Consider the following 523,995-nt stretch of genomic DNA (forward strand, 5'->3'; position numbering starts at 1 on the left):
CGGTTGAGCCTTGAAAGGCCTAATCGTCCCAGCAGCCTCTTTGTACGCAAAGTTAATAACGTGTATTTATGCATTTGCCACGTTTAATTGCCTGTGCGGCTATTACACCGTGCTCTGAAGCGCTCGCCCCCGCCTTGAATACACGAGGGAGGGTAGTATTAAGTACTCGCCCAAGTGCTCCGCGAGTCTGGCAATGACACGAGACCTTGATGTTGTACACCGCCATTCCATGATTGCCAGCACGCTCATTGGCTCGTCGATGCTCGAACATTTTGCAATTGTAATTACATCGTTGAATGCGTTCCGATTGACTCGCGAACCGTTCTTGTCGGTTTAACCCTGGACGCACCGCGCGCGCGGTTTTTCAATCCCATTCACACCCCCGCCTATACCTTCTTTCTAAAATAGACCCTTTAGAATCTAACAATCTTCCTTATTTAGTAGATAAACGCTCCAAAACTTAGTATTATTTCTTATTTATTAGATAGATTACCCAAAAACTTGGGTAATACTTCTTATCTTAAGAATAGACCTGAAGTTTACTAATTTTTCTTATTTTTACATATACAATATTTTTAAATACGTTTTTCAAAAGTTTAGAAATTTAGCTTTTATTTTTAAACAAATTGATCGCGGGTATTCCTGTGCATCCAACAATTAACTTTTTAGGTACATTTAAGAATTACAAATTTTGTTTTTGGTAATAAAATGATTGTTACCTTTACAGTTTGTACACATTCAAAATATAAATATGCAAACAGATAAATAGAAAAAATCGGACGGTACGGTAAGCGCTATCTAGCGATAAATCTTGGAAATAAAATTGCCGTGAATATTCCAATATGGCGCTGCCCTTGATACAATGTTTTTATATAGTTAACCTTGCATAATTTTCGTTCGTCTATAAATCTTACTATATAAACAGTGACAATGTTCCTAATACCTCATAAAACTTATAGTATGTAGTTTATTTTACTAACATGATTGAGTTGTATCCATTGTATAGTAGGAAATAAGTTGAATACAAGAGTGAGTGTATAGAGTCAACTAGCAAGAAAATATTAATTTATTAAAATGTCGATACTGCGAACAGTGTTGTTTAAACCTTACTGTAATCAAACACAGAGTACAAGGTACGAATTATACATAATCATAGGATGTTCCATTTATGATTCTTAGTAAAAATGGGACAGAAGGTGTCGATGGTATCGCTTTCTTTATCGATTGTTTTCTCAATGAAATATATCCATTATTAAATTTATTTCTGCAGAAATTCATTGTTGACATTCATAATAAAACAAAGATGTAAGTCGCTTAATATACCAAGAAGAACTTTCAATTCTAACGTAAAGGAATGTATAGCCGACAAGAGTACCAAATTCAAAATTATCCCATCCGTTATGAAATTTGGTTTTGGTGCTGTAGGCGTAATAGCGACATGCATAATCAAATCGAATAGTACAATTGTAGAATGCAGAGCGTCTAAAATAGTTCCACGAGATCTTGAAAGCGACGCAAATTTGGAGTTTAAATGGAAAAAATTTTTACAATATTTGTATCCATATTTATGGGAGTTGCTAATAGCTTTATCGGTAAGTATACATGTTTATTGTTACATATATGTACAGGGTCTGTCCGGAAAGTAATGCGACCACATCTTTTTTTTTAAATCTATTGAACATATGAGTATAAACCTTTAAAATTCTTCAAAGTAGAACCCTGGGGCGTTGACACATTTGTCCAGCACAATTTGCATGCTTCGTATGCTTCCTGGAAGGCGTTATCTGGAGCCTCTCGTAGTACCCTCGTCACAGCCTTGTTCGGCACTTCCAACCAAAACTTTTCCATAGATTACGGGGAAAACAGTAAACGGTACTTCTTAGTTGGATCACAACACTTCCTCATCCCCCGTACAGTCCTGACTTGTCTCCTGCCGACTTCTTCTTGTTTCCAAAAATTAAAAATGTGCTAAAAGGATGCCATTTTGAAAGCGTGGAACGCGTCAAAGAGGCTTTTGACGAGGGTACTACGAGAGGTTCCAAAAAACGCCTTCCAGGGAGCATACGAAGCATGGAAATCGTGCTGGAAAAAATGTGTCGACGCCCAAGGATCCTACTTTGAAGAAATTTAAAGGTTTGTACCCATATGTTTAATAGATTATTTTTTAAAAATGTGGTTGCATTACTTTCCGTACAGACCCTGTATATCAAAATGCTGTATTATACATAATTTTATATATCATTTTAGAGTGCACTGACGGTAGCTATACTAAATATTTGGATCCCACAGTATGTGGGTAACGTGATAAATGTGTTAACAAAAGTCTCTAAGAGCAACGGAGACGATAAGAAAAATTTGCTTCTGCAACTTACACGGCCTGCGTTTGCATTGGCACGTATGTATATTGCACAAGTACGTAGCTATCGACCTAACAAATAATTAACCTTTAGTTACTTGTATAAATAGTTGTTTTATTTGAATTGAAACATTATTAATATGCGAGCAAGTTTATTTACCGAATAATTTCTAATTTTATTCTTAGGCACTGTTCACATTTATGTACATTTATATGCTTTCTCACGTGGGTGAGAAGGTAGCGATGAACTTGCGACAGGATCTTTTTAAATCAATTATTATGCAAGACATTGCTTTCTTTGACAAAAATCGCAGCGGTGAAATCGTCAGTCGGTTAACAAGCGATATACAAGATTTTAAAAGCGCTTTTAAAGCATGCATATCCCAAGGATTAAGGAGCACAGCGCAGATTGCTGGCTGTGTAGTTTCTGTAATAATAATTTCACCGGAATTAACTGCTGCGATGGTGATTTCTATGTCTGCTATTATTTTGATCGGTACGCTACTTGGAAAAAATTTACGACAATTATCGGCAAAGGCGCAAAGTCAGACTTCTAAATCAACAGCTGTTTGCGAGGAAGCCATACAAAACGTTAAAACGGTATTTGAAATACGCCGAAGCTTTTTCTGTGTAAAACTATGAATCAAATTAATACATTTTTCAATTTCTCGAACAGGTCAAAGCTTTTGCAGCAGAGGATAAAGAGATAGAAATGTTTTCGAAAGAAGTTGAACAGGGATGTATATTATATGAAAAATTAGGTTTTGGGATTGGTTTGTTTCAAGGGGGAACCAACCTATTTTTGAATGGTATTTTACTTTGTACGTTATATTTTGGTGGACATTTAATGTCGACTGGACAATTGACCCCAGGAGATTTAATGGCGTTTTTAATGGCTACTCAAACTGTACAGAGGTCTCTGTCGCAAATATCATTGCTGTTTGGAACTTATGTCAGAGGTATCAGCGCTGGCGCCAGAGTTTTCGAGGTACTTACACGTATAAACTGTCTTAAACTCGCTACATTTTAACGTTTCTTCAAATACACTCCTCAAAAGAATTAAGGGATCACTTCTGCGAACCCAAAAAATTGGTCCCACTTTACGCGATCATAACTCCGTCAAAAATTGCCGTATCGATATCGTTAAACATTGGTTTGAAAGCCTGAAACCTCTAGTTTCAGATGCTCTGTTTCAAATTGTAGCTATGTTGGTTTTTCACAAAGTTATAGCGAGATGAAGACAACATTGACGATTAACAAAAATTTTGTGCTGCTTATCAAATCTATTCAACAAAAAAATTATCACATTAGTTTTGTTCACAAAAATCGATTTCTTGCAAAATTTTGAGACCAGATTTGAAATCTTCGTGAAAAAATCTACGGGAAATGATATATAGCATGTTAAAAAAAAATTTCCGCGTGTGGTACTGGAGAAACCACATTTTCTTGAAATTCTACATGTTTAACGAATTTTCTCAACGTTAAAAAACGTTCGTACCATAATCTCCCTATTTTTCCCATATTCTGCAAAGTTTCAGCTTTAATTTTTAGAAAATTCCATCGCTCTACCTCATTTTTATAGAAAGTTCTTTGATTTTGAATCGAGTTTGGTCCAAATTTTCCACTATGCGCCAGCGCGGCGGTAGCGTATTCAAACACAGCTGCCATAGGTAAAAAATTGTCGCAGCGAGTTCATGGGTTACTCAATCGAATCGGCAGAATCTCTGCTTCAATCTGACGTTCGGAACATGGTATTACGATCATTTCTCGCCGAGATATAGCGAGTTAAAGGAGAAATGGAAATTGTGCATTTTTTAAGCATATTTTCAGAAACACCTGGTATATCGAAATGTTAATGAAATTGAAAAAACAAAAGGAGTGCCTTGAAGAGAAAGAAACGCTCTTTCTATTGCTTTTTTGCACAAGATTCTACGATAATTTTTTCGTTTTCTGGAGCCCGTTAAAATTAAAAAGCCCATATTTACTTCAATGTTGAATAACTCGAATAAAAAAAATCGCACGATATTCAACAACCACACAATTTACACAGGAAAGATAGCCCTTCCAAATGATATTAACGCAATCTATCAAAAAAATTTGTTGCTCCCCGTGTGATGTTCCAAAGTTGCACAAAATTTTTGTTAATCGTGAATGTTGTCTTCATCTCGCTATAACTTTGTGAAAAACCAACATAGCTACAATTTGAAACAGAGCATCTGAAACTAGAGGTTTCAGGCTTTCAAACCAATGTTTAACGATATCGATACGGCAATTTTTGACGGAGTTATGATCGCGTAAAGTGGGACCAATTTTTTGGGTTCGCAGAAGTGATCTCTTAATTCTTTTGAGGAGTGTATTTGCTCTGATCTACATTGCATCTTAACAGTATCTGGACATGCCACCTTCACCGATGATGTTAACCGGAGAAATTATAATGGACCATTCTCTCGCTGGAAATATAGTTTTTAAGGATGTGAAATTTAGCTACCCTACCAGACCAGAACACGTTGTCTTAAAGAATTTTAATTTGAACATTCCTGCTGGGAAAACGGTAGCTCTCGTTGGTTCTAGCGGTAATGGTAAATCAACGGTAGCCGCATTATTAGAAAGGTAACTTTTACGACGCGCTGAACTTCGAAAGACCTTATTTATTGAATACAAAATTACATTTTATTTAGACTTTACGATGTTGACGAGGGATCAATTACGATTGACGGTAAAGATCTAAGGACGCTTAATGCCGGTTACCTACGAGGTAATGTTTTAGGGTACATCGATCAGGAACCAATTTTATTTGCTACAAGTGTTATGGAGAATATTAGATACGGGAAACAAGATGCTACAGACGAAGAAGTATTTATTCATCGTTTTGAAAATTACATAGGTTGCACGTTCCATAATATTTTATCGACTATCTTGTTCGTTTTATTTCAAGGTTATTGAAGCTGCAAAGGACGCAAATGCTCACGAGTTCATCATGAAGTTCCCGGACAAATACGAAACCCAAGTGGGTGAAAGAGGAGCGCAACTTTCCGGTGGACAAAAGCAACGAATTGCAATTGCTAGAGCTTTAATCAAACGACCGTCTATAGTAATATTGGATGAAGCTACAAGGTAAGAATAATATACAATACTGTTATTACAAGATATTGCACGTTTCGAATCTTTCATGATTTTATGTCTCCTATAAATCTGTAGCGCATTAGATTATAAAAGCGAGAGAATTGTTCAAAAAGCATTGGAAGATGCTACAAAGGGTAGGACAGTTTTAGTAATCGCTCACAGGTTGAGTACAGTGAAAGCTGCTGACATCATCGTTGTATTACAAAAAGGAGTTATCGTGGAGGTACATAACAAACAACAAAAATCGTCATTTCAGCAAAATATTTATTATCGTAATTTATACTTACAGATGGGTACCCATACACAGTTATTAAAAAAGGGGGGTATATACTATAATTTAGTAAACGAGCAAGATATAGAAAGTACATAACTGTAGTAAAATATCGGAGTATAGTACAATGACTGGGATCGGTATTTACGACACAAAATATTCACATTGTACGATACTATAGTATATGTGTTTAGAAAAGAACTTTGAAGACGAATATTGAATTTTCTTGGTTAAAAATAAACTAAATTAACTATATATACATGAATAAATAGATATTTATATTTTTAAATAATTACAACTTATTTATTTGCATCCCCTTATGTCTATATCTGATTGAATTTTACGAGGTCTATGCTCGAGGTTTAGGAATTTTGTTCAGAATATTTCTTAAACGATGCTCGAATCTGCTCGTGATATTTAATAGTCTCGTCGCTAAAGGTAATGCGATATGTGATGATATTGTAGGGTTTAACTGGTGGGATACCGTTACATCTCGCTTCTCTGCGAAGGTTTCATTTTTCAACAATGCTTCGTTCTTCTCCAGTCGTGCAAGTAAAGACTGTAACATGTCTTCGCATGATTGTTCATTTACCGATGAGTTTGATGAATCCAATGAACTATTTCCATTAGCCTCTAAAGCTGATTCCAAAGCTGATACAGCATTTAAAGTCGACGTGAAATTCTGTATGATTTGCTTCATGTCGTTGGAAGTATCATTTAGCTCGCCAGGTTCGTAAGTCATATTTTCTGCAGGTTCTGTACTGACGTAATTCGCTGTGTCGGTGCTAGTTGAAAACGCAGCGTCATTAAAAGCGCCTACGATATCGGGCGCCGATTCACCGAGCAACGTAGAATTTGTAAAACTTTCAACGGGTGTGGTACTAGCATCGTCTGTAGATGCGAACAACACGTCAGAATTGGAAGTTGTACTTTCATTGTCAGATCCGGAAGATGTAGATAATTCGATCGCTGAAACTGTGGAAGTAAATTCAGTCCAACTAAATTCGGTAGTTGGATGTTCATCGCGTTCTTCATTGTTTAAACCTTGCGTTCCTTGCTGAGTTGAGGAATCTACTGATGGTTGATATGCATTAATTTCTGTAGACGTGCTTATTCCCCCTAGAGCTGTAAAGTCGACAATAATTTGTGGATTTGCAGCTCCTACTACAGGATTCGAAGATGTAGAATCACTTGTACTTGTTGAATACATATCTGGTGTATCTGATGTAACTTCATCATTCAGATTATTCGAACTTTCTACTGTAACAGTCGTTTGTAATGGTTCTTCGCTTGTTAAGGAATCTTCGGTAGTTGTTCCAGCCGCATCTGATTGTTCATTTAACATTTCTGTGTCCCAAGTAGAAGTGTGTAACGACGGATCAGTGGTTTCCGTTCGAAAAGATAAGGCAAGATTCTCCGAAGTTGTAGTGCTTGGAGTAGGATCAATGGTACTCGAAGAACTTAACATATTAAAAATATCTTCTGTCGAAATCGAGACATCGAAGTCATTGAATTCATTAGATTCAATAGGCATCTGTACTACATCGGAATCTGTTGTCGATGTAATTTCGCTCTCGTAATTACTCGTGGTCTCGTCTATTAATTCATGTTCTCTATGTAACAGAGCTATTCTTCCTTCTGCGTTAGGTTCACATATCGAAGAGACGTTTAAGTATGTGTCATCGCACGTAGCAGAAAGGCTGCACATTTCTGTTTCCGCATCGTAAACCATAGTCCTTGGACATTTGAAAACAGTTTGGGACATCCGGCGATCTGTAATCTCGCAAGTGTAGAATAAAGTACAATCGTTCAGCACCGGAAATGATCCAGATTTCTTGCACACAGGCAATTTTATAGAATCAAATGTTCGTTGACCAGAATTGATTCGTTCGGCGACCTCTTCTTGACGACTAACGTGGACGCATTTGTGCAAATGAAAGCTGAAATACTGATCTCCTCCGCATTGGGCCAGGATTGCTTCATTTTTCTTGCAAATGTAGTAATGTTTATGGTTGCCGCAATGGGGCTTTAATACATTTACACCGCACGACTTTGTCTTATTCACATAAAGTAGCGTACCACCGCCAACGATCTCCAAGCAACGTTCTCGTTCTTCGTCGAAGTATTGAGTATTATTGCAAAATGGTGGTTGAGAGTTCAAATCTTTCTTATATCTGTACTCGTTGCTTCGAACGTCTATGTTACCAGCGTCAGAATCCTGTAGGCAAATGAACTTTCATTTATAAAATATGAAGAACAATTTGTTTTATTAAAACGTAAAGGAAAGTAGCACTTACGAATGGATTCTCTACCGGTTGATTAACGCTGTCCGATATAATTTGTAGAATTAGCAGAAGTATAGCGTAATCTCTCATATTAGATGGTTATATTAATCGATTGGTAAGCACCGATCAGGTTTCGTCCTGTCTTGCCAGTCAGCGTACACGCTTTTTGGTCGTTCTCTAAGTTTTATGGCTCTCATACCGCGCGTTCGAGCACTTTTATATCAAAGACGTGCTCGATAATAATTGCGCGTGATAAATCCCAGCGACGAGATTAACGTCACTTCGTGTCATTTTTCGACAACGAAAAAATGCGGGCAACCGCAGATCCACTAATTATTTCATGGAAAGTGTGTATTCTCGCGAGCGAGGCAAGTCTTTACGTTGCTGTTGCAATTAAGGCTTGTATGTAATCAGACTGGGCAGAACGCTTCGGCAAGCACGTTCTATGATTTAATAAAAAAAGATATGCATTCAAGGACGATCGAGATTTCACGATAGCGCGTACTAATGAAAACTTGGTACAAGGTAAGATTACCGCGATGCAAACGCAACGTTCGCTATTAGATAGTTCCTGGGAAAATGGTAGAAGGAACAATGAGAAGCTTAGAAATAAAAACAAATATTTATTATACGACTATAGTGGCAATAGATATAATAAGTCAGTAACAAATCTGTATATACAATGTTTCGTTGAATTACATATCTACAAGGTGATTTGTTTTGTTTGCTCATTAAAATAGCATACACAGCAATTTGCTTTCCAGGTATGTTGAAATAGGACTCGATTCTAGGATTGCGTATCGTTGCTCGCGATAAAAGCCGGGACTGTACAATTTTTCTTTTCTTTCGGAGTAATCATCGTTTATCAACTGTTAGAGCTCTTTCAGCATTCGTACTGCGTCACTCTGTACGTAAAGTTATTACTTGTTATGATATGAATCCCTGCACCAAAATATGGCATCACATAGTGCGAACCATCTGCAGGTCCTACGATTTGTGTCGCTATAAGTATAACATCGACGAACTGGCCAAGGAAGAGGAATCCCAAAGTACTCAGCTTAAGTAAACCCAGCGCTGGATACCCTAGGTAAAATCTATCTGCTCCAAACATGCCAAGAAATATAGAGAGTAACAACGATGTTGCAAAGGAATATCCATTTCTGTAAAAAGACAACGCTACGTTATATCGTGGTGATTAAACATAAGGAAAGTAACAATGCGATTTAAGAACTTTGATCGCACCCACAGATCGTCAATATTTAATAAAATATCGGTGTAATAGCATGTACTTACGTCCATTTACAGGGAATATCCTTCTTGAACGTGTTATTTTTTGTTTCTGTACAAATGAGGCCATCTGCAGCCAGACACAACACTGATAAAGACAGAAAGAGTATACGAGTTACGTTTTTATGCTTTGCGGTACGAGGTAAATACATTAAAATCTCAATACGAACGCGATAGCGATACTATCGTGAAAGAAAGGAAGAGACAGAGTATAGAAGAGTCGCTGCTTCTATGTAAATACGAATTTCCTAACAATGAATGAGCTGTTATAGGTTATGTCACAGTATTTTTCTAATTTTTAAAGGAACAGTAGATTTGAATAGAAAATTGTTTCACCCTTGGCCTTATTCTCCTTGGTGCAACCTTTCGGTTGTTGTGTCTCCGGGTCTATGAAATCATAATCGGGATGAGGACAGATGTACTGTCCCATTCGTAGGTTACTGCAGTCGATCTCATATGTGTTATCCGCACCATTGCCCAGCGGTACCAAGAGAACAAGCAACAGAAGTCCGCTAAGGAATCGCATCAGATGAAACATGCCGTTTCATTTTATAACAATTATTACTTCGATCACCAGACTATCACTTGATTCAACGTCTCCAGTAGTTCCACGATATCCCGTGCATGTTTGTTGTATTTTGAACGCACACGCACGCACTGCCATTAGAATTGCTATACGCTGGCGCCAACTACTCGAAACTTGAAACACGTATGTACTACGAACTTTGTCTCGTACTTTTATTGTCATCGAAATAAATTTAATTGGGGTACACTTTATCATCGATACGAAATGTAGCTACAGACACTGTATCTCGTCTGCTAAATCTTATGAATTCTCTAATATTTTACCGACGGGTAATTTATTGTTTGACAGAAGAATTTTCCAACGACAGGAGGTCCTGCGGTTATTCGAAGGTTTGGGTTGTGTTTTTAACTGACGAATTGTTGTACAAGTGTACAATTGTGTAAATTGATTTATTATTTATTTTACTGTGGAATAAATGCACATATACTATTGCCACAGCTATCACAGCGTTTCTGTTTCTACCGCGAATTAAAATTTAAACAATAGAAGACGACTACGCTACGATAGTCTAGCACTAGCATTTATTTTGATTAAAATGGCTGCTTCGTCGTTGAAGAGCACTCGAAAAACGTACAGTTTCGAGGAGCGGGAAATATTGATAACGTTGATTAATAAATACGAGGACATTGAGGAGAAAAAATCCGATCCCGTATCAATGTGCAAACGAAAGTCAGCCTGGTCTCAACTTGCCGAAGACTACAACTCGATGGTAGGTCCTCAAGGTGTACGTTCGGCTGTGCAATTAAGACGCTGTTGGGAAAATATGAAAGCTTGCAAACGTAACCGGGAAGAGAAAAAGTTGCGGTAATTATGACTCACTATATAATCATTCTTTACGTAAATTTTCTCGCTAAGCGTTTACGAACATTCAGAAATAAAGAATATGTTTGATGTGACGCAACAAATGTGAATTATTTTTGGTACGACACTCTCAGAAGAGAGAGAGAGAGAGATAAATTATATTTATGTACAAGTTCCTCAAGTCATATTTTCTTTTACTGGAGCCGATTTCTAGAAAAGTGGAGGCGTCGGTCAGTTAAAACATACACTAATTTCTTAATACAATACTTCTTAATACAATAATTTCTAACAATAATAATTTTCAGTAAATTCTGCCAGGAATTAATTGGTTATTATTCATTCCCTGACACATTATATTTACATTTATTGATGAAAAATCAAGAGTATTGGATATTCATTATAGCAGCAAATGATTCGTGCCGCTTTCCCCATAAGACGCAATGCAAATTCCGGCACGAATTATTTGCTCTTGCTAAACGTCCGTACAGCGCCATTTCATGCAGCGGCAAAACGCTCAAAGTGTTAGCCAAATGTTACCGACAGAGTACAAGTCGGTAACAGCGCCATCTAGCGGTAGATTCGGAACTAAATTTGGCTAGCAGTTTGAGCGTTTTGCCGCTGCATGAGATGGTGCTGTACGGATGTTTTAATTCGTACCGGAATTAACATTGCGTCTTATGGGGAAAGCGGCACGAATCATTTGCTGCTGTAATGAATACCCAATATTTTTCATTTTGAAGGAATAAGTGATCTTTATTGTACAATACAGACACAGAGGATTCTCCAGTATACACCCACCAATTGTTTTAGCCCTTGAATAACAATTTCATTGAATATTTAACCATCCACGGTCACCTGTCAATAACGCGTGCAACTGACGGAGCACCCTCGTCTCTCTCGCCGAGCTCGGGCTGGCTCGGGCAGCATATGCGCAGCGATAGCGATGCGCGGCGCTCTCCACTTTCCACCTGTTTCCACCCCATCGAATATCTATCGATGTCGATCGCCGCCACAGTGGGGTATTTGGCCAGTTTACCGTGCCAAAACTATTGCGACGTTATTAATAGTGTGAAGGTCATAATATTATATATCGTTGAATTCGTCTTAACACCAGCTACAACACTATCAAATCAAAAATACAACTTAATGTTTAAAAAATCGAAGCGATCTTGTTTTTTTCTTTTGAACAAAATTTTTTCGAAGTTTTATATATTAAGGTTTATACCTATGTTAATACTGTTAAACTTTTATTTCAAACATTTTTTCGTCAGATTAACAGAAATTACTATTGCAAACAAATTTTACGCGTTGCTGTGATAAAGATTTGATATGTATAGAGTGATATGTATCGCACAAAAAGCTAAATATCTTTTGTGTTTGCACTTGTTTGCAACTAAACTTTTATGGATTATATAAAGCAATGTCTACTGATTAACCTCGCAAAAAATTAAAGAGGAGTTATTCGGAGAACAAAAGTTATTACATGATATATATTAATTTTCGGAAAAAAATACACCACTTTCGATTGTTTATTCTATCAAAACCACCGAAGAGAATAAAAAAAAGTCACGAAATTAATCTATACACCTTCCTTTATATCCTAGATTTGGTCCTATCTCGATTTTATACACTAAACTTGTGAAACAAATCATTTCTTTAACACAAGTTTTTCGACACTTTTCTTAATCACGAGAAATGTTACTTTCAAGTATCTGAATGTTACTAAATAGTACTCTCTATGGAAAAATATTATTGTAAATTACTCGCGTATACATATAGATTCAGGTTCATGAGAAAAAAGGTTTAGTCATTTTGAACAAACTAAAAATATTGACTTTTGGCGCGCTAAACTGGCCAAATACCCCACTGTGCGCCGCGGCAACAATTATTGATAAATTTATTATTTCTAGCTGGTTAATGTTTATGCCAATTTTACAGCGATGTCGACAAGCACTCCCTTGGCTATCTGGCCACCTAATTTTATGGTAAAACTGGCTAATAGTATTCGAGATCGAGATACGGAATAACGTTTAAACCATGAACATTCGCACGCATTAATTTATTCGATACAATTCACAGATAAAATTATTTCTGTCTATTTAATGCTTATAACAATTTCTTTTGCGAATGGTTTTGCTTTATGTTTTGTAAGAAGCTGGTCTGATTGAAATAACGACATTCTCTTCCTTTGCAATGACAAATCCGAAAATCGTTTGAATGCTATTGAATTTCTGCGAATGAAAGTAAATAGAGAAGTGCCTGTACACGTTCCGAATCTTTCCAGAAACATTTCGAAAAGTTTCTGCCATCTGTCTAAGGACCATTCATGCTCTAAATTCTGGGAGAGTAGGACTCCTTTGTCGGAGCTTCCAATACCAACCGGAACTGTAGGATTGCCCCCAAACGTTGTATTCGAGCCAAAAGAATCGGAACCGTTCACTTTGCAAAGTGTTTGTACTTTGAAGCCTCCGAAACAAACCTCGAGAGATGAAAATAAAGATTCAGGTAATTTCAGGTTTCTCGAATTTTCGACGTTTGGCGAATGCACTGTATTTAAATATCGATCGTTCTCAGATTGTTTGGAAAAGTCGACGAAAGGATCGTATTCCCCAATCGCCAACAGGTTGGATGAAGAGAACACGCCGGAGAGAAGTCGTTTGATTTTCAAGTCGAACGGGACTCAAACGGTGATGTCCCCGCCGTTCTCTGCTAACGATCAACCCCGTAAAGTGAAACGATCGCTTCATAGAGAGGAAGAGCTGCATGTGTTGGCTCTTTCGGAAGCGCAAATGAAGGTAGACATCGCTGCCATGTTGAAAGAGGAGGCTAGAATTAAACTGGAGGAGGCTCATTATCGCAAAGAGGAGGCTAGGCTAAGGATGCTTCTTTTTACGTACAAGCTTGATCGAATGAAAGAAGATTAATTGTAATAAACAGTTGTTTCCTCGAAACAGATAAAGTCTCGAACTAGAAATAAAATAAAAATTCTGTCCCTTCTGTTGTATGTATCTATGTATATTTTCTCTAGCTACAATTGAAACGTAATACATATGTAATCTTAATAAATACAAGTTCGTAACATTAACTACTTGATGATTTTCGTATAATATGTATATAAGGATAAAGAGAGAATTTCTTAAACCAGTTTTGATTGAGAAGAATGTATGTACCATGTATGCAGTATAGTCCAGTCAATGAATGCTCATAAGGGGGGTGTAGAGGGAAATGGAAGGAACACAATTTTTAACTTTGGGACTTTGTTTGGGCTAGTTAGGAGGTAAACATACTAAAAGTCCCTACTCCTAGGAAGTGAGCGCCTAGTCCCCTTTTTCGGTTTTCCGCTTATATCTCGGAAACTATGCATCCCAGCGATAAGACCATTCTATACAAAATTAAAGCTGACAATATGTGCCATAAGATTGACTCCATTCAGTTTTTCGCTATCTCGCATAGTTTCCGAGATATCTGCGCTCAAACTTCACTAATTGCGAAAAAGAAGTTTTTGCCTTATTTGACTAGCTAACTCTTCAGCACAATTAGTGAACTTTGAGCGCAGATATCTCGGAAAGTATGCGAGATAGCGAAAAACTGAATAGAAACAATCTTATGTCACATATTGTCAGCTTTAATTTTGCATAGAATAGTCTTATCGCTTGGACGCATAGTTTCCGAGATATACGCGGAAAACTGAAAAAGGGGACCTTCTATGTGCTCCCTGCACTCCACTCACCTCCTAGGAGTAGGGACTTTTAGTATGTTTACCTCCTCACTAGTCCAAACAAAGACCCAAAGTTAAAAATTGTGTTCCTTCCATTTCCCTCTACAACTTTTCGTTGACTGGACTAGTAGCATATGGAAGAGTTTTCGTAGGTAGCAACGAATGCTTTGTTCTAAACAATGATTGCGTTGTTTTAGAGTAGATTGACGAATAGATGATCATAGTGCCTGTGCATGTATACTGTATACGAATGTTACATTATGTATGTATGACAACGATCGATGAGTAGCGGTTATATTTTCGTAGGATTATGTATTGCGATTTCAATGCATCGTGTCGATATGTTAGTAGTAAAAAAGAATTGTCAATTTATTGACATGGCAGTCGTAGCTGATAGCGGTCATTGAATTTGACTAGCACTGTAAATCGTCATCTTTCGAGAGGGGAAAATAGAGAGGCAGAATAAAACGTAATGAGTTATTTAAAAATGCAATTGATGAAGCTTATCGATTACGTCAAGACCAAGTTGACATCTCGAACGTGTTAACGCAGATGCGATTACAAAAATTAAGTAGTGTCTGTCGTTGAGATATCAAACCACGCACACCAAAGACGTACAATTAATACTTTTATCGTTCGAATTTGAAGCTTGTAAAAATAATTTTTCGTTTCGATAGAATTGCAACGGTGGAGTACCGCATTTGATTACTTTCGAAAGTATTGATCGTTTCTCGAGTGTCTCTACATCAAATGGAAGTTGTCGTTGAGTGCAGGCTTTGGGGATGAGCAACGAGCAACCTCGAACAACGATGGATCGGTATAAATCGGTTCGCTGGGATCGAAGCCGGTTCTTCTGTTCGATGACAATCCGACAGCACCTTCCAAACCCGTGGATGATCTGCTCGCAACTCGTTGGCCGATCACATTGCTCATCGACCTGGAGATCGACCTACGCGTGGGCATATTTTTCTTGCTTCATCTGTTGTGTAACAACACGCGGATGTTTCTAAATTGCTCCAGAAAATACGTACGTCGACTGAAACGGTTTCTGAAGTCCACTGCGCAAGAAAGAGAAATTATTCGCCCGACTGCTGTAGGCGTCATCCGAATGACTGCTGCGGTTGCATGCTTTATCGACTCTGCGGTTCTTCGTAATCACTGCATAAGCGTATTTTCTAAAACGGTTCATGTCGGTCGGTTTAGTTTTCTTAGTTTTGTCAACGCAGGCGAATCTGCAACCTTACCAGGGAGACATACCTGTAAATCAGCATAGATAAGCATACGACCGAAGCTAGAAGCACTACCAGCACAGCCACCGCTGTCACTAGTCCGTAATACTCGTTCGGAGTTATGCAAACGTTCTCCATGACCGTGGTCTGCCTTTCCACCATTGTCTCCTCGTCTATATCCATTCTCGAATCGAGCACCTGCGTCAGAAGTGAATTAATACGTGCTTCTTCAGGTAGGAAGTACATAAATCGGTGACAACCGAAGCGCGCACGAACATTTGGATTTAATGAACGCTAAACCTACCAAACGCTAAAGGCTATTCAAATGTTTTAGCTCAGAATTTAGAAGCTTAGGAAAATGACGAGGCTCTATTTATTTATACATACGCTCATTCTCAGTAAAATAAGTCTCCGTACACCCTTTAAAACAGAATAACTTTTTTCTAATTATATACCAAATGACCTGATGTTTTGTAAGCGATTAGAAGCACATTGGTTAAATATAAAAATATTTTCTAACAATTACAATTTACAAGGTTGCACACAAAAATAAAAAAGGCACTTTTTAAAACTTTTTTATTTGGCCCCTCAATGAAAATTTAAAATACACTCCTCAAAAGAATTAAGAGATCACTTGCGCGAACCCGAAAAATTGCTCCCACTTTACGTGATCATAACTCCGTCAAAAATTGCCGTATCGATATCGATAAACAATGGTTTGAAAGCCTGAAACCTCTAGTTTCAGATGCTCTGTTTCAAATGGTTGCTATGTTGGTTTTTCACAAAGTTATAGCGAGATGAAGACAACATTCACGGTTAACAAAAATTTTGTGCAACTTTGGAACATCACACGGGGAGTAACAAATATTTTCGATAAATCGAGTTAATATCATTTGGAAGGGCTATCTTTCCTGTGTAAATTGTGTGGTTGTTGAATATTGTGCGATTTTTTCTATTCGAGTTATTCAACATTGAAGTAAATATGGGTTTTTTAACTTTAACTGGCTCCAGAAAGCGAAAAAATCGATTTCTTGCAAAATCCTGAGGTCGTAGACAAATTTTGAGACCAGATTTGAAATCTTCGTGAAAAAATCTACGGGGAATGATATATAGCATGTTAAAAGAAAACTTTTTCCACGCGTGATACTGGAGAAACCACATTTTCTTGAAATTCTACATGTTTAACGAATTTTCTCAACGTTAAAAAACGTTCGTACCATAATCTCCATATTTTTCCCATATTTTGCCAAGTTTCACCTTTAATTTAAAAAAAATTTCATCGCCCTACCTCATTTCTATCGAAAGTTCTTTGATTTTGAATCGCGTTTGGTCCTTTTCCACTGTGGGATCAGTTGTCAGGCAGCCGCTGTACGTGGCGCGCTCATTTCTACGAAGCACTAACTTTGAACACAGCTGCCATAGGTAAAAAATTGTACTCAATCGAATCAGCAGAATCTCTGCTTCAATCTGACGTTCGGATCATTGTATTACGATCATTTCTCGCCGAGATATAGCGAGTTAAAGGAAAAATGGAAATTGTGCATTTTTTAAGCATATTTTCAGCAACACCTGGTATATCGAAATGTTAATGAAATTGAAAAAACAAAAGGAGTGCCTTGAAGAGAAAGAAACGCTCTTTCTATTGCTTTTTTGCACAAGATTCTACGATAATTTTTTCGCTTTCTGGAGCCAGTTAAAATTAAAAAGCCCATATTTACTTCAATGTTGAATAACTCGAACAAAAGAAAACGCACAATATTCAACAACCACACAATTTATACAGGAAAGATAGCCCTTCCAAATGATATTAACGCGATTTATCAAAAAAATTTGTTTCTCCCGTGTGATGTTCCAAAGTTGCACAAAATTTTTGTTAACCGTCAATGTTGTCTTCATCTCGCTATAACTTTGTGAAAAACCAACATAGCTACAATTTGAAACAGAACATCTGAAACTAGAGGTTTCAGGCTTTCAAACCATTGTTTATCGATATCGATACGGCAATTTTTTACGGAGTTATGTTCACGTAAAGTGGGACCAATTTTTAGGGTTCGCACAAGTGATCCCTTAATTCTTTTGAGGAGTGTATATGTTTTGTGGATCTATGTTAGTTATACACATGCTGCATGCTACACATGAAATTTTCAGCAGGTGTTTACTAACTGCTGTATGTAGATACACATAACATATATTTTCAATTTTTATTTCTCCATGCAACCTTGTAAATTGTAATTTTTAGAAGATATTTTTTGCATATCACTCGGTAAACTAATGCTTCTGATTGCGTACAAAACGTCAGGTCATTTGGTGTACGGAGACTTATCTTACCGACAATGAGTGTATAAGCAATTTGATATCGTTTCAATAATTGTAAGATGGAATATAGAAAACCGGTCGATTTGACCGGCAGTGGTTGGTTTAGCGTTAGCGATAATACGAATTACGGAATCACCTCGATCATTTCTCTGACGTGTTCCTCCTCCTCTTCCTCTTCCTCCTTGCCAGCGTCACTGTCGTCGGCATCGGTGGAATTCGAAGCGGAGGACGTGTCATTTACAGTGTTCTCGATTATCGTGCTTATTTCGTTTTCTTCGGCTATTGTGTCGTTCAGCGACACGTCCCTTCTCCTCCTACCGAAGGATGGCTCGCTTCTCCCGGTACCGCCTGAGCAGTAGGCAGGCTGGCAACCGTCTCGACAGGTCCTCACGTTCGCCTCGAACACCAAGAAATTCGATTCGGGGATCTTGAACGCGTTGAAACGTGCCTCGAGGCTGTCCCCTTCGCGCAAACGGTCTAATCCGGGGAACACGTAATTATCCACTGGACAGCTGTACAACAAATTCACAGCGAGTGTTAGTAAAGTTGCTAAAAGGAGAATTACATTTTTATACAGTCTGTGTTACAGTTACAGTTCAGTTGGAAATGTTTATCTTCCATAAAAAAAAACCTCAGTCTAGTGATCGATAGACTCTCTATGATAGATCTCGAGAATGGATTGTAGATCGTCACATGCGAGCTAAGAACGAAAATGTGTGTCCTTTCAAGGAACTCTGTTCTGAGTTTTCGCGAAGAGTTTGGCCTACTCCCTCGATCAACGTTTATTCGAGCTACACCCTGCAGCGCGTATCACGAAACTCCATTATCCCCTAGTTGTTAGTAGATCGATCTACATTCGTTTTCGTTTCGAACGATCGAAGACAGAAGAGTCGGTATTACGCGAAGGTATTACATTCATGTAATTCTGTAGTTTTTTCAAAGTATTTTATCATACATATCTTGTTACGTGTCTTTACGGAAAAAACATCTGTGTCGGAGAATATTTACCCATATCTGTCGATCAATTGAACGCTTCTGCCCGAATAAGGATCTCTGGCGATCACGTTGGTGGCGAAGATGTCGGTGACGTAATTGTATCTGCAAGAAATATGAATAACAGTTGACTAGGCAGTGTCGAGTAAATCTTCGAATTCTGAAGAATTTATAAAAGCAAGATATTGTGTACCCGTCTTGAGCTTCGAGTCTAAAGGTGAGCGGGTCGCCAACGGCAATGGTGGTCGTAGGCCTGCCTTGGTAAAGGATCATCAGCCTCACTCGGGAACTCAGGGTATTTTCTGCTGGAAGATACTCGATGGGAATCGGGGACCCTGCTCTAAACGATACAAATTGAACGACTATTAGCGAAACTGAGATCGATCGCTGTTTCCCCCGCAAATCTCGTTGGTCCATTAACAGTTCTCGATTTAATAAATGGGTTATTCCATGCCAAATCGATCACTTTTTTCAGGCACCGTCGTCGATTTTGTTCTAAATGAAATATGTTATAGTCTATGTGAAATTAGGGGGGGTTTAAGTCATCATTCTGCCGGGTTTGAATTTTTTTAGAAATGGCAGGCTTCAAAGTTTTCAATTTTTGCCCATTTTGGCGAAAACAGGCCTCACTTACGAATTTTTATCTCAGCAACTGTTTGTCTGATTGAGCTACATTTTTTTTGTTTTATTCGGAAAGGATTGGGCTATTACAAAATAATTTTTTCAACCTCGAAAATCAACTTTATCATGTCGAAAAATTTAAACAAATTCTTTCTTTACGTTTTTTTCGATGAGGGGCCAGATTGATTTAAATTTTGAAAAAAATATGGTTATATTCCTTGAAGTTTCCCCTTTAAAATGAGCCCTTGAAAAAGATGGAGCCACAAAAATTAGTGTCACAATGAGCTGGTAAAGGACACCGTGTACACCTGTTGCAGGTCGAGACGAGTCGAGCGCACAGCTATTATGGTCTGTTGTGTAAATTTTGCGACATTATAAAGTTGATTTTCGTGGTTGAAAAAATTATGTTGTAATAGCCCAATCCTTTCCGAATAAAACAAAAAAAATGTAGCTCAATCGGAGAAACAGTTCCTGAGATAAAAATTCGTAAGTGAGGCCTGTTTTCGCCAAAATGGGCAAAAATTGAAAACTTTGAATCCTGCCATTTCTAAAAAAATTCAAACCCGGCAAAATGATGACTTAAACCCCCCTAATTTCACATGGACTACAACATATTTCATTTAGAACGAAATCGACGATGGTGCCTGCAAAAAGTGATCGATTTGGCATGGAATGACCCAAATAGCGAAGTGTAATTGTAAATTTGAGGTATGCGTTTTCCAGGTAAAAGAGTGCTTTTCATTAACATACAAAATTGTAAAAAGAAATTAGTAATTTTTTCGAATTTTGCTCTAACTATTATATTTTCGGCATTGGAACTGCTAGACCTGGCCCTGACCCGGATCCGGTCCCGGACCTCAGAGTTGGGTACAAATTTAATCAACGATTGACGACTAAATTTCTACTTCAATCATAATCACAATTAACAATTAATCTCCTCGTTTAGCCGTTAATTGTGGTTAACGATTAAATACTTATTAATTGTTAAAATTGTGGTTAACGATTAAATACTTATTAATCGTTAATTGCAATTAACGATTAAATTTCTACTTTCATCGTTAATCGGATAATTGATTAATGATTAACTGCTGAGATTTCAAAATGAAATACGTAATCAGAACTGTATGAATACTGAGAAAAATGTAAACTGAGTTTAGGTGTATTATCATTTCTATAATACAAACTCTGTTTACGTGCTTTTATGTTTGAAGTTATTATTCCTGGAAAGCTACGACCATGTTTTTGTTGAAATATATTATTAGTTCTGTCAATCCTCCATCCGCTCTCTGCTCCCTCTCTGTCTCTCTCTCCCTCCTTATTACAATTTATGGATAGACCGTGAGGCGATTAACTTCAACAATTGATTAAATCATCCGATTTTTCGATGATTCCTTTCTTTAATCAACGACTGACAATTAAATCAATCGATCGAATCAATCGTCGATTTTTCGAAGATTTCTTCATTTAATCAACAATTGACGATTAACTCCATCAATCGATTGAATCAATCGCCGATTTTTCGACGATTTCTTCATTTAATCAACAATTGACGATTAACTTCATCAATCGATTGAATCAATCGCCGATTTTTCGACGATTTCTTCATTTAATCAACAATTGACGATTAACTTCATCAATCGATTGAATCAATCGCCGATTTTTCGACGATTTCTTCATTTAATCAACGATTGACGATTAACTCCATCAATCGATTGAATCAATCGTCCATTTTTCGGCGATTTCTTTTTTTAATCGTACACATTAATCAATCAATCATGATTAAAATTTTAAAAACGATTAATGCCCAACTCTGCCGGACCTGGACCCGGGCCACAACGCACTGCGCACCGTGCGCTGGCTCGATTTCGACAAACGCATAGACATAGACGATGTTAAAACAATCGAGTGGGTTTGCACCGGGGTCGTAAGCAAACGAATGCAACATGGGCTGCATTCCGTGGTTAATTGCATACACGGCGAGTGCACCAGGTGCAAGGCACGGTTTCTCAATCGATATGACCTGGCATACCCGGCGCCGATGTAGCCGGACGTGACGACAGCTTCGCCAGGGCCTCGAAACAGGCAGGTGAGGTTGAACCGTTTGTCTCTTCCGGTCTGCACGTAGTCGGAAAATTGTACCACCACAATGTTGGTCATTGTGTCCCCGTACTGTAACAATTCGGTCAGCATAACTCCAATTTTCAGGGATTTTTCGCAAAAATTTCACGCGTCCGGTTGTTTCGCGATTTTTTTCACGTTTCCTCGGCAAATTGCCGTCCATTCAATCTAGATTGCCGCATGCGAAACTTTCTCGGTTCTTCGCCGACAAAAAGGGCCGAGCTAACAATGGCTGACGCTAGTTTGTTCGAACGACACCGTTCCGCTCGACTGCGGACAATCCGCGAGAAGTTAGAGAAATCGTATCTGGCGTTTTAACTGTTTTAGTCTGTGATGTTACGAGCAAATTTTCTGCTTGACGGCCACCAACGTAATACATGTCGGAGTATATTAAGGTAATTAGATTCCTTACTCTTTGAGTGCCGCATTCAGGATAACCCTGAGGACCGCTGATTCGTAACACGTTCACGGTGCCGCCGTTCCCACGGAAGAAGCACCGGTCATAATATCCGTAAGTGTAAATCCGACCGATGAATCCTTCCGGTGTCCTTAAAGTAAATTCCATCCCGTCTTCGCTACAGACTTGACTCACTAGAACGATCAGATATATAGAATTTACTATCATAATTTGGCCTGCCAATTATAACTTTGAATAAAATCCCCGTTAAACTTCGCTCCGACAATTCGAACTTCCGGTACAGGGTTCGTATACCGAAGTCTCCGGACTACCGAACACGCAACGGAGCACTTTAGGCCTCAAAATCTCAAGGATATCTTCGAATCTCCAAGCGCATTTTCTCAGCAAATGTTCAGAATCCATAAAGCCATAAACAGTTCGAAAAACTCGTCGATAGACTGCAGATATGTATCTCTTTCTCAGTTCTGAACTGATTAAAATCAAGACCGTTCGAAAGAATTTAGGTTTGTCGATGTACGAGTTTCAAGTTTGTACGAATTTCCGTTGAATTGGAAAAGTTCGGTAAACAGTAGCGGAAGAGCTTTCTCGTAATATCGTAGAATTACTTTCGACGGCTCGGAAAAAAGAAATCGGAGATTTCGCGGTGAAAGGTTCGCCCGAGTAAGCTGAAAATCATCGGATTGTCGGAAAAGTTCGAAACCACAGTTCAAGTTCCGTGCCGAGACCGCGAAGGGGGTTGAAGCGTTCGGACGTGCAACGAGAACCAGTAGGCAAAAAGGAGTGTGCGTGTGTGAAACACGTATGGAAAAACAGACGATTTATTTCTCCAAGCTAGTTCGACAATGTCTGTACAATAATATTGGGGGCTGTATCAAATCATTTCCACGTGTCGAGAATTCCATCGCGGCGCGAACCTCCGCGTAAGACCCACGAGGCTGGCGTCCTAGACCGGTCACGACGCTTACCGTCGAGACACTCCGCGTCGGCGCCCTGTCTGCCGTTGTTCCGCTCGTAGAAATCGTAGTCGGACCCAGTGTCGTAGTAGACCGGATTCCCCATGTCCATGTCCCTGGAGTCCCGGTCGCTCAGCTCGCAGTTGTCCCTTTCGGCGCCGTAGGGAGCCGCGTACGGCCGGTAGTTGAAGGACCTGCACACGAAGTCCCTCGCGTCTGCGCACTCCCTTTCGCACTGGGCCAACGACGAAGCCGTGGTGTACCGTCTGACGAAAGGTTTACGGACCCTGATGTGGGGTCCGACTTGTCTGAAGTTGTCCTGCTCGTCGCACCGAGAAACCAACGGCGGTCGTCCGATGATCGGTCCACCGGTGGTTCCGAACGGTCTGGAGTTGAAAACGCCACCCTCCCCGATGTACCCGCCTCCGATCACGCTACCGTCGTTGCTGTACCCGCCGAAACCGGGCCGAGTCGGTCCTCCCGCACCCCCGTAATGGCTCCGGTCGGGGTGAGGCTGGGGGTACGCGTCGTCGATCGGGTAGCTTCCTGGGTAACCGGATGGATGCGAAGGTTGAGGAAACCTTGCAATAGAAAGATATCGGTGTTGTATTATTACTAGACTGCGGAAGTTTATGCACGATAAATATGCAAAATGCATATGACATTTATGCACGAAAAACATGCAAATATGCACGAAAAATATGCAAATATGCTCGAAGCATATGCAAATTTTTCCGATATTAATTATATATTACATTAAGTGTTAGGTACAATATTGAGTATTAACAGACATTTCACAGTTATACTGGAGTATTTCGATTTATTTTCGGCAATAAATCGTGAAAATCTGCAATTTTTACCATCTTTAAACGTTTGTTGCTCATTGCAACGTCGAGAATTTTGACGAAATTTTCAGAATATATTTAATTGACACAGATCTACAACGTATTTTTTAAATTTTCAATATAGGTCCACATAAGGAAGTTGAAAAATCAACTTTTAGTATTTTTTCAACAATTCCGATCAATTGCAATTTTTGAAAAAATTTCTTTTCACATCCTTTAGTAAACTAATTGCTCTAGCTTCCCAAAACAGTTCAAATCGTATAATACAATATTAAAAAAGTTATCGTCTTCTTTAGAGGGGTCTTAAAAACTTTTGTCCGCTACTGTATATTCTTATTGTTTCATTTAATGATAAACCTATATCGTAATATTTACTTGATCACTATTTTTTCTGTGCATGGAAGTATTAATATGTTGAATTAATTGCGATTTTCTATCGCACTTTACACTTTTATTGCACATTTCACAGTAAATACTACTTTCATTATTTTCGTCAATAATGAAATTGGGATCGTCCTCGCGATTGGGATCGTAATAATTTATTACCGACGCGACGTTGTTTCGGAACAGACAAAAACAGTTGCTTATTGCTTCAACAATTATTCGAAAACTATACCGTTCTGCCCCACTTGATTACAAAAAAATTAGGGCTGTAACTTTTCCGAAGCTTCGTAGTTTCGAAGCTCTTCTTCTTCTCTTCGAAGTCTCCCAACTGCTCGAAATTTCAAAGTCTTCGGAACGTATGAACTTGTAACAAATGACAAATGACCCCATAAATAGCCTCGTTTCCAATGTATTTGGGATAAAGAATAATACATTCAGATAAAAATTCTTTTCAAAAATCTGAAGCTGGGATCTCCGAGACCCCACATTAGCTTGCGAAGGTTAAAATACAGATTTTGGTATAACCGTTATTCTACAGAAACCGAAATAAATGCCGGTATTTTTCAGTTTTTCCCATGCAAAGAATGCCCCATATAAAAAAGAACTGCGTGCCACTTACCCCAGAACCCTCAAGAAGCACAGTCTCCTAAATTAGTTTAGTGTACACAATATAAATACGTTCCGCCGTGTCGTAAAACCTGTAAAACCCTCCGTGCGGAGGAACTAGCGCGAATCCTTCGAAATCTTCGACCTTCGAAGGAAAGTTACAGCCCTAAAAAAATTAGTCGAAACGAGATTGTTTTATACTTCCTAACCCTTCTTCGAGGCTGAACGGTAAGCTCGGCGTAAACTGTTGACAATGGGGGGGGACAAAGCGAAGCCTTCCCCGCTCTTAGCTTACCGACTCGGATAAATATCCTTATCCGGATATCTCTCGCTAATGGGATATCGATCAACGTGAGGCCTGGCGCCGCCTAAAGCCGTAGGGTATCGATCCAAAGGATCCTCCGGAACTGGATACCGATCGATTGTATTGGGATAGCGGTCTGTGTCACTGGGATAACGACCAGGAGATATCGGGAATCGGTTCGCGACACCGGTCGGATACCGATTACTCGTGGGATATCTGTCTATCGTTGGATCAGGGATAGGGTATCGATCGATGGACACAGGACGACGATCGCCGCCTCTGACTGGGAATCGATCGGTAATCGGGTACCTGTCCGAGGACGGATATCGATCGCTGATAGGATTAATTGGATAACGATCGTTAACGGGATAGCGATCGGTATGATAACGATCTCCTCCGGGATAACGATCGTTGACGGGGTACCGGTCTACAGGCTCGGGGTACGGATCTGTCGGAGTCATTGGGTATTGACCGCTCATAGGGTATCGCTCCGGATATCTGTCACTTGGATAACGATCCGGGTACTTGTCAGGATATCTGTCTGGATATTTGTCGGGATAACGATCGGGATACTTGTCTGGGTACCGATCTGGATATCTGTCGGGGTAACGATCGGGGTAGCGGTCTGGATATCGATCGGGATAACGATCAGGGTAACGATCCGGATGACGGTCTGGATAGCGGTCCGGCTTCACGCTGCTGCTGTACCCTTTGTCGTAGTCGTCTGGATACCCTAAACCAAGAAAATGTTTTTCTTAATATCCTCTTCTTTCCTCCTCTTTCATCATTTCAGAATCGATTTGAAATTTTCTTAGTGTACTGCAGGGAAAAATAGAATCGGTATCGAAATCAGTCTAACCAGGTCTTCCTAGAGATGGCCGGCCAAAGTTTGTATCCTGGCCCAAGGGATCCGGCCTGTAGGCAGGACTGTCTCGATCCCCATCCAGGTATTGATCTATCCAGAGAATACGAATTCAAGTTTGTCAGAATTTCTCCCGATTTTTCGGCGTAAAAACAGAATTGAATACACCGTTTTTCAAGACTTGAAACTCACGCATAAGGTTTTCATAGTAATCGTAATCAGCGTCGTAGATGATCCGGTGGCCATCGCGTTGATTGAATCGACTCAGACGACAGGTGTGGTAGTGCTCCGAGTAGACCGCGCTCCGACATTGAAAGCTGGTCTGTCGAAGACACTCGTCCAGACATTCGCTCAAGCTGCGACCGGTTATTTCCGAGTGAAACTCCCCGCTTAGACGAGAATTTCGGTATCTTTGGAAGGCAGTGTCGGGACGACGTCCATCGGTGAACAGATGCGACGTCGAGCTGCTGTCTGGATACTCGGAGCCACGTGCTATGGATGGATCTACGCTTCGTAAGTGGGTACCGATGCAGCCTCGCGAAGTGCGAATTGATCTTTCGTCTCTTCTCGAAGTACTCAAAAATTCTCGTCTCATAATAATTATTATATTGTACATATATAGTTCAGTCAATGAATGCTCATAAGAGGGGCGTACAGGGAAATGGAAGGAACACAATTTTTAACTTTGAGACTTTGTTTGGACTAGTTAGGGGTAAACATCCTAAAAGTCCCTACTCCTAGGAGGTGAGCGGGCTACAGGGGGGCACGTAGAAGTCACCTTTTTCGGTTTTCCCGAAAATTAATGCAAATTAATTAAAATTAATACAAAAAAGCTGACAAAATGTGCTATAAGATTGATTCCATTCAGTTTTTCGCTATCTCGCATAGTTTCCGAGATATCCGCGCTCAAAGTTCACTAATTGTGCTGAAGCTAGTCAAGTAAGGCAAAAATTTCTTTTTCACAATTAGTCAACTTTGATCGCGGATATCTCGGAAACTATGCGTCTTAGCGATAAGACCATTCCATACAAAATTAAAGCTGACAAAATGTGCTATAAGATTGATTCCATTCAGTTTTTCGCTATCTCGCATAGTTTCCGAGATATCCGAGCTCGAAGTTCACTAATTGTGAAAAAGAAATTTTTGCCTCACGTTTTTTGCCTTACTTGACTATAGCTAACTTTTCAGCACAATTAGTGAACTTTGAACGCGGATATCTCGGTAACTATGCGAGATAGCGAAAAACTGAATTCAATCAATCTTGTGGCACATTTTGTCAGCTTTAATTTTGTATGGAATGGTCTTATCGCTAAGAAGCATAGTTTCCGAGATATCCGCGCTCAAAGTTGACTAATTGTGAAAAAGAAATTTTTGCCTTACTTGACTAGCTTCAGCACAATTAGTGAACTTTGAGCGCGGATATCTCGGAAACTATGCGAGATAGCGAAAAACTGAATCGAATCAATCCTGTGGCACATTTTGTCAGCTTTAATTTTGTATGGAATGGTCTTATCGCTAGGACGCATAGTTTCCGAGATAAACGCGGAAAACCGAAAAAGGGGTTTAGTATGTTTACCTCCTCACTAGTCCAAACAAAGACCCAAAGTTAAAAATTGGGTTCCTTCCATTTCCCTCTACAACTTTTCGTTAACTGGACTAATATTTTATTTTCCACTCTGTTCTATCATTTTTTGCCATTTTCCAACCAACTTACCATGTTATCGAATGAACCCTATGGAGCGTTCGTTCCAACCCAATACATATTTCATTTTTACCTATACAATTGTTAACACGCACAGCATTGCACAGTGCTTCACGCCATAGAATAAATAATTATGAAAAATACACTCACGATTGTCCAGACAAACCAAATCGTAGAAATGATGGCTGGGGCTGCTGCTGATCCCGATATCGTCCTTTTGGGAGACGGAATCCTCCTCGGAGATGACGCATTGTCGCGTCTGTTCATCGAATTCGACGCTCCGACAGAAATATTTCTCGGCTCTCAGGCAAAGAGCTTGACACTCATCCAGCGTCAAGTTCGTGTAAATGTCGACTTCGAACGGTCCTCGGAGGCGCTTGTTCTCCTCTTTCACGAAAACTGCTAACCCGTCGCAACGGCGTTCCGCTGGAGGATGAAAGAATCGATAGTATACTCGCTTCTTCGACCACCGCACCGGTCGAATTCGATTAACGGCTGATACAGACTTAAATCATCGGTTTTTTTCACCATTTAAAAGTTCATACATTTATTTCTAGGGATTAATCTCTTGCATATATAATCCCTTTAACGTACCGTTCAGACATGTGTTCTCCAGGTAATCAGAGTTTGGATCGTCTTCTAGCAACTCCGGATGCGTTCTTCTCGTGAAACGACTGATGGCGCAGCTTCTTAAAGCTGTGTCGTACGTTGCGGATCGACAAATGAAACTGAACTCGTTCAGACATCTTGAACAGAAAGAGAAATCGTTCAGAGCTCGTTTGGTATTTATGTAAATGTTGTTAATGTCCCTTGGTTTTTAAGAATGCTCGACAGTCTTACCTGTCTTCGCAGTCGGTTCTATTCGCAGCGCTAACTTCCTTGATGTCTGTCAAGGGAAGCTTCAGTTTCTTCCTCGGGTGTCTTTCGAATACGTACCGCCTGTTGGGACATTCCCTTTCTATCCGGTCAGCTTCAAAGATAGAAAGTATCGTGGCAATTATTACCGATACAATCGTGGACCATCGTTCACGTATGATCAAGCGGGAATAATATTCTATAAAAAATGCTAACAATTCTAAAGAGTATGTAATAGATAATTGGTTAACCGACTAATCTTTAGAGCGTCGCGTTGCGTCAGTGCCATTAAGCAATGGAATCGTGCGATGCCGAGTGTCTAATTTCCACTTGACGAAGGGGCAAGGGACATCTTAAAATCACAAAGGAACTCACAGCCGAGGCAAACTTCCGTGAAATGGACGCTGTTCGGCACCAACATCAAGTTACCAATCCCTTCCGGTTGCGCCTGTTCCCTAGTCAAATAGCAAGTGCTCTCTTCGTACTCGGCAGCGCCGCTGAAAGACGCGATTCTGCTTCCAGGCTGAAAGTCGAAGCTAGTGCAAGCTCGCACTAAGTTGTTCGTCGCTGTTCTATCGCGTAAACAGAGCTCCTGACATTTCTCCAGTACCCGAAACGGCGGGGCAGAGTCTCGCACCTAAGGAAGTCGTCGACGAGAGAATTACCATATCTCGAGAAAACGGCAACGAATTCTCTTCACGACAGTTCGTACCGGAGAAGATCGTTTCCAAGAATGCTTGAACCTTGAAGCAAGCGGAAACGCTTGACTGGCACTCGATAAATGCTTAATTAAGACTACGATCGATTCCCAAGAACAACGAAACTGTTGTAAACGAAACAACTAAAAGATTTACGACTGCAGAGAAATTGCAACGCGATAAGAACCATGAGGTAAAACAGTCGAGGATTTTATTTCTATTCGAAATTCAAACGCGTGGAAGGACGATACGCGATCCTACATGGTTCTCGTAGTGTTGCAATTTTGCGTGTCAGTGCATTTACCACGTCATCGTCAAAGCCCTGAAGTTGCTGGTCCGGAAGCCTCTCGTAAACGACCCGACCTAAACCGGTATTACACGTTGTTTGCCCTGAAAACAGTTCTCTCGTTATCGTGCGCTTCGGAATGCGTTTAATGGACAGTACGCGTGCGTTCTTTTTTTGTTGTTGTTGTTGTTGCTGTTATTTTCTCGCGAATGGATTATTATACTCTCTCCCCCACCCGCCGATTCTCCTCCCTCCCCTCTCCGATTCCCCACTTCTTCGCGGCCAGAGAAAAACCAGGTTATTTCCTTTGGGGACGAGCGTCACACCGCCACGATTTTATCGCCGCGACATTTTCGTGTTACAAGTGGCACGGACAGCTGATACAATGGAATGAAACTGCGTAATTTCGCAAGCACACGAATGACATCACGGGTTTTGTGCGATCCGTCATTAATTAGCCTGCTCGTGGCACGCGTGGACGTAATCATTCGCGGATCCTGGGCGACAAAAAGGATTTTTCAGAGCATGGACCTCCGGTTCGAATTAAAGCCGTGGTCATTTAAGCTAATCTCTCTTCCGAAGGATGCTTGATAACAAAAATTTGTCGTGTAATTTAACAACGTTTGCCGCGCGCCTTTATTCGCATTACCGTTGTTCGTTTTATTAATGCCCGAGGATTAATTTTGTTGAATCGGAAAGAACGAACGCAGCTAGACGCGGAGGTAAATTTTAAGATTTTAAAATAGAATTGATGAAGGTGAAATTTCCATAGAAAAATGAACTTACCGTTTACGGCTACCTTTAGGGTAGCGAGGACAGAGATAGTCTGTAGTATGTCCGATATGTTTCCCAGTTTTTTCATTTTCTTTTAGGTAATTGCACTATTAAGTGGGCATTCCAACCAGGATCCCTGAAATCAAACATGTTGACCGAATTTTATGCGTTTCACACGAGATGCGCCTATTTTATTCGTAGAGGCGACCGTTTATTAATGACAATCACTGTTGACAACGAAATTTTCGCCTTACGCTACATTCTATAGTTAATTTCTAGAACCAAAATCGTGTCTATGCGGATGGTACAAATAGACCAGGGGTGGCCAACCTGTGGCGCATTGGATGATTACAAGTGGCGCATTGGATCCTTGGGCCTATACTTATTCTTTTGAAGTAGGCGCCATAACTGAATCCATCTTCATATTTTCAACACCTGAGAGCTCTCAGTTGAATTTATACAGTCTTCTTACTCATCAATTCGTCGGAATTTTTTGACAGTTTACAATTATAGGATGGGAATTGGAGAGTTCAAGACAGCGATCGCACTCTCGTCCAAAAGATCATTTCTCACTATTCTAGATTGGTGCTCTAACGAACATGTATCTTTTCAACTGGCATAAGTTAATTAATTTAGTTGCGTGATTGAGTTATCCCTTTTCCTTCCCTAACCGAAGCAGATCCTATCTCTATTCCTATTTTCCAACCGTAACAATAAACATAAGAAGGTAGAAAAACTGCTCGAGTTGTATGGCGCATCTGAACTCGTATGTGAAAAACATTTACGCATGGTATGCGGAAGGTTGTCCACCCCTGAAATAGATCTTTACAGATGATGTATTTTGCCCACAGTTTTTTTCTTTTTGAAGGAGCGTCGCTGCGAAAGCGCGGACGGCAATGCGGAGGAATTCGATTAATCCAATCGTAATTGGACCGCTCTACAAGTTGATAATTGACCGTGGCGGCGAGTTGTGGGACCTCATCGTTTCGATAATCGATATTTCATCGGATAATTTTGTTTCAGCGACGACGTGTATGTAATTATCGATGATAACTGCAAAGGTAATGGCCAACTAATAATGTAATGCTCGAAAGTTGGAAACACGGTTCGTTGGGTTTACGGGTGTGTGCTAGTCCTGGTCCATGCGTCGCGTCGGTGTACGTTGTGCACGTGAAACATTCGCGTTAGAGAAAAGGTTGACGGGGCGGGGGTGCGAGCGTGTGGAAGTGTTCAGGGTGAGTGCAGCTCAGGAATTCCATAAAACCTTGCACTGTCTCTGTACTGTTTGAATGCTCCTGATCCCATCTGGACTTCAAAGTTACTTTTTCATAAAGTAGACGCGCGAGACGCTCCGCGTCAACGAAGCTCCGCGGCAAAGAGCATCTTCAATATTGTTTCTGGACCAGCAATATGTACTTAAAAACGAAAAACCACACGAAACCGGGGTCATCCTTTCGGGATAATTAAAAACGAGTATGTACTGCGGAAAAGCATTTTTCAGAGGGAAACCACCAGAAAATGTGGCATGCGATTAGTCCAATCTAATCTAATTAGAGAGAGATTTATAATATTATTTAATGTCGAAATTGAATTGGGTTATTTTCTAATTATGAAAGCATAGAACCAATTAATTATTAACCAGTAAATCCTAATTGTTCGTTACCAATTTGCATATCATACTATGTATATGTTATTCATTAATAGATTAAATATGTATATTTTATAAATTAAGTTAGATATATCTCCTCTAGTTTAAAAAAATAATCGACAACATCAACTTTAAATTTATCGTTGAATAAGTCGTAGAACTCTGCATAGTAATTGGAGCAAATTCTCGATTGTTGCACACGTGGTTTGCCATTAACGGGCATTGAATGTTACATCATATAGAAATGTCGCTTATTAATTACGCTACGGTTTATCGCCTCGGTAATTGCTCTTGTCTGTCCAGAATGAATGCTTATTCAATGATTAATATGTTACGGTCGACGAGTTGAAATTGTAGGTCCTGCGCGTTTATGTACACTTAACATTGTATACATACATACGTATGTATGTATACGTAATATGATATATTACGTTCGAATGATATAATAATTGCGCGTTTGATTTCGCGGTTTCGATTGGAAAATGCATTCGAATATTTCGCTAATCAGTCATTCGATTAAACCAGAGATTCTGCTTTTGCGAAAGTATAACATGTCTTACGATTCTGGTTAATCTATTTGGTCGAATCGAATTGTAAGCAGAAAAAGCTACTTCGTTCGATGATAAAAAAACAGTGTATGCTCATCATTCTTACGTAAGCGTATTCTGGTAACATCGATTTTATACCAAAAGTACAGTTGCGTTATGAAAGTTCAGTTCTTTTTTTTCTAGAGCTCCGCCTCGTTGTGTAGTACAAAACAAAGCCATTATCGTGCTCGGTTTTCATTTGAATTCCAGATGATACATGGATAACATTGTTGCGTGTCTCGAATCGCCTCAGAATTCTTTGATCGTTGCGCGATATTAACGCTAATACAACGCTCCCACGCAATGACAGATTATAATTACTCGCCTAAATGGTTTCTCGCGAGAACGATCCCGAATAAATTCAAAAGTCCGCCGCGCGTGGAACAACTACGTGCAGAAACTTTTCGAGCCGAAGTCATTCCGGAAATCAGACAATTTTATCTTGATTCGCTACGTATTACTTGCAGGAAGCGTTTAATTTGCAAGTGTTCGCGTCGATGTGTATTCTCTAATTGTGCATTGCATGTATATACATATAAGAATATGTTGCTTAACTATGCGCATTTATTAGACGCGTTATGAAAAATCTATTATTGTCTTTACGGTTTTACAGGATACGGATACGATATACTAATTGTGTATTTCTTTCTTTGTCTTTCTTACTGGCCATTATTTTGCTGGGCAAATGGCGGAGAATTCTATGAATGAACGAAAAAAAATTTTGATTCCTCAGAAAATTCAACGCATTTAATAGAACAGTTTTTTTTAATTGAACGTTCTGCATACAAAGAAATTTTAGTAATATGACTGCGTATCTTTTTGGGTATTCTTCGAATAGGTATGATATGTTCCATAATGATGAAATGTGTTATCCAACATAGTAATTGCAGTATGAAGACTCAATAATTTGTTTGAAATGTACGAATGATTATGGAACATGTAATAAACTGTGGATGTTCAGGGTTTCGAGTTATACGTGATTACTAGACTGCCAATTTTCTCAGAAAAATGTGTAGATCAACTCTAAAACGATAAAAAGATATCGAATAAGCGGCAAACTCCTCGGTTGTTCGACGAATAGAATAGAAAAACACGATAGCTGTACTTACGTACGCGTAGGAAGTTTCGGGTCGACTTCCGGATCCGGGGGACCGATCCGGGCGAAGGGATTTCCTCGATCTCTAACCGAAGCAGCCTCTCTGCTCGTGAACTCCGTCGTTCTGTTGGTATCCGAACAGCTGCCGAAAAGTCTGGCCTAACATATATCGAGGGATCGTCCGTCCACCGCGAATGGCACCTGTAATCAAACTGGCGTTCAAAATCGGCGCGAACCGTGGAAATAATGGATAACACCTGAGCCGTGCAGGGAAGGGGACGAGATGGAAGAACCGTTTCGATGAATGATTCGTATAGACAAGCCGTAGGGGGCAGAACACAGTGGAGAAATGTACACAGTGGGATCCCCACGTCCGATTTCTGGCCTTGTGCTCGCCGGAAGTAGCTCCATTGTGTCCGGTTTCCGTGGGGCCATCCGGGAAAACGATCGACGTGCGTGCAAACGCCAGGACCACGGGTTCTCAAGCATCGATGTAACGCGTGCTCTACCATAATCATTCGTTCGCCCGTGCGTTCGTCCCTAAACACGATTCTTTATTGTTTCCCGCTCGAAGTGGTGGACCAAGTCACCGCGCTTCGCTTACAATTTGTTTCGACGATGACCAGCCAGGTTTTTTACAATGCGACACCAGCTGAAAATTATGCGGATGCTGTCGACGACCCCCCAGGGGCTTGCTCGTCCTTCGTCGAGTTCGTTTGAGAGTCGATGCCGCAGACCACCGCCATGTCGGGTTGATTGTGTCGATGGACGATCGCTCGTAGCGGAATCATGGATTAGAGATTCCTACCCGAGGTCAACTAGGATGAACAACGAGCAGGGATAGGTGCTCGCCGACTGATCTGACCACGACCAGAACACTGTTCCCAGCTATTTTTAGCGCGGTTTTTATTTTTATTGAAATTTTTCGAAACCACAAAGGGGACCGGTCGACTCTGCCGACACCATTAGCGATCGAGCGATTGCTGCTTGACCTTGGATTTTTATGATTATTTTGTCTTCTTGGCTGCTGTACCTTGTGTCTTGGCTCCCAGCTGTTTTTTATTCGATCCAGCATTATATTTATAAGCATAAACAATTACTGGAGATCGATGTAACGATTGTGAAATTTGCAACTAAAATTCTATTATTCGCGGGATACGTTAAACATTCTCTTAATGTTATAATGATCATTCTAATATCGAAATAATTTACATAGTCACTTTTACATTTCTGTATTTTTAATTATATTAATATTTTCACATTAAAAGTAGTCTTCCTCGTTATACTTGAATTCACGACAGGACAGGAAATTTTCAGTAAATTGAAGTTTGGAAAATGTACTGTACTTTAAATATATATTCAACGAACATTCTCAACCAGGTACACTTGCGTGATCGTCGCTATTCAAATTTTCCCGCTCTAGCGCCATCATTATGATGAAACATATCGTCACAGGTCGAAGTCGATCTACCCACGTTACTTTCTCTATGGTAAGAACTGTCATGAACTGTCAAGTGCTCGATAGTTTGGTACAGTCAGCTGATGGCAAAATGCAATTGCACGCTTTCTGTGATATTTAATGAAAACGCTTGTAATTTTTGTGCGCAACTGTGAAATCCCGTGAGAGGATATCGATTCGCAGCTGGTCTCTCTTCTATTTGAATTTCTTGAGAGGATTTCCGCGAGGTAATACAGTACTACATATATTAATACAAAAAATTCTATGAACAGGCGTATTGATTTACGATAAATTCATGGTTGAGCTAAAGTTAACGACGATCTATTTAATCGCGAATCCTTTCTAATTGTAAGCAACAGGACGATTATTAATCGAAATTAAAATTGAATGTACTTGAATCACTCGTTTCTGACAATTGTCTATTGTAGAGGTTAAGATAATACTGCGTTTAAACGATTTTAATCAATTTCATCGAAAGGATGCATTACATTTAAAACATTTCGAATACATGTACCATTATTTTGATGTAACATGTGTGTTCCTTTTTATAGGTAGAAGTGCAAGAATTTTTATACTCTGTTAAGCAAAGTGGAACCAACAGCATCAAGATGCCTTTGAATACAGGTAAATAAAATGCACGTTCACCTTGGTAATCTTGGTTGAATATGTTAGTTGTATAATTAAAAAGATACCTCCCATCAGAAATTAAATTGCTAGATAAATTCGCTTATTGTCGGTAGATCCACATTTCGGAGACTTGATCTTTTTGCTGTTTAAAATTTCAGATATATCTACGGCGCTTCACTTACTAGAGCATGTGCAAGAAAGGGTGGAAGATTGCGACGATCCTAAGCTACAGATGCATACTACTCAGGACATAAAGTCTTTGATTTCCCTCCTGGAGGATCCAGTGTTTCGCAGTATAGTGACCATACAAGACTCTCTCATCGAATTGAACACTCAGTTGGCTCAGCATCCGTCTATCCTACCAGGAGACTTTGATGTCAATATCAGCGGACACCTAGAACTCTCTGTTCCTAGCACGCCGGTGCAACCGCTCGGGCCAAACATGTATCAGGACTTGTATCAAGACAGTAGCGAACTCGAGGATCAAAGAGTTCCTGTTGCTCCATTGGTGCATAGCAGCAGCGAGGATACGAGTGCACAAGTGAGTAATTTCAATTAAAACTAGCACTCGATCGAGCATTAATTGTACAAGATGTAACGTTTGAAATTTTTGTTACAGGTTACAAGTCCAAGCTTGGTTTCGGAAGTTATGGGCATGCCTCCGATCACAACAACTACATATGTTAAAGAATTCAAGAAAGTTATCGAAGCTGCAGCCAGAGGTCGTCAGATATTCACAGTGCAGGTAATTGCATTGTTTATTTTTGAAAATATATTGTACAATGGAGAGGACAGTCTCGCGACTTAACTATACTGCTTTTCCAGTTATACAAACCCGAAGGAACCAGCCTGGGGTTCAGTGTTGTTGGGCTTCGCAGTAAGGACAAAGGGGAGCTTGGCATATTCTTGCAAGAGATACAACCGAATGGTATCGCCGGCTGGTAAGTCATTCTGGATTTTATAAAACGTATTTGTAGTAGAAATTATTAGCGAGCTCAAATGTTTTAGTAAAAAATTAATTATGAGCATACACTGATTCACGATTATGTTAAACAAGTCGGGATTGGGCACGAATGACGTTTAAATATCAGCTACGTCTTTTCATATAATTTTAGCTGTTGTTCTCGCCTGTTTGTAGCAAACGTATTTTCAGTAGAGTTACCAATAATGCATGATCGTTTATAATCGTCGATACTGTATGCCTCAAAGGTATAATTAGTGTATAAATGCGACACTAATTGGTCATTTAAAGTCGTTAAGGGACAGAGTGTGTCCAGAAAATAATTTACAAATTATCGACTCGGTTGGTTCATATTACATTAAAAAATTCAATGTTTCAAGTATTAATCGCATTTCTATTTTGTCTGAAATTCGAAACAAATTTCGCGCGCGATCAAAATTTCCGAAAATCCCTACTAGCCTAATTATAATTATTAGTTGTAAGCGCAATATTTTCCATCAGAGGTGTTCAAGGAACACTGTCCATGTTCCCCGTGTCGAAACGCTGGATCTTCTCAGCCAGAACTGAGAACTGATCCGAGGAATCAAGCCCATTTTCACGCTCGACTGTTTTTTCGACTCTGTTCACGGATTGAGCAACCCTCGCGCGGCTTTAACCCCCACGTTGTATCCGTGTACAGGGTGTCGAGAAAGTATTTCTACATGCAACAAAATTCTATATCGAATAAATTGTTCGACGACGCTCTTTCCAAATCTCCCAGAAACGCTTAAGGGACTAAACGAATAATTCTGCATCTCCATGATAAGTACCCTCGTAAGTAATTAAACCAAGAAATCTGTACCACCAAAGTCCACTGATCCAGAGGTATACTAGATTCACCCTCTTAATCAGCAACCATCGTCTCTGCCTGAGCATGTAGCTCCCTTCGTCCCTAAAGTGACATTACTCAACGTTCTTGTACATCTCGATAGCAGCGTAAGTGGGGAGGATAGCTCGTACAGTTGACTGTTCTAGCGAGTTTGCACGATAACATAATAATCGCGTGACACAATAATTCGAGCCGCTTCATGGCTGGAGGGTCCAAGGGTCGCCTCTTGGCAGCTCGCGGGCTCTGTTACGTATTTGTTGGTACACCCTGTGCACAGTGCGTACTAAATCCAATTCAGAGGTGTTGATTCAGCCCCTTAATCAGCGACCATCGCCTCTGCCTCGCTATATAGCTCTCTTCGACCCTAACGCGACATTACTCAACGTTGCTGTACAACTCGAAGCAGCCCAAGTGGGGAGGGTAGCTCGTACGGTTGACAGTTTAATCTTTGGAAAAGATTTAAATGTTGAAATTAATCTTTAAAGATTAATCAGCAACCATCGTATTTGCCTGAGTATGTAGGTGTAGATTCACCCCTCTAATCAGCGACCGTTATTTCTGGTTGAGCCTGTAGGTTCCGTCGCGTCGTACCGAACGCGACATTACCCAACGGTCCTGTACACCTCGATAGATCCCAAGCGGGGAGGGTTAGCTCGTACAATTGACGACGGTGTTCTAATGATTTTCCACGGTGGCATGATAATCGCGCGGTGTCGTGTCGCGTGTCCGGTTTCGATCGTCGCCGCCTCGTGACCGAAAGGTCGTAGGACATCTTCTCGATGGCAATCGAACTCTGTCGCGCATTTGTTGGCACACCCTGTGCACAGTGCGTTGATCGGCCGGCCTGTGGCCTGTGGCACGCATGCCCGGTTACCCGTGTCCGGAAGCCTCACCACCGCCGAGAAAACGATGCTTTCGAAAAAGAGCCTCCCACTTTCCGGCGAGCAGTCTTCGACGGGTCCTCGGTGCGAAAGGAGGCGCTCCGCGCTCTCTCCTATTCCGGCAACACGTTTCTCTCTGATTATGTTGCCCAGTTGGTCGTCGCCGTCGTCGTCGCCGTCGTCGCCGTCGCCGCGAGAACCAACCCCTGTCGCGCTCCTACACGTTGACGGTGCACCAGTTCGCTTGTCGCGGCCGATTCTTTCACCCTTCGTACCCGGTTCTCGCTACCACCGGAACAGTTCGATGCTCTTTTAGTTAAACGGCCTCCCAGGACCAGCAACGGCCGTCGACACGAGACATGTAGCTCTGCTACCCGTGTCCTCTGCTTTTTTTCTTTCTATATTTGTTGCACACGTTGTTACGTTGCTGCACTCCGGCAGTTCCACCAGCCACTAGTCCGATGTTTAGTGACCGGACCGAGTGAACGTGAACGTGAACCGGACGCTATGCTCGTGTGAAGATTGATCGCGGCAGGAAATCTTCAGGTGGTATGTCCATCCCCTTCCTTCTTTCTATCTCTCTCTTTCGCTTTCGGTTTTCGTATGTATCGCACGATCGACCCGATGTCGTTCGATCATCTTTCTCGTTAGCTTGATCGTGTGCAAACAACGTCGCTCGATGTTATTTGTTGTTCGAAAGTGAATCGACCCGACGGATTTTCAGCTCGTGTGCGGGAAATATGATCGGACTGTTTTATTCGGTGCGTAAAGCAACACATATGTTGTTCGACGGATTTAATTTTCCCTTTGTCGCGCTTTTCCGAAACTGCTCGCGAATGTTTGCGAGCTTTGACCATCGAACTTGTCATTTTCGCACGGACATTTTAGATCTTCTGTACAGGAGAGAATGATAACGCACAGCGTAAAAAGTATTCGTACACTATTTAAAAGCGAATCGCTTTTTTAAAATTGCACTTAACGTACCGAGTTTGCGATTAGTTCACTGGTTAACGTGTAAAGAAATTTTTGTAGTGTTTATGCTTTTTGTAGATCCAACAATGTTATACCTTCTGATATCTAAAAAAAACTCAAGCTGTTTGGTCCGATTTTTAAAAAATTTTTTCGTTTTTAAAGGGTGAACGTAGTTCCGTGTTTTTCTAATTCATATAGTCGCGTTTGGTGCTCGATTCCAGTGTTAATTTAAAATTGACATAGATTGTGATCTCTAACGAGGTGTTTCTGTGTTAATGAAGCACACAAGCAAAAAGCAATTCCAAGGAATAATGTACGACAATTTGTTCCAATCAAAAAATTGTTTGCGATTATACGACATGAAAGGAACGCTACCAGCTCCCGCAAAATTGATTCACTGGAAAAATGTTTCACATGCCATAACTCAGCGGAGCGTCCTGCTTGCGTCTTCTTTTGCAATTCATTTGATGCACGTGAAATTTATGACTTCCAGCAATATCGAAGTTTTCAGTTCTGCAGATGAGAAAATCTTCTTCATAATTACCGAAGCTCATTAATACATATAGTATAATCCTAGTTTTGATCCGTATGTCGATAACCGGATAGCCACTTTCAATTTGTTTTGAAAACTTCATTAATATCCTTGTCGACAAATAGCAAGATAATGTTGGATTTTATTACAAGAATCGAATATTACTTGATTTGTTCGTAGGCTTGATTGGATTGCGACTTCGATTTTCAACATTTATGTATTTAACCTGCCTGTGTATGTGTATGTCTTTCTCTGCTGGCATCTTGGCGCGGTCTTTCGAACTGACTTCAAAGGGAACATTCTGTGATTTCTTTGAACAGACCACTCGAGTCTTCCAATAAATTCACGGTCTTCCTTTTCCTTCTTTTGTTCGAGTGTCGCGCAAAGATTTCAAATGAACGCCATCGTCAAAGATTGTCGTTTCGGTGGGAGTTACCAAGGCTCGAGGGTAGTTTCTTGACCCTCTAAGTCTGATTCTACGATAATAGCGTTTTCATTGACCGCTTGAAATCACTCGAAATTTTTTCGAATCATCACAGTAGAGAGACTCCTTGAAATGAAAGTAACGTTCGTAATAATTTTCAAATTGCAGACGTCGTCTGCAAACCGCCCTGAAATGCGATTCCGTAATTGCGTCGAAAAACCGTTTCAATCGAAAATTAGCATATTATAAATATTTCAGTTCCAAACGCCACGAGAGCATATTTTCAAGAAATCAATTTGTAAAAAAACGCAGCGATTTATTCGGGTCAACGCACAGTTGGGAGATCCTTTGAAATCAAGCCCAAGTAATTAATTTGAATAAACGCGTGATGCAAATCCCCCCTTGATTCGAATTGATTTGAATTTGTGAATTGTATAGGTATCCCGCGCATCGTCCTGAAATGCGATTCGCTAATTGCGTCGAAAACCGTAGAATGGATGGAATATGGGGGCGCAAACGTTCACATTAGAAACTGTTCTCATTCACGAGCACGGCCGGCAGAAAGTGTCAGATCGATCAGAATTTACGTAAATAGAATTCACCGGCACGCACGCTGAATGGGCTCGAACACGGCCGAAGTTTCCGAGTAGCGAAACTTCTTTCACGCTCGTTTCGATTTATACTCGGATCCGGTTGAAGCATGATCGATGTTTCAAGTTTTCGACTTTGTCGACATTGCAATTCGATTCGAGCCGGGCATTCTTGTGGCTCGAGGATTTTCGAAACTGTCCGTTTCGTTTGATAAAAGGAATGTCAATTGTGCAATACATACCCAACAAAAACATCCTGTAAACAAGTTCCTATGGCCGTAAAAAGTTGAGATCAAACAAAATATGGCCAAGTTCGTTAGCTTAGAAATACCTCTTGCAATACCGAAAAAAGCGTTTTTAAAAATTAGTTTCAAAGAACGCTATTTAATTTTTAAGGAGTTACATGCAGTGCGAAATTATTATTCAAACTTGGCCGTTACTTTTTAAACCAATGGCCATAAAAGGTGTTAGGTAGCGGCCAAGTTTGAATAATTTAGCCCTCCATGTAACTTTAAAAATTAAATTCTTTTAAACTAATTTTTACAAACGTTTTTTTCAGTATTGCAAGGGGTATTTCTAAGCTAACGAACTTGGCTCCTGTTTACAGGATGTTTTCTTGGGATTTCAGCAATTTTTGTTGAAATTTCATCAATTATCAAGTAGGTATCAAAGAAAAAAAATCTTTTTCTAATCTGCAAGACAAAATCCAAATTCAATGTATCGAAGAGCCGGCGACGCTCGGATTCGTTTGCCCCCCACCCCGCCGCCGCTATAGACGATGCTCAGTGCAGTTTCTTTTGTTTACGTTAGAGCGATTGTCTTTTCCATCAGTATTTGTTGCGACTTCGAACCAGAGCTGGGGAAAATAGTATTTTAAATAGTAAATAGTATATATATATATATATATATATATATATATAATCCCATTTATTTTACAGTATCTGTACAACTTTGAAAATAAAATATTCTATTTGATGCAGTAATTTTTGAAAATAAAATATTTTATTTGTTGCAGTAATTTTTGAAAATAGTATTTTATTTTAAGAATATTGAAAAAATATTTGGACTTTGTCTCTATTTTCAATTTCAATTTTAAATATTATTGCTCAAAATAATGGTTCGCATTCGATAGATTTCTGAGTATAAATAGTTTCCTGGCGATAAGATACACTGTTATGTTTATCAACAAACCTCAGTAGGCATATGCTGTGAACTGAAGTGGATATACGCAGTGATAGCAGCAATCAAACAAAAAAATATAACGAAAATGTGTCAAATGATATAGTTTTATATATTAAGTACCATTTCTTCTTTAAATTATTGCTAAAATAAGAAATATTAAATAAGTAATGCGATTTCTGAAAATATTAGGTATAACGATTTTGTGTTTCTATTTTGTGTGTTTCAGATGATTAAAATAGAAATATTTTACTTTGTGTTTCAGATTATTAAAACAGAAATATTTTATTTTGTGTGGATGAAATTGTTAAAATAGAAATATTTTATTTTGAGGTTCAGATTGTTCAAATACATAGAAGTATTTTATTTCGAGGTTCAGATAGTTGAAATAGAAATATTTTATTTCGAGGTTCAGATTGTTCAAATAAAATACTATTTTCTTTAAGCAAAATAAAATCTAAAATATTAAATAGTATTTCAAATATTTTTTTCGCCAAATAATGCCCACCTCTGCTTCGAAGCTAATAAAACGTATACTTATGTATGTTATGCTGCTATGTTCTATCCTACGTACCTACTTCGTAATGTTTTTATTTCAATACAACCGCTTTAAGGTGTAAAATTTCAAACTTTGATAATTAATTATTCCTTTGAGTGTTTGTTATGGTGGACCTATGTCCCAAATTTCAAGCTTGCAGGTCAACCCAAAAAGGTTTTGATGATCTGTCAGTCAGTCAGTCAGTGACAAATTTAGCGATTTTTGGGGTCCCCCCTATATCTCGGAACCTACAAATGTTGGAAGATTAATGTTTTGCCAATATTGAGACATGATAGCATTTAACAAGTGTACCAGTGCCGAGTTATAGCCTCTAAAAAACGGCTAAGTTGTTAAGGCGAGTAAAAGCGCGAGAACTTGGCTGGTGCACTACCGTGCACCTAGATTTGTTACCGGGCAATAGTCTGGGACACGTGTCGAAGAGTATGAGTGAATGTATACGTATGTGGGTCGTGTAATGCATAAAAATAGAGTACTACTTCGGTAGAGATGCAACTTCGTTACTTTAGATTGCACATTTCCGTATGTTTTTCTTCAGTCTGTTTACGTTCCAATTTGCTCTTACGTCAGATACTCAAACTAACTGACGTTTCCATTAAGATATGGAAAAAGAGCAGAAATACTGGTATGTATTCAAATAAAGTATCAGGTAGTTTTTTTATAAAACAAGTTTTTACGATGCATTTTTAAAAGATGGGCGAGGAAATATGGCACGCGATAACTTCGAATAACGGTATGTATGTATTACCAATTTCGGAATTTCGGAAAACTCGATCAAAAGTTCCATTAGATTATAAAATTGCGAATCCATTTACTTGCAAATTCGTTTATACGGAGTCATCATCCGACAGCGGATTGTATGTATCCGTGCTGCATATATGCAAATACAAGAAGACATAACGAAGCACAGGGATCGTGACGGATATTAATATGATTTTAATATTACTTTCAAACTCGATTAATCTCGCGATCGATGAATTCCTCGTTCGCCTAGTTTTCTGTTTAAGTTGGGGATATGCATGTGGAAATCCCTTTATCAAAGGATTGCTATTAATCATGTTCCTGTAATAATATAGGATTCGTGGTCGCAATCTAATCTCGTTTTTAGTTGCACGCCTCATATAATAAATATGTGTAAATTACTAGAATAATGCCATTCACCAAAGCACAGAATTAGCTGCCAGATTGCAGATCTTTATGCAAATAAGGCCCGTGGCCGCAGATTGTTTCATAACAATCGGATTAAGGGAGAAATTGATTTCTACTTCGAACAATTTTTTTACAGTAAAAATAAATGTTTTCTCACCTTTAAGAGATTTGCAAATGCTATATGAATATTTAGCACGTGAACGCATATAAAAATTTGCCAGAGATCTGTGTCCGAATCGTTGTAGAAAAATTTCCGGGAAGTTATAAATTTTCGTAGAACGTTTGGCTCTGAAAAATGTGACAAACAGTGTTTTTACGAACCTGTTCTCGCAGAAGGAGTTCCAGTTGGTATGAAATTCGAATTTCCAGATATACCGCGTGTTGGGAGGGGTTGAACATCGTGAGCCGTACAGATAAGTGAAAAGAGGTGTAAAATCGGTGTTTTTTATCGAGCTGCTGCTTCCATTCCGCGGAAAAACTGGCATGTACACGCCTCGGAGGTGAAACTGGGTTAGATCGTCCGTAGGAGTAGGCGTGATCGATCTTGGATTCGGATTCAACGTGAAATTATTCCGCTTTCTGGATTATTTATGCCCTGGGGCTCGCTCCTGGCGATTCAATCCTAGCAGCAGCGTGGCTCGATCGATGTCTAGACGCTGAGTAGACTATTTATTTTTGTTTCTTTGCCCATTTTAATCGTTCCTACGCCCAGGAGGATATCTTGTGTTCACGATATTCCCATCATTCATAATCTGTACCGAGCCTGGTCATTATCGAATAAGTTATTTGAAATTGCACAGACATTGATTTGGACAGCAATTTCTTCAGAATTATTTCATTATTTCGGTAAAAACGTATTTGTATCTTTAATCATTTTACATAATTATTTAAAAGTAACCCGGCCCCGCTGATTTTCGAGTGCAGTTTTTCGGAAGCTGGAATAAAAACATACGCCCGGTTCGTCTGAAACGTCCAGACAATTAAAAGCGAGATGAAAATTTCGCTGGTGTTCGTTAAAAAATTTTATTTGTCGCGTTCCAAGCATTTATTCAAATGAATCGCGGTTATTGCATTCGTCTTCAAACGGAACAGAGGCAGTTTACATTTTTTAACAGCTCGCACAACGAAATTGTTTGACCAGCGCCGCGGAAGCTTCAAAGCGAGATATAGGATATATACTAGTGTATATTTTTATTCCGTGGAATATAATTCGCAGAAATTGATTTACAAGCGCGGGAGTTTCGCCGGTTCACGAATTTTCCGCTCTCGTTAGAAACAATCAATTACTTAAATTGAATCAATCGTTCCCGCGTGTTTCACGCGGCCGCGAGCTTTACCGGTCTCGTTGTGGAAAATTCTCGTTATTTTGCTAAGAAAAAAATTCTTTCGCCATGCAGCAGAGTCGATTGTTGAGTTCCGCTTCGATTTTTCAAATCGAAATATCGAGTTATGCTCCGGTTCTGCCGCTAACTACGAGATTTAATTGACCGTCCGTTCCCGGGTAGGAATTTTTTTTTCAAGCGTTTTTAATCGAACACTGGAATTTCAATCGATGAATTCAATCGGGAAAACCCTCGTAAGAAATTTCCCGTTTGCCTTCACCAGACTTGCACGTATAGAGCAAATAAATTATTCGGGAAGTATTGTACGAACCGTTTGATGCGAAAACGGTGCAAGAAATTAAGTAAAAGTTCTATTAACTAATCAATTATTTCGAATGTTTATTCGAGACGATGCACTGTGGTCTAAAAGTCAGTTCTAGCGCGAATAAATTAAAAATACCAACTAACGTAAACCTGTTAAAATTTATACTTGTATGATAGTTTGATATGTATACTACAATAACAAAAGCAAAATTAGTAAATCACATCACCATATTATTGTTGGCAAGATTGTCAACATTCCAGTAACCACATTTTGTTTGTCTGCGTTAGTCAATTGCTACAAATTATAACCTGAAAATATCGAGTTCTTTCTTGAAGTGTGCATAAATTGTGTTAGTATCTTGTTATATTATGTATATGTATGATATTATCAGTATGGCTGTAACTGGAAATGGTAGGTTTACGTTTCCTTCACACACACTTTATGATATATTTTATGAACTGATACTTTTTAAGAAAAATTATTAGAATGTCGTAAGTTTTACAAAATTTGCACGCATTTGCACGCGTTGCGAAGTATTTAATTTGAAAGCTTACTTCGTCTCCATAAACGGCAAAGAGAAAACGCGATCCCCCGCAATCCCATTATCATTTTATTTTAATATTTTAGTAAACGTATCTATACGATCACCCGCTTCGAGTTGTTCGAAGTATGGTTCAAATTGAAGAATTTGAAACAAAACGATTGCGTTAGTGGCTATTTTCACCGGAAGGAATGTGAGCGGACACAATATTGAAGGTATTTTAGAGAACTTTATGAAAAATATTGAGAAACGTTGGAAAATAGGCAATAATTATGAAGATAGATTTCTGTCAAAAAATAAGACTTTGTTAGAATCGACCATAGTATTCCCGTTTAATGAGATTGACATACACAAACTTGAACCCGCAAGAGTTGGAAGGCCATTAAAAAATTTTAATGAATGTAGTATTAGATTAATAATTATTATATTAATAAACAAGTAGTCAGTATGTCAATTTTTTCCTCGCACAATAATTAATTCGCACTAGAACTGACTTCCAGACCACTGTGCGATGGTTACGATGAAGTCGTCGGCTCGCGTACCTGTTTTACAATTCGGTTGTTAAAGAGGGTAACAAGTGTTCCCCGCGGATGCGACGGTTCAATCTAGCCGGCGAAGTATACCGCTGCGATACTGCTATACATACATATGTATAGTTAAGCACATACAATAGAGATTGGTATCCGCGATAGCTCGGTCTTTCCGAAGTCAACACGTTTCTACAGTTTCTACTTCATTTGTTCGAACCTTGAGGCGACAAATTTGCCAACGCCCTGTAACGAGTGCCAATTCCACGTTTCGCCTCGAAACACTTCATTTTCTATACTCCACTGCTAAGGGTTATTATTTAAAATAATCCCAATTATCGATCGTAAATGTTGAATATTAAATTTGAAGATGCTTTCGGCGCTACAATTTCGATGATTTAATAATATAGCAATTTTGCGAAAAATTTACTTCTTTCCTAACGTTTTGGTTCCCTTTTGAACCTTTATCAAAGGTGGCCTTTGGCAGTATATGTTACAAACTAGCAAAGTGTACATATCTATTTCTCAACATTTAATGTTTCATAGATAAAGTTATTATAGCAAACGCAAATTTCCACCTTTGATAAAGGTTCAAAAGGGAACCGAAACGTTAGGAAAGAAGTAAATTTTTCGCAAAATTGCTATATTATTAAATGATGGAAACTATAGCGCCGAAAGCATCTTCAAAGTCATTATTTAAGATGAGAAATAAGAAACTCAAAACCATGCAACAGTTGTTGCTATTATTTAACATTATAATTCAACGTCGCAATATTTCATGAAAAAAGAGAGCGTCTGATAAAGAGACGCGCGGTGAACAAACTACATATAACTTTGTAGATTGATGGCGAAGTAAGCGGTGTTAGGGAGAAAAGTTGGTAGCAAATAAATATCTCGGCCAATTTGCGGTGGCAGACTCGGGCGATCTATTTAGCCAAGAAATACCCAAGAGAAAAATTTCTCGGGGTCAGAGGAGTCAAGCAAGTTCTCCCAAGTAAATTAGCCGAATGAACTGATTAAAAGGCCGACCGTACAATTTATCCAACTTGTCCATCTTTTCCGATGGTGTTTCGTCCTACTTACTTCTTCCGTTGGAGCTATAGGCTAATTGCTTAGGCATATTCCGCGAATCGTTTTGCTGTCCTCGATAAGCAACAAAATAAAAGTTTCGTCGACGCGACAGTGCATGTCAGTGTCGTTGCACTGGACAATTACATTCGACGAGACTGGAACGATCAATGGAATCCTCTGCACAGTTAGTTCGTTCTTATTGTTAGAACAGTTTCTTTTCAGTTAGCAGCTGAAAAATGAGTTCTTTATGCTTGTCTGATAATTGTCTGAGAATTACCCAAACGAATAATGCTGTGTTTCTGACATAGTCGACACACCGCGTTACTACGTCGGAACTCGAAAATTGATTAACCCTTAACTCGTTGCGTACCCCTTCGCCCTCCGCGGTGGTAAATCGATACAGTGTTTCATTCGTTCGGTAAACTGCCGGGGCATTTATTAGGTTATCCCAAAAGTTCTTGTCACGGTTACCCGCTGGATTTTTCTGCGTCCGTTGACATCGTCAAAGACTGTTGCTCTTTTATCTGTATCGGAAAAACGACGGTGCGTAACATTTTTATACAGGCTGTCCCGTTTATCTGTACCGTAGAAAATATTTCCTCTAGTTTTCACGATACAAACGAAACACGCTCACCATTCGAAACGAAATATTTTATCGCCGACACGTTATCGCGCCCTGTTTTTTTTTTCATTTTAATTACTCATTTAATCTACTGTGTTTGAAAGATTAAACAAACGTCGAACGTGATCCTGTCGCGTCGAATTGAAACGTTTCGACGCGTGGCTACGAGTATCTAGAATTCGTGGCACGTTTGTCGCTCGTCTTTATAAAGCACTTTTGTAGAATTCGATCGTAGCTCGACTGTCGACGAATACTCGAATTTGAAGCGGCGGATTTCCACGATCCGGATTATCCGCGGAAATGTGACGGACGCGAAGTTTGCAGTGCTCTAGATCGGACTTACCGGACGGATCTTTTTTCCCCAGTGCATCGCGAGATCGCTTCTTTTTCCGCTCGGCTCGTATGTATGCTATTTTTTGCCACCCTGCCGCGCCGCGCCACTTGAAAGCCGACTCTCCGGCTGGTCCGTGAATTATAATGAGAATCGACTTATCGCGCCGACCGAACGAGTAATTAATTCATCATTTTTCACGTTCACTATCCGCGCGGAATTTCGCTTCACAGACCCGATCGAACGCTTTAGTTTAAGGGGTGCTGTGCTTACCTCGATTACAGGTTCAAATATCACTTATTTGCGGAATAAGAATAAATGTAAGCACCGTGGATTTTTATACGAATTTTTACGCTATATGAAATGTACTGCAAGCCCGTATTCCCACGTGTACGCGTGTAATGAACGAATACGGATTTAATCTGTGCAACAATCTAGAAAATTACACGGATCTCTACTCGAAATTTTACTTATTTATATGGGAAAACGCAGAAATTGGATAATGCGACATTTTTGATCGGTGGAGCGAGTTTTTCTGGTGATCCGAAACTTGTCTCGCGTCTCACCGGGAAAAACGCGAGGCTCTCCTTAGAGAGTAGCAACGAAACAAGTACATACATACATACATACATCGAAGCAGAGCATTTGATCACTGCCGGACCCGTTCGCCGGATATTCTGTTTCATCAGGAGGAGGAGATAACGCGCGAGACAAGATCCTCAATCGTGAAAGAGAAGTTTTTGCGGCTGCGAATCTCTGCCGATATTACTGGGAGCCGAGAGACATATTGGTGGCTTTTCTCAAAGGAGAACCATCGATCACAGATAAATTATTTCTCTGGGACGGTGCAGCGCGGCGGCGAACGTGCAAGACGCAAGAAAATCTTTCGACGAGCTGATAGAAGCTGCATTAACGCGATCAACCATTTAGCTGCTTCTTTTTTTGAAGTGAAAACTTCTTTAGGCTCATCGTGTACACAATTGCTGGGCAGTGAATGAGTCTGATCCGTCGCGCTCCGAGGTAAAACGTCATTAATGGTAAACTCGAGGAGCCGACGGTATTAAAAAGCGGAGAGCAGCAATGTATGAAAATTTGTTCCGCCAATGTTAAACGCCTTTACGTTCCAATTTATGCTACCCTCCTTTTCATCCGAAAAAATTTCGTTTATGGTATTAATGATGCTGGCTGACCCACTTTCTGTGCTCCACTTGATTCTCGCCGTTCAACTGTAACGTAGGATTCGCACTGTTCGTTAACAGAGCTCGACGTTAACATTCGTCGTAGTGCTATTCGACTATTTAATGAAACGTGGACGGACTAAACACGTTGCTTCGTCATCGAACCTATAAATGTTTGAAAATATTGTATATGTAATCACATTCAAGGGTGACGAATACAGATCGAATAGGGTGAGCAGCAAATGGTGATCCAGACAGATCTAGTTGATTTTACAATAATAGGTTGTTGATTGATATTTTTAAGGTTTTACACAATACTTGAAAAAATACAGAAAAAATCGATTTTTTCCACCGTCCGCCGTTTGCGTAAATATAACGCATGACGGACATCAAATGTTCCAGAAAGTGGAGCGTTCTTTGACGGGTTTCTCACTGACATTTCATGAGATAAAACTCAAATCCGCAGGTTACCGCAGTTGAACCTTGCATTTATTGTTTACATAGATACACTCCTCAAAAGAATTGAGGGATCACTTCTGCGAACCCGAAAAATTGCTCCCACTTTACGTGATCATAACTCCGTCAAAAATTGCTGTATCGATATCGTTAAACAATAGTTTGAAAGCCTGAAACCTCCAGTTTCAGATGCTCTGTTTCAAATTGTTGCTATGTTGGTTTTTCAAAAAGTTATAGTGAGATGAAGACAACATTGACGGTTAACAAAAATTTGGTGCAACTTTGGAACATCACACGGGGAGCAGAAAATTTTTTTGATAAATCGCGTTGATATCATTTGGAAGGGCTATCTTTCCTGTGTAAATTGTGTGGTTGTTGAATATTGTGCGATTCTTTTTATTTGAGTTATTCAACATTGAAGTAAATATCCGCTTTTTAACTTTAACTGGCTCCAGAAAGCGAAAAAATTATCGTAGAATCTTGTGTAAAAAAGCAATAGAAGGAGCGTTTCTTTCTCTTCAAGGCACTCCTTTTGTTTTTTCAATTTCACTAACATTTCGATATGCCATGTGTTTCTGAAAATATGCTTAAAAAATGCACAATTCCCATTTAACCTTTAACTCGCTGTATCTCGGCGAGAAATGATCGTAATACCATGTTCCGAACGTCAGATTGAAGCAGAGATTCTGCCGATTCGATTGAGTACCCCATGAACTCGCTGCGACAATTTTCTAGCTATGGCAGCTGTGTTTGAATACGCTACCGCCGTGCCCGTCCATAGTGGAAAATTTGGACCAAACTCGATTCAAAATCAAAGAACTTTCGATAGAAATGAGGTAGAGCGATGAAATTTTTTTTAAATTAGAGCCGAAACTTTGCAGAATATGGGAAAAATAGGGAGATTATGGTACGAACGTTTTTTAACGTTGAGAAAATTCGTTAAACATGTAGAATTTCAAGAAAATGTGGTTTCTCCAGTACCACGCGCGGAAATTTTTTTTTTAACATGCTATATATCATTTCCCGTAGATTTTTTCACGCTGATTTCAAATCTGGTCTCAAAATATGTCTACGACCTCAGGATATTGCAAGAAATCGATTTTTGTGAACAAAACTAATGTAATCATTTCTTCGTTGAACAGATTTAATAACCCACTTTGATAAGCAGCACAACATTTTTGTTAATCGTCAATGTTGTTTTCATTTCGCTATAACTTTGTGAAAAACCAACATAGTAACAATTTGAAGCAGAGCATCTGAAACCAGAGGTTTCAGGCTTTCAAACCATTGTTTAACTATATTGATACGGCAATTTTTGGGTGCGTTCCGTTTCACGCATAATGCGCATACACTGTATAGTGTAGTATAAGAGTCTCTATGCATACACTATGCAGTGTATGCGCTTGAAGCGTGAAACGGAACGCACGCTTTGACGGAGTTATGATCACGTAAAGTGGGAGCAATTTTTCGGGTTCGCAGAAGTGATACATTTAATTCTTTTAAGGAGTGTATCTACAAACGTTATTTCTCCATTGGCGCAAGAGAGATATCGTCTTTCAAACTCCATTAACGTTGCTCTTTTACCCGTTTAATAGCATTACATATCTGTAAAACTCTACTCGAAAAAATTAAAAATAAACATTTTTCGCGATTTATTGCGGGTCTTCGTCCTTGAAGGAAGCCAGAAAAGAAAACATATTTTATTTACATTACTATTTTTACAGGCGCATAGGGTTTCTTCAAACGTGCGCTTGAATTTATGCTGAAAAACTAGATATGCTTAGTATGGCCGCCTTTAAGTCGTTCTACAACAAAGTGAATTTGGATTTTGAACTGATTCATCCGTGAAACGTTTTGATTTATTCTTCTACTAGTCAAAATTATAAAAAATTTGGTTTTTTAAGAAACTCGAAAATAGCAGACTACTGTGCGGCACGGCGCGGCGGCATCCGAGACAAAAGAAGATTCCCACGGAGGAAAACAGCGTTTGTAAGCAATAATCAAGGGTGTCGATTTCACCGAGCGGAAAGTGCGAGGGATCGATTGGTGTCCAGGTTCTCTCTCCGTCTCGTGGGAGAGAGAGTATCGACCGCGTGTTCAAGGGGAACGTGTAACGGCATGAGCCGTCAACCATCGAGTCACACGATATCGCCGACTTTGTGCCTCGTTAAAGTTGCATTAGCGAAGACAGGGCCGGCTGCCGGCGCGGCGCGGCGTGGCGACTTACTTCTCGAAATACACATCCTGGAAAATGTCTTCCCGGGAAAAAAATCGCCGATCCGTGGGACACCACCTGCGGCAACCGTTCGCATAAATAATGCTTCTTTCACCCCTTTACACCGTCGACGATACTTTTTTAAAGACGACCCGCTTCGCCGCGCCGCACAGTGGTCTGAGAACGGCAAAAACCCCATATTTTCAAGTTTATTAAAAAACCAAATTTTTTATATTTTTGACTAGTAGGAGAGTAAATCAAAACGTTTCAAGGATGAATCAGTTCAAAATTCAAATTCACTTCGTTGTAGATCGTCTTAAAGTAAGCCATGCTAAGCATTCCTAGTTTTCAGTATAAATTCAAGCGCATGTTTGAAGAAACCGTATGCGCCTGTAAAAATAGTCATGTAAATAATGTTTTCTTTTCTGGCTTCCTTCAAGTACGAAGACCCGGAATAATTCGCGAAAAATGTTTATTTTTAATTTTTTCGAGTAGAGTTTTACAGATAATGCTACTAAAGGGGGAAAAGGGCAACGTTAGTGAAGTTTGAAAGACGATATTGCATCAAACTCTCTTGCACCAAACTGCGCCAACGTGCCAATGGAAAAATAACGTTTGTAGATATCTAAGCAAACAATAAATGCAAGATTCAACTGCGGTACCCTGCGGCTTTGGGTTTTATCTCATGAAATGTCGATGAGAAACGCGTCGAAGAACGCTCCGCTTTCAGGAAAATTTGACGTACGTCGTGCGTTATATTTATGTCGAATTATATTCCATTTTAAATCTATTTTTTAAATATTTAATTTAAGTGAAAAATGTGTATTATTTATTTTTTAATTTATTTATTATTTTTCGTGCCCGAACAGTAAATAAACGTTACCTGTATACATAGTAAATTTCCATTAAATCTTGTACATAAGCGTATACTTTTTATTTCATTTTATTTTATGTTGTTATAAATGACATGAAATTATTATTTTTTAAATTAAGTAGTCATTTTTTATAGAAAGGAATTATTTTTTATTATCTTTGATTTAAATTGAATTATATTTTATTTCAAATTTATTTTTTACATTCAATTTAAGTGTAAAATTTATTATTTATTTTTAATTTATTTATTATTTTTCGTGCCCAAACAGTAAATAAACGTTATCTGTATACATAATAAATTTCCATTAAATCTTGTACATAAACGTATACTGTTTATTTCATTTTCTTTTATTATAAATTACATGAAATTATTATTGTTTTTAAATTAAGTTAAGAAATAATTATTTTTTATTATCTTTAATTTAAATTGAATTATATTTCATTTAAAATTTATTTTATATTCAATTTAAGTGTAAAATTTATTATTTATTATTAATTTATTACTTATTTTTTAATGTATTTATTATTTTGCGTGACCAAGAACAGTTACAAACATTTTTGTCGAGATTTTCCGCGAAATAAAGCTTTCCTAGGGTTTTTGCCGTTTTCTGCCGCTATCAGACCACTGTGCGCCGCCGCCGTACCGTTTGGATAAAATCAGAAAAATGTCGCGAACTCGTTGAACCGGTAAAAACTTATGGAAAGAAATCGACTCTTTCAATAATCTCCTCTATTTTAAATTCCGAACGACAATCTTTTGAGACGTAGTTTTGCTGTAAGCAGCACGAAGGAATTCGAAATAACCATTAATGACCAAACAATCCACTTAAGCGGGGTTCCATTACATGGAACGAGTCGTCAACTTTGACTTCCTCGAAGACCAAGTTCCCATGAGAAGCAGTAACATTATATTCTTGTAGAACCTCTTCCTAAGTTACGCCGCTAATAATGGACGAACCTTGACGTTCAGAATTACGAAATATGTACATGCAGGAAGAACGAAGCCCTTAAATGAAGTTTAGTGTTTCTCTGAGGGGGTTTGGTGGGTGAGAAACGAACCTGAAAAGTTCCTCGAAGCTTCTCCTTCCTCATTTTGTACATTCATCGTTGTTATAGGATCGCGAAGGGATTAGATGTACGTACACATAAGGAAATAGAGAGAGAGAGAGAGAGAGAGAGAGAGAGAGAGAGAGAGAGAGAGAGAGAGAGAGAGAGAGAGAGAGAGAGAGAGAGAGAGAGAGAGAGAGAGAGAGAGAGAGAATCTCTTACTACATACATATACGGAACGTTTCACGGAACTCGGTCAACGATTTTTATTTACCAATTGTTGCTCTCATATTATCGAATGTCGTTCGTGTATGTATGTACCTTGTGGTATATGCTTTTTAAATACGCGATACATTGAGCGAACATGTTTAATGGTATTCGCTGAAAAATTCCGGAAAGTCGTGCGTTTGTTTTTATTGTTAGACTAGAAGAGAGCCTCATTAATCGTGCTCGTCAGACAACTGTTCCTACATTTTACCACAACGTTAAATGAGTTGAACTTCTGGGTCGAGAGCCGAATATAAAATTGTATCAGGCCCGCGGCGTATTCGTCATGATGTAACCTGGTACTCGAAACTCAATTTTATCGTGCACCAAGCCCCACTTGACTTTTTCGGCCGTTCATTTCGTTAAGACATTCCATCCGTATTGCACTTCCCAGCATTTCTCTGACGAACTTGCAACCGGCCTCATCGACTATGCATTCAACCGGTCGGCGATCTACCCAAAAAATTATTGGACTCTCTTGAAAACTAGTATTCCCATATTTTTCGTGCCGTTGAATGTGAATCTGATACCAAAATTACAAAAAACAAAATGGCGGATGCGTAATCCAAGACTTCATTGGACTCTCTTGAATATAATTCCTCTGTTTCTCGGGTCGTTGAATATGAATCTGATGTCAAAATTAAAAAACGAACTCGAGGCCGGGTATGTGAAAAAATGATTTACTTCCACATATATTTGGTAATAGAATGTTTGCGAGGTATATTATTAGTACAAATTGTTATCAGATGACTTCAGATAGCGAAAAATGTAAGATTTTAGTGTTATAATATTGTAATATTGCATCCGAGGTAATTCTTCAGTACTAAAATATAATAGAAGTTTCTCAGTTCCGTTTCGCTCCGATATTTCGCTCATCTTTACTAAAATAACTATATGGATAATGTATACTATGGTGTTTCATCTGATCCATACATAAGTAGTATTAAGATGTCATGTACAAAAAAGATGGAACAATATCCCCCCGAAGTCACACAATTTTTTGAAGAACCTGATATGAATGAGATATGTCACATGTGACCAAGTATTGTAAAGTTACTTGTATACAAATTATTTTGTATTTTTCCATAATTGTGATTGTAATTGGTGTTTTAAATGCAATATTTACCAGTAAAATCTTACACTATTGACTATCTGAAGCATTTTATTGTAATATATAACAGTAATGTACCTTACATTTGCGAATATTAGTTTTGTCTACGATTTAGGGCAAATTCGCCATTTCGGAACGTTACCGGTCGCTAAGGAAATGGCGATAATTCATAAGGTCGTAATAGGTCGCAGGAAAATGAAACGTACACTTGTTTAATAGCCTTAACAGCTTCTTCTCCAAAAAAATGAACGCTTGATCGCGATTGATAAGCAACTTTTTCGTTAATAAAATGTACCAGATGTGTAGATTTCTCTTTTTCATCTCCCAGAGCTTTAAAAAATTAAATGAAGCAATAAAATCAGAATATTGTATTAAATTAGGACATGCTCAACAATAGCAAGAATGATAAACCAGCGTTCCAGCGCGATAATAAATCGCAGAAGTAATTTAAATTATGGTTGAAAATGCCGGTCTTCTAGAATTACTCACTTTGAACTTCCGTATCTCCGACAGAAGTACATACATATTAAATATTGGCTGTAACAAAAAAACGTGCTCTGGTACCTTATAAATAAAGTACTATTATACAGATTTTTAAAGAACGGAACAAAATTTTGGACTTTTAGCCACGATTTGGCGATTTCCGACTACTGTGACTTGGCGATTTCCGACATGTCGTGTCCCCGAACGACAAAGTTGCTCGTTGAGTTTCGACGTGCCCATTCGGTCCGAGAATTTTTGTTGCGCTTAATAAACTTTCATTTAGCCGCGCGAGGAAAGCTAGCGAATAGCAGACGTTGCGCAAGCTCATCGTGCGGGGAAGAATCTGTTCATTTTCTCGGGCGGGAGCACGCATTGCATTTCTTTTAATGAAACGACACCGGAATATTCTTTGCTTGAATTTCACGAGCGATGCCTCGACGGTTGTGCTACAAGGGTGTACATAACTGTATCTGCCATGAATACGAGACCAGATGGAGGTTCGGTTATTTCTGCGAAAGAGAAAACGGAGCTCACAAACGCGCGCGACACAGGGGTTGTTTGAAGATAGCGTGAGCTAGCGACTTCGTCGAAACGTCCCTTGTGCAGAATTATTAATATTCTAACCAGAGTGCAAATTATTTAGATAGAAACAAATTTTTAATATACCACGTTTTTAAGACGGGCTAATATTAATATTAAAACTAGAGGGTTATTGTTGCTCGCTCACTTCGCTCGCTCGCGAGTAGGGTTGTTTTTTCTCGCTCGCTTCGCGAGCTCGCGGGTAGGATTTTTTTGATTTGGTGTGTGACTCTCCACGAGCCACACAAAGAACTTCCCGATTCGTTAGTTGCAGTATATCATTATCATTATTAAGTGTACGTTTTAATAAGATTATACGTTTTTAGGGAAATTCAATAGATTTCTACTTATCAAAATGTTTGCTATATGGCGTCGCATTAAACGAACATCGCAGTCTCATTGCTCGCTTGGTTCCTTGTTATAGCATACTAATGTTGCAAAATAAATTGTCTTAATTAGTTTTTCGAAAACGACACAACTCCTCATTCTCCGGGTTTGCAGTATTGGTCTTGGTTTTCTTCGATACTGTTAATTTAAATTGTCCCAAAATATATAAACCGCGCTCAATTTTGAAACTCTGCTCAGTGCTACATACAACTTTTATGAATCGTAATCGCTTCAGCAGGAACCACTGGAAATTGACTACGTGTGATTTGATATTTTTCCTCACTCGACATATGAACTTGATTCGATATTTTTATTATTGGTGTTAAATTTTGATGAATATTTGCATTTTTCATATAATCACGATAACGAGTTCTTACTTTCACTCCTACTCTGGCCAATTGAAAATCTAACCACAATATAGACGGAATTTTAGTATTTTCTTGAAAAGTAATAAATTTTAATATTCCGCATGTGTACTCCATTAACCAATCCGTTTTCAACATCAATGTTATTAATAATTATCATATAGTTTATATTAATTTTCAATTTAGTCTCAGTTAATAATTCGTTTTGAACTGATTGTTTTTTTACAGATTGTAATATAAATTTTTTTTGGTACTTTCATCGATATTCTTTGAAACTGTATTCTCGGGAGTAGAGATGATTAACTCACTCTTGCATTGGGATAATTTTCGATTATTGTAAGCGGAAACATTAGCGTAAGGAAAAAAAAAATTTTTTTTTTAGTTAAACAAATTTTTTTAGATTTAAAAAAAATGAAAAAAAAAATTTTTGTGTAATTACGTTTGTTTCTTCGATGGAAACTTTACGTTCTCTCGTATAAATTGCATTGTAGAATCAACTCCTTTCGAAAAAAACTAAAAATCTAAAAAACTACTTGACCAATATGGACCAAAATCTAATCAGCTCTAAGTTACGACGGGGCACATCGATTGCATCATTCATCATTCTGATCGCGTTGTTACTTTTTTAGAAAACGTTAACGAAAAATTTGATCACATAGAAACAGACATACGCGCGCGGGCGCGCGCGCGCGCGCACACACACACACACACACAACATACGAACATTTTGCTGAAAATAGTCTAAAATGACTGCAATGACCATGAAACGTGAAGATCTGCTAAAAAATCGATTTTCGATTTTCGGGGTCATTACAATAACTTCCCTATAAAATCGGGAAGTTAATAATGAATATTCTTATGTATAAACCTTACGGTTCAAAAGATACAGCCTTCTTAAGGAAGGACAGACAGACAGACAGACACACTTGGGGTATTTGGCCGATCTAGCTGGCCAAAAGTCGATTTCGTCAAACTCATCCCAGGTAAAAATGAGTTGTTACCTGGAAAAGTTGAATATTGGGGGGTCAATAAACCATCGGTTTTTTCCCGATTTGGCATTTCCGTACGGAGGTACGATCACTTGAAGTTTAGTCATTCAGTACAGTGCTTGTGGCTTTCGTCGTGTCGTCCGCAGTAGCAACGTTCGAAGTGAAATATTTTTAATCACGAAAGTTATTTTAAGAAAACCGATGATGGATAGTGTTGTGGCAGGTAAGTGTGTGTATTTCACACAATTTTAATCAGATATGTGTTCATTTAAATAAATTAACAGCAAGTGAAAAAAGTCAATTTGAAGGCAGTTTTAATCTCAATCTACATACAATCGGAAGGAATTAGTTGTACGCCAGGGTCCGTCCCGGTAATGTTTATTTAGCCACTGTAAAGTAGAAGGTTTCAGCTTTATTTTAGTGTAAAAAACAGTTGCGATAATTTGCGATTTCATAAGTTATCGTTAAAATAAGATTTGTTGACGTGAATGATATTTTTTTAAAGTGATGGTTTACCTGATTTAAATGCTTCATTTATTATTGTAGGACCATCTAATATTACGATATTCACACGGAAGCAAATATGGGACATTATGCAGCATCTGAAAAATGCCAATCTAAATGCAAAATTGTCATACGCTGAGGACTACTTGTGTGATCAGGAGGATTATTCTGATGAACAGAAAGAGGAAATTCGAAGAAAATTTTCCCGTATAAAGTCAGAAATAAAGCATAGATGGACTGCAGCATCGAGAAGAGAAGGGTTTTTTTTAGAAACAAATCGAAATTGGCTTGACAAAACTTTTGAACTGCCACGCGTTGTAGTGAGACCGGGTCGGCCACCGAAGCAGTCATTCGATCAATCACAGGTAGCCCTCATAGACACGGAAAACACGATTGCTCCAGCAATATTATATATTATATTAGTTATTATATTATATATAATATTATATATATTATATTAATGTGGATGTATCATATGTTATATTATATTATATTCTATTATATTATATTATATGGTGAAATAGGAAATTTATATTATATTGTTTATATTATAGTAATTCGCGCATATTGTTAAATCAGTCAAAAATAATACTTTCAATAAAAATTGTAAATTTTTATTTGTTTATAATTATTTTTTTAAAGATAAAATACTATATATAAGTTAGTAGGTACATTTCAAACGCGTTAAGCAAAAAAAATAATTTTGGCCAGCTAGATTGATCAAATACCCCACTGTGAGACGGACAGATAGCGTGAGCTCAGTAATAACCCTAACGAACAGACAGACAAGAAAGCGAGTTAATATTGCATTGTCATCCAGTTCTGAGCTATGTTTAAAGCAGGGAGGAGCAACCCGCGGCCTGCCACACTTTCTCGTGTAACCCTTCAAAGATTTTACATTTTGACTTTTAAAAATTCCTACGGTGTCCCGCTGTTCTACAAAAGACTGCGAGCTCTCCGTAAGGCGTACAGTGGGACCTTTCGTCCAAATCGGAGACAAAATCAGAGAACTTTCGATAGAAATGAGGTAGAGCGCTGAAATTTTAAAAAAATTAAAGCTGAAACTTGGCAGAATATGGGAAAAATAGGGAGATTATGGTACGAACGTTTTTTAACGTTGAGAAAATTCGTTAAACTTGCATAATTTCAAGAAAATTGTGGTTTTTCCAATACCACGTGCAGAAAATTTTTTTTTTTAACATGCTATACATCATTTCCTGTAGATTTTTTCACGCTGATTTCAAATCTGGTCTCAAAATTTGTCTACGACCTCAGGATTTTGCAAGACCTTATTCTTATTTTTATCACCAGAAGTTAAGGAATTCGTTGATGAGAAGTAAGTTAAAAAGATTAAATACTTACCTTACTTCCTGTGTAAATGAAAATATAATCATGGAAAATAGATATCTAATTTAAATTAGATTACAGTCACACATAGCCTACAATATATCTTCAAACTAGTGGGTTATCAAATCATTTCAACGAAAAAATGATTACATTAGTGCTGTTCACAAAAATCGATTTCTTGCAAAATCCTGAGGTCGTAGACAAATTTTGAGACTAGATTTGAAATCAGCGTGAAAAAATCTACCGGAAATGATGTGTAGCATGTTAAAAAAATTTTCCGCACGTGTTATTGAAAAAACCGCAATTTTCTTGAAATTGTGAAAGTTTAACGAATTTTCTCAAGGTTATAAAACGTTCGTACCATAATCTCCCTATTTTTCCATATTCTGCCATGTTTCAGCTTTAATTTAAAAAAAACTTCATCGCTCTACCACATTTGTATCGAAAGTTCTTTGATTTTGTCTCCGATTTGGACGAAAGGTCCCACTGTGCGGCGTTATCTACAAAGCCTCGGCCGATCGTCTTTTTACAAACGCACTTGGAGGTGCCATGCTAAAAAGAATATATAACTTAAAAAATGATATTCAATTGTTTGTGGAAACGAAAGAATATCCGTTTCCTCAATTCGAAGATAAAGAATGGATGTGTGATTTTGCCTGTCTCGTCGATATAACTCAGCATTCGAATGACTTAAACATGGAACTTCATGGAAACAGCCAAGTTTATTCATAACATGTTAGATAAAATTAATGCTTTTGAAAGCAAGCTCAAAATTTGGAACAAACATCTGTTGTCAAACAACACGTCACATTTTGCACAGTTAAGAAAAGAAACTCCTTCAGAAACCCGAAAATATGCCCAGCATTTACAAAAATTGATAACGGAATTTGAATCGCGATTTAAAATATTTAGGTCGGAAGAAACCGTTCTTAGTTTTAACATTTTTTCTTCACTATTTAATATAGACGTGGAAACAGTTCTCTGGATGAGTTACAAATGGAATTAATAGATTTACAAAGCAACACGGATTTAAAAAATAAATTTCAAAATGTTGACATACATAATTCCTATTAAAATTACATGAATTTAGAAAAATTACCACGATTAGGCGCACATGCAAAGCAAATAATGACACTTTTTGGAAGCAGCTATGTTTGCGAACAATTATTTTCCGCAATGAAAATAATTAAAAGCGATCACCGATCGAGATTAAATGATGTACGGTTAGAAAGCTGCGTTCGAGTTGCTGTGTCGTTTATATCTGTAAATATAGACCAATTGATGGCAAAGAAGCAATGCCAAATTCCTCCTTAAATGATCTTTTTCCACTTATATCTTTCGCCGTTTTTTAAATAGTATTTCTATTAATGAGTGTTTTATTTCTGTAATTTTTTATACTAGGTTTATTGTGTTAATAAAATTTGATTCCATCATTCAGTGTATTATCATAGGTTTCTTACATGCGGCCCGCACAACATTTTTTTGTAGCTGGCCCGTTGTAAAAAAAGGTTGCTCATCCCTGGTTTAAAGTTTCAAGTATCTAGCTCATCGGGAAGTTGGTTTCAAATCAATTGCAAAAGTACCGAACAGACAGACAAGAAAGCAGGTTAATAAAAACGTGGTAAAAATAAAAATCGTGCAAGTTGGTCGCGAGGAATACAATAGAAATGAAATAAAAATAAATTTTTTCTTTTAATAACTTCGACATACACGTTCATATATACAATAGAAATGAAATAAAAATAAATTTTTTCTTTTAATAACTTCGACATACACGTTCATATATACAGGGTGTGGCCGGACGGGTGGTACAACCGAGCAGGGGTGATACTACATGTAAAAATAAGTCGAAAAAAAGCATAATATTTTTTCGTTTGACGCTTCGTATTTGAGAAAATCGAGTTTAGAGTTTCGCCAGATTCGCGTGATTTAGTATATGCACAAAGTAGAATTGGTTGATCATGGTCAGACGCGTCAGACGATTCCTATGTAAATAGCACGCGTATTCGCTGTATTTTCAAACTCGATTTTCTCCAAAACGAAGCGTCAAACAAAAGAATGTTATTCCTTTTTTTCGACTTATTTTTACATGTATTATAGTATCACCCCTGCTCGGTTGTACCACCCGTCCGGCCACACCCTGTATGGCTCGAAAATAGTAGAATACTATTATTTTTTATTTATTCAACTTATTAAAAGAAGAAATACATGTATATAGTTTTTCTTATCTCACAATAAAATTATATTTTTAGATTAACGTGAACGTTGAGCACTGGCAGCACATAATTCTGATTTTAAATGATTCGAGTTTATAATATTATTAAAAGAGTTTTATGAAAATGGTGTTCCTTGATTTATGAAAGTATGCGTCGACAATGACCGTCCGATCTGAATCCCTTTATTCACAAATTAAATTCCCATTAATATTCGCGTTTCATGTGTACGCTGTTACGTTAATAAATTATATTTCACTCCTCTGACACTTTGTCGATACTTTTTCGTATAAATCTTTCTTTGTATCAACCCTCTGAATGAATCGGTGATGTATACTGACGATCAAAATTAGACGATGTGCTTTTTCGAATGTTTTCGTTGACGATCGAACGAAGAAGCGGGAATGGTTCCTTTTTGAAAGTTTTATGGATCCAAACGTCTCCGCGCGGTTCTTGAAAAATTCTGCTGGCAACTCGGATTACCACGAGTTTGTAGATCGAAGTCTTTCCTTTACGACGACCTCATAAAATTTAATGTACCGTTTTTGTTGACGGTTTATTGCTCTTTGAACGAAAGTCATGCCGACTGAAACTGAAACTTGTATACCGTGTGCGATCCAAATTCGTGTTGTGCTTTGTTCTCGAGAATTTCACAGGTCGAATTTCACCGATTCCAATTTTTTCGCAATTTCTTTTTCATGGCATGTAGTAGACGGCGGATTTTATGCATTTATGACAAAAATGAGTAGGTGTAATTCAAAACATTAAAAGGATTAAAAGAGACTTTAACAGTGTCGAAATACTATTTTGACCATTTCAAAATTATTAATGAACAAAATAAATTTTTACTTAGCTCTTGTGTAGATTACAATTGATGTATAAAAATTTTATTTTGCATAAAGATCCGCAGTCTAGCATGTAGTTAACTAATTGATCTAACTCGTTCAAAATATTATACTTTTAAAAATACGGCTTTTCCCTGGGTGGAGCCAATTTCGAAAACCGGATGCACGGTTGTGTAAAGTGTAAAGCATTCTCATTGATCTTGGTCGCATCACATAATCGCAACCAGTTGCCTGCCGCAGGACAGACGCTAGACGTTGCTCAATCGGTTCGTTTCTTTCGATTTATTGAGTCGCGCGGCCCGGCATGGCATGGCAGCGTTCGAACGGTTTTTGCCCGTGTGTGGTGCCGGTGGAAGCCTCTCATTGAAGGAGTCAGGATGAAATACCGGCCACTCTCGTTTCATCGCTTTCAACGATATACCTTCGTGATTGTGGATCAGAGCGCCGCTATATTGCCCGGTCGCGATAAGGCGTTATTACCGAAATTGCCGCAATATTGCGATGCACTTCTACCCATTTTTCGGTGTTGCCGCGCGTAACTCGAAGCTATATAGGACTCTGACCGAGAGATAACTTGAAACTTCTCGTCTACTCGCAAGAAAATTCTGTCAACAGTCGCACAGCCTTGTTTTTTAATAAGAAGCGCCGATTTTAATGAAATGTTAGTGTAATACTGGGTACTTTGAGATTATCCCGTCGACCATTTTCGCCAAACACGCAATTATTATTATATTATTGTTATATTATTATATAATAATAATAATAATTATTATATTATATTATTATTATATTATTTATTTTGGAACTTGTGCTTTTCATTATGATGGCGCGAGAGGTCGACGGGATAATCCCAAAGTACCTAATACTGCTTGTTGAAAAATATTTGACACGTACAGTGGGTGTAGAAAGTATTCGTACACTGATAAATTTCAAACAAAACTGTGAAATTGTTGTTTATTAACTATTTTTTCTGTAAACAATGAATACGTACATATTCTGAGATGTCTATAGAATAGATGCAATGCAAAAAAAAAATTAATTTCTTGATTAACTTGCGAATGTAATAAGGAAAAACAAAAGATCGACTGAAATACACCAGCAAATAGTATTCGTACAGTCTCTAACTGTTTACAATTTGAGAAAAAAAACGTAGTGTAAATTAATGTGACATTAAAAAATTGTTAACTAGTATTTGGTTGGATAGCCTTTGGCCTTTATAACCGCTGCAATTCTTCTCGGCATTGAATTTACTAAATTTGAGGTCACGTGTTGTGGAATCTTGTTCCACTCTTCCTTCAGTGCATTTTTTAAGCTCTCTTTTGAAGACATTTCATGTTTTCTGATATCTGTCGTTCTAAATAATCCCACAGGTGTTCTATAACATTGATATCGGGAGATTGTGGCGGAGTTTTCAGATACGCCGGTGTGTTATGTAGTATCCACATTCTGGTATTATACGCAGTATGCTTCGGATCATTATCGTGCATGAAAACGAAATCATCTTTAATATTCATTTTCTCTGCACTAGGATCAAGATTGCGTCTCAAAATGTCAATATAGACCCTGTGGTTCATTATTCCGTCAATAAATTCTAATGAGCCAACACCAGCTGCACTCATGCAGCCCAAACAAGTACTGAACCTCCACCGTGTTTGACTGTAGGTTTTAAGTTTTGTGATTTCAATTCTGTATTTTTTTTTCTCCAAACGGTACAGTGTCCATCAGACCCAAAAATGTTGAACTTACTTTCATCTGTGAAGATCACTTTATTCCAGTACTCCACTGGTGTTGTTACATTATTATTTGCGAATTCTAGTCTTCTCTTCTTATTCGTTTCACTTACAAAAACTTTTTTACGGGCCACCCGTCCGCGACATCCTGAATTTCGTATAAAACTGCGCACAGAACTAGCAGATACGTCAATGTTTAAATTATTTTTAATGTGTTCAACTATTTTTATTGCACTTATTCTTGGATTTGTCTTTACCATTCTAATAATAACTCTACCAGTGTATTGATTGATTTTTCGTGGACGTCCACTTCTTGATTTATTTTGTAGTCTTTTTCGTAGCCCATACCTGTCAATTAAACTTTGTATAGTAGATCGAGGTCTACTTACAATACGCGAAATTTCTGCTAAACTTTTACACTGATTGTGCAAGTTAATAATAATTTTTCTTTCTTCTATCGTTGTTTCCGCACGTTTCCGTCCCATTTTTCAACGATAACTTTGAATATTTCGGGATTTTGAAATGCTATTGATGCCAACAACGTTTCTAAATATACTGAGGAGATCAATCATACTTACACCGCAATTTGTTTATGTTTACATGGTATGTTTACGTTAAGAACTGTTCCCTACGCAGTTCGAATTAAGGAGTGTACGAATACTATTTGCTGGTGTATTCCAGTCGATTTTTTGTTTTTCCTTATTACATTCGCAAGTTAATCAAGAAATTAATTTTTTTTTGCATTGTATCTATTCTATAGACATCTCAGAATATGTACGTATTCATTGTTTACAGAAAAAATAGTTAATAAACAACAATTTCACAGTTTTGTTTGAAATTTATCAGTGTACGAATACTTTCTACACCCACTGTACATAGCTTTTTTTATAATTGTAAAATAAAAATACGGGACCGGTGATTCGATCGATGAAGGTAGGTTTAGTGTTCCATAAAGAAGCGCAAGGAGATAAATTGCAAAAATTCTACGACGGGCATCATTCCTCCATCGTAACACCCGCTTCCAAAAATACAAAATTCAAGGGTGGCCCGTGTCGTTCGGAATGTTTTCCTTGGATGAAATTTCACGTTCGATTCCTCGGGGCTCTATCCGTGCGCGGCATACATCCTCGCGCAGAGAGAATGCAACATATTGCGCTAGCATACGTAATGCGAATATCAAATTCGGTCAATGTATAATTTGAATACAAATAGCTTTCGCGGAACTTCCGGTTGGATGGTGGCGGGACCGGAGGGTCGGTATCGATTTCGAGGTGAAAATATTTCGAGTCGAGAAAAAAAGGGCTATTCGAAAACGCTTCCTGTTGTTATTAATAGTCACGTAGGAACGCGGTTTCGCGGGAAACGATATTTCACACACACATCTGCCCGCTTCCGTGTAAATCGTTTTTCGGTAAGATCGATCCTGAATCATCGTTCGAGCGTGATGGACGCGCGCGCGCGGCTCCCGCGTCGCCTCGTAAATCGAGTCACTCGTCAGGATATTTACTATTCTCGCGTTTCACTGTTATAAGACTCGAGGAATGCGAAATTGCAGCCACGATGAGATATTTGAATCGTTTTGCCCGGCGATGAATTTATGGCCGGCCTGTTTTCGTTTTCGATCAATGTGCGGCCCGAGGCGACGCGAACTGTGGCGGACTGTTTTCGGGGATATTATTAAGCTATGCCACACCACTGAGGCAACACATTTCTTGTTGACGTTAGGCTAGCGGTTTCCAACCTTTATGCTACTATGTCTCCCTAAAAAAATTTTTTTTCCGCGCCTCCCTATCTTCTAATCGATATACTAATATAGACACGTTTTAAAATACTGAAAACTACAATTAACAGAATAATGACAAGGTTTTGCTATAACAATAGGAACATGCATATTTATTTTTATATTAAATTACTAATTAAACTACATCTAATGCATCAAAATTTAATGCGAGTGTTGTTGTTTATTGGCACAAAGTTTATCAAATCTTGGTGGTAATGTGGAGAGTGCCACTCGTAACTCTTTTTCGACTATTAACCTGGTTCGATATATATAGACGTTTCGCATAAATAAGACGTTACAAACGGTAGAAGCACATGCATTGCTTTGGAATACAAAGATTCATACTCTCCACTAAGATTCGTCCAGAATTGAAGTATGGTTTCATTTTAAAACTTTTGTGTCAGTCTGCTGTCGTATGATAATTCTATCAATTTTTCCTTTCCGATGGTTGTCAGCTCAAATTCGTCTTCTTGATTGTCAATAAATGGATTCTGTATCCACAAAACCCTTGAGACATCAAGGTCTTTAAAATAATTTGAAAAATGCAGCACTGAACCATCCAAGTGTTCGATAAAAAGATTTTTGCTCGCTTCAATATTGGCTGTGTCCCAGAAATCTTTTGAAAGTGAAAACATTTCCAACTCATTCTTTTGTAAATTTGATTTCCATAATTCCAGCTTTTTAATGAAAGCTTTTACTTTGTCTTTTTGAGCAAGGGGATGCATTTGTGATCCCTGCATTGATTTATTTAAACCGCTCAATTTTCCAAAAATTTCAACCAAATAGGCAAGTTTAACAATAAAATTATCGTTCGTCCACAAATGTGCCTCTTCATGGTGGTTTTCTCTTCGAGAAAGGTTGCTATTTCTTCTTTGAGCTGAAACACTCTTTGAATCACTTTTGCATGAGATAGCCAGCGAATTTCGCAATAATACAGAAGTGAGGTATAATTAGCTCCCATATCAACACACAGCTTTGCAAACAGCCTAGCTCTCAAAGGACTGTTCTTAATGTAATTTATAATTTTTATAAATTTCGTAAAAACGTTGTTCAGTTCCTCGCTCATATGTTTTGACACTAAAGCTGCTCTGTGAAGTGCGTCCAGATAGCATGTGGTGCTTTCTTTTTGACCAATGCTTGAAGACCTGCTTTGTGTCCGGATATTGAGTAAGCTCCGTCGGTGCACAGTCCAATGCAATTATTCCACGTTATGTCGTTTTCGTCAAAAAAACTGTCTATTATATTAAACATCTGAATGGATGTGGTCTTTCCAGGAATGGGTTTGCAAAATAATATATCTTCTATTATATATTATTTTCCGTAACATATTGAACGTATGCAATTACATGGGCATCTTTAGCTATATCAGTTGCCTCATCCACTTGAATGGAGAATTTCGAAGTACGCAGCCGAGAAACTAATTGATTCTTCTTCCGACTATATTATAAGCAAGCGGAATTTGTCGCAACTGTTTTGCATACGATTCGCCGAACAGAAACGGAGCGTTTTCAAAGGCGTCATTTTTAAAATCTTCAGCTCCGGATAATTTTTTAATAGGGCTTAAGTGAATGTATAAAAATGTAAGAAAAATAAAAATAAACATTACCTCACCGAATTTGTACTGTTACGTTACGATATAAAGTTTATTTATTTGTAGATATTATCGTATGAACATTAATTTTTTATTAAAAATTTTGGCGCCTCCCCGGTTGGAAACCGCTGCGTTAGGCGATCCTTCGCGTCGTTGATTGTTGCCAAATGTCTCTTTAACTTCCAACTGCGAAAAATGAAATTTTCGAACTCCTGCGAATTAATCTCCGAGAGTCTATATTTGGGGGAACACGAGCCGATGAGTACACACTGAGCCCGATTCCACAGCAGCTAACAAGTGATCAAATATTTTGCGAACGGTGCGGCGGCCCATTATCGGGAAGAAAAATGTTTCGTTTTTGTCGATGAGTCGAGGTTTCTGCTTCTAGGAAATAGCCTGTAGACGGGACGGTGCGGTGATGTGTCTCGTTGATATCTTAGAAAACTAATGGCGAAGGTCGATAAACACGGCCGCGTTTACCCGTGTAGAAGGCTTTCTTCCTGGCATCGTGACGCGTCGGTACGTGGGATAGAGCGAACAAAGGCATGCAATCAGTCGTGAAACACACGGCCCGGCCCGGCTCGCCCCGCCCCGTCCCTGCCCGAAACCCGCTAATTCGTTTCTCACGCGGAAGTTACTCTGTTCGAACCCGTTGTTGTCCGCACGAAATTGCCGGCAAATCTGCCGTAACTCGCGCCAGAACCGAAACATTTTGCTTCCGGCGAGGAAAGAAACGCTCGATGACGTTCGGAGCCAGATGCCGGGAATAAATACCGTGCACTCGATAAATTTGATGATCCGCCGCTTCCGCGAAACGATCTCGCGATATTACGCCTCCGATCGATCACGTTCCCATCGAGAATAAATTATTTAGTCTGCGTATTTCTCTCTCGAAGCTCTCGAAGTTCAAATTCGCGAAAACAATTTGCAATGGCGTCAGAAAAAGGAAAAGAAACGGTGGGCTGACCTACTCGCTGATTCAGTGTTCCCGTTGGTCCAACCGTACTTAATCGAATCTTACGGCCAATAATTCACAACAGGTTAATTAAAATCTGTGCCCCGGGTCCCAAGGTGTACGGGCCGACATCAAGTTTCGCGCATTTCTTTTCAGCGCAGCGAGTAAGCGACACCGCCACGCTCAACAAGAAAAACCAGTCGAGAAATAAATTAATTAAAGGCACTGCATTAGCAGTTGATTTCCCGCGGGTACACTAATTGCAGAGGACCGACCGTCTGCGCCTGTGGGAGGAATCGCGGAATAAGCTGTTAAAGGAGCCTACGACTCCCAAGTATCGTCGACTCTCCTCAAGTTTGGTTAACAGTGTAATTCCGCAAGAAATCCCGCGAGAGGAATGAAGCAACTTCCGAGACCTCTCTCTCTCTCTCTCTCTCTCTCTCTCTCTCTCTCTCTCTCTCTCTCTCTCTCTCTCTCTCTCTCTCTCTAAGCGTTCGCCCCACATCCCCGCTATTAATATATTATTCGACCCTAATTGTAGTCGCTAATAATTCACCACCGGAAAATAACCCGGAATCGAGCAGACGGACGTTTTGTCCCGGAGCTTCGTCAGTTTCCCAAATTGAATTTCCGAAACGAGAAACTCCGGAAAAACGCTCGATTTTCACAACTATATTACACACATAAAACTTTATCAAAATAACGAGTACGCGCCTCTCCATATTTTTATAATTTGTTGAATAAATCCTCATGGATGCATCTTTACAATCTAGATAATAATAATACGGGTTTCGGTTACTATTGTTTCCGTTTATTTATTTGGTGCTTCTATAATAACGTGAAACATTATATGTATTGGGAAGCTTTGATTATTATCCTAGGTTACCTCTCTTGTCAGAATGGCAACTAAAACAGTAAAACGAGACAGTCAAAATCGAAATAATGAGCGGACGACCTCGATGTTCCGCAAGATTGCGGATGGCAGCCTCGAGCCCAAGGTCCACATATCAAAATGTGAATAACGGGGGAAACCGAGTATGTAAACACGGTCTCGAATAAACCCGCGAACAAATCAAAACATTCGTTTTTCTCGCGAAGTCGCAAAGGGACAGGAGACACGCTGTTCGTTCATCAGGTCGCATCCACAATGGACACGCCGCGTGCCGCGTGGTATTTCGCTCGCATTGCCATGCGAGAAAGGAGCGGGGAAAGGAGCACACAGGAAAAAAAACGAAGAAAGAGAGACAGAAGTAGAGAAGAGAAAACGAAGTAGACGAAGGAGGAAAAAAAAAGGAAGGAAAAATGAAGTCCAGTGAACAAAGACGTTTCTGTTTGGGAGATAAAAGAATTGTGTGATGGGGGCCTGCCTGGAACGAGAATAAACGAAAACTCCCGCGGGGCTGGGTTGGTTTCAGAGCATTAAAGAGTTATATGACCCGGGAGCGAGAAAAGCTGGTGCTGCATCTGCTGTCGCTCGGCGATACTGACAAATTTACAGCGACATAAGCCACTGTTTGCAACGGCCGATTTTACGGGGGCCGAGAGGTTAAGGGGGTGGACCACCTTTTTCTGAAAAGAACCTGATCTCAATTTTTTTTGTGCGGTAGAAACTTCGATATCTGAATTTTTTACTGTCTGGATACATTTCACGTGTAGTTCGGTCTGAAACAATCTGTATACAACATGATTCATTCATTGTACCAGTTGCATAGTAAGGATTTAGTTTAGCACTGGATAAGTATCTCAAAAAGTGAGATATTAGCAAAACTAGATTTCTTTACTAATTAATCATCCTTAAAAAATATGTCTGACTACAGTCCATTTTTAGATAGTCAAGGTGGTACACTGTTAACACATTACCGACGGGTGATTAGTGCATAATTTTGAAAAATCTATGGTATATGGCTAAACACTTTAATGGAACCTTCAATAGCAACAGCAATTTTCATCGTGAACTAACAAGTCGCCCTCAATAACGTCATCTAATAGTTTCATTTAAGATTGCAATGTAACAGAAGATTTGTATGCTTTCTTTTGGTACAGCACAATTATTGAAAATCCTATTAATAGGCTTCCGGAAGAAAACGCGGCCGTTCGAATCACGAACCCCGAAGTGTAGGTGAAATGTACGCGCATATGGCTAACTATCTGCTATTATTATCCTCTCTTTACGCTTATCCCCGGCAATTTATTTGTTACCATCGCGCACATCGTTCGCTCCGAGGCTCCGGCAAAATGAAACGCTGGTTTACCACTTTTACGCCGCGCCGTCGCGCGTCGGCCTCTCCATTAACAATTTGTAGACCGATCGTTTGACGCGTTTATTGTGCGCGTGATTGCGCTGAACGAGATAAAATACGACAGAGAATGGAACCATTCATATCGGAACATTATACCAGGGTTATTCAATATTTAGAGGAACAAAGAGCTCGCGGCCCGTGGTTCGAAACGGAAAGGCCACTGCAGAAACGGGCCAGGTTTCCTTTTATTTGGACATTCATCGGGGATACCGGAATGCGCTCACCACTTTTTTCGAGTTAACGCCCCGGACGATCCATTTCGTTTCCTCCGGAGTAATAGAATGCAATAGGGGCATTCATCTTTTCATAAAAAGTGCCAATCAATTTCTTCTACAGGGTGTTCCAAAAATGTTGTTCCTCCTTCAAACGGCTGTGCGTGCCACTGCACAAAGATGTAGGTTCATACACGTGTACTTTGATCAACTTTCCTGTTTTATTTTCTATTGATTTATTGAACTATAGTCTGGTTACGGTTAGGCTGTTATCGAGTGACGTAACGTCTATAGACACGGTATAGTATGTTAAGAAGATGTCAATAACCTCTGGAGCGAATTTATCAATAATATAGTAGAAGCATTATTTGTAACACAGAAAACGAATTAAAGAATTCTTCGAAAGCTCTTATTTTTTTAATAAACTTCTCGATAGTATAAAAAAATGCTGGAAATCCAGTTAACGGAGCTCCCGTTATTTCTGTGTTTCCCAGAACGCAAGAGCCGCACAGCTTCGTTAATAAGGAACACGTGAAGCTCGTAGAACAGGGATAACCGCGCGTACGTGACATGATCCGGACCAACAAAGTGTTAACAAGCACGGTTCTGTGTCCGCAGAGGTCGCGAACCGATTCGAAACTTTCCGCGTCCACTTGCGCAATTCAAATTGTCCATTACACCGCGGATAAAGACTCGCGGTCTGTTCATAATTAACCGATTCGCCCGTGAAACGGAGAACTTTTTCCAGTTCGCCTGGAACCGTCAGAAACGAGATATTACAAGGTCTTTTGTCCTCCAGGCCGGTCCGGCCCGGCCCGGCTCGCCGAACAGAAAAACCTGTTGATTAACCGAACCAATTATCGAAAGTTTCTCCATCATCGTGCTAAATTGCGTTCCGAAAAATTGAATTTTACGTTTCCATTATCCCCCGTCGATCGAGTTTCCCCTACCCGCGCAACAGAGAGTTCTATCCGTTTTTTTATCACTCTCTCCGAGGGTGGCTCCCCGCTTTCTCTCTTCGCTTTCTCTGCGCCCAGCGTTGTTCTTCTCCTCTTCGGGCCGCGCGGAGTCACTGAAATAGAAACAGAAACAGAAACAGTTGGAACGAGGTTGTATGGTACAGGTACAGGCAGAAGGAAAAGAAGGAGGGACTCGCGGCCGGAAAAGGGGTGACGGGGAGGAAGGAGGTGAAGGAGAGAGAGAGGGAGAGAGCGAGAGAGAGACAGAGATTCGTTATTGATTCGAACTCGACACAGCTTGGGGTACAGTCGTAGCAGACCGTAACGTGGATGCACACACACGCGAATCAAACTGACACAAACGCGCGGGCGAAAACGTGCCCTCCGAACGAATGACGGATGACGGATGATCGCGGCACGTATCGACAAACAATCTTTGGAAAATCCCGGTATAGTACTCGAAGCAACAGTTCCATCTGGAAACCGACCGGAGAGTGAGCACGGGCTGCAGTTTCGGATCGGAGCCGCTGGCACGCTGGATATTTATGGCAAGCGATAAAATGAAAAAAACGAACGTACGGATCCCGAATCGATAAGGAGGCTACGGCCTGTATTACCGAATCTGCATTCTTATGGGATCGGTCCCCTGCATGCTACATAGTTGACTCGGTAATGCTATCGGTCATCCACTAATAGATACAGTACGACCTTGATTATTTGATTATCCGAACCCGTGACGTCTGACATCACTATTAACCTAACGAGCTTCAAAATAAATCAGAAGAATTTTCTTCTTCGTTCGCTATACGATGTAAATATGATAAGGATATATTGTGACACTCCATTTTTATCTATTTCCGCCAACTCTCCACTTATTTTTGTCCGTGACTGTAGGATCGCCTGACTGTGCGACGCAGAAAATATTTATTTCGCTGATCCGCGGTCTACTAATTAGAATGTACGACCTACACAGCAACCATTACACCCAACATCATTAAGAATCCGACGCCAGAGCGTCCGAGAAGCCGTCATTAAACGCTCAAAGGTTCACAGCGTGGCTGGGACGATTCGGTGGCGGTGGCGAGTAATTATTCAGCGGAGTAATGACGCGACGGCGCGGCGTGGCTAATTACTTTCGCCGATCGGTTGATCGTTGATCATTTCCGGGCGTCCCGCGTAATCAAATCAAGCGTGGTGTTAAATAACGCTGACCTCGCGGCGTCTCCCGCCTAATCGTTACCGGGCACAATTAATTCGCACACACGCGGCAGCGGGAGAGCAATTCCGGGAACGGTTTTCGGCCTGGCCGTTCTCGGATGAAACATTCAGACAATGGAAGTTTCGCGAGGAAAGCAGTCGGTCCACGTTGCTCCACGGCGCGCGGCGCGGCGTCTGCATTTTTCATCTCCCCGTTCCCGAACCGCTAAAAGAAGAACCGTGCTCGGAGGAACGCGGAAATCGCGAAGGAACGGCCCGGGGACTATCGAAAAAGTAATTTTCCCGTTGTACGCGGGAAAACGGAGGCTGCGCCGCGTCGTGCATTATCGAAAAACAGTATTTCCTTGTTTCGAGTTAATTATTCATTCGGAACGGGAAGCATATCCGCTTACGGTGAGAAACGAGGGCCACGGCGACCGATTAATAATTCGACCAGGCAAGAAACAACCCGCCCGTCGAGAAAAGCTTCGCGACGAGAAGATGCTGTCCCGCGTCCCGTAAAACGGATACGAGCTTGTTCAAGTATTCGATTAATTTTCTCGAGGGGTAGTCTTTTCTTGCCGGCTCGTTTCAAAGTAACTCAACTTCTCATGACACAGAGCCGCCGAGAGCACCGGAGAACTCTCCTTCCGTCCTGCTCTTCGACGAAAATTTTTGTCGTGCCCGGCTCTCTCCTCGTCTCCTCGGCGCGCTTGAAAAATTAGCTTCGCAGAGCTTCCTCAGATTTTCCATTTGGATAATGTGTCCCTGGAAAATGCGGATAAATGAACAGCTTTTATAACCATTTTGCTCAGCAGTGTGCTCTTTTAAACGCTTTAGCACCGTGAAGGCTCGACACTGGAACTACCGAGCACTTAACGTGGCTACTGTCGCATTGCTTCATAATAATAATAATGAAATTGAATTCGTTCGGTCGAAGCAAGTCATTCCGAGTCCGGTGGTTCCAAATCAAGTGTTTCTTTCTTATTGTTAGATAATTGTTTAGAGAAAAATTGATGACTTTTTTAAGGAAACGGTAAGCAACATCTTGATGTTGTGTTGTTATTCTACTTATTTCCTACTAAAAGTTACAAACTGATGTGGTTATACAACGTTTTGTATTGTCATGTCTAGCGGGACCTTGCCAGCTGGCACCCGGACTGAATGTAATGGGTATGTACAAAATGGGACATTTTTATGCGTTATTTTCTCAATTCATTGTTCATTTTTTTCTACAAAAGTTTTGCATGATACAGCAGGTGAGGAACCGAGTACACAAACGTGTAAAAACATGTGTTGTAACTTAAACCACCGTAGATTTGTAGGTTAAAGCTTCCCCGTTATAACGAGACCTCAAAACTTGACGTACGATTTCTATTTACCGTTTCATCGGACAAAAACGAGGAACAAGCTTTGCCGTGTGAAGCCTTTATTAGGTATGGCTTATATTATTGCAATTCTCGCTTGAGGGACGTACGGGGATTAAATTATGCGGTTGCATCGTACAACGAATTTAGGAATTTAGGAAATACCGATATTTAGGAGAGATTGACTCGTTAGCGCTTGAACATTAACACGTAATTTTATCCTCTCGCGAAACTGACCCTAGGCGGCACGGATTTAGCGAGAATTTGAACGTTAAATCGTGAACAGTATAGCGAAGGGGATTTACTGCAGCTGGCGATGTGTCTCGTCAACGTCGTCGGATAGACAATATCTCTTCCGTAATGTTCAAGCGCCGACATCAGCCTGTAGATATCTCGTTCGTTGACGCGAAGGCGTTAATACACACTTTCATGTCACGACTCGCTATTAATTTCCCGTTCGGCCTGAACGAGTGGAATTACCTTAAGCATGCAACACTCGAAAAACCCTCTGTTATATATTCGTTCGTTTAAACAATTTTTTCGAGAGACAAATAATGGTTCATCAAAAATAACACTGTCCAACACCGTTCCACAACTACTGTTGGGTGGTTCCTATAGAGTTTTTCGCACTGATTCCGAATCTGTTCTTAATTTTTTTTCTATACGCACCGTTTTTGGAAAACATGACTAGAAAAAAAACATATTTTTCAACTTTAAACAAATATTGTGGCGTTCTTATAAAAGATATTGAATTGTTCTTTATGGCAAAAGATTCTGTAGACTTTCCCGAATACAGCGATATCCATTATTCATGCATTATGATTGTTTAAATACGTTTAAACAATGATTAAAGACGGAGAGACACCACTTTTGCACCAATTTTTAAGGATATTTTCCAATTTATCTTAAAAAATAAGGATCAGCGGAAAATCGAACTATACCACGCGGTAGAGCAGACTTTTATCTTGAGAAACCACCATTTCAAGTTTGCATGGCCGACGTTTTTTTCGAACCAGCAAGCAAAATATATAGGCAAAATGCAACGGGCGTTCGCTGCGCCGCACAGTGGGTAAAACCGATGAATTTTGTGTGAAAATTAAAGAACTTTCGATAGAAATGAGATGGAGCGATGAAATTTGTTTATATAAAATGAAAGCTGAAACTTTGCAGAATATGAAATAATTATGGAGATTGTGGTACGAACGTTTTTTAACCTTGAGAAAATTCGCTGACCTTGCACAATTTCAAGAAAATTGTGGTATTTCAATACCACGCGCGGAAGAAATTCCTTTTTGACATGCGACACATAATTTTCCGTAGATTTTTTCACGCTGACTTCTAATCTGGTCTCAAAATTTGTTTACGACCTCAGGATTTTGCAAGAAATCGATTTCCGTGAACACAACTTATGAAATCATTTTTTCGCTGAAATGAATTGGCAACCTACTAGTTTGAAGGAATATTGTATTCCCATATATAAAACACATTAAAAATAATCATAATGAAGTGTTTGAACGTATTTTGAAACCAGATTTGAAATCACCGTGAAAAAATCTACGGTTAATGATTTGTCGCATGTTAAAAAAAAAATTTTTCGCGCGTGGTATTGAAAAAACCACAATATTCTTGAAATTGTGCAAGTATAACGAATTTTTTCAAGGTTAAAAAACGTTCGTACCACGATCTCCCTATTTTTCCCATATTCTGCCAAGTTTCAGCTTTAATTTTTACAAAATTTCATCGCTCTATCTCATTTTTATCGAAAGTTCTTTGATTTTGACACAGATTTCGTCGGTTTGGCCCATAGTGCGCCGCACCGATGAAATTTCTTTAAAATGAAAGCTGAAACTTTGCAGAATATGAAATAATTATGGAGATTGTGGTACGAACGTTTTTTAACGTTGAGAAAATTTGTTAAACTTGCACAATTTCAAGAAAATTGTGGTTTTTCCAATACCACACGCGGAAGAAATTTGTTTTAAGCATACGACACATCATTTCCCGTAGATTTTTTCACGCTGATTGAAATCAGTTGAAACAGGGTGGACAGGTTTCAGACAGGGTGGCTTCTCAAGCTAAAAGTCTGCTCTATCGAGTGGTATAGTTCGATTTTCCGTTGACCCTTGATAGGAAAAAAATTAAAAACAGATTCGGAATCAGCGCAAAAAACTCTATAAGAAGGACCCAACAGTAATTAGGGAACATAGAAAAAGTTGAAATTTGTTGGACAGTGTAATTAGAGTCACGGTACGAAAAGTTCGTGAGAAGCATAATTTGTCGCCAATATTCTTTCTATACAGCGAACCTCACAGTAATATTCCGTCACTTTTAAAAGGGCGATCACTTTATTAATATCAGATCGTACATGACGTGAAAACGAAATTTCGAAAAAATTACAATTGGTCGGAATTACAAAGAAAATAATAAAACTTGTCCACTAGTTTTTGATGTTTCCTTTATTGCGCACCGTCTTAGAGTATTGTCGTGGTACGCATTGTCTGACAACGAGTTATTATCGGTGCAAGCTTCTCCCGGCGCGGCGGGATCGAGACGTAGCCTCCTCGAGGCTAACATCTTAGCGACCTGGGACCTCTCGCAAGTTCCCCGCGAAACTTTCGAAGGATGCGCAGAATTCAGGAGTTGTGCACGACGGGACCCAACCCCATTTAAGTTCCGCGCTTCCGTTTTGTGTGATCGTGTTCACGGTTGAATGACACTGTGCTCCACGGTATAGGTGAACCCTCGTGAAAAGTCGCGATTTTATCGTCCGTGAGATCGCGTTCAGGGCATACGAGAAAGCGAGAGAGCCGCACAGCAACGAAGACTTAAGACAGCGACGCGAAGGGAGGCTTCCGGCGCGGCTGGGCATATTTAAAACGGGGCTTGAATGCGGATGAAAAGACCGCTGCTCGGGGGTATGCGAATGAAAAAATGTGTACGGAGAGTTTATTCCATGGTCCCCGGGCAGCTTTTCCGCGTATAACGACGATAAACGAAAATTTATTTGCTCGGCTCTCGCCGCGCCGCGCCGTCGCACAATGGGCCAGAAATCGATCTTTTTGGACAAAATTCTGCCGACAACTCAGTTTTTCATCGATTTCATTGGAATTTTTTTTAAACTGTTCGTGAAGGACTATACTTTGATGACGTGCTGCGCGATAATCGTTAACTGTTACAATCAAGAATCCTTATCTACAAATCCCAATAACTCCGATACTTCATCCGGCCATACCATAAATTTGCATGTCCCAGCTGAGTTGCCGACACTTCTTAACCCTAAACCCTAAACCGCAAAATTTTATACTGTAAATCTGGCCCTGAGAATTACCAATTGAATAGAATTACATTCGGCACTTATGAAACTTACCATTAATTTATTGATCCAACAGCAGCGTTTTCGCTTCTTGAGAAAGAACTTCCTTGTGCTTGCCATCCTTTATTCTTAGAGAGCTTATAAGTGGATCGGATGATAATAACATATGCCGTATAATATCTATATTTGTCTTTTTGCGGCAACACATTCGGGAGTTTTCAGCTAGTGATTTCCTGAAGACTTTATTATTTGCCTCTTGTGGCTCTTGTGAATACAAAACAATTGGCAGTTCAAATGTAGCAAGTACTTCACTTCCATGTTGCAGTACCTTATGAACTGATGGAGGTAGTTTGTACCATGGATAAATTCTAATGCACAATTTAGGCTTCGTCAAACAATATTCTTTGAATTTCACAGAATCAGCTTTCTTGTCACATGTAATTACCTGAAGAATGTTATGCAATCTTGTGATAATAACCGCGTTTAATCCAGTCACTGCAGCAACTGATTCGGCTTTTCTAAAGAAAGTTCGAGCCACGTTCCCACTATTTGATCACCAGCTCCCTGTTTGACAACATCAATTGTGATTGATAGCTCTTTCAAAGAATTTTGCACTTTAACTTAACGATTTCCGCGCAGCAAGTCATCAAAGTATAGTCCTTCACGAACATTTAAAAAAAAATTCCAATTGAATCGATGAAAAACTGAGTTGTCGGCAGATTTTTGTCCAAAAAGATCGGTTTCTGTCGCAGGTCGCGACGCACAGTGGGTAAATTTGACCTAACTCGGTTCAAAATCAAAGAACTTTCGATAGAAATGAGGTAGAGCGATGAATTTTTTTTTAATTAAAGCTGAAACTTTGCAGAATATGGGAAAAATAGGGAGATTATGGTATGAACGTTTTTTAACGTTGTGAAAATTCGTTAAACATGTAGAATTTCAAGAAAATGTGATTTCTCCAGTACCACGCGCGGAAACATTTCTTTTTAACATGCTATTATTATTTCTCGTAGATTTTTTCACGCTGATTTCAAATCTGGTCTCAAAATTTGTCTACGACTTCTGGTTTTTTCAAGTAATCGATTTTTGTGACAAAAATCATTTCAACGAAAATATGATTTCATTAATTTCTTATCACAAAAATCGATTTCTTGAAAAAACCAGAGGTCGTTGACAAATTTTGAGACCAGATTTGAAACCAGCGTGAAAAAATCTACGGGAAATGATATATACAGCATGTTTAAAAAAAACTTTTCCGCCCATGGTAACGGAGAAACCACATTTTCTTGAAATTGTGCAAGTTGAACGAATTTTCTCAAGATTAAAAACCGTTCGTACCGTAATCTCCCTAGTTTTTCCATATTCTGCAAAGTTTCAGCTTTAATTTAAAAAAAATTCATCGCTCTACCTCATTTCTATCGAAAGTTCTTTGATTTTGAATCGAGTTAGGTCAAAACCCACTCTGCGCCGCGCTGGCTGATCAGTCTTCGCTTATTCTACTTACGCGGATTCTACATACAAACCAATATTTTAGACTTGCTTTCGGATTTGATCGATGTGAAGTTCTCTCGTACGCTTTCATTCAAAATTTTGTGTTGTTAACGATATTAAATGTTGATACAATTTGATGATTACGTATATTGAAACCGATCTTCCTAATGTGCCTAGAGCAAACAATCTTTGACACCGCGCGCCATAATGTCGAGATTAAATCAACGTCTGTCAATGGTCCCGGTGGCAATGGTTCAGTTGGCGAGCGATCGATGGCAATCGCGTTCGAAAATCTATCGACAGTTTAGCGAACCCGGTAACTAACTTCTGTCGTCCAGTTTCGGAAAATGTCGGTGGCAAAGAGAATGTCGAACAGTGTCAGCAGATCCAACCGACGCGACGCGACGCGACACGGTGAAGGAAATTTATGATGGAATGATATTCGCGCAGGAGGACACGTTGTGTGCTCCGGGAAAGATGAAGTACGATCGGGTTCACCGTTTGATATCGTCGTAAGCGGGATATTATGTAGTCGTATTGAATCATGAACGATGATGGATCGCTGTGATGGCGATATTGAACGGCGTCGCTTTTAGGGCGCATAATTTCGGTTTTACGTCTTGACCGAGGAGACTATATTTCCCGTGGACTATTCCCGATGGATATTCCAGTTTGTCGGAATGGAGGAATTTTTCTGACGTCCCGACACGTATCATCCTTCGTGAAGACGAATTTCTCCCCATTTCTGAGAACTCTCGCGAGCCGAAGTGACTGATTCGAGCTGTTCAAACTTCGAATGCAGAGCACTTCGTTAATGCTCGATCTTTCGTGAAAACCGAGCTAAGAAAAAATAGGAGGGCTTGAAATGAAGCACCCTTAGGAACATTTTTGAAAAGTGTCCTTATTCAACAGATAACTAAAATAATCGTTACCCTTAGGAACAACTTTAAACTTCTATAAATATGTTTCTTCTATCGATCGTATTTGCTGTTAATAAATGTTAAATGCTTTCGGCGCAACGCACAGTGGTCCCAAATCCCGAAAACACGGCCAAAACCTCAAAAATGAACTTCCTCCTAGGAGGTTGTAATTCTAGGCTTGGGTAAAATGATGTTATGACCACTGAATGTGCTACCAAGGAAAAAGGTAAAAAGTTTATGGTACGGTTCTGCAGTCAGTTCAAAGTTAGCCATCGTTTGATGAGCATTTGTCGTGCGCATTAGTAGGAAACTGAACGCCCCCTTCTAAAGTGCATAACTTTCAAAATAGTGCATCAATTTCAATTCTGCAAAATGGATGCTGTTCCTGGAAGTAAGTAGAATGTTTACCTGTTTTTGTATATCTCAAAAATTGTTAGTCATTACGTTACACGATGGCAATATTCTTTGGAGAACGTAGGAGGTAAAACTTGATGCGCGTATTGTAGAAACGTAGACATAAGTTAAAAGTTCCACGTTGTCCCACCAAAATTCCTTTCCTGACGTGTTGCTAATATATTTATCTTTCAAAATTTATAAAAATTTATAAACTTTGTTTCATTTCTATGGATTTTAAAATGCGATTTTACAACTTTCAGTAATGAAAAACGATTCGGATGATTAAATCTTATGTACATAATTTACAATTATACTAATTCTTGATATACAAAGTGCAATTTTGTTTGTCATTTATACATTTTTACCTATCAACCTCTCAAAACACATTTAATGCGAATTGTTGTCTAAATTTTAATCGGCCATTTTGTTCTTCAAATTTTCGAATTCATCTTCGTGATCAGTGACCCCAAAGACCCCAAAAAGATCATTTTCCAAGCAGACCTAACCATTTTTTAATGTATATGTCCGCCATTTTGTTTTTTGGAATTTAAGCTTCATATTCGTAATCAGCGACCCCGAAAACCCCCGAGTACGAATTTTTGGGTGCATTCAAGCACGTTTAGATGTTTTGGCCGGTTTTTCGCGATTTGGGACCACTGTGCAACGGTTCGATTGTTTATTACTAATTATGAAGCAATTTTGATAGATATCAAACAAAATCAACGTTTCGATCCTAATTTGAATCCTTTTTAAGATTTATTTGAATCGCGTCTGTAAAGTAAATATGTCATAATAATTTCAAAAACTATTAAATGATTAAATATAAGGAATATTGTTCATAAAAACTCACTCACTTGCTTTGGGGAAAATAAATTTATAATAATTGTGTGGCACGCGTGTTACGTTTATCCAAACTAGTATCGAAACGTTGATTTTGTTTGATAACTAGCAAAATTGCTTCATAATTAGTAATAAACGATCGAACCGTTGCGCCTAAAGCATTTAACATTTATTTAAACTTCTATCTTTTGAGAATCAATAGTTTCTGTGAAAGTCGAAAGAAATTTCCAGGCTCGTTTTCAGCTCGCAAAATTCTGCTGGTTCTATTTAAAGTTAGAGATCCGAACGCGCCTTTGAACAATGTAATTAATATTAACCAGTCGCGTCTGCCTTTGTTTGGTCATAATTAATTAGCGATTTTATCCGAAACAGTTGCACCGTCTAGGGCCTAGAACGGCCTAAACGGTGGCGAGCATTAGTTATTTATGGCACAAAGTTCATTTAACCACTAAATAGCATCTCACCCTTAACATCGATAGAGCAGTACGCCTATCTATAATTATGACTATGTTAACTATTCAGCCCCCAAAGCTAATTTCAACGCGAACACGGGCTATCGGTTTCCCATATTAACGAAGTTTACCGCTACATCGGCCTAGTTTTCAACAAATTTCACCAAAAGTCCTCGTGGACTTGAAAACGACGCGACGCGACAGAACACTACTATTTTGAACAAAAAAGTTAAGTATTTTGATAATATGATTAAAAGAAGGCTAGAAAATAATTAAGGAATATAAGAAAGCAGAAATCAATATTCTGAATTCAAGAAAACTGCTTTATTTTTGTTATAAACAAAATATTACAACTTAATGTACATAAGTATAACGAAATTTCTGTAAGAACAGTCTAATAAATTCGAACAAAAAACCGAGTTTATAATTATTAGTGTTTAGTACTAATCACTTCAAATATTCTATTTTCCATACTACAAACTAATTTTTGCAACGTTGTTTTACGGATTTAATTCCACTCATATCTTACTGCGTTTTCTAACTCTTTAATGTTGTTATACTGCTTCCCATTTTTATATATTGCTCGTGATAGGATTCCCCATAAATTGTCTATTGGGTTTAGATCGGGGGAACGTGACGGCCAGTTCATTAGTTGCAAATTCTTTTGTCTAAACCGCTCCCGAGTCTTCTTAGTATTGTGTATCGCTGCGATATTTTGTTAAAAAATAACGTTGTCGTCATGATTTTCTCCGATGAAGCAAATTAAAGTGTCTTCTAATAGGGCAATGTATTTTACTGCATTCATTCTCGTACAAATTTTGCATATTGGTGTTTTTGAATTATAGCTAAACGCAGCCCACACCATTAAACTTCCACTGCCGAAATTCTTTATCCTTACGTAAATCATGCTAATAGTATTTAAAACCGTCAGGAACGTCTAGATTAAATTTTTTTTCATCGAAAAATATAACATTTTTCCACTCTTGACGCCAGGTTATGTGATCTCTTGCGAATTTTAATCTTGCAGTTTTGTACTCCTGGGTAAGAGGTGGCTTCATTACTTTTTTACTCCATTGTAACCGTGTATCGTGTTGCAATATTTTCTGTACACGTCGTGTAGTTACTGGCAGATCCAAAACTCTTGGAACTTCACTGACAGTGCTATTATTAGTTGATATTTCTTTAAAAATACGAGAACGATCACGCCTTGTGAGTTTCGTATTTCCACCTGTATAATGGTTTTTGCCATATTTTCCACGCAATTTTAGAAAATGATGTATGCAAGTACCAAATCTATTAATTTTTGTTTGGCTATCTCTCGAATAGAGAAACCTGCATCGTGGTATGCATCTATTTTTATTCTTTTTTCGGAACTTAAAACTTTTCCGCGTGGCATTCTAATAAATGAAGGATTATTATATGTGGGTTAAAAAATTTTGTATTTAAATTTCAATATTTACTTTGTCTGAGGTATGGACGATGTTTCTTGTAGTAATGATGATACAGAACTGAGAAAAACTCATCGTTCTTATACAAAATTCGTACTTACTACGATCAGCATTCAATTATTTTTGTTTACAACACTGAGAACTTTCGAATTTGTTTACATGCGCTACTTTGCGGTAATAATACATTGGTATTCATAAGGTTTCCACACTATACTAACATAAATTTACCGAATAAATGAACTTTCAGCAGTAAATTATGATGCTCTTATAGAAATTTCGTCCACTGTAGTAATTGACTAGAAAACAAAATAATTCTCTTGTCTCCACCGTCATTAGCAAATGCAACAGGACTTTGTCGTCAAGACACGGGATTTCTCGTTTTCTTTTCGTCGCAGTCGAGACAAGCGTCCCCGTTTTAATATGCCGCTAAAACTCGTGAAATACGTGTACGAAGAAAAGTAGGATCACTGACAAAGATGCTTTCAAGAAGCCTTGTTACTTGCGAAGCAGTTGAGAAGAAAGTTTTTTAAGTTACGATGGTGGCGCGTCGCCCTGAATAATTAACGCGAACTTCTTAAAATTGAACGGTGACTAATTACCTACATTCTCGCACGTTTTGTTCATGCTTTTGGACACGGTCGGAACGGTTCGCGTAATGACCTGATCGAAAAAATTCAAGAACAACGTTCTGATACGATGCTTGAATATGAAATAAGATTTGTTTCATGGATGATTTGATGCCTACAACATTAAGGAACAAAATTTCGAGCTCAACCCTTTCGTCCGAGTATTGTTGCATTCACGGAGATGGAATCGAGATGGCATCGTTGTTACGAAAAAGTCAAAGCCACATTTGAATACCGCCGCGCCGGTAACACTGTTTCTCAAAGTTCCCGGGATTTCCAGAACAGTAGCGCGTGCACGATGCTGCACGGGAAAGTTGAAGGATTTGAAACCGCAACTTCTGTGCTGCATTTGCCAGACTTCTATAACTTTCTACAGGTTTTCCGAGCAACAACGAGGTTGTTAGCAGAGAGAAAAGAATTCTATTCTGCTCGCTAATTCACTCGGAAAATCTGGCACACCGCGCGTAACTTACAAGCCTGGAACGGGCCTGTATATATCATACAATAATAATTTCCCTTCTGGAGGCGAACTATTATTTAAACATTAGATTTTTCAATTCCGCCCGAATCTCCAATGCAAAGCTAATAAATCCGCAGCGAGTCGGATGTTGCAGAGTGCCTCGGAAGCTCTCGTTCGCAAGTGACACGAGAGGGGAAAAAATTGAGAAGCCAGATACAACATTCATGAAACATTCCTTCCGAAGTGAAACGTTCAATGTACGACGACGAATTGATTTGTTTATGCATTACCGTGCTCATCCGTATTCAGGTTAAAAACTGCGGGGAGAAAAAGTGCCGTTGATTGCACCGCTAAATAACGTGTCTGCGCTTTATCATGGAAATAACCGTACTGGAAAGGGAACCGGAAGTTAAAGTTTCGAGTCACGTGTGTGCCTCTCTCTCTGTGTGTGTGTGTGTGTGTGTGTGCACGCGGAATTTAACCCTCGAACTGGATCATATCGATCGAATTTATATATTTTCTTGCAATGCCACAAGAGGATTAAGAAATGAGATTTTTAATAATTCTGACACCTCTGAAATTCGTTTTCAGCGAGACGATAAATCTATTCGGGTCGTTAACGAGGATTGTCCCTGAACTTTCGTGGCGAGGCTTAAACGGTGGAGTTGGTTTAGGGTAGTTCTTAAAATTCCGACTCATCCACCGGCTATCTTGATCGGTATACGTCTCGCGGCGTTTCATCCGTTAGCGGGACTCGTTTCTCCCCGTTGAAAGCACTTCGCGAAGCTCCGAGACCTATCTCGCAATATTCCTGGCATTCATAATTTACGAGTCGCCGTGAAAGAACCGAGGCAGACATCAGTTTCCCCGCACGCGCGATATCTTCGCAATTATGCTCCTAGGATTCTGTCCCGCGATAGCAAACGCTCGGTTTCCACTGAAAGACGTCCGTGCGCTTTAATAGTTTTATGACGTAATGAAATATTTCGTCTCGGTGGCTACCTCAACTAATTGCCGGTGTCCATAAACGTACAGATTTTATTTAACACTCGTAACTGGTGAAGTACTCGCTGCTAATTACTCGTTAGCAGCCACGTGATTGATGTTTGTCGGTTTCTATCGTCCTTCGACTCTCTCCTTACATTTCTCTGTTTATTTATGAAATTGTACGGTATCGTTTCCACGAAGATATATTGATAGAAAAAGAAATTGTGTAATTCGCGTCCGTCGTGAAACTGTGATTTCCAGTGTGCAGCGAAGTAGGAGAATCCGAAAAAATTGAGTGGGGGAAAAATCGATATTTTTTAGCCCCGAAAACGAGAACAGCCAGTCAAGTGCACGAACACATCTACACCGGTAGCGTTGGCTATAGTTCGTCTTTGGTCACCGAACGTATCCACGGTTGGAGATTAGCATCGTTCGCGGCGCGGCGCGGCGACCCGAATGGACCTAAATGGTCCGTCAATGGACGATCGTTGTGAGAGCAGTAGGTGAAAATGGGTCGCCGATGGTTCATTGTGGGTCACCCGGCACGGGAACGCGTGAATTTCCGGCACGAAGCCTGCCTGCAGCAGGCGTGTATTTCTGAGGGTGCAATCTGGCACGGTGCATCAACAGGAATAATGTCAGGGTTTGTCGTGCCTTTGATCCAGGAAAATTCGGCGCATAGATTACCTCGGCTCGCGGCTCGCGGCTCGGTATCGTTGCCGCGGGAGCGGAAACCAGCGAAATTCCCTTTGCCGGAAATTAGGTAACGTAACCGCTATCGGACCGCTAAATACCCCCTTTCGCCTGGCTGGGGCTTTCACCCTTCTCGGAACGCTTAAACCGTGCGCGACCGATAAATAGGCGCAGAACCATTTTCGGGAACGAGTTATTCCGAAAATACGCGCACAGTGCGCTGAAAAACCCATATTCTAGACAAAATGCTGGTTTTTTGTTAAATCGGTAACCATTAGTTTTGATAAATAAGAAATTGTTGGTTGGGAATCATTTATACAGGATGTTCATTTGAAAACTTTCCAGCTGCATATCAGGATCGGTGACAAATTTAAAAAGAAACCAGCCAAAATTTATAAAAGAAGCTGATCAAATCGAAATTATAGGACAGTTTACTGTGAATCCTACTAGTTCAATTCGACAAGTTTCAATGGTAACTGGTGTATCAGTCGGATCTGTGCACAAATTACTTAAACAGTTTCATCCTTATAAAATGCAGTTGCATCAAAAGTTATTGGAAGACGACTTTGACAGGCGGATTGGGTTTTGTGAGGAATTAACAAATATGATCAACGTCACTCCTAATCTAATTAAAGACATTTGTTTTAGTGACGAATGCACTTTTTTCTTAAATGATGCTGTAAATCGTCATAACTGTCGTTATTGGAGTGACGAAAATCCACATCTTATTAGAGAAAGTAATACTCAATGGCCGGAAAAAATAAATGTTTGAGCAGGCATTTTAAGAAATGCTTATGTATTATAGGTCCTCTGTTTTTCCAAGAGCATTTGAATGGCAGTCTGTATTTAAATTTACTGGACGACATCATTGATCCACTTATAACAGAAAATCTTGAAAACCAAAGAGATGAAAACGGCAATTTTTTGTAAAATGAAGAACTTTTGTACTTCCAACATGATGGTGCTCCTCCGCATTACACGTTACCAGTTCGCCAGTGGTTAAACAATCGATTCCCACTTAGTAAGATGGATCGGTAGAAGAGGTGTTATTGAGTGGCCACCAAGATCACCAGATCTAACTCTAGTCGACTTCTTTTTGTGGGGACACTTAAAGTCTGTTGTTTTTAAAACACAACCAGAAAGCGTCAACGATTTGCGTCGCAGAATTGTACAGAAATGTAGAGCTATTCCAACAGATACCTTCAAAAATGCTCGTTCAGAATTTGAGAACCGTCTGTATTATTGTTTAGAAAACAGGGAGAACATTTTGAAAATTTGTTATAGTTTTAAAGAAATTACAAACTTTCTCGCAGTATAAGTATGACTCGCTTTACTTCTCTTTAAATATCTCCGAAACTAATGCGCAGATAATAAAAGTATCCTACGAAAATTGCTGGTCTTTTTACGTACAATAACATCCCATAATAAAAGATATAGGTTTCCATTTGGAAAAACAAAATAGACCTTCAAATGACCTTGAAGACGCCACCCAAATAAAAAACCGATACTGCCCCTCTCTTTCCCACTCGAAATCCTTGAACACGTGTTTTACCCTTTTTTTAATATCTTTCATACTTTTCGAGATACTCGGCTGGAAAGTTTTCAAATGAACACCCTGTATATTTAATATATCATATATTTAAATGTAGCATTGCATGCTTCAAAATCATGCAGAAAAATGGCACTGTTTGCGGACCATCGAACGTGATCTATTAAAACCTGAGGACTCCGGCGAACCGTGAAATATTATGACTGTCAGAGAGCCTACCGTAATCTGTCAAAAGTTCAGGGAGCTGAAGCACAGAAACCAGCGCGACAAGACGTGAATCCTATTTTTGAATCTGTTCCAACTACCCGTTTGTTCGCACAGGTGGCTCGTTATTAACGGACTATCGGTTTCACGGGACATTCTCGTCATATTTGAATGGCGAATGAATTCTTAACGAGGTCAAATTGGTACGGCCCGTTACATTTTTCGCGAACAAAATTTCAAGTTCCATCGAAGCAACAGGATCGTATCGAATGTAACTTATTATCCGACGGCGAGAATGGCACGGCTACGATTCTGTTCGCGTGTCCGCCGATACGTCATTTAAATCTTGTACTCTGCTCGATTTTCCATAAAGTGTTTCCCATGGAATGAAAGAAATAGAAGAAACAAGAATTTGTTTGTCCTGGCTGGAGATCAGCGAAAAAGATTTACTAGAAGAAATGCTCGATGCGAAGCCAATCTGTGCCAATTAGAAAATGAAATACCTAAATGCAGTATTCGTCAATTCGATTTGGCAAAATCAGGGTCATGCTGTGTAGAAGCTCGAACGTTCAGCCCCATCTTCCTAAAAACGTCGCGTCGGATCGATCGCTCGTCGAGTAGGTGATCAAATACTTTCGAACGGTAATGCACTTACCAAATCACTGGTTTCTCAAATCACACGGTTGGAAAATCGCCAATAGAGTATTAGCAAAACCCGTAGAACCAGCAAATTGGACAAAGCGCATGAAGAGAGCATCGAACGCGTTCGAAATCGGTGACAATTCCATTTCATGACTGATTCAATTCCACTTTATAATGCAAGAACAAGTGGCTTTTATGGAGAAAATTAGAATGGTCCGACGAACAAAAATGGTACTGTGCGAGCTTAATCGAACAGTCCAATTCGATTAAAATTCACTTTGAAAGAAACGCAGTTAAATCGGCATTACTACTTTTTCGAGCATGTGTACTATTATTCGAGGATAGGGACAAAAATTCTTCGAAGAAATCTAGTTAACAAACAAATTGATACAACGTATTACAAATAGGGTTAAACTTCACCTTCGGTAATTCATAATTATTTGTGGATTCCAGTTATTCGGAATATACTAGCTGGAGTAGATTTGGTAACCGTTTGCACTTGAATTGTTAATTCAGACACGATACGTTCTGGATTCTAACGTCCGTGTTTCATCAATTTACAATCAATTTGCATCGAGGCTCGACGGAAATGGTATGTAAATGCGAGATGTTTAATCGTGACTATCCCCAATTATCGCGGTTAATAGATTCTAATGGCCGTGGGACTGGATCGGTTCGATTGGACTTCGTTTAACAGAAATCTGGTTCGAGTTTACTGTAAACGAGTGGATCGCATTCTCCATTCGTCGTTGAACAATAACCCTTTGTCTCGGAGCCTCGATGTTTTTATCGTTATCGAGAAACCGTTAATCTGAAGATTTTTCGGAGATTATGAGCAGACTGTGGATCCGTGCGCGAAATCAACCATTTCTAAGCCAGCCAAATAAAAAATGTTACAGCGTCCGGACAAACTATTCCGTGAAATAAAAAATTTTGCAGTGTTCGGCCGAACTATTTCGTAAATTAAACATTTTTGCAGTGTTCGGCCGAACTGTTTCGTCAGATAAAAAGTTTTACAACGTTCGGACCAACTATTTCGTCAAATAAAATGTTTTACGGAGTCCGAGCAAAATATTTCGTTAGGTAAAAGATTGTTTTGTAAAATTTATTTTGTAAAATAAAACGTTTTACAATGCAGAACATCGTCAACAAAATTCACTACTCCCATATAAACGTCTGTCTGTGATTCATTATTAGTTTTCATTCTTGTTTTTGAAGTCGGAACTTGATTTGAATGCAATAAAGCACGTCCGACTTTTTCGCATTAAATTTTCTACGTTTGTGTGTTTCAGTGATGGCCGATTGGTAGAAGGAGATCAGATATTGGCAATAGATGGCCAGCCGCTAGACTCGAATATCTCTCATGAGCAGGCAATCTCGATTCTTCAAAAGGCACGTGGTCTGGTTGAGTTGGTCGTAGCAAGAAGCGCCCAAGGTAATTTAAATTCTGTCTGTACACCACGTAAATTCATCATCCTTATCTTCCCGTCTACAGTCGCCCTAGGAAATGACTCTATACATATTACCATCCTAATTCACAATGTAAAATATCTTAGATAGAGGAACACGATTTTTAACGTTGGATGTTACTTGATATTTGACCCTCCTACAATATGAAATTCTGTTTTCCCGGATCTCATCGGAAATCAAGAGACGCGAAAAATGTCGACAGAAGTTCCGGACAAAGCAAACATCGCAACCGACGCGACGAACATAAACTCCGGGGCTCGCAGAAGTTTCGAATAACTCCGCGGCCCAGGAGTATCACACGCGACGAGTGCAAAACTAGATTAGTTTTAATGCAGGTGCAAATAAATTGCAAATTTGCAGAAGTAGACCGGAGCAGGGGAATCAACTCTATTAAATTAAACTTCGATCCCCGGCTAGTATAATTGGCATACCGCTGCTATTCGAAATAAGCTAGCCTGGAGAAGACAGAACGCGTTTCATTCCAGGAATCCAGTGTACCTGGATCAAAGGATTTCCCCGAAACAGTTCGACTCGACATCCGCGCTCCTCCTCTAAATTTTATTTGATTGTTCGGGATCATTCCCTGTTAGATTCGAGCGTGTTCGCTATAAGGACGGCAGCCGTAGCTAGGGTAGCAAAAGAGGTAGCAGACTGTTAGAACCGATCTTCGCGAAACGTGTCGCGCGACGCGACGACGCACCAATCTCGAAGTTTTCTTCGAAGAGAAAATTGCTTGGCGCTGCTTGTCGATAGCGGCGTCGCGGGGAAGTTTATTAACAGGCTTCCCCGTTGTAAGAGTGTTAATTAACCAGGAACAATCCTCTAAGTCCCGGTGCTTGTGGCTGGCGCGCCACCCTTGTCTCCGAGCAGAGCCAGGGCTACCTACTCAAACATTATCCAATAGAGATTCCCATTCAGCCCTCCCATTGAAAAGACACCCTAGCCGGGTAGGGCAGGATGATTACAGTCTCCTTTCTTATTCCGTCCGGCAGACATTGGGGGTTCTTTGCCGACGGATGAATTGTCCGGTGGTTCGAGTTCGACAGCGGCCGCGGGAGCAGGTGTGTCCATCATCGGCGGCGTTGTCGGCGCGGCGACCAGTCAGGCCAGCTCCGACAGGGATCAATTGGTCTCCTCATCGTCTGTTGTTACACCAGCGCCGACCCCGAAGTCCAGCCAGCCAGCCAGCACCACCTCCGCGGCTACACCGACACCGACACCCACGCCGACACCCACACCGACCTCGACACCGGTACCCGGAGGCCTGGTTGTCGAAAGGAGCCCCTCCGCCGTCAGCGACGCCTCCAAGAGTGGCTCTGACATGGTGGTAAGTACCACGATGCCACTATGTACCTACTACCGCCTTTTTTATTTTATTTTATCTTATTTTTCGTCAGGGGAATCCATTACGGATACCTACCCCGCCACCACAACTGGGGAAAATAGTAAATAATCCTATTGTTACGTCCTAAGGTGGACGTATTATAGATTGTATGGTTTAATTGAAGTTTAATTTGAAAGGTTTGAATTGATTAGAAATATTAGAATTGAGATACAACGCAGTTTTGAACCTACCTGCATTCACCGACATCGGTTCGGGTAATTGAGGATTTCTGAATATTCTATGTGATTTTGATCATGGAATTGGAACGTAGAAATCGAAGTTTGGTAATTTCTTTAATAAATGATTTGATATTTTATTTGTTTGAATAGAAATAAACAAAAGTATATTTTAAACTCCAAATTTCGGATACATGATATATCTCGAAATCTTATTATAATTTGTTAGTAATTACCGCTAGGTAGATTTCTTCTTTTGATTAGAACAATCTTCTTGCTGAAGGCTTCTGCGTTGATTTTAAGGTGGTTTTTTTGGAGATTTGTGCTCCAAGGGTTTCTGCGTTGATTTTGAGATTGATAGTATTGGTGATGAACTTTACTTCAATTAAGATGACACACACACACAATAAAAAGGCAAGCTGATTTGGTTAATATGAGTTGATGTTCTTGAATAGCGTACTGTGGTTTGTGGACTGTGGACTGAGCTCCAAATGAGGAGCCATCCCTTTTATAGATCGATCAATCCTTTGTTCTTAATTTTCATAAGGTGGTTACTTCATCACCAATTCCTCTTAATCGCTTTCTTCTCTGTCACTCTCTTCTATTGTATTTTTCATCCTCCTCTTGGCTAGATCATATTACTCTGCGCATCTCATAGATCGATTTCTTCTTAATTGCTTTCTTCTCAGTCACTCTCTTTTTAATTATGTGCATTGTATTTTTTGCGTATCTCTAACAATTTATTGCTCATCGATTCTTCTGAAAAATCTTCGCAGTTCAGTGATGGACAGTCTTCAACGGATATTCGCTCACGATTTATATTTGGAAATGACTGAATCATTTAATGAAATACATTTCGCTACGCATTTATTTCGTTCAATAAAGATTCAAATTCAAAATGAGGTTTCCTAATTCTATCGCACGCAATGTGGTGTAATATACGATAGTTTGACATTGATTATCAACAGTAGTATTTAATATTTAGTTTCTCGTAAAAAATTATTAGATTAAGCTTAGAAAGAAATTCAAAAGGTACATGTTATACATGATTGATTATATCAATTATTACCGATGGCTGAACCATCGGACGTGACACTATTTATTTTAAAGAATGTGTACAACTTTGAAAAGAGAATATTTTATTTGATGCAGTAATTTTTGAAAATAAAATAATTTATTTGATGCAGTAATTTTTGAAAATAAAATAATTTATTTGATGCAGTGATTTTTGAAAATAAAATAATTTATTTGATGCAGTGATTTTTGAAAATAAAATAATTTATTTGAGGCAGTAATTTCTTTGAAAATAGTATTTTATTTGAAGAATATTGAAAATATGTATATTTTCAATTTCAATTTTGAATATTATTGCTGAAAATAATGGTTCGAATTCAATACATTTACGAGTGTAAATCATTTCTTAACGATAAGATAGACTATGTTTACGCGGTTTCTCAGAGTATTATAACCATGCAAAAAGTAAAATATTTTATTTCCTGTTTCTGGTTGTTGAAATAGAAATATTTTATTTCGAGGTTCAGATTGTTAAAATAGAAATATTTTATTTTCGAAATTGTATATCAATGTCAAAGTCATAAGAACATTGAACTCGAATGTTTTCCCAGGTGTATCGGACCCTCGAAAAATTGTATATATATCTTATTTAAAATACTATTTTCTTCAAGCAAAATAAAATCTAAAATATTAAATAGTATTTGAAATATTTGTTTCGCCAAATAATGCCCACCTCTGCCCGCCTCCCTGGGGTTATGTGGGACTCCCCGGATATACTCGCGATAACTCTCGCGACAATCCTCCCGAGATTATGGTGGGGGAGTACCGAGACTCCGCGCGCATCTGCCTAAGAGTATCTTATAGTATTACATGTGCATAGTAAATATACATACTGAACTGGTATCAGGACAAGTCGCGTGACATTTTCATAGGAAGAAAAACTTTGTTCCACATTTTTTATTTACTTTCGCATGTAGGATAACCACCGTTGTGCTACCTGCGTTTAATCTGAAGATAGCCAGGCGCGCACGTGTGCTCGACAAACTCCAAATCTGATTTTCGCGGAAACGAGGTCGCGGCTGGAAAAAGTTTCATTGTGTGTTTTCGATTTATTTTCAACGAAATCGGTCTCTTTTGTCCTGTAGATGAATATTCGGTATATCGCGTACACCGAATCACGGAAAAAAATGAGAAAACTAGAACGGATCTTTACGGAACGTAGGAACCAAGTATACACAGGTGTATATTAGTGAATCAAACAGAAGGGGAAAAAATTAATTAGGATGCATCTCTTTAAGGATGTTCTGGAGATATTATATAAAAACGCATCAAAATTTTTGAAAATTTGACAAGATATAATTCTTACTAAATTAATGCAATTACCAAAGTTTGGGTTCGATTCACTGCACTGTTTAAGAATTATAGCAACTTAAAGTTTGCACATTTTAACACGTCTTCTTATGGGGAATTTATAAAATTCCACTTCAAACCCCATTTAAACCTTGAAAAAACGCAACTGGAAACTCCAGTTTTTTTATGATATATATATATATATATATATATATATATATATATAGTAAAAATTATGTAATTAATTATGTTCAAAATTTATTAGGATTCACTAAACAGTTACAGAGCAAAAAATTATAAACTGTTACAAAACTTTATCGTGTTGTCCTTCTCACAGAGGGTACAATTATTCGCAAAAGTCACTTACAATTTTTTATAATATGAAGACAATTTGATTAAAAAATAAATATAACATGAAATTCACTAATTAAACGAAAGCTTTTTAAATTAATCTATTTTTTAAATGCAAAATATACTTATGAATGACTTTCATTGCCAATATATTGATGGATTTCGAATTTCTTGTACTTTTGTCTCCCATGGTACCTCCAGAACATCCTTAAACTTATAGGATTTACGCTGTTGACTAAAATACAGTTATCCACTGTTTCAAGTGTCCACAGCCCACATTGTCGCATTCGATCCTATAGTAAATAATGGGACCATCGAATTTCTTTTGTCGCTACCGCGCGATCGACAACGACTCGATTTCGTCCGTCCAGCACGCAATAAGTTTCGTTTCCTGAAATATCGATGTAATAGATTCATGTAAATTACGCCGCATTCAGTTGCAGCAATTACGTTGAATTTCGTACACCCCGTTGCCCGTTATTCGGTTACAACCGGGCACGTATTATTAGATTCTATGCAGCAATGCTCCGCGGATTATAGGATGCACCGTTGTAATTTCGAACGCGTGTTCCATTTTTCGCATTCGGACAACGTAATCAGATTTCCATTTGAACAAAATGCGTTCTCCCTTCGCGAATATGAAACGTTCTTTTATTCCTTTTTATTAGAAACATTTTTTCCTCGCAAATGAATCGTATCTTTTTCACTTTAGTGCACGTATTTTTCCTTCCGGTATTCAACGAGCCTTGCATTTCTCAAATTACACTTTTCATCTCACGCGATGCTGTTCCATCATTTATTTTTCTTTGAAATCGGGCGCGTCTTTTTCACCCTAGCCGGAGAGTGAATGTTGGTTTAAAATTGTGAACAGAATGCATAAAGGGAGAGAGGGAGAGAGAGAATCTGCAGTTTTAATTTCTTTGATAAATTTTCACTGTTTTTAATCGAATCGATCTTCATAATATTGTTGGCTGATGTTAAATCGAATCCAACGATGCACAGTGGTCCGGTAGCTTGCTTTTTGTCAGGGATTCTAACCCTAACCCAAACCCGGTTAACCAAGGAAGGTTACTGTAACCCGCTGTAACCCATACTATCCTCGAGGGAACGGTTCTCAAATCTTAGAGAGAGAGCGGGTTAACCCGCTCGGAGCGGGTTACTCACTATTAAATAGAGATTCACGGAATATAACCCGAATCGTAAAGTATTTATAGCTAACGTAAATAAACAGGTTCAGGTAATAATCATATTGAAAAGAGCTTTTTAAATTAGATTATTAGATAATAACAATAATTTTCAAAATTAAAGATCGAATTCGTTTGTCCGAAGTATTATGATATCATCTATAATGTCACTATTTAAACGTGAACACACAATAAAAACAATCTGAATAAATATGAATGTTTTCAACACAACGTGTGAACACAACGTGTGAAATAAGAATGGGATGGATGGGCAACCCATAACAATAAAAAATCGAAAAACAGTTGATAAATCTTTTCTTCGTTTCGTTTTCCGTTCCGCATCAAACGATTGCCAATCGACGCTCCAACAACGATACCACAATACCAGGCATTCTTGGCTCATTATTGCCTTATTATATATGTATATACGTTCCTTCCGAAACACACAACATTCATACTCTTCATAATTACCTAAAATACAAATTTCTTTACCAAATTTCTTTATCAATAATAAGTTGTCCTCATATTATTTAAAATCGATTTGTAGATAAATTCAACTGATTGGCACCAAAGCATAATTAGAAATAAGAAAAGAAGTTCAAACTTTGCGTACTCAAAACCCGCTCTTAGTGTGGGTTACAGTGTTTCATGGGTTACCAAAAACCGAATCCGATTCGGGTTAGGTTTTTGATCCCTGCTTTTTGTGGCCAAAACTATTGTAGCGTTATTTCAAGGTTTAATGTTATATTATTATAGGTCGTTGGATTCGTCTTGATACCAGTTAGAATATTACGAAGTAAAAAATATATGTTAATGTTTAAAACATTGAGGTGACCTTCATTTTTTATAAAAAAAAGAGATTTTTCTTTAACTTTTTGTGTTGAAGTTTGTAGAAAAGTGAATACTGATTAACTTTCGTTGGAAACATTTTTTTGTCAGATCATCGGAAATATTTGAAAAATCTTGTTAACAATTCTCACAATGCATACTATTGAATTCTTCATAGGAATTATACGAAATCTAGTAATGAGAGATTTTCGGGGTCTCTGACTGGCGCAGAGAAAACATATACTACATTGTAATTCCAAGCTGCTGTGCAAGATTCAAGTGGAACTGCGTATCCAGGCGTCGAATAACTGCGGGCCCGTATTTGTTAAAATCGGTTTATAGTTCAAGATTGCGGGAGATTGCAGTTAAAAAAAAATTTACATGATCTTCTCAGTAAACGTTCAAGCTTTCATATAAAACAAGTCCGATGCTTAGCGGTCTTAAGCGATTTTGTATAATTCTTTTCAAAGTTTGAAATGCTATTAATTTACGCTATTCGTGTATGGACTAAACAATGCTTAAAAATGGATTAAATATTTAAAATGCGCTTTAGAACGCTGTATGTCATCACAGAATTATCTAAAATTAATAATATTTTGGATTTGGGAGCTTTGAAGAGTTGTTACTTTATAGGAAAACAAATGTTTTCAATGTATTAAAGTTGAAAAATTGAATTTTGGGTACGAAAACAGTGTCTCGAGACCACTGTGCGACGTTCGCATAAATCGATCATTCGTCATTCTAAGAATAGGAGCAAGCGTTCCGATCACCGAACAGAATTAGGATGGATACGTACTTGGGTATACCGTGTCATGAATCAGGGAACCTGTGTTCTCTCGAGGCGACTGCAGCTTTCAGCGATCGAAACAGACATCCCTCTGATTCACGTCGGCAGATACCTGATAATCACTTAATAGCATTACGATTAGGTAGCTTTTGAGCATGTTTGCCATTGCATCTACATAATCGCGTCGTTGTCTCAGCCTGTGTACGGTCGGACAATAAATTGTTCCCATTGAAAATTGTTTGTCGCGTTAGCGGTGGTACATTAAATGATCCCGTCGCTGGGACCCAGAACTCGTAAATCAATTAACAGCACTCGAATCACTTATCTATTTTCATTAGCGGCCCGTGATTAATATCAGGTGACGGATAGAGGGTACGCGAGTTGATCGGCGCGATGTAGATAAATGTAATTAAATGATGATTTCAGTGGTGTTAATTGATTTATGTGTGCCTCGGGCTAACAGAGAGAACGGGATAAGGCTATAATGTGATCGTTACCGAGGTAAAAAAAGGCCATCATGTGAAAGGGGTGAAAAAATAGAAGCACGGGGATGAAACACTCGCCTAACCCTTTGAAATCACGTAAATATTTTTTTGGGAAATAGAAAAAATGTAACAGATTGTGATTATAGTGACACACACAATAATCGTTCCCTCTTGAAGAAATAGTTTTAATATTTTGATACATGCAGTCTCCTCAGTCTCCTGCATCAACGTTCAGAAACATCGACGACATTGAATTACCGATGAATTCCGATGGAAATGATCGTCGCGAAAGAAGTAATGCAGTGAATGATTACAGCGAACGGAAGCAGCTGAACAACGTTCAGATAAATAACCAGAGTCGTGCGGTGGACCATCACGTGTGTCCGACAGCCATTTAATTTCAATTATCGAAGAACAAAGCCGGCGTAAGAACGTTTCACCTCACATTTTGTTTTTACACTCGCCCGAGCAAACATCTTTTCGATTACACAATATTTCGATATCGGTAATAACCACGCCGATATCCCCAATGCATCTCCGAGCCATCCATTCCCGGTTAAAGTAGAAATAAACAGGATTCCCAGATCGATACAGGACAAATAACGTACTGGCGACGATGCTTCTAGCTAGTAGAACTGGCATGCAGTGGTCAGACGCGTCGTAAAAATCATATTGAATAATAACATGCTTACCATTTATCACTTCCACGTTTCAAAAATCAATTCCATTCCTGCATGAACGCGATTATTATCTGAATCACAAAGGAAAGGTACCAGCATGTATCGTTGAATTGTATCAATTTATTCAGGGCAATTGATTGATCGCATAGTATGATTGATTTTTCGTATTTGAATCTGATTGGGAAAAAATACCGCAGTAATAGCAGAGTTGTGCTAATTCAATTACATTGTAATTCAATTACGTAATTGAATTATTTGTATTTCAATTAATAATAATTCAATTACGTCGCAACTGAATTACTATATAATTGAAATACAATGTAATTCAATTACTGAGTATTTTAATCAGATGTGTAATTGAAATACAATATAATTGAAATACAATGTGTAATTGAAATACAATGTATAATTGAAATACAATATAATTAAAATAGAGCTTTCCAAATTATAGCCCAGAACTTTGAAGAAGTGCGATATATTTTTATGTTTTTCTTTCATATACTTGTTTAGTGTCTGTGCGGCGTAGTTTCTATTCCTCGTCCTCGTTCATAATACGTAACGCTATTTTATGTAATTTAATTACGCAGTATTCTATAATTGTACTCCATTGCAATTACGAATTACATTGTAATTTAATTGAATGAAGATCTGAATTATAAATTACAATATAACTGAATTACAATGTAATTCAATTATAAATTCGATATGTTTATCGATCGTAATTTTGATAATCAAAGTGTGATAATATCGGCGCACAGATTCGATCAATGATGAAACACAAGCAATTTTGCAAATTAATTAAATACTCAACGTTTCGATCCTGATGTGGATCATTTTCAAGAGTACAATTTTGCGTCTGAAAAATGAAAAAGGTGTTTCCATGTTATTATTGCTGTGATATGTTTCCATCAAAATGTTTATAATGTTCATCAGATTGACCTTCATGTTTGTAAAAACGAATCTAAAAATAAACAATCAGTAAAAGTAAATTATTTGAAGGATCCACAGTGTATTTGAAAAGGCTCCGAGTATATTTTGACCGAAAGCCCAACGACTGCAGAAATTCGCAGACGAATTGGCTATACATACAAGTCGGTATCCTTACTCCGCCGTGGTAATTAGCACCGCGTCACTCTGGTACCTGCGCCACCTTCTTTAGCTGCTGATAAAACAATAAACGACATGTAATCCAGTGGGGTATTGTTTAAAATACTATATACGTTTATACTAAATGCTTATATTTCGATAAAACAAGCCAGAATTCCCCCACACGCCAGGTGCAAGACTATCTTCCATTATGCATAATTATTGTTAAATGGCAAAAAAAAAGAAAATCCTGAAACATGTATCCCCTATTTTAGATCAAAGATCACGCACCCAAGTTTACATTAAAATTATCTAACAATAAATAAGAGAAACTGCAAAAAAAAAGAAAATCCTGAAACATGTATCCCCTATTTTAGATCAAAGATCACGCACCCAAGTTTACATTAAAATTATCTAACAATAAATAAGAGAAACTGCAAAAAAAACAAATTTTTAATATATTGTTTGAATAAAAAACTTTTGTTAAAATTTTCTTGCGCGACTACATTGCCCATTGAAAAACACATAATTTAAAAAAAAAGTTCAAATTTTTTCGACCTCTGATTTCCGAGATATCTCAAAAAGTATGGTTTTGACACCAACTTTGATGGCTGTTTTCACCCCTTCAAAGTGGATGGTTGCCGATAAAAAAAATACGTATCGAATATTTTTCAAAGAACTATAAACTCCCAAAGTTTCATCAAAATCCGTTTTTCGCATCTGAATATGTTCCCTTGTTAGTTGTAAATTAGATTCTTTGTCAACTACCTTAACGTTCTCGAAGACAAATGCATGGTCGAACTCTACTGAATGTTTCGTCAGCGCCGTGTGTTGTGAAGAGGAGACAGAAAATATTACTTTTATGTTCAGTTAAACGTGTGTCCAGATGTCGAGAAGTCTGCCCTATGTATGTCTGGTTGCAAAATTGCTGGTGTTTCATCATTGATCGAACCTGTGCGCCGATATCAACACACTTTGGTAATTCAATTACTTTGTAATTATAATTCTGGAGTAATTCAATTGTAATTCTGCACAACTCTGAGTAATAGGAACACTTGCCGTATATAGCCCTTTAGAAAAGTCCAATTTCGAGACACTTTCAGCGGTGGTCCGAATTACTTTTCCTTGTTGGTTCGGTTTCCGATCGGGTTGTATCGGCGATATCTTTAATACCCGCTAATGCACCTCTGAGTCATCCTAATGCGGTTAAAATCGAAATGCACGATGTTCGGTGTTTGGGCGCTGGAAGGGGAGAGATGGGAAGAAAGTCTCTCCCACTAATGATACCTTGATCGCCAGTGCTATCGACGACGGAGACGCCGGTTTGGCAAACACGGTCTTGTAATGTTCCATCTATCTCGGGTTTCGTCGGTGAAAGGTTGCCTCTCGACATCGAAGAGGCATCGTTCGACACAGCTCCTTTATACCTCCTTTGTGTCCCCTTCAAAATCAGGGGTGCTCTCTCTCTCCTCCGGGGGAAGCAAGAAAGATTTGCGGCGTGTCCCGTTTCAGCAGTGTCGCGCCGCGCCGATAGAATCTCGATCGATCGTTGTTATAATTGCCCCCATTTGGATACACCTTGCCCGTGTTTTTCATTACCGATCTCCTTCCCACAGCTCGGCGTTTCCCGTCCTCGCTCCCCTCATTCCTCCCTCGAACCACCGTTCTAAAAACTACGACCGCGACGCAAATAGAGAGTTATTGGCGAGAAATTATTGACGCTCACCAGCGCGATCCCTCAAATCCTCTCCACTACTTCTACGTACACTGCTCCGCAAAAATTAACGTGGTATATTTGCAATTTCTGTTTCTTTCGATTGCGTCGGTGTTACTAGTCGTGTTCAGGCAGTCACGATACTTCCCATATACATACACTCTTTAACGCTGGGTTTACGGCGCACTAAAGCCACCTATTTCACACTGATTTCTACAGATAAGAGAAATGTAACTATGCAACTATTTAGCCATTTTTGAAGTGAAACTTCTTTGCTGAAGGGGCTACAATTTTCTAGCGTTACGGAAGTGACGAAATTTCGCGAATAACCTCGAATAGTTTGACGAGTAACATTTTCATAATTAATTTACTAACTTTAAAGACTTGATTGGTGAACTTTTAAGATTGTAGAATGTAAAATACAGCCTTGGCTACATTCCCATTTCAGTTTTATGCAGGTTTGATGCTTAAATTGTTAGTTATTAACAAATTTTTGAGAAGTGGTATGTTATGTATGTCTGTCCTTGTCACACAGTTCGAGCCTGTTTGTCTTACGAATTATGGGAACTTCCGAAATAATCAGCCCGCGCAACAATTGTTAATAACTAATTAACCAGAGTTAATTTGTGAACATTTGCAATTGGATAACATAGAATCAACCTCCAGCTACTTTCGCATGCAGTTTCTCATCGGATTTTGTTCCGACTGAGAGATTTATAAACAATTATCCAAACCCTTGTTTTAAACTAACCTGAAAAATTGTGACAGGTGTCAGGTAAGTAAAAAAACATACGCGTGGAAACCACTCGCGGCAGAAGTGAAACTTCTTGCAGTCTAGTAATGTTTAGAAGTAAATTAAGATTGGAAATGGTAAATAATTCTAATGAAGCGACAACAAGATCAGGAACAACTCTCAATGCAGTATTTGCAAGCATTTAGACAAAATTGAATCAAGAATATTTATATCGTATTTTAGCTATCACAAGCCAATTGTTTCAATGATAGAATCATAGAAAAAATAATGAACGATCAAAATTTGCGACGCAAAGAAGGAGAGCGTATGGGAAAGAGAGACATAGTTCACACACATAGCATTTCCCATACGCTCTCCTTCTTTGCGTCGCAAATTTTGATCGTTCATTATTTTTTCTATGATTTTCTATGATTCTATCGTTGAAACAACTGGCTTGTGATAGCTAAAATATGATATAAATATTCTTGATTCAATTTTGTCTAAATTTCTAAATGTCTAAATGTCTTGCAAATACTGCATCGACAGTTGTTCGCGATCTTGTCGACGCTTCATTAGGATTATTTCTTTAATAATAGTATATGCCTAAAAGATAAGATGACACCTTATATCTGTTTAAAAGATTAATCTTTTTCTATTAGCATTGCAACTGACGCGACGCTACGTCGCACAGTGGGCCGGATTGCGAATTCACGCGACATTTGTGAATAACTTTTGACTCGTAAGAGATATCGTAATGAAATTTGACATACATATTTATTAATATAATTCCTTATCAATGATATATAATATGATACGTTTTTTATTTGTTTAATCACTTTTTTATTAATTTTATAAACAATTTTATTATAGATTATATAATAAATCAAACATAAAATTTATTTTATTATGTAAATAAAATGTAATGCTGTAAATAAAAAAAAAATAAGTTATTGCATACAGCATAAAAGAATAAAGTGCTAAAAGTAGAAATATGTAGTATAAAACTTACGTGTCATGTGTGTAACTATATTTCTCGTACTTAAATACATAACAATTTAATTAATTAAATTTTTTTTTTATTTAATTTTTTTTTTAAACCGTACCATAAAGCTATTTTCGATGGATTTGTTGAAGCCGTCATTCTTCTGCGACGGAACATATAGCTTAACAAAATGAGAAAATAATGATGTGCTAACGGTTATTTATGATAAACACTAAGAACGCTAAATATATTTGTATTATATGTATATTAAACACACTAATATAAGTAACTATAATTTATTAAACTCGATAAATAAGACTTAAATATGTGAATAAGCTATGACTAATTGTAAGATTAAATTAAGAAAAACGTCTTTGCAATCGTTGTGCACTGTCGAAAAGAATTCGTCAAACTCAACGCAGTCAAAACATCGGAGATGGAAGCCTGACTTATTTACTGCAAAATATAAAAATATCAAGTGCCGAAAGTCTATTCAACACAGTTCTGTCAGACTTTGAGACTGCGTACATGACGAATTCAGCGCATAGCGCGCGTCCGAGCGCGGACAGGATAACGCGACGCGGATGTCTTCAGACAATAATATCTTGAAGACCGGTTCGAAGTTGGAAATAGTTTTTGTCACATTACATAGAGGAAGGTTCACTGAAAAGATCCTTACTTATTAGAAAGTGGGATTTGCTGGGATCTGAAAGATAGTGCATGTCAAAGATACAAATTTTTAACGATTATTTTCATTTTGCTTAGTCTTTTTTTTAGATATGTTATGTATCATAATTGTCAATGAAAAGTATGATTTCGTATCAATAAAGTATGCATTTTGATGTAGAAAAAAATTCAGGGCAAGAAGTTGATCGCAATTATTAGGACACTTTACGAATGATCAGCCACATTATGTAGGGAAAACCGATATTCCTAAACTGTCTAACTTCATGCGTGTATTACAACTAGAACTGCTATTGTATTTGATTAATTTTTTCATTTTCGTGGTCGGTGGACATTTAGAAATCGATATCCATTGAAAAAATATCAAAATTAGAAAGTTGATTTTTTCGCAAAATGTCGCGTGAATTCGCAATCCGGCCCACTGTGCGTCGCGTCATACCCGGTGATCATGTAATGATTTTACTCATGCTCTCTGTTTCTGACCGGGGGCTTGAGGATCATGAATAATGACAGTAGTATACTCTATAGAGGCCATATATTTCACTTGTCTGCTCAGAGAACATGGTATCTCACTTCACTTACTAAATCCATCTCCTCTATGTCTTCGTCCGATCATATGCAGGCCTCCTTCGCTATTTCAACTGAAAAACACATTAAACATTAATACATCTGATTCCAAAGAGTTTGTATTATTTCCACCTTTTCGTTCTACACTTTATACATTATTAACGACGTTCTACTCGTCTAACTAAACGCCAGTCCCTCGAATATTATTACATATTTATTTACTTGTTGGTTATCGAACAACCTTGTTCTACTTTATCGAATAAACATGACATCTCCTATACCATGATGCCTGTTCGTGTACACCGTCTTTTCCACCTGTCTGGTTACAGACTATGTTATATAGACTATCTAACCGATTTACACGATGTAGAATGTGCTTATTCCACTTGTCCGATCATGGTACATCCAATTTCACTCGTCTCAACAAATACGGTTCTCTAGAACAGTTATGCAAAACAAAAAACATACGCGCGGCAGAAGTGAAACTTCTTGCAGTCTAGTAATGTTTAGAAGTAAATTATGAGTAAAGATGTTTGAAATTATTTATTAAAAGAAAGCACACAACTATAGATAACAATAACATCCACGCGCCGAATAAACATTAGACTCTTAAACCGTAATTTGCGTTCGTGTTTCGTATTCGTGATCGTTTCGTGTCGTAACGAGTGAACCTCGACGTGAGTTCGTTTTCGAAAAGCCCCCGTCGCTGTGCGAACGCGTCCTTTTATGGATTCCTCATTCCAATGTTTTTATCGCTTTTTCCCGAATCTTCTAGAAAGAAGGCCTCACGTCTGTTGTTTAATCATATCGATGTTTGCGTTTATTTTCGATATGTTACAATCGCAATACCGCGGCACTCACACACAATTGAACGCACGCACACATTTCAGAATCTCGCTCCTACAGAAATGGTAAATAATCCTAATGGAGCGACGACAACATCAGGAACAACTCTCGATGCAGTATTTGCAAGACATTTAGACAAAATTGAATCAAGAATATTTATATCATATTTTAGCTATCACAAGCCAATTGTTTCAACGATAGAATCATAGAAAATCATAGAAAAAAATAATGAACGATCAAAATTTGCGACGCAAAGAAGGAGAGCGTATGGGAAATGCTATGAACTATGTCTCTTTTTCCCCATACGTTCTCCTTCTTTGCGTCGCAAATTTTGATCGTTCATTATTTTTTTCTATGATTTTCTATGATTCTATCATCGAAACAATTGGCTTGTGATAGCTAAAATATGATATAAATATTCTTGATTCAATTTTGTCTAAATGTCTTGCAAATACTGCATCGAGAGTTGTTCCTGATCTTGTCGTCGCTTCATTAGGATTATTTACCATTTCCAATCTTAATTTACTTCTAAACATTACTAGACTGCAAGAAGTTTCACTTCTGCCGCGAGTGGTTTCCACGCGTATGTTTTTTTACTTACCTGACACCTGTCACAATTTTTCAGGTTAGTTTAGAACAAGGGTTTGGATAATTGTTTATAAATCTCTCAGTCGGAACAAAAATCCGATGAGAAACTGCATGCGAAAGTAGCTGGAGGTTGATTCTATGTTATTCAATTGCAAATGTTCACAAATTAACTCTGGCTAATTAGTTATTAACAATTGTTGCGCAAGGCTGATTGTTTCGGAAGTTCCCATAATGCGTAAGACAAGGAGGGTCGAACTGTGCGACAGCGATAGACATACATAACATACCACTTCTCCAAAATTTGTTAATATCTAACAATTTAAGCATCAAACCTGCATAAAACTGAAATGGGAATGTAGCCAAGGCTTCATTTTACATTCTACAATCTTAAAAGTTCACCAATGAGGTCTTTAAAGTTAGTAAATTAATGATGAAAATGTTACTTGTCAAACTATTCGAGGTTATTCGCGAAATTTCGTCACTTCCGTAACGCTAGAAAATTGTAGCCCCCTCAGCAAAGAAGTTTCACTTCAAAAATTGTCTACATTAATCGTCGGGTAAACATTAATGTAATTTTTCTTGTATTTGTTTGAACGAATTGCATATTATAGTGGCAATAATTTTTACATTCTTCTGGGATATTGATAATGTTGTACCTCGCGTATTCATTTTTGTTAGAAATGCCTGAAATCCGCGGTGTATTGTTCCCTGTACCGGTTTGCCTGACCACAAGCTGTCCTTATCTCCTTGTCCTAATTCCTATTTCTAAAATCGTGCCGGGTTACGAGCAGACTCTTTCCACTTAGTCTGAAAATACATTGTCCTCCTCCACTCGCGCTTCGCCTACATTTTATATTTTCTATTTGCATGCTGTGTTGTCCACATTATTCGAATAAACACCGTATGTTTTTAGATTTCGCCCGTTAAGAACAGGCTTTGTTTCGCTTGTCCGCATAAAGCTTGCCTTTTTCCACTTGTCTGGTTAGAAAATACCTATATTTCACTTTGTATACGTACGTGACCTCTCAACCTCTACTAAACTGTCTATTGTCTCGACTTCCCGACGAAGTACATCCCATTCTCCTTGTTTCTGGAGGAAACACACGAATTGTAAGAAAATAAAGTGTTACCGTGTACGTAACCGAGTGATCTTGTTAACCGAATTATTTCTCAATTCGAAATACATACATACGAATAGGCTCAAACGTTCTCCGTGTTTAAAGTTCAGGGATTATCACCGCCTTTGTTAGGTGTGGGCGGCGCCATGTTGGTATGTAACGAGCGGAGTGTTTGTTTATTCGTGTTGCAAAGGTGATATCTTGAACGCAAGTGCACACAGTTGCATACGAAATCAAGTAAAATTGAGCGCTCGGTTTGCGACTCTCTAGCACATTTACGGATAATTTGCTGGGATTTACACTTGAAGCACAATTACCGGGAACTGCGTTATTCTATTATCACGAACAGTATTGTTCACGTGACTGAGAAACTTCCACCTTTTCGTGCAGCCACGTTCGCTGTCGCGCCACGAATTTACTGTTCCACGACGCGTTTAGCCAGCTGGGTAACGTTTTCTTCGGGCGAAACAAGCCCGAATAAATTCGTTAGAAAGTTGCTTTTCCGTCACACAACTTGCGATCGAGTTATAGTGTACCTACCGAAGCGAGCTTAATCGCATGAGATTTTCCGTTGCTTATTCCACTGCGGCCCTGTTTACTAAACCGGTGTAAACGACGCTCGGAGTCGAAATCATACGTAGAGCTACGGAAAATCTTACTTTGAAATCTTCATTTAACCTCGATCCGCTCGAGTGCCGTGACGTTCTAGGAAAATCTACAAATTACCAGATTTTGGATTTCACATATTTCTACGTTATTCAATTTTCCGATTTTCAAACTTTCAAATATTAGATTCTGAAGTTCTTCGATTCTCATATTATCTGGTTTTCGTACTCATTTCGAGCCGCATAACATTCTAGAAAAATGTTCCAATTTTCAGATTTCGGGTTTCTTACCATATATTTCAAGATGATAAAAATTTTCCGATTTTCAATCTTTCACGTATTAGATTCTGAAGTTCTCCAGTTGTGTGTTGGTGAAAATACACTCCTCAAAAGAATTAAGCGATCACCTGTGCGAACCCGAAAAATTGCTCCCACTATACGTGATCATAACTCTGTCAAAAATTGCTGTATCGATATTGTTAAACAATGGTTTGAAAGCCCGAAACCTCTAGTCTCAGATGCTCTGTTTCAAATTGTTGCTATGTTGGTTTTTTACAAAGTTATAGCGAGATGATGACAACATTGACGGTTAACAAAAATTTGGTGTAACTTTGGAACATCACACGGGGAGAAACAAATTTTTTTGATAAATCGCGTTAATATCATTTAGAAGGGCTATCTTTCCTGTGTAAATTCTGTGTTTGTTGATTATTGTGCGATTCTGTTTATTCGAGTTATTCAACATTGAAGTAAATATGGGCTTTTTAACTTTAACTGGCTCCAGAAAGCGAAAAAATTATCGTAGAATCTTGTGCAAAAAAGCAATAGAAAGAGCGTTTCTTTCTCTTCAAGGCACACTCCTTTTGCTTTTCTCAATTTCATTAACATTTCGATATACCAGGTGTTTCTGAAAATATGCTTAAAAAATGCGCAATTTCCATTTTTCCTTTAACTCGCTGTATCTCGGCGAGAAATGATCGTAATACCATGATCCGAACGTCAGATTGAAGAAGAGATTCTGCCGATTCGATTGAGTACCCCATGAACTCGCTGCGACAATTTTCTAGCTATGGCAGCTGTGTTTGAATACGCTACCGCCGCGCCGCACACTGGGCTAAACCGACGAAATCTGTGTCAAAATCGAAGAACTTTCGATAGAAATGAGATAGAGCGATGAAATTTTTTTTAAACGAAAGCTGAAACTTTGCAGAATATGGAATAATTATGGAGATTGTGGCACGAACGTTTTTTAACCTTGAAAGAATTCATTAAACTTGCACAATTTCAAGAAAATTGTGGTTTTTTCAATACCACGCGCGAAAAAAATTTTTTTTTAACCTGCGACATATCATTTCCCGTAGATTTTTTCACGCCGATTTCAAATCTGGTTTCAAAATTTGTCTACGACCTCAGGATATTGCAAAATCGATTTCTTGAAATTCTACATGTTTAACGAATTTTCTCAAGGTTAAAAAACGTTCGTACCATAATCTCCCTATTTTTCCCATATTCTGCAAAGTTTCAGCTTTAATTTTTATAAAATTGCATCGCTCTACCTCATTTCTATCGAAAGTTCTTTGATTTTGACACAGATTTCGTCGGTTTGGCCCAGACTAGATTCAAAATCAAAGGACTTTCGATAGAAATGAGGTAGAGCGATGAAATTTTTTAAAAATTAAAGCCGAAACTTTGCAGAATATGGTAAAAGTAGGGAGATTATGGTACGAAAGTTTTTTAACGTTGAGAAAATTCGTTAAACACGTAGAATTTCAAGAAAATGTAGTTTCTCCAGTAGCACGCGCGGACAAATCTTTTTTTTAACATGCTATATACCATTTCCCGTAGATTTTTTCACGATGATCTGGTCTCAAAATTTGTCTACGACCTCAGGATTTTGTAAAAAGTGGGACCAATTTTTCGGATTCGCACAAGTGATCCCTTAATTCTTTTGAGGAGTGTAGTATGTCGATGAGTAGAGATTATCGTTGAAAATATACATATATGTATAAATGAAATAGCGTCGATATAAACATTGTCGAGCAAGTCTGTGTCGGCGATGCGATAGGGACCCAGAGAATGTAACGATTAAAGTTGGAAAATGGGCGGATGCGTGACCGAGCACGATTTTCGAAACCCACCGCAGGCTTTTGTTATCGCGTAAAATTTCGGCACGGGAACGGGACAGGCTGGAATCACCTGTCGAATATATTCGGAATTATTTAACGTTCAAACAGGGTAATCCATTTTCCTCGGTGGTTCTCTATTTGCTCGAGGTCCTTAACCACGGAATCAGGACGTTTTAACGGCTCTCGTCGTAATGAAACGTTCTTCGGGCCGATACTCGGATCCGATGGGCGCAGCGAAGAAATCGATGGAAGGAATTTATCCCGGCGATCTCCGAATGGGAATAGGGGAGAAAGCAATAAGCCGGGCCGGATCTTTCTCCTTCTTTTTTTCTTCTCCTTCGCCGATAATGAGAACACGAATGCGCGGCGCCGCAGCTGCATAAGAAATCGAGTTGCCGATAGAGAGGTCCGTCGCGTCGTCGTCCCGTGTTTTCGTGTTTGCCGCGGGAACGATTATTCGATCCACGTCCGCCATTGTCATTTCGTTAACGATTCGGGTGACGGTCGATTATTGACGAGACCAACGTGACGCAGCACGAGTCGTCCACGATTTTAACGATGTATGCGAAATTGTTCATTCCCGTCAATCGAACAGCCACACGGCGTGTGTTCCATTCTGCTGTTACCGAATCGCGAATCCTGCGGTTTCGTCCTAAACAATTCATCGTGTTGATTTCACGTTTGTCCACGCGGCTGTTTCAATCGACTGCTGTCAAACTCACGACCCGGAATTAGGCTTATCTCCCTGGCTTTTCAGATCTTCGTTCAACCTCCGAATAGAATCAACTTTTTCCATTTAACCCCGTTTACTGACCGACAATTCTTCTCAAATTTTCCTCCGTTGTAATATTTTCGTACTTTCGAGAAAATTAAACCAGTTGCTTTATCGATTATTTTCCGAAATTTTTGTAAGTTTTGAACGCGTACGCGAAGATACCACACTGGTACCTGCTATCAATTTCATTTTTATCGTCGATGAAGTCCGACGATTTATTTGTTTTTCTACTGAAACCGGAGTAGCGTCCGTTTCAGATAGTTCGATCGGTTGTTTAAATAATCCGTCGGTCTGATAAAGGAACGACGTCACCAACCGCGGTTCCAATTACCGAGAAAGAAATTCAAGATTGCCTCGAGCTAAGATTTTCAATAATTGGTTCGATCGGTGAAGTAGGTTAAAGCTTGCCTTCCGTCTCTATATTCACCAATAATAGTTGTTGTTTAGTACCGAGCGAATTCGGTGAAAATAGATATGTACCTAGTTTTGCAAAATACGGACATTGTAATCGCGAGCAGTGCTGTTAATTAGCGAACACGTTAAATTAATTTCGTTCGCTGCGTGTTCTCGTTTGTTAAAGTCCGCTCGCGAGAAAGATAATTTCCACGGCTCATTGTATATCGCGAATGTTAAGAACATACAATATAAGCGGATCGAGAGTCAAGAACAAAGAGCTTCCTTCCACCTGACTGGTTCGGCAAACATTCTTACCGTAACGTAACGAGGTAAACCACAGCGTGACATGATTCCTTCCTTCCACGCTTTGCTCTCGTCCTTTTTCCTCACTTTTCTTCCGTACGTTTTAACGAGAACTATTGACCCATATCTCTCTCTTTTTCCCTCTCTCCCACTCTCCTCCCTCTCTCTCTCTCTCTCTCTCTCTCTCTCTCTCTCTCTCTCTCTCTCTCTCTTCTGCAGCCGCAATCGTCCAAGTTCTTACCACTTGACGAGCCCCGACCGATAATTAAAAAACTTTCCACAGTCAATTACGATGTTTACACGGTAGCGAGATATTTTATCGGGAATAGAGTGGAACGGCGGATTCTTTCGGCAAATATTTTCCATTGCGGCTCTTTGGGAAGTCAAGTCCGTGCGGATAGTGCACGAGAAGCGATCCCGGAAACTGGAACGGGCTCTGTCTTTCATTTGCAGCTGGAATTGGCGAGAATCGACGGGGGCGGAGTAGTCGAGTTACGCGGCGTGAATTCTGTAACGCGGAATACACGGGATCCTGTTTCCGAGATTCATTTCGAAGAAACTTTCTCCCCCATTCATTTCCTTTTGTATAACTATATTTACTCGGGACACTTTTGTTTGAGGGAAAATTCACAGTCCGAGAAATCTCGATACACCCTTTAAAATGTAACTTTTCTCAAAGCGGACCAAATGAATTTCAAGAATTCGGAAAATTAAAAATAATCCTTATTCTTAATTCTTATAGAGTTTTTCGCGCTGATTCCTAATCTGTCCTCAATTTTTCTCCTATACGCACAGTTTTGAGAAACATGGCTTTGAAAAAATAACATATGTTTCAACTTTAGACAAATATTGTGATGTTATCCACCAAACATTTGGTTATCATACCAAAATTACGTTCGATAATCATATTTAATTTATAATATGTTAATATTGGATATCACTGTATTCGGGAAAGTCTACAGAATCTTTTGCTGTAAAGAACAATTCAACATCTTCTATAATAACATCACAATATTGGTTTAAAGTTGAAAAATATGTTTTTTTTCAAAGCCATGTTTCTCAAAAACTGTGCGTATAGGAGAAAAATTAAGGACAGATTCGGAATTAGCGCAAACAACTCTATAAGAAGGACCTAACAGTATATTGAAATCATAAAAGAAGTTGAAATTTGTTGGACAGTGTTATCGATCGTAAATGTTAAATATTTAATTTAATGAGATGCTCTCGGCGCTACCGTTTTGATCACGTAGTAAATCTAGCAATTTTGCAAAAAACTTTTCTTCTTTTCTAACGTTTCGGTTCAGTTTTGAACCTTTTTCAAAGGAAAAATTTGCATCTACAAGACAATATATGTATATATATAATACAGTAAGTAGAATCCCAACAAAAACATTCTGTAAACAGGAGCCAAGTTCTTATGGCCGTAAAAAGTTGTGAGATCAAACAAAATACGGCCAAGTTCGTTAGCTTAGAAATACCTCTTGGAATACTGAAAAAAGCGTTTGTAAAAATTAGTTAAAAAGAACGCTATTTAATTTTTAATGAGTCACATGGAGGGCTAAATTATTCAAACTTGGCCGCTACCTAAGACCTTTTATGGTCATTGGTTTAAAAAGTAACGGTCACGTTACAACTTTTCAACATAGGCATTTTATCTTTAATTGGTGAAAACCAATTTTTCAAATTAAATGGTATGTTATAGATAGTGTGTATGCCAACCTTCCTGAAAATTCTTCCAATGTCATTAGAAATTTTGTGTACATATGGGATAACCACTGTATTCTTCCAATTTATTGGACCTTTTGCTCTGAACCTTTCCTCTTTTCGCTTTTCGACGAAGAGAGGATGGTATAGATCAAATACTCGTTCTTTGATGATGTTAGAAACGAGATTTTCATATACATTCTTAATGAGTGACAGATTGTTTGATCTGAATTCAGGATTTGCTAAAACGGTGGCACGATCAATGAGACCTTTGACAAGTCCTATCTTATGTTGTAACGGATGGAAAGAATAAAAATTTACGTATCTGCCAGACCAGCTAGTTTTGTGAAACCAATTTGTTTTTAGTTCTTTACCCACTCTAATAATACCACCATCAAGAAAGTTCAGACTTGAATCCATTTCAATTTCATGATTTACTAAGTTATCGAAACGGTAGCGCCGAAAGCATCATTAAATTAAATATCAAATTTATAGATGCTTTCGGCGCTACCGTTTCGATCAATTACTAATATAGCAATTTTGCAATAAATTTACTTCTTTCCTGACGTTTCGGTTCCGTTTTGAACCTTTATCAAAGGTGGAAATTTGCTTCTAAACAAATATATATATATATAAATATAAATTTCAATGATAAGAAATGAATTTGTGATCATACTTGGTCTTAATACGTACTTGCTATAATATAATAACTTTATCTATGTAAAAATGAACATTGAAAATTAGTAATTGATCGAAACGGTAGCGCCGAAAGCATCTATAAATTTGATAGTCAACATTTGCGATCGATAATTGGAATTATATTAAATTAAATATTCGAAAAATTTCATCGAAAAGTTATCGATAGATTTATTTCAGTTAGAGGTCAAAAATTGCAATGAAAATGTTAAACATACATTTTCTAAATATGTACTACTGTAAGCATCAACTTGCCACGTTCTTCCCTGTCTAAGAGAAGCAGTAGAAACGTTTTGTCCTGTTTGGTTGCAGCTGAACACGGAATGGGCTCAAGTTGAAGTTATAAACCTGATCAACGATGGCAGCGGTCTTGGATTCGGAATTGTCGGCGGACGCAGCACCGGTGTCGTCGTCAAGACAATTCTTCCCGGCGGCGTCGCAGATCGGGTAAGTTTCCTGCCAATGAATACAACAACGAAGATTTACTCGTTCGTAAAAACAAAAGTAAAATAAAAGAAACTGCAGGGTCTGGCAGAAATGTTCGTCCGGAGGATTGAAAAGTTCGTTCAATTTAAGTTGAAAGGTCTTTTAAGAACCAGATGCAAATGGAGCGTAGTTCCTCGTCGTAGTATTTTCTTGACTAACTAGTTTTCTTCGGCTGGATCTGTCGATACTGCTGCGTGCAAGCGTTACTTTAAATTAAGTTTAAAAAAAGTCAAAAGAATAGTACTATATGTATGGCAAAGTTGTTCGAGAGCAAGGAAATAGTCGACGCGCGTTCGGCAATCATTTCGCGGAATTAAATCTGGTCCGTTTGCAATGCGAATCGCAGGATAATCGGCTGCAGAGCGGGGACCATATATTGCAAATCGGCGATGTCAATCTGCGGGGAATGGGAAGTGAACAGGTTGCCGCGGTGCTGCGACAATCCGGCACACACGTGCGCCTCGTTGTCGCGCGACCCGTGGAACCGACGTCACCCGATTATCAGGTACGTGCATCCATTATTTTTTCATTCATTTTTCAGTTGCAAACCCGCCCCATTTACACCAGCACTCGATTGCAATCGATCCCTCTATTATTAGCTCAACCAGTGCGAAAGTAACCGAGCGTTTAACCCTTTGCGTTTAACCTTTCGCGTAATGTATCTTGACTTATTTTATCATGTCGCAAATAACTTAGCGGTCGATGCGACATGAAACTACACTCCTCAAAAGAATTAAGGGATCACTTGTGCGAACCCGAAAAATTGTTCCCACTTTACGTGATCATAACTCCGTCAAAAAGTGCTGTACCGATATCGTTAAACAATGGTTCGAAAGCCTGAAACCTCTAGTTTCAGATGCTCCGTTTCAAATTGTTGCCATGTTGGTTTTTTACAAAGTAATAGCGAGGTGAAGACAACATTGACGGTTAACAAAAACTTTGTGCTGCTTGTCAAAGTGGGTTATCAGATCTGTTCAACGAAAAAATGATTACATTAGTTTTGTTCACAAAAATCGATTTCTTCCAAAATCCTGAGGTCGTAGACAAATTTTGAGACCAGATTTGAAATCAGCGTGAAAAAATCTACGGGAAATGATATATAGCATGTTAAAAAAAAATCTTTTCCGTGCGTGGTACTGGAGAAACCACATTTTCTTGAAATTCTACATGTTTAACGAATTTTCTCAACGTTAAAAAACGTTTGTACCATAATTCCCCTATTTTTCCCATATTCTGCAAAGTTTCAGCTTTAATTTAAAAAAATTTCATCGCTCTACCTCACTTCTATCGAAAGTTCTTTGATTTTGAATCGAGTTTGGTCCAAATTTTCCACTGTGGGCTGGTTCTGCGAAGCATTAACTTCAAACACAGCTGCCATAGGTAAAAGATTGTCGCAGCGAGTTCATGGGGTACTCAATCGAATCGGCAGAATCTCTGCTTCAATCTGACGTTCGGATCATGGTATTACGATCATTTCTCGCCGAGATACAGCGAGTTAAAGGTTAAATGGAAATTGTGCATTTTTCAAGCATATTTTCAGAAACACCTGGTATATCGAAATGTTAATGAAATTGAAAAAACAAAAGGAGTGCCTTGAAGAGAAGGAAACGCTCTTTCTATTGCTTTTTTGCACAAGATTCTACTATAATTTTTTTCGCTTTCTGGAGCCAGTTAAAGTTAAAAAGCCCATATTTACTTCAATGTTGAATAACTCGAATAAAAAGAATCGCACAATAATCAACAACCACACAGTTTACACACAGTTTACACACAGTTTACACAGGAAAGATAGCCCTTACAAATGATAATAACGCGATTTATCAAAAAAATTTGTTTCTCCCCGTGTGATGTTCCAAAATTGCACAAGACTTTTGTTAACCGTCAATGTAGTCTTCATCTCGCTATAACTTTGTAAAAACCCAACATAGAAACAATTTGAAACAGAGCATTTGAAACTAGAGGTTTCCAACCATTGTTTAACGATATCGATACTGCACTTTTTGACGGGGTTATGATCACGTAAAGTGGGACCAATTTTTCGGGTTCGCACAAGTGATCCCTTAATTCTTTTGAGGAGTGCAGAAATAAAAATAAAGTTGAGCATTCAGTTCCTGTTTTATTTGGAAAACGGTTTTGATGTTGTTTTGTACTTGTTGAACGTGCTGAAAGAACTTCTTGGCCATAAGTAGCTCGAGTCTTTCGTAAACGAGAGCATCGAAACCCGAACGATACTTGTCGACATTGTGTCTAGACCACATTGTAGCTAATACCGGGTATAAGTGAGGCGAACAGGCAACGCGCAACAACGGTAGCAGCGGAGTGCAGCTTACTTGCCTGAAATAGGGCGCACGCGACATTTAACATCTCATTACGACGTCAATTTGCAAGACACTGTTCCGAATCAAAGCTGACTTTATAGGTGAGAGTTCAAGGATCAGTGGCATATTTTCCTCCCAGTTCTTAAACAGGAGACTCAAGATGAATTTCCGAAAATGAAAAGTTCGTGATCCTCGACGCATAACCTACCGCGAAATTAACTTTTCAAAACAAATTTTTTTCACACGCGAAATATTCTCTCGAATATAATCAAAGAGCTTTGCGAGTTACGAGTTAGCAGTATGTAATTTCGTTTCAGACTCAAAGAAACCCTATAACAGGGAAGTAAAATGTAATCTCCAGGTTGCAAAGGGTTAAATTAGCAACTTTCAGGTGGTACGTCTCGGTTTAGATTTGTATACTGGGTGTATTTATGACTCAAAACGGAGAATAATGATTAGACTGCGGATCTTTATGCAAAATAAAAAATGTTTGCATTGATTGAAAGACACAGGCGCTAAATAGAACATTCTTTTTTCTTTTAATTGTCTTATTAAGGTGAAATTAATACACTGATGTCCTTAAATCTTCGTAATTCGTCCACTGCTTTAAATTGCACGTGCCCAATTTTATCATAAATGCAGAAAATCCGCAGTCTAATAATGATTATATAAAAAACTTGTGACCGCGTGTCCCTTCCTTATTTATTATTGTTCTACGCCTTCAGAAATACTCCATACGACGTTTCAGACTTGAATGTTTAAACTGTTTAACGCTCTGTACGTAATCCACAAATTAACATTCTTACCCGGAGCATTAAACTCCGCAAGGATTTCGAGTTAACGAGCAAGGACATAATATACAACCCTTAAACTGACTGTACCGTAGGATTACCGAGGCTGCACACAGACTAAGAGCACTCTCCGATGACGTAGACGCGGAATTGCCAACGGGAACATTTTACATTGTTTATCATTCTCGAAATTGTTCACTAGCAAGATCAGCGAGAGCTCGACAAATTTTGGCGTTTTTCAAATTTGTTGCATGCCGAAAAGTACACGGAGAAATGTTCGTTGTTGATATTTCGTGAGAAAGTTCTTTTGGAAATTCTGTTTGCACAAATCAAATAAAAGAAAAGCAGAAGCGTCTAGCAAGAGAGCAAATTGATTGCGATGGGGTGATGGAATTGTAGTATGTGTGACCCAAATATTTTTCAAAACCGACCGAATTTGTTGGTCGAAAGGGCTCTCGCCACGCGGTGATCAATTATATAACGAATTTACTGCACAAACAGACCTTTCCCGATAATTTAATGAAAGCGCCCTACTGCAATTTAATTAAAGCGAAATTCGATTAACCTATTCCATTAGCACATTCAACGATGAAAAATCGGGGTAAATAATAATTAAGAGGGGAAAGTCTTGGCCGTATACTTTACTGGGTGCAGCCATTTCTCATGGGAAAGTCGTTTATAAATTCTGCGAAGAAGAATTTTGCTCTCTTGTGAATTTTGCTGTAATTAAAAAAATGCATTTCTTTAATGTCGCTCCCACGTGCCACGTACACAGAAAACTATATCTTCTTCTCCTTCTTAATATACATATAAAAATGGATGTTTGTATATATATGATTAATAGACTTCGGAACTGTTTCAACATGAAAATTGGCACTATGTATTTCTTCATGCAGAAGGTTTTTACGCTGTTCAATTTGTTGTAACTTGCCGCTATAGATGGCGCTGCAATACATCAACTTCTATACCGTTGAACCTATCCGTATGATAAAAAAATTTTATAAAAGAAAATTAAACCGACTTCGAAAAAACGCACTAAAAAGTATAAAATAATTTCCATTTAATTTATGTGAATACACACGAACTTAAATTGAAAATTTTCCAAATGACAGATGTTGCTGATTATGATTTCATTGGAATATGTCCGACTGGGAAATCAGTAAGTAGGAAGAGAAGATACATTAATATGTGAAAGCATGTAGAAGAATTTAAGGATTTTCGTAATTTCCAGTGTCGAAAATTTTCAATTTTGCGCCGCCTACGACAAGATTATATTGCATTTCAGTTCGTGTGTATTCACATAAATTAAACGGAAATTATTTTATACTTTTTAGTGCGTTTTGTCGAGGTCGGTTTAATTTTTTTTTATAAAATGTTTTTATTTCACACTTTTTATCAACGGACCAATCGGGAGATATACCCTACACTCATTGGTCCATCCATCTCGGAGTAATCGGTGAACATACATGGAATGTAGGATCAAAAATATCTTTCGTCTGAATATTCACAAATCTCCGTCTGAGATTTACAAGAACGTCTTTCTCTGTCAACCGTCACATTCCGAATCGTAATTTATAAATATCTGAAAGCCGCAATCAATAACGGTAGCGACGTCTCGTTTCTAATATCTAACATTCAGCAGAGTTCACAACGGCATCACCACCCTATACTTTCGCAAATAAAATCGTAAGGAATAAAAAAATGCAATATTTTTTTCACGGGACCACCGCGGGGACATGCTCTACAAGATGCAAAAGGTTTCGTTCCGATTGGTCCATCCATCTCGGCGTAATCGGTGAACATACAGGTTGAATGGAGTAACCAGCTCCTTTTTCGAAGTCGGTTAAAAATTGGTATACATAGTTATTTGAGCACGAGGAATATTTTCGCGCTATCCACTTTGTTGTAACTCGCCATCATATAGACGACAAAACAGAATAATTTATGATTTAAATTCTTCTGATTCTTTGCACGGGCGAGGCCGTGCCAAGGGACTGCCAGTCATATATAAAATAAATGAAATATTATAAATATTTATAGTATAATAAAATATGATCAAATAAAATGAACATCGAGCACTGTGCGACGTGTTATGGGAATGTCTGAGAATCGAATGGCGTATCCCGAGGGATGGACACTCGTGGAAACGGGTAGGAAAAAACGCTGAATCGCCGAATACTACGAATATCAATTGAACGGGTGCGTTCCAGGCGCTCGGCAGCCACGCTCCGATCGTACCAACGAAGATTCTGGGTGACCCCGATGAGTTGGATCGCCACCTGGTGCACAGCGTGCCGGAGACGTATAACATACGTCACGTGCAGGGCGATACCGGTTACGACAACGGCTACATGTACTCCCAGGAATCCGACGTTGAAATGCACGTGAGTGTTCCGAACGTTTCGTCGTTTCGCTGTGTGTGGATGCGCACGAAATATTTATCCTCCGGCATATTTATCAATTCCCACCGCATCACTCCTATTTTCTATAGACCTTCCATCTACTTCTGCAGCAACGGCTATTCTACATCGTTGTATGCACAGGGTTGCACTCGCCTAACTCTGCCACCCTACACCTCGGTCGATCTCCTCCGGGCTATTTTATCCAAGTGGAAACGAAGTGGTCAAACTCTCTTTTTATTTATTTAACAGAACCACTCTACACTTAGGAATATGTTCTAATTACATGCTCCCGGGTCTACCGAAAAGCACGAATCGCTCAGAGCTGGGCAAAATAGTATTTGAAATAGTAAATAGTGAATAATCCCATTTATTTTACAGTATCTGTACAACTTTGAAAATAAAATATTTTATTTGATGCAGTAATTTTTGAAAATAAAATATTTTATTTGATACAGTAATTATTGAAAATGAAATATTTTATTTCGAGGTTCAGATTGTTCAAATAAAATACTATTTTCTTTAAGCAAAATAAAATCTAAAATATTAAATAGTATTTCAAATATTTTTTTTCGCCTAATAATGCCCACCTCTGGAATCGCTGATGCATTTCGATCGATTAGACCCAATGCCCTTCAACCCTTGATCGATAATTTTGAGGGCAGTCGTTAACGATTCAGACACTTTTTAATGAGTAATGAGATACTTTGTTGAAGCTGGTTGATCGTTTGCGCTCGAATGAACACTCCGAGGTGCCACTGAAAATTACAAAAAAAAGACAATTATTATATACTAATATTATTATCGCTACTAATAATCTTTAATTCTTCGACTAAGATAAAAATGTATTTTTTTGTTCGTGATTCCGATGAGAATCCTAAAATTCTAATGTCCTCAGAGTTTTGTATCTCGCTTACTCATTCTTCTCGCGAGCGTGCATGAAATTCGCAGTCTATTAATTATAATTATTAAAGACACGATCGTTTATCAAATGTGAAAAAGTTTTGGAAAAGTTTCGACGAAAATGTCCGAGCCAGCCAAAGTTTATTATTCCACGGTGGAACAGCTTGCTACCTCGCTTCTAACTTACGGCAACTTCTGAAGCTCGCGTGTTCTCCTCCGATCCCTATTAGTCCTCTGCATTTGTTCTAATTCTATTAGTGCTATCTATTCCATAAACTGAAGGAGACCACACAACTTTCGATGAAAGTTCCAAAGAAAGTTTCCCCACCGTGGGCCACGTTAGCATCCTCGCATTTTCAACGACACTTCCTCCACTTTGGTTTTAGCTGGATTGGCGCATATCACCTGTTCTGTAGTCTTGCCGTATAAAACTGGGATTGGCTTGGACTACACGGTAAACCGGATCGACTGTGATAATTCTGTGATAATAAATCAATATAACTCGGACCGATTTAGGATTTATTTTCGTAATGCGTCGTTCGTTCCATTCTAAAATTTTCTTGATGATCTAGCGGGCGCGAAACGGAAGACAAATTGTTCCTAAAAAACGTTATACATTCAAACGTCTGTGGAAACTGATAATTTTTTCTCGTAAATGAAACCACCGCATATTTGAAGATCGAAGCCCTCTCTTTACAACGATACCTTAAAGATTGATGTACGATTTTTTTCGGTCTTTTTATCGAGCCTCGAATGAAAGATGTGTCGCCAGCTTTACAGTAGTATTACACCACGAGGGCTTTACACGACCGAGCGTGTTCATCAATTTTGTTCCATAACATCGTGAAAAGAAATCGTACATCAATTTTTCAGGAGACGTTGTAAAGAAGGGACTTCAATCTTCAAATCCCTGAAAGTTTCATTTACGAGAACAATTTTTGGAAGTTTCTGCAGTCGTCTGAATTTGCAGAATTTTTCTATGATCATTGTCTTGACAAATTAATTTTACGACGATCGTAATTTCTGCTACTAACCTTGAACGCTGGACTATAACAGACCTAGAATGACCTCGGTTGGTCGTTCGATTTTTCCGTGCTTATCTTGATAATATTTGCGCGTATATGAGCTCTTTTGCAAATACTTGCAATTCCATAGGCAAGACCAGGCCTCATCATGGACGTAGTACGCAATCCTATGCCAATTGGAGCAATGCCAGTGATACCGGCTGTTCCGGTGCAAATCCCGGAGCTACCGGTCCTCACCATGGACACCATCGACGTTAACTCACTGCCAGAAATGGAACGCTTCACTGTCGAGCTTAAGAAAGACATTTACGGCCTTGGGATCACCATCGCTGGATACGTTTGCGAGAAGGGTAATCCTGGAAAATCTTATCAAACTTCCTCTATCTCTATCTTATTGCGAAAGATTAATGAGCCACTCCATTTTCTACTCTGAAAAATCTTACAATTCTACCTGTGACTACGCTCGCTTGTCAGGCCACATATTTTATGCGTTCACAACAGAAATGAGTAGACGCAATTTGAAATAGCGTTTGAAGTTGTTTTTTTTTAAAAATTAATATCCGTTTCAACTGTTTCCTTGATCTCGATCGACAATTTGTTATATTAATGTTTTCAGCGCACTGGTTCGACCTGATGCTACTACTTAAGCAATTTTGCAAATTACCACAAAATTTTCAACGTTTCGGTCAACTATTTAGACCATTTTCAAGAAAAATTTTCATATAATTGCGTCTGTAAATATGATTAAATTAATATAAAGTGTAATTTATGTTGCGTTCCGCACAAAAAACCAAATGTTCTAAGAAAAATTCTTCAAATTCTAACGTTTGTCCTCAGTTCGTATATCACAGGCATGGAATCAACATGTGTTATAAAGTTGCAAAGAGTTTAAAGTAATTTGTTCACTTAGGAAGTAGGTTTGTTTTTTCTTATAACATTTGGTTTTTGTGCGGAACGCAACATAAATTACACTTTATATTAATTTAATCATTTTTACAGACGCAATTATATGAAAATTTTTCTTGAAAATGGTCTAAATAGTTGACCGAAACGTTGAAAATTTTATGATAATTTGGAAAATTGCTTAAGTAGTAGCATCAGATCGAACCAGTGCGCTGAAAACATTAATATACGTTAATATCCGTTTCCTTTTCATTCTTTTGCAGAGGAGCTGTCCGGCATTTTCGTGAAAAGCATCAGCGAGGGAAGCGCGGCCGACTTGAGTAACAAGATCCAAATAAACGATAGAATAGTCGAGGTGGACGGCCATTCTTTACAGGGTTATTCGAATCACGAGGCTGTCGAAGTTTTAAGGCGTACCGGGCAAACGGTTGTTCTATGCCTTGAGAGATACTTACGTGGACCAAAGTACGAGCAGCTTCAGCAGGCGATCGCGGCCAGCGAGCTAGGACTGCCGCAGCCGAGCTCCCCGTCGATAACGAGTCTACCCAGCTTCCCTATTAGTGCTGTGAGTTTCATTTACTTCAGGCATAATCGATACGTTCATTCGAATTCAGGCGGCAGCGGCGACGGCTACGGCCATTGTTTTCAACTACACTGCCGCGCGCGGCCGACCCGCCTGAATTCCCCTTCCGAGTCAACTGCGAAAGATTCAACAGTTTATCCAAGCTCCTCGCGAAAAGAGTGACCCAAAACCAAGGATTTTTCGCCCGTTTTGGCTCGCTCAAATTTAGCTCTCATTTTTCTGCCAAATGTTTATGTCACGACCCAGATAACACCTGGACGTCCGTGCAGAACATTCTGTACGTCCCAGGGACGTTCAGGTAACGTCCATACAGTGCCCGAAATTTCCATAAAGACATCTATATTTTGACGTATTTTTTAAAAATATTGTCAAGTTTACTACTTTTTCTCATCTACAATTATATTTAGTTGATACTAATAATAAATCTACGAGTATCTGCTCGGAAATGTTCACTTTTTAGGTGTGTTTACTTTACTCTACTGTTAGAAAGTAACGTTGTGAGATTAGTATTGCTACCAAGAGAATTTTATTTGGTACTAGGTCTTTAAGTGAAAAGCGCTTAAGAAGGTATTTTTTTGCAAGAAAACTGCTTCTGTCCGGAAAATTGGTGGTCTTAGCTTCACCTAATAAAATATTGGTGGACGTACTTATTCTAAAAGTTCGAATACTTTGAAAACCAGTTAGAAAACGACGAGACATTTGACAACTTTTCACAACAGCACGCAGGAGCAGAAAACGGTCGAATTTAATGAAGCTAAAAATAGAAAGCTTTTGTAGCTGCCTATTAACAAAGGAGAAAAATATGTTTTCCCGTCCGGAGGATTGTGACCTACATACGTGTGAGTGGAGAGTAGGCTGGACGATATTTAATATTTAATAGGTGTCTGAGAATCGAAGGAATCTGCCGATACATGATATGATTTATTTTGGGTGAGAGAGGGTTAGGAGTCTAGACGCAGATGTACAACCTCTGGCTAAATGTTTCCGATCGGAGGCATTGATACGGATTTTAGAGAAAACATTCACAATTTAGAAGTATAAAACATTACTTTATGGAGTTAAAATTGATGGGAAATGAAAAGGGGCTTATTGAAGAATGGAAAACAACAAAATAACATAAGCTTCCATTTATTACAATAAAGAAACGAGATAATAAACAAAATGTTACACGGAGAAAAGTTCAACAATTACTGTCGAAAGATTCCTATAGAGATTTTTTGCGCTGATTCCGAATCTGCCCTTAATTTTTCCCCTAGACGCACAGTTTTTGAGAAACTTGATTTTGAAAAAAAAACATTTTTCAACTTTAAACAAATATTGTGATGTTATTATAAAAGATATTGGATTGTTCTTTGCAGCAGAAGATTCTGTAGACTTTCCCGAATACAGTGATATCCAATATTAATACATTATGAATGTTTAAACATGTTTAAACAATCGTTAAAGATGGAGAGACACCACTTTTGCACCAATTGTTAAGGATATTTTTCAGTTTATCTTAAAAAATAATGGTCCAGCTTAAAATCGAACTATATCACGTGATAGAGCAGACTTTTATCTTGAGAAATCACTCTTTAAAGTTTGCAACGTCGACGTTTTTTCGAACCAAAAAGCAAAATATCTTCGCCCGACATGAGTTGCCGCCAGTGGCGCTCGCCATTAGAACGGCTATTCGCCGCACCGTATTCCGGCACTGACGGCAACTCATGTCGGACGAAGATATTTTAAACATGTTTAAACATTCATAATGTATTAATATTGGATATTACTATATTCGGGAAAGTCTACAGAATCTTCTGCTGTAAAGAACAATCCAATATCTTTTATAATAACATCAAAATATTTGTTTAAAGTTGAAAAATATGTTTTTTTTTCGAAATCAAGTTTCTCAAAAATTGTGCGTCTAGGGGAAAAATTAAGAGCAGATTCGGAATCAGCGCAAAAAATCTCTATAGGAATCTTCCAACAGTAATTGTTGAACTTTGGTGTTGGACAGTGTAGATCGAATCGGAAACTTTCTTCCAGCTGATCTATTAATCGAGAACTTTTTTCCGTGTAACATTTTGTCTATTTTCTCGTTTCTTTGTGATAATAAATGGAAGCTTATGTTATTTTGTTGGTTTTCATTCTTCAATAAGCCCCTTTTCATTTCCCATCAGCTTTAACTCCATAAAGTAATGTTTTATTTTATTATAATTGTGAATGTTTTCTCTAAAATCCGTATCAATGACTCCGTTCGGAAACATTCTGCCAGGGGTTGTATAACTATAACTGGGAACAATCGACGACCATCGAACTACGTGATAACGTAGGAAATTTGTTCTGTGACAGGACGGTGAAACCACCACCGAAATAGAACCGGAAGGTGAGTCGCATACAACGGTGGACAGTGCTGTGCTTCATGAAGGGGATCGCGAGAGGACGTCCGAAGAGCTTGACGATGCCGCGAACGTGGAAGCTTTATTGAGCGATCCATCGAGCGAGCTTACGCCACAGATCAGGGCCGCCATTAAGTCGAAGTGGCAGAAAATCGTCGGTCCAGATACCGAGATCGTGGTACGTATGCGAAATTCATTTATGGTACACCCTCGCTGGTATTTCGCTAACGGGGGTCATTCCGCGTGAAGCGGAAAAATTCAAATTTTGTGTCAGCTAAGAAAATGATTCAAATGAAATGATGAAGATAGAATATTATCTCGGCCGCTTTGGATAATCTTCAATAAATCTTTAAAATCAGGTTTATTGCCTACACTGTGGAAAACCAGTCTGATTACACCCATTTTCAAGAAAGGCGACAAATCTAATATTGGAAATTTTAGACCTATAAACATCAGTAGCGTTATGCCTAAGATCTTCGAAGATATTGTCACAAATAAGTTATACAGTACTGTTTCTCTCTCGATATGTGAACAACAGCATGATTTCGTAAACAAGCATTCAATAACCACTAACCTAGCGGTGTATTGCAACTTTGTCTCATCTTCTTTGGATGCTAATCTAAGGTTGTCACAATTTTTACAGATTTCCAAAAAGCTTTTGATACGGTAAATCATTCTTGCAGCATTTGGCTACAAGGGAAATCTATTGTCATGGCTTGGAAGTTACCTCACAAACCGTTTTCAAATTGTGCGTACACACAGTTGCCTATCGTCTCCGATACATGTTCTGTCAGGTGTACCTCAAGGCTCTCACCTCGGTCCGCTACTATTTATAATTTTCATCAATGATTTGACTACTATTTTTCAATATTGCAAGTACCTACTATTTGCAGACGATTTAAAAATCTTCAGCAGCATCTCGTTCTACGATGATGCTTCCAGATTACAGGCAGACCTAGATCGTTTTATTGAGTGGTGTTGCAAGAATGGTATGGAACTCAATATTGAAAAATGCCATGTTATGCGGTCTTCCCGTCGCTCTGTACCATTCATTTATCCTTACCGTCTCAATGACTGTATTCTTTCCTCAATAATCGAGGTAAAGGACTTAGGAATTCGTTTCTCCTCAACCTTGAACTTTTCCAACCATAATATTGTTAACTCCGCCTCAAGAACACTCGGGTTTATACTACGCTTTTCTACTGATTTGCACTCAGTGCTCACAATTAGATTGCTATATATTACCCTTGTCCGTCCCCAGTTGGAATTTGCTTCAGTTATATGGTCTCAGAATAGCTTAAATTACGAAATCATGCTAGAGAGAGTGCAGCATAAATTTCTTAGGTTTTGTTCTTATAAGATTAATAATCCTATGTCAATCTTTGATCACGATTACTCCACAATATTAAACGTAGTCAACCTGGAAACATTGCCTGCTCGCAGAAGAGTATCCGACCAGAGCTTTATTTTTAATTTAATTAATAACCATATAGATTGTCCCTCTCTCCTTATGCAAATCAATTTTCACGCACCTGAACGTGCTTTGAGATCTCGAGCAAGTTTTCAAACCCTTAAAGCCAGATATCTACCTATGGATTAATTAATCCAATAAACCGCATTATTGCAAACTCTAACACTCTGTATAATCGTATTGATGTTTTCATTGAGTCTTTGCATATGTTTAAAAAGCAATTACGCAGAATTATAGGATAATACCACATAGTTAGTACTATTAATTTTTGTGCATGTCCCTTCTTAGTCCAGTCAACGAAAAGTTGTAGAGGGAAATGGAAGGAACACAATTTTTAACTTTGGGTCTTTGTTTGGACTAGTTAGGAGGTAAACATATTAAAAGTCCCCACTATTAGGTGGTGAGCGGGGTGCAGGGGGGACGTAGAAGGTCCCCTTTTTCGGTTTTCTGCTTATATCTCGGAAACTATGCGTCCTAGCGATAAGACCATTCTATACAAAAGTAAAGCTGACAAAATGTGCCATAAGATTGTCTCCATTCAGTTTTTCGCTATCTCGCATACTTTCCGAGATATCTGCGCTCAAAGTTTACTTTGGTATTATTTGTTCGAGTTAGTGTTTTTGCTTCAATTTCAACACTCCAATTTCAACTTCAATTTCAACCTTAATTTCAATTTCACTTTTTCAGTTTCCACTTCCACTTTTTAGTTTCAACATCAATTTCTCAATTTCAACTTCAATTTCAACATCAATCTTTCAAATTCCACTTCACTTTCAACTTTACTTTTTCAATTTCCACTTCCACTTTTTAGTTTCAACATCAATTTCTCAAATTCAACTTCAAGTCCAACATCAATTTTTCAATTTCAACTGCAATTTCTCAATCTCAACTTCAATTTTTCAATTTTATCTTCAATTTCAAAACTTCACTTTCAACTTTACTTTTTCAATTTCCACTTCCACTTTTTAGTTTCAACATCAATTTCTCAATTTCAACTTCAATTCCAACATCAATTTTTCAATTTCAACTGCAATTTCTCAGTTTCAACATCAATTTCTCAATTTCAACTTCAAGTTTTCAATTTCCACTTCAATTTTTGAGTTTCAACATCAATTCTTCAGTTTCTACATCATTTTTTCAGTTTCAACATCAATTTCTCAAATTCAATTTCAACTTCAAATGCACGTAGAAGGTCCCCCTTTTCGGTTTTCCGCTTATATCTCGGAAATTATGCGCCCTAGCGATAAGACCATACAAAATTAAAACTGACAAAATGTGCCATAAGATTGACTGCATTCAGTTTTTCGCTATCTCGCATAGTTTCCGAGATATCCGCGCTCAAAGTTCACTAATTGTGCTGAAGAGCTAGTCAAAGAAGGCCAAAAACGTGAGGAAAAAATTTCTTTTTCACAATTAGAGAACTTTGAGCGCGGATATCTCGGAAACTATGCGAGATAGCGAAAAACTGAATCGAATCAATCTTGTGGCACATTTTGTCAGTTTTAATTTTGTATAGAATTGTCTTATCGCTAGGACACATACATAGTTTCCGAGATATAAGCGGAAAACCGAACAAGGGGACTTTCTACGTGCCCCCCTGCATCCCACTCACTTTCTAGGAGTGGGGACTTTTATAGTATGTTTACTTCCTAACTAGTTCAAACAAAGTCCCAAAGTTAAAAATTGTGTTCCTTCCATTTCCCTCTACGCCTCCCTTATGAGCATTCATTGCCTGGACTATCTGTTATTATACGAGTAGTCCTTTATTGTTTTCTATTGTAAACATTTATGTAAGAGGGCTTCGGTCCGTTTATAATAAATAGACTGCGGATTTTATGCATTTATGCCAAAAATGGGTACATACAATTTAAAACAGTGGGGGTATTAAAAAGATTTAAGGCCACCAGTGTATTAGTTTTGCCTTAATAAGATAATTAAAAGAGGAGTGAAATTTTTATTTGGCTCCTGTGTCCCACAGTCTAACAATAAATAATAATAATAATAATAACTAGTTGCGATCAATAAATAATTATCGTCCGGTGAGGTACTCGACCATCAAGTATCCATTGTGCTAAATTGTATGTAAGGTAAACATCGCATTGAAACAATTCGAGTAATGCCCGACACTGGCCAGTGTACATAGAATAGTGTAAACTGGTCGGGTACATAGAGCTGTTAATGTTTGCCATCTGGCGCATGGGTTCGCAGACAATGGAATTAGAATGGTCTAATACATCCCGTTGACGAACTTTGCTACACGCTCGAGGTAGAATTTCACGGATTACAGGTACATATTTCTATCTCGGTTTTTCGCAGGTGGCACAACTGAAAAAGTTCGCTGAGGGCAGCGGTCTTGGAATAAGCTTGGAAGGAACAGTTGATGTTGAGAACGGCCAGGAAGTCAGACCCCATCACTATATACGATCGATTCTACCTGAGGGACCTGTGGGACAAAATGGCACTCTCCGTTCGGGCGACGAATTGCTGGAGGTAACGTTAGAACAGTGTTTGCAAACTTCCAGTATGTTGTCTCGCGTTTAATGTAATTCGAATTAACGCCTCCGGGAAGCTGATACCAGCCTGAACTTCCGCGTCGGGTTATTCAACTAACAAGAAAATTAGCGTCGTCCTGTAAATCGAAAATTCACGCAACTCAATTAATTTCTCTTCGGGAGAGATGAATCGAGGAAGTTTCTGTTCAACCGTTTCAGCATATGTTTCTTTGTTTGCAAGGTGAACGGATATCGTTTGCTCGGTATCAACCACATGGAAGTAGTTAGCGTGTTAAAAGAATTACCTATCCACGTTCGAATGGTTTGTGGAAGGAACATCGCATCGCAGGATCCTCTCTGCCCGATCGACACTGCTCAACATCAGGCCGCGTTCCAGACCAGGGTAAGATGCTGAATATTCATCAATTATTTAAATGAAGCTTACGATAGTCTCGACCTCCGTACGCTCGGCTCAGTTTCTCCTAAAGTCGTAATCTTAATATTTAAATGCGTCGTGTGTCACAGAAGTTTCTCAATTAACCCTGGCGTACCGTTCAGACAATATACCTTGCGTTAACACATTTTCTGCATTAAATTCGATTAAAGATAACATTCAGTTTCAAGACATATCGATAGACTACGGATCTCTCTATGCAAAATCAGAATTTGCCTCTTAATAATTATGTTAAGAAACTATGATATTAGAGTCAATCTTACGTGTACATATTTTTATTTTTCATTATTTATTTTGTAACGTATCATTATTCGATAATAAATACCTTTTTACATTTTTATATACGTATAGTATTTCTACTATATTTAGTTAGACTTGCAGAAATTAAACTACTGAGAAATGTAATATATCCTGACCGTCGTGTGTAACAATATTGTAATATCGTCTTCGTTGAAAGGCATTACACTGTATCTTCCCCGGGTAAATATTGTAAACCCGAAGGAACATGTTCTGGAACCAATAAACGCCTTTCCATACAAATTCGTAGTAGTGTTAAATCAATTTATATAGTTTATAAAAAGTATTACTGAAACCAATACGTATTTTTCTGTTGAGTCGACCCGAACGTTACACTAGGGTCAAACATATTTTGTTCAGTTTTATTTCACTTTATTACTAAATTCGTTCCATATAGTGTTAATAATATATTTAGTTGGCAAATAAGTTCGTTCGGTTCTTTAGATTGGAATAAATCACAAAAACCGAACGAATTTCTTTACCAACCGAATATAATATACAGAATGTTTGGCAACCGATAGAAAAAGAATTAAGGGATGATTCGACAATTTGACAATCACAGAAATTAAAAAATAAAATTCTGTCGTATTTTGGATCGTTAACACTAGGTTTGAGAAGCGCTAAAAGCGACTATTTTACATGACTTTATAAAAAGAACAAAGAAATATAAATTTGTTAAATAATTTCTCGTCGCGATACATCTTTACAATCTCAATAATCGTAAATGAAAAATATTCGATCGGGTTGTTTTCACGGGTCCCGTAATTCCGGTGTCGATAAGCAAAAAAGAAAACCGGTAGCGGAATGTTTATCATGAAAAATCCCTTGTTTCTTGCATCTATTGCCGAACATATCTACTCTCTACACAAAGTTCTAATTGTTTTCTGATTGAACGATGTTCCACTTGTTTCACGCAGAGCATTCTGGGCGGATCATTGCAAAACTTGTTGCCCACGATGGATCGCCTTGTTAAAGCGAAGTCTGATGGCTCGTTAGCTTCAACAACCACCACTGCTACGGTGACCGATGCCAGCTTGAACAAGATGAAGTCGCGTTCCCTGGAACCGCTGACAGGTCTTGCGATGTGGAGCTCCGAGCCGCAAATCATCGAATTGGTAAAGGGAGAGCGGGGCCTTGGGTTCTCCATTTTGGATTATCAGGTAACATCCTCAAACGATTCAACCTTTCCTTCCGTCGGTATCTGTAGTCTCAGTATCTTAAGTGCTTTGTCATGCAGTTAAATAACAATACTTTTTACTACACTCCTCAAAAGAATTAAGGGATCACTTCTGCGAACCCGAAAAATTGCTCCCGCTTTACGTGATCATTAGACTGCGGATTTTATGCATTTATGACAAAAATGGGCACGTGCAATTTAAAGCAGTCGACGAATTACGAAGATTTAAGTGCATCAGTGTAATTAATTTCAGCTTAACAAGACAATTAAAAGAAAAAAGAATTTTCTATTTGGCTCCTGCGTCTTGCAATCAATGCAAACATTTTTTATTTATCATAACTCCGTCAAAAATTGCTGTATCGATATCGTTAAACAATGGTTTGAAAGCCTGAAACCTCTAGTTTCAGATGCTCTGTATCAAAGTGGCCTATCAAATCTGTTCAACGAAAAAGTTATCACATTAGTTTTGTTTACAAAAATCGATTTCTTGCAAAATCCTGAGGTCGTAGACGAATTTTGAGACCAGATTTGAAATCTTCGTGAAAAAATCTACGGGAAATGATATATAGCATGTTAAAAAACAATTTTTTCCGCGCGTGGTACTGGAGAAACCACATTTTCTTGAAATTCTACATGTTTAACGAATTTTCTCAACGTTAAAAACTGTTCGTACCATAATCTTCCTATTTTCCCATATTCTGCAAAGTTTCGGCTCTAATTTAAAAAAAATTTCATCGCTCTACCTCATTTCTATCGAATGTTCTTTGATTTTGAATCGAGTTTGGTCCAAATTTTCCACTATGGACGGGCGCGGCGGTAGCGTATTCAAACACAGCTGCCATAGGTAAAAGATTGTCGCAGCGAGTTCATGGGGTACTCAATCGAATCGGCAGAATGTCTGCTTCAATCTGACGTTCGGATCATGGGATTGCGATCATTTCTCGCCGAGATACAGCGAGTTAAAGGAAAAATGGAAATTGTGCATTTTTCAAGCATATTTTCAGAAACAGCTGGTATATCTAAATCTTAATGAAATTGAAAAAACGAAAGGAGTGCGCCTCGAAGAGAAAGAAACGCTCTTTCTATTGCTTTTTTACACAAGATTCTACGATAATTTTTTCGCTTTCTGGAGCCAGTTAAAGTTAAAAAGCCCATATTTACTTCAATGTTGAATAACTCGAATAAAAAGAATCGCACAATAATCAACAACCACACAGTTTACACAGGAAAGATAGCCCTTACAAATGATAATAACGCGATTTATCAAAAAAATTTGTTTCTCCCTGAGTGATGTTCCAAAATTGCACAAGACTTTTGTTAACCGTCAATGTAGTCTTCATCTCGCTATAACTTTGTAAAAACCCAACATAGAAACAATTTGAAACAGAGCATTTGAAACTAGAGGTTTCAAACCATTGTTTAACAATATCGATACAGCCATTTTTGAAAGAGTTATGATCACGTAAATTGGGAACAATTTTTCGGGTTCGCAGAAGGGATCCCTCAATTCTTTTGAGGAGTGTATTTCTTCGTACCGCAGAAGTACTGCAGCATTGAAACTTACACAATCACTGTAGGCACCGTCAATATTTATTAAGTTGTTACACATATACGCGTTCATCGAGAAAGCGACTGATCCAACGAGAAACCTGTCTGCCGTTTCCAGGATCCAATGAACCCCAACGAGACTGTGATAGTAATAAGATCGCTCGTTCCTGGGGGCGTAGCCCAGGTGGACGGTCAACTGATACCGGGCGACCGGCTTCTGTTCGTGAACGACATCGCCCTGGAGAACGCGACCTTGGACCAGGCGGTGCAGGCGTTGAAAGGCGCGCCGAAGGGCACCGTTCGCATCGGCGTGGCCAAGCCGTTGCCCATCCCAGACAGTATTGTCCAGGTGAGCGATCAGGACGATCGGATCGAACCGAGCAGAGATAGGGAAAACGAGACGACCACCTGCTCGATTCTGGATAGCCACAAACAGAGGCGAGAATATTTCCGGGAGCGCAAAGTGAACGTAATCGAGCCACCCCATCACATGGATTTGATCGAGGGAGTAAAGCACCAGCACAATCTCGTCAAATCCGAGAGTTTCTAAGCGCCGCTCGAGGCTAACGTGTCACTGCTCGATCTTCTTCTCGATGGAACAACCATCGGCGACTTCCTTCAGCCCCGAGGACTCCTCGAACGACGTCTTTATCCAAAGCTAGGACCTGGACCATGGTGAACAGCAGCTACTCGATACATTTTCATAAATCCTTCACGATCATCTCGTACGGAAGATCAATGATTCGCTATAAACGATACCTAACCCACGCCTAACTACCCGAAGCTATCAGGTCCAGGTCCAGGTCCACCGTTCACCGATGAAGCATGTCGATGCTCGCTGAAGCCAATGGGTAAGAGGCTGGACAGTGGTTCGCGAGCTGTCGGGCAGTCGCCGTGCTTGTTTCATCGTAGGTATCGTGATTATTCAGCCTCTGTTGGACCAATGATACTGCTTTCGCGACTCGCGTGTCTTCGAGACGATCGTACGGTAGCCGAACTCACCATGATCGATCGATTCTTCAATGGATCAGAGAGTGCTTGTTTTTTTGTTTTTCTAGAGCCCCGAGAGTACTTAGAGTGTTCTCTAAGACGGTCCTAAACTATCCGTCCGTCGATGAGATTTTTTCAGATAACGCTTTTCGTCAGTTTTGCCGGATGGAACCGTTGCCACACGTTTTCCACAGCTACGACAATCGTTCGCGCGACAATGCTCAAATAGTTTTATCGAAACCGTGAAGGTACATTCGGAGAAGAGAAGAAATCGACGAATCTTTACAATTTTTATACAGTACGCGATGCGAAGTGATCAGATGCTGTATAAAATCTGCTTCTCGAAGTTCCACTCGTTTTAACACCGTGTTTTTATGTTATTGCACGCTTTCCGCTCGTCTTATATAATATTACAAATAATGTAGAGTTTTATTTATGATCGCGCCACGAAATTAGTAATTTTTTTTCTCTTTTCTTTTCCTTTCGTTTTCAGTTCGACGAGAACATATATAAGACTGCATATTATTGACCAGCGTAGATTATACGTGGTTTATTAGCGAATAGACACATCTTGATTACGTTTGGATCTAGCTTAACGCCTACACGTCGATTAAACGTTTTAGAGTTTAGAGTATGGTACTTAAATATATGGTACGTACATAGTAACGAACGGAAGAATCTTTTTTTTCTCGTGCAAATTGAATAAACGTTTCGCAGCGTGTATGAGTTGTTGATAATAAATAGGGTGCCGTACACGTTATTTTATTTTATTTGATTTTATTTGACGTTCTCCACGATACCCTGTTCCCGTCCTTTTTTCTTTTCTGTTGCTTTGGCTAATGCGTTCTGTGTTTATCCTCCGCTTTCCGTTTGTTCGTCGCATATTTTGTTTGTTTTGCGTTTCCTGTGTTTACGTTGTGACAGCCTGTGTTCATCTGTACCGTTCGGGTTGTTCTTGCGAGATCCTGTCGAACGATCCGTTTGGATAGCGAAATAGAAAGACGAGCGATAGGGTTAATTAGTTACGTATTTGTACATGGTTCTTGCAACGAAGCGAGCCGGAGGTATTTCCGGAGTCGGTATCCGCCTGATTCCGTCATTCTGAATTTGATGAAACGTAAAATTTGCTTCTGGTTGCGCCACGTTTCTCAAGACACCCTGTATATCGTCAGTGCGACTGGTAATTGTCGCATGCGGCAATCTGAATCGATTTTTGCCTTGCGAACGTAATTCACTGCTACGTAAGCAAACAGACAGTGACCGAACACTCGCGGCTGTGTGTTCATTAACACCATGCTTCTGTTCTGTTGATGAAATATTTGGATTTATAATTTTCATTCACGCCGCTCGAGATTAACTGACTGTGCACGGAAAATCAAATGGAAATAACCAAAGTGTAAATGTTTCAATAGATCATCAAGTTTTATAAAATTTTTGCGAATTGAGTTTCAATCGGCAATTAATACCGAAACGCATGTATGTATGCAGAACAGGTATTGAACAAGTATTGACTTTTCGAGGTACATATTAAGAACTGGCATCGAACGGCTGATTACTGGTACAATTACTCTAACTAAATTTCTAATTAAGAATCCATTGATTTAGCCGGAAATCATACGTTCCTTTCGAGTGTCCTAATCATTTGCTCTCGCTGTACAAGCTGAGAGATTTATTATTTCATCGTGCTCCGAATATTCCAAACGCTATCAATGCACGGAACTCACGGTCCACTAATGAGTCCCGAGCTAAATATAATACTATCGGCGTGACTGACACGTGACAGAAAACTTCTGTGCCGTGTGCTGCACACGAATACACTCGAGAGACACGAACCAGCCGTTTATCGAACACTATGCCGCGCCGATGCGGTGCCACAGTGGTACGAGAACGCGATTTTACTGGCCAAAAGTCAAAATGTCATTGGATCTTTATGAAAGTTGATAATCAGATGTTTTTTGAGGTCACTGATAACAAATCTGACATCAAAAATGAAAAATTCAAACTGGCGGATTCAATACTATGCACATATAGTCTGGAAATTCGTTTTTCGTGGTCAAAATTAAAGAGACACACATATCGACATTTTCCAACGCAATAAATTGGTATATATATAATTATATTTCCGAAATTAATTCTAAATTACTCAAATATCTCAACATGGCTAATTCGAATTCCTCTGTATCTAAATCTTCCGCAGCATCAATTGATCTTTATTTAGGTTTCGATCAAAGATTAGATGTTGTTTTAACCATTTATCGTAATTCGCTTTAAAGCGCTTTAGTGACCGATGACAATTTTTCCTTCTCTGGGATAAATTATTGCAAAAAAGACGTACTTTTTGTTTAATGGACTTTCTAGTTTCGTCAAAAGTCACTTCGTTGATTTTATCAAAAATAACATCAGTCACAGCAATTATTTTCCTGCTCGGATCACCTTCATTATACCATGCGTTAAAAAGATTCTCATTTTTAAAGTTATATTTGTCTACAAATATGAAAATAATTAACCTTTTGATGCCAAGACAGTATGATGGGAAGGTTAAAGTGGAACACATACTTTCCGACATTGTAATTCAAAATTATTTTCAACTCTTAAACTAAATTACACACTATATAAATGAATTAAAAATATGTACAATGTGTGTATTTACATACATAAATATGTTCAACTATAATTATATAACTAACTATAATACACAATTTAACACACATAAAACTTAGCAAAATCTTTCAGTACAGATGTTTCCACGAGAATATTCGATTGAAGACTAACGTGATCAAAAACAAGTATGCTCGACGAGAACCAATTATTTCTGTGAGTCTGATCAATGTAATACAATGTAACAGTTTATACAAAGAAATACTAACAAGCAGATACGACTCGCGCAGTCTAAACATCAGAGTCCAAGTCAACTATGCTATCCAGACGCCAAAATACCGCGGGATTTTATTTCTTAATTATCGTATAAACTACACGGCTGCAGCAGGCAGCACCTAAAGTTTATATGCTGTTATTCGAAATTGTTTAAACTTTCATATAAAACAAGTCTGATGTCTAACACTTTTATACATTTTTTTAAAAACCTTCCCAAAGTTTAAATTGCCAATAATATTGCAGCATTCGTACATGGATTAAATAATGCTGGAAATAATGCTTTATAATGAGTTCTTAGAATAATTAGTTCCACTTTGAATTTCAGAATTTTGTCTTTAGAACGTTACCCTCGGTTACACAATTATCTGAAATGGATAATATTTTGGATTTTGATGGTTTGAAGTATTGTTACTTTATAGCCAAAAAAATTTTTTCAAAATGTTCAACTTCGAAAATTGACTTCTGGGCAGTAAAATCGCGTTCTCGGACCACTGCACAGTGGGCCCGAAACCGATCTTTTTGGACAAAAATCTGCCGACAACTAAGTTTTTCATCGATTCAATTGGAATTTTTTTTAAAAATGTTCGTGAAGTACTATAGGTACTTTGATGACGTACTGCGCGAAAATCGTTAACTGTCACAATCAAGAATCCTTATCTACAAAGCCCAATAACTCCGATACTTCATCTGCCCATACCATAAATTTGCATGTCCCAGCTGGGTTACCGACACTTCTTAACCCTAAATCCTAAACCCCAAAATTTTAAACTGTAAATCTGGCCCTGAGAATTACCAATTGAATAGAATTACATTCGGCACTTATGAGACTTACCATTAATTTATTGATCCAACAGCAGCGTTTCGCTTCTTGAGAAAGAACTTCCTTGTGCTGGCCATTCTTTATTCTTAGAGAGCTTATAAGTGGATCGGATGATAATAACATATGCCGTATAATATCTATATTTGTCTTTTTGCGGCAACACATTCGGGAGTTTTCAGCTCGTGATTTCCTGAAGACTTTATTATTTGCCTCTTGTGACTGTTCTGAATAGAAACCAATTGGCAGTTCAAATGCAGCAAGTACTTCACTTCCATGTTGCAGTACCTTATGAACTGATGCAGGTAGTTTGTACCATGGATAAATTTGAATGCACAATTTAGCCGTCTCCGAACAATATTCTTTGAATTTCACAGAATCAGCTTTCTTGTCACATGTAATTACCTGAAGCATGTTATGCAATCTTGTGATAATAACCGCGTTTAATCCAGTCACTGCAGCAACTGATTCGGCTTTTCTAAAGAAAGTTCGGACCATGCAATTTTATGGTATGAGCGGATGAAGTATCGGAGTTATTGGGCTTTGTAGATAAGGATTCTTGATTGTGACAGTTAACGATTTTCACGCAGCACGTCATCAAATTATAGTCCTTCACGAACATTTAGAAAAAATTTCAATTCAATCGATGAAAAACTGAGTTGTCGGCAGATTTTTGTCCAAAAAGGTCGGTTTCTGGCCCACTGTGCACTGTGCTGTGTAGCGCTGTGCCACGATAGCGGGCGACCGGCCGGCTCAGTGACCTTGAAGAGTCAAATACATTCAGGTCTCTCTCGAAGCATGAATCCATTCAGTCTGCAAGTTTCAATTGTACGTATTGGGAACCAATATCGATGACTCCGGCTCGATTCGAAGTTCCAGCTTGCATTCTCGCGTCTCGATCAAACTTTTATCAGGTTAGCAAGTGAGAAAGAGAAAGAGAAAGAGTGAGAGAGAGCGAGAGAGGGAGAGAGAGAGAAACTACTTGGACCATAGCACAGTGTGACGGATCGCCGAACTAGCTGGACAAAGTTCGAATATGAAGTAATGGTCACATTTTTATGAAAATTAGTCTCTTTTTGTCAAACATATGTACTTCATGACTAATCGTGATCATTAGTACCTACTAATACACAGACGTACTTCGGTATCTAACGATAAAACATAATAAAAGCCCCGGACATTGTAGTGCTTGACGTATGATACATTAAAAAACAAATTGCCAATGATTATGATTGCCAAAAATGACTTTTGTCCCGCTAGATCGGCGACCCGTCGCGCACTGTGTCTTTGGTTCGAGCGATGATCGATGGAGCTTAAGCGATTAGGCTCGTTCTAGCAAACGCGAGTGCTCGAACTTCGGAGAATCGTACCTTTTCTGTAAAAGAAAAAGATGATCAGGAAGAAGCAGTGAGAAACGATACGAAAGCGAAACGTGACCACGAGAGTGCGCGAATCCGCCGACCAGGGCTGCCGAACGTTCAAGAGAGAAAGATAGCGAGAGAATGGGAGAGAGAGAAAGAGAGAGAGAGAAAGAAAACGAGCCGTGGGCATTGAACACGTAGAACGAAAATGTTGATAGAAAAACGGTTCGATTCGTGCGCGATTCGTGCGAGAAATGGGTACATACCGAAAAATATCGAAAAATGCCGACCACCGACTAAGTAAGTACTGAATAAAACGATTGTAATAGTGAATGAAAGTTGCCTGGTAGAGTAGCTGAACAGAACAGAACGATCGCATTCGGTATTTTGCATTCGGCTCGATGACTCTGTTCTCACCGTTCCTTCGTTTAGAATCCGAAGCTCGTGTGCGGCGTGAGGCTTCTCGATTCCCGGTCGGTGTTAGACCGCCTACACAGAACCCCACTCGAAACGGAAGTTAAATACAGTTCCGAGAGGAACATTCGATGCTTTGATCAGCACCTTCTCGCTGTTCTCTCTGTCGAGTCGGTCTCGTTCGCACAGTCAACGCGAAACTGGCAATTACGGGGAACAGCGAACTCCATTGTCAGTTCGTTTCGCGCGCTCGCTTCTATAATTAAATTATCCTCTTTTATTTATTAGGTGTTCCGATTAGTTCTCAGGGCTTACACCATTCATGACTATAGGGTGACTTGTTTATTTTTCCACTGGAACCGGAGTATCGTTCATTTCGGATGTTTCGAACGGTTGTTTAAATAATCCACCGGTCCAATAAAGGAACGGCGATCAATGACGACGTCGCGTCGCGTCGCCAAGCGCTGTTCCTGATATCGGAAAAGAAATTTAAGATTGCCTTTAGCTCAGATTTTCCATAATTGGTTCGCTCGGCGAAATGCTCACGATAAAGTAGGTTAAAGCTCGACTTCCGTCTCTATACCGATTAATAATAGTCGTTCAGTTGTTCAGTACCGAGCGAATTTAGTGAAAATAAATACTCATAGCGTACTCACTGTTCCAGTCGATCGCAAACATTTTTTCCCTTGCATCTACAATACATTCTACAGGTTGATTCAGCCAAACGTGTCGTCTAAAGTACATTGGTGAGTTCAGGACGCGCAGTGTGCAACGAATTGGAAATGCGTATAGTGCAGTCAACGAAAAGTTGTAGAGGGAAATGGAAGGAACACAATTTTTAACTTTTGGTCTTTGTTTGGACTAGTTAGGAGCTAAACATACTAAAAGTCCACACTCCTAGGAGATGAGCGGGGTGCAGGGGAGCACGTAGAAGGTCCCCTTTTTCGGTTTTCCGCTTATATCTCGGAAACTATGCGTCCTACCGATAAGACCACTCTATACAAAATTACAGCTGACAAAATGTGCCACAAGATTGATTCGATTCAGTTTTTCGTTATCTCGTATAGTTTCCGAGATATCCGCGCTCAAAGTTCACTACTTGTGAAAAAGAAATTTTTGCCTTACTTGACTAGCTTCAGCACAATTAGTGAACTTTGAGCGCGGATATCTCGGAAACTATGCGATATAGCGAAAAACTGAATAGAGTCAATCTTATGGCACATATTGTCAGCTTTAATTTTGTATAGAATGGTCTTATCTCTGGGATGCATAGTTTCCGAGATATAAGTGGAAAACCGAAAAAGGGGACCTTCTACGTGCCCCCTTACACCCTGCTCACCTCCTAGGAGTGGAGACTTTTAGTATGTTTACCTCCTAACTGGTTCAAACAAAGGTCCAAAGTTAAAAATTGTGTTCCTTCCATTTCCCTCTGTTTACACCCCCCTTATGAGCATTCATTGACTGGACTAGTAGAAATTTACATACGCGTGTAACGTAAAACCTCGATTTATCGTTCGCGCATTCGTTATTATTCGTTTCTGTAGGCTTTGCTGAGGTTCGTTTACTGTCGGTTGAACGTACGATATAACGCGAACGTATAACGAGAATAGTTCACAACGTTTCAATTGTTGTTATAAATGCATATAATCCGGGATCTAGTCACGAAATACGAAGAAGTGTTTGTACGATCTCCTACGCTGTTCCTTCGAGAAAGAAAATATTTCGATTTCGAGATTCTCAGGACGATAGAAGGAAAATTGATCAAAGCATCGCATCTTCTTCTAGACATTATGCAACTTTCGCTCGGCCCGTTTCGATAACGACCGATACCGACGAGGAATCGAAGGAAGCCGCTTCATCCTGTACACTGTACACTCACACGCACAAGCAACCATAAACACGGACACTCACATACATAAACTAAACGTGACCGTATTAGCGATTTTTGTTTTAGCGAGTTGCATTCGCTCGAGTAATTTTTTCTTTCTTTGTACATAACATACGCATTATATCCGCCGTTCATCTTTTTGCAGTATAGCGGGTGGGCTGAGGGGGAGGAGGAGGGGGAGGAGATTCAAAAAGAGAGAGAAAGAGATAGAAGCATGTTTCGATGAAATTAATTTGGATCGTCTGATGTGCGCTGAAATGAATTTTCAGTTGAAAATGCAAAAAAGATGGTTTTAACCTGTTGACTGTTAACTGGCAGAGTTAGAAACGAATTTGTTCATCTGACGGAGATTATGCTTTATGCGAATATAGAAATAACACAGCAGCCAACAAAATTCCACTATTTTCTGAAAGTTTAGTCTCTCGTTGTAGCTACACGAAGTTCCGACAATTAATCGATCAGTATCTACAGTCTGGAACATAATTTCTGTGTTCCAGCGCTATAGTCGTCTCAGGGACCTTCTCCCACTCCTGCGTTCGAGTCCGCTCGACTTTCCGTAATCTCGCTCGAGAAACAGTCGGACTGCACGTATGTATCTGGCACCCACACATGCCTAACAGCATATCGCGCCGGAGGGAAGGGGGGTACGGTCGTGCAAAACAAATGAGGATTTTTTGATTAGGCAACGTGATCGTTTAGAGGAGTGCTTAGTTGCCGAGGGAATGAGAGACACCGCGGGTGTCGAGATAGGACGAAAGAGAAAGAGGGAATGCAATTGCATTTAACGAGAGAGAGAAAGGGAACACGGTTACAAAGAGGCAAGTAGAACAACAGATTTTTTTCGTTCGTAACTATTTGTCATCTCTTTTTCTGTCTCTCTTCGCCACTCCCCACCCCTCAACATCCTTAGTACATTCCTCCCACACTGTCACTAATGATCTCTATTGTTCGCACACCGCCACTCAACAATTTCAAGTGCCTCCTCCGTAGACGACTGCTTTCGGGCCATCTCGCGTATTTCGTGGAACACGAGGTTTCGAAACTGAAATGACAAAAAGAAAAAGACTATGGCAACGGTCCTCAGTCCCTAAAAAGTGGCGCTCGAAGGTTTTTCAGTGTGCGGTGTCGCCGTCGCCTTTCCGTTTCTGTTATTGTCTCTCTAACGAATCTAACGATCGCATCAGCTCGTATGCGAACCTTTCCACCATTTTGTAGAAGTCTACTACCATTCCACTACTGTCTACTACTCACTGGCACCTTTCTTCACTATTATCAAGAGGCTCTCGTGTCCGGGGATCGATACGTGTGTGTAAATACTGTTTACTATTGCTTAACACGGGGGACACGTTCAGTACCTGAAAGCTACTCCTCTCGACTACCCGACTCGACCCCCGAATACTCGAAACGGGCAAACCCCGATAGTAGAAAACCTTTCCTCGATGGTAGCCGCTGGACATCTGCCCGCAAGTTACATAATACAAATCGATTCTCCTGCAGGCTTCCTCTTTCTCTCTCTCTCTCTCTCTCTCTCTCTCTCTCTCTCTCTCTCTCTTTCTCGTGCGTCTTTCTTGGGTAATTATACAGAAAAGGGTACACCTCACCGATTTTGACAACCTTGATATATGCTGTCAAAACCGGCTACGACATATTTGAGTTCTATCGAAATCGGCGAGCTGTACCTTCTTCCGTATAATTACCCTTTCTTGTCTTCGCCGTATTCTTTTTCCGTTCTTCTGTTCCTTTGCGTTTCTTTCATTCACCTCGAACACGCGTACTGTTCGACTCTGTACACGTGTACGCACAACCACGACCGACCAACGTGTCTCTCTCTGTGTGTGTCCACGTGTGTATACACGTAGAGACGTAGACGCGGTGTAACTTTGAAACGGAGTCTCGAAGGCACGCGATGATCACTGTCGTTTATGCTCACAACCGTCCATCGTCCATCTCCATTGTTGTTCGCATCGATGGCTCTCCGATAAGCTACACGACTCGTGGCAGAAACAATTCAGATCGCTTTTCATCGGTGAAAGCAGACCAGAGCTCGAAACGATTCAATCACTAGCGCTATCTCCGTGATTTATCCGTTTACCGAGGGGTTGGCAGCGACGATTAGGTTGCTCTATATTTTATACAGGTTGGTCGGTAACTCGCGGCTTCGTTCTCGAAAATAATCGTCTTTAACCTTCGTGTTTTCAGTGGAAAGTCTAACGAGAACCTTTCAACGAATTGTAATTTTATTTTAAAGTCGAATCTTTCAACCAATTTTTGGGGTTCCTATAAGATTATGCTCGCTGCAGTTACCCCCACCTCTGTTTTCTGCTGGCGACCTCGCTTGCTCCATTTTGGCTCGGTTCCTGACCGAGTCGAAGCTTCCGAAAATCTCAGTCTCATTGGTCTGGTCTTCGCGGTCGTGTTGCTATCATCCGTAGGCCTGTCACACTCTTTATTATACTCATTGTCAGATTGAAATTAATTGTCCGCTCAAGGCCACCGACCCTGCTCGTTGTTAGTACGTATGGGATTACTACCACATTCAAGCTTCCGTTGAACGCGACGCGCCTAACGCGGATCGTTCTGTTTTTTCATTTAAAAATATTGGTTTTCGCGTTTTTTTTTAAATTTAAGTATTGTAGAATATGTGTGCCACAAAGGATTTGTTTGAATGCAGTTTTTCAAGTGTAAAATATTGACAATATTAGTGCAACGTGGTTTAATAATGTTTGTTACGAGTCGAAATATTTTTCCACGTGAACGTTTCGCAAATTGGGCGACCACGAGCAAATCGGACAGCATCGATACGAACAATAATGGTTCGCAATGCGTTTTGAAAATGCCTCGCCGACAGGAAACGCGAATTCAAGATGGCCACGAGATCGGAGCCATATGCACAAAGAAAGTTTCAGATTTCCTCGAGATCTCTCTTCGTTCATTGCAAATCTACAGGGTGTCTCAGTTGGAGAACAAATTTGTTCTGTGTCTTCTCCAAGGTTATTGGTAGTTTTATTTCTGAATGACTGAAAAATTTACTTTTTCAGGATACCCTTTTAAGCGATTTAAACCGTGCGACGAAAAACGAAGGAGATTACTCGGCTGGTCTCCTTCAGCTGAGACACCCTGTATTCTATTTGGAAATTGATCAAAGCTTCTTTGAAGGATGGGACACGAGAGCGGGAGTAAATTGGAAAACTTGAAACTTTCCTTCGTCGGTTTTATCCTCGAACGGGGGCGAGGCAAACTTTCGGATCGAGTTTCCATCCTAATGGAAGAAATTGCGATATACATACCTCGTTTCTGATAATGCCGCGCCGCGGCGTAAACAATTTGCATACCATTTGCAGAAGTAATTGTTTGCCTGGCCCTGCGATACCGCCACTTTATGCTCTCGCTGCAACATCTACTTACACGAGCATGAATCATTTATCGGAAAGGGGGAATGAAACGGTCGCTTATCAACCCTTATGAATTTTCGATTAGTCAAATTACGAGGATAGTGGCAATTTTCCTTTTTTTTATGTAATCGTGATCCTTGAATAGCGAGGTAGTGGCTTTTGAAGAAACTTTTGATCGCTGTACTTTCTTTAGGAATTTGTTGAGAAAGTAGAATAAATGTTTTCATATTTCTACAGGGTGAGTCCGAAGAAACAGAACACCTAAATGTCTCCGTTACTTTTCGTTGTACAAAAAAACTTCTTCGGACAAAGTTACACTGTTTGAAGGGCCACATGTAACGGTGTAAGGGAAAAAATTTTCAAGGTTATTTTTTTATGAGATTTCGAGGTCATCGATGTTTTTTTTAATGGAATGATATGTCTTCGTTAACGTAATGTTGTAGCTGACAAAATAACGAATTCATCCATGCAACACAATATGACCTACAAATGACCTTCAACCCAGAAAAATGGAATAAATAAAATTCAACGTGTAAGATTCATTTGCTTTATTTCTGTTACGCAAAATGTTCAAAAATATTCCCTCGAGCTGCTATACATTCAAATGTATCGCAATACACAACATAATAACAGATTCGATGTTGACAGGAAGACATTTATGATATACCTTCACCTATGCGTTCGTACAAAATCGTGTTTATCAACTACTAATTACTCTGAAGACCTTCTTGCTATCAGATTTTCACTGTTTCTAAGATTTCTAATCTATCAGTTTACCGATGAACGTTTCACAATGCGTTACTCGAAGGAAGATAAGATTGATATGATTTTCATTTATGGAGAAAGTCGACAGTGTTTAAGAAAAGCAGTGCCGTTGTACAAGGACCGATTTCCTAATCGTAATTGTCCATCAGTTTCCGTTTACTCCAATTTGATAAATAAATTCCGTGAAACTGGTAGTGTTGAAAATAAAAAAATGTACGAAGGTGAGGACTGTAAGGAATGAAGCAAACACAATTAATGTTCTGGCAGCAGTGGATACAAACCCTCATGCTAGTACGACGCAAATCGCACGAGAAAGTGGCATTAGTCAAAAATGTGTAGTGCAAATACTCCATGAACAAAAATTTCACCCCTTTCACCTATCAATTCACCAAGAACTTCATGGTAGAGACTTTGTAAATCGTGTAAACTTTTGCCAGTGGGGATTGAGACAATTGATAAACGATAGAGCATTTTTTAATAAATTATTATTTACCGATGAAGCTTCGTTTACGAATCACGGGCAGATGAATTTAAAAAACATGCATTATTGGTCATCTGAAAATCCGCGGTGGTTACGGACAGTCGACAAACAAAGACCATGTTCGTCAATGTTTGGCGCGGAACTTTAAACAACCAAATAATTGGGCCTCACTTTATCACCGGAACACATTAAATGCAGAAGAAAAAACGCACTAAAAAGTATAAAATAATTTTCATTTAATTTATGTGAATACACACGAACTTAAATATAATACAATCTTTTCGGAGGCGGCGCAAAATTGAAAATTTTCGACACTGAAAATTACGAAATCAGCAACATCTGTCATTTGGAACATTTTTAAATTTTTGCTCCGCCTTCGAAAAGATTGTATTGTATTTAAGTTCGTGTGTATTCACATAAATTAAATGGAAATTATGATATTTTATACTTTTTAGTGCGTTTTTTCGAAGTCGGTTTAATTTTTTTATTTCACACTTTTTATCTCTGTCAGCCGTCATATTCCAAATCGTAATTTATAAATATCTGAAAGCCGCAATCGATAACGGTAACGACGCCGTCGCGTCGTTACTGTTTCTAATATCTAACATTCAGTGGAGTTCACAACGGCATCACCACCATATATTTTCGCAAATAAAATCGTAATTAATAAAAAAAATTAAAAATTTTTTTTGCACGGGACCATCCCGGGAACATACTCTACAAGATGCAAAAGGTTTCGTTCCGATTGGTCCATACATCTCAGAATAATCGGTGAACATACATAGAAAAAAATGCGAAAAAAGGGCACATACAGATCGAAATGAGTAACCTCCTCCTTTTTCGATGTCGTTTAAAAATACATTGCATTTTTACGAGAATCGTTACCAATTGTCCTGGAAAATACACCCTTGGACATTTGTGAAGATATGTGGCACTAACATGACGGATGTCCAGCCATTCTTCCCTTGTCGTAACATAATTCTAGAATAACAAGTTTCCAAATCGTTGGATTGGACGTAACGGACCCGTATTATGGCCAGCTCGCTCACCAGATCTTACACCCCTTGATTTCTATCTATGGGGAAAACTGAAAGACGATGTTTACCATGAACCACCAACCACTGTAGACGACATGAAAGAAAAAACGTCAGGGCTTGTGCGTCGATTCCCTCAGAAATGAATTACACAGCAGTACGTTCTGTAACTGCACGGCTAAATGAATGTATAGCAGCTCAAGGGAATATTTTTGAACATTTTGCGTAACAGAAATAAAGCAAATGAATCTTACACGTTGAATTTCATTTATTCCATTTTTCTGGGTTGAAAGTCAATTGTAGGTCATATTGTGTTACATGGATGAATTCGTTGTTTTGTCAGCTGCAACATTACGTTAACGAAGATATATCATTCCATTTAAAAAACATCGATGACCTTGAAATCTCATAAAACAAATAACCTTGAAAATCATTTCCCTTACACCGTTACATGTGGCCCTTTAAACAGTGTAACTTTGTCCGAAGTTTTTTTGTACAACGAAAAGTAACGGAGATATTTAGGTGTTCTGTTTCTTCGGACTCACCCTGTATATTGTTTTCAACTTGGAAAAGGAAATCAATTTTTATATTTCTCCAAGTCTGTTGCAATTCAGGTAGAAATCTTTCATTTTGCTTAAGGGTCCAAAGTCTAGTAGTGACAACACGGACTACGACACTAGAATTTACACTCGAGGGCAAAGTTTATTCCCTGTTTCTGCTAAACGATTCGCGTCAGACACGAAAGCATCTCTAGCGTTCGAACTAGGGATATGCGGGCGCGCGCGATCAGGGTGGCCCAGGTAGGAGAAATTGAGGGGAATAGAGTTTTTCTCTCTTTCTCTGTCGTTACCGGATTAGTCACGTGAAGATGAAACGTGTCCCGTGAGACCGATCCGCCACCGTAGAGGGGGTCAAGTAGAGTTGGAGACAATTCTTGATCTGGCCACACCGCGTACATTGTGTCGGGCACATGTTCGGGTCAGGCAGGAGGAATTCGGGCAGGCTCGGGCGAGTGTTCGACGGATGCGTGTAATTCCTCGGGTAAATAGCTCGATTGTTTTTGGTCAGGTCGGGAGTCGGGATAAGTCGAGCGGACTCGGAGTCCAACCACTTTTTCCATTGCTTTTCTTATCCAAATGGTCGAGCTCGTCCGTGCTCGCCTGATGTTTTCCGATCCTGCCCGAGCCCATAATTTCGGGCACCCGTTCATCCCTAGTTCGAACACGTTAGCGCGCTTCTGTTTTCTATTACAGTAGAAAGAGAAAACTTTAAACAATTTTAGAGGGAATGCTCCGCGATGGAATGTGTACGGCCGATCACGATTCCGTAGGCGTTGTTCCTTGTCTGTGTCTTTTTTTTTCTAATGTTTTTGTTTCATGTCTCTCTCTCTTAAATATCGTCGGCGTGCACCACGCGTTCCCGCTAACTAATTCGGCAATGTTATTTTCATTTTTCAGGGCAATGCTTAAATCGTCCAGACCGGGACCGTTTGCGAAGCAAGTTCTATCAATTTGCCGCAGTTAATCGACCAAAGAAAAAAACGAACGAAACAAAACAAAAAAAAAAGAATAATGATATTCGATTAAGAAATAATAATATACACGCAAAACACACACAAATGTGCTCGTCGTATGACTGTTTTAATAATAACAATGATATTCATATCCGAAAGCAATGACCAATCATGATGTAATATTATACATGAGTGTTTTTCTTTTGCCTAAACGTGTTCTTTTCGTATAAACCCTCTCACCGTTCCCTGCCGTTTTTTCGTTTCCGACATTTCGCGGATCATAGTTTGTGCCTTTGTGGCGGCGAACCTTCGTCGAACTTGGATTGCGCCAGCAATTTTCTCGTTATTAATTATTCGAAATAATTTGCAGCTGGTCGGACACGGTGATCGTAGACTGCTATTTCGAGATTGGCGGACGTTGTCGCGATATTTGTAGTGCTTCTTTTCGTATTAAGAAAAGTGTGAAGGTACCTTCAACATCGACAGAAGTCAATTTTGCATTTAAACAGTAGCTGACACTACGTTACGATCACTACGGTCCACGAAAAAGTATTTGGAATAATTAATAACGAAAATGGTCGGTATACTACGAAAAATTGTTGTCTCGATCCGAAGCCGGATATTTTTCGGTCACACCATCACTGTTTCTTTGTCAGATTTTGCCGGCAACGTTGCCGGTACTTGGTAAATTTTTACATCGAAGGATGTACTCGATTAATAGGTAAGTTTTCACGTTCGTTCGGAGCTGAACGATACATGTATCGATGCAACGGGAGAGGAGACTTTATGCGTCTTATCGTGTTAAAGAGCGACTTCTTGTTGTTGGCTTTCTTTTTAACGTTCTGTATGCAGTTTACGCTCGTGCAAAATTATGCAGAATTATTTTCTAAGGCGCTCCCTTTGATGTGCAGCCTCTCGAGAGTTTTCGGCGATCGATAATGGTCTTTTTCATAGTTGAGGCTACGTCATAATGCGAGAACGTGTGTTAGACGGTTTTCTGACGATTTTTCATTCGTCGCCGAGTATACTAGACGTGTAGAGATTGAACAGGAAGCATTCGGAAAGAGGAAAGGTGAGGATGCACAATTAAGACATGTACGAATCGTGGAACGCTTGTTGTCTTATGAAAATAACGCTTACTTATTTTCTATACACGAACTGTATATCGGTTCCCATCAAGACAAAGGTATTTCTTCGATCAAACCGTAAATCGTAGACGAAACATTGAACACTTTGTTAGAGTACCTTCTCAGTAGATCACATGTATTGCTAATCCTTTTTCAATTACCCCAGTTTCTCAGGTTTTCGAATTTTGTGTGTTCTGAAATTTTTAGATTTCCAAATTATTTCAACTTCTAAGCTTCTCCGAGATACAAATTTTTGAATGTTTATATTTTTTCGATGTTCATCTTTCTCGGTGTTTATACATATACTACATATAACATTAACAGGCTTTCGAATTTTTTAATTTTCTACCATTTTCTTGGTGCATTAATTATTACAAGTTTGAAATGAAAAGGAATGTTTCGTCGTTAAGGTGTTCATCTTTCCCAGTATCCATATTTATCAGATTTCAAACAATTTTTATATTACGCGAATTCTTGCCATTTTTGGAACATCCAGCAATTGAGAGAAACATTTTCACAGTGGAATTACACGGGCAAGGTTTGTCGTTAGGTAGACCGTGAGTCTGTATCATTAGCAGTGTCTTTGTCTTCGAATCTGTCACTTCGCCAGAAAAAGTTATGCTTCGAGTAAACGATTGCATCTTCGAGTAAAATAAAGTAGCACATTTTGAGACCGCTTCTCTTTCCCGCGTAAATCGCTCTACCTTTCTCCACTGCCACAGAGACGGTGTCGCTTGACGATGAGATTAATTGCCTGATTTCTCTCGATTTTGTTTGTATGTCCCGATGGCCGATCACACGGTAGAGGGTGCCGCCGATTTGTCCCGTAAGACGCAGCAAAAGCTTCCCGAACGAAAGCGAAACGACAGATCACGCAGCGGAGCTCGAGGACTTCCTCTCTTCCAGATCAGGTATCATCTAAAATTTTCACTGATTCCTCTAAACTCAGCCTTTATTCCCTTCGCAAAACATACAAATTAAATCGATTAAACTTTGAAACGATAACGCTAGCGAGCGAGAAACGAACAGACAGGTGTAGAATAGGGTGGACCTTAGCTATACTCGATGAAAATTATTTTGCAAAATTTTTTCCCGCACACCCCCCAGAATTGTGACAACTTTTGAGTAAATGATCTGGAAAAAATTTGGGGCCGATTGGATAATGGGAAACTGGCGCGCAACGAATTTGAATACTTTTTTTTTTGTTAAATCTTGACATAAATATACGTTGGAATATATCGTTGAATTTGTATTTTTTTCTCTGTAAGAATCCATATATAGCATAATCAGTTGTTAATAGAAAAAACATCCGTGTCCTTGAAAACTTGAAAAAATGACCTTGAAAAATTTCTTTTCCTCTGTTACTATACTCACCTCCTTACGTACTACAACTTTTGTTTGAAGAGTTTTTTCATATATACATAACTGACAGAGATATAAAGATAGCTATTTTCATAGCTACATGCTGTCGAATAATACAAATTACGCCTCGTAAATGAAAAAATAGGATTTTTGAGGCTGATAGCGCCCTAGATCGATCTTTGATCTAGCGTTTTTGACTACTGAAAAACCCCGTGCTTGTATTATCGAGAAATGAGAAGGCGAATCCAGCACCCTTGCAATCCTGGAAGTCTCTCTTATATACTCCCTTATATAAATAAATTCATTAATACGCTCCAATCTACAAAAGAAAAATAGTTCTAATATCGGAAAAAAGAAGTTATTATAAATATTATGTAAATTACGAAAAGAGGTTACATCAAAGTATTCCGTCCCGAATTTGCTGGCGGACACGTCAGAAGGGCCCAGCAAATCCTGTCTTAATTCTTGATACAATTACATATGTATCGTAAGCGTTTCGTCCCAGATCTGCTTGTGCATATTCGTTAAGACCAAGCAGATCCTGCCCTAGACGCAACTGTGTTAACCCTTTCGAAGTAATTCCATAAAACCTCTCAGTTAACAAGCAGTCTTCAAAAATGCAATTAATCATGTAGGGATTGATCAGGTGTTTCTCTCTATATTAAAATATCTTTAAAAATCCTTTGACAAATTCTGTTTTGTGGCGTCAGGATACTGCTTCCGGTATTCCATCACAGTTTGTATAGTATATATTGTTGTTTCTCCTCTTCGTTTCTAGATAAAATTTTATTATGATCCGCCATTAGTTTATCGCCCCGTTCAGCGGTATCATTGACCACCTTCAGTCCATGTTTCAGTCAGACTGCTTATTATTCATAATAACTTCTTTTTTCCGATATTAGAAATGTTTTCCTTTTGCAGATTGGAGCGTATTAATGAATTTATTTATGTATACGGGAGTATATAGAGAGACTTCCAGGATTGCAAGGGTGCTGGATTCGCCTTCTCATTTCTGGATAATACAAATACGGGGTTTTTCACTAGTCAAAAACGCTAGATAAAAGATCGATCTAGGGCGCTATCAGCCTCAAAAATCCTATTTTTCCGTTTACGAGGCGTAATTTGCATTAATCGGCAGCGCGTGTAGCTATGAAAATAGCTCCTTAATATCTATGTCAGTTATGTATATATGAAAAAACTCTTCAAACAAAAGTTGTAGTATATAAGGAGGTGAATATAGCAACAGAGAAAAAACCATTTTTTCAAGGTCATTTTTTCAGGTCACGGATGTTTTTTCTATTAACAACTGATCATGCTATATATGAATTCTTACAGAGAAAAAAAATACAAATTCAACGATATATTCCAACGTATATTTATGTCAAGATTTAAAAAAAAAAATATATTCAAATTCGTTGCGCGCCGGTTTCCCATGATCCAATCGGCCCCAATTTTTGTCCAGATCATTTTCTCAAAAGTTGTCACAATTCTGGAGGGTGTGCAGGAAAAAATTCTTTGGTAAAAAAATACGGTCCACCCTAATGTGCACAGTATTGGTCCGCTTTTTAAAATTAGATTTTTGTGGCTTGTCGCATTTTCCTCGAGTATCGGGTTGGAACGAAAGTTCGCAGCGTTTTGAAATTGGAATTCAAAGATAAAATTAAGATTTGTAGATTGATTCGATACTGTAACGATTCTCGATACGTCGATCGTCAGGTGTAACAGAGCTGTCGATGGACAAACCGGAATCAGACGACGAGGATGAGGACAACTGGAAGGACGCGTCGCCTATAACGCCAACCATAAGTCCCACGGAGCAACGTCGAGTGTTTCCTCAGGACCAGAAGCCGTTGAGAACGGTAGAGGTCGACGTCCACGAGTTCTACCCGGCTAGCAGCAGTTCGTTAGAGGACGTGATCATCGCGGACATAAGTCCAACGTCCCTGGACATGAAGATAATAGCGGCTAGATACACGCAGGACGCGACAACAGCGGTGGAGAAGGTAGCTCCGAAAGTGAAATTAAAGAAAGAACCATCGGACGATATACTATCGACGGAGAAACAACCGGAATCGGAACCGCAACCACCGACTCAGAAGCCGCTTCATCAGGAGAGAAGGAGAGAGTTGAGACGCATGGACTCGGTAGAGAGGATGTCTACGTCGAAGGAGTCGTTGAAGCTGGAGGATTCGGAGAAGTACGCGAAGAAGAAGATCGTCAAGAGGCAGAGCACCGAATCCGACGACAGAACCGCGACGCTGAAGATCGACGAACTCGAGGAAGCGGACGAAGCATCGAGAAGGATCTCGGACACGGTCGCGCTGGAAGATTCGAAGAAGAAGAGTCCAGAGGACGCACCTAGGTCGAAGGAGCATAGAAAGATGCAGAAGGAGCAAGAGTGTATCGAAAGGGTCACGGAGTTCCTGAGCAGGCACAACACTTTGACCTACCAGGATCGCTACAATCAAGATGTCGTCGTCCTGGAGCAACGAGTACGTCCATCCAGCTTGAACGAGTTGGAGAAAGCGCGTCCAGCCGAAGAAATCGAGGTCAGGAGCAGCCAACGAGCGGAGGACCCGAAGAGTACCCCCGAAGAGTCAACGAAGACGCCATCCACGGTGGTGTCCGAGAGACTTTCGACCATCGAGCGACTTCCGTTGAGCGTTGTCGAGCCGAAGAGCATTTTAACTCCCGAAACAGAGGCGCCACCGAAGCGTAGAAGTTCGATGAGAAAGAGGACGTTCTCCAGGGAGTCCTCCAGGGAGTCTCTGCTGGACGAGACGAAGAAAGAGGTGAGGATTCAGGAGAATGTCGAGGAGATTTTCTTCGACGAGCCCAGCGAGATATCCAGCGCGCTGCCGGAGGTGCAGCTCGTCAAGGCGAGGATCATCACCGCTGAAGAAGCAGCGGCTAGCAGAGTCGAAGAGGCCGTGGCCAGGGTAGAGGTGCACTCGCCGCCGAAGGTGGTCGTCCTCCTGGACTCTATCAGGGTGAGGAGCGGACGAGTCCCTTCGCCGGAGACCGTCGACACGTCACACTTGCAGTTGGTCAACCTGGCGAAGTCCACCTCGGAGAATACGCTGGTGGACACCGCGGAGGAGGAGAACAAGGTGTCCGAGAGGAATATCAAAACGGAGATTTTGCTGGATTTGTCCAAGGTCCAGGATGTTAAGGAAGATATGGGGACACCGTCGGAGACGGAGAGGAAAGAGAGAAAACTGAGCAGGACTGGCAGCGAGGGATCGAAAAAGGGAGGATCGAGGAGTCAGGCCAGGTCCAAGGACCGAGATGGATTTAAGATTGGAAGTCTGGCGCAACCGGATCAACCCGAACTCACGATTCTGCTCGAAAGCAGCGTCACGGAGAAGAAGAGGGCGGCTCACGAGCAGAGGGACCATAGACTTCTCGAGGATGCCGCGGAGAGGATCGCTATCAGGTGAGCGAGAACAGTGCTGGTGCCACGAGATACATATATCATACACGGTACCATTGCGACTTTTTCATACTCAAGGCCATTTAAAGGTTATAAATAGTTAGACCGCGGATTTTGTTTTCTGTCACTTTGAATTGAAAGTACTAGTCCAGTCAATGAATGCTCATAACGGGGGTATAGAGGGACATGGAAGGAACACAAGTTTTAACTTTGGGCTTTGTTTGGACTAGTTAGGAGGAGAACATACTAAAAGTCCCCACTCCGAGGAGGTGAGCAGGGTGTAAGGGGGCACGTAGAAAGTCCCCTTTTTCTATACAATATTAAAGCTGACAAAATGTGCCATAAGATTAATTTCATTCAGTTTTTCGCTATCTCGCATAGTTTCCGAGATATACGCGCTCAAAGTTCACTAATTGTGCTGAAAAGTTAGCTAGTCAAATAAGACAAAACACGTGAAGCAAAAATTTCTTTTTCACAATTCGTGAACTTTAAGCGCGGATATCTCCGAAACTATACGTCCTAGCGATAAGACCATTCTACACAAAATTAAAGCTGATAAAATGTGCCATAAGATTGATTCCATTCAGTTTTTCGCTATCTCGCATAGTTTCCGAGATATCCGCGCTTAAAGTTCACTAATTGCGAAAAAGAAATTTTTGGTCCTATGTATTTGACTAGCTCACTCTTCAGCACAATTAGTGAACTTTGAGCGCGTATATCTCGGAAACTATGCGAGTTAGCGAAAAACTGAATGCAATCAATCTTATGGCACATTTTGTCAGCTTTAATTTTGTATCGAATGGTCTTATCGCTACGACACATAGTTTCCGAGATATCCGCGCTCAAACTTCACGAATTGTGAAAAAGAAATTTTAGCCTTATTTGACTAGCTAACTCTTCAGCACAATTAGTGAACTTTGAGCGCGTATATCTCGGAAACTATGCGAGTTAGCGAAAAACTGAATGGAATCAATCTTATGGCACATTTTGTCAGCTTTAATTTTATATAGAATGGTCTTATCGCTAGGACGCATAGCTTCCGAGATATCCGCGCTCAAAGTTGACTAATTGTGAAAAAGAAATTTTTGTCTCACGTTTTTTTCCTTACTTGACTAGCTTCAGCACAATTAGTGAACTTTGAGCGCGGATATCTCGGAAACTATGGGAGATAGCGAAAAAGTGAATCCAATCAATCCTGTGGCACATTTTGTCAGCTTTAATTCTGTATGGAATGGTCTTATGGCTAGGATGCATAGTTTCCGAGATATAAGTGGAAAACCGAAAAAGGGGACCTTCTACGTGCCCTCCTGCACCCCGCTCACCTCCTAGGAGTGGTGACTTTTAGTATGTTTACTTCCTAACTAGTCCAAACAAAGTCCCAATGTTAAAAATTGTGTTCCTTCCATTTCCCTCTACAACTTTTCGTTGACTGGACTATCATAGGTTGATGATCCCATGTAGCTGGCTGCGAAATGTACCTTGTGTATATCATCGATTTTGTTAATTATTGTCGATGGCTGGAAACGACGCATGCCATCAAATGTTGAGTGGAATTGGAAAGCCTGTATTTCGGTGAAACTAGGCGCGCAATCAATGGCCGCGAATACATACATAACATACGTATATATATCGTTAAAAATAACGGACGCGGCTGTTTTGCACGGACTGTACAAGCGGTCGATACAGATCCGAATTCCCATGTTACTCATAACTCGATCTAAATTATCCTGGGAGGGGCTTCAAATGCCGATTAATGAACAACGTTATTTTCTCTGCAGCCGCCCGGCCGGCTGGCTGGATTACACGAGTGCCCGTAGAAACCCCGCGAAATGCGCACAATTGGTTGGAAATCTAGGTCGCCTGGAATATCAGAGAGTGTTTCGCGACCCGAAAATTCTATAGCCGTCGCGCGCGCCCCTTTCTCTTTCTCGCGATGCCGATCATTCAAACAAAAATAGGCTCCCGGTAATCAATTATTTTTCCTTCCGGCTTCGGACGTCTCGAAGCTCGTTCACTCCACTTTGCTCTGCTCTGCTCTGCTCTGCTTCGCTTCTCGTTGCCGAATGATAGTTCGCGAGCGTTCACCGTGTGTTCACTTTTACGCCGATGAAACACGAGCCAGACTGTTCCGACACGTTCGCCTCGTTGCTGTCAAATGTACGCTACTTCGCCGCCTGCCCGACCATAATCATCGTGGAACAATAAACCGGACGAATACGACCTGCAAAGTGAATATCAGACGTTCAGTCTACACTCGAACATTCTTTATTCGTTCGTTAACACGATTCATTTTGTGTATTCCATTCGTATTGTACCATTCATTTTATCCATGTATTTATCGTATCGTTTATCCATTGTTTTTTACCATGTTTTTTCACATAGGTTTGTTATTTATTCTACGTATGATATACTCTTTTTACGTTAGTATTAATTTATTTTATACAATTTATCCACATTATATACTTGCTATTTTCTTTGTTCGTGTTCAGATAGTGTTCAGATAGTTCTTTCATTCGTTTCAGTTGCACTCTATATTGTGTTTATACAGTCAGCGACAAAACGATAAGACACCTCTAGATTTCTAATGTTTCTCAATACCAAAATGTGTACAAAGATTTTGTATATAGATTTGTATAGAGTATTATACAGGGTGGAGCAATAACTATTAGCACCTCAGATATCTTCGAAACTATAAGTTTCACAGAAATATTTGCTGAAATAAAATTGCACAGTACGAAGGGGGCCATCCGGTGGCGATAATAGTTTTTTTGCAGGTGGGGGTACTTCGGACATTTGAAGGTCACCTTCATTTTTTTTAAATGGAATGAGACATTTTTTAATGCATCCATCGATGCAGCTGGACATTCGTTATAAAAAAGTACTAACCTATGTATGTCGAAAAGTTAGTAGTTCAGGAGATATTTCAATTTAAATAATTCTAAAACACCATTACTGTCGTACTAAGACGTTACACAAGTAAGTAAATTGGTTCTGTTGACTTTTTAAACGTGATCACCTCTATCACACAGCGCCATTCTTCACCTTTCATTCAAGCCCTCGAACACTGCAAAACTCCCACTGGAACACGTTCTAAAATCGTCTCGAAGACGTCGTGTCTGATCTGGTTCGGATAGTCGAGTCTTCACTATATCGTGGATTAGGCAAACAATTATAGTTCGAACTGCATCGTGTGGGATATCATTTTAACCGGAAAAGAGCCGCCCGTGTGCCAGCGGAGGTTTCATAAATAAACAATCAAAAATAAGTTAGTTACGAACAGAATTCTGCGTTGAAAAATAAGTCTGAGACACAAACCGAATTGATTCTCATTGAATTCGTTGGCCAGTGTACAGCGCCGCCATTTAATGGGCTGACATTCCTCGACAGCGTAATGTAGCAAACTTTATCGAATTCGCAAGTAAGTAAACGCTAACGTCTTAGTACGACAGTAATGGTGTTTTAGTGTTATTTAAATTGAAATATCTCCTGAAATACGAACTTTCCGACATACATAGGTTAGTACTTTTTTATAACGAATATCGAGCCGCATCGATTGATGTATTAAGAAATACCTCATTCTATTTAAAAAAATGAAGGTGACCTTCAAACGTCCGAAGTACCTCCACCTGCAGAAAAACTATTATTGCCACCGGATGGCCCCCCTTGTACTGTGTAATTTTATTTCAGCAAATATTTCTGTGAAACTTATAGTTTCGAAGATATCTGAGGTGCTAATAGTTATTGCCCCACCCTGTATATAGTAACATACGAAGTAACTGCTATTATGTACGTTATGTCTATCATATCAGTTTACATGAAAAACCGGTGCGTCAAAACGATAAGACATGGTGAAGAAAAGAATAGTGTTTTAATTACACTGTCCAACACCAAATTTGTTCCACAATTACTGTTGGGTGGTTCTTATAGATTTCTTTGCGCTGATTCCGAATCTGCCCTTAATTTTTCTCCTAGATGCACAGGTTTTGAGAAACATGCCTTTACAAATATTGTGATGTTATTATTAGACTGCGGATCTTTATGCATTTATAGTATGTCGAAATATACAAAATATATGATAAATATACATACAATATACATTAAAATTAATTTATACGCTGGAAAAGAAAAGAGCGTTCTACAAATTTACCCCAATGATGTGCCAGAACCCAGAACCTCTCGTGGTTCTTCAACGTGTTCACCCTTCAAAATCTTGCTTATTTTTAATAATACATTAAAGTGTACATTTCGTTTTAATGCAAATTCCATTTTATGTGTAACCTTTTCTCCATAATCACCGGGTATAATTTTTAAATTTTCTATAACTGTAGTTACCAAATCTATAGATTCCGTTAGAAGTAATCCTATTGTTTCCAATTTCTTCATGGCCTCAGGTAACATTTATGCAAAATTTATGCAAAATTTATGCAAGAAATATGCACTTGTGCAAAACATATGCAATATGCAAAATAAAAATTATATTTTTAAAATCCTCTAATCACAAAGCAAATTTCTGTTTAGGTCCCAGATTTTTATCTATTTTCGATAAAAATATGTATTTGCATAAACATTCGCAGTCTAGTTATTATACAAGATATTGAATTGTTCTTTGCAGCAAAAGATTCGGTAGGCTTTCCCGAATACAGTGATATCCAATATTAATACATTATGAATGTTTAAACAGGTTTAAACAATCATTAAAGACGGAGAGACACCACTTTGCACCAATTTTTGAGGATATTTTTGAATTTACCTCAAAAAATGAGGGTCCAGCGGAAAATTGAACTGTATCACCTGATAGAGCAGACTTTTATGTTGAGAAATCACCCTATGAAGTTTGCAACTATGACGTTTTTTTCGAGAAGCGCAAAACAAAATATCTTCGCCCGGCATGAGTTGCTGTCAGTGGTGCTTACCACTAGCGCGGTCTCAACATAAATTGGCCAACTCATGCCGGGCGAACATATTTTGTTTTGTGGTTCGAAAGAAACGTCAAAGTTGCAACCTTTAAAGAGTGGTTTCTCAAGATAAAAGCCTGCTCTATCGAGTGATATAGTTCGATTTTCCGCTGGACCCTTATTTTTTTAGATAAATTCAAGAATATCCTCAAAAATAGGTGCAGAGTGGTGTCTCTCCGTCTTTAATGATTGTTTAAACATGTTTAAACATTCATAATGTATTAATATTGGATATCACTGTATTCGGGAAAGTCTACGGAATCTTTTGCTGCAAAGAACAATTCAATATCTTTTATAATAACATCACAATGTTTGTAAAGTCATGTTTCTCAAAAACTGTGCATCTAGGAGAAATATTAAGGGCAGATTCGGAATCGGTGCAAAAAGCTCTATGAGAACTACCCAACAGTAATTGTGGAACAAAGGGCAGTGTAATTAAAACACCATTCTTCTTCATCATGTCTTATCGTTTTGACCAGGCCTGGCCAACCCAAATGATTTCACGGGCCACTTTGATGACGCGTAACATTACAGCGGGTCGCACTTTAGATAAACATAATTTTAAAAAATGTAATACAAATATCAAATAATAAAACTTTATTGTTATACTATGGTTCAATACAATTAACTCTCGAGTCTTAATTAATGAGACATTTGTTTATCCTTTCTTTCACTTAATTTTTGTAAATCAATATTTACGTTCGACGTTGCACATCTTTTGTTAGCTGGTTTTCTAAATTGGCGTCGGTTAATGAAGCACGTGATGAACTCTTCGTAAATTTCATCTTCGAAAAACTGTTTCACAAACATATGTGGATCCAAAAGCACTTACAACTCGTTGTGCAAAATATCTCAAGTTGGAATATCTGTCGGGTGTAATATAATTACTGTAAAAATTAATTTTTGATATGGACGCAAAAATTTGTTTCATTTCTTTGTTGCACTGTAACTGAATTATATCAAAGATATTAAATATAGAACTGGAGTTCGTAGTCGCGCTTACGCATTATAACAATGACACTACAATTATTTAATATTTTTTCTATACATACAACGAAGAACAAAAGTTTTAATAGAAATATAACATGACCGGCGGGCCGCACAATTTAACGTGGCGGGCCGCGTGTTGGCCAGGCCTGGTTTTGACGCACCGGTTTTTCATGTAAACTGATATAACTCCTAAGACACAACGTAAATAATAGCAGTTACTTCGTATGTTACTAAACAGAGGATACTCTATACAGATCCATATACAAAATCTTTGTACACACCTTGGTATTGAGAAACGTTATCAATCTAGAGGTGTCTTGTCGTTTTGTCGCGGACTGTGTTTGGTTAATTTATCCTACCTTCTTCAATTTCTCGATTCAGTTTGTTTAGTCTAGTTATTGTAGCCATCTATTAATTTTTATTTCCTTATTCCTTGATTTCGATACTTGACCGCGTCACGTTCTGACACCGTAGCAGATCTTTATTGCTTCACAGCACTCGAAACAGCAATCGTTAACGTTTTAAAGCCAGGACATTATAATTTTATTGCTCGACCGCCGTGCCATTCCGGCTTTATGCCAATTTTAGTTTAGTGCTCTTTGTGGACCTTTACGCGTTGACGTGGTTACACGGTTGCTAAAAAATGCATAAAAGCCAAAGTTCAATAATATATCGTTACTATTGCTCTCGATTCGCTGAAATCATTTTTGAATCCTCTCGATTAATCAACGAAAATATATAGTGAAGTAAAAAATTTACATTTTTCATGAAGATCCGCTGTCCAGTTACATCCGCATAATGTCCGCAGTCTGCAGTCCGTAGTCTAGCGGTTAGCAACCAAGCTCCGGACTCGAGAAGTCGTTTAACAAAAATCTTCAAGTTTACTACGGTTTCGTTCTCGTTGGAAGTCTTCGAAATTCATGTGTAAGGTTACGTAAAATTTCTCACTTGCATATTGTTTCGTAACTGCTGTAATTTCGAAGCGTAGGCGCAGCTTTGAACTATGATCAAAACCTATCGTTGCATACGGCTCGTATGGCTTCTCCGGGTTCATCGCACAGTTCACGCCGCTGATCAATTTTTCTTGAATCAGTAATATTTGGACACTTTTAGAAGGACGATAACATTTTTAACATCGGACCGTACAACTTGGCTTTTCTTCCGGAGTTCCGAGAAAATTCCAATTGGTCAGGATTACAGAGATAATATTCAAAGTGGTTGTTTACAATTTTTTATGTTGGCCTATATTAAACATTTTGAAAATGTGAACAGTCGAACGAAAGCTTGTTTTCAAAACATTCTCGAAGAAGTCGATATTCCGCCGCGTCGGTTGGAAGTTTGGAAGCATCGATCCGTGACTACTATCATCCTCCTTTTCTCCCCTTCGTTTTATCATGCACAGTCAAGCTTCAAAAATACACGAAGCCGTACTGCGGGTTCGCAAGATGCCCACAGGAACGATTCACATTCCTCAGTGGCTAACCTTTCGTAACTGAGTGCTCGAACGTAAGAGTTCGCCCGGTGATTCATGTAAAAAGAATTATTGCTAAACAGTCATTACAGAATTTCTACTGTGAAAAGTTATATGTTCTTGAAGAGAGTCGAAATACTTTCATAAATTCATTACACGTCCAATGGAAGTTCATTTTCGGGTTGAATTAACTCGAACGGTGCACTAGCATTAAGAAGATGGCTGTTATGTATATGTAGGTGGCAGCCAACGCGAGACGTGTTAAGTGTACTAATGAAAATTACACTACTTTCTATCCAGTTTATCGTACCAACATACACTACCGCTCACAAGTGGGACACCTGTGAATAATTGAATGGCCATTTTAAAAAAAGAAATCTTTTTTAAGCCGTTATCGTCAACATCCTTCGAAAAATTTAGAGCGGTTGTATTATCGGCAACACGCGAAGATGGGAGGATAGGTAAGTTGTTACGCAAAATTTTGAAATCGACTTTCAAACTGTGCGGCGCGGCGCGGCGGCTCACAGTGAGCCAGAAACCGATCTTTTTGGGCAAAAATATGCCGACAACTCAGTTTTTCATCGATTCAATTGGAATTTTTTTTAAATGTTCGTGAAGGACTATACTTTGATGACGTGCTGCGCGAAAATCGTTAACTGTCACAATCAAGAATCCTTATCTACAAAGTCCATTGCTCCGATACTTTATCCGCCCATACCATAAGTTTGCATGTCCCAGCTGAGTTGCCGACACTTCTTAACCCTAAACCCTAAACCGCAAAATTTTAAACTGTAAATCTGGCCCTGAGAATTACCAATTGGATAGAATTACATTCGGCACTTATGAGACTTATCATTAATTTATTGATCCAACAGCAGCGTTTCGCTTCTTGAGAAGGAACTTCCTTGTGTTTGCCATCCTTTATTCTTAGAGAGCTTATAAGTGGATCGGATGATAATAACATATGCCGTATAATATCTATATTTGTCTTTTTGCGGCAACACATTCGGGAGTTTTCAGCTCGTGATTTTCTGAAGACTTTATTATTTGCCTCTTGTGGCTCTTCTGAATAGAAACCAATTGGCAGTTCAAATGTAGCAAGTACTTCACTTCCATGTTGCAGTATCTTATGAATTGATGGAGGTAGTTTATACCATGGATAAATTTTAATGCACAATTTAGCCGTCTCCGAACAATATTCTTTGAATTTCACAGAATCAACTTTCTTGTCACATGTAATTACCTGAAGAATGTTCTGCAATCTTGTGATAATAACCGCGTTTAATCCAGTCACTGCAGCAACTGATTCGGCTTTTCTAAAGAAAGTTCGGGCCACGTTTCCAGTATTTGATGTACCAGCTCCCTGTTTGACAACATCAACTGTGATTGATAGCTCTTTCAAAGAATTTTGCGTATCGGAGTTATTGGGCTTTGTAGATAAGGATTCTTGATTGTGACAGTTAACGATTTTCGCGCAGCACGTCATCAAAGTATAATCCTTCACGAACATTTTTTAAAAAAATTCCAATTAAATCGATGAAAAACTGAGTTGTCGTCAGGTTTTCGTCCAAAAAGATCGGTTTCTCGCCCACTGTGCGGCTGTAAGACCACGACCAAGCGCCGCACAGTGGGCTCGATTGAAGAAGCACGCGACATATTGCGAAAAAAATCAACTCTCTAATTTTGAGATATTTTCTCAATTGATATCGATTTCTAAATGTCCAATATGTCCATCGTTGACGCATGAAGTTAGACAGTTTAGGAATATCGATTTTCCCTACATAATTTGGCTGTTCATTCTTAAAGTGTCCTGATAACTGTGATCAACTTCTTGCCCTGAATTTTTTTCTACATCAAATGCACACTTTATTGATAAGAAATCATACTTTTCATCGACAATTATGATATATAACATATTTTTGAAAAATACTGAGCAAAATGAAAATAATCGTTAAAAATTTTGTATCTTTGACATGCGCTATCTTTCACGTCCCAGCAGGGCCCACTTTTTAACAAGTAAGGGTCTTTTCAGTGAACCTTCCCCTATGTAATGTGACAAAAATTATTTCCTTGTTCGAGTCCTTTTCCAAGATATTATTGTCTGAAAACATCCACGTCGCGTTATCTCGTCCGCGCTCGGACGCGCGCTGCGCGCTGTATTCGTCAAGTACCTAGCCTCTGAAAGTCTGACAGAACTGTGTTGAATACTTACATTTATATTGTATTTTTATTTAATATTAATTTATATCTTTTGCAGTAAATAAGTCAGTCTTTTATCCCTGATATTTTGACTGCCTTGAGTTTAACGAATTCTTTTCGACAGTGCATAAGTTACATTGTAATTGTTTACGCGTATCGATCTTTAAATCTTTGTGTTTTGTTTTGTCGACGCAAATTGTGGATTGAAACAGAATTATTGTCAGTCAGAGCAAACTATCAGCCTGTGCAGTACAGTGATGCCGAAATTATTTTCAGTTTTATACGTTTTCTGTTCATATTATTTAATATAAAATACATCAATTAAGTTATTATATATCAATTATATTTTATTTTTAGAACTTCATATACAGTAAGGAGCATAACTGATTCCACACACTTTAAATCAGAATCATTTTTATATGAATGGACCAAACGCGCGACTTCAATTTCTCTGTAAGGCTAGAAGAATTAGTTTAGAATTAATAAGTTAAAAAAATGCATTTGGTCGGAATTGTGAAAAACAATACTAAAAATTGATTTGTACAACTTTTTTAGCTGGCCCAATAACGACGATTTAAAAAATGTGTTTTGTCAACTGGTATAAATTATATACGCTCTGAAAATTTCATTGAAATTGGTTAATTGGTTTACGAATCATAAACGATCAAATGTGGCAAAAATTGCAATTTTTCAAGATTTTCGGCCTTAACAAATTTTTCTCAATAATGTAAAACTTAAACATTTTACCTATTTGCATTAAATAGCAAAAATATTAAATACATTATAGAATAAATAATTTGTAAAACTGTTTTAAATTAATAAAAACGGTTAAACAAATGTGAAATATATTAACACATTGCCCACTGGTGATTACTGCATAATTTTGAAAAATCTATGATACATGGCTAAACACTATTTAATGGATCCTTCAATAGCAACAGCAATTTTCATTGTGAATTAACAAGTCACCTTCATTAACGTCATCTAATAGTTTAATCTAAAATTGCAATGTAAAAGAATATTTCTATGCTTTCTTGTGGTACAGCACAATTGAAAATTCTATGAATAGGCTTCCGGTAGGTAAAGTGTTAAGTTAAAAATCATTGAGAAGAAATTATTTTTTTTATATATTCAGTTCAAATTTCATTGCAATATCTTTCAGTGGTTTAAGGATGTTCTGGAGGTACAATGGGAGACAAAAGTACAAGAAATTGGAAATCCATCAATACATATAGTGGCAATGAAAGCATATTTTGCATTAAACTTTTGCGAATACTTGTACCCTTTGTAGCTATATTCAGTGGTCTACACTTGTCGCGTTTCCATGCTAGTGAGAGACAACACGATAAATTTGACGTTTTGTAACAGTTCATAATTTTTTGCTCTGTAACTGTTTAGTGAATCCTAATAAATTTTGAACATAATTAATTACATAATTTTTACTATGTATAAAAACAAACTGGAGTTTCCAGTTGCGTTTTTTCATGGTTTAAATAGGGTTTGAAGTGGAATTTCATGAATTCTCCATAAGAAGACGTGTTCAAATGTGCAAACTTTAAGTTGCTATAATTGTTAAACGGTGCAGTGAATCGAACCCAAACTTTGGTAATTGCATTAATTTAGTAAGAATTATATTTTGTCAAATTTTCAAAAATTTTGTTGCCTTTTTATATACCTCCAGAACATCCTTAACCCTTTGCACTCGGAGATATTTTAACTCGAAAATTAAACATTTCTTCCGACCTAGAATATATTCATTCCCCACGATTTTTTAAATTTTATGGATATGCAATTGGTATGATACCTCATACAATATCTAAATGTTTAGTAATTGATTAGATACCTACATATTTAATAATGGAAACAATATTTTCAATAATGGTACAGCACAGTAGATCGTCAAATTCAAACTTCAATTTCTAGAATCAGAATTGGGCACACAGAACTCGGAAATAACCCATTTATTTTTGTTAAATAAAAAAGAAAACACGAACTGCGACATATGTCAAGTACCAGTTAACATGAGTCATCTAATAATACATAGAATGCAAGAAATATGAGAATGAAAGGAAAAATCCTTACCCATTCTGGTAGGTTCTGAGAAGTACATCGCCGGTCTTGCCCAGTATATCAAGCATACAAATATGTACAAAATATTGTAAGAAAATGTACCGTGTTGCTAATGACCTTCGATGTTGAAGCAACATTAAAAAAATAAATTAAAAACAAAAAATTATTAGTGGTGCCTTAGAGTGGCCATTCGAGTGCTAAGGGTTAAGAGTTATTCAAAAATGTCGCGTGCTTCTTCAATTAGTGTTGTATAAAGCTCGAGTCTTCGAAGCTCCAGAGCTCAGTCTTAAAGACTTCTTCTAAATCTTCTTCTATAGAAACTTAGTCTGTAAGACTGAGCTCTGAAGCTTCGAAGACTCGAGCTTTATACAACACTATCTTCAATCGAGCCCACTGTGCGCCGCGCCGTTTCCGCGAGTGTTCCACTCGGGCGAAAAAAATCGAAATTCGCGGAGCCAACTGCAGCGCAGTTCGCGAAGCATCGGGTCGGGTAGCAAGCGGAACGTTTATTGCCACTCTGGCAGGGACACGCGGGACCGAGTAATCTTTCGTCGGCGTTATCAGCAAGATAAACCGAGTTAGCATCCGAATCCGTTCGTTCTCCAGTTCCCCCCGTTCTTCCTACGGGAGGGGGGGGGGCTCTTCCGACCCCTAGGTAACCCCCGGCGTAAACCTTTGGACCGTATGCAGAGAGCACGGAAACAGGAAGGGAGCAGCTCGGGGCGGATGTCGTCGGGTTGCAGGTGAAGACGATGCGCGTTGGAGCGGGTGTCGGAAAGTGGGTTAAAGGAAACGGGGGATTCCGAGCGCGAACTGGAGAGACAGAGAGAACAAATCCGAAACAGAAATATCGGGAGAGGGACGGGGAACGTCGTCGGCATGCCGGAAGGGAAGCTGAACATGGATATAAATATAGAAAAGTGCAGCGGCCGGGAGACGGATAGAAGATAAAAGATAAGGGCGCGAGCGGTCGAGAGAGTTCGAAGAAAAGAGAGCGGGACGCGATGAATCTGATACGAAATAGATGGAGAAACGGATAGATACCGAGAAATACCAAGAGAGCGAGTGGGAAACGGAGAAAAAGGAGGAAAGAATAAAACGGAGACGGAGAACGGAGAGAGACGCGTGCCACCGAGGTAGCCGAGAGAGAAGAGGACGGTGCTAGAGGCAAGAAAGGAATAGAGACGGAAAGCTTTGCCGCAACGAAGCTCGCTCGGTACTTACTCCCACACACACACACACACACACCCACAGACAGTTGCAAAGCCTTCGTAACGACTCGTACTCGCGTGGATTCGCGTCACGGTTCTCTCTATATCTACTCTGTTGACGCGCGCTCGTGTGTGTGTGTGTATGTGTCTGCTTCGCGAACGTGTTTGCACCCGCAGGAGAATACTCCAGGAGGTGGTCGGTCGCGATTAGTCGTGATTCGGAGCCGGCACCGGCGGCGGCGTACTCTACCCAGTGATAAAGGGAAAAGACACATCGTTTACTCTGACCGCGTGTGAATGTCGCGTGTCTCTCTCTCTCTCTCTCTCTCTCTCTTTCTCTCTCTCTATATATATCTGTTTGTACGCGGCTGGGTGCACGCGAACGCACGAGCGCGCCACGTTTTCGTGTACACGCGGCCCGGAGTGTGTTGTTTATTAGATCAGAGTAAGCCAGTTTGCAGTGACGCACGGTCGCCCAGAGACACGCCAGTGAACACCTTGGCTTCGTAGCGGAACGTGAGAGGTACCTGTCCCTGTTTTCCCCTTTCTTTCTGTCCCCTTTATTCTTCAGACTTTCTTCCTTTCTTTCTTTCTTGCTCGCTTACGTTACGCGCGACGCTTGCAATCTTCGCAAGTGACCGGACACGCGAGCAAGGGACCCCCGGTCGAGTCCCTTCGCGATCGACGCCTGTGGATCTTGGTTTTTTGGTTTATCGTCGCCTGTGAACCTTGGTTTCTTGGTTACTCTTCGCTGTGCCCGGTTCCTCCCATGCCATGGGTTTGTTTACGCGCGATCATCGTAGAAGATCAGTGAAGAAAGAAAGACCGGTGTCTTTCGATTTTCGCTTGTGCTTCTTCTCTCGTTGAACGAGTTCGTTTTAAGTTTCACTCGGGTTTCGTATTGTCGTTCTTGGATCCCAGTGTCTTTCGATTCTTCCCAATTTATTATTTCTCTTATTGTTTTGTATTTGTTTTGATTTCTCCGATATTTCTGGGCAACACATACTTTTATCGTTGATTAACTTAATGTTTGTTATGTTACTAAAAGCTGTATATTCTTTTTCTTTTCGAATCTTTATTCTCTTGTTTTAGTACAGTCGATATTTTCGTAGACTGTTCGCCTCGTTCTCATATCCTCCACATTTTTCCTCAACTTGGGTTTCCGTTTATCTTGTTTATACATATACATACGTAGTATTTTTAGTTTCCTAGTAGAATGGGCATTTGCATAGAGAGGGTTTGATATATACAGTATTGGAAAATGAGATCGATGCGAATGCCGATTGGATAACGGAAAGCCGCAGGAGAACCTTCATGATAGTTCTTCCGGTTCTCGGATGTGCTTTGCGGTTGGCTTTGTCGCTCGGTTTCATGGATTATGACACGTTGATGTTGTGTCTGTGTCACTTCGTTGGTAATCTACTTCGATTTCTGGACATCCGCGCGTAAACACATCCGAGACTAAAAATTATTGTTGGAACATAACTGTCAACCTAAAGATCGTTGATCGGTGTCGATCATGTTGTCTCGTTGTGCGCCGTCGATAAATTCCTCGACCGTCCAACGCCCGTTCCATCCAATTCCGTGTCTGTTAACGCCGCGCACGAACTCACGGAACCATAACGTCCCCGCAATTAATGGGTCACCGCGGAAGACCTTTCCATTCGCCGCTTTAGCGGATTCAGTCTAAACGTTCCACGGGACTAAGAAGCCCTCGCGTCGGTGCCGCTCATTAAGACCGAACCGACTTCGTTTCATTAAAACCCTCTCCACTCTCGCGTCGCGCGCCGGTTCGAATCGGATCGGATCGGGTTTGGTCGGACGCCGGGATTTTTTCCTCATTACATTTTCTAACGCTCCGCTTTCGGGTTTGCCCGTTTCTTTCTTCTGTTCCATGAAGCCCGGAGGAACCAGGAAAAAGTGTTGGCCCGCGGCAACCGGACAAGAAGGTCGAGGAGGTCGAGCATCCTTCGAGGTGGATCCTTGAGCCTGACGAGAAGCAGAGGCTAGACGACAGCGGCGATTCCGTAGGACGACTCGAGTCCCAGGATTATGACAGAACCCTCTGGCAGCAGAAGCGACCGCTGCTGGAGGAAGTCGCGGCGAAATCGGAGGAGGACACTCTAATCAGCAAGGAGCACTCGCTCGAGTACCAGAGTCAGACTTTAGAGAGCCAGTCGGATCATCTGTTGCACGGACCTCTCTCGACCTCGTTCGAGGACCTTCTGCGAACAGCGCCGCCGGCTGAAGAGAAGAGCTGGTCGTTGCCGAGCAAAGGCGTCGAAGAGGTCGAGCTCAGCTTCAAGGAGACCCAGTACTCGCCGAAGGAGAAGCAAGACGCGGCGACACAGACCGAGCAGGAGACCAAGAGCACGCAGTGCAGTCCCGAGCAGAGCTTCAGCCCATCGGAGATCTCCAAGGACAGCCCTCTACGCAGGTACTACTACCAGAGTCCTAGAAGAGAGGTCGAGACACAGACCCAGGGCGAGAACAAGAGCGTCCAGTGCTGCTTGGACGATCTAGGCAGCTTGTCGAGGACCCCCGACCTAGAGGACAGCTTCGACAGCCCGTCCAGGTCCGAGAAGAGCCAGGTCAAGGAGTCCAAGAGCGTACAGTGCATCCCCGAGGATATATCGACTAGTCCTGCCAAGCCTCCGGAGAAAGAGTCGCCTAGCAAGTCCTCGAAGAGTCCCAGAAGAGAGGTCGAGGTCCAGACCTATCAGGAATCGAAAGCGGTCCAGTGCAGCGACGATGAGATTCTAGAGGCCGAGTACGTCGGAGAAGGATATCGGACCAGATCCCAAAGCAGACCTTCCAGCTACGTGTCGCAGAAATCCGAGAGCTCGGCGTCGTCAGGATCGTTCACCAAGGTTCCGACGGTCGTGTTCGTCGACGAACCGGTCAACATGACGGTTACGCAGCGCGACCACGACGGAAACGTCGGCTGGTCCAAGCACTGGGGACCAGAGAGGCTGGTCGAGATCTACAGGGAGCCGAAAACCAGTTTGGGCCTGAGCATCGTCGGCGGAAAGGTGCGTAACGCGACACGCCTAACAACAGTAACAACGAAGTAACTCGAAGTAAGAGTCGCGCTTCGCGAAGCGTGGCTTCTTTGGTGTGGCGCTAGCTTCGCTGCTAGACGAATTACGTTACATTTACGTTTACGTTGCTTTTCTATGACCATACAAACGATACGTTTTCTTTCTTACCATTTTCGTATAAAGTTCGAAAGATGCGCGTCTACGTCGAGCCTTGAACCTTGAAATGGTTCAACGTTGATGGTATTGGTTGATACCAGAGTTGGGCAGGAATTAATTACATGAGTAATTAATTACATCTTCAATTAAAATTACATGTAATTGCAATTCCAATTACAATTACATGTAATTGGAATTGGAATTGCAATTACTTTCGCTCAACCAGTAATTGTAATTGCGGACCACAATTACAATTACAGTGATTCGTCAAGTAATTGCAATTACCAATTACAATTACATGTAATTACATGTAATTGTAATTGTATTTCTGCTATTACAATTTACAGTAATTGGCAAGTAATTGTAATTGTAATTGAAATTACATTTTGCCCAACTCTGGTTGATACATAATTTCAGTCGGGCGATATACGCGCTACCATATGTACAGTCAGCGGCATTATTCAGTGGACACCCTTAAAAATCGCATAACTTTTTAGAAATTGGTCCAAAGGACTTGAACTTTTTAAAGATGTTAGACCGGCTGGTTCGCTGGAGAACAAGTAAACAAAAATTTATTACGATTGCAATTGGTAGGAATTATACAAAATTTTTGAAAAATGATGTTTTGTTAAATTTTTATCCGGGCCTGTAACGATAATTTGAAAAATGCGTTTTATAGATTTCGGTAACTTGTATGCATACTGAAAATTTCATCGAAATCGGTCAACATTGCAATGAGCTACAAACGTTTAAAGATGATCACCTAAGGGCGAAATGCCCTGGCAAGGCTGAAAAACTGCGACTTTCACCCTTAAACTCTCATCTTTCAACGTACAAGTACATATGTAGCTCATTGCAATGTTGACCGATTTCGGTGAAATTTTCAGTATGCATATAAGTTAGCGAAATCTATAAAACGCATTATTTAAATTATCGTTACAGGCCCAGATAAAAAAGTTGACAGAGCATCATTTTTAAAAATTTTGTATTATATAATTCCTACCAATTACAATCGTAATAAATTTTTGTTTACTTACTCTCTAGCGAACTAGCCGATCTAACATCTTTAAAAAATTCAAGTACTTTGGACCAATTTTTAAAAAGTTATGCCATTTTTAAGAGTGTTCACTTAATATTGCCGCTTACTGTATACACGATGAGTCCGAAGAAACAGAATACCTAAATATCTCCGTTAATTTTCGTTGTACAGAAAAACTTCTTAGGAAAAAGTTACGCTGTTTGAAGGGCCACGTGTAACGGTGTAAGAAAAAAAATTTTCAAGTTATTTTTTTATGAGATTTCGTGGTCATCGATGTTTTTTTAAATGGAATGATATATCTTCGTTAACGTAATGTTGTAGCTGACAAAATAACGAATTTATCCATGTAACACAATATGACCTACAAATGACCTTCAACCAAGAAAAATGGAATAAATGAAATTCAACGTGTAAGATTCATTTGGTTGATTTCTGTTACGCAAAATGTTCAAAAATATTCCCTTGAGCTGCTATACATTCATTTAGCCGTGCAGTTACAGAACGTACTGCTGTGTAATTCATTTCTGACGGAATCGACGCACAAGCCCTGGCGTTTTTTCTTTCATGTCGTCTACAGTGGTTGGTGGTTCATGATAAACATCGTCTTTCAGTTTTTCCCCATAGATAGAAATCGAGGGGTGTAAGATCTGGTGAACGAGCTGGTCATAATACGGGTCCGTTACGTCCAATCCAACGATTTGGAAACTTGTTATTCAAGAATTGTGTTACGACACGGGAAGAATGGGCTGGACATCTGTCATGTTCATACCACATATCTTCACGAATGTCCAAGGGTGTATTTTCCAGGAGAATTGGTAACGATTCTCGTTAAAATGCAATGTATTTTTCTGCATTTAATGTTCCGGTGATAAAGCGAGGCCCAATTATTTGGTTGTTTACAATTCCGCACCAAACATTGACGGACCATACGGTCTTTGTTTGTCGACTGTCCGTAAGCACCGCGGATTTTCAGATGACCAATAATGCATGTTTCTAAAATTTATCTGCCCGTGATTCGTGTGAACGAAGCTTCATCGGTAAATAATACGTTATGAAAAAATGCTCTATCGTTTATCAATTGTCTGAATCCCCACTGGCAAAAGTTTACACGATTTACAAAGTGTCTGCCATGAAGTTTTTGGTGAATTGATAGGTGAAAAGGGTGAAGTTTTTGTTCATGGAGTATTTGCACTACACATTTTTGATTAATGCCACTTTCTCGTGCGATTTGCCTCGTACTAGCATGAGGGTTTGTATCCACTGCTGCCAGAACATTAATTGTGTTTGCTTCATTCCTTACAGTCCTCACCTTCGTACATTTTTCATTGTCAACACTACCAGTTTCACGGAATTTATTTATCAAATTGGAGTAAACGGAAACTGATGGATAATTACGATTAGGAAATCGGTCCTTGTACAACGGCACTGCTTCTCTTAAACAGTGTCGACTTTCTCCATAAATGAAAATCATATCAATCTTATCTTCCTTCGAGTAACGCATTGTGAAACGTTCATCGAAAAACTGGTAGATTAGAAATCTTAGAAACAGTGGAAATCTGATAGCAAGAAGGTCTTCAGAGTAATTAGTAGTTGATAACCACGATTTTGTACGAACGCATAGGTGAAGGTATATCATAAATGTCTTCCTGTCAACACCGAATCTGTTATTATGTTGTGTATTGCGATACATTTGAATGTATAGCAGCTCGAGGGAATATTTTTGAACATTTTGCGTAACAGATATAAAGCAAATGACTCTTACACGTTGAATTTTATTTATTCCATTTTTCTGGGTTGAAGGTCATTTGTAGGTCATGTTGTGTTACATGGATGAATTCGTTATTTTGTCAGCTACAACATTACGTTAACGAAGATATATCATTACATTTAAGAAAACATCGATGACCTTGAAAATGTTTTCCCTTACACCATTACATGTGGTCCTTCAAACAGTGTAACTTTGTCCTAAGAAGTTTTTATGTACAACGAAAAGTAACGGAGATATTTAGGTGTTCTGTTTCTTCGGACTCACCCTGTATACTACATGACGTACAAAGTTGGTATAAATGCATTAATGTGCCGAATGGCTTCAAGACACGGAAGACGAGTGTGTAACTCCGCAACGTAACAGAATTGTCGCTACTATTAATTCTTCTGCTTCGATGATGCTTCGAAAAGTTATATTTGACGCGCAACATTCATTTCTATCTCGGTGATCATGTAACAGGTCTCATTGTTTAACACCAATTGTTTTCCTACTTATTGTCAGTCAGCTGGCACAGACCTTCTCGATAGAAATACTTAGCTTCTGACTAAACACGATATAATGTGAACTGTGTTTAGCGGTTTATTCGAACCTACAGTGGCTCATGAAAGTATTCGAACGCCCTTTAAACCGAATAACTTTTTTATAATTGTTACAAACGACCTGATTTTTTATAATCAATTCGAAGTACTGGTTTATGAAATGATATGCAAAAAAGATTTTCCAAAAATTTATAATTTACAAAGTTACAGGCAGAAATAAAAAAGTCATTTTTTTAACTTTTTTTATTAGGGCCCTTAAAGAAAATTTAAAGTATATGTTTTGTAGATCTATGTTAATTATACACATGCTGAAAATTACGTCAAAATCGATTGACATACACACGAGCTACAAGCGATTCAAAATGTTGAAAATCGTAGTTTTACACGATTTTTGATCAGTTTCTGCATAAAATCCACAAAATCGTACAACTCTCGATGCGTGTCGTTTTTTTCTGCGTCAACCGATTTCGATGAAATTTTCAGCATGTGTATAACTAACATAGATCCACAAAACATATATTTTAAATTTTCTTTAAGGGCCCTAATAAAAAAAGTTAAAAAAATGACTTTTCTTTTTTTGCATGTAACTTTGTAAATTATAATTTTTTGGAAAATCTTTTTTGCATATCATTTCATAAACCAGTGCTTCTAATTGATTATAAAAAATCACAGGTCGTTTGCTACAATTATAAAAAAGATATTCTGTTTTAAAGGGCGTTCGAATACTTTCGTGAGCCACTGTATGTAGAACCACACGATCTAAGAAACAGCACGGATCCGTGTTTTTCTTAGATCAAGGCTTTTCCGTACTCCGTATTTCGGTGTAGTCGCGCAAGGCAAGTTTCACAAATTTCTTTCTGCCGAATATAAACGGTCAAAGTCACAGATCACCTTGCTATTCCTAGGTGTGCGAGACTCTTTCAGGAAAAATATTGTACCGAACCCGCTGTCGCATTGACAAATGTGCCATATCTGTTACACGAGTTTGAAATCTGTGTTCCAGGTCGATCTGCACAATGGCAGTTCTAGTAAATCTCAGAACATATCTGGGATCTTCATAAAGAACGTTTTACCGAACAGTCCGGCTGGGAGAACCGGCGAGTTGAAGGTAACCCATTGTTTCCTTTTTCCTTTCGCGTTCAATAATATTAGGTAACCAAGAACGTTCGTGACATTCCAATCGATAGAGATAATATAGACACCTTCGGCTTTTATTACCTTTTTTCCAACGATTTAACGTTTCCACCTCGTTTTTACATTCAGAAAAGTTGAACATTTAGTCTAGTCGGCAGGTCGAAAAAAAGGCGTCTACCTGGAAAATATTTCGAACTTAATGAAATTTTGACACGTCATTTAGGGGTACTCTGGGGTGTCGAATCTGAGTTTTCGACCTCGCGGACCCTGTGATAACTTGGGGAGGGGGAAAAAACCACGATTTTTGTTACCTGTTTTTGATATTTCGCCTATAACTCAAAAACTGTGGGTCCTACGAACGTTTTTCTTTCATTTTTGGAAAGAGCATTAAATTTCCTTCAAATTTCACTAGTCAAACGTATTTTTTGATCCAATAGGTACCGAGAAACGGTCGTTCAAAATTAGGAAATGTTTCTCAAAATATCATTTTGAGCCACACATTGTGACATTTAGCAGGAAATTGCAGGTTTTTGGCTCACAAATTTAGTTTTTCAACTTATCTACATATAAACTACATACTATGTATACCCCTTACATTTTCACACCCCCCTACGAACACGCCCCCCAACCCCCGGAAGACGAATTTGAGAAATACGTAAAAAAAGTAAATGACGTGTCAAAATTTCATTAAGTTCGGAATACTTTGCAGGTAGACGCCCTTTTTTCGACCTGGCGATTGGACTTTCAGGATCGAAAAAAATGTCGACGTTGGAAAGTTGAAAGAGTGGTTTCTCAAGATAAAAGTCTGCTCTATCGCGTGGTGCAATTCGATTTTCCGCTGGACCCTTAGACTCTTATTTTTTTTTTTTAAATTGAAAAATATCCTCAAAAATGTGTACAAAAGTGAGGACTCTCCGTCTTTAAAGATTGTTTAAACATGTTTAATGTATTACTATTGCACATCACTGGATTCGGGAAAGTCTAGAGAATCTTTTGCTGTAAAGAATAATACAATATCTTTTATAATAACATCATAATATCTGTTCAAAGTCGAAAAACGTGTTTTTTTCAAACTCAAATTTCTCAAAAACTGTTCGTGTAGGAGAAAAATTAAGGCCAGATTCGGAATCAGCGATAAAAACTGTATAAGATACACCCAACAGTTATATGGAAACATTTTTGTTGTTGGACAGTGTAATTTTCTCTGTCTTTCCCTATACATATTCGTCAGTTGCCACTTAATTTCCTAATTTTGAACGCCTGTCTCTCGGTGCCTATTTGGCCGAAAAAAAGATTGACCAGTGAAATTTGAAGGAAATTTAATGCTCTTTCCCAAAATGGAAGACAAAAGTTCATAGGACCCACAGTTTTTGAGTAATAGACGAAAAACCAAAACAAGGTAATAAAAATCGTGATTTTTTCCCCCTCCCCAAGTTAGCACAGGGTCCTCGAGGTCGAAAACTGAGATTCGACACCCCAGAGACGTGTCAATATTTCATTAAGTTCGGAATATTTTCCAGGTAAAAGTACCTGGCGACTGGACTAATTAGTCCAGTCAACGAAAAGATGTAGAGTGAAATGGAAGGAACACAATTTTTAACTTTGGGTTTTTGTTTGGACTAGTTACTTGCTTAACATACTAAAAGTCCCCACTCTTAGGAGGTGAGCGGGTTGCAGGGGGGCACGTAGAAGGTCACCTTTTTCGATTTTCCGCGTATATCTCGGAAACTATGCGTCCTAGCGATAAGATCATTATATACAAAATTAAAGCTGACAAAATGTGCCACAAGATTGATTGGATTCAGTTTTTCGCTACCTCGCATATTTTCCGAGATATCCGCGCTCAAAGTTCCACTAATTGTGAAAAAGAAATTTTTGCCTCAAATAAGTGAACTTTGAGCCCGGATATCTCGGAAACTATGCGAGATAGCGAAAAACTGAATGGAGTCAGTCTTATGGCACATTTTGTTAGCTTTAATTTCATATGGAATGGTCTTATCGCTAGGACACATAGTTTCCGAGATATAAGCGGAAAACCGAAAAACCTGCACTCTGCTAGGGAGTAGGGACTTTTAGTATCGTTATACCTCCTAACTAGTTCAAACAGAGTCCCAAAGTTAAAAATTGTGTTCCTTCCATTTCCCTCTACACCCCCCTTACGAGCATTCATTGACATTTTTCGACTGGCCGAGCATTTTCATTGAACTTTTTCGTCAGATGTTAAAAGTAGCACGATCTTGGTTACCCGATAAACAACGATTGACTTGGACGGAGTCAGGGGTGGAGAAGCGTTTCTTATAATTAGAGAAGATCGACGACAATGGGAGAGTATCGCACGCGTGTCTCTCTGTTCGTGCATTTGGTTCCAGGTCGGGGACCGGATAATCGAGGTTGATGGCGTGGACCTGCGACACAGCACGCACGAGCGGGCGGTCGAGGTGATACAAGCCTCCGGAAATCCCGTCTGTCTTCTCGTCCAATCTCTGGTGCACCTGGTGAGACCTCGCCACGACCAGGAATATCGATGTGCTCTCCTTCCCTCTCCCCTCTCCCCTCTCTGCCGTCATTTTTTCACATTTCCATCGTATTGTTGCTGAACTAGTCGCACATTCGCCTCCCCGCACCGATCGATAGTCTCCAATCGGGTGCGAAACGAGTGGAACAACTAGAAAACCTGCTTGGTGCCAAACACAATTTTAGTAAAGCATTATTTCTGACACTACTAACTTAACACATTACCGACCGGTGATTATTGCATAATTTTGGAAGATCTACGGTACATGGCTGAACACTTTTCAATGGAACCTTCAAAGGCAACAGCAATTTTCATTGTGAACTAACAAGTCACCCGCGATAACGTCATCTAATAGTTTAATCTAAAATTGCAATGTAAAAGAAAATTTCTATGTTTTCTTGTGGTACAGCACAATTATTGAAAATCCTATTAATAGGCTTCCGGCAGAGTTGGACATTAATCGATTAAAATTGTAATCATGATTGATTGATTAATGTATACGATTAAAAAATGAAATCGTCGAAAAATCGGCGATTGATTCAATCGATTGATGAAGTTAATCGTCAATCGTTGATTAAATGAAGAAATCGTCGAAAAATCGGCGATTGATTCAATCGATTGATTTAATCGTAAATCGTTGATTAAAAAAAGGAATCATGGAAAAAAACATAAAAGCACGTAAACAGAATTTGTATTATGAACCAAATACACCTAAACTCAGTTTACATTCTTTTCAGAATTCATACAGTTCTGATTACGCATTTCATTTCGAAATTTCAGCAGTTAATCATTAATCAATTATCCGATTGACGATTAATATCGCAATAATCGCAATTAACGATTAATAAGTATTTAATCGTTAACCACAATTTTAACGACTAAACGAGGAGATTAATTGTTAATTGCGATTAACGATTCAAGTAGAAATTTAATCGTCAATCGTTGATTAAATTTTTGCCCAATTCTGGCTTCCGGTAGGTAAAGTGTTAACAAGTACTCGAGGACCCGAGATCGTGATTAAAATAGATTTCAATAAATTGTATCATTTTCACAAATGGTCATAGCGAGCTTTGATATTATATTGTACATACTATTCATGTATTTTTACGCGTGAAACAGTAAAAACAAAAACAAAATCGGTAATTATTTATAAAAGCACCACCCTCTCCGATTTTGATGAAATTTATATATATAATATGTTATGCAGCAACACATTCTAAACAACTTTTTCCTTTTCCAATATAAGGGGGTCGCTTCTAGTTTTCGAGATATTTGCAAAAAACTATCGCGAATACTGTATTCAATTTTTCGTATTCCTGAACGCTCCGCTGCAACGTAGACTGTTTCGGTGCGGCGTTTGTTTACATTTTGACGCTGTAGAGATAAGAGAGAAAACAGGGGGGGGGCGGAAAGGGCCAGCCTGACACCACACACACCCACCCAGTGCTTAACACGCACCCACTGTTTCTAAATTATACTCTAGATTCTTACGTATTTTCACGTGCTGATTACGAATATGATAGTGAAAATTGGTGCAAATGTTAATTTCTTAACGGAAACCTTCTTTTTAAAAACACTGGGTGCGTCTTAAGCACTGGGTGGGTGTGTGTGGTAGTGTTGTATAAAGCTCGAGTCTTCGAAGCTCCAGAGCTCAGTCTTAAAGACTTCTTCTAAATCTTCTTCTATAGAAACTTAGTCTTTAAGACTGAGCTCTGAAGCTTCGAAGACTCGAGCTTTATACAACACTAGTTCTCTCTTATCTCTACAGCGTCAAAATGTAAACAAACGCCGCACCTAAACAGGTCTACGTTGCAGCGGAGTGTCCAGGAATGCGAAAAATTCAATACAGTATTCGCGATAGTTTTTTGCAAATATCTCGAAAACTAAAAGCGACCCCCCTATATTGGAAAAGGAAAAAGTTGTTCAAAATGTCCATATCTATATCATATATAAATTTTATCAAAATCGGAGAGGGTGGTGCTTTTGTAAATAATTACCACAAAATCAAGTGTACGCTTCATAGGTTGTTAAATTAACTTTCGAGCGCATTATTACATTTCCATTTAAAAAAAAGAGACTCTCGATTTTCATAATTCTTAAATTAAGTATTGCAATAACGTCACCTCTTATGCATTTTTTTTGTCATCTCGCGTCATTTCCAAGAAAAACTTTTCCGTGTTTTCCATAGTTTCTGAAATAATCGATCGTATACACTCGCACAAAGTACCTCGTATAACTTCATTTATATCTGCTTTACGACTTTCCGGTGACTTCCGGTTTATGGCAACACAGTTCCCTTTTCTATCGGGCTCGTTATGTGTCCCATTGTGTCACGTTTTCTTTCTAAAGCCCCTGCTTGCTTGTTTACTATCTGCCTCCCCGCCTTATTTCTCCCTTTTACGCGTTTATACGATCTTCGAACCTTTCTCACTTTTTATTTGCTCGCATGTGCCGTCTGTTTCTGCTCTGAATACTTCACAAACCGGAAGTTTAGATAGAGAATTTATACTTGGTTAGTCAGAAATAGAATGCAACGTACAGGTTGAATTTTATTAATTTATTTTTATATTTATTTTTTCTTCGAGCAATACCGATATTTATTTTTAGTGATATTTTGATCTGTATTTTTAGTGATATATTTTAGTTGGAATTACGTTTTACAATAAATGGCTGTTACAAAGCAGCGACAGGACAAGTCAATTTGTTTTTCAACAACAATGACAACAACAACATAGAGAAATGCAATTCAAACGCAGGGGATCGACGTATTGCAGGACGATGCAATTAACTTTATGATCAAATTCTGTGTACAGCAGATGAACAAACAAAATTCACAATAATACTCTAAACAAAAGCAATTCCAAATGTCTAGGGTGGAATGGAGATATTGCTAAGCGATACAATTGATTTAAGAACGTTCGAATCAGAAGCAAATCAAGGCAATGGGAGTATAATTGAAGCTTCGAATCTTGAAACTGTTACAACAATGGCGGAGAAGAATAAAGTTTCAAGTTGAAGCAATTCACAGGAATCGGGCCGGAAATGTAATTTCGAAGTTTTCCAACGAAGTTAAATTCATCAATGTAAAAAGAAAAAACAGATCCGAAACGGAAGAGAGCATAACTTGGAGATGCAAGTACAAAATGAAAGTGCACAACTTAACGCAAATAATTCGATCAGAATAAAAAGTTCAAAGTGGAAACGATTAAAACCGGAGAATTGTGTCTCGAGAGACGAACTGAAATAGCAGCGAGCCCAGCGAGAGCGATCGACATTTCTATCAAATTCAATATTTACTTTTGTTGACAACACTGCGTGTTATTTTTATTGAGCACAAAAGCGGAAAGATACATTGAATTTCAATTCTATTCAAAACAGTGTGTCGACTAAAGTTATCTCTGCATGTAAAAGTTCATGTGAAAGTAAAATGTCGAACACGAATCATTACGAGCGAAAATCAACATCGATGAGCAGACGTAATCGTTCGTTATCGCACGGCGGAAATGCGACGGTAATTATACAGGAACGATTAAAGCCATTCGAGTAATTAGCATGCGGATAGATCGTTCTTTCTTCTTTAATGGACTTGCACGAGAATACAAAAACCGACTTGAGAATTCTGAAAATTACAATTCGCTTGGATGAAAAGAAGAATAAAAATGCAACTGGAAAAAGAATGCGAAGTTACGCCGCGGAATCGACTCTCCGTCGAGCCGGTTCCGGAGGGTGAGTCCGTCGTGGTTCGTCGGATGTTCGACGATAATTAAACGAGAACGATTAATTCGTTTCATCGGGACAATTAGCTTTGGAACACCGCGTCGCGAGTTCTCTCGATTGCAAATCGATTGAGCCGGGGATACGGCACCGATCGTATATGAAATTAAATGGACCAAACGACAGAGAGGACGCTGGTTTAGAGAGAAAGCGAAAATATCCAAAGGAGGGTGGCGGACGGGGTCGATTAAAAAAATGAATGGTAGGGAGAGAGGGAACGAAAAATGGAGGTGGATGAAGAGAGAAATACATATAGTACGTATATATAGATGTAGAGAGAGGGAGACACGTAGACAGCCATTATCGGCGAACGTCCCTTATATATGTATGTAGGATGCATCGAGGTCGAACTTTCCAATAAACCTGCTGACGAGGGGGTGACAGGAGGGAAACAGTGTGAAAGGCAGAAACAGAATGAGAATCGTGCAAATCAGAACAAACGGTATTGCAGATAGTGTGCGTTGTGAACGGAGCGCGATCGTAGGGAAGATACCTTTGTCCCGACAAGTTTGATAAACCGTAAAACGCTGAAATTCGGGTGAGCGTTTGCGAGCAAATCGGACGAATATTTTCGGGGTGAACTGCGCCGGAGCTCTGCTTCCCCACACAGATCGAGAGAATATTCCTCTTTTTTTCTTGTCGTTTGTTTATTTCACAAATGCTCGCGATTCCGTTTGTCGCGGGAGTCTCTCGCGGAAAGCCTGAAAATACCGAGCGAAAATGACTATCCTTTCGTTTCACCGTTGATTTCTTCACGATCGATTCTCGTCGGAGCGCAGAGTGTCGGTGGAAGTGAGCGATACGTGATCAAATCAATTTGTTGGTAACGTTGTTAATTACACGTAGTACAGAGATATCATGCTTTGAACGCGATCGTTCGACAGAGAAATTACCGCTAATGTACATAAGTACAATCGGAGATTCGACTGCCTGAAATGTGTTCCGTTTAGCTTTGAGAGAAATTGGTTACACGGTGTGTAAGTCATTTCGATGTAATTCAATTACGTTAATTAAGTCCACTCAAACCATTAAGCGGATTCGGTTGGAAGCATTAATTCTTGATAATAGGATTTATCTTGGTCGGGTAAATTAATTTTACAAGCACGCGGTTCGCCAATCTGTGAAAGGGGCGAGAGAAAAATAAGAGAGCTACGGTTTCCGCGTGTTACTCTTCTGTCGAGAATTTCAACAAATTGCTAATGAAGAAACTGGAAAATTCTTGATTGGTGGTAGCGCACACGAATCACGAACTAACTCGTCATTCCCAGTTAAAACAGCAACGCGAGGAAGCGTTGAAATAATTTCGAACACTTCGAACGACGAAAATAATGCTGCCAACAACATTTTCTTAGCGCTTATGTTTCATAAGTAGACTGTGGATTTTATCCATTTATGACAAAAATGGGTAAGCACAATTTAAAGCAGTGGACATATTAAAGAGATTTAAAGACATCAGCGTATCGGCTTCAGCTTAATCAGGCAATTAAAAGAAGAAAGAAATTTTTATTTCGCTCCTGTGTCTTGCAATCAATGCAAACATTTTTTATTTTGCATAAAGATCCCCGCAGTCTATTCATAAGTAATGAATGATTAAAAACCTCCCTTAAATTACTACATTTTACGTACGACGAGTCTCGCGCGTAATCCTATCCATTCGATAAAATCTACAATTTGATCTGTCCCTATAATACGATAAAACTATCCATTAGCCTGGCGCACCGGCGGCGAAAATATTTTCCTCGTCAAGCGTACGAATAGTCGCGACGGACGCTTGATTTGTTCGATCGAACGTTTTTTTTTACTCCTGCCAGGGACATATTCTATAATTGCCGGAGTGTCAAGAACGCGTAAAAATCTGCAATCTCGTTATCAGCTTCCCCGATTCCGAAATAAAACGCGGGCTCGCCGACCGCCGCCGGATCAATTCCAATCCAATTTGCCTTCCGGTAAGTGTTCCGGCAAAGAGTCTATGAAAACAGAGGGGCTGGTAGAGAGAGAGAGAGAGAGAGGGAGTGAGAAAGCAGGGGAAAAAATTGAACAGAGAGGTGAAAAAAAAGAAAAGAACTCGAGGTAGGAAAAACGATGAGAAAACACGTGGTTCCGAGGACGTCCGATTGACAATCGGTCGGGGCTCGGTACGGTTTGACAGAAAGTGTGGATTACGTCGTTGCAACGGAGCGTCCATCACCGACCCCATGGACCATCACCCCTTCCACCTGGCTTCAGCCCCCTCTGATCAACACCATCCACCTTCTCTCTCTCCGTTCTGATATATCGACACCCGCAGTTTCATACACGAAACCGACTGGTAGACGTTAGAGCTGGCTCGGCTGCCTCAAGAGTATCGGCGATGCACCGCCTCTTCGGACGCAAATGCGTCTCGTTCCTAGTACGTTGCACAAGCACACGCACAATCCGTCGATGCACCTTCGAAGAACCGCCGCCGCTTCCGGTCTCCGTTGCGTCCGCAGGATTCCTCAACCGCTATAATCATGGTTCTCGTGATCGCCTCTCGAGAATTTCACACGCGATTCGCGTCAGTGGCCACTAGTGCTTCGGTGACACCTGTGCTGTCCGACCCCATGCTTCTATCCTTTGACATTCGATCTGTCCTTCGAGCCAGACAGATCACAGTGGTAACAGCACCTTCCAACCCGATGTTTCCCGTCAATTTTTCTTTGCATTTCTGTTCGTTGATCCCTGATGAGAACACCAGTGACACAAGTGTTTACAGTGTTCCGAGTAGACCTTCTTCAGGATTTTCTATTGTTCTTCGACGAAGCTTTCACCAATTTTACTGTGCTGGCATACTCTTCGTTGGTCCCTGGAAAAATATCAGTGATATCAGTGTTTTACAGTGTGTGCTGTCCGAACTCCGTGGTTCAACTAAACTTTCCGGATTTTGTATGTTCTTCGATGAAGCCTGAAGATCACAGTAACTTTCAGTCTGACATTGTAAATTTTTCTACACTTACTTCTACATACTCTTCGTTGGTCGCGAGACCAGTCTAAATAAACAGAACACCGCACCCGCACACAGTGGGCCAGAAACCGATCGTTTTGGACAAAACTCTGCCGACAACTCAGTTTTTCATCGATTCAATTGGAATTTCTTTTAAAATGTTCGTGAAGGACTATACTTTGATGACGCGCTGCGCGAAAATCGTTAACTGTCACAATCAAGAATCCTTATCTACAAAGTCCATTGCTCCGATACTTTATCCGCCCATACCATAAGTTTGCATGCCCCAGCTGGGTTACCGACACTTCTTAACCCTAAACTCTAAACCGCAAAATTTTAAACTGTAAATCTGGCCCTGAGAATTACTAATTGAATAGAATTACATTCGGCACTTATGAGACTTATCATTAATTTATTGATCCAACAGCAGCGTTTCGCTTCTTGAGAAAGAACTTCCCTGTGCTGGCCATTCTTTATTCTTAGAGAGCTTATAAGTGGATCGGATGATAATAACATATGCCGTATAATATCTATATTTGTCTTTTTGCGGCAACACATTCGGGAGTTTTCAGCTCGCGATTTCCTGAAGACTTTATTATTTGCCTCTTGTGGCTCTTCTGAATACAAACCAATTGGCAGTTCAAATGTAGCAAGTATGTACATGACTTCCATGTTGCAGTACCTTATGAACTGATGGAGGTAGTTTATACCATGGATAAATTTTAATGCACAATTTAGCCGTCTCCGAACAATATTCCTTAAATTTCACAGAATTAGCTTTCTTGTCACATGTAATTACCTGAAGAATGTTCTGCAATCTTGTGATAATAACCGCGTTTAATCCAATCACTGCAGCAACTGATTCGGCTTTTCTAAAGAAAGTTCGGGCCACGTTCCCAGTATTTGATCTACCAGCTCCCTGTTTGACAACATCAACTGTGATTGATAGCTCTTTCAAAGAATTTTGCGTATCAGAGTTATTTTCGCGCAGCACGTCATCAAAGTATAGTTCTTCACGAAGATTTAAAAAACATTTCAATTGAATCGATGAAAAACCGAGTTGTCGGCAGATTTTTGTCCAAAAAGATCGGTTTCTGGCCCACTGTGCGGCGCGGCGCGTGTCCTTTGCTAATGTTAACTTCCACTCTGTCGCACTCCAGTGGCATTTGCCTACCTTTACTGGCCCGCCTCGTTGAACGGTGTTTCGACTAATCCCTTGGAATTCGTTTTCCTTCAAACTTGAAGAGTAGACAACAGTGATTTCTTACGGTATAACGTGTAACGTAAACTCCACCAATTCCTTTGGACTATTTGTTTGAGCTTGAAAACTGATGTCGTCATCATTAGTTTTTCTCTTTGCTCTAATTCCTCTGGATCTTTCGTGTTACCGAAAATTCCATGTCTCCGATAGATCAGAGCTCCGATCGTTTCTGTTGGATTCTGTTTGCTTCTCTATTGAATCTGATCTATTTTTTTTATTTTGCATAACTTTGAACCTGGGAGACTTTATACTAAAACTAGCCTATCGCCTGAAAATATCGCTGCTTCTTCATTTTAAGGTTCGACTAATTCTCCGGGATGCCTCCACTCTTCGTTAGGTCCCGAAGACTGTATCAGGGACACTCGCGGATAATCCAATATTTTAACTATAATTTCTTCGCTGACGTTCGAAGTTCACACAGCCATTGAACCGTTAAGAATGTTCGACGGCTTTGTGAGGGCGAGGCGTGTTCGATCGATAAAGCAAATTGATCGGAACGGCCAAATCATTTCTATAATCGTTCCCTTATTTCGAGTCGAACGTTCCACTTTCGATCGTAAATGACAGCTGAGCTGCGTGTCAGATTTAACTTGTTTATCGCGATCATAAGTCGTATTCACAGTTTGTTTGGTAATCGGTAGACTGCGGATTTTATGTGAAAAATGCGTAGCAACAGACTAGAAACAATATAAATGGAATTATTGAGGAAAGAAATTTTGAAATGGCATCCGCTTCCTGCGAGAGATACCGCCGTTTTTATTTTACAGAATGATCCGCAGTCTAGTAATCAGGTTTCTGCCTATTCGAATAAAACAAATATTCTCCGTGTGCTTTCTTTTCGAACCGACGAGAATTGCAGCACGAATATCGGATACGCAGCGATCCAATAAGGATGCTTTAGGGCAGCGACCCCGCAGGGTTCAGAAATGTCAACCTCTAGGTTATCGAAGCTTCCTTCGATCGAAGGTTCGAGTTTCGCCGACAGCCCCCGAACGAACATAACAGCACCACTATTCTTCCAAAATCCTTGAGCCCAGTCTGTGGAACGTGTAGCCAGTCTCGCGCGAGCCTGAATCCAACTACATACATATAACACGTGTTAATCGCATTCCTAAGAACAGAACAGAACAGAACAGCGCAGCGGCGCGGCGTGGCATGGCGGTGGGAAAACTCACTGTTATAGCCGATGGCCGCGGAATCGGGCGCGTCACGCTGCTAAATTACTGTTATTTTGGCAACAATTCAACCAGCCTTCGCCGGCGAATTCATCCGCGCGATTCGCGATACGCGAGAAAGGTTTACGTCGTCGGTCATCGCGATAACACCTCCATTTTCCTCCACGCGATTTCCCTTTTCTCTCGCGCGACAGTTTCGAATCGGTGCTGACAGTGAGTTCCGCCGCGCCGCGCCGTATGTTCCTCGAATTAGGCTATCACGGAAAATATTGCACAGCTTTTAATCGCTCCCTACCTCGTTTATCGAGTCGCCGAGAAGTTAATCGGCGATTAAATCGAGGATTTTACGCAGTCGGAATTTATCGATGTTTTCGCATCGGTTTTACTCGAGCGAGATATATGCGATAGCAGAATCAAGTCGCTTGGACGGTATTCCGGGATAGTATGTTATTTCGGTGACTTTAAAACCAAACAAATGAAAGCAAATAGAAAGTAAATCATTATTTCAAGAAGATTGGATTGCGAATTTGAAATTGTACATTTGATAGAGAGTATAACGCAAAAATGGGCGAAGTATTATCCGGGGCGCCTATTTCGGGCGAGCGTATGAGGGTTAAAGATGGGTAAACATGCGAAAACATTGAGACGTGCAATATTTTCCGGGACGCCGTGATTCGACGCCGATTTGGAGCGGAATATAGAGGCGGCGATCAAACTTTTGGACAATTTCCAGAACGAGAACGAAGGCGGTCAGAGCGGGGGCAGTGGCAGACCAGGGAGAAGACAGAGCACCAGAAGTCAACCCTCTAGCGGAGCAGCTCCGGGTACGCCTACCCATCGGCAGACCACGTCTCCCATCACGTCAGTCAGGTCCACCACGCCGGAAGCGATACAGGTGGGTCGTTTCCCCTGGTTTCCAAGCTGCTTTACTTTCGCCCCGGTGCGGTGCGCGGTGCGCGGTGGTCGTTCAGTGGCTCCTTTCTACCTGTCAGCGTCCTCTGAAATTCTTTGTTTAGAGGTGGCTGTCGTTCGCACGGCCAAGTGCGAATTTCTGTGTCTTTGTGTTCGCTGTGTTATCGCGTCGCGCCGCGTTTCTATCAAATTTTTTCTATCAAAATCAAAGAACCTTCGACTGAGCAATTATTTTTTAAGGTTAAAGATGAGATATTGCTGAAAAATTCAGGGTCGAGACTAGGGGTGGGATCAAGTTCAATATGTACTCACGAATCCGAGTCAAGTTCAATAACCAAGTTTCATTTCATGGGTTTCGATTACTACTTGAAAGCAATAAAAGTTTCAATGATTATACTTGAAAAGTATTCATTGTATACAAGTAGTTGTCGAACCTCGGAATGAGTATGTACTTACAAGTTTCGAAAAGATACTTATAAGTACTTCGATGTTGAAAGTAATCGAAACTTTCACAAGTAGTACTCGAATCTTGGAAATTAAAACTGCATAGTAGGTTTTAAGCACTTCCTTGATTAAATTCCTAACTATTTAAGAATAATATTTCATTTACAAAATACTTGGTTTTATCCTATTTTGTTTTTTATCCATGATATTTCCTGCTTTTGAAAAAACTCTTTCTGAAGGTACAGAAGTGGCCGTTATACAAAGATAGTCACGTGCACTTTTTGATAAAATGGGGTACTTGATTGAATTTTCACGCCAAAATAATTACGGGTCTTCTTTGGCGTTCTAAATATCGTGATTTTAGATCATTTTCCACTTCTAACACAGCAGACGATGAGATAGGTATCGTATTATTTGTAATTGCTATTTCATTGTCAAAGAATGACCAAATTGATAATTTGCTATTGTGCCGATTTTCGGACACCTGCGTCTGTGAACTATCATATGTTGTAGATGAATTATCATTATTAATATAATTAGTGGCTATATCAGTCAAGGCATCCCGTGCTCGAGGGATAGATTCATCCTTTAGAAAAAGCTAATGTTTTGAATCGTGGATCCAATAATGCAGTCAGAGAAATTCATGAGAAATGCTATGAACTATGTCTCTTTTTTTCCTATACGCTCTCCTTCTTTGCGTCGCAAATTTTGATCGTTCATTATTTTTTTCTATGATTTTCTATGATTCTATCGTTGAAACAATTGGCAGGTGATAGCTAAAATATGATATAAATATTCTTGATTCAATTTTGTCTAAATGTCTTGCAAATACTGCATCGAGAGTTGTTCCTGATCTTGTTGTCGCTTCATTAGGATTATTTACCATTTCCAATCTTAATTTACTTGTAAACATCACTAGACTGCAAGAAGTTTCACTTCTGCCGCGCGTGGTTTTCCACGCGTATGTTTTTTTTACTTACCTGACACCTATCAATATTTTTCAGGTTAGTTTAGAACAAGGGTTTCGATAATTGTTTATAAATCTTTCAGTCGGAACAAAATCCGATGAGAAACTGCATGCGGAAGTAGCTGGAGGTTGATTCTATGTTATCCAATTGCAAATGTTCACAAATTAACACTGGTTAACTAGTTATTAACACTTGATGCGCGGGCTGATTGTTTCGGAAGTTCCCATAATGCGTAAGACAAGGAGGGTCGAACTGTGCGACAAGGACAGACATATATAACATACCACTTCTCCAAAAGTTGTTAATAACTAACAATTTAAGCATCAAACCTGCATAAAACTAAATGGGAATGTAGCCGAGGCTTCATTTTATATTCTACAATCTTAAAAGTTCACCAATCAAGTCTTTAAAGTTAGTAAATTAATTATGAATATGTTAATTGTCAAACTATTCAAGGTTATTCGCGAAATTTCGTCACTTCCGTAACGCTAGAAAATTGTAGCCCCCTCAGCAAAGAAGTTTCACTTCAAAAATTTCGAAAGTTTCGAAACTGTTCGACCAAGTTCCAGTATACTTGCAAGTGCTATTTACGTTTACCACAGTACTCGTAAAGGGTTCGAAACTGTCTGGCAAAAGTTCGAGTATACTTGGGAGTACTATTTATCTTTTTCGAAGTACTTATACAGAGTTCGAATTCCATCAATCAATGTTCGAACCTGTTTGCGAGGTAGTTGATCCCATTCCTAGTCGAGACACTCAGGTTTTCGAAAAGATCGAGTTGCCGCCGCAAATGTGCGGTAACCTCTTATCAAAGATCGTTCGGTCGGTCGAGCGTCGAAAGCCGGTCAATTGAATTATAATTAGCTAATGGATTGAATTCTCACGGCGATCGTGACGAGAAGCGGACGAAAAGACCTTGGTCGTAAAATGAACGGAAAAGAGAGCGTGGAAGGAGGCGGGGGGCTGCGCGGCGTTCGATTGTGTTCGATGTAAATTAATTCGACTGGGATGGGATCGATTGTTATGGCTCCCGGTTACGTGGGAGTGCGGGAAAACCCTATGCGAACACGCCGGGGTATCGTCAGTCTATTTCGTCGCGCACTCAAGATCCGACTGGCTGGCTTCTCGATCTATCTCGATCCGAGAAATTTACGATTTAAACAGTGGCGCGTGCGAGAACACACGCGCGCGCGCGCGGCCCCACAAGTTTTAAATAATCTCTCCCTCTGTCCGATTTCGCTTCTCCTTCTCTACTCGGATTCGTGGAATTGATACGTACACAATCGGGATTCGATATACTCCAGCCGACCGTGATTACTCGATAGACAACGAATCCGCTGTAGTCATTGTCTGAGCCGGCCGATCAGAAGGATGAGCACGTTGCTCACCGCTGCGCCGCGCCGCGCCGGTTCAGTTTCGCGGAGATCCGAGATGGAACAGACGCTCTACAAAGTTTACGCGAAGATCGTCCACTGGAACACTATCGGCGTCCCATCTTATTGCCATGGTTTCAAAAACGTACATTTCTGCAAACTTTACCATATTGTTTTGCATTTTTTAAACTTCGCCGCAGTCGTCATTCGAAACTTTTCTTTGGTGTATTGGACGGCTTCTCGGGTAACTCCAGTGAGAACAAGTGGTTGATTCGTTTGTCGGAGTAACCATCGGAAATATAGTACTAGGATTTTGACAAGTGTCTTTTTTTAGTTCAATTCTTCTTATTATTTATTGCAGTGTAAGCGATGTTGGCGTGCAACGTAGTCTATCGCAGTGATGAAAAAATTGTTTTTTAATATTGCATTGTTATCCAGTTCTGAGCTATGTTTAAAATTTCAAGTCTTTAGCTCATCGGGAAGTTAGTTTAAAATCAATTGCAAAATTTGTACCAAACAAACAGACAGACAAACGGATAGATAGACAAGAAAGCGAGCTAATAAAAACGTGGTAAAAACAAGAAGAGTGAAACGTTTCTTAAAGTTACATAGCTTAGCTGGGATCGATATTTATTACGTAATTTTAGATTTGCAACGTTATTGTTCCCGCTGAACGCGATTGTTTACCGAACAACTAAATATAGAAATGAAGGAAAATGATATCCAGGTTCTTCTAATATCCTTATTGTTTTCTATTCTATTCGGTTTTCCTTGTGAATTACGAATCATTTAGATTACGTTACCACGAAGGAACGAGCGAACGCATCGAGCTAATAATTTTCGGTATTGCGTTCCCGTACAATCAATATCGGTTTGTTTGCCGAAGTTTTTCATTCGACGACATTCATATTGCAGGGAGGAGCCGAAGACGAGGAAAAACAGAGTAGCTCGAGATCGGATTTCCGTAGGCAAAGTACAAGAGCATCAGATGGCGCGGGATCCAGCGCGCGAAGGTAAAAAGATTGGTTTAACGTGCATAATTTGTTAGCGGAAAAGAGCGTCCACGAGACGAGTTGGCTTCGCAGATCCTCCATGAAAAAGTCAATTCGGAAAAAGGCGCCATCACCGCCTTCTAATCCGGGAATACTGCGCGAGGTGAGCGAGGAGAAGGACGATAATGCTTCGAAGCCGGAAGACAAGACAGCGAGGCGGAAGTATTCGTCGGATGAGAGCTCCGAGGAGGAGGACACCAGAGACCTCGAGGGAAATATATATACGAAAGCTGGCATGGAGGTAGCTAATCGAAAAACGTACTAAATCATCTTTTAAAGAGATTGGTCTCGCCTTAAGTACCATTTCAAGTCGGACTAAACTCAAGGCTTCACTCGAGACTTTATTGTTTCCAGATTTCGAGAAAAAGCGCGGGGAACGTGAAACGCTCGAAACAGGAGATCGAGGCCGACCCTGAAAAGGAGGATGAGTACGGCTACACGCATAGTAAGCGATCAAACAATGTTCATAATTAATTTAAATGTGATTATAGATCGTAATTTTGGTAATCGAATTGTGGTGATGACAATGATGAAACACAGCAATTTTGCAAATTAATTAGACACTCTACGTTTCGATCCTGATGTGGATCTTTTTCAAGAGTAAACTTTTGCGTTTGCTATAACAGAGAAATTACATTTGAAAGTTCAGTGTTTACCGGCATGGAAACAGTTCACTTGAATAATTTTCAAATGTAATTTCTCTGTTATAGCCAATTCCAAAATTTACTCTTGAAAAAGATCCACATCAGGATCGAAACGTAGAATGTCTAATTAATTTGCAAAATTGCTGTTTCATCATTGATCGAACCTGTGCGCCGAGATCATCATAATTTGGTTCACAATTAATCATTGAAATGTTGAAAATCAGTTTGGCAGCGTCCCAAAAAATCCTCTTAGGTTTTCTTATTTCGGTCACTGTGTGATTTCAAAGATTGACACTTGTATGGTGTGGTTGGCGCGTGTAGACTAAGGTCGGGCATTTTTCTTTGCAGTGAAAGTTCAAAAGAAGTACCATGGACTGGGGAACAAAGTGTTATTAGTCAAAGTGGACAAGGACAGGCGTGGTTTGGGTATTTCTCTCGCTGGGCACAGAGACAGAAATCGAATGGCGGTGTTCATTTGTGGCCTTAATCCGAAGGGTTCGGCTCTCAAAGGTGGCGAGCTGGTGGTCGGCGATGAGATACTCGAGGTACGACCCGATATTTGCCCTAACTTTTCTCCGTATTCCGCGGGTTCTCCCGTTTCGGCATGGTAATCGATATGTTCAGCGGTGACATTCGCGTCCGTGCGACGAAAGTACTATACTAATTGGGTGCGAGACCACATCCACTCCTCGATATTGATTCGACAACTCTGAGGCTGTTGAAATTATTCATGAACTCGTCTTCGTCCGTCTGACCTTATAAACTATGTACATATGTATATCGGCCTCGTCTCTTACCTTCGTTATATTTAATCACTTATTGTATTTCTGCAGTTGATTGCTGAACAGTTTCGATATACTTTGTTCGATGTGACGCAATCCTGCCAATTAATACGTCTCCGGAAACAATAATATGTACAATATAATAATCATTTGTGCACGACTAGGGATTGCAATCCCGCGCCATTTTCAATCCCGCGGGATTGATGTTAGTTCTTCGATCTAATATATATTTCATAAAGAAACAAATTTTAATGAATGAGAGATAATCATCTTTAATCATAGTAGTCAAAATTTATTTAAAAAATACAAACAAAATCTAAATCTACATAAATTAAAATAAATCTCTCTTTTGAAAACAGACTATATATTAAAATAATTAATATATTAAAAATAAAAAGTTTTCAATATTAAAATTATAGAAAAAAAGAGAAATATTTTTAATTTGTAATACTTTGAAAATAAGCACGTAAAAAGCAAAGACTATTTATTGTTGAATCTTCCAGTTTGTTGCTCCTCAAGTCATTGCAAAGATATCCTGTAGTGGAAATAGCTCGTTCAGCCTCTACACTTGTCGGTCGAATAGTTAATAAACATTCGTAAACCATACATAAATATTTCCCCTATTTGCCGTCGCTTTCAAAGGATGTCATCTCCTTCTTTAAAATGTTGACGATATCTTCGACTTCTTAAAAATCGCAAAATTTTGATTATACGCATAGTCCTGCAGAATTTGCGGAATCCCGCATCACCTATTTGAGAAATGTGGGACTAAGAAATGACGCGGGATCCCGCGGGATTGCAATCCCTATACACGACACTTTTCGAGAAAACTTTTCGGTTGAATCTAAAGCATCCGTATTTTTAGGTAAACGGATGTGTTCTCCAGGGAAGATGTCACTTGAACGCATCCGCTATGATCAAGGGAATGGCTGGTACTTGTTTCAAGATTGTTGTTTCACGGTAAAGTATACGCTTTTACGATTACCCTTTTTTTCTTTACAGAGAACGAGAGTTATTTAATCGTATGCAATGATGTACTCGCAGGAGATCGACGGCCATTGACGACATCGCTGTGAAACCGATCAGCCAGTTCCCTCCTACCCTGGATGACGTGAGTATTAATTAACCGATTTTACTTGCATGCTTTCCATCATGCTCTGTGTTCCCTGATCGTTTGTACAAGTATAGCATCATGGAACTCGCTCGACGCAATCGTAAGCTTAAATATTTCCTTATTAATATTGATGGTTAATTACGTTTAATCGTCGAGTAATTATACCATTAGTTTCTAAGTTTCTATACAATCTTCAATTGAGTCACATTCGCAGCACATTTCATGAACGGCGATTCTTTTTTAAATTTTCTTCTCCTTTTCCATCTCATTGTCAGCGGGTCCCTCCGTTTATAAAGTTTTTTTCGGAATTATTCATCATTTCCTCCTGATTTGACACAGAATTGATTTCGGATTGACTAACAAATTATGAATTGCGGTCGGTTACAGTCGGAAATGTTCAGCGCGTACAAAGGAGTGCGCAACATGCCCGTGAAGAAGGCAAGTACCGTTCGAGTAACAATAAACTTTTAACCACGCTAACAATATGTATAATCCCGCGCGATCTATCATTGTTACATGCAAGTTCTCCGTTTCAGGGTCAATATGGGCTAGGTATAATGATCATAGAAGGAAAGCACGCGGAAGTCGGTCAAGGTATATTCATCTCCGACATACAAGAAGGCAGTGCCGCGGAACAGGTAATTGTCCCGTCGACAACACAATTGTCCCCGCGTGTCCCGAGTACTAATTAAATACGACACACAATGCGCGTATTTTCTAAACGCATAATCGCCTCTGTTTGCATTTTCATAGGCCGGCTTGCAAGTGGGCGACTTGATCTTGGCTGTTAATTTGGACTGCCTGTTGGGCTCGACGTACGACGAGGTATTAAACAATTACTATCGTTACGAAAGACTAAACCGTACAATCTATTCTTGCGAATCTGCGACAAGCATCATCAATTTACTTTCGAAGAAGTTTGAACCTTTCAATTTACAAAATTCATTATGCTTCAACTGAGAATGTTACATAAATGTTATTGTCTAAAAATTATATGGTGCTATCCAGAGCCGGGGAAAATAGTATTTTAAATAGTAAATAATCCCATTTATTTTACAGTGTCTATACAACTTTGAAAATAAAATATTTTATTCGATGCAGTAATTTTCGAAAATAAAATATTTTATTTGTTGCAGTAATTTTTGAAAATACACTCCTCAAAACAATTAAGGGATCACTTGTGCGAACCCGAAAAATTGCTCCCACTTCCTGAGGTCGTAGACAAATTTTGAGACCAGATTCGAAAACAGCGTGAAAAAATCTACGGGAAATGATATATAGCTTGTTAAAAAAACATTTTTTCCGCGCGTGGTACTGGAGAAACCACATTTTCTTGAAATTCTATATGTTTAACGAATTTTCTCAACGTTAAAAAACGTTCACACCATAATCTCCCTATTTTTCTTATATTCTGCAAAGTTTCAGCTTTAATTTTAAAAAAATGTCATCGCTCTACCTTATTTCTATCGAAAGTTTTTTGATTTTGAATCGAGTTTGGTCCAAATTTTGCGTATTCATGTGACGTTCGGATCATGGTATTACCATTATTTCTCGCCGAGATACAGCGAGTTAAAGGAAAAATGGAAATTGCGCATTTTTTAAGCATATTTTCAGAAACACCTGGTACATCGAAATGTTAATGAAATTGAAAAAAACAATAATAGTGCCTTGAAGAGAAAGAAATGCTCTTTCTATTGCTTTTTTGCACAAGGTTGTACGATAATTTTTTCGCTTTCTGGAGCCAGTTGAAGTTAAAAAGCCAACATTTACTTCAATGTTGAATAACTCGAATAAAAAAATCGCGCAATAATCAACAACCACACAATTTACACAGGAAAGATAGCCCTTCCTAATGATATTAACGCGATTTATCAAAAAAATTTGTTTCTCCCCGTGTGATGTTCCAAAGTTGCACAAGATTTTTGTTAACCGTCAATGTTGTCTTCATCTCGCTATAACTTTGTAAAAAACCAACATAGCAACAATTTGAAGAGCATCTGGAACTAGAGGTTTCAGGCTTTCAAACCATTGTTTAACAATATCGATACGGCAATTTTTGACGCAGTTATGATCACGTAAAGTGGAAGCAATTTTTCGGGTTCGCACGAATGATCCCTTAATTCTTTTGAGGAGTGTAGAAATATTTTATATTGTGGATGAAATTGTTAAAATAGAAATATTGTATTTTGAGGTTCAGATTGTTCAAATATGTAGAAGTATTTTATTTCGAGGCTCAGATTGTTCAAATAGAAATATTTTATTTCGAGGTTCAAATTGTTCAAATAAAATACTATTTTCTTTAAGCAAAATAAAATCTAAAATATTAAATAGTATTTCAAATATATTTTGCGCCAAATAATGCCCACCTCTGGTGCTATCCACAGGCTACAAGCCTATTGAAGAAAGCAGAAGGTGTGGTGACGCTTACGGTGTGCAATCCAAATCAAAGTAAAGTAGCAAAGGACGAAGAGGACAGAGCAAAAGGCATAGTTCCTGTAGCAGAACCAGGTATACATACATAGTATATTGTACTATCGGCTAAGTTACAATCTCTTGAAACACGACAACGGTATTATTGTTCACGTTTCAGAAAAACCAAAGGAACCGGAGAAACCGAAAGAACCCGAACCGCCGCAAGATCCAAAGGTCTGCAAGATCGCAGAAGGAAGAGATACAACGATAGAATTCCAGAAAGAAAAAGATAAAGGAATTGGCTTCACTATAGCCGGTGGCTCGGACACTCCATGCGTAAGACTAGATAACGTTTCAAATTAATATTAAAAAAGCGTCATTTGAAAAAATGTTGTAATCGTCTGATGATACGATTCGGTTACAGAAAGGTGTGTTCATCGTCGAAGTGTTTCCTGACGGTGCAGCTGGAAAAGATGGCCGCCTGCAGTCCGGTGACCAAATACTCGACATGTGCGGAAACAGTTTCAAAGAAATCGAGCATGACAAGGCTCACGCAACCGTGCTGAAAGTCTCGGGCACTGTGAGAAATTCTTTTCTTTCATTTTCTTCAACATTCCGATTGAATTGTCTTCCATCTCGTAGTATAATTTCCATTCGTTCGGATCCGTAGATCACGATGATAGTCCACCGGCGCGAGAAGCCAGAAGAAGAAATCGATGTCGAGTTGCAGAAGAAATCCGGCAAAGGAGCTGGCCTCTGTTTAACGGGATACAAGAGCGGCAAAGGAGCATATGTGTCAGACCTGGTAAGCCGTCGTTTCCTATCTACGAAATCCTAAACGAAAATCGGCGAATCATTATCAGACTGCGGATTTTATGCATTTATGACAAAAATGAGTATGTACAATTTAGAACAGAGCACACATGTGAAAGATATTTAAGGGCATCAACATGTTAGTTTCAGCTTAATAGAATAATTAAAAGAAGAATACAAATTTTATTTGGCTCCTGTGTCCTGCAATCAATGCGAAAATTTTTTATTTTGCATAGAGATCCGCAGTCTTATCATTATCGTCGAACATAAAATCCGTTTCCGTGAGTTTGTGTGACATGTGCGACGTGTTTGTTTCGCAGTTGGCCGGCGGTAGCGCTCTGGAAAGTGGTAAAATTTGCAAAGGCGATCGAGTTGTCGCAGTGGGAGGCACGGACGTTCGAGAAGCCCCAGTCGAGGACATCGCGGTTCACGTGAAAGTTTCTAACCCGGTGCAATTGAAACTTGCTAGGTTTAAGTCCGCCAAGCAATGACAGGTAATCATCTCGTGAACATACGAAGACCACTTTTACCGAATGGATCTGGAGAAATATCGATTTCGTGACTTTTACCTGGTCCCGTTTATGAGAAAGTTCTCTAACAAACTACTTGCTAATTACTCGTTGACAGACGCGATCGATGCTTGTCGGTTTCTACTGTCCTTCAACGTTTCTTCATTTTTCTTAGGCCTCGTACGGACTAGAACATTTCGACGAACATTTCGACGAACGTCGCCGCGCACGAACGCGAACGGGTGGCACTTACAAATCTGTTTGCAGAATAGATAGCATATCCTAAATATTCATAATATAAAGAATAAATGTCAAGAAATAGACAGAAATTTATAAACAAAGACATCGGTGATTTAAATTATCTGAAAAATTACATTTCTACTTCATAATTTGTCTCAAATTATTAAAGAGGCCCTTGCTATGAAAACATCGCATTTTTTCCCAGATGTTTTACGGGAATTCTGAACATTTTCGGGAATCTCGCACACCCATGCAGAAACACCGCCGGGAATCCCGAATATTTTCGGGAAAAACTCAGGATTTTTGGGATCCCGTCTCGACATGATACGAGGCTTCCCATCCTGTTCCCGGCATCGGGATTCGGGAATTCCCGGGTTCCCGCAAACCTCTAGTATTTACATATCAAGACGTGTGCGATTTTCACAACTTGGAACGCTCAGCCAAATCGAAAAGGGCTCGATGTGTGAACAACCTTGTTGTTTACGGAACGCACTCTCGGAATTTAACCGTTTTTATTCAGAATATGTATCGTAGAATCATATAAAGACGAAAATTCATCATGTTGCAACATCTCCAAAAGTTCAAGTCATTTAATCTCGAATCTGACGTCTTTAATGGTTCGTACAGACCAATAGTTGTTCGCAAGAAAATCTGGAAATAGCACAAATCCGTTCCGATCGCCGTTCGTCGAAATGTTCTAGTCTGTACGAGACCTAATACCTAATGCCTTTCACCCCTTGCACTATGATTTATTTTATAGGTGCTTAGATCTTCTTTGTTGTTCATAATTTCCTAGTTATTATATATTACAATATAGTCGTTCAAGTTCTGATGGACGTTTCCGTTGGTCGTTTTCCAGGGTTCTGCAGGCGGAACTCTGAACACAAACCTTTGAAAGAGGATTCCCCGCACTCCGACATTGCGGACTTTAGTGTGATATAACTGACTATACCAAAGTAACTATAGCTCTAAGTACCGTTTTACTATTAAGCATCGTAATTCTATTTAAAAAGAGCGAGAGAGAGAGAGTGAGAGAGTGAGAGAGAGAGAGAGATGTAGAACGAAGGAGGGAAATCGCGTCTCGAGGCGAGGGTGTCGACGAAACCTTCGTTTCCATCGGTGCGATTTAAGCCACGTTCTCATCGCGTGACGGTGTTCGAAATTTTTCACGCAGCGCGAAACACCATGGGACGCGATCAGAGGCGACTGGTCAAATTCGCGGACAAACGGTGAAAAGAACAATACGATTTTATAGGTACTCGGCGAGCAGCCGTTGCTAACTGTAACACGCGATTCATCGGCGACGCTTAACGTCGACACTTGTAGTAAAGATTCCGTCTGCCATTGATGAACATCCGGCATGTAACCGATAACGATACGTTACGCGCATATTATTTAGTGACGACAGAGTATTTATGCAGTTCTAGAGTAACTATGATATCGTGAATAGCTGCGAAGACGGCGAGTTTTGCGGGCCGAGTCGACAGGGGAGAAAAAGAGTTCCGCGGAAGAATGAAACTCGATAAATTCAAAAAGAAAGAGCCGAAGAGAAGAAGAGCCGAGATTTTCTGGAGGGGGGGAGGCTCTTCTCTCCTCTCGAGGCCGGCACGCCGTGTCTTCATACGAATAGAGAGATCTTGCTTGTACCGTTTCGTATTACTTACGTTTTAAGTTAGGCGACGTATTATTGTTAGCGACAGTAGGGGTCGCGCAGTTCTACCATCCGTGACTATCACGATAAAATTCTAATCTCCTCGGGATCGACGTTTCAAAAACCTACAGATCCGCGGGGACTATCCGTAGGCGAGGAGTCATTTTCAAGCTACCGAGCGCGTTCGTAGAAGAGAAATCCCACGGGATCGCTCGACGCTGTTCCACCTGTTCCACGCGTCAGGTGAGTTTGTACGTCCCGGGAATCATCCCCTTGACATCTCGCGAATCCGTAGATCCCAACCTCTGTTTGCCTCGGTGAGCCGTCAAAGATTTGTGTTTCTGCTATTTTTTCGGTTCTTCAGGAGTGAACGCGTTCCGTAAAGGTCAGTCCATGCTCTTCTATTTTCTCGCAACGTTCATAAAACACGAGCAATAGAGCACACTGCACCCAAAAGAAAAATACCAAAAAAAAAAAAAAAAGGAAACACTATATCCTCCCGCTGAGTTACGCTCGAGCATCGACCTCTTTTCTGTCGCGTGTCGTTCGACCGACCGAGCGAAAGTGCACCGTTGAAGGCCGCAGCGGATACAGACGATTAGTAAAGGATACACTTGAAAATCTTTTATAACAAACGCGATTTTATAAGATTTTATAGAGCACGAAAGGACATTGAATTTTTCACGATGAGGATCGCGTGTTGTCGTGGCTTCCGCTGCGCGTAGGAAAATAGAGAAAGCACACGGTAACCTTTTCAAAGATTCTATTCACCTCGAGGGACCAAAAAGGAGCAAACAAAACGGAACAGCATCGTGTCGAGGTACCCCGTGAATGTCGATGTTCAATGGATTCGGAGTGATCAAGGGAATTCGGATTTCCAGCGCCGGAACGGTGGAAGAGTCGAGCGATCGAGCTTCGACGAAAGTAATTGTTCGCATAAAGACTTGTTATAAACTCTAGACTGGCTTGTTGATCGCGTGTAGTTGAATTTATCCTATTATCCTAGTCCTTAGCGTAGATTCTCGACCGGGAGAAACAGATCGGTCGCGCTCCAGCTTGCGATTCGAATGACATAGGACCTTACTTGCTTCGAAAGCACGCGAAAGTTTAGTGTTACTTCGCCGTGAAAGCTCGGCCAGGGCGATTCAGTTTGATTCGGAACGGACGGAGCTGAAAAATGTCAGACGATTTTCCAAATTTTACAACTGACATCGAGGTAAACGAAAGTTCAACTTTATTAACTTTCGCTTCGTCATTACAAAAATATTATTTGTTATCTATTACAACTTTGTAGAATATTATAATTGAATATTTTCATTTTCATTTTAACAGGAAAAGCATTATTTTCAACTGATTACAATCGTTACAGGTAGGAAGAAATTTTGATACGGTTTCTGCATCTTGTAAGCGACGAAGAAAATGTTTCTTTTGCACAAAGATTCGCAAACTAGCCTTTTCTTTTTCAGTTACTGCGAGCATGAACGGAGTTTCGTTCAATTTCAGTCTCTCCGAAATCGCGCGCGTAAAAATATATGGGATTTTACAGGTGGGTCAGCGATCGAGCGTGGTTTTATCTGTTCCAGGATCAAAGTAGATCGCTCTGGGGATCTAACGGCCGACAAACTGCACTGTAAAAGCTAGTCGTTCGTTGTTCGTTGCTTTTGATTTCGATACACAACATCGAATTCGAGCCGAATCCACGTGGAAGCGAGCCAACGAAATAGCTAGCTCTAATCTGCGAACAAAACCATTCGGGGACGTCACGTCTCGCGTATTTATATACATATATACCTGTATACATATTTACAAAACGCTTTGTTATCGAACACACTCCCAAACACATGTACACGAGTCGAAGTCAAAGGTAATTCGCAGGAAAAAAAGGGACTCCGTTATTGCACCTGCCTTCGTGATCGTTTTGTTCGCCTGAACAAAATTAAATGAATGATCTAGCCGATCGAGATTCGGACCACGAATACAAACAAATTTATTAATACAATATTTATTTCAGAAAACACAGTGGAAAATTAGTTGTTTCCAGGAAAATTGTATCGAAATCGGCAACCGACTTTTTTTATGCGATTTATTACGTTGTTTTATACCTTGTTATCGTTTTGAGAACTGCGCAAAATCTAGATTCAGATTTATTGATCAGGATGGCGTCACCTTTGTTCTAATGTAAATCCTGGATGAATAAAAATGTTTTTCGAAATTCGATTCGAATGGGAATTTCTTCGACGATTACATTGTCATAGATCGTGTGAGAACAAAGCTGGCTGTACATATACGACTCTTTATTAATTAATTAGATTAGTGATTGAAAATTTCAATTTACGAAACTCGAGAAGTATAAAATTTCGGATTTTTGATCCTCGGTGTTTTTGATCGGTTTCGGGCTCGATCGGCTAAATGATAGCGTTATCGGGCGTGCGGTATAGTAGGGGATGGTTCGATTGTAAAATGGCGAGGAGAGACGACGGGGTATGCGCGGAATTTATTCGTCGTTGAGTAGCGTTTAGACGAGAAATTTTAGAGCGTTTTGCAACTTAATGAATAGAGGAGTGTCTGCTACTCCAAACGCCTTCGAAATTCGGGGAGCAATATCAATCGAGCCACTTTTACAGTCAACGATTTAAATTATTCTTATCATTAGTATCGTCATTATTATTGACATGTTTCACCATTATTCCGATGATCGTTATTATTCTAATTCTCGTTATCACGGTCACTGGTCATTGTAGCGCGGCACCGTCGATGACACGACGAGGAAACTCTGATTATACATAGAGCGCGGAATATATACAGATTGAGATCTATTACATTGCAAAGTGGCAATATCAAATCGTTGTTGATCCATTTACAGCGCCCACCTATTCTCCTGTTCCCATTAGGGATTGCAATCCCGCAATCCCGCGTCATTTCTTGGTCCCGCATTTCTTAAATAGGTGATGCAGGATCCGCAAATTTTGCAGGACTATGCGTATAACACTGTCCAACAGCTAAAAAGTATTTCGATTCCCACTATACGATTCTTATAGAGTTTTTCGCGCTGATTTTAAATCTGCCCTTAATTTTTCTTCTAGACGTACAGTTTTTGCAAAAATTGAGTTTTAAAAAATGATATATTTTTCAACTTTGAACAAACATTGTGATGTTATTATAAAAGATATTGAATTGATCTTTACAGCAAAAGAGATTCCTTAGACTTTCCCGAATACAGTGATATTCAATATTAATACATTATGATTGTTTAAACATGTTTCAACGATCATTAAAGACGGAGAGACACCACTTTTGCATCAATGTTTGACGATCTTTTTGAATTTATCTCAAAAAATAAGGGTCCAGCAAAAAATCGAACTATACCACGCGATAGAGCAGACTCTTATCTTGAGGAACCACCATTTCAAGTTTGCGTGGTCGACGATTTTTTCGAACCAGAAAGCAAAATATCTTCGCCCGACATGAGTTCGCGATTTATTGCCGAAAATCTTGAAAATCTGCAATTTTTACCATCTTTAAACGTTTGTAGCTCGTTGCAACGTCGACCGATTTTGACGAAATTTTCAGAATACAAAACGTATTTTTTAAATTTTCAATATAGGCCCACATAAAAAAGTTAAAAATTCAACTTTTACTATTTTTTCAACAATTCCGATCAATTGCAATTTTTGAAAAAATTTCTTTTCACATCCTTTAGTAAACTAACTGCTCTAGCTTCCCAAAAAAGTTCAGATCGTATAGTACAATATTAAAAAAGTTATCGTCTTCTTTAGAGTGCTCTTAAACTTTTGTCCGCTACTGTATACGTATATGTATATATTTCAATTATATAGTTTGTTTTCCAAAGAGAGATTTATTTTAATTTATGCAGATTTAGATTTTGTTTGTATTTTTTAAAGAAATTTTGACTACTACGATTAAAGATGATTATCTCATTAATCATTAAGTAAAATTTGTTTCTTCATTAAATATATATTAGATCGAAGAACTAAATCCTCATTTCCGCGGGACCCCGCGGGATTGCAATCCCCAGTTCCCATTCATCTAGCATCTAGCAGGTAAGCGACCGAAAATCACGTTTATACTGAGATCGCACCATCTGATTTCTATCGAAAGTGTATGTCGGAGATACAGAAGACGGCGAATCTCTTCTTCAGCCATGAACGATGCGTCTCGGTCTCGGGGAAGCAGGTGTTCGCTCGAAAGTGTAGAAGGACGGCCGAATCAGATGTCGCCGTTCATATAGCTATCTAAGGCCCATTTCGCCGGTGTGCTCTTCTTTCTCGCTCGTGCGCGCGGCTCCTAAGTGGACCGAAGAAATCGTTTATTGGCCTCGCAAGTGGGTTACCGGCACGGGGCTTCGTAAACTGCACGGATTAATTAGCCATAAAAAAAAAGCGAACGCGTAACAATCGTTATGCATACAAAGCGCCGTTGTATTTGGTGACGGACATTACGCATATTAATCAGTCCCGCGATTTTGGCATCATCTCTCTGGCGCTTCGCGTAGGTTTTGTCCGGCGAATCACTCTTGCGATTTCGCGTTTTCCTCTTGTATAACTGCTACAATAGTTTTTATTCTCGCGTTCTTTTGTTATGTAACCTTCTCTTTCTAATTTTTTAATCGTGAGACGTTCACGAATCTCGTCTTTCTTTTTTGCCGCTCACTGTATCATCTGGGAGATCGTTTCCGTATGCTGTAACAATTTCTTGTTTCATTCGTTATCCTTAGCCATTATTACTTTATATTTAGCAGAGACAGTAAAACATTATTCCAATTGCTCGAAAGCTTTCTACTAATTATATGCTTTCTATCAAGAGTTCTATGAACTATGTATTTCATAATTACTAGACGGCGGATTTTATATCCGCTATATTTTTATCGTATAAAAATCATTCAAAAAGAGGCATTTCGTAAAGGTCAAGGAACGAGATATCAAAAATAATATCGCGAACTTGTCTGAATATTATTTTCATGGAAATGTGTGATTGACGTCTCCGTAAAAGTGGGGCATATCGCCTAGGTTCACCGAATTCGCCGAGATGCATCAAGAAATAAATGTACAACCGTTGTTAGGTTCAAAAATTCAAGGAATTGAAGGAAAATAAAACGTACAAATAATGCGTCAGCCTGGATAAGTAGGTCGATTGTTATCCGCGTATGAAGCCGATTGGGTAACGAAAGGATCGCGGTTAATTTGCGAGCATTTCCGATTCTTTCTTCAGCAAAAAGCGTCGCTCGCTCGCAGTAGAACCGCCGCGCCGTGATTCCGTGCAGTTTTACATTCACCGGTAAGGCCATTGTGAGCAACATTGAAGCAGACAAATTACGCGTCCAATTATCGGCGATCATCGTACACCGTTATAACTCGATCGAGCTGCTCGATCGTATTTTCGTAACGCGTCCGTGTACCTAATACCTCGCCGAGTTTCCTTGCCGAGAACCGGTAATTATATCAGTTCTGTCGGGATGCTAGACTAGTTTCAGCGTCCGGAAAAACAGGAAGAAAGTCACGAACGGATAAATCGATCGTGAAAAATAAAAACGAAAACCAGTTGGTCCGATCGAAAACTTCGCTTCCACGGTGAATAAACTCGGGTCTAGTCGGTCGGTCATTGGGGATTTTTATTTTTCTTCGGCGACAGATTCTTTATTATTATTTATTTTATGAACGGACTGAGGTCCTTTTATATATATACAAATGTTTACAATAGAACAAAGACTTAACGTAAATTACTAAGAAAGGACATGCACAAAAAACTGTTGGTATACAGGTAGGTACTAATATTATCAGTTAATCCTGCGTAACTTTTTTTTGAAAGTGTGCAACGACCCATTAAAAAGTCAATACTATTATATGTATAGAGTGTTGGAATTCGCAATAATTCGATTTATAGGATTTATTAATCCATATATGGATTTGCATTTAAGTGTTTGAAAACCAGCTCGAGATCTTAAAGCACGTTCAGGTGCGTAAAAATTGATTTGCATTAGGAGAGAGGGACAATCTATTTGGTTATTAATTAAATTAAAAATAAAGCTCTGGTCGGATACTCTTCTGCGAGCAGACAATGTTTCCAAGTTGACTATGTTTAATATTGTGAAGGAATCGTGATCAAAGATTGACATAGGATTATTAATCTTATAAGAACAAAACCTAAGACATTTATGCTGCACTCTGTCGAGCATGATTTCGTAATTTAAGCTATTCGGAGACCATATAACTGCAGCAAATTCTAACCGGGGACGGACAAGGGTAATACACTCCTCAAAAGAATTAAGGGATCACTTGTGCGAACCCGAAAAATTGCTCTCACTTTACGTGATCATAACTCCGTTAAAAATTGCTGTACCGATATCGTTACACAATGGTTTCAAAGCCTGAACTCTAGTTTCAGATGCTCTGTTTCAAATTGTTGCTATGTTCATTTTTTACAAAGTTATAGCGAGATGAAGACAACATTGACGATTAACAAAAATTTGGTGTAACTTTGGAACATCACACGGGGAGAAACAAATTTTTTTGGTAAATCGCGTTAATATCATTTGGTAGGGCTATCTTCCCTGTGTAAATTGTGTAGTTGTTGCATATTGTGTGATTTTTTTTATTCGAGTTATTCAAAAGTGAAGTAAATGTTGGCTTTTTAACTTCAACTGACTCCAGAAAGCGAAAAAATTATCGTACAACCTTGTGCAAAAAAGCAATAGAAAGAGCATTTCTTTCTCTTCAAGGCACTATTATTGTTTTTTTCAATTTCATTAACATTTCGATATACCAGGTGTTTCTGAAAATATGCTTAAAAAATGCGCAATTTCCATTTTTCCTTTAACTCGCTGTATCTCGGCGAGAAATGATCGTAATACCATGATCCGAACGTCAGATTGAAGCAGACATTCTGCCGATTCGATTGAGTACCCCATGAACTAGCTGCGACAATTTTTTCCTATGGCAGCTGTATTTGAATACGCTACCGCCGCGCCCGTCCACAGTGGAAAATTTGGACCAAACTCGATTCAAAATCAAAGTACTTTCGATAGAAATGAGGTAAAGAAATGAAATTTTTTTAAAATTAAAGCTGAAACTTTGCAGAATGTGGGAAAAATAGGGAGATTATGGTACGAACGTTTTTTAACGTTGAGAAAATTCGTTAAACATGTAGAATTTCAAGAAAATGTGGTTTCTCCAGTACCACGTTCGGAAAACATTTTTTTTTACCATGCTATATATCATTTCCCGTAGATTATTTCACGCTGATTTCAAATCTGGTCTCAAAATTTGTCTACGACCTCAGGATTTTGCAAATCGATTTATGATCACGTAAAGTGGGACCAATTTTTCGGGTTCGCACAAGTGATCCCTTAATTCTTTTGAGGAGTGTATATAGCAATGTAATTGTGTGTATTGAGTGAAAATCAGTAGAAAAGCGTAGTATAAACCCGAGTGTTCTTGAGGCGGAGTTAACAATATCATGAATATGGTTGGAAAAGTTCAAGGTTGAGGAGAAATGAATTCCTAAGTCCTTTACCTCACTTATTGAGGAGAGATATAGTCATTGAGACGGTAAGGATATATGAATGGTACAGAGCGACGGGAAGACCGCATAACATGGCATTTTTTAATATTGAGTTCCATACCATTCTTGAATCACCACTTTTTCCTATAAAATTTCGATTGTTTCTATAAAAGACCATTCCGGTTCCGGCCATAGTTGGCTTCTCGAGGGGCTATCCTACTTTTAAATTCCATTTTTCCTAACAATTTTTAGTAATTCTTTTGAAAAGAGAAAAGAATTGAATTTTTGGAATACCCGCCGCTTAATCTGGTGGATAGAATTCGAGGCAACGAGAGACTCCCCAAGTTTGATTAACGCTGCTGGAATTTATGCGACCGGTCGGAGCATCAGGTGTATCAATGGGTAATCGATTACCGTTCTAATAAAATGGTAATATTTGAGCGCTCTTCTGGATCTTCGGTTTAATGAAAGCGACGAGGACTGTCGATCATTACAATTCGTACACCGGAAGCTCGTACGTATTCATTAATTAATGCGAAGAGTACGGTCAGAGAAAAATACATACGAAAGTACTCCCAGAAGTACCCGACCTAACAAAGAAAACACAAAAAATTTGAGAAAAAATAACTTTATTTCTCAACGTAGTCTCCTTTTGGCTCGATACACTTTTCCCAGCGATATTCAATAGCTTCGATACCCTGTTTAGTTTTAGTGAGATCCGTCGAGCCAGAGTTGGGCAAAAATTTAATCAACGATTGACGACTTTTCTTCTTCAATCTTTAATCGCAATTAACAATTAATCTCCTCGTTTAGTCGTTAAAATTGTGGTTAACGATTAAATACTTATTAATCGTTAATTGCGATTAACAGTTATTAATCTTCAATCGGATAATTGATTAATGATTAACTGCTGAAATTTCGAAATGAAATACTTAATCAGAACTGTATGAATACTGAAAAAACTGTAAACTGAGTTTAGGTGTATTGTCGTTTGGTCTATAATACAAACTCTGATTACGTGCTTTAGTTATTATTCCTGGAAAGCTACGACCATGTTTTTGTTGAAATATATTATCTTCTTATTACAATTTATTACAATTTATGGATGGACGATGAAGCGATTGACTTCAACAATTGATTAAATCATCCGATTTTTCGATGATTCCTTTTTTTAATTAACGATTAACGATTAAATCAATCGATTGAGTCAATCGCCGATTTTTCGACGATTTCTCCATTTAATCAACGATTGACGATTAACTTCATCAATCGATTAAATCAATCATGATTAAAATTTTAATCGATTAATGCCCAACTCAAAATAGCCATCAACCGCAGACTCCACCTCTTCATTGTTAGCAAATCTTTTACCACCGAGCCATTTTTTCAAGTTTGGAAAGAGAAAATAGTCTGAGGGGGCTAAATCTGGCGAATGGGGTGCGTGAGGAAGCAATTCGATCTTTAACTCACTGATTTTGTCCACCGCGATACCGGATGTGTGAACTAGTGCATTGTCCGGATGGAACAACACTTTCTTTCTCGCTAAATGCTATTGGTGGCTGTCAAACAAACACTAAACAACGTAGCGTCTTCAAGATTGTACTTTTGGCTATATGTAGTAAGTTTTTAAATAACAACCGCCAGAGCTATATGTCAAGGTCGGGTACTTCTGGGACTACCCTCGTATATCTTAAAAGTTCGTTAATTTCGGAAGAACGCGTCTTCTGCGAAATTGATAGGACGCGGTGCACGGAGGAGAAGACGAGGCTGCGAAAAGGGGGATGCGAAAAAGCACCGAGGGGGTTCAAAGCGTTCAGTGTACGCGAGGCGGGAAAAAGGGGGGCACAGCTTATAACATAATTGCTTAAGAAAGTTCGGAATGCCCGGCGAATATACGGCGCGGCGCGGCGAGTGGCCGCGGCAGAAGTAGTTCACGCGCGTTTCGCAAAACTTGTCCGTAAGCTGAGCCGGCTGCTACGTTTATATCCTGCTATGACCGTTCCTTTTCTCATCCTCGAAACGGGACCGCATCGCAATTATGCGCGTCCAGCATATTCGCGACTTTTTCCCTCGTTCTCTTCCGTTTGCTGTTTTCTTTTCCACCGAACTTCCGCGCTCGCGTGTTCTTACATTTTTTCGTTACCTTTACACGGTGTCCCAAGAATGTTTTACGTCCTTGGAAGGGACGAACAAGATTTAATATAGTAACGATTGTAATAAACCTCGATGCTTCAGCTGCTACGACTTTGTAAAACTTTAATGTCTTACTTATACATATATGATTGATTTTACGCTATTCATGTTAAGCGCTCCTTAAGTGAAATTGCTACTCGAAGTCCATTAACGAGGTTTATCTATACCAATAAACTTGCCAATTAGTACTAATTGCTAATTAAATCGATACCTACGACCAAGTAAAGCAAAGCACATTCTCGATTGAACGCCTGCAGGAACCGATAGCCATATGTATTAACAGAGACAGTAAAACCCTGTTTAACATCTTTTAATTCATTCATATATTTATTAATTAATTTGTGATGGTTTTCGAGCATTAAAAAAGCTTCGCTATAACAGTACCCGACGATAACAATAATGGCGCGCTTATTTTTAACGTATGGGAACGGCCGTCCAACTGAGATGACACTAACTGATAGTTTGATTGCCGTTAAACTGAATTGAGCCGTACTGCGACCTTCAAGTGAAAAGATTGAGTGTTAAGGTCTGCGGAACACTTAGGGGAGAGTATTGTTGCAAGGTCACGCTGAAATCACGGACGCGGGTTTCACCGAGACATTATTTTGACACGCGAGAACACGTCGGAACTAAGTTTCACGGTAGTATTAAGCGACGTCAGTGTGGATCGACATTAACTGTGACCGACATACACATATTTCTTGTATGCAATACTAGCAACGTGTGACGAGCAGTATACACGGTGTCTCGGGATTCGCGATACGTCTTTTCACGTTGAAAACAGCATAACTTTATTCTTGGATTTTTATAATTTGCACCGTTTGATAAATGCATAAAAATTCGCAGTCTCTCTCTCTCTCTCTCTCTCTCTCTCTACCGACAACTTTATAAAGTGGAAAACGATACAGCAATATTTTTTAATTTTCTAGATGCTCTTACCGTTCTCCATTTGATCGACGCATGAAATCCGCCGAAAATGGTCCGCAAACCATGGTTTTTATGAGCGAAGCGTATCGAATCCATATCGAAAAGCAGCAAAGTCAGATAGTATGGGGACCATTGACTTCGGTGCAACGGTGTGTACGGTGTGTCTGCACGACACGTTTCAGCTCCTGGCTCCTCGCCGTAAAAGTCGAAACGGTTGGAAAACTGTCGAGCTAACTGGAAAAACATGAAGGCCAGTCGGCGCTGCGCAACAAAACGTTTAACCATCGAGTCGCCGCGCGCGCCGCGCCGTTTTAAACATATCCGCCAGCCTTTAGACGCCTAGTGGTCAAACTAGAACTTTGCACTCGGTTTTTTCTTAACGGGGAAAGTCGATATTACGAAATCGTTCGCGCAGATATTACACGAGCAGCCTATGAATACAAAAATTCGATTAAGATACGAGAGAGATTGCAGTATCCGATTCTAAATCACATCTCCGACCAAGTCGCACGTGGAACGTGCTTGGATTCTTCTATTCGGCGACCGTATTACGATTGACGTTTCGATAGGAGCGTCAATTGCGATCATATTCATTGAATAATACCTAGCTCGAGCGTTCGCAAGTACGTCAGGAAATTATTTATGCAGTGTGACACGCTGCAAAGGGAAGGAAAATATGATGCGACAAGGGGGTGAAAGGGTTCCCGAAAATCGGAAGGATCTTCTCAAGGAGATTCCGTAACCGGAAACCGGATGCCGGATGCCATTCCGGACCCGTTCCCCACGCACCACAGGCTAGATCGCGTTAATCATGACACAGCTGAGCGGTCGGGATCGATCACTGTCGAAACGACCGGTAGACAGGGAGCCACATCGGGGCATCACGCGTCCACGCAATGTGTTATAGTTAACTTTCCACGGTACAGGTGGAAAGCCCGATCCAATTCGAGCGTCTGTTTTCGTAGCAAGTAATAGTGAAGTCGATTCACGGAATAAGAAGGAAGGGTCAGCCGAAGCCTACTTTCTTCCTCTGAATTGTCTCGAACGCTGCGCCGCGCTGGGAAGGGGGGCCCCGTTCACTGGGAGAAGCCTGGCCCCCTCTTGGCAGCGGTCAGCCAGTGTGTGCCAGTCGTTACGACTATAGCGAGCGAATCTCGGCGAGTCGATGGGCCCGTATTTTTAGCCCGCGAATTTTTCCTCGGCAAAGTTTTCGTAAACGTATCGATCCGAGACGAGACGAGAGCTTGATCGTCTATCGCCGGTCTTCAGGGATCGTCGTCGCGCGTCTTCCGGTCCGCTGGGATTTCCAACGAGTTCTCTCCATTCTCGAAGCCGGCTATCGATCCCCCAAGGTTCATCCTGTCGATGTTCAACCACTTCCCGTGATCGACTGCTCTCTGGCTTCACTCGGCTGCGAAGTGGACTTCGAGACGTTCGAACTGTGAGTACACTCGCTCTCTAGCCGAACCATTTTATCAGGAAGTTTCGAGAGCCGCCCGGCATTCGACGAGGCCCGACTGATTATCCCGCATATGCTAAACCGTTTTCGATCTTCGCCGTCGAGCCGTGCCGCGCACCGCGCCGGAGCTCTTTGATCCTGGGATTACTGCCGCGCGGCGCTCGGGGATGCCCGAGTTTCGAACGAGCGCGATCGCCCGGGTTGTTTTAATCAGACGGATTGTTGTCGCGGTTTGCTTGCGATCCGGGACGATGCTGTGATTGAATTACAATGGGCCAGGAAAGGATTCGTGCGCCTGCTAGACCCGTAACTGCTTCTTGGAAAGCAACTAGACTCTCGGGAACTACGGGAACCAATCTGTGCGGGTCCCATGAAAAATTAGATCATCAGAGTCCCACAACGGTGTAGGCCGTAGGCGCATGACGCAAACATGGGGAGGCAATAGCGAGCGAACGACAGTTTCACCTAAATATTGCACCTTCGTTAACTAATTCATGAATGAGCAGGTTAGTTGAATGACACAGCAGTCGAGACAAAAGTACCCTACGAGGAATAAAAACTAAATTAAAATGTTGAAAGAACATTTTTTGGAAATCACAACTGTGCCAGGAATTACAAAGCAAACAGCCAACAGCTCCGAGCCTGAATTGCAAAAATACGTTCCGTTGATTTCATTCCCCACCTTCGCCTCTCGCATTTTCCTGCCATCGAGTTCGTCATTTAAGGCTGCAGTGTCTATGAGTGACGAAAGAAATTCTCACGGAGAGTGTCTTAATTAACACATTGTTTTATCTACATCGGACAAGAAACTATATTATCCTTGTTCATGTACCATTATTGTCTTCCTATCTGACGTTGTACTGTCGTTCACTCCGCACAATTAAAGACTCCACTTGTACGGAACAATACTCCACGGTAATTGTGTTGATATCGGTTTATTACAATCTTCGCGTCACATTCTGCTTTTCCAACGTGCGTGTTCGTTTGTTTCTACAGGGTCTGTCCGGAAAGTAGTACAACCACATTTAAAAAAAAAATCTATTAAACATATGGGTATAAACCTTTAAATTTCTGCAAAGTAGGACCCTTGGGTGTCGACACATTTTTTCTAGCACGATTTCCATGCTTCGTATGCTCCCTGGAAGGCATTATCTGGAGCTTCTCGTAGTACCTTCGTCGCAGCCTCGTCGAGCACTACCAACCAAAACATTTCCATAGATTACGGGCAAAACAGTAAACGGTACTTCTTAGTTGGATCACAACACTTTCTCAAACCCCTTACAGTCCTGACTTGTCTCCCGCCGACTTCTTCTTGTTTCCAAAAATTAAAAATGTGCTAAAAGGATGCCATTTTGAAAGCGTGGAACGCGTCAAAGAGGCTGTGACGAGGGTACTACGATAGGTTCCAAAAAACGCCTTCCAGGAAGCATACGAAGCATGGAAATCGCGCTGGAAAAAATGTGTCGACGCCCAAGGACCCATAAGTTTAATAGACTTTTTTTTAAAAATGTGGTTGCATTACTTTCCGGACAGACTCTGTATAACTATTTTAGGCGGTTTTCCATTAAAACGAAGAAATAAAAAGATCAATAGATAAAGACTAATTCTCTTCAGACCTCCAACAATCTATGTTCTACTACAAATAGTTTGCTGTATAGTTAGTTGTCGATCCTTAAGGATGTTCTGGAAGTACAATGGGAGACAAAAGTACAACAAATTCGAAATTCATCAATATATTGGCAATGAAAGTCATTCACGAGTATATTTTGCATTTTAAAAAAATAGATTAATTTAAAAAGTTATCGTTTAATTAGTGAATTTCATGTTATATTTATTTTTTAATCAAATTGTCTTCATATTATAAAAAGTTGTAAGTGACTTTTTCGAATAATTGTACCCTCTGATTGTAGCTATATTCAGTGGTCTACACAGTTGTCGCGTTTCCATGCTAGTTAGATGACAACCATAGACATATAGAGATAGACTGCGCCGTCTTATGGGCGAGTTGAAGCCCACAATGGCGGCGCGCGGTACAAAGAGTGAGAGAGAGAGCATTAGCCGGGGTCCATAGCGCTCTCTTTCTATATGATGTGTCGACACATCAATTAGAAAGAGAGCGCTATGGACCCCGGCTAATGCTCTCTCTCTCTCGCACGCCGCCATTGTGGGCTTCAGCGCTTCGTTCAGGCCGCGCAGTCTATCTCTATATGTCTATGATGACAACACGATAAATTTGACGTTTTGTAACAGTTTATAGTTTTTTGCTCTGTAGCTGGTTAGTAAATCCTAATAAATTTTGAACATAATTAATTACATAATCTTTACTATGTATAAAAAAAACTGGAGTTTCTAGTTGAAAGGCAGTAGTATATCTTTGGATTGTAACTAGAAAGGGACTAGAATCTTACCAGATTTTGGGTCGAAACATGTACGAGCAAATTTTGGGCTGGGTGAGGGCTCATTCGAAAGAGGAAGGTTCACCGCATGGTGCTCTGGTCACGAGGTTAACGAGATTATGTTTATATCTAATAATATGAGTGTCCAAAGTAGAGAGAAAATCGAGAAAAAATCCCGCAGATTTCAATGTATTTTTCAGTCTCTAAAAGCCTTTTTTGACTGATAGGATGACCAGAGCACCATGGGGTGAACCTTCCTCTTTCGAATGAGCCCTCACCCAGCCCAAAATTTGCTCGCACAAGGACATTGAGCGAAAAATCGCAAACCCATGTTTCGACTCAAAATCTAGTAGATTCTAGTCCCTTTCTAGTTACAATCCAAAGGTATACTACCGCCTCAAATAGGGTTTGAAGTAGAATTTTATGAATTCTCCACAAGAAGACGTGTTAAAATGTGCAAACTTTAAGTTGCTATAATTCTGAAACGGTGCAGTGAATCGAACCCAAACTTTGGTAATTGCATTAACGTGGTAAGAATTATATCTTGTCAAATTTTCAAAAATTTTGTTGCGTTTTTATATACCTCCAGAACATCCTTAAGGATGGTCCACAGCAAGCCTGAGAAAAGTGGTCCACGTTTTTCGATTTCACATTCACTTTTGCTACACTTCACCGCCCAGAGCACGAGTTTGAAAATGGTGAAATCGCGAATTCACAAACGGCGGAAGGTCATGCTAATGGGATTCCGACACTCGCGGCGCGCATTCCCGCTGAATTAGTTAAACCTCGGCGATTTAATTCCCGCCGGTCAATATCAAATCGCTCTAATAATAATAGTTACACGGATCGCCCGTCTCTCGGTCTCGGTATCGATTCGTAATCCACTTTCAAACGTGAGAAACTTCCATCGCATTAGTTATCTCGTTTGCGAGGACATCTAGAGTTATCTCCAAAGTACCATCGCACGGTCCATACATTTTTTCTTCGATCGTCTCCTCGACGGTGTTTCCCTTTTCTCCTTTCTCTCGTTTGCTTATCGGTAGATTGATTGTACGTCTTTCAGGAGACGTCACAGAGACCACTGTACTACTTTCAACTTACTTTTAAGAAGGAATTCCATCCCGTAGTACATATGTATAATGTGTTACCATTGGCACATAGAATATATTCCGATAAGAAAACTGTTTTTTCTATTTTAACACATTGTTTTCTACGACAATTCGCAATGGCCTCGTGAATACCCAACATCAACTATTCTAGGAATATCGAAGCAGTTTCCGGTCAGCCAGTGTCCGCAGAGAACCGGAGAAGCACCGTGCACGTATCTAGTACTTGCTCCGAGATCTAACATACTTCCAGCTGTTTTCTCCGGTGCGATCGAGAAAAATTCTTCGGCTCGCGGAACTCGATCAACGAACTGTTTCTCCATTCACGTTCGTTCCACGCGGAACTCCGCCGGTAATCGGTTTTCCCGACACGAAAATTTTGATGTTTTCCCCTGAAAAATTTCTCGTCCTCGTCCCACAACTCATCCCCAAATACTTCCGGCTTCTTCGGCGATAATTCATTTCTATACGAATTCATACCACACTATTTTGTTAATAAATTTTTTAATGTTTTCGGCGCAACGGTTCGATCGTTTATTACGAATTATAAAGCAATTTTGCTAATTGTCAAACAAAATCAACGTTTCGATCCTAGTTTGGATCTTTTTCAAGATTTATTTCAATCGCGTCTGTAAAGTAAATATGTTATAATAATTTTGAGAAAACAGAATTATTGAATGATTGAATGTAAGAAATATTGTACATAAAGACACACTCGCTTGCTTTGGGGAAAATAACTTTATTGCTTTATAATTCGTAATAAACGATTTAACCGTTGCGCCGAAAACATTTAAAAATTTATTATTAATAGCAAATACGATCGACAGAAGAAACATATATACGCTATTTTGTACTTTGGAATAAAGGTGTGTTTCATTATTCAGAAGAGAAACAGGATTTCCACTTTTGAAGTGTAATTTTGTGGCGAGTAGACAAAATCTTCTACAGGAATTGAAAACAGGCGTTGTTGGTTTTGACGTTAACAAAGTTATACTGTTACGAATGGAGACTTTTATGACGGACTGTATTTCGTATGTTTTACAATCGTCCTGGAAACGTTGACCAGCGCGGGGAACATTAGCCCTGGGCTATAATGGAGGAAAATTATTCCAGAAACAGTGAACACGTTAGCCGGACATTACAGATTGTGTGGGTGGTCGCGGGAGGGAAGGCGGGGTCATAAATGTCATTCGAGTAGCCATTAAAACTGCGATATTCCCCGGGAGTAACTCGAAAGTGCAATAACTGGATTCGCGGGAGATGCGCGTTATATATGGAGATACTTTGAGTCAAGTAGCCCCTGTAGATGATGCTGCAGCTTAGGAAACAATTGACATAAGTAAGACGAAGTGGGGCAATACGTTCCACTTCGGACGAGAGTTCGTAGCGCTTCAAGAATCGCGGGTGAAATCACGTTGGCATGCCCGCCGCAAAATTCAAAGCAGTAGGCAGACCAGTGCTCGCTTAAATTTCCCAGACCTGGTACACCGAAATTTCCGCGACCCGTCTCCGCTCTTTCCCGCCACAGTGGGCCAGAAACCGATCTTTTTGGACAAAAATCTGCCGACAACTCAGTTTTTCATCGATTCAATTGGAATTTTTTTTGAAAAGTTCGTGAAGGACTATACTTTGATGACGTGCTGCGCGAAAATCGTTAAGTTAAAGTGCAAAATTCTTTGAAAGAGCTATCAATCACAGTTGATGTTGTCAAACAGGGAGCTGGTACATGAAATACTGGGAACGTGGCCCGAACTTTCTTTAGAAAAGCCGAATCAGTTGCTGCAGTGACTGGATTAAACGCGGTTATTATCACAAGATTGCATAACATTCTTCAGGTAATTACATGTGACAAGAAAGCTGATTCTGTGAAATTCAAAGAATATTGTTCGGAGACGGCTAAATTGTGCATTCAAATTTATCCATGGTATAAACTACCTCCATCAGTTCATAAGGTACTGCAACATGGAAGTCAAGTACATACTTGCTACATTTGAACTGCCAATTGGTTTGTATTCAGAAGAGCCACAAGAGGCAAATAATAAAGTCTTCAGGAAATCACGAGCTGAAAACTCCCGAATGTGTTGCCGCAAAAAGACAAATATAGATATTATACGGCATATGTTATTATCATCCGATCCACTTATAAGCTCTCTAAGAATAAAGAATGGCCAGCACAGGGAAGTTCTTGCTCAAGAAGCGAAACGCTGCTGTTGAATGAATAAATTAATGGTAAGTCTCATAAGTGCCGAATGTAATTCTATTCAATTGGTAATTCTCAGACCAGATTTACAGTTTAAAATTTTGCGGTTTAGGGTTTAGGGTTAAGAAGTGTCGGCAACTCAGCTGGGACATGCAAATTTATGGTATGGGCGGATGAAGTATCGGAGTTATTGGGCTTTGTAGATAAGGATTCTGGATTGTGACAGTTAACGCTTTTCGCGCAGCACGTCATCAAAGTATAGTCCTTCACGAACATTTAAAAAAAAATTCCAATTGAATCGATGAAAAACTGAGTTGTCGGCAGATTTTTGTCCAAAAAGATCGGTTTCTGGCCCACTGTGCGGCTCGGCGGGGCCTTGTCTCGGTAGACGAGAAAAAGCAGATAGACGCGCTTCAAAGGTTACATATAAAACTAGACCGATGTACGTAATGTTTGGACTCATTTTAATCGAAAGAATCTCAACTATTCTTCTCTTACTATTCACTGGTGTGTACCACGTTTGACAAAGTACGAAAAAAATTACGTTATCGCAAAAACAGCCGAATGCACCAACATTCGTAGATTGTTCGTGGAACGATCGGACGAGCGATCGCGACGTGTTCGACATCGAGATCGATAGAGAAATGTGTGGCAGCGTCGTGCAATCTAGATGACCGCGTAGAACGTGGAGGATACAGTGTCCGGTAGCCGCGTGTTATTTACGATATACATAGACTGCAATATTATCGAGCAGGCTCGACGGTTCGGCCGCCTCGGGCCATGAATTCGTTCGGCGAATATCCCGTCGTCCGCCATCTTCACTATTTTTCCTCCGGCACGGCGGTGTCCAGAACCGTCGCCGACGCGAAATGAATGGCCACGATTTACACCGCATCCTGTAAATACGTATGTACGTATGTATACATATATGTATGTACCGCAACAACTGTCCATTCCCACTTTACCGTTCTACTCCGTTCTGCTCCGTTCTGTACTTTCAATTATCACGTCGGCGCGTTCATGCTTCGTGTCTCCGGGAAATGAATCCGCGGACTTTTTCTGTTTTGTTTTGTTTTGTTTGCCCCTATTCAAAGTAGTCTGTCGCGATCCGGCGAACACCGATTAAAACATCTTTAACCCTTTGCGACTGGCCCTCTTCTATTTCAGAATATCTATATTTAACAATGTATGAAGTTTTCACATCTATCGTGCACATCTTTCTCACACGTGTCACGTGCCGAGGCTTTACCGTACCGATCGTTTATCGTGAGGTGGAAATTGTGGATCGGGGAACAGGCGGTTCCTACGGGATCCACGGGACATCGTTTCCTTCGGTGCCCCCGATGACGGTATTAAATCGATCGGCGCCAAACAAATCGACAAGGCCGCGCGGGGGGTTTTGAATTCATGCGAATTCAAGCAACGGACCCACTCGAACTGCTCCGCGTTATTATTCACGCATCGACGGAGGCCGCTCAGGCGGAATACACGAACCACCGGAATCGATAGGTCGCGTTCGACGTATCAGCCCTTCGACGCCCCCTTTGCCCCCCTTTGTCCCCTTTGTCCCCTTTCGCCCTCGTTCCCTCTATGCACGCCCGTTTCCGACTGTTTACGGTACCTACTCTTTTTCATAAATCGAAACGCTCCGTCGGTCTTTCAATCGACCGGGATGATAGATATCGCGCCCAGTGAATTTCATAGGAAAATTGAGATAATAAGTCACCGTTTCGGAACGGGCTCCAACAATAGGCTTGACGGGATTATATTGTCGCGGTTGAAGAGGAGTAACTCATTCTGTTCGGTTGCCGGTCGCCTGTAGGGAAAAAATTGCCCGCCGAGATATTAATTGCCGGAGTCCATTCTTTCGGGAACTTCCTTTTCCATACTCATTCTCGGGCGATTATCGAGCACAATTTAACGCCGCATCCGCCCGTTCTCTCGGACACTGTCTTTCGAATTACAATACTCTGGCGAAGAAAGAGTTTACCAGATATAAATTACTATCTTTACTACATCTATCCGGTTCTCAAGTGGTACGACTAATTTCTATGGGATCGTATACAATAATGTTTGGAGATGGGAAAGTGCCTTTAACCCCGAAGATAACCCCACCATTAGTTACTGGATAAGTAAGACAAAGTATGTACGAGTTCGGACTCGGAAACAGAAAGTAAGGACGGTGTTAAAGGTATCGAGAAAAATGTCTAGAGTAAAAGTCACTCGGCGAATAGATGAACAGAGATTATACCGGGGAGAACTGCTATTCATCGGTCTGTTGTACATTTAACAACTTTTCCCTCGCGTCTTGCTTTACTCTTCCTTAGAACCTGAGGACCACCTTATCGATACTGTATCGAAACCGGCGCGCGGTGCATAGCGGGCGACATTTCGCGAAAATTCCTGCCCCCAGCCCCGGCCGGGGAACTCCCTGTTGAATTCTGACAGAAACAGACACCGATTTCGGATATCGGACGCGTGAGCGCGCGGTTCGCGGCTCGCGGCTCGCTTATTCGCGAGTGCGAGAGAGGCGAAAATCGAACGTGCGTCGACCTACTTGCTGACGAGCGCTCTAGGTGAAATTTGATTGTGCCCTGGGACGAGCCGTGGGTTTTCGATGAATGCCCACTCGACCGACGCCGAGCTGGTCTAATTAAGCAATCGAAATCATCGCCTCGAACGTTCCGGGGATCCGAATCGAATTCTATCACGGAACGATAACGAAATGTTAACGAAAAACCTTTTAATCTTGCATGTTGCTGGAAACCGGCGAGGGTACAGCATCAAGTCTATTTCGCGATTAACCCGCTCGCTCCACGGGAAGGCTGTAATTCGCTTTTCATTACTGTGGGATTCACGATAACTTCGGAATCGTTATCAAGATTCGCGAGAAACTTTCCCGGTCCGCACGCGATCGACACAAGATACATCTTGTCTCGGTAAGTACGCACGTATCGACACGCATCGAACGATTTTAACACGATCATCGCGTAATCACGTCGATCTTTCGAGAAAGATCATTAGAAAATTGGCGGTGAGCGATGGATTAAGCAGCTGCGATAGATAAAGCGTCAGGCTAGATACAGCATCATTCAATATCTACTTCAATTTACGACCGATCCGGGCCCAGAATCACCGGGCGCAAACGCGGAAACAAAAGAAACGCGGTAACGTCGAACGTTCCTCAATCTGAGATCTCAAAGGCAGTTCTTCCTCCGGAGCGTGCCTCTCGACGAGAAAAAGCCCCAGTTTCGTTTAATGATCCCGGGGATCCCAGGGGAGCAAAGGGATTCGCAGAAGTCTTGCGCCGAGAAGGATCTGCTCTCGCTCTGCCATTCATTCTACTTATTGTTAGCCGCGTAACCGAAGTACGTTTGTTTCGTGCTCTCGAAATAATTAAAAAGTTGCGCGCGTCCGTGTCGTAAATAATGCTTTTCCGAAAGGCTTTGAAACCGAGCCGTTCAGACGAAGAGAGGCCTCGTCAGAGTCGCCGCGTCTCGTCGCGTGCTCGTTAACGGCGCGGCGCCGCCGTTTCGCGAATCGCTCAGCGTTTTTAACCCCACCGCCACCCCCCCTCTCGCCCCTCCCACCCAATGCCTCGCGAGTAACGCGAGGAACCCGTGCTTAGAAACTGCAACCGCGAAAGCCAAGGTGGGGGCCGACCGAGAAATTGCGTTTGCTCCTTAAACCGGGGAAAGTTCTTTTTTTCTCCCCTCCCCCTCTCCCTCCACTTTTTTGTATCGGTCACGCCGTTCAAGGCGTGTTTACGCGAACGGATAACTGGAACGATCAATCCGCGAGGATCTCGGAAACCGTCTTCAAACGAAAACGCTGCTTCCGGTGCCGCAACCTTCGCGAGCAACTTCCGGTCTGCGCTTACACCAACGAAATCGGCATCAAACGTTCGTTGCTGCACGCCGCGCCGCACAGTGGGACCTTTCGTCCAAATCGGAAACAAAATCAAAGAACTTTCGATAGAAATGAGGTAGAGCGATGAAATTTTTTAAAAATTAAAGCTGAAACTTGACAGAATATGGGAAAAATAGGGAGATTATTGTACGAACGTTTTATAACCTTGAGAAAATTCGTTAAACTTTCACAATTTCAAGAAAATTGCAGTTTTTTCAATACCACGTGCAGAAAAAATTTTTTTTTAACATGCTACATCTCATTTCCCGTAGATTATTTCACGCTGATTTCAAATCTGGTCTCAAAATTTGTCTACGGCCTCAGGATATTGTAAAATCGATTTCTTGAAATTCTACATGCTTAACGAATTTTCTCAAGGTTAAAAAACGTTCGTACCATAATCTCCCTGTTTTTCCCATATTCTGCAAAGTTTCAGCTTTAATTTTTAAAAAATTCCATCGCTCTACCTCATTTCTATCGAAAGTTCTTTGATTTTGTCTCCGATTTGGACGAAAGGTCCCACTGTGCGCCGCACAGAATATGAAATAATTATGAAGATTGTGGTACGAACGTTTTTTAACCTTGAAAAAATACGTTAAACTTGCACAATTTCAAGAAAATTGTCGTTTTTCCAATACTACGTGCGGAAGAAAATGTTTTTAAACATGCGACGCATCCTTTCATGTAGATTTTTTCACGCTGATTTCAAATCTGGTCTCAAAATTTGTCTACGACCTCAGGATTTTGCAAGAAATCGGGTTTTGTGAACACAACTTATGAAATCATTTTTTTCGTTGAAATGATTTGATAACCCACTAGTTTGAAGGTATATTGTATTCTCCTATATAAAACACAATAAAATTAAACATAATGAAGTATTTGAATGATAATGAAGTAAGGTAAGTATTTAAATCTTTTTAACTTACTTCTCATCAACGAATTCTTTAACTTCTGGTGATAAAAATAAGAATAAGGTATCACCAGAAGTTAAAGAATTCGTTGATGAGAAGTAAGTTAAATAGATTAAATACTTACCTTACTTCCTGTGTAAATGAAAATATAATCATTCTTTGATTTTGAATCGAGTTTGGTCGAAACTCACTGTGCACCGTGCCGACCGTCAAAATCCCGTTTATAATGTACCGGTCATGCATGAAATGTTGCCCGTTACACACAATATAATATCGTGTAATTAAAAGTGTGCTTGTTTTTAACAACGAGGATATTCTTTTGGAGAGGAAGCGATACGGTATCCGAACACGTTGCGACTCTTTACGATTCAGTTGACATGGCTGAAATACAACTGTTGTTATTTGTAGAGGCAATAAGGCAAAATAAACGGCACTCGGTGTAGCTCGGTCCACAATTTGTGCGAAATTATTCTTGCGGAAGAAGAATCGGTCCGAAAATAATTAGTTCGGTCGAACTGGTTCGACACTTTTCGTTGAAAATATCGGAAGCTTTTCGAATAAAATTTCATTTCTACCGTGCGAGAACTTTCGAATTCGGATACTAGTATTTACATATAAGACTGCGCCGTAGAAAGGAAGTTTTCATTTTGTACTAGCTTTCCCCCGCCACGCGTTGCTGTGGCTAAGTATTTTTTAAAAGCATGTTTTTACCTATCATAGATGTGACATTTTAATCACGTGATTGCTGATCACGGAGTCGTGTTTGACGCTGATCTGCTGTTTCTCGTTTTCGTCTTTTAGCCACTCTCAGCCTGTCGCGTTCATTCTGTTGAGTTTGATGCAGATCTGAAGCTGCAGAACCCGATCGCCGTGCTCGCAACCATGCATCCTCAAGTCTGGCACGTATTTGAACCATTCTTTGTGATGCCCGTTCTTCCTCAATTTGATTTGATCTTAATCGTCGCACTGCTTCCGTTCCGCGTGTACGACGACCTAAGTTTGCTTTTCGGCGAGACATTCTTTTTATCTACTAAAGTGGGAAGAAAGTTATATCGATAACATCTAAAATTGCTAAATATTAAATAAGGAAAAAACACGAACTAAAAAACAAAGGAAGTCTTAATAATTTAAAAATACTAACCAAATAGTGTTCAACTCAAACGCAGATCAATCTACTCAGCTGAATTCCAATGCAGTGAGAAACTTACAGAACAAATCTTTCAATTTTTCAATCTTTCTATTTATATAGATATTTATTCTATTTATATAGATATTATACTGAGAAGATTCTCGTCGTGACGCATTGGTTATAATAACGCGATCAACACGAGACCATATCGATTATTCTACATCAATGTTCTCGCAAACGCGCCACATTCGCATAACTTGAAATAAGCAGTTAGCGTTGTAGCCGGTGGAAGAAGTCGTCAAAACTCTTGTACGAATGGACTTTTTCAAATGCGGATTGTCCTAAAACCTTCCCGAAGAAACGCTGCGTCTAATGGCTCAAACCCCAGCTTTCTACACTGAGAAAAAAATCCTGTCGAAACAAAAAAAATATATGTTGATTCAATAAGATGTACTATTGAATAGTGTCAATATCATATGAACTTATTTTAATATTTAATACTATTGAATTTCAATAGCAAAACTCATTTCCGCCAATCATATAAGCGAATACCTTGACATCAATGTTTTCAAAAAAATAAGATATGGCCTCAAACCAATTCCAGTATAAATCAATACATTTCTCAAATTTCTTTAACAACATATCTGATTGAAGGAAAAAGAGAAATATTACGAATAATAATGTACGGTACTGAATCGAATAATATTTTCAATCATTTCATGATAGACAATTCAAATACATCACGATTTGCTTCTAAATTTCATACTATTGAAAAGAATACATTGATATTCATCGAAGTAAAAAAATTACAATAACACGCGTGTTATTGAAGTAACTACTTTTTTTTCTCAGTGTACGTTCAGCCGTTACGGAGATTGTTCGAATACAAACAAACGGACATTTACATTTTTATTTATATAGATAAAAATGTTTCTATTATAGAGTACAATCTTCCCCCTTTAATTTAAGCCCTCTTGTTCGACGATTACACCTCTATACGCAGAGTGAAGGCTAAATAGAGAATTGCCTTACCAACAATTGCTTTGTTTGTATTTGTCTCAAATGCATTGTATTTATGGGACTGCCCGAAACAATTCACATATTTATCTCCTCGGCGCGGCGGCGGCCCTGTAGTTCGAAAATGTATGACGACTCGAGGAAGTTTCTATCGGATATAATTATTGCCGCGTGGTCTAGTCATGTTTCTAACAACGCGTTACGCCGAGCGTCATTATCATTGTAAATTAACTGTTAATTGAGTGTTGCGTCCGTTGCAAGCGAACCTTGCATTCGTTTGTTTGCAGAACTCCGCGGGAACTCAAGAATCGAGTCGGGAATACTAAACAGAAAAGCGCGTAAAAGAGCGTTTAACCCTCGCACGTTTTTACGGCGCGAAAATTCACACATATATCGTGGTTAGATATGGTAAAATCTCCCTATTAGAGTCGTAAAATGTGCCTTTTTAAACTGTGGAATTAGAAATGCCACCCAATTACGTAATTTAAAGCGTGAAGTATAATTAGGTGAAGAATATCATCGTGGTACCTCCTGTGCGACTACTTTTCCAAATAAAGAGAAAGACGAAATAAATGAATGTGTAGAAAGAACTCGTTCGTATTTACACATTCATTGTCGCGTTTTGTCTTTACGCTACAATCATTCTTGGTTCGATTAATCTTATAATTTTCAGCGAACAATTAAAATATTTCGGTTGGCTAAACGTTCAAAGGCGTTCGATTAAAACTGTTTTACGCAGTCGCGTCCGTGTAGCAACGTGTGACCCAGAATCACAGAAGAAAATATGAGAAAATACAGAAAAATTGTTAAAAAATTATTAAAAGAACTATAGTATTTTGAATCATTACAACTGATCGCATAAGTTTATACGACGAAAGGTGTCGAACTTGTTTTAACTTGCAAATTACCGCTTCTGCGATAGATCCTGGCTCGATTAAATTTCATAATTTTCAATGGCCAATTATCTTTCCATCGGTTTAACATTGGATCGCGTTCAATTAGAACTGTTTTACAGGAAGGTTAAATAGCGCGAGCTACAGAGGACTTAATTAATTTTCCGGTTCTTACGTTGCGATGCAATTAACGTGGCCAGGAATTCGCGCAGCCTTGCAGGAACTTCTGTCGCGACGACGCGACGGCGTGCGACGTTCCGACAAAACTTCGAAACTCGTCACGTCTGAGGAAAGGCCACCGAAAAATGGCACACGCGAAGAGCCGAGCCGAGTCGAGCGGTGGCACGCGGTCTTACGAGCAACCTAAAATCGTCATAACTTTCCCTTCGTTAGCGGCGCGCATTGCTTTTCATTCAAAACGCGCGGCCTAAAGCCGATAGACCAGCCGGCCACTCACATTAAGCTATGCATATTAAGATCCACGCACCATCCTGCTTACGTAGCCGCTAACTCAGAATCATATCGACCTACATCCGCCGCTAGTGAAAACGGCCACGCTTCTCCAAACAATTAGGGTATTCGTATTTCGATTAGGAGTTCTATTAGGAGAACATTTGATATTGAATATGAAAACGTTATTTGGTTCGGTATTAATGAAGTCTTCAGCACACGAAAGACCATAGATTATTATTCTTTAGTTCATTTATCACGTACGTTCCAGTTCAGAGGTAGTAGGCCACGCGTTCTATTCGAAGAAAGTGTGACATTTCCTAGCGCATTGTGCACTATACATACATACATCGACGTATAAATGTGAATTGGTCATTCGGAGCAGTTTCATTTTTATCGACACCAAATTTTCTGGAAATAATCGCGATATGTATAGTACACACAGTGTACAGTAAGGAGCAAAACTGGACCAATAACCACACGTTTTGTATAAATCATTATTTATTGCTAGGAATATGGAAGGATAACAAAAAGTCAACATTATAATTATTTTTATCATAGTTAGAAGTAACTTAAGAAATTTTTTTTCAATAATTCACATCTCCTCGTTAGCAATAACAACAAAAATAGATTGACTCGATTTTGCACCACGTCCAATACTTGTCAATATTTAATATATTATTTATTTTTAATATTTCGTCCACAGTCCATGTGCTTGTAAAACTGCACTAATTCTCTTTGGTATACTTTCTACTAATTTTTTGCAATAATATGGAGAAATTTGTTCCCACTGTTCTTGAATTCTATCATACAAATCTGTGATTGAAGTTGATTGGGAGTCATATGAATCCCGAAGTCGTCTTTTTAGTAAACCCCATAGATTCTCTATGGGGTTGAGGTCGGCGCTCTGTGCAGTCCAATCTAGAACAGAAAATTTTTTAGTTCATATCTCCTCGTTTAGCAATAACAACAAAAATAGATTGACTCGGTTTTGCACCGGTTCCCACAAGAAATGTTTTACGTGGAATGTTCTAGCAGTACGTTTACATCTAGCACTTTGGTATGTTTACAAACTATTAGTCTACGTCTTAACACTCAGTTCTTCGCAATCAGCCGAATGGAAAAGCACGCAAGTGAAGTAAGAATAAATATGAAGTCACTTGCTCCAAATTGTGTAAAAAAAGTCATTTCCCTTTTGAATTACAGCATGTCAACGCGTAAGACGGCGCAAACTTGCAGTGTTAGTCAATCGACAGTGCAGAGAATAAGAAAAAAATACTGTAAAAGTATATTATTAAATGTTGAAGGAAGACCAAAAATATTATCACCGCAGGATGGACGAAGTATTATACGGTTTGTCACATCTGGTGAAGCTTCAAGTTCCATTATGGCTGCAAAATTATTAAAAGAAGATACGAATATACAAAGAAGTCTGTGGACAGCACGAAGAACGCTCAAAGGAGCTGAGTTTAGAAGCATTAAGAAAATAAAGAAGCCAATGTTATCGAAAAAAAATATTAAACGTCGTTTGGAATTTGCTACAAAATATCAAAACTGGACAACTACTGACTGGGAACGGGTTATTTGGTAAGACGAGACGAAAATTAACAGAATTTGTTCAGATGGCATATCTTGGTGCTGGATTCGCAAAAATGAAAGGGTTAAACCACGACATGTGAAACAAACGTTAAAGCATGGAGGCGGATCCCTAATGTTCTGGGGGTGCCTAACAGCATTTGGTGTTGGATCACTGCACCGAATTAATGGCATCATGAATCAGTACATGTACAAGGATATTTCACAAGATCATCTCATAGATGCTGTTGAAAATATGCCTTTTGAAGAAAAAAATGTAATTTTCATGCCTGACCGAGACCCTAAGCACGCTGCTAAAAGTGTAAAAAATTGGCTCAGTACTAAAAAATTTTCTGTTCTGGATTGGCCTGCACAGAGTCCCGACCTCAACCCCATAGAGAATCTATGGGGTTTACTAAAAAGACGACTTCGGGGGATTCATATGACTCCCAACCAACTTCAATCACAGATTTGTATGATAGAATTCAAGAACGTTGGGAACAAATTTCTCCGGATTATTGCAAAAAATTAGTAGAAAGTATGCCAAAGCAAATTGGTGCAGTTTTACAAGCACAAGGGTTGTGGACGAAATATTAAAAATAAATAATATATTAATTATTTCCAAGTATTGGACGTGGTGCAAAACCGAGTCAATCTATTTTTGTTGTCATTGCTAGACGAGGAGACATTAATTATTGAAAGAAATTTCTTAAGGTACTTCTAACTATGATAAAAATAATTATAATGTTGATTTTTTGTTATTCTTCTATATTCCTAGCAATAAATAATGATTTACACAAAAGTTGTGGTTATTCGTTCAGTTTTGCTCCTTACTGTACCTAGTACATATGTGATAACGGGCAAAATGCGTTGCATCGGATTGATATGAAACGCCATCCGGGATCGAGGTTGCTTCTCTGTGCGCGAAAATCTGGAAATGTCTTGCAGATATTCCCTGTGTGCGCGGCGACATGCACGGTGACACAGGTACCATCGAAAACTTTGCTGTCCGGGGGATTATGCGGAGTTTTCAATTAAACGACCCGGGCCGCTCTCCGGGCTGAGAATACGTGCCCGCATGGAACTCGCGCGTGTGTAGTGTGTGCAGGTAGTCGTAGCAATATACAGATTTGTTGGGATGCATCCGGCACGAGATTCCGAGAGATCTTGGAACTGATCCGCCAATTAAATGGCGGACAGAGATCGGAAGTCTACCCCTCGTTTTCTTCTGCATTCAGATTTTAATAAAACAGCGAAGAGCTCTTACGCTCTTCGTTCGCGTCCATATTTTAATAATAAAACGGAGGAGCTTATAGCTTTATTCCTGCATCCATACTCTAATACCCAAAAGGGCAATCCTTACAGAAACGAAAAAAAAGACAGCCAACCAGCCTGCGGAAAATGATAAGTTAGTAAGAGTTTTTTAACTTTTAGTAAAGCATTTCTTTAATATTTTCAAAGATGCGAATAAGTGTACGCGTATAGGGTACTTTGACTTGAAATGATTCAAGGCGGTCGCAAATCACAGTGCGTGCCGTGTAACACGTTAATTAAAAATATTCGAACGGTTCCTCTAATTATGCTAATAAATAATTGGGAAATGTTGGTCATTAATTAGGGAGAACCTGTACATACAGGTATGCGTGTATTCACTTACAGTTAGTTCGTGTAACATGTGCATTAAGCCGGTAATGGAATATTCCACTTCAGCGAATTTTTATCAAATCTTCGACGTGGCACCGTGGACATAAATTTCTCCGACGTGATCCGGAACTGTGCACATTTCGAAATCTATCATTATCAGAGATAGAGAGATCACAATTCTAAATCTGAACAATCCACTCTACGAAATTTCCAAAGGCACACGATCCGCTCTGCAAATTATCCATAAATTTCAATTAGCCGTCAACCCGGCCCGATCTATCCGGTCAGCTCTTTAACAATTTCATCAGCTATCAAATTCAATTTCCATGCAATTTCCAGGTACGGTCCCCCTCTTCCCTCCCCCGCCGAAAACGGAAAAACAAATTTAATTCTGATACAGTGTCGGCGCGAGGTGCTATCCTGAGAAGCACCGGGGGAAAAAAGGGTCACCGGCGTGAAATTAATTTCGTTTTAATCTTCTCCGAGCTTTCCCACAGCCGCCGCCGCCGCCGCGCCTGCCTCGGATGCTTGTTCCGTATCGTTCATATTCAAGAAAGTGTAAATAGAGTTTCATGCTCGGCATTTCGCCGGCCGCTCCTTCTTTATATTCTCGTTCGTTCTATCGCGGTGGCACGCGGTTCACGTTTTCACCTGGACGCGTGTCGATCCTACCCGCGCGCGATTAATTGTCTTCGATCACGCTCGTCCAATTTCTACATGCCCGAGCTGCGGCCGCGATCCACCGACGAAATCTTTCACCGAAGAAAGTGCGAGCGAAACCGCGACTAGAATAGACCAGGTGTGGTCGTCACATATTTCTACCTCTATTTTTCGAACGGTGCGATAATGTTCGCGTAAATCGCATGGTTAAAATCGAGGCTCCATTAATCGACCGTCGGACCGCTTCAATTATTTGATTTCCCACAGCCTCAGTCAACGTGCAAGGAATAAGTATCATAGAAAGCGAATGCTCGGTCGACCTAAATCTGTTTAATGAGGACGCTTAAAGAATCGAACGTGTATCCGTGCTGTTGGAATGAGTCAACAATGTGTGGGAAATGCGTGCGTGTTAGGTAACGCGAATTGTGGTAACCCGGGAAGTACCCGAAGAAGTGTACCATTCAATGAAAACGTAAACGAAAACGAAAACGCGGGTGGCGTGTGTAGGTACGTGTGCGGGCGTGTACAGAGACAGAGACACGTTAAAGCAGCGGTTTCCAACCTGGGAGGCGCGGGCTATTGCCAGGGGAGGCGCCAAAATTTTTAATAAAAAATTAATGTTCACATACCATAATATCTACAAATAAATAAACTTCACATCGTAACGTAACAGTACAAATTCGGTGAAGTAATGTTTATATTTATTTTTCTTACATTTTTATACATTCATTTAAGCCCTATCAAAAAATTATCCGGAGCTGAAGATTTAAAAAATGACGCCTTTGCAAACGCTCCGTTTCTGTTCGGCGAATCGTATGCAAAACAGTTGCGACAAATTCCGCTTGCTGATATAATACAGTCGGAAGAAGAATCAATGATATATCTGAAGATATTTGCGATCAATTAGTTTCTCGGCTGCGTACTTCGAAATTCGCCATTCAAGTAGATGAGGCAACTGATATATTGGGTCTATAACCTAAAAACCGGAATTTGACACTAGATGTCGAAACTTGTGTATGCGCTGTAGCAAATCATTGACATACACGTCATTCTGAAGCTGTATTCGTAACCTGCAAAATCAGTCAACAATGTTTGATTTGCTTGTGCGCATCATATTTTTTTCAATCATGGAGAATTTTGAAAATTGGCGAAAGAAACAGCATTTGCGGGAAGTTTTGCTGAGTCACTTTTTTGCAAAGAAAACTGCAGCCGAAAGTCATCGTTTAACGCTTTAAAAGTGGCGATTTTGACATCAAAGACAAAGAGCGGCCTGGACAGTCGAAAAAGTTTGAAGATGAAGAATTGGAAGCGTTACTGAAGATCAGAAGGGAGTTGTGTATTATGAGCTTCTAAAACAGGGTGAAACCATTACTGGAGAGCCGTACCGAAAACAACTGATTCGTTTAAAGAGAGCATTGAAGAGAAAACGGCCAGAATGGGAGTCCAGACACGAGACATTGATTTTCCAACATGACAATGCTCGGCCACATGTTGCTCAACCCGTCAAAAACTATTTGGAAAATAGCGGATGGGAAGTTCTGCCCCACCCTCCATACAGTCCAGACTTGGCGCCTTCTGACTACCATTTGTTTCGGTCGATGCAGAATGCACTTTCCGGAATACGCTTCACTTCAGTCCAAGGCATCAAAAATTGGCTTGATTCGTTCTTTGATTCAAAAGATGACCGGTTTTTTTGGGATGGCATCCACAAATTGCCAGAAAGATGGGGAAATGTTGTAACTTCCGATGGACAGTACTCTCAATAACAGAATTGTACAAGATTTTCTTTAATAAACGCTCAAATTTCCTTAAAAAATTCCGGTTTTTAAATTATAGACCCAATAGCTAAAGATGCCCATTTAGTTGCATACGTTCGATATGTTGCGGAAAATAATATATTAGAAGATATATTATTTTGCAAACCCATTCCTGGAAAGACCACATCCATTCAGATGTTTAATATAATAGACAGTTTCTTTGACGAAAACGACATAACGTGGATTAATTGCATTGGACTGTGCACCGACGGAGCTCACTCAATGTCCGGACACAAAGCAGGTCTTCAAGCATTGGTCAAAAAGCACCACATGCTATCTGGACGCACTGTATGCTTCACAGAGCAGCTTTAGTGTCAAAACATATGAGCGAGGAATTGAACAACATTTTTATGAAAGTTATAAAAATTATAAACTACATTAAGAACAGTCCTTTGAGAGCTAGGCTGTTTGCAAAGCTGTGTGTTGATATGGGAGCTAATTATACCTCACTTCTGTATTATTGCGAAATTCGCTGGCTATCTCGTGCAAAAGTGATTCAAAGGGTGCTTAAGCTCAAAGGAGAAATATCAACCTTTCTCGAATAAAACCACCATGAAGAGGCACATTTGTGGATGAAAGATAATTTTATTGTTAAACTTTCCTATTTGGTTGAAATTTTTGGAAAATTGAGCGGTTTAAATAAGTCAATGCAGGAATCACAAATGCATCCCCTTGTTCAAAAAGACAAAGTAAAAGGTTTCATTAAAAAGCTGGAATTATGGAAATCAAATTTACAAAAGAATGAGTTGGATATGTTTTCACTTTCAAAAGATTTCTGGGACACAGCCAATATTGAAGCGAGTAAAAATCTTTTTATCGAACACTTGGATGGTTCAGTGCTGCATTTTTCAAATTATTTCAAAGACCTTGATTTCTCAAAGGTTTTGTGGATACAGAATCCATTTATCGACACTCAAGAAGACGAATTTGAGCTGACAACCATCGAAAGGGAAAAATTGATAGAATTATCATACGACAGCTTACTGAAACAAAAGTTTCAAAATGAAACCATAATTCAATTTTGGGTGAATCTTAGTGCAGAGTATGAATCTTTGTATTCCAAAGCAATGCATGTGCTTCTACCGTTTGTAACGTCTTATTTATGCGAAACGAGCTTTTCGGCACTGGCTGCAATGAAAACCAAATATCGCACCAGGCTAATAGTCGAAGAAGAGTTACGAGTGGCACTCTCCACATTGCCCCCAAGATTTGATAAACTTTGTGCCAATAAACAACAACACTCGCATTAAATTTGTATGCATTAGATGTAGTTTAATTAGTAATTTAATATAAAAATAAATATGCAGGTTCCTATTGTTATAGCAAAACCTTGTTATTATTCTGTTAATTGTAGTTCTCAGTGTTTTAAAACGTGTCTATATTATTATATCGATTAGAAGATAGGGAGGCGCGGAAAAAGAAATTTTTTAAGGAGGCATAGTAGCATAAAGGTTGGAAACCGCTGCGTTAATGGATTACACGGGCATCGTGTGTTCTGTTATGTAAAAACTGAGACAAAAAGAACGATAAGGCGATCCCACGTAATCGGTACGGTCCCACGCAATCGGCGATAATCCATTGTTTTCGCGGCGCATACGATGAATGGATGAAAGTCATTCGTATCGGTGGAACAAGGAGATCGTTACACGGTGTAACGAGTGTGCCGCAGATTTTATGGGTTTACAGTTTACAACGAACCACGGCACTAACGAGGAGTGTTACCCAAGTGTCCCCTCTATTTTCGATGAAATTCGCACGCATTACGAAACCCTCTAAAATATTCGACATTCTTCTACCGCCCATTGTCCGTACATGGTTGCCTAGGAACGTCCATATGTGAAATAGATCGTCAAGGTTTTAACGCTCGAGATCGACGTTCTGGAGATAATTTTGCAAGTAAAACAGTTCTAAACGAAAGTTAGAAACTACGAGTTGTAAAAATAGTGTGACGGGTAGTGGCGGCATGAAATTGAAGTTCGAAACTTCTGAAGTGTTGCAACGTGTCGTCGCGCGTCGTATAGCGCATAGAACTCGGTGTAAAAATCCAGTCACGCGCCGGTCACTGCAGAAAGTTGAATCATACGTCCACTGACTCGAAATTAATTGCGACTGTTCGTTTCCGATCGTTTCATTATCTTGTTACGCTCGGTGAATGCAGTTGACTTCGTTTGACGCGGTTATTTTCCCTTTCACGCGTTTCGATCGTCTCGCGAACAATCGGCGAACATTTTATCGGGTTACTCGATCTCGATCGCTGCACAATCAGTTTCGTTATCACCAGTATTTGCACTCTAATTTGTCGGTTCTTAATCTGTATATATAAAAAGAAAGTCCTAACTCGCTGACTCATCAACGCCCAGGCTAAACCCTTGGACCTAGAAAGCTGAAATTTCGCACAGAGGTTTCCTTTGTGATCTATACAAGGAATAAGAAAGGATATTTCGAAATTCAAGCCCTAAGGGGGTGAAAAGGAGTTGCAACGTTTGTATGAGGAATATTTTATTCGTGGTCGGATTTGCTTGAAACTTGGTCTTAATGCTCTTTGATATAATTAATCAAAAACCTGTTTCGGCATTTTACAAAATTCAACCCTTAGCGGGTGAAAAGGGATTTTGAAATCTAAGATGGCGACATGACATAAAATTAAAACTCTATAGGGGTGAATGGGGGGTTAAAAGGTTTTATGGAGAAACAATATCAATTTCCGAGGGCAAAAGCTAGTGATAAATAAGCATCGCCCAAATTGAAGTCCAAGAAATTGAAATGGAAACGCGGAAGTCTTTCGGTCGGTTCGAATAACAAATGTCCCGAGAATACGAACAAATTGTAAATAATTTAGTGGATAATCGCAACCGATTCGACGAGTCCCATAAATATTTCTACTATTCGATCGTAGTAACAGTACTCGGAGCAGCGTGTAGGTACACGCTCCACGGCGCATTAATTTCATCATCTCCCATTTCACTGAACGTTGAGCATGACTAATAGCTATTAATTATCTCTATCATAACGACGGCTGCTTATCACGACCCCCCGAATGTCGCAGGAATTTCTGAGCCCTCGGACGTGTGCCGTGGTCGACACATTTATTTGAAAGTTGATTCCGCCTCCGCCCCCGTGAAGTCGCCCTGCAACGTGATCCCTTAATTGCACGGGAGAACCGTATGAGCCATTAAATCACCACCGCGGAAGTACCTATTAACAGCCTGCTACTACCCTTCCTGCAAAATCACCTTTGACGGCGACAGAATTTCACGAGAGTATTTACGATTGCCTTGAAAACACTTTGGAATAGATTCATTGGAAAACATTGTCGGCAAACAAGAGTCAATCTTTTGTTTTAAGGGAGAGAAAAAAACAGTCTGCCCGAAAGCAAAACAAGCGGAACCGGTTGTTTTCGATTCTGCTCGTATGGAATTTAAATCGCACACAGGGCGAAGAATATGTCGAGCGTGTGCCTGGCGGATCCATCTACACGGAAGTATCTTTTTTTTGTGTTCCTGCCGGCGCGGCGGCGCGGATAGGAAAATAGGGGACGCGCGAAGTGGTAATTTTTCCGAGACAGGCAAAATATTTCGAGCGCGGCTGGCCTCGACACGTTCGAAAGCCGTTCAGCGATCTGGAAGCCTGCTGAAAAGCCGACGCGCGATAAGATTCGCGGAGCTAGCCCGGTTCTACGCGGAATTTCTGCGGAATCGTGTTCCACGATCTCTCGCCAAACAGTTCTGCTCTGTTTCGCCCAGCCTTTCGCTTTCCAGTTGCGTGCGGCCCCGCCGCGCCATGCCGCCCGTAGATAGGTCCACGCATTAATTGTCAATTATCTGGACTGGACGCAAAGTTCCCGGGTCGGATCGTTACTTAACGGGATCGGTGCGGCGCGGCGTGTTATCCTGCAAACAAAACCACCGAAATCTGCAAGGCGTCTGTTACGCCGGCAAGTAAGTAACACGCAACGTGTTCGTAACACCTTGTCCCGAAATAATGGATTACGGAAACGGGTTAGTGACACGTTGTCCGCCGTAAAGTAAATAGGTCACAGTTGTTACGGGATGCTGCAGAAGCGTAGACAAAGCGGTGCGTCGCGTCGCACAGATTTTGTCACGTTGCACTGTGGTCTAAAAGTCAGTTCTAGCGCGAATAAATTAAAAATACCAACCAACGTAAATCTGTTAAAATTTATACTTGTATGATAGTTTGATATGTATTGGGTATGGGAATCAGTTTCCGCCCCTTTTTGTTGAAAAGAAGCTTATAAACAATTCCCATAGCGTGAAAACGTTTTCCAACAGTAGATCGATCGATCGTTTAATTCAATTGACAGTTCTGCAAATGCTTGACGTGGATTTCCATCAAGTAATGCTGGGAAATCTGTATCTTCGAATTTTTTGGCACACCATCGCAATCTTTGCCATTACGTCGAAATCATGGTTTTGAAAGGAGCATCGTCCCCGTAAATATATAACACCTTTCTTTAAAACAAAATAATGCAACATGACTTCCCGCAAATGCTGCTTACTTGGAACAAAAGTCGACATTTTTCACGCGAAAAATTGACTACTGTTCATGCTCGAAACAATTGCCACTAACTAAGTTTTGAAGCTTAGACATAGACCTTTCAAAAACATGTACTACGTTCCATCAAATACGCGATCGACATCTCCAAAAGGGCGGAAACTTATTCCCATACCCAATATACTACAATAACAAAAGCAAAATTAGTAAATCACATCACCGTATTATTGTTGGCAAGACTGTCGACATTCCAGTAACCACATTTTGTTTTTCTGCGTTAACCAATTGCTACAAATTATAACCTCAAAATGTCGAGTTCTTTCTTGAAGTGTGCATAAATTTTGTTAGTATCTTGTTATATATGATATTATCAGTATGGCTGTAACTGGAAATGGTAGGTTTACGTTTCCTTCACACACTTTATTATCTATTTTATGAACTGTTATGAATGATACTTTTTAAGAAAAATTATTAGAATGTCGTAAGTTTTACAAAATTTGCACGCATTTGCACGCGTTGCGAAGTATTTAATTTGAAAGCTTACTTCATCTCCATAAACGGCAAAGAGAAAACGCGATCCCCCGCAATCCCATTATCATTTTATTTTAATATTTTAGTAAACGTATCTACGATCATCCGCTTATAGTTGTTCGAAGAATGGTTCAAATTGAAGAATTTAAAACGAAAGGATTGCGTTAGTGGATTACTAGAAGCTATTTTTACCGGAAGGAATGTGAGCGGACACAATATTGAAGGAATTTTAGAGAACTTCATCAAAAATATTGAGAAACGTTGGAAAATAGGCAACAATTATAAAGATAGATTTCTGTCAAAAAATAAGTCTTGGTTAGAATCGACCATAGTATTCCCCTTTAATAAGATTGACATTCACGAACTTGAACCCGTAAGAGTTGGAAGGCCATTAAAAAATTTGAATGAATGTAGTATTAGATTAATCATTATTATATTAGTAAACAAGTAGTCAGTATTGTAAATTATGTTTTATTTACTTTACTCAAATATTTAAGACTAATTTTTACACAAAATGTCAATTTTTCCTAGCACAATAATTAATTCGCACTAGAGCTGACTTCTAGACCACTGTGCGTTGTTTGGGACCATGCTATCGGTAAGGTAACCATGGAATTGCACGTTCCATGTGGTTCTCGCATGGAAAACGTGGCTATCTCGAGCGGGACATCGAACGATCCTCGTGATTGTTACAACAGTACGGAGATCCGCGGTTAGCTCGCGCTAGGACTTGAGAAATTCGCGGTTTCCCGGCTTGCTTGCGTCACGTTATACGTGCACCATTAGTTAGCCGAGTTCGTACCCTATTCGCCACATAAGTGCGTGCGAGGGATCACATGACCCGTTGGAAAAGCTTTCCCATGGAAACGAGATGCGCGAGATGTAAAGCATGCAGAAGGAATTCCCATTAGGGATCTAGGGTATCTATCGGGGCCGCTATACCGGCTGATTTATTCGAATTAGAAGCATTACCTGTCATTCGCGTGATTAATCCGTGGGAGCGAAGAAATCGAAGTGTGAAATGGTACTGCGGTGGGTAATCAAATTACTACGAGAAATATGTATCAGGTTGTCGGCGAATGTCAGTGGATTGTCCGTGTTGGGCGAAAAAGCAACATTTATGATGTGTACCGTTCACGTTGAAATTTATACAGCAATTCTATCGGAAGCATTCCACGTTTCTTAATCTGATATGAAATTTTTCACTCTGTGCAAGAGGTAATCTGATCAGGTAAAGCCAATAATTTTGGCGGGTTCGTGTCTCGAAAGTGGAAGCGATAGTTATTGCAGTGTAGCTATGCTCGTTAATGATTCCGACTCTCGGGAGCAACACTCTCAAGCGAGCACACAGCACGAGCTATCAGAAGGTTGTTCCTACGCCCGTGGCCACTCGAGTAATCAATTTTCGAAAGTAACATAAACATAACTCAAGTATAAGGCTACACATCCGCTCTACACTGCTCTAGTTTGCCTACTCGAATGAATTATCAAGATATTTCTTTCATTTTTCAGACTCGCACAATCCACACGATCAGTCTTTTCATTTTCATTGACATTAATATTGCTGGCATAGCACCTGGACAAACTTATGACGGATCTGATTTCCGAAAACACAAGAATTTGCACCTATCTTGCAGCTAAGGGGTGCGCAACAGTCGACGTTCGCGGAGTTTCCGTTTCGAACGGGAATGGGACGCGCCGGGCTCGTGTTTTTTCTTCCGAAATTAGATACTTTCACCTCGATGCGTGATACAGATAGAGGAGATCTCGTCGCGAAATAATATAAACTCGGGTCGGCTATTACGGAAAAGTGAAAGCACCGTGGGTAAACTGCTAGCTACAGTGACATCGAGTTCTATGCAAAATTTTGCAGGGAGCGGCCGCGGCCGTCGTAAATGACATCCTGGTACGCAAACTGGTGGAAGTTATCTCGTCGAGCAGAGGGACCTTTGATACTTTCTGGTTATGAATTTTCTTTGACTAATTACCGTTGCTAATGGGCCAGATAAATGGTCGATGTCACGACATTATGCACCAACTACGTGATTACTGGCAAACGCCGGGACTCTAATGCATATTATGTAACAAAGCTGGACGTTACGCAGCCTTACATTTACGTAAATATCCTGGCCGTGTAGGCGGCAGTGATATTTACTCAATTTAGTAACAGCAACCGATAATTTGCACACTCATGCCGAGCTGATCATTTATTCGGCATCGTCGAATCGTGCATTAACCAATTATATCTATGTGCGTTCATATGGGAAAGTAAAACGTGATCGATCAAATACTCGTTTTTTATGAGCATAATTGATTTCGAACTTTTATTTGCTGGCCTGTGTAATAAATTTCTAAATCTCTATCGGCTTCTGATCGAAACTGTAATTGTTCCTCGATGTTTTAGAACAGCTCGATGAAAGCCTTAGCTTACCGACCGAGACGATTCCACATTGTTCTCAACTTTCCATTTATTTTTAATAGTTGTATTCAACTTTCATTTACAATGCATCCACTTTTCACATTTTTCATGTATCTGCATCTCAGTTTTAACGATAGCCGCGATTTAATGGATATTTAGTCTGAAATTGATAAGTCGATCACTGAAAGCTTAAGATTCTTAACATTCTGATCGCTTTGATGGAAATTCACAGTTACAGAGACAAACCAACAGCCACAAGTTTACAGAAATAGAATTTCGAAATTCTCTAGTGCTACGTCTGACTCTACGACATTTTACCACGTTTTTATTAGCTCGCTTTCTTGTCTGTCTGTCTGTCTGTCTGTTTATTATCGAATCAGGTACACTCGATACACCAGCGAGAAATCTCGTTGTTAAATCTACGCGAATAATTGCATCACCTATGTATGAGTAAGGTAGTAATCAGCGCGTTAACGCATTAGTTTGACCTTCTCACAGAAACTTTCACGAGCCGTGTATAGATCAAATATATGCTGGAGATAAAATAATGATACATGTTTTTAACCGGCTACTCAGTTGTCCGACAAACTACATAATATAATGACGTTTTCGAAAAAACAGAGTTCAACGCATTTATATTTTCAGTGCATATGAAAAAAGATATATTTCGTTTGAATATTCAAAAATCTCCGTCTGAGATTTACAAAAAAGTCTTACTCTGTCAACCGTCACATTCAAAATCAATAACGGTAACGGCGCACAGTGGGCTGGATCGAGTTTAGTGACATTTTGTTATAACTCTTGAACCATAAGAGATATCGGGATGAAATTTGCACTACAATTCACTTAAAAAGTAGTCAATTATAACTGTAAACAAATAAAATTTTTTCCATTTTGTTAAACAATAATTGTTCATTAATTTTCCTTGATTTTTTTATATTAAAATAAAATTGTTTAAGTATAATCTTCCAAACTATTTTTTACTTACTAAATATGTATTTTATATTTACATTTCATACATGTAATGTTTTATAGAATACGTAAAATATAAATTCAAGAAATCTTTTTATAATCAACGCATACAAAATGCACCGAGGTAAAAACGCCTCACAAGCGTGTCAAAAGATATTTTTTATAATAATTTATAATAATTATAAATAATTTTTCAATTTAATTGTTTTAAAATCATGTCCATTCTATATATTGCAACCTTTGTTATTTCGTATTATTTCATGTATGTGTAATGTGTTTATAAAACATAAAAATATGAACAAAAATATAACAAATATAAGAGATAAGCCAATTGATCTTAGCAAAACGTTTTAAATTGATGTTAACAGGTAAACTTTTGTTCAATTTGTTTAGTTTAATTAATTACACTGTCCAACAAATTTCAACTTTTTAAAAGGATTTCGATTCCCACTATGCAATTCTTATAGAGTTTTCCGCGCTGATTCCGAATCTGTTTTTCATTTTTTTTTATACGTCCAGTTTTTGAGAAAATGGAGTTTAAAAAAAAGACATATTGCCCACTGGCGGAAACTCATGTCGGGCGATGATATTTTGCTTTCTGGTTCGAAAAAAACGTCGATGTCGCAATCTTCAAACGGGGGTTTTTCAAGATAAAAGTCTTCTCTATCGCGTGGTATAGTTCGATTTTCCGCTGGACCCTAATTTTTTGAGATAAATTCGAAAATATCCCCAAAAATTGGTGCAAAAGTGGTGTCTCTCCGTCTTTAATCATTGATTAAACATGTTTAAACAATCATAATGTATTAATATTGGATATCACTGTATTCGGGAAAGTCTAAGGAATCTTTTGCTTTAAAGAACAATTCAACATCTTTTATAATAACATCACAATATTTGTTTAAAGTTGAAAAATATGTCTTTTTTTGAAACTCCATTTTCTCAAAAACTGGACTTATAGGAAAAAATGAAAAACAGATTCGGAATCAGCGCGGAAAACTCTATAAGAATCGCATAGTGGGAATCGAAATACTTTTTGGCTGTTGGACAGTGTTATTAAATCTGCAGCTTCTGAGTATCTGCAGGCATAGAAACTGAGATTAAAATTATTGCATTCAACAAATATATTGTCAGATATAAAATGTAATCTAATTAACATACTACTTTATCTGCATAGATAAAGTAGCATAAACATCTCGCGTCTCGTTGATCTAAACAGTTTGCTAGAAGAGTCTCTTAATTGTTAACTATGATTCAATGACAAATATACTTACCCAAAAACAGTGATACTCACTAAGAAAAACTAAGAAACTCTTAGTCCAGTTATATTATTACCGTTCATTACATTTTTAACAATAAATTTTTTTTTATTTAATTAATTGTTAAAAATTACATACTTGTTTTAGGTAGGTATGAACTGTTAATGCAATTGCAAAAATATTTATATTTTGATGGTATTTAAGTAGTATATGTGAGTTGCTATGCGTCAGGTGTCACGTTCCGAAAACTTTAAACAATCATAGTTTGTAAGGTAGGATCGGGTCGGACGAGATTTTTGTGGGGATATTGTATAGAGGAAGGTCTAATGAAAATGATCTGATTTATCCGATGAGGTCCACTGAGGTACTCTAAAAGATACACCTTGCAAATTCTAAGGAAGTATATAGATTTTATTAATTTCATTAAATATTAATTTTTAATAGATTGCGAACAACCATCCTCAACTAACAGCGTTAATTGTTACCGCAAAGGACTGTTTTTCATTTACACAAAAGACCCAGAAGAAATATTAAATAGGGTAATCAGGACACCTTGATGAAAAGAAGCAATTTTTCGCTAAAAAATACTGCATCCCAAATGTCTATCTTTGTGAATGTATATTAACTATAGTTTTTGTGGACGAACATGAATATTTCAGCTTCGATGTTATTGGACATTTAGGAAGCAATACAAATTTATTAGAAATCAATATGAGAAGGTATTATATATATGTATATATATGTATATATTTATGACATATTCATAAAGAAATTACTATAATAAAAACTATAATAAAATATATACATAAAGAAAATAATATACATAAAATATATATACATAAAGTCACTAATTATGTCTGTAATAAATAAACATAAATAATACATTTTTACTCTTGAAAAATAGAAAAAAAACATTGCAATGCACCGCATTTATTTTATGAAAATAAATTCGTTTTCCTCTGTAACGAAATTAATACATAAAATAAATAATTGTTTTCGACGTATACGGAGAAAGAAAATGCTATGAGTAAAAAATGGTTTAAAAATGGTTTTTAAAAAGTTTTTTATATATTTTATTTTCTACTGTCATTGTCATCGCGGAAGCAAGTGTGTATATAAAATTTCAGTAAGATTGGTCTATGCGAAGAGGCTTAAAATTCGATTACAAGATTTGACGCATAAGCGTGGTAAAAAATGGCGCACAGCCGTTCAAAGCAGTTTGAAGCAAGAAATGTTTACATATTTGTGAAGTATAATAGTTGTGAAATCGAAATACATCAAAACCCCATGTTTTGACCTGAACTCGAGAAAAGCTAATTTGAAGATATTAACGTCTATAAAACTTGATTCTGACTTAGTGTTTTATTATTGCTATGAAACTATTTTAACGGTTAATGAAACAGGACAAATGGATATTCCTCACCTGCTTCGATACCTTCCATATTCAAAATTGAAAGAACGAACACAAAACAAAGTTATTGATTATAGGAAATCAGCAATTGATTAGGCCAGGTCTCGCGTGAATTCTTCGATGAGCTCTCTAACGAGCTCTCTGCCACTTATGCAAACGTGATTCCTGCCGTTTGTTGTGGAAATTTGAGATTCCCGGCATTTGTTTCATACACTAGAGACATATCTGAAGGGATTAGTAAAGCCAAATAAGGTATGGAAAATAGTTGCATTTTCGTCTTTTGTCCACAGACGGCCGCACTGTGCGTCGCGTCGCGTCGTTATTGTTCCTAATATCTACATTCAGCGGAGTTCACAACGGCATCACCACACTACACTTTTAAAAGGACAATCACGTTTTGAAAAATCGTCCCACGCTGAATGCATTAAATCACTTGTAACTCTTTCCTGTTCAGCCTATTTCTATGAGTCGTCTAACTCGGTGTCTCCGTTTGTTATCTCATCGATTTAACGGTGGACGTTCTCCAGTCGGTGAAACGGGGAAAAAAGGAAGCGCAAGAAGTCCGTCATTATAAATTGCCGCTTCCACTTTCCGCTCGAGCAGCAGCCGTATCCGCCATTAATTGACCGGCGAAGTGGTAATAAACACTTGACGTCGGACTTTTTTTTTTATTCATTATCCGGTTAAAAGTTTTGACCGGTCGCGATATCTTTTCCCCGGGGGCTCTGGTACCGGTCAAAATAAAAGGCGAACAGGAGAAAAAAGGAAGACGAGAGGGGAAGATGAAGAAGTGCACGAAGAGGAAGAAGACTCGTTATCGGTCGCGTAAATTACGCTCGCGGTCTTCTTATCAGGCTCCTCCATCTTCCTTTCGAAGGCACGAAAGCATTTGAAAGGTTAGTTAATCCGCGGACACAGCTGCGCGCGCCGCGCCGTCATAGAAAGTTAGCAAAGATTATATTAACGAGATGATAATTAAAGGTACATATATCCTGTGCCTGTCTCCCGCCGCGCCGCGCCGCGCCGGTTGTTATCCGTTTATTACGAAGCCGCTACAAGCTCACGCGACTTCTTCGAGATCGAGATACGACAGTCATCGCTTCCGGTTTACCGATTGCCGCACCGGTCCCCAGTTTTTCTCAATAATTCCACACGTCGCGTCGATCTCTCGCAGACGATACACCGCCACTAATGCGGTTGATTCAAACAATTTTTTGCATTTTTTCGAATACATAATATGTGCGAATTCTAGAACGAGAAATCTAGAAACGGAATTCCGTTGTACGTTCTACTTCAAAGAAACAGGAAAATCTCCATCGAGATCCATAAATTTGAAAGATTCTGCACGTTCATAAGGATACGGAACGTGTGCGTATTTCACCCGGTAAAAAGGTCAAGTCGTCTCGCAACGGTAACAGGATCAGCTAAGAAGAATCTATTTTCTTAATTATTAAAGGGGTCACCGGTTTCGCAATCCCAGCGACGTGTTCCAGACAGAATTTTTCATGGAACTATCCCAACCTCTACAGTTCCCACGCTAGCATGAAATACTTTCAAAACATTTTATCGAAAGCAACATACATAAAAAAAGTGATCTCCTAGCGTTTCAATTTCACAACGTCATCTCGGTGAAACAAGTCGTAAAGGCGTTCTCGTGTGTTCGGTAGATATATACACTTTCCTCGGAGAACCAATTGATTCTCTATTCTTTTAAACAACGCTGCACTCACGTTTTCTCTTTTTTCGACTTCGTGTATGAATATATTATATTTTCAACTCGACTGTAACGTTGTTAAATAATCAATTTTCGAAATTAAATAGTTCACAAGAAATTTCCCTTTGAAGGTTCAACGAAATTCTTTCGTATTTAATCATTTGTGAATATTCAATTTGAGCTGTATGAAATAAAAGAAAAAATCATGAGATGTTATTTCGACAAATATTGTATAAAAACATCTATTATACCAATGTAATATGTACGTCTGTTGCTGAAAACTGGACTTTGAAGAAAAATTGACAGGTTGGCGAAGGAACGTGCCAGAAACGTTCAAAATGGACAGTCATGGGATCTCCAATTTCCCCAGTTGTTGCAAATCTTGTGTAATGGAAAGATTAGAACAGATTTCTATTTTGAAACTGCCCTTTGAATTGGTTTTGTATAAAAGGTATGTTGATGACATAATCACATGTATAAAACCTGAACAATTGAAAATTTTGTTGGATACATTTAACAGCTTTCATGAAAGATTACAATTCACATAAGAAATGGAAAGCAATTCAAGTCTAACAATAAGCTTTCTCGACGTGAGTGTAATTAGAACAGAAAATAGGTTAAAAATGAATTGGTTTCATAAAACTAGCTGGTCAGGTAGATATGTAAACTTCTACTCGTTTCACCCTTTGCAACATAAAGTGGTAGGCTTAATCGAAGGTTTGATAGATAGAGCTATTTTACTCTCTGATCTTGAATTTCGACCCAACAATTTGCTGTTAATGAAAAATGTATTAAAACACAACGGTTACTCAGAAAATTTTACGTCAAACATCGTCAAGGAACGTATTTATGAATTATATCATCCTCTTTTGGTTGAAAAACGAAAGGACGATAAATTTAAAAGAACTGGTCCAATCAATTGGAAAAATACCGTTGTTATACCTTATGTTGAGAACATCTCAAATGACATAAAAAGGATCTTTCGAAGAATAGGAATTCATACAATTTTCAGGATACCATATTATCTTAAAACCATGTTTCCATCTGTTAAAGACAAGCTACTACGTTTAGAAAGTTGCAATATTGTATACTCAATATGTACCTTGCTTGGGATGTAGTTAAGTATACAGGGTGTCCCAAAATTCGTGAAAATCCCGAAAGGGGGTGGTTCGTGAGACCATTCTAAGAGACATTTTCCTTTGCACCAATGTCAACTGCGGCTTTGTTTAGGAGTTATTAACGAAAAACGCGGACCAATCAGAACGCGCCCTGGGCCGCCGCGCCGTCACGATGCGATGTCACGGCGTACCGCGACACTCGCTTGCCGGCGCGGCTTGGCGCGCCGGGCCAGGGCGCGCTCTGATTGGTCCGTGTTTTTCGTTAATAACTCCTAAACAAAGCCACAGTTGACATTGGTGCAAAGGAAAATGTCTCTTAGAATGGTCTCAGGAACCACCCCCTTTCGGGATTTTCACGAATTTTGGGACACCCTGTATATTGGACAAACGTCCAGAAACTTGAAAACCCGTATCACAGAACATAAGCATAATATTTTCTTACCTCCACTACAACATACTGCATTGACGAAACATTCACTTGAAATGGATCATAGATTTGATTTTGAGAACGCCAAAATTATTGACAAAAAAGAAAATTTACATCAAACGCTACTATTGGAAACTATTCATGTTCATATGATTAAACATCGCAGCGTAAATCTTAGGTATGAGACACCTAAGATACATGAATATTACGAAACATTACTAAACCAGTAATGTTCTATGATGAATTTTTCCAATAAACCTTACTTTTACCATTACCTAAAAATTTTGAACTAGCTGTTTCTCACATACAATTTACTGTATGAAGCTGATTCCAATAAAAGTTAAACGTTAATAACGATTTACCATCAAGGTATATTCGTAAAAGTGGATTTAAGAACATACTATGACCTTTTAAATTTACCGCCTTATATCGATAGATATAAACTAGATCATTTTCAATACATTCTTACATCAGTGTCTTGACAACAAGCATATCCAACGCACGTAACACACGCGTGCCACACAATTATTATAAATTTATTTTCCCCAAAGCAAGAGCGAGTAAGTTTTTATGAACAATATTCCTTATATTCAAACATTTAATAATTTTTGAAATTATTATAACATATTTACTTTACTTGAAAAGGATCCAAACTAGGATCGAAACGTTGATTTTGTTTGATAATTAGCAAAATTGCTTCATAATTAGTAGTAAACGATCGAACCGTGTTGCGCCGAAAACATTTAACATTTATTAACAGCAAATACGATCGATAGAAGAAACATATTGTTCAAAATGGAAGTTGTAAATACGGATTGTGGAGGGCAATCGGCGGCGTTTTTGCGTGAACGTAAAAGTGCAAGAACGTACGTAATTATTATCTGCAGGATTGGCTGAAAACTAGTTGGCGAGCCAATATCCGGGCAACAACCTTAGTGAGAGGTGTTCAGAGTCGTTTAAGGGGGTCCTTCGCCACGGTTAAGTATCCGTTGAATGTATTGAACTCGTTGCGTCGACGGCCGGGCTATTAACTGCTGTTTCTTTCGAATCCCCCGTGTATTTACCATGCCTTTGTCTTCTGCCGCTGTTTATCCACCATCCCATGGAGTCTATGGCACAGGTACACGGCTCCTCTTTAATTTGTCCCCGGCGCGGCCGTCTATTAATCACGCGCGTAAAGCGCGACTTCTGTTTTACCCGAATCATGGGAATTACCGAGCAAACTGAACAAGACTGGCTATAATTCCGAGCAACAATAGATTGTTGCGTTTAAGATTCTTTCTTCGGCGGTTTTCCTTTTTCTGTTTCTATTTTGTTGCATCTGCTCGTGGCGGTTGAGACTGTTGGCGCGCTCTCCGAAAGAGGAAGGAAGTAATTAAAACGCCTTTAGGAAGGAAGAAAGTATTCGCGGAAAAAGAAGTTCATTTTCCTGGTGTTCGACGCAGCTAATTTGCCTGTTGCAACTCGCCACTCAACCGTTCACTTGCGACTTATAGAACAACGGCTTCGTGCACGAACGAAGGCCTTGTAATTTCTCGCAGAGAATTCTTTGAACAAATTTTAAAGCGTGCAGTATCATGGGACGAAAAACGACAAAGGGAAAATTTATTTTTAAAAGAACGGTCCCGAGAGGATAAAGATGTCGCGTCGTCGGAAAAATCTTTCCAGCGATATAATTCTAACCAACCTCTGTAAAAATGTCCAACCTTCATGCGACATTTTTCAAAGTAGTTTAGAATTAATTAACTACATTTTTATGCACTAAAAATGCGAAAAGCTTTGCAGTCTTATTATTGCCATTAGCGAGATGCTGTTATTGGTGGCCCATGTTTATGCATTCAGATATTCAGATTTTCAGATTCGAGGATTTTTAATCCTGTCTGCCAGGAACTCTCGGTTCCTTCGTTCAATTAACTCTCTGAATGCATTTTCCACACTTTCTTGGTTAACCAGTCGCTTTTCTTTGAGAAAGTAGTTCGGACTTCTAAATAGATGGTAATCTGGAGTAGCGAGGTCCGAGGAATAAGCCGGATAAGGAAGTCCCCGCGTTTCAAACGTCGCAATCTTCTCAAATCCCAATGTTACTATGTGTCATTCTGATTTGCCGCAAAGTAACCCAGTACTTTTCTGTTTATACATAGTTTTGCTTGAATTGCTTCTCACAATTTCTACTGAAATTTTCACTTTCTCATACTGAAACGTTGTGCTACTACTTGTATTTTTACTTGAATTTATGTCGCAATTTTTACTGAAACTTTTACCCTGCTTACTCACAATTAGTAAAACGTTCATTCCCTAAAATATTTAATTTAATGCTTTCGTCGCTACCGTTTCGATCACTTATTAAATCTAGCAATAAAATATGTGGAATGAGAAATTTGCTGTAGCCTTTTGTCATCAAATGTAGCTAAGTTGAAATATTCATTTTGTTTGAAATTATTTATGTTGAATTTAAACGTTTCATATCTCGAGAAGCGAGGACCATTGCGAGAAGCGCAGTAAAAATGGCACCGTGTGAAATAATCCCGGCTCCTATTGGCCGGAATGGTTTTAACATTCCTCGAAGCAGTGCTAGTCGCATTGTGTGTCGGCCGTGGAACTTTCTAGATTCAAATTTTGCGCGCAATTACACGATCGCCGGGAAAACCGTTCGAAAACGCAGAGAGGCTGCGCCGCGCCTTGCTGTCCGGTCCCCCGGAGGCAGAGTAATGCTTGTAATTAATTCAACTGCGAATCTGCGTGAAATTTAAATGCACCTGCTCTATTGATTTTCTGATTCGCCGGCGATTTTGACCGGGCAGGGGGCAGCACCTGGGAATCCCATGATCACCGGGCACGCGCAACACCACCTGACGCAGGTTCGCTTCGAATGTTGCACTGTTTGATTTGCTGCTGCTGCTGCTGCAAAAAAAGCAAAGCAACAAAGCGCAAATATTGATTAAATACGTACCGTCGTCGCGTCGCACTATTTCCGCTCTTTTTTGAAGCCGCACTCTTTCGAGAATTCGACTGGAAACAGAAAATCGAGCGCGCATTGTTCGCAGAATTTCCTAAAGTGAAATTTATTTGCACACGGGGAATCGATTTTAGAAGCCACCGACCTACCAAACGGGGAACCAGCGCGAAATAGTCGCTAATATTCGAATATCTACATATAATGAATAAACTGCGGATGTTTATGCAAATGCATATTTATATAGAAATCTGATAAAGCAATGGGACTTAAACAGAAATATGTTTTGCGATTAGAGGATTCCAAAAATATGTTTTTTATTTTGCACTTTTTGCATAATGCATATGCTTTGCATATTTCTCTTGAAAAACATATGCAATATATTGTTGCATATGTTTTTCAAAGAGAAATATGAAAAACATATTATTTACCGTGTATATGCATATCTCATGCTCATATGAATCATTTATCTTGTTAAATTTATTTAATCTATTAATAAGCACTCGTATCATAACCGAATAGCGTCGATAATAGTGATACGCCGATATAATACTGAAGAAGCCTCAACAAGTTATGATATTACGACCTTATATTGCTTGCTGAATCAGCTGTAAGAACACATGTAGCTGTTGGTATTTAGAATTCGAACAATTCAGTTTGATACTCGAAGTGGTAAGGCGAATTTTGTGAGAGTGCGTGCGATCATTATTAAAATGCCGAAAGTTCGGAAAAGTAGGGTTTCACTGATGAAAAGCTGGATCGAGGACGATCCCAATTTCATTATTGACGAAAATAATGAAAGTAGTATTTACTGTGAAATGTGTGCAATAAAAGTCTAAAGTGCGACATAAAATTGCAATTAATTCAACATATTAATACTTCCATGCACAGAAAAAATAGTGATCAAGCAAATATTACGATATAGGTTTATCATTAAATGAATCAATAGGAATATACAGCAGCGGACAAAAGTTTAAGACCGCTCTAAAGAAGACGATAACTTTTTTAATATTGTACTATACGATTTGAACTTTTTTGGGAAGCTAGAGCTATTAGTTTACTAAAGGATGTGAAAAGAAATTTTTTCAAAAATTGCAATTGATCGGAATTGTTGAAAAAATACAAAAAATTGATTTTTTAACTTTTTATGTTGGCCTATATTGAAAATTTAAAAAATACGTTGTAGATTTGTGTCAATTAAATATATTCTGAAAATTTCGTCAAAATTCTCGACGTTGCAATGAGCAACAAACGTTTAAAGATGGTAAAAATTGCAGATTTTCACGATTTATTGCCGAAGATAAATCAAAATACTCCAGTATATCTGTGAAATGTCTGTTAATACTCAATATTGTACTTAACACTTAATGTAATATATAATTAATATCGGAAAAATTTGCATATTTTTTGTGCTTATTTGCATATTTTTCGTGCATATTTGCATGTTTTTCGTGCATAAATGTCATATGCATTTTGCATATTTATCGTGCATAAACTTCCACAGTCTGATAATGAACTTTATTATGACTACGACAATATTCTAAACTAATTGGTTTAGGGATGGTGTTGGAGAAGGTGCAGAAATTTTTTTTTTTTTGAGTTTTCTATAAACGAACAGATTGTATCTCGCAAAATAATTTATTTAATCAGTTTCACAGTTGTCATTATTTCCAAGACACTCTTTTATAATTGCACTTGTATATGTAGTATAATATTTTTATGCGATTGTTGTTTGTTCGAACTCATCGTGATCCATGCGTACGCCCAATAATTGGCATGGCTTTCTCGTAATGAAGGCCAAGTTATGCGATGGTAAGTTACGTCCTCTGAACATTTTTCCGATAAAACTCATTTATTTCATGGTAATGATTATACTGCGGGTCTTTACGCACTTATGGCATAACATTTATGTTATTAAAATATGTAATAGAATTTTTAGTTTGGTCTAAAACATGAAATTGCATGAAAATCCGCAGTCTAGTAATAGTGGAACATTTCCGGACCAGCGTGCTAAATACGTTTTCGCTCAGGCAGAAATAGATGATCCATTTTTCAGTGTCACTTAGAGGAAAAGTGGATCGTGTCACGTCCCATTCATCGATTAATAAAAAAAACAGTCCATCAAATATTACTGCGCGAGCAAGGGATCTATTTCCATTTCCAACATCCACTGACATCTCTATATTTATCCCGGACAAACCACTTGTTCACGCGGAGCATTAAAAATACCGTCAAAGCTCGTCTCTTATCTAATCAACGTCACGTGTGCTCCACTACCTTTTTCGATTTTTATTTGGTCGAAAGCAGCGTTCGTGGCGTTACTGAGATTGAAAATCCTCCACTTTGTCCAACGAACAAGACCACAAACATAGTGGTTCACAAACGTATCGATACTCAAGGGTGAATATCATCTAATTTGTCTTTGTTAGTGTTTTAAGTGATTGCTGAACCGATTTCGATGGAAAACGCTAGGATGTTTCATTGACTACTCGCAAAAGCTGATTTACAATCTATGCAGGTCATTCTATGTATACATATGGCGGAATTGGAGAGGGATAATACTCTGCTATAAATTCCCGCGGTCTAATGAAAGCATTAATTCCGAGAGATACCGTTTTCAATCAGACGGATCGAAGGCAAATATTGAAGTAAAGCGGCTAAAGCGAATCTACAGCATAAAAGCAGTCTTCCGCCATTAAGTTGAGATGTTCTTAACCATCTATCACGTATTCGGGCCATCGTTCGTCAGAACTGTGGACTGTGGATATCGTGCATTTAAAACTGAAACGCGCAAATGAAATTTAATACGGTAAAGTAAAGGGTGGAATAAGTGGAATAATATTTTGGAATCGTTGCAGAATATTTTTATTTCGTTAAATCAATAAAGTTGAATCAACGTGCTGAACATACCCGGGCAATGTTAACATTTCAGTTTCCAATCGCTTTATTTCATCGCCTTCAATCGAACTTCGTACGACTCGAGCATTTCACGCGCAAGTACACTTGGAAATTTTGATAATAGCGGTATCACAGTTTACCCCAAGAGGCGTAGAGAAAGAAACCTCTTTCGAAAGAGGTTTGCAAGCTAGAAAAATTGGAAACTACGGTTTCGAAGCTTGCAGAACTCGCTCGGTGCTGAAACTTTGACTCCCTCAAGGCTTCTAGAAAGCAGTCGTCAAGGTTTCATGTCGAGAAAGATGCCAAAATCTGGTAGAATCGAATCACGAAATTCGACTGTTATTTTTCTACAGCAATCATGGACTTCGACTTACGACAATCCGCCATATATCTATATACAATATTATTACATATATGTGTGTATACAATTTACACATACATATACACTCCTCAAAAGAATTAAGGGATCACTTCTGCGAACCCGAAAAATTGCTCCCACTTTACGTGATCATAACTCCGTCAAAAATTGCCGTATTGATATCGTTAAACAATGGTTTGAAAGCCTGAAACCTCTAGTTTCAGATGCTCTTCAAATTGTTGATATGTTGGTTTTTTACAAAGTTATAGCGAGATGAAGACAACATTGACGGTTAACAAAAATTTTGTGCAACTTTGGAACATCACACGCGGAGCAACAAATTTTTTTGATAAATCGCGTTAATATCATTTGGAAGGGCTATCTTTCCTGTGTAAATTGTGTGGTTGTTGAATATTGTGCCATTTTTTTTTTATTAGTTGCACAAAATTTTTGTTAACCGTCAGTGTTGTCTTCATCTCGCTATAACTTTGTAAAAAACCAACATAGCAACAATTTGAAGAGCATCTGAAACTAAAGGTTTCAGGCTTTCAAACCATTGTTTAACGATATCGATACGGCAATTTTTGACGGAGTTATGATCACGTAAAGTGGGACCAATTTTTCGGGTTCGCACAAGTGATCCCTTAATTCTTTTGAGGAGTGTAGTATATGTAATAACGACAGTAAGAACAACTTGGCCACGCAATGCCGTTTCAACCAGCGATCGTGAAAATGTTCCAAGAGTGATCCGATTCGAGGATCATCGATCACGTGGAGCAGATTTCTCGGCTGATAAACGTCGATTTTACGGTGAGATTCGAGTTTCTCGCGATCAGAAAGTCGACGAGGCCGAAACTGACAGCGCAATTTGCCACGGCGCGGCGGAATCGTAAAAAAGAGAAATTGTTTCCGTCTTTTCCCAAGTTTCACCGTTACCGTGATTCAGAAATGACAAAATGGCACCGGAAACGACGGAAGTCGCTGCTCCGATAGGCACCGGAGCGGCGGCGCTTTCTCTGGATCCGCGTTTTTCTGCTCCCTGCGTGTCCGAATTAGATTTCTCGGCCAGGGGGATGACTCTGAAACGCTAATGCTCATTCATGGTTGCGCAATCCGACACACGCGATATGTTAAATTTTATACGCTGATCGCAGTCTTTATATAATTTCGAAATACTACGCGACGTCCTCAACAGATTTCCCTAACGATCGACCACGTTTTCTGTTGCAGAAATCACGAGTTGGGTAATTGTCCCATGGTCTGTCACAATGCGGCCGACACTTACGCTGAATTGTAAGTACGATTTGCATAGGTGATCCACGCACGACTTCTAATTAGCTCTATCAATGTTCTCTTACCTGTTACGTGTTGTTGCGAATGCCTCAGGTGTCCTCGCGATGGGGCTTTTTACCTGCATCGGCGCGATCACCGTATCGATCGACCGTTCCGATAATAAACCCGTAAGTAAAGTTGCAATCTAACAAAATTACTGCTGTACCAACTTCCCGCGAAGTGTATAGAACCGGTTAACTATAGCCCGGTGTTCGGGTGTAAAATGGCATCGCGTTACAGGAAAATGGCCCCGTTAGTCGAAGCTCTTGTTACGAGATTTCTGCTAGCGACAAAGAACGTCACCCGTGCTCAATAAACAATTCATTTATAATATCGTAGTATATCGTTCAGAAAATTAATTTATTAACAAGTTATTTGAAAAATATGTTGATACTTTACAACACATATCATCATCCTCTCTTTATGAATGCGGCGATTATGATAAACTGCATATTTTATATAGCTCACAATTTACGTTACAAAGAATAGTTCAGTTTCTTTCTTTTCTACTTCTCTTTTACGCTTACCACTTACGATGCGCATTCTACGCCTGGAAACCTAGCTGTCCCGCGAAAACGAGACTCCGGGATCGTTCTAAAACTCCATTGAGTCGAGGCTCCGTTTTACGGCCCGTTCGAGAAAATATCGAATGTCCCACGAGATCGAAGCCGCGGCTATTACCGGGAAATCGGGAATCCTGTACAAGTCTGCGTAAAACCGTCTTTCAGCCACCGACGCGGTCGTCGATGATCGCAAACGGGTGGAGGCCGCTGACGAATCGCTACGAGGAAACGATCGGCACGAACGTATCGCCCGCGAGCAGCTTGGAACGAAACGGGCCGTTGCATCCTGTCTTGGGGAAGCTGCAGGAGCACATGGCAGCTTCGGAGAAGCAGAAGCCGCAGCGGAAGAACAAGCCGCCGGGTCCGCACGACTATAATCCGCCTAGCATTTTAGGTAGCTTCACGGTTTTCGGTCACGCTGCGACGAAACCTCGCGGCGAGCCGCAAACTCATAATCATTTGAACAAGCACGTGGGATCGGAGACGAGGGAGTACACCTTTCTGATCCCGCCGCCGAAGGACGCCTATAGGTTCGACCTGGACTCCCACAGGAAGCCAATCATGCGAGACAACGCCGCGTACCTGAGACAACCCCAGTTCATCCCGCCTTACCAACAACCAGACCCGATCAAAGCAGCCACTTACTTCATCAATGGCTACACCTCCACGACGAACTCACCTTCCTCGACGCCCACGAAGAACAGACACTTCGCGGACGTGCCTTACGTGCCCTCGCTCCTTCAACCTCCCCGGTACCAGCAGTCGAAGCCGTTCGAGTCGCAGAAGGTCGTCAACAACATGAAACTCTACTTCCAACCACCTGGCACAGCGGCGGCCAACGACTTCGGAAAGGATAAACGCCTGAGCGAACACGACCACAGAGAGAACTATGATAAATACCCTGGGCAAGTTCACAACGAACAGATCATTAGTCCTGCCAGCACTGGGAACTTCTTCAGCCAGGTGAACCACCCGCCGCATCCGTACAAGACGTCCTACGAGAGGGATCCCGCGTTCCTGGTGCACGAGAGTCACGAGATCAGCTACATCACCCCGCCGAGCGTGTATAATGGGTATAACTTCAGGCCGTCGTTGCCGTACGAGACTCTCTTGCCACCGGACGTGTACGCTTCGTCCACCCCGGCTCCTACCACCCCTAGAACACAGGAGTCGAACAAGTATCAGAGCGGGGAACAGGATTACAAGCGACCGAGTCACAGCACGACCAAGCAGGTGGAGAACGGGCCTCACGACGTACTGCCGACTTCGGGGGTGGCCAACACGTATTACGTATCCGAGCATCAGGATCTGACGCCACCGCCGCCGTCTTGGCCAGCACCGAAGAACAAGTATCCGTCGGACATCAACGAGGTGTTGCCCCGAGTGAATCCGCCGTCAAAGTTCCACGACGAGGTGGTAGGTTCGAATCAGATACCTCAGGTGCCGAAGGTGTTGTTCATAGGTCCCCAGGTCTCGCCGCCTCAGTACCAGAGCTCGGTTTTGCCGATCGACGTCAGGCCGGAAACTCCACAGCCGGAGTACGAGACGCCCGAGAGTATTTCGTTGAAACACTTCAACGAGCAACAATACTTGATCCAGCAACAGCTGTTACAGAGAGACAGACAGAGGCTCGCGGAACAGGAGAGGCAACAGCAGTTGGAGATCGAGCAGCAGCAGCAAGAGGAGCTGAAGAAGAGGCAGCAGGAGCTCCGGGAATTGTTGCAGCAACAGAAAGAGGACGAGGAAGCCAGACTAGCGGTCGAGTCCGTCAAGAATCAGTCGGACCTCCTGGCCAAGGTTAACGAACAGCAATCGACGTACAACGTCCAATTGCCGGATTACGAGATCCCGAAGGTCACCACGGACACCGTCGCAGCGATCACCGAGTACAGCCACGTTGGCGACCTGCCAAAAATCCAACAATCGCAGGTACCTTTTGTCGGCCGAGTGAAAAGCCGCTCGAGTTATCGCTTTCAGAGATTTCAACAGTCGATTGGGTCTTACAAGGAGACCGCGCGGTTCCGAAAATCGTTTTTTGGACGAGACCGTACAGATTGTATTATACAGGGTGAGGCGCCTAACTCTCGATCACCTCGAATAACTTCTAGATTATGCGTTCTACAAAGACATTATTTCTACTGATTTTACGTGGTATTCAGGGGGGCACGATATAGCGTAGATGACTTTTTGACAAATGGAGGGGTTTAGGAGATGCGAAGGAGAAGAAACTTTCGCCAACATATTTGTGACATTTTTCACAAATGATGGTGAAATAAACGTGTGACGAATGTGTTGGTAAAAGTTTCATTAAGAAATGATTAAGAATAAGAAAGACAATGAAATCCGGGTTGTTCCGCAGGTGGCGCAGCCGGACAACGTGATCTCGGAGAGCCCGATCGGCGGGGGTCAGAGGTACCAGGAGCAATTAAAGAGTCAACCGGAAGGATCCCGGGAGGGTCAGTCCGATTTACGGGGGCAGAGGCCGCACAAGTTGTCCCGCGATCAATATAGACGAAGAAAGCCGACGACGGTGTCGTACGAGCCGGCGGCAACGGAAGCGCCGGTTCAACTTCCCGAGACTGTGGTGCCGGTGACGTTGCGGATCGAGGAAGTGCCGTTGCAGACCACGGCTCCGCCGGAAGTTGCGACGGTGCCAACGGCGACCACTCAGAAGGCGAGGACGCGAAGACCTGGCGCCCCGTTGCGTCGGCGACGGCCGACGACCACAACTCCTGAACCAATTACGGTCGCCGACGAGTTTTTCAAGTACGACAAGCCGGAGGACGTGCAGCAACTGCAGGACGCTTCCCGTCGGCGTCGAATCAAGCCGACGCAGTCGACCTACGAGGAGACCGTCACCGAGAAGAAGGCGAACATCCGGAAACGTCCGGGTCACAGGAACCGGGTCAATCCCGGCGAGCCTTTCGAGGCTGAGATCGTCACCGAGATCGTGCACACCGGCTTGAACACCTACAAGCCCTCCACAGAGTCGATCTCCAGCTACAACGAATACAATCAGTACGACACGAACCAGCCGACCGACCCGTTCGCTACCAGTCAACCTGCCAGTCAATACGTCACCAACCAACCGGCCAACCAATTCTCAACCAGCCAGGCAATCGGTCAACATTACGACTACACGTTCCAGAACTTGGGCTCTGTGGACGAGCAACGCGAGACCGCCACGGAAACCGTTCCTCTCGACTACCTGACAGGTGTCACCAAGACCAAGAGCGAAGACACGCCGAACAACGAGAACTACAATGCGCAAGACGGCGGCGCGGTTACCAACATACCTCTGGAGAACCTGTTTATCAAGACGGACGGCAATTACTTCGATAAATCAACGGCGGTGTCCACCAGCACGAGTGTCGGCAGCAGTTCGAGCAGCTACGCTCCTACCGCGGCTCCCGTGACGACTTCCACCGTTCCGTCGACGACTCAGTCCTCCCCGCCAGTCTCCACGTCTAGAACGCACAAGATCAGAACGAGCATGAGATACGGGAACACCACCAGACCGCGGTTCAGCATCAAGGATTACAAGAGTCGACTGGACTACAAGAGCAGATTAGCTACCATCTCAACGACCGAGGCCTCTGTGACGCCGGTAGTTAACACCAGGCAAAGAGGGTCAAGCTACAAAAGCCAGAATCAGCAGCAACAGCAGCAACAGCAGCAACAGCAGCAGCAGTCGGTAGACAACAACAGGGAGACGACTGGGAGGTACAAGTACGTTTCCAGGGTGAACTATAGAACGACGTCGCCGAATCCTGTGAGGGTTCAGGAGCAGGAGAACGTAGCCGAGGATGCTTCGTCCACGACCGAGAGGAGCAGGTTCGTTCCTAAGAGAAGACCCGTTAGCGGAAACGTTTACAGAAGCAGGATATCCGGGACAACGAGCAGTCCTAAGTACGAGACCGAGGCTCAGTCGAAGCCTAGCACAGCTAGGCCCGAGAACGTTTTCTCGTCGTCGGTAAGACGGCGACCGGTGATGAAGAGCAGGCTGCCAGCGCACAGAGAGACTTCGACTGCAGCGTACGCTGACAGGAAAACAGTCGAAGCCACGGAAATGACTGCCGAGGAGACCAGTTTCTATTCGGCTGTGACCACAATGGGGACCACCAGGGTGGCAGTCAACGAGATCCCCGTGGAAAAGGAGGAAGCTGGTCCGAGCAGCTCGGCCAAACCGGAGGACGAGGAGGGGCCGGACAAGAACGCGGATGAAAGTGAAACCGGACCTAGTTTCCACGCGCAACATGAAATCCCACCGGTCGAACCGGTTCCGAGCAGCACAGCCAAAAACGCCGAAGAGAGCCAGCTGAAGGAAACCGCCGCTGCCGTTGAGCTAACTACCGCGAAGACGGAACAGTCGACGGAAATCAGCGAGAACAAGCCCGAGGAGAATAAGACGTCGACCGCCGATGAAGAGGAGCTGTTCGCCAAGGCATCCCTCAGCGTAGCTGATCTTACCAGTTCAGCCTCGGCTTTGTACGACAAACCTGGCATGTTCAAGGCCGTCTCGCCCGAAAGCAGGATCGCCGCTTCTCACTTCAAGATACCCACTGATGAGCCTACTTTGCCTATCGAGGCATTCTTCCAGGAACTGTCGAAGAAGAGTTAAAACACTCTCCCAGAGTTCGCTGGAGTATGGAAATGAATGGTGGTGCAGTGTGTTTGGGATCGTTTAGTCGATTTTCTGGCTTTTTCTGCCATTTTCTGATGGGATTGTTCCGTGGATTTGCAGGTCGAGCTCATTTTGAATTCACGGTGAATTTGTTAATATTATTCGGTTTGGTATAGCGTTAATCTTGATGACTATTCTAGACAGGAAAATCTCACGGAAAGAGCGAATATCCTAAACGACCCTAAACCATCGCGTGTCACTGTGGTGCTGGAAGAAGCTCATTGACCCATCTTCGAATCCTGAAATCGATTTACCGTTCCCGAGTTTGAATACAGGACTTGTGTTTAAGGGTTCTCAGTACTTTAACTTCCAAAAGGGTAGCTATATTAATATACTTGATACTTAATTTATACACGTTGCTGGTTACCCAAGGTACAGTTTAACCTATAAAATAAGTATGTGTACCAAAAAAACGCTATTCTCGTCGAATCGTTTCCGTTCTGCGACGATGCTCGTTTCCAAATATCAAAGAAACGACAGCTTCGTAGGCGAAAGATGTGAACGGCGATCGAGCGCATCCGGTTAGCGTAATAATAATGCAACCGAAATTTTCTTCTCTCTCATTCCATTCCTAGATGTAACGAATAGAAATTATGCCATTAATTTATTTAAAACGCGCGGCGGTGCGCAAATTGAAATTCCGAAACAAAGCGTCCCGTTCGTTTCGAACAAACCAACCCGACGGATGCTTCGACATATGTATATCTGTACATGTAAATATTTAGAACGTTTGCTTTAATCGATTTGAGTTGATACAGGTGCTCGAGTATTATTTAATTTTGTAATGGATGCATTGACATACGTACGATGCGAATCAAACGATGATGGGGTTTAATGATGCTTTCGGCGCGCTACGGTTTCGATCAATTAATAAATCTAGCAATTTGCAAAAAACTTTTGTTCTTTCCTAACGTTTGTAAAATTGAGCATTGAAAATTTTCTATAACTAGAGTTATTATAGCAAACGCAATTTCTACCTTTGAAAAAGGTTCAAAACTGAACCGAAACGTCAGGAAAGAACAAAAGTATTTTGCAAAATTGCTAGATTTATTAATTGATCGAAACGGTAGCGCGCCGAAAGCATCGTTAGATTAGATATTGAACATTTACGATCGATAATTGGGATTATTTGACGATGGGTCCATTGTAAGGTGAAGTTTAACCTCAGATTGTATAAAACCGTGTATTTATAAATTTGTATAATATAGAAATATAGACTCTACTGCAAGAGAAATGTGAACGCGAGCGTTCAGAGCTGTAAGAGTGAAATTAGTGGACAAATTCGAAATGATGTTCTGCAAGCCAGGAAATCGGTAATAAAACAACGGTTGAATTTCCTCTGGCTGAATTGGCGGTCGCGTGGGAATACGGGCACATAATGAGGCAGGTGCAAAACAATATACAATTGAATCGTAGCTGAAACACCGTCCTAGGTCACCCACGATCTATCCCTACCATAGAATCGCGTGATCCCATCGATTCGCGAGTATGTTCCTGCATCCTGACGCGAACAATGGAATAATCGATACCGATCGGTACACCGTGTTATTTATATATATATATATAATAATGATATATGAACTGTAAATGTACATACGCAATAAATAAATAGAATAAGCGGAACACTGTTATCCCCGTCGATCACGATAAATCATTTCCCACGACGCGGCCTGGAGAAAGGACTGGGCGGTGAAAGGTCGCAAAGGTGAAACATAGCAACAGACACGATGTTAATATTCCAATTTGATTTACAATCCATTTAATATCGTTACGATAAACGGTTACATGCGTACGTAGTCACGGTCGAGTAAAATACTAGTTTGACAAAGTAAGTATAGCTTCTTCGTTCTCCGTTTCGTCGCGAGGAAAACATCCCGATAATCGTTCTCGACATCTCATTCTCAGAAAATAATACACAGCTTCCAAGGAACAAAATAGTACTTTACCCGTCCGCGTTTCCTAGTGTTAAGATTTTGTTTCCGTTTCCGTCGCGTCCGCTGAATTACATACAACGTGTTACATGTACGTGTATAGGCCTACGGAAATTACTTTGATTGTACCTAATTTAGAATTATGCACAGGCCATACATTACACATATCTATTATATTCGTAACAACGTACTTCGCCCCCGTCAATCTTGCTTGCCTTCGACTCTTTTCTCTTCTTCTCTTCTTTTCTCTTCCCTCCTCTCTCTCTCTCTCTCTCTCTCTCTCTCTCTCTATCTTTTCACTTCGTTCGTTATATCGTGTACGCATCGTGTAAAACTCCATGTAATTGACAATTAGTTTAATGTGTTAAATTTGTTCTTTTCTTTTCATCGTATTCAGTCATTCAAGGTACAGTTGTACAATGTACGGTATATCTATATATATATATATGTATACATATATACGTATATATACAGGGTGTGGCCGGACGGGTGGTACAACCGCGCAGGGGGTGATACTACATGTAAAAATAAGCCGAAAAAAAGGAATGACATTTTTTTGTTTGACGCTTCATTTTGGAGACAATCGAGTTTGAAAATGCAGCGAATACACGTGATATTGTATAGGAATCGTCTGACGCGTCTGACCATGATCAACCAATTCTACTTTGTGCGTATACTAAAGCACGCGAACCTGGCGGGACATAAACTCGATTTTCTCGAAAACGAAGCGTCAAACGAAAAAATGTTATTCCTTTTTTCGGCTTATTTTTACACGTAGTATTACCCCCCTGCTCGGTTGTACCACCCGTCCGTCCGCACCCTGTATATACATGTATATATACGATAACAATATTAACTATCGGAAATAGGCACACACATACCAAAGTATTTACATTGCTCACCGGAGTCCCAGTGAGCAAGAAATGGACGTTGCAGCTAAACTCTTTGTGTATGCACATCGATTAGAATCATCTATTGACGCGATTCTAGGCTCTGGACGAAGAAAGAATCGAGACGTAATAATAATATAGTCAATTATAATCATGATATTGATTATAATAAATTTACGCTATATAATAACGACCGGAAATATAATCCATATCTGTCCAAATGTGTACAGGTTAATAAATCAGTTTTTCCATTCAGCATAAAATAATTCCTGTACAATGCATTCGCGTTGTAATATCGACAGGAAATATAATATAATTCAAGTCTCGAAGTTCCCAGATGCGTGCATATGAATAAATTACGTTTAAATTCTGTTAGAATAAATGCAGGGCATAACCAATGGAAAGCAAACAATGGCACAAATCCAGAAATGTCCAAATACTTGTGGACATTGGTGCAATTTGGTAAATTCACCTGGTCTCTTGCATTCTCCCCGGAGATGCGCAATTAGAGCGATCTGAATTGCTCGGCAGACCTATTGGGAATAATCTTGGGAACACAAATATGTAGAACCTGGTCTGTTGCAAATGATTCTGGGGACTAGTTAGCAGGGAGAAGAAGATCAACAGAAGCAGTTAAAATCATTTTTTTAAAGAAACAATTTTTTTTAAGATTTTTCCAATAGACTTTCCGCACACATTTGTGGTCCGAAAGATGAGATATGAGCGTGGAAGGGCCAGTTCGAATAAAGGTCGTAGAAAGTAGAAACTCATTGAAACAACACGCCGAACGAGTATCTAAGAGTTTAATCCTGGGGTTTAAATGATTAATCGGATTACAGGGTGGTTTAGGGTGTGCGTACAGACACATCGACCGCGGAAATGTGATTTCATTCCCCAATTAGAATTCGTAAGTTTTTTCTTCAAGAAATGGACGACCAGCTGGCCATCTTTTATTCATGGCTTGAACCTCTTCATCTGGATAACGAATTTGCCCGACGACGACCCTCCGCTAAGAAACATTATTCTCATTTGCTTTAATTGAAACGGGGAATTCAAGGTAACCCATTATCTCTCCCAATCGAGATAATTGTTGAGAGATTTACAGGTAATCGGGGGACCTTCGTTTCAAGTGTAATACATTTATTACGCGAGCAGCATCCGCGAAATGATCGCAGAGCCGAGGAACTTCTTCGGGGAAAAAATGAAACGGATCTAAGAAAATGGAAACTTCGTAAGCCGGGATTTGCTGTGTGATGAAATTTTTCATTACCGCTGGGGAATTTCAGTAACAATTCAACTTTCGTACAAGGAGGGGTGACGGATTCGTTAAAAATTCTTGATTCATTCAGCGAACGATCGATCCACGTCGATCTTTCTTCGTCCAGGCAACAAGCGGGAAGGATTTACCGAACAGAATCGATACTTCTGTACGCAAGAACACGCAACAAACGTTTACGGTGAAGAAATTTCGTCGAACGAAGGAAACCGTGTAGAAAATCAACGTTCATTCTCTTATCGTTAGCAACGATAATTGGTCCTTGCACGATACTACGCGGTACTAGATTTCCCACGGAAAACTCGGAAACTCGGTTATTATGTATAGTACTCGTCTAGGAGACTTTGTGCATACACTTATCGATCGCGCCATACGATTTTCCATTCGATAAAAAATATACTAGTAATCGCGAGCAGTATACGGACGTAAAAGCTCATTACTTATACAATAGCAAAAGTTAGAATGTTAGAATTCTCGAAGCTCGCCGGTGTGAGGTGCACCCCCGTTCGCGGCGCGGCGGCGATCAACCAAGAGTATCGACGGCCATCGAACGACGGCTATCCTATGGGGGTGTACTGGTGTACATACAAAATTATCATACATATCGTACAGTGTGAAACAGGAAACCGAAGCTGCCTATCGTTACCGTTAAATCGAAACAGCCGAAGTACAGTAGCTTAACCAGCTCGCTTCGAACTAGCCAACGAACCTGCGTTGCTCTAATTACATCGCTAGATTTCTTCCACTCGTTGTTACATTTTCACCTTCCACACGCGCACTGTCAATTTTAAATAATATGAAAATTGTGAGCGAGAACTGGAGCCCGAAAGAAACGCGAATTCGAGGTGAGAAAGCAAAATCGCTCGTCCTTATCAAAATCGAAAGTTTAACGCCATTTTAATGCCGTTTAATGCAAAACTGGTGCAAATCAATTTTTTGCCTGTTTCGAGTAACACCGCCATTAAACAAAATAATTATAATACATATTATTCTGTCAATACAGTTGGTAAATCAGAGATCTCAAGGATTTGTATGATCTGGAAGGGTTCCAGAGCAATCACTGTATTATGCTTCAATTCTGAAGTCATACTGTACTCAATTTTTCATTAGAATGAGTGTTGCGGGATTTTTGAGGGTGATTGTTTGCACGGATTTTCAAACTTTCCTGATAATGTTTTATTCAATTGCAGCAGGTGATCAAATGATTAGAATGACAATACGGAAAATGTATTTATTGGGCAAATAAGGCAATATTCATTATTAGCAAGCATAATACTTTAGTGCTTATTAATAACAATGTCTGTTTTTTGTATTTTGCGAATCTGTAGATCGTGTGAATACATAAAAATCCGCGATCTATAATATGAAGTTGTCAAACAACTTATGCAAGTAGCTCTAATAATTTGATCACCGCGATTGCATATTTCATATGAGAACAGATCATTCGATCGAATTCGGTTTTTCTTCGTTGCAATTCATACTCGCAGTAGTATGCGTCTGTAATCACGGATATGGCTCGAATCAACTAGAAAAATTCTACGTAGTAGCTGAAAATTCATTTGTTAAAAAATGAATCGAGCCTTCGCGTGAGATACAAACACGCGTACAGATGAAACGTTGCGAGTCTTGAGCCATTTCCATAGCGAACAATCATTGCGAAATGGAGAGCTCGGAGTCCGCCAATTCTGACGGGTTTGGTTGTTCCAGCGTTAAGTTCCGCCTGTTCGGTACAACAAGGAATACAAAAGGTCGCAGCGTTGTAACAATTAGAGCTGTTGGTTTGTTTTAAAACGTACTAGAAAAGGAAGTGTCCTGCGGTATACTGTATATACATAAATACCGACGCGTATATACATATAATTCCGCGGAAGTACCTCTGTCTGCATCTCTATAAACAGTTTCGACAGCGTAGTACATACATATATATGCACGTGTAAGTACGTACCGTGAACGCAACTAAAGCCGATAAAAGTTCTCGCGCTATGTTTAACTAGAGTTAGTCCTTCGGCTCGACCATTTCGTTTAACTTTATGCTTTAGAAATTCGAACGCGAACAACAATTTTCGCCGTGGGTTCGAATCGACGTACCTTTCTATAATAAATGTAAAGCAATAGGCAAATTCTTCGCTTCTAACTCTAAAGCAACGTTACTAAATCAATGTTCATGTTAAAATCTTTGAACGAGTAATAAGTTCGATTTGATTTGTGACCATTTGTTTTTCTCTGCACTTGCTTAGATTCACGTCTTTTTTTGCAATGAGAGTGAGTAATTTTTTATTTAGTTCTTTTCCCAGCCATTACTCGGCCAATCTCCATAAAAATCGAAACCAGCTTATCACTCGATCCATCGATATCACTCAATACCACGAAAACTGTCCACAGTTGGAGCTCACTGTTGAACATCTTCGTCACAAAACTAACGACTGATTCTGGAATGTTTCCGCAACATGAACGAATCTTCGAACACATTCCACAACCAGTAACCACAACGATCAATCCATTCGTTTCGATGCCTCGAGGCGATCCAGCGGACATCGAAACGGATCAACAAAACTCTGAACTGTCCTGCCATCTCGATAAGAAACGTGATTTTCCGGCACCGTTCGCGCGCTCTGTCAGAAAAGGATCGACCGGCCGAAAGATTAACGCGGTGGGTACCTCTAAAAACTTTCAAGCGAGTCCATCTACTTCTACGACCCTTCGTTTTTTAGAATTTTCGGTGTGTGGCTTCGACGTTGGTCCACTTTAGTACGTTATTATCACGTTGACTTTTATTTTCCTTTTTTTTTTTATTCACCTCTCTTTCTTTTTTTTTCTCTCGTTTCATCCTCGAATCATCTCCTGCGCCGCTCTATCTACGAACCCGAAAATCCCGGTCACAGGAGAAACACGGTCGAATGATCGATGTTTTCGAAATCACGAGACGCTTAGCGCACCGTCGCGTCGCGTCGGAATCGGAGATCGCAGTCATCGACGGCTAATTCCGTCGATTTCACGCGTTGGCCTCGCTTTCCCGGATATCGTCGTTGCTGGCATATGTCCGAAGCACATAAACTATTCCTACGGTTTAACGCTTATCGGTCTCTCTCTCTCTCTCTTTCTCTCTCTCTCTCTCTCTCTCTCTCTCACTCTCTCTCTCTCTCTCAATCGTCGAGCAAACGCAACTTACCTACGGCCGAGATTTTATCCAGAAAACTCGGATGAATGATCGAATGTCGATTTAATTTCTAGATTCTTCAAAGACGATTCTAGACTTTTCACTTTGGATGTATTCGGCTGGAATTTAATTTCGTTTTTCGTGTAGAGATGCTTCCATTCGTGACAAAAATGAGCCCGTGTTTTTTGCCTAGCCATCAGCCGACGGACAGACAGCGCATCCAAAGTGAACAAGTTTCTCCGGTACACCGTTATTGTACCCTTGGATGCGAGAAGACTGCGGATTTTTAACGAAAAAGTATTGAGAAATGAGTCGTTCACAGGCCAAATCGATTAACCGCCGAAGTGTTTCGATATTTCGATTCGGGCTTTGCTATTCATCGATTTTCTCTACTCCTCTATTGCAGAGTTAATCGGTTTGGCTAATGCAGCATTTTCGTAATGATGGAAATTGTACTACTTTCTAGCAAAACACAAAACGGCTTATGTCATTTGAGAAGACACGATCTGCAAACATTAGTGGCATTGTCTGGGCGTCGTATACAGATGGCCCTTCGTAAAATAATTTATGGAACAGTCGAAAATCACGAAAAAAATCAATTTTACGAAACGGTGGTAGCAAGGAGATACATTGAGCCCCTAATTCATGGTCAGAACAATCCCCCTCAGGAATTAGAAGTTGTTCGACGATACTTGTTCGCCGCGGAACGCTTCAACCTCATGCTCGCTAAAAGGAAAGTTTTCCGCCCACCTTTCCTCGCTTGAAATTTTAATTTTAATTCGAGAACATAAGAGGGGCAGGGGACAAAGTTGCGAACGGACAACTTTACAGGAACACCGATTCGTCGTCGAACGAGTTTCGCCGCGGAACAATTGCCGTGGTCTATCGATTGAAAAGAGAACAGCGAAAATTTCTTCTCGCGGCATTATAGAAACCAGAATTGTGGGACCGACAACGATTTACATATTCAACGTATTACAGCCGGAGACTGAGCAATTAAACTTTCTGGAACGGCAAACAACGTTGCAAATATTGTCGGTCCCGCGATGCAAGTCAAATGAAACCGCGTCGCGCGAGATGATTGTTTCTTTCGAGGAAAGTTATGATGCCTCTGACAGCTGATCTCCTTTAGCCATTAGGAGCTGTTCCGTCTTTCTGTGCTATTATCTTTAACGATCGCACGCTCTTAGCTCAATTTCTAACTTGAAACAACCGGGGAAACTAAACGCGTAATCAATAATATTATTAACATTTCAACTGTGGGTGACGGCTTATTTCATCATTCGAGCTCGCTATTCCCTTTCAGAAACTTTTCATTTGCGCAACTTAATCCATCGGGTGTTTGATCTTTCGATGCACTTTGTCATTTCAGATCAGCCTGTAGAATATACGAATGTATGTCACGTAATACTCAGACCACCTCATCAGTCAGATATTTTCAGAAACTTCTTCGATTATTATTAAAATAATTATAGTAAGATTGTAAAATTAATATATGTATGCCCAACTTCAACAAAAAGTGACCTCCTTTCATGTCAAAAATCTAGGTGCACGGTAGTGCACCAGCCAAGTTCTTGCACTACCTCCTTTTACACGAAACAACTTAGCCGTTTTTTAGAGGCTTATAACTCGACACTGGAGGCAGATGGAGAGATGTAATTTCGTACACTTGTTAAATGCTATCATGTCTCAATATTGACAAAACATTAATCTTCCAACATTAGTAGGTTCCGAGATATAGGACCTCAAAAATCGCTAAATTTGTCACTGACTGACTGACTGACAGATCATCAAAACCTTTTGGGTACTTCCCATTGACCTACAAGCTTGAAATTTGGTACATAGGTCCATCATAACAAACACTCAAAGGAATAATTATCAAAGTTTGAAAGTTTACACCTTAAAGGGGTTGTATTAAAAAAAAAACGAAATAGGTTATGTATGGAGAAAATGAAATATGCCGATTTTCCCATAAGGAACCTTATAAATTCCGGAAAGAATCATCTGCTCTCTTCAAACGTTCGTATAGCGCCATTCGAGGTAGTGGCAAAAAGCTCAAACTGGTAGATTACAATAAGGTAGAAAATGACACTAAAATTATAACAAAAAAAATCTAGGTAAAGTTGGGTTTTAATTAGCCGGCAGAGTGTTAATCTTTGATACCTACTTGATAATTGATGAAATTTCAACAAAAATTGATGAAATCCCAACAAAAACATGCTGTAAACAGGAGCCAAGTTCTTATGGCCGTAAAAAGTTGTGAGATCAAACAAAATACGGCTAAGTTCGTTAGGTTAGAAAAATAAAAATAAAAATAAGTTAAAAAGAACGCGATTTAATTTTTAAAGAGTCACATGGAGGGCTAAATTATTCAAACTCGGCCGCTATTTAACACGTTTTAGGGCCATTGGTTTAAAAAGTAACGGCGAAGTTTGAATAATTTAGCCCTCCATGTGACTCTTTAAAAATTAAATAGCGTTCTTTTTAACTAATTTTTATTTTTATTTTTCTAAGCTAACGAACTTGGCCGTATTTTGTTTGATCCCACAACTTTTTACGGCCATAAGAACTTGGCTCCTGTTTACAGAATGTTTTTGTTGGGATCCTGTTTTCTCGACACTGTGATCGCTCTGTCGAGTCGAGTGAAAATCTCATTTCGTTCCACTAAAAATCTAAAAACCGATGAGCCAGAAAGGTCGAGAAATGAAATGGAAAATATGCAATATTTATATTATCGAAATATTTTCTGCAACCTTCACAAAATTTATATCCACTGACAGGAAGCCAGAAAGGATTTCCTCCACTTAATCAAATGAATTAGTTCGAGAGCGTAGATTTCTGTGATACGTCTAAAGGATAACTCACAAAAGAGCATTCGGGTCGAAAATTTTCCGACGATCCTCTCGAAGGTTAAATGAGAACGATTTCCGTGGAATCGAATCTTCCGAAGCAGCGACAAAGTTGAAATCCCTTTCTCCGTTCGGAGGACAAAAGATAAGTTGCGCGCGACGCTGACAATGGACGAACGAGCGACAATAAAGGTTATGACGCCAGTCGAATGTCGTTGAAATACTCTGCTTAGTCAACGCTATCTGCCCGTCGCGTCGTCAAGCCGATGTTCCGGCCGAAATTCCGATCGGATTTCACGAGACCGTATGGGACGAGGAGTTCGCGAAAGGCGTTTCGATCTTCCGAGCCATAGCCGAAGGGGAACTTCCGGTCAAAGCGATGAGTTATGGTGGAAACCACGCCCTCGACCATGCTATTCTCTTTCGAGACCTCGTGGTAACCGATCATTTCTTCCAGGGAGAGAGAGTCTGCGTTGCATTGTCACGGCAAACTCGGGATTGCGAAACCGCGACGGTCTGCTGAACTTCGGAAGATTAACGCGTTGACTGCCCACAGCTACTGGCTATCGAATTAAGACGGGAATTTCATACTTCCGTCTACTGGGTGAGCCTCGTTGTATGGAAACTCAAGTAATTGTTCAAACATCCTTTAAATTATAATAGCTCTTTGATAGGTTCTAAAACGTAGACCGTATATTGGACTTCTGGGAAAAATGATAAGAGAGATAGTAATTACTTGCAGCTCGTTATTAGATGTAATAAAACTAAATGACAACTTAGTTTAGCTGACGCAAGTCGAAAGTTAAACGAAGTCTTTGAAGGGCTTAAAGTAGACTGAAACGCCGATGTTAAAGGGTTGACGAACTGCGTGTGGTTTTCGAGAGACTCGTATTAACTTCAGAATATTTTTCAGTAGTTTTAAGTTGTTTATAAATTAAATTATCGAACGCAAGTGCATTTTATGAGAACGCAAAGCTGGGAAATTAGGAAAAGTACAGATAAAATGATCTTGCAAAATCTATAAAAAATTTGTTCTTCCTGAATAATTTTGTCTTCACTGGTTTTAATGTTCATTCCGTGTAAAATAATTCCATCATGTATTATCCTTCCCCGAAAATTACGTCACTCTCGCATTAACAATGTCGGATTCATATTAATATCTACCAGAACTTTGTTCCCGCTCGTGTTCACGAGTGGAACAGAGATGAATAACATTTAACTAACTTCGAATGAGATTCCTACCAGAACAAGTAGCTCAACCTGCGACAAAGTGCTACCGTGCAGTGTTTCCGTAGCTCTTAACTGGTAGCGTTACACTACTTGCCAGTAAGGGGAGGGAGAGTATTGACTTTGTATGAAGTATGGGCCAACTGTGGACGATATTCGCTAATCCATGAACCGTGGGAATATCAAATTCTACTTTTAAAATTTGAATTTGAGAATGAACAACGACCCAGTAGAAGAATCAACAAAATGAAGAAATAAGAGAGGAGAAAGCACCCAGATAAGAATATTAACAATCTACGTAATAAGACAATTTGAGCAAAAAGTGCAGGAACAATCTGATTAGCTTTTATTGGACAGTACTGGTTGAATATCTGATCTCTCGGATCTGAGGGGCTATCATATGCCGATGCCGTTGCAATTAGTTTAATTAGTCAATTACCGTACAGTCTAAGTAGCAGTATCCTACACTGCTGATTCGAAGATCGATGAGACATGAAATTGCATGCGAGGAGCATGAGATGACCTTGTCGTGACATAGCACAGCCCTTACGATAAATAAATACATATCGCTGTACGCTTATCTACAAAAGATATTCAATTCCGGTTGTTTGCATTTTCTTCGTTTTTTCTATTATTTTGATACCTTGTTTGTTCGTCGGTTTGCCTTTTAATAACACTAGGTTAACGCGTGGATTATCTTATTTATTAGGAGAGCGTTAGCGGTGGGAACAAGGAAACGTCACCGCAGCTTCGCATAGTTACACTAATTGTGCGGCTCGCTCTACGAATGTCGGAATGCGGAAGATCTGACAGTAGGTCCCATTATTACAATGGTGCCTGAAATTAACGCCGCGATTGTTAGCGTAATAACGCCGCTCCGTGATAACGTGTTACGCGCGCGCGCGGTTTAATACGGAGCATTGGCCGCCACGAGTCCGAATATTCTAATGAACCCTCACCGAAATTGCAGCAATACCGAGAAAAATGTACAACTTTTCTTTCGAATGTATATATTCATTTATTTTCCCTGGAATTCATTGGTTTGGCAAATCGGTGGCTCCATTATTTTTACCTTTTCGATCATGCACTGTGAAGCTGTGTGACTGGCCGTGTATATCTCTGGGAGCTCATGTACGAACGGTAATAAGGTAATTTGTGTCCGACGCCATGCGTAGTAATGCAGCATTAGTTCGGCGTAGCGTCCGTACATATAGGCGTGCGTCTCGCAGGGGCGCGAGAGTCTCGGCGCGGCGACGCGCGCCGGTGCATCGAAATTTCATCGCTTTCCGCAGCCAGCATCCGCGAAATGGATCCGCAAAAATTTCACTCTCGAGAGAGTCGGCCTCTCCGCGCGCCCGCCTGCGATTTAATCGACGTAAACGAAAAACGTGGTTACGCCGACCCCGGAAATGTTAGACGCCCGAAAAAAACACCGCCCTGCTCTTCTCCGAGACTCGGATTTACAAATGCTCTCTGTAACTGCGAATTTCAATCACGAAACGCGATATTCTGGCGGTATCGGACCAGAATCGATATACTCTTTACTTTAGACGCCCGAAAAAAACACCGCACTGCTCTTCTCCGAGACTCGGATTTACAAATGCTCTCTGTAACTGCGAATTTCAATCACGAAACGCGATATTCTGGCGGTATCGGACCAGAATCGATATACTCCTTCTGCTCCGACGAAAATCTTTTCGGAAATAAACTCGATGGGTCTTCTTTTAGTCTAGAACCTTGGAAAAATCTGAGAGAATAATACAACTCTTTCACAGTCCAGTGAAAAGATTTTTCAAGCATTTTCTATGATCGCGAATAATTTGTAACGCGCGTCGATTTATTCCGTAAGTCAATAAATATTGAATCTAACACAGTAAACAAGTACACTGAATTTTGTTTAGCAAATCAGTGTTCATTTTTATCCGGTGGTTTCATAAACGTTCTACACCCCCGTACAAAACCAAGGTTGACTGCTCGCCGTGAAATTAAACACTGCATCTTTACGGACTGACAGTGTGGCGCGTGTCGAGTTAAGCTGCACTTTGCAGGCGAATTCTGAGCCGACTGTTGTCAGCGAATATCGGGGCGAGACACGTGTCCGAATAGTAAAAACCTTCGTACGCCCTTTGCGCCTATTCTGCAGATGTGCGGTTGCGAGATAGCGCGCGGGCATGGACGAAATAAATCCGTAAACAGGCTACGTAGAACATCTACCACGTCGTAGAATGCTTTTAACTGTGACGATAAATACGAGCAACTAGACTGCGGATCTTTATGCAAAATAAAAGCTGTCCAAATCGATCGGAAACGGAAGTCAAATAAAACTGCGTTTCCTCTTTCAATAATTTTAATAGAACGTCACATCATTTAATTCGTCAAAATAATCTTTTACAGTTCTGCATCTGGCCAATCCATTTTTGCCACGAATGCATAAAATCCGAAGTCTACGAATAGAACCAACATAATGTCGTAGTGTTTCTCCTTTGAAGTAAGCCGTTCGATCGCACGCTTAATTCCATACAAAAGTAACAGGATGTGAGTCGTGTGTTGTGCATGACGTTGCCGAAAGAACGGGAACAACTCGGGGGCCCGTGTAAATGGAAAAGTTGAGCAATTTTTTATTCGAACAGAGTCTTCGAAGGTTAGTCAGCTCGAAATTGATTATTCCGTGTGGCGATTCGCGAAAGTATCCGGGTGGTGAGAGGGATGAGGAGGGGGGGGGGGGACCAGTTGGAAATGTAAGAACGCTATAAATCTCATCGATCGAGTCTCCACGATGCACACTGGGCCGCGCGCAGCGTGCACTGTGACGCAGGTGCATGAATTTGTCACGGTTAATCCGCTGTTACAGACCTAATGGAAAACGCACGGTTCCGCTGGTAACACCGATCGAAGATCGAGTTTCAAACGCGAGGGGACGACGACGTACGATTGAGTTTCGTGGTACTTTCCGTGTAGAAAGTGTTGTTAATGTATTATAAATCTTACAAAATTACAAACGATCCGCTCATTATCTTTTCTTTTGTCATCCGCGTTTGTTCGGTTTTCTGCGTTCTTTTTTTCTTCTTCTTCTTTTTACAATAACACGCAGCGACAACGCTTTCAATAAACGAAGCGACCTCGCTTCTCGGTTAGCAGGTAAACGTCCGCCCCTCCCCTGTTAGCCATCTCGTCGGGGAGACAATCGTCGCTATCTAATTGAAAGCAAAATCCGTAGAAACTCGCAGAGACGGAGGATGTGGCAGCGGGTTGCGGAAACTTTTAAGCCGCTACAATCGTACATAATGCCGGATTCCGGGGCGAGAGCTCTTGTCGCCCCCGTTATACCGTATATTCAACCGAAGAAGTTCTTCACCGAGGCCATAAGGAATTCATGAATATCTCTATCATTCTTAGGAAGCTGCAATACGGCGCAACGCGGCCGCCGCCGCGCCGTTGATCCTCGATGCCCCCGGGCTGCGGCGTTTTGAGCGAGACAAATAAACAAACTTTATTTCGAGGCCCCTTGCCTCCTAATATCAAACGGCTCGCCGGCAAATAAGGACGAAACCGTCAACTCAAAATTCCTAACGCGAGATTCGCCGTAGGACGAAAAAGGTTCACGAAGAGCCATTGAAATAAATTCTGCCGACAAGTTCTCGAGAACATAAAGCTGTAATATGGTAGAAGATAAAAATCTAATAACCGTTTTTAATGACTATCGCTTTGCAATGATTGCAAAAGTATTGGTGGACAAAAGCGCTGATCTAACAAATCGATCTCGCATCGTACCGCGTGTCGATAAGTCGCCTTTCATCCTCCGCGTATTGCACATCGAGTTCGATCAAATGATACTTTCACCGATTAAATAATCCACATCGCAGACTGATTCGCCGAGTCTTTATCGCGTCGATCCGCCTGCGCCGCGGCATAAAGGATGCAAATCTAATCTGTCAGGTACACAATCTCATCCTAAACGTGGCCCACCGGATTCGAACATTAAATGTTGAATATTATGAAGAAGAATGAATTCCTCGTCACGAGATCATCAAAACCGGCTGCCACAATCTGCCGAACCACAAAAGAAATACACACACACACACACACAGACACACGCAACTCCGTTCTACGCCTACCAAATGACAGAAGTAAAACGTATTCTCGGCGACGTGTCGTTTTCATAAAAAAATGATCATTTACTATCGTACAACAACAGGCTCTCTCGAGTACAATGATCAAGGGGACGAACGCGTAGCGGGTTAGCGCTCGGAGATTGAACCTTCGCGGTTATATTACGTACATATAGTCCTTCACGGGAACTTGCAGCTCGCCGATGCAGCAGTATAAACTCTCCTGACCGGTGATTAAGACAGACGGTGGATCGTGGCACGTCGCGCACGTGTAACACACAGGTGCGCACAGGTGTGTGTATGCACAAGGGACGATCCTGATTCTCTCGTGTTCCGCCGGCTAATTACCGTGCTCGTTCCAACGCGATGGACCCCGGCGCGGCACGCCGTGTCGCGTCCCCATCATCGAAATCCATCAGCGGGCCCGTAAACGAAATTATTGACCCACTCCGGATTTTCGCCTAACTACGAGCTTCAAAGCGGCTCTCTACTTTCATATTTCATCGCGGCGAGGCTCGACGGCCCCGCGAATTAACCCGATAATCCACGCTCGTCTAGCTTTCACGGTTGGAAAGCCGCGGGATCGAACCGAACGTGTATCGGCCGTTCTCGGCAGGCCATTCGGGTACGAATAATCGAGCATCGATCTCGCCGATCGCCCATGGTCTTCTCGGATCACCTTATCGATCTGGTTTATTCGATATTTTGCGCCGATTAATCGCGGCGCGACGCGTCGCAGCGTATTCGAGCGCGACGCCGAAAACAAAACAACCCCGGGAACAAAACGGAACGATGCACAGTGTACAGGTAGCGCTTGGCTTTTGTCGAAAACTAACGCTTACGTCTCCACGACCCATCCCCACCCGATTGGTGTCTCGAGCTCGATAGGAGAGCGCAGGACCTTCGGGACACCGATCTTTGCATTATAGGGTAAGTTAATTGAGTCATTGTATGTTCAGTACATTAACAACGTTTCAGTAATGCCCGCGAAATTGAATTTCTGAAGTTTCGAAGCTTCAAAATATCAGCCATTTTAAATGATTACTAGTGCAGTAACGAGACCAATCAAAGGGTTCAATCAAAAGTAACTTAACCGAGCACTACCGCTTTGTCTCTGTGCTCGTGTCAATTCCCGGAAGAGAAACGCTACCCTGTGTCGCACGAATGTCGCTCCTGGATCCCAAACTTTGCAAAGAACGAGCACTACTGCGCAAAGATCGTAAGTTGCCGAGCAGCTACAAATTGTATTAATGTATTATTATGAACAATCTATAGTAGGTGAGGTTTCCTGGAAAGGATTATAGAACCAGCAGGAGCAGCGTCGCGGCAAAACATCCCCCATAGGGATCGCAGACGTCACGATCTGAGAATTGTCCTACCAATAGTGGGGGTACTTAGCGAAGTCGCGATCCGTACTGTAGTTGGGGAAGGGAAGAACCGTACCGTAAAGTTAGGCCGGGGCTAGGTTATCTAACTAATAATACTGCTTGGCCACGTACTTACCTAACCCAACGATACTTTCCTTCCCGACCTTCGGCACGAATCACGACATCATCAGTCGTCCCGTTAGGGTGGAATAGACTAGCTTCGTGACGTCATTCAGGTTCTGACTATAGCATTTCATCTCTCGGATCCTCCGACCTGGTAACGCTGAGCAACCGTCTAGACTCTAAATCTTTACCTCTGTGCTGATCAGTTCGTAAATGTTCAGCAACTTACGATCTTTGCATGGTATTACATACGTCGAGATCGGCGATCTCTTCGCGATCGGATCGGGGCCTCGATCGCGTCCCGTCGCGCATCAGCCGGATATGTCGATATTTCGATGAACAATTGGTTCCACGATCGAGTGGCCCACCTGTCTCGATGGTGCACCTTTAGCACCCCTGTCTGCTGCCCCCCACCCTCTACCGCTGTCATCGCGCGTTCTATGACAGTCTAGTGTCTAGTACACTGCTGTTCGGCTATCGTCGATATGGGGGCGTACTTTTACTTTTCCGAACATAAACAAATCGGCGGACAACAAACGGCCAGGTCAAGACTTTTCTCCCACTCTACATGTTTCTAATGTCAGATAGAGGGTAACTCTGATCCCCTCGTTCCCCCTACCTGGCCACGCTGTGGTGAGCCACCATTTGCCCAGGCCTGGACTACACAGATTCTGACTGTTGCATATTTCCCCCACTATTTATCCCAGAAATCCCTCGATCTGGTGTAACGCTGCCGCCCACGAGGCTTGCCGATTGCCGAACAGCACCGGTCTAGCATGCATCGCGAAAGGTGTTCGCGGTGCAGAATTTCGCGCGCTGTCAGATGATCGGTAGCGTGTGGTTGTCGTTGATGTCGAGCAACGGCCGCTGATTCCCGGCGTCGTTGCCATCCTCCGTGCGGACGATGTCCGGTATACTTCCGGTGGAGGGCCCGCCTAGTAGGTGTTATCGCCTGGACGAACGGAAGTCTGCACTAGGCTATGCGAGGGTGACCACCCCCTCTGGTTCCGGGGACCAACAGTTGTCCGACAGCCAGCAACCGACCACCACGGTCACGAAACCGATCAGCAACGCCAGGAAGATGTACGCCTCCGCGTTACCTAAAGAGTCTGGGCATTCCGGAGATCATCGGTGGTCGTCCGTGTTGTACATATGCATAGACGAGGTTGACGCGGTTGCAGGGATCGTGGACACGTGCATCGCATGCCGGAATATCGTTATCGTGCCGCAGGAAAGTATGCAGGGTCTATCGATCGAATGGAGAGCCAGGTGGTCAAGAGAAAGCTTCCTTTAGCTCGAGACGTTTAAGTTCATCATCGGTGGTGAAACGTGTATGATGCCCCGCGATGGAAAAGTGAAGTCGTTCGGCGGTAACTAGACTGCGAAACTTTATGCAGATTCGCGTGATTCAGAGGCGCGCTGCGTTCGAGGAGTCACGAATTTCAAGCTAATTTTCATTTCTGCGCTAATGGTTGCAACGAGGGAAACCGTAAAATCGAATTTCTGCTGTACACGTTGTTTGGATTTGGTTTTCGACACAAGAAATTCCGATCTTTGACGTACAGTAATAAACTCAGAGTCATAACAGTATATTTCTTGATAAAAACCCTCTATACCACAGACAACGTAAAATCGTATATCTCCTGTACAACGACCTTATATATTTTCTGTCTGGAGTAAGTATGGAACATTTATACGCTTCTACATTGTATAGGTACACATTTTATTAGCAGCAGCCCAGACAGATGCCAACGTATTCGTCACCGAACGCGGGCACAGCCTAAGATCATGGTTTACCTAGTATCTGAAAGTTAAATCCGAAATCTGAATACGAAGGACGTGAGCGAAAAGGCGCGTACCGTTCGTCCGTTTCATGAATTTTTCACGTCGCTGGCGGTCTATTATCTTCGATTTACGGGTAAATCGACGCGTATTGGACGCGAGAGGACGAATCGTGCCAAGTGATCGCATAACCGGTGGAATTCTCGGCAAAAATCGTAAAGATCGGGTCTCCGTGATAGCTCTATTGTCTCTGCACGCGCGAAAATATCCTTGATTCGCTATTCCATCGGAGAGTGACACGTACGACAATACCATACGGAACGGCTTTCCAAGAAATTGAACTATCCGCGGAGATGGTTTACGAGCCCGTGTCGCAATATAAGACTTTCTGGCTGCTGCTGCTTCTAAAGTAAGTTCATAAACCTGAAAAGTTTCGTTCGCGACATGTCGGGAAATTGCTTACGATGATAAGCCAGCAACCGGAATAAGCAACGTAAAAGTTTCAGACGATAGCGGCGGGAAATATTCGAGATTATCGCAAATTAAAGGTCATGGCGCCGCGCCGCGCCGCCAATAACCCTTGAGCGAACTATTAGAGCCGACGCGACGCGGCCCCACTCGCATTTATGCTAGTACTTATTCAATGTGTAACTATCAACGATCTAATTATTTGTGGATTTAAATGAAATTTTACCATTTCTATAGAGATCAATATTAAATATAGGTTGAGGTGTGTTTACAGTTTCATATTACACCTACTCAATTTTCCCATGAACGCATAAAATCCGCTGTCTACTAGTAAACGCATTCCCAGCAAAAATGTTGAAAGCACGATAACACATTTACAGCAAGTATTTCACTGAAGTAGCGCATGCAATTTAATACCGTTAACTGGAAACATAACTTTATATCGACGATCAACAATCCGTTCAAAGCGTAATTTTACCGTGCTGGGCATAAACTTGCTAATAGAGGACTCCGAATAAAATTGCAGAACGCCGGCAGCGAAAATATTTATAACCGATGAGTATCGAATAAATGGAGTGTAAAAAAGTGAATCCAGCCAGCCAAATGGGAAAAATTAGAATGAAGTCGGGAGTGAATTGATGATCCGAGAAAATCTGAAGACGTTAATGGCGAAAGTCGTCAGCTCCGTGAACCGCATGTACCACACATACGCGCTTAGGACACTGCAAATGAATTATAACCGTAACCCGCCAAACTTGCAGAAGAACTTTGCGCGGTTACCTCGGGGCTCGGGCAAACACAATGTACAAGAAGCTACGCTGATTACGGTGTTCCCTGTGTCTACATACTTCTTACGGATTGAATAGTTTGGTACGTGACCGCGATATCTGATACACAGCCATTGGCGAAGTAGTTATCAACGTCGACGATTATAGGAAATCACCATGTTATAGACGGATCCATCAATGGCGACCTAATTTTCGCCAATAACGTGGTTACACCGATTAGAAATCGTAAGTAGATGTTACATGCATCCGCACCTTGACTACCGAACAATCTTTCAAGTTCATCTACGTACAGTGGATGTAAAAAGTAGGGTGCTTGGTCCAATTTATTATTGTACAATCTGAACATTTTTACATCGATATTGCAACCTCAAGATCTGAATTTAGACAGACACCCCAGAGTCTTATTCGGTCAAACAACAGCAATGTCTTTTTGATAGTTCCAGAAATTGCCGATGGTTTCCTTTTTCTAATTCGGTACGCTCTGAATGATTTGAAAGTTAAAGTGGGAAACCGTGGGTGTGTGTGAGACACGTAGAAAGCTTATTTAGTCAAATGATCAACGATCTAGAAGTTAGGGGAATGCGACCACAAACTGGACAGAAAAGGCAGACACCATTCCACAACATTGTCATTCCCATAACGACGTGCACCAGCTCAGAGAAAAATATAGCGAAGTCGGACACTTTTTCTCGATGCACATAGAGATTTCACGCCTCATTGGCGAGCCTTCCGATAAAAACTCCGCAGTCTAACAACTAGATGTCAATCGGACCAGTAGTCAAATTATAATATCCGCACAGCATACAGGGTGTTCGATTCTATTCTTATCGGAACCAATTAGATCCCATATCGGTTGCAAGACTTCGCTATACCTCCTCTATACTTCCCGTCACCATAGTCCATAACCATTTCGCACACCCAGCTACTGGAGTCTTTAACTCCAACTCTTGAACCCAGTCTCTACACCGTCGATTGTCTTACTCGAATTTATGAATCCCTCTTCAGCATCGCTTTCAGCAGTGGTCGACTAACGTTGGAGTCCAGCCAATTAGAGACGTCGTGCGCAAGAATGAACGGACACCCGTACCTGTTAGCGCCAACGTGTTCTTAAAGGAAATTGGTCGATGGCGAGTTGCCATTTGGCCTCCGAAGGATTTGTTATAGGGTCTTGCCTGCGGTCTTCAAAGTTACTTCGAATGACCACAGGAAACACTTTTGGGACACCCTGTATACTAGGCAGTGTCGTCAGACCGGGGAAATCAAGCGGAACACTTACAACTTAAAAATTCTCGGCGATTCATGTCTCGACATAAAAATTCGAGCTGGATTCAAGGAACCCAAATGAGGTGAAAAAAATTCACAAGTCAACTAGTAGTTTACGGTTATGGGGTCTGGTGACGGCAAGCAGCATAAAATTGAGTTTCTTTCTGAATGCATGAAAATTCTAATGTAAGTCTAAAGATAAGAGTAAAGAATAAGGAATGATTGGTTTACCTAGGGGTCCCTTCGACATCCAGAGGCCTTTCATGAGGGTGGGGTCGCCGCGGCGCCAGTTGCGCCACCCTCGGCCCCACTTTTTACCTGAGGGATAACCTGTAACATTGTTAGCGGCGGTACCGCCACCGACGGCACCGCCACCAGCGGCACCGCCACCGGCTCCACCGCCGGTGGTGCCTCCGGTAACGCCGAGACCAACCCCACCGGTCCCACCGACGATGCCGGTGCCAGAGCCGGAGGCACCGCCGCCAGCTGTACCACCGCCGGGGCCCGGGGTGCTCGGCGAACCAGCCTGCGGCTGTCCATGGGCCCCCACCCCACCACCACCTTGTGGCAACGGCAATCCCGCCACTTATTTATCCAAAGCAGCGTGTAAAAGCAATGGATACCGATCAAATTATTATTCGACGCTGCCACCTATACACTCTGGGGCCTGAAGATTTTGGCTTCTCAACTTCCCTTCAGCTAGCTAAGCTACCCCTATGCCCTACGCTCTTCTGCGTGGCTCGAGAAAGCTGACACGCGCAGGGAAAAACGAATGAGGTTATTGAAATCACTCTGTATAATGTAAATTATACATCTGCAACGACCTTGAGTAGCCAAAATCTTCTACCCCATTTATAATAAACTTTGTGGCTTTCGGTCACATGATACATATGTCGTGACACTAGGGTTATGGTACTAGGCGTGTAGGTACATAATAAGGTCTGCAGTAAACGTGTATACACTTAATTAACCATACAACAACGGATTTCAATTGGTCACTTATAATTTGTCATATTTTTAGCTTAAGTATATACACTATTTTAGGCTGATTTTATGGGTGGGTTTGTGCTTTGTCATCTCTGCCAACGCAGTTGATTTATTTCTGGTAAATTTATTCAGGATACATTTGTTTGTTTGTATACCGTAATTTATAACTAGTATTTTAAGGACAGATCACGTGCTTACTTTGATCGTATATTTGCAGGATGATATCTTTGAATAAATTTACCGGATCTTAAATCTTTCAGTGCCAGTTCGTCAGCATGCATTATCACTAAGAAATGTAATAAACTATTTTGCAGTGTTAAAGATATGAAATTAATTTCACCCGGAACATTGCACATGTCACAGAAATTTTCACAGCACCTTTACTGTACACCTGTTGATGGTCACACAAAAACATTAATTTTATCGTACCAGCTTGGTATACATAGATCGCAAGAAAGAAAAACAACTTCGTTATAAATGTATAACTCTCCAATGAAACTATATACATTATTTCGTTAATCGTTAGAGAATTGTTCGTAAAATTCCAAGTTCCATCAATAAGATACACACAATTATATGTATACAATATAATACTAATATATTGTTTCTCAGAAGTACCACCCACTTAATTTATCATTCTATTCTTAGATTGTATTCTATCGTCCCTGCAAATTTTAGATTTCGCCTAACGCGCGAAAAAGTTTTGCAGTAAGAGTATCACTTGAATAATATATCATTCAATGAGTCACCGTTAATGCTAAATGTTACCGCAGTTTTTAATAGCCATTCCATATCGGAACTTTTTTATAATGTGCTCTCAGCGTGACCTAATTGGTCCCAGGAGAGAAAACTTTAACTGCTTCGAGACTGAATTGATTTAATTAAACAGTTTCAAAGCGAATACGTCTTCGAGTATACGTATTAGGCTCTTGACGCTAATAAAGCGTTAAAGAAAACAAAATGTATATCTGAGAAGCGTCTAAATATTCAGAAAGAAACAATTAAATATTTTTTTAATTAATCCTCGAAGCGGAAGCATCAAATAAATCGGTATTTAAGCTGAGTTGGCGATGCGAAACGTGTAGCAATAACTTTTTACTTCTCTTTCTCACGAAAATACAGGCTGTTCGACTACAGGTGGGGGAAAATTTAAGGGGAGGTTCTCGACGATAATATAAGACGAAAATGAAGAATAAAAACGTTGCGATTTTGGCTTCGTTATTTAGTTATTAACAATTACAAATCCGCCTGAAATGCGGCAACGCGACCAACAGAGCTGCACTTACGTTGTGTACGTCATAGAGGCGCGCGACAGTCACGTATCTAGTGACAGATGCATTGACCCCTTCTACTCGATAATTCCATATTTTAACGAGTAGGTAGTTTCAATGTCGTCCAACGATTTATTAAACATTTTCATCTCGCTGGAGCCCCAAATGAGAACCAAGGTATGCATGCATCTGTCACTTGCAACGTACACAACGTACACCTCTGTCGGTCGCGTTGCAGCATTTTAGGAGGATTTTTAATTGTTAATAACTGTAAATGACGAAGCCGAAATAGCAATTTTTTTATTCTTCATTTTCGTCTTATATTATCGTCGAGAACCAGCCCTTAAATTTTCTCCCACCTGCAATCGAATACCCTGTATAACTAAACTCTAACGATGAAGTATACATATTAGAAAAATTTCAACGTTGTTCACAATTTACGACAACGATGTACAAGATATTAGCAGATCGCTCGAGAAAAACTCACCGCATAAGGAGAGGAGCAAAATACTGGCAAAATAGATCCACCCCATAACGTCATCAACAGGTCTCTTCTGCGATAGTCATCATTGTCGCACTATCGGCCTTCCTGTCTGCTGCGCATGCTCGGTGACACCGAATTATTCATTGCTATCACGATTCCTGCAAAATAATAACATCCACGTTTCATCAAATTGTAGAGAATTAAAACTAATCGTGTCATTCGAAGAGAGAAAAGACTGCTCACAGACAATTATTACTTTACTGTTTAGGAAAACCTAAGATGTAAATGTTAACTCATCAATTTGAATAAAAAAACATCGAAAAATAACTGTTGTTCGGCGTCGACCGATGGTCGGAGGCGCCTGATGCTGGAACCGCTCAGAATTGAGCGCGCGAGGAAGGCAATGAAGGATCGTACGAATGAGGGAGATGTCGATGTTCAGTTTGATATTCACAATGCACTTTATTGTCACTTCTCGGGGTTGAAACGGTGGTACAATAGCCGACGGATCGGTCTTCGGAAATCTTGAACGTGCTAGACTCTGCCCTTTTGTCGCGAGAAGGAAATCTTGAACGTCCCTTAGCGAGGGTCGCCGCGAACGGATGATCTTCAGCGCGTACGTCGGAAATCTTGACGCGGGGCAGATGCACGAATCGCGATGATAGAAAATGTGATCAACACCGAATCAAATTAATGATAACCGGAATGCGAATTGATAGAAAAGATACTAAAAGGCGTAAGTATCGCGAACAAACAACTAGAGACAATTTGAAGCGTGATTCGAAGAATTGTATTAACTCGCAGAACTGATCGGAAGAGGCTCGCTCCGCCAAGGGAGGGCCTTTAAATATTCGCCGAAACGGCAGGCGGGGTCGCACGCGATTGGTTCCGGATCGATCGCATGATCCGGGAAGACGACGGTTCAAGATTCGAATCGTAGAGATTTGCCGGTGATGGGAGCTGACAAACACACCGTAGCCTCGCGCTACGGTTACGCATGATCGCTACGTGACTCTAAACAGGGTTAAAAAAAGAGCAGAGCAAACGGAGCTCGACGGTTGGCGTACCGACCAGCAAATTCACAATTCGAATCTTGAACAACTGTTTACCTTGTCATTTTATCGACTTTTTTATTACTGTGGCAATTTGACACCGAGGCACAGATTCAGTTCGTGAAATTGAAATAAACTCGCAACTCTCGGCTCGCAATACATAATAGCCAACAGAGAGGATATTAGCCAATAATAGCGGAATATCGAATGAACGTTTACACAGATCTTCGCGCCATGCGCCATATTGAGCGATCGATCACAACGCCACTATGAATCACGTGGCTGAATCAGTAAACTGATCGAGCAGTGTTGACAAGTGTTATAAACTATAGAGAGAATGGTAGAATGGGTAGAATGTGGGCGCGCAAATTATTAAATTGTTACAAGTTTTGTGTCACAAAGTAGACGTAAATAAACATAATGCGTTTTTGATGTGACCGTCGCTGAAGACAAAAACAAGATGATGGAGGAAGTACTTGTGATCGCTGACAGTCTGTCAGAACTGATACAGAATATGCAGAAAAATTTACAATGTATAATTTGGTAAGTTTTCCACCGGTATTAATGAAATCACACTCTAGAGACACCAATTTTTCAATGTAACTTAATATACATCAGCGAATAGATACGAATGGCTGTTTCCTGTTAGTTTTTACGTTACGGTATAGGTTATGTTTAGTTCTGTTTACAGGAGTATTTTGGAACATTGATCATTGAACAATGAGCATGTGTAGTATTCACATGTAAATAGTCATTTGATCATGTTACTCCAAATACACTAATGGTTAATCAGATTGTTTATCGATTATAGAAGATATATACAATTAAATAAAAACACTTTGCATTTTCTACTATGTCGTTCTATAATGTTTTGCTATGCAATTTGTTAGCAGCTACTCTAGTTCGCACAATTTTACCCAGAATTGAAGGGAGCAGTAGGAACTAATAAAACTAACATTATTGATAAAACATCGCGTTTTATCAGCAAATGAGATAAGAAATCTTGGTTTTTAATCTGACGTATGTTACAAGACCGATGTAATTTCTGTTTACGTAGTAATCATTGTATATTATTGTAAATGCTCGAACTAGTTTTGAATTACAACTTCATTGCACCTGCTCTTCTTTTGTACAGATTACTCATAAATGAAATGAAACTCTTGATCTTTTGATATTTTTAATATTGAAACAGAGCATATGCATTACAAGTTACTATTTTAAATTGATCACTTATTAAAAATTAAAGCCAGTTATGTAAAATGCTACACATTTTATGTTTCAGTCTGCATACCATAACAAATGCCATACGAACACGGTGCGGGCATCGATTTTGTCGGGAGTGCATCCAAAAGGTGTTGCAAAGCAAGAATGCAGCCTGCCCACTGTGCAACTCCTTTATACACCGGCGCAATATACGCGACGACGAGCATATGGAAATATACATCAATAGATTAGAGAAACTGATCGAAGCAATACAAAAGGATGTTAGCATCGACGGTGAGTGTATTCCATTTGTATTACCGTTCTCTTTCCAGAAAAAGACTATTAATGCTGTTATCATTCTCATTACATATTCATAGCATACCGAAAAAGAATTCAAATTGGAATCTTCAAAGAACGTGTCTCTTCTTTTGTTAAGAACTTTCCTGGTGGAAATGAAAAATGGGAAGTCACTTAACTGTGAGAAAATATTGGACGAAGTTTTAAAAACTTTCAATATGAAATAAATAATAAAAAGCTGAGTTCAAAGTCGGTCTCATTTTGTGCTTCGTGTCGATGGAGCGTTATTAACACTTTACCTACCGGAAGCCTATTAATAGGATTTTAAATAATTGTGCTGTACCAAAAGAAAGCATAGAAATTTTCTTTTACATTGCAATCTTAAATGAAACTATTAGATGACGTTATTCAGGGTGACTTGTTAGTTCACAATGAAAATTGCTGTTGCCATTGAAGGTTCCATTAAAAAGTGTTTAGCCATGTACCATAGATTTTTCAAAATTATACAATAATCACCGGTCGGTAATGTGTTAAAACTAAATCTGATCCTTTGGTACAATAAAGCTCAAAAAAATATCCATAGTATTCTTTAGAAAATATCATGCAAATTATGGTCAGTTTTGCCTCGTAAACGAGTGTGCATAACACTAACACAGATGGCTGATACGACCGTGACGATATATACATATACAAAATATTTTATTTATTTTTTAATCTCGCGAAAGTGTGTGTAGAAAATTGTTCAAATAAAATCGTGACACTGTAAATTTGCAGGGAATTAATGCACCGCCCGTGATGAGATTCTGCTAGCGTTGTTTGCGGAAAATACTTCCTCGCGTGTATACGTCTATGCGCCACGATATCATGTTCACTCGGGTCAGCTATCCGTTTCACAGAGTGGAACGAGTCTTTCAAACATTTAGATCCTCCTCCGTTGTTTGGGATTCGGATGCTGCCTGCTGCTATCCAAAAGTTCAATGTTTCACGAGGTCTTAACGTTTACGTGTGTCGCTACATCTCGGGAAATTCCTGCGGAGGACGTTTAACAGGCACTTTGTTTAAAATTTTAATTGGCCCCACTGTAGCAGTCCTCGTGTCCGGGGAAGCAATGATAAATGTATTATCTGAAAATTATCTTTCATAACACAGAACGTATAAAACACGGAGAAAAACACAAATTTTTTCCTTCAATATCAGTCGAATGTCATATCTTCTGAATACACGGATTTGTTTTAGCGTTGGGCGGTGTAAACAAAATTGACCGGTTCTATGGACTAATAGAATCATGACAATCGTCGACCGATGTTTTTACCACGTTTTTATTAGCTCGCTTTCTTGTCTGCCTCTGTTCGTCTGTTTGTCTGTCTGTTCGGTACAAATTTTGCAATTGATTTTAAACTAACTTTCCGATGAGTGACTTGTTCAAATCATACTCTAATTATTTTAAAACAGAGAACTATCAAATAAAAATACAAGAACGTAGTGAAAGCTTTTGCAAATTATACTGTCTCTTTTTTTTCCTTGGATTTACGATTGTAATAGAACTTCTCATCAGTTTGACAAAACACTCGCTTCCGTCCGACGTTTTTGATAGTTAGTCTAACGAATTGCGAAATCTTTTTGCATGTAAATATTTGCGAACAGACGTATTCTAGAACTTGTCGGCAAACAGCATTTGTTATACGATATAGGAAACTGCAGGATGTTGTACAGGAAATGATAGCATAGCAACGCAGTCACGGATATACCGAGAACGGAGGAAAAGATAAACGATGCGCACTTGCTATGCATTTGGAACGACTGACCTACCCAAATTTTTCTGTAAATCTTGTTTAAAAATATCTCTCGGGTACTACACTGAAAACGGCTATCTCCTCGGTGCTAATAATATTTCAGGGTTAATATTATAATATATGAGTAGTCCAATGCAACAATTTCTTTGGTTGTCACACCACGTCCCTAGGGTTTAATCGTCATTAATAGACTGCGGATTTTATGCATTTGTGATAAAAATGAGCAGGTACAATTAAAAGCAGTAGACGGATTAAAAATATTTGAGAACATTAATCTATCAGTTTCAGCGGATTAAAAGAAAAAAAGAAGTGTTGTATGTATGTTGCATGGTTGTGTGTATGTTGCAGTATCGACGCACGTATCGAGACCGCGCAGCACACGGGAAAGCTGTTCGTCCGATAACACGGACACCGCAAAGCCCGAGCAAGAAGACTACAATCAGCCGGGTTGTTCATACGCGCAGCCGAAACCGATGAAACCGGCAAGTTCGCAAGCGAAGCGCGCTTCGTCGAAATCGAGGAGATCCGAGAATGGTAAAACTAAAAAAGACACCTTCTCAGACGCCAGCAGCATAACGAAATTCTTTCCAAAGCAAGCTCTATCCCCGAGTTACTCGGACGAGAACTCGTCGGAGTTAAAGATACAAAGTTGGCTAGAAACTCTACCGGACAACATGGACTTCTACAAGTCGAACCTAATCAAACCTCCCAAAACCAACCCGAACAACACCCTGGTACATTCTATCTCGCAGAACAAAGTTTCGGCGATTGAGCATGAGCCCGAACATATCGCTACCGTCAGAGATAACAATAACTCGAAGGACGTGTCCTCGAGAGATCAAAAGGACGAGGACGGTCGCAAAAGGATGATCAAAGCGAGAGAGTCCCGGCGAAGTTCGTCAACGTTGACCTCGAGAACAAACGAGGTAAGCGGTAGGATGCAAACGAATCGAGTCGATCAAAGACGAAGTACCTCTAGCACCGGCGAGGATGTTGTCCAGGATCACAGCGAAGACATTCACAAGACGTCCCCGTGCGACCTGCTGCCGTCGACGAAGAAGAACTGGACCTCGGTGGTCCAGTTCGGCAAAGAAATGCGCTCGAGGAAGAAGATCAGATCCTTGAACGTGAGCATCGGGAACAAGAACAAAAAGTCGACGGATGAATCCGTGAAGGAGCCAGCGCCGAAGCAGAAAGAACTCCCGAGGAGATCTACAAGAAGAAGCGCGGAGAGGCCGAGTGTCGCGGGTAACGACGCGAATGAGAAATCGCCGGTGAATAAGTATAGGCGGGAACAGCAGCCCGGGGACAAGAACAGCGGATCGATGACCGCGGGGGAGTCGTCCTTCGTCGAACTCGAGCAGGGCGAGCAGGTGCGCATAAGAAATCTGAATAGTTATCAGATGAACGACATCATCGGGGTGGAGGACGGCCAGCGGGAATTGGAAATTGAAAACCGGCCGCTCAACGACAACGATGCAGAGAGACAATTCCTGCAGGAACTAGATCTCTGTTGGACGCCGAGAAAGGGAACCAAGAGCTCCTCAATAGACGTGACTCCGGCTAGGCGGTCCAGGGAGAATCTCGATAGCCCGAATCTCTTGTACGGCTACGTTTCTCCGTCGGAGGAACAGGAAACGGTCATTACGAGCGAGCCTCGTCCCGCGGCGCTCCTTCAGTCCTCGACCCCTCTGCCTAACAGGTTGTCTCTAAAGCGACGCGACATCGATTCTACATTGGATGATCCTGCGGCCGCTGGAGCTGACTCGCGACTACTCGCTGTGAAACGTGACTTGAATCGGGAGATCGGGGGAAACGCTGAGAGATGCGCCATCGAGACGAAATCGACGGAGACGGGGGAGAAACCCGACAGAAATAACGGGGTGGAGAACGGACATGTCAGAGACGCTGGGACTGCCAACAAGCCGGAGAGCGAGAGACCGGAGAACAAACGGCAGGAGAAGTCTCTGGTCATGTTCAAAAAGCTCGGCAAAGTTGTCAAGTATCGCAGAAGGCCTTGTAGGTTCTTGTATCTCGGTAGCACCATTCGTCGGTCCTTTGGAATTCAGGACCGTGTCGAGAGGTTACAGAGACTGTGCAACCCGGCGAAACTGGAGAATCCTCCGAAACTTATGTCGGAGAATAGTTTCGGCAATAATACGAGAGTCACGGCGAACGACGCGGTGTCGCAGGGCGAAGGTAATCTAGCAGCGGGGAGGGAAGACGCTGCGGTGACCGCGCGGGAAACATCGGAAAAGTTACATCCTGTTAGCAAGGTATTAGAGCTTCGAAGCGAATCATCTAATTCTACAGTCGCATCTCCTCATATACCGAGGGCTCCGAAACTCAATATCGAGAGTTACGATACGCTGTCTAAAGATATCGTGTCAGCTACCGTTGCCAGCGAACTTCGCGACTCGAACGACATCCTCTTTGTTTCTATCTACGAGACAGAAGAGAACGGTACTGTGCCGGTTCATCAGCGGCTCCCACCCGATAACACGACGCTCGAGAGGACCATCAAGATGTTGTCACCGAAAAACGACTCTCAGCTGAAGTTCCTTTCCCTGGAATCCCCTACCACCGACACTCAGCCAGCCACGAAGCAACAGGGTGAGGACGATATTGTCGTCAAGAGGAGCAACTTGTCCGATACAAGGAGCGTTCATTCGACGGATCTCGTAAGGACCTTGCGGCAGGGTTCCGAGGGATCGGGGGCAGATGCTACATCGCGTAAAAAGAGAAAGCGATCCGCCAGCCGAGACAACTTGGTTGAAAGGACGAAGTGGACGACGGATGACAACGATCAGGAGGAAAATTCTTGCAACAGTTTCTCGTCCAAAGGTGCTACATACACCAAGGATGATAGGACCAAAAGGAAGCATGACGTCAAAACGAATTGTCCTGTCGATCAGAGTACTCGACACATGGAGATCGTGTCTTTGAGTTCCGACTCGGACGCGGAGAACAAAGAAGACGCGTCGAAGGAGCAGAAGATGGTCTACAAGCGCATCGTACCGTTGGCCACCAGCAGCTCGTCGAGCTCCAAGAAGAATAACACATCATCGTCTGATAAGAAGGAAACGGAACTCGCAACCAAACGAAAACGATCGATCTCCCCGGATTCGAACAGTTACAGGGACGTAGACTTAATCTTGAACAGCTGGTCGAAGGACCTGAAGCCGACGGACAGATTCTCGAGGAGAGGGGAAACGGAGGGACGCGTCCCTGCCGTATCGGCAAACAAGCCCGACCGGAGGAGTACCGACAATGCTAGCGCGAAGTCTTCGCTCACGGACTCGTCGGTGATGCACAAGAGGACGGCTCCCTTTAAACGGAGGTGTTTATTCTTGTCGGACACCGACTCGAACTCCGTGAAATCGAACGCCGCGATGATACGGAACTCCTCGAACAGAGGATCCTTTGACGAAAACGACTCGTCGGACTTCGGAAAGGTCATAGATACAATTAGGGACATTCAAAGAGAGAGACTGGCGACGCCTGTCAGCGACAAAGAGCCCGCGAAACATCAGAGCAAACAGGATGCATCCTTGATGCATGATAATTTTGATGAAATTATGGCGAACGTCGATACGGAGAAGCTGATCTGCGATTACCGCGCGGGGCCGAACAGCGATTCGAGTGGCGTCGGCGTCGGTCGTCTTCGAGCTCCGAACAAGGACCCCTCGGTTTCGCTACACAAGGGTTCCGATAAGGAGAACGACTACAAGGAGTCCGGAAGATTGTACGACAGCGAGAGCGAGACCGAGAATGACAAAACCCTCTCCCCGGAGCACGTGAACGCGACCGATAAAAGCTCGACGATAACGGATGATAGATCGCGGTACGAGGCTAAGCCCGTCGAACCGACGATCCGGAACAATGTCACGAATAGGTTATCGACGATTAATGCGGTGTACCAAGGCAGTGACAAAAAGATCGAGGACATTGTTAACGACGTCACGTTGAAAGAAATCTGCTTCGACCAGGACTCGCTGATGAACATCACGCAACATCAGATGCAGATTAAACAGTTCGAGGACGATCTGTTTGGAAGAACGGCGGACCCGGCGAGGAAACACGAGAACGAGCAAAGGATGCCGCAGGAGACGAAGAACGAGGGTGACAGGTGTTCGGATTCGAGGAGGCAGGTGAGCTCTCAGTTCTATCGGATCTTAAAGTGCTTTTGATCTTGGCAAGTAAGCCAGCTATTTCCTGCTTCGAAACGGAAAGCTTCGTTAAAAATGAGTCAAATTAAAAATCTATGAAAACGGACATTTTTATCTGATACGTATTAGCATTTCTTGAAACTTTTCCAAAGAAGAAACGTGTTTTAAAATCTTCTTGCGAGTAGTAAGTATTACTCGCAGCAGGAAGCAATTAGCACTGACGTTTGTAGCCGAGTGGTTTGAGAACACGGGATATTACCCGCGAAACTGTGCTAAAAAATAGTATAATATCCTGGCACGTTCGGTATCTAAATCGTGGCTCTCATTATTCACCGTAACTATTCATTCCGCTACTTACGAGATAAACAAGCCTCTGCACAGCCCTCTCAAAGACTCACTTCTGCTCTGAAATATCCAGGACGCCGAACACTCGGGCGAAGAAGACGACATTGTCGAGAACACTCCCAACGTCAAGGTGAAAAAGTAAGTAATGCGAGTCTTTTCTAGCTGTTCTTCTCGTTCCACGTCGTTCGCGAGCGAGCGAGCGCGCGCGTAATTATTCATTCAATTAGCAAAATAATGCTATCCACGCGAGAACATAATTTCTTGCTGCGCATTGATCCGTCAGATTTGTGGCTTTATAAATATGTCGCGTGGCAAAATTGTTTATGATGAGATATCTCGTCTATACAATGTCATGAACAACTTTGCGACATCGAGGTACATATCTCGTTCATGCCACCGAAGGGGTTAAGCGAGAGTTAAACTTGGAAAAAGACTGATCAGCGTTCAACGGCAATTTCCAGCATGTCGATGTTGAGCTCATCGGAGAAGAGGAGTTCTACAGAATCGTCGACGGTGCGAATGAACAGGGATCGTGTTGGGAGTACTCCATCCTCGACATCCGAAAGGAGTACGGAGCCTCTGTACCAAAGGCGCGCAAATCCCATGTATCAGAGCACGCCGAAGGTCCAAGCAAAGGCTGATTGTATGGGAGTCGCGAATACAGCGGAGAAGAGGCTGAAGGCGGCGAGCAGAAGCGAGCCAATGAATAGGCCAGTGAATGAAGTGGCCAGGATCAGTGATCAGAGGCTGGCCCGGCAGAGATTGTGTTTCGTTTGCAGCGGTTTGACGGCAACAGAGATCAAACAGGTGAAGAGACTCGCCAGCCTGGTGAACGCCGGATATGTGAACCAGTTCGATCCGGATGTGACGCACGTGATCGTGAAAGTCAACGAAGAAACCAACGGCGCGAGCAAGACCCTGAAATATCTGCAGGGTATCGCGCATAGAAAGTGGATCGTGGGCTATCAGTGGGTGATCGGCTCGCTCAGGGAGAATAAATTAATAAACGAGGAGAGGTACGAGGTGGTAGACGTAAGAAGTTTCGAGGCGGGCCCTCGAAACTCCCGATTAAGGCAGAAGGACCTGTTCGAAGGATTCGCCTTCTTGTGCATTGGACCGTACGAGAACGTCTCCGTCGAGCAGTACGAGGTGAGCCTTTTGAATACCTTTTACCGGAGAAAATTGAGGCTGTTCGTTCAGCACGCTGAATGGTTCCCTTGGGCGGGCTGTTTTAACACTTTGTGCCCGGAAGACGCTTTGAAGCGCCGTTTTCGTTGAGTCGGGCTGGCCACTTTGACTCCACCAGGTTTTATACCTTGTACAATGGCTGGTCGATAAGCAGGGGCTCTTCAAGCCAGGCCTGGTGAACATCTTCCCCGCTGTCGCTGCACTCTTTCCATTATTTGCGAACACGCGAGTTTCCATCACAGTTCTGACCTAGTCGAGTACGTTACAAAGAGGGAACCAGATCGGCTAGCAATGTATGTAGTCTAGAGTGTCAGGACAACGCATGGAACCATCGTCATGTATCTCGTCCACGGTGTCAGTACAACAGTATCGGTTCTCGAGATGCCTCGTGTAGCAATATAGAGGGGTTAATTCGTGTGGGCGAGTTCTCCGTTTCCAGGGAACAGTAGTTTCCTTTTAATGTGACAAACATTATGATCACACTTAAGATGGTTTCTGTATTACGGTAAGATGAAGGTCCAACGTCCCGGTCCAAATTGCGTTTTTATCCTCCTGTCCATCTAATCGGTTGTTCGCAAGATGCGCCGAGCTTACGTCGAGCAACAAACCGAAAGTTGAGTAGTTGGTAATGAAACTCTCTGCCTCGCCGTTGGTACTGCCGCCGATCCAACGAAATGCATTTATTCGCGTTTTCCTGCCATCCAATTTTGCTAGGCTATTTACAGTTGAATCCTTGCCAAGTTCCGCGGCTTAAGAATACGTTTCCATTGCAGGAATTGCTACGTGCCACTGGCGGCACTGTGGTCGACTCACTGGACGCTTTAACTGTCGCGAAGACACGGATGAGAATCATTGTGATACATGCGGACATACACGAGTACGAAATCATCGGTGAGTCTATCATCTTACTTTAACATTGAATTTTTCGGACCAATTTTTCGGACAACCTAATATTTTTCGACCAAAACGCTTTGCAACGTTTTCATTCCGAAATCGGACATCTCATGTGTAACAATTTAATAGAAACAAGTTTTTCCTACAACGCAGAAGAAAATGTTTAAACATTGTTTTCCCAATAGGATGGTATAAGAAAGCTCGAGCTGTGCCAATAATCCACGACTGGATAGTCGAGTGTATCAGCCGGTACAAATTGATATCCTTCTATCCATATCTGCAGGAGTTGTTGAGGGCGGATGTCCTAGCACTAGGGTTTCCGAAATTTCTCGTCGAAGATGACGAGGACGAAGATAGCATGTGCGATGAGTCCTTTTGAACTCTAATCCGAATGGAAGCTCCTCTCTTTTATCGCAATCGTTACCAAATGAACACTGTTCGTTTAACACCGGACTACGGACTTTATTTATTTTTGTATTATTTTGAATCGAAGGGAGCATCATTCAGACTTATTGTTTTGCAGTGAACTCTGCAGAAAAATCCGTGGTCTAATTAGTGCTTTTTTGCAGGGCTCGATTAGGGCCAAAATAATGAAAACTGGAATGATAATTTGAGTACAGTAAGTATGCAGTCGTCTCTGTACATTCGGTATTTCGTTTAAGTTGCATAACAAAGGGTGTATTTGTTTCTGTACAAGAAAGCTTATTTTATACATTTGATAATATCGTTACTAGTATTCACTTTATGCTAATACTCTTGTATAAATGTATTTTTTACTCTCTGTTGGAGGTTAATTTATGCAAAATAATCGACTGTATGTATCGTTCGAGACAGTTTCACTCAGAAATTCGTATGACAGGATTATTCGAAAGGATTCATTTGTTGTTGAGAGTATAGATCAAGGTTTTATACGCTGGTTCTCGTTGAACTTGAAGCTGGTACGAAGTTTTCATTTCGAGGATTGTCCTGGTTCAAGGATTATATTCTGGCACTAATTGTAAGTTAATTTTTTAAAGAAATATAGTATTATATAATCTCTGCAAGTTCTAAAGTGCGAAATATTCGTAGCTTCTTCAATTAGCAAAATATCTAGCGTATAATACTTGTAATACTTTCTAATATTTAAACATAAGAATATCAACTAATTTGTAAGAATTATCTTATCTACTCTTGTAATGCTAAACTTCTTTTGCATTTATTATTGTTCAGGGCATTTTGATTTGTTTACATTCGTTCACAGAACTATGATAGTTGTCAAGTCACCAATATTCCTTTCGTGACACCAGTGGCCCACGGAAATAAAATAGATTTGAGCTGTTTTTTAAGGGATGAACTAATTCTGTGCTAAACATCTCGAAGGTACTTGAATTCTTTTGTGTAAATTTTCCAAAATTTCATGTTTATTTGGGGGGTTTATTTATTTATTATTTGGGGGGTCGTGCGGGGTTGTAGATCGGATTTCGTTCTTTTTCTCTTTTAATTACGTCGAACACGTGGAATGCGGACGGATAGGGTATGTAGGACGAGAAGGTGCTCTCGGCGTGCAATATCAGAGGCAAGGGGTGGGATCAGAGGCTGCGTGTTACGAGGGACATCGAGGCCGCTCACATATTCACCAAGGCACACGAACAATATTGATCTGCCCGGGACCACCTGTAGCCAACTCTCCCGTTCCCCGTTCGCGCGGCACACACCGGTGGTTATGAATCTCGTCCAATTGCCAGCAAGTGAGGAGAAATAATCACTGTCTAGCCCGTCATGTATTCAAAGTGCCTTGTATCATGTAAGCGATACGTACAAGCTTCGCCGTGCCAATTAGAATCGGTGACGACCTGTCCGATCGCCCCACCCAATGCCCCGTCTAATCTACATTGTCGCTCAAAATCTCAGTGGATCCAGAAAGTATTATAAGAGTATTATAAGACATCATATAAAAATATCTTGGAGGAAAATGCTTCTTTATGCAAGTTTTAAAATGATTCAACACACTTTTTGGATCCGCTATATGTTACGATAAAAATCGAAATGTCTTTTTTTGGTGCTCCATGTATTGACTAGCTTTAAGAGATCGACGTTAAGAACCTCGTAACTAGACACGCACACAGTCTGTAACGTTGCTTCGAACAAACGAATCAAACGAACAAATAATTATTATTTTTGTAAATGCTGTACCCGAGGAAATTCTATTTTCTACTTGCTGCGAAATATAAACAATTTAGATAGTTTGTCGTCACGTTTATTCCCATCTTCGTTAAACTTAAACATTCACGATTTTTAAACTTTTTCGTGTTCGCAGGAAAACCTTGAACGGAATTCAATTGCAAATTTTGCGCATCTATTAATTCTTTTTCGTTTTTAATTAATAAGAAACAAAAGACAGATTTACTTTCTCATTTGATAATGGTATAATAATATTTTTAACCTACTCGTTTTTAAATATGTTTCTTCTATCAATCGTATTTGCTGTTAAAAAATGTTAAATGCTTTCGGCGCAACGGTTCGATCGTTTATTACTAATTATGAAGCAATTTTGCTAATTATCAAACAAAATCAACGTTTCGATCTTAGTTTGGATCCTTTTCAAGATTTATTTGAATCGCGTCTGTAAAGTAAATATGTTATGATAATTTCAAAAACTATTAAATGATTGAATATGAGGAATATTGTTCATGAAAACTCACTCACTTGCTTTGGGGAAAATAAATTTATAATAATAGTATGGCACGTGTGACACATGTTAGGTGTCTCATACCTAAGATTTACGCTGCGATGTTTAATCATATGAATAGTTTCCAATAGTAGCCTTTGATGTAAATTTTCTTCTTTGTCAATAATTTTGGCGTTCTCAAAATCAAATCTATGATCCATTTCAAGTGAATGTTTCGTCAAAGCCGTATGTTGCAGTACAGGTAAGAAAATATTATGCTTATGTTCTGTGATACGGGTTTTCAAATTTCTGGACGTTTGTACAATATATGTATACTTGACTACATCCCAAGCTTGGTACTGAGTATACAGTATTGCAACTTTCTAAACGTGGTAGCTTGTCTTTAACAGGTGGAAACAAGGTTTTACGATAATGTGGTATCCTGAAAATTGTATGAATTCCTAATCTTCGAAAGATCCTTTTAAGTCATTTGAGATGTTCTCAACATAAGGTATAACAACGGTATTTTTCCAATTGATTGGACCAGTTCTTTTAAATCTACCTTCCTTTCGTTTTTCACAACCAAAAGAGGATGATATAATTCAAAAATACGTTCCTTGACGATGTTTGACGTAAAATTTTCTGAATAACCGTTGTGTTTTAATACATTTTTTATTAACAGCAAATTGTTGGGTCGAAATTCAGGATCAGAGCGTAAGATAGTAACCTTTGATTAAGCCCACTTTATGTTGCAAAGGGTGAAACGAGTAGAAGTTTACATATCTACCCGACCAGCTAGTTTTATGAAACCAATTCGTTTTTAACCTATTTTCTGTTCTAATGATACTCACGTCGAGACATATGTAGTTACTTTACAGACGCGATTCAAATAAATCTTGTAAAGGATCCAGACGTTGTATTGTTTGATAATTAGCAAAATTGCTTCATAATTAGTAATAAACGATCGAACCGTTGCGCCGAAAGCATTTAACATTTATTAACTACTCGTTTTTATTATAAATGCATACAATCCGCAGTCTATGCATTCTAGTTGTTGCTGCACGAAATTGTATAAAATGTTTAGAACAATGTTTAGAAACGTCGGTTCGATGAATTATTTACAGTATCGGGACTCTCTATTCAGTCTCCCTTGGCTACGGTCGACGATGTTTGCGAATCTCTCGCAATTGTGCATAGTATCGTGGGTCTGCATTGTACCCTCCCATGCCAGTATATGCGAATCGCATCCATTTATATTCCAAAGAGTACAATCTTGATACATCTGTAAATGTCAGCGTGTTCCGTCTTTTAAAGTGCGACGACACGAAGCACCGGAGGGAAATTCTACCGACAGAATGGGATTACAAGGTGTATTCGTTTCAGCCATTTTAATTAAGTCGCTGGAAACAATTCCGTCTGATTTACAGATCGTTTGAATGGAATTATACGATTAGAAAGTCTGCGAAGACGATTCTCTCGTAATAGAACTGCATTTAGGTACAATCAGTGAACTAACCAAAACGAAGCAAGTCAATTTGCAGCGAGAGGTAAAGCAACTTTAAATGAACACTGTACAAGGGTTGACTAAGAAAGTAAAAGATTAAATTGCAGATATTTTAAATGTGAAAACACAAAGATATTTTTCAATTCACAAAATTTAAAATAGCGATGAATATCATTCCACTTAAAAAATGAAGGTCATCTTCATTTCTAAAAAATTGAGAGATTGTCTATCACATGTGCAGAGAATCGATCCTTTCAGATCATACAGCGTTGCTCAAATGTTTTCTCAGATCGGTGAAAGGAGGAGCAACTTCACCGATTGATCAGGTTGAACAAAGAATACTAATTCGCCTACGGCAAGCAGAATCCAGGTACGAAATTCCGTTTGTGGCTACCGTTACAATTGATCCATCAGCGGTCAGTAATCAGCCACGCTGATCGCCGCCGCTACGCTGTGCGATCTATGGATTTAAGTTGATCAACGTGCCGGCGCGGCATGGCGTTCAAGTCAATTGGGCTCGAAGCTGCTTCGCGTATTTAATTCCATGCCGGGATTAACACGATAGGGACGATAATCAGGATTAACGAGACGCGAAATATCGGCTAGCTCCGAGGATTCTCGGTCAGCAGAGTGGACACGTTGAACAGAGACGGCAGCCGGAACAATCGAACAGAGAAAACGCGCTTGCGTATGCTGATTAGAACCGGAGCAATTAACTATCCGAGTGCAAAATCGTGTAAGCAATTCCTGGACAAATAGTCCGGCCGAGTTTTCGAAGCTTTTGTTCAAGCGGGCTTGTTCGAACTGTCGCGAAGAAACAGCACCGCGAGTTTTTCAATACACAGCTGGATTCGAATAAATGATCTTCCTTTAAATCACTTTTGTTTCTTATATTTAAATCGCGACTGTGAATATGTACCATGAACAGTTGATCAGAGTTACATCGGAGTTAAATTGATGCGAAAAATTGTTCGTCGAACACAAAGAACAGAAATTCGGCTATCATCGTCGGAAGCAATATCTCGCTAAAAATTCCTCCTGAAAAAATGGCCAAAATTCCGCGTTCCAATTACACAAAACCCATGAAATCGTGGGAAAAAAAGCGGTACTAATACAAACGTCGAGAATTTAACAGAACAATTCCTTCCTTCCGTATAAAACAGTTCGTAGTTCTAAATTACAGCGGAATGTTTCCGAATTGTTTCACGCATAGGTAGCTCCGCGTACCGTGGCTTTTAACGTTTGCATAATTCAGGGGGGCGGATGCGGTGGAAATCGGCGGATAAGGTATTGACCAAAAATTAGCATTGTTGGAACGTACGCTCGGTATTAAAGCTGGTGCTTGTTATTTTAGTAAAATGAGTGAAATAAGAAAGTGTCGGAGATTTAGCAATAAAAACAAGGGGGGTGTATAGACTGTGATTATGTTAATTACATACATGGTTCGTTTATTGATATTTATACATAATTCCATCCGCTGCTTGATGATGAAACAAATCCTTCGATATTATTGTAAATATATTGTGCTTCACCAAATCCCTCATTATCCAATCATTAACTGTTTTGATTGGCAGCATTTCCGCATTAAACGGCTCGTAGGATGTTGTAGCAAGTTTCGAAATGGAAGAGAGAAATCACTTTGGACCGCGAAGGGTTAAATACCGCCAGGAACGCGGTTGCGAATCGCTGACGGTAGCGGGCCGATCATAAAACTGAATAATCGAGCAGCTCGGCTCGCCACAATTCGACCGAATAATTCGGCAGCGAATGTGATGTAAGGAGCAACGATGAACCGAGCCAATGGAAGTTTCATGACTGCGATCCACGGTCGCTTAACCGTCAGGTTATAGATCCCGTTATCGAGAAATCCGCTTATAAGTTAAACCCCGCCCCGGCGAGATTACTATCGGCGACCGGGCCGTCGTTATACTCGCGCCGCGCCGGTGTCGTTGAGACGCTGCGATTTCCACGAACAACCGCGATTCCCCGGGTAAACGGATTACAATTACCACTGTTGAATCGGATAGCGAGTTTTATTTGCCGTGTCGGAACGCTCGTATCCCTTCCTCGTTAACGGCACTTTAAAACTTCGTGAAGACCACCATCTAACCGGCGAAACGTCTCCGGGAACTTACCTGGCACGGATCGTTAAAAGTTCGGAGGAATGACAGTGGTCTTTAAAGAACCCTTAGTTAGGCGAGAACGAATACGTCACGCGATTACCGTGACACCGGTAATTGCGGTAATTGGATCGCACGCCGCGCAGTGGAGTTCGACCCACAGTCCCTTTTTGTCGTTTACGCCCTGTCCTTCTCTGAGTCCGGCTAACGTCGAAGAACGTAGTACCTCTACGCTCTCTGAGCCTCCACACCCCCGCGGTAGTAACACTATGCGAGGGAAGACTGTACTTTTGACTAATCTTTCTCCTCGAATATTCGGGATGTTTCGTTTTTCGCGAACAGCCTTGTGTACGTTATATCCTCGCCGACACGAGGCAAGCGATGCGACGCCTAAATATTGGAATTCCACTCAAGCCTAGCAAATATTTGCCGACGCGTTAATACTCGTTGAAGAGCCCGCGGAACTGTTATTCGATGTTGAACGTGTAATTTGTTACTTGTTTATTGTATAGGAAGCGGATCGGATTCACGGGGAGGGGGGCGGGATCATAAAATTTCCGCGTTTCCGTTTAGGACGTTTAATGGCGGCTCGTTTTCCGGTTTGTGGACGATAATGCATTGAAAATTACGCCGAAAATAACAAACGGTTATGGTAATTGGGGGAAGGGGGCGGTTAACAGGGCTAAGAGTAACGCGATGATTAATGGCGGGGCTTGTAAGCTGGCAATTAACGGGCTCGATTAAATAATAAACTATCGTGAAACGGTAATCACCTCTCGGTCTTTACACTAGGCCGCGCGGCGTGGAAACGATCTGGTTAACAAATACGCCCTGCAGAAATAAGAACGAGGTAACCGTTGCGCTGGCCCGGTGGATTACGCTGCGACGCGACGCGACGCGACGGGATCAGCCAATTAAGATGCCTCCGTAGTAAACTAAACAGAGTTCTCATTACGGGGCTCGTTTATGCAGGGTATCCAATTTTAATTAGGGGACCTAAATTTCTTCGAAATTGGATGTACTGTGCCCCGGCGAGCGCATCGTTTTCAGATAGTATTTTTAGCGTGTTTAGCAAGCTTGCCTTGCATCGTTTTACTGGCAGGATAACTTCATTCGGAACCACTGCTTTTACTCATCTTCGACATGTGTATGTATTTAAAATTATACTGATACGCGACCAATAGACTGCGGATCGTTATGAAAATAGAAGTTAGATAAGAAGCTCTTTCTTTTTTTGATGAGTTTGAACCGCCCCTTTAAATATATTTTAGTATGTACATTATTAAATATATAGGGTGAGTCTGAAGGAACAGAACACCTAAATATCTCCGTTACTTTTCGTTGTACAAAAAAACTTCTTAGGACAAAGTTACACTGTTTGAAGGGCCACACGTAACGATGTAAGGGAAAAATTTTCAAGGTCCTTTGTTTATGAGATTTCAAAATCGGGAATATTTTTGAGCATTTTGCGTAACAGAAATAAAGCAAATGAATCTTACACGTTGAATTTTATTTATTCCATTTTTCTCGGTTGAAGGTCATTCGTAGGTCATATTGTGTTACATGGATGAATTCGTTATTTTGTCGGCTACAGCATTACGTTAACGAAGATATATCATTCCATTAAAAAAACATCGATGACCTTGAAATCTCATTCAAAAATGACCTTGTACATTTTTTTCCCTTACACCGTTACATGTGGCCCTTCAAACAGTGTAACTTTCTCCTAAGAAGTTTTTTGTACAACAAAAAGTAACGGAGATATTTAGGTGTTCTGTTTCTTCGGATTCACCCTGTATATTATAATATACACATTTCAACTGTAATTGTTCTAAATCGTTATACACGAATAATTCGATCATCCGGATCGATTCGAATTGCGCATTTTCCGCGTAATTCGCACTGGGATTACGGAGTCGTCGAAGAAGCGACGTTTCGTGGGCTGATTGTGCGACACATTCCCCTTTCGGCAGAATAGTTGCCGGATTGATCGTCGATGAAGCATCGCGGTGCATTTATGTGTGGGAGCAGTTAACGGGATCGTTTTTTAGCACCGCGTCGCGGGTATTGCCGCCTGTTTTATTACCTCGTTTCAATTAATTTGGAGCAATGGTCGGGTGCACACATTGTGGAAAAATCGGGGGACGGAATTGGAAATGGAAATTGGAACGGAAACCACGTACATTCCATTATTCATGCTCGTTCTTTTTTTCGCATGTGTGTGTGTGTATCGCAATGTATCGCCGCGAATCATCTGCAATGTGTGTCGCAAGGTACCCATGCAGATTAACCATTTGCGCATTAATGGTCCACAACAATAAATTAGGCCCCGTTTTACACGTTCGAATTGCGGTAATTCATACGTTTTAATAAACGAGTAACCCCCGTTATTAACTCGAGATAACCAAGCTATCGTACACGAAAATGATGATGCCAATTTGGAAACACGGATACAATACAAGATTATCATTTACCAATGTATGGAGTTATAATTTTATTTCTTAAGCACGACGTTTATTCCTCAATTGTAGTTTACTCAGACAGATATCGGATAATACAAAATTTACAGTTAGAGCTCCTGAAAAATTAGGAATAATTCCAAACATACAACGATATTAATTTGTGAAATACATTTCATTTGAAGCAATGCTTGCGCCAGATTACAATTTACCAATTTTAATACCAAGAAAGCTGAACAGTAAAATTATATAGTTGATTACACATTTTATATCGTGAAAATGAGCTTCGTCATACAGGGTGTCCCAAAATTCGTGAATTTCCCAAAAGGGGGTGGTTCCTGAGACCATTTCAAGCGACATTTTCCTTTGCAAAAATGTTATCCGCGGCTTTGTTTAGGAGTTATTTGTTACGGATAGAGAATATATTCCGTTCGTTTTCTCACAGGAATCTCTTCCAGATTGTCTCTGGCAGGAAGCGTCCTAGATAACCTTTCATATCATAGCTGAACCCTTTGATTTAGGACCGAGCTCTGGCTCCGGTTTCATTAGGAGTGACAAAAATGAGAGTCTGGCCCTAAGTCCTAATCTCTAAGCGCGATTAGATTATGAACAGAGTATTCCATTCATTGTAGGGGTATATAAACCCTTAGATTCTTACTCTCGTGGGTCAGTACTTCGGTAGACACGTATCGCGTCACGTCGTCGTGCTGCATTTCGGAAAGTTAACTTCCAGTGAGATCGGGCTAAAGTACCTTTCAGATCAAAGTTTAACCTTATAGATTCCGCTTGTTCGGTTTATAGTCTATTAGGCAGTGTTGAAGTTGCTTCCGAGTCCCCCGCATTGCCAGTGCGTGAAAACTATTTGTGTTCTTGGGGGGTAATCCGAGCAAATTCATTGAACCTATAATTATTGTCCAAAATCCTTTATATAGTAATTGAACGTTCCCACATGATACAATCTTACCGCTCGGGTTGTAACAATTAGATTATATTAGTTACGAGGCCTACTAACTATTCTAACGACTCCCTGAGATTTTTTCCTACCTAGTGGCTCCCCAATTTCGCATTGGGTTCGTCCACGAAAACTATATCATCCTATCGGCTCCCTGATTTCGCATCAGGTTCGTCCGCATCCTAACAGCTCCCTGATTTCGCATCAGGTTCGTCTATGATTTTATCCAACCTCCCAGCGGCTCCCCAATTTCGCATTGAATTCGTCCACGCTGTTCTACAACCTTCTAGCAGCTCCCCGGTTTCACATCGGGTTCGTCTGCGCGTCATTCCTAGTGACTCCCCAATTTCGCATTGGGTTCGTTCACGAAGTTTCACCTTCCCAGCAGCTCCCTGATTTCGCATCAGGTTCGTCTGCGTTTGATTCCATTCCTAGAGGCTCCCTGACATCGCGTCAGGTTCGTCCTCGCTGTCTATATTCCTAGCGGCTCCCCAATCTCGCATTGGGTTCGTCCGCGTACCTTAACTAACAAATTGATACCATATTCCTGGGGGTTAATAACCATTCGCCGGCCACTCGTGCTACTCGCGGCCCTGGCTCGTAACATATTAACGAAAAACACGGACCAATCAGAGCGCGACCTAAACGCGAGTTGCCACAGTCGGCCCAGCGCGCCAACTGTCTATTGGCCGACTATGGCAACTCGCGTTTAGGTCGCGCTCTGATTGGTCCGTGTTTTTCGTCAATAACTCCTAAACAAAGCCGCGGATAACATTTTTGCAAAGGAAAATGTCGCTTGAAATGGTCTCAGGAATCACCCCCTTTCGGGAAGTTCACGAATTTTTGGGACACCCTGTATTAAATATACAGGGTATGGCGGGACGGGTGGTACAACCGAACAGGGGGTGATATTACATGTAAAAATAAGCCGAAAAAAAGGAAGAGAAAATGGAGTTTGAAAATGCAGCGAATACACGTGCTATTGCATAGGAATCGTCTGACGCGTCTGACCATGATCAACCAATTCTACTTTGTGCGTATACTAAAGCACGCGAACCTGGCGGAACATTAAACTCGATTTCCTCGAAAACGAAGCGTCAAACAAAAAAATGTCATTCCTTTTTTTCGACTTATTTTTACATGTAGTATCACCCCCTGCTCGGTTGTACCACCCGTCCGGCTACACACACACACACACACACACACACCCTCTATAATATAATAAAGTTATTTATTGCGTAATTTAATTGCCGTTCCTGCGCTTACGCTCCTGCGAGTGTGTATCGACGAAGCATCGTCCTATACGGGATTGCAATCTTCTGTGTGGCGGAATATCCAATTAATTGCATAACCGGTGATGAAACTGATATACGTTGCTCTTGATAAAGTACATCGATAATGTGTCGTAGCAGTGTATCCGTTCGCAACGTGAATTTTCCATGGCTACGTGAAATCTCCGCGCTGACAGCGTTGTTGTTTGTCTAATTGACAAAATTGTCGGATTGAAATAACTGGAATTATTGATACTGCAACTGCCATATGTCGTTCTGTCATAATCGATATTATTTGTGAAAAAGTCACTTGGTAAACAGGTTGATAACTACAGTAGTTTCCCTGACAAGTTAGTGTACAAGAAGTTCGAATTAGCACAGACGCGTCCGTAATCGTTCAAGATCTCTGCGAAGCCGAAACAGAAAGTTAAGAGCGGATTGGAACTACGAGTTCCAAACAACGCACAAGAAAGCGCAACCTCAGACGATAGGATCGCGAAACACGGCTAACAAAATATTTATTGAATAAACGAACGAATTCGCTCGGCGCGAAGTAATTAGTATCAAAAGAACGACGCTTTCGCTTGGCGAGGTAATAAAAATAAAGGAGAGAAATGTAACCGCTATTCATCGTTAATGATCTCGTTAAGGTCACTCCCGGGCATCCGCGGACTGCGCGGAAATTTGTTTCTTTCGTGGAGAAATGAGCTTCTGTTCGCCGACGTGTCGCTTCGCGGCGAGTTTGCAATTTGTTTAGCAGGGTTCAGTGAAAACCCAAGCCCCCCTCCACCACCGCACGTTTTAATTCCATTTAATCGACAATAATGGGAGAAATATGGCCCTGCCTGTTACCGTGATACTTAAAAAACGATAAAGACGGATCTAACGGACGACGTGATTTATTTTTAGCGACCTACACGCCGGTCGCTCTTGATGATGATGGAATACTGGTCGATATTGCATTAAATGATAATTTTCAGCGATAGCAATAAAAAAGCTGTAAATGATCGCCGATCACTCTAGATTCAACGTTGACAACAAGAAAATTGCATTTTACCTTTATTGGAAATATAGGTGAGAATTGGTTATACGTATAATTTCCAGAAGAAAGTTATGCGTTCATTGGGATGACGCGTTCCGGGTGAAAGTTCAATATTCATAACCGCGAAATAGTACATCGGTCCGATTGATACCGAGGAATATTCATGTTTCATAAATGCAATTTAAGATCCTCGCGATGCCTCCGACCTGATATTCTATACCACGAAGTTCAAAGTTTCCATTCGAATAATTTAGATGGTTTAATATTAATTCCTCGAGAATTGATAAACTTCTCGAGTAATGGCAAGAGCGTATTTACAAAGCAAAGAGTTATGTAAATTGAGGAGATTTACCGAATAGCGGCGACCGTCGTCATTAAAACAAAAGAGCGGTTTCTGACAGTGGTTTCATTGCGTAATTTAATACCGGCAATTTTCACGGACTGCTATTCTCCAGAGACGTCTGTTCGACCGTGGTGTGGGCCGCTTTTCAATAAATTTCAAATTCCGTACACACGGAGAACGAATTCATTGCCACCGTCGACGCGACATTCCATTTAATTTGCAGCAGTTAGTCCGCGCAAATTGAATTTCGAACGTTTTTCGAATATTCCTACAGATCTTCGCCGATTTTTTTCCCGGTCACGAATACCCATGAGCGCACACAAAAAAGAATTGAAAATTGGAATCCCTAAATCCTAAACAAAAATGCATGGAAATCTTTCATCCTTTTTGTCCGATCGTTGATTGAATCCTATTTCATTCGGTGTTTGCAAAACCCAACTAGAATATTTTTTTATCTACTATTATATATGAAATATATAAAATAGAAAAGTATGTGTGTATGTATGTACACATATGAGCCCATCGATTGGTCGGGGTTGGAGTTGTCAGAGTTATTGAACGCATTGAAACAGAAATTTTTGAATTCTATCGAGCCTGGCATTTCGCGGATTCTCAAAGTGATACATAAATGCATAAAGTTACACAGACTAATTATCAATGTATTATAAAATAATAGCGGTAGTGCTAGCGTGCGGATTAAAAGAGATATGTACAGTGAAAGAAGCGGTTACACGTGAAAACGATGTCGTCGAATCGGCGGAAAGAGATTCTAAATAGGTTCTACACTCGCATTAAAGGCTCGGAACTTTCGTTGAAATCGTCGGGCGCTCGTGTTGCGCCGGTAAACGTTTACCCTGAACCGAGGCTCGGCTCTTTGAACGACCGTGGAAGGCACAAAGGCTTAAACTTTAAGAAGTATACTCGACACGAATACGAAAAATGAGGCGGAAATATGATTTGTAGCTTTCATATACGGGCTTATCGCGGACGAATGTAGAGGGCCCCGGGGCTGCTTTCAGCCAGATTGTGTTCGTCGACAAAATAAAATAATGTTAATGCACAGCCGGCGATGAATCCTGCCCGAGCCTCTTTCAGACGAGAGCGCCTCTATGACATGCAAATTCGGCGAAGATCTTTTCACTCTGCTTAATTAACAAACTCGCGGATGTTGCCTCTGCTGATATTCGTGGTTTACTCGGCAGCGGCCATTATAACTGTTATAAATACTCTCCGCCTGCATAGCCATAACCCGTTTAAGCGAGCGGAACGCGCGCGGAAACTCTATTAACTCCACCGATCTGTAAAACTACTGATTTAGTACTTATTTAGAATTTACAGTAGGTGTGGAGGTGTCTTTTAGCCACTTTTCTTTTGGTCCTCTCCCTTCCCTCTTCTATTATTCCATTCGTTGTATTATTCGTTTAGTTCAGAGAGCTAGTGGACACAAACAAATGGTTCGTTACATCTTGGCAGTTGTCCGAATTTCTTGCAATTTCGTCCACTGATCTAACTTTATTTGCTCTTGCAACACTTATCAAAGTTTGTCGCATGTAAGACACGAACGTACCAAAAGAAAGAGAACAGTGCTCTCTATGTAATTCGATTAATCTTCTGAGTCAGCATGGTGCGCGCGCGCGCGTCCAGAAAAGGAAAAATTAACAATTAACACGATAGATCATTAGGCCGCGATCTCCATTTTTCCATTTCTCGGTGGTCGCTTCTTCCAGACGGTTTTTCCGACAGTTCCCGCGGCTTTTTCCGCGTTCCTCGTGTCCCTGCCGTTTCCTTCGCGCTTTTTCCTGCCATTTATCCGTAGCCGCGTAGCCCCCGCAGCTTTTTACCGGTCGTCATCTTTTTGCTTCTGCCGCTCCGTTAACTTTTTCCCGGCTCACATCATTTCCTTCTCTGCCCGGCGATCCTCGTCCGACCGCCATCGTTTCCCTCCGACTCCGACAGACCCTTTTTCTCTATCGATGCGCCACTTCTACTAACCTTTCCAAGTCTCGTCTCGCTCTCTCTTGCCCTTTCTCTGTGTCTGTGTCGACCCTTTCTTTCCTCTCTTTTGTTTCTTTATCGTCGTACGCCGCGCCGGTCTCCCGACTCCCTCTGGCCGCTGCCAATTAACAATAGCAAGTGCCGCGAGGACTCCCTTGCTAATTTGCGACGGATTTAACTGCAGCGCACTTTAAAACGCGAGAAAGACTCCGGTACCAGTTTTCCTTTTCTTTCTTTCATCTTTCCCCCTTTCCCTTTTTCTTTCTGCCACCCCTTCTTCTTCGCAATGAACCATGGGTATACGCGAGCCGGCGCGGCGCGGCGCGGCGCTTCAAAGATACGCCTCCCTCTGCCGAGTCTAATCTCGACGTTCCGTCGCGCCGCGCCGCGACGCCATTTGTCCCGTTTATCGCTTTTCCGCGGCTTTCTCGCGTTCCTTGTTCACCGTGCGACCTAGCAGACCTTAAGGTCGCGCCCAACTTCTAACGAACAGGCTCGGAGTGCACCAAAACGCGCGAACGATTCGTTGATGCGTTGCGGTGCGTAAAAAAAAGTATTTTGAAGATTTTTCAATTTCGGAAGGATTATTCGGGAAGACCCGGTATCAGAGTCAACGAATTAATAATTCGATGATGCATAAAGCAGTCTACTACCGGTTCATCGAATAAACTGCTCGTAGTTGCAGAGCGTTTTCTGAAGCACTAAATTGACCAGCGTTTAAATATTCCTTTCGAAAGTGCCATTTATACGAGCTCCCCGAGGACACTCGGCGACCGTCGTGGTTGAATTCTAATTTCGAAATTAAAGGATATCGAAGCGCGATGCGGGACGTCGGTTTTTCGGAAGGACTGCGCCAGGCTTCCGGGAGCTCTAAAAGGATTACATAGTGCGGTCGACCGATAAAAATTTAATTGGCAGAGGATGCGGAGACCGAATATCCCCTTTAAGGACTTGTTGAACGCGAATTTCCGAATTCAGCGGCAACTATGCGCGAGATCTCTCTTTTTAACGCAACATCGAAGTTTCGAGGGCCACGGGACCACTCGGACAGCAATTAAAACTATCATCGGGGAAAATAGAGGATTCAAATGGTCCAGCTTCAAAGCTATTGCATCGACGATGTTTCCGAGGGCTCGGTATTTAAATATCGATTTAAGGAGCAACGTCGACGAGAGATTCGACTGGCTCGTTTGCGGAAACCGCCCGAGCAGCTAATGGTTCGCCGACGGTAGTTTGATATCGATTTAGGAATTAACTGCCGGCATTTCGATCGTTCTGCCCCGTAAAAGTTGCCTCGCTGTGAAACGAATTTCACTCTCGAAGGATTTGTTAGTTCTTACCTCCGCAGCTGGATCGCCGGTTTCGAAATCGAGTGAAAACGAGCCAAACCACTCACGCCTCTCCTCCAGAGTCGATTTAAGATGCCGGAATCAACGGATGACGAGAGCTTGGGTTCTAGGAATCCTCGTGAGATTTCGAGGAACTTATCGATTCGCGATAAGAAATTGCATTTTCATCATTTTTCTCAACATAGGCTCTTTCTCTTCACTGGATTTCAACATTAAATGCACCAAGTAGTTAAATGCAAAAGCAGCTGATTATTAAAAATGACAAAATTAAATTTTCCTAGATTTTAAAAATATTTACAATTTTTTCAGGGACTGATTTCACTCCTTTAAGTCATTGTCGTTGTCGAGTGGCCGCAAGTCCCCTTTGCAATTGTTCAGCTCCATTTAGGATAACCATTATCACGGCCGGTTCATGGACGTTTACTTGTACTCGTTTCCGCTAGCAAACATGCAAATTCGAACTGTAATCGTTTGAAGCGCTCCGCGTGAATTTCCTGTAGACTCGTGCGTGCGTAATTGTTCCCCTTATTCGTTGTTAATACGGCCTCGTCGAGAAATTAATGATGTAGAATAATACTGAGGTCAATAGGTGGATAGAATTGCTAAAATGTAAACCAGTGAACAGAATCTCGAATTTAGAGTTCGTCAGGAATTAACGCGAACACATTTGGAAGCGCAGGGATATTGGTGTGCCTGTATAAAATTAACTAGATAATTTACTGGGCTCGTTGCGACGTTTGAGTACACTTTCGGTTGTATACGAATGATTTCCATAACAATGAAATTTCTATTTCCTGTTGGATGTATGCGGATGTTTGAAATTGGACACATTATCGTGAATATAATTGTATTACTTGTTTAATTATTAGTATTCCTATTTATCTGTCCACTAATATTCTTTCATGTGATATACAACCCCTGGCAGAATGTTTCCGATCGGATGCATTGATACGGATTTTAGAGAAAACATTCACAATTTAAAAATATGAAATATTACTTTATGGCGTTAAAACTGATGGGAAATGAAAAGGGGCTAATTGAAGAATGAAAAACAACAAAATAACATAAGTTCCCATTTATTATAACAAAGAAACGAGAAAATAAACAAAATATTACACGGAAAAATGTTCCCGATTAATAAATCAGCTGGAAGAAAGTTTCCGATTCGATTACCACTGCCCATCACCAAATTTGTTCAACGATTACCGTTGGGTGATTCTTATAGAGTTTTTGCGCTGATTCCGAGAATCTACCCTGAATTTTTCCTCTAGACGCACAGTTTTTGAGAAACTTGATTTTGAAAAAAAAAACATTTTTCAACTTTAAACAAGTATTGTGATGTTATTATAAAAGCAAAAGATTCCGTAGACTTTCCCGAATACAGTGATATCCAATATTAATACATTATGAATGTTTAAACAATCGTTAAAGATGGAGAGACACCACTTTTGCCACAATTGTTGAGGATATTTTTCAGTTTGTCTTAAAAAATAAGGGTCCGGCGTAAAATCTAACTGTATCACGCAATAGAGCAGACTTTTATCTTGAGAAACCACCCTTTAAAGTTTGCAACATCGACGTTTTTGTAACTAATATTTTATACTTCTAAATTGTGAATGTTTTCTCTAAAATCCGTATCAATGCCTCCGATCGGAAACATTCTGCCAGGGGTTGTACTTGCTGATAACTCTATTGGTGTGATGCAGCTTTAAGCGGTCAATAAAAAATGAATAACCAACCAGCGGTTCGTTGGTGAAAGAGGAAATGTAATTACAAAAATAACGAAATTGTTACCGTACAAAGGCTAGCTATGCAAAACGGGAAAGAGTGTCGAGGAATGCTTGAAACATTCTATAAATCACCGTTTGCATATTTCAAACGATCTCGTGTTCCATCGAAAGCTGCTCGGAACCGTATTGGGACTTATTAAACGTCCAATATCGGCTTAAGACGCTGGTAATTATTGGACGGGCACGATTTCAAAGCGATTCTCATTACTCACGAGTGTCCCCCATCGATTATTATTAAATCGTCTTTATTCTGCCGGCTGTAGCTGCGACTTGTCTCCCTCGAGGGAATCGAATAAAATAAAACGGCGGACATCGAACGAGCTTCTCCGATATTCCATTGCGCTGGGAACGGTTTCCGATCCGGCCGCGGCGTATCCGCCATTTTATCTCGCGGACAAAAAGAATATTATTGACTGCTCGTTAATCATGACGGTTCTTTTTACGCGTCGAGTCGTTCGTCCAGGTGAAAGAATGCCGGAGTGGCGCAGGTCTACAACGACATGAAATTTTTATTTTCTGAAAGTCGTATTTTCCGAAATTTCAAGGTCATCGTCGCTCTTTTGATGAACGAATAAATTCAGCCATCGTATAATATGTTGACCTTCGAATCACCTTCGTAGAGCTATTCTTCAAAAAGCACGATTTAATGTACGAACACGATGTTGTTTCAATGTGCGAGTACGAAGTGGAATGTACCCAGATTCCCTGTTTCTCCACTGATTGACCACCCTTTGTTTGCTTTGCAACCGGTGCGGGTGCGTGCCGCGGAATTACTCGAATTTTTTCATCGGTCCGGCATTTCAATGGAGAAATTCCGAAACAAATTGGCGAGCACCGGATTTGTAGAATTTACCTGTATAGAATCGCGACGTTGCTTGAGCCCGTTGCTTGCGTTCCGCCGCGCCGCGCCGCGCCATTTCGATAACTTATTCTACGAGGAATATCAGACAAATCGCAGCCGCATACGTGATTTTTGCAAATTGCTGGGAAACGACTGGAACAGAAAGAGTCCCGCGCTGGAAAAGAATGGCCGTTGCGACCCGTTTTTCTCTCTCCCATTGGGAGCCACGTTGCCGCACAGTGCAGTGGGGCGATGCTATTAGTAACGTTGGACATTGGGACGAAATTTCGAAGTTTCGCGAGAATTTTAGTATATTTTCATGAAACTCTCTCTCTCTCTCTCTCTCTCTCTCTCTCTCTCTCTCTCTCTCTCTCTCTACGGACCTCCCTCAATTATGTCCTACAGCATTTTTACATTTCGCCGCACTATTTACCCCGAGGTTGATTTCACATTTAATATGACCAGAAAAATTTTTGAAACTTTAGCTTGTGTCACCTAATTTTCCATTCTCTATTTTGTCAGTAACAGAACTGAAATACATTTTCATTTCATCAAATACCTTTTTAAGAAAAATGACAGTCGTCCTACACGTTCTTCCATTCCGTGCCACTTGGAGCAACGCGCCCGTATAATTCCCATCCCACCTTCAGCGGGAAAGATTAGTCAGAGAGGGACAAATCTAGGACCCGAATGCCTAGACTTTCGATCTTTCTCGCGTGAACGATCGTTTCTCGTGAGCGTTCTCGACACCGAAGTAATGCGCTCGCCGATTTGGCCATCGTGTTCGCGCGGTTGCGTGTCCTTGCTGGTAATAAATGGTGGATCACGCAGCTGCGCCACTAATAATATAATCGATCGACGATTTATCCTTGATCATTTATTCACCGCGATGCACCGCTTGCGTTAAACGAGCCAAACGATTTAATTGGAATTTTTGCCGCGCGAATTTTTTCGTGCGGCGGTGCAGAGGTGATTATTTTCAAAAGGATTCACGATATTCATAAATTTTTTATATTTCACCCAGTTAATTTCCGCAGTCTACGGATAAGCGTTCTTCTATTCTAATGACAAAATACAAATTTATTATTGATTAGAGATTAATACGCTCGTTTTGGAGCACCCGGTGTACATTCACGTTGCACCCAAATATGTTCGGCGCAGGAAGTAACTTGCCGGAGTGGTATCAACACATTGGTTTCTTCTTTTTCCAGAAGAATGGTGCAGATATTCTCTCGAAAAGGGCAGTAAAATAAATAATAAAGTTTACCGCGTAGGTAAAGCCCCGGCGGGCGAGCGGCTGGTCGGAAGCCACGAATAAGTTAGGCAATTCTACGTTAAAGTACATAAACCACTAGCCTGTGGCCATCCGCTTACTGAGCGGGCCAGTTCAAATTTTATTACACTCTTTTCCGATTTTGTTGCGGTCGCGTACTACTACAAACACCGCTAACATTTAACTGTAAATGTTATTAACACCCACACGACGCGACGGTCTCTGCGGCCACAGGGGACGCGAAACAGTTCATTTCTTTCCGGTCTTCTTCCGTTCTCGTTTCACAATTTCTTTTATCTCTAATTGTCCGCGGGTTTTATGCATTTATGGCAGAAACGAGTAGATGTCGTGGATTTAAAGAATTCAGAAGGAAATTCTTATAATCCAGAGTTTCATTCTCACGCGTGTGAACACTGGAAAGGTTTTAACTGATGGAAAGAAAGAAGAAGTATACTGGTGTGCCAAACGGTAGTAACAATATGAAAAACGTATTTTTACCGGTTTTCATTACAAAACCATTAAAAATTCAAGATCTTTTTCTCGCACAGTGTACACCTTGGAAGCGCGAAACGGTTATTGGCTTTCCGGTGGAAAAATTGTTGCCGGGTCCATAGTAATTTTTTTTCGCGTAAGCTCGAGTGCGTCGAACGGAAAGTTAGTTCGAAAATATTGACGTCATCGAGCGTCCCAGCAATTCCACAAGAACTCGTACAAGCACGTTCGAGTGCCTTTCAAACTTTCTCCCCGGGACTTGGCTGGAAATTGGGATTATGAATTTCCTGCGAAGCGAACAAGCACGGGGAACGTAATTTGCGAGCCATCTCGAAATTGGTTCATCGAGAGATTATCTCGTTACGCAAATGTCGCGCGAATAATCTCTACCCCTGGGCCGCGCCGCGCCGCGCCGCGCCGTTTTAAAAGTTTCACGGCAGGAAATTCGAGTTCCCGATAAACTCTTGCTTCTTTTCTGCTGGCCTCTCGCTTAGTCGTTTTTTTCGCGTTTTCTAGCGCTACCCTCGACACGGTCGGCAGGTCCACAAACGAAAATTGCCGCTCATTCGTTCAATCAAATTTTTCCGGCGTCGTTCATAAAAACATTTATCGGAGCGTGAACGCCAGATATACCTAATGGAAGCGCTCGCGATTCTAAATTGAACTTCGACCATCGCCTGACCAAATATCAATGGAAATCGTACCGGGTCTACGTGTCCGACGGTAACTACACCCTGCGACAGAACTATACGACATATGTAACGATGTAGATACACGCGCTAACGAGGCGAATAGGTTAATTTGAAGTTGTAGTTTATTCGTTACAGAATTTTTCTGACGCGGAGAACTCCGGTGGAAAAATGTCAAAACTGCAGAAATACTATCTAAATAAGGAATACGCCTGTACAAGCACCGGTACAAACTTTGAACGTCGTCGCGCGTCGTGAAAGGCGACGAGAAATCTCTCGACGGTTCCCCGGTAACCGGTCTCAACGACGAAATTTCATGGTGTTATTGAAGGCCTCGGTGCAACGTGACTTCCCGGCTCTACGTGTGTCTCTGGATTTACGTGAGCCGCATTTCAGATCCACTCGATATCATTTCTGCGATTTCAATTGAACGAGCCACGGAAACTGCTCCGGAGTAGGTCGCCGGGGATTGTTTCACGTATTGTTAAATCTGATGAAGTCTGCTCCCGGAGTTCAAAAACTCTTCCTGCCGGGTTTCGTTTTATTTTCCTTCTTTCAGATCGTGTTGCTCGATTACTGTCAATTCCGAAAGAATCCCTGCGGATATTTACGCGAGAGCACACAGCGACGCGCATAATTGATCACGCGCGCGCGAGCTTGCAATCCGAAACCCTTTTTTATAAACGGACCAAACCACTTCCACGTTTCATATACAGCCAGAAGCATTGAAATTGCAGAAAATAAAACAATGCAGTTGGTCGAAATTTCGAAAAGAGAAATGGTAAAGTTGCTTGTTACCACTTTTTTATCTGCGCCTGCAACTTGCAGTGTAATTTTAGTCAACTATCCACCACACGACCGCAATACGGAAACTTGTCGACGAAAACTTTTAAAAGCTCAATTGCTCTGCAACGCAATACCAATACATCGTTCAGAACATACGGCGTTGCAAGATTTATGGTCGGGTAAAATTAATTTTCCTCTGTCCAGGCGAATCCTATCGAATTTTCTGTGTGACTCTCATGACTTATGTATCGCCAGTTTCCTATTCAATATAGTCCGGCTTGATTCATCTCCTTTGACTTTATCAAGCCACGATTGACTACCAACTGTTTCGCAAACTGAATCGAGAAACGCCTACGCTGCTCAGAGAGACAAATGGCCAATCTTGGAGGGCCAAAGTCACGTCAAGAAGTGTATAGAACACAAACATTTAACTAGACGCTTTCATCTTTTAAAATGCATACTACACTCCTCAAAAGAATTAAGGGATCACTTGTGCGAACCCGAAAAATTGCTCCCACTTTACGTGATCATAACTCCGTCAAAAATTGCCGTTTCTAAAAAACCAGCATAGCAACAATTTGAAACAGAGCATCTGAAACCAGATGTTTCAGGCTTTCAAACCATTGTTCAACGATATCGGTACAGCAATTTTTGTCGGAGTTATGATCACGTAAGGTGGGACCAATTTTTCGGGTTCGCACAAGTGATCGCTTAATTCTTTTGAGGAGTGTAGTTGCGAGAGGAACGCTGGCTAGTCGTAACGCGAATACTCGGTGTACATATAATTTTTTCTTAATTGCTTTGAAATGGAGACATTTGGAAATGATTATACAATATTAATGTCGAAAATTCTTGAAAATTTGATAGTTTCTACATCGCTGACGCGGCGGCTCGACAAAATCAAATCACCTCGGCGCTGCTGTTAATTCGAATACGCCGGAACATCGAATGCAAATGCCGGTTAATTCGAGAGATAGGAACGGGATTGCGCGAAACCGCGACAAACAAAATGGCACACTGATGGACGAGGAATTAGTCCCAACCTTTTGGTAAACGGTTGAATGGAAACAGAGATCTCTGTTTCGCCCTCGCTCGATCCTCCGTGCGGCCGTCCGACGACGCGACAGGAAGCAATGGCGATAGAGCAAAAAAAATACTGGCTTTCATATCGACAGCCGTGAATTTGTATCGGAACCCTTCGTCTCCGTTGTAAACGACGTTGTCGATGTATGTACTATGTTTACGTGTCTCGCTGATATCCGGCTCGGCGTGATACACGTATAGCTGCGGGAAATAAAACTGATTTAATGCGAGCATAAATAGCGCGAGCGTCGTTTAATTTGTATTCGCGCCGCGGTTTTATCGTGTGTCGTCGCCTGTAATACCCTCGGCTTCCGATTAATCTCGGTTAACAACGATGCCATGCCGCCGCGCCGCGCCGGTCACCCGTGTCGAAGAAAAAAAAACATTTGCATTTGTCGGAAGTCGAGAGTTCGATTAGCGTTCGCGCGGTTTAACACGCGCCCGATAAAAATGCGGCCACGCGAGACCCCGCGGAAATCCACAACACGACAACGTTCGTTCTGAATGGACCGTAAATCTCGGTAGGTAGGTAGGATTATCCAGGTGCCTCTGATCTCTTCTGGTGATGGCTGTTGCCTACTAAATTTAGTCAAACTTCCATTGCTCAAAAATTCTACATAGGCGATACGAAAAAATGCTTGACGTTGTAGTGACCTTGAAAAGCTCCGTAGAAATTTATATATATAATTGAGCCGATTAAGACGATCAAAACTGCCCTTACAGCTTTTTCAATGGCTATTGAACCATTCGAAAGCTGACCAAGAAAAACCCCTCTGAGTAAAATTTCAGCCCTCTAGCTTACCCATGAGGGTAGTTACAGGGTAAAATAGATTTTACAAATGTGTTCTAAAATTCTGAAAAAAATGTGACACATTTCGGATCCTAAGGCGCATTTTTGAGAGTTTTTTCAGATTTTCTTGTTGCAAACTGTGGTCGTAAAAAATGAAAAACCTCAAAAAAATTGGAAAAATATGAAAACATGCTATTTTACCACGCTTATATTAACTTGCCGAGTTGTCGTTGTCGTTGTTGTATGCGTCAAATCTTGTAATCGAATTTTAAACCACTTCCCGATAAGCTAGAGACTTGAAACTTTAAACATAGCTCAGAACTGGGTGACAATGCAATATTAAAAAACAAATTTTTAAAAAAACTATGCGTTTAGGAGATATAAACTATTAAAAATTTAACCATTACACCTCCCCGCGCGTCGCTCGGTAGTACGTCATCGCGGGCAGCGATCCCCACTCCGCGCGCAAGCGCTTACCTACTCCACTACGTGTTCCCACTGCACTGGCCCACTTCGCATCGTAGGCGTAGGACCTCAGTTCAGTGCTTCGATTGGGGATACCTTTTCTCGCGCACGCGCGGCGATGTCAGCCTCAGTAACGTAACCTTCTCGATAAAATGGGGTTCCTTGAGCACCACGCAGAATTTAAAAAAATGTATACGATTTGATTCTGAAAAATGAATGTATAACAAGTGCATTTTTGTATATTTTGTAACTCGTAGGACACGTCCTGGAGTCTTTTTGTCCGGTAAGATTATTTCGGTACATTCCCGCCAATATAGCTGCCTCAGGGCTCTGGCCGCTTTGCAACCCAATAGTGGACGCGTTACTGTTTTCTCGCGCAAGCGCGAGAAAAGGTATCCCTAATCGAAGCACTGCCTCAGTTTACTTACTGAGTTGGTTAGGATCAGGTCGGGGTGGTGGGCGACAAGGACCGGCAATTCTGCTCGGTAAGCGGCTCGCGGTCATCACTACAAACCAATATGGCGGCGCCCTTACCTGTCAAAAACACTGCAATAGCTCCTGAACGATTGATCCTACAGAATGGAAACTTCGATTTGCAGCCGCCATCACACAATATTTTTCCTTTTACAAAAGATAGTTCAATTTACTGGTTGAAGTGGTAATTAAAATCGATTACAAGATATGTAAAGACTAAAAAGTAGAAAATAAAAAAATATATAAAAAACTTTTTAAAAACCACGCTTATATTAAATTGCACTAAAAAGGAGAAAATAATTTTTGTACACATTAGCGACAATAAATAAAAAAGCGTGGAGCGCCTACGAAGATTGCGTCAATATAGTTTAAAAATTATAGTTAAAAAAATTATTTTCTCCTTTTTAATGCAATTTAATATAAGCGTGGTTTTTAAAAAGTTTTTTTATATATTTTTTTTTACTGTTTGGTTCCCTGATAAAGTACTATAACAGGCAGTGTCGTCAATTTTTTCAGATTTTTTATTCTGCTGCATCATTGTCAAAAACAATAAAAACCGAATTTTTTCGACGTTTTTGTTGTGAGGAGGAAAGTTACACTTGTTGGCTTTACTGTGGGCGTATATTAAGACATTTTTAGCGTTATTGAAGGTGACACACCAAGACGTTCTGAAAACAATGAAATAAATTTCTCACGGTAAAATAATAAAGTAATTACAAAATCGTTGGAGACGTCCGATGGCGGGTGGATTCTTCGGCGCGTCTAACGACGAGTTAAATTCGCGATGGGAATTTTTTCGACGGAGAGCTAAATTGCTAGAGGGGGAATATATCGCGAGTCGGAGAACGACACACGGGGAACTGCTCGCAACAAGAACACGATCGATCCCTCGAAGCGTGTACATACTATGTGCACTCGGCAAATTTCTTGAAGGCGCTCGCAAGAAGGCGGAGGCTTACGCGCGACAAGAATGGCGGTATATTAAGGTCGTCGGTCGAGCGGGCGGGCGGGCGGCAGCCGTGTGTTCGCTTTTGAAACACCGTCCGCGAAAATGGAATTGCATTTCCACGCGGCGAACGGCAATTGCCCGCGAATATTTCTCGTCTACCACGGAAAAGAGAGGAAAATTGTCCGGCTTCACGGCCGCGTTGCACTGGCCTCGACTTTGCCAGTCGAACAATTTTATCCGCGAGGATTTACCGTCGTGTTTCGATGTATTAGCTGAAGATCGTGCCACGCCACGAGCACAGATTTCCGTTTCTTTCCTCTAACAGTCAGCTGTGCCACAACAGAATCTATATCACCGACGCGACGACCCATAATTCCCTGCACCGTGTACGCGCAGCGGATCATCAAATTACTAGAGCCACTTATAACTTGACGATTTTATATCGGGGAATTTCTAAGTGAAAGTCTAGCTTTCGTTCGTTGCAATGAAATTTTATTTTTGCAGGAAGCATCGATGCTCGCAAATTGCATGAACATCCGCATTATCAGATAACAGTGGAGAGTGCATTATTTTATATTTGGAAATAGCACGAGAACATTTACCACTTTACTGAACGTTTATTTATTTAACGTATGTCCGATACCGTGTCTCGTTATTAATAAACGAGCAAACGATTCTCTCAACATTCATATTCTCGATTTCGATCGAATATTTTCTGCCTGGCATTACAAATAATTCGCTTTTTATTTTCTTTTCGAATAAAATAATAACTGCGCTACTTATTCCGGCAAATAATTTAAATTGCGTTATTGCGTATCAAAGCAAATGATCAGTCTATTAAATTCGAAATGATTTGCGAGAAGCGTTCAACGACACACCGAGACCCGTAGTAAACGAGTTGAACGATTGCTTCGGGAGAGAATGTTTTCGAATTTGCGGCTTGATCTACATATGTGCATAGAGGACAGAACGATAAAACGTGCAAAAACAAACCGCAGGTTTGCTGTGTTAACAGGAAGGTATCGTTCGCGCCGTGGTTTTAATTCTAATTCTCCGGTATTTCCGCGCGATTTATACGGATAAAAGGGAGTGCCGTTAAACCCGGCAAATTAAATTCATTTTAAGGGCACCGTTTGTATTTTAATGAGCGGCGTTCGTGCCGTTGAAAACGCAATCTGCTGGAACTCGTAGAAACGGCGATGCTCACATTATTATTTGCCACCACAGACTCGGGAACAATATTCCACTAGATGCCCCGTGGACCCGAAAAGTATTCGAGCACTAAATTTAAATTTAAAACGTGTATTTTCAATATCTTTTTACAACCTTTAAATGGTGTTTTGTATATCGAAAGTCCATTTCACAGTCGCATATTTCCATCTGGTTATGTGTACACAATAAAACGGTTTTCAGCGAGAACTTAAATTCCATGTCGAAGACATCATTTCTATGTACTATGTGTATATTCTTCTTGGCCGACGAGAGAGAGACCACGGAGGATATCGGTTCCATAAAAACGGTATCGCGCGGTAAACGTTTATTAAAAATTTTATGGGAATATTTCCGACATGGTATCGGCGGGAATCGAGGGGAATGGTTGTCCCGCATGAATAGGCCTTTGTGCCTACACCTGCAAATTATTACTCGATCAACGGGAAAGACCCACCGCGTTACCCACGGATCCATCGAAATATTTAATCGAGCTTCCCCGTCGCGAGTTCTCGATACTTGTAATACTAACTCGAAGCAGCCTCCAGGAAGCACGCTCTCAGACTTCGTACGTGATTTCTAAATGCGAATATTAAATCGATAAGCTATTCTTCTCGCACACCTCCCCTGGATTTCTTGTTGCGAATCAAAATTTCACGGATCCTATGAATTTCTTAACGCTCCGAAGCCGGCAGCTTTTGAAAACTGCACGGCTGATACTGCTCAAAAGAATTTTTTACAATTTTATAGTGAAACTGATAAAAATATACTTTCACGGTGTGTGTGATCACCAGTTTTTTCGGAGTCAGTACGTCACAAAAATCTGTGAACGTTCTAGAGAGAATAATCGGTCTTGCCGGCGGCAAATAAAAATTTCATAGAACCAATGAGATTCTCGAAGCTTCCGGTTCGAGGAACATTAGCGACGTATTAGCGAGGAACGAGTGGCGAGATGTCCGCGAGAATTTTCGATTCGAGTTTAATGGACCTGTAAATCCGTCGATTCGCGAAGCTGCCTCGCGCGAATTATCCACTCTTGGGATCATAATGGAGAAAATAGACGGTGCCCGATGAAAGTTCCGAGACGAGAAATGAATTCGCCGTCGGTACGGTTGAGTTTCGCGTTGTTTGCCGTGTAATTTTGCCATTACGGGGCTGGGATTGCTCCGGGGCGAACCTCGAAGTTCGGAAAATAAATGAAAATATACAGGGTGTCGTGTAACTGGTGAGACAACACCGCGTAATGGCTGATTCCACGCGAAGATATACAATAAAATGTGTTCGTTCGTCGCAGCGATTTCCACTATTTTTCGTGCTTGAACCTTGACTTCGTAGCGCGAGAGACTATGGGAATGCAAATGACAGTGACGTGCACGATTGTGCAAATCGTTGCACACGGAGAACGGAATCGCCGACAGCGGAGAGGTATATCCGTGTCGTCGTTTGAGTGACGAGCGTGAAATTCTAGGTTCGAAAGCGGTTAGAGAGGTTGACAGGAGTATGACCGCCTCCTCTGGCATTTGGATTACAAACAAGCCTCTGAAGTGTGATTTCGATCTTACAATGTCGAATAGACAACAGTAAAATAAACGAATTGCATACAAAAAAAAATGGTTTGATTGGTCATAATGTCTTAAAACAACGGTCTTAAACAGCTTACGTATAAAATAGATTCTTCAGCCAGGTGAACATTTTTGGAAACGGAATAAAATAAAATAACTTCAATATTTTGATGAATTTCTCGGAAGAGTAAATATTTTTGGAATGCGCGTTCCTAAAAAGTCGGTACGGTAAACAGCAGACCAGGGACATGTCGGAATAAAGCAAACATTAATTTCTGATAATGAATTGAATGCGATAAAAAGAATAATAATGAAGTCCTGCTAATTAACAATGCGCTTGTACGTTATTCATGGGTTTCGTCATAACGGATGAAAATTAAACACAATTGATTGCATAAATGTATAGTGTGCTCTCGGTTCGTTATTTCCCAAAAATCACATCGTTATGATAATGGAATAAAAACCTGGCATTTATTTAATTCTTACAGAAACAATCCCACACATATTTTCAAGGAATTATAAATGAAAATTCGTTAGACATTTTTCTGATAAACATCCACGCATCTAAATATGTTTAAATGATGTTTAAGTGATGTACATTTTTACCATTTTCATTTGGTTCGTCAGAGTCTGCAGGTTTCAAGATGGCGATCTACCACCGCTCTCAACAAATATTTTAGTCGCTGAAAACAGTCCGGGGACAGAATGTTTTTCTACGAATTTTCTCCACGCAGAAAAGCAGGGCGCCGCGGACCATTACAAGTTGTTTCTCGAAAAAATCGGGTGTATTGTTTCGCCCGGGATTTTTTACACGGTGCACCGCGAGGCGAAAGACGTATCGCCGCAAGCCGGAAATGGCATTGTTGCGTATATGGTTTCACGATTTGACGAACAGTGAAAATAAAGCTGCTCATTCGGCCGTGACTATGTTGCACATCGTTACTCTCGCCGCGGGAATGGAAGCCGGAAATTTGTCGAGTCACGAGTTTCCGTTTTTACATTCTATTCCATTGCGGCCCATTCGTCAAACCAAGCCTGTGTAGAGTGGGGCGAGAAGAAACGCGATATCGGTCCAAGGATTTTCACCCACCCCCGGTCTGTCTAGTGCGAACTGAGATGTCGATACCATTTTTCCACGTGGTTAATTTAATCACCTTCCAGGTGAGTTCCGAGGTTCTCTCAATATACAATATGTATAGGGCACCGCGGTTTTTATGTTCGGATTCTATGCAGACTTATCTGGAAAAAATTGTTTAACAATACTAAACATTCACTGTATCGTGTATCCGAAGAACTATCAAAATCGGAAAAGCACCTAGGACAAACAGAAATAAAAGTCAAGAATACTACAATTAAATCAAGCGAATTTGTGCGCTTCTTGGGTATAATATTCTACTACAAAGTGTCATTTAAAAATCAAATTGATCATATACAAAAGAAATGCACAACAGCTATGAACATAATCAAATTTCTTCGAGGTACGTGGTGGGGATCAGATCCAGAAACCTTAATTATACTTTACAAAAGTTTTGTTCGATCAATATTGGACTATGGCAGCTTTGTATATTTTCCCACACAACTAAATCAAATAGAAAAGCTAGAGAAAATTCAATTCGCGGCAATAAGACTCGCTCTTGCGTATAGAATCAGCACACCTACCAATATTCTGCTATCGGAATCCAAACTACAACTCGTACAAGAACGATCCCGATTCTTATGTATGAATTACCTCAATAAGGTTCATTCGAATCAATACTCGGTAATCTATGCAACCATTTCACGGCTCCGAAAAATTATTGATAACAAGTATATCAAGCGTAAAAATAATAACCGGCTTCTATATTAATGCATAAGAGACACCAAGAATTCGATCAATCATATTTACTCCGCTAATAACCACAATAATGATGTTCAAGAATATTATTCTTTCATTAGCAATAATTATATCAACACAGAATTTGGTTCGTTTCTTACATATGTAGAAAATCCCAACGTATTAATTGGAAATCTAATTAAAGAAGAAAAATCCTATGCTCTGTACACTGACGGTAGTAAGTCCAAAAATTCAGTTTCCGTTCTGTAATGACTTAGACATGACTGTTGTAAAAAGTCTAACCAAAAACGCGTCAATTTTCACTGCAGAATCTACACTCCGGGACGAAAAGATAGCACACTTTGAAATTAATGTAATTTCTGTTTATTAAGCATTAGAAATTCAATTTTTTTTATACACATATTTTTAGTGTGTCTTTCTCAACATATATGAATGAAATGAAACAAAGCTTCATTAACTTATCTATTTTTATTGAATAAAGTAGAATTATTAACGAAATATAGAGGTACAGAATGATAGCACACTTAATGAAAAACTTGAAATATAACAGAATTAATCGATAAAAATCAATGCTCAATATTTTGTAGCACCTCCTTTACAGCTAACGACTTTAATCATTCAGTTTGGTAAATATTTATACAATTTTTTAATATTGTTTTGGCTAATATCCTTCCATTCGTCAAAATGTACTATTTTAAATCGTTAATATTTTGAAATTGTCTGCTATTTCCGTACACAGCTCTGACAAGATGTCCTCAACAATTTTCAATAATATTGAGGTTGGAGATCTTGCTGACCACTCCAAAACACGAATAATTTTTGAAGAAAAGTATTTCCTGACCGCTTTCGCCGCGTGGACTGCGACATTGCCTTGTTGTAAAATGTGTTTATTTGCAGCAATTCTTACAGCATAAGTGTTTAGTTGTTCATTTATCATTTCACTATTCATTCACCGTTCACTATTCATTCATCCTTTTATAAATTTGATTTCTGTTTTACCCCAATATCCAATATCGGCCCCAATTATCAGACAGCCGCCTCCCATTTGGTGACGGCTCAAAAATTAAATTATATAACGACGCTGTAAAAATAGCTTTGAATCATCCCAATCAGAATTTTCTCATTTTTACGGATTCTCTCAGCGCTCTACTACTCTCCAACAACCTATTATAAACACAAAAACGAATCCCTATATCCTCGAAATAAGAAAAAATGTTTTCAAATTCACCTCCGAGACCACAAACGACAGTAAAATTAAATTCTACTGGGTACCGGCTCACATGGGGATTCTGGGCAACGAGAGTGCAGACGCATTAGCGAAATCGGCGGCTAACGCGATAGCTGCATTCTCCATCAAAATTCCCTTCACGGATCTAAGGGAATCGGCTAAATCAGTGGCAACACAAAATACATATAATACCATAGGGACAGAAGGTTTATTCAAAGGTGTAAACTACTTCACACACTTCCACAACCGAAAGCCAAAACCGTAGTAAAGTCGCACAAATCTCCAACGTGAGATTATTACAACGGTAAACAGATGTAGATCAGGACACTACAATCTTGCCAGTTCTCTCTCTCGAATTGCTTTCATAAATGATCCAAAATGTCAGTGCGGCTATGAAACTCAGGATATTGACCATGTGTTATGGCAGTGTCCCACGTTTGATGAACAGAGGTTGAAGTTTATCAGGCAATTACAGAAACTGCATCTTTTCCTACCGCTTGCATGCAATGTTCTATTCTCCAGACATACGGTGGAAATATGCAAAATAAGTTACTCGTTTTCAAAGGCCTGTGATTTAAAGGTTTAAGAGAACGGTACATCTTCACAACTGCTTGAGTATTGACCTACGTTTATTTATAATTTGTATTGTATTATAAAAAGTATCACAATGTATTGCAAAATAATCTCTACCTAGAGATTCAAATTGCATTGAATAAAAAGAAAAAAAAAATTGGAAAAGAACCGGATATCGCGCTATAAATCTCCGAGCGATACTGCCGGCGTAAAATATTTTAAGAGCGTGTCTTAAATGTACAAGTATGAGCATCGAAAAAACGCACGAATTTACGTTCAGTTGTCGGTTGGCCGGCTGGCGTGTACGAGGTTCGACGGCGACCGTAAAAGAACGTTCACCGTGCCCTATCACTTTCTTTTTCTCGTTCGGGTAATCACGAAATGGCAACTATTTTCACTGTAGCGGATGCAAACGACTTTGGAGCTCGGTCGGTCTCGTGCTAGACAGCGGTTTCACAATCCGTCGCGCAAGAAGCGCAAAGGCGACACGTGACACTTGAATCTCTCCGCATGGCTGGCCGTGTAACAACCGCACTGTATAATTCCGACTTCGAGCTTCGCTCATAGGATCCTCTTCCACCCTCGCGCTGTCACTCCCTCCTTTCTCTTCTTTTCCCTCCTCTTTCTACATCTCGCTTTCTCTCTATCGGTTTTCCTCTGTTATGTCTCTATCTTCAAAATTAAAGTAAAAACGGTCACACCAGTATTCAAAATAATTTTCACATTACTAAACGTTTCTTCGTATTTAAATTATAATTTAAATTTTTCGGAGACAGAAATGTTAGCCTCACTTTTTCAAAAACTCGACCGGCCAAATCGGGACAGATTCGGGTCCCGTGGTACGTTCTCGTGCGACGCAGCGAATACTGTCTAGTTGTCAGTCAGTCCTTGAAATGTCCTCAAAGCACCTTTTCTCCGCGAAGTCTTTCCATTCCGTCGCGTAGCTTCTCGTAAGACGATTTCTTGGCGCGTCGCGAAAGTGTCCCTGGGCGGATGTTATAACGAGCGTCGTGCGTGTTACGCTTCTTTCCCGGAATGCCCCTGGTGGAAGGATTATCCGGGCGGAAGTATCCTTTCGGAGTCAGAGCCTGGAGGAGAGAGAGGTTAATAGCAGCTGGTAACGATCGACGTTGGAGGACGTGGACGGATCCACGCCTTGCCGAGAGCTGAAAATTCTAAAGACGACCGAGGAGAGCCTCTTCTCTCTCTCTCTCTCTCTCTCTTTCTCTTTCTCTCCGCTATCCAGTTATTCCTTTTCGGAGATTTAACTCGTTGAACGGCCGCAAGGCCTTAATTACACCCCGGCAGCAGAAGACTCCAGCCCCCGGTGGCTCTGTTAATGGTCTACGTGGCCTGCAAAATTATTTCGTACGTCTGATTGCTCGCCTCGAGCGATACGAAATCCCCTAACACCCCCTTGTGCTCCAACCGTTTTCCTAATTAGGTTTATAGGTCTGCGGTCCGGAAACGCACATGGTTCTCTCTGTGCCCTTTTTTTTCATCCTCAGCTCGCTTGTTTTCGGACTGGTTACCAAAATTCCCAGTTTAATCATCCATTTATTTATGCAAGGAGATTACCGTCTATGAAAATCACTCACCAGGATAAAATATTGGAGAAGCCCTCACAATGGACCTATTCTCGAACGGTTGAATTTGTCGGGTGCATAAGGAAATCTTCGGCGCGTAAGCCTCTATTGTAAAATTTCCTTTGGCGCTCTGTTCATTAAAGGTCTCTCTACGAGCCGGATAATAGCGCGGGATTCACGTGTCCTCTACCGATAATAGAGGCTTCCGAAGACGCGATGAAAAACAATGCTGAAGTCCCCTTCCAGCGATACTCTTCTCGGTGCCACCGTTTCCCCCAACGCACCGAGAAAGTTTATTCTCCATTGACCGGCCACACGGAAGTGCCTCAAGTTATCCAACGATATCGACTTTTCGCCGAAAGCCGAAACGATTTATGGTTTCGGTAAAACCCCGCGGTTCACGCTATTCGTGGAAAGCATTTCCATGTATAACGACATTCAGCCTCGATTAAATATCAACTTTTCGCGTCGACGCCGACGAAATCCCCCGTGTTTTCGTTTAAATTCCTTCGCTGACATCGTCTCCCTCTCTTTCTCCCTAATTCTCTCGCGAGAAGGGTGGAGAAAAAGTTTGGAGAAAGTTAAATGACAGTGAATTACCGGCTATTCGGAAGAACGACAGGCGATGTTTCAACACTTTCTTCGGTGGAATGTTTGGAATTTGTTATTTCTTCAATGAACAAATAAAGACAATGTCATAAAAGAACTTCCGATCTGTCGTTGAATTATACTACTGTAGGATTAATAACACTGGAGCCGTCGAAAAGTCGATTGATGAATGCAAAGACTTGATTTTAATTATTAAGGGGGCCGTCTCCTAGCAAACGACGGTCGCGCGTGTACTCACACACCGCTAGACCACGTATACGTACGCGAGGATTGCAAGGGTCCAGGCATAGACCTCCGATTTCTCGATAATGCAAAGACGGGACTTTTTAATAGTCAAAATCGCCAGATGAAAGATCAATCTACTGCGCTGTTTGCCTCAAAAGTCGTTCTTTTACGTTTCCGAGCAATGGTTTTGCAATATTTGGCTGCATGTTGCCCGTCGGAGAGGCTAGTACAGGCTAGTACGCCGGCGTGACTGCAACGCCATCTGACGGGCAACATGCGACGGGCAACATGCACAAACATGCAGCCAAATATTGCAAAACCATTGCTCGGAAACGTAAAAGAACGACTTTTGAGGCAAACAGCACAGTAGATTGATCTTTCATCTGGCGATTTTGACTACTAAAAAGTCCCGTCTTTGCATTATCGAGAAATCAGAGGTCTATGCCCGAACCCCCTTGCAATCCTCGCGTATGTATACGTGGTCTAGCGGTGTGTGAGTGTACTCTAGCGGTGTGTGAGTTCACGCGCGACCGTCGTTTGCTAGGAGACGGCCCCCTTAACGGTACAAATACAATCGCAAGCCCGGTTTCCTGGGTTGATTCGAACGTGCTCTTACTCTCTACTCTCACTGAAGTAACTCTCACTCGCAATTCTTATATGTATTCTCTCTGTCGCGGCCGCGACCTACCTCGCATATACAGGGTGTGGCCGGACGGGTGGTACAACCGAGCAGGGGGTGATACTACATGTAAAAATAAGTCGAAAGATAAGTCGTTAGTAGTGGTATGCATGGCTAGTAGAACCTACAGCTATTAATGTTTTTGAAGTGAAACTTCTTTGCTGAGGGGGCTACAATTTTCTAGTGTAACGCGGAAGTGACGCGGTCGAATAGTTTGACAAATAACATTTTCATAATTAATTTACTAACTTTAAAGACTTCATTGGTGTACTTTTAAGATTGCAGAATGTAAAATGAAGCCTTGGCTACATTCCCATTTCAGTTTTATGCAGGTTTGATGCTTAAATTGTTAGTTATTAACCAATTTTGGAGAAGTGGTATGTTATGTATGTCTGACCTTGTCGCACACAATCAGCCCGCGCAACAATTGTTAATAACTAATTAACCAGAGTTAATTTGTGAACATTTACAATTGGATAACATAGAATCAACCTCCAGCTACGTTCACGTGCAGTTTCTCATCGGATTTTGTTCCGACTGAAAGATTTATAAACAATTATCCAATCAAATAAAATCGATTTTCGATTTTCGGGGTCATTACAATAACTTCCCTATAAATTGGAAAGTTAAAAAAGGAATAACATTTTTTTATTTGACGCTTCGTTTTCGAGAGAATGGAGTTCGAAATTGCAGCGAATACACGTGCTATTGCATAGGAATCGTCTGACGCGTCTGACCATGATCAACCAATTCTACTTTGCGCATGTACCAAAGCACACGAACCTGGCGGAACTTTGAACTCGACGTATTCAATTTTCGGAGAGCGTGCCCAGTGATGCGGGATCGTAAAATCACTGCAGACGGTAGACGCAGTGATAAAACGCACATTTTAATTCCCTATAAAACGAACGCGAACGGTGCGTATTCCCGGAAATCGTTCCGGGAACCCATAAAGCAGATATGCCTCTCGGGGACGTCGTCGCCGGGGATGAAACTGAGACTAGTTTGATACCTCGTCGATACATTTACGTTTGATATTCGTAGCTTGCATATCAATCCATTGTTGGACGTGTTTCCACACAATTTGAGCCGCGTTCGAACAAATAACCGAGTTACATGGAAATTGCCAGCACGGATCTCTCACGAACATCGTTTTCGGGCCAACAAGTATTCGCTCGAAACCCGGTTCGACTAACGCCGCTGTTCGCCGATGCAGTCGCAGCGGTTATACTTTTGTCATCAAAAGATCAAAGCAGCCACAGTCACCGGCCATCGAACTAGAATCGCATACAACAATTTCACTTTTCCAACCATAACACTGTGTCATAGATGCCGGAATATCTCTGACCGCCAGAATTATCATTTGAACTACGACGTTCCGCGTGGCTTGTCATCAATTTTACTCGCTGGAACGTCCGTGTCGAATGTGAAACATTCCATTTGTCAGTTGAGATTAAGAGAATTGTCTACGGACGCGTCTTTCTTGAAACCAGCAAAAATTCAGCAAACGGGAACAGGGTGTTGTGAGCACAGTCGAGCAACGTACCAAACTTTCGTTCCATTTCGAGATTGAAATAGTCATTATGGTTCTTTCGAATAAAACTTTTGCGATAACAACATTCTCTGGGAGCGAACTTTTTCCAGGTCAAATCGAACCGAGCCCGGTACTTATCGCGTTCAATTAGGAAGACATTAACAAAACACTGTCCCGTTTTTCTCGGAGGCAAGGGCGCATCGTTCCAGAATCAGCGACACGTATTCGGCGCACGTACTCTCCATCTTAAATGTATTTTAGATTCAGAAATTCCAGCGATCCTCGAGAGTGTCACTCTCGATAAGAAAAACCTTCGATCGACGGCATTATAGGCAAACTCAATTTAAACGAGAAATCAGTCAAGGCGATTTCACGCTGGTGCGGCGCGGCGCGGCGCCGATAAGGACATTGTCTCGTCCAAATCTAATAGAAACTCTGAAGCTATCAATTAACGATTTTGCAGAATTTAAGCAATTAGTTCTGGCCAAAAGAGTCCGGATTATCGGAATTCCTACTGTATATGATTTCTTTTCTAAATATTGTGAAAATACCGATTAACTAAGTCGGACAACAAAAATTGTACGACTTACGCGAAATTTTGAAATCGACTTTTTTCCGAGTTTTCGGGTGATTTACCCCAGTGTGGCGACGAAGCAGTTCCGCTGGATGCTCAAGTTAGTTCCCGGCGAACATTCTGAAGCTAACGGGCACGCGCAGGCATCGGAGAATATATGTTATCGCATTGGTCCTTGCAGTGGAAGTCCCCAACGTCCGGACATGATCGCCGAAATTCGCGGAGATAGGCTGTTCGTCGGATATTCGGAGAGCCAATAAGGTTGTCTTCGTTTTCTACACCTGCGGCGTCAACTAGTGGTGTCGCTCGTAAAAAGGGAAGAGTAAAAATCTCCGAGAGCAATCTCGCCGCTAGATGAGAGGAGTCCTCGATATTTTTTCCCGGCCGCGAAGGGACGAAGAGGGACACCACAGGCCTTTCGAGAAGCTCCAATTTCGATGATTAAATGGGAACGTCGCGCGAACGAGGTCCAGTCCCGGCGGATCGTCGCCGTTCTTCCGCGAAAACCGGGAACAAGATGAAGAAAAAAAGAAGGAAGTTTGACGAGGACAGGGGAATCCCGGGTGTACGAGGCCATTGTCTGGTTGTACCGGGTTCGTCGTACTGATTACGCGGCCGGGTATCTGCCGATGACGGTAAAACAATGCGCAACGAGCGGACGGATAAATAAACGGATGTCACCGGCCGGGCTACGAGAATTCCGTTTTTTTATCGGAAGCACCGACGAGGCTGAGAGAGGTTTCTGTTTCACCTGCGGACGGATGCTCCGCAAAGACTGGATCATGCGATCGAAAAAGAAACGACACCGAAAAGAACACCATTCAAAATATTCTCATCGAATGAAACTTTATAGCTAGGAAACAAAGGGTGTCTCAACCTTTGAGACAGTCCCTTATTATTCTGGATGATTTAAACCAGAGGTCGGCAAACTTCTTTTGGAAAGGGCCAGAATGTAAAATTATTAGGCTAGGGGGCCAGGTAGCAAGCTCGAAAATATTGACATGGGTAGGTAATTCTACTCATACAGCAACGAAAAAAACAGGTTCAAAATTTCTCTATTAGGAAGTGATATTTTTACATAATGTTTTTTATTTTACGTAATTTGATTTATTTTTTTCGTGCTCATTATTCTTGGGGGCCTGATTAAAAACAGGCGGCGGGCCGGTTTGGCCCGTGGGCCATAGTTTGCTGACCCCTGATTTAAACTGTAAAGCAGCGGTTTCCAATCGGGGAGGCGCCAAAATTTTTAATAGAAAATTAATGTTCATACCATAATATTTACAAATAAATAAACTTCGTATCGTAACGTAACAGTACAAATTCAGTGAAGTAATGTTTATTTTTATACATTCATTTAAGCCCTATTAAAAATTATCCGGAGCTGAAGATTTTAAAAATGACGCCTTTACAAACGCTCACTGTTTCTGTTCGGCGAATCGTATGCAAAACAGTTACGACAAATTCCGCTTTCTGATAATACAGTCGGAAGAAGAATCGATGATATATCTGCAGATATTTGCGATCAATTAGTTTCTCGGCTGCGTACTTCGAAATTCACCATTCAAGTAGATGAGGCAACTGATATATGTTTTTTTAGGGAGGCATAGTAGCATAAAGGTTGGAAACCGCTGCTGTAAAGCGAAAATACATATGTCTATTTCTGAGGAGCGTACGAAGGTCGAGTAAAAATCGTGATGTCACGAACACTGTAGTCAAAGGCCAGCTGAAAGCAAAGGGTGTCTAATAGAAAATGGGGGATTCGATTTGCAGCTTGCGCTGTCCAAACTCGTCAGCTGATCGGCAAGCGACACGTGCCCGGTTAACCGGTTGCTTACGCAAAGATCAATCTGTAAATGAACGAGATCCAATCTCCAGCAATCACGACTTCGCTGCGCAGGATATCGATTGTTCCACTAAAACTTGGTCAGCCCCGCTATACCGCCGGATCGTGATTAATAACAAGCGTGGTACTTCCGTCCCGAAGTGCACGGCGAACCCGACCACGCGGCTACAATCTCAACATCCTGTAACATGAATTTCTGCAAGGCAACGGCACACCAAGTTTAGGCGAATACCTTATCGGAACGAGATCCGGCGTGAATCTTTAATCCGTTCTCAGAGGCGCCCGCGACTTAATTGTAATCGGCTGGAGAGGTCGGCCGAGGCTTCGTTTTCCAGTTAACAACTCGACTCCATTCAAACCGACCGCGGAAGGTTAAACCCTACTTTAAAGATTACTCTGCCGGAGACAAAAGTCGCGGGGACAAAAACCACCGCCGGCAGGGAGCGAAAGCTCGCGCGCAGTAGAGACGGAAACACTCGGTTAGAGAGAGGGGGAGAGAGAGAGAGAGAGAGAGAGAGAGAGAGAGAGAGAGAGAGTGATAACGGTAAATTCTCGGCCCAATTGAAAGTACACGTGTGCAGGACCCGTATAAAATATCAATTCACAATGTTTGAATTGTTTAACGGAGCTATTCTGTATTTGAACTGTCAAAAAATAAAGTTTCGTGCATTTCCGTGCAGTTTTCGGATTTGGGAGAACTAAACTAGCATGTAGTAAAAATAGTTTCATTTAAAACGACGCGCAGTGGTCTAGAAGTCAGTTCTAGTGCGAATTAATTATTGTGCGAGGAAAAAATCGTCATTTTGTGTAAAAATTACTTTTAAATATTTGAGTAAAGTAAATAAAACATAATTTACAATACTTACTTCTTGTTTATTAATATAATAATTATTAATCTGATACCACATTCATTAAAATTTTTTAATGGCCTTCCAACTCTTGCGGGTACAAGTTCGTGAATGTCAATCTCATTAAAGGAGAATACTTTCTCAATATTTTTGATAAAGTTCTCCAAAATTCCTTCAATATTGTGTCCGCTCACATTCCTTCCGGTAAAAATAGCCTCTAGTAATCCACTAACGCAATCCTTTCGTTTCAAATTCTTCAATTTGAACCATTCTTCGAACAACTCTAAACGGATGATCGTAGATACGTTTACTAAAATATTAAAATAAAATGATAATGGGATTGCGGGGGAACGCGTTTTCTCTTTGCCGTTTATGGAGACGAAGTAAGCTTTCAAATTAAATACTTCGCAACGCGTGCAAATGCGTGCATATTTTGTAAAACTTACGACATTCTAATAATTTTTTTTAAAAAGTATCAATTCATAAAATATATCATAAAGTGTGTGAAGGAAACGTAAACCTACCATTTCCAGTTACAGCCATACTGATAATGTCATATATAACAAGATACTAACACAATTTGTGCACACTTCAAGAAAGAACTCGATATTTTCAGGTTATAATTTGTAGCAATTCGACTAACGCAGAAAAACAAAATTCTCTCTCTCTCTCTCTCTCTCTCTCTCTCTCTCTCTCTCAATACAGTTTATATCTTTTTCCATTCACATTACGATCACTGTTTAATCCACTGTGTAACTTTATTTGCATTGAATAAATAAAGTCATCTTATTTAATAAAATAAAGTTTTCCAACATTTACGTTAGTTGGTATTTTTAATTCATTCGCGCTAGAACTGACTTTTAGACCACAGTGCGACGGTAAATGTATTGACAATAAGAAAGGTATTTAGGTATTCGGCGTTAACCGAGGCACTCCACGCGCTATAAGATACATTCCTACTTAGAGGGGTATTAGGGATAAATAGCTAATTTACCGGCACGCGTCGATTCGATGATCATTCGGTATGCATTAATTACAATTGCAAATACCAACACTTAGAATTCTAATCGCATCGCGTCGACGCTTCGCGAGACATTCCCAAACGGATTTTACTAATACCAATTTACCTGTTATATCAACACCTATTTAATGCCATATAACGATGCTGGTTGGTGTCGATACATATCACTGTTAACGAGTATGTCTATTGAACTTGTACCACGACTGCATAAATCATGAGAAATGCATGTTATATGAGTCTGGTCGTGTAGATTATACAAGCATCGATGATAAGTAATTATAGAGATTAGGCACCTCCTCATCGATCCCACTGACCTTGACATTAATTCCGCACATTAATTCTGAATAACTTTGGTTATTGTATACAGGGTGTACGGTCTACAGCTGATTACAACACGGCGCGCATTCCAGGATAGGATAAACATTGGAGGGAAGAGAATGAAGCAAGACAATAGAATAGGTCTGCAAACAATCGGACACGCTGTAGTACACGAAGTTTAAGGGGGATAAGGCCGTTATGAATTCCCTTCCTTTATGTGAAGAATCTTCTAAAAGCGAGTCTACGAAAAATCAGACCGAGTACGTAGACCGGACAAACATGGGCGCCGCGCCGGTATAACGCGAATAAAAATCACATATACAAATCTGAAATAAAACAGACTCCCCGTTATCCTGTTGCGCTTTCACCAAATTCTGGTTCAGCTCTGTTTCAACCGGCTATATTTTCGCTGAGAATCTCCTCCGCGAATCGGATTTCCGGTATCCGTCTTCCGAACAGCGTAACGATTTTGTAATGTGTTTTATTCCACCGCACCTTGCTTCTTTCCTAACTACAAGTACTCGATAAACTTTTTTAACCCACGATCCGCAAAAATAGTTGCTGCATGAATTTCATTCGGCATATTTCATAGGACTGTTGTCTGTTATAAAACCGATTAAAAAGTATTGAAGCACCTGAAGCAAGGTCTCTTCCGATAAATCCAAAAGTCGAGTTTCAATTAGCGAAAATCTCCGGAAAAAATCGAAAACCAATTTCCGTTCGGTAACTTCGTTTATTTCATCAACCGTGCCGAAGAACGTACGCACTCCACAGAAAATTATTTCGATTCAGTACCGACAAAAGGGAGCAAAAAACATTTCCATTAGGACCCGACTACGCGAAACAGCAATTTCGCGTGCGCGAGACGGACAAAAGGAAAGGGAAAACGCTCGAAATGATATATAAAATGGAGTAGAAGCCTTATACAATATTGTCAGGCCTCGGCGACGGCGGTGGAGCCGCATTGTTCGTCGGCGAGGATCGATAAATTAGCTGGGAGAAGAATGTCCTTCAGGAAACGTCCATAAGCCGTCAGCACCTGGCGCGCCGCAACATGTTCCCAAAGGACCTTTCTCCGTGGCAATCGCAAAAATAACTAATGGGTCCGAGTTTCGACAGGAGCAGCTGTAGGGCGAGCGATAATGGGGAACAGCGACGAAGCAAGAATACGATGGAGGATTCAAGACGACGAAAGTGTAAGAAAAAGAGAGAGACAGAAACATCCGACGTAAACATCCGACGTAAACCAAGAAATTCCCTTTTTAGAACAGGTGAGGGGGTAATACATTTAACGAGTTTCTTATTATATGTATTTACAATCTAACGAAACTCGCGACGGTGTAAACGAATTTTCCTTTGATTCCAGCTAGCATAAATCATGCATGCAAATATGTATCTGCATAGAGACCTAGCAGCTGCAAATATTTTCATGCATCTCTGCTTCCCATTTTCCTCCCTAGTAGCACGCCCGTCAATATTGGAAACATGTTTCAAACGAAAGTAAGATTGAATTGATAAAACGTCTGTTCGGTGTGTTTGGCCACACGTACGCTCGTTCTACTGGACACCGGTCCTTCCATTTTACGACATTTCCGAATTATCGAACGGCTACGTAGTCTTTTATGCGCTCTAAATAAGAAGACCAGCTGTGCGGTGCCGGCCATATCGCAGCTAGCTGTCCCAGCAATCGCAAAAATGACTAATGGGTTCGCGTCTCGTCGGAGGTGAAGGGCGAGCGAAGAAGACGAGATGCAGAGGAAGAGAGAGAAACGGGCGTGGGAGGATGAAGGGCGCGACACGGAGCACCTTCTGCCCCTGTCATTTTTGTTCTCGCCGTGGTGTGCAAAAAGAGAAATGTCGGAGAGTATCCTTCGCTTAACAGAGAGTCAACTCGCCGCGTGGCTCTGCAGCTTCTTAACGAGAAAACGCCTCGAGAGAAGCAGTCGGCCTATTCATCGTGCCCTACTCGGCTCGCATCCCGCGATATTAAAGGCCACCGTTGGCGTAGGTCATCCGCTATCGAGGACCAAGGAACGATATCTCGAAAGCGGGGATTGTTGCTGGCCGATTTAAGCCGGTCCAAACGACGTCGTCGCGGACCCAGCCGCGAGAATCCACGCCTCGTAAACCTGATGTACTGTCTTATACCAGCTTCTTTGGCCCGCCAGCCTCGCTCCCGGCGGACAATAAACTCTGTTTTGCTACTATTTTTCCATTCCACGCATCGCAAACGCGCCCGTAACACTTCGACCAATGAGAACGGCACGAAGGATATTCGTTCCTTAATGAAAGCCAGATGTTCTTTAATAGTCAGATGAAAATATTCGACTACGGCATGGCGCACACTGGTCCACGCGCTCGATCTAGCTGTTCATTTGGTAAAAAGTAACTTGCCCAAATCGATGTTTATTGAATGTATATTGCTTCCTAAATGTCCATGACATTCGAAAACGACGAAATTAGTGAGACTTGTTTGAGTATTTGTCTGTATTTAGAGTATATCTCTTGTACTAAGTGTCACGTCTGCTGACGTGTTGCCATAGGTTATAAGCATAGTTAATAAGAGTAGGATATTGTAACCGTAATTATTAAGAATATTCATTAGTTATAAGTAGTCATACTTCGCTCCGTTCATCAGATCCGATTCTCACCTCAAACCATATACCCATTCTTATCTTAACCCTTGTATAATAATCATATCTTAATGTATTCCCCGTAGCAGTACCACGTAGCATTCACCGTAATCATTAATCGCGCGCTTCTCATAACATCCGTAGCGTTATGTCTAACGAGACATCCGGTAGAAGATAAGACACCTATGTATTCGACCTCACGATCCTAAAAAGACTTCAGTTAATTCAGTTCAATTCGGACAGCCAGTCTGTCACGTTCGTTCAAGACTCCAGCGAGGCTCGTCGCCTCCTGGATGTCCCGGTCCGGACTCCGACGAGTCCTCGCTCTCATCCGCCTTTGAGCGGTCCTGCTATATCACGCGCTTCTAGTTCATTATAATTTCATTTCATACGTTACAAATATATTCCCAGTTATTAATTTAATAAGTGAGTCTCGCTTAGTTCTTCTCCCTACATCCTCGCGCTTGCAATACTCTCCTATTCAATTACGAAAGCTCGTGCACGTCAACGAACGCGAGACGGAGGACAACAGCGGGGTATCTCCCGTCAACCGAGGATCACCGACGACGTGATCTTCCCAGGACGAGTGAGGATCATCGTCCTCCCTACGACGATCCAGCCTGATTCGACTGCAGCCGTCAACGAGCAACAAAAGCAGTTCGCATAAACGAAGCCTGCCTGTATTCATCGATCGCCATACTCAACTGCCGATAAGTCGCTAAATATTTCCCTGCGAAGATTCGCGCCGTCACAGTTATCTCTGCTCTCGTCCGCCGCTTTGGGCGTATCTACTGTAAGCGTTAAGTAGAATACGCATGTTCGCGAAAGTCGTGGTTCCCAATCAGACGTCGGACAAAAGGTTGTATCGCATTTGAGAGCGTCCAGTAAGGGGAATGGGTCGCGGAACGATAGTTTCGCGAAAGTCAGACTCCGGGACGTAACACTAAGATTTAATATTTATAATTTATTGTGAAATAACAATGCTCAATAAACTAAAGAGAATCTTCAAAGTTTTCAATCTTTGGTAAAGGATATCTTTCGAGTCCCCCATGGGCCTCATTGTATCAAAGTGCATTATTATCAGCGTTCTTTTCTGTATGAAATCGTGCAAGAATTACATCCCGTTCGGTCCCGGTACACAAGTTATTATTGTTTAAAGAGTATGTGTCGCCTGAATTGCGGCCGAACCTCTGGCATTTTGATGATAAATCGAACAATTAATATTGAAAGATGTTGAAGAAGAAACTGATGACAATAATGATTTGTCAATATAATATAATGTCAATTGTTATTGTTGTTTATACAATAAAAATTATATTTTTGTTTTTTATAATTAATATTATGTTTTTTGCACAGTTTTAAATAAAATATTTCTAATTATGTTTATAAAATCCATTACTTCAAAAATGATTGATTATTGTGTTTATTTAAAACCTTAACCTGATTTATCAGACACTTCCGATAATCTGAGAAAAAAATGTTTTAAACAAAACTTAATAAAGATGCAGCAATCTACAAATTCCAATCCGAAATATTAAAAAAGAAATTTTTAATGCATAAATAATTAAAGTCATCTCGAATTTTTAAAAGCCAATATGTATTTTTGGCTTCATAATATTGTAGCTGATATCAAAACGAATCCAACAAACTTACTATACCTTTAAACTTTAAAATAGTGCTAAAATATTAATGAACAGCTAGATCGAGCGCGTGGACCAGTGTGTGGCGTGCGAATTTCCAAGATCAAGCAAGACCAAAAATGTATAACTTCCCGATGAACTGAAATGGACCGACTTTTATCGTTTTTAAATGAAAGCCAGATGTTCTGTAACAATTCACTGGAAATATTGCACTGCTGCACGTGAATGTCCAATATCAAGTTTGAAATTTATTCGCGCAGTATTTAATTACACATGTAACTGGATGCCAAGACCAAAAATTTGTAACCTTTGGATGAGTTGAAACGGGCCGACGTTTATTCATTTTTTTAATGAAATTGGCATGTTCTGTAACAATCCAATGGTAATATTGCACTGCTGCACAAGAATTTTCCAATATTAAGTTTGAAATTCATTCGCGTAGGAATTAATTAAACATGAAATTATGAAAAATCTGGAACTTTTCAACGAATGAAAATATGAACTCGCGTTTGCTCGTTTTTTAGCGAATGTGGAGAGGACGAATTGTTAGCTGGAAATATTGGTATGTATTATGAATTTCCAACATCAAGACTAAAGTGCTCTCGCTCTTTTTTACTAAAAATTTGTAACTTCTGAATGAATGAGAATGAACCAACTTTTCCTCTTTTCTTCGATGAATGCTCTTGAAATCATTTTATTATGTTCGTGATCTTCGAAGTGAAATTTATAGAAGTGCAATTCATTAAAATTTTGAACGTACTAAATCTTAAAGATGCGAACAAATAAAATGAAAAGGTTTATCTCTATCAGACAAATACGACGAAAAATGCTGAAAAAATTTCGGTCTTTTTTCGTGCCATATCTTTCGTAGCATGTGCGCAATTCAAACGCTTTCATAAGAATTTATGGGTTTGCCTTTCCTCGAGCGAAGCGTCTGCAAGTGTTGCAGATTCGAGGGAAAAGTCCTCCGTATCTTTTATTATGATTCGGATGCCCCCTCCACCCCCCCCCCCCCCCCCGCACCCCTGTTCTCGTAATTGCAGTCTCGCCTGTAAGACGTGCTGAAAAAGAGCTGGCTCGAGCAAGTATTTCAAATTTACATTTGGTCGACTTCATAAATCTTCGAACGAATTGAACAGTCGTTTCTGCTCTGAATAATTTTTTAATGAGCATTGTGTTCACACACGAATTCAAACTCATTAGTTCTAGATGCATGTTAAGAATTCACTTATGTTTTCCCATTCGTTTTATTTGTTTATTCCAAACATTGCAAAATTAAGCATCCTTCTGTTGGCAATAAAGCGTGTGTTTCACGTTTCGTGGCGAAGAATTCGTTTGCTAGATAGACTATTAACTCTCCACTGTAATTAACATTCAACAGTTGTGGGGTTTCAACAACGTTCGTCTCATTAACGACGAGCTCGGTATACTGCGTACTAAACACTCAAGATTCTGACGAAATTAGAATTTTCGTTGGCACACGCGTACTTCAGCGAGTTCAACTATACGTCGACTTGCTCTACTAATTATCAAAAACATTGAAATTTTTTAATAACCCACTATCTAAATAACAAGAAATTCTTTTACATTCTTGTGTCAGTTTTCTTATGAATGAACGATACGACAAGGAGTCAACGTGTTCCAACGCAGTTTTTCACGCTTGAAACTGTAACTACAATGGACTTCGTTCATCGCTGTGATTATTCGTGGACCTGACAACGCGTTGACTCGTTCTACTTCGAGGGAAAATGGTCCGGATACCCTTAAACTCCGGATAAAATTAGAATCGATCCGGATCGTTCGTAGGTTTCGTTACATATAGATTCGTTCTACTTACGGAAAAGGATCCTGTGCCTGTCATGCCTACGTTTCTATTTTTTCTCTACGATGGATTTGATAGTGACACACTTACTATGTATATGCTGCCTCGATTCGCATGAATCTCGGATTTTATTGAAAGAAGGATATTGGATTCGTTGCCTTGTTCTACTTCGGTGAAAGATTCGAGTCTCCATTTTGTCACATTGAGAACCGAGCATAATTTTTCCCCGCAAATGATTCCCCAGTTTATCTCCGTTCCACGAATATTCCGCGAATATACGTAGTATGCGTGATCTACATACATTTCTGAAGAAAGGAGTCCAATCTACCAATTTCAGATAAATGTATGTAGAAATTATATTATATCTTTATCCGTACGACTCGACAACTTCCACCGAGTTATTGCACGCTCTTCTCTTGTAGTTTTCTTGCCGCCGCGCCGCGCCGCGCCGTTTTTCTACGTTTCTAATCTGTCTGATTACACACAGGTTCAATCTACTTGCTGGCGTTGAGATTTTCTTGGGATCTCTGCGCTGGTCTCGTGCAGCTAACTGCGAGCGACTGTGAGCGAGAAAGCTAAGCTTGGACAGGTCAGCATCTAAGAAGTAAAATTAGTAATTTTCACAGAAGTCCCCGAGAGCCCGAAGATTGAATTGGAAGTTTCGTGAGTTTGAATGGAACGCCGGGTTTTGACTCTTCCGCGTACTTCGAGCAGTTTGCAGCTGCGAAACGAGCCGTTCCGCCGTTGGGCAAATTTTCTGTCGACTTGAGTAAACGAAAATCTGCGTGGGAATTAGCCCCGGCTCCATCCAATTATACATTTTAATTTTTTCCGCCGGGTATCGTTTTCGCGGGGTACGTTCAGGGAAAGAACGACTTCTTTTTAATTCGTTACAGCTGGCCGTCGTACAGTGGGCTCGATTGAAGAACCACGCGACATTTTTGAATAACTCTTAAACCACACTGAAGATATTGCAATTAAATTTGAACTGAATATATAAAAAAATAATTCCTTCTCAATGATTTTTAACTTAATATATTTCATATTTGTTTAACCGTTTTTATTAATTTAAAGCAGTTTTATAAATGATTTATTCTATAATGTAGGTATTTAATATTTTCGCTATTTAATGCAAATAGATGAAATGTTTAAGTTTTACATTATATTGAGACAAATTTGTTACGGCCGAAAATCTTGAAAAATTGCAATTTTACCACTTTTGATCGTTTATAATTCGTAAACCAATTAACCAATTTCAATGAAAAACACATTTTTTAAATTTTCGTTAGTGGGTCAGCTAAACAAGTTGTAAAAATCAATTTTTTAGTATTGTTTTTCACAATTCCGACCAAATGCATTTTTTCAACTTATTTATTAGACGTCATTTACTAAACTAATTCTTTTAGCCTTACAGAAAAATTGAAGTCGTTTGGTCCATTCATATAACAGTTATTCTGATTTGAAGTGTGTGGAATCAGTTATGCTCCTTACTGTATATGAAATTCTAAAAATAAAATATAATTGGTATATATATTAACTTACTTGATGTATTATATTAAATAACATGAACAGAAAACATATAAAACTGAAAATAATTTCGGAATCACGGTCACACAGTAATAATTCTGTTTCAATCCACAATTTGCGTCGACAAAACAAAACATAAACAACAATTACAATGTAACTTATGCACTGTCGAAAAGAATTCGTCAAACTCAACGCAGTCAAAATATCAGATATGAAAGACTGACTTATTTACTGCAAACTATAAATTAATATTAAATAAAAATATAATACAAATATAAATATTCAACACAGTTCTGTTAGACTTTCAGAGGATACGTACTTGACGAATTCAGCGCGTAGCGCGCGTCCGAGCGCGGACAAGATTTAGCGACGCGGATGTTTTCAGACAATAATATCTTGAAAAAGGACTCGAACAAGGAAATAATTTTTGTCACATTACATAGAGGAAGGTTCACTGAAAAGATCCTTACTTGTTAAAAAGTGGGCCCTCCTGGGACCCGAAAGGTAGCGCATGTCAAAGATACAAATTAACGATTATTTTCATTCTGCTCAGTATTTTTTAAAAATATGTTATATATCATAATTGGCAATGAAAAGTATGATTTCTTATCAGTAAAGTGTGCATTTTGATGTAGAAAAAAATTCAGGGCAAGAAGTTGATCACAGTTATCAGGACACTTTGAGAATGAACAGCTAAATTATGTAGGGAAAATCGATATTCCTAAACTGTCTAACTTCATGCGTGTATCACAACTAGAACTGCTATTGTATTTGATTAATTTTATCATTTTCGTGGTCGGTGGACATTTATAAATCGATATCCATTGAAAAAGTCACGTGATTCTTCAATCGAGCCCACTGTGCGTCGCGTCGTTGCTCCAACGTAGCTCGCAATCTGCTTAACCGTTGAACGAACAATTTCTGCAGGTATGTCGTCCCTACCTCGTTGCGGAAATTATCGAATGAATACTTGCTCTCGCAGGAATTTGCCAAAAATATTAGGTTGGATTCGTGGTCCGCGCAATTAGTTAATTGTAACACTATTTTAAAGCGATATCTTTCACCTGCTTGAACCACAATGTATCTCGAGGAGGAAAAACACAAGAAGAAACAACCGGCGAATTACTTTGTACGCGCGACGATAAAATCACTTGGGAGAAAATGACTCGACCCTTAATTTCTAAATGAATAAGCCACTGTTCCAACCGGTGAATTAGAGCACCAGCCATTTGTCATTCCTAGCCAACAATGTGGTTCAGAAAATGGTCGATTAATTCTGGCCCCCTTACTTCAGCAGAAATTTTCATCCGCCGATGACGATTCCTTCGGTACCCAGGCTAGAACACTTTCTCTCATTTCGGCCAAACGGCTGTGAATCGCGGCAATGGCCGTACCCAATCCTTCTTCAATCTTCCCCGCAGTTAAATCTTCCGCGCCGTTCCATCAACTGCAGAACCGAGTGGTTCATTATCCTAGACTGCTATCCACTGACCGCGTTGTTCTTGGCTCATCTCAGAGATTGACGCTATCCTTAAGAAAAAGTGACCCATCTTACTACAGTTGAAAACACTCCTATCACGCCCTTTTTTCGTCTATTTCTTCCTTAAGCTTTCTAGTATACTGAAAATACAGGGTGAGTCCGAAGTAACAGAACACCTAAATATCTCCGTTAGTTTTCGTTGTACAAAAAAACTTCTCAGGACAAAGTTACACTGTTCAAAGGGTCACATGTAACGGTGTAAGGGAAAGAATTTTCAAGGTCATTTTTTTATGAGATTTCGAGGTCATCAATATTTTTTTAATGGAACGAGGTATTTTTTCGTTATAAAAAAGTACTAACCTATGTATGTTGAAAAATTAGTAGTTCACGAGATATTTCGATTTAAATAACTTTAAGACACCATTACTGTCCTACTAAAACGTTACACAAGTAAGTAAACGCTAACGTCTTATACAGTTAGTACTTTTTTATAACGAATGTCCAGCTGCATCGATTGATGTATTAAAAAATACCTCATTCCATTTAAAAAAATATCGATGACCTTGAAATCTTGTCAAAAAAATGACCTTGAAAATTTATTCCCCTACACCGTTACATGTGGCCCTTCAAACAGTGTACCTTTGTCCTAAGAAGTTTTTTTGTACAACGAAAAGTAACGGAGATATTTAGGTGTTCTGTTTCTTCGGACTCACCCTGTATAACTTTCAGAAGGAGAATTTGCAGAAATAGAAAAGTAGGGATGAACTAAACGTGGGTGACACACGTGAATTTTTTAAGCCTGCATTTACACTTCGGACACGTTCTAGTCGGGCCCACCTTTGTATTTTCTGTTATTTATGTTCGTCACCCTCCGTCCTGCTTTTTGCAACCGGCTGAACTTTTTATTGTCAAACTTCACCGTTATCGCGCAAAAATGTTCAGAACAGAAATTTTTTAATTCAAGTGTATGTCGAAATTTGTACAACACACCAAGCGTATATACGGTCGGTGTACAAAGTATTCATACACATTAAAAAAACGAATTACTTTTTCAAAAATGGACCCAACAGCTTGAGTTTCTTTTCAGACGTTAAAAGGATTAGTTTACTAGCTAATGTGTAAATAAGTTTTTTTAAAAATTGTTATTGGTCGCAATTGCGAAGGAAATAGTAAAGGTCAAGATTTTTTAAATTTTTTATCTCTACCTGTAATGAAAATTTAGGAGGCGCCTCTGGTAGGTCTAAGTCAATTATATACTTGTACAAAGTTGCATCGAAATCGATCAAGGATGTTACGAAATATAATTGATTGAAAATAGCAAAAGTCGTAAGAATCTGCGATTTAAATGAATCGCAAACCGTAAATTCAAAGATTTTTACATCTTAGAATGCCCATAGCTTTTTTATCCGTCAGCCAATTTCAATGAAACTTTGTACATATATATATATATATATATATATATATATATATATATATATATAACTTACTTAAATTTACAAAATACATGTATCAAATTTTCATTACAGGCACAGATAAAAAATTTAAAAATCGTGGTCTTTACTGTTCCCTTTGTAATTGCGACCAATAACAATTACAAAAAAAAATTATTTACACATTAGCTAGTAAACTAACCCTTCTAACGTCTCAAAAAAACTCAAGCTGCTGAGTCCAATTTTGAAAACTTTATTCGTTTTTAAAAGATGTACGAATACTTTGTACACCGACTGTACCTACAAGTTTGTATGTACGCATACGGTGAATCACGGTGGGCATCCGTTACCATAAATAACAGATCGTTCGAATTAAGAGATATTCGAATAACGCGTATAAAACAGTTGTAAAGCATCTGGTTTAAACAAATTTCGCCCTGAGCGCGATCGATGGCGGGAAAGGATTAAGAAAATCCCAACAATGCCTACGCTAATTAGCGCGCCAATGCGGAGGCTTAACTCTCGGAGGAGGAGAGAAAGGGGTGAGGGATGAGGGGTGAAAAAGTATTTTTTCATAGCTGGGTAAATCGGCGGATTTATGGGCGGGATTTTCAACTGTAGCTCGCAATCGGACAGTTTCACTGGAACATCTTCCGTTTCTATCCTTTTTTTGTCGGGTATTCGATTCGTACCGACATGAATATTCACGAGTACACTTCCAGCTGCGCATCCACACCGTCATACGTGCGAATAACTTCGTTCCGACGCGAGCACAATATTACCAGCTGTATACACGCGTGTCGTTCGCATTCTCGACCGGCAACCTATTGTTTTGGGGCGGATAATGCGGCTGCATAAAACGGTGCTATTTACACATATAAATCGGCCTGAAGGGCTCTTGTGCGAGCGAATTACATTGAGAGCACCAATGGAAACTGATCGTTTATCTGGAGATTGAACATTTCGCTTTTGCGCGTGTTAGAACGCGAAATAAGATCGATGATTCGAACCATTTTATTTCAGCACCTTTGATTGGGTATCACGGTGCGTTAAATGATCATTGAATTTATTTACAGTCCCTCACCCCATACGTTTAAAATGTATGTCACCGCATTATAGTATCGCTTATCGACTAATGGAGTCGCGAGAGCTGTCTCGTTCTCACAGTGATTTGCTGCCATTGTTCTGTAGTCTCATTTATCAAATTCATCAACGAAGGAACTAAAGGGAAGTCTGTTATTTCTGTTCTTCGCAAGAAGTGTTATCGTTTCTTATGAAAAATGAAAATAACTTCAGCTGGAAATTCTCATTATGATAAGAGCTTCTATTATTTATGAACACGTTCTCGCACAAGTTCTATCAACGTTCTTGATGAAAGGGTAATGACACGATGATTTCAAATTTATATTATACATTATACATCATTCAACATTATACATCAAATAAATCGTACAAATCAAGTTGAAGAAACATGGTGGCTACAATCAGAGATATTCTTGATTCTAATTATCCGGGAAAACACACATCTCGTTTAACACACCGCCACAAACAGCTGAATTGATCAAAAGGTACAGAGCAATGTTTGTCACAAATTGTTATAAAATATACAATTACAACAACAAACCATCCAGCACAGCTACACGTATTTTGATGCAAGTGTAGCTTATTACGAAATGCTCTTTTGCATATTACATTCTGCGATTTGCCTAAAACCGAGGCGCGTGCTCATTAAACGAATAAACTCGTTTGCATAATGCTTTATGTATCGTTCATTAATTTACAGTAACCACCTGCGTTGAAGGGTTCGTCAATCTAATTATTATTGTCAGTATGGTAACACGTGCAGAGCTCCACAAGGTACACCGATGATTTAGAATTTAGTAATAAAAAAATTCATCTGGTTTCACATTACGGTAATTATTTAAAATAGGGCATTCCTCACCGATACACCTTGAAATATGTCATCAAGGTCATCATCCCGAACAACCTACCCGAGCCCTAATTATTCATTGCCCGAGAGGCGAAAATTCGCGACACCGGAAGAATACGGCGACCGAACTTCGATGTCCGAGGACGCTCGGTAATAATCGAGCAGAGAAAGGGTCGACCGGTCGCGTTAACGAACGCACGATCAACCGTGTATCCGATTCGATTTCGCTAGCCAGTGGCTGCAAATAATCGGCGGGCTGTTCTTCGTTGGCCATTCAAACTATTTCAAACACGGCGGAGCGGTTGTAATGTACGATCGCGTTCGAACGCTTTTAATCACGCCGCATGCAACGCCGCACACCGGTGCGGTGTATAGACGTACCTGAGCATCCGCGCTGTTCGTCCGTATTCGTTACGTGGACACGTGCGCCACGCCGATCAGGATCGCTTTCAAGTTCTGATGCCCAGCACTTTCGCGTATTACGCGCTGTCTGGCTGCCTTCCTGCCTGTCTGCTTGCCCTCTGACTGCCTTTTCGGTCTTCTCGGCCCCGCGTTCCGGCTTCGATTATCCTAATATTCGCTAGAGTCCTGGGACGACCGCCGACCGAACCGCACAGACGACTTCAGCCTGCAAACACACACGAATCCTCGCAATCAGTGTATAAGAAAGTCGAGTGTACTCGCTTTATTTATCGTTGCACGAAAAATCTTTCCAGAACAAAGTTACATAAACCCGATTGTCTACTCTGAATTATATACACGTCTGTCCAAAAATACAAATGAATTGAATACTTTTCTACGTTTTATGTTTGAATTTTACACAGCACTCCCACGAATCACTCAAAGCTGGTTCAAAAAAGGATATCTACAGTGAAAGCTATACAGACGCGCCATTAGCATTCATCAAAGAACGGCAGCTTATGTTTACTGCAGATTGAGTATTTCGAGCGCCGGCGGCGCGCGCTTGCAGCTCGAGATTAAATTGTAACTCTCTATTCTACACCGATTAACGACCACGCTTGTGCAGAGGGAATTACTTCAAATGCACATTTTCATAAACAAACTTCAGTGTAGTCGAAATTCGGAGATATTTTTCTAAATTGAGATTAGAATAACCAAGCACTGTGTGGAAACAAGCTGATTTATACAAACTATTATACGCCTGAATAAATACGCGTACCTAGCAAGTGCTCACAAGATCATCTTTACAGTCTCAACCATTGTAAAACGAAGAATCTAAAATCCGTCATTTCGACAGGTTCGGTTATCTTAGGCCTAAGAAATACTATTTCTTATACGTCAGATTGAGACTTCGAATTCTGAACTCTTCGAGACTGAAGAATTCGTTTTTTCATTTCTAGTCTTCGAGTCTCAGACAGCGGACCATTCTTACAGCTATCTAATTGATGATGTTTAGGATCATTCGCCGTTCCATTTACAGAGAACTGTGATTTCGATTTTCCGATGCATTAGGCAATCTGAACGTCACAATCGCTGATCGAGCGCAGAATGAATGGACAAGCGGCTAATTCGCGTTCACTGAAATCCGAGGATGACCCCCAAGTACACAATCCGTTCAGTCCGTTTTGTCCTCGTGAACACAGAAATCCTGCGGATCGGCCGATACACCCACTCCACAACCGATCAAGATAGATCCTCGAGCGAAAGTCTACGAACTCGACGGAAAAGACGCGAGCAGCCAGACCGAACGAAGACGCCAAACAAAGAAGAAAGGTCAACGACCGGCGGTGCTCACCTGCAGCAAAAGTTCATCAGCGAGCATCTATGCCCTTCGTCACGTTCGTCGCGTTGCACACGGCGCGGCGGGGCCGTATCCTCATTGCAGGTTCACGCTACGTTAAGGGTATACCCTCTTTCCATTCTTATTTCGCCGGGGCTCGGCCGGGGAAGGATTAAACCGTATCCTCGAACCGCGGTGCAACTTTATTGCACGTTACAGGATGCCTCGCAAGCACCGCGGCAAACAGAACGCGAACGAGCCTCTCACTCGCGGCCACGATTCCCCCCCCGAGTTTTCCGGTTATTTCCCGGGGAAAACGAGACTCCGCGGACGTTCGCGAACTTCACGGGCTATCGAGCAACTTGGTCCAACTTCCATTTGAGACACACTCCGCCGGAAACCGGAACACGGCGATCCTCTCGTGGACCGATTCGCATCTACTCGGAGCAGGGTTAAGGTGGAGCGCGTCCGTTCGGTCGAGCTCTCCTCGGACACGACCGGTACAACTCGGGAGCATCCACAACAACTAACCGCGAACGTGTACAAGAGCTAGTTCGAGGTAGAGCGAGGAGGTTGATCGCGGGCCTCGATCATCGAAGGAGACTCGTCGGCCGCCGGGCGGAACCCGTCCGATCGCCTTCCGGCCTGTCATCGGTCTCACCGGAAATGGGAGAGCACCTGGACTTCGTAGCCTGGCTCCAGGATCCGGTGGTTAACTACTCGAGCTACTGGACGAACCGGCCGGCCGGTTCCTCGTGGATTCTAACTTGTGGCTCTCTGGTCGTGGCGCGAGCGGGCAAGAGAGCCGCCAGGGAAACAGTGAAAGGGGCGAAAGAGTGAGAGAGGGAGAAAGAGATAGAAAGACAGAAAAAAGAAAGAAAAAGACAGAGGGAGAGAGAGAGAGACGGGGAAAGGAAGAGCGTGAGAAAGAGAGACAGAGGGTGGACTGCGCCTCTCGCCGGGTGCCAGCCAGGTCAGCGACCGTGTCCTCGCTCTTCCGAATGTTTTCTATCGGCGGCGCGCTCGCGACTGGGATCCTGGATTTCGGATGAGAGCCAGCTCTCAAGAATCAACACGCAGGCGCCGCGTTCTCCGTCTTCCTCTCTCTCTTCCTATCCTTTCTCGTCCCCTCTCTCTCTTCTCCCGCGCCCCAACCACCGCTCCCTCTATCAATCCTCCCTCCCCGTTTGTTTCACGGAACGCACAGCAGCCCTCTTCCACCTGGATCCTCCTGCGAACTCTGTCTAGCTCGCCCTCGAGAGAGCTCAGGCTCTTGCCTGCCCTACCCTGATCAACCTACCACCCCTGCTGCCTGCTACTCCTGCTGACCTGCATGTATAAGCAGCTGTTTTCTCCTGTTTCGTCGTTACCTCGCCCTACCCTACCTGCTTACCCCTTACCCCTTACCCCTTGCACGATATCTCTCTCCAGCGTGCAACTTCAACTTGCCTTTGCATCCTGTTCTGCTTGACAACGTTGCCCTCACCCTCTCGGACGGATAGCGGTTAACCGGTATCCGAGGTCGATTTACACCCTTGCTGGAGATCGAACAGGTGATCCGCGGGTTCGTGTTGCGATTTTCGTTTCACAGCGGATTTATCCGAAATCGTGGACAAGATCAATCCCTTGACGTGCGAAGGCATCGCACAGGGCTCACCCGCGCCGAATGAAAAACACACGTTTCTGCGTTCATTTTGATGGTTTCCTTCCTCGGCTCCTTTTACAGCGAGAGGAACGAGATAAAAACAGCTTTGTGGAACGGTTTGTTCTTCCAGAAAGGTGAGTTCCGTGCGGCCGATCCTGAATAGTTTCTACTACTTGCCGGCCATGTTTTATCTTCGTCTTTCTGCAAACACTCCTTCCTTTGTATCGGGATTCACCTTTTTTCTTCGGCCGTCTCCGACGGTTATCATTATCGTTGTCTTCCTCTGTTCACGAAGCGTCTCGACGTTTGCTAGCTTTGAATATGAATATGCGTATGCCTGCTCTACTTGCCGGCATCTTGCGCTTTTGTCTTTTACTGCGCTTCTCGTCTCCTTCTCCTTCTTCTTCTGCTTCTTGCTCTCCGCATCCTGGCGGTGAATTATATTTAACCGGTATTGTTCTACACGCCGCTTTCTTCCCTTGAATAATTCAACTTTCGCCGGTTCGACCATGTACGGACCCGCGCTACTTACCGCGCGGGTTTCATGCTTGTTTTTCGGTAAATATATCTTCCCTCATTTTTATGTTATCCCGTGTTGCTTTATAGCCTCTAAAATCTGTTATTGCGCGTGCTTCTAGCACCTTCTCTGCTTCATACAGGGTGTCCCTAGCATACTGGTGTTCCGGAAACGTCTTGGTATCACTTTCGAAAATACCTAATGTAAGAAAAAGCCGTATTTATTTGTAAAAAGCCATAAGGACGCACGGATAACCAATCGTTGGAGACAGACGTGTTTGTCGCAGGCGCTCGTTTCGATCTGATCTTCTTTTTGCGATTCGTTGGCGATCGTATTTCTACAACTATACTGTTAATTACGATACAGGGCTGCCTATCAACACGAACTCATACAGTACACACATACAGTGGGTGTAGAAAGTATTCGTACACTGATAAATTTCAAACAAAACTGTGGAATTGTTGTTTATTAATGATTTTTTCTGTAAGCAATGAATATGTACATATTCCGAGAAATCTATAGAATAGATACAATGCAAAAAAAAATTAATTTCTTGATCAACTTGCGAATGTAATAAGGAAAAACAAAAAATCGACTGAAATACACTAACAAACAGTATTCGTACACAGTTTCTAACTTTTTACAATTTGAGAAACAAAAACGTAATGTAAATTAATATGACATTAAAAAATTATTAATTAATATTTGGTTGGATAGCCTTTGGCCTTTATAACCGCTGCAATTCTTCTCGGCATTGAATTTACTAAAGAGTGCAGTGCACTCAGTGCATTTTTTAAGCTCTCTTTTGAAGAAATTTCATGTTTTCTGATCTGTCGTTCTAAATAATCCCACAGGTGTTCTATAACATTGATATCGGGAGATTGTGGCGGAGTTTTCAGATACGCCGGTGTGTTATGTAGTATCCACATTCTGGTATTATACGGAGTATGCTTCGGATCATTATCGTGCATGAAAACGAAATCATCTTTAATATTCATTTTCTCTGCACTAGGACCAAGATTTCGTTTCAAAATGTCAATATATAGACCCTGTAGTTCATTATTCCATCAATAAATTCTAATCATCACCAGCTGCACTCATGCAGCCCCAAACAAGTACTGTACCTCCACCGTGTTTGACTGTAGGTTTTAAGTTTTGTGGTTTCAATTCTGTATTTTTTTTTCTCCGAACGGTACAGTGTCTATCAGACCCAAAAATGTTGAACTTACTTTCATCTGTGAAGATCACTTTATTCCAGAACTCCACTGGTGTAGTTACATTATTATCTGCGAATTCCAGTCTTTTCTTTCTATTCGTTTCACTTACGAACAATATTTTGCGGGCCACCCGTCCGTGATATCCTGAATTTCGTATAAAACTGCGCACAGTACTAGCAGATACATCAATATTTAAATTATTTTTAATGTGTTCAACTATTTTTATTGCACTTATTCTTGGATTTGTCTTTACCATTCTAATAATAACTCTACCAGTGTATTGATTGATTTTTCGTGGACGTCCACTTCTTGATTTATTTTGTAGTATTTTTCGTAGCCCATACCTGTCAATTAAACCTTTGTATAGTAGATCGAGGTCTACTTACAATACGTGAAATTTCTGTTAAACTTTTACACTGATTGTGCAAGTTAATATTCATTTTTCTTTCTTCTATCGTTGTTTCCGCACGTTTCCGTCCCATTTTTCAACCATAACTTTGAATATCTCGGAATTTTTAAATGTGCTATTGATGCCAACAACGTTTCTAAATATACCGAGGAGATCAGTCATACTTACACCGCAATTTGTTTATATTTACATGGTACGTTTACGTTAAGAACTGTTCCCTACGCAATTCGAATTAAGGAGTGTACGAATACTATTTGCTGGGGTATTTCAGTCGATTTTTTGTTTTTCCGTATTACATTCGCAAGTTAATCAAGAAATTAATTTTTTTTGCATTGTATCTATTCTATATGTAGACTTCTCAGAATATGTACATATTCATTGTTTACAGAAAAAATCGTTAATAAACAACAATTTCACAGTTTTGTTTGAAATTTATCAGTGTACGAATACTTTCGACACTCACTGTACATCATCCGTACTTTAACCCTATACTAATCAAAAATATTGGTTTCCACTAAAAATTTCAAATGAAATTTGAATTAGGTTTAAACGACACGATTGCGTGCACGCTAGTTGCTCGGTACATTCGTCCTCCATTAAACGCTCCTTTTGTCGTACTTTCGTGGAAAACAGTCGCTTTGTCTCGCGAGTACTCTGTTCCCGAATCGGTTTGCTCTATTTGTTCGTGGCCGGCGAGATTCATCTGAAAATTCGTCTTCCTCAATTCTTCCTTCCGTGACTTGCGCGTTACCTGCACGAGAAGAAGCATCATTCTACGTGCACCATTCGTCTTCTGACTGTTCCAGACTTCACGAGTCTGATCATGTACAAACTTGGTCTACTTGCTGGTAGTTTCCTGTCTTCTATTTGATCAGATCTTCTTCCTTGTTCTGTTCTATTGCTGCCACAATTATACGATGTTATTGATCCCAACGAATCGTCACATGCAAACACAAACCGTTGTGTAATGACAATGAAATTGTTGTAATAATAACGTCGTTCTAATGCCAGTGTTATTCAACTAACTTTATATAACTCAAGAAATGCTTTTATATATGTATACCGTTGGCATTACAAATGCTACTTGCTGTGTTATTTTGTTTCGTACAACTGTCGTATATTAGCTAATTTTGCGTTAATTTCTGAAGTGTCAGTTCCGTAGACAAGTGTAAATGCACGAATTAGCTGCACGAAACAAATGATATTTGTTTCACCAACGCTTCATCATACTGTACCTGAGTTTTACATTCCTGCTGTTAACTACAATAACCACACTCCTCAAAAAAATTAAGAGACCACTTGTGCGAAATGTTAATGAAATTCAAAAAACAAAAGAAGTGCCTTGAAGAGAAAGAAACGCTCTTTCTATTGCTTTTTTGCACTTCTACGATAATTTTTTCGCTTTCTGGAGCCAGTTAAAGTTAAAAAGCCAACATTAACTTCAATGTTGAATAACTCGCATAAATAAAATCGCACAATAATCAATAACCACACATTTTACACAGGGAAGATAGCCCTTCCAAATGGTATTAACGCGATTCATCAAAAAAATTTGTTGCTCCCCGCGTGATGTTCCAAAGTTGCATAAAATTTTTGTTAACCGTCAATGTTGTCTTCATCTCGCTATAACTTTGTAAAAAGCCAACATGGCAACAATTTGAAACAGAGCATCTGAAACTAGAGGTTTCAGGCTTTCAAACCATTGTTTAATGATATCGATACGGCAATTTTTGACGGAGTCATGATCACGTAAAGTGGGAGCAATTTTTCGGGTTTGCACAAGTGATCCCTTAATTCTTTCGTGGAGTGTATTAACATCACGACAATGCATTCTAAAAACGACGGGAATGTCAAACAATGTGATCCATATTTTGAATTTAATTATTAACTTCTTCGCATTTTTGATCATTAACGATTATTGATGCGTTGAATACATAATAATCTGCATCGAAATTAATGGTAATCATTATGTATATTGTTGCAAATTTGCACTGCTCCGGACAATATAATTCATATTAAAATTCCAGCAAATGTTCATATATCTGTCAATTTTACTTGAATTATAATAAATTTTTAAAAAATGGAAGAGGCTGCACCAACGATCCGCGCTATAATAACTATCCGAACATTATAATAAACTGGTGGTACGGATAGCTCGACTGTTTGACCACTCTGCTCGATTAAGTTCTTCTTCTTCGGTAGGCATTTCATTTGGTCGTTCATTTTAATCAGTTTATCCCTTTAATAAATTTACATTTCCGTAGGATCCTCTGCATTCAATCGAGCGCCTTCCCTTTGTCCTCTACATTCCGTAGTATTAACGTACTCGGCCGCGCATCCCTTTTATCTGCTTATATCGCTCGGCTCTTTGCCTCTCCTTAATTTCGCCACACAATCTTCATACTTTTCCTGCGCGTTTTATTTGGCTCGTGTGTCTCCTGGCGTCCCTCGGTGCCCTCCGACTTCTTTGCTCTTTTCATTCTCTTGGCATCCATCCCTTGCCATGCTCCTATTCAACCACTCGCGTAAGTTCAGTTTCCCATGTATACGCTAAAGTAACGCTGAACACTCGCTTTAAAGTTAAATATTTTCTTTTAACTTATACCCGGCGCTTGCCCCATCTCGATCCTGCAAACCTAGGAGCCGCAATGGTTCACGATAGTCGACGCCTTCGTACCCCTGTGAATTATTCTTTTCTGACCCTTCAACTTTGCTCTCTTTGACAGCTGTCAGTACAGAGCGTCGCTGAATGCGGCTCTCTCCTCTTCTATTTCAGTTTTGTAGGTCTGATCGCGTTTTCTTCTATTTACCGGTAACGCGAGACGCCATTTTATCCCTAAATTTTTCATCCCTGACTCTTTTGTTCGCCTTTCCCAACCCGTTACCTGTGAAAGGTACTATTGTATACGCATCTTTCTCCCTCTAAGCGTTCCAGCTTCCGTCGACTTGTTCGAACATAGGTTTGTTCTACTTAAGATCGACTTATTCTTTTTCTCGGTCCAATACACTCCTCCTTTCAAAGATTTTTCTCTACTTTCTCGCGTAGATTATCTTTTAACGATGCTTTGTGTGGGCCTTCCAGTTTGATCGGTGTAAGTCCGTAGAAGTATTGCAGCTCGCTGATCCCATATTGTATCACTGATATACGGGGTGAGACAATAACTTTGTCCACCTTGAATGTTTCCCTTACTTGTAAGAATTAGACTGCGGATCTTGATGCATTTAGGGCTTATGAAAATGTTCAAAAAAGGCTAGAATCTGTATAAACAAAAATGTAAATGTCCGTTTGTCCGTTTGTTTGTAATCGAACATCTCCGTAACGGCTGAACGTAGAAAGCTGGGGTTTGATCCATTAGACGCAGCGTTTCTTCGCGAAGGTTTTAGCACAATCCGCATTCGGAAAAGTCCATTCGTTCAAGACTTTTGACGACTTTTTCCACCGGCTACAACGCTAACTGCTTACTTCAAGTTATGTGAATGTGGCGCGTTTGCGAAAACATTGATGTAGAATAATCGATATGGTTTCGTGATGATTCGCGTTATAACCAATGCGTCACGACGAGAATCTTCTCAGTATAATATCTATATAAATAGAAAAAAATATCTATATAAACAGACAGATTGACCTATTCGGAGTGATTTGTTCTGTAAGTTTCTCCCTGCATTGGAATTCATCTGAGTAAATCGATCTGCGTTTGAATTGAAATATTTGGTTAGTATTTTTAAATTATTAAGTCTTTCTTTGTTTTTCAGGTCGTGTTTTTTCCCTATTTAATGTTTAGCAATTTTAGATGTTATCGATGTAACTTTCTTTCTACTTTAGTACATAAAAAAGAATGACTCGCCGAAAAGCAAACTTAGGTCGTCGTACTCGCGGAACGGAAGCAGTGCGACGATTAAGATCAAATAAAATTGAGGAAGAACAGGCATCACAAAGAATGGTTCAAATACATGCCAGACTTGAGGATGCACGGTTGCGAGTACGGCGATCGGGTTCTGCAGCTTCGGATCTGCATCAAACTCAACAGAATGAACGCGACAGGCTGAGAGTGGCTCAAAAACGACAACGAGAAACAGCAGATCGGCGTCAAACACGACTCCGTGATCAGCAATCACATGACTAAAATGTCACATCTCTCTCTCTCTCTCTCTCTCTCTCTCTCTGTGACAGGTAGAAACGTGCTTTTAAAAAATACTGAGCCACAGCAACGCGTGGCGGGGGAAAGCTAGTATAAAATATAATGTTAAGAACAGATTCGTCTAAAATTGACGGCTCCGAATGGGAGCACCCCGTTAAGAAACATTTAAAGCGTGCTATCTTGGTGTGGCAGGGTGCGGAAGGTGAATCGCTGATCGGGGCGTTGGTATTAATTATTCGCCAGCTGATCGGCCGTGGGCTTCTTCCGATTGGCTGGCGAACCATCTTAGGATTTAACCCTGTCGCGTAGGTTGATGATCCAATTTGCTCGCGCGTCGGGTTGCGGACTCGCGTTTATTCCGCCTCGGCGTTGAACGTTCACCTTTAACTTCTGCCCACTTATAGTGATATTTACGGTGACGAACGGACAAGAGGAAAGACGGACACCCGATGTTGCGGCGCGGCGGAACAACAGCTTTTTGCTCGTCGCGCTGCAAAAAGACAGATACAGCACGGGATATAGGCTTGTGGCGTCCATAGCGGCGTTCTTTTGTCGTTTGTAAACTTTGCCGGCGTGCGCGCGCGAAAGCAATTTTGTCAAACAGTGAAAGGATAACCAGAAGCAACAAGAAACCCGTGAGCGGCCGCGCGTGTAATTGTGTTCGCGTCCACGCTCTCCTGGTAGACGTCATCGAGTTACTCTTAAACGAGTACGGATACGTATGACATTTAGCTGGGCCAAATGATTGATTGGCGGCCCGCTCGAATGATCGATCGCTTTATGTTATATGAGCCACCCAATTGGCTCCCGAGTGTGGCGAACATTTTCTGATTTAGCCCGCTCGCTCGTAACTTTAATAACCCGCGCGGAATAATTGATTAATGGCAGCCTCGAAATCACGTTTTTCTTGATCAAGCTTACTTTTCAATATGTTGACTCGATCGCGAAACTGATCGGAAATGTCGACGAATTTTTAATGAAATATTGTACGGCTGGGTTGTGTGGCTTTGAGTCTACTGATAGTGAGATAATCATGAGCAACGTTGGGCGAAATTTTGTGCGGGTAGAAATGAATTCAGTTTGCATATTCCATTAATAGACTGCAGATTTTTATGCAAAATGACTGTATTCTTGTTTTAATATTCCGATTACGCTCCGTACCACGCATTTTCCCGACTGCTTGCAACGCACATGTTTTCACAGCATCACGGGCGAAATTAACATTTCCATTTCAAAGATAAATTAAATTCTTAACTGTTTTGAAATATGTACCTTGAAACCATTTTTCCTTTCGTTAAGACACTACTACACTCGCCGAAATTTCTATAAAGTCACTGTGTTTTGTAATGAATTCTTATAATTATATCATTACCAATAAAAAATTTGTATTTGGTAGCATTTCGGGATTACATAAAGAAAGCATACACACCGATTTCAAAACACAAGTATAACATTTATTGATAAAAGAAAACAAAAATATAATTTTACACGTAACAGACTGCGAAATTTCTATAATGTCATTTTCGTTTTATACGGATAAAGTTGTAATTAACAATTGTTTCTTTATTATATCTATTTTAATATTTAGTGTAACCTCCATTTTTTTTAATTACATTAAAAATGCGATTGGGCATTGACGAAACTAACTTTTGTAGCGTTTCTGTTTTAACAGACGCCCATGCTTCAGTCACCGCATCCCTTAGTTCGCTAATGGAGTTGTATTGTTTGCAGTTTTTATAAACTTGTCGCGCAATGATACCCCAAACATTTTCAATAGGATTTATGTCCGGGGAACAAGCAGGCCATGGCGAAACATTGATATTTCTTTCAAGAAGCCACTGCGTTGTGTGCTTCGACGCGTGCACTGCAGCATTATCATGCTGATAAATAAAATTGTCATCTTCAATATTTTCTGTAAAGGGTATTAGAACCATGTTTAACAAATCCGTATAATTTTCCGAATTCATTTTGTGATTTGTGAAACAGATTGGAGTTCTTTTGTCAGCTTTGAACGCAGCCCATATCATTAGGGAACCACCGCCAAGGTTACGACTCATTGTCACACTTTTCTCATTTCTCAGATCATGCCAATAATATTTACGGTCATCAGGCCCATCCAAATAAATTTTTTCACATCTGAAAAAATGACAGACTGCCACTCTTTCGTCCAGGACATGTGTGCCCGTGCGAAATCAAGACGGGCCTGTTTATGTGTTACTTTAAGGCCTGGTTTGCGTTGCATTTGTGCCCACACAAATTGCCCAGAAGAATTTCAAAGTTGTTGCACACGTCTTGTTGTTACTGGGAGCTCCAATTCAACTCGCAATTGTGCTGCATTTTTCGTTTCCTTAGCCGCAGACCTCATTAATAATGAATTGTTGTCTCTTTGACAATTTTTTATTACCACCTCTAAAATGAATTTTTCCGTAATTTTCACGTAAATTGATATAATTATTAATCACAGTATATGACCGATTAATTTTCTTAGCAATCGCGCGATTAGAGCAGTCCATATTTTTATAAGCATCGATCGATGCTTTTTCTTCAATTGTTAGTACTTTTCTTCTCGGCATTGTACTACACGCGAATCAAATTATAAAAAAACAGAATTGCCATGAGTTCTAAAACTAATACTTTTAGAATATATTTGCAATTTCCCGTAGTTCTCTGCTCAGAATCCGAAGAAATACTAAGTGACTTTATAGAAACTTCGCACTTGTGTTCTGCACCACGCAGAAATAAATAAAAAAAAACGTAAATAGTAAACAATGCGGTCTTGAGTGCGCGGTCCTTCTATCCGAGTGTCAACAAAGCACAAGGCCAGATACGATAAAGCAACAGAAATCGTAATATTTTAAAAATATCTATGAAAATGACGATGACTTTATAGAAATTTCAGCGAGTGTATTATTGTACTGGCATGACCAAGGATCGTATTAAAGGTAAACAGTCCTCGAAATATTAATTTAAAATTAGCAGTGAAGAATCCGTGAAGAGTCTAAAAAACTTCATTTGTGTAATTTTTTATAAGACGACGTATATACGTTTTGTGCTCAGTACGGTTAGCGTTAACCAGCAATTGAGAGGGTATAAATATTTTTGCGGCCGACTGTATGCTCGGGTTTCGTCCCCGGGAACGTCGCGCTGTAACTTTCCCATTATACCCTGAAAATTGTAATCTAGCGTTTCTGTATCAGCCTGTCTGTTTGTCTCCCCTCTCCTAGTTTTTCTCGCTCTCTCACCCCTTTTTTTCTATTTGTTCTCACGCGAACGGAATCGGAAATGCGTGACCCGCATTGCACTCATTTGTATTGCGTCAGGGTGAGAGCGTAGACAAAGCTCGCTCTGTGAAGATTCAGTTCCGGTGGCAGCCGGATTATAACGGCAAGTCGCACAACGCACAGTATCAAATTGTATTACAAAACTCGAATATTTCTTTCTGTTCTTTTTTCCCCGGTTTTTATTTCCGACGTGTTTCCCTCGGTGAAAGACTGTTTAATTAAATATTCTACTCTTTGTGACAGGTTTTTATATGCGCTTTCGAAGTTATCCCAACGTTTTCCCCTTTGTACGCGCTGTTTCAAACGGGTCTTTACCATTTTTTTGGTTATCTTTTCGTTTCAACCGAGACGCGGTCGTAAGTTTTACAGCCCGTGTACCTGTATAACATCTTTTTTTTCGAGGTGAGTAAAACTTGGAGCATCTTGAACGATGTACCGACTGAAAAAAAAGAAGAAGTATCGTTAACGTAAGATTGTCGCAATTATTCGCGGCACGTGTACGATGAATATTATTGGAAAAGTGTTCAAAGCTTGTTGTGATACGTATAATGTGGAAAAAAGTAAATTTCAATATTCTCTTAAATATTTCAGGAACGACAAATGATATTTAGGGAAAGTTGAAACGGAATCAGTCCCCGATGAAAGAGTGTTTCGTACGTGAGAACTCGACTGGTGTCTCCTGAACCGAACGTAACAAAACATTATAGAAATTCTGTGGGCGTGGTTTCCGTCGGTCTCGCGTTACAAATACATGAAATTCTCGGTAGGAGGGTAAACAAGCTTTATTGTTGCTCCGGGGCTCGGGAACATTGTGTACGACCACCGTATTATTTTTCAGCGTGGTTCGTAGGAGACTCTCATAACTCCGGTACTTCATATTCCATTTCGATTTCGCGGAGCGGCGAGGCATTATATCGTATCGGAGCGCAGAAGCGTTACGCGGCGGGATTAAGCGCGTAATCCCGGAGCTTCGCGTTTCACGCGGACTTACATGTAAACACTAGAAGGAATGGGGGGAGCGGGGGGATGTGCAGGCGAATTCATCTTGGCCGGTAGTTAGCCGTACTGTGACTTGTTATTACAGCAGTGACTTTCCCCAACTCCGCGCTCGACGTCGCGTCGGACAAGTATTCAGGCCGTCCGAAATAATAAAAGCTATAAATTTGCGGAGCGGTCGCTTTAAAACTCGTATATCCTCTGTCTATGAAACGAGAGGCGCCTTAATAACCCGTAATTAAATTCGTCGCTGCTGGGGACCCTGCCCCGGTGCTTTCACGATCGACCATAAATCCGCTCGCTATGTAAGAAACGCGAGCACGCGTTGCAAATCACCGAAAAGTCTCGCGCGGTCGTTGTCTAAACTTGTCATTACGCTTGTGCTTCGATATTAATGTCCACGAGGAAGCTGAATGATCGAGGAACCAAGTGTTGTGGAATTTGTCGCCGCAACCACGGTCAGTGAAAGCACGAAGTCAGCGTTTCGTGAAATTTCTCGTGCGGTCGGACTGTTCTCGCCCGATCCTGGGGTATTTCTGGGAATCCACGGTTCCCCTAAATCAATTTCAATTTCAATTGATTCGCATAGCGAATAAGTAGATTTTTCGCCGAAGGACTACGTCTACAATTTCCACTTTGTTCTGTTATTTCGAACGAGACGGCGATCCTGCCCTTCGGGAGTCGAGCTAGAAATCGAACCGCGATTCCCGTGGTTCGCAATTTAATAGAAATATCGCTTTCCTTCCATTGAACGATAGCGGACCGACAAAAATATGCTCGGGATTAACGTAAATACGCTCGTGCACTCTGGCGCATTTCATACGGCCAGCATTCTCGATCTTCGAAGATTATATCGACTCTCCTGGTGAAATTCGCGAAACTAGGGCGACGAGGACGGCACGACGCGCACGGAAATGTACAATATCCTGCGGATTCCGGCTATGAGCACCAGTATTCTTCAGAGTTCGCATGAAAGGGAATGTTTCCCGAACTATCTTAACGGAACTAAGATTCTGTATCCCCGCACGGATTCACCGGCAACTTCCTTACGAGGAATAACAGCCGTTCCGCGGCACGCTTTATCGAAAATAATTATTCGAATCGATTCATTGGTTTCTTAGCAACAGAGTTCTAAACGTTGATGAAATTATATAATCTGTTTCTATAAACAATATTCTGAATAATTTTTTGAGAATCCGAAAGTTAGTGTTGAAATACTTCTTGAGTCCACTGATTATGTACGAACGATTGAGAAAGAAACTTTTTAACATTGTTTTAGCTTCAGTGTGCTCATGTGCTCAGCGACCGGACCTTTTGTTTTCTCACAGAACAGTCCCTTGTCGTTCTTTTTATTCCTCGAATTCGAGAGAAATGAGATTGCTCGGTAATTCTTACGAGCAGCCATTACTCCGAGGCGTGCCAACAAATCTACGAGTCTTTTTATGCCGCACCGACTAATTCCGAGGATTAATTCAATCGTAAAAATAGACCAAAGCCGGCTTTTCCGAGCTGTTTGTCTAATAGGAAGAACAAAGTTGCGTTTTAGCAACAATTGCGTTTTATTAACTGCTTCAAATTACTATCTTTAATAAACGCACCGCCGCGGCGGGAAAAGAAGAGATACGAGACGGTTCTTCCCTTGAAATTATTATCCCGTATTTCCCGAATTTAACGAGCTTCTTCATAATCTGCATCATGATACGGCAAACTAGGAATTCCAAGAGGGGTTCATAAATTCAGTTTTCGTAGGGAAATGGAAAAATTCAGAAAAACGTCCGACTATCCAAGTTAGCTTAACTTACTAAAAATTGTTAATGCACCACTCTCGGCAAATATTATTCGATCAAATAAATCACGTGATGTAATTATATGTACATACACTCCTCAAAAGAATTAAGGAATCACTTGTGCGAACCCGAAAAATTGCTCCCACTTTACGTGATCATAACTCCGTCAAAAATTGCCGTACCGATATCATTAAACAATGGTTTGAAAGCCTGAAACCTCTAGTTTCAGATGCTCTCTTTCAAATTGTTGCCATGTTGGCTTTTTACAAAGTTATAGCGAGATGAAGACAACATTGACGGTTAACAAAAATTTTGTGCAACTTTGGAACAGCACACGGGGAGCAACAAATTTTTTTGATAAATCGCTTTAATATCATTTGGAAGGACTATCTTTCCTGCGTAAATTGTGTGGTTGTTGAATATTGTGCGATTTTTTTTATTCGAGTTATTACTCCTTAATTCTTTTGAGGAGTGTATTTTCAATGTGGAAAATATTTCCATTAAAGGAAAATGCAATGATAAATTAATTGTAACGCGTCCAATTTGAGACGTGTCGAATTTTAGTCGCGTCAACAATGCGACGCATCTAAATTACAACGCGTTCAATTTGCAGTGCATCGAGTTTGCAACGCTCGGAAATTGAAAATCGCAGAATATGAAAAAACGTGGGTATACCAGTCACATTTTGTGCTCGTTACGGCTGTTGCCGTAACTGTGTTATGCGAAACGCAAAATCGGTGTCGAAAAGTGGAACACTTCAGCCGCGTGATAATGATTTTCGAGAAATGGAACGCAATAATTGGAGCCACTTAAGTAGAAGCTTCGAGGCATTTTGCAGCGGCGAGGTCATCGTTCAATTTCCCATGGAGAATAAGTTAATAGCATTTTCCTTGGAACGTAACCGGTTCAAAGAGTTCCGGCGTATCAAAGATAGGGGGGCACGAGTGGGTGTTACACGTCCATTTTCTGACATTTACAGTGATAACACGGCCCGTAATGCTACAGGTAAAGTAATAGCTTCTCTCAGCTTCCATTAGGCGCCGAGGATAAAGCAGTAACGCACGGGCGCGCTCGTGCACGCGGCTCGTCCATGTGTATAAGTGCGTGCGTAAAGCGATTTATCCAATCATAAGGACGTTCAGGCTTAACACTTTCGACGCTGCGACCGGGAACCTTCATTCCGGAACTGGGATCCTCGATAATTCGAATCCTGCTTAAACCCTTTCCGATAGAAGTCGTTTTCCGAGCAGTACCATTTTGTTTATTTGTTTTTCGGAAAGAAATAGAACGAGACTTATTCGTTGAAATTTGTTTTCAAACGAAAACCGTACAATACCGGCTTGTTTTGTTAACGTTGATACTTTCTTGATCCACTGTACCCGTTCGGAGTATGTATTTCCATAGGGAAACTGCGCGTTGCACTGACACCGGTACCTCAAATCCGAGGCAATACCGATCTTCTATCTCCTCATCGAACTTTATCATTTGTATATGTGTACGTGAAAGCAGTAAGGGGTTGAATTCCCGTCGTGAGAAGATTCTCCAGAGTTTTTCATCCTATTCCTGACACGTAGACGCCGAAAAATAGAAGAGAGGGGAAAAAAGACGTCGGAGAATATTTTCAACGCATTGTCACGTACAGAGCGTCGCCAAGCAGGCGTAACGCGCTTCCAGCCGCGTTCCTTTCAAGCGTATCCATTTTGGAATAAGCAAACAGCGGAGCAGAATTCCTACGAGCGTGTCGATAGAGGAACGGAATACCGAGTATCGAGACCCCATCTATCAGGATCACCGGTTCACAATGAGGGTGAGAGAGATCGAGTTGTATCCGAGTGCAACTATTGACCCGCGAGCGTCGTAATTATTATTCAAGCGGAGACGATCGCTACGCATCAAACCGTTCAATGTCGATATCCACGCGTCAATGCGGAAACTTAGCGTTAATTTCCGCACAAGTCGCCTGTTTGCGTCTGCTCGGTTCATAGCTTCATATACTTCCACGGCATTCCTCGAAAGAGTAAACTTTCTACTTGCATTTAAGGAACTAATTAGCCGGCGGTTTTTCCAACCTAATAATTGGAGCGCAAAATTCTAGTTAAACTGTTCGACGGTGCAGTTGTATTGACAGTATGTACAATTAGTTTTTCAGCTTGCGCTATGTTAATTAGACGTTCGGGGAAGCGGCGCCGACAGTTAATAGGCATGTTACCTACAAATTGACAACGTCGACCGGTTTCCGAATTTCGTATCAACTTTTAATTACTTAATTAGTCGCGGCCGCGCTATTTTCGGCAGGGTATCATGGAATTATTCGTGCGTCGCTTTAAATTGAATCGTATACAAGTGTTTGTACTTCCGATCGATACCGCAGTCATCAGTTCGCCTGAGAATGTTGCAAATTTCTGAAGAAAGTAAGTAAACTATCGAATAGATTTATTAAAAAATCAACTACTTACAGAATAATTAAAAACACCGTCGATACACGAAGATCAGCGATTTAATCGTTTAATAGGCAACTGAATTTAGGGATTTTTCTTCGTGCGTAATGGTGGCACCAAATCATTCAAAAGAAATTAATTTTTAATAAAGTGACATTACCGAGCGCTTCCCAACTTCTAAGTACAAGATTACACAAAACGAAACTTGCTCTGCCAGGGAGAATTTAAATTTTAAGCTTCAACTTCAGCCGCTCAGGAAGTTATTTGTTGGATTATCACAGAAGCTTTCAACCCGTTTTGTATCTCCGCCGCGAAAAATAGTTAAAAGTTTTTTTTTTCTCCGACTATCTGATATACTCGGCTCGACAATTTACATTGAAACTTTTCCGTTCACGTTCCACGTTCTCGGCGCGATATGTAATTCAGAGACTCGGATTTCCACGTTTCTCTATGATAATTCGAAAATCGTAAAAGCGCCGATGCTACATAAAAAGTAGGGGCTCAGCAAGATTTGAGCGCCAGCGCGGAATTACAAATTTCAAGAGGTGGCACGATCTTCAGGAAACCCTCACGCGATCCCAATCAATTTTTTCCCGCTTTTCCACCTTCCCTTACACGACGGAGAATTTCCAAGACGTTTCGACAATCGACCGATAACGAACTGTAAAAAAATGCATTGGCCGAGCGTCCCTATTTAAATTTATTGCGAATGCACAATTCAACTGTAATATTACATGCTCCCCTAATAAATTATTTCAATTTTATAGGGTTAAAGTACGGATGATGTATGCGTGTATTGTGTATGTATGCGTGTTGATAGGCAGCCCTATGTATGATTGAATTTGTAATAACAATCGCCAACGAATCGCAAAAAGAAGATCAGATCGAAACGAGCGCCCGCGACAAACACGTCTGTCTCCCATGGATATAGGAATATTGGGATGAAGGATGTCGTTGCGGGGTGGAAGTCTTTTTCAGGAGGGGACGAGGTAGAAGAAGTTTGCATCTTTTTCATTGGCTGTGTCCGGCGCAAGCGCAGTACGTCATTATGCATGCATTACATCATGGACATAGGAATAAGGCGACGGAACATAAACTCTTACTTTAGGCGAGGGGTGTGAAGCCACTTCCGGGGAGCGAGGAGCACGGTCACGTGGTACTCTGATGTCCAACTAGTAATTGGTTCTAGCACATATGCACGAAATTTGAAGATGAGACTTTTAGTTTGTTAATAATTATAAATTACGATAGAATATTTTCAATAAAATAAAGAAACAAAGTGTTTTATTTATAAATGCATGTCAAAATTAAACGGTCAAAAGTTAGAATCTATAGATATGAAAAATCTTATCTGTTTGGTATTTAATTTTACAAATACATAAAACATTGTTATTTAGAAATAGGAATAACTAGGATATTATCTTTTACTTTTCTGCACTGAAGAATGTGATTTAACGAATGTGCAACAGTATATAACTGATCACTATATAAGTAAATATCGGTTAGTTTTATAATGAAATATCAAAAATGTCATAAAATGCTAATCCAATTACTTAAATATTAAATTGTACAATTGTTAATATCTATTGCATAAAAGGGATTAGGATGTATCTATATCTATATATCTATATAATAAAAATCAAATGCTGTTTGTTGGTCACGACATCACGGGAGAATGGCTGGACCGATTTGGCTAATATTTTTTTTTAAATGTTCCTTGTAGTCCGAATCAGGTTTTTAGATTTTAAAAAATTGGGAAAGTATCACGGAAAAATGGAAAATTCGGGAAAAACTAAAAGTGCTTTTAGAATCATATTTCAATACAACAAAAAAACGAACGTCGTAGCTTTTAATCAATATTTCAATAGAAATTTACATTATCGACGTCTGTTTGCATTATCGACATTATAAACATTTGCCAGTTTCTTAATTCCGATTACAATTTATTTTGTTACGTATGCAAAAATAAAATGCGTACCACTAACCCTACTCGCGAAGCTCACGAGCTACAACTCCCCTCTAGTTATTAATAATTTTCGTAACAAAATTGGGTTTTGTCAATTTTATTATTTAATATATTACATTATGTCTATAATGTAATGTCAAAGCGAATGTTCTTAGTTCTTATTAAACTGTTTGTTGACACTTATACCCCTATATATTCTTCCATAACTGTCTTTCAAAATTTCTTTTCACATCCTTTAGTAAACTAATTGCTCTAGCTTCCCAAAAAAGTTCAAATCGTATAGTACAATATTAAAAAAGTTATCGTCTTCTTTAGAGCGGTCTTAAACTTTTGTCCGCTACTATATATCTTCTAACATCTGCAATTCTTCAGTCGCTAACATATTCTTGTCCCTCAATGAGTCCAGGATTCCCTTCAAAGAGCAAATTTTTGATTTCTTTTGTCGAAGGCTTTGCTGCAGATCTTTTATCTTTCTTATATAAAATTTCTTGTGTCTTGCAGTTGTTTTTGAAGGTATTCTTTTTCCAAAGAGTTTTCCTCTTTCTTCGGTGACATACTTGTAGACTGATCCACAACTAAAAAGCATTAAAAATATAATGCATAAGAAATATTAATTTTGTAGAAAATTATTAGATATATTATTAGATGTTATAATTTTTTAATGAATTTTAGTGCAAGAAGTTAGCAAGGTTACTAATGAAGTGCTGCTACGAGCCCGATTCTGTTATTCGGCTGTTTGCGATCCACTTCAATGTCGCTAGTCAAACTGTTGGTCTTAGCTACCGGCCTGCCTGTTAAATTAATAAATACCCACCTGGATACGTGGTTATCGATCGAAACCGGGCACTCGGAGTATCGGATGTATACGTCATGCAGATCTGACGGAAAATCCGTATAGGCCGTGAAATATGCGAGTTTCAAGTTTCCATGCGAGATACGTACTGCTTCGCGTGGGTATGCGTGCTGCAAGTGATATCGGGTAAAAACGACGAGAGACCATTTGTGTTCGAAAGAAATTGTTCTTCACTTTTTCAGAAGAGGATGCAGGGGGAGTGGTAGGTAGGGGCTGGAGCCCCCTCTCTCTCCCTGCCTTAGAGCACGTGTTCGACCAATTAAAACAGTCTACATTTTCGACTAATTTTTTACTGACCCTCCTGTTTTGGGACGTTTCCCCAAATATCGATTTTAATTCGATAAAACTCCAATTGTAACAGCAGTTGTGTTGTGCTCATTGCTCGAGAACGGAGCGAACTTTTGGAACAATTTCATATTTGGCGCATTTAATACACAATCAAACTTGTGGAAAAGCTTTCAGGAAGCTTGACAAAGCTTTCAAAAAATAGGACATGGAGGCAGACTCGATATACATATGTAGTGCTCGCTGAAACAAATTGCGATGTCGAGTTGAAAGGGTAGAGACCTAAAATTTAGCAGAATACAGTGAGTCCTCGACTTATGCGAATTCTTGTAAACGAATCAGAAAACCAATTCCGAACTGTAAAATTCGTTTTTCGATTGCCAGTTTTATTTTGAAAAAACTTCTTTATAGAGGGGACATGCACCTTATTTATTTTTCTTATACTTGGTTTGCAATGAGACGGTGAATCAACCGATTAACCGTGCGACGACCGTTGTCTTTTCCCTCGGGACGAGCTTACCCGGCTTCCGGGAATATCGATTTTATATTCGATGAAACTCGCCTCGGTCTCCGACGAAGAATTAATCACTGGCCGGAGCACCCTAATTAAATAAGTCCCTCTAATACTCTTCCACGGGGCTCGATTCCCGTTCGTGCTTCACCGGCCGCATCCCCGGCGCACCTAAATCGACGCCGCGCCGCGCCGGCAGATAAAGAGAAGTTTGCTCTCGCACGGAAAAGTATCGAAATTAATTTTTCACATTTCCTCCCGGGCAGCGCGTTTGATCCCCGATAAATTAAAGGTCGAGATCAGGAAATTTCACCCGTGCCGTTTCTTTTCCGCCGCATAGAACCGGGTTTATCGAGTTTTCCCTCGTAGCATCACAGAGCATCGGAACCAACGATGAGGAAATTGATAGTAAAAAGTTGAACAAACAGTATCGGGATCGGCCACTGCGTCGGTGGATCCCGTTTTTAACTCACAGCGCGATCTGTTTGATCCCCAACGAGATATTAATTTGTTATTAGCAGTTCTACGTGTTTTCCAGGAGAGATAACGGTTTTTATGTTGTTTCATTTTGCTTCTCGTTTGTATTCGTTTAACGTTGCGAGGAAACCTAGGAGTTTCAAACAGTACAAAGATTTAAAGTAATTTTCAATTGTATTTTAAGTTATCTAACAATAAGACGGAAAGAAATTCGTAAGTGGCCCCTGTGTCTCGCAATGGAGATCAACAGCGCGTCGGACCAGTTACACTTGCCGTGCTGCAAAAAGGACTCGTGGCGTCGAAACGTTATTCGAGGCTGAAGAACTTCCGATGGCGAGACGCATTAAGACAAGTCCAATATGTCTGAGTGTCGGCGTGCCGGCACCATTGCACAAAACGCTTCGCCCGCGACTTGCTCAATTATCGGTCGTCTCTGTCCCCGGCAAACGAGGGCGCAGCTTCGCGATGGCCACGTAATTTCATTTTTTGCTGGCCGAATGGCGTGAGACACGAGTATTAGCGGTGTCAGAAAGTTGAAGGAGCAGAGCCGTGCGCCACACGCCGAAAGTAATAGAAACGATAACTTTCCACTCCCGAAACTTTCCTGTCGGGATTTATGGTCGGTTCGATTGCGGCCAAGTTCGAGGCATTAAGCCCGCGCCCGAACAATTTTTTTATCGTCCCGAACAACGGGCCACCGGGGGAAACTATGGCGCACGTGTACTTACTTAAGAAGGTTTATTGCGGAAGTCTCCCGCAAAAAATGTTTCGCGACGCCGCAAATAACAGACGTTCCCCGGCGCTTTCTCTAAAATAATTATTCGAATCAATTCTTTTTTCTTTCAATTATTTATTTAAGGTCGCGTCAACATCAAGGTCATTAGCGACCACAAGAATTATAACATGTGAATTACAAAGTTAGATTCTTATACTTAGAATTAATTACAAGTACATGGTAGAAAGATCAATTAGCAGCTATTGTATATAATGAATGTAAGGAATGAAGCAAACACAATTAATGTTCTGGCAGCAGTGAATACAAACCCTCATGCTAGTACGAGGCAAATCGCACGAGGAAGTGGCATTAGTCAAAAATGTGTAGTGCAAATACTCCAGGAACACAAATTTCACCCCTTTCACCTATCAATTCATCAAGAACTTCATGGTAGAGACTTTGTAAATCGTGTAAACTTTTGCCAGTGGGGATTGAGACAATTGATAAACGATGGAGGATTATTTAATAATGTATTATTTACCGATGAAGCTTCGTTTACAAATCACGGGCAAATAAATTTAAAAAACCTGCATTATTGGTCATCTGAAAATCCGCGGTGGTTACGGACAGTCGACAAACAAAGACCATGGTCCGTCAATGTTTGGTGCGGAATTTTAGATAACCAAATAATTGGGCCTCACTTTATTACCGGAACATTAAATGCAGAAAAATACATTGCATTTTTACGAGAATCGTTACCAATTCTCCTGGAAAATACACCCTTGAACATTCGTGAAAATATGTGGTATCAACATGACGGATGTCCGGCCCATTCTACCCGTGTCGTAACACAATTCTTAAATAACAAGTTTCCAAATCGTTGGATTGGACGTAACGGATCCGTATTATGGCCAGCTCGCTCACCAGACCTTACACCCCTTGATTTTTATCTATGGGGAAAACTGAAAGACGATGTTTATAGTGAACCACCAACGACTATATGTAGACGACATGAAAGAAAGAATCGTCCAGGCTTGTGCGTCGATTTCCTCAGAAATGAATTACGCAGCAGTACGATCTGTAACTTCACGGCTGAATGAATGTATAGCAGCTCAAGGGAATATTTTTGAACACATTTGGCATAACAGAAATACATCAAATGAATCTTACACACGTTGAATTTTATTTATACCATTTTTCTGGGTTGAAGGTCATTTGAAGGTCATACTGTGTTACATGCATGAATTCGTTATTTTGTCAGTTACAACATTACGTTAACGAAAATATATCATTCCATTTTAAAAAACATGACCTTGAGAAAATGACCTTGAAATTTTTTTTCTCTTACACCGTTATATGTAGCCCTTCAAACAGTGTAACTTTGTCCTACGAAGTTTTTTTGTACAACGAAAAGTAACGGAGATATTTAGGTGTCCTGCTCTATCGAATTCACCCTGTATAAAGATTACAGAGTGTGGTACATATTGATGGATCTTAGAAATGTTATGACTTGGCTGATATTCTTATTAACATTGAGGCATTCACTTAATTTGCTGGAGATAGCCAAGCGACGTCTTTGGAAGGAGAAAAGGGGACAGTGCAGTATGATATATTCAATCGAAAGTAGATTATTACATCGAGTACACATGGGAGGGAGGTCTTTCAAAATTCTGTATAAGTGATTTAGGTTATTATGGCAACATACCCAAAAGAAAATAATACAAAATTAGCTATTGCCTCGAAATTTGTATTGAGAGAGATTATCTGGCTAGCGATATTATTCTTTATGAATGTAGCTACACCCCCACTAGCGTATGAAGCTATTGAGCGATTTTTGTTAAATGAATCGGTACCCTTTGATCGTCGGACAATACGTATCTTTAAAATTAAAATTAGTTTCTTGAACACAGATGGCACTAGGGTTTAGGTTATTTTTTAGTAAGTCTAATAGTTTCCTTTGAGGGTGAAAACCGTTAATATTCCATTGCAAAATAGATTCAGTCATTTTTGTCAGGCACTATAGTTGGAAATAAGTTTAGGCGGTCTTCTACGTTTTCGTCGGAGCTTCCAGCTTCCATGCTGTCATCTGACATCCAGGCATCAATAGCGGAGAGTTTTTTCAACAGTCGGTTGAATCTGCTCTTCATGACTCTCTCCTTGAGGAGAGGAAAGGTGGACCTAAGAGTGTGTGCTATTTTACCACGTTTTTATTAGCTCGCTTTCTTGTCTGTCTGTTTGTCTGTTTGTTCGGTACAAATTTTTTCGGTTGAAATTTTGAATTTTCGGTACAGATTTGTCAATGAAACTTTTGAGCTGAATGTATTGCAGACATTTCGGTTCTTTACTTTCGTCCAAGTATTTTTTAATTTGAAATAGGTCTTGATCGATGTCTAATGGTTCTGGTTTTGTTTTCATCTTCTTAGGGGTGAGAGACCTGTCACTATTATTCTGCTTGGCATTGGCGTCAGACAGATTGTCAGAGAAATAATTCCTTTCCCTTAGTTTATGGGGAATCTTCTGTGTGATATGGGGAACTTGAATCAGAGGTGGAATGTGGTCTTTTTGGATTACCAGAAGGTGGGATAAATGTCGTGTCTCTCTCTGAGACATTGTAATTAGTCGTTGCAAGTGGGACGATGTTATGTTTCGAAGGAGTCTCACCTTCGGGTGCAGGAGAAGGAATGTCATGTGTGCTTGAATTAATAGTACATTCGGTGTTTGTTGTCCCTACTCTGCAGTTTTTGAAGAAGATAAATATAAAGAGGATAAATATACAGAAGATAAATATATCCAGAAGGCTGTGTCGTCGAAAGCTATCTGTAATGACTCAAGTAGTTTGTTTACGTCGTCAGGTTGGATGAATATTTGACGCCGAAAGCTCATGATATGAGCGAAGTCGGCTTCAGAAAGGAAAGTCATTTTTGAACCCAATCTAATGTTCATCTTTGAGAGGTAACCCTCCAGAACGTTGTGTAGAATAATGGGGCACACATTTGATAATATGATCCTCTTGAATTTGGAGATTAGTGGGCGGATTTGTAATGTCTTATTGTCGATGAGAATGACTTGGTTTGATTCCGTGAGTTTGTTGGCTATTGCTGTATTGGCCAGATACATGCAGATTCTGTTCCGTGATATTTTAGACACAAACCTGATGTCGGCAGAATTAATCTCAGTGAACTAATCGCTTTAACATACTTCTTGATGGATACGCCTTCTAAGGCGTCAATGACGATGGCTTGTTCTCTTGTAGGGAAGAGTGTGGTTTGTACAGCAGCTGCGTAATTGGGAGCTTGAGGCGAGGAGTGTTTCTGTAGAGTTGTATCCGTTGAATTGGAAGATTCCATCTGACTCCTGTAGTCAGGAGTCATTGGAGACAGAAAAGGGTGCATATTGCAACCCTTTGGATAGACGGAGGAAAGCGAAAGACACAATATATCACTGTTTAACGAGAGTACACTGGTTCATCTACACTGTACACTGAATCCCGAATCAATACTTCTTAGTCGAACATTTTACTCGGAAGACATCCCGAATCAATTATTTGAGAAATCGAAATTGACGAAAAAATTGTAGCTTTAATTGAACATGGGATTTTACAACGAACTCGTTTGTCCAGAAAAGGAATGTTTGTGATCATCCTGCATTAGTTTCACCGGGCACCTCGTGTCCACGTTTGCAAGTTTATTGCACCGATCACGTGACAGTGATGCATTTTATGAAATTAGAAAACGTGGTGCATCCACGGCGCACAATAATATATTTACACGTGTACATGCGAATAGCCCGTGCACGCGATCCACCGCTCCATGTAATCAAATTGTGACGGCTAATTAGTGAGTTAAATGCGCAGGAAAGCCTCTGCCTGGGATAGTTAATGTATTATAATGAGATTAAATCTGACATGCTATTAATGTCGATGTTTCGTATTTGATAGTCCTAGACGCGCAGTTGGCGTTGGCTGGAATAATTGGCTGCTGCTGCAATTGCCCGTACCACGATAAGACACCTATTTATTTACGTAAACACGTTTTGCACTATTTACTCTTCATTTATGTAGCTGTTTGTTCTTCGTCCAATTCTTTATTCCTTCATTTTCTTATGGAAAGTAACTATTTCAAAAATCGGTGGATGTAATTTAAAACGGTAAAAATATTCAGACAATTTCAGAACATGTATATGTTAGTTTCAATTTGTTCAAATTGTTAAACATGTTACCGCCGCACTCGGCCTTAGTTCTGCAGATCTCTACCACAGAGTCTCTCCTTTTTTGCGAATTTTCCAGATAAGGGGTAGCAGGCTACGAGAATCTCATAACTGGCAAGCTCCGGCCTGTAATGTAATTAGAGAATAGACTACTCGGCCCCCAGAGTAACAATTAGGTTCTTTACTACTCCCCGAGATCCTCGGAGGACGCTATCTCTCGGATCCGTCGCGATACCCCTCAATGTAGAAATTTTCTTATTTGCCAAAAATCTTTTTGCTATCTCCAAAGGTAGAATTTAGTAATTTAAACTTTTAAATGGTTGTCAAATTCTGACAACATTTATCTTTGAACATGTTACCAGCCGCGCTACAGTAGCAGTGTGCAGGAACTTCGCGGAATCGTCACTAGATGCCTGTTGCTATCAGTCTCTGTTCCAATAAGTAGTTTACACGACAATTTTTTTTAATTTCTTACATAAAAGTCGTTCTATATTTATCAATTTTATAAAAAAAATATATATTGAAACCATAACCCCGCTCCCGAAAAGATACAAATTATTCTCTCTTAAATAACGATTCACAAAAGTCTTGAAATGTTCCAAAGAATCATCAAGGATTTGTTATTCCTGTCTCGATTGATTGAACTGAATATTGAATTATAAAATGCAAATTAATTTGAGAACCGCTGGAGTGTTTAAAAACACCAGAGGCGATTATATCGTCATGAATTTCAGGAGAAACGTTTGTCGATCGATCAGGTTGAATAGTAACTGTAAAATACAAGTTATTTTCAATTGCTCGATTGCGCTGGAATTGTTTCGACAGGCGGATTCTATTTTAATTGAAAATTGATATTTACCACTTTTATTGAGCACTTCATGTATGTTACGCGGGATCATTAATCAAACCCGAAGAGCTGCGAGTGATAAATGGCAAGATAGGAAATATTCTCTTTGGCACTCGCGTTTCCACTCTACGCTCGAGCGATCGAACATTTCGAAAACTACGTGGGTTGCGAGCAATGATGTCTTGTTACATCTATACTGCTGTTTCCAGCTGTCAGCGTGCCAGCTGAAAACGGGTCTCGTAAAACAACCCGTCGACAAGATCAAACTCTCCAGTTTTGAATCCGATCACTGTAAAATGGTTGAACGAAACTGCCCGTAAAACTCTTGCTCGATCAACGAAACCTCTTAGAGGATTCGTCAAAGCTTTGACCTAATTGTGCGTTTCAATAAGTATGAGTACAAGATTTATGTACATGGTAAATATTGTGAACATCTGATCGTCTTCGTTAATTCAAAATCTCGTTTGAGATTACACTTTCTTCGGTCCAAGACCAGGAAAATATGCAAGAGATTCTTCAACACGGTTTAAACGAAATGCAGGCTCGTGGAATGATGTACTATGTTGAATAATGAAGCCGAAGTTTTAACGACATGCAGGAAACTGCATGTACAGGATAGACAGGTTATTATCGTACTACGTGGAACTTGTCTACGATTTAACAAGTCTGCCACCCTGCATGTCAATATTCGAAACGCTTCTTCAACCATTATTAGTTATACCCTTTCGCCGACGTTAAAAGAAAAGGAAATTACAACGTCAAAATTTCGAATAAATTGTTACAAGTAGGAAATTTGCTGTATTAATTCGAGCAAATGTTTCAGGAATTATTGTCTCGCGTTTTGATCGTTTAACGCTGTCGAAACAGAGGCAGAAAAATGCAAATTCGAGCGATTTTATTTTACTCGTTTCAAATGGGACAATTATTCATAACCATTGGCGCAAAAAAAAACGGTTAAATTACAATACTGGTGAAAATGTTGGCTGAAAGAAAAATAAAAAAAAATGTTATTTTAAAGAGAGACATGCTCCGCGCGAACGTTTGGCCGCGCGTTTTATAAATGGCTCTGCAAAAATTGAATGAACTGGGCTGTGAGAATTCGACACGCATAACTTATTCCCCAGATCGTTCTCCAGTCGACGAGTATTTCATTTTGACAAGTTCCTACGAGAGAAAATCAATAAATGTGAAACAAGGATATCGTCCTTTTAAAAGTATTCGAATATTACTGTGGCTCACTGTATTCCTTTGAAATTAATGTTTTAATTAACAAATTCTATTATAAGCTTAAATATGGTACTTGAAAGCGGACGATTCAATTACAATACATTATACGCCGAGGTATACAACCTCACACAGCTAATACTTCAATGAATGAAACACATATATTGTAAACGGAGATATACTGCTCCAAAACGGATGGTATAAAACCGAGTTGTTTTTGCACCGATTCAATAACTTTTATTTTATAAATGGGAACAGTGGTATGTAATATTCGAACCCAATAAATTGTCGAACTTGTTTCCGGTATCCACGGTTCTATAAATCGTTACTTTTATCCGTTTGTTTATTGTAGAGAATATTCCAGTTATTTCGATTTTGCATCCCGGTGCAACAGGAGTCTCCGCAAATCTCATACATGTTTATGAAAGAAAATGATGCACTGGGGGCATCGCATCGAGACGTTACATCAAATGTCTGCATGAATATATATTGAATATAATTCTGGTCACGTTGGCGAACTGTATAAAACGGTGTGCTCGACGAATAAATATAGAGAAATTCTAAATGCTCAACGTTCACCGTTGAATTTTCAAGTTTGTTATAGGAAGTTAAGGATTAAAGGGATCAAAGTTCAACATGAATGATGCATTGCGTCGGTTAACGCTCGAAGCTTTCAAACACCTACGAAAATATATGGAAGAAAGTGGATTTGCATTTTCTGTGTATGCAACAATGCAATGTGTGTAGAGATCTTAAGTGTGTGTAGGAGGAACATATTTTAATCGCGACAACGAACGGACGTGGAATGATGTGACAATACGGGGAACAGGTTCCCCCAACTAGTCCAGTCGCCAGGTACTTTTACCTGGAAAGTATTCCGATCTTAATGAAATTTTGGCACGTCATTTGGGGGTACTCTGGGGAGTCGAATCTGAGTTTTCGACCTCGAGGACCCTGTGCTAACTTGGGGAGGGGGGAAAAAACCACGATTTTTGTTACCTGTTTTTGGTATTTCGTCTGTAACTCAAAAACTATGGGTCCTACGAACTTTTCCTTTTCATTTTTGAAAATAGCATTAAATTTCCTTCAAATTTCACCAGCCCAACGTATTTTTTGACACAATAGGTACCGAGAGACGGGCGTTCAAAATTAGGAAATGTTTCTCAAAATGACATTTTGAGCCACACATTGTGACATTTAGCAGGAAATTACAAGTTTTTGGATCATAATTTTAGTTCTTCAACACGTCTACATATAATCTACATACTATGTATACAGGGTGAGTCACCAAACGTTTGTACCTCAAATATCTTTGTGCGGCTCAAAATGTCATTTTGAGAAACATTTCCTAATTTTGAACGCCCGTACCTCGGTACCTATCGGGTCAAAAAATACGTTGGAACAGTGGAAATTGAATGAAATTTAATGCTCTTTTCAAAAATGAAAAGGAAAAGTTCGTAGGACTCATAGTTTTTGAGTTATAGGCGAAATACCAAAAACAGGTAACAAAAATCGTGGTTTTTCCCCCGTCCCCAAGTTAGCACAGGGTCCTCGAGGTCGAAAACTCAGATTCGTCTCTCCAGAGTACCCCTAAATGACGTGCCAAAATTTCTTTAAGTTCGGAATACTTTCCAGGTAGACGCCCTTTTTTCGACCTGGCGACTGGACCAAAGTGTGAAACCATCGGAATTTTACGTCGCCAGGGAGATTCTCTCCTATGTGAACGATGAAAGCTTGCGAAGATCGAATATAGACGTTAGAAAAGTTCTCTCGCGCGTTTCCACGACGACGCCGCGCCGCACCGCCTCAAAGCGCGAGATTTATCATATTCGTTTCTCTTCCTATACCTGGGAGAGATACCCTAATAGAAAATCTGATCGAATTCTGGCGGCGAATCTGCATTCGTGGATCAACTGGTGCGATTCTGATACGATATCGCGTCTTTGTTCAAATACACCGATCGATTCTAACTCTTACTCGTATGCGATATAAAACGTTATAATCCATGAAACAATGAAGGCTTTTTAATCTAAAATGAACAAAAGAAACACATTTTTTATTTCTTTCATTCCCGTGAAAAATTCTCGAAATGAATACTCGTTGTTGTTGAATTCATTTCGAAATTTTCCGTGTTCCATTTCGCGTAACAAAATGCTCTGCATCTCAATCTTGTTTTCGAGAAATTGGCGTGACCATTAAACTGTAGCTAACCGAAAGCCAACCTCAACTGGAGTCAGAGCTGAGCCAACGCAAACTGAAACAGTGGGATCAAAGGTCCACAATATTGTTTGCGAACCAGAGAAAGGTTTCGAGATCGAGATTCGAAAGCCAGAGAGCGTCCTCCATATTCCCCCACGTTCCGGAGGTAAAAAATGACCGCGGCAGGTGCACGCGAACACGAAATAATTCCCAAAAAGGAGGCAGAAGATGAGTATTAAAATTCGCTCGACGGTTGCACAAGTTCCCTGGTAATTTCCGATAATGAGTATTCGTGAACCGGAAAGTTTCGATGCTCTCGTTCCTCAGAAAAAATGTAAAATAGTGTCGAGAGCTTTTCAAATGCTCCCTGCTGGGTCCGAGGATGCGAGGAACAGAGAAGAAACGAAGACCGGGAAAATCGTGGAGAATGAAAAAATTCGGCGAGCCGTGAAACTTTTGTCGACAAAATTCGTAGAAATTTCACGATCTGAAAATAATCGCGATATTTCACGATTGAAGTTCCATTTCCTGCGATGTCCACGTCCAACAGCGAGGGTCAAAGTATTTTTAAATTATTTGATAACGTCGTTCCAGTGGTTCCAGGAAATCGAAAAATGAAATACAGCAATGTTTAATTACGTTCGGCTGCAGTTTACCAGCTTCCTGCGAATGAATACACAGTTCCGTAGTCTAGAAATTATTAAATCAACTGGTCCCTCTGGCCTTTGGTATCGTGAAGCACGCATATGTATACTGTGTAAAGAAGCGAAGCGAAACAAACATATTCAACAAACAATAGTCAGAATTTTCAGACAACGAATTTACGAAAAACATCGAGCAATATTATTATGCTACGAAGGAAAAACCTTTGAAAAATATTTTGGAGGACCAGTCGTTTGAAGCGTGCTTCGAAACGCATCTACGCTGTTGACATGTCCTGTTCAATATTTATGTACATAATGTACGTATACAGATTACTACATCGTACGTCAGCTGCCGTTCGCGAATATTTATGAGAAGATTCAGCGTGTATCGATCACGGTTTCCGAAGAGAAAAAATTCGCCACCCCGGACGGTTGATTTCTTCAACAATTTTTTAAAAGTTGCCCCGTTTAATCCTCGAGCGGTTCTTTTTGTTGTCAGATAAATGTGCGCTGGCGGCGACCCTTGATCCCGACTATCTCGCGTGGTCTATACACGCGCCCATACAAGCACACGTACATTTGTTCCCGTTTATCCTACATATTGCCCCTTCTATTCTATTCCCACCGTACCAATTTCTCACGATACTCGCGTCCGCCTTCGGTTTTATTTTTCCTCGTCGCGCGTGTCTCCAGAGTCGGGGTCGGTTTCAACAATTTTTACCTGTAGCACGCAACACTGTTTATCCCCGCTCCGCCATCTCGTTTCTTCCGCTTCCTACGTGTTTCCTTTCGCAAACATTCGTCTGCATTCTTTACCCGCACATTTCATTCCAGGCACATTTTTCAATTCGCTGTAACGACCCAGGATTCCCGGCGGTATCCATTAGTCTTTCGAAGGGATATTCTGGTTTTCGAAACCGTTCTCGCACGAGAATTTTTCAGAATTTTTTACTATCCCCTTCCACTACCTATAATCAAAATTCCACGTGTTTCTAATTGTAAGTCTGAGCAGAGTCAATACAATGTCCAGAGTACCAGTCTATGTCAAGGTTCCAAGGTTTATTAGATCAACAGGAGCGCTGCTCGCATGTCGCCAGACATACACACATCCATCGAATTAGGATCGTCCTCTACATTTTTAGCCGCGTCGTGCTCGTTTCCCTCGGTAATGTCTGGTATCCTTTATTTACTCATTCGCTCGTTCTCCGTCTCGCAATTTTCCAGGCCCACACTCGGGTACCCTCTCGTCAGTGGATCGATCTGTGTGTGTGTGTGTGTGTGTGTGTGTGTGTCTCGGTCTCTCCCTCGATCTCCGCACCTTATCCATTCTCGTGGCGCGTCTCTCGTCTCTCGATCGTCATTCTCGTTCCCTCTCCCCGTTGATAGCCTTCTTGCACCCCAACTACCCCCCGTTTCACCCCCCGCACCACTTTACCACCCACGCACAGCTCTCGGTATCACCATCCTCCCGTTTCCTCCCTTACTTTTACTCTCGGCTTTCCGTTTCAGCCCTCCGATCCGCTGTTTCTCTTCCGCCGCCCCTTTTATTCGATCCCGCTTTACGCCTTATTCCCACTTCACCGCTCCACAGATCCAGGGATTCATCTTTCCTCGTTACTCGCCATTCCTTCTCTCTCTCGATCCTTCTCAATTCCCGTCGCACGTTACTCGGTCCCCTGGTCATTCCTCTTTTCCATTTCGCCTTTACCCTCACCCCGGACAGTCGGCCCACTGTTTCCCCACGAGTTCTCCATTCCTTTATTTGAACTGACGCGACGGTTCACTGCTCTTCGGAAAAATTAAACTGACGACCTCTTTTTTCTTCCAGTACTCTCTTCGTTACTTATAGACACTTGCCCTCGCTATAGATGACCTCTCATTATCCGACTTTCCCCGAGTTTCTCGTCAGGATTTCACACCAACGCGCCGCGCCGAGGATTTACAGGGTTCTAACTAGCACAATGATTCTCAAAGTGGTCTATATCGACCCCTACGGGTCGACTCCGAACTGCAAGTGGTCCATGTCAGCGAAAACAAAAATTAGGGGTGCATGAAATGTAAATGGGGGTCCACGAGTGTTCCGTAGCGAAAGAACGAAACACGTGGAGTCTTCGGACAAGGTTTATGACACGGACGTGACGGAAAGGCTATTTTACCACGTTTTTTATTAGCTCGCTTTCTTGTCTCTTTGTCTGTTTGTTCGGTACAAATTTTGCAATTGATTTTAAACTAACTTCCCGATGAGTTAGAGACTTGAAATTTTAAACATAGCTCAGAACTGGATGACAATGCAATATTTAAAAAAAATTTTTTTTTAAAAGCCTATGCGTTTAGGAGATATAAATTATTAATAATTTGAACCTTTGCACCCCCCCCCCCCCGCCCACGTTTTTCGTTTTAAATCTTACAAGTATTTTCATAGCTATGAAAAATTCACAATCACAAATTTTCAGGACTATTTGTACGGGGTTAGGAATCTGTATGGGGCTAGAAAAAATTATTTTATACTTTTTAGTCCGTTTTTTCAACGTGGTATTTTTTAAAAATTTATTTTTTGAGATTAAGGCATATTCTACATTTGGCGACCATTTGGCGTGCAACGTTCATTTCCATCTTTCTCAATAGCCGCGACGTGTCATAAACCGGGAATATTCGAAGGGCCATCCCGAACCTAGCGCACAACGGTAACCGTGATTACCTAGGGTTGGCCTGCAGGAATTCGCAGCACTTGTAACTTGTAAAAACTTGCTGTTCCGTCGCGTCGCAAGAACCGTATTCCTCTTCAAATGACGAAAACTTTCATCGATTGCTCCTTCACACTGAAGTACGCTGGCTGTTAAAAGGCTTATGTTTGACAAGATTTCTTTCACTTTTTGAGACAGTTTTAGAGTTTTTGGATGATAAAGATCCAATTTAAAAAAAAATTTAATTAAGTGGAAACCAGACATTGCTTATTTAACTTGTTCGCTAAATTTAATGAAGTTAACTTGCAATTACAAGGTGACAGTCTAAATTTAATAAAAGCAAAGTCCGTCATTTCAGCTTTTCTTGTCAGAATTAAACTAATGGAGCAAGATATTGGACGGCGCGAATTTTCCCAGTTTCCCAATTTGTCACAGACAAACTGCCAGGATGATGATGTTTCAACCTACGTTCAACATTTAAATATGCTTCACACAGACTTTGAAACTAGGTTCGAGGATGTTTTGACTATGGAAATACCACAATGGATTATCGATCCATACAGTGACATTGAAGAAACGGCTGTCATATTACAAGAAGAACTGATCGGAATAAGCACTAACGAAGAACTTAAGGTACAGTTCAGAAAGGGATATCAGCAATTTTGGCTTCAGAGAGACATACCTATTACTTGTCCTGCATTATGGACTATCGCGAGAAAGTTTTTGATAGCTTTTCCATCTTCGTACCTCTCGTGGAAAGGGGTCTCAGCGCGGTTACCAATCTTCTTACAAAGAAAAAAACAGATTAGAAATCACCGATCGAAGAGATTTAAAGTTAAACCTAATAAACTAAGTTGAAGCTAAATATTGAAAATTTGCTATTAAAGCATCAGGCTCATCCCTCCCATTAAAAACATATATTTTTCTGTGTAGTTATTTTATGTTATAATTTTACTACAATAGATTTGCATTTTGTGTCGTTTTAATTAATAAATGTATAAAACTTAACATGTGTTTTTTTTAACCTTTTCACTCTACAGTTAAACCTATCAAAGTGAGTAGCACTGTGTCAGCTGTCAAAAACACATTTGAAATGGATGAATTTGTAACAGTTCAGTGAACTGAGTTCACTATTAGAAAGGCGAGGGATCTACCTAAAACAGAAAAAATTGGCACGTGGTCGACGAGACAAAAAAGTTTGGGGACCTCTGATCTAGCAGAACAATTCCATTACCTGAAAAACCCGAAACTGTATTCAACTTTCATCTACACCCTGAAATTCCTCCTCAGGATTCCATACCCCCGAAAACTGGAATTCACGTGGTTCTAGGACAGCGATTTCGATACACCAAAAAGCAAACCAGTATCAAAGAGGCTAAGCATCTTCACAGCTCTAGGGATCCAGGGATCTACCTTCTTCGTTCCTCGTCATTCCTCCTTCTCTATTCCCATAGCACGGTACGCGCTCCTTCGGTCATTCCTCTTTTCCATTTCGCCTTTATTCTCACCCCGCATCCCACCCACTGTTTTCCCACGAGCTCCCCTTTCCTTTATTTTAACCGAAGGTCCTGCTCTTCGGATAAATTAAACTGTCGACCTCTTTCTTTCCCAGACTTCATCGACTGTCCTCCTTCGATGCTCCCTTTTCCGCTTCTAAACACTTTCGCTCGCTATAGACCCGCTCATTATTCAACTTTTATCCCGCGTTCACTCCATCGCCTCTTTGTCACTTTTTAAAAGGATTTAATGCTCGCGCGAATCCTTTCTGGATCTAGCGATAACAGCTCGCTGGATTCCCCGTTTTCATTGCCAGGAAAGCATTGTATTTAACCCGTTGACTTGCAATATAATGTCGAGACAGTCTCGTCGCGAAAACTTCGAACATAGTCTGCTAAATATTTATGTTACTCCTTCTCTGTCCAAGTAGAATTGTACTTTTTTGTTATCAACAGTTAGCCATTGGATTAATCCCCTGAGGCACGATTTCCTTTTATGGCTAAGAAGAAACATCGGGAGGCCAATACCTGTTAACTTCACGTGGTGTTTTTTTTCTGGATACAGAAAAAATTGGATTATATAGGATTAACCTACTTTCGTGTTACACTTCCATCGTTCAGCTCCAGATTTTCTTTTTTTCCCAATTTTACTTTATACCCTGACCATAATCGGATCGCGGATTTTGATAGAGATATAAATTTTTACGTCTATCGAATAGAAATATGCTTCATATTTTTGATGGTTTATATTATCATATTGATAACATAGATATTGTCAAGTTTTGTGTGTTTGCAAATGCCGTGGATGTATAAAATTCGCAGTCTTGTCGTACCTTGTCGAGTGTAGTATTCGAAATGAGAATTCCTACGCGAAGGCTACGATTATATTGCAAGGTCCAATTCCTCTGTCGAAAGATAATAAGCTCGACTGTCTTCGGCCTTTTTGATTCCGTTTCTCCCGTTCAAAGTCCTGCTCCTTTCTAAAACAACCTTTCTTCCTGTTTCGCAGCTCGCCGTAGCGTCGCGTCGCGTCGGTTTAGCTACCGAAACTACGCCAACTTTATACATCTCTCCCTCTCGTTACCATGGAGCATTTCCTCTTCTACGTTTCCTCATTCATTCGACTTTTGTCTATTTTCTTTGCAATTGTTCTTGCATCCGACCTCAGCCTCTTTAACCTTTCTCATTTTGCTCTACGTTTCGTGCTCGTTCGGTTTCGCCAGTAATTTATACCCGCTTCCTTTGCACTTTGTTTATATGCGCAAAGCATCATCCTGAAGTAGGAAATTCAAAAATTGATGAAACTTTGACGACACGCGGTGCATATGTATTCACTTTAACGAGACGAAAATGTCTCTCCACGAAAATTCACAGGTTTACAAGAAATATATTTTATAATATTTACTTCGCAAATAGATTTATTCAACGAAATAATAATTATTAAATTTCTTTACATGAACGTACAAATCATGTTCGTAAATTTTGCAGGATAATCCAAGCCGCTGGTGATTTATTTCGGAAACATCCGGAATCCGGAAGCAGCAGCGCTAAAACAAGAATCTAATTACAATAGTCTCTTGAAGTGCCACCAGCATTCTACCTGTGCAAGATCAATTTTCATGGGGCTCAAAGCTGCCATGAAACCGTTTCGCTCGACCGCTTCAACAAAATCGTTTTACGAAGGACCTTTATGTATTCCTACCGTAAACAACGCAGAACCAAATACGATAATCCGATACTATCTCAATCAAATTGAACATAACGTTCAGTTCAATACCAATCTAATCATTCCCTTAATTATTAAACTCTCGGAACAGATGCAAGCGAGTACGTACGAACCAGAAATTAGTCTCTACATGGAAATATTAACAATTAATTAAACAGTTCTCAGAGGCGAAATTATACTTCAATCCCACAGTTCTACGTTCGCAAACTTCGCTAACTTTCCAATTTCACCCTACCCCTTCTTCCTTGCGCTCTTATCTGAACAGTTCATCCACTCCCCAGGTATACATACATAGCTGTATAAAAGATACCAGAATACTTGTCCTATTTTCGCTCTGCAGTCGAAATCGACGAATCCAACTTTATTTATGATTTTATATTTCAATCTCTCTACACCTACACCTGGTGTCGCCGAAACTTGCGAATATTTTTAATCGCTACAAAACTCCAGAGTAGTAGTATTTATCACCAAATTTAATCTCAAGCATTTACATCCCCAAGAACCGCGCATAGTTCACATAATCCCACCAAGCAACAATTCCAATACCCAGAAAGCCGAAAACAGTAATCAAGCTCCACCTACGCCTCCAAACTCCGCCTCGGGTTTTCACACCAACAAGGAACACCAATCCATGTAACTCTACCGTTCACAACAATCCCAATACCCAAAAAAGCCAAAGCACTAAGTAACCTTCACCGATCCTACTCCCCTGAATTTCTCCCGAGGCTTTCACACTCCGTCAGACTCCAATCAACGCAATCCCACCAAGCACAACAATCCCAGCAGTCAAAAAGCCGACAACAGACAGAAACACAAGTTTTCACACTTACAAGGACACCAATCGACGCAACTCTACCGTTCACAATAATCCTAATACCCAAAGAAGCTAAAGCACTAAGTAACCTTCACCGATCCTACTCCCCTGAATTTCTCCCGAGGCTTTCACACTCCGTTAGACTCCAATCCACGCAATCCCACCAAGCACAACAATCCCAGCAGTCAAAATGCCGACAACAGACAGAAGCACGAGCTTTCACAGCTACAAGGACACCAATCGACGTGACTCTACCGTTCACAACAAACCCAATACCAAAAAAGCTAAAGCACTAAGTAACCTTCACCGATCCTACTCCCCTTTTCTCCCGAGGCTTCCACACTCCATCAGACTCCAATCCACGCAATCCCACCAAGCACAACAATCCCAGCAGTCAAAATGCCGACAACAGACAGAAGCACGAGCTTTCACACTTACAAGGACACCAATCGACGCGACTCTACCGTTCACAACGATACCCCCAAAAAGACAAAACAGTATCGAAACTCTCGGCGTGTCCTCCTGCTCGTCATCCCCCAATTTCCCCAAGCAATCTTCCAGCTTTAGCGCGCCCCTCTGGCGTCACCGCATCCCTCGGCTACCCCAATTTTTCCTTTCAACCTCAGCCCTTAAGATACTCAGCGGCCGAAGAATCGCAGCCCGTTTCTGTCGGTCGCACGCTACTGGGCGTTACGGCCCATCCCTCCCGCAGCTTCTACTCTCTCTCGAACTCGCCCTCCCATACCCTCTCACTCTTTGCCACCCTCCCTGTAGGGAATCCTCTCTCTCTCTCTCTCTCTCTCTGTTTCGCAGTCTGCCAGTCTTTCTCGCTCCCGACGCGACAGCTCCACGCACTCTCCGACACTCTCGTTCTCGGTCCCACCACCGGCATCCCGGCCGGTTCTCGCTCGATCCTGCGTGCACATTCTCCTCGGTCTTTCCCTGTCTTTCCCGCGGTTTCTCTGTCGGGGAAGCCGTGGCAACCGTTCGCTCTCTCCGCGCAGCCCGCTTCTCCTTCTCGTTATTAGACGAGAGCGGCAACATTCTGGCGGACGCCGCGCCGGGGACGTTCAGTCGCGACCGCGTACCCCACCCGCACTGTTCGTCTCGTGCACCAGGACCGATTTCACGAGCGGAAATCGTGGCTATTCTACACGCAAGAACGATACCCCGAACCGTACACCACTTCCGACTCTGGTCATCCCACCGGCGGCTACCCTCGACGCCCATCAACGCCGAGACTATTCGGAGCGAGGCTCCGCCGTTTGCACCTGACGTGTAGCCAGCTAATGCTCTCGCGGCTACCCCCCAGCAGACGGTAGAGACACCGACACCGGAGAACCTTGTTTGATTACGCTAAGGTGTGTACCTAAATGTGTGCCGAACCCTAGCAAGCTGGAAAAGCCGTGGGTGGGTCGAACCCGCGAAGAACTCTCCCCGAACAAGTGGATAACCGGGTGTCCGATAGATAGGGATCGCGGATTTCGACCGGCTTTCAAATTGTACCGCCATTGCTACTCTCCGGGTGTGTTTGATGTGTTATTGGTGCTGTTTGCTAGCTGGAATTGCCTTCCGGGAGAATTTAGGGGCGCTGTTTCAGAGAGAAAGGGAGAATTCGATATGGTTTGGTGTATGTGTTTTTCTTTCTGATCGGGAATTGTATATTTAGTGCAATTGCAGGCTGTGTAAGAGAAATGGGTAGCAGAATTGTCAATCGACTCGAATCTAGTGAAAATAATTGTCCGACGTGGTTATCAGTTGATCGGGAATTGTGTTTTTAGTGTAATTGTAGCTTGAGCGAGAGAAACGTTTAGTAGTTCTTGACTATATTCGATCCAGTATTTCGGGAATGAAAAATATTTACAGCGTTGTTCGTAATATTAGTTTATTAACAATGAAGAATTTCATTTTAGTATATAATTTTGATACTCGCGGCTTGGACAAGGGAGGCTTTCGCAGAATATTAAATCGGGTTTGCTTTTGTAGTTTGGGAAAGAGACATATGTGCATTGTTGTCGGTGATGTAAGTTAGGATTAACGTTGTTAGTATAGTTTTGCTATGCAGCTTCAACGGAAGAACAGAAGCTGTGAATTATAAATCCGGACCGATCTAGAATTTTGGAAAAGAAAATCTCAACAATTGCCAAACAAAAGAATTCTGACATACTACAGTTATTTTTACGGGTGAAGTAGTTTCTGTATTATGGGGTAACTTTGATCCAAGTATGAGAGCAGCTACAATAGCGAAGAAGTGGTTAACTTTTTTACCGTTGGATACCTCGAGGGCAAACATGGAGAATTCGCGAAGGCGGCTCGTGTTCTGTATGAATTAAGCTAATTGGAAAAAGAGAAAAGGGGCGGTCTCGTACCGTTATTTATGGTGCTCTCTGGGGCTTTCTTAAATTATATATTACAACCGGAGATTTTTAATTAGGAATGACCCTAATTCAAAGATATAGTACTCGAGCCGCGGTGTGTACTCAGAGACGTTGTATCAGGGTAGTAATATCGTTGGAGGATTCTTAAACATGGCGAGCGTAATATCGACTGAATTAGAACAGAAACAGAACATTCAAGAGGTAAACGGTTTTATTAACCATTAGTTTCCTTGATAGTATGCGGAGGAGATCGACATTTGATAATTAATATTTGTTAAGCTGGCCGAGGGCGAAGAGAGAAACGAGAAAATGTTAATTATCGATGATAAAAGTTTGGAAGACGTTCTCTCGCGTTTTATTTCGCACGTGATGATTTATGAAGGAACAGTAACTCTAGCCGAAATGGAAACATAAACCCAATGAAGATATTGGGGTACCTTGAGGTGTGTCTAATGCGCTATAGACGTAGTGCCCCGAGGCTATCAATGGAATACCTTACGCCGAGAAACTGCTAACTTTGAGGGCGAGGTATGTTGTGAAACGGATAAAACTGTTGATTTACTTTGCATAAATAGCAAGAAAATTGCCGAAATAGCAAGACGTTTCATCAAATCTTCATTTTCTACGCAGCAATAAATTTCCATTACTTCACTAACCTTCTTGACGGTATTTTACTAATAAAATTTTCACGATATGTGAAAATATTTGATCAAGTTTACGAGATTTTTACATTTCCTGCAAGCTTGAGCCACTCGAAATTAATTTTTCTTTGACTGAAAGCTGGATTACGAATTAACAAAAAGTCTGCTCTGGCTTATTCTTATCAACATCTGCAATTTCGAGATTAGTTGAGAATGGCTTGCAGCTCTGTCAGAAGCAAACACAGAACGGGGAACTTTGTTTGAATACGCAGAGCTGCGTTGTGTAGTTCTGTGCTGTACAAACTGCAGCATTGTTATGCTGTTCCCGCGATCCAATCCCGTACTTTTGTACTTCCGTTCGCTATTTCATCGTCGATTCATCTTCAATCTACTACTAAAAACATTGCATGTTCAAAGATCGCAGCTCTGCAAAGAAATTACGAAAAGATCATGCAATTCAATCGACAGAAAGAATTACAGAAGACTAGCACAAGTGATACATTTTTATATCTACTATGCCCTCGATGCACCGAGCGTATCATACTGCCAACAAAGCTCTCTCATCCCCCGTACGTATCTCTGAAAACGTTTATTTCTTCCGTCCAGCGTATTCTTCGAAATATTTTCACCGACAGATCAAGATAAGTCACGGGATATAACAGGGGTCACTGAAAGTTCAAACACGAACGAAGACAAGCAGAATATTCGAAATTATCAAATCCGCAACGAGCGTTCAGTTAGAGGAATTTCCTTTTGATTTCAGGCATAATCAGGTTTCGCAAATGAAATATTTAGTGGAAAACGAGAATACCCTGATCCGCTTATACAGTGTCAACAGAATTAGTAATGAACGAGAGAGAAAATTCGATTACTTTTTATAAAATCGACCGGCATGGAATTTTAGTGAAATTTCACGCGACACAAGATATTCGAAGTATTTCGTCGAACTGACATTTTATGTTCTCGAATGTCGTTTATTTTTTGCGGAGATACGTGCACCGTTGCGATGGACAATTAAACATTTTTTTCATTAGGAAATATTACGAACAGAGATATTATCCACGTTCGCGTTGCGCTGCCTGCAAAAAGGAAACAATGCAACTCTTTCATCTTGTCCGCCTTTTAGGTGAAAGACGTTAATTAGGAATTGCCTCGACACTGTAAAGTTTTCATTTCCTGGCCATTAACAACGCGTTATCTGCCGTACTAGTTACCATGAAAATACCACGAGATCAGGGTAATTTATCTCGTGCAACGTAAACGAAAAGGCAAGATCTACATTAGCCATTTATTACAAAGTATCGTGATCTACATACTTAGTAGTAAAATAACAAATTACATCGTTTCCACATAAATTACACGCAAAAATCATTTTTATCTAGCTCGATTTAAGATTCGTTGAACAGAGTAAATTGCATGCAACTCCAACCTGCGAGAGAGAGAGAGGGGGGGAGTGTGTGAGGGTGATTGTCTTTGTCCGATCGCCACGGGTTAAACTCTTTTCGCTCAACGTGACCAATTCACTTCGAGTCTGATCAAAGACCGAGCAAGTCTACTTGCTCCCATTGCCTCGCGGCTCTGAATTTAGGGGTTGCGCGAAACACGATAGCCGCCGCAACTTCCAGCATCCAATTTCTCGAATTTCATGGAGAGTATAATAACAGACGATCGTAAACTAGTCGAAGTTAAGACGTTGAGACCGAGAGAGGGATATTTTCCAGTTATTGTGTTTGCGCTACTGTTCCTCCATTAACAGACCGCGGATCTTTATGCGAAATAAAACCATACTTCTTCCTTTAACATGTTTCTTCTATCGACCGTATTTGCTGTTAATAAATGTTAAATGCTTTCGGCGCAAACGTTCGATCGTTTACTACTAATTATGAAGCAATTTTGCTAATTATCAAACAAAATCGACGTTTGGATCCTTTTCAAGATTTATTTGAATCGCGTCTGTAAAGTAAATATGTTATAATAATTTCAAAAACTATTAAATGATTGAATATAAGGAATATTGTTCATAAAAACTCACTCACTTGCTTTGGGAAAAATAAATTTATAATAATTCTCTGTGGCACGCGTGTGTTACGTGCGTCGGACATGCTTGTTGTCAAGACACTGATGTAAGAACGTATTGAAAACGATCTAGGTTGTATCTATCGATATAAGGCGATTCAAATAAATCTTGAAAAGGATCCAAACTAGGATCGAAACGTTGATTTTGTTTGATAATTAACAAAATTGCTTCATAATTAGTAGTAAACGATCGAACGTTTGCGCCGAAAGCATTTCACATTTATTCTTCCTTCAACCTTTGAATTGACAAAGGAAATTGCAAAAAGGAATATACATCGGTCTCTCAGTTTAGCGTGAATTACATAATTACTATACAGAGTATAATTTTGTGTAGCACGTGTCCCAGACGACGAGAAAAGATCGATTCGAAGGTAGCAACGTGTCGCGAACAATCAGTTCGTGAGAGAACTGTTAATAAAGTTTTGACAAGTATTCGATTGTGCGAAGTTATGTGTGTATCATACAAACAAACAGACACCCAATACGGCTGTGTCACTGCTGAGGATTTAGCAGGGTATAACGGCGTACGTGTCTACACAAGCAGTATCAACCCTTTCAAAACTAACGGGACAATTCGTTTCAAGGAAACTTTTCTAATCTTATTTTATTTGCTCGCAAGTGTAAACATCCTCTCCGTTTCCCATTTTTGCTCTGTCAACGCCGAGAGCTGCAGAGCCATCAGATTCCATTCTAAAAGAACCAATCTATTAAACAGATCAAAATAGAAATTGTCCAAGTCTTCCGAGGTCTCTACAGGTTCGTATTCGATCAAATTTTTCAAATCAATTGTATAAATTCCGCAATCTCTACTAATCTTATTTAAAAAAACTTCTTGCAGTCTAGTAATGTTTAGAAGTAAATTAAGATTGGAAATGGTAAATAATCCTAATGAAGCGACAACAAGATCAGGAACAACTCTCGATGCGGTATTTGCAAGACATTTAGACAAAATTGAATCAAGAATATTTATATCATATTTTAGCTATCACACAAGCCAATTGTTTCAATGATAGAATCATAGAAAATCATAAAAAAAATAATGAACGATCAAAATTTGCGTCGCAAAGAAGGAGAGCGTATGGGAAAGAAAGAGATATAGTTCATAGCATTTCCCATACGCTCTCCTTCTTTGCGTCGCAAATTTTGATCGTTCATTATTTTTTCTATGATTTTCTATGATTCTATCATTGAAACAATTGGCTTGTGATAGCTAAAATATGATATAAATATTCTTGATTCAATTTTGTCTAAATGTCTTGCAAATACCGCATCGAGAGTTGTTCCTGATCTTGTTGTCGCTTCATTAGGATTATTTACCATTTCCAATCTTAATTTACTTCTAAACATTACTAAACTGCAAGCAGTTTTACTTCTGCCGGGCGTGGTTTACCACGCGTATGTTTTTTTACTTACCTGACACCTGTCAAAATTTTTCAGTTTAGTTTAGAACAAGGGTTTGGATAATTGTTCCAATAATAAATCTTCCAGTCGGAACAAAATTCGATGAGAAACTGCATGTGAAAGTAGCTGGAGGTTGATTCTATGTTATCCAATTGCAAATGTTCACAAATTAACTCTGGTTAATTAGTTATTAACAATTGTTGCGCAAGGCTGATTGTTTCGGAAGTTCCCATAATGCGTAAGACAAGGAGGGTCGCACTGAGCGACAGCGATAGACATACATAACATACCACTTCTCCAAAATTTGTTAATAACTAACAATTTAAGCATCGAACCTGCATAAAACTGAAATGGGAATGTAGCCAAGGCTTCATTTTACATTCTACAATCTTAAAAGTTCACCAATCAGTCTTTAAAGTTAGTAAATTAATTATGAAAATGTTACTCGTCAAACTATTCGAGGTTATTCGCGAAATTTCGTCACTTCCGTAACGCTAGAAAATTGTAGCCCCCTCAGCAAAGAAGTTTCACTTCGACGCAAAATATAACCGAATATACATACGTGTGATATAAACTAACAAACTCTGGAATACTATGCAAATTCTAATGTTGACTGACTGCGGATCGTTACGCGTTTATGCGATATGCAAATTTCTAGAGAACGTGAACATATTCATGGAAATGAATAATATTTTACTTTTACCGCAAACAATCTTGTGTCGAATGAAAGAAACCGTTCCACTATTTTTGGTTTGGCAATATAAAGTACAGTGGCCGAAATTTCTATAAAGTCACTGTGTTTTGTGCCCGTGCGAAATCAATACGGGCCGGTTTATGTACTTCTTTAAGGCCTGGTTTACGTTGTATTTTTGTCCAGAAGAATTTAAAAGTTGTTGCACACGTCTTGTTGTTACTGGGAGCTCCAATTCAGCTCGAAATTGTGCCGCATTTTTCGTTTCCTTAGCTGCAGACCTCATTAATATTGAATGTTGTCTCTTTGACTATTTTTTATTACTACCTTTAAGATGATTTTTTCCGTAATTTTCACGTAAATTGATATAATTATTAATCACAGTATATGACCGATTAGTTTTCTTAGCAATTGCGCGATTAGAGCAGCCCATATCTTTATAAGCATCGATTGATGCTTTTTCTTCACTTGTTAGTACTTTTCCTCTCGGCATTCTCATACACGTGAATCAAATTATAACAAACAGGATTTCTGTGAGTTCTAAAACTAATACTTTTAGAATATTCGCAGTTTTCCGTAGTTCTCTGCTCAGAATACAGAGAAACACTAAGTGACTTTATAGAAACTTCGCACTTGTGTTCTGCACCACACAGAAAAAAATCAAAACAAACGTAAATAGTAAATATAGCGGTCTAGAGTACGCAGTCCCTCTATCCGAGTGTCTACAAGGCACAAGACCAGATACGATAAATCAACAAAAATGGTGATATTTTTAAAATATCTATGAAAAAGAGGATGACTTTATAGAAATTTCGGCCACTGTATGAAAATGGAAACTCGCATAAAGATTCGCGAACAGTACTTCGTATTTTGTATTCGATACAAAGTATTGTTGAACATGATATTTGTCGCGAATGTTTGCGTACACACGGTTATCTCTGCTCCTTTCCATAACATCCCACCATCTTCGTTCGGATCGTGTGAAAATCTTGCTTGTCCACCCCCGGCCCGCCCTCGACATGTCCGCCTCCATTATTTTCGCAATTTTACAGTCCGCTGAATGGCTCTTTCCCCATCGTATCGAATATATGTATCTCGATGTAAATAAAACACGAAACGTTCAACGCGATAAATAATCCTATCAACGAGTGTCATGAAAATATGTAGTTGATAGCTAGAGTGCGGAGTTTTATGCAAAATAATACTTTTAAAATTCCATAAAATTCAATTGATCGCTGTGATTCGAATAAGGAAGCGATTAAAACTTGCGTCATCGATTTATCAGCAGCGGGAAGTCGAAGAAGATGATTGATCGAAATAGTTACGCGGGATATCACGGTCAAATGAACAGATTTCGAGCGTCTCTCGCGAAAACATTTTTCATCGGGTTTCCAGGCAGACCGAAGCTTCGCCGGGTCACATTTTCGCGACCCGTCGACCGCACATCGCCGTAATGAATCGGCGCACCGAATGATTAATCGGGACTAATCGTATTTCCGGCGAATTTCCATCCTGACGAGTGACTCTCGCCGCTCCGCTACTCGAACCAATACGGCAGAAACTCCGTGTATCGCCGGCTCTGCAATCCCACCAAAGAGCAGCACTAGATTATGCACCGTGACAGCGCAGATAAAGATAAAGGGACAGAAACAGAGGATTATCGCGAAATTGATGAGCCCACAGGCTTAGATCCAATGGATGATCTTCAAATTGTACATTTATCGGGAAATACCATGAAAAAAAGTCTTGGAGAAAATTACAAATGCTGTACAGTGTGTCCAAACGGCGAAATCGTGGTCAAAACCTCAAAACTCGCTTCAATCTGGACAAAATTGGACAAACATTGGTACATGAGGGTTTTTGGGGTCGTTGATTACGAATCTGAACTTAAAAGTTTAAAAAAACATAATAGCAAATACAATATGGCGAACATGTATAGCAAACAACTGTTTTTTCCTCTAAAATATTTGTACAGTGATGCTCTTAGGTTTATCTCTAATTATTAGTTGAAATCTATTTTTTAATATAGAATTAAATTAGATTTTCATATTTAAAAATTCAAACTTATTTTAATGTACAACTTACAAATCATGAGTTTATTTATTTACGGATGAAAACCTATGATACATAATTAGACATAACATTATACTGCAAAAAAAAACATAGAAAGTTCAGTAAAATTTTGCCACAACCGTCAAACAAATCAAAAGAAAGCACGCATGACGTTGCTTCGTTGTGCATTTACAAAATCGTCTTACAAAAAAAAAGAGCACTTTCGAGCAGCCAATTTTTGCAAATACTGAAAGATGACAGTGTTAACTACAAGTTCCAACAAAAATTTTAGCGCATATTGTCCAATGCACAACTTTTACGCTACATGTTCAAAATTTGTCCTTAAAACTTTTCTGTTCATGTCTTCTAATAAGGTTTATAATTATACAACGTAACCATTAAGTATTTCAGATATACTAGCAGTCAGAGGCATTCTACTTACTTCCAGGAACAGCATCCATTTTACAGAATTGAAATTAAATAAACCGTTTTCGAATTATGCAGAGTTTTCACTTTTCGCTTTCACACAGTTCCTCACAGCACGCTTATACTGTACGACTAATGAACGAAAACTTCGAGCTCTCACCAATTTTCAAATATAAGTATTAGGTCAATCGGAAAGCTCCGTCCGTTTAGCGTCGAGTAGTAGCTCGAACTGTCGTTAACTATGTATAACATCTAAAGTAATGTTAACTTTTTAGTTTGGACATCTTTCAATAAAATTCAATACATAACAATATACGCTTGCATGAATAACATCGTTTTTTTCTACATTGAAAATGTCGGAATTTGAGCCGAATAAGCGTCATTTGCGCGAAGTATTAATCTTCTGCTTCAATTGGAAGAAAACTGCAGCTGAATCTCATCGAATCGAATGTAGACGTTTATGGCAATAATGCTGTTTCCGATAAAACATGTAGAGAGTGGTTTCGACTCTTCAAAAATGGTGATTTTACTGTAGAGGACAAAGAGCGTTCTGGACGGCCACGAGTATTCGAAAACGAAGAATTGCAGGCATTGGTGGATGAAGATCCATGTTAAACGCAAAAACAAATTGCAGAAGCGTTAAATTCTGCTCAATCCGTCATTTCCGATCGTTTAAAAACCTTGGGGAAGGTCTACGAGGAAGGAAAGTAGGTTCCATATGAACTCAAGCCAAGACACATTGAAAAGCGAAAAACCATCAGCAAAATTCTGCTTGCGAAACGTCACAAAAGTTGTCAAAGAAACGTTAGAAGCACTTTGCTGGAAAGTGCTATCCTATGCGGCTTATTCGCCAGACTGTGTTCCTTCGGACTATCACTTGTTTCGGTCGATGGCACACGCACTTGCTGAGGAACGATTTAATTCTTACGAAGATGTCGAACAATGGATCTCTGACTGGATGACCTCCAAAGATGACACATTCTTTCGTCGCGGAATTCGCTTGCTGCCCGAAAGATGGGGAGAAGTCATCGCTAACGATGGACAATATTTTGATTAATGTACTTTTTCATTTTGTTTCTTAAATAAAGCTCTACTTTTTGTCAAAAAAAGAACGGAACTTTCCGATTGACCTAATATCAATAGATAGTTATCTCCAAAGATGACACATTCTTTCGTCGCGGAATTCGCTTGCTGGGGAAGTCATAGATGGGGAGAAGTCATCGCTAACGATGGACAATATTTTGATTAATGTACTTTTTCATTTTGTTTCTTAAATGAAGCTCTACTTTTTGTCAAAAAACGGACGGAACTTTCCGATTGACCTAATAATAAAACCTTCGCACCTCGGTTCTTTCATAGACACAATACTAAAGAATCTAAAATAGTACTTACCGTATCCCCACCGAAAAGTTCATTTTCAAGGTTTTTACCACGATTTCGCCGTGTGGACACACTGTGCGCTAGTCCGGTACATCGGACTGACCCCTTAAGTAAATTCTGTTTGCAGCGTTTAACACAAGTTCGATTCGTTGATACACGGCGAGGAGTTAGCAAGTTGTCGAAGTGTTTACTGCACTGACTTCCGTCGAATGTTTTCCGAAAATCACCGCATTAGCGTTTGCCACGCCCTTTCGGCCTTCCTCGTTCTCTTACGATCTGTACGATCCCGTCCCGGCAGTTTTATTCTCCGTGGCCGAGCCAAAAACCATTAAACTAGATTTCTGGGGGGTCCGCCGCAACGAGGACATTTTGGGAGCAATTAAGCGGCTGGAAATATATGGATCCGTGCTTTTACGATCAACGAAAATTGCGAACACAGACGTAGCCTGTGGTCACTGGACAGACGGTCGAACGATCGAAGTTCAGTTCCGGTTTGTTTCGTTAGCAGACTACTTGCCACAAGCCGTTCTAAAATTCACACCTCGAACATACCCTCGTCGACGGTGTTCGCAATGATTGGTTCTTTAAGTATAAATGTCGTAGCGCGTTAATTGAACTACGATGTCCCGGATAAACAACGTTTATTGTGTTTATTGAACGTTTCGACGATTTCGTAAAATGATTAATGAAAATACACACGGATATTGCAGTCCGATAACGAATCGTGTACCCAGGCATTTATCCGTGGCCAACACGGGGGATAACATCGATACACCATTTTGTAATCCAGTATCTTGCGTATCGATCGTTTAACTGCGTGAAATTAACTAATTTATGTAATTAGGCCGTGCATGTCGAATCGGTGACCGACAAAAACTGCGATCGCCGCGCCGCGTTCAACCGCGATCCATCGCCGAATACAATGAACATAATTCATGTTGAAATGTATGCAGCAATTGTATTTGCAATCCTATATTTACAAGAAAGCCTAAAAACTAATTCGACCGCGGGAAATCGATAAATCGAACCAGCATCGTCGGAAATTGCCAAAACGTGGCCAAAATAGGAAGGAGTACTCCAATTTAGTTGATGCTATAAATGTTGATACTATGGGGTTTTTCGTGCCGTTGAATGTGAATCTGATGCCAAAACTACAAAAAAGAAAATGGCGGATCCGTAACCCAAGACTTTATTGGACTCTCTTGAATAGAATTCCTGTTTCTTGTGTCGTTGAATAAGAATGCCGGGTATGTGAAAAAATTATTTATTTCCACATATATTTGGTAATAGAATGTTTGCGAGGTATATTATTGGTACAAATTATTATCAGATGACTTCAGATAGCGAAAAATGTAAGATTTTTAGTGTGAAATATTGCATCCGAAGTAATTGTTTCGTACTAAAATATAATAGAAGTTTCTCAGTTCCGTTTCGTTTCGATATTTCGCTCACCTCTAGTAAAATAAAGGTATAACGTATACTATGGTATTTCATCTGATCCATACGTAAGTAGTATTAAGATATCATGTACAAAAAAAATGAAACAATATCCCCCCGAAGTCATACAATTTTTCGAAGAACCTGATATAAATGAAGATACTTCATGTGAAAAAGTATTGTAAGGTACAAATTATTTTGTATTTTTCATAATTGTGACTGTAACTGGTGTTTTAGATGCAATGTTTACCATTAAAATCTCACATTTTTCACTATCTGAAGCATTTTATTGTAATATATGTATAACAATAATGTACCTTACATTTGCGAATATTAGTTTTGTCTACGATTTAGGGCAAATTCGCCATTTCGGAACGTTACCGGCCGCTAAGGAAATGGCGATAACTCGTAAGGTCGCAATAGGTCGCATGTAAATGGAACGTACACTTGTTTAATAGCCTTAACAGCTTCTTTTCCAAAAAAATGAACGCTTCATCGCGATTGATAAGCAACTTTTTCGTTAATAAAATGTACCAGATGTGTAGATTTCTCTTTTTCATCTCCCAGAGCTTTAAAAAGTGAAACAAAGCAATAAAATCAGAATATTATATTAACTTAGGACATGCCCAACAATAGCAAGAATGATAAACCAGTGTTACAGTGCGATAAATCGCAAAGGCAATTTCAGTTATCGTTGAAAATGCCGGTCTTCTAAAACAACTAACTTTGAACTTACGTGTCTCCGACAGAAGTACGTATTAAATATTGGTTGTAACAAAAAAACGTGTTTTGGAACTTTATAAATCAAGTACTATTACACAGATTTTTAAACAACTGGAAAAAATGTTTGACTTATGGCCACGATTTCGGTCAAACTCTCCACTGTGAGCCGATGCGACGCGACGGATGATTAATGAAACCAGTTATAACCGTCGAAGGAAAGTCGATGGAACCTGTTAATTATCGCAGGGAAATTAATGAGCACGTTTAATTACAGGAGGGACGCCTTTGACTATTTGTAAACAGAAAATCGATGGGACCGGTTCACTACGTAAAGAAACTGAATAAACCCAGGTTGGTTATAGAAATTTTCAAGACGGGTTAATTATAGGGGGCGGATCAATGGAGCTACGCTTATTTATGCAGGAAATGTACGCGTCTGAATCTGGGCCAAAACGAGAGTTGGATACCGAGCCGACAAGCGAATCAAAGAATACCGGTGGGCGCAAACAATAAGGGGACGTAATGTCTAGCGCAATAAATATTTCGCAGTAGCGCAAAATCTGACGATCCTCGCGAAATAGAATCGTCCTGTGCGCGCTAAGTTATTGCTCGTCGTATTCGCGGATATAACGGGTGATCGAAACAGCAAGGATTCCTAGCATTTGCACACAAACTCGTTCACAAGTCCGACTTAAGACCGACGCGTATTGCACCCTTTACGACGCGACGGTCTCGCCGCTGCGAAAGTTGTTGAGAACAGTGACAAAATGGCCCATCTAGAATTTGAAAAGAGCGATGCCGTGCTCCGAGTGGAAGATGTAGCGTCCTGGTAGATTTATCTTGCGAAAGTCGACGTGGAATTTCTTTGGACAGAATGTTTTTTAGCTTGTAACATACAAAATCAATTTTAAATGATCGCAACCTACGCAAACACTTATGACGATTAAGATCGTCTACACCTCGACCTCGGGGAATGAACCGATTCAAGTGTCGTTGACTTGTTCGGCGGCAATCCTGACTTTCGTATCGGAAAAACTTTTAATTGGCGTATGTACGAAATACCAGATGGATTAGCGAATGTCAGCGATTTAAGCGATGTCCATGAAGACAGTATTTTTAGCACCCGCTGCGCCGGCCTCGGTGCATACGCCACACCTATACTCAGCCTAACAGTCGTGTTACGACTTCCAAAGGTTGGTGATTGCGTTGACACGTGACCAAAAAGACGATCAGTTAGCCTGGCAGGATTCAAAGAGCAACCTCCAAAAAGAGAAACGACGGAAGCAAAAGTCGTCGCGCCTCGTTCCGCGAAACTTTTCTGCGAGTTATATCGCTGGCGGAACACGTTTATCCGCTGCAGCGTCGAAGAAACTTTCGCTATTAATCTCCTTTAATGAATGCACCGCCAACCGAGTATTCTGGTCCAGTAATTTTACGGAAATCGATTTTTGTGAGTAAAAACTTGTTAGGCGAACCACGTACACAATTGCTGGGCACCGAATGAGTCTGATCCGTCACGCTCTGAGGTGAAACCAGTCGCAATCATGGAAAAATGTCTCGAACAAAAATAGTAGAAGAAGCAAGCTTTGAAATCCAATTATATTGTTGTACTATCTCTTTGAATTTAACGAAATTATCGCTGTTCAAATGTCGACGATTCCTTGAGAGTTGGATGCTTAGTGTTCAAATCATTTTCGAGCTCACTGTGAGTGCAATGTGTGCAGTTACAGGTGTACTGAATATTTTATGCAGAGTACCACCCTAGAATCTGCATACAATGGAAATTTTGCTCTAGGTCAAAGTAATTCTGCATGCGTCTGCCGTTTTCGTCTCAGACCGTCCGCGACCGTATCCAAAGAGTTAATATGCCCAACGTTCTATTTTCGTAGGGATTCCTGAAAATGATGGTATTGCGCGATAACGAGCCGACTCCTTGTTTCGATGGACAGTCGAACAAGTCGAAATTCTTGTTGTGAAATTCCTTTAAAAATTATGAATGATGTATTGAACTCGTTGAATCCAATGAACGGAACGTAAACAAGTCCATTGCAAGTTTTCATCGTTAATGACGGTGTTATTTACACGTTAGACGTTATCAATGACTAAACAATTAACTGAAATTGAGAGTAATTGGAGCATCGCCGTAAAGTGGGTAACCATAGTTATGCGCGACGGAATATGATATTCAAACAAATCCGGTTAATTAAATAGACCCTGCTTTCGCAGACTAGTACTTGTTCCGCGTTCCCACCGATCGAACTTGCCGATGAAGTAATTGCAACTCGGTAAATATCGTCGCGCCACAATCAGTCGAATGCTGGCGTTCGAATTTTGTTTGAAGGAAACCGTGTCAACAGAAACGAAATCGTTGATCTTGTGTCGCGCGTGTTATACTGGTTCATTGTGATTTAACAAATTAAATGTCACAGGCATGCGTTTCGGTATATCTGCTGTGGCATACGGAACCGACCGATCGCATTGCATTCAAACGAGTCGATGACAAAGGAGAATTTACATTTATTGAAATATCCTCGAATGTTCGTATTAAAGTGATGCAATTTATTTATTTAAATAACCCATCACGCTTTACAGTGACGTGCAACCACTATTCCCAGCTCGTTGCTCCGGAAAAGAAATGGGTTAATATAATTCACTACTTTCGAATATCATTAAGCATTATTCTCTGTGGCATGATGCATTTGCATCGCCTTAAAAATATCTGGTGCAGAAGGTACAGCTGTGTAAGATTTAGAGATATTTTTTATTAGAGATACATTGAGAGATATCAGTTACATAAATTCAGTAACATTTTCAGATTTGTTTATGAAATGCATCGTAGGTAGTAAAATAAGAATAGGTTTTCTCTCGATCTATCTTTATTTTTCTGTAGGTGTATCATATGCGTTGCGGAACATATTTAGTTCTCCGTTTTATTGAAAAGTTGAAAATTATATTAAAAGTATCGATTCGATGTGCAGCGGCGTCGAACGTCCGAGAGCTGGATCCGAAGCAAAAACATTCCGTATTTCAACATTTTGCGTTGGTAGATATAGGTCACAGTTCACGGGGGTAGCTTTTTACAGTGAAAAATAACAATGGTAACCATTTGAAGGCATTGTCACGGTTTCCGCGATAGAATCGTACATTTGTTTCAGTTCATCAAAAATCGAGCAATCTATTCGAGAAGATAAAGTCAGTCGGATGGACGGTACACGGTAGTTATGCTGGCCAGCACTTTGAAAAATGGTATATTCCCAGAAAAACGTTGGCATGCTGGAGATCGGACTTTTGGAACGGAACGTTTCATTCGAACGATTTTATCAATACTTGGAATTTCCAGCGCGGTTTCGCCGTAAAATATTTCATATCGAGGTGTCCAAAAAGATGAACTTTTTTAAATCGAGATACGCATATGATTCCTTAATGCTTGACCTGCCTTATGCAGTGACCGAATGTAATGATAGAGTCACTAGCCGCATCGGCTGGTTTACTGCTCCTACTTTTATTTTCGTTTTCGGAAGTGCATTTCTTTTTATTTCGCAAGAATGTGTTCTACACATTGTGTAAGCAGTCAGTCGACTACCAACAGTATTAGTGTAAATGGGTACTTGTTTCAAAAATTCTTTGAAAATTATCGAGTACGAGATATGAAATAATCTTAGGTTCACGGAGAAATATTTAAAAATTACTATTGATAGAGCAATTTTTTGAACTTTTTGGGTGGTAAGTATACAGATTTATGAAGTCTAAAAATTATAAAAAATATTTTATGTTCGTTTAATATTATTAGAGCACAATGACACGGGGAAATCTTTAAATGATAACGAAAAGGCCCAAATTATTGTTTTCCACAATATGAGTCTCTCTAACACAGAAATTGCAAGAAGATTGAAAAGCTCATTAAATGTCGTAAACAATTTTTTAAAATTAAAAGAGAAATACGGCAGTGAAAAATCTACAGGTCATCCAAAAAAATTAACACACAGGGACAAAGGTAAAATTTTTCAAAAATCACGGCAAAATATGCTTAATGCCTCTAAAATAAAAATGAAATTATATTTGCCAGTTGGTATTCGACGTGTACATCAAGTTGTGAGATCGAGTGGGACACTTAAATATTCTAAAAAAAAGCGAAAAAACCTCCGCTAACTAAATTCCACAAGGTGGAGAAATTAAAGTTAGCAGAATATCATATGTCATGGACCGAAAAGTGGAAGACGGTGATTTTTTCTGATGGAAAAAAATTTAATTTGGACGGCCCAGATGGGTATTAATATTACTGGCACGATCTGCCAGATGATGAAAAAGTGTAAAAATGACAATAGTACATGGAGGAGGATGTGTAATGGTTTGGGCTGCATTCGGCTGGAACGGTAAGACTCCGATAATGTGGTTCTCCCTCCAAAAACCAATGCAGAAAAATATTGGGAACTATTGGAAGACGTATTGGATGAATATGGCGACAAGATTGGTGGACCTGATTCAATATTCCAACACGATAATGCAGGAGTACATCATGCAAAAACAATTAAAAGCTACTTTGAAAGGGTAAAAATTGAAGATTTACCATGGCCATCAAGAAGTCCGGACTTAAATCCGATTGAAAATCTTTGGGGAATATTAGCACGAAAGGTATACGACAATGGAAAACAGTATAGCACTGTTTCAGAATTAAAAAATGGAATTAGAGAGGCGTGGTCTGAAATTAAATTGGAAACATTATAAAAATTAATTTAATCAATTCCACGCAGAATATTTGAAGTTATAAAACACGAAGGTGGTTCTACTAAGTACTGAATTATTTTTATCTTTTCCTTTTTTCAATTTTTTATGTGAAAATACATAATGAACCTATGTTTATTTCGCAACTAAAATTCAAGTGTTGTAATAGAAAATTTGTAATTGACATTAATTAACATTGTGTTGTTCAATTTAGCTGTGTATTTTGTTAATTTTATTAGATTGAATAAATAATAATAAGTAAAATCAAAAATACTGCATTAAACACAACATTATGTCAACAAATTGAAGTGAACTTATCATTATTTCGGCCACTGTAGTTAGCTCTCGTTCGGGAACCGCGTTTAACATCGTTAGGTACTTTCTTGTTTCTCTTTTTATTACGTTCCTTCAGCTCCTTTGTTATACGACACTGTACCTTCTTCAGATATAATGATAAAGTTTCAAAGTGCAAAAGTAATTCTCATCCTTGATTTTTTAAATCAAACCGAAAAATGCTTTTTAGAGTTTAGGAGATATTTTAATTGAAATACTACTCGATTTAATTACCGACGCATTTGACAATACGCATCCCCTATTTTTAGCGCTGTGTTACGAAACTTGAATGTTTCATCAGAATGGAAGAGGAGAATTGAATGATATACTTTGTCTGTGTTTTTCACTGGAGCTCGTAATCCATTCAGAGGCGAGAAAGCTAGAGAAAGGAAACAGTCGATAATTTATTATAGGATTAACGATGCTGGTGCAAAACAAATCGGCGGATGTGCACGTACGTCTTCCGAAGTTAGCGTTGATCAATATTCTCGTAGACTGATTCTGGCGTCGCGTCGGCGAAATCTGCGAACACTCTGCATCTGCTGGTGACTTCAACTATTGTGTTTGCCTATTGCAGTGACAATTAATATATGTGCGTTAGTAGACGCAAGCGTAAATTCAAATTAGTTGAAGATAATCGGAAGCCACTTAACACAGCACTCTTTAATTGGATTTACATATAAAATACACGATAAAGTCCGGCTAGAATCTAGGTGCACGGTAGTGTACCAGCCATGTTCTTGCACTACCTCCTTTTACACGAAACAACTTAGCCGTTTTTTAGAGGCTTATAACTCGACACTGGAGGCAGATGGAGAGATGTAATTTCATACACTTGTTAAATGCTATCATGTCTCAATATTGACAAAACATTAATCTTCCAACATTAGTAGGTTCCGAGATATAGGACCTCAAAAATCGCTAAATTTGTCACTGACTGACTGACTGACAGATCATCAAAACCTTTTGGGTACTTCCCATTGACCTACAAGCTTGAAATTTGGTACATAAGTCCACCATAACAAACACTCAAAGGAATAATTATCAATGTTTGAAATTTTACACCTTAAAGGAGTTGTATTTAAAAAAAAAAACGAAATAGGTTATGTATGGAGAAAATGAAATATGCCGCTTTTCCCATAAGGAACCGTGTAAATTCCGGAAAGAATCATCTGCTCTCTTCAAACGTTCGTATAGCGCCATTCGAGGTAGTGGCAAAAAGCTCAAACTGGTAGATTACAATAAGGTAGAAAATGACACTAAAATTATAACAAAAAAAATCTAGGTAAAGTTGGGTTCTAATTCGCCGGCAGAGTGTTGATCTTTGATACCTACTTGATAATTGATGAAATTTCAACAAAAATTGATGAAATCCCAACAAAAGCATTCTGTAAACAGGAGCCAAGTTCTTATGGCCGTAAAAAGTTATGAGAACAAACAAAATACGGCCAAGTTCGTTAGCTTAGAAAAATAAAAATAAAAATTAGTTAAAAAGAACGCGATTTAATTTTTAAAGAGTCACATGGAGGGCTAAATTATTCAAACTTGGCCGCTACCTAACACGTTTTAGGGCCATTGGTTTAAAAAGTAACGGCCAAGTTTGAATAATTTAGCCCTCCATGTGACTTTAAAAATTAAATAGCGTTCTTATTAACTAATTTTTATTTTTATTTTTCTAGGCTAACGAACTTGGCCGTATTTTGTTTGATCTCACAACTTTTTACTGCCATTAGAACTTGGCTCCTGTTTACAGAATGTTTTTGTTGGGATATGTATATTAACTATAGCAGCCCCGTTGTATAATGGCGGGTGAGGCGATGGCGTGCAATCCACGAGATAAAAGATGGCGGAGTACATTTACCATTCTTAAAACTTTTTCTCAAGTCCGACCTTACACGAAACAAGAGATAAGGGATGGAAGGATGAATTTATTAAAACTTCTTGGCAGAGTTTATAATGTTGATTCTGCACTGCATGGAAGATTGTACATCCAGCGATAAAAGATTTCTGTTTGCACGAACTTTATGTGCTAACGTAACTTGCGAACGAATCTTTTAAAATGGATTTCTCAAAAGAATAAAAAAAGATGGATTTCAAAATTATTATTATTCTACGTGTGTACAAAGTTTCATAATTTCCTGAGAACCCTTCTTACGGGTTCGAAAGCTTCCCTTCTAAGAAATTCAGACCGACGCACAGTGGGCCAGAAACCGATCTTTTTGGACAAAAATCTGCCGACAACTCAGTTTTTCATCGATTTTAATTGGAATTTTTTTTTAAATGTTCGTGAAGGACTATACTTTAAAGTTAAAGTGCAAAATTCTTTGAAAGAGCTATCAATCACAGTTGATGTCGTCAAACAGGGAGCTGGTCCATCAAATATTGGGAACGCGGCCCGAACTTTCTTTAGAAAAGCCGAATCAGTTGCTGCAGTGACTGGATTAAACGCGGTTATTATCACAAGATTGCATAACATTCTTCAGGTAATTACATGTGACAAGAAAGCTGATTCTGTGAACTTCAAAGAATATTGTTTGGCGAAGGCTAAATTGTGCATTAAAATTTATCCATGGTATAAACTACCTCCATCAGTTCATAAGGTACTGCAACATGGAAGTGAAGTACTTGCTACATTTGAACTGCCAATTGTTTTGTATTCACAAGAGCCACAAGAGGCAAATAATAAAGTCTTCAGGAAATCACTAGCTGAAAACTCCCGAATGTGTTGCCGCAAAAAGATAAATATAGATATTATACGGCATATGTTATTATCATCCGATCCACTTAAAAGCTCTCTAAGAATAAAGGATGGCAAGCACAAGGAAGTTCTTTCTCAAGAAGCGAAAACGCTGCTGTTGGATCAATAAATTAATGGTGAGTCTCATAAGTGTCGAATGTAATTCTATTCAATTGGTAATTCTCAGGGCCAGATTTACAGTATAAAATTTTGCGGTTTAGGGTTTAGGGTTAAGAAGTGTCCGCAACTCAGCTGGGACATGCAAATTTATGGTATGTGCGGATGAAGTATCGGAGTTATTGAGCTTTGTAGATAAGGATTCTTGATTGTGACAGTTAACGATTTTCGCGCAGCACGTCATCAAAGTATAGTCCTTCGCGAACATTTAAAAAAAAATTCCAGTTGAATCGATGAAAAACTGAGTTGTCGGCAGATTTTTGTCCAAAAAGATCGGTTTCTGGCCCACTGTGCGACGCGACGAGGAAGTTTTAATCACGGTAACCGTAAGGTAAATCTTAGCGCAGGAGGTTAATAGAGAATATCCACAGCGAAAAATCTCGGAGATGGTTCCCTTGGAGAAAAAAGAAAACGAGAATTCCTGGAAAATGTTTACGAGCATGATCCGCCGCCGGTTAACGCGTTCAACGGTTGGCTGCAAATTCCATTAGTTGAAGAATCGTCGGCCGTGCCTTCCAGTCGATGAATCCGGGGGCTGGAGAGCTGAAAGAGAACACGAAGCTTCTTCGCCGGTCGATTCGCTGCGAAACAACCAGGCCGAGCAATGAATGGGCTCGTAAATTGGCAATTGAATCGTGTCTTAATCGCATCTGATTCTGTTTTTTCAAGCCGATGCGCGCTGCTGGTCAGATGCGGTTTCGAAAGGCAAACACAATGGTCCGTCATCGAGGACTGTCTTTGTGGAACGGAACGCAACAAGTTAGCATCGCCTCGTTCCACTACTCTTCGTTCGCGTTTGTGTACACGCGTTGATCTACTCTTTTGTTGGTCGCAATTACGCGAGCGTGGCTGGCGAACTGATTCTCGGAGCTCGAAAAGCTTTTGTTATCGGCCCCCCGCGATGCCCGACTCCATGCATTACAGCGGCGCGGAGTAGTCGATATTGTTGCTATTAATGCGACGACGGACGCTTGCCCCCGCGCTCTCTGCACTCGATGTCGTCACTTGACATCTGTTTGGACGAATGGAAATCGATAACGGACGTGTTAACCGAACACTCGACTCCATATAATGTAAGGCGACGCCTCTCATCCCCTTTCTCCTTCCCTTTGTCACTCGTCCTCTCCCTTGTGTAATTGTGCCGGCTTAAAACGACGAGCTGAATTGGAGCGGTTTCAGTGGATGTCATCGGGGACGCATTCTCCACGCCTCTCGCCTTTGATTTCAGGAATTTTCATCGCATACTTTGCGTGCGCCCCAGAACGGTGATCGTAATTTACAGCGGAAAGTCTCGGTCAGGGGTGTGGGGTTGCTGATGCTTCCCCATAATGGCGCCTGCGATCCCGCGGTATGAACTTTTGCCACCGACCCGCCCCGTGAAATAATTACCGATCCTCGAGGACACCGTTCTCGCCGGAAAATCTATTGTCTCCTTTGTGATCGAGCTCTTTGCCACACGGAAACATATGAATGTATTTCATGTTTCCTTCGCGGTCTGTTCTTGCACCGCTCCGGAGGTGACGATCTGGTTTTTGAGAAAAGTCGATGGGATATCGATGAAGAAGACACGTACACCATTCGATAATGACCGTCGAGCACTATTCCCAGCACGATTCCAAGAACAAGCAATAAAACGGATAATAGTTGCGTCGGTATCGCTCGGTGACGGACGAATAAAATTCGAGAAATATATGTAGGGACGCCGCGCCGCACAGTGGGCCAGATCGACGCGCTAGCTGTTCATGAGCTAAAAAATGAAAGTCCTCATATCGATTTTTAACCAATGCACAGTGATTCTTAAATGCCCATTACATTCGAAAACGATAATATTAATTAAAGTTATTAAAAACTCTTGTTACAATAAGCCTTCAAAGATCAAACTTTTTCAGATACGATTTATCACCGAAAAAATTCCGTTTCTTCATAACGATGTCCTGGAAAACCTACTGAAGATTAAGTGCCCAAATTTTTTTTCTATGAATAATGTATATCTATGTTGAAAACGCCCCAGGAACTAAACGTTAATGTTCATAATTTATTATTTAAAAAAATGCTTAGTCAACTAAGGAAAATCGTCAAAGTTTTTCACCTTTGACAAGGGATAAGTTAAAATGTAGGGAGAGGGGCAGGAGCTCTAACAAAGTGGAACATTTTCAATAAAGTCTCCTCTAAAAGATCCTGTAAAGATCTCGTCCCACTTCGTCCCGATTTGGAAATTATGATGGTTTAAAGCGTCGTGTGACACGTAATTCCGCGGCGAGTCGCGTTGCACGAGACGCATTGACGACCACTGACGACCACTCAGCGGCTCTTACGAGGCTAAAGACCTAACCCAGACCTATCTTATGAATTTTTTTGATTATACGGCCATTGATAAACATTCGAACTTCTTGCTAGCTTAGTTTAATCATTTGTATTTGAGAGACTATAGTAACAGCATCGTAGTATAGCATCACAGCAGTTTTTCCATATTGAAGACCTGTATTTTACCTTTGTTAAGAGGAATTATAGTATAGATTTTTGTTTATTCATAGATAAATAGAGTTATAAACGGAAAATCCGTATGATCAACTGAATATAGTCTCAGTGACTTTGTAAAATATAATACTTAATTTTGTATGAATTTTTGTAATTCTTTAAATATAAGACAGTAATAACACATTTTTGTTATTTCATTAAATGTAATAAACTTCATTCATTCAAAAATTATGGATTACTCTTGTTTGAATGCCTGAATAGCCAGTTTCCAATTATTATTTATTATTCACACGATTTTTCAGACATTTCCGGTGGTGTGACAAACAAATGTTTCCTACAAAAAGTAATCGGTACACAGTCTTTTACAAATCTCAGTACAAAAAATTTAAAAACAAAATTTTTTTTTAATAAAAAATTGTGTTCACCTTGATTATTTATTTATAACTACATATTTTTTATTCAATAATATTATAGCTGACGCCAAGACTAATCCAACGATATATTTAATGTGGTCTTTATGTTTTGAAATAATGGTGAACAGCCAGTTTTCAAATATTATTCATTATTCACACGAGTTTTCGGACATTTCCGGTGGTACGACAAAAAAATGTTTACTACAAAAAGTAATCAGTACTCAGTCTTCTACAAATCTCAATACAAACAATTTGAATAATTTCTTTTTTTAAATAAAAAATGGTGGTCACCTTCAATATTTATTTATAACTATATATTTTTTATTTAATTCAATGACCTATTTAATGTGGTCTTTAAGTTTTGAAATAATGGTGAAATAGGCGTGAACAGCTACCGAGCCAGTCTGGCCCACTGTGCGCCGCGCCGAGAAAAATAAAAGCGTCCCGTTGCCGCTGAAGATTGCAGCCGAGAGAAAACAACGTCGACTCTTCCGACGCGACTCAAAAATGATAAGGGAAAGCCGACGCTCCGGAAAACAATTTACAGTTCGCAATGAACACCTGGCTCTGCCCTTGCATGTACCTAAAATGGAACGAGCCTCGGCCGAAGAATAAAAACTTTTATTCGGCGAACGCAGAGAATGCTTTATCCACCGCAGCATGCAGCTGCTTGTAAAATTCTCTGAAAAGAAAAACCTTCCCCTGACACTTAGAAAAACAACAAAAAGTTTGTCTGCCAAAGTGTGGCATAAATAACTAAGTTTCCCTGTGAAATAATCTAGTTTTCTTTTTATAACTTCGGACAGCTCCGTATAACCAAGAGATCCAGGTCGGCAGCGCGAGTCATTCGTTCGAGAAGAATCAACAGGAAGAAGAAGCGCAAACGGCAAGAATGATAAAACGTTGAAACGAATGAAACTGTACATATACATATATTCTCCCAGTAGAAAGCCAAAAATCTTCCAAAATCTCGAAAATTAAGGTTTGTATTAGGAGCACATGATGGCGAAGGCGGTGGCACGAAAATTCAGTAGTACAAGTCAATGACAAGTCAGGCAGCCGAAAAATTTCCGAAAATTCAGTGATGCAACACAACGGCAAGCCAGACTGCCGAAAATATTCGATAATCACTAAAATTCATGTTTGTATTAGGAGCACATGATAGCGAAGCAGGTGGCACGAATTTCAGTAGTTCAACTCAACGACAAGCCAGACAGTCTAAAATTTTCGAAAATTTCGAAAATTGAATTTGTATTAGGAGAATATGATATCGAAGAAGGTGGCACGAAATCCAGTAGTACAACTCAACGATAAGTCGAGAAAAATTGGTGGGTCTCTCTCTCAATAAATATATACGCAGAAATGCTTTCTTGTTACATTGTCTTTATTTATTCATGGTAGATTCATACATAAAATTTTTGTATTGTACATGTACTTCCTTCAAATCTGATAACAATAATTCCAGTTGCAAGAAGTTCCATTGATCTGTTAGATAATAGAGTCTTAGAAAAAGAAGGTCCATTAATCAGGGAGAAATCTACGTCCTTGTTAACGTTGCGAGAGCGGAAATTATTCCATCGAAAATCCCGCACATCTAACTAAAGATAATGTAATTAGTAGTGCTTGCAAAAAATTTCAAGTGAATTGCTTCAAGATTAATTGAGTTATACGTGTACTCGGTTTAAAAAACCTCTCGTTCCGCGGAAAACGTGTTTAATGTTTCAGTTTCAGGTACTGTCATTAAGCTTATACTGTCATTAAGCGTATATTGAGAGGTGCTCAGTTTCAAAGACCCCAGATGTCCCGAATTTGTTTACGATACGAGTGCGATTATATTTTTCGGGATACGGCATAGTTGTCGAACGAAATCGAAGTAGCAGTGGCTCAATAATTTATCACTGTACAATGAAAAAGATAGCCCGGGGGCTTTAAACAAGCGAATCCTCGGTGAGAGTGTATTTCGTTACATTGACTCGTGCTCGACATTCGTTCGCTTTATCTCCGTGCTGTCTGCAAAATTGGTTCCTGTTAACGGTCCGAATTAAACTTTGAATTAAACAGCTTAGTCACGGAATAAATTTCCGTCGCCGGAACCTGGAACACGCTGCACGGCCGAAGTCTGCCTCTGGAATAAAATCAGGGGAGGCATTAGACGCGAGAAGGCTGCGCGGCGCGATCCTTTATCTCTAATGCAACACCGTCTACGTGTTCTGATAACGTGAGAATTTAAATAGGCTAGTTTCACCTGGTCTTGCCAACAAAGATTTCGCCCAGAGTAAACGATAACACCATTCGCAGATATAGGGAGTATTTTACAAATGTCCACCGATCCAGAAGTGTAAATTCACCCCTAGGAGCATTACTTTTTATACACCCTGTACATGTGTAGACACTAGCTAGTTGTCAACAAGTCTGATTGTCGACTTCATTAAATAAATTGTACATTTAAAGAAAAATGAATTACACTCCTCAAAAGAATTGAGGGATCACTTGAGCGAACCCGAAAAATTGCTCCCACTTTACGTGATCATAACTCCGTCATAAATTGCCGTATCGATATCGTTAAACAATGGTTTGAAAGCCTGAAACCTCTAGTTTCAGATGCTCTTGAAATTATGAGACCAGATTTGAAATCAGCGTAAAAAAATCTACGGGGAATGATATATAGCATGTTAAAAAAAATTTTTTTCCGCGCGTGGTACTGGAGAAACCACATTTTCTTGAAATTCCACATGTTTAACGAATTTTCTCAACGTTAAAAAACGTTCGTACCATAATCTACCTATTTTTTCCATATTCCGCAAAGTTTCAGCTTTAATTTTTTAAAAATTTCATTCAGAGATGTCAGGCAGCCGCTGTACGTGGCGCGCTAATTTCTGCGTAGCACTAACTTCAAACACAGCTGCCATAGGTAAACAATTATCGCAGCAAGTTCATGGGATACTCAATCGAATCGGCAGAATCTCTGCTTCAAACTGACGTTCGAATCATGGTATTACGATCATTTCTGGCCGAGATACAGCGAATTAAAGGAAAAATGGAAATTGTGCATTTTTTAAGCATATTTTCAGAAACACCTGGTATATCGAAATGTTAATGAAATTGAAAAAAACAAAAGGAGTGCCTTGAAGAGAAAGAAACGCTCTTTCTATTGCTTTTTTGCACAAGATTCTACGATAATTTTTTCTCTGTCTAGAGCCAGTTGAAGTTAAAAAACCCATATTTACTTGAATGTTGAATAACTCGAATAAAAAGAATCGCACAATATTCAACAACCACACAATTTACACAGGAAAGATAGCCCTTCCAAATCACATTAACGCGATTTATCAAAAAAATTAGTTGCTCCCCGTGTGATGTTCCAAAGTTGTAGAAAATTTTTGTTAATCGTCAATGTTGTCTTCATCTCGCTATAACTTTGTAAAAAGCCAACATGGCAAGAATTTGAAAAAGAGCATCTGAAACTAGAGGTTTCAGGCTTTCAAACCATTGTTTAACGATATCGATACGGCAATTTTTGACGGAGTTATGATCACGTAAAGTGGGAGTAGTTTTTCGGGTTCGCACAAGTGATCCTTTAATTCTTTTGAGGAGTGTATTATTATGTCAAAATTGTCATCCATTTTGATAATGATCGCTAACGATACATGTATTGTATAAAATAAAGTATTTAGCATATATTAACATGCAACGGAGAGAGATACCTCGTCAAAATAATAGTTGGTACAATAATATTAAACGTTCCTAGCATAATTTTCTATTACGCGTGTAACATAAACAGGAAAGTAGGTAGTGGATAATTAAATCGAGGGGTGCCGTTCATCAATTAATAATTACCGACCCCGCTCGTTTGCGCATTATTCATTACATCATTACGGTAACAGCATTCCTGTTTTGCATATAGAATATTATTTCACAGTAAAAACCTCCGTGACATCATTATTCAAATATGTATTAAAAATTTGATAATAAAACGTATTTAAAAGCTGCAGGCGATTAGATTGGATCTAACTGATAAAGAACCGATACGGAAAATTGATACACAACCTAACATAACCAGAACCGATAAAAGCCAGGACCTTTTCCATCTACAACGGTTATCACATTGTTTCGGTGCTTCATATCTGTTTCCATCAAGACCTTTCCGTAATAGTCATTAATAGCCATTTTCAATCCCGCGGAATAGATGCGGGATTTATTTCAATCCCGCGGCAATAAAGATTTACTTCTTCAATCTAATTGTAAGATATATATTTAATAAAGAAAGAAATTTTACTTAATGAGATATAATCAATGAACAATTTGTTGTTCCATCCTGGACCGTCCTGCATTCAATTTGTAACATTCCTTTTTCCTGTCGCCAATTAAACAGAAACACTGTTCTGATCTTTCCAGGTAGCAAAACGGGAGAGACAAGAAATGCCGGGAGGCGGACGGGTCGCTGGAAAAGTTGGGATCTACAGCTCCCATTATAATGGTAATGTAGACCGGGTGATATCATTATAACGTTCTGCGCGACTGCAACTGAAAATGTCCCCGTCTTATAGATCACAATTCGCTAAAGACCATCCGGCGAAATAAATATCAATATGTGCATATTTACGATAGCAACGTCGCGTCGGGGCTGCGGCCTCGCGAAATTTCAATACGCGAATACGCGCGCCGCGATTAAATGATTATGATTTGGTGCATCGATCGTGAATAATATTCATACATATTCTATCTTAAAAGTCGGACTGTGGATTTCCATGCAAATAGCAATTTCTGCCGACCAATTTTCACAGACTGGCATTTAGTAAAAGCCTGTTTTCCATCTCAAGTGTTCTATCAAACTCGAAGCAAAGTGAAAATAGTTTGTTATGTGGCAGTTGTACGTTCTTAAAAATACGCAATTTTGTCTTTTATTTTGCATAAAGATCCGCAGTCTACTAGTGAATGAAAGATACGGTTTCAGTGAATATTCATCATATTGATAAGCAATTTCGCGATTGTCTTTTCCCGAGCAGACATCTGATATATGCATGCATTACGTACTAGATTAACTATAACACTATAAGGGACCGGGAACGGTCAATATTCTCTGCGGAACAGATAGAGTTTCTCGATAATTCTGTCAGCAACTTTTGCATAACTATCGGGAAATCATTATCCTCTAAAAAAATATTAACTCGTTGAACGCCGGACAGTTTCCCAATGTTTTAATTGAGTCGCGTTATTAAACTTTGCTCATTCATTTAGTAGAACGCCGCGCCGGCGTTTTTCCTGGCGCCATTAGCGATATTAAAAATTGCACGAACTTTGTCGTTTAATTGAACCCAACGATGCGGTCTATAACTGTAGTTATCTGTGATCGGTGACCCTCGTTCGACGTGTTAATACTTGTAACTGAAAGAACCTCGTGCAAGATTGCAGAATCGAATTTGGAACGCAGAAAAAAATTAGTCTTTGAAGATTTTCTTCCCCGCGACACGGCTGCGATTAATGGATGTTTAAAAGAATGTAAAATCAACGCGATAGTGTGCTTTTTTTACGTCTCTTTTCCTATACTTCCGAAGCGATTAACTCCCAGATGAACAATCGGCACGATTGTTTTTGTTCCATTCCATCGATACCGGCTGTACAAACAGTTTGCACACTTAGCGTCGTACAACACTTCACGCGGCACGCAGTGAAAATAAACAGAGCACGTTCTACCTTAAGAAAGCACACCTCAGAAATGTAACACGATTCTCTGTACATCTTTAAAAATCAGTACGATGGAGGGCGTTTTCGAAAAAGTTGTACGGCACGTCTCGAACGGATCCTATGAAAAAGTCACGCAAGTCGTTCGATCCCTACCTGATAATCGGTTGCTTGGAAAACTTGACTACCCGGGAGGAAGGAACTTCTCTGGCGAGCGTTTCTCAGCTAACTGGATTATCTGAAGCCATCAACGGGACTTACCGGTTTCCGTCTTGCCCATAGGACTCCTCGCTCCCGATACCAGCTGTGCTTATCAACCCCTCGCCGCTCTATATTCTATATCGTTAGCTCCACGGTCAAGTCCCGTTCATGGGTTCTCCTAATCTACTTACCAAAGAGATAGTCCAGAGAAAACTTGCTTGCGGTCGAAGAAGTCGAGATAACTTGAAAGCACCCCGGACGCGCCGCGCCTGCGTCCATAGCGCACAATCTCGTCCAACTATTGCCGCCTTTTTCACAACCGATTCCACTCCGCCATGTTTCCCGGTCAAGGTAGAACCTGACAGCTTCCGGTACCCTGTTGTACACCAAGCATACTTACAAAAGTTGTATACATATGTAAGAACTACGGAATATCATAGTGTGATCGCGAGTGTAACGTTCATCCGTCAGACGATGGCTAGGTGAAGAATACAATCTCTCTCTCCCTCCCTCCAATCTTTCCACTATCGCGCGCATTGTCGCTATTGGCCGAACACGATGACGCGCGTGCGATGGTAGGGTGGTCAAATATTCTTCGCGGAGTTAAGAATATTCTGGAGGTACAATGGGAGACAAAGGTACAAGAAATTCGAAATCCATCAATATATTGGCAATGAAAGCCATTCATGAGTATATTTTGCATTAAAAAAATAGATTAATTTAAAAAGCTTTCGTTTAATTACTGAATTTCATGTTATATTTATTTTTTAAATCAAATTGTCTTCATATTATAAAAAATTGTAAGTGACTTTTGCGAATAATTGTACCCGCAGTGAATCGAACCCAAACTTTGGTAATTGCATTAATTTAGTAAGAATTATATCTTGTCAAATTTTCAAAAATTTTCTTGCGTTTTTATATACCTCCAGAACATCCTTAACGAAAAACACGAACCAATCGGAGATCGAGCCGGAAACCGTCCGCCGGAGCTGCGCTCTGATTGGTCCGTGTTCTTCGTTGGTAACAGCACAACGAAGCCGCGGAGAATATTTTCGCGAAAAACATTCTAGGGACACCCGGTGCGGTGGAGCGAGAACGTAAACAGTTTTTGCCTAGCTATCGTCTGGCGCATGGAGAGTACGCAATTAAAAAGAGATACAACACTATTTGTAGCATCTGTTCCGCAGAGAATCGATTCGATACGTCGCGATGGGGCCCGCCCAGTGCAAGGTGACGATTACAAGATAAATCCAGCACGCTTTCAGGGAAAGGGTACAGTGGTATAAACGAGGAGATCATATGGATCAGCATCGGGATGGGGATCACGATCGCCGTATTGATCACCATCGCTCTGTGCTACATCGCCCGGGAAAAATGGCGAAAACGCCACGAGGGTTATTACACCCCCTGACGCACGCTGCCCCCACCCTCATGGGCCACCTGGTCCTTCACGCCCACGACGCCCGGCGTCTTCTTCAGCCCGACGACATCGAGAGGCAAGCCGAGGGCCTACTACATCACCGTCTAACGATCGCATCCGGTGACTAATCACTACGTTTCAACTCGACCGGACCCGACGTCGTTCCATGCCGAACGAAAAATCGACCGAAACCATTCGTCCTTCCTGCCACGAGCTCTCTTTCCCCTCGCCCTTTCTCCCCCTCTACCACCCTCTTCCTACCCACTCGCTTTCTCCTCGAACATGATTTCGCGAAGGTATTCGAAAGAGCGATCGTTTCCGCTTCGAGGTGAACGCATCGAATGAACTTGATTTATGGCTGGGTCTCTGTCGGACCTAATTCGCAAGTCATTGTCAATTAGTATCACTGATAACACCGCAAGCGTTCCCCTCAAACATCGGGAACGTCGGGCTCCGGAAAAATGTCACGATTGTTGGTCACGACTGCGGATATTTATGCAAAACAACAATTTTGTACCTCGACCGAAAGATACGGGAGCTAAATCAAGATTTCTTTCTCTCATTAATAATTTTACTATGTTCAAGATAATATGCTGATGCTCTTAAATTCCTTGAATGTTTGTACTGTTCTATGATTGACTCGTTTCTGCCGCGAATGCATAAAATCCGCCGTCTAGTTATCGGCTAATCCAATGTTTTCGATTTGCGATATTTGGTGGAGAAACGCACATTGAGAGAGGATAACGCGCGACAAAGTGGAGGGAACGTCCGATGTGAAGGTCGTTCAGATGAAATGAAAATGTTTACGACGCGTGAGAGACTTACGCAGGACGTAAGACGAAGAATGAAGGATTCTTATGCGACTGTTCGCGTCGCAGTCAATTTTTAAGCATACCTTGTGGCAAGCCACGCGACAGCCGGATTTATGACTGAGCCTCTCTGCTAAACAGCAATATTCTCCGCAACGTCCCTTTCGAGGCTTTCGCTTGAAATGCGCGTCGAATTCGCCCGATTCGACCGTTTTATGTGATACGGGTATCCGGTGTTCGTTTCATACTGCACCTACTTATGAGAATCGTTCTTGAAACTATAAGGGGACACGTTCATTGTCGAACATTACAGTCGTTTGTATTCTTCAAAAATCTTATTAACCCTTAGCACTGGAGTAGTGATTCAGAGTCACTAGAAAGAGCCAGAAAGAATGTTACCGGAGCGTGCGGAGGGTTGACATATTCGTAAACTAAATCTACGGACTAATAACCATTTATTGTAAATATGGAATTAAGGAAATCGTGGTCGATCGAATAAATACGTTCGACCCTTCGAGAACGATGATTTTATCAGATATTACTAAAAATACTTGCCTCGGAGATCTAAATTGCCGATCAAATTTTAAAACACCAGAAAGAAAAGGAAACGACGTCGCGTCGTTGCCAATATGACGACGTCAACCCGCGAAGGGTTGAAGCAAAGCGTGAAAAGCTTCGTTTATTAATCTATCTGCACATCTTTCATCAATTTAGCTGTAGTAGCGACTTTGTACTATCGATCGAATATTTGGTAACGAGAGAAATCAAATTGATACCGGGATCGAGAATTTTACGCAAAATGAAAGCAACCATTGCGAAATGAAATTCTACGAAGAAGGATAAAACGAAATAAGATGCGGTCTCGAAAACGAAGCTGTCTCTTGAACACGGTCGCGCCAACTTTGTTCGTATCACAAAAGAGTTTTAGACATTCCTGAACTGTTTCCAACCGCAAACTACGCTCGACATTTCGGAAATCGTCTGCCAAACAGGTTTCCTACAGATACGGGTTTTAAAACCATTACCGGGAAGAGACAATGCGAAACGATTGTCAGTAGTCAAGTGTACAAAAGGGTCTCAATATAATTAATTAATTCTGTACATCGTAAGGATTCTGACCAAAACTTTAGAATATATTTCTGGACTAAGATTGTACCAGGGTCTCGATCTGATTACATACTACGGCCTGTAGACTGTATAGAAACGAGTATAGTGGAGTAACGTGTAACACTTATTGTTAGAGAACTATACATTGTTGAGATGTGGATAAAATCTGTTATGTAAGTGATGTGCGACGTTGTAACCGAATATGTAAGTCTCCTGGTTTTTATAATGTGCTTACGCTTACGACGACCAGTGCGAAAAATTATTTAATAAGTAGATTGATTTGCATTGACAGTTAGAAATGAAATATTATTCGACGAGTGAATTGGTCTGAAAAGTTCGTTTCGCTGTTGAATGTGCCAAAATAAATCGAAACTGTCAAAAATATATGGTTATCGAGATTTTGAGTGTTCGAGTTCTAACAAAATCCCCAGGAGGCTTACACGATAAAACGAGGTACATAAACTGTTCATCGCGGGCGTTCGCCACCATTGTGCACTGTGAAAATGTCAGGTGTTTTTCTACGATGGATCGAGATCTCATCGCGATCCGACAGATTTTAGACGATTTAATTAATCGATGTTATGCAAATGTGCTCGTGACTTGAGCTGCTCAGTGGTTAACTTGAATATTTCTATTGAAAGTAGCAGCTGTTTTATGTACGATAAGAGATTTATCAATTCCGAGGTATGGTTCGATACTAAACACATCTATTGCAATGACCAACTGAATAGATCGCCATTGTATACCACGACACATTATTTCTTGTAGCGCATTTATTACGAATAAATCATTCAAATCGTCTTAGAAATACCGTTTCGATATCCTTTTTTTGTCGACGAATAATAAAACGTTAAAGGAGATGGATTCATTACCTTTCAACGACGCATACACAATTTTACTTACCCCGAGAAAACTCGGCAGGTAGTTCGAATGTAATATATTATCGATATATGTATACATATGCGTCTACCGTGTTTTATAAACCTAATCATAATTATAGGGAAAAGTTCCCAGAAACGCAACGATCATTATTTCCTCACATTTTAATAACCGATGTATGTACAATCTCTGTTAACTCATCTTCAATAAACGAAGCATAATCATTGTTAAATAAAGGTCACATCGATCTCATGATGAAAGGTATCCATTTTCGTGAAAGCTATGTTATTGTCGAGACTGTAAAATTAGCACACATCTCTTACAAATAATATATAGCAAGGGTGGGCACGGTTGGGGCCCCTCAAATTCCTGCTTCCCCCACCAAAAAATCCCTGAAATGCAGCACGCACCGACGCACGAGACCTGGCGAGACCTGTGCACCAGTTTCGGACGATTCTGGCGGGATTGCACGCGTTATTGACAGATGACCGTGGATTCCAATGAAATTGTTATTCAAGGGCTAAAACAATTGGTGGCTGTATACTGAAGAATTCTCTGTGTCTGTATTGAACAATAAAGACAATTTATTCATGCAAAATGAAAAATATTGGATATTCATTACAGCAGCAAATGCTTCGTGCCGCTTTCCCCATAAGACGCAATGTTAATTCCGGCACGAATTATTTGCTCTTGCTAAACGTCCGTACAGCGCCACTTCATGCAGCAGCAAAACGCTCAAACTGTTAACCAAACGTTACCGACCGAGAACCTGTCGGTAACAGCGCCATCTAGCGGTAGATTCGGAACTAAATTTGGCTAGCAGTTTGAGCATTTGGCCGCTGCATGAAATGGCGCTGTACGGACGTTTAGCAAGAGCAAATAATTCGTGCCGAAATTTGCATAGCGTCTTATGGGCAAGCGGCACGAATCATTTGCTGCTGTAATGAATATCCAATACCAGATAGGAAATGAGAGTGCTCACACTGCTCACGCCCGGGGTTTGGCCGTGCCACTTTTGTCTCCACATCATGTTTAGCCTGGAACAGCACCAGCTCCTACATCATCTTTAGCATGGAACAGAACCTACACCATCTTTAGCAGGAAACAGAACCACCGACGAGATACTGTTAAGTCTGTGCTGGCAGTCTTTAATAGTATCTCGTCGGTGTCTAATAGTGTCTATGCCACAGATTTAATTACAGTAAAGTGGATTCTGTTTCCTGCTAAAGATGATGTAGGTTCTGTTCCATGGTAAAGATGATGTAGGAGCTGTTCCAGGCTAAACATAATGTGGAGACGAAAGCGGCACGGCCAAACCCTAGGCATGAGCACTCTCATTTCCTCTCTGGACGAGTTTATGCCAAAATCTTCGTGCCACAAATAAATAAGCAAGTCAATTTCTGTTCTGAATCGTTGTTTTTCGTGCTGGACAGTACACGGAAAGAATGGACAGGATATTTTAGGAACGATCGAAAAAACTACAATCGTAATAATAATGCATACTGCGCGTACTATAATTCTGTACATTTATTTTGGGTTTTGTTCGTCGTGTAAGCCACAATTTCAAAATCATAATTCTAATAATAATAATAATAATGAATTCATTAACAATATAAATTGATGATATGATCATACCCAAATGACAATTGGCAGTTTCCTATCTAATATGATACAGCGTTTCAATAATTTATAGAAATCATTAACAAGGTCCTTAACAATTTCAGCCCAGCGCCAGGAACTCTCAACACAATTGGAAAAGGAGCATGACCTGCTAAATCGATAACACCCTCTCTTATTTCTCGCCTAATTCTCCCGCTCCTTGTACAGTCGCAGTTCAACAAGACGCAAGATACAAGGAAAAATCGTTCGAATGATCGTCCCGAATCCCGTTCTTCTTGGTTCTACCATAGCGGTATCCTATGATACAAAGTTCCTCGATGTACAATCCGTCGTTTTTTTGCCATCCACGGAACCGCAACGAAATAATCCTGATTTTCATTGAACGCAACCGTGTTCACCCCGTTCAAGCTGTCCGACCGAGATTTCCTTCGTTTGATCTTTTCGGGAGTTTGGGGAAGACTACCGGTTGCGAGCAGAGAATTCATGCAATGGAAACATGTGATTCACATTGACGCAGAAAATCGGAGAAGAAATTGGTTGAAACGATCCTGACAGGTCGGAGAATCGACGAATACGACGAATGGGAAGACTAAAAATTATAAAATTAATCGAACAATCGCTTGTTTCGCTTGTCTCGTAGACATCGTTTTTTTTTCCTTTTCTGTAAGCTCACACGCATTACTTTCTAGTATCCTCTCGTTTGTTTGTTTTTTTTTTGGATACGTATATATACACATGTGTATATATATATGTATTGTTATATACATATATAAGTATGCTAGCATATACAACAATGAAACAAACACCAATGCATACGCGCTCTTGCACACACTTAAAAAATATCATTCTGCTGCAGTAGTAGAAGGGAAACGATTTCTTGTAATGCATTGACACGATATACTAGCTTTAAAAAGTAGGCAAAAACGTATTTAACAGATATATTGTACATTATGTGAAGAGGGGGCGAACGAAGCGCCGTTATTTTTCTAACAGAAGACAGGGTCGAATTTATATGAGGTCATAATTGAGAACATATTCGAGTGAATCTAACGTTTCGCGTCGTTTACGATAATTATTAGTAAAGGCTGACTCGTAGATCGATTTTCTGTATATACATATAATAGCTTAACGTAGAACAGACCGACTCTCCCTATCCGAAGAGCCGCCCCTTTTTTCTTTGCGAAAATGGAACTCTACTATCTCGAATAATACTTGAGGTAAGTACACCATATGTGTTGTGAACTTACAAAATTAGCACAATTGCAAAGCCGACGCGCGACGGTCCATTTGTCACAAAGTTACATCAGTAGGAATCACCGCGAAGAATGAGTATATCGTTTGTTCTTTTTTAGACAGACAGAAATTTCATAGGAAGAAAAACGACGACTTTCCCTGCCGACGAGGAATGGTCGTCCCGCACCGTTTTCATGTATACTTCACACTTCGGGTTATACATTTGGCGTCTACGTTACTCTCGTCGATCCTAATCTCGACGCACAACCGTAGGCAAAAGTCTCTCCAACCGAACCGAGAAGCCGAATTGTAGTAACGTGAGTATTCTCGAAAATATACTTGTAATTTTAATATCGAATAGACATATACCGATGTCAACGACCGACACCTGCTACATTCCCACGATTAATTGGGAAAAGGAAATTGACTTTCGAGTCTGAAGTGTGTGGCCCGTAACCGACCCCGCGACCTTGACTCACAAACTTATACATAAAGGTGGTCGAGGCGCCGTTTTGTTCGATGAGGAAATGCGAATTCCGAACCGCTTCATCGATTACATTTCTTGCAGGTTTTGGCGCGGCATCACGAGGAGTACATCCTATTGATTTCGTGCTGGTATCGTTCTTGCACCGATTTCCTCTTCAACTTGAACGCGGCCGTGACCAATCCCATGTCCGGAGTCCATTGCTCTGTGCACAATTTCACCGCGCCGGGCATCTCGAATCTTTGGAGGTTACCTGAAGAACGCAAACAACGAAGAATTAGTTTTGCCAGTTCTGAATAAATATAATACAGTCGCTCACGTTTAGTAACAGAATAAGGATTTTGATACAAGTTCTAGATAATTACTGAACTTGTGACTGTAAATAAAAGATCTAGATAGTCACATTTCTTAGCTTGTTCCACGAGCTCCTGCAATACCGCTTTCTCAATCTGAGGATTGTTACAGAGTTCCTCCATGGTTTTCCCAGTGATACCCATATTAGTGGCGATCTCCTCCAGATAGTAATGATTAGGGACCACCAATGCCACTGTGTACGCTTTATGCCCGTCTCCGTATACACAAATGTTTTCCACGACGGGACATGTTTTCAATTCTGCCTCAACTTTGCCCAGAGACACGTATTCACCGTGTTGCAACTTTACCAGATCCTTCTTTCGGTCTAGAATTAATATCGACAAATTAATAGAAGATTGTAGTAGCAATATTATTTTCTCTTCCTGATAAAAATATTAATATCGTTGCAAACGCACCAATAATTTTGATAGACCCATCTTCGTGGCATTCTCCAATATCGCCTGTTCTGAACCATTGCCGCCCGTCTATCTCGAAGAAGTCCTCCTTCGTTTTTTCCGGCAATTTGTAGTAACCAGCAGAAACGTTCTCCCCTCCAATAACGATTTCTCCCCGGGCGTGAGGAGTGTCTGTAACCTTGTAACCAGCCTCTTCCCAGTCTTCCAAACGAATGTCGCAGATTGTGGTTGGTGCTCCTACTCTTCCTGTACTCCTATCGTAGACTGAAATAGAATATTCTTCCTGAATAGTTTGCGACAAAGTTTCCGCAGACGTAAACGTGGTTATTTGCGGTTACGTCATTAATTCATACTTATAAAGTGACATACCATCCATAACAGTGGCGCACGAGGTTGTTTCTGTGAGACCGTAACCCTGGGTCACAGTAACGCACAGGCAATTTTTCACCTGGGTATGCGTGTCAGGAGACAAAGGTGCTCCTCCGCAGAGTATTAGCCTAACTCGTCCACCAAGAACCTGCCTAGCAGCTCCGAAGATGTATTTGTCGAAGAATGGTGTATCGTATCCTCGTCTTGCCCATTTCAGTTTATACTGATAAGCAAAATTGAAGATCGCTTGTCTGAATGGACCCGATTTTTTCACTTTCTCGTTGATGCCTTTAGAAATACGGTCGAGGATAAGCTAAAAATTGACAGAAGCATGTAACACAGTTGTTCAACCGACGTCGTAGACCGAAGTTATAAACCTACCGGTACAGCAGTCAGGCAAGTTGGATGCAAAACCGAAGCATCCCCCTTAGATCCCCTCTGTATTTTGCTGCTCGAATCGATCATAGTAAGCGGTGAGCTATAGCCAATTGGTACACCGGTAAGAAGACACACGCTCTCAGCAAGTAATTCAAAGACATGAGCCAGGGGCAAGAATCCCAAGAAAACATCATCTGGCCTAATTTCAACAGCATCACAGAAAGCCTTCAACGTGGAGATGATGTTTTCATGAGACAGAAGTACTCCTTTCGGCACTCCAGTCGAACCAGATGTGTACATGATAATCGCGGTGTCACTCGATTTCGGTGGAGACATCGGTGAATTTGAATTGTTACCCTTCTCGATTACATTGGAGAATGGTATTAGCTGGACACCCTCCTGCAAAACGAAATCGGTGAACAGTTAATCAAATTTTAAGTTACGTTTCAAGTTTAAATTTTAAATAAAGCAATAATCATAATCAAATTTTCTGAACTGAATACTTTTGCATATACTTTGCATGCGACGGGTTAACACTAGTGCAATTACTATGCCATTAATATTCATGGGGCATTTTAGTTCTTTGATATTCATCGATTCTCTCGTTAAGTCATTGACAAACCACCATGACAGCCAGTGAAACGAACTGAATATCTTGACACCTCGACACCAATAACTCACTTTATAACCAGTGATGTCCGTCAGCTTCAGTTGATCGCCCATAAAAACGATCGTCTTAACTAGAGGTACTCTTTCAAGGAGTCGTTTAAACTTTGGCAACAAATCGTGACTAGTTATCACCGTATCCACTTCCGTCTCATTGATACCATGCACTATCGCGTCGTCGCCTAATGTTGCATAGATTGTGACCACGGTCAAGTTCTGCTTAAAACAACCATAAGCTGCGATCATCCATTCGACCCTGGTCTCGGCAAACAGCACTATGTTTTTGCGAGCAGTGAGACCCAGATCTTTTAACCCACGACTAAAGGAGTTGGTGAACCGGTCCACTTCCGTATAGGTCTTCCATTGATACTCTCCCATTTTATACTGAAATCGAAAAATGAAAATCATTAAACATTCAAACATTCGAACTAATCCGAACCAAAACTTATCAGGCAGGTACCAAATAACTGGTACATCATTGAATGGTAGCCAATGCATATGGCATATTGAGAAACCTTTTTGGAACAAAACCTACCAGTGAACCCTCTTAAAGAATAAGATGTTCATCGGTCTACCTTTTTAAATATTCTGCCATTAGGCTGAACCTCGTCCTCCTCGGCAAGAATTTGTCTGGTTCCAAGGCACTTTTTCTCGCTGTGCAACTTTGCGACCCAGGACAACATCTTCTCGAGCGTGTCGATCTTCTCACGCACGAGGGCGATGTGCATCCGCTTCGGAGGGTCAACGCTCCTGTAGGTGATACTGTGCTCAGTACCCGTAACAGCCCGAGCCTTGATCCTCCTCGAGGCCTTCCTCTTCTCCCAGGGCCGTTGCAGTATGAGGTAGACTGGAAACGTCAGCAGGTCGTACACGTAGGAAAGCGCCTTGATCGCGTAGATCGCGCTGGCAATCCAGAAGCTTTCCATTTCCCTGGAAAAACAAGACGGAGCAGGGGTTAAACAAAATCTTGGTTCTCTAATCCAGGCAACATCCTTGGCTGTCTTGCATACGTCGCCGTTAACGACCACCTCGACCCTGAAAGTAAACCGTGTCCGAATAAGATCTCGAATGAATTACATATACGTATCGGCATTTGAAGAGTTAGCATTAGCGTCGCGTAGAAAGTGAAATATAATCCAATTTGGTACCATAAACGTATCACAAAACTATCATTAGAAAGAAGGGAGTTTTGTTACGTAGTTATTCGCATTAGTACAATATAATAGCATAGTACTAGTACAGTCGGTAGCAAAGAAGAATCCAGAAGACTTGTTATTTACGTTTCGAACGTAAACGCTCTACAATGCTGTAATTAGTGTTGCAACTTCGCGAATCGTCGGGCAAATGTTCCTAGTTTCAAATAAACAACGATAGCAGCACCGTGCTACTGCGACAAACGGAATCACAGGGTTAAAGTACATCGCAAGTCGCGTTCATTAACATTTATTTAACCCTCAACTGGCACGGATCAGGATGACCCACATAGTCGTCGCGATGCACCCAGACTGATCAGTTGCAGCATCAGTTGCATGAAAACTTTCCGTACTCCATCATTTCAATTCCGACTTGAAAATTTCCAATAAACAGCTTCTTCTACTATCCTGTCGTGTAATATACTACTGGACTTGCAGATCTTTATGCAAATGTGAAAATTGTTTGCCAAATAGAAATATCTAATTTTGCCAGCTTTCCTTCGAGATCCTCGAAACTGATTCGGCTATCGAAGCATGCATAGTGGGAAAATAATGCGTGTCGGCGGGCCCGATCTGCGATCACGCTATTTCGTGATTGTCAGATTTGATAGAGTCAACACTGACTGGCTGCCTGTGGCACGCGTTTTGATAGTCAATGTGACAGCTGAATGGGACGCATGCGAGCGTGGCACCAAGCGTAAAGACGTGCAAAGAAAACCAGTGACAACAAAAGGGAAAGAAGAAAGAGTCTTCAACAGATCCCGTATTCACGGTGTTTAGTCACGCGTACTTGAAAATACAATCAAATATTGCTCTATTATGAACCTCGTTCAAAATTTTTTAGAAGTTGAAGTTTGTACAGTACAATACAATAAAAAAATCGATTTTATGATCCGTCTACACGAGACTACACCCTTGAATCGTGGCTTCTGCCGGTCTCTTTATTATAATAAGGAGCAAAGTAATTTACAGGAAATAGTCATTTGTACAATATTTTACAGCAGGGGTAAGTGCGCGCCGTGAGTCAGCATTCCGCAGACTGCTCCACGGTCCAGAAAATGTTCATTTGCCGAGTTAAGTATCACTTGCGCGCATAAAGAAATGTGTATTCCTTAACAGGGCAATTGCACGAGACAGCCGAACGCCATTTTTCATTGAAACCGTGGCTCGGTCTGGTTACGGTCGGACCCTGTATTTACGGGCGGTTCTGGAATTTCTCGACTCCGGGAAAACCTGGAAAACAGTTCTCCGGAAACGTATCTTAAAACCGGAGGAAAAAAATGAATCTGCTTCCCGAGTCCCACCGAATCATGTAATAAGAAGTTATGAATCCCACGCTTCACGTTCCCGTCATTTTTACGCTACGCTACCCGCAGTGGTTACATTATCCCTGGTTCTCTCCGACATGCACCGGGTGTCCGAGAAGAACTGAACGAACCTTGGACAATGTTCTCTTCAAACTTAATGGGTTACGAAGTCATTTCAACGAAAAAATGATTACATTAGTTCTGTTCACAAAAATCCATTTCTTGCAAAATCCTGAGGTCGTAGACAAATTTTGAGACCAGATTTGAAATCAGCGTGAAGAAATCTACGGGAAATGATGTATCGTATGTTTAAAAAATATTTCTTCCGCGCGTGGTATTGGAAAAACCACAATTTTCATGAACTTGTGCAAGTTTAACGAATTTTCTCAAGGTTAAAAAACGTTCGTACCACAATCCCCATAATTATTTCATAATCTGCAAAGTTTCAGCTTTCATTTAAAGAAAATTTCATCGCTCTATCTCATTTCTATCGAAAGTTCTTTGATTTTTACACAGAATTCATCGGTTTTACCCACTGCGCGGCGTACCCCTGCTTCCTGATGAAACAAAGGCTACTGTGGCAGATATGGCCTTGGGTATGCCGGTATCTTTCGCGGCAGCCGCTGTATCGGATGCGAAGTGCAGGAAGCCATTGTTCGCAGAAATAATTGAAAACGACGAGGCTCGGCCCTAGCGTAGACAGAGACATTGCCCTTCGTTTGCAACCACAGATAGGAGGCCATGTGCGTGACACAAGTTGCTCGTTACGCTGCCTTTAACCGCGTACGTACGTTGTGTCTACCATGAACCTAACACGTTCAAAGTCCGCCGAGATATTCGAACCTCGTGTTAGTCGGTTGCAATAGCATCATCCTTTGCTCGCGTCCCTCGGCGATCCTACACTGTGTCCACTCTTGACGGGTATTCTGGTTTTGAGACTTCAAGTATGCAAGTACCTACAGTTTCTACAGACTCTTTGACCGATAGCGAAATGCTTTTTCTTTTAATATCAGTTGTTTTTGTTTTAACATCAGTAAAGCTAATTGATTTTCAGAGTGAAATAAAAAGTCGAATCGAGGTTTTGAAGAATTAGTTTCCAACACTGAAAAATGAAAATGTTGCAAATCCAATTTCTAAGTCCAATATTTTCACTGCCTCTGAATCGAAATATATCGAATAAAGATTATAAAATACTGCTACTTTCATGTTGTACACGAGAGGATCAAAATCCACATAGGAAATTTTATCGCAGACAGAAAAAGTAGCCTGAAGAGCAATATCAACGATCAAGGTCCTCAATAAAAAAAATGCGTTTATCGGCGATCATTGCTTAATTACATGGTTCACTCGCAAAGATAAACTGTGCGGCGAGTTAGCGATTGAACTTTGTCCGTTAATCATGTAGCTACTTGTTCATCCTTCAAGATAACAACATGTCTGTTTCACAAAGTACGCGTTCTCCGTTTAATTTTAGTAGATACCACTTATACAATATGTACATCAAAATAGTAGCGCCAAAAAAACTCGAAGTCATCATTCTAAAAATACACGGGGAAGAGAGAGAGAGACACTCATTATGTATCTCATAAATATATCTGTTACGTCATCAGTACGAAAGCGGTCTTTCTTTGATCGATGCCGTGAGTTGTCTTCAGCTTCTTCGTAGACATATAAACGATTTTAACACAAAATGACCGGTTCCAGAAATTTTATTTCAGAATTATTGAAATAGAGTTGAGATAAATTTAATCTTGTTATTTTTATACTCGGTAGGTTTAGTGTTAAAGAAGCTAGAAGGACACATAACGCTAAAAAGAAGAAACATAGTGAACTACATATATGTAGAGAACGTACACGAAATATCGTGAAGAGGTGTAGCAGTCTGTGAGCTCAAAGCGTACAGGAATTGAAAAATGTACTACATAATGTAGGCGGAATGCGTTAGTGCAAAGAACGAGTCGGGATAAGGTAGGAGCAGAAAGTGTATAAATCTTAAAAATACTTTTCATTATCAGCGAGATAGCGTTAGCAGTCTCGCGGGTGAAGCATTGGAAAAATTGTGCGGCTCCGCGCATAAGAGACATGCTAGCATGCAAAGGTTCTGTGCAGCAGTGCTAAGGGGAGATTAGCGTCGTCTACAATCGTTGATGGCTACAACTCACTGTTTGTCCTCCACGATCATGGTGCCAGTATATCCGGTCACCGGTTATTTTCCTGAGATATGTACCCTCCGATACTTTAACGGAGGTGACGGCTTTGTGGCGGATTAATGACACTGCAAGAAAAACCATTGCCAACAAAATTCCGGCTGGTTAATAAGTTTTCTGGGCGCATGCTTCTCCTCGTCTGTCCGGGGCAGATATTGTTTCCCGATTTAGATTTCCCCATCAACAATCATTCGGAACCGTTCTCGACGCGAATACCAATTCCCTTTCGATTGCAGCCGCGGGCGTAATTTCACCGTGACCTTGGTACGCGGACCGCGATATCGATTTCGAAATATTCGAGTCAAATGTCGTACAACCGTCTGCTTGGCTATCCTGTAAAACTGTAAATTATTGCCGTTGATCAACTAAACACCGGACTATGTGTGCATTTACATTTGCGATGATTCAATCATGTTCGTTCGCTTAGCGAAACTGATTAGTTCGAATATTCGTCCGAATATTTCTTGAAATTCTTTTTGCCCTGACAAGAGGCGAGGGTTTCAATCGTTTTACGGAAATTCAAAATACATCGCTCAACAGATTTTATAACATTATTCAATTAATAGTTCTTGGGGACCGTCGCTAGAGGGCTTCCCCGATAGCGTTTCTCGTTGGTAAAAGTAAAAGTTCAACCGTCGATATGTTCCTACGAACCCTTTCACCTGTGCAAACGTAATCACGGAACGAAACCCGCTAGATATCGCCACCGGCAGCTTGGAAAGGACTATTCTATGCAACATCCCTCTGCACCAAACATCCCTTAGATGATCTCTCCAGAATCCTTTCAAAGTCAAATCGATTAATCCCACCATTTCGAAAACACTAACAACTCGAATCTGGAAACAATCCACTGTACAGAGACACCACTATCCAACGCCGCGGCGCACTCTGCAAATATTAATCCACACGAAGAAAGGATACAACTAATCAATTAGATCAATCCCATAATTTTACGAAATTCTAAAAATTCAAATTTGAAACTCAAAACAATTTATTATGTGGAGAGTTACCGACACCTTCGACAGTAACACCTGCAACAGTAACAGGAAGAATACTTTGACGACTCAATTATTACGCAAGTAGACAAAGTGAGTAATGAATAAACATGTTAGTCGAGCCGTATTCGATATCAGACGTACCTGACGCCATATTGGTATCATTGGGATCGCAACTTCGCAATATGATCACAATCACTCTTCCCATTCCTTAGCTTAATGCCTGTACGATTCTCAAAATCCAGAACGGAGTATGCATTCGGAAAGAGTCAAGTCAGCAATAAATAAACATGCTAGTCTAGTCGTTTGCCTATAATTGTAATCGTTGCACCGAAAATTAAAGTCTCGTAATAAAAAATAATGCACGAGGAGTTCAGCGCCGCAGAGGCTCGAACTCGAACACACCGCGCGGGCGTTTTAGGACGCAAGTTTTGCGGACCAACGTGCTGCATTTGCATTTCGAATATTATATGTATGTATATAGGTCACGGAAGACTGTTAAGACGATACTCGACGCGGCGCGCAGTCTTCCAGAGACCATTGACTGCACGGAGTGGTACGGTCAAGTGCACTTTACCCTCGACGTGCAGCCACGCGTCTATTTATCGCAGGACGAACGTGTCTTGCTGAAACACTGCACCAAACTTTAAATACGAGGTGCGGTCTACAAGAAAAACCCGTACGTTTCTTTGTTAGATCGGTTAGGCGGTGTTAGATCATGCGGACATAACCGGATAAGATGGTGAACCAAGAATGCACTTGGATCAAGCTAAACGGCCTATGGATTCGAAAGGGCATCGAGAAGAAACATGTTGTGCAAAATATTAAACCTATATCTTGATATTTATTGATATTTGGATCAGTTTAATATATTTCTGGCCCATTTCCCTTGTTCAGTCATATCCGAAAAATGATTGAATTTGTGAGGAATTCTTGTTTCATAATTCGTATCTTGACCCTGCGAACCGGCCCTGTGCGCGTATTTATGTTTACTCGTACAATTAAATATGAACCACTGAAAAATAAAATATAACGCGACCTTTAAGCCACGAGCGGCGAGCAGCAGCACGTTATGAAAATTGAAAAATGAATATTAAATTGGCCGTGTCGCCTACCTCTGGAAAATTGCATCAGACGCAAACCGCGCATTACATAATACAGGTTGGAAACGAAATGGCCAATTGGACTGCTGGACCCGGATCTTTCAATTGAGCTGTTTAGGCAGATTCCTTCCTACCACATCCTCTCCATTCGAAAATGTTCACCGCGATTGAAATGTGTAACACACGAAATCATCGCTGAAATGCGACAAAATAAATCAGCAAGCCAAACTGGTTTGCTATTGCGGCTGTGGTGTGCATGCCTTTTTGTATGTTAATGTCAAGACTAGTTTAGCCTTGAACATGAAAGATTGTTTCCGTGGGTAACTTGCTTAATCACATCGTGTGTAAGCGCAATTACCGATTAGAAGCGTTATTTACATTTTCACTTTTGATTCAGCCTACTTAACACTGGCATTTACTGTTGCTACTACATATTTCTCATTCATGAATAATTTCAATAGGTGATAGACGAAAGCATTTGTCAGCGGCTAACAAAGGTGTTGAATATTCAAAATTTTCTTCTCTTATTCGAATAAATTTTAATTCGTAATGTTGTCATCATGAAATTCTAATGAAATATAAAACCATTAAGACCTAATTATGAACAACGATCGATTTCTAGAATGAAAGTTGGGCCACACTGGATTGTTACGGTTTTCATATGATGTTTGTTCCAGTGTTAAAGTAATCAATCAAGAGGTTCGAGTGACGTAACTTATTTAGAATGATCAAGTCCAACGGTAGTCGGCGATCGAATAGAATAAAGTCCATCCTGGAGCAATTATGCGGTTATCCAGTCGCCGAGATAAATTCAGTTTCCGCTAATTCGTGCGAGCAGATTAGACGGAGACGGAAAGAAGCGGCGCGTGCAAAGTTTACTCCGAAATTAGATCGATGTTTCACGCTCGTGGAAAAAGAATGCCGCGGTATTGAGACGAGACCGGCAGACCGATAGCGTAAGCGCAAAAGAAACGACTTGGAAGCTGAGAGGGCCACTCGCGAAACCCTGTCCTCTTTGAAAATAGACAACGGGGTCACCGAGAGCGTCGCACCTACTAGGACACGACCATACAGGGTATTCAATACACTCAGATTTTTAAGTTAAAAATCCTGTTTGTAAAAAATCGCGAACCTCGAAAGTGTGTACCAGAAAAAAAAGCATTTGAACAACATTGCATAGTCTGAGGCAAAAAAATGTCATTTTTCTGTTTTTAGAAGTTCCAAGGATTCCTCGAACCTTCGGTCATCTTTGTGGACCCTGGCATTAGCGTTCGTAAAAAAATGTTTGTGTCTGACGACATATCGAAAAGAAAGAAATTCGGAGATGACTTCCAACTTTAAAGCGGAAACCACGTATCTGTGAGATTCAATGCGCCTATCTTATCGTTCATCGCACAGTATGTAGCTGGTATTTATCCTGGCGTTGTCTATCGATGATATTGTGCTCTTGACGTCCAAACGTTTCAGATAAAAATGTGACAAAATCGTGCTTGCGAAAGGTCAAAATCCCAATGTCAATATCAGCATACTTCACGCAAATCCAAAAGCAGACCTAATTTATCCCCGTTGCTAAAAACACGTTGCATTGAGACGTTCACCGAGTGCTATTGCTGTTCTAAGCTCTAATCACAGTGTTTCTTTTCATTATGTAATCTGAAACAATTCATTGTAAATATCTTCACACGCCCGTAGCTAATTGAACCAATCATCAGGTTCTAATTCGTTTAACGTCAATGAACACTGTTTTGACCACTGCTTTCTGAGTTACTGTGTCTATATCAGCCATGTTCTTTTGACAAGAAAATCTAAAGCGTAAGCCGGTTCAACTTTGTTCCATCTTACATTATTTATTTATGATAGGATGGATGACAAGATGGATCGTGTGTGGCGGCCTTAAGGAAACAGTGTAAAAAAATCTGGATCGTCCCGAGCGTCTGACCGTCGCGTCGGAAGATGTTTAAGGTCTCTGCTTTCCTAGTTTCCACGATGTTGACCGGCTTCTAAGCCGTTTACGTCAAGGCTATGGCCTGACCATTAAAGTACGCTGCGGTATCGGGTCACAACCCTATTTGCTGCTTCAAGGCAGAAAATATTGACCGCTGAAGGTCAGTGTGGCAGTCGTCCTCCTACCGAGAGATACAATACATCTTTGCTACCCACATGCATGCTGCGCTTTTGATTCAGGTTTCTGCATAACGAGCTCGCGAAACAGATTCGGTAATGTCCGTTCCTTTCATAAGTTCAATGTTAAAGATTATCGGCCTTGATCCGCAATCGTTTACGTAAGTCCGTCTAACACGAGATGATTACACCTCAAGTTGATAAGTGGGCTTAGAAGCTAGGGGGCAACGAGCAACCACCAAGAAATCTCTGAATCGTGGCGCACAGTCCGTTGCTTTCGCTTCCGAGTTACTTTCGCTTTCCGTTACTTTCCGTTACTGAGTAAAGGTGAGCTCATCACGGATACCGGTATCTACGGTTCGTAGAACAAATTAGTCATCTTACTTTCTTTATAAGCCTGATTCACCCGAGATCGAACTCATCAGGCGGAAATATTTAACCACGAAATTACTAACGGAACTGATCAGCTGCAAAGATGAGTTCATTGTACAACCGAACACTGTTACAGAACATTTTCGATCCAGACTGTACCACACACGTTCATGTATTTGTACTAGTATGTGGGTCATTTTATTTGAACCTGAACTGATAAGACACTTGAAGAGATAACGAACGAAGCGCGTGTGATTAACCTGGAAGTCTTTTTTTCGAGCTAACGATGTCCAGAATAATTTAAAGAAAAACATCAAGGTAACCGTCAATTTACCGGAACACTATTGACTCACCCTGTCCAAGTGATTTCTCAATTTCGAATTGGTTTCCACGTTATCCACGATTGATAAGAAGCTTCTTTTGAATAATTCCCGGTAAGCGCCATCGGCTAAGCCCCGCACTATAACAACGTCTCCCGATTGTATGCTCTATTATAGATGGGGTGCAGCGATTAGAAAGGGTATAGCCAGGTGTCGGAGGTAACTAGACGCGAAGACAGCGGTGTTCTTGAAAATCAAGTGACCGTTCAAGGTCTCAGACTAGTTATCCACAGCATGTACAACGGTGTACTAACTAGTCTGTCGCTTTAAGCTTTCAACATGATTTACCGAACCGATAATCACACGGACACCGTGACCAAGCGAACTGTTACACAGAGCGGGCCGTGCAAATGAGATGCATTGTACCACCTCCAGTCTTATCGGAGTTTCGATTCTAAAACCTGCTCTTGTATATTTTCCGAACGCAATTTCATATTGTTTTTACACAGCTCGATACTTGAAAACATTTCACAAGAATTTTCGCATATTGCTAATTAGGGAAAATGGGCCTTAAACTAATTTTTTTCATTTCACCACATACCTGCCGTTCCGGTCGTGATATGGAGGTAAAATTTTACACAACATTTTTTTTCTCGATGCCCTTTCGAATGGTTTAATTTGGTCGAGGGGTATTTATGACCATCCCAACCCAGACCTTTCGATTATGCATCGAAGTCGCGGGGCCAGATATTCGCGAGCGATGATGGTACATATGTATATGTGCAAAAAGCGGTGGAGCGCGTCAATGGCTCCGCGAAGCCCGGAGATAACGAGTTTTACGACATTGAACATCGGACCCTGCGTAACTCGTGTTACGCTTAAGTTGTGCCAAGGTGAACGCGGGCTGTGCTCCGAGCGTGCAGAACGCTCAGCCTGCGTCAGGAGCCGTCGAGTTGCGTTTTGTTTACACTGGACTATCGAAATCAATCGAGATGGGACGATATAACTTGGATCGACGCCTGCTGGTCGTGTTAAATTGTCACGTAAATACATGGTTCGTAGCGTGCACGGTGCGGCAGCGAAAGTACACATCGAACGCGATAAGCGCCGCTCGAACCCTCCGGAACGAGATAATTTCGTGATTTCGGGTGCTCCGGTTTTCAAATTTCTCATGCTTCGACCACTTGACCCGAAAACGACGATCGACAGTGCCCCACCGTTGAATAAAACAAGATCGAAACTTACGGTACACCCCTGTCGAAAAGTAGACCTTTTCACATTTAGCTAACAAAATTTATCAGAAATACTTCAGAATAAATACTTTACTATCAATCCAAGATAAAACAGACTATTTTATCAAAACTAGGTTAGTAACTTTAGAAAATAATCTTGAATAAGAGATACATCGATGAATTACTGAAGCAAGTCGTGCATTTCTTGCTGAATGTTTTAAATGTTTAACAAATCCGATAGTTCACTGGAAATCGATCTGAAGGATGCACGTAGAAGTTCGTGTTGTAAGTTATTTATGGCGTGACGCTCCGGTTTGAACTCGCGAAGTAACAATGCAGTTTTGCAAAGACTAAACTTCATTCTTAAAGGAAAACAATTGAAGAACAACAAACTTATCGTCGTATCACCTGCCGCCCGATTATTTTCTAATTTTATTGACATGACCTTGAGGCACCCCTTGCTATAAATTCCATATTATTATGCACAAATTAGTTTCACACGCGTACGTCACATGAAAAAGATGCAAATGTGTATACATAAATAAATATCACACCTGCACGACAGTAGCCTATAACTGTTGGGTCAAAGAGACACGTGGGTGTGACAGCCGACAAGTTGTTTGCAATGACATCAACTAGCCTCTAACGAGATTCTACAGGCGTGTTAGGTTGTTTGCCGATGATTGCAACCGAAAGACCACCACTTCGAAGAGAGCATCGATCCATCGTGAGTAAAATTTCATGCTACGTTCTCATTATGTATGAACTAATAAATTAGAGAAGCCAGCAATCGACTATGGAGGATAGTTCGATCGTACCTATTCTTTTCATCCATTTCGAATGCATCACTATTCACCTGATAAAAATAATATTCAAACTCGAAATAGTTCGATCGTTTGGAACTAGTTGAACCGTGTGAACTCTGCACTGACATTCAAATCCAGATTATTCGGGCCACTACATCTGAATTAACTTCTATTTTTAGTAAGATAGCTATACATATACATGATATCATAATTATATATCTGAATTTGAAATTACTATGAAAGGAAACACCCGCTCGCCTTTATGTAACAACGAATATGCCCACGCGCACCACTGCTACGTACGTATATGTATAATAATAAACTCTGCGGAAGGAAATAGTTAATTATATGTACGACATTATGAGTTTAAGGGATATTCCCGTTAGAGGATCAACGGACAACTCCGAGGCTGCTTTAACTAAAACTTTCCACTTAACACATTACCGGCCGGTGATTATCGCATAATTTTGAAAAATCTATGGTACATACATGGCTAAACACTTTTTAATCGAACCTTCAATAGCAACAGCAATTTTCGTTGTGAACTAACAAGTCCTCCTCAATAACGTCATCTAACAGTTTCATTTAATTGTAAGATTGCAATGTACAAAAAAATTTCTATGCTTTCTCTTGGTACAGCACAACTGTTTCAAAGCCTATTAATATGCTTCCGGTAGGTAAAGTGTTATCTATTACGCAAAATTTCATATTACAACGAACGAAATTGGAATCTTTCTTTATACCGTACGTTGAGCAGTTCTTGCCCCCAAAAGAAAGAATAACGGTGGCATTAAAGACTCAATTCATGCAGGCCCACGTATATCCCGCTAAAACGCCCAGCAGACAATTAACCCTTTGCACTCGGAGCTATTTTAACTGGAAAATGGAAAATTTCTTCCGACCAGGAATAATTCCACTTTATGTATATGTATGATTTTTTTCATTTTATGGATATGCAATTGATATAATCTATCTATACATATACATATATAAAATAGAAAAGTATGTATGTATGTATGTATGTATGTATGTATGATCCCATCGATCTGATTCGGTGGGATCTGTCGCACGTGTTGTCCATCTGTCGGGGTTCAAGTTGTCAGAGTGCGGTGGTTGTAAATAATCGGCCGGTTCGGAACTGATCCGTACGCGTTTTTTGTCTGCTATAACAACCTTTTCAGGTACATACATATACGTACATATATGTATGCACTGACAGTGGTCGGGCGCAACCCGCCCGGAGGGCCTAGTATACCTCATACAATACTTAAATGTTTAGTGATCATGATTAGTGTTCCTGATCTCTCAACATTTTTCATTTCTCGAGAAATGAGAAATAAGACTATATTTTTCTCGAGAATTCTCTAGAATTTTTAATAAAATAAAAAAATATTGAAAAACTTATATGATATTTGGAATATATTTAACGAAAGCACAAAATACATTAACTCAATGTTTATTCCTGTCCAATATGTACATTAGGGTGGACCTAAGCTATACAGTCAGCGGCAATAATAAGTGGACACCCTTAAAAATCGCATAACTTTTTAGAAATTGGTCCAAAGGACTTGAATTTTTTTAAGATGTTAGACCGGCTAGTTCGCTAGAGAATAAGTAAACGAAAATTGTTCACTATTGCAATGGGTAGGAGAGAATTATACAAAATTTTAAAAAATAATGTTTTGTCAATTATATTATATGCATACTGAAAATTTCATCGAAATCGGTCAACATTGTAATGAGCTACATACGTTTAAAGATGAGAGCTTAAGGGTGAAAGTCGCAGATTTCTTTCAGGGCATTTCGCCCTTACGTGATCATCTTTAAACGTTTGTAGCTCATTGCAATGTTGACCGATTTCGATGAAAGTTTCAGTATGCATATAAGTTACCAAAATCTATAAAACGCATTCTTTTAAATTATTGTTACAGGCCCAGATAAAAAAGTTGACAAACATCATTTTTTAAAATTTTGTATAATTCTTACCAATCGCAATCGTAATAAATTTTTGTTTACTTATTCTCTAGCGAACTATCCGGTTTAACATCTTAAAAAAACTCAAGTCCTTTGGACCAATTTCTAAAAAGTTATGCAATTTTTAAGAGTGTCCACTTATTATTGCCGCTGACTTACTTAGTTGGAGAAAATTTTTTATCGGGATAAAATGCATGCAACTATCCAGTATTTTTCCTTTAGGTGAGAAAAGAAGTGCTAAGTTTTAGATCGATTGGATAAAAAAAAAGGCACATACAGATCGAATTGAGTAACCTCCTCCTTTTTCGAAGTCGGTTAAAAAGGATGACGTGCGCACTTAAATTGAAAATTTTGAAAATTGTGATACAATTCACCTGAACTATGGAACATGGCACATTGTTGGATTTGTCTTCTTTTCTGAATAGGAATATAGAATAATTATATGACCTCTTTTAAATAAAAAAATAACGGTGACCTTGAAATTTCGAAATGATTTCCAAAAAATTTTTTTATTTTGCCATTATACATATTTACCTTATTGAACAGTGCAAATTTCTCCTCAGACATTTTTTCGTATAATCACAAGTAACAGAGATATTTAAATACCTACATTAAAATGTAGCATATTTTGACTGATGTTAGGCTATACATATGTATTTGTTCATTTCCGAAAATATGTTATAAAATAAATGAGATTCATAAGGATTTTCCTAGATTTAAATTTCTCGAGAAGGAACACTAATCATGATACAGCAGTTTTTAGTGGTGACTCTGCGAGTCACCCCTCGACTTCTAAGGGTTAACCTAGCAACACCGTCTGTGACGCAACGTCTAGTTAAAAAATGAGATCGAGACAAAACAACAGGAAGATTATACTAGGTCAGTACGTTGTTTCTTTTTCTCTATTCTTATTGTTAGACCGAATCACGTGTGATGCTCGTGGCGACCACGCAGGATGAAGAAACAATTGAAATATTTGAAATTGCACAAGATACGCGCGCATAGACAATCTAACCGCTTGCATAATCTGTTCATTCAACGATAGCGTCGCCCGCCGAACACCTACTACACACAATTCGACCGTGAATCTCATATCCAAGACCAACGACATTTTGCGGCCAAAACGCAGACAATATTATCATCTCGGAACGAACGAAGAGACTACCAACAGCTGCACCTTGCGAACAGTGTCATCCCGGATGTATAAATCGAGACCGCTACACAAAGTCACTCGGAGCGAATCACCCATAGTCACTCGTATCATCGTGAAAAATATCAGAACGTTTCGGCGGAAAATCGTTGTTTACTATAGCCTAGCTGTACGGAAGTGCACGCTACACCGCGTAAGCTGTTTACATACTGTTGGGTAATACGTTTCGAATTTTCGCTCTAGCCAAATACATACGTACAGTCGCTCTCACAATTGGTGGCACACACTTTAAATCAGAATAACTTTCTTATAAATAGACTAGATGATATATAATGAAAATTTTGGAAAAAATCCGTTTACTCCGAGTTACGAAAAACAGTAAAAATTGGTTTTCAGGGTAATAAAAGAGTGGAGTAAAAAAACTGTCTAATTCCGTGGAAAGCAACATTTACTACTTTTTATACGTGCTTCAGACCAAACGCAATTTTTCTAAAATTTTCATTGCATATAACCCAGTAAACGAATGCACCTATGTAGCTTGACAGCAAAAGCTGGTGATTGGGTAGATTTATAAAGAAGTTATTCCGATTTGGAGTGTGTGCCATCAATTATGATAGCGACTGTGTATAATCTACGAAAAATAGATGGCAAGACCAAGTTGCTTACCTTCTATGCTATCAACGTGTGTCCTAGCAGATTTTGATCTGTTCCTCCTAACGAGTTCGACGATTCCTGCCGACTAACAGTTTTCCCACCGTGAACAGTAGAGGAAATTATCACTATATGCAATCCAAGGGTCAAGAATGGTGTGAGTATGTATTGGTGCGTGTATTATCTGCTGGCCTGTACGTGTGTGCGTATGTGTACGCGCTCGCGCGTGTGTGTGTGTGTGTAAAAGAATGAGGGACGAGGAAAGGACACGAGGGACAGCCGATCACACAGCGTGACGTGCTCTCCGTAGTGGTTGACGAACGACTGAATTCGTATTGTGGGATAACACGAGAAATTACACGTGGCTTATGATATCCGAATGATCTTTGATCTTCGTTTCGAGCGAGTCCCAATTCCCCGGGACGATACGTACCCCCACGATCGCGAAAGGTAAACTGGATGGACATGTGACCGTCGTACAGCTGTTCTAGCCGTTCGCCTAAGCCGACGTATTTATCTCTCGGTTCTTTTTATCGGTATTACGTCGAGAACGGGATCAGCTTCTCTCCCCCGACAGACCTCGTTAGATTATGGGGGCCGGGTAATCATTTCAAACATGCACCGTCTCGTCGGACGATTCTCGTCGTGTTCTTACATTCGGTCGCGGTTATCGATCGCGAAGATCGAACCTCTATGGATCTTCGTTAACCAAGAAATGTTCACTGGTAACTCGCACAGCTGCTCGATTCGATAAACGAAGAAAGGACGAAACACCACGTGCTTCTGTACCGTAAATCGAAAACGATCCCACTGATTCTACACTATCGGCGATACGATTTATAACACGCACACGATCACCCGTTGTACTCAGTATTCGCGCGAACGAGACGCGAACGATAGCGTTTCCTCCTTGACCGAATCACTGGTTTTCGTACACATGTCAAACTCTTAACCTATCACAAGTCTGACTGTCGCGGGTGCTGCGTATATTTCAGGGAAACTGAACATGTAGTATCACACGCACTAACTAACGCCAGCGCAGAACACCGACCACTCTATACATGCTCGATTCAGTAGCGGCCATTTTGCTTGTTCGAAGGCTCAAAACCTGAAGGATTCGATGCAGGAACTGTAGCCAAATTCGTAATAATAACTTCAGAAAATCCATTCACTTGGCTTCTCGAGGTATCACTGAATATATCAGCACGAACAAACTGATTATATTATTGTTGTGTTAAGAGGAAATGTTGGTTGAATTTCAGCTTGGATTACGTTTCGAATTTTCCCGCCACATTTCGATGTAGTTGACAGGACACAGTTCAACATTCGACCCATTTAAATATTCTGTTACTGGTTAACATAGCACGAAACAGCGTGAAAGTTATTATAAATTGTCTAATCGTGTATAAACAGGCTTGCACTTTAATGCAAGTCAATCTGCATGTGTATGCAAGGACCCGAGGATTTGACCTGCAAAACCGCGACGGTCATGTTCCTCAATATAGCTAGCCGGCCTGCACGTGAACCAATCAGAAGCCGAGTTTCAATGGGCGGGGATGTGGCGTGATCCCTGATGACGTCATCGTACTTCGCAATCGATAACTACTCGACGTTTAGCAAACCTTTCTAACCCATTATTGTAGTACCACACACGATCAATGTTTGGTTTGAACGCGCTACATGTCAATCAGAGACTGTCTCGTTAAAATGATCTTACAACTTCGATAAAAAAATTAAGGTACTTTAATGTTCGTATTCTAACGGAAAAACACGGATGTTTTAAACATTAATATTTATAGTTGTCGTAAAGAACGATTGAACGCATTACCATCCTTCCGGCATGTCAAGGAAACGATCTTATCGACCATGCTTGTTATTGTCTATATCAACAGTACGTTTTGATATACAATAAAAGATAACGTTCCCGTCATGACCTAGGATGATTCCAAGTTAACTCATAATTAATTTGTCGATTAATTACGACTATCAGCGCGTTTCCGCTATTCTATAATTAGCGCGGATTACGCAATCCATAATTTGAATTGTAAACATCCATGTCTCAATGTACTTATCAAGAAATGTAAACAACACTATCATTTGCGCGATACCATAACTGCACTTAAATGTCAAATCAATTGCACCGTTGAAAGGGAAATTAAAAAGTAGAAACTGAACGATCTAAAGGAACCTTCGGTATAAAAATGCTATATTTTATGAAATGTGAAGAACGAATTAAAATTTCCCAACGTCAAAGTAACATTCGCAAATGACTTCGTCAGACAAGAATAACGTCTAGAGGTGGAGAAGTATTCGTATCAGAAGAAGAAATACGTGTACCTAGTCAACATTTAAACTTTATTAAAACCAACAACATTAACAAGAACAACAAGAACACACCATTCCGCCTGAAAACAGTCCATAGAAACTCGACTTTGAACAAATTCAATTGTTCCGCCGCAAGTCGGTTGACAACGCCATGTGTATCGGTTAGTTTACGCACTCGTCTAGAGCGGTTCGCATCATGAATGATCAAGTGCCGGGAGACCTACGACATTAGTAACATGATTGAAAATAATAATAGCCTCAAAATAGTAAGGCCTCTTCGTATCAAACCTTCTATTCACACAATGCGTTATGACACTGCCGTTAATGAGCCGATCATGATGCTGCAGCTATGGATGCTAAAAGCAGTGCGAGGAAACAAGCCAACAAAACCATGGAATATGTGGTTACCATAACATTTATGAGGTTAGTGACATACGAAATACGCATTCCAGTCGAACGAACGATTTCGTTGTTCTGCGGTCCACAAATATTCTCGCATTCTGTGTTCTCACCTTCGTCATCTGGGTCATCTTCATCTGTCCGCGACTTAACATCGGTCGATAATATAGTTTCCTCTTGATCGCATTCTAGTACCCTGTCATCATTTTCTACGGTACAAGTTTTTTCAACGGTTAACAACGGTTTTTCCTCCGCGACTGCAATTGGAGCGATGCAAGCTGGTGCATCGCTCGCATCCTTTTTCCACAACGCTTCTAATTCCTCGATTTCTTTTTCATGCTTGCATAAACTCGCCGCGGCTAACTGTAGATCATGAACTGCTTTAGACAGATCCAATTCTGGATCGACACTCGAGTTATTTTTCGTCTCGTCCGACTCAATTTCCTCGTGGTCCCAATCTATGTTCGCCGATGTTGTAGTTTCTTTAGGAACTATGTGTACGACGTTGGTGGACTTTGACGAAGAAGACAGGTCGTCGTTCACGTCGTCTAAACTATAGGTGATGGAGCTACGAGTGCTGGTGTTAGGCGCCGTACTATCGGTTTCTATTTCAGAACGCTGCGACGTCAGCGAATTCTTTTGGCTTAAACGACTATCACGTAAGCGATCCGCCACGCTGCTGAACGCCTCCGCAATTAGTTTCACATTTTCGTCCGCGACACGCAGATAGAAGTCGAAAGCATTATCGTCAGTCTTCTCCGAATCTTCGTTCTTCGAATCACCAATGGATTCTGTCAGTCTTTCTATGTCTTCGTTGTCTCCGATTTCCTTATGGCCTTCCTCGTTGTGCTCCGAATATTGGCTACCCAAACTTTGAATATGCGGAACCAAGGTGTTATCAGCCTTACCGCTGTCACCTAGTTTGTCTACTTTCGTCGGTTTCTCAGACTCCGCGTCAGGCGTTTCTTTACTCAGCTGCGCGTCCGCACTCTTCTCCTCTCCCTCTATTAAATTAACTAGATCTTGGCACAAATTGCTATAAGCGGTGAAGTCCGATTCGGTATCTTGATTGGACGAATCGTTCGATTTCGTCTGCAAGCGATCCTGCCAAAAATCAGTGCTTAGAGCCTGTGATAGTATGCCACTCGACGCCGCCGAGTTTCGTGCTCCAGTATTACTCTCGCCGTTCTTGTCGAAATTCTGTATCATCGTCGACGGTGAAACGTAAACACGCAGTTTCCTTCGATTTATATTCGAAACAGCATGATTCCCGTTTATGTCGGTTCTCCTACTTTTCAACGAGGCTTCGGCTCGCCATCGAGTGTCGTAATCGGAAAGTTCACCGTCGCTGACCACGCGCCTGAAACAATCGGACCTCGCAGGTAATGATTTAACGTCGATCACCGCGTCACTGACCCCGACCTTCAGCTCCTGAAGGCTAGGTTCTCTTCGAAGGTGTATACGATCGTGATTGATCAGACCGTATAGATTAGCAGATAGAGATCTGACCGCTCGTTTCTTCTTGATACCAAATGTGGTTTCCCGATCTTTCGGAACGCCGCTATTACCTTCGACGGCATTCTTGGCCATGCTGGCATCCTTCCGCAAGGTTCTATAGGCCAAGTCGTCTGTAACAATGTCAGGCTCGCATTGCGGTATGTACAATGAACGAGGCTGATCCGGCTTGGTTGGCGTGGTGTGCAGATAGTCGCTCTCTGTGGCGGTAGTTACTGGCCCCAGAGGTATTCCGAACGGTGGTTGCGGATCGGCCACCTTCAATGTGTTGTTCGCGTGATGAATGCTACGATAAACGACGTCGTCGCGTGTCACGTCCGGTTCGTCTTTGCGGACTGGATAATTTGCGGCATACGGGAAATCATTGGTTGTGTCTTTGCGTGACAAAATAGGCGAGGCCATTAGATAGCTGATGTTAGAGAGCGCTGATTGTCCGATTACTTCCGACAAGGATGCAGGTCTTTCCTTCGGATGCATTCTTCTGTAAGCCATGTCGTCTTTAGATCTATCCGGCGAATCCACCGTATCTAACGCGACACTGCTATCGGTTCTACCGCGACGTAGGGTGAACTCCTCCATGCTACGTCGTTCCGCCCGATCAAGGAGATCTTCGTCTCCGAGACACAAACTGTTGTATATTGCTTCTAGTTCCGACAGTGCTTCTTCCAGGTTCTTCGAACTTCTTCGCCTGTCTAGAACATCTTGTTCACTCACTGTTGTCTGTTTATCGTCCTTTTTCTCCGGTTTCGTGTTCAGCACAAGTGTATCGTTGGAATGATCCGGAACGGCTCGTTCGGTAGGAGATTTTGCACCTGGAGAGTTTAAAGTTCTGTTGTTAACAAATGTTGAATTATATATATTTGGCGCAGAAATCGGAGAATATTTCTGTTCGCACTTTGGGACATTGCGATCGTTAAACCTTGAGTTAAGCTGCTCGTTCCGATCGTTTCTTCGTTGACACTTCATCGCTTCTGTCTCGTGGTACTTGTTGGATTCGTTTAAGTGCCTGCCCGTTGAATTGTGTCTATTGTTTGTACATTCCGACGAGTTGCACGATTGCATTGGTATCACAGCTAGTGACAATGGACGTCGTGGGCATTGTTTGGTTGAACCACACCAACTTATCTCATTGTTCGAGTAACATGATCTTATACCTTTTACATGATCCCTTGTTGCTCCATCTATGTTGTTCGCTTTTTCATGCGGAGATTCAGTGTACTTTGGTACTCTATATTTTCCACTAGATGGAAAAGAATTACATCCATAGGTAAATACTTTACAACGAGGATCCCTTGGCGGAGGTTCTGGTGGAGAGGAACTACGGTGTACAGTCTGATTATTTCTTACGTAATCGTAAGGTTTTGCATAGTCACAGTTCAGTGCCGGAGAAGTTGAACCTTCCTGGTTCATGTAACGCTTATCTCTGCACAGTACATTTGGTTTTGCATATGTATTGTTTTGATTTAAATCTGTAATATATCGATTCGAAGGATATCTCGCGAGTTCGGTAGATGATTTTGTTTGATAGCTACACGAAGCTGCCTGTCGTACATTTTCCACAGATCTTTGTACAGGAAATGTGTAACTATTAGGCTGTGCGATAGAACGAGATTGTACTTGAGGGTAAAATAAGTCAGTTTCAACAATATTTAGAGATTGATTTGCATCCATCAAGTCGCGACTATTGCGTTTGTTGGTTGCATTATTCAATTGTTCGGAAAATCTATGACTTTCATCTTTCGATAAACGTTTTATGTAACGTTCTGTTCGAGCGGCACGACTTTTTCTATTACAGGAACTACTTTTCTGTATATTTTGTATGCTAGATTCACTCTGAAATCTATTCAACGAATTACAAGACACGCGAGAATCTTCGTCAGAACTGCTATCCGCACAAATGCGGTCTCTTTTTGCTTCTATTTTAGCCTTCAGTACACTTTTACGTAACTTCTTGTTTATTCTATCCAATGATCCGTCACTACTACGAAAATGCGTAGAATCCCTTTGAAGACTAGCTGCATCTACCGAGTTATCGATAGTACCGTTGCTTGAACTATGTTTACTTAAATGTTGATCCGTATTTCTTTTCACTGGATGAAGCGTGACATTATGAGACTTCTGACTGGACACTGAAAGAGGTCTCGATTGTCTTGTACAATACTCCATTTCTTCGTCGTTTGAGGAACTGTCGTAATCACGTATCGAAGATATTCGCTTCAAGATTCCCCCGAGCGACCACTTTTTCTCTTTCTTCTTGTCCGATGAAGTTACCGCATCACAGACAGGCAGCCGCCTTGTTGGTGGCAAAAGGCCATCCATTCTTAGGATATCTTTCCCAGTAATACTTCTCCTTTCCATTGTAAATAATCTTTTTACTTAAATAAAATGCCTGAAAAAACATGAGATTATTCGATGCTTAAGTATCAAGTTATTTGTCAAATAATATTATTCGAACGTGCAACTACTATACTTACGAATTTATACGTATATAAATGCAGAAAATATATAAATGTGTAAGAATGCTTCGCAAAGTTGTTTTGCAACAGTAATCACTGTCAGATGAACATCCTATAGTAACGACAAGTTTAATCTTTGATTCCGTTTACGGATATGTTTACACTAGGACCACCTTGAAACAGTGCTTCCATTATAAACAATTATACAGTATTACGTGCACGCATATTAATAGAATATTGTCTGCTAACCTCTACGCAAACGTTCGGCCAAACGAGTCAGATATGTATCCGTCGAAGGGCGAATTCCCTGTCCGTTTGCCAAAATGTTGCCGTGACTCACAAGTATCAGCAACGATCATTCACATCGTGTACGCCCAAGCGAAAAATACATTTCGATAACTGAGGTCAGTATACATCGACTGCAGCGTCGATAACGTTGATAAGAATCCCACACCTCTTCCCCAGCTTTCTTTCGCAATGTATGGGTGTCTGTCTTGCTTGTGTTATCTTGACAGATGATACGCAAGCAAGGGCGTATTATAAACTTCACAATTTTACGGATCACCGTTCGAGAATCGCTATTTTCGTCGTCACGTCCGATCGAAATTTAAATATATTTAGAATCTGCGGCAGGCTTTCGATCGTGATGCGAACACGTTCTACGTTTGGCGACCGATATTTACCTTGCGTCCGTTTAACGCTGCCATTACATGGACATCGGTGAACGCGTATCACGCGTTGAACGTTGAACGCAAGGATACTCACGGATACTGTTGGACTACACGAAACCGACTCGGACTCGAATCAGATATGAGAAGAGAAGGGATTCATCGTTCAAACCCCACCCATTACCAGATTCCCCCTAACTCTCGCGCAGAATCACACACTAAATACTCCACGCATCGACGCATCTTGCACACCCACCCATCGCGGATATACATACGTAAACGTACACGTTTCGGACGTGCAGAGGGAATCTGTTAATGGGGTTAGGTTGCTTAGCAGACGTTCTGTCTTTGGAACCTGCATGATGCATCGCATCAACACTGATCAACAGTATCAACACGTCTACGATAGTTTCGTCAAGAAGCGCCATTCTTTATTTTGGATTGAAGCCGAGGGATATATGAATTGAGATAACAAATATTCGATCGTTGGTTTATTTACCTGCAGGCTAGAATATTTTATAGGTTGGGGTAGTACACAAGAAATTGGTAGGGGGACTCCCTCAATAGTCTGAAACGGCTAATTTATTCTGCACAGACTTCGTGTATCTAATTACTAAATTTAACGCGAACACGATTAATAAGAACATATATAGGTGCAGTCGTGTTGCCGAATATTTTTCAAGGTAAATGAAAAAATTCGCGGCTCTATCGTGTTTAACATGAATATTCGCACCATCCGACTATGCGACATTCTCTCATTTAGAAAGCCAGATCGTGCTCTTTCGGTGGCCACAATCTCGCCGAAGGTTTTTATCCGCGACTCGCAATATTATTCATTATACATTACACGAAGTGTTAAAGGCCTGGCAAAAAGATTGTGTTATTCTTTCGAAATTAGGTATTCGGGCTGCATCATACCATTTCGGGGACCATATACGGACGACCAAAGACATTGGATGATGTATACGTACGTATCTCATGGAGTACCAAGGAGAAAGCCGCTTTCAACATTAATTCAGGACGTACCTTGACTGTATATGGCAAAAACTCCATAAGTAACATCGATGAGCTGCCATCAATGCCGGAAATATTATGTTTTTCTTGCGTGTCTGGCTGGACCTATTAGTACCTAGAACTCTGTATATGATAACACATAAAAATAACGAAAAATACGAACAAATTAACGTTCATAACAATATTACGGAAAATAATCACGCGTTTTCATATTGTATTCGCAGTTATTGTACCAGGTGCATTGGCGCAGCGCTGTTTTGAAGTTTCAGCCTAGAAATGGGGTGTTCAAATGTGACAGTGAGATGTTCAAATCTTACGACTACCTCGTATGCACTAGTTCGTATCCTGTATCCGACCTATCTATTTAGCACTTGTAAATAAATAGTGGGGATTTATTATGGCATGTAGAGGGGAGCAGCCTCGAGCGGACAGTCGAATTTGGCGCGACTTACAATTAGTACTTTAGTATCAGTGCCGTACTATCATAACTCTAGTACCCTGGGGGTTAAATTTTTTTTACTCGGTTCTCAAAAGTGACTGACAAATTGGCGGTAACAATGAAGAATTCGGTTGCACAAAAGGGTCAAATAATGGCAAGGACAACAACCGTGTGAGTGTTAAGCTTTTTCGTTTATTGAAAATATCTCTGTAAAACGTGTGTATATTGTGGCCGGGCGAGGTAAGCCGACAAAACCGAACCATTCGACAACGAAACGAAATCGGGTAGCAAACGAAGGAATACGGTGAAGACATTGAAAACAATATAGAGTCGATCGTATTTAGTATCTACATAAGTAAAGGACGAATCAACGATGCATTCGCTTACTTTTTCTTCTTTTTTTTAATCTTAGTATATTAATTATATTATGTATAACAAAGCGGTAACAACTTGTTAATTGTAACTATTACGGTAATAATCGTTTACTTTATATAATTACAATAATGTAATGTAAGGATGATCGTTAACTAATCGATAACAAACGAATCGTTTCCACCTCCATCCTTCCTTCGTCTTGATCATCATGTTCTCTCGTCACTTTCTTACTTTTCTTTTCTTTTTTTTTTTGAATGCTCTTGTTTTTCATTTGTGTGTGTTCTCCCCTATATATTTTATTAAATCCGATATTCGGTTTTCGGTTGAAACTTTTTTTGTATTGTTACATCTTTTTTTATATATCGCTCATCCCCTCTTTCGTATTAATTATTTAACAACAGTTTTTTCATCCCTTTTATTATTTGCTCTTTAATTTAATAATCGTAGTAAACATAGTAATTATTTATAATATTGTGCAAATAATCCATATTTTATTCTGTTTAATAGTAATGAATGTCATTCAACGGAGGAGCTCATCTACGTTCTCTTCTCGCTCGCTCTCCCACTCTCTCTCTTTCTCTCTCTCTCTCTCGCTCATCTCCTCACTTTCTCTCATTCTCTCTCTCTCACTCGCTCTCTTTCAGTACCACTATCGCTCCTTGTCAAGCGCTCAAATTCTCTCGCATTCCTCTCTTTCCTTCCCTCTCGCTGACTCTCGCGCACTCTCCGTCTCTCGCACTCTCTCTGACAATCTCTCTCTCACACACTCTATTTCCCTCGCGTACTCTTTCTCACACACACACACACACTCTCTCTCTCTCTCTCTCTCTCTTTCTCTCCCTCTCTCTCTCTCTCTCTCTCTCTCTGATACGCACACAGACGCACACGCACGTTATCTCGGTGTCTCTCAGTTTGCTTGCTCGCGCGCATCCGCGATACGCGACGACGCAGGCGCGCAAGCGCGACCCGTGGTCACGTGTCACCCGTCACGTGTTGGCGCGCGAGCACGCACGGAGCACGCATTTTTTAAATGGACGAACCTTTCGCGTGTAATGTTTTGTTTTTTGGTTTAAATATTTTTTTTATTTTTTCGACAGCTAGCTCGTTAAAATTGGATTTTTTTTCTTAGCACATTTTTCGTCTATCTAGCTTGTTGACCCATGGCAGTTGCTTGTTCATTATACTGGCCGACAGGCTCCGCAGCTTGACACTTTTTTTTCTTATACTTGATTACTTGTGTTTAGTTTATTTTCATTTTTTTTAGACCAGCTCTAGGATCTTCGTGGTTTCGTTATAACATTTTTTTTGCTTTTGTTCTGTACTCATTGTTTATTGTATTATCATGACGACGTTAGGTTAATGAGTTTTTTCATCGAGAGTTTTTTTCTTCGAGACACTACAAAGCCCTTCTGCTTTTACTTTATGTTTATGTTTTTTTTTTGTTCGCTATCCGTTTAAGAAAATTTTTTTCGTGCATTTACGATTAGTTAACTTAGTTGTCATTCTTTCTTTATACAATGCGTAACGGCAGTATCGTCCACGGAGAAAGTACGTTTAAACCTCGTCTTACCTCGCTTAAACGAAGGAAAGCCCTATATGTATATATGTAAATATATATATATATATGCGTGTATGTATATATATATATTTGTTTTTCTTTAATTATCTTACAGCCGTCGTCGCGCAAAAGCTGGTATTTTTCTTCATCTTTAAATGTACGTCTCGGTAAAACGAACGAAAAAATTAATAAAGCACACCATGCATACTCGTCCACCCCCGTCCCCCTCGTTTCTTCTCGTTACCGTCGTAGCAATTTGGCCGATCGAACGAACGTCTCCCCTTATTCTCAGATTTTCCTCTAGACGATCTCCCGAGCGTCACGACCAAACAAATTTCCGTAAACGCGCGCTCCCTACATCCTTGCGCGTCCTTTTGCGATTTCTTCATCTACATACACAGTAGATCCCGGATCTCGAATTAGACGAAGAGACGGTTAGGGCTCTTCGATTAGCTTCTTCGATTGAACAGACGGAATCCACTGTGTAACCTGTTCTCGAGTAATCCCGTCGATGAATCGGCGGACCGAATGTTCGAGTTCACCGATAAGATCGGCGAACGCGATTGACGACCGGGGAAGTTGCGTATCAATCGGAATATTCGATCGCGGCGAATCGAACGGTGTCTACTTGTTTCTTTTTTTTTTATTACAAAAGAGAACTACCGGCTGGCAAAGAACGAAACGAGACTAGCTGAAGAACAGGGGATCTTCGTCTGCCGTATCTCTCGGGGGGAACGACCGATTCCCGAGGATTCGCAAAAGTCTGCGGTGCGGTTCGCGAAAGAGGCCAACGTGTTTCGGGACACTTTCTGTGCCGCGCGACAGACAATTACACCTCGTTTCATCTCGTCACGCCCTATTTACGCTCGTCGTATATGTGTCTCTCTGTCCTTTATTTCTCTTTCTCTCTTTTTCTACTGTTTCCTCTTGCCCACTTTCTAGCTTTCTTTCTGTCTCTCATTCTATCTTTCTTGCTCTCTTTCACTTTTTATTGCTTCTAAGAGTTTCGCGGTTTGCCCATTCGACAAAGTAGTATCGAAAATATATGTGTATATTATATGCGTACAAACCATTTGATTATTATCGAATTATTTGCACATATTACAGCACGGTAGGGGGTCGAAACTGAACAAAAGGGGGCGAGAGGGGGTATCGGAGTAATTAGACAGTGAGCCGGACGGACCATCAGATTACGTCGTACTTCGATAGAAAGAAGGATCGACGAGCTTTTGACAAGGTGAAAGAATCGTCGATCGATCTCGTGCCTCGATTCGTGTCGTTTCGTCGTCGTCGTTGTCCGTCGTGCTCCGTGTTCACCGGTTGCGCGTATTAATAATGCTGTCGGTTTCCCTTTTTTTATATATATTAATCGCGATCATGTGTGTTTTTCTGACCTCTGCGAGACAACGATAGAAACTTACGTTTACGTACAACATGCGTCTATAGAAAAATTCGATGAGATTCGTGCACGCGCGGGCGCGCGCGCGCGCGTTCGCTCACACGCGGGAACAGCAACGGTATTATAATAAACACTTTAGTTTCTCGTATTCATCTTTTTCTTTCTTTCTTTCTTTTTTTCTTTCTTTGTTGTTGTTATCATCGTTTTCCTCTTCCTCGTCTTCTCTTTCATTTTAGGCGTAATCTTTCTCCGTTTCCGTTGCGAGTGGGATTGCCGATAAGGTATATGTGTCGAGCCGATTCATGGTTAATAAATCGATGATCGCGCAGAGACATCGGAAATCCCCCGGATATATTTTCTGGTGTAATGTCGGTTTCCGCGAGAGAGATTCAGAGCGTTAAGAAAGCCGAATCCCGCCGAGAAACGAAGAACGACGACCATATTCCGAACGAACGAATCGCGAGAACGCAGCCACGCGTATACGTACGCGCGCAGTATACGTTGAAGCGTGCTCACGAAAGGATCATCGAATGGCCCGCGACGAGAATCGTGAAATGCAATTTATAATATACGTAGAAAAGGTAGGAGGACATTAATATCGGACAGGCGTTTTTCTAAAATACTTTGACAAAGCGGACTCGACACCGATAGTGTGTGAATTATTTGTACGAGTAATTTACAATGGATCCTCACCCTCTTGAGCCTTCGTAGCTTAAAATAATGAACATTTTTTTGTTGCTTGTTGTAGGTTGCTAGCTAGCTTGCTTGCTTGTTTCATTTTCTCACGTTACTCTTCTTTTCTCTCGTGTATATATTCCATTCGCTAAACTCTCCATCTCCCTTTACCTTTATCTCGTGAATTACATTTCTATCCCCCTGGTTCCTCGTAACGTCCGTAACCGTTGTCCCTCGTAATCCTCTACCTGCTCTACTTTTTCGAATACAGAAATCCTTCGAACGAGCTGCGAGCTTCTTTCCACGTTACGTCCGTTTTCGACCAGCGAGAACGATCCCACACCCAATCCTTTCTACCCCAATGTTCCTATGCATCGTGTACCCGTCAAGTGTATATCCTTTTTCACGACCTCTAACTCCGGCGTGAACAACGTGTTTACCGATCCTCGTTCCTTCTCCGTTCTATCTCTTCGGTCCGTGTCTCTTTCATTTTTGTATTTCGTTTCCTCCTTTCGGATCGTGGATGTAAACGTAGAAAAATAACGATCGCACAGTCCGCGTTAATACACACGCATACACACGCATTCGCACTCGCACTCGCACACTCACACGCTTCTCTCTCTTTCTTTTTCTCACTCTTTCGCTCTCTCCCTTTCTTACTCTCTTTCTCTCTCTCTCTCTTTTTCTCGTTCTCTCTCTCATTTTTTTGTTGTCCTAAGTCTCGCTTTTCTTCGACGCGCACGCGACCTCGAGAACAACGTTCATTCGTTTTCATCGAGTGCACGCGTGTGTACGATATACACATGTTGGATCTGTGTTGTTCGTACGTGCACGCGGTGACGCATGGGCCACACGGTAGCATCAAAGTAAATCGCGATTATAATGTTCCTATTGTATCGGTGTGTGTGTGTACATAATGCAAACCCGTACATTTCACCACGAACGTATACATATGCACACCGGTGTCAACCGACCGCACGAATACATTCGATTTACTTTGCACGACTCGCAGTGGCGACCACAGACTCACGCATCCCCGTGAAAATTTTCAGAATGATTCAGAAACAGTCGAGCTTTCTTGGCACTTCGGGTGTAAAACGAACTCACCGTGGAAATCTCCGCCACTGAACCGGAAGTGTCTGGTCGGGGGTGAATCGTTGAGGGGTCGTGTTTGCTTTGCGTTTTGTCGACACGTGAACGAATGGTCTCCACTGCGTGGTCTACGTACGTTACGCGACGCGATTTTAGGTAAACTGGCAGAACCCCGTGCTGAGGTGGTCCACCTTCGACCATAAACGCGGTCCTGTCGCTCTACAATGGCAAAGGATCGTCGGTACTTTCAGACACGTGGTTCTCCGCAATGTTAAGCGCGTAAACCCGTTCGGAACCGACCCGGGGAACTGGAACGATTCCCTTCGGGAACGAAGCAGTGTCATTCCTTTCTCATTATACTTCATCTGAACGGCGAAAGAAACAGACGACTGCTTCGTCGGCTGCGTCGTCGAATCGTTACCGTTCTTGGACAATGGTGCGGCAGTTTTTCATCGCAAACGAGGATCGTACGATCTCGACTAAACACTCTTCTCTTCCTCGCGTTTCGTCGTTTCCCCCCGTCACCGTGTTTCGCTTCGCTGGGGAAAACCGCGAAACGCTCGACAGTTCAACGAAAACTATATAGTAAATATTTGGAGCAACGAACACACATCAAAGTGGTAAATGCTTTAAAACCTTAACAAACAAACCTCATCGAAAACTTAACGTTTCGTTTTGGCATCCGCGATTTAAGCTAAATCAAAGGAATGGCACAACTTCCTCGAACACTTTTCCTCTATTGATTTCTTCATTGGCAAGATCGGAGACGTTTCGAAGCAGGATATCGATGTCCGATACGCAATCGGTTATCGAAATTGGTGCTTGTTGATCCAGGATGATCAGTTTACCAATCGATACCGGTGGCTACCGGAAACGATGCATGCTTCACGGTTAATTCCGCTATCGAACATTTAAGTAGACCCGTTAATATACAATAATTTTAATATATCTTCTTCTTTTTTTTTATTCTTTCGTATGAACAAGTTTTGTTAGTCTTTACTTTATCGCCGAAATCGTCGCGTTCAGGTACTTTAGAATCAATTCTGAGTTTAGAAGAAACGATCGCTGGTGTTGTGCAACGAGTGCGTACATCAGCTCCTCCGAGTCGAGTGTTCAAATTTGTTTTTCTTTTCGAAAATCCGTTGCTAGAGACAGTTGTGCCGATCTCCTTGTCAACCGGCCGAGTTAATTCAGAAATTTCCTCGTCGTACAACTTTAAACATTCTTGCGTGTAAATCCACTTCACATTAGGCGACACACTAACGCATTCACCGCGAGACGGGTTTACGGGCGCACAGTTTCTCTCTCTCTCTCTTTCTCTCTCTCTTTCTCTCTCTCTCACTCTCTCTCTCACTCTCTCTCTCTCTTCCGATTACAATTATTCGAAGTAACGTTACACTATCGTGTATATTCATTTATTCCAAAGCGCATTACTACGTCGTGTTAGACTGTGTGTCCGTGTAAGTTCCTTTGCAAATGTGTAAGTATCTAGCTGATGATGATTGCGAGATTCTTATTTGCTACCACCCTCTCCGTCCCTCTTGGCAAGAATCGATAAACGACTATCTCGAGAGCACTAATTCGCGATAGCTCCTCGTTCGATACAAAGTAAATATAAAAACAACGAGTAAACAAAAGAACACGATTATTGCTCGAGAGAATCGACAGACGAAATCAATAGGAAAAAGATCGCGCTACGAACGTCCAGAGAGAGGGAGACAGCGAAAGAGTCCTTCCGCTCGGGGTTAAACGTTCGAGAAATGATAAACTACGTTCTATGTATAGCTCCCGACTAGCTCGACAATCACGATACAATAAGTTTACTTTGAGTCATAGACAATAGTTGAACCGAGCGTAATTCAGAGTAGAGATGACTGAGAAACGAGCGTAAAACGTAAATACAAAGGCACAAGGGTGAGTCCCATTCCGGAAAGTGATCAGGACACGAAAGAAACAGAATTTCTGGACAAGGATCGAGATCCGAGTCTGGGGTGCTTGAGCTACCGACATTCTTCGCCTTTCTTAGCTTTAACGATGATCGGTTTCCTCGAACTCGAGCGACGCGATTGTAAAAAATTCCATATTGTTGCGAAACGCGAAACGATCGAGAGACCGATAGCCGGTCATCACGTCAGGAACAGAGAGGGGGTGGGGGCGGGGGAGAGAGATTTAGCCAGATAAAATAAAGCCGCGCGACCAAACATTTGCCGCGCCGTATCGCGCAAAATTTTATCAAGCCGAACGAATGTGATTAGCTACGCGTACATTTCACCAATGGGTCTCTCATTTGTGACATTTGTCGACGCCGAAACATCTCTCGTCGTATCTAATCGTAATCTTAATCCTCCTATGATCATCCTCACTATTATTCGCGTCAATTATGACCGGTGTCTTCGTCAATGTCTTCAGATTTCTTTTCTCCGTTCTTCCGTCGTTTTTCCATCTCGTGTCTACTCTTCTCCTCTGTTCACCGGTGCTGCTCGTTTCCCTCCAGTCTAGTCCTCTACACACACCACAGCATTACGACCGAAGGTAACCGATCGAAAATAACAAATAGTCATCCGCGAGCTTCGACCGCGAAGAAGTTTGTAGCGTTAGTTCTCAGCGAGTGTTAGCGGACCGCTGTAAAACCATGTAAAAAATCCAATATCGCGAGATAGAGATTTACGAGAACTGGCCTACGTTGTTTCGCGCGCGCGCGTGTGTGTGTGTCTTTTTTGTCCGTGTGTGTGTATGTATGTGTGACTCGGGGATGATACGATCGGTGATCCCGTGGAGGGGTTGGGAAATGCGGCGTTCGTTATACTATTACATATCTCACCGAGTCGAGAGCGTGTCTGGGTCTTCGTTTCATTGTCGTCTTCGTCTTTGTCGTAGGTCTTGTGTTCTTGTCGTCTCTTGCGCGTGAACGCGATCCCGTTTGATGGCCACGCCACCATCCGCGGAACTACATTACATACATGCTTGGTTGGACGCAGCCAGCGCGAATCGTCATCGTACATGCAACGGTTGTTCGACGCAGTCGAACGCCATGTTACTACGAAGTCCATCGAAGGCAAGATCGTGTTCGTTCGGAGGGTTGCCGCGACCCGACGCACGAGTCCTCGAGCCTATGTTTGTCTGGGGAAGTTGACTCGAGAATCGCGTTCCGTCGGGTTCGTCGAGGTCCTCTATCTTTTGTACAACCTCCGAGACCGTGACGGATCTCGCTCGTTCGCATCGTGTCCAGAGGTCCTCGGCCTTCGATTCCTCTTCGTATATTTGCCCTCCTTCCCCCTCCCCCCTACCCTCAATCATTGTCATCGTCGTCTTCGTCGTTCCGAAAAAAACACACTTCCTACATAGAAACAAGACTCGGATCCGAGTCGACGCTACACGCGTTGTTCCCGGTCACCGCGAGCAAAACAGAGAGAGATTCGGAGCGGATGTGATATAATGTCGGCGCGGTTCTAACACGCGGCGCAGTCTTCTATCGTTCGAACAGCTCCTCGAGCACTCCGGTCTATCGTCCTCGGCTAGCGACGTGAGTCTCCCGACGATCGTGGCGCGTTTCAGAGTCGATTAAAGGCAACTCGTTGGAGGAATTGTAGTATTATTTTTTTGTTTGTTTGTTTTGTTTTTGTTTTGTTTATACAACTATAAGGCTGTCGATGGAGATCGCGCGCGCTCGCGCGTGTGAGAGGTCCGTGAGGCCGCTGCTCCCCGAGAGCGATGTGTGTCTATCGAACAACGGCTGTCGTCGGTGCATGTATCAACGCGCGACAGCATTTGTGTCTAGAAGCTCGTCCTCGGCGGCTACGACGACGGTGGCGGTGCTGGAGACGTCAACGTCGCCGATCAGACGTCCGCGGTCCTCGAGGTGACGCTCGGCGAGCGGCCGTGTATCACCACCGTCGTCACGAATCCGTCGCTCTCGACGTGCACCGCCGTTTGTCGAACAGGTGGATCCGTGTCAGCGTCGTCGCTCTCTTCGCTAGGTCCACCGAGACGTTGCTGTTTGTGCTTCCGCCATGCGTTCTGTATCAGACGCGCGCAATACTCCTCCCGTTGACGCCACAGCGTCGAACTAACCGGTTCGTAACCGGTCTCGCCCGGACGCGTCTGCACCTCGATATCGCCCGTTTCCTCGATCGGGTTACCTTTACGCGCGAAAAAGTCTTTCGTCAAGGCGTCCAGAATGTCCACGCAGAACATCAGGTCCCCTTTGCAGATCGGTATGTCCATCGACACGATCTTGTACTTGTTCGGCTTGTGTATCTGTAACGGTGGCTCCAACACGTCCAAGAACATCGACAACTGGTCGTAACGGATGTACTGGGTCCCGTCCGGATCGAACTGTTGCCAGATCTCGTAGTACATGTCGTAATCGTCGTCCGTCAGCCCCTCTTGCACGTCCTCCGTCGCCTGAGAATAGTTCTCGAGGATCACCGCGATGTACATGTTGATCACGATCAGAAAGCTGATCACCAGGTACGAGAGAAGATAGGCTATGCCGATCGTCGACGAACCACAGTTGCCCGGGTAGCCGATCTCGTTGTTCGGCTCTTGGCAGTCGTCCTCGTTTATTATGCCGTCGAGTACGCCATCCCAACCGGCAGACGTGGACATCTTTCGAAAATAACGATTTCATTTTTATTTCTTCTCTACTTCTAACTGTGCCTGGGTCATTCCATGCCAAATCGATCACTTTTTGCAGGCACCATCGTCGATTTTGTCCTAAATGAAACATGTTGTAGTCCATGTGAAATTAGGGGGGGTTTAAGTCATCATTCTGCCGGTTTCGAATTTTTTTAGAAATGGCAGGCCTTTAAAGTTTACAATTTTTGCCCATTTCGGCGACAACGTGCCTCACTTACGAATTTTTATCTCAGGAACTATTTGTCCGATTGAGCTACATTTTTTTTTGTTTTATTCGGGAAGGATTGGGCTATTACAAAATAATTTTGTCAACCTCGACAATCTACTTTATATTGTCGAAAAATTTAAACAAATTCTTTTTTTACGTTTTTTTTTATGATGGGGCTCAGTGATTTAAATTTTGACGATACCATCTTTTTCAAGGGCTCATTTTAAACTTCAAGGAATACTACCATATTTTTTTCAAAATTTGAAAACTGAGCCCCATCATCGAGGAAAACGTAAAAAAAGAATTTGTTTAAATTTTTCGACATTATAAAGTTGATTCTCGAGGTTGAAAAAATTATTTTGTAATAGCCCAATCCTTTCCGAATAAAACAAGAAGAAACTATAGCTCAATCGGACAAATAGTTACTGAGATAAAATTTCGTAAGTGAGGCACGTTGTCGCCGAAATAAGCAAAAATTGAAAAATTTGAAGGCCTGCCATTTCTAAAAAAATTTGAAATCGGCAAAATGATGACTTAAACCACCCCTAATTTCACATGGACTACAACATATTGCATTTAGAACAAAATCGACGATGGTGCCTGCAAAAAGTGATCGATTTGGCATGGAATGACCCGCCTGTAACATTGATCTATGAAAAATGTTTGTGCGCTCACCTGGAATAGCAATATCATCGACTGTCCAAACGTTTTAAAATTGTACACATCGTCCAGTCCGCTTTTGTCCTTGACGTGCATGAAGAAAGACATTCCGAAGATCGCGAAGATAAACATCACCAAAAATAGTAATAGGCAAATGTTGAAGAGGGCTGGTAACGACATCGCCAAGGCGAAGAGAAGTGTTCGAATACCCTTAGCACCTTTCACGAGACGGAGCACACGACCGACTTTCGCCACCCTTACTACACGAAGCAACGTTGGCGACACGAAATATTTCTCGATGATGTCGCTGAGTACCAGACCTGAAGAAAACACATGCACCATTAGTACAATAGCATCGTGACAGCTCTCAAATTATTTCGAATTCTATGATGGAGTTCAGAGAGGAAGTGAAACAGTGCTGTTTAGGTATTCAGGTGCTTTCTATGTTAATGGATGTTCATCTAATTCTCATGCAGTTCTGTCGAAAGAGGGTGGTTCTTGCAAGGGGATAGCTACGATTCTGGCAAGTCTAGAATCAGGTTCATTCATCGAATGAGAAATACTAAAAAAAAATTGATGCATTCTCAATTTCCTTAGAGTGTAAGCAAAACTGCACTAACGACTGTTCTATGTAGTTCGATCAATCTCTCTATGCAGATCTCGAAGGTTTGATGCATGATCTTTGCTGTCCGAGTCGAGGAGAAAAGAGTGAACGAACATGCATCATTGATCTAAGAACCGTTTCGTTTGCAACCTCTAATCTTTGTTCCCGAGACTCTGTGATAGGAGAGAGCATGCACTGATATTTCATACGAAGCTTGATTGAATGACCCGCGGTGCTGTATAAAGTACTCTACTGTAAGAGACTAAGTTCATTAGAATAATGCGGTGGTAAACCTTTGTAATACAGACCCGCTCTTACCGGATGTTCAGACTAACGATCGTCTTTACATCAATTAACATATGCGAATCGAGTCGAACACAACGTTACATCGCCAACACGAGACAGCGCGTTAAAATTGAATTTTTCTTTGACCAAATACTAGCGTTGTTATTGTAATTATTTTGGATTGAACTGGTCCCGGTTAATTGGATGGCTAACGTAACGTTGTATTGAACGATTCAGCAAGAAATTCGTAAGTGAATTGTTCGGGATAGGGGAACGTGGAGGGTAATGAGGACAAAGGGAATCAAATACAACATCAATGTAAGGCTACGTAACGTAATGACGCTGATCAGTCGTTTCGGCACACGTGAAATATCGAACCTGTCCGCTTTTATTTTTGGTTTGAAGAGTACAGACTGTAATTGCGTGCATAATGAGGAATAGATTGAAAATGCAAATGACATGCTCTCGATATCTGTTCCAAGCTTTTCTAATATCGCAGCGATGAGTGGAGAGATAGAGAAATAGGAGAGATACTCGTGTATTAATGCGGAAAAGCTAACAGGATTCATTTTTCGTCAACGTTAATCAATTTCACTTGGGCCATACGACTGAACTAGTCATTACATTACATTACCTAATATTGACAATATAACAACAACAAAATCAAAGAGGTTCCACGGCTCCTTGAAATAGTGGTAACGCAGCGCGAAGATCTTCATGAGACACTCGCTGGTGAATATCACAATGAATATCATGTTCAGATAGTCTAGAACGTCGCTGAAAGTCTGGGTCTGTTGGTAATGGTCCAATGTCATCGTTAACATGTTCAGTCCGATAAACAACATGATTATCATATCGAACTTTTTGTCCGTCACTATTTCAAACACTATCGCCTGCGGTCTCCACTGGAACAGAGAAAAAATATCACGGTTAATTCAATGATCCCTCATCTAACGGATCGGTTCGTGCGTTTTCTTTTTTTCTGCTTACTCTCGGCCGTGGAATAGCTTTGAGAGGCTTCTTGCTGCCCATTTTCTTCATGGCGTTGTAATATTTCTTCTGGTCTTCCGTCATGAACATCTCGAGGGATCCTCCGGCTTTCTTCTTCTGCTCGTTAAAGTTGTCGATGATAACTCCAATGAATAGATTAAGGGTAAAAAACGATCCGAATATAATGAAGAATACAAAATAGAAATACATGTAGATGTTCGTTTCACGGATTGGTTGTTTGTTGAGCTGCGAACGAACGAGAACAGACCGATGAGAAAAGTGTTGTAGCGGTGAAGAATGACTGAGCCTCGCATGACGATCGCTGATCAAAATCGGAGAACATTATTGCAAGTTGACTCTAGTCTGACCAAAGTCCAGTGCATTTGAATATGTATTCGATGAAAGTCATGCGAGGTTTGAACGCGACTCGTGTCGATCTCGCCTTACCTCTCTGGAATCGATAGCGTCGTTCATGATTTGAATCCATCCCTTGAACGTGGCCACTTGAAACAAGCACAGATACGCTTTCCCTACGTGGTCGAAGTTCATTGGAGAATTTTCCCAAGTGTAGTTCTCGGCTATACAGGCATTGCGATCGGGAATAATTTCGAAGCTCAACGTTGTTTTATTTGCGTCTACACACTGCAAAAATAGGAATCACGTTTTGTCAATGAATCCTTCCAATGAATCTTTATAGTCCGTCAATGAATGCTCATAAGAGGGGTGTAGAGGAAAATGGAAGGAACACAATTTTTAACTTTGGGACTTTGTTTGGACTAGTTAGGAGGTAAACATATTATACTAAAAGTCCCTACTCCTAGGAGATGAGCGAGGTGCAGGGAGGCACGTAGAAGGTTTTTCGGTTTTCCGCTTATATCTCGGAAACTATGCGTCCTAGCGATAAGACCCTTCTATACAAAATTAAAGCTGACAAAATGTGCCACAAGATTGATTGGATTCAGTTTTTCGCTATCTCGCATAGTTTCCGAGATATCCGCGCTCAAAGTTCACAAATTTTGCTGAAGCTAGTCAAGTAAGGCAAAAATTGCTTTTTCACAATTAGTCAACTTTGAGCGCGGATATCTCAGAAACTATGCGTCCTAGCGATAAGACCATTCTATACAAAAGTAAAGCTGATAAAATGTGCCATCTCATTCAGTTTTTCGCTATCTCGCATAGTTTCCGAGATATCCACGCTCAAAGTTCACTAATTGTGAAAAAGAAATTTTTGCCCCACGTTTTTTGTCTTATTTGACTAGCTAACTGTTCAGCACAATTAGTGCACTTTGAGCGCGGATATCTTGGAAACTATGCGAAACAGCGAAAACTGAATCCAATCAATCTTGCGGCACATTTTGTCAGCTTTAATTTTGTATAGAAGGGTCTTATCGCTAGGACGCATAGTTTCCGAGATATAAGCGGAAAATCGGAAAATGGGACCTTCTACGTGCCCCCTGCACCTCGCTCACCTCCTAGAAGTGGGGACTTTTAGTGTGTTTACCTCCGAACTAGTCCAAACAAAGACCCAAAGTTAAAAATTGTGTTCCTTCCATTTCCCTCTACAACTTTTCGTTGACTGGACTATTAAGTGAAAATTCAGATCCACGAAGCTTTTTACGAACCTTGTAGTATTTGCCGGCGAAAAGCTGCACACCCATAATGGCGAAGATCAGCCAGAAGATAAGACACACCAGTAACACGTTGAAAATGGATGGAATGGCTTGAACCAAGGCGTTGACGACTACCTGCGAGACGAGACGGATCGTTAGAACGTGCAGATGTTCTCCACCGGTGAAAATTCTGTTTCATATTTTTTTTTCTCTATGCGATTTTGGTATGCGTTTATATGCGGCTATATGCGTCTCTATGTGACTACGCTATATGTGTACGCATTATCGTATATGTGCAATGTAAATTTCAACTCCTTCTGTTTTCAGAGAAAAAATAAAAAGACAAAAAGAAGAAGATAAGATCGTCGGTCGAAGAAATTGGGAATATTGCGAAATCGATTGGAAAATATTCAAATTTCGTGAGCAATCGTTAGAGATTGTACACTGAATTCCCAGTTTCTCGCTGCGACGTCGACTTACGCAAGATCGAATCGGAACAAATAGAAAAACAGAACATCGTATCTCGAATTTCGTCGAACTGTTTAAACCGAGGTAAATTTCGTATACTCACTCATGGCAATTTCTTTTTTCAGTTTCTGATAATCATAGTTCGAGTGACTGATGTGCGAGTACGCACGCCGAAAAAAGGAAAATAATCGATGTTATTCGAACAACTCGGAGAACTGACGAGTTCCTTTTGACGATTGAATTTTCGACGGAAAAAAAATGAAAAGAAGGAAACCAAGAAGAGAAATATACAGAGAAGTTAAGAAGGAACAAAATTGTACAAAGTTTGCTTGATCGTTGATCGATGTGACGTGTTACAGAATAATATTGCATCACGGGGCACGGGGCACGAGGCATGCAAAAGTCTGTACAGAAAACGAAAGAAACGATAATATATTGTAAAAGAAAAAAAGTTTAGCAGGAAACGGCACCACATCAAGCGAACATCGAAACAAAATGCAAAGGTGAGGCGGCGGCCATGGCAGCTCCGATAAGAATAACATACTCATGCAGAAAATGAAAGTACCAAAAGAAACCATTCTACATAAGTACATCGACAATTTGCTGAAAGTCAGTAGCTTCGAACTATTATAAAGACAGGATGAGATAGTGTCAGGGTGTGGGCATGACAGTAACGCTACGCCCAGTATCTCAGCGACCTTGTAATTACAGTAATGTAGAATCAATTTTAAGTCTGTAATGAGACACAAACTGTTAATTAACCCATCGCGGGGCTGTAACAAATGACAAGTTACTAAAATGTATGTAGGTACGTGTGTTGATATGTATCTAGCTGTATCTAGAGTAAAAGGCACGTTATCCAGAGATTTAGGTAGTATCTAAGTACTACTTATCCATAAGTTTGGGGTCACGCGTTCGTTTACTATTTTTCAGCATGTAAGAATTCTTCACACGGTCAACACTGAGAAGTAATCATTTTGTAACATCCAATCATCTTTTTCGCTGAATTGTTAGACCTTTCAACCGGGGCTGGCGAATCGGCTCGTTGCTCGTTTCGCGAAACAAATACAATTTTGTTGTATAGTAGAACCTCGCTCGTTGCAACCTTGTTACCCTTTCTCTGGCAAATATTTCTAATCGAAAAGTCACCCGGTTGAAAGGCTTTCAGATACACAAAAATATCTAAAGACGTTTAAAATAAACTAGGGTAAATGTGCCTTGTTCAGCCCTTACCCAATAGTCAGCCTTCCTGAAAACAAATGGCTGAACAATAAATATCTATTAACAAATGATTATACACTTCCAATGTGCAGTCCCCATATCATGTCCCCATATTATATGTATAAACATTTAGAAAACAGCACATTAATAATAACAACGCTTAAAACGGCTGACTACTGGCTTTAAATGGCTGACTACTAGAACAATCGCTCTGCAACACTACTTTCATAAAATGATAAAAGTCTGTATATGTATAGTAAGTTGGATTTTCGAAACGCACGTTCATGGAATGGGGGGACTCGATTCGCTAGAAATTTCACAATGTTTTTAGCAAGAACAGAAACGAATCCAACGATCGTTGTTGTCATTTTATCGAGTGAAAGGCATGGGAACGAAAAAAGTTTCGGTTTCGAATCTTGTGAATATATAATACTACGCTAAAAGGGCACTATGATTCTAATGGCAGGCGGTGACCTCGAACTTACGGACAACAGTGTACGTGTATCCTCTAAAGTGCATATTTCGCAAAAATTGTTCGCGAAGAACAAGTCTACGTGCCGATCAAACATTCGCAGTTTTAAGCTCAAGTGCATTCGCGATTTTCCTACGCATGTTCACGTGCAAAAGGAGATTCTGCCGAGTCTCTGACACCGCGAGGCCGAAGAATTATACTTTTCCCGAGTTTCTGATCACTGCTGTGTGAATTTTCGTTTGCAACAATGTTCGTTTGTTTCTGGTCGAACAAGATTACTCTTCTTTGCTTCTTGTTTATCTTTGAATACATGAAAAGATAGTCTCGCGACGAAGAGAAAAAATGCGTGATCAACTGTCACAGGTTCCTATCGGCCTCTTTGTCGAGTCTCGCGACGGAAAATAGAAAAACGGTTCCGCCGTTGGTCGACGGCACCGATACAGTCTAAACTGAAAACATATGAACGAACCGAAGATCGTCGACAAAGTTGGACGTCTACGTATTTAATTATACTGTTCGAAAGTTCGACGCTACGGAAACATATCACGCGGTTCTTCGATACGCGAGTGACTGCGTGTACATACAGTAATTACATCGTAGTATTCGCGATACGTGCACGCGCCATTCAACACGTCGACTACCACGTCATTGATCAACACTCTTGAAGCTTGATTCACCGAATTACAAAGTTCCAATGAAGAAACACAAATCTTCATCGGCATTTGATCCAGGGATGTGCGGGTACCCGAGCCTCGGGTCGGATCAAAAATCAAACAGTTCAAATGCAAAATTCGATTGGAAGATTATGAAAAAGCGCCTCGAATTAGTGGAGTAAACGCGACTCGATCCGAACCCGAAGTTTCGGGCATCCGCACATACCTAATAAATACGATTAGCCTAGAGGCAGTCGCAAGTGTTAACAATGGCGTCCGAGTAAAGCTTTTTGCGCGTGTCCGAGACACCCGGTTGACAAGAAACGCCATCAATTTCGAGAGAACGAGACGACAAAAAAAAAAGGTTCGATAATTTGAAATAACGTCACACGTCTAATGCCCAACTCTGGCTGTCGATTCGTCCAAACAGACTCCTATTCTAAAAGTAATAACTGATCCGGATGGGATACATGGAGTAATCGGCAAGGTCCGCTGAGACTGTGGGCTACATACCCGCATTCCCTGCATTCTAGACATCGCCCTGAGTGGCCTTAGGGCCCTTAGGGTCCTCATTGTTTTGAAGGCTTGGATCCCGCCAGCGCCACAGAGCGACGCTACGAAGTTAATGAGTGACACCTGCGAGCGAGAAACGAGAGCGAATCACAGCAACAGGTAGACAGGCTACATATAAGACAAAAAAAATAAAGAAAAAGAAAAACCATTTTTCATCGTTTCCAAACTCTGGAGTTGCGAGAGAACTTGGGGTGTGGGCACGGGGAGGGGTAGAAGAATAGGTGACAGAGAAAATGAAGAGAGAGAGAGAGAGAGAGAGAGAGAGAGAGAAACAAAGAAAAGAGAAGAGAAGAGAAAATGGAAGCAGAGGAGGGTAGAAAGAGAGTAAGAGAGAGAGAGAGAGAGAGCGAAAGAGATAGAAATAGAGAAGAGAAAGAGAACGTAGATATGTCACTTCGTTTTGATCTCGTGTTCGATGGATTCGAGGATTCTCATATCGAAGCGGCATTTATCACACACAGGCGGCCGTCCTATCTGTGGAGAGCTTAGATTTCCATTTATATAGTGTATATACACGTTCGTAGATACGGTACAACAAATATCCAGAGCAGGGGGTTGAAGACACAGATAGAAACCAGGTAATGGCACACGTAGCGGTTAACAATGAACAGAGATGTACAGTTGGAGAAAGAACCACTCGTGCACAACCTTCGCTTTTCCGATAGACCTCACTATTCCTGACACGTCTGTTCGGCTATGAATTATTTATTAGAATGAAATAGATTTTGTCCAATTGTAATTTAGAATTAGCAGTGCACGAATAGTTCTTTCTCCGACTGTTCCTGACTGGACGCTCGTTTGCGTATAATTATGCTCGTCCAACACCCAAGCATGTAATACTTTTACAATAAATCCGAATACAATCTAAACAGACTTATTTCATTTTCAACTTGACCGAATCCCCGAACGAGAAAGAAATTAATCATTTTTCGTTAACAAATCCACTATCTTTTTCTACTGAGCGTCTAATGTCGACGATATTGTTTGACAAAAACCGGCAGAATGTTTGTTCGTCAAAATACACCGACATTCGTTAAAGTATACTTTTTTCGAGACTGACCTAACGGTACCGAATCAATGGTTCATGTACACTGACATTTGGTTACACGCGTTGATCGATTATTTGAAATTGTTCCCTTTTCCGAATTATACGCACACGCGCGTGTACAGTCCACAAGGCAGAGAGCTGTACGGCTTGACAAGAATCATTATCAATTACGAGCATGATAGTCGGCTTCGTCCTGAAACAGATGAAAATGTTCGTCATACTCGCGATCGCGACGCACGATTCTCATTCAAATTTCATTTCTCAAATTCTCCGATGGAACACGACACTTGTAGTAGGATCTCGTCACAACGTCACACGGCTCGATAACATTATACCAATAATACGAATAATTTGATCCTCCCCACCAAACTCCTGTGGAGTATAGGAGGGGGTTCCCATTCTGTGCGTTAATCGAAAACGAAACGTTCAGGACAACCTAGTACGAACATCTCGAAAGAAGAATCAGCAGTACAATTTTTACAGGGCTGCGATCGGTTCGCGCGAATCAGTTTATTATATATATAATTATTGTAAAAATGTTTTTCGAGAAATGCGACCGTGCGTTGCGACGCGAACAACCAAGATCCTGGTAAACATTTTACAATGTATACGCGTAGACGTACGTAGTACACACAAGGAAGATCAGTAACATTACACACAAAGCATTTTATGTATATATATATATGTATACAATGTAAATATATATATAGTACGTGATATACAATATATATATATATAGATACAGTATACGTTGCACAACGATCACTGTGCCAAAAAAGACTGTTAGGAGAGGCGTACATAGACAATAGCTAGTACGACAAAAATTCCAAGATATCAGTGCAGACATCGAGTAGAAACGCCAGTGTATCTCTGCACACTGGAAAGCATAGAACAGGCTACAATCACTGTAGCGATCTTTCACTTTCGTCATATTTCCTCGGTTTTTGTTTTATGTCCCTTTTCATACACATTGCACTTTGTTCCTTTTTACAGATCGACTGTTAACAGAACCTGGCGGCTAATGTGACGGATCGTCCAGTAAACATACTTTCAATCGACAGCGATTTTTACTCATGAAATGTTGCTCTTTATCCCCTATAAGAAAATCATCGACTCTCTGTGGCCAGTCTTTCTGAATGCAAATAAAAAAACATTTAAAGAAAGTCGGCAATACTCGGTCGCATTATTTTCGACTCGATAAAATGATTAAAACAAGAAATAAATGTGTAACCCATGTTCATTGCAATTCTAATGGTACATACATATGTATAAATAACATTTCATGAGCACCGGGAATTTCGAATTTCCGAGATCGAGTTTGGTAGACTCGCATGACCGGATAGACGGTCGTCACATCGCCGGATCAGGCTGACGGTATATTCTTTGTTTTGTTTTTAGTTCTCCTCGACCAATGTGACTTACTCTCATGCCCTCCCATCGTGATACTGCTCGTAAAGGCCTCAAGGCCCTCAGTGTTCGCATGGAACGGAAGGCCGGGATGTCGGCAGCGCCGGCCCAGATTGCGCCCAAGTTGATCAGTGACAGCTATTATCATTAAATATTGATCAGATGGAAGATGTTTTTCACGATAGTTAGAGTTAACGGGTAGACGAGTCTATCAGAGAACTCCGCTGGAAGTTTCCATGCTGCGCTCCCGCTTTGCAGGCAGATATTCGGGTAATTAGAAGGAGAATGGGGCACAAGATGGCGGACGTCTTGCGTTAAAGAGTTCAGATAGGACAAGTCGGTTTCTTTCTAAGACAGTTGTGCGGCAAGCTTGCAATACTCCTCTCGCCGTCACTCGACCAAACCCTATTCTCAAATCTGAATTCTCTTTCGAACCGATCGGATTATTCTTTTTTTTTATATGTCTTTCGAGACACTCTCGAGAGGAGCAGATTGCAAGCTTGTTCCGAGGAGAGAAAACGAAGGTGCGGCTGTGTAAACCAAATATCATTTAGTCACATTAGAAATATTCATTAAATAATCTACAGGTTTGTCATGTGCGCAATCGCTTGCCTCGTCTATTGAATTCGAAGTCGTTCATGTTAGCTGAATATAGTTTCGTACAAGATATTACCCACATTTCGACTAGACAACTAGGAGATGCTACGGAATAGTTTTTTCGGGCAAATCGAACTCACCATGACAATGACGAAATCAAGCCAGCACCAAGCGTTCGTGAAGTACTTTTTGAAGCCGAGAGCCAACCATTTAATTAACATTTCGAGGAAGAAAATCACAGTGAAGATTCGGTCCATGTAATATAAGATGTCTTGCAGAATGGGTCGTGATTGAAGATGCACATCTTCCAAGGCCTGGCGACACACCGTGATCATGTAGTTATGGGTTAACCATCGAATAATGTACGATTGAACACTTTGAGCCGGACAACGTACGGTATAGTTCTTTTTAAACATTGGTTTCATCGTGCATGTATAATAATAGTCCGTGTCAGGCTCACAGTGGAAAGGAACGGTGAAGAAGACAACGTATACTCACGAGAGCCATACTACTCAAAAGAATCATCAAAATGACGGCAGTCTCAAAATACTTGTTCTCAATTAGTTGGAAGGTCTTCAGTCTCAAGTTCGCCCAACCCTGCCAGAACGGTGCGTCATCGTCGCCGGCCAAAAACGGAAACCTTTTGTAACAATTGTCCGGGCAACAATCAGCTGGATAATCGGGTTCGATCGGGTCCTCGTCCGCCTGGATGATGGCGTCGTCCAAAACACCCTCTTCGTCTCCCTCTTTCCCAAGGTCTTCTAGTAAAACGTAACGCAATCTCCGGTATCATTTCTATTCTATAAACATCTGCATCTGACTATCACAAGGTGGCTGAAAAGTTCCCGGAATTTTTTCGGATTCGAAACGAATGAATCCACACACTTGACCGAATAATAAGTTTTATTAATTCATTAAGAATGAAATGAACCAAAAACATTTACAACAAATATGTTATCATCCGTGAAAAGAACCTTCTTCAGGCGATCACCAGCGACCATCGTCGGGAATTTTAGAAAGCGGGTCCGTAAATGTATCGAATCAAAAGGAGGCAATTTCGAACATTTGTTGTAAATGTTTTTGGTTCATTTCATTGTTAATGAATTAATAAAACTTATTATTCGATCAAGTGTGTGGATTCATTTGTTTGTGCGTTATGTTTATGCTTTAAAAAATTCCGGGAACTTTTCATCCACCCTGTATAGGCGAAAAACATCAAGTACCATCGTCCTGCTCGAGATCCTCTTTGCTAGCGTCCTTCTTCTCTTCGCCATCGAACGAATCCAGGCTGCTCTTGTGACTTTCGTCCTTGAACGCCATGTTCTTGTGGCTGCCGTACGACTTGATACTATTTCGCGTACCGAAAAGAATTGTTTTTCAAATATTTCGATCTGTATCCTGTTAGCCGCTGGCTAAAAGTTCTGTACTCTTGTGTCAGTAAATATGTATACAGTCTTTTTAAACAGTTTCTGTATACGAAAATTTACTGTCACATAAACAATATATAAATATGCAGTCTTTTGAAAGATTTTTCAAATTTTATTTTACAGTTCTGAAAATAATAGAATGATGATCGGCGAGCGACTGACCTGATCGTGTCATCCTCGTTCTGATTAATGTAATCGTGGTCCAGCCTGTAGTCACGATGGTTTATCGAGTTGCCTATGATCTTGCTGTTGTTCATGCACAGTCTGCCGCTCAACTTGTTCTCTACATCTCCTTCGAGAAAATCAAAATTCATTCCATTTAAATCATCGGCGTGGATATTTAAGGGGGGAGTCGATCGTAGCAATTTTTCTAGAAGAAACTACGAAGTGATTCCTTTCGAAATTTTTCGGACAATTCGTCTGACGCTCGAGCAACACGCGATCGATTATTTTCTCGCTGTTTGGCTCCCCCCTTAAAGCAGTAACGATGATTTCGAAGCACGATGAAATGTGGACTTTGCTTTGAAAAAAAAGAAAAACAATATGGATGGCACCGATGATATTTAGCTGCATTCATCGACACGCTTACCGTGAATAGTGAATTCCATTCCATCTCCGATCGCAACTTCGAGTTGGTTTAGCTCCTTGGCACTCTTTTTATCTAGGTCCCCGTCGCGATCAATTCCATCTGCACAGTCATATAAAATCTCTAACCCGCCCTTATCAGGACCATTTTCTCAAAAATATATCCGAGTACGGTTAAGTGACCGATAATCTTGCTTGTCTGTTAAGTTTTCTCATCGAAAGTATATCGAGAAAGAAAATAATAAAGCTGTAGAAGCTAGAGAAAGACGTTCTTCCCGTCTTCGATCGAATTCTCATCTAGTCGGTGTGTAATCATGCAATATCTCTTTCGCTCTTTTTTTCTCTCTCTCTCTCTAATTTTGTTTGCCGCGACACGCGAATCTCGTTCGTCGTAAATCAAAACAAAGGTGACTAACCGAGCGTGGTGCATAATGGATTGCGTTTTCTTCCGACTGTCATTCGGATGTGCAAATTGGACGCTATTGCAACGAACATTTAGACGACATTAATTAACAAACACGATGGAAACCATGATTGTTTAACCCTCAAATGGTATGCCTATTCCTCGGTAAGAATTTACCGAGATACTTCAAACAGTAGCCGATTTTTAATGAAAGAGCAATTTCAAGAAAAGTACGTATTCCTTGATAAAAGAAAAAATAATACAAATACAAAATATGAAACATACTACTCGTAAGTTTTTTGTCGAATAAATCTTCCTTAGTTGGTCTAAAGCCATTTCTCTCTCTTCTGGGGTCGCGATAGAGCCCAAGGTACCATTCGAGGGTTAAATGAAATTGCAAGAAGTGGTTCCGGTTGGTAATCGCAAACAATTCGCGATTTTCACTTATAAAAAGTGGAAAAAGCAAAATCAGCGAAACGGTGAATTTAGTTTGAATTTCACGTTTGAATTCTTCATGTTTGAACACGCAAATCCACATGTACGACGCGCCAATCTACATAGAATTCGAACGACCGACAATATTATTCGAAACGATCATATCCTTCAACGTCGAAAATAATAGATAAAGCAACGTATAACTGCCAGGCTAATCAGCGAAGCAAAATTTAATCCTCGTCTCTCTCTCTCTCTTTCTCTCACTCTCACTCTCTCTTTCTCTCTGTCTCTTTCTCTCTCGCGTAGTCGCCGTTGATCATCATAATAGCAGATCGTTATCCAGTGAACGAAGATAAATAGCAAACCGATCAAAAAGTTTGCGTAAAAAATCGAACATGCCAGTCAACGTACTAGATCGCTAAATGAACAAAAAAAAAGAAGAAATAAAAAAGAGTATATTTATAATATGTATACTAAATCGAGCAAGTACTGAAGGTACATCGTTAAACTGAATCTAAAAGCGAACTCTTTTTCGTGTAGATCTTATCGAACGCTGTATCATCTGTGTCGCGAGAAAGAATTGTTCGATCGTCGACTGGCACCGAAATCAAAAACTGAACGGAAAAAGAAATCGGTAACAGAACGTATATAGAGAAAACAGTTCGAAAAAGTAGTGAAAAGCAGAACTGAAAACAGTGCCACGAACTACACAGCGCACACAGCAAGCGATCTGATTGGATATAAACCTTCTTTCCAACTGTTGGACGGTCCCTCACCTGGCGCCTGATCGGATATCTGATTGGTGAATTTGGCTCGCATCATTTTAGTCAGAAATAGCACGTTTCGCTTGATCCAATCAACGAAACGTGATATTCGTTTGATCGCCTCTGCGATCTTGTTCGTTTCGTTGTCCGCGGTCGGCGCCGAAAGATTCGACGAGCCGAAGTTGCTCAGCAACAAGGCCAAGAAGAGATTCAGCACCTATTTCGTCACAGACACAACGCAAACATTCCTTCGTAATTCCCGTGTCAATGCTGCCACACGGCTGATTCGTTCAATACACTTGGTATACATAATTGGTATAATAAGGACGGTAAAGAAGGCTGTTTCAGGATCGCTCGGGACGGTTCGGGGATTCATCTTTTTTTTTTGTCTTTTTTTCGTTGGCTGTGGAGTGGCTGTGTTGTTGTCAACTGTTGTATGACATTGTGAACATTTCTATGATTTCCCAAAGTCATTCTTTACCTTGCGCTACACTCATTCTACACAGGATGTTCATCCTAAATCGTACGGCCTCGTACAGACTAGAATATTTCGACGAACAGCGCCGCGAACCGCGCATTTCGACGAACGGCGATCGGAACGGATTTGTGCTATTTCCAGATTTTCTTGCGAACAACTATGGGAGCTGCAGCGGCTTATACTACACAAAGAAATACAGAAAATGTTGGCAGTTTATTGAGCTAATTAAAGTTTCAAAGTGAAATGTTTAGGTCTGTACGAAGCATTAAAGACAATATATTTCGATCACGTCGAAATGTTCGTCGAAATGCGCGGTTCGCGGCGCTGTTCGTCGAAATGTTCTAATCTGTGCGAGGCCTATGAAAAAATTCTTTGATGACAGAGGCTGTGAATCGATAAAATGAAGCAGGACTTGAAAAGTGGGAATAATGAATGCGCAACCCCAAAGTTATAATAGAGGGTTGAATGAGTGCAGCTTGACATACACCTTCATTAATGTTTCATAGGTTGAATGAAGTGTGAGCGTTTCAATGAGGTCGCACTTTTAAACGTACTCGCGTAATCATTTTAGTAGCTTCAACATCATTGGAATGAACATCCTGCGAGGATGCAGATTTTCGAATCGATGAATGTAACGTGTATGTTGCTGTGCTGAGTAAAGAAACCTTGGTAAACATAGGTCGACAAGTCAACCGTTTCTGAGATATACAGGGTGATCCCGAAAATGTTGCACTTCGTTCATGTACACTCTTTCCGTGACCCTCTTTCCATGAGCCTCTATAAAATATCGAAAGGTTTGTTTGGAACACCCTGTATAGCCGCAGAATGTGCGAAATCTTGGTCCTTTTTTTAAAGGTTTGAAACTTCGAAATTGCGTATAGACATTTGCGATCGACGTGTGTGCTTTGATCGATGATTGGTTTTGTTCTTTGATGTTTGTGTGGCCGGGTGAGTGTGTATAACATTAATCTGTTGACGTTTATCCTACGGTTTTGGAGGAAATCTGAATAGAATTAATAAATATACCGTAGTCTATTACTTGATTCCCTGCTTGCGTATACTTACAACCAAATTACCGATGACGACCGTAGCCAGGAAGAATGGTATGCAAGAGACATCGCCCACAAGCATGCAGTCCCACATGGACTCGATCCATTCTCCGCACAACACGCGAAAAACGATCATGAAAGAGTGCATGAAATCGGTGAAATTCCATCTCGGTAGATCGCCGTCCGGGAATCGATCCACGTTGTCCGTGTAATTCTTGCCGAACAGTTGCATACCCATCACGGCGAATATGAAAATGATGATGCACAACACGAACGTCAGATTACCCAACGCACCCACCGTTCTGCCCATGATGGAGATTAGCAGATTCAACGTAGGCCACGATTTCGCTAGTTTGAACACTCTTAGCTGCGGAAGAATTATTCTTAGTAAATGGACACGACGGCAGCAACATCGTTTTTTTTTTTAAATATATACGCTACTACGATATAATCGCTCGACAGCGAATCGTTTAACTCTGCCACGGTCAGCCGTACGCAAACGCCCGAATAATACCTTAGATTTTGCTGACTGGGATACTTTAATGGATCGTACTTTACCATTTCCAGATTCGGAATTTGATTCGTTACTTTCAAAGGTTCTAGTTCGATTCGGCTGGACGTAGCAGCGTTAAAAATTGATCGTTAAACAAACTTTCGTAGTGAAACAATAGCTTGTAAAAAGGTATGTATAGTATGACGAGTTTGAAAAGATGTCTGTTCCGAGTTTGAAACGAGCCAGCTTTTTAACGAAAGAAATTATACATAAATAGGAAAGCTAGCAAATTCAATATTTCTTTATTCAGATTCGCGGAGATCTTTTCAAACCAATCGGACTTGTAATTGTTAATTAAGAAAGTGGTGACTTACTAATCTGAACGATCGTAACACGGAAAGACCTTGCACACCTTCTAAGCCTAACTCCAGCAGCGAGAGAGCGACGATGATAAAATCGAAAATATTCCATCCTTCTTGAAAATAGTATTTGGGACTCATTGCGATTAGCTTCATCCCTGCTTCGATACCGAATGTCGCAGTGAAGAACTGAAATTTTAGTAAGTATGTTGTTAATCTATTCGCCGAACTATGCATGGTTGTTCGGACAAGTAGATTTCGGTGTCGCTTACGTAATTTCCGGTCTTGAGCACCCGTTCCATGTCCTTGTCCATGTCGTGATGATCCAGTGCCATGAAGAGTGTGTTGACAACGATACAAAGGGTGATGAAAAGCTCTACGAATGGATCGAACACCAAAAGAGACACGTATTTTTGAAATTCAAGCCACAACCAGCAGCAGTCCCAGACGCAAAAGATATCGATGCAGCGCAGCACCGCGGCCAACAGTTTGTCCTTGAAAGTGGGCCCTTCTTCGTCGTCGTCTGTCGGAAATCGATAGATCGAAGCTGTAACGCGCGTGTTAGTGATTTTTTCTTGCACCACTCTTTTTGGGGAAAGAGGTTTTAGTTTTTTTTTTTTAAATAATCTCATTTCTCAAGCTTGTTCTTTGTCTCAGACCACAGATTATATACGAACAGGCAGGTGCATGTAGCAGAAACTAAAGGAAAAGAAAAGTAAAAAGGTCACAGTGCCTACGAAGCAACTCGGAGAGACACAATTACTCACAGGGATTCACAGTTCCAATTCAATTTTCATAATCGACGCGTGAGATCGACGAATGAGATAATCGATAAGGCAGAAGCTGATCATAAATGAGTCATTAACTATTATCGCTGTGTTGTAAATAGCGAGATTACACTGGCACACATGTTATGTGTACGGCATTTCAGTGAAAGTGTAATTTCTTTACCGAGGACTGTATTAACTGTTATTTAATGAAATTCAATTGTTGAAGTCAACTACTTCGCGTTCGTTTATACTATTGGCTCTGTGAATTACTGTGCTTATGAGATGCAAGCAGGATAATCGTGAGCTCTATCGGGGGACTGGCGAAACTAAACTAGCAAACGTATAATGCTGTACAGGCTGTTTGCGATCGAACGTAGACTACGTGAAAGAAATGTGCTTCTCAAAGAAACAAAAGCAGAGAAACCTTAAACCAAACGAAACTGAAAAGAACAAGTAACGTTAGATTAATCCTCAACCGGCGTAACGTTGTTCGCAAAAGCGATCTCGAAGTAATCTGTTGCAAGAGGTTTCAGTCTTTCATTCTTTTCCGCCGGTTAAGGATTAACGTTCGAAAAGTGATCACACGATAAGCTTAATCTACAATCCAAGAAATGAATATAATCAACGAAACAGAACTGTAAATAATGAACACTGAAAATCTACTCCTCGACGGTCGCCATATTGTGTGCTGCAGTAGCAGGAATTTCCCCCTCGAAGCAGCCGAGGTGCGACTATGTTTGCGTGCGTTTTTAATCCTCGCTAACTCGGAGCTAGAAAGCTCTAATCGCGATGTCTAGAGCGTTTAGCCGACGTGTGACGTATTTTTGCTCGTAATGAAGCTTCTCTTGGAATCCTACTTTCTTGTTGTGCAGCTTAGGCGAACGCGGTGGTGCCCTCGACACGGCGCGGCGAAGCAAGTGCCGTCAACTCATGATTTATAAACAAACTACAATCCGCTGTAGTTACGGTGGCGATCGAGAGACAGTTCGGTCTCAAAAATGTTGTTTTCTTGAAGGGGGTGGCTTCGTGAAGGAGTTATTAACGAACAATGGCTTCTTTGTATGCCCTCAGGAATCACTCCATTCAAGGAAGCACAACATCTTTGGGACTGTCTTTTCCGAAACTGTCTCTTAGCCGCGACCGTGCGTCGAAGATAAAGCGGAATCCAGGCTCGAAGCGACCAGGACGTCGTGCAGCTGCAGCGAGGATGTTAATCTGTGTCATTGTACCAGGAAACAAACTCTGTTTCCCCAAAAGAAAACTACTACAAACTGTTCTCGGCCCGTCCAAACGGTTCGAGGGCTTACACACGTCGCAGTAAATCGCATTCGTTTAATCACGGGAAAAAAGTGAACGTCGTCGGTGACTTCGATCGAACGTTTCGGCGTCTTCCGTTCTCTGTGACAGTAGACACGAGAGCATAACCCTGGAAACGCACTGGGTATTTGTCAGAGAAGCCCGTGAACTGATATGTAAGATTGCAAGGATCGCACGTGTTCTCGTTTCTTTTCCGTTCTCGGCGCAGTCTCGAAAATCAAATCGAACAGAATAAAAAAAAGAAAAGAACAGTATCGAAAAGAAAGGATATCCAGTCTACTATGTACAAGGCGGTCAGACAGAAAAATATATCTTCAGCACTGAATATATCAACGGATAGAAGAGGAGCAGAAGAGTCTCAACAACGGTGTACATCGAAAAATAGGATGCTCATCACACAAGAGATACACATCTGTGATAAGGGTGATTATACTGGAAGAAATAACGCGAGCCATATATGATTAGGGTCTCGACATTACCTCCTTGCTCGGGAGTACGGCTTTGACGGCCGGCGGCTTGCTCTATAATATTGTTCAGTACCATCACATCTGAAAAAAGATCATTTGGTTCGTTTTAATGTTTCATTGCCCAGCGGCGTTGCAATTAAACGTGAGCACCGATGCGTTTACGTTAATATCGTACCTTCCATGTCAACGGCGTGTCGTTGAGAAGGCCCTATAAACGGATTGTCTTGTTGCTTTGGCTTGCCCATGGGATCATCCAGATCACTCTCCTGAGGATAAATTTTCCAACGTTAATTACATTCGCGGGTAATCTAATTCGCAAGCCCCGGCGGAATTGACGCGTCGCGTGTCGAAACTTGTTATTGCTAAATGGGAGCAACGGCATGCGGTTTATCACGAACCCTTTGTGGACGAGGATGTTTTTAGTACTACAGTAAATTTTCTATAGATGCGAAAATCTTTTCACGATAGATGCGAAAAAAATATCCCCCCCCCCCCCCAACTTAGTAATCTGATCTCGGCTCGGTATATCGGTGTGAACCACTACTAACGCGACGCGGAGAGTCGCAGTCATCGTGCGTCATCATAACGTTACACCAACATTCTATCTTTATTTTCCATTATTCTTTTATGGGACTTTTACGAACATATTCGTGGCATTTTTCTAATGCGAAATGATACCAAACACGATATAATTTCAACTGTATTTAGTGGTTTAATCGACGATGAAAGTTGCGAACGCAACGAAGAACAGCGTATGGGACATTCTTTGAACTGTGCCGGCGACGGCGACACGCTTCGGTCACGCGATACGTATTTCATTCTGTCCTTCTCTATGTTCGGCTCTCTATTGAAGTCTCGCTCGGCGCGTATCTAGACGCAGTCATAAATCAAAAAATAGTGTCCGGGCACGATCGTTGTCCGCTCAAACCCCCGCCTTTGGACAACGAAGGAGCTTTTACTGTACCAAGATCGAAAGATGCGAAGAAATCCCCCCGAGGCGTTCGCATCTATAGAAAATTTACTGTACCAAGGTCGAAAGATGCGAAGAAATCCCCCGATGCCTTCGCATCTATAGAAAATTTACTGTACGTAACAAGGAGAGGTCTCGGTGGTGGGGGACGTTGATTTTAATGAAATTGTTTCTGGTGAATCTAGAGCAAAAATAAGAAGACCCGTGTCCGAGCGTTTTTGACGGGTTTTTGACGCGATACTCACGTAATGGTACTTCTGATTGGAATCCGTGAAATGTCCATTGACCGAAGGTGGTCTGACCGATCTGGTCCTCAGCTGGCTCTCCTTGGTCATCGGTTTGCCGGCGTTGGCCAGGCCGCTGAAGAGGTCACCGTGGGACGTGTACGAGAACCGGGACGTGTGCGACGTGTACGACGAGTGCCTAGAGCCAAGATTCGCATAGTAACCGGACACCACGATGATACCGTTCTCCTCGGACATCGGGGTGACCGCGTTCGAGTCGTCCGCGAACGGCAGATGTTCCACCGCGTCCAGGTAAGTCGAGAGGACCAACGGCTTCCGGTCACCGCCCGGAGGCGTGACAAAACGTCCGCGGCCGTTCCTAATCGCGAACTGATGGCTACCGCGACTGCTCCGACGGATATTGAACGGTGAGCCAGGTAGACTAAGGCTCGCCTGAAATTACAACAAGGCGGACCACCACTTTTCTCTATCGCCGTTCTGATCGTCGTCGTCGTCGTCGTCAAAGGATGTTCGATCGCCGGAGGATGGGCGCGTGGAAATCAGGATCAGGGGATGGCGGGCTGGCAGGTTGTGAAACAAGACGGTCGACTCTCTTTCTCTCAAAATATTACACAACCTCGAGCAACAATCGCGTACAAGCGACTGTTCAATCTCCAGGTTCAGCTATATCAAACACTCAACGAAACGAATATTGCTCGAAAGCGCAGCCGTCTTATCAGCGACTCGATCGCTCTCCCTAGATCACGGAGAATCATAAAACCGTGGGCGCTAAGTCAAGCTGGCTATAAGGGTAATATCATGTGAATGCCTCCCCGCATCACGATGCAGTAATTCTTTGTATATTTATGTACAGTGGTGGTTGCGAGAAAAGGCTTCGTACGAACTCTCTCGTACAGACAACATCGGCGATGTTTCGAGTTGGGAATCGAGTTTGTCGTTGTTTCGTTCTATACTCGTTCGGTTCAGTGTTCATCGTTCAGGATCCGATGTTTGTTGGTTACGGCTCGGCGATCGGGACCGGTCTATGTGTCGAATGATTCGGTCGTATGATCTAATGAGTCGAGAGACTATCTACCGCGATCTTGTTGTGGATGGTGGCGTGTATGAATGAGGCATGGTCAAAAAGTCAAAACCGGACTCTGTCAGTTTTCTTGCGACAACGGGAACGAGATAATATATTGTATATCCAAGTGTCACTTTTCTTTTCCATGCGAATTTTCGCAAGGGAACTGACAGAGTCCGGCATCTTTTTGATCACGCCTCGCATGTATAATATGTATGTATGTCGATTGCACGGAGACTGTAAGCTACGATGAAGAAGAATATCTACGATGCGTCTCTCGCTGATGGATTTCAAGTTCGAGACTGACTCATGATCATCTATCCACCATACCGACACGTCAGACAACGGACGTATTGACATGATATGTATACGGATCGTGAACGCTGTTGTGTACAGCTATTTAAGTACGTACGCTCGGCGCTGACAGACACGGTCGTGACACACGTACCTTCCGCGGGCTTTCCTGGTAGGCATAAGTAAACTGGCCATTAGCGGCGCGAGAGACCTTCAGAAAAAAAGAAGAAAAGACATCTCCTACCAAACGGCTCGTAACGGTGGTCTATTTGTGTACACCAAGGAGGCACTCGATACGGATATAATAATATACATAAGATGTTCATGTTGATGCTAGCAAAAAGCGTACATAGCACAGAAGAGCAAGATGTTGTTCACGCAGAAATGATTACAGCTGGTCGCGACAGACTGGGCTACAGAGATGTTTCTCTACCTCGTGATTATCAGAACGGGAGACACGAAGATCGGTGGTGGGATCCCTCGATCGAAGGATTCTGTGATCGACTCGCGACGCAGAAATCGTACAATCAATTTCGAAACGAATACAAACAGCTATCCCGTTCCTTTTATTTATTTTATTTGCAATTTTTGTCGTTGTTGAAGTTCTCGAACGATTACGGTGTGCCGACAGTTCGTATCTCCTTTCTCTATTAGATCACATGCGTTCGCATGCAAGACATCACAATGGCGATCAAGACGACTGTTCACGTGGATGTAGCGTCGATCTGGATACTCTTACACGCAGAGCCGCGAGCGACACGTAAACTTAAACGAGCTTTAAGCTCAGCGTTACAACTGGAAAGACAAGTTTGCGAGTAAATCAACCAAACGGAAAAACAAGATGTCTGAAAGCGTCCTAAACGATGTACCGTACGGCAAGCATGCTACAGAGCGACAGACTTTAATGGAAGGGCTCGACTCGTCGAGATCAGCCAAACGATCCTTTTCTTTTTTTTCTTTTTTTGCGATATATTGGCTATTATTTATTTGAAATTATTCGAAACCTTCTCAACAATATCTTCCCTACTTTCAAAGCTCACAAGCCCGCCACCAGGTTTCGTCAAGCTCTTCTCACACCCTAACACTTGGGTACCATTCTTCATCTCTATCCTCTGCCCTCCTAACCTTACTTGCCTCCTCGATCATACCAAACTCATTCTGTGAAACCGTTCATTGACCATCCAGTCCTCGAACCGTCAAAATACTATTGCTTCAACAGTTAAAGTTCATTTTCGGTGTTTCGTAAACGGAGAGAAGTTTATGCGAACACTTGTTCTTAGTCTTCTTCGACGGTGTCGACAGTTTAATGCGTTTTAACCGCGCGTTATGGATTGTCAAAGCTTTCTCTCTGTATTTGTTTCTTGGGGATTCAAATTTTTTCAATTTCTTCATTCGTAATTGAAGCTTTTTCAATGCTGGAACCAAATATTTGTTGACGAAGCTGTTTCCACAGAAAGATGTAGAGCAAGTAATGTTTCACAATAAAATTCCCTCCGTTTCTCGAACATCGCGAGTAGAATGTACCGACGAGTCGAGTCAAGATCGAGACAGCCTCGCGTGAACTGCTCTCGTAGAAGCGAGGTCGGGGTAATAAGTTAGTAGGAACCACGTACATTACGTCAAGGGGAAGGATAAATCGATGGTGACCTTCGACGGTCAGATACTTACGGCGCTGACTTTTCTAACTTTAGTGGTGGTCGTGTGATTGTTGATCTGAGTCACCCTGTCCGACTGTATTTCCTTGTTGTTGTCGTCGTTCCCTCTGTCCTGACCGACGTACAGCTCGTAGCTCTGGCATGAGAAATTCGATGGCGATTTGACAATTTGATCCGCGGCGTGGGCAGCACAAGCTGCTTGCTGTGCCGCCTTCCTCGCAGCAGCCTCCCTCGCAATCGCCTTGTTCTCTCTCGCCAGAGCCTGCTTTTCGGCTTGCTGGTTTCACGAAATCAAACGAAATCACAGTTATTTCACTGCGAACCTCTAGAACTCGTTATAAATTTTTGATATACAGTTCTGTCTCGGAAAGTGTCGTACCCTTGTGGCTTCCTCTTGAGCAGCCTCCTCTTCCTCGGCTTTCTTTTGCAATTCGTCGTACGACATCGCGACAATAGCGAGAATCAAGTTCACGAGATAGAACGAGCCAAGAAAAATGATGACGATGAAGAACAGCATGTGCCACGGCCCGGCCGATCTTAGTACCAACTGATACAAGTTTTCCCAGTAGTCTTGAGTCATCAGACGAAAAGCAGAGAGTAAGGCCCAGCCGAAGGTGTCGAAACTCGTGTAGCCGTAATTCGGATTGTCGCCGTATCCTTGTAAACACGTGTAGCCAGGAAGGCACTGCCTGCAAGATCGAGCGAAAATCATCAATACAAATTTAAACGTGAATTATACACTCCTCAAAAGAATTTAGGGATCACTTCTGCGAACCCGAAAAATTGCTCCCACTTTACGTGATCAAAGAACTTTCGATAGAAATGAGGTAGAGCGATGAAATTTTTTAAAAATTAAAGCTGAAACTTGGCAGAATATGGGAAAATAGGGAGATTATCGTACGAACATTTTTTAACCTCGAGAAAATTCGTTAAACATGTAGAATTTCAAGAAAATGTGGTTTCCCCAGTACCACGGGCGGAAAATTTTTTTTTTAACATGCTATATATTATTTCCCGTAGATTTTTTCACGCCGATTTCAAATCTGGTCTCAAAATTTGTCTACGACCTCAGTATTTTGCAAGAAATCGATTTTTGTGAACAAAACTAATGTAATAATATTTTCGTTAAACAGATTTGAAACAGCGTGAAAAAATCTACGGGAAATGATACAAAGCATGTTAGAAAAAAATTTTCCGCCCGTGGTACTGGAGAAACCACATTTTCTTGAAATTCTACATGTTTGACGAATTTTCTCAACGTTAAAAAACGTTCGTACCATAATCTCCCTATTTTTCCTATATTCTGCAAAGTTTCAGCTTTAATTTTTTTTAAATTCCATCGCTCTACCTCATTTCTATCGAAAGTTCTTTGATTTTGAATCGAGTTTGGTCCAAATTTTTCACTGTGCGCCGGCGCGCGGCGGTAACGTATTCAGAGACGTCAGGCAGCCGCTGTACGTGGCGCGCTAATTTCTGCGAAGCACTAACTTCAAACACAGCTGCCGTAGGTAAAAAATTGTCGCAGCGAGTTCATGGGGTACTCAATCGAATCGGCAGAATCTCTGCTTCAATCTGACGTTCGGATCATGGTATTATGATCATTTCTCGCCGAGATATAGCGAGTTAAAGGAAAAATGGAAATTGTGCATTTTTTCAGCATATTTTCCGAAACACCTGGCATATCGAAATGTTAATGAAATTGAAAAAAAGGAGTGCCTTGAAGAGGAAGAAACGCTCTTTTTATTGCTTTTTTGCTCAAGATTCTACGATAATTTTTTCGCTTTCTAGAGCCAGTTAAGGTTAAAAAGCCCATATTTACTTCAATGTTGAATAACTCGAATAAAAAAAATCGCACAGTATTCAACAACCACACAATTTACACAGGAAAGATAGCCCTTCCAAATGATATTAACGCGATCTATAAAAAAAATTTTTTGCTCCCCGTATGATGTTCCAAAGTTGCACAAAATTTTTGTTAACCGTCAATGTTGTCTTCATCTTGCTATAACTTTGTAAAAAACCAACATAGTAACAATTTGAAACAAAGCCTCTGAAACTAGAGGTTTCAGGCTTTCAAATCATTCTTTAACAATATCGATACAGCAATTTTTGACGGATTTATGATCACGTAAAGTGGGAGCAATTTTTCGGGTTCGCAGAAGTGATCCCTTAATTCTTTTGAGGAGTGTATTAGACCATGAGCATCGAGAAATTCTAATAATAACAATGCATTGTCGAACGTTGGATCAATACGATTATGCAACAAAATTGCATAATAATTATGGACCATTGGGTCGATGAAAATGGTAAAGAATGATAATTACCCTGCTCCAGATGAATTTCCACACAAGGGCATGTTTTTCGCTTCGTCCACGTACCAATTAGCTAGAGGAAGGAAAAAAGCGAAATTACTAATAATACTGGTATAATGACTAAATCACTAATAATATAAACTTAATAATACAGGTTTTGTACTCGAAATTCACCATTTTGTACTGCGGTGAGGTGACTCACCACGATAGATGATATTCACGTATTTGCACACCGAACGGTGAAGAATTTGGTTCGTAAAAAAAAAGGTGAACTCGACCTGTTTAAGGGTGAATTTGTGGCGCAAGACCTGTAGGAAGAGAGCAGAGCAAGGCTACATACTTTCGTTACTAACGAATCGCTCCCAGTTTTCGGCGGTGAGATTACCCCAGGAGCCGTCCTCAGGAAAGTTTTTTATACACTTTTGCGTGAGAACCCCCATGTAAATCTGGAGGCCCATCAGCGCAAAGACGGAAAGAGAGAACATCGTCAGGATTATCACATCGCGCAGGTTCTTCACGGATTCTATCACAGCGCCGACAATGGTTTTCAGACCTAGACAACGAGAGAAAAGGACAGTGGGCTCAGTTGGGCATTCCGTCAGCTTCAGCCGTCGACTTGGACAGACCGGTTTCATTTCAGCGCGGGGAAATAGGGGATGATGGGCTGACAATAGTCGAGAATGATGATTCGGGACGCCCCATCGAGGGAGAATATGGAGATCGAGAACATTCAGGGACAAACGTTCGGACACGCGCGGCAATCGGGATCGGATCGGTGGAAGAAAGGCTTGGGACAACGGTGATCGATGATCAACAGTGAAACATTGATCGACGTGTCGGATTCTTGGGAAGATTCTGTCGCTTTTCAGAATGTACTGATTTTCTTGGACACGGTCGGCCACGCGTTCTTCTTGCGCGTAGCCTAGGCTACGTTCGCTGTTACGTTAAGTTCTGCAGGGAAAACATTATTGTACGATGCAACAAACTTGGATCCTGATTAACGATCTAGGCTTGTTCCCGAGTATGCATCGTATTCATTTCTTTCAAAGAACAGTCGGAGCAAAACTAAACTCGTTCGTGTTTCGTTGCTCGAGACGTTTCCGTGTGGATGATTAAATCAGTACGATCATACAAAAAGCAAAATTGTGCAATAATACGTTAAAGATACCAACAGTATACGTTCTAAAGATGGCGAAGCGTAAGCTGTAACAACAGAAATGATGGTTATGTCGTGAATAGAACAAGACAGAAAAGAGTGTACTAGCCGAAAACGAAACGAAACTGTTTTTGCGAAAGATACATTGTCGGTAATCAAGACGAATTAAACAATACGCAATCAAAGGAAAGATTCTCGTTTCGAGGAAAACGGAAGTGTCCAATGTGGGGCTGTTCGATGGTCGGCATCCTCCATGTTTCCCCGACGCGGCACCGTGAATCTACGATCGTTAGTAAATAATAAAGTGGTTTGCAATTGTGGTCGACGGAAACGAGCACGAAGAAAGCGACAGAACTCTCCCACGGAACCCGATAACTCGATAAATGACTCGATACCGATGAATGAGCGCGACAGATGGAAGACTGATGAGAAAAAATGACGGCGTGACAGAAACGAAAGAAATAATTGTATATCGGAACAGATCGAAAAGTATTATAGAACAGGCGTTATTATCGGTGATGAGTTTGCGAGAGATGTGTACAGCGACCGCGACAATATTGTGTTCTATGACTTTTTCTAATTAGTATATATCTGCGTCTACGACCAATTCTATTTCACTAAGCATACCTGGTACAATAGCGACAGTCTTCAAGGCTCGGAGGACTCGAAATGTCCTGAGAGCGGCAAGGTTGCCTAGATCTATGCCCATCGTCACATAACTGCAATACACCCGAACATCACACACATTACAGTGATACAAACAAAAAAACAAAACGTTAGAAAAGAGAGTTCAGGATAATTAACGTTACTCAAAGGGTTACTCGCTACTGTTTCCTATGGCCTACCAAAAGTCTGCTCGGAACTGCGTGTATCGTAAAGGTAGCTATTACTGCATGCACGATGATAATTTAATGTCGACGGCAACACGAGAACCACCGTTTTCTAGTTCTTCTTCCCGAATCGCACATCCGTTTCATCGAATCTTCCCGACTTCTGCTCGTCGAATCGACAATTCTTCACACGTCGCACGACAATTACGATATCAGAAAGATCAAAATTTAATAAATTATTTACGCATTAGTACAAAGAACGAAGGCAAATTGACAGCTAATGGATCAAGAATGAAAAGATCGTGTGAAAATTGTGAAAATTGACAAGAATCATCGAAACGATACAGTGAATTCTCGTCGGGTATTCTCGCGCTGCCAGTTACAATAGTCGAGTACTCGTTACACCGAATAAATACACGTATTGACCAATATCTATCAACAATTACTTAATAATATATGTTATAGAAAAGGTATATATAATATAATAGTCTAAACTACAACAATTAATAAGAGTGATTGAATCGAATCGACGTATAGGACTAGTCTAAACCAACATTACGATGATTAATCAAAAATGGTGTATACTCTTCGGTCCGAGGTAACTAGACATAATACTTAAAAGTCTCTAAATCCCCTATCTAGGTGAACTAATACTCGTATAATACCTGTTACGTATTCGTGTGATTATTACGTATGGTTATGTCAAAGTTTGCTTCATGTATTTACAGAATACAATCGGCCAAAGTATGTGTGTAACATGAGACAGAGAGATAGAGGTAGATAGATAGATAGATAGATAGATAGATAGATAGATAGAGAGAGAGAGAGAGAGAGAGAGAGAGAGAGAGAGAGAGAAAAGAGAAGAAAGTACTGAATTACAGTGGTGTAGTATAGTTACTCGATGCTACACGAATCTCCATAGCGTACTCAAGGTATCTAGCGAATGTCTACGGTTCACAACCTTTGATTCACTAAATTCGAATACTAAGTATTCTGTTCGGCGAACCGGCGATATCTTTCCTCTCGAAATCGGTCCTGACCGCTCGCCTAAGATCGCCGTCACGTTTGTTCGGATCTACCTCGTGGGCCTCTCGGAATGTCAAACAACAGTAATCAACAGTTTTGACAGGCAATCGGACAGAACTGAAATTGATGCGAGTCCTAGGCGACCGCGGATCATACCGATTCAACGAGTGTGTTACACATCTTGAGTCAACTATATTTATATCGTCGACGTGAGTCGATCGGACAGAATTATTTCCCGTATCACGTTAGACCGTCGACTTATTAGCCTAAACAAGACTGTTCTACGAACATCGATGGCCGATCTCAAACACTGTTACACGTAGCTTTGCAGAGGAAAAAAAATGATTAAAAGGACTCGTTCAATCTAGTCGATCTCTCTTTTCGAAAACTATATGCACCTTCTCCCCGGATTTTCTATTCTCTTTCGTCACACGCTGTGTACTCTACCATTTGTCGTTCTTTTCTCATTTTCTGTTTAACGTTCGGGTTTCGCTTTTCTTTTTCTTGTCTTTGTGTTCATTTTTCTTTCTTTTTTCTTTTTGGTTATTAAAGAATAAGTTTTTAACTACTCACGCTAAAGCTATAACTACGAAGTCGAGCCAATTCCATGCATCTCTAAGATAGGTAAAAGGCTGCAGAATGAAACCCCTCGCCATCACCTTAACGGCGGACTCAAATGTGTAGATGCCCGTAAATATCACTCTGAAAACAACAAACACACCACTCAGCTTTAAAATGCATTTTGTTGCGCGCTTCGACGAGTTCTCTACTGCCTAATCGCTGCACTGTTCCGTCGCACTTGCGCTCGAGGTTGCATCGGCGATACTGCTCACATCGCCGAAAGGATCCTACGCCTACCTCGTGGTCAATCATTTTCTCCCGAATTCGGATCTACTGTCTCGATCGTTTCTAGACTGTGGATCTTTATGCTTTAAGTTACCCCAACGTCTTCAGCGTACTTAATCTTTTTTTTGAAACAGAAGTTTTGAGCTAACCATAGTTTTCTGAACTGTGGATAACAATGTGGTCGACGACCATTCGAGGTTGCATGAAAATCTGCAGTCTGTTACATTTTCTAATGGGTTCTTCTGGGAAGTAGCGATGGGTTCGAGAGCTCGAGTTTGTCTTGTCTTTGACTGAATGCATACTTTCTCACTTATTCCATCTATTCATTTTACCCAAATGATTTGTTGTTCGCATTAAATTGATCGAAAAGTTCGTTCTAGGGAAACCGGACGAACCTTCTGACCATCCTAATGCCATTATATTTGTGATCTATTTCAAATATCTTCTCTATTCTATCATTTTTATTATTATATACGACAAACACAGTTTTTTCTGTCATATTCGAAATGGCATCATGGCTAGGTTATGAGACACCATAGTGGTTGGGTTGTGAGACACTAGTTTTTTGTACTAGAAACGAACTAGAACTGTCAAATATCGTTGTTTGTGTTAGAATTAAGTGTTTATTTGTCATTCAACGTTTGTTTTGGTTTATTTTTTGAATTTATACTCGTGTCAACTCCAAGAAAATCGTCCGCAAACAAAGAAATTAATTTTAATGCCGTGCTTAGTGCCGTTAAAGATCATTTGTTGGAGAAGAAAGGCATAACAAAGGCTGCCAGAGAATATGGCGTTGATAAGAGCACGTTACAGCGTTATGCGAAGAAAGTTGACAGCCATTTTGACGATATTTCCACAGTTTGCAATGAAGAATTGATGGAATTTTTGCGCATATCTCATATGCACATACCATCGAACATGGTATGTTTTTTGTTATTTTTTTTCTGTTTTCGGTTTCTACTGATAATAAATTGCATTTTCCACGCTTCGTTTAGGTTTTTTCCAATTTCTTGCCATTCTTTTTAACTTCTTTCGCCACTTAATGTCTTTAAAATGAATAAAAATTCATTTTTGCTTAAAGTTACATAGGTTTTACTTTATATTTTACCACTTTTAGTTGATTTTTTCGAGTGTCTCACAACCCAATTACTTTTTTCAGGAAGCCAAAAATAATGTCCTCGGAAAAGTGGCCATAAAATTTTACTTGTTGATCAAATCACTAAACATTTTTCGTATAAAAGTTGCGTATTTCCTTCACCTTTCCAACGGTATATAAAACTCTTTGATATCTTCATCAAGCAAAAAGTTACAGCCCAAAAACAAAACCCGTCTCACAACCCAACCACCTCCCTTATATATTAGGTTGTGGTCTTGATATCAGTTGTTACACTATGAAGTTAAAAATATAGGGTATCATTTAGAAAAAATCGGAATTTCGTTATCATTATTTCCTTATCATCAACCCATCGCTACTCGCCGAGAAAGGTAATTATCGATCTACGATCTAGATCCTTTCCGGTGAGCGGTGTCGCTTCTGCGAAACTACACGATAGTGTCCGATCGGTTGTCGGTGTCTGATCAATCTCGGATCGCCGTGGACGATGAATTCTATCGAGAGCACGACCCGAGCGAACAATGATTACCTCGGCAAACTATTTAGCGCACGAGACAGATACATTATCATCGACACCGTTTGTTTCTATGGATCATCGCTTACGGATTACTCGCACAGATCGGTCATGTACTACGTCTACCTCTAAGAGAGACTAGAACAAAACTTACCAACGGATATACAATTTATCACATGTCTCTACTCATATAATATATGTATATTTAGAGCTATAACACGTAGAACATCGCTTCAAAAGTATTCTATTCGTTACAAAACAAAACGTGTACTCGCCGTAAGCTTTCGATGGCTTTCCTATCTAAACAAACGTCAATCAAAGGCTCCGAGAAGAATCGAGGAAAAGAAAGAAACAGGACGGGGTGGTGGATTGTGGACGCTAACTCCTTGATTAATCACCATTGGATACAGGAAACGTAAATAAACTGGCACGTGGAAAAATATCTGTTACCATTAAAATCAGTAAAACTTGTTTTTACTTTCGTTAATTTTTAATAGATTTGCATTGAATTGCAAGCTGAAAAAATGGCCACCGTTGACCACGACCGGCGAGCGTTTTAAAATGGAGCCGAAAGATATGCTCGTACAGGTCTCCGAAATAAATAAAAATTAAAAAGAAAGGAAACTCAGAGAAACGGTGAGAGTAGGCAAAGAGATAAATCGAGGTCTCGCCTTTGTTTCGGTGCTATCGAACGCACGAGACGAGGACGTATGAACGATACTCACTCCGTAGACTCGATGGTGGGCGTAGTGGGCATGATCATGAGTATGCAGTTAACCAATATTGTAGTGATAATGAAGAGGGAGAACAGTGGGTGAACCAATATGTAAATGGCCACGCGTCGTATCGGGTTGAACGGGTCGAGGATCCACATCGCGTCTGTCGCTGAGAACCTGAATATGTCCTTTCCCTTGCTGATGACGACGAAGGTCTGAAACATACGACATTCCTCGAGATAAAACCAGCCGAAAACGACGATCTTCTTAACACTAGATTCACGGGGTTGGTGTTAAAAGTAACACCAATCTCAATCCTACAAAGAATGAATAGACTGCGGATCTTTATGCAAAATAAAAAATGTTTGCATTGATTGCCAGACACAGGAGCCATATCAAAATTTCATTTTTCTTTTAATTATCTTATTAAGGTAGGAAACTAATACACTGGTGGCCTTAAATCTTTTTAAGTGTAGATTTATAGTGGAGCTGCGAGCATCGATGATAGCGGCGCGGTGAAAAGAAACCAACATTCGTGACAACATTCCGACACATACTAATGAAAAAGTACATATGTATTTTCTTTGTTTTTCTTTTTTTTTCACCGCACAGCTAACCTCGCTGCTCCACTATAAATCCACCCTGATACCTCCACTGTTTTAAATTGTACGTGACCATTTTTGTTATGAATGCATAAACTCAGCAGTCTAAGAATGAAGCATCTCCGCTGTATAACTGTGTTATATTGAACGGAACTGTTCCTTGTCTGCGAATATCGGTGATTTTTGGGGAAAACAGTTACCCTTTGGTTATGATAGAAAGTATCGATATCCTCGAGAGGTGTGGAGGCCAGCTCGGGTGGAAATTCGTTGTGCAGTCGGACCGGGATCGGTGCTCCTTGCTCGAGCAGCGGATCCGCCTGAGGACCCTCGTCCTCGTCCTCGTCGTCATACCGTACCTGTGAAATCGAGAACACGTGTAAGTCCCGGCCGGCCTCGGCGAATGCCGAACTATCTATGTAGAAAAAAAAGTATATAGAGCTCTTTTATACGTTGCAATAAATCATCGTTACCGTATAGACGTGCCTTAGATCGAATTATATACAAAATATACGCGCGCTATAATCGTCGTCCATGTGTTCACCTCTCCGTGATTCAACAAGGATTCGTCGAGTGACTGAGAGGAAAAGGGTGAAACAAATATTTCCAATACGACGATCCCGACAGAGATCGCCTCGCGTTTATATCCTCGATCCACGAAAAAGGTATCTCTGATCCTGTAAATACTTGATGGTCCGCTGGAAACATGTCGCCGCGATATCTTCCGTTGAGCCATTGTTTGAAAAGTTTACATTAACCACACGTAACTATTCAAAGACATAAGATTGAGAAAACGAGTTTTCCGAATTTTCCTGAAAATCTATGACCTGATACAGGAAAATCTTGTCGAATTTAATGTAGAAGTCAGAAGGCCGAGAGTGAGACGAAGAAGCTTCCGGAGAGAACTCAGCGGACGCTATCAAGGAGGCCTATTTCCATCGGACCAGCCAGTAAGTATATGCGCGTTGATAATACGCGGGCTTGGAAATATTCATTTGTATCGTCTTCTATGTGTGCACCGGTTATTCATAACCCGCTTCTAGATGAGCTTCTCTATGCGTCGTATCGTTCGTATTGCGTTCAGTTGTGCATCGCAAGACAACGTCCCGAGCTTCAAGGCAGGCGACTTTGGTTCGAACAATCGTACAAAATGGTGGCCGACGATGGTTTTCAATACGGGTCCATCAATCGTGTGAGAGTCTCACGAATCGGAAGTGAAGCGATCGCCGTCTTTCCGTAGCATTGATCGTCGCGCGGCCCGACGAGTGTCAATTTATTTTCGTTACCCGATCCCGGCCCGTTAATTATTAATACCCGACGAGCTTTTATCGCGGTTAGGAAACTAAAGTGTAGAAGAAATAAACACACACACACACACATACAGCAGTGTGTCTTTTTTAAACTAATGCTGTCAATGTTACAGAAATGGCGGCGAGTGTCACACCCCGTTTTTGCACGTACATACGTGTACTTTACCGATAGTACGACGTTGCCCCACATTTTTTCTTTTCCTACTTTGGAAGCATCGGGAACATCTATTCCGCGTCTAGTCTGAAAAGCAGCTACGGCGACTAGTCGTATAGAAGCCGGTCTATATACGTGTGTACAGTACGGAATTGGTGCTAAAAGCGGGTCGTGAACATACGAACCTGGTGGAGGTCCACGTGATCCCTGCTCGTTTCCGCTCCCTCTCACCCGAATTTCTCTCGAGAGTCATTATTAGAAATTCGAGGTATGCCCACCTGGTTCTTTCTCGGTTTCGTTTCGTTTCTTTTTCTCTCTTTCGTTTTCTTGCGTTTATCCTCGCACGGCGAGGACGCTTACCGAATTCGAACCCGCGACAACTGTCCCGCAGTCGCAAGACAAAACGCACACGAGCAACCCGCTTCCCGACTCATGCGTCACCCCTTCGTCGCGGTTACTCCGGTTTCGTAATTCTTAACCCTTTGTATCTTTATTACTGACACGATAGTTTAAACTCGATCGACAATTTCTCATTTTCACCGGAACCGAATCGAAAAATACGCGTTCTCGTCGATTCGCCTTGCAACGAGAGACTCGCTGACTCGTCGAGAGAAACAAGATAATTGTCCCTTGAAATGCCAATTACTTTCGACTCAAACTAGAAGCGTTGTCTTTTTCTTTCTTTGTTTTTTTTTCGTTCGAAAGACCGAGGAGACTGATCGCAATCGTTGCACCTAGGCTACGTATCGAAGACTATCTAGAAGCGTTTCACATTAAAGAAAGAAAGATCGTTCGCCCAGTTGGATGCACATACACGAACTTCCTACGCCTAATAACGATCTATGACTAAGGTTGTATCATGTGTACAGTCTACCTAGATCTAATTTACGCAAGCGAGACGTGTCTGTCGATGAATATTCAGGCCGAGCATTACTGGGCAGAGCGGAGCACACGATGCGGCAGGACACGTTCGTCGTCGTCGTCGTCGTCGATTGGTTCGTTCTTTTTTTTCTTTTCTCGCTCGAGACGTTGAATAGAAACAAGCAAGAGCGATCCTTGAGTAGGCTCGTTTCGGATCAATCAGGATAAAATTGCCTTCGTCTGTCAAAAATCCGTCTATTGTTTCGGAAACGCGAGCCTCCTCGAACTACAGGACGAGCGGGAGACTAAACGAACGCTGTTTGCAATGTATCGCTGAACGCTTCGATTTTTTCGTCCGTTCTCGCCCGATACGAGCGAAATCGTCTTTCGAACCCCCTGTCCGATTAGTTAGCCAATGAAATTCTAAATGGAACAAATTGAATTTCGTAGGTAGCTGCTCGTTGTTCGCCCTGTATTTCCAGAGGCAGAGAGGCGAGTTTAGAGAGGAGTTTTCGGAGCGTTTCGCGTCCGTCGAGAGAGCGCGCGCGCTCGGTTTCGAGCCGTAGAAAAATTCATTTCCGAAAAGCATCACGGACAGATCGAATTTGCGGTGGCCGAGAGAGTTACACAACGGGTGGTCGCGGGATTTCCCGCGATCGATGTATTTGATGCGGAGGAGCATCGTTTCGGGCCGAGCAACTGTATTGCGACGTGGTCGGCGATAAATCAATACGATCCCAGAGGAGAGAGAGAGAGAGAGAGGCTACGCCACCGCGATCGTGTGTAAATTTCGCGCATCTTTCGCCACGGTTCCTGCTTGCTTTTCGAGGCGCGCGCGATTAATGAGTAGTAGAGAGAGAAAGAGAGACGAAAAGAAGAAAAAAAAATAACGAAGATTATTATAGCACGTACATAGTATACAAAGTCTCAGCGGCAAGCATTGCGGATACGGCATACGATCTACATATGTATATGTATGTACATAGAAGCGTTTTTATTTCTCAGGCGGCGGCGGCGGCTGCGATCTCTAACGCCAGACGTACGACACTCGAGAAGAAAAGAAAACGGACGCTGCAATTGTTTTCTCTCATTACGGTTGTTCTTCCCTTCGGTCACGGGACCTGATTAAATTTCTTCGTGCCGCTGAAGGATAATTGCAGGCTGAATTCTGTTGCTTCGTAAATCTAATTCGACTGCGAATAGTTAAATGAAAACGTTGCTCGAGTAAATGTCCCTGTCGCGATCGCGTCCCCATTAACAATCTACAACTTTCTCCCCGTCGTTGCCGGTTTTACAAGAAATTTTCAGCCTGACCCCTGCGTTACGATCGATTTTACGTTGATGTAATCTTCAGAATTCTCTAGAGGAAGAAGAAGAGAATTTGTAGATATGTCCAAGTTATTCTGTAATAGTTGCATATTAACGACGATAATATAGAATTTCATTTCGGTCGAAAGAATCTCGATTTTACTCGTTACACCGCAAGGGCGGTTCAGCTAAGTGTGCATCTTACAGGTTACATTTTATAACAGCAATGCTATTACATGATCGATATGTATCGATTGTAGCTCTTCACCTTAACCGGAAGGTTCGTATATTTATATTTAATTATTCGAGAAGAAATGGTAACCTTGACGAAAACGTATCGGAAAAGAGATAAACATTATTCAAAATGAGAATATATGTACACTATTACCGTATAAATAGAAACTCCCTTCTTCTTCGAAGAAATTATGGACGACAAAGAAGTTCTAGTCAGTGCAACTATAAAATAAATCGAAAGAAGCCAGCGTGTCCGATTTTTCTGGTCGAGCGTCGTACTCGCTCAGCGAAGCGAATGCGAATGCGTGTGTGCGTCGCAGGAGCGAACGGCCGCGACCGAATCGCTTCGATCCCGCTTCGATCTCGATCTCGATCGCGTTGAGCCGACTCGGTCCCGTCCGATCGGCCGATCGCTGTATTATCATCGAGACTTTTGAGATAGTTACCTGACCCAGTACACGCAAAAGCATATACATACACGATCCGACGTGTTTAGTGCGAGTATATCGAACACGTGGATTCGAATACCGTCTAGATACACGAGAAGTTTTGAGGAAGCACACAGGCGGGTCTCGCTTTACGATCGTGTCGGTAAGACGTCAAGACACTTGCGACGGAGCGTATACAATGTACAGGATGATCCATTATCGGTCGCACGACCCGCGAGAGAGTAATTCCTCGTGGAAAAATGGCCGGAAAATGTCCAAGAAAATCTGCTCGCTTCTGGCTTCTTTTTTTGAAATTTACTAATTTTCAAATTCGGGTAAGCGCCATCGAATTATATAGTGTTGCAATTTGATGTATTCGTTTAAAATATAAATGTGAAATGAATTTTAACGAAGTCTTGTTTGCGAACATTTCGGAATTTCGGCCAAAGTTTCCCCGAGAAATCATCCTGCCGAGAATCGTACCACTAACAACGGACCACCCCGTGTACGTGGACAGCAGTAGAATATGAGAAGCGTATTTAGGTGGTACCCTGTGGTGATGTTGCGTGACATGTGTGTGAAGCTGGCACGCCCAGCCGAACCTCCGAGGAGCAAGAGCAGGCTCGCGAGCAGAGCTAGGAGCAAGGACTGCAAAAGATGCCGCCGAGCTTGGTTCACGAGCTCTCAGCCAGTGTCACCAGATCGAGACTTTTCTCCCACTCTACGTTAACCCCTTCTACGACACCGTTCCCCCATTCCCATGATGTGCGCCCACACAAAGTTCCTCAAAGGGATTACATGACATCACGTTCCGAGAATTGTCCCACCAACGTGCCAATAGTACTTAGCGATCTTCGCGATCCATACCATGACGTTTGGGATTTCGACTACACTATAGCTTCGTGACGTCACTCTGGTTCTGTCTATAGCATTTCCCCCACTATTTATCCGTGAAAAGCTTCGATCTGGTAACGCTGGTTCACGGGGGCTGCTGATTTTGCGAGCGTTGCTCCTAGGAGCACGGTTTGCGAGCTCTTTGCTCCTGGCCTTGCGCAGAGTTCGAGTTGGACGTGTGTGAATCAAGCGTGTTCCTTTTCGACCACGGTGTATCCTCGATTCGGTAAAATTTTGGTTATTCTAATTTCACTTGTGCTTCTCTCGTTACGTCTTCGTAACTGTTCATAATTATAAATAGTTCAACGTTGATGAAAAAAGGTCAACGTCGATCAGAGTGAACTATTCTCACGTGAGAACTAATTGATACGCAAGAATTGAAATTGGCCGAACCGTGAGTTTGCCGAAAGCATCCGACTCGCAAGGGTCCACATATTCGACACAGGCGATCAAGCCTCCGTGCGTATCAAATCCGAGCGAAGATGAGGCGAGAATCGATACTGCGAGGAGAATCGTTCACGAGTCCAAGGACCGTTTTCCAATCGATCGCGTGTCGACGTATTATTCGGATTGTCTAATTAATACCTTCGCTTCGGCATTGACGCGAATCGGATCGGATCGGATCGAACAGAATTGAATCGAATCAAATCAAATCAGATCCAATCAAACCGAATCGAATCGACGTACACCGTGGAGTTGGCGGTGGTTCTCGCGTGTCACGTGTGAAGAAAAACCACGGGACATCGTTAGCTAGTGTGCCCCGATCGGCGATCGGATTATGTTAATGGAGAGAATCGTGTGACAAGAGCCGTTGTGCGTCGATGCGTGTACATTTTTGATCGTGCACGATCAAGAGTGGAGAGAGTTCGAATAATGTCGGAGAGAAAGAGACGGTGCTCGCGTAACCTGTGTATTGTGTGATCATGTGATTGTGTGCGTGGATGTGTGCCTTCACCTGTGTGTGTGTGTTTGTATGCATGTATGTGTATATCTATGTATGTATGTATAGTGTAAATCTCTATGTCATGTGTACGTGTGTTATTACTTAGCGTGACGTAACGTCTTACTTCTTTTTTCTTTTTCTTCCGTCCAAAACCTCCCTGAAATTGGAGAAATGGAGAAACAGTCGTTACACACAGAAACAACACAGAATAGTGGGAGGGGGGTCAGAGGTTCGGGGAGGAAGTGAATTAGGCGAGTGTGAGAGAAACAAGGTTTTCGCTAATGTGCAGTCACGGGAACAGTAAATAGGTGGTACACGATTAGGAGTGTGTCAGAAAGAAAGAGAGAGAGGGAGGGGGGGGTGGTAGAGGGTGAAAAGGCCGTAGAGGATCGATTCGAAAAGCTTCAGAGGTAGTGGCTAGAAGAGATAGAGAGATAGAGGAACATGGGGAGAGACGTAGTGGGGAGACAAAGAGACGTTGAGAGTTTTATATATATATACATTCTATTTATGTATGTATATAGTATTATACATGTTAATATCGGGATGTCCGCGATATATGGGATATTGAAGCGGGAAGATCAGTTAGGGTAAGGAGGAAGAGGTCGAAGGTTTATCAATTGATAGCATCTCGACTTTTTCTTTCTCTCTCTGTCCATCGTCAAGTTTCCTACTCTTGGACCGGCTGTATCGTCGAGATGGCGGAAGGAGATTCTTTTAATTAATACCGAATCGGAGACTCGGTGTAAAGGGATGATAGGGGGAGGCTGATCCATCCGGTCTGAATAGCGACGACTGCACTTCATGATGTAATCGAGACGTTCTTCTCGATGCGCTAAGCATCGCGTAATAAGCAAAGGAATATGTAAGTAGAGATGCAAGTTTTCCGACAGGTATAGTCACTTACAGTGAAAATCGTGCAGTGTCTTGGGATATTTAAACGAAGTTAGAGACAAGCTCTTGATAAAAATCGAATTACTGAAGAAATTATTTTTTATATTTATGATAGGAACCAGTGTGGTAGACTCTCAGAGAGAGAGAGACTTGAAAACAGATAAAATATATTTAAAAAAAACTTTTTAAAAACCACGCTTATATTAAAATGCACTAAAACGGAGAAAATAATTTTTTTCCTGGTCCTCCATAAAATACCAAATCCAGTTAAATGATTAATAATATTTTTCCCAAAAATTTTAAGCAATTAGGTCAAAATTTCTTCTGTTATAAAATTAGTGTCGGAATAGATAGAAAAATTTAATATAAATTTAAATAAAAGCATGATGACATTAGTGACTATAAAAATAAAAGCGTGGAGCGCTATAAACTATATTGACGAAATCTTTATTTTTATAGTCACTAATGTCATGATTTTATTCAAAGTATTAAATTTTCCTATCTATTCCGACACTAATTTTATAATACAAACTATGCTGAAAATTGTGGGGAAAAATATTATTAATCATTTAACTGGATTCAGTATTTTATGGAGAACCAGGAAAGAAATGATTTTCTCCTTTTTAGTGCATTTTAATATAAGCGTGGTTTTTAAAAAGTTTTTTTACATATTTTCTTTTCTGCTTTTATTGTCATCGGAAGCATGTTTGTATACAAAATTTCAGCAAGATTGGACTATGGGAAGAGGTTTAAAATTCGATTACAAGATTTGACGCATACACCAACACGGCATGTTAACACTTTACCTACCGGAAGCCTATTAATAGGATTTTCAATAATTGTGCTGTACCAAAAGAAAGCATAGAAATTTTCTTTTACATTGCAATCTTAAATGAAACTATTAGATGACGTTATTGAGGGTGATTTGTTAGTTCACAATATGAAAATTGCTGTTGCCATTGAAGGGTCCATTAAAAGGTGTTTAGCCATGTACCATAGATTCATTAAAATTATGCAATAATCACCGGTCGGTAATGTGTTAATATATAAGCGCGGTAATAAATTGGAAGACGAATTGATAAGTTTCTTGAAGGGAGACCCCGCTGAGTCAACGAATGAGCTTGCAAAGCAATTGGAGACAGGCAAGGTTACAATCCGTAACCGATTGAAACAATTAAGCAAAATGCACAAATTTGATTTGACAAGAATTCCGCGGAACTTTCTGAACGGCCTAATCCTTTCCTATGCGGTGTACGATCGAGGCTGTGACAGAACAGCAGGCTAAGTTAGTTAGGGTTAGTTCAAGAATCCTGATCCCAGCGCGCACCTCGTATACAGCCAGTGGTAGTAGTCTCCTTGGCTATGCAGTGGTACGTGCGTAAGGATGGTTTGCTATACATTCAAGAGCACAGAGGAGGGAGAGAGAAAGACAGAGAGAGATACGGAGAGACACACAGCGCGAGAGAGAGAGAGAGAAATATATATATATAGAGAGAGAGAGAGAAGGAGACAGAGAGAGAGAGAGGAAGAGAGAGAGAGAAGTATAGGACACAGCGGTATTTATGTACGTATAGAAACAGGCACAGATAGTGACACTGCAGACATCGAGCTCGTACGCGAACATATCTTTGGGTAACACAAAAACAATACATTACTCTGGCGACAGTCGTGTTGTAGACATATACATATATATATGTATGTATATATATATATACATATATGGATAGATAGATAGATAGATGTAGGTGTACAAAAGTCGTCAACAGGATAGGCATGTATCATCACTACGTTAGCAGTAAAAAGTCAAGCAAACAATTAACGCGACGGGTAGCGACAATCGGTTTGTTACAACGGGGTTTAAAGGTTCAAGAACACCGCAGCTTGACGAATAATAATCATGTAAGTAATATATATGACTGGTGTACATGAAGAAACAGATCTCGCAAAAAACGGCACTGCAGCTACGCACAAGAACGAAAACAATTACGGGGTATGAAGAAAAAAAAATATACGGAAAAAAACAAGAGAGATAGTAAATGTCCATCGAGCGTCACGGACAACACCGTGAAACAGTGCACTCAACGCCGATCAATCGGACCCCCCGGCTCAGTTCCCGTCCCTTTCTTTAACAGAAGGCTTCGAAAATGAAGATTGTTCTCTCGAAAGAGAAATTCGAGGATTATGGAGGCAGAAGATTGATCGGTGTTCGAGTACTGGTCACAAACAGGTGGAAACATATGCAACGCACTGTATGTAGCGATGCTTTGTACGTCGGACGACTCGCTAATATAACATCTGCAAAAGTAGAACAACCTGTGTATCGATGTTAACACGAGCACGTACGACAATCGTTGGCGTCTTCTTGGGGGACTTCCGTTTACTGGAAACGCGCACCGGTCGATTCGTAATTTGCCGGAGAGGGGTAGGGGGATGAGGGAAGGGGATGGGAAAGTAATTTAACCACGCCCATCGTTTCGTTACACACGAAATGGAAATTCTCGGTTCTGTTACAGTGTCAACGGTCGAGTTTCTTCTCATTTCTGGTATGTACGTACGTACGTGGATATACGTTACATAATAGGACTTATGGTTGTACGGGAGAGATTGAGTGGATGCTAAAAACAATTGCGAGGATAGCCGACCAAACGCGTCGATAACAATTCTTTATTCATTCCTTCGATCTGGCGACTCTGTGTTAAGGAGATCGACTTCGATAAAACTTGCGTTCAGGATTGAATTTAAGGTTCAAGTTCAAGTTCGATTTCAGTTTTTGAACGCGACGATGTTCGAACATTTTTCGAATTTGAAAGGATGCGTTTGGTCGATTAAACCTTAGAAAACGAAAATAAGAACAGAGCGAAAAAATCGTCTGGTAATTGAAATCAAAATTGAAATGTGGTCCTACTAGCCAGTCACGATCGCTCGAATCGATGACGGCTATTCTATGTAGACGAAAGCAGATAAATACGCCCACGTCCCTACCTCGGTTTGCGCTCTCTTCTTCTCGAGCTCCTTCTGCTTGGCATGTTCTTCGGCAATGCGAGCCTCGATCGCTGCCAGGGACTCCCGCGTGAACGGACGGAACAAAAATCTTTCTTCCTCTGATACAGAGTCAGAATCTTCGGACATTGTCTAAGCTGCACACAGCTGAGCCACCTTCCTGCACAAAGAAACAAACGTGAGTATTTGTGAATCGCGAATAAATGGCCAGAAATGATGGTCAGTATTATTTTTACTAAATTACATGTCTCGAGTTTTTAATTTTTGTTATTTTACTCAAGTTAATTGAAGGAAAAAATTACTTGAAAATATCCATTTGAATTAAATACAAACTAAAAATACTTTTTTTTAATTTATCGGATAAAATTAATGAAGAATTTTAAATAATTCATTATTTCAAATGATTATTTGTTATCTCATTCCACACAAAATATGTCCAAACCTGATATAAAATAATCGTGGAACGGAATTATTATCTAATAATTGGCAACGAAAAATATGAGAAACGTTTGAGGAAATAACTGCCGTTCGTCAATTCTCGCGACGCCTGAAGTTTGTGTTGAATAAGTAAAACACTCCGGAAATAGAGAAACTAATGTCTAAATAGCTCCTGAGGACGCTTTTAAGCGGAACTAGAAACCACATTATGTATGCATGAGATTTATCGAACATTCAACTTTCACGCTAACACAGTGTCCTCAAAATGGTGTTTCACGGGTCCCTTGGCCACGGATCTATTAAATAACAGCTGCTCTGGGTTTCTGCCTTGGATGATACAATGAAATGCTCACAAAATGGCTACATCTGCACCAAACAATCGATTCTTCCAACAAGCAAACACTCAATTCGCTACAACAACATGAATCCATCTTATTTTCCATACTAAAGAATCTTGTATACTCACCGATAACTATTTAGACTGCGGATTTTATGCATTTATTTGAAAAATGGGTGAATCTAACTTCGCACAGTGGAAAAATCAAGAACACTTGAGAATATCGACGCTATCTATTCTATCTGGTCCCTGTGTCCTACAACTATAATGCAAACAATTTTTATTTTCCATTATCGACTTCATACGAGTGATTTACTATGAAATCTGAACCTGCGAGCTTCGATTAAACCAAGGCTAATTCTCCATCAAACACTCGGAGCTATTACCGCAATAACCGAGCGAACCTCTCGACTCGAAAAAGCTTCGAACTTCGTAAGTGCATTGCCGAATCGTACTTCGATGAGAGTTACATTATTTGTCTCACCATCCAAACTTGTTGCGTCACCCGATGACGTGATAACAACACTATTTAGATGCGTTCGTCTCGGCCGAGGAAAAAATACGGCGCGCAAAGTTTGTCAACAATAACTTTCCGGGAGCATTTGCGAGCACGTGTTTACCGAAACTTTATTGTTCGCGCGAAATCTTTCTCGGAACTGCTCGGAACGACGTCTCAGATTTTAATCGAACTTATTTCAGAGATACGTATTCACGAACTACGCACTAACAAAACAAAATCATATATGTAGAATATGTAGAATATTCTAGATTGGAAGAAATGATTAAATTGATGCCTCTAGCGGCGTAGAAGTGAACTACGAAGATCCTTGTGTCTCCTACATGTCACTCGCAGGAAAGACAAAGACAAAGAGATAACCAAGCAGCAGCTTGAATTTTCGATGAACATAGAACTTCGTAAGCAGTGCTGCGATATGGTGCAACATTTCACGCGCATGCGCGGCGATTTCAGCCTGAGTAAAGTAAGATTCTCGATAAAATGGGGTACATTGAGCACCACGCAGAATTTAAAAAAATTGGTATGATTTGATTCTGGAAAACAAATGTATAACATGTGTATTTTGTAACTCGTAAGACACGTCGCGTTCTGGAGTCTTTTTGTCCGGAACAGATTGTTTCAGTACATTCCCGTCAATAGAACTGTCTCAGGGCTCTGCTACCTCATCATCCTAATATAGATACGTTACGAAGAAGCAATGTTTTTTGATAATATTGTGCTGAAATATTCTAAACAAAAGTGTACGTCTCCATAGAAGCAATTTTTTTCTGTGCACTTTTCCAAAAAAGGCTCTGTACGAAGATGCGGAATAATACAGAGAATATTTGAACAGAAATATTATTACCTCTCTGTCTTTGTATTTCCTGCGAGTGACATATCTACCTCTACGTCACGACCCTGTAGGAGGAAGAGACAAGGATCTCTCTATATGTATATCGTATACCTAGGAGAGCTTCTTAATTTTTCTGCATCTGTCGGTCCAGTCATTCAAAATATTTGTTGTGTTAAAAAATAGCGTCGAGTGTAAAGGGTGAAGTGAAAATGAAACGTGCCGTGTTTCTAGGTGACTGAAAATCGGGACTTACTTTTGATCGGTGCTAACAGTTTCTGAATTGTAATGTGCGCGTGTCCCACGATGCGGGGGGGTAATAGAGTGACTGCGGCTGCGGTGGCTGCGGCTGCGGCTGCGGCTGGCGAGGACGATACCGGTGCTGAGAACCGCACGACTTGCCGGCTAGAGGCCGGTGTCTGGGCGTCGATTCGGAACGCGTCGTGCCGTCGTCGATGCGATTCGACGACGCCGTTACGTACGATCGGACGGATAAATGCGCCTCGTGCAGGTGCAGCACGTCGATTGCCGATCTACCGATCCTTCTTCTGTCTCTCTTCTTGTTGATCGCCGTGACGGCCTCGATCACGCGAATATCTCCGCCAATACTTTCGATACCGTTGCTGCCACTATCGCTACTTCTAACGTCACTTCCTCTGCTTTTGATGCTAATGCTGCTATTATGGCTGCTCTTGCTATTTCTTCTGCTGCTTCCGATGCTGCTGATGCTGTTGCTGCTGATATCTGAATACCGTTCCGACGAAATGGCGATGAGAAATGACGGACGCGCTGCGGCAGTGCGTGCTATGTCGGGGACCGTCCAACGCGAACCAAGATTTTTCATGTCCGACCTGGACAACCAACGAAAACGATTAAACCAACGTCTACGGCTAAGTCGACTACACAGTGGAATCTGGATGGATCGCAACTTTCTTGGCGTCTGGAGATTCTACGAGGTTCGTGGGTCAAATGCTACTTGTTGATTTCGGAATTACTTTTCCGGGAGTTACGCTTGACAGTAGAAGCCAGCGAGCGGAGATCCCAGGCAAACTCTTAAGTAATTGATTTTAGGGTTTATAGATCAAAGGAGCAAAGTTATCCGGTGTCGAAGGACCTGCTGAACTAGGATTATTCTTCGTTATCTGCCGTGTTCTACTGTCAAGATTGCTACTCGCCCGAATGTGTACACAGAAAAGGTAAGTGGTAACTGAAACTGATCGCGTGCGAGTAGAATAATTTATAATAAAAATGTTTGTGTGTTTGTTAGTTTAGGCACTTTGCTTTTCGAACACCTTGCGTGTCGAGTGAAAAGAATATAGTATTAACATTTATGAACATTTTAATTCATAATTGGAATGGGTTAAATGTTGTATTTCCGAAATTTGCAAACGTCACAAAATCTGTAGGTTAGCAATGAATAATTTAGGTTTCGTGTAATATTTTATGAATTACTGTAAATTGTAATTGCACCGAAAGATTGTAAGTTTTAAGATCAAAGAGCAGCGATATACATGGAAAGAAAAAACTATCGTCGGTAAAATGGTTCATTGAAAAAGTGTCGCGCGATTTTTCAATGACTGTTGTACTGAACAGTCAACACTCGGCTTCACGCGAGAAGGAGCACTTTATCAGCCTTTGTTGATTAAAAATGAATAGACCTCCCAGGGACACGCGAACACAGAAACAAAAAGAATCAGACGATCGGATTTCTTAGCCAGGGATTTGAGTAAGGATCCCTCGTTTCCTAGCAATTGTTCCAGAAATCGAACTATCTAGGTCATCAACAGATTCTTTCCTCCTTGTTCTCGGCGTTAGAAAATGACTACCACGTGCGAGAGTTCCTTACAAACCTTATATTCTATATAATCCCTGCCGAAGAATCAAGTGATCCCTGTTTAATAATTGTGCCCCTAAGAAGTTCATCCGAAATATTCATCTGTCGAATCCTAAATCAGACGTTGCAATCTACTTTCGTGAGTCGTTCTAGAAATATGCATTATCTATTTGCCAATACCAATGCAAAACTTAATTGTGAATAGAATGACAGTATAATATAAATTCAAACTTCTTACTTTTTCACGAAGCAACACGCCAGGCATTTCTAGTGCTCGGTGGATTTAGTGATTATTCGACTGCGGATTTTATGCATTTATGACAATTCAAGGACATCCGTATGTTATTTCCGATTTATTCAAATCGACAGGATTTTATGAGAGTTGTTACCGAAATAGACACCCGATATCGAACGCGCTAAGAATCCCCGAACCATCAATCTTTAATTTCTAGCAGTAAGTCATCGCCAGTGAGGGAAGCGTTAATGGAACATACAAATTTCTCTTTGCTGCGAGTTTTCATAAATCAACGCGAAAAGATTCATATTCGTACGAATCCCCGCAGTCTATTTATCAATGCATGTCCCAGCCCCGGTTCCGAATACAAAGAAGCCCGTTAAACTTTGCCAAGCCCACCGTTGCTCTAGACTCTAGACTTCAGGCGATCGTGTCCGCCACTTACAGTTACGAACAAAAGTACTGGCACACTTGGCTTTTAATTATACAAACGCAGACCAACCTTCTGTTTTGCAATGAACCAATATAAAATTTCTTGTAATATTCAAAAATTTCGCAAAAAATGTAACAAATGTCATATCCGTATGAGATATCGCCAACAATATCGACTTTCTGGACCACCTTCTTCCATTCGCGAATCACTCGGGGGATTAATAAAAAAAATTAACCGAATATCTTGGTTTTTCTTTCAGTGATACCGGTCTGTATAATTAAAAGCCAGGTGTGCCAATAGTTCCCTACGTTGCCGTATAAACACAGAAAATCCGCCGATAACCACACCAAAAACAAACAAACAAACATCGGTATACCAACAATGAAAACGGATCGCGTCAACCAGATATAAAACACAAGATCCGTGTTATACTCACGTGTGAATGAAGCGACGGGTGCGATCAATCCGTTATCCGAAATAACATAGTCTGATTCCCAAGTCGATCGATACTTATCTACAACAGTAACAAACAGAAATCTACATGAGTCGAAAGCGAAACCCCGCATTCGTGAATACATTAAACCCGCGAAAGGCTCTGTGTGCTCCAGGATCGATTCTGGAATGGAACCAAAGAGAAATAATTTCTACCGGTATCGAATGTTTCGAGCGAGAGAGACACAGAGAAAGAGAGAGAGAGGGAGACTTGGTTGAGGGTGAAGAGGGGGTAGATCCCGGAGGATCGAATATCCTGCGGCGATTAGGGGAAAGGGTCCTCGGGGTTCTCTTAGCAGGCGTGTTCACGCATATTCACGACAACAAAAATTTACACGGAGCATGCGATATAGGGGCGGCCCGCGGAAGGGTGTCGGTGGTCTTTGACCGAGTTTCGCGCGGTCGATCATATTCCGCCGGAACTCGGTCACGCGCTTATGCATCGGTGTCGTCGTCGTCGTCGGCGTCGTCGTGGTCGCCGTCGACGTGGTCGCCGTCGACGTGGTCGCCGTCGACGTGGTCGGTCGTTTGTCGATGTAGTGGTCGTCGTCGTCGTGGCGCCAGCGGGGGGCGCGCGCGCGCCCATACGCAGACCAGGAAAAGTAAGAGTGAAGGGTTGATTGCCAGTGGAGCGAGTATACGCAGGATCGGGCTAGCCGAACTGGCCTCCCCGAGAAAGAACGAAGACACCCGAGCCAATCTACTGGACTGTCTTCCCAGACAGCTGGACACCTCCCTACCGAGCTCGAGCCACTCGAGTCTCGCCAATCAGCTCTCTCGACCAGCAAAATTCTACTCCTTTTTCGAAAGTGAATATTCACCCTTTGTAGTCGGAACTATCTCGACTCGGAAATTACTCTCTTAAATTTTATTTAGTGGCAAATGCAAATTTCTTCCTGCGTAACAAGTATACTCGTCATTAGGCAAAAAATGCCATCTTTTCGTGACGCGTGTACTCGACATAAATAGTTGTGAATAAGTTGAATGGGCTGAAAAGTCGGGGAAGAAATTAAGTGGACACCCGTTAAGAAACTAATAACTTGTTTCACATTCGACCAAATAGCTTAAACTTCTTTAAAACAGGCTGTCGAAGATTATACAGAATACTATCCGAGGAGTATAAAGCATAAGAGACTGCATTTAGCACGGTGTTCGGTTATGCTGATTTATTAAGGATCCCGATGAATATTGCCTGGGGACCAACAAAGTTTAGCAGACTATATTTAAGTTAATATGAAGTTCAGTTTGGTCGTTGAAGATCCTAATGGAATAGTTCGATGAGTATCGAAACTCAACGTATCGTATACTGCACTCTAACGAGGATCTCGTATCAAAGCGATTAACAATTCCAATAGCTTCTCCTTTTGGATTTTCCTTTCACAACTGGCTTGCGAATCTCTCGATTAGCGAAACCAAATCCATAATCTCAATGCTTCGCACACCAAACTATTTTAGGTCTTTGCAAAATGAAATAGCACTGCATTGTATTCCTGATCAATGAATTTTTACGTATTCCGATATTTCTTGTATAAATCTGATAAAAAAACGAGAGGAACTATTGAAGAAAGATTGTAGGTTCTGACACTTTTTCTTGCTCCACCGATTGTCTGCTACCGCAGTACCGAACGTACCACGTGTTGCTATTAGACGCGATAATCGCCCGAAAATTCGATTTATTCGCGTAAATGATGCTCCACTATTAGCAAAATTGATTTTAATCGCATCATCACAAATTTCAGTTAGTTTCTACGAGGATTTCGTAGAATTTTCTGAATGGCCTAATATAGACTATACACGCTCCAATTGTTTGAACGCGCGACTTTAAAGGGAACATTAGAGAACTAGGAGGAGTTGTAGTTTTTAAAAGCAATTCCCTTTTATTTCCGGATGAGGAAAAGTACGATAGAAACGACGAAAGTGATTTGTTATGTACACAGTCCGACGGTGCTGTGAACGAACGAGTGGTGTAAAGGCGATATAAAAAGTTTTGCGAAGAAGACTTTAGTTTAACCGGCGGTAAACGCTCTGGTAAGCCTATTGGGATTGAGGTCATGCTATGAGTATGGTAGGGTCGGAACCGAGTGCTCTACTACATATAAGCTACTGCCACCTAATTAAACTATTAATTCTACGAGCTATTATACCCCCAATACCATAATCGAAAATCGCCAGAGTTAATTAACAATAGCAAAGCAACGCTGACAAGTTCCTCAAAAATAATCGCGCACAAGGATCTAGGATAATACTTCGCAAATTTTTCGTTCTATGTCCTTTAGAAGTTAGAACAATTGGTTGACTACATGACGTAAAAAAGAAATTTTGAAACAACTGGTCGGAGTTGCAGAGGAAATATTAAAAGTTGTTTTCTACAACTTATTTACGAGGGGTCATATTGAAAATTTTTAAAAGTCGTTTCACGAATTTATTGATGGGATTCGCTCTGTTTCAATATATTGAATTCCAAATATTTTCCACGCAACCCCATTGTCAGTGTAAATTTTCGCGGCCACATAAAAAAAGAAAATATTTCGTAGATTTGTTTCGATCGCCATTTTTTCCAGAGCACATTGGTCCGAGCGGTAAATCTGTAAAACGGTGGATCCACATAAACGCGCGGTGCATTTATTAACAAAATTGTAGTATGTCTGGGAGCCACGAATTGTCCCATAGGCGTCGGAGGATCGAAGTTTCGAGTGTTCTCCGATATTCGAAGTCCCCGGAGCTCGATAAACCGGACGCGCGGAGGGGGTAGGGGGGAAATGTACGACGAATATTAGAGGAACACATAATTCAACGGTTATGGAGTACGACGAAGCTCAATTTAATTGCCTATTGCAGCTTTTATCCTGCGGATATATGACTACAATAAAAACGGCACTCTGCCAACACGCAGGCTGGAGAGAAACGGGGTCAGGTATGTCTATGGTAAATTAGCCTTCATCGGGAAATCAACAAAAGCATTCGACGTTACGAGAGGGCTCCGCTAAAAGGACTAAGAACCCGCTTTTTTTTTAGTTCATTCTTTCGTCAACGATACGAATGTTTTTCTCCTTGTCACCGGGACGCTCGAAAATACGATTAACCGGGACCCGCCATTTTACGCGCCGACTATGCTCGTCGGATCGCTGAAAGAGAATTTACTCAAAGAAATTGACAATTGGATTTTTTCTATTCTTTTTTCCGAGATATTCGAAACGTTTGCAATCCACAACTAATTAGACGGATGCGGAAAGTCTTGCGACCAAAAATTGGCAGAATGTTTATTTGTACATTTCTTTATAATTTACAATTTCTTGCAACCGATGTAGAGAATTTTTATTTTGCACAAACAAGTATTGGTTCAGGTTAAAAACCGTATTACGGAGGATCATCGAATGTTTTCATATATAATACCAATACATAACACGATAGAATAATATGTAGAAGGAAGAGAATTCTTTAGTTATAATAATATAATACAGGAGAGTGTTCATCGCTGACTACCGTATTATCGAACTTGTGCTACTTATTACGGGCTGTGTAAAGCACAGTTTCCATCGACTTCCCGAGCGTTACGGAAATATCGGGAGAAGACGGTCCAAAGGTCTTCTTGAAAGCCCGAATCACGGATCAATAAATAGTCGTAATTCATACAGCGGTCTGTAATATGGACTGAATGCATAATCTGCCTCGAGTACTTTCAAAATCTTCTCATATCGAAAATTCTCAACGAATTCCTCAACATTATTATTTTGAATCTACACGTATTTTTCAATTCTATGTCCATTCGATAAATCCTACAGAACAGTAAAATTTGGCCATACCTTTCATGTTGAAACAATGTTTTGAATATATTACAGATAGTCTGCGGATTTTATGCATGTACGCCGAGAATGAACAGGTGGAATACAAAACTGTAAAGATACGAGAAGAATTTAATGATTGCACTAGTCTCGACTGATCAAAATTATTCGTATTTATTTTCATTCAATTGTTGTTTCTCACAATGAACTTGGAAAGTGTTCATATCGCTAAACAATCCGCGGTATAATTGCAAGAGATATGCGAATATTGGCCACGATCAGACGTCAGAGAAACAATTATGCACCTAGATCGAAGACTAGGACGTTTTTCAAAACCTTCCGACTTCGTTCGAAGGATTCGAATCGCAAATCCGAATGAAAACTAAAACAGCAGAACAAGCGAGCAGCTGTGCATTAGAATTCAGCGTACAGTAAAATTCAGTAGATTCGTCTAGAAAAGATGATTATTGTAAAATTTTAGAGACGAAAATATGTTGCAAATTCGGAAGAGCGAAACGTCCGAATTATAAAATGGCGATGGCTATTGTCACAAATGCGATGGCCATTCTTAATTATTGTTGTGGATCGACGAGTATCGCGCGGACGTGATATATGCTCGAATTTTCCTAGTTGGCGAGTTGGAACGATTATGGCGGGGGGGGGGGGGGGGGAACAGAACGATTCCGATTATATCGGAGCTCGATCGAGTATAAAAACGCGCGAGGTGCGTTCGTAGAGGTGGGCTACTGCATTCCCCGTAATTGCAAGTCTGCCATCTTGATGAAACGTCGAGCGTGCCCAGTGGCGCCACCAGAAACCACCGCCGACGGAAAACCGTTTTCTCCGCGTCGTGATGTGGCATAGCAGCGACCCGACGCCGACACCGCTGCCGACGTTGCGTGACGTCACGAACCAGGCCGGGTACGTTGCGGAAAAACGTTGTCATGACGACGACCGCTGACGCTACCGTCGCCGCACCGTCGTTACCACCACCATCCGCGATCCCTCTAGCTTCGTCCAGCAATGCCAAGGATTAAAAATGGGGGGATCCGATTTTTTTCGATTCGCTCATTCCTTTACTCTCCCCCTCCTCCCCCTCTCTCTCTCTCTCTCTTTCTCTGGTCTGTATTTTTTTCACACTCAGTCCCCTTTTTAAACCGTACTGAAACGGGTGTCCGTTAACCGTCGCGAGGGTCACGAAGACGATTGAAAAGAGTGGAAGTCGTAGCCCATGTAGGTCACCCCGTTTGAAGTGGAACTACCAGCACGAAATTCAAAATGATTCGTGGAAAAAGGTTACATGATTGAAAACTGCTCGGGAACGTTTAAAACTTTTTTTTCAGCTTAGTAGGTTGAATGAAATTGATGATAACGTCGGGGATCGGTGTGACACGGTAACAACCACCCCGCGACGCTAGAGCCGCGACTGAATGGAGCCGCACGAACAATTAATCTGTTCTCGGACCTAGTAACTCGACCGTAGTTTGAATCTTTCATGATCTCGAATGCAGTTGAAACGCAAGACGAGCGTAAACCGATCCGATCGGAACGAAGCGATCATACACATGGTTCGAATCGTTACGAAAATATTTCGCGTTGGACTGATTGTAATTTTCGGTGAATCGTGTGATCGAAATGATATGGTAGACTATCGACACGCGAAGAGCGTTGAAATATGCAGAATGTACACCGTGGAGGAATACCAGGAACATGAGGCAGTAGAAGAGGTTAAAAGTCAGACGCAATAGATAAATTCTACTTGGTACTAAAATATGCGATATTAATGTTTCAGTGAGGACAACAGTGTATTTATACACCTAAGCAAACACAATATAATTCTTCCTGAATGGTTTTTACGGAATTCGAAGTAGTATAAGATGACGAGAGTCAGACAAGTCAAATTTGTTCACTATGTAGAAGAAATTGCAATATCGATCTTCCGAAACGAGAATGTTGCGTTTATGCTGAAGTAGGTCTACACTATATATACATACACACACACACACACACACACTATCTTGCAGGAATGAGTTTAAAGTAGTACAAGATGCCAACAGTAAGACAAATTAGATAAATTCACTAATTAGACGAAATTGCGATATCGATCTTCTGAATCGAGCATGGTGCATTTACCCCTGAGAAAGTCTAAACCACGCATGACCGTACTACTATCTTCCAGGAACGTAAAGAGTGTGAAGTAGTACAAGACGTCGATTGTCGGGCATGCCAGATAATCACTATTTAGAAGAAATTGCTATATCGATCCTCTAAAACGAGAATACGTACTGCGTTTACGCTTTAGCAGGTCTGAACTATGCACGACTGCACTACTGTCGCGACGGAATGTAAGGAGTCCAGAGTAGTATAAGATGGCGAGAGTCAGACGTACCAGATAAATTCGCTATTTCAAAGGAAGGGTTACATCGATCCTCTAAAAGAAGGAAACGGTTCGTTTATCCTCAAGCAGGTCTGAATTATGTATGAATATACTGTCGTTTTGTAGACATGTAAATAGTCCGTACGTATAAGTAGTATAAAATAGCGATGGTCAGGCATAACAGGTAAATCCATTATTTTAGACGGAATACCACATCGATCTACCGGTTACCGAACGGGCAAATCTGCAGCATTTATGCTTCAGGTGTTCGTCTGTTTCATAGGAATCCGAAGAGTTCGCAGTAGTAGAGGATGACGAGAGTCAGACACACTACGGCGAAACTACTTTGCCGAGTTTAAGAAGTTCAACCGCAGGCTGCATCGAACATCTCAAACTAGGGATCGTTACTTCAGACTATTTTCGGGCAACAACAAACTACGGATTCATTTATGCATTAAAAATCAATGCTACACAGCGAAATTTTCATTCCAGCGATGTAGAGACGGATAAACTATTTGTCCAATAACGAGGAAATTCAATTCTTGCAAGAAATGCTTGCAAGACAGGGGAGCAAATAAAGGTTTCCTTCTTCATTAATTATATTATTACACTGAAACTGATACAGTGAATACATAAAATCTGCAGTTTGAAAATCAGATTTGCGGAATTTTCCGTAAAAAGATGAGGCAGTTAATGGTGTAAAACGACGAACCATCCTGTATATCGCGTTTCCGCATTTCCCATTGTAACGGAATCATGCTCTGAAACGATCGACGCCGAGCACGATGTTTGATGAAGATTAAAGCGGTAGATACATAATACGGATTGTTGCTCTCGCGGCATCAGCTGCAACGACACGACCCACAAAAGACAAAGTATATCCGAAGCTAAAGTATAGTGCAGAACAGGGCCATGCGTTCCTGCGAGGACAATCGATCGATTGTCCGTTTGCCTGCCTGTCTGCCTAACGCCTGACTCCTCTTACGAGTCTAACTCGCCGTTGCGCTTCGGGAGACCAGCAAACTGCCAGATGCGATCTCGATCAAGTGTTCTTCATCAATCGATAGAACCTTGAACCCTCTTATTATTTCCCTATACTTCATCCCCGTGTGCTGCCTCTCCATCGAAAGTCTTTCCCCGCGTGCTTCCACGACCCGGCGCGGCGGTCTAATATTAAAAGTCCCCTTGGAATCTCGACGATGTTGCTACCCTTCAGAATTTTACTCGGATCATTTGCAATTACAATCGAATCCTATCGAAATATCGAACGAACCTTTCTTTCTCCAGACTGCTCTTCTACTTTGATCGTGCGCAGGGGCTATGAGAAATTATCCTGCACACGAAACAACGATTCGGAAGTTTCGAATAAAGTTTCTCCATCGAGGGTTCCGCTTCGGGGGTAAATCTCATGCGAACATTTTTCATTATACGCTCGATTTTATAGAAAACAACGAATTACATGATCCGAATTTTTCGAATCAACGTAAGAGATATAATAGCTGAACTATCGAAAGTTAATTCGTTCAACAGTGCCTATACCCATTCGATGATTAGTTAAAGTCAGTTTTCATGAAAACAACCCCCACTAGACTTTTTAATCTGAAATTGTTATTAAAATTCTTATCGTATGATGAAGTCAGCGATCGTTCCAGCAAATTTCAATTTTTGTCCAATACAAAATATTGTAGATCGGATAATGCTTGAATTATGTACAAGCAGCGTTCTTTTCTCAACTACTTCCGAGGCGGACGGACACAGAGGAGGCACGCTTAAGCCCCAATAATTCCCATCGATTCCGACTGCCTACAGGTAGAAACTCGACAGTCTCCAGAAAAATAACAAAAATCCTCCCTAAAGCTGCACGAGAATCGACGGAGCAATAAAGTAGACCGAAAGTCGGTGGACACCTACAGCTTTCGGAGCATTTGTGCTCCGAACGTTGTGCGAGGCATATCACACCTGTTGCATTTGCTCGCCCATCGTTTGCCCTGCAAAATCTCCCTCCTTCTTCCACCCTCGCCGTTTCTGGTGCGCGCGCGGTTTTTGTGTCACCGTTCCTCGACATGGCGCATTCCAAATTAGAAAGACTCGAACCCTCTGCGAGCGAGGTTGCAACCCCTCTGGAACCCCTCCCTCGAGCCATCGTGGCCGACAGTTTCGAGATCACGAAAAGAATGACCCAAACGTTCTGCTTGGTTTTGCAACATTCTGTGAGAAATAATAGTGTTTATATCAAGACACGAATCGGTGGAAACTTCCGAATTGACAATTGGTTTCTCAGATATCAGAAGTTCGTTAACGAATCAACCTAAAAGGTGCGGACTTTTAGGTCTGTTTAATGACTTTTTTAAAACTTTTAGTTATTGTTATAAATGGATATTGAACATATCCACGGTACCACACAATCCGTTCGAGCACCACTTTCACATGTATAACAGTATTCCGTAATTGCTTCTCGTCCAATTTCACCTTTATTAAGAAGTATAAAAATATGATGGTGCTTCCCGTCGCGGTGTCGAGATTTCATATACACTTTCACTGATAATGAAGTTTCAACTGAAATTCATTTGCTATTATCCGAAGCTGCTGTTCCGTGTTCAGAATTTGCTCTACACTTGTGAATAAGAAACATTCGCATTAACGAACTTTGTCAATAAAAACTTTGAAGCGATTCATGTCTTGATATGAAATTATGAAGGGACATGGCAGAAAAATTAGAGCGAAATTCGAGATAGCCGAAAGCGGTGAAGAAAGAGATCCCTTTTTGTATCGCTCTTTGCGAACGACTGTATCGATGAGAAAAATGCAACGATTGATTTTCTTATTGAACTAAATACAAATCGCTGACTATACAAATTGAATTCTAGACAATCAGAATTTCAATTGATCGTTTCTTATCTCTCTTCGAGGACTAAAGGAAATAACGAAGAAGAAGAAATGGAAATAGCGAAGAAGAAATGTTAATTACACGCAACGCCTTTATACGTATAAAAAATAATAATTAACCGGGGAAACTTTTCCACGCCAAACGCCAACAAGTAAACCTCGACGATTTTCCACAACGATTTTCCTGAATTAAACGTTGTACGCTCGAGGTGGCAGCAACAGGGACGAAGTCTAAGGAATCAGCTTTGACGTCACGCTTTTCTCGCGCCGAATGGATGGGAAAATACGCTTCCTTTTAGCACAGACAATGTAGCTTTGATACGACCTTTGACATTACACGGCTATAGTATCGATCTTTTATTTATTAAGGAAAATAGTTCATCAAATTTTAAACGGCGAAGACGCACGCGGTGCTGGGACGTCTGTTTCCTTCTCGATGTCCTGGACTAATTAACCGGCTGCGACTCTTAATTAACGATAACGGGGTAACCGCGATCAATCAAACAGCCTCGTCGCGTCGCACCAATAACGAGGAAAAGATTCGAGCATTCCGAAACGGTTTCTACGTTCGTTAGCGATAAAAATCGTCGGGGGTTAAATGTAGCCACCGGTGACTCGACCTACAAACCAAACGCTCTTTTTTTTCCGAGCGAAAAAGGGACACGGCCGAACGATCGAACGGCTCGGAATGTTCAAGCGAGAACGAGATCAGGATGAATCGGAACAACCGGAGTATCGTATCATCGGTGCCACAGAGAGAGATAGGCATAGAGATAGTGAGATAGAGAGAGATAGAGAGAGAGACGGTTTTCACACGCGTTTACCCGCGATAGAAAGTCTCCGGGAACGACGCTGTGCACGATAGTCCGGTGATCGATATCATCGCAAGACTCTTAAGCGGATCGTGCACGTCGTATTGACCGGCAATTTTCGCGCGGAGGAAGGTCATCACGAGACACAAGAATACAAGCCATACGGGCATACAGAGGAACACGATATAACCCGCTGTCACGAGCGCTTGCAAGCACGACCTTCGCGGTGGCACATAAAGCTCTCTCTCTCTCTCTCTCTCTCTCTCTCCCTCTCTCTCTCTCTCTCTCTCTCTGTCTCTCTTAGCCGAAAAGCTATTTCACGTGCGAGCCGATCTCGCGAGATGAGTCCGCAAGACCGTACACCCTGAACAACAAGCAGAAGAAGAGGCAGAGAAGGCAGAAGAAAGAGAAGAAGAAGAAGAAGAGAGGAAGGGTAAGAGGAACAAAAGGAAGAGCCGAAGCGGTTATCGCTAGTGAACCCCTGACTGATCCCTGACCGAGGCGGTATCGATCGATATATCGGGAATGGAACAGCAGTCGCACGTCACGCTATAAGTAGATATATGTCACCCGCGCGCGCTTGTGTGTGTGTGTCGGCGTACGTGTAAGTATGCGTGTGTGTGTCACCTTACAGATTCGATTCATGTGCTATCCTTTCCAAGCTAATCGAAATAGGCATAGGTGGTCGCACGATAATTGATTAGCGGAGGGAAACGTTTTACGTCATCGTCGAGGACGAGCGTGTGTCCGCCCGTATGCGCTCGAAATCCCAGCGTCTCCAATGCGACGACCACGACGAGAGGGAACGATTATGAAACGCGGAGTCTATAGAGAGAAGGATCCGCGCGAGAAGAGCGCCATTATAGCGCACCCAGCAAGCGGAGAACACACGCGGTCTCTCGATCTCTATAAACTATGTGTGGATGTGTGTGTGCGCTAGAATCGCGGAACGACTGCGACAGGCGGGGGGTCGAATGGGGATGAGAGGGAGGAGGGCCCGTGCACCACACGCACCCCCGTGTGTTTATACGTGCTGTGTGTCGGGGAACGTTTCCACTGGCGGCCAGGCCGCGGTTTACTTATGAGCACCGGGGGGGAGGATCGATCCCTTGGTCAATGTTTGCCCCGATATACCCGAACCGAGAGACATGTACGTATGTATATGGGGGTGCAACACTTACGGTCGAGGAGTTTCTCCGGCAGCAGTAGATAGTCGCGGCTTGAACGAAAAAGAAACACGACGTAGCGATATGGAGAAGAGGCACTGCGACGTCAAGGAGGGGCGGGTTCTGAGATACCTCCGCGGGCCTTGCTGGTTCAGCCTCGGCAAGGGTAGCACACTACCAAGCAACGTACACTGTAAACTTAACACCGTACCACGACAAACTTTTTATTTCTTGTCTCTCTGTCTCTGTATCTGCCTATCTATCTCTCTCTCTCTCTTTCTCTCTTTTTCTCTCTTTCGCTCGTTGATTCTGTCTATCTCCCGTGATTGGTGGTCTAGCCTCGTTCCTCCGGCGATGCAGATAACGAGAGTACGGGTATCTTCGAGATATTAGTCCGAGAATCTTCTTGATCTTGCTCGTGTATCCGTCTTCTTGTTCTTGTTCGTTTGTTCTATTCGCACACCTTCTTCCACTACCTCTTTCTCTCTTTTTCTTGCTTTCTTTCTCTCTCTCTCTCGTTCTCTCTCTCTCTCTCTCCCTCTCTCTCACACTTCCTAGGTCTCTGTTCTTCACCGCAGCGGCAAGGACCCGCCCCGTGTCGCGCTACACAAACGTGTAGTGGATAAAGAGAGCGTAAAATTTGCTCTGCGACAACATTATCTGGCCGGTTATCGGAATCTCGCTGCAGTCGTCATTTCTTCGTTTCCTCGAGTCTCGCCGCCCGCGTCGCAACGAAAATTGATCGCGTTGCGCGCGACGGTCCCTTTCTGGGGGACAGACCCGACGCGTTCTACCTCGGTCACCGCTGTCACCCCCGTATTGCTGGTTTCTCTGGCTACTAACACGATTCCTTCCCGTCTTTCCTGCCTTCCTACCGTTCTTCGTACCCTTAACTACCCTGACCAACTGGATCCTCTCCACTTCCTTTCTCTGTTGGTTCCTCCTGGCACATAGACGCGCGCGCGCGCCCTTTCTCTCTCGTTCTCTCTCTCTCTCTCCGTCCCTCCTCCTCTAGATTCCGCGGTCTCGCTATCTCTCTCTCCGCCGTCTTCAACCCGACTACCCCGCCGCTCTCCTCTTTCTACGTTTCTCCGTGTTTCTCTCACTGCCTCCCACCTATCAAGCGCACACTTTCTCACTCTCTTTCGCACCCAACCCCCCCCCCGGTTTTCAACCCTTCTCACACTTGATCGCCACTAGCACACTATCTTTCTCTCGGTTTCCCTCGACGTTTTCCTACGTCCGCGCGGCTACGTCCTGCTGCGTTTGCCTTTCCGTAATCCGACGAGACCGGTCCGCGAAACTTTTCACCTCGCACACCAGTTCGAATCCCACTCGACAAGTCTGTTAACCACCCTGTTCGTCTGGCGCGCCGTTTTCCTGCCAGAAAAAGCTTCTCTCGCGGACTGTCGCGATTAGACAACCCCGACGCGGACGTTATTGCACCGCCACGCGCCAACCTCGCGCAGCGGACTCAACTCGAACTAGTTTCGAGGCACCCCGCTCTACCCGCTCTACGCGAGTCACCCCCTGTCCGACCACCCACCGGACTCGACTACCCTGCGCGAGAGACTGTCGCAACTACAAATCCGTACCCGACCAATCACGATTGCGGTATATGGATCCTCTCTCCAGCGCTAACATCGGATCCACAGAAGAATCCCCACCCCCCAGGCCCCCTACCCATTGCCACCCCCAACGGAAACCTTTTGCACGGGATTCTTTCGGACGATCGTCCGGTTCCAAGATCCACACAACAGCAGCATCAACGTGGAACGCGCGGGACGGCCCGTTTTCCCTTCAGTAATACCCCGTTCAATTATAAATAGTGCCGAGGTCGATATCGCGGTTAGGATTCGTAAATTCGCACGCCCCGGACTTCCGTACCACGAATGGATCAATGAAATGTACTCCTCCGCCGACAGCACCTCACCCGCCACCCCCGTGATAGCGAGAAACACGGTACCACACCGCGCCACCCTTACTAACTTTACCTGAAAACATTCGTCCACCTTTTCGGAACAACCGACCACTTCTGCAAGCCCCCGGCACTGTAGAACTTTCTTCTTGGAACTGGCGAGCGATTGTGCTGCGATCTTCCCCGTCATTCTGATACCGTCGCCATTGTAACGGAGCACAATTGTGTCTCTCGTTCAATGGGGATTATCTCGACGAATTTCTGCTTATTGTTTTTTTCTTTCACATTTTTTATTGGTCCCGCGGATCGAATCGTTGGAAAATACAAATTCACAGAAACGGTGGCGCCCTTTCTCTCTCTCTCTCTCCCTCGTTCTTTTTCGTATGCATATGTAGTTCTAATTTATTAATGAAACGTGTATAAATTTGTACAGAATAGTTCGTTTGCATTACATTAACATATGTACTTGTCAAATCGGTTCGTTGAACCAATTTGGAAATTCGTGTAAAAAATATATGTGCTATAATATACATACATATATAAATATAGGAAAATCTCTTTGTTTAACGGTGGTATCGCAGATGCAACTAAACGTGCTCAATACGCCTGTCGAACACGACGTAGAAATTTTTGTACGATCTAGAGTCTAGAGATTCTATCATTGACTTATGTACGACTCGCTACTTCGCTTGTGTAACTTGCGCACGCACAAGTATATACCGGTTGCTATTAGAATGACGAACGGAAGGCCGAGGCCAATGGAGATAATCATAATCACCAGGTAGGAGAACTTTTCGTTCGGTGGTGTACCGTAACCAATTAAAAACGTCCTGGAAAAAAAGGTGGATCAGATTCGTTCGAATGTTTAATAAAACTTGATTGAAACGAAATTGAAATATACCATGTGGAATAAGACGTCCTTCTGTAAAAACCATCCCCTTTCGTTCCCAGTGATACTATTATCCTTTGAGTGAGCAGATCGTTTACTTTGTCTCCATAATAACAATACAACATAGAGTTCTCAATTGCACTTGTGTGATCTGAAACTTTTATCGGTGGGTATTGCACCGTTTCCGTGGAATTTGTTGATTCGCGAACTACACTTGTATAGGAGACCGGTCTCCACTGCAAGTAAGCTCCTTGAGTTTGATAATCGTTCATATGTCGGTAAGGTGGAGTTCGAACTTCAACAACCTGTAACCACAAGGATAAAATTAACGTTAATATAAAAAAGCGACTCAAGAAATATTAGCAACTGAATATTACCTCAAATACACCTGGAGTGTGTTCATCATCCAAACTTTTCTTAGGATCTATAAACAGAGGTATGTCTGGATTTCCTTCCCCCACCACTAGTAACTCGATGGCAAATCTGCTATTGGCAAATGTTTTGTTGACTTGCATATGGTCGAGTATAATGTCCACCTGAGTGGAATTCTCTGTGTGCAACATATGCGGTATCATCTCGGAATGGTCTAGAGAGCAGAATCCTCTTAACTGTAAAGGAAACGTTGTATATTAATTTATAATGCAAATATAAAATAGAAAACTTATCCCCTTGACATATAATATAGAATGAAACTGATGACAGGAACTGTGAGTGAGGTTCATGGTATATTTGTCAAGGTGTTTATCGAAATACTTTACCGAGAGCTTCACTGTTCCTTGTCTACTAATATTTGTAAGAGTATCCTTGTAGTTGCTGCCTTCCATGTCCAGGGAAACAAATTCGTTGTTCGAAATTACAGTCTTTCGATCCCATTGAAAAAACATGGGGTGCAGAATGTTCGTATTTACAGTGTTAGTGATGTTTATAATTGCTGTGTCATTTATATCGTTAAATTCTATAATCTGAAAGTTCAAATCACTTTGTTAATTTTCAAAATGTAACATATAACGAAGAATGGTCTTTGTTCGTATACTGACCTTATTTATAACTATACCAAACGTATAAACAGGTTCTTCCGTGAACGTTACCGAATTCTTCTTCTTTGCGATGTAGTCTTCCCAACTTATATTAAGGAATGCCGAAGTCGATGTGAGAGCTAATAATATAGACGGATTGCCTCCGAAATCCCATAAATAATGCAATGTGTCGTTCAGGCCATCGGCTCTTAGATAAACTGTTGTCAAATTTGTGTCTTTACATAATGCGCCACAGTCAGGATTCACCCATGATCGTAACTAGTGCCAGGCAAATTCTTTTATATAAAAAAATTGTAAATATATAGTTTACAACTGAATATGTATGTAGCGCATTGTCGCTATAGACTACACGGATTAATTTATATGAAAAGTGCTAAATTTCTATATTATATATAATGTTTAATTTTTATATTATTCTCATACGATACGTGCAATTTCAATTATGTCTATATTTTTTGCGTTAAATATAAATTATTTTACTTTTTTTATTTTATTGACGACATCGTTTCATTGTTATCGATCACTATATAATTTGTTTTGAATTTTTCGTACATTCTGACATTATCGTTCGATTAGTTCTCACTTCTCACGTTAATTAATAAATGGGTTATGGGATCTCGTGTTCCTTATTAAGCAACGGATTGCTCCCAATTACCATTGAATTGTTATTTGCCGACCATAATCCCCGATATTATCATAACATTTAAGCAGACTCTGGACATAAGATAGAACAATCGGACGATGAATCATTTATGTACGACCTTTGTTATTAATTCGGCAGGACATTGATCCAAATACGTATGAATAATAAAAGTATCGTTACGTTGTCAATTACAACGTGGTGTCACTTACAGTTCTTTCTGTGCAATATCCGAAATTTACCGACGTTACAAACAATAAAAATGACAGAACAACATTATACATTCTGTCTGACATGTATAAACAGAGACCAAATCATTCACCAATAACACCACCGCAAACTTGTGACGCTACTGATCGCTACTGAGACCGAGACACCGAGACGCGCTCGTATCAAAATGGTTTTTCAATATGGCGACTGTGGCGACGCCTACCAAGAATTCGCCAATGGAGAACTACCAGCTATTATCAGCGAATTTTTGCGGATTCTTTCGCGTCAGCTTCTCTACACTCGTGCATAATCAACAATAAAACTAATACTAATATTATTGAACCTTACACATTTTCAAGTTCTTGGAGAGCAAAGTCCCACAGACGTGACAGTTTGGTAAAAAAAATTAGGTTCACTTATAATTCTCCACATTATTTCATGTAATCGTAGAATTCAAAGCCCAAAACATAATTTAATAATAATTTGTATTAACTACTTAGCCGCCGTTTCCTGATGAAAAGTGATCCAAAATGTTTTTGATGATAAAAAAAATTTAACGCTGTCGGATGAAATT

General features: G+C 40.6%; 14 protein-coding genes and 2 long non-coding RNA genes across 64 annotated transcripts; 7 read left to right on the forward strand and 9 right to left on the reverse strand.

The window, feature by feature from the left end:
• Positions 1-809: 809 nt before the first annotated feature.
• Positions 810-6,042, forward strand: LOC143210301 (mitochondrial potassium channel ATP-binding subunit). Of its 2 annotated transcripts, XM_076427043.1 has the most exons (10): positions 810-1,133; positions 1,271-1,592; positions 2,248-2,412; positions 2,543-2,956; positions 3,033-3,344; positions 4,743-4,966; positions 5,035-5,209; positions 5,292-5,470; positions 5,555-5,702; positions 5,769-6,042. In XM_076427043.1, the coding sequence occupies exons 1-10, from the start codon at positions 1,075-1,077 to the stop codon at positions 5,847-5,849; spliced, it is 2,079 nt and encodes a 692-aa protein (XP_076283158.1). In that variant the 5' UTR covers positions 810-1,074; the 3' UTR covers positions 5,850-6,042. The 2 variants fall into 2 exon arrangements, with proteins under 2 accessions (XP_076283158.1, XP_076283159.1); XM_076427044.1 differs by lacking the exons at positions 810-1,133; positions 1,271-1,592 and adding an exon at positions 2,009-2,133.
• LOC143210302 (uncharacterized) lies at positions 5,615-8,498 on the reverse strand. Its single transcript, XM_076427045.1, has 2 exons — positions 8,048-8,498; positions 5,615-7,968 (listed from the first exon to the last, which is right to left on the reverse strand). The coding sequence occupies exons 1-2, from the start codon at positions 8,123-8,125 to the stop codon at positions 6,100-6,102; spliced, it is 1,947 nt and encodes a 648-aa protein (XP_076283160.1). The 5' UTR covers positions 8,126-8,498; the 3' UTR covers positions 5,615-6,099.
• A 140-nt stretch (positions 8,499-8,638) lies between these two features.
• On the reverse strand, positions 8,639-9,996 carry Bisc (TM2 domain-containing protein 1 biscotti). The gene is made up of 3 exons (XM_076427049.1): positions 9,659-9,996; positions 9,329-9,410; positions 8,639-9,195 (listed from the first exon to the last, which is right to left on the reverse strand). Exons 1-3 carry the CDS (start codon positions 9,858-9,860, stop codon positions 8,919-8,921), a joined length of 561 nt encoding a protein of 186 aa, XP_076283164.1. The 5' UTR covers positions 9,861-9,996; the 3' UTR covers positions 8,639-8,918.
• LOC143210303 (uncharacterized) lies at positions 9,938-14,000 on the forward strand. 2 transcript variants are annotated; one of them, XM_076427047.1, is made up of 3 exons: positions 9,938-10,712; positions 12,994-13,214; positions 13,284-14,000. In XM_076427047.1, exons 1-3 carry the CDS (start codon positions 10,444-10,446, stop codon positions 13,631-13,633), a joined length of 840 nt encoding a protein of 279 aa, XP_076283162.1. In that variant the 5' UTR covers positions 9,938-10,443; the 3' UTR covers positions 13,634-14,000. The 2 variants fall into 2 exon arrangements, with proteins under 2 accessions (XP_076283162.1, XP_076283161.1); XM_076427046.1 differs by having other exon boundaries at positions 12,994-14,000.
• Nompa (no mechanoreceptor potential A) lies at positions 13,710-34,125 on the reverse strand. 5 transcript variants are annotated; one of them, XM_076427038.1, is made up of 20 exons: positions 33,980-34,125; positions 33,740-33,923; positions 30,404-30,527; positions 29,636-29,721; positions 29,009-29,270; positions 28,619-28,748; positions 28,373-28,524; positions 27,929-28,204; positions 26,269-26,580; positions 26,074-26,169; positions 25,206-25,947; positions 23,088-23,656; positions 22,117-22,295; positions 21,607-21,755; positions 19,159-19,305; positions 18,981-19,070; positions 18,109-18,484; positions 15,685-15,854; positions 15,459-15,602; positions 13,710-15,376 (listed from the first exon to the last, which is right to left on the reverse strand). In XM_076427038.1, the coding sequence occupies exons 3-20, from the start codon at positions 30,477-30,479 to the stop codon at positions 15,169-15,171; spliced, it is 4,164 nt and encodes a 1,387-aa protein (XP_076283153.1). In that variant the 5' UTR covers positions 30,480-30,527; positions 33,740-33,923; positions 33,980-34,125; the 3' UTR covers positions 13,710-15,168. The 5 variants fall into 5 exon arrangements, with proteins under 5 accessions (XP_076283153.1, XP_076283152.1, XP_076283156.1 ...); XM_076427037.1 differs by having other exon boundaries at positions 33,736-33,923; XM_076427041.1 differs by having other exon boundaries at positions 26,269-26,568; positions 33,736-33,923; positions 33,980-34,124.
• A 1,087-nt stretch (positions 34,126-35,212) lies between these two features.
• On the forward strand, positions 35,213-200,602 carry LOC143210536 (multiple PDZ domain protein). Of its 4 annotated transcripts, none has more exons than XM_076427454.1 (39): positions 35,213-35,408; positions 35,733-35,805; positions 35,967-36,349; positions 36,428-36,553; positions 36,634-36,749; positions 75,377-75,415; positions 90,923-91,065; positions 92,093-92,427; positions 114,575-114,709; positions 115,095-115,253; positions 120,068-120,241; positions 122,315-122,534; positions 123,351-123,652; positions 126,002-126,226; positions 129,836-130,009; positions 130,253-130,414; positions 131,680-131,922; positions 133,606-133,836; positions 150,949-151,054; positions 153,222-154,941; positions 169,735-170,866; positions 175,381-175,485; positions 177,881-178,006; positions 187,932-188,093; positions 191,811-191,908; positions 191,981-192,188; positions 192,302-192,392; positions 192,940-193,136; positions 194,239-194,333; positions 194,418-194,484; positions 194,875-194,925; positions 195,024-195,125; positions 195,241-195,312; positions 196,872-196,995; positions 197,078-197,235; positions 197,324-197,479; positions 197,570-197,704; positions 198,033-198,206; positions 199,321-200,602. In XM_076427454.1, the coding sequence occupies exons 2-38, from the start codon at positions 35,790-35,792 to the stop codon at positions 198,201-198,203; spliced, it is 8,259 nt and encodes a 2,752-aa protein (XP_076283569.1). In that variant the 5' UTR covers positions 35,213-35,408; positions 35,733-35,789; the 3' UTR covers positions 198,204-198,206; positions 199,321-200,602. The 4 variants fall into 4 exon arrangements, with proteins under 4 accessions (XP_076283569.1, XP_076283571.1, XP_076283570.1 ...); XM_076427455.1 differs by lacking the exon at positions 35,213-35,408 and adding an exon at positions 35,511-35,529; XM_076427456.1 differs by lacking the exon at positions 75,377-75,415.
• An 8,401-nt stretch (positions 200,603-209,003) lies between these two features.
• Positions 209,004-259,146, forward strand: LOC143210538 (uncharacterized). Of its 2 annotated transcripts, none has more exons than XM_076427459.1 (5): positions 209,004-212,191; positions 253,716-253,778; positions 253,872-253,945; positions 254,546-256,309; positions 256,740-259,146. In XM_076427459.1, exons 2-5 carry the CDS (start codon positions 253,754-253,756, stop codon positions 258,999-259,001), a joined length of 4,125 nt encoding a protein of 1,374 aa, XP_076283574.1. In that variant the 5' UTR covers positions 209,004-212,191; positions 253,716-253,753; the 3' UTR covers positions 259,002-259,146. The 2 variants fall into 2 exon arrangements, with proteins under 2 accessions (XP_076283574.1, XP_076283576.1); XM_076427461.1 differs by lacking the exon at positions 209,004-212,191 and adding an exon at positions 222,863-235,854.
• LOC143210539 (uncharacterized) lies at positions 222,848-350,179 on the reverse strand. Of its 3 annotated transcripts, XM_076427462.1 has the most exons (5): positions 349,153-350,179; positions 347,778-348,024; positions 283,040-283,194; positions 280,526-280,879; positions 274,384-277,102 (listed from the first exon to the last, which is right to left on the reverse strand). In XM_076427462.1, exons 3-5 carry the CDS (start codon positions 283,083-283,085, stop codon positions 276,972-276,974), a joined length of 531 nt encoding a protein of 176 aa, XP_076283577.1. In that variant the 5' UTR covers positions 283,086-283,194; positions 347,778-348,024; positions 349,153-350,179; the 3' UTR covers positions 274,384-276,971. The 3 variants fall into 3 exon arrangements, 2 of the variants coding, with proteins under 2 accessions (XP_076283577.1, XP_076283578.1); XR_013009275.1 differs by lacking the exons at positions 274,384-277,102; positions 280,526-280,879 and adding an exon at positions 222,848-227,141; XM_076427463.1 differs by lacking the exons at positions 347,778-348,024; positions 349,153-350,179 and adding an exon at positions 283,280-284,453.
• LOC143210537 (uncharacterized) lies at positions 284,383-296,200 on the forward strand. Of its 2 annotated transcripts, XM_076427458.1 has the most exons (8): positions 284,384-284,631; positions 285,371-285,585; positions 287,730-291,532; positions 291,969-292,033; positions 292,357-293,044; positions 293,857-293,974; positions 294,163-294,337; positions 294,547-296,200. In XM_076427458.1, the coding sequence occupies exons 1-8, from the start codon at positions 284,549-284,551 to the stop codon at positions 294,566-294,568; spliced, it is 5,169 nt and encodes a 1,722-aa protein (XP_076283573.1). In that variant the 5' UTR covers positions 284,384-284,548; the 3' UTR covers positions 294,569-296,200. The 2 variants fall into 2 exon arrangements, 1 of the variants encoding a protein (XP_076283573.1); XR_013009274.1 differs by lacking the exons at positions 292,357-293,044; positions 294,547-296,200 and having other exon boundaries at positions 284,383-284,631; positions 294,163-294,303.
• A 35,577-nt stretch (positions 350,180-385,756) lies between the features above and the next one.
• On the forward strand, positions 385,757-420,971 carry LOC143210293 (uncharacterized). Of its 2 annotated transcripts, none has more exons than XR_013009226.1 (3): positions 385,757-387,574; positions 414,674-414,755; positions 417,349-417,406. XR_013009226.1 is itself a non-coding variant. In XM_076427031.1 (3 exons), exons 2-3 carry the CDS (start codon positions 414,698-414,700, stop codon positions 417,570-417,572), a joined length of 204 nt encoding a protein of 67 aa, XP_076283146.1. In that variant the 5' UTR covers positions 387,128-387,574; positions 414,674-414,697; the 3' UTR covers positions 417,573-420,971. The 2 variants fall into 2 exon arrangements, 1 of the variants encoding a protein (XP_076283146.1); XM_076427031.1 differs by lacking the exon at positions 417,349-417,406 and adding an exon at positions 417,427-420,971 and having other exon boundaries at positions 387,128-387,574.
• A 917-nt stretch (positions 420,972-421,888) lies between these two features.
• On the reverse strand, positions 421,889-442,124 carry Acsl (Acyl-CoA synthetase long-chain). 4 transcript variants are annotated; one of them, XM_076427553.1, is made up of 9 exons: positions 441,983-442,124; positions 430,559-430,671; positions 426,472-426,826; positions 425,912-426,280; positions 425,234-425,629; positions 424,853-425,165; positions 424,484-424,747; positions 424,117-424,392; positions 421,889-423,966 (listed from the first exon to the last, which is right to left on the reverse strand). In XM_076427553.1, exons 2-9 carry the CDS (start codon positions 430,576-430,578, stop codon positions 423,812-423,814), a joined length of 2,148 nt encoding a protein of 715 aa, XP_076283668.1. In that variant the 5' UTR covers positions 430,579-430,671; positions 441,983-442,124; the 3' UTR covers positions 421,889-423,811. The 4 variants fall into 4 exon arrangements, with proteins under 4 accessions (XP_076283668.1, XP_076283669.1, XP_076283670.1 ...); XM_076427554.1 differs by lacking the exon at positions 441,983-442,124 and adding an exon at positions 441,343-441,666; XM_076427555.1 differs by lacking the exon at positions 430,559-430,671 and having other exon boundaries at positions 441,983-442,112.
• On the reverse strand, positions 430,642-433,933 carry LOC143210574 (uncharacterized). Its single transcript, XR_013009289.1, has 2 exons — positions 431,743-433,933; positions 430,642-431,634 (listed from the first exon to the last, which is right to left on the reverse strand). It is a non-coding gene; the product is annotated as an uncharacterized LOC143210574 (long non-coding RNA).
• Positions 442,125-443,661: 1,537 nt separating the features above from the next.
• LOC143210571 (uncharacterized) lies at positions 443,662-447,924 on the reverse strand. The gene is made up of 2 exons (XM_076427552.1): positions 444,165-447,924; positions 443,662-443,872 (listed from the first exon to the last, which is right to left on the reverse strand). Exons 1-2 carry the CDS (start codon positions 447,922-447,924, stop codon positions 443,847-443,849), a joined length of 3,786 nt encoding a protein of 1,261 aa, XP_076283667.1. The 3' UTR covers positions 443,662-443,846.
• An 847-nt stretch (positions 447,925-448,771) lies between these two features.
• Positions 448,772-450,510, forward strand: LOC143210575 (uncharacterized). The gene is made up of 2 exons (XR_013009290.1): positions 448,772-449,496; positions 449,589-450,510. It is a non-coding gene; the product is annotated as an uncharacterized LOC143210575 (long non-coding RNA).
• A 3,105-nt stretch (positions 450,511-453,615) lies between these two features.
• On the reverse strand, positions 453,616-520,377 carry Para (sodium voltage-gated channel paralytic). Of its 32 annotated transcripts, none has more exons than XM_076427533.1 (33): positions 518,743-520,376; positions 507,649-507,726; positions 504,967-505,561; positions 502,572-502,749; positions 498,820-498,852; positions 492,767-492,922; positions 491,974-492,179; positions 489,348-489,476; positions 487,546-487,637; positions 486,103-486,315; positions 485,775-485,835; positions 483,830-484,139; positions 483,464-483,727; positions 481,950-482,006; positions 480,439-480,870; positions 479,399-479,489; positions 479,236-479,304; positions 476,942-477,192; positions 476,685-476,858; positions 475,834-476,184; positions 474,303-474,507; positions 472,693-472,791; positions 472,266-472,395; positions 471,900-472,024; positions 471,175-471,437; positions 470,817-470,990; positions 467,565-467,687; positions 464,250-464,372; positions 463,075-463,269; positions 462,628-462,873; positions 462,272-462,542; positions 460,764-461,068; positions 453,616-459,850 (listed from the first exon to the last, which is right to left on the reverse strand). In XM_076427533.1, exons 4-33 carry the CDS (start codon positions 502,716-502,718, stop codon positions 459,080-459,082), a joined length of 6,066 nt encoding a protein of 2,021 aa, XP_076283648.1. In that variant the 5' UTR covers positions 502,719-502,749; positions 504,967-505,561; positions 507,649-507,726; positions 518,743-520,376; the 3' UTR covers positions 453,616-459,079. The 32 variants fall into 32 exon arrangements, 31 of the variants coding, with proteins under 31 accessions (XP_076283648.1, XP_076283647.1, XP_076283646.1 ...); XM_076427532.1 differs by having other exon boundaries at positions 472,266-472,392; positions 481,914-482,006; XM_076427531.1 differs by having other exon boundaries at positions 481,914-482,006.
• Positions 520,378-521,012: 635 nt separating this feature from the next.
• Positions 521,013-523,623, reverse strand: LOC143210573 (glycosylated lysosomal membrane protein). Its single transcript, XM_076427557.1, has 6 exons — positions 523,424-523,623; positions 522,572-522,829; positions 522,293-522,496; positions 521,912-522,142; positions 521,547-521,839; positions 521,013-521,475 (listed from the first exon to the last, which is right to left on the reverse strand). Exons 1-6 carry the CDS (start codon positions 523,505-523,507, stop codon positions 521,304-521,306), a joined length of 1,242 nt encoding a protein of 413 aa, XP_076283672.1. The 5' UTR covers positions 523,508-523,623; the 3' UTR covers positions 521,013-521,303.
• Positions 523,624-523,995: the final 372 nt, after the last annotated feature.

This window comes from Lasioglossum baleicum, chromosome 7 (genome assembly GCF_051020765.1).
Source record: "Lasioglossum baleicum chromosome 7, iyLasBale1, whole genome shotgun sequence".
NCBI lineage: Eukaryota > Metazoa > Arthropoda > Insecta > Hymenoptera > Halictidae > Lasioglossum > Lasioglossum baleicum.

Bases quoted from the DNA above. Each gene is read 5' to 3' on its own strand.
- LOC143210301 (XM_076427043.1), top strand. From the start codon at position 1,075: ATGTCGATACTGCGAACAGTGTTGTTTAAACCTTACTGTAATCAAACA. The intron at 2,957-3,032 runs GTATTTGAAATA...TTTCTCGAACAG, and splicing joins CCATACAAAACGTTAAAACG to GTCAAAGCTTTTGCAGCAGA. The intron at 5,210-5,291 runs GTATTTATTCAT...TTTTATTTCAAG, and splicing joins AAGATGCTACAGACGAAGAA to GTTATTGAAGCTGCAAAGGA.
- LOC143210302 (XM_076427045.1), bottom strand. From the start codon at position 8,125: ATGAGAGATTACGCTATACTTCTGCTAATTCTACAAATTATATCGGAC. The intron at 7,969-8,047 runs GTAAGTGCTACT...ATTTGCCTACAG, and splicing joins AACCGGTAGAGAATCCATTC to GATTCTGACGCTGGTAACAT.
- Bisc (XM_076427049.1), bottom strand. From the start codon at position 9,860: ATGTTTCATCTGATGCGATTCCTTAGCGGACTTCTGTTGCTTGTTCTC. The intron at 9,411-9,658 runs GTGAAACAATTT...TGTCTTTATCAG, and splicing joins CAAGGAGAATAAGGCCAAGG to TGTTGTGTCTGGCTGCAGAT. The intron at 9,196-9,328 runs GTAAGTACATGC...GTCTTTTTACAG, and splicing joins GATATTCCCTGTAAATGGAC to AAATGGATATTCCTTTGCAA.
- LOC143210303 (XM_076427046.1), top strand. From the start codon at position 10,444: ATGGCTGCTTCGTCGTTGAAGAGCACTCGAAAAACGTACAGTTTCGAG. The intron at 10,713-12,993 runs GTAATTATGACT...GAATCTTTCCAG, and splicing joins CGGGAAGAGAAAAAGTTGCG to AAACATTTCGAAAAGTTTCT.
- Nompa (XM_076427038.1), bottom strand. From the start codon at position 30,479: ATGAAAAAACTGGGAAACATATCGGACATACTACAGACTATCTCTGTC. The intron at 26,170-26,268 runs GTGAGTTTCAAG...TTCTCTGGATAG, and splicing joins TTACTATGAAAACCTTATGC to ATCAATACCTGGATGGGGAT. The intron at 18,485-18,980 runs GTAAATATTCTC...TTTGTTGTACAG, and splicing joins CAATTGATCGACAGATATGG to CTGTCCAGTGGATAATTACG.
- LOC143210536 (XM_076427454.1), top strand. The intron at 36,350-36,427 runs GTGAGTAATTTC...TTTTTGTTACAG, and splicing joins GCGAGGATACGAGTGCACAA to GTTACAAGTCCAAGCTTGGT. The intron at 130,415-131,679 runs GTAAGATGCTGA...TGTTTCACGCAG, and splicing joins AGGCCGCGTTCCAGACCAGG to AGCATTCTGGGCGGATCATT.
- LOC143210538 (XM_076427459.1), top strand. From the start codon at position 253,754: ATGCGGCCGACACTTACGCTGAATT. The intron at 253,946-254,545 runs GTAAGTAAAGTT...ACCGTCTTTCAG, and splicing joins ACCGTTCCGATAATAAACCC to CCACCGACGCGGTCGTCGAT. The intron at 256,310-256,739 runs GTACCTTTTGTC...GTTGTTCCGCAG, and splicing joins CAAAAATCCAACAATCGCAG to GTGGCGCAGCCGGACAACGT.
- LOC143210539 (XM_076427462.1), bottom strand. From the start codon at position 283,085: ATGGGGTGGATCTATTTTGCCAGTATTTTGCTCCTCTCCTTATGCG. The intron at 280,880-283,039 runs GTGAGTTTTTCT...TGGATAAATAAG, and splicing joins TTTGCTCCTCTCCTTATGCG to TGGCGGGATTGCCGTTGCCA. The intron at 277,103-280,525 runs GTAAACCAATCA...CGGAATGCCCAG, and splicing joins GATGTCGAAGGGACCCCTAG to ACTCTTTAGGTAACGCGGAG.
- LOC143210537 (XM_076427458.1), top strand. From the start codon at position 284,549: ATGATGGAGGAAGTACTTGTGATCGCTGACAGTCTGTCAGAACTGATA. The intron at 293,045-293,856 runs GTGAGCCTTTTG...TTTCCATTGCAG, and splicing joins TCTCCGTCGAGCAGTACGAG to GAATTGCTACGTGCCACTGG. The intron at 293,975-294,162 runs GTGAGTCTATCA...TTTTCCCAATAG, and splicing joins ACACGAGTACGAAATCATCG to GATGGTATAAGAAAGCTCGA.
- LOC143210293 (XM_076427031.1), top strand. From the start codon at position 414,698: ATGCCGGGAGGCGGACGGGTCGCTGGAAAAGTTGGGATCTACAGCTCC. The intron at 414,756-417,426 runs GTAATGTAGACC...GCACGCTTTCAG, and splicing joins CTACAGCTCCCATTATAATG to GGAAAGGGTACAGTGGTATA.
- Acsl (XM_076427553.1), bottom strand. From the start codon at position 430,578: ATGATCGTGGAGGACAAACA. The intron at 425,630-425,911 runs GTGAGTTATTGG...TTCGTTTTGCAG, and splicing joins CGGACATCACTGGTTATAAA to GAGGGTGTCCAGCTAATACC. The intron at 424,393-424,483 runs GTGCGTTTGCAA...TATTAATTCTAG, and splicing joins TGGGTCTATCAAAATTATTG to ACCGAAAGAAGGATCTGGTA.
- LOC143210571 (XM_076427552.1), bottom strand. From the start codon at position 447,924: ATGGAAAGGAGAAGTATTACTGGGAAAGATATCCTAAGAATGGATGGC. The intron at 443,873-444,164 runs GTGAGAACACAG...CTAATGTCGTAG, and splicing joins AGATGACCCAGATGACGAAG to GTCTCCCGGCACTTGATCAT.
- Para (XM_076427523.1), bottom strand. From the start codon at position 502,718: ATGTCCGAAGATTCTGACTCTGTATCAGAGGAAGAAAGATTTTTGTTC. The intron at 480,871-481,913 runs GTACGTACTTAA...TTGTAATTTCAG, and splicing joins CGTGTCTGTCAGCGCCGAGC to GCGAGCCTTAGTCTACCTGG. The intron at 470,991-471,174 runs GTGAGTATACGT...GTGTGTCGCCAG, and splicing joins TTTTGAGTAGTATGGCTCTC to GCCTTGGAAGATGTGCATCT.
- LOC143210573 (XM_076427557.1), bottom strand. From the start codon at position 523,507: ATGTCAGACAGAATGTATAATGTTGTTCTGTCATTTTTATTGTTTGTA. The intron at 522,830-523,423 runs GTAAGTGACACC...GCCTGGCACTAG, and splicing joins GATATTGCACAGAAAGAACT to TTACGATCATGGGTGAATCC. The intron at 522,143-522,292 runs GTAAAGTATTTC...TTTCCTTTACAG, and splicing joins AAGGAACAGTGAAGCTCTCG to TTAAGAGGATTCTGCTCTCT.